General features: G+C 43.5%; 1 protein-coding gene across 2 annotated transcripts; it reads right to left on the bottom strand.

Moving 5' to 3' along the window:
* Positions 1–269,425: 269,425 nt before the first annotated feature.
* On the bottom strand, positions 269,426–554,187 carry LOC144504285 (collagen alpha-1(XII) chain-like). Of its 2 annotated transcripts, none has more exons than XM_078229390.1 (67): positions 554,026–554,187; positions 541,037–541,144; positions 533,257–533,373; positions 525,990–526,130; positions 525,391–525,447; positions 516,429–516,692; positions 515,636–515,800; positions 514,334–514,507; positions 510,919–511,209; positions 509,196–509,798; positions 505,856–506,128; positions 495,467–495,739; positions 477,844–478,113; positions 476,641–476,907; positions 475,605–475,797; positions 471,629–471,753; positions 466,276–466,425; positions 466,047–466,166; positions 463,495–463,659; positions 461,404–461,550; positions 457,882–458,021; positions 456,998–457,127; positions 455,332–455,477; positions 448,830–448,959; positions 446,467–446,606; positions 442,139–442,268; positions 437,567–437,706; positions 435,143–435,275; positions 433,304–433,333; positions 431,375–431,517; positions 422,299–422,428; positions 420,074–420,216; positions 417,899–418,028; positions 416,460–416,602; positions 413,657–413,786; positions 412,523–412,665; positions 409,749–409,878; positions 408,270–408,412; positions 408,003–408,132; positions 399,779–399,898; positions 397,880–398,026; positions 394,396–394,512; positions 390,487–390,639; positions 386,347–386,421; positions 384,175–384,314; positions 382,836–382,959; positions 373,283–373,426; positions 372,061–372,225; positions 369,953–369,991; positions 368,464–368,602; positions 362,302–362,444; positions 359,367–359,476; positions 337,490–337,648; positions 334,305–334,386; positions 332,976–333,058; positions 331,677–331,730; positions 330,729–330,824; positions 317,452–317,505; positions 315,790–315,843; positions 307,315–307,368; positions 302,861–302,932; positions 294,003–294,038; positions 293,309–293,375; positions 290,761–290,949; positions 287,231–287,308; positions 283,633–283,797; positions 269,426–270,969 (listed from the first exon to the last, which is right to left on the bottom strand). In XM_078229390.1, exons 2-67 carry the CDS (start codon positions 541,107–541,109, stop codon positions 270,842–270,844), a joined length of 9,339 nt encoding a protein of 3,112 aa, XP_078085516.1. In that variant the 5' UTR covers positions 541,110–541,144; positions 554,026–554,187; the 3' UTR covers positions 269,426–270,841. The 2 variants fall into 2 exon arrangements, with proteins under 2 accessions (XP_078085516.1, XP_078085515.1); XM_078229389.1 differs by having other exon boundaries at positions 332,976–333,062; positions 334,309–334,386.
* Positions 554,188–576,716: the final 22,529 nt, after the last annotated feature.

Below are 576,716 nucleotides of genomic sequence, written 5' to 3'. Positions count from 1 at the left end.
AAAACCAATGGGAAATTCAAGAGTTACTGCTTTATCCAGAGAGTGGTGAGAGTGTGGAACTTTATATTATGGAGGGGAAGCTAGATAAACACAAGGGAGAAAGGAGTAGAAGGATGTTTTGGTATAGGAATCAGGAGCGGAAGTAGGCAAATTCCGCCCTTTGAGCCTGCTCCACCATTCAATCAGATATTGGTTGATCCCTCCCTGGTACTAAATCCACCTCCGCACCTCTTCCCCATATCCCCTTTTCCTTTTTTTAATTAGAAAATTCTTTACAGCTTATTATATTCCAATAAGTTCTTGGCTTGATTTGTGTCAATGGTGGTAACAATTTCAGGGGTCATGAGGTAAGTATCCAGCCATGTTCTACCACAAACACCTCATCTCCTGATCCCTCAAAGCCTGCAGTGCAGTGGTTCCTAACCTTTTTCTTTATGCAGACCACTAGATTGTCATCAAAACCTTTTGTGAACCACAACGTATGCAAGCCGTTTTAAACATTTTTTTTACATTGTCTGTGGCTGACGAGAGTCAAACTTGTATATCAACAGATATTAAAAATGCAGCTATTTTGAATAGTTATGATGCACACTCACAAATACATTGCACTGGTAACAGCACATTTACCTGTAGAAGGCCTGCCAGTGGAAACAGATAATGGTTACTGAATGAGAAGGCTGATGTTTCGCAGACATCAAACGCTGGATGCCAGGCTCCAGGGATGATCGTCTCAATTGAAGATCTGGTTCAACATCAAGTTTATTCCAGTATTGGTCTTAAATGGGACAAGCCCTGAAAATCCAGGATCACAAAGGTAGGGTTGTAGGAAAAGGCATCAGAAACTTTACTGCTTTGTCAGACAGTTCTTGCTATTCTAAGGCAACTTGAAGCCAAAAGTCAATCAGCTAGTTCTGAGAAAAATCCAGCTGTAAAGCACAGTCACAGGACAGTTCCACAAGGCTGTCTTGCTCTCTCTCGAGGTCAGGCTTGCGAGGATGTCATCATCAAGCTTTGCAAAGAGATTTCGTATCCAGTGGAACTTTATGTCGGGAACAGGGAAGTACTCACGTAGCTGTGTTGTCAAACTTTGCAGGTGCTCTCTGATGTCATGTTTCAAACTGTTTGGAAGCTGTAATTCTGCCGTGGCCAAAAAAACTCACAGATTCTCAAAGGAGTCATAATTTGACTTATCAATTCGTTTGGCCCACATCTCTATTTCCTTGATCATTGCTTCTATTTTGTCTTGCAAATGAAAAGCTGTCACTGATTCTGCAATAAAATCATTACTTGAGGTTATCTGCAGATTGGGAATCACTGCTTGACCGCCCGGAGTTGATAATTTTGCACAGACCGATGCTGAACTCTGTTGGGTCCTTTCATCACCATCTGCAAACTCTGAACAATGCCAAGTCAGTTGACCAGATTTAGTTTCTGTTGGAGATGGAATTTGTTGACTAAAGCTCCTGGAAATTGTGACTGCTGCGGCCAGTTCTGGAGCTGCTTTCAGCTCATTATCTTCTGACCTTTCAAACAGATTTTCTCATTCAATTGCTCCGCTAAATAATTGAGCACAAGGTCCAGGTTGGATGGTTCGTCATGAGCTTCATCTGTGTATTTATTTGAGATGACATCCTCAAGCTGAAAGTTGGAAAACAATCTGTCATTTAACCCAACATTTCTGTTCCCCTCAGAGATCTCCATTATTATCGGCACCTCATGCCCATATGCAATCTCCGCATTCTGATCAGATGAGTGATCAGTTGAACTGTGCTGACTCACTTCTTACCTCCATGTGCTCGTTGCTGTTAACATACGGGAAGTCTATCTGCATCTGGGACTTGGTGACCACTGATGCATCTTCAACCATGCTTGTTTCTTTATTGTCAAGTGAACTTTGCAGCTCTTGCTTTTATTCTCCAACCGTATTGCCAATTTCAGGAATAATCTCTTTGGTCAGGTCAAATTTCTTTATAGTTACATCCTCTGAGTTGAGCAAGATTCCACTGGCAGCACATCTCAAATCATATAATTGGTTGTCTGGCACTACAAGTGAAGATTTTCATACCTCCCATCCATTTATCATTCATCCCTTTTGAATCAGATAGTGTGCTTCCAGTTTGCTCGTGGTCCTTAGGCTCGAAGAGACAGCCAGCAGTGGCATTAAAGGCTGGCTCAGTGCTGCAGCCAAAGGAACCACCTCCATGTATGAGGACACAGGAGCAGGTCATCTCTACCCCAAAGGGTTGTGGAGGCTGGATCATTAGAAGTATTTAAAGTTGAGATGGATAAATATTTGATAGATCGAGGAATAGAGGGCTGGGAGATGGCACAGTGAAGGAGTTGAGGCCAGCATTGGTCACCCATGATCATATTGAATGGTAGAGCAGGCTTGAAGGCTCTGGTGAGCACTCCTGCTTCTATTTATTGTGTTCTTGTAGCTCCTTCTGTAGAATCAGGTGAGGTGTGTGGATAAGCAACGTCATGAGATCTGGGCATGATGGTACTGCAGCACTTGCCAAAGTGAAACACCTTCTGGTATCCTTCATAATACTTAACGTATTTCTCAAGTCTGTAGTAGAAGGCTTTTCTATTTGTTTTGCTTAACTTTTTCAGCAACTGAATCTTTGAAACTGTCTCCTTGTCACACAGAACCATGCAAGCTGAATACTATTGCAATTTTTTTCTTCACCTCACTTTCATATAACTTTATGTCCTCCAGAAAGTGTTTGTCTATACCAGGTACATGTAATTGTATTTTTTTTCCATGAACCACCTACATTACCCTCAGACCACGATTGGTCCACGGACAACAGGTTGGGAAATGCTGCTGTCATGTACTAGTTATGGTTAAGGACTAGCACTTCCAAGATTGTGAGTCTAAAGCCCCAACAAGACAAGTTGGGAAAGAATTCAATAATTCTAGTTGTGTGCTAACATTCAGAGAAAAAGAAAAATGATCATTAGAGTTGCTGAATTGTTATTTTAAAAAAATGACTGCTCCATTAATGTCATTCAAGGAAGGGAAGGTGCTACTCTAACCTGGTCTGGACTATATATGAATCCTACCCACTAAGTAAGTTTAGCAAGCCAATCATTTTGTTCCCTCAAAGCATATTGTGCCAGAAATTGGCCTTGAGTAGATATTAGCTAAGAGTGGGGTCAAACTCATGAGGTATTCATAAATCACTCCTTTGGATCAATTATGGAAAATGACCACTTGCAAAGATTGGGCACTTGCAAAGATGGAGCCCCAGCAAAGGGGAAATGGGAACTGTGGCAGGAAGTGGATAATTGTCACATCCAAACAAAGAGCAAACGTGCACCATTTGTCTGATAGGTCATATTAAGGCAGATTCATGGAGTTCCCACAAACAGCTGCCCACGGATTATCTGATATTCATTGGCAGTGGACAAGACATCATGTCTATCAAGGCTTTGTTATGACCAGTATGGGAGAAGCGTCCCATTTCTCTAGCCCCACTACTTCACTGGTCACACCGAGAGTTTAAAAGTTTTAATTGAGCCACCAAAATGGCCAATTATCTACCTTCACGATTGTTTCACCCAGAATAAAAGAGACTCTGCCTAGGCTTCTTTCAATAAACTCAGAATGATTGATTTATGATAAAACAAAACTTATTTTTGAAACAAGTTTCAAGAACTGGTTAACACACAATTTGAGCTCGAAGTATAACTATCTCTCACTTTTAAAATTCCCCAGCGCACACACACACACTCACACTCACACACACACACACACACACACATACACGCACACACTCACACAAATAAACTGTTAGGGATCTGTGTTGTCATGGACACTGAAAACAAGATAACTTTTGATCTGGCATTCCCTTATGTTCAGATCAATCGCTAGTCCCAGTAGAACAAAGAGAACAAAGAACAAAGAAAATTACAGCACAGGAACAGACCCTTCGGCCCTCCAAGCCAGGACCGACCATGCTACCCGACATAACTAAAACCCCCTATCCTTCCGGGGACCAAAGCTTGAAAGTTCTTGCTAACAGCTTTGGCGTGAGGGAGAATATGACCGGATCAATCTTTCTTGCCTCAGCTTCTCAGGTTTCCCAAAGACAAACAAGTTCCACTGAGATGAGGGTTCCCAGCTGGATACTGTTAAACGCACCATCTCAGGCAAGACAAGGAGAATGCATGCTGGGCAATTTCTCACTTTCTCAGTTCAACTGAATGCACAAAACAAATTCAAAACATAAAGTTAAAGTTAAAGTTTATTTATTAGTCACAAGTAGGTTTACATTCACACCGTGATGAAGTTACTGTGTTACCTCCCTGTCATGTGAATCCAGCAAATCACCAGCCTTTGACTTTAAATTTTTAAGAATGGGAATCAGGTGCCATGGCTTCTGAGAGGGAGGAAGAAGGTGAGTAGCCCTTTCCACCTCATACCAGTGTGTACAAGGGGACAGTATCTGCTGGCGAACTGCAGAGGGGGGATGGTTCAAAGGTGCTGGGGTGGGGGCGTTTTGGGGTGAGGGGTTAGTTCTGGGGTCTCCCCTGGATGGGGGTCAAGGTTGGTGCATGTTGCCATGAAGCCTTCAGCCTGTCTATCTTCAGAGCCTATAATAAATGGAAAGGATTTGGCCAAAATTCACTGGTCCCACCCACCGCTGCCAGTGAGAATGGAGAATTTGGAGCACAGCATGACATAGAGAATCCCAGCTGCAAGTGAGGTTGAAGAATTCTGGCCTTTCTGTTTTTACAGCTGCAGACTGCCCTGAGTGCTTCTGGAGGAAGGCTTTCTGTTTTAAAACCATGATGTGGAGTTGCTGGTGTTGGACTGGGGTAGGCATAGTAAGTAGTTTCACAACACCAGGTTAAAGTCCAACAGGTTTATTTGGCAGCACGAGCTTTCGGAGCGTTGCCCCTTAAGGGGGCAACTGTTTTAAAACTTTTTCACTGCCATGGATGATTCTTCTGCCTGTATGGCAAAGAAATGAGAATGACAGTTTAAAGCTGTTAGTGACCTGGGGACATCGGCCATCTGGGGATGTGGGGCTCATGAGGTCGAGGGAAAGGAGTGATGAGACTGAAGGAGGCTACCCTGACAGGCTGACTGGATGAGACCCCAGAAGGCAGAATGGTAATGAGGAAGGGGTGGGGAAGGATGGCAGGCACAATTTGGCAGTCATTTAGAGATTATGCAGTGACTGTCAGCAGTCTTAAATGTAAAGGCTTGACAGCAATTAGATCACGGGATGACAAAGCCTGAGTACGAACGATGTGTCGTCTGTCTGTGCCTCAGAGAATAATTGTGCCCTCGAACATTCATGCGAGTCCTGCTTGAGTATCTATTTGGCCATCATGATTTGAGCTTTCCCAATGTCTGCCCACAGTCTGAAAGTCAAGGAGAGAGGTGGAACCTCATGCATCAAGGACGAAAGGTTAAAGGCTGGGCATTGGGGGGAATGTGTTGAGCTTCATAGCCACGACTACCAATTGCCTTAGAGATGCAAAAGCCCCCAATGTTTACATAGATGTTCAGTTGACTCTGTACATGAAGGATGGGCGGCCATCGAAGCAGCCTGCAAGAACCCTGTGATGTAGGTATTAAGGGATGCGTCAACCAGATGCAAGTCGAAAGGTGACTCTGAAGGGACGAGGGCATTGACTGGGTCCGATCAAACAATGAAGTTCAATGGATGCCAGACATGTGAGTGAGCGCTGACCACTGGATAAGGTGCAGGCATGACAGCTTCCAGGACCTGAGGACAAGGGGTGTAGGGAGGATCTGAGGTTACCAGCTGGAACACCAACCTGACTGTCTTTCTCTCTTTCATCCCTCACAGAGTTCCTCCAATCAGCCTTGCAGTTGCAAGAATGTTGCTGACAACCCATCCTGGATGTCCCAGCTTTGCCTATACATTTCTAACAGCTGAGGGAGGAATGTGTCCAAAGACACGGGACCTAGCTGGGGCTTAAATGTGTCCTAGGATCTGGCTGACCTCCAACTGCCCAAAACCCTGGACATTCCCATCTCCACCCAGTGAAAGCAGACAAGATACCGAAAGGACTACACCTGGTGTTGTGAATCAGACGCAGTGTGATGCTCACCAGAAAGTGACCCAGAAGCCTGCACTGCTAGGTTTTCCCACTGAGGTGATAGTCTCTGCAGTGGTAGATGGTGGTAGATGTGATGCATCTTTGGTGTCCTCCTCGGGCACCTCCTCCAAGGTGTTGTCGAGGGTTGAAGGGGAGAGCTCTGCTGATGGGTGGCCCGGACTCATCAGTTGATATTCCTGCAAGGCAAGGGACATGGCTTTAGTGAACGGCAAGGTCAAGTGTTTGAGCACTTAAAGACTTACTTGAGACAGATCATCTGGATGAAGATGCAGAGGCTCCTCACTTTTCTGTCACAGGCCAACCTCATTGTTGGTGCAGGCCCACTCCTGGCCCTCCCCTGCAAACTCCATTGCCCTTTCTTCAAATGGAGTCAGAATCCTCGTGTCGGGTATATCCCTAGCCATTTTTTCCCTTTCACATCTGCTTTTCGCTATCTTCTCCTGCAGGTACACAAAGGGGATATTGTGATGCTAGCAGGTCGGAGGTTGCGGACAAACTACCATGTGTGGGTGCCGCACCTAGGCCTGAGGGATTCTGATGAGGAGTGCCGGGGGAGTTTGAGAATCTGGGAGGGTGGGTGATGGGAAACTGCAAGCTGGTGGCATGTGGATTCAAGGTGACATTCTGGGGGTGAGGAAAGGGTCAAATGCCAAGCGAGAGAGGGGGCACTTACCCTTGCAGATCATAAGATGTTATTCATTTTTTTCCTGTGTGAACCCCCCTGTCCTCTTGGCCATGCTGCTTGCACTGACCACTGCTGCCACCGCCTTCCAGGTGGGTTTGTCATATTGCTGGCAGGGGCTCCTGCCAACCCGTGGGTAGATCATTGCCCATCTCTCCTCCATTACATCCAGAAGTCTTGTTAGGGCCCCCTCTGAAAATCTTGGAGCTGATCTTCGAATGGTCACCCTCCTGACTTGAATGCAAATGAGTGCCGTGGAGCTCTTTTCTGCCTTGATTGATGATGCTCAAATGAACCCCGTGGCAGGAGAATCAGACGCCTTTCACTGCAGGCATGATGTTTTTCACATGGCAAAAACATTTTTTCAAAGTGCCTAAAGATCATGTTCTGGATCACGCTACAGGAGACAGCAGAATTTGCGTCAATTTTCATGGTGGAAATGTACTTTACCATTTTTAAAGAAAATTCCCCCCATGAATTTTTCGCAACAACATGCTCTGATCTTCCGGCTCGGCACATTACAGCATTCTGGTCTCAACATCGAATTCAACAACTTCAGATGATTAGCTCCATCCCACCTCGACCTCTTTGTTTTCATTTTATTTAATTTTTAACTGTCCTCTACCTTTTTATTTCTTTATTGTCTTTATTTTTCTTTTGTCCCCCCATCCTTTCCCCCTATTTTATCCCCCTTTCCTTACCTTTTCTCGCCCTTTGCTTCCTCTTTCCCCCTTTCTCTCAATTTTACCTCTCTTCCACCCATTCCCCCCTCCCCCATATCTCCATCTGTCACAGTTTACCCTCTGATTTTAACTTCTCTGCCGTTTGGCCATTCTCACCCTTTATTCTCTCTATGGGCTGCCACTAGCAGCCTTTCCCCTGGTTTCTGTGGCTACGACTCATCTTTCATTCCCTCACCCTGCAGTATAAATATCTCCCACTTTCTATGCCTTTTAGCTTTGACAAAGGGTCAACTGGACTCGAAAGGTCAGCTCATTTCTCTATACCTACAGATTTTGCCAAACCTGCTGAGATTTTCCAGCATTTTCACTTTTGGTTTCAGATTCCAGCATCCGCAGTAATTTTCTTTTGTGCTCTGAGAGTGCCCACCCACTCCACATATTGCGCTCAACATCCAGATGATTTAAATATCATGTGACAATGAATGCGCTGTTTTCTGATACATAATCCCTCACTTGAACTTTGGAAGCTGAATGGGATGGCGCCCCACAAAGAATTCATTGGCAAAGCAATCGGACAGTTTGATCTCATCACCGCTGAGCGCATCTTTCTTTCATCATCCTATTTTCCTATTCTGTTTATTTTTGCAGCCTGCTGTCTGAACATGTAAAAATCCATTAAGGATCAATTTTTACAGATGTTCCCTTGAACTTCAATTGCACTCTGCTGATCGTGTTTCTCGGATGAGCTTTCTATTTTGTCACCGAGCCACCATTTGTACCCTTCTTATCTTAGCACGCTTAGAACATAGAACAGTACAGCACAGAACAGGCCCTTCAGCCCACGATGTTGTGCCGAACTTCATCTGAAACCAAGATCAAGCTATCCCACTCCCTACCATCCTGGTGTGCTCCATGTGCCTATCCAATAACCGCTTAAATGTTCCTAAAGTGTCTGACTCCACTATCACTGCAGTCAGTCCATTCCACACCCCAACCACTCTCTGCGTGAAGAACCTACCTCTGATATCCTTCCTATATCTCCCACCATGAACCCTATAGTTATGCCCCCTTGTAATAGCTCCATCCACCCGAGGAAATAGTCTTTGAACGTTCACTCGATCTATCCCCTTCATCATTTTATAAACCTCTATTAAGTCTCCCCTCAATCTCCTCCACTCCAGAGAGAACAGCCCCAGCTCCCTCAACCTTTCCTCATAAGACCGACACTCCAAACCAGGCAGCATCCTGGTAAATCTCCTCTGCACTCTCTCCAGCGCTTCCACATCCTTCTTATAGTGAGGTGACCAGAACTGCACGCAATATTCCAAATGCGGTCTCACCAAGGTCCTGTACAGTTGCAGCATAACCCCACGGCTCTTAAACTCCAACCCCCTGTTAATAAAAGCTAACACACTATATGCCTTCTTCACAGCTCTATCCACTTGAGTGGCAACCTTTAGAGATCTGTGGATATGGACCCCAAGATCTCTCTGTTCCTCCACAGTCTTCAGAACCCTACCTTTGACCCTGTAATCCACATTTAAATTTGTCCGACCAAAATGAATCACCTCACATTTATCAGGGTTAAACTCCATTTGCCATTTTTCAGCCCAGCTTTGCATCCTATCTAAGCAAGCTTCTTTGCTTGCTTCTTATTTTGGGCTCAGCCAATCCTCTCACCTTCTGTTTCTTTTGTTAACATATCACATTCCACTTCCCTTAACATAATGTAGAACATTTCCCCTTTTGTTTGTTACTTGGCCCACTGGCAGTTTGATGGTTGCTCTCTATCAATTTTCAATGTTATTAAATGGTTCAGTTTGATCTGGGCTCCACGGTGGCACAGTGGTTAACACTGCTGTCTCAGAGCGCCAGGGACCTGGGTTCAATTCCCGGCTTGGGTCACTGTCTGTGTGGAGTTTGCACATTCTCTCCATGTCTGCATGGGTTTCCTCCAGGTGCTCCGGTTTCCTCTCACAGTCCAAAGACATGTGGGTTAGGTTGATTGGCCATGTTAAATTCATTCTAGGTTTGGGGAGATTTGCAGGATAAATATGTGGGGTTACAGGGGGATAGGGTGGGATTGTTGTCGGTGCAGGCTTGATGGGCCAAATGGCTTCCTTCTGTACTGTAGGGATTCTATGATTTTTGTACGATGAGGTGTATGTTCATATGAAGAAGAACACACAGCAAGGAGTGTGTCAGAGCACACTGATATGTCTCAAGGGTCAGAGGGTATCTATTATGTATGTGCATAATGTGCTTAATGTGCAGAGAGGAGTGTGTCACAAGACAATGTCACATCAAAGGAATATTCATTTGCCACACAATTGTACTATCTAACTCATACTCATATACTATCTGGCCATTTTCTGACACTAACTTCATTCTTAAAAAGTTGAAGATTAATAATATCTGCAGCCAGGAAGAGCAATCAACTCAAAATAAATCTCCAAATGGACATGTACACCAGTTTAGGTAGATCCAGCAATGAATTAAAATTAGATACAGGTTGGGTAGTAGTTCAGCTCACTGTTAAGTTGCTTGAACATTTGGGATTCACTGGCACCTCAGACTGATTGGCTTAAATGTTCTTGTCAGATGTTCTGACTAATTTGAAACAGTTTTTAATCTGTCCCTAATAAGAAGAGCAAAGCTGGCCAAAATCCAATGCCAATTGCAACTGGGTAATTCTCCAAATGCCCTGACCAATATTTACCAGCATCACTTATTGGCTTATCATTGCTGTCTGTGGGATCTTGCTGTGTAAATTGGCTGCTGCATTTTCCCACATTAACTCCAATTCAAAGGGATTCCAATGACTATAAAAAGCAAGAATCTTCTTTAAGAATTAAAAGTAAAGGGTATTCAAATACTAACCAGCTGCAAGTGCAGCTTGGGCCAAACGGCCTTCTTCTGCACCATAACAATTCTGTGATTCTGTGATAAGGGAGGAATGCCATAAAACAGATGTGAACAGTTCTTAAGCCGGATGCCCCTATATCCAAAAACCATTCTCTTAAAGGTGCAGTGATTAGCTTATTAAAATAATAATGTCACTGAAGTGTAAGCTCCCTGCTTTCAGATGCAGGCGATATGAGGTCTAAACCAATCACGCATAGATGGAGACAGATACATTCATCTGCAATAAAAGCTGTATTAGCCAATACAATTCAAATAGAGCTAATTATTTACAGAATCAAAACCATATGCACAATATATGCAGCCAAGCCTACTAATAATTTGTCCAATCTATGCAACTTAATGTATCATAAGCAGCAGGGAGAAGTTGGAATGTTACCAGTCCCCATGCCTATGGATCAGGTTATCACATCAGGCAAGGGGTTTTATCTATCTTTCTCATTTCCTTTCTCTTAAATGGTTTCAACTTAGTGAATCTAGATGCAGTTTTGAGAGAGTCAAGAGGCCAATGTGTTTGAAATTCCATTTACAATTGCAAGTGGGCCGTCCGGCCTGTGCTGTCCTCCATGGTACACTCACAAAGTGAATCTTTGTAGCACCAAAACATAGAAGTAAGACAGTACAATCAGTTGTGATTTATTATTATTTTTCCTCCAAACAGCACCATAGTCAATCATTTAAAATGCTTTTTCGATTGTTATCTTCACTTGCTGTCTCCAATCCAGTCATGGCAGACCTTCTTAGAGAGTATCCCTCTTGATTGTACTGCCATCACTGCTTACTAGAATATAAAGCAACATGATAAATTGCGAATTTCCTTCCATGGTTGAACCTTCTCGAGGGCTCTTCTTCCACTCTTATTTTCTTCATATAGATTCCCAGTGACATTAGATGGAGGTAGTTTCCCTCAAAAATATTTGAACACACAGCATTTCCTCTGCAGTCACCCAAGACTTGGAACATCAATTGTCATCAATAGATAAACTGATTTGCTTTATCTCCTCCCTTCATGGTCAAAAATGGCTGGCAACATAACGTTAGCAGTAAAGGGGCTTGACTGAAGGACAGGGCAGTGCACAATCTGCAAATCCAAATATACCCACAACATAGTCACCTCGCAAAGGGCATAACCCAATAATTTATTTCACTGAAAAACTGCTAACTGAAGACACTAGGACAGGGCTAATTCTGTTTTCCTATTCTTTTATTGCTGGGTTATGGAGGGAACAAAATGTTTTTTTTTATTGTTAAGAGAGGAGTGATGGAATAATGTGATAGGCAGGCTGTTGGTTCTTGGAGAACTTCCTGACCTCTGCATTGCAAGGAAGATGAATTGAATGAACTGTCCTGGGCTATTCCAACTGGAGAAAGAATCAAGCGTTACTGGCAGTAACAGACAAAAAGATGTCCCATTAATCATTAATCACACCAACTAGACATGTTCTTTACGGATTGCACTGTGACAGTCAGACTTCCTCTTTTCTAAAGTATAAACAGAATGTGCTAGAAAGACGGAGCATTCATCATCTGAGCATTAAGTTGACTTAACACATTGGGTAGAACCCAATGCTAAAATATTTGTCTTTTCCTTTTGGATGCTGATTGGCCTGTTCCTGATTTCCAGTTCAAATAGATTTCCTGCAGTCTTTGCTCTTTTATCTGGTTATATTCCTCCCGCTAAAGAACGTTAGAAACAAAGTAGGCCATTCAGCCCATCAAACCTGCTCTGCCATTAAATTAGACCATGGCTGGTCTGCATCTTCACAGCTTTTAGCTGCCTTACTTCCATACCTCACTCACCCATTCTTGAATATACTGATTCTAAAATTACTCACAGCTCTGCAACTCCTTGTCACAAACTCATTCTTTGGGACAGGGATTGTGTTCAGGCTAGCTGACTATGAGTATCATCAGAAGGGAATGGAGATGTAATAACTGGAAATGAGAAAATGGCTGAGGCATTGAACAGGTATTTTGTGTCAGTGGAAGACATAAATAACAAGCCAAAAATTGATGACAGGAAGGCTATGGCAGGTGAGGACCAAGAAACTATAATTATCACAAAAGAGGTAGTGTTAGGCAAGCTAATGGGGCTAAAAGTAGACAAGTCTCCTGGTCCTGATGGAACAAAGAACAAAGAACAGTACAGCACAGGAAACAGGCCCTTCGGCCCTCCAAGCCTGTGCCGCTCCTTGGTCCAACTAGACCAATCGTTTGCATCCCAGGGTACTAAAAGAGATGGCGGGAGAAATAACAAATGCACTAGTGGTAGTTTACCAAAATTCACTGACTCTGGGTGGTTCCCGCAGATTGGAAAACAGCAAATGTGTCGCCACTGTTTAAAAAAGGAGGTAGACAAAAGGCAGGTAATGACAGGCCAATTAGCTTAACTTCTATAGTAGGGAAATTGCTTGAATCTACCATCAAGGAAGAAATAGTGAGACATCTGGATATAAATTGTCCCATTGGTAGAACGCAGCATGGGTTCATGAAGGGCAGGTCATGTTTGACTGATTTGTGGAATTCTTTGAGAACATTACATGCGCAGTGGACAATGGGGAACCTGTGGATGTGGTGTATCTGGATTTCCAGAAGGCATTTGACAAGGTGCTACACCAAAGACTGCTGCATAAGATAAAGGTGCACATTGTTACGGGTAATGTATTAGCATGGATAGAGGATTGGTTAACTAACAGAAAGCAAAGAGTGGGGGTAAATGGGTGTTTTTCTAATTTGTGATCAATGGCTAGTGGTGTGCCTCAGGGATCAGTGTTGGGACCACAATTGTTTACGATTTACATGGATGATTTGAAGTTGGGGACCAAGTGTAGTGGGTCAAAATTTGCAGATGACACTAGGATGAGTGGCAGAGCAAAGTGTACGGAGAATGCTGAAAGTCTGCAAAGGGATATAGATAGTCGAAGTGAGTGGGCAAGGGTCTGGCAGATGGAGTACAATGTTGGTAAATGTGAGGTCATCCATTTTGGTAGGCAAATGGAATTTTGTCCTTCGTTGCTAGAGGGATGGAGTTTAAAAACAGTGAGGTTATGTTGCAGCTGTATAAGGTGCTGGTGAGGCCACACCTGGAATACTGTGTATAGTTTTGGCCTCCTTACTTGAGAAAGGGATATACTGGCACTGGAGGGGGTGCAGAGGAGATTCACGAGGTTGATTCCAGAGTTGAGAGGGTTGGCTTATGAGGCGAGACTGAGTAGACTGGGGCTATACTCATTGGAATTCAGAAGAATAAGGGGAGATCTTATAGAAACATATAAGATTATGAAGGGAATAGATAAGATAGAAGCAGGGAAGCGGTTTCCACTGGCAGATGAAACTAGAACGAGGAGTCATGGCCTCAAAATAAGGGGAAGCATATTTATGACTGAGTTGAGGAGGAACTTCTTCACACAAAGGGTTGTGAAATCTGTGGAATTCCCTGCCCAGTGAAGCAGTTGAGGCTACCTCATTGAATGTTTTAAAGGCAAGGATAGATACATTTTTGAGTAGTAAAGGAATTAAGAGTTAAGGTGAGTGGGCGGGTAAGTGGAGCTGAGTCCACGAAAAGATCAGCCATGATCTTATTGAATGGTGGAGCAGGCTCGAGGGTCCAGATGGCCTACTCCTGCTCCTAGTTCTTATATTCTTATATCCTATCCACAGTTTGAAGCCACTGTGCCTTTAAGAAATGTATTCCTTTAATCATGTTCTCTGTAGTTATAAACAGCTTTTTTAAAATTGTGGCACCAGCTGCCCGATTAAATGTCCTTTTTTACTGTTTAAATGATTTAAATGGGTTTTGTTTATTTTTACTCTGGGCCTAATGCACTTTCTGGGAGTTTACAACCTTTTGAATTGTTGTGGGAAGAATGACTGACAGGTTAGATGGGACAGTTTTTTTTCCCCAAGAGTTCTTTACTTTCAGTTTTGGTTGCTGGCTAGTTGGAAGATGTGTGGACTCCTGACTGAAGACAGTGTGTGTGTCTCTCTCCCTGTTATTAGAAATTCTGCTCTGATGGAAGCAGTTTTTCTTGCCTTCCTGGAGTGAAAGCTTTGCTGTAAGTGGTTTGCTGGCTAAAAACTGGAAAGCAAGTTCCAATCATTATCTTGTAAATTGAGTTTGTGTCTTTATATGCCCTGTTTGTGAACACAAGTCCTCACTCACCTGATGAAGGAGCTTGAGGCTCTGAAAGCTAGTGCTGCCAAATAAACCTGTTGGACTTTAACCTGATGTTGTGAGACTTCTTACTGTAAAAGCTGGAGACCAGCACTGGCTTTATCTCCACCTCCAGATGCTGGGATTTCCAGAATGAAAAAGCCAGAGTTTCAATTCTCTATCCAAAGGACTAATTCACGGCAAGTATTGCTGAGCTGCAAAACCACATCAGCATTCTTACTTTCTGTGCTAAGCCTGGGACGAATATATGTTTATAAGGAGGTTGGTTTAGTTGAAACAGTGCATTTAGTTGTAAGGTTTGCACAATATCATGTTTTTTTTTCTTGTTTGTAATTGTTAAAAGTTATTGCTAATTTTCTTTCTTTATGTTAACTATATCCTTAACCTTGTTTGATTAAAGCTGCCTCGTGGGTCATTTGAATCATACCTGAGGTGAAACATCTTATGTCTATCCGAGCCAAATTCAAAGTGCAAAACTTATGGTCTAGGCTGACTTCATAAAATACCTTGGAGTTTCTGACCTGGATTATAACAGGGATCACTGAGCCACGGACTGGAAATCCAGGCTGATTTCTTTCCTCCCAGTTCAGGCATGGTTAAATCAAGACCACATTATAAAAGTGACTACACTTCAAATTGAATGCCATGTCCTGAGGATGTGAAAGGTACAACAGAAATATAAGTTCTCTCTCTCTTCTTCTGTAGCGACAATTACCAGATGTGGAAAATATTGGGAATTAAGTTTGGGAACTTTCAACCTGTAAGCCCCAGTGTTATGTTATCTGTCTTTCAGAGATAGCAGCATGTCATCACTAGAGGGGAAGTGTGTGATATGATTGAGTCTCAGCTTCACTTTGAGCTGGAGCAGAACACAGCAGTCATAGCCAGCTGCTGATGTCTTTAAGCTTTTTATCCAGAGATTGTATGTTCTCATGTACCTAATCTTAGTCAATGAACCCGCAACATGTTTACACCTTTCCATATCTGTGATTGGTGCCTTTATGGGAGAGATACTCTGGCCTCCCCCTGGGGTGGGGAGGTTTAAACTAATTTGGCAGGGGGATGGGAAATGGAGTGGAGGTACAGTCGGGGGTAATGCACAGCCAAATATAGAAGAAAAAAACAAGTGAGTCTGAATGGCAGAGTGAAAATAGACATGCAAAGACACAAGGAAATGTCGCAAGGCTGGATTTAATGCGATGAGTCTTATGGGTAAGGCAGATGAATTGAGGGCATTGATTAACACATGGAAGTATGATATTATTGCTATCACGGAGTCACAGAGGGAGGGCAGACTGGCCATTCTCTGGGGTATAGAATCATCGGGCAAAATAATGGGTGGGGTTGGAGAGGGGGTGGTGGAGGTGGGAAATGGGATGGAGATGGTGTGATCAAGGAGTCGATGACATTGGAAATGCAGCAGCCAATTTCCAACAAATTAGAATTAGACAGATGGCCAGATAACCTGTTTTAGTGATATTGGTTGAGGGATAAATATTGATCAGGATATCTTCTTCAATATAGAACCATAGGATCCTTTATGTCCACCTGAGAGGGCAGACAGAGTTTGAGTGCAACATTACATTTGATAGTTGGCACCTCTAATAGTGTAGCATTTTCTAGGTATTACACTGCAAATATCAGCTTAGATTTTACATTCAAGTGCCTGAGGTGAGACTTCAACTTGTAATCTTCTGATTTGGAGGCATATGCTACCCACTGAACCACAGCCAACACCTTTGAAACTTGACTTTGGAAATGACGCAACAGAATGTATTCAAATAACCCCTTTAGGCCAAATTTCACAAAATGCTCAACTCAATGAAGTATTTTTCAAAGTGCAGTGACTTGAGCTGCATAGGCAAATAGAAAAGCAAAATCCTATAAATGACTATCTGAAGAAGGATCAGAGGACCATGTCCACACCATATGGACTGCAGCAGTTCAAGAAGCAGCTCACCACTGCCTTCTCAAGGGAAGTTAGGGATGGGCAATAAATGCTGCCCTAACAAGCAATGACCCCACACCATGAATTAACAAATAAAGTTATTCTGCGCTTTCTGCTTTGAGAGGCATGTTAAGGTCTCATTTGAAGTACAGAAGATCCAACAATGTAAAAAGGGAGGAAAGAAAACTTGCATTTCCACTGCCCCTTGCACAAACATAAGATGTTGTAAAGCTCTGTACAACTACGTATTTTGAAATGTAGTCACTGTTATAACATAAAAAACAAATAAGACCATTTCTGCACAGCGGGCAATAACTTCATTCTTGAAGTCCCACTTTGACAATGATGTTGTAAAGCCCTGAAGAAAATAAAGAAATGATAAAGTCCCACTTTGATGTGATAATCAGCATAATACACAGTGTGTCAAGTCTAGTTTAATCTCTGCGTTAAGAAGGTTTAGCAGAATTGCTTGTAGGGCTTCACAGTATTGTTCTTGCTATGTGTCCCTTAGCCTGATCCCACAAATTGAAATGCGACAACAATCAAACGTTTTTGTTAGGTGTTGATTGAAGGATGAATGTTGGTCAGGGCACTGGGAGAACTCCCCAGCCTTTCTTCAAAATAGTCAAAAGAGGTCTTTTGCATCCAATTCAATGGGCAAACAGGCCTCAGTTTGATGTCCCATCCCAAAGGTAGCACTTCTAATGTGCAGCACTCCCTCAGTACTGCATTGGATAGTTAGCCTAAGTTTTATGCTCAAATCTCTCGACTGGGACTTGGATCCACTACCTTCTGACTAAGAAAGAAAAGTGCTACCCACTGAGACACAGCTGAAACTGAGATGCCAAACTGAACTATTTAGTATTTCCTTCCCATTCTCCTATTTGTGTTTTCCAGAATTACATTTTAGTGTCAGATTCTAATTAATCATAATCAAGATTTTCAACACTTATTGACAAATTCCACGCTGCGGTTGATTAACACTTGTCAATATGAAAGCACAAAAGCTGGCTGCTTCTGTTTATGTTGTGCCAACAAATAATGGAGACTAGTCTCTTAACTATAAAGGAATTGTTAGCGGCTGGCATTAATCATCAACTTTTCTGGCGTTATGTAAGGGCCAGATGTCAAGTGCATTTAAAAATAGTTATTATTCGAAAATGTGTTGACAAATTTGGGATTATATATCTACATCCATATAATATGTGGTGCATTTGTTGTGGCCAACTTTTGTATTTAATGTAGAGAGGGGTGTTCTGTTCCTGATGAAACCTATTTTCCACTTGGATCACCCTGGATCAGGTTAAGGGACACATAACAAGAACAATACTGTGAAGCCCTGCAAGCAATTCTGCTAAAACCTCCTAACGCAGCGATTAAACTAGACTTGACATACCGTGTATTATGCTGATTATCACTTCAAAGTGGGACTTTATCATTTCTTTATTTTCTTCAGGACTTTATAACATCATTGTCAAAGTGGGATTTCAAGAATGGAGGCACTTCTAAAATTAGAACAATGTTATGCAGAGTTGTGGGTTGCTTGTAGTAAGATTCTCACCTCTTGAGTCCGATTGTAGGTTCAAGTTGATTGGGGAACATAATCTAGACTGACAATTGAATATATGCACCAGTGAAAATGTCATCTTTTGGATCAAAGTTAAACTGAGGGATCTGTCTGTCCTCTAATGTACAAGTAATAAATCCCAAATTACGTGTAAGAAAAGCAAGGGGATATCTCCTACTATTCTGCTCAATATTTAATCCTCAATTAGTACGACTAAAAATAGATTTTGGAGCTTGCTGGGGAGGCGATGGCCTAGTGGTATTATCGCAGGGCTATTAATCCAGAAACTCAGCTAATGTTCGAATCCCGCCATGGTAGATGGTGGAATTTGAATTCAATAAAACATATCTGGAATTAAGAATCTACTGATGACCATGAAACCATTGCTGATTGTTGGAAAAACCCATCTGGTTCACTAATGTCCTTTAGGGAAGGAAATCTGCATCTTTGCCTGGTCTGGCCTACATGTGACTACAGAGCCACGGCAACGTGGCTGACTCTCAACTGCCCTCGAGCAACTAGGGATGGGCAATAAATGTTGTAGTAAGAAGTCTCACAACACCAGGTTAAAGTCCAGCAAGTTTATTTGATAGCACAAGCCACTAGCTTTCGGAGCGCTGCCCCTTCATCAGGTGAGTGGGAGTTCTGTTCACAAACAGGGCATATAAAGACACAAACTCAATTTACAAAATAATGGTTGGAATGCGAGTCTTTACAGGTAATCAAGTCTTAAAGGTACAGACAATGTGAGTGGAGAGAGGGTTAAGCACAGGCTAAAGAGATGTGAATTGTCTCCTGCCAGGACAGTTAGTGAGATTTTGCAAGCCCAGGCAAGTCGTGGGGGTTACAGATAGTGTGACATGAACCCAAGATCCCAGTTGAGGCCATCCTCATGTGTGCGGAACTTAGCTATCAGTTTTTGCTCAGCGATTCTGCGTTGCCGTGCGTCGTGAAGGCCGCCTTGGAGAACGCTTACCCAAAGATCAGAGACTGAATGCCCGTGACTGCTGAAGTGTCTAAGAGAACACTCTGCCCCAGTCCAACGCCGGAATCTCCACACCAATAAATGTTGGCCAGCCAGCGATGCCCACGTCCCACCAATAAAAAATACAACCGAGCTACTGTTCCTCTGCATTACAAAGATTTGACTGCACTTCATCAGTACTTCACTGACAATGAAGTACGTTGTGATAACCTGTGGTCATGAAAAGCAGTATCCAAATGCATGTTTTTCTTAGGTTACAGTTGAAATAATGTGTGCAGTTGTAGCCATCTCATTATAGAAAGGACACTAAATCCATTGGAATGTTGACTCACCAGAAAGTTGTCAGAAATTGAAAGCCAAAGTTAGCATAGACTTCAGCTACTGGGATAACATCCAACATAACAGGGAAAGTTAAGAGGAGATTTAACATTAGGTTTTAACATTTATGAAAAGTTTTTATGGAGTGAATGAAGAAAGAATGATCCATCGAGCTAGGGAGGCTGTGCTGAGGAATCATCCAGTTAACATTGTCACTGATAGACTCAGGAGAGAGGTTTGGAGACATTTCTTTATATAGGGGGTTATTGCAGCATGGAATACAGGGAGTGGTTGAGGCAGAAACTATTTCAAATGAAAAAATTGATAAATATTAGAAGCAGAGGATGATACAGGACAATAGGTGAGTGTAGGCCCTGCGATTAGTTTTCGATTGACAGAGTCAGTAGAAACATGATGGGCCTAACAGGCTCCACCTGTGCAGCATCTATAGGGTTCTATGGGCTGCATGTGCACTGAAAATGCTGCAGAGAAAAGATGTAGTATCTGATACAACATGAGCAATCCACATTTATCACCTATTCCTGTTGCTCTGAGGAAGTGTTGATTATAGTGATCCCACAACATTCTGAAGCATGATGTTCCAGGATTTTGACCCAGCAGTGATGGAGAAACACAACAAGTGTGCAAATCAAAATATTCCATAATTTGGAGATGAAACTTGGAGGTGATGGCATTCCTATGACTTTCTGCTCTTGGGCTTCTTGGTGGTAAAGGCTTTCGCAATGGGAAGTGTTCTCACACTGAACTTGGTGAAGCGCTACGAAGACACAGTGGAGAGGATTTCCTTTGCTAAATATTTTCAGTCAAATTATGAATGTCTTATGCATCAGCAGAATTAGAGGATATTGCTTGTCCTTTAAATGGGATAAAATCCTTGGAAACTGTGGAGGATCTTATGTTCTCATTGGTGGTGAGTTTGGAGGTGAAATTTGGAGGTGGAGTTTGGAGGTACTTAGGCAGGATGGTGGTGTGCCAGAACCCTGCTGCCTTCCTAACTTAAGTGCTGGATATGAAGACCTATGATTGACCTTCCTGCCCCATTGCCAACTGAGGCCCTTCAGTGACCAATTAATGATCACTTGTGGGCCTCATCACATAACTGCTGTTATTGGCTAATCTGCAGGCAGGCCTGTCCCCATGTAGCATGCATGACAGCTGCTACCTGGTGAACAGATTTTCACCTTGGGAGGAGGAAGGTGGGAAGGTTAGGGTTGAGTGGTGGGGTGGTGGTTAGGGTTGAGTGGGGGGGTGGGAGGGGTGGTGGTCGTTGGGATCCCTCAGTCAAAGGAACTCAGTGCCTGATCAAGGGATTGGATATCAAACAAAGGGGTGCCTCCTGCAAGCTCCTCCCCCCCTTATTCTCACACCGATCCCTTCATTCTTCCTTCTGTCCTCTTTGCTCTGCAATCCCTGGACTCAAGGAGGATATTCTTCTGTCAGCAGCCATGACCTCCTCCATGGCACTGCTGAGTGCAAAAGCTGCCAGGTTCTGATTGGCCACTAGCTCTAAATGGGACATCTACCCCCAGGGACTTGATTCCAGAGGAAGGCCTTCAGTTGGCTTCACAGCTGCCTGATTGGCATGCAGTTCAATGGGACCTCTTGCCTATAAGAAGTAGTGCGGGTGTCCCATTAACTCTCCAGCCAGATTCTGCCCTATATGTCAGAGACCATTCAATAGAATTTCTAGGAAATGTTGGATTTAGTTATTAAAAGTCAAATTAGACTGACATTATTCAGGGAAAATAACACTTTGGGATACAGTAGGTGAGAGATTTCAGACATGGGTTGGGGTGAGTGTAGTTTGGGAGGAACAGGTGACTTTGAGCCTATGATTCCTCAAGTACTCCATCACTAGGGGTTTTCCCCAGTTCATTCTGGCTCTGTTGTCGACAAATTAAACTCTCCCAGACATCGAAAATGTTTAAAAGTGGAATGTTAAAATTCTGTCAGGGAAACCAGACTTCATGTTCTTCCCGCAAATTGAGTTTTCTGTGTTGTCGTGCCTTGGGAGTGGATGGATGGGGCTTCAGGCAAAGGCCAGGAATCCCTGCACTATTTGGGCTGCATCTGTGAATGGAATTGAACATGCCTGTAGTTTATGACAAGAAACGTCTCATCATGAGGAGCCCCTTTTTAATAAAAATATTCTTATATAGGATGTGGCAGAGCTGATTGGGCCAGCATTTATTGCCCAACCTTAATCTGACAGAGATTATTAGTCAACAGTTTGACTACCAGGATGGTATAGGTGAGCTCGATTTATCTTATTTTTTCTCTTGTTCAGCATTTTATCTTTTATATGCAATAACCAGAGGAAATCTTACTCCAAGTATTCACACTCCCAGCTTCAATTTATGGAAAGTTGTTTGGTTTTGCCTCAATTCTTAAATGGAAACCTAACTCCAACTTCACCAACTCTATTCATTCTATTGCCTGTTTTGAGTAAGATTAGTAATAAACGCTGCCAGCTATTGACTGTGCACTCAAGAGAAACTGGTTTGAGACTGTTCCAGACACACTGCATTAAAGTTGTCAGAGACTGCCATGCCATCGATGTGGTCTGCATTTCAACCCAAATCTTGTGGTCCTAACAATTCCCTGAAGTGGCCACTTTGTTGATACAGTTTTCTGACTGACATAAGAAATAGTCGCGAGCAGTTAGCCAGGACTTTGACCACAAGCATCCCCTTCGGAAACACAGAAACTGAGAATGAAGTTCCAATAATTGAGTAATGAATGGAACCTTGTTCAAACCAAACCTAAATCTCTTGTTAATGTTGCAAATTAAACTCTCTCAGACATCAAATATGTTTAAAAGTGGAGTGTTAGAATTCTGTCAGGAAAATCAGATTTCATGTTCTTCCCGCACATTGAGTTTTCTATGTTGTCGTGCCGTGGGAGTGGATGGAAGGGGCTTTAGGCAAAGACCAGGAATTCCTGCACTATTTGGGTTGCATCTGTGAATGGAATTGAACATGACTGTGGTCTATGACAAGAAACATCTGATCGCTAGGAACCCCTTTTTAAAAAAATGTTCTTATATAGGATGTGGCATAGCTGATTGGGCCAGCATTTATTGCCCAACCTTAATTAGCCTTGAGAAAGTCGTGGTATGCTGCCTCCTTGGACCACTTCATTCCATGTGGTATAGATATATCCATAGTGTTATTGAGGAGTCCAAGAATTTTGATCTTGTAACGGTGAAGGAAACAACAATATAGTTCCAAGTCAGGATGGTGCGTGGCTTGGAGGGGAACTTGCAGATGGTGATATTACTATATATTCACTGTCTTGTCCTGCTAGCTGGTGGAGGTGGCTAGGTGCTACAGGGCATTTTGTAGGTGGTACACACTGCTGCTACCATACATCAGTGGTGGAGTGAGTAACTGTTTAAGATGGTGATGGGGTGCCATTCAAATGTGCTGCATTGTCTTGGATGGTGTCAAGCTTCTTGGGTTTTATTAGAGCTGCACTCATCCAGGCAAGCGGACAGCATTCCATCACACTCCTGACTTGAGCATTGTACATGGTGGACAGGTGATCCGAATGTGAGTTATTTACTGCCAAATTCCTAACCTTTGACCTACTCTTGTAGTCTCAGTATTTACGTGGCTCATCCAGCTTAGTTCCTGGTCAATGGTAACTCTCAGGATGTTGAAAGTGAGAGATTCAGTGATGGTAATGCCTTTGAATGTCAAGAGGAGATGCTTAGATTTTCACTGGTCTGACACTTGTGGAGCATGAATGTTACCTTCCATAAATCAGCCTAAGTCTGAAAGTAGTCCAGGTCGGGGCGGCATGATGGCACAATGGTTAGCTCTGCTACCTCACAGTGCCAAAGACCCAGGCTCGATTCCGGCCTTGGGCGACTGTCTGTGTGGAGCTTGCACGTTCACCCTGTGCCTGTAAGTTTCCTCTGAGTGCAGCGGTTTCCTCCCACAGTCCAAAGATGTGCAACTTAGGTGGATTGGCCATGCTAAATTGCCTTTAGTGTCCAAAGATGTGTAGGTTAGGTGGATTAGCCATGATAAATGTGCAGGTTTACAGGGATAGGGTGGATGGGAGGGCCTGGGTGGCATGCTCTTTCGGAGAGTCAGTCCAGACTCGATGGGTTGGGTGCCCTCTTTCTGCACTGTACAGATCTCTGGTTCTGTGATTCTATGCTACTTGCTGGGCATACATTTAAATTTAAAGATTCAGTCTGTTGTTCCGTGTTTATCTTAAAATCAAAAGCTCTGCAGATCATCAGTTTCCAAGATTGTCTCTGTTTGCACTGACCATAATCATAATTCCAGATATATGCTCCCAGCAGACCTGGCTCCACATTGAAACACAATTTCTTCAATTTATGACAATTAGGTGTATTTAATCAAATTTGTAATCTTCATTGGCTTTAATTGGCTTTGAGTTGTTGCAAAATAATTTGAGCTTCACTTTGACTCTTAATTAAACTTATAAATCTGGATTTAAGGTCTGATCATATTCCAGAGAGAAGTGGCGTTCTTTGGAGCCTTATTCCACTTCCATTTAAATTGGAAGATTTAAATTGGAGAGATGTTTGATCTACAAGGGAGTGAAGGGTTATGGGGGGCAGGCAGCAAAGTGGAACTAGGGCCACAATCAAATCAGCCATGATCTTATTGAATGGTGGAGCAGGCTTGAGGACCAAATGACCTACACCAGCACCTATTATGTGTTTATTGTCATATGTTATGTGATGTTATAAAAGCACATTATTAATAAGGAATTGTACAAACATGTTATGGTTGAGTTATTAATTTTAGGCATTTGTGAACAATGGACAGAAAGCTAATCTAGTGGACTGCAGAACTGAGTGTCTGCTGTGTCCTGCTCCAGGCCAAAGAGAAATTGAGGCTGGATCACATGACACACTTCCCTTCAAGTGATGGCATGCTGCTATCCCTAAAAGACATATTACATCACTTAGTAGGTCCACATTAGGCATATACCCAATGTGATGCTGAGGTGAAGAAGGAACGTAGGCAAATTAATACAAATGAAATAATTAATTGAGTTGGGCTGGCTTCAGGTCAACCTCATTCAGGAGTCTTCAGTTGTTCTCACAGCCATCACTGAGGAATAGGTTATTATTTTATTGAAAAGAAAATTCTCTGAGGAAAGAGGAGGAGGGGTGCAAGCTATTTGACATTTCCAGACACTCTGCCTCCCCCCATATAGCCCCCTGAACACCCCATGCCCAGGAATCACTTGAGATTCACACACCATCATTGTTTCAGCAAATTCTGCCCATTATCACATTCAAAGGGATTACTTTAACTCCAGATTTCTTTATCATTTTCTTGCAATATTGTTTTCTCTAAGGTACACTTCTTAGAATCATAGAATCCGACAGTGCAGAAGGAGGCCATTCGGCCCATCGCGTCTGCACCAACCACAATCCCACCCAGGCCCTCTCCCCATAACCCCATGCATTTACCCTAGCTAGTCCCCCCAACACAATTTTCTTCCTTGTAAAATGTGCACTTTTTAACATTTGTCTGATTTAAACTAATTTCCTTCTGACCTCAAATTTCACATTTTCCATTCTACATTCTGCACAGCATCTATGATTTGGGGAAAAAATTGTTCAAACGAGATGACCACTTTTTACAAGAATTCTTCCCAATCCTCTCTCTCTCTCTCTGGCTTCCAGAAAGGTGTTTTTAACTTCTTAATTCACACATAGGCAAGTAAGGGGATTGCACACTCAAATATTTAGCACAGGTTTTTGATTTGGATAACTCCAGTAGGATAGCCCTAGCCAAGGAGTCCCTTTCCGCTGGCGCTCAGTGACCTCAAGTGAGCCATGAATTTTCTTCCGACTGATAGTTCAAAATTCTTGTGGTGGGCCAAAGTCTTAACAAGCATTAATTCTGAGTGTCAGTATGTTCCAAGTGCATTCCTTACAGATATCGCAATGTCGTTCACGACTCATTGCCTGTTTCCTGACATTACAACAGTGACCACACTTCAAAAAAAAGCATTTAATTGGCTGTCGAGTGCTTTGGGACAACTTGAGCTTGTGGAAATCACGATAGAAATACAAGCTCTTTGTGTTATATTAACTGAAAGACTGTCTGCTTTATTATTCTCAATACATTATGCCAAGGGGTTGCTATTTTATAGCTAAACATTGTAAATTGTTAATTCTCTTTAGTCACTTACATATAGCTGCAGTTAACTTCAAACTGTTGTATTCATATGTTCTCCACCTTATGCCATCCACAGAAGATGTCAACCATGGTTTAGTGTGTTGCAATCTCCCCTTTGGGTCTGAACTTTGTGGGTCCAACACCCACTCCTGATACCTGAGCAAAAAGTCCCAGATTTTTGCCATGACAGAGTGCCTCTCCCTGTGCCAACTCAGAGCATCTCCATCATGGCGAAAAATGGTGGATGAGCCTCGACGTTCGAAGTACCATCCACAAACATGGCACTTTCTATTCATTTTCTACTTCTGCCCCTGCAGCTTATGGTCTTATCAAAAGAAATGATCTGGTCATTAGTACATTACTGAAAAAGCAAGCACAAAATTAATAAAATCCTTCCATACTTGTGAAAACTCCACTAAGACCTCCCACACAAAAGTACAAACATCTCCAGATAGAAAACAAATGTAGCACCATTCCCTTACAAAAATCAGTTCCTCACTACCCCCCAACTTCTCCCCAGCTGTTAGTCACAGCATTCCTCACAGCTTGACAGGCTCCTCAGAAGTTAGAGTCAACATGAGTTGTTGGAGCAGGGCAGATGAAGCATTGTGTTTCACTGGGCCACACTAGTTACTCTGTAAAAAAGTACTACCTCATAGGAGTACAAATAATTCACTTTTAGTTTTAAGATGATTCCATTAAGATGAACTTAAAAAAATATCTTCCTAGCAAGTTGGGAATTACTGCCAAGGCCATTCCTAGGTGCCATTGAGAAGATAGTGCTGAACCTTCTTCTTGAACCACTGCAGTCCAGGCATTAAAGGTCCTCTTACAATGTGGTTTGGGACTTCAGTTATATGGAGACTGGTGAAGCTAGTATTCTCCTTAGAGAAGAATGTGATCAGGCGTTCATAATCATGAGGGGTTTTGATAAAGTAAATAGATGGAAGCTGTTCCCATTGGTAGAAGGTTTGAGAACCAAAGGGTTGTTTTTCAAACTGGAGGCCTGTGACCAACGGTGTGCCTCAGGGATCATTACTGGGTCCACTGTTATTTGTCATTTATATTAATGATTTGGATGAGAATATAGGGGGCATGGTTAGTAAGTTTGCAGATGACACCAAGATTGGTGGCATAGTGGACAGTGAAGAAAGTTATCTCTGATTGTAAAGGGATCTTGATCAATTGGGCCAGTGGGCTGACGAATAGCAGATGGAGTTTAATTTAGATAAATGCGAGGTGATGCATTTTGGTAGATTGAACCAAGGCAGGACTTACTCGGTTAATGGTAGGGCATTGGGGAGAATTATAGAACAAAGAGATCTCGGGGTACATGTTCATAGCTCCTTGAAAGTGGAGTCACAGGTGGACAGAGTGGTGAAGAAGGCATTCAGTCAGAACATTGAAAACAGGAGTTGGGACGTCTTGTTGAAGTTGTACAAACATTGATAAGGACACACTTGGAATACCGTGTGCAGTTCTGGTCATCCTATTATAGAAAGGATATTATTAAACTAGAAAGAGTGCAGAAAAGATTTACTAGGATGCTACCGGGACTTGATAGTTTGGGTTATGAGGAAAGGCTGGATAGACTGGACCTTTTTTCTCTGGAGCATAGGAGGCTGAGGGGTGATCTTGTAGAGGTCTATAAAATAATGAGGGGCACAGATCAGCTAGATAGTCAATATCTTTTCCCAAAAGTAGGGGAGTCTAAAACTAGAGGGCATAGGTTTAAGGTGAGACAGGAGAGATACAAAAGTGTCCAGAGGGCCAATTTGTTCACACAAGGGGTGGTGAGTGTCTGGAACAAGCTGCCAGAGGTAGTAGTAGAGGCGGGTACAATGTTGTCTTTTAAAAAGCATTTAGATAGTTACATGGATAAGATGGATTTAGAGGGATATGGGCCAAATGTGGGCAATTGGGATTAGCTTAGGGGTTTAAAAAAAGGGGCGGCATGGACAAGTTGGGCCGAAGGGCCTGTTTCCATGCTGTAAACCTCTATGACTCTATGACACTGATGTAAGGTGATTGGCTAAAGAACCAAAGGCAACATGAATCATAGAATGGTCACAGCATAGAAGGTGGCCATTCGATTCATTGGGCGGGATTTTCCAAGCTATGCTTCATGGTGCCGGAAGCAGCCTGATATTGGCTGGATTTTCTGATCCTGCCACTGTTAACGCCATTTCCCATTGTATGCACCCCCACTGCTGGGAAACCTGTGGCAGGAGGTCACTATCAGCGGGTCTGGAAGATACTGCCAGCAGAAACGTCCAGAAAATTCCAGCCAACGTCCAGAAAATTCCAAATTTGTGCCAACTCTTTGCAAGAGAAACTTGCTTCATCCCATCCCTCCACTTTTTCTCTTTGATTACTCTATCAAAACCCATCATCAAATCTCCCTATCAACCTTCTCTGCTAAAAGTAGAATAATCCCAGTTTCTCCAGTTTCTCCACAAAGCTGAAGTATTTCCTCAATGGTGCTATTTTGATGGATCTTCTCTGCACTCTTTCCTGAAGTTTGGTGTACAGAAATGGACACAATGTTCCAGTTAGGGCATACCCAATGGTGAAAGTTAAAAGAGATTAAATGAAAGAAGTGACCATGATGACATTGCTGTGTTAAAACTTTCTAAAATACTTGTCATGGACCTTCTATTTCACTCTTCTCCCTCCCCATTCTCTTGCCTCTGAACTGGCTCAAAATGTGTCAGATCTTTAACTTTTTTCTGGTTCTGAGGAAAGATTATTAACCTAAAACTGTAACTCTGTTTCTCTCTCCACAGATGCTGCCTGACTGCTGAGTATTTTGGGATTATCATAGCAGAAGAACATGATGTTTTGGAGTTTTATGAGTTTTGGAGATGAACCAACAGGCCCCTTGCGGTTCTATCCTCTTAACATATTTAGCGGCTTTCAAACCAACATAGACTCCTTCGAGAGCAGATAATACCTCTTCAGAATTTAAAGCTCCATAGAATCTCCTGCCAGACCCTAAAATACATGCCACGATATTAATCCAGCCTCCCAAACCAAACTATACAACTCTGACCACTTACACTCCACAGGTGACTCATAGATGCTCCCCATCCAACAAGAGCATATTGTGTATATAGCTTATGACTAGGCTTGTAAATGGACTGAATTTATGGGAAATGTAGAAGTTAGCTGAGTCAATAGCTCACTTAGTTTCCGAGTGACATGATATCATGCATAGTGCATGTTTATTTTCCTAAGCTGATTTAGAACCTTTAAAGAATCAGTGTTATACATTATATTTTGGCAGTCGTTATTTTTGTTGCTGAATATTTTGTGCTTTGGACAGCTCTGCTGTCATTTTAACTCAACGTTACATGTCAACCTTCATTGCAGAGCCACGTTTCCAACCACATTGTTGCTGCCCTCAAGTTGTACTATTTTACACAGCCTGTATTGGTAGCACTTTCCAGCAATTGCAACTCTATGAACAATGAAGCTCTTCTCAACAAGTGACAACAAAGCAGTTCCCACAGGAAGAAAATAACATACATAGATCAGAGAATCATAGAAAGTTTATAGCACAGAAAGAGGCCACATGCCCATCCTGTCTGTGCCAGCTGAAAAAGGAACCACCCAGCATAATCCCACTTTCCAGCATTTGGTCTATAACCCTGAAGGTTATGCACTCAGGTGCATATCAAGACATCTCTTAACTGAGTTGAGGGTTTCCACCTCTGCTACCTTTCAGGCAATGAGTTCCAGAGTCCCAAAACACTCTGGGTGAAACATTTTTCCTCATCTCCCCTCTAATTCTTGTACCAATCACTTTAAACCATGCCCCCCGGCACTGACCTCTTCACTAAAATAAATAGGACCTTCCCATCCGTTCTATCCAGACCCCTCACAATTTTGCAGATCTGAACCAAATCTCCCCTCAGCCTCCTCTATTCCAAGGAGAACAACCCTACCTTATCCAAACTTTCCTCATAGTTGCAATTTTCCAGTCCTGGCAACATCCTCACAAATCTCTCTATATCCTTTCTATCGCAATGACATCCTTTCTGTAATGAGGTGATTAGAACTGTACACAGTACTCAAGTTGTTGGCTAACTAATGTTTTATATGGTTTCAGCATAACCTCCCTGCTGTTATATTCTATACCTCGACTGATAAATGAAATGATTCATAGTTGTAATAAATTGGAGCTTGAATGAGCCTGCCTCCTATCAGTCCTCTTATATAAATGAAGAATTTATAGAATCATACAGTGCAGACGGTCATTCGGCTCATCACACCCCTGAGTAGACTAGCAGAGCATGAATATACTGAGACTCACCAACATTATTCTGATTTTTCAGAGGCTAATGGATACTTTCTCCACTGCATCAGTTTAACTTAGTGTTGAGGGAACCATTCCAACATCTCCAACAGAATGTCGTGGATAAAAATAATTGCAGCTACATAATCTATAGGTACCAATCAGGCACAGCTGGTATACTGTGTGAGAAGCAACAATGAACTATAATGGATTGAATCCCATTGCCTCCAAATCCCAAGTGGCCAAACTAATAGTTGTGCAGCCTTTGCAGCCTGTGTGAAACAGGAACTTTTATTTTAATTCAATCGTAGGACATGAGCGTCGCTGGCTGGCCAGCATTTATTGCTATCCCTAGTTGCCCGGTGACTGTTGAGAGTCAACCACATTGCCGTGGGTCTGGAGTCACATGTAGGCCAGACCAGTTAAGGACGGCAGATTTCTTTCCCTAAAGGACATGAGTGAACCAGATGGGTTTTTCTGACAATCAACAAAGGTTTCATGGTCATCTGTGGATTCTTAATTCCAGATATTTTTTATTGAATTCAAATTCCACCACCTGCCATGGTGGGATTCAAACCTGGGTCCCCAGAACATTAGGTGCGTTTCTGGATTAATAGTCTAGCAATAATACCACAAGGCCATCGACTCCCAGACGATAGCAAGGCTGTGGTAGCTGACTCATGCTCCAGTAAAGTCATCTTGGGCCAGGTTCCAACTCCTTCATGTGACACTCAGAAACCCAAAAGGCCATTTTCCTCCAGGTGCCAATGGTAATCATGCTTCACCCATGTTGCAACCAAAACAGAAAGTTCTGGAAAGTGCAGCCAGTTGTCCATCAACATCTAAAAATATTTGGATGAGGGGAGCAAAAGGACACACAAAACTCTTTTCCAGTAGTGACAGCTTATCTTTACAAAGCACCCCGAACAAATAAAATGTTCCATGGTGCTTTACAGGAGAAATATAAAAAACATTAATCATAATCAAAAGAAATTGGATTACATGGTGCTTGCATTAAGTTGATCTTTCTCTGCACCCTAGCTATGATTGTAGCACTACATTTTGCACCCTCTCATTTCCTTCTCTATGAACGGTATGCTTTGTCTTCATAGCACGCAAGAAACAATACTTTTCACTCTCTGTGACATTTGACAATAATAAATCAAATCAAATCAAAATCAAATCAAATCAAAGTTGTTTCTTCACTCCAGCAGGCTTCCTCCACACCCAATTAAAATCTCCATCCACCCCATCATCTTGCCTGGTTCATGGTTATTCATCTTAACCTCAAGGATTCAACTCTGGGGCCGGAGTTCTCCGGCCGTTCACACCGGCAGGATTCTCACTTAGAGGGTTGTGGGAAACTGGAATGCACTGCCAGGGAAGGTAGTCAAGGCCGGAAACCTTACTGATGCGCGTTATCACACACGAGGCTTGATGCTCAGGAAATAAAGGCTTTTATTTGCTGTAACAAGGCAGCTACTAATTATATACACGATCCCAGACTGAGGGGTCCCAGACAGAGCAGAGACCTTTATACCTCTCCCAGGAGGCGGAGCCCAACTGGGATGTACCACAATAACTATAATACAAGGTATATCAACCCAACCCTAACCCCAACAGCAACAAGTCGGACAACCCATCCCTAACCCCAACAGCAACATATATACATACTTGTAGTACTGGCCAGACCCTGGCTCAGTACTATCTAGTGGGAACCAACGATGGTTCACCACACTTATGAGCTTTGAAAAATATTTGGATGAGCACTTGAAACATCAGAACATTCAAGGATATGGAGCAAATGCAGGAAAATGGGATTAGCGCAACATTTGTGGTAGATATTGTCGGTGCAAATTCGATGGGTCACAGGGTCTTTTCTGCATTGTGTGACTCTATGACTCTTGGTACATGACTCCATGACTCAACAACATCTCATAGACAAAATATTTAGGCTGAAGGTACACAGAAGAAGTAAACAGAACTTAAGCAACCAACATTTGAGTGTTCTTCTCAAATTTTGTACTTGTTCTTAAACTGTCAATATATTACTCCCTTTGACTCCCTCTAATTCTCATGCCCTCAATGTTACCAGTCACTGTGAGCTGAAATTTATGGTCTGAGGACGGACATACCCCCGAACCGAATGCACATAAAATTACGCGAAATTATGTTGGCATGCATCTCGACATCATTGCACACACGTGTAACATTGAGGTCAATGGGTGCATGAGGGACCTGGAGTCATATCCACCAACAATTAAAGGGCCAATTAAGCCCAGGAAAATGCCATTGAGTGAGATTTTACTTTGCCCGTATGATTTTGTGCTCATCACATGGGTGAAACGGGCAGATGGGTGGCACATTTTTATCAAATTTTCATCCAAGGGCGGGAAAAAGGCTCCAAAGCACAAGCCTTTCAGTTTATTTGTTAGTTTGCTGCTGTCATAATTCAGCATTTTGCCAGATTTCCTTTCAATTGATGTTGCTTTTTAAGCCTGCCTAGCTGTGTTTAGGGACCTCATCTTCTCTGGAAATATTGTCTGCGGATTGCAGTACAGTGCACCCTTGCATCTCATCCAATGGGGAGAATGTACTCAGCTGGTGGGACCTCCTCTGGAGAGGAAGAGAGGGGCAGGAGGGAGAGTCGACTAGTTGAGCACAGGAAGCATCCCAGGGTGAGATCTTTGGGAGGAGAGGTATAGGCTCAGTTGGTGCAGGACCAGCAGGGAAGTCAGGGCAGTAGGGCCTGAAGAGCACACGGAGTCTACAGGCAGTGTTCCAACGACCTCAACATGTTTGAAGTCCAATGGTGAAGGGGGCTCAATGGGGACACAGTGATATAAATGCCAGATAATTGGGCTAGACATAACCTGCAATGTGTGGGTGGACACTCCATGCCAGTGGTTTTGAAGGTCACAGTGACCCTCAACTTCGATTCCACTTGTTCCTTTCAGGAATCAGTGGAGGATTTGTGTGTCGCAGTCAGCTGCAGACAGTTGCATCAAGCTCGTAACTGGCACTCTCTTCAGAAGTGTCCTTATCTTTATCCATTACCAGACAGACGAGGCCAGCCAGGCGGAGAAAACCAGAGACTCTGTGGTGATAGCTGTGTTCCCCCACATCCAGGGTGCAAATGATTGTACTCAAGTGTGTCAGGTGCCTTTCATTAGAAATTAGAAACCCTACAGTTCAGAAGGAGGCCACTTGGCCCATCAAGTTTGCACCAACAACAATCCCACCCCAGGTCTTATCCCCATAACCCCACACATTTACCCAGCTAATCCCTCTAATCTACACATCCCGGGACACTAAGGATCACTTTAGCATGACCAATCAACTGAACCTGCACATCTTTGGATTGTGGGAGGAAATTGGAGCACTCAGAGGAAACCCACACAGACAGTGACCCAAGCCAGGAATCGAACCCAGGTCCCTGGAGCTGTGAGGTAGCAATGCTAACCACTGTGCCACCATGCCGTCCCAATGTCAACTGAATGAACTCTGTCTGCTTAATGAATGTACAAATCATCAGTGACCAGAGAACACAATCTGCAAGTCTGTGCCCATGATCCTGGCAACTGATTTTGCAACACTCACAGGTACCAAGGCTGTTTGTGGCTCCTGCGTGATTGAATGAATGATTCCTGGGTGACGAGGGCTATCCCCTGAAAAGGAGGCACCTGACCCCACACTGACACCCAAGAAGAGAAGCAGAGTGAGGCACAACAGCAGTCATACCTCCATAAGAGCGGTGATGGAGATGACCATTGTGCTACTCAAGATGCACTTTGGATGCCTGGACCAATTGGGGAGCCTTGCAGTATTCTCCAGAGAGTATCTGGCTTACAGTCATTGCAAGCTGCACTCTGTACAATCTGGCTTTGCCAAGGGGGATTCCACTGGAGGATGAGGATAGCAAGGCAGTTCCACAGGCCATGAAGGATGACTCCATTGATGGGTCTGATGAGGACCCTGGGGAGGCACAGTGTGAGGATGTGGAGGCTGATGAGAGGAACCTTCAGGAAGGCAAAGACAGCAGGGATGCCTTGATCTCGTAGTCCTTCAGCTAGGCCACCAAAGCATCGATGCGAGCACTGTCTCCTTTACAAACAGTTCTGATATCTTAGACCAAACTCAAAGACCATTTGCAGACTATGCAACACAACCATAAGCCTTTGATGCATCCGTTACCTACTGCAACCATTAAGCCAACTCAGTGCATTAAAGCCAAGTCAATGTTTACGTCATTTTCAATGCACCAAGGAAAATTACATTCTGGTCACACCATTGCAGAAACTTCAAAATATTGAATGCAAATATGTCACCCATGACAAGACCTTACTGTGCTCAAGGTGTCTTCAACTTCTGTTTGTGGTTGCTGCATCTTGAGTGGGCTCTGCCTCGGGAAGGGATGTGTCCAGTGCCAACAGAAGTTGAAGACACCTTGAGCAGCATTTCAAGTTGCAGCAGTCTCTGGGAGAGGGTGGAGGAACTGGTGTCCTCATCCGGAGCAGCCAGAGAGGAGCCCACAGAGATGACAGGCAGCTCATCTACCAGCGTGAGGTGCGTTTGGACCTCTCTGCTCACCATTGATATACTGACACCCAGCTGAGAGACTAGAAGCTTCATCAATTTCCCACACTGACAGTGGTCTCCAGAGTTCAGTGACAGTGTGTGGGGTTGTAGGCCCAAGCACAACCCGGGAACCATGAGGGTGATTTTGAGCTCGCAATCTCCATCTGTGAGAACGGCAGCACTCTTATGACACATTTTTGGGGGAAAACTCTGCCCAACATCTTTCTTCAAAATATTCAATATTCCATACAAACTTCAACTATACATCATAGAGTCATAGAGGTTTACAGCATGGAAACAGGCCCTTCAGCCCAACTTGTCCATGCCGCCCATTTTTTTAAACCCCTAAGCTAGTCCCAATTGCCCGTATTTGGCCCATATCCCTCTATACCGATCTTACCCATGTAACTGTCTAAATGCTTTTTAAAAGACAAAATTGTACCTCTACTCCTACCTCTGGTCCCCCATGCAAGGCTTCTAGAAAAAGTGAGAGGGCATGGGATCCAAGGGGCTGCTGCCCTGTGGATCCAGAACTGGCTTGCCCAAAGGAGGCAGAGAGTGGGTATAGATGGGTCTTTTTCTAAAAGGAGGTCGGTCACCAGTGGTGTACCCCAGGGATCTGTTCTGGGACCCTTGCTGTTTGTCATTTTCATAAATGACCTGGATGAGGAAGTGGAGGGATGGGTTGGTAAGTTTGCCAATGACACGAAGGTTGGTGGGGTTGTGGATAGTCTGGAGGTATGTCAGAAGTTACAGAGGGACATAGATAAGATGCAAGACTGGGCAGAGAAGTGGCAGATGGACCTCAACCCAGATAAATGCGTAGTGGTCCATTTTGGCAGGTCAAATGGGATGAAGGAGTACAATATAAAGGGAAAGACTCTTAGTACTGTAGAGGATCGAAAGGACCTTGGGGTCCGGGTCCATAGGACTCTAAAATTGGCCCGCAGGTGGAGGAGATTGTTAAGAAGGCGTATGATGTGCTGGCCTTTATCAATCGAGGGATTGAGTTTAGGAGTCCAGGGATAATGATGCAGCTATATAAGACCCTCGTCAGACCCCACTTGGAGTACTGTGCTCAGCTCTGGTCGCCTCATTACAGGAAGGATGTGGAAAAGATTGAAAGGGTGCAGAGGAGATTTACAAGGATGTTGCCTGGATTGAGTGGCATGCCTTATGAGGATAGGCTGAGGGAGCTCAGTTTTTTCTCCTTGGAGAGACGTAGGATGAGAGCGGACCTAATGGAGGTATATAAGATGTTGAGAGGCATCGATCGGGTGGACTCTCAGAGGCTTTTTCCCAGGGTGGAAATGGCTGCTACGAGAGGACGCAGGTTTAAGGTGCTGGGGGGTAGGTACAGAGGAAATGTTAGGGGGAAGTTTTTCACACAGAGGGTGGTGGGTGAGTGGAATCGGCTGCCGTCAGTGGTGGTGGAGGCAAACTCAATAGAGTCTTTTAAGAGACTCCTGGATGAGTACATGGGACTTAATAGGATGGAGGGTTATAGGTAGGCCTAAAAGGTAGGGATATGTTCGGCACAACTTGTGGGGCCAAAGGGCCTGTTTTGTGCTGTAGTTTTTCTATGTTTCTAAATACCGATGCCAGACAGGAACTGGACTCCTCTATAGTCCTTGACAGTGAAAAGAGGCTTTCTGGCAAGCCTGCTAAAGCACCACACGTTTCTGTTTGCCTTTCCCAAATGTTGCCCCAACATAGTCCTCTTCAACAGCTTTGCCACCCATGCTATCCTTTCTGCCTGCCCTGTCTGCAACTCCCATGTGTCAGGTGACTCACCATGTAACACCCTGTACTACCCTCTATAATATGCACAGCACCAGTAGCTGAGCCTGTGGCTGCAAGTGCCAGATCAAATGAGGTGTTTCTGCTTCATCAGTTTCGTGCTTCTCTGGAACTTTGGCCCCCTGCACCACTGCCAGCCATATAGCAGTCTTGGATATCTGAAAGTATACAGACAGATTGAGGATAAGGTTTCAGAGGAAAGGAACGAAAGCAGGAGATGCATGTTACACCATCTGCAGCTTGTAAATCAGAAAATATTTTGGGAATACGCCTTCAAAGTGTATTCCAAGAGACTAGAAATTAGCCAGTAATTGCATGGATGCTGAGATCCTATCAGAGTCCTTTCTGCCTTATTTCAGTCATTGTCATTCTGAATTAACCAAATTTAATAATCAGACAGTAACATATGAAGGAGATTTCTCTGCCCATAGTGATGGTAACAGCACAAGCTAGCAAAGGTGGCTGGTACAGTAGTTATGTTTCACTAGACATTCCTGGAATATAGACAGTTTGAACTACTAAACCACAGAAGTTTATAGCACAGAAGGGGGCTATTTCGTTCTTTGTTAGAGGAAAGCAAAAATAATTCTACTGTTCTACGCACTCCCCAAGGCCCTGTACCTTCCTCTGCTTTAAGTATTTATCCAAGTTTCCTTTAAAAGACGCAAGTATTTGGCTCAATTATTCCCTGTGTAAAACATTCCATGCTCCAATGACCCTGTCCAAACCCCTCTCCTCATTCACTTAGGACCAATTTTAATCTGCTGACTCTTTATCACTGAATCACCAACTGGACTAAGTACTCTTCCCTATTCATGCTCTATTCACTATTTTCAAAAACATAATTAAAATTTGCCATTCCTGCCACAGTGAAAACAGTCCCTTAAATTCATTCTCATAATTATAGACTTAATTTCGATGTATAAAACTGTGTGGGGCCGAGTTAGATTTGGGGCAGCACGGTGGCACAGTGGTTAGCACTGCTGCCTCTCAGCGCCAGGGACCCGGGTTCGATTCCAGCCTTGGGTGACTACCTGTGTGGACTTTGCTCGTTCTCCCCGTGGGTTTCCTCCAGGTGCTCTGGTTTCCTCCCACAGTCCAAAGTTGTGCAGGCTAGGTGGATTGTTAGAAATCTTAGAAACCCTACAGCACAGGAAGAGGCCATTCGGCCCATCGAGTCTGCACTGACCACAATCCCACCCAGGCCCTACCCCCATATCCACCAACTAATCCCTCTAACCTACGCATCCCAGGACACTAAGCGCAATTTTAGCATGGCCAATCAACCTAACCTGCACATCTTTGGACTGTGGGAGGAAACTGGAGCACTCGGAGGAAACCCACGGAGACACGAGGAGAATGTGCAAACTCCACACAGACAGTGACCCAAGCGGGAATCGAACCCAGGTCCCTGGAGCTGTGAAGCAGCAGTGCTAACCACTGTGCTACCGTGCCGCCCCCATTTGGCCATGCTAAATTGGCTCTTAGTGTCCCAAGATATGTAGGCTTTGGGGATGAGCGGGGTAATTACTTGGGGTTACATGGAACAGGTTTGGGTGGGATTTCCCCTCAGTGTCAGGGGGATTACGTGGAGTTACAAGGATAATGCCTGGGTGGGATTGTTGTCAGTGTAGACTCGATGGGCCGAATGGACTCCTTTTGCACTGTAGGGATTCTATGGATTCTATGAGAAGGACCAATTTCTGTCGCAAAGGGGTCAATAACAAGGGATGTAGACTTAAAATAATTGGTGGGATTAGAGGGGAGCTGAGAAGTAGAATTTTCATCCAGAGAGTGGTAAGGGCCTGGGACTCACTGCCAGAAAAAATGTTAGAGACAGAAACCTTAATTACAGTGAAGAAACATTTGGGTGTGCACTTGAAATATCATAACCTACACAGGGCTACTGACAAAGAGCTCGAAAAAGGACTCGGACATGATGGGTAAAATAGCCTCCTCTGTGCCATAAATCTTTTCATGTTAGTGTGTATACCACCTGCTTTACGGATGTTAGTAAATTCATTCACGTTTCTTCCCTTAACATCAGTCATGGCCATCAGGTAAAACTTGCAACCTGTAGACTCTCCAATGGGTAGAGCAATGCCTGTGGCATGAGAATGGCTTATCTCCAAAACTATTCTTTTTGACATTCCTGAGAAGACCATGTGAAGATCCATTCATGGCTTGTGGGGGTCCAGGACAGTCAGTGGTGCAACTGGCTGAGCAAAATATCTGTGGATATAACCTCGAAAGAAGCAGGGTGTAAATCCAGGTTTGGATTTGACAGGGTCTGGTGGTGGGGGGGGGGGGGGGGGGTGGGGTGGTTAATCTGTGGAGTGACTCTCCAGGGCATTAGTGGAACTGATTCTATCAGCAAACTCAAGAAATACCTGGGGAAGAATCTAGAAGAGTGATACTAGAGTGATCACAGAATATGTTGGGGGGGAGGGGAGGGGCTAGGGTGGGCAATTCTCCCAAAACTGGAGGTTTTCAGGTGTATTAATGGGATGGGCCTCCGGCACTCTGTGCATCACAAAGTGCTGTGGGGCGATTCACGCCTAATCCTGCTCAAGAGGCCAGCATCAGCGCTCTGAGCGGGCCGCTGCCCATGCGCCAATCTGTCAGTAGGGATATCGGCGTATGCGAACTGGTGCCTGCATCACTGGCCTCCCAATCACTGGCCTCCCAATCACTGGCCTCCCAATCATTGGACTCCCAATGTTATCCGTGGCCTCCCCTCCCCGATGGCTGGCCTCCATGACCTCCTACCCTCTGATCACTGGCCAGCATGAACCCCCACTTCCCAATCAGCAGTCTCCGTGACCCCTCCTGATCACCGGCCTCCATGATCCCTCCAATCGCTGGCCTCCGTGATCCCCCAAAGGCCAGCTCCGATGACCCCTGTCCCCCATGGCCACCCCTAGCCTTCTTCCCTCCCAACCCCAATGATCCCTCATGCAAAGTGTGCAGTGGGTCTCCCCCACCACCACTTATCGGCCCTGACTCCCCAGTCGGCCCCATCCCCCTGAGGCCCTGTCCCCTTGGCACTGCTTGATGTCCAGTGGGCAGTGCCATGATGCCCAGTGGGCAGTGCCAGTGTGCCAAATACGCACTGCCAGGGTGCCAGGCTGGCAGTGCGAGGCTGGCACTACCCCAGGGACAACCCCTGCCCCCGACATCCCAGGAAGGGCCTAAATGGCCTGGTCTCTGTTGATGGGGACCGTATGTGATCCCCGCTGATCGGAACTTCTCCCGGCGGGGGGTGGGAAACATTAGCAAGCTCAGAGAATACCGTCCCGGGCTTGCTAATGATATGGAAACGATGATTTCCATGTTGTAGTCAGCATCGCGCTGATTTCTGGCGTGAGGCTGAGTATGCTCAAAAAAGGGCCTGGGAAAGTCGCGATGGGCTGGCTGCCGGGCGTGAATCTCGCTACAAGCACCCTGCTGATATTTCCCAGCTGGGCTATATGGGGATGGAGTTGTCTCCTGTAACATGAAAACTGATTTTACACATTTTTTCCTTCACGACTTTGGGTGCTGTACACTCTGTGGAATTTTGGAAACTCTACTAACTTATGTTGTCATGTTGAAGACATCTTGCACCATTATGTGTTTGATGAGACAGACTTGAGCCAAAGAGAACTTTTTGATTTCCTCAGGGGCGGCACAGTAGCACAGTGGTTAGCACTGCTGCTTCACAGCTCCAAGGACCTGGGTGCGATTCCCAGCTTGGGTCCCTGTCTGTGTGGAGTTTGCACATTCTCCTCATGTCTGCGTGCATTTCCTCCGGGTGCTCCGGTTTTCTCCCACAGTCCAAAGATGTGCGGGTTAGGTTGATTGGCCATGCTAAAATTGCCCCTTAGTGTCCTGAGATGCTTAGGTTAGAGGGATTAGTGGGTAAAATATGTAGGGATATGGGGGTAGGGCCTGGGTGGGATTGTGGTCGGTGCAGACTCGATGGGCCGAATGGCCTCTTTCTGTACTGTATGATTTCTATGATCTATGATTTGGTAATTTGTTAAATATCAGCTGTTCAGCTTCAGATTCATGTGATCATCTTCACACCTCTACTTTGACCTTCATTTTCTGTGCCTTTCTGACACCGATCAATAACATCACATCTGTTACCATGGGTCTTCCTTCTGGATAGATATTACAAACTTGGTTTATATGATCTTAAGTTTTGAATTTAACAAATTAGTATGGACAGATGATTGGTTAGCTGACAGAAACCAGAGAACAGAGATAAATGGGTACTTTTTTGGGTTGACTCATTACCACAGCAATCAACGATTTACAATCCATATCAATGACTGGCATGAAGGGACCAAATGTACGGTAGCTAAATTATGCTGATGATACAAAGATAGGGAGGAAAGTTAGTTGTGAAGAGGGCAGAGAGACCCAAATTTTTTGCCATGGTGGAGAGGGTCTCCAGCTGATTCAAAATACTGCTGGAGGCCGGAATAGACACACTGCACACAAGCTTGAAAGTTAGTAAATTAGGAAAAAGAATAGAATTTGGACAGCACGGTGACACAGCGCCAGCGACCTGGATTCAATTCCGGCCTCGGGTCACTGTCTGTGTGGAGTTTGCATATTCTCCCCGTATCTGCGTGGGTTTTGTCCGGGCGCTCCGGTTTCCTCTCACAGTCCAAGGGTGTGCAGGTTAGGTTGATTGGCCATGTTTAAATTGCCCCTTAGTGTCAGGGGGATTAGCAGGGTAAATATGTGGGGTTACAGGGATAGGGCCTGGGAGGGATTATTGTCACTGCAAGCTCGAATGGCCTCCTTCTGCACTGTCGGATTTCTATGAATAGGAATCAGTCAGAAACCATTATCATTAAAGTGTCAGCTGTGGCTCAGCGATAACACACTTGCATCTGGGTTCAAGTCACATTGAGAAGATTTGAGCGTATATCTTGGTTGACACCCCAGTGTGGTACTGAGGGAAGGCTGCACCATTGTAGCCATCAGATGGATAAGACATTGAGCTCTCTCGCAGTGAATATAAAAGAGCACATGGCACGATTTTCAAGAAAAGCTGATAAGTTCTCCCTGGTTTCCCATATTTACCCTTCAACTAAATTCACGAGAAACATATTATCGAGTTATCTCCTTACTGTTTGCGGAACTTTGCGCAACGTGGCTAGTCTGTTTCTTGCATTATAACAGTGACAACACTTCAAAAGCAATTCATTGTCGATAGTGTTCTTTGGATCATCATGAAATTGTAAGGTTTTTTTTCTTACACAAAGGGTGAAACACCAGGTATGAGTGAATAGAAATAAAAAATTAATGCAGCAGCTTGGGAGAATCGCAGCTACTTTCTTCCCTGCTGCCATCAGACTTTTGAATGGACCTACCATATCTGAAGCTGATATTTCTCTACACCCTAGCTATGACTATAACAGTATATTCTGCAGCCTCTCCTTTCCTTTTCCTCTATGTACTTTATGAACAGTATGCTATGTCTGTATAGCGCACAAGAAATAATACTTTTCACGGTCTACCAATACATATGACAACAATACATCAAATCAAATCAAACCAAATTATCAAATTATATTTGATGTTGATCCACATGAGGTAAACAAAAGGTTTTATCAAAGAGATTTAGTGAACAAGTTAACTGAGGAGAGGTCGATGGAGAGAGGGAGTTTAGGGATTAGTTGACAGAGGCACCAATGTCAGTGGTGCAGCAGTTAAATTTGGGGTGTACAAGAAGCCAGAATTGAAGGAAAACAGTATTCTTGAGGCCCACGGGGCTGGGAAAGGTTACAGATATTGGCAGGGGAAGGCCATGTAGGGATCTGAAAACAATGATTGATATGTTTCTGGATTGGGAGCCAATCTGCCAGTGAGCATCGGGTGATTAGGAATTAGAGTTTTGTGTGAGGTCAAGCTCACAATCCATTAAGTGTTCACAAAAGTCTGATACATTATTGCCCAGAATTCTCCGACCTTATCCGCAGCTGGGATTCTCTGGTCCCACTGCTGTGAATGGAGATTGGCTGAGCACCAAATTCTCCATTCTCACTGGCAGCAGTGGGGGGCATACAATATCAATACATAGAATCATAGAAACCCTACAGTACAGAAAGAGGCCTTTTGGCCCATCGAGTCTGCACCGAACACAATCCCACCCAGGCCCCAGCCCCATATCCCTACATATTTACCCACTAATCCCTCTAACCTACGCATCTCAGGACTCTAAGGGGCATTGTTTAGCATGGCCAATCAACCTAACCCGCACATCTTTGGACTGTGGGAGGAAACCGGAGCACCCGGAGGAAACCCACGCAGACACGAGGAGAATGTGCAAACTCCGCACAGAAAGTGAACCAAGCCGGGAATCGAACCCAGGTCACTGGAGCTGTGAAGCAGCAGTGCTAACCACTGTGCCACAGTGTCACCCGGTATTAATTACAGCCATTAGCACATCTTGAAAACTCTCAAGCTTGTTGAGAATCTCTCCTTTGGGTGTAGAGACAAACAGATGTCTGAAATTCTTTTGATAAGATCTTGTGTCTAGAATTATCCCAACAGGAATTAGTGTGATGCTGTTTTTAATAATCTACCCTAATTATTCTCAGAGAACAAGCTTTGCTCCAGATGTCATTCACCAAGATCTTGGTAGAAGTTTCTATCTAGTTTTGTGGTTCAAGATTACATTTTTAAGCTTTTACTTACTGACAACAATCTTGTGTGACACAGAGATACTGGAATATAAGTGGTAGACTGGAGAAGACAACTGATGCACAATAAATGACTTCATTATGAATCAGCAGAACTATTTGTTTTCTGATATTGACTTACCACTGGTAACCCATTAAAACTTAGAATGAATTTCTCAAACAATAAACTATAAGGCACATTGATTGTGATAATCCACTCCAATCTCAAACACTTTTCTCCTCCAGTTTTCTCCTCATATCCTCAAGCTTATTCTAGGGTGTTGTTTTGCCAAAGTAACCATCTCTGTGTCGGAGCATACAGCATTTGTGTTGGAGTCCGTTTGACCATGAGATGAAATGTAACACAGGAGGACCTAATTCTCTCCTCAGCTGAGATCCTGCAGGAGACACGTGTGGGGCAGCAACTGAGGCAGATTTTTCTCCTCTTTATTCCAAATTGTAGCACCTCAACTGAATACCTGGTTACCAATTCAGCGCTGACCCAAGGTTAAATTTCAGACTTTGCTGTGAATGAGGTCTAAATTGGGCGACTGATTTAACAAATTGAGCCAGTGGGGGAAGGGCATTCTACTGAAACCAAATCGGAATAAAAAGGCACGCTAGGCAATATTAATGCTTCCAGTATAGTTACATTCCAAGGGAAGATATATTGGGGTTTGGAAGTATAAAATTCTAGCCCTGGCTTAAACCATGCACCCTTCCAAGTTACTATGAATGTGAGATTGTGGAACTTACTTTCACATGTACTAAGATATGTGAATGCAGCTTAAAGGGAATAGACAACTTTTAACCTACAGTTCCCAAAACTCTCCATCACTGTGTATTTCCTTTCCAGCTGGAAAGCCAACAACAGCACTGTCATGCTGCTTATAAGGAAGGCCCAGTAAATAAAGTGCCACTCAGGCACTTAGCTAGACAGTGGTGGGCCTTCCCCAGTGTCAAAGACCCAGGGAAAGGGAGGTCCAGTCAATCAGAGGAAAGGAAAGCCATGGCTGCTGCCAGCAGGGCATCCACCGAGTCCCAGGATTACCGCTGGATCCCAGACAACAGATGAATAAAGGTGGGGGTGAAGTGTGTTCAGGGGGGTTGTGGGGTGGGGTCATGGGGGAGCAGCAATGATCAGCAGCAAGGTCATGGGGGTGGTTTTCAGTCAGCCAACCCAGCCTGATGCTGGGAGCCTTGATCAGGCACTGAATACCTTTGAACAAGGACCACCCCCCTGCCCCCCCACCACCCCACACAACTCCCACCCCATTTCTGGGCTTACAAAAAACAACCTTGCACGGATTAACTTGTCATGCTCCCCACATGGTAAGACCATCTGCCGCTCAGTGAATACAAGCAAGGGTGAAATGTAGCCCTTAATTGGGCATTAATTACCCACATAAGGGCCTCAGTGGTGGGGAGGCCATCCACAGGCCCTCAGTACTGCAATAAAGTGCAGAAAAGATTTACTAGGGTGCTGCCGGGACTTGATGCATTGAGTTATAAGGAGAGGCTGGATAGACTGGGACTTTTTTCTCTGGAGCGTAGGAGGCTGAGGGGTGATCTTATAGAGGCCTATAAAATAATGAGGGGCACAGATCAGCTAGATAATCAATATCTTTTCCCAAAGGTAGGGGAGTCTAAAACTAGAGGGCATAGGTTTAAGGTGAGAGGGGAGAGATACAAAAGTGTCCAGAGGGGCGGTTTTTACACACAGAGGGTGGTGAGTGTCTGGAACAAGCTGCCAGAGGTAGTAGTAGAGGCGGGTACAATTTTGTCTTTTAAAAAGCATTTAGATAGTCACATGGGTACGATGGGTATAGAGGGATATGGGCCAAATGTGGACAATTGGGATTAGCTTAGGGGTTTTTTAAAAAAAGGGCAGCATGGACAAGTTGGGCCGAAGGGCCTGTTTCCACGCTGTAAACCTCTATGACTCTAAAGTGGAAAGTTGGGGTTCACATTCAAGTCCATGGCATGGGATTTTAAAGCGACAACTATTAAATTCAGAAGCAAGACTGCCATTGAGCAAGACACAGTGCGAAGTCTCACAACACCAGGTTAAAGTCAACAGGGTTATTTGGTAGCAAACGCCACTAGCTTTCGGAGCGCTGCTCCTTCGCCAGGTGAGTGGGAGATCTGTTCACAAACAGGGCACATAAAGACACAAACTCAATTTACAGAATAATGATTGGAATGCGAGTCTTTACAGCTAATCAAGTCTTAAAAGTACAGACAATGTGAGTGGAGAGAGCATTAAGCACAGGTTAAAGAGATGTGTATTGTCTCCAGACAGGACAGTTAGTGAGATTTTGCAAGTCCAGGCAAGTCATGGGAGTTACAGATAGTGTGACATGAACCCAAGATCCCGGTTGAGGCCATCCTCATGTGTGCAGAACTTGGCTATCAGTCTCTGCTCAGCGACTCTGCGCCGTCGTGTGTCGTGAACACTCTGATTCAAGACCTTTGATCCGGACCTTCAGAGCACCCCCCCGCTCTCATCCCACTTACTCCCCACATTGGAAATCTCTACTACCTCCCAAAGATACACAAGGCAAACGCACCCAGCCGTCCCATCGTATCGGTCAATGGGACCCTCTGCGAGAACCTCTCCGGCTATGTCGAGGGCATCCTGAAACCCATTGTACAAAGAACCCCCAGCTTTTGTCACGACACTACGGACTTCCTACAGAAACTCAGCACACATGGAGCAGTTGAACCAGGAGCACTCCTCGTCACAATGGATGTCTCGGCACTCTACACCAGCATCCCCCCGACGATGGCATTGCTGCAACTGTCTCAGTACTCAACGCCAACAACTGCCAATCTCCAGATGCAATTTTACAACTCATCTGCTTCATCCTGGACCACAACGTCTTCACCTTCAACAACCAGTTCTTCAACCAGACACATGGAACAGCCATGGGGACCAAATTCGCACCTCAATATGCCAACATCTTCATGCACAGGTTCGAACAAGACTTCTTCACCGCACGGGACCTTCAACCGATGCTATACACTAGATACATTGATGACATTTTCTTCCTTTGGATTCATGGTGAACAATCACTGAAACAACTATATGAAAACATCACCAAGGCCATCCCCACACTCCCACTTCTTGCCTTCAAACAACCGCACAACCTCAAACAGACTGTTGCCCGCAGCAAACTACCCAGCCTTCAGGAGAACAGTGACCACGACACCACACAACCCTGCCACAGCAACCTCTGCAAGACGTGCCGGATCATCGACACGGATGCCATCATCTCACGTGAGAACACCATCAACCAGGTACACGGTACATACTCTTGCAACTCGGCCAACGTTATCTACTTGATACGCTGCAGGAAAGGCTGTCCCGAGGCATGGTACACTGGGGAAACCATGCAGACGCTACAAAAACGGATGAATGAACACCGCTCGACAATCACCAGGCAAGACTGTTCTCTTCCTGTTGGGGAGCACTTCAGCGGTCACGGGCATTTGGCCTCTGTTCTTCGGGTAAGCGTTCTCCAAGGCGGCCTTCACGACACACAGCGCAGAGTCGCAGAGCAGATAGCCAAGTTCCGCACACATGAGGACGGCCTCAACCGGGATCTTGGGTTCATGTCACACTATTTGTAACCCCCACGACTTGCCTGGACTTGCAAAATTTCACTAACTGTCCTGTCTGGCGACAATACACATCTCTTTAACCTGTGCTTAATGCTCTCTCCACTCACATTGTCTGTACCTTTAAGACTTGATTAGCTGTATAGACTCGCATTCCAATCATTATTCTGTAAATTGAGTTTGTGTCTTTATGTGCCCTGTTTATGAACAGATCCCCCACTCACCTGACGAAGGAGCAGCGCTCCAAAAGCTAGTGGCGTTTGCTACCAAATAAACCTGTTGGACTTTAACCTGGTGTTGTGAGACTTCTTACTGTGTTTACCCCAGTCCAACGTCGGCATCTCCACGTCATTGAGCAAGACAGACAACTCTCCAAAAGGTCTACATTTATTTTAGTAATAAAATAAAGCATTAAATTGCAGGCCATTATCTTTGGAATGTAATCTCTCACTTCCAACCAAGGAATGTGTGGATTGTAATTGCGCATAAAAAGAAGGAAAACTTCAACATTCCACAAAAGCCACAGAATTCTCAGAAGAAGCCTCAGTACCTGGATTGGGAAATAGGGGAAAAAAGTGGAGAGTCATAAAGGAAGATCAGGTGCCCATTACAAAAGCCCCCCAGATGCTAATTAAATCATTTGGAAAATTACAACAAAACTGTTGCATTTCCTCTCTCCTTGGAAGAGACCTTGAGTTCCAAGTCTGCTGGATGTGAAAGATGTTACAAATCTGGAAATCATTTCATACGTGAGTATGAGCTTTTCTGTTTTGTGTGTGCTGTCTAGATAAATACAATGCAGCCTTGGCATGTCACAATTGAAACATAAAGAAATAGTCCCATTTTAATTGCAACTCAAATTATACCTACTAACAGGGCTTATCTGCCAAGGAGGCCAATTTCAGTCTTTTCCAAAGTCTCTAGGGTCACAAATTTCAAATAACACTGTCCAAAAAGGAATATGTTTTTCTATAGCTCCTTTAATATCCATGTTGTGCCTGCCGCACAGTCTGTTTTCACCCTTATACGATGGACAAAGAATTGCGAGTAGACTTCTTGTTCGTACAACCAATATTTATTTAAAACACACAATCAATAATCACCCACCCAACCAACAATAAGTTATCTTACAGAAAATACTGAAGTTCAAGTCCAATACTAGACCTTGACTTAACTTTGCGTGACTGCCAAGTACCCAAGCAGATATTGGCCTTTATCTGTGCGCTGGTCTCGGTCATCCTCTGCGTAGTCTGGTCCTTTGGTCTAGTCTGGCACTCTGGCTCTGGTCTTCCTTTCTTCTCGGCTCTCCTCGTGCTGGTCGTTGCTGGCGATGGTCACCATTGTTGCAGCTTGTTTGTGGGGTCAGAGAGAGAGAGAGCGAGAGAGAGAGAGAGAGAGGGCTTCTGTTGTGCAGCACCTTTTATCCCTCCCTGGTTTTGTGTCCTTTTGGGCGGTCTCCTGACTCTTGTCAATCAATTGATCCGGGCTTGATCACCCTGATCGATAAGAGTCCAATCAGGTGCTGCCACACCAATCTCTGGGTGTGTACCTTTTATGTCACACTATCAGTAACCCCCACAGTTTGCCTCCTGGACTTGCAGAATCTCACTAGCTGTTGTGCCTGGAGACAATACACATCTCTTTAACCTGTGCTTAATGCTCCCTCCACTCACATTGTCTGTATCTTTAAGACCTGGTTGGCTGTAGAGATTCTCATTCTAATCAGTATTCTGTAACTTGATTTTGTGTCTCTGTATGCCCCATTTTAGAGCAGATATCCACTCCATCTGACGAAGGAGCAACGCTCCAAAAGCTAATGACATTTGCTACCAAATAAACCTGTTGGACTTTAACCTGGTGTTGTTAAAACTCTTACTGTGTTTACCCCAGTCCAACGCCGGCATCTCCACATCATGTGTACCTAACGGCCATGCCTGTAAGTGCTGGAGGCACGTAGGTCACATACCTCCCTCCCAAATAAGGGCTTAAAGCTCCCCTTTGTCTGGTAAACAAGTCTGTTTGACCAGAGAGTGTACATTGTCTTTGGGATGGCCTATTTCCTGTGTATTCAGTCGTCTGAGTTGCAGCCTGTTTATCTCTGTCTTTTAGGCGGCAGCCTGCTGTTTTAGTTCTTGCCCAATTGTCCCAGAGTGCTTTACAAATCGCCATTTTAGGTGGCCTGTTTGGCCACATCCAGAATGGCCTAAGATGCTTCACTGTGTGAAGAAATAATTACAAGCAGTGTACAAAAGAAAATACATTGCTTAATTGATAGTTTGTTCTTAGATCTATTTTGTCAATGGCTCAATGTTTATTTAAACAAGTTCAAAAGATATCAAGTGCTTCTATTTTCTGGTGTTTATACTTTAAAGGCCTGGTTGATTTACAATTCTATAAGGTTGTAGTAACAGCGGTATCTCTTTTAGAGAAAATTATGAATAGCTTTTTTTTAAGTTTTCCACTTTGTGGAATGTCACTATTGAGTTAATTGGTCCCGTACAGACTGTGTGCTGGGTAAATGGGCATGGAAGTACTATGGGTTGAAATAGAGAGCATTTGGGGCCACTGGGGGTGGGTAGAAGGGTATGGGTTAACATGGAGCATATGTGGCCTTTGGGGGTGGGTGCATGGGTTGGCATAGGGGGTTATGGGTAAAATCTTTTGAAGTTACCTTTCAACAGGATCCCACATCCAGTCAAGTTCATAACTCTTCCAAGGGGCTATGATCCATGTGTCACCCAGAAACTGGCTGAACTCCACAAAATTGTCGTGGGGCAAGGAGATGCCTGCCACCACAACGGAACTAGCCAGGTTTGAAATGCAGGGAAACTGCAACATTTTCCCACAGTGGGGTCACCAGGAATGGGGGGTCAGAATCAACTTATATGGCCTAAGGCGATATAAAATTAAGTATGGAGCTGAGCCACATAATGAGAAAGAAGGTCAGATGACCGAAGCTTGGTCAAGGAAGTAGATTTAAAGAGTGCCTTCATAGAATTATGGAATCTCTACAGTGCCGAAACAGTCCATTTGGCCCATTGAATCTGCGCCAACCACAATCCCACCCAGGCCCTATTCCCATAGCCCTACATCTTTACCCTGCCAATCCCTGTGACACTTAAGAGGCAATTTAGCATGACCAATCCACCTGAGCCACACATCTTTCGACTGTGGGAGGAAACTGGAGCACCCGGAGAAAACCCACGCAGACAACGCGCAGACCCCACACAGACAGTGACCCAAGCTGGGAATTGAACCCGGGTCCCTGGCACTGTGAGGCAGCAGTGCTAGCCACCGTGCCACCCTATCTTAAAGGAGGAAAGTAAGCTAGAGAGGTGGAGAGGTTTAGGAAGGAAATTTCGGAGCATGAGGCCTTAGCTGCTAAAGGCATGGCTGCCAATGCTGGAGCAATTAAAATTGGGGATGCACAAGAGGCCAGATTTTGAGGAGTGCTGATGTCTCAGAGGGTTGTGGGACCGGAGGAGATAACCAAGATGGGCAGGAGTGAGATGTTGGAGGGATTTGAAAACAAGGATGAGAATTTTAAAAGCAAGTCCAATGTTATAATGTAAGATTATTCATATCATGCGACACAATTTGATCTATCACTTAGGTCTAATGAAGTTCTTCTTAGACCACTTTCATTCATCCCACACCCTTCACCTCTTTTGCCAGTTTAGTAATCTGTCTGTTCGTTTATGTATAAACTGTGTTCGTACTCTTCACTAGATGGCAGTGTTTTCACATTTGGCGTTGCTAAGTGATGCTTAGAGTTTTATTTGCATGAAAAACTTCTGATTGAGTGACAGAAATTAATTGATTCCATCCAGGATTGTAAAGCTTGGATAATTAACCCCATGAAGAGCCTCCCCACAACATCTGCACCCCCAGTCTTATTTATTTTCCAATTGGAACACTTTGTTTCCTGTCATGTCTGCTAACAACTCATTGGAGGTAGCGCATTGTTATTGCCCGGTTAATCTCTGAAGTAATTTTCCATGTTAAAACAGGAAGAGACACCTGGAAAACAACTACTTTCCACGTCTATTTTCTTTCTTTCATGAAAGCCTTTGTACTCTCTCCCCCACGCCTTCTCAAGGGATGGTTCCGCAAGTGCTGAATGGCCAAGATGAGTTGCCATGCTATTTATCTAAATCCTAGATGTGTTAGTGCACCTGGGCGAGTAATCTAGAGACACTAATAATGCAGGAATTCTCTTCCTGAAAAGAATGTGCAAGCAGAGTCTGAATATATTGAAGACTGAAGTGAACAGATTTTTGGTAAGCAAGAGGGTGATAGGATATCGGGAGTAGTGGGGTGCAGATTTGAGGTTATTATCAGATTAGCCATGAATTTATTAAATGGAAGAGCAGACTCAAGGGGCTGAGTGGCCTACGCCTGCTTCTTGTTCATATGTTTGTATGTAATAGAATATGAGGTGGGGCACAGGTGGCAGGTTGGCACAGTGGTTAGCACTGCTGCCTCACACTGCCTATCTTGGATATTAATTGACTTTCCTTTATGGATGCTGGGTCAAGAAACCAATCTTAGAGCATGATGGGAATAGCATCATTATCAGGACTGCAGTGGTGCAAGAAGAAGGACTACCACAAGCTTCTCATAATTGTTTGGGACAGATAGTAAGTAAGGCCTTGCCAACATTGCTTATATCTCAAAAAGAAATTTGAAGAAAAATGCCACCAAGCAGGAACATAGGAAATAGGAGCAAGAGTAATTTAACAAGTTCATAGCTAATCTACTTCAAAGCCATCTTCCCACACTATCCATATATCCCTTGATGTCATTGGTATCTAGAAATTTATCAACCTCTAATTTGAACGTACTCAATGACTGAGCCTCCACAGCCTTTGAAGGGAGGAGCGCTCCAAAAATTCATCATCCTCTGAGTGAAGAAATTTTTCCTCATCTCAGCCCTTGTTATGAGCCTGTGTTTTCTGATACTCGACCCCGCAACCAGCGGAAACATCTTTCCTGCAATCATTATGTCGAGCCCTTTAAAAAGTGCGTATGTTTCAATGAGATCACCTCTCATTCTTTTAAACTCTAGAGGATACAGACCAAGCCTTCTCAATCTTTCCTCACAGGACAATCCTTCCATCCCAGGGGTTAGTTTGTGAACCGTCATTGCAATCCCTCTGTGGCCAGTATATCCTCCATTAGGTAAGGAGACCAAAACTGCACACAATACTCCAGATGTGGTTTCACCAAGGCTCTGTACAACTGCAGCAAGACTTCCTTTCTAATGATCTGAGAATCTTAGAATCTTAGAAACACTACAGCACAGAAAGAGGCCATTCAGCCCATCGAGTCTGCACTGACCACAATCCCACTCAGGCTCTACCCCCATATCCCTACATATTTACCCAATAATCCCTCTAACCTACGCATCCCAGGACACTAAGCGCAATTTTAGCATGGCCAATCAACCTAACCCGCACATCGTTGGACTGTGGGAGGAAACTGGAGCACCCAGAGGAAACCGACACAGACACGGGGAGAATGTGAAAACTCCACACAGACAGTGACCCAAGCCGGGAATCAAACCCAGGTCCCTGGAGCTGTGAAGCAGCAGTGCTAACCACTGTGCTACCGTGCCGCCCAGATGTATGCATATCCCCTTGCAATAAAGGCCAACATACCATTTACCCTCTAATTGCTTGTTGCACCTGCATGTTGGCTTCCAGTGACTTATGAACAAGAACATCCAGGTCCTTTTGGATATCAATACTTCCAATCCCTTTCCATTTAATAAATACTCTGCATTTCTGTTTTTCCTACCAAAATGGATAACTTCACATTTTCCCACATTATATTCCATCTGCCATGTTTTTGCCCATTCTCTTAGTCTGTCTAAATCCCCCTGCCTCCTCCTCTCAACACACATTCCCACAAACATTTGTGTCAGTAGCAAACTTGGAACTATTGCATTTGTTCCCCACATCCAGATCATTGATATAGATTGTGGATAGCTGAGGCCCAAGCACTGATCTTCGCCATACCCCACTAGTCACAGCCTGTCAACCTGAGAATGATCCATTTATTCCTACTCTCTGTTGACTGCATGTTAACTAATCCACAATCGATGCCATTTATCATCCCCAATCTTATGTGCTCTTCGCACCTACTGGTTCCCCCTTATTTATTCTGCTGGTATCATGCTCAAGAAATTTCACTGATTTGTCAAACACGATTTATGTTTCATGAATCCATGTTGACTCTGCCGAAGCTAACAATTACTTTCTAAGTGCCCAGTTATCACATTCTTTAGCATAGATTCTAGCATTTCCCTACCACTGATGTCAGGGTAACAGGTCTGCACTTCCCCGTTTACTCTCTCCCCCCTTTCTTAAATAGGAGGGCTACATTTGTGACCTTCCAATCTGTAGAAACCATTCCAGAATCTGTAGAATTTTAAAAGATGATCTCAATGCATCCCTATCTCTACAGGTTCCTCTTTCAATGTTCTGGAATGTGGATCACCAAGCGATATATCAACTTTCAATCCCATTAATTTCTCCAGCACCACTTTTTTACAAATGCCAATTTCTTTCAGGTCCTCAATCCTGGTGGTACCTTGGCTTGCCAATATTTCAGAGAAGTTTTTGCATCTTCCTCTATGAAGACACACACATTTGCCATTTCCATGTTATCCATTATAAGTTCTCCATTCTGTGCCTGTACTGGACAAACATTTGTCTTTCGTAACCTTTTCCTTTTTACGTAACTATAGAAGCTTTCACAGTTTGCTTTATATTCCTCCCTATTTTACTTTCATATCCTATTTTCTCTTTCTTTGTCAATTTCTTTGTTGAGTTTTAAAATGCTCCCAATCCTCAGACTTACTACTTTTTTTGACAACTTTATATGCCTATTCCTTTCATCTATTAGAATCTATAACTTTTCTTGTTAGCCATGATTAGACCACTTTTCCAGCTGGCCTTTTGTGCCTTAAAAGAATGTAAAGTTGCTGCAAACTATGTATTAATTCTTTACATCCTAGGCATTGTCTGTCTACCATTATACCTTTTAATGTAATTCCCCAATCTATCTCAGTCATCTTGCTCCTTATTCCTTCATGGTTTCCTTTAGTTAGATTAAAGATCCTAGTTTTGGATTGAACTGCATCATGTTCAATCTTCATGTAAAATTCTATCATAATATGGTCACTCTTCCTTAAAGACTCCTTTACAATGAGGATATTAATTAACCCTTTCCCATTACACAATATTAGATCTAAAATAGTCCATTCTCTGATGGCTCCTCAACATACTGCTCGAGAAAACCATTCCACATAGATTCTCGGAATTTATCCTCCTTAACAGTAGTGCTAATTAGGTTTACCCAGTCTACATCAAGTTTGAAATCCCCCATGATTGCTGTATTACTCTTGTTACATGCACCACTAATTTCATGATTTATACAATGCCCTAGGAGGATGAAGAAGAAAAAGAACAGTACAAGTTCGACCTAAGCAAAAAAAAATCTTAATGGAGGAAAACACGTGGCCAGTTGCTTTTTAAAGAACCATAAATAACTTACAAGAACATTGCTCAAACAGCTGGGCATAAAGAATGTTTTCACAAATAAAAGAGTTTGGAATAGATGTCTATACTGTGTGTTTTTCCAAGCTACCCCAAGTGCCAGATATTAAAAGTGGTTTATTTTAATCTATGACGATTTACAAAGTAACACAAAATAGAGCACTTTGAGGCAAGCGGTGAGACTATTAAGGCTGAATGTCATCTGGAGAGGCACTGGGCTTGATACAAGTGGTTATATGATTATTAAAAGGCTACTGTTGTGATAAAAGGAGAAACTTAGTGGCCTTATAGGGATTGAAAGCGAAGTATGATTATAATTAATCAGGTGCTGCCATGCTAAACGGAGTATTAGCTCAGTTGGCAGGACAGCTAGTTCATGATGCAAAATGATGCCAACAGCACAGGTTCAATTCCCATACCGGCTGAGGTTATTCATGAAGGCTCTGCCTTCTCAACCTTGCCCCTCACCTGATGTGTGATGATCCTCAGGTTAAATCACCACCGGAAGAATAAAGGGGAGAGTAGCCGTTGGTCATTTGGAACAAAGAACAAAGAAAATTACAGCACAGGAACAGGCCCTTCAGCCCTCCAAGCCTGCACTGACTATGCTGCCCGACTGAACTAAAACCCCCTATCCTTCCGGGGACCATACCCCTTAAAAGTCACTACCGAATCCGCTTCCACTACTTCCCCTGGCAACGAGTTCCAGGCACCCACTACTCATTGTGTAAAAAATCTGCCTCGTACATCTCCTTTAAACCTTGCCCCTCGCACCTTAAACCTATGCCCCCTAGTAATTGACTCTTCCACCCTGCGCAAAAGCTTCTGACTATCCACTCTGTCCATGCTCCTCATAATCTTGTAGACTTCTATCAGGTCGCCCGTCAACCTCCGTCATTCCAGTGAGAACAAACCAAGTTTCTCCAACCTCTCCTTATAGCTAATGCCCTCCATACCAGGCAACATCCTGGTAAATCTTTTCTGTACCCTCTCCAAAGCCACCACATCCTTCTGGTAGTGTGGCAACCAGAATTGAACACTATATTCCATGGTGCTTTTTAGGGTGAGAAGTCTCACAACACCAGTTTAAAGTCCAACAGGTTTATTTGGTAGCACAAGCCACTAGCTTTCGGAGCGCTGCTCCTTCATCAGGTGTTGTGAGACTTCTTACTGTGTTTAGAACCATAGAACCATAGAAAATTACAGCTCAGAAACAGGCCTTTTGGCCCTTCTTGTCTGTGCTGAACCATTTTTTGCCTCGTCCCACTGACCTGCACTTGGACCATATCCCTCCACACCCCTCTCATCCATGAACGCGTCCAAGTTTTTCTTAAATGTTAAAAGTGACCCCGCATTTACCACTTTATCCGGCAGCTCATTCCACACTCCCACCACTCTCTGCGTGAAGAAGCCCCCCCTAATATTCCCTTTAAACTTTTCTCCTTTCACCCTTAACCCATGCCCTCTGGTTTTTTTCTCCCCTAGCCTCAGCGGAAAAAGCCTGCTTGCATTCATTCTATCTATACCCATCAAAATCTTATACACCTCTATCAAATCTCCCCTCAATCTTCTACGCTCCAGGGAATAAAGTCCCAACCTATTCAATCTCTCTCTGTAACTCAGCTTCTCAAGTCCCGGCAACATCATTGTGAACCTTCTCTGCACTCTTTCAACCGTATTTACATCCTTCCTGTAACTAGGTGACCAAAACTGTACACAATACTCCAAATTCGGCCTCACCAATGCCTTATATAACCTTACCATAACACTCCAACTTTTATACTCGATACTCCGATTTATAAAGGCCAATGTACCAAAGGCCCAGTCCAAGGCCGGCATCTCCACATCATTATTTTTAGGGTAGCACGGTGGCACAATGGTTAGCACTGCTGCCTCACAGGGCCAGGAGCCCAAGTTTAATTCTAGCTTCAGGTGACTGTGTGGAGTTTGCACATTCTCTCTGTGTCTGCGTGGGCTTCCTCTCGGTGCTCCAGTCTCCTCCCACAGTCCGAAAGATGTGCAGGTTAGGTGGATTGGCCATGCTAAACTGCCCCAAAGTTTCAGGGAGATTAGCAGGGTGATTACCTGTGGTTACGGATATAGGGCCTGGGATTGTAGTCAGTGCAGGTTCGATGGGCTGAATGGCCTCCTTCTGCACTGTAGGGATTCTATGATTCTATGATGATTGTACAGGAGACGGTGTATTGTACAGGAGACAGGAAATTGTACAGGGGAACTGCACAAAAAATGGGTGCAGTTGGTACGGAGTCCCATTCAAAGGGACAATGCTGTGATGAATGTTGCACCATAATTATAATTAATGAAACACTGCCAAGATTAAAGAGGTGCTGTTGTGATTAAGAATCACAATCTGATCAGTTAACGGGCAACCTCTTGATTAAATGAGCCATTTTATGCTGAATGGGTATTCTTGTTAGTTTCTTGATCAATGGAATACTGTCATTCTTCAAGCAGTATTGCCACTATTAAGGGCAAAGTTTCATTATTAAATATGCAGTGTCATTTTGATGAGTGTTGGTGCCATTTGGTCAGTCTGCTGCTACTTCCTGGGGCATCTAAGAACTTCCTGCTATGAGAATCAGAAAAACTCATACCAAATTCCCATTTCTTGCTGTCATCCACATATTATAAAAATACGGGAAGATTGGGAAATAGTAATTAATGTCACAGAGTTACCTTAGCCCAGAAGGAGGCCATTCAGCCCATCGAGTTCATCGAGTTGCAAAGCTATTTAAATATCATCATTATTTAACTATAAGGTTCATGGTGGGAGATATAGGAGGGATGTCCGAGGTAGGTTCTTTACTCAGAGAGTGGTTGGGGTGTGGAATGGACTGCCTGCTGTGATAGTGGAGTCAGACACTTTAGGAACTTTCAAGCGATTATTGGATAGGCACATGGAGCACACCAGAATGACAAGGAGTGGGATAGCTTGATCTTGGTTTCAGACAAAGCTCGGCACAACATCAAGGGCCGAAGGGCCTGTACTGTGCTGTACTGTTCTATGTTCTATGTTCTTATTTTTCTCTGACTGGATGAATTATAGGTGCAGTCATTGGGACCTCCACTGCGTGTATCCTATCTTGCACCAAGTCCCTTCTAACCATCAACCCGGTTCTTGGCCTGGCAAGACCTCAATTTCAAAATTTTAAATCCCTCCATATCCTCACCCTAACCTACCTCTGTAATTTCCTCCAGAAATACAGGTCTCCGAGATCTCTGAATTCCTCCAATTCTGGACTCCTGCGTATCCTCCAGTTTAATGGCTCCACCATTGGTGGTTAAGTCTACAGCTGCCTGGGCCCTAAGTTCTGGAATTCATCTCTACACCTTGTTCTCTTCCCTTGAGGCTCACCTTAAATCTTTACTCTTTGACTAAGTTTTTGGTACCTCTCCTTGTATCTCAAGTGGTTAAGTATCAAATTTTCAGTGGCAAATTTTGTTTGATAATGCTCCTACAAAGTGTCTTGGGCCATTTTATTCTGTTAAACATGCTATATAAGTGCAAGTTGTTGTAGGCTTTTAAGGTACAAATCCATATTTGATTACATGTTGTGCAATGGCTGTAAAAAGTCAGCTTTAGGGTGGTACATAATTGAGTGATGTTTCAGTGCTGGAAATAGATAGTCTTAGTGATGAACATAAGAACTACGAGCAGGAGTAGGCCATCTGGCCCCTCGAGCCTGCTCCGCCATTCAATAAGATCATGGCTGATCTTTTCGTGGAATCAGCTCCACTCACCCACCCACTCACCATAACCCTTAATCCCTTTACTGTTCAAAAATTTATCTATCCTTGCCTTAAAAACATTCAATGAGGTAGCCTCAACTGCTTCACTGGGCAGGGAATTCCACAGATTCACAACCCTTTGGGTGAAGAAGTTCCTCCTCAACTCAGTCCTAAATCCGCCTACCCTTTATTTTGAGGCCATGACCCCTAGTTCTAGTTTCACCTGCCAGTGGAAACAACTTCCCTGCTTCTATCTTATCTATTTCCTTCATAATCTTATATGTTTCTATAAGATCTCCCCTCATTCTTCTGAATTCCAATGAGTATAGTCCCAGTCTACTCAGGCTCTCCTCATAAGCCAACCCTATCAACTCCGGAATCAACCTAGTGAATCTCCTCTGCACCCCCTCCAGTGCCAGTATATCCTTTCTCAAGTAAGGAGACCAAAACTGTACACAGTACTCCAGGTGTGGCCTCACCAGCACCTTATACAGCTGCAACATAACCTCACTGTTTTTAAACTCCATCCCTCTAGCAATAAAGGACAAAATTCCATTTGCCTTCTTAATTACCTGCTGCACCTGCAAATCAACTTTTTGTGATTCCTGCACAAGGACACCCAGGTCCCTCTGCACAGCAGCATGCTGCAATCATTTACCATTTCAATAATAGTCCATTTTGCTGTTATTCCTACCAAAATGGATGACCTCACATTTACCAACAATGTACTCCATCTGCCAGACCCTCGCCCACTCACTTAGACTATCTATATCCCTTTGCGGACGTTCAGTGCCCTCTGCACACTTTGCTCTACCACTCATCTTAGTGTCATCTGCAAATTTTGACACACTACATATGGTCCGCAACTCCAAATCATTCATGTAAATTGTAACAATTGTGGTCCCAACACTGATCCCTGAGGCACACCACTAGTCACTGATCGCCAACCGGAAAAACACCCATTTACCCCCAGAAGCCACAGATAAGTGGTCAGAAACTCATGTCAGGGTCAAATATTACATCAAGGTTGAAAACAGTCTGATTCAACATAATGGTTAGGGAGCAGAGTTTGCAGCTATGAAGACAATGATTTTAGGAGACCACACACATAAAGGCATACAGATCTCAGTAGTGTATTGCATTCCCAAGGAGCAGTGAGTCCCTGCCATCAACCTCACCACTGAAAGTTTATTTATCAGTCACAAGTACATTACATTAACACTGCAATGAAGTTACTGTGAAAATCCCCTAGTCACCACACTCCGGCGCCTGTTCGGGTATACTGAGGGAGAATTTAGGATGGCCAATGCACCCTAACCAGCACGTCTTTCAGACAGTGGGAGGAAACTGGAACTCCCAGAGGTAATCTACGCAGACACTGGGAGGATGTGTGGGCTCCGCACAGACAGTGACCCTCGCCGGGAATCGAACCCAGGCCCTTGGTGCTGTGAGGCAACAGTGCTAACCACCGTGCCATCGTACCACCCACATTTGGAAAGGACAGAGGTTCCATCCCAGATAAACATTCCCTCAGAAAATTTCCCATGAATATTGCAGACCCATTCCATTTAGATATCTGGCCTATTTCACAGAACTTCTGCTCGACATATGAGATCCAGTGGCAGTTCATGGGAAGACAAGAATGCTTTAGGGCGCAATATGTTTCATAGCTCTTTACAGCTACATTTTATAACATTCAAGGCAACACAGTAATGTCCCTTGCATCTTCCAAAACCAAAGTAGCAGAACTGCTGGGAATCTGAAGTAAAAACAGAAAATCTTGAAAATACTCAGTAGATAAGGCGGGCAGCATCTGTGAGGGTAAAATCAGAGTTAATGGGTGGGATACTCCAGCCTCGCGAAATGGCCTATGGGAACGGCCAGTGGCAGCGCAGTAGCACAGTGGTTAGCATTACTGCCTCACATGAGGGACCCGGGTTTAATTACGGCCTCGGGTCACTGTCTGTATGGAGTTTGCATATTCTGTTAGTTGGTTAACAAACAGAAAGTAAAGAGTGGGGGTAAATGGGTGTTTTCCTGGTTGGCGATCAGTGACTAGTGGTGTGCCTCAGGGATCAGTGTTGGGACCGCAATTGTTTACGATTTACATAGATGATTTGGAGTTAGGGACCAAGTGTAGTGTGTCAAAATTCGCAGATGACACTAAGATGACTGACAGAGCAAAGTGTGCAGAGGACGCTGAAAGTCTGCAAAGGGATATAGATAGTCTAAGTGAGTGGGCGAGGGTCTGGCAGATGGAGTACAATGTTGGTAAATGTGAGGTCATCCATTTTGGGAGGAATAAGAGCAAAATGGACTATTATTTAAATAGTAAAACATTGCAGCATGCTGCTGTGCAGAGGGACCTAAGTGTCCTTGTGCAAGAATCACAAGGAGTTGGTTTGCAGGTGCAGCAGGTAATTAAGAAGGCAAATGGAATTTTGTCCTTCATTGCTAGAGGGATGGAATTTTAAAACAGCGAGGTTATGTTGCTGCTGTATAAGGTGCTGGTGAGGCCACACCTGGAGTACTGTATACAGTTTTGGTCTCCTTACTTGAGAAGGCATTGGAGGGGTGCAGAGGAGATTCACTAGATTGATCCAGAGCTGAGAGGGTTGGCTTATGAGAAGAGACTGAGTAGACTGGGGCTATACTCATTGGAATTCAGAAGAATGAGGGGAGATCTTATAGAAACATATAAGATTATGAAGGGAATAGATAAGATAGAAGCAGGGAAATTGTTTCCACTGGCGGGTGAAACTAGAACGAGGGGGCATGGCCTCAAAATAAGGGGGAGCAGATTTAGGTCTGAGTTGAGAAGGAACATCTTCACAAGGGTTGTGAATCTATGGAATTCCCTGCCCAGTGAAGCAGTTGAGGCTACCTCATTGAATGTTTTTAAGGCAAGGATAGATAAATTTTTGAACAGTAAAGGGATTAAGGGTTATGGTGAGCGGGTGGGTGAGTGGAGCTGAGTCCACAAAAAGATCAGCCATGATCTTATTGAATGGCGGAACAGGCTCGAGCGGCCAAATGGCCTACTCCTGCTCCTAGTTCTTATGTTCTTATGTTCATTCTCCCATGTCTGGGTGGGTTTCCTCCAAGTGCTCCAGTTTCCTCCCACAGTCCAAAGATGTGTGGGTTAGGTGGATTGGCCATGCTAAATTGACCCTAGTGTCAGGGGGATTAGCAGGGTAAATATGTGGAGTTTCAGGAATAGGGCCTGGGTGGGATTGTGGTTGGTGCAGACTCAATGGGCCGAATGGCCTCCTTCTGCTCTGTAGGGATTCTAACTGTAATCCCAATGCCTCACTGAATGGGGCATCGGCCAAAAATCGGGATTCCCAACTGACATCATGGCAATCGCGATTCCCCCAACTTCAACTGCCAGCCTCGATTAGACTCCTGCCCATAGCGAGCAGCAACCCAATTGTTATGCAAACTTATGGCCAATTCACCAGTCCCCTGCCACATACCTGGCCCCCCCCAGTGGAAAGATACCAGGTGGGCTTGGGTGTCAGAACAAAGAAAAACGAAAATTACTGCACAGGAACAGGCCCTTCGGCCCTCCAAGTCTACTCCGACCATGCTGCCCAACTGAACTAAAATCCCCTACCCTTCCGGGGACCATAACTCTCTATTCCCATCCTATTCATGTATTTATCAAGACGCCCCTTAAAAGTCACTATCGTATCTGCTTCCACCACCTACCCCAGCAGCAAGTTCCAGGCACCCACCACCCTCTGTGTAAAAAACTTGTTTCATACATCCCCACCACCCTCAGTGTAAAACGCTTGCCTCGTACATCACAAGTGGGGCCATGGCATGCTGGATCCCGAGGATCCAGGGGAATCCCATCAACCCTCAGGAAAGTGGGGCATCCTTCCCCCCACCACTCAAATCACGGATTACCCCCTGCCCCCACACCATACAGGCATGAGGTTAACCCAACCTGACCCCCCTCTCAACACCCCTGCCCCTTCAGAATTCCCCCTCAGACACCCCTCCCACTCAGGCCCCCGCATTCAGGTCACACAGCTTGGCAGTGCCAATAGTGCACTGTCCCTTGGCACCCAGGCACTGACATCCTGGCCTGGCGTCTTGGGCCCCGAAGGTGGTCAAAGAGGTAAGTCCTGTGGTCTTTTGCCCCTCAGCCACTGCCAGGCTGCAGAGGAAGGATCCCTCTGGGTGGGCTTAGGCTGCAGGCGTGGGTTTGACCTCAGCACTCTCCCCTGATGGGGATGTCATGGCTGGACTGTCCTTTTAGCCTTGGCAGACCTGAAGGTCATCCCTGGCATGGGGATTTCAGGCAGCACTGTGATCAATATCTGCATTCCTGCCTGCCAGCTGTGAAAATTTTAAAGTGGCCAGGTCACTTTAATTTCCATAGCCCCTGGTCACCTTGCCAGCTTTTAAATCACTGCAGCAGAGATTGCCCTTTCTCCCTGTCAGAAGCAACGGGTGTGAGCGGACCACTGTGAAGTCCTCTGACATTCACCTGATAGCGGAGGGATAGGTTCCATCCTGCCCACCAGTGCGCTCAGCCCTAATGTATGCACACAACTTTGATTTGAAATCTCTGAGGCTTCCCAGCTAGCTGAAACCTTTGAAACCCTCTCTCGAAACATCGAAACTAGAAGCAGGAGTAGGCAATTCGGCCCTTCGAGCCTGCTCTGCCATTCATTATGATCATGACTGATCATTAAATTCAATATCCTGATCCCCCCTTCTCCCCATATCCCTTGATCTATTTAACCCCAAGAGCTATATCTAATTTATTTTTGAAATCAGGTAATGCTTTAGCCTCAACTACTTTTTGTGGTACTGAATTTCACACATTCACCACTCTCTGGGTGAAGAAATTTCTCCTCACCTCAGGTCTCAAAGGTTTACCCCTTATTCTCAAACTATGACCCCTAGTTCTGATCTCCCCCACCATTGGGAACATTCTTTCTCAATCTACCCTGTCTAATACTGTTAGAATTTTATAAGTTTCTCTGAGATCCCCTCTCACTCTTCTAAATTCTAATGAATACAATCCTAACCGACTTAGACTCTCCTCATATGACAGACCTGCCATCCTAGGCATCAGCCTGGTAATCCTTCGCTATATTCCCTCTATAGCAAGGACATCGTTTCTCAGATAAGGCCACCAAAACTGCACACAGTCTCCATGTGTGGCCTCACCAATGTGCTATACAATTGCAGTAAAACATCTCTATTCCTATATTCAAATCCTCTCGCTATGAAGGTCAACATACCATTTGCCTTCTTTACTGCCTGCTGTACCAGCGCGTTTACTTTCAGCGACTGATGCATGAGGACATCAAGGTCTCGCTGAGTATCCACCTCTCTCAGTTTACACCCATTCAAGTAACATTCCACTCGAAAGCCTTGACATGTCAATTTCAATGTTCAGGGCTGTGAGCAAGACCTCTATTGATAGCTGTGTTTATTTACCTTTCCTTTCACGCTTGAATGCACTTCAAATACCTCCATTAATCGGAGCCACAATGTTTACATGAGTTCTCAGCCTGATTGACAGTCTGTGGTTTCTTCAAAAGGAATAAGTGGTTTGACTTCCTCCTCTGCAAACCACTTATTCCTGAGGGGGGAGGGGGATTCTGAGGGGGTAGGGGGCCTGAATGAGGGATTTGAAGGGGCAGGGGGCCTGAATGGGGAGTCTGAGAGGGGAAGGGACACTGAGGGGTGGTCTAAGGGGCTGAGGGGGCGTTGGATCAGGGCACCTTCATGTCTGTGAGTTGTGGAGGTGATTAACACATTATTTGAGGGTGGAGTGGAGATGCCTCTCTTTGGTGAGGGGTTTGTGGTGTTCCCTGGTCAGGGGTGGGGGGAAACCATTTCATTTTTTGGGGGGAAGGGGGATTGTCTCTGAGTGTGAAGGTCGGGGTGCTCTTTAAAAATGGTGCCATGAACTCTGAACATCAGTACCGGCTGGCGTAAATCACAATATCACAGATTAGCATCTTTCAGATGGATGAATCCCAACTGACAGATAGAAATCATAGAAACCCTACAGTGCAGAAGGAGGCCATTCGGCCCATCGAGTCTGCACCGACCACAATCCCACCCAGGCCCTATCCCCACATATTTACCCGCTAATCCCTCTAACCTACGCATCCCAGGACACTAAGGGGCAATTTTTAACCTGGCCAATCAACCTAACCCGCACATCTTTGGACTGTGGGAGGAAACCGGAGCACCCGGAGGAAACCCACGCAGACACAAGGAGAATGTGCAAACTCCACACAGGCAGTGACCCGAGCCGGGAATTGAACCCGGGACCCTGGAGCTGTGAAGCAGCAGTGCTAACCACTGTGCTACCGTGCCGCCCTATTCCCAGCACCAATGGGAAACTCTCCTGTTTTCCTGCCAGCATGGACACTTTGCATGAAAACAGGAGAATTCCGCCCAACATTTCAGTCTGTGAGTTTTCATCAGAAGTGGAGGAAGCTAGAAATTTAATAGGTTTGAGTAAGTGAAAGTGGGGAAGGATGAGGAAAAGGCTCAAAACCTATTCCATTTACAATGTTTCTCATTCTGATGAAAGGTCATGGACTAAACAGTTAACTTCCCACAGGTGTTGTCTGACCTGCTAAGTATTGTCAGCATTTCCTATCTTTAAATCTTCCTTTGATCAAAAGAAGCACTTTTTTAATACAGTCCCAAGAGGAGTGTGTTCATACATCAAAACATACATAGAAAATAGAAGCAGGAGTAGACCATTTGGCCCTTCAAGCTTGATTTTCATGGCTGATCATCAAATTCAATACGCTGATCCTGCCCCCCCGTCCCTCCCCATATCCCTTGATCGCTTTAGCCCCAAGAGCGATATATAATTCCTTCTTGAAATCACACATTTTGGCCTCAACTACTTTCCGTGGTAATGAATTCCACACATTCACCACCCTCTGGGTGAAGAAATTTTCCTTCATCCCAGCCTGAAAACTATGACCCCTATTTCTGGACTCCTCCACCATCAGGAACATTCTTTCTGAATGTATCCTGTCTAATCCTGTTAGAATTTTGTAAGTTTCTATGAGATCCCCTCTCCAATGAATATAATCATAACCGATTTAGTCTCTCCTCATATGACAGCCCTGCCATTCCAGGAATCAGCCTGATAAACTTTGGCTGCACTCTATAGTAAAAACACCCTTCCTTAAATAAGGACACTAAAACTGCGCACAATACTCCACGTGCGGCCTCACCCAACACCCTATACAATTGCAGTAAAACACTCCTATTCCTATAATCAAATCATTTTGCTATGAAGGCCAACATACCACTTGTCTTCTTTACTGCCTGCTGTACCTGTGCGCTGACCTCCAGAGACTGATGCACGAGGACAGAAAGGGCTCACTGAGTATCCATCTCTCTCAATTTACACCCATTCAAATAATAATCTGCCTTCATATTTTTCCTACTGGAGTGGATAACCTCACATTTATCCACATTATACTGCATCTGCCATGCAGATGTCCACACACTCAGCCTATCCAAATCGTGCTGAAGCATCGCTGCATCCTCCTCATAAATCACCCTCCCACCCAATTTTGTATCATCTGCAAATTTAGAGATAATACATTTAGTTCCTTTATCCAAATCATGAATATATAATATGAATAGTTGATGTCCTTGTACAGGTGGCTGTGTTACCCCTTGAGGCACTGTCTGTCAATCAGTAAAAATGCCAATAATACCAACTCTATGCTCCCTGTCTGCGAACCAGCATTCAGCATTCCGGAAGTGAAACTGGAAAAAGGGTCAGCTTCTGAAGAGGGTAACCTTTGGAATAATCTGTTATGTTTCATGATCTTGAATATTTTTGTGCAATGAGCACAAATAGCTATTCCCAGGGAATATAGTAGCTGCCTTATGCTTTGACAGTTCGATGCCCTGACCCTGGCCTGCTAAGCAAACTCTCTGCTCACTCCTCTCTTCATTGTGGATTGGAATCATTTTCCATGTTTCTTTAATTAATCACAGCAGAGTAAACAAATAAAGATTGCATCATTTCCTGAGTCTGACCATGTCTGTTCTTGATTCTCCCATATCATTCTTCTCCCGCCTCTCAGCATTCCGAAACAGGATACAAGCAGGCTCGTCATCTGATATACCATCCCTTTCTAACCATTAACCTCCAACCCTCCTTATCTCTTGATTTATCATATTCACTCTAGCTTCCAGTAGGTCATCTAAATCTGCTTTCTCATCATCACCCATTCTAACTCATGTTTTTTCAATGGGTTGAGGACTTTGACCTTCTGTCGGTTTTTACTTTCTGCTGAGAAGTGCAGACTTACAAGGTGTGTCAGGGCAAAATTAGGTTGTGTGTTAGGATATTCCTCTTTTCCAGAGTATATTATACACCTGAGAATAGACTGCTTACATGTGCAGCGGATGCCAAATTGCCAAATTCCTTCAAAAGAGAGGTGGATTTGTTTCCGGCGAGAGCAGAGATCCAGGTCAGTGATCTCTTGGACTTGTTTAGATTCCCTTAGGAGGTTGGAGGGGAACTTCTACCTTAATTGGCTTTGGCTCAATCTAATTTTTCACCTTTCCATTCAGATTACTGACTTCAACAAGGCTAGGGCATGTTCACATTTAACACATGGGACAAGACTCGGTTTTTCTCATGTCTGTTAATTTTATATACATTAAGATAAGAGGCATACTCAATGGACTGTACTGTAGGATGCCATCAGATCTGCCCACGCAGTAGAATCATTTCTTGAGGACAGGATGATTTGCTTTGTGAGGGCTGTAGTTCACCAGTGGGTGTGATTATTGCATTATTGAGCAAGAGGTCAGTCACAATCAGTTAGTGCAAGAAACTGCCCTCACTTGTTCTGCAGGAACTAAAAGAAGGGATGGAGGACTGGTACAGTTAAAAGCTTCATGGTCAATGCAGGTGATTACACACCATTTGCACAATAGTGGAGTTGCAACCCTTGTGATTCATGAACTGAAGGAGTTTAGCATTTGATGTGAGTGTAGTCAATGAGGTCTAATATTGGGTTAAATCCTGCATTATAGACAAACTCCAGAGGTCTTTCTTGTGCCTCACAGTTGTCCCTGGGTAAAATGTTTGCCCCAGCAAAAATGGCAACAGTCACCTTTTTTAAATCCATTCCTGGGATTCGGGCATCACTGACAAGGCCTTTGAGAAGTAAGTGGTGAACCATCTTCTTAAACTTCTGCAGTCCATGTGGTGCAGGTACATCCACAGAGCTGTTAGGAAAGGAGTTCCAGAATTTTGACCCTGCGGAGTGAAGGAACGGTAATATATTTCCAAGTGAGAATTACGTGTGATTTGGAGGGAAACTTGCAAGTGGTGGTCTTTCCATGTGCCTGCTGCCCTCATTCTAGGGTTTATAAAGCACTGGTTAGGCTTTATAGAGCACTGGTTAGGCCCCATTTGGAGTACTGTGAGCAATTTTGGGCCCCACACCTCAGGAAGGACATACTGGCACTGGAGCGGGTCCAGCGGAGATTCACACGGATGATCCCAGGAATGGTAGGCCTGACATACGATGAACGTCTGAGGATCGTGGGATTATATTCATTGGAGTTTAGGAGGTTGAGGGGAGATCTGATAGAAACTTACAAGATAATGAACGGCTTAGATAGGATGGACGTAGGGAAGTTGTTTCCATTAACAGGGGAGACTAGGACGCGGGGGCACAGCCTTAGAATAAAAGGGAGTCACTTTAGAACAGAGATGAGGAGAAATTTCTTCAGCCAGAGAGTGGTAGGTCTGTGGAATTCATTGCCACAGAGGGCTGTGGAGGCCGAGACGTTGAGCGTCTTCAAGACAGAAATTGATAAATTCTTGATTTCTCGAGGAATTAAGGGCTATGGGGAGAGAGCGGGTAAATGGAGTTGAAATCAACCATGATTGAATGGTGGAGTGGACTCGATGGGCCGAATGGCCTTACTTCCGCTCCTATGTCTTATGGTCTTATGGTCTTATTCTTCTAACATAGTCAAGGTCATGGGTTTGGAAGGGAATGTCTGAAGTGAGTGCGGTATAAAGGGGGCATGGCTTGTCTTCCCCCTAATGCTCCAGCACTGAAATGGAGTTCTCCACAGGACTCTAACTCCTCATGGAGTTGGACCCTGATAAGTGCGAGGTGATTCATTTTGGTAGGACAAATTTGAATGCGGATTACAGTGTCAAAGGTAGGGTTCTGAGGAATGTGAAGGAACAGAAAGATCTTGGGGTTCATATCCACAGATCTCTGAAGGTTGCCACTCAAGTGGATAGAGCCATGAAAAAGGCCTATAGTGTGTTAGCATTTATTAACAGGGGGTTTGAGTTTATGAGCCGTGAGGTTATGCTGCAACTGTACAGGACCTTGGTGAGACCACATTTGGAATATTGTGTGCAGTTCTGGTCACCTCACTATAAGAAGGATGTGGAAGTGCTGGAAAGAGTGCAAAGGAGATTTGCCAGGATGCTGCCTGGTTTGGAGGGTAGGTCTTATGAGGAAAGGTTGAGGGAGCTAGGGCTTTTCTCTTTAGAGCGGAGGAGGTTGAGAGGCGACTTAATAGAGATTTATAAGATGATGAGGGGGATAGATAGAGTGGATGTTCAAAGACCATTTCCTCGGGTGGATGTAGCTGTTACTAGGGGGCATAACTATAAGGTTCGTGGTGGAAGATATAGGAGGGATGTACGAGGTAGGTTCTTTACTCAGAGAGTGGTTGGGGTGTGGAATGGACTGCCTGCTGTGATAGTGGAGTCGGACACTTTAGGAACTTTCAAGCGGTTATTGGATAGGCACATGGAGCACACCAGAATGATAGGGAGTGGGATAGCTTGATCTTGGTTTCGGAAAAGGTTCAGCACAACATCGAGGGCCGAAGGGCCTGTACTGTGCTGTACTGTTCTATGTTCTATGTCTGAAAAAGCTAGCTCAAAAGACCCAGCCAGAAATTTGGGGCACAGTCAGGAACATTGAAACATATGAGCAGAGCAGCAATGTGACGATGTTTATTGGTTCGCAGAAGCCCTTCTCCTATATGCCTGGAATCCTCTGTTTATCTGTATTTTTTTCTGTGTGCTGTGGGCTTTGGCTATCTTGGCTCAGTAAAAATGAAAGACTGTTACTGGACTCCCATGACTATAGAAAGGAAATCCTGCTGGATTCCTGAGGCTAACTGCAGGAACCTTAATGACAATAGCATCTGTAGTGTGGCCTGGCATTGTCTGCAAAACAAGATAAATATTAATTGCCAATGACTGGAACACTCAACTCATTAGTATTTTCTCTGGACTGTGGCCAAGTTACTCACAAGAAGGTCATTTGGGCAAAATGTCAATAGAGAAACCGATTTTAACACATGTCTACTTCAAATGTTATTTTGACCACTGGGTAGATCACTCATAGTAAGAAGTCTCACAACACCAGGTTAAAGTCCAACAGGTTTATTTGGTAGCAGATCACTCATGGCATTGATTCTGACACATCGGGGGACAGGTGGGACTTGGAGCAAAGTATGCGGGGGGCACACCAGAGATGTTCTTTTACTTTGCTTTACATTTCTGAGTATGACATCTCTGAGTGTGACATCTCTGAGTGTGACATCTCTGAGTGTGACATCTCTGAGTGTGACATTGTGAGTTTGTCAATAGTTTTAAGCAGTGCTTAGGACAAGCAATCTTACTTCCATAAAAAGACAGGGAATTATTCCGGAACCACATTGAATGCAATATCCCACCAAACATTGTCTCTCCTAGTCAGAGTGATTATGCTCAAATGATTCAATTATCATCACCTGTACAGGCACAAAAATGTTTTTACTTCAATGGTCTATCATTAATTCAAATTTGCAATACCATTTTTGTGTTTAATGTTGTACTTGTTGTCTTGCTGCAATGGAAAAAAACTACATTTACACTTTCTTGAGCATTAACCTTTCCAAGGAATTGTGGAAAGTGGGCTGCTTCTCTCCCAGAGAGTAACTCCATTTGGCTCTGTGTTACAGCTTCAGTACAGCAACCTACAACCCTCTACAACCTAGGAGGACAAGGGCAGCAGTCTCGTGGGGCACCACACACTCCTTCGCTGTCATTGGATCAAAATCATAAAACTCCCTTCCTAACAGCACAGCTGGTGCACCTACTGACTGCAGCTGTTCAAGAAGACAGCTCACCACCACCTCCTGAAAGACAATCGGGGATGGACAACAAGTTGTGGCCTCACCAACAATGTCCACACCCCATGAAAGAATAAAAAAAGTAAGCATACATGATTATAATGTCTTCCGTTTCTCTTCACTTGACAGACGAGCCAATATCTCCAGGGAAACATATTACTGAAAAATACAGTGACATGGAATGGAACATTATAGGATCATGGGACTCAGGAGCAGGAGTCGGCCATTTGGTCCTGTGAGGTTGTTCTGGCATTTATTAAGATCATGGCTGATAAGGTTGTGGTCTCAACACCACTTTCCTGTTTGCCCTTATAACCCTTGACCCCATTATCTATCAAAAATCTATCTAGCTCAGCCTTGAATAAATTTAATGATCCAGCCCCCACTGTTGTGTGGAGAAGAGAATTCCACAGACAAACGACTCTTAAAGAAAAAAATTCTCCACATCTCCATCTTAAAGGGAAGACAGGCACGGTGGCACAGTGGTTAGCACTGCTGCCTCACAGCTCCAGGGACCCGGATTCAACTCCTGCTTGAGTCATTATCTGTGTGGAGTTTTCACATTCTTCCCATGTCTGCGTGGATTTCCTCCGGGTGCTCCGGTTTCCTCCCACAGTCCAAAGATGTCTGGGTTAGATACTTTGGCCATGCTCAATTGCCCCTCAGTGTCCCGTGATGCATAGGTGAGAGGGATTAGCGGGGTAAATATGTGGAGATATGGGAATAAGGCCTGGGTGGGATTGTTATCAGTGCAGACTCGTTGGGCCAAATGGCCTCCTTCTGCACTGTAGGCTTTCTATGATTCTATGATTCAATTCTTAAACTGTGTCCCCAGGATCTAGTCTCCCCCCACAAGAGGAAACATACTCCAGTTTCCACTCTATCAAGTGCCATTAGGATCTTATATGTTTCAATAAGATCACCTCTTGTTCTTCTGAACTCCAATGAGAACAGGCCTAAACTGTTGAATCTTTCTTCATAAGATTATCTCTTCATCCCAGGAATCAACCTAGTAAACACCAAGAGAACATTCAACTTCCCCTCCAGGTCACACAACTGCCTGACTTGAACCAATATTTCCACCCCTTTATCATTGCTGAGTCAATATCCAGGAAAACCCTCTCACTCATGGAAGCATCATCACCACAAAGACAGTAGTGATTCAACAAGAAGGCCTACTTCCACTTTCTCAAGGCAAACTATGGATGGAAAAGAGATGGCAACCGACATACTAATGTATATGAATATCCCATGAATAAATATTTTGAAAATAGCTCTTTCCTCCAATCTTTTATATTTTTATATCAAATTGTCTTAAACTATCTAATTTAATTTTAGTGGCGGTTCCTTTTTTCCATCCCCTGTTCTTGCCTTCTCCCGTGTTTAGTGAGGATGTTAAAGCATGAGCTTGATTCTGTGTTTGCACACTTATCTCTGAGTCAGAAATTTGGAAGTTTAAAATCCTGCTCCCAGGCTTGAACTCATGACCTCGGATGATTAGGTCAGTGCAATGCTGCAGGAGTAACACATTGTCAGAGGTTCCATCTTTCATTTGAGATACAAAACTGAGGAAACATCTGCTCTCTCAGGTTGACCTAAAAGATCTAGGACACCTATTTCAAAAGAGGGGAGAAATTAACCCCAGTGTCCTAGCCAACATTATCCCTAAACCAACATCATAAAAAACATTTTATCTGACTATTATCATGTTATTGTTTTGGGATCTTGCTGTGTGCAATTTGGCTGCATAATTCCCATTACAACAGTGGCTACATTCCAAAGTAGCTGCGAAGTGCATTGGGATATCCTCAGATCATGAGAAGTGTTGTATCAATGCAAGTCTTTCTTCCTTGTACTGCAGCAGAAACCTGAGACTCTTTCAACAACACTTTCCAAACCCACGACCTGTACCACTTTGAAGGGGAAGGACAGTCGATGCACGGGAACACCATGACCTACACGTTCCTTTTCAAACCATACACCATCCTGGAACGGTATTGCTGTTTCTTTAATCTCACTGGGTCAAAATCCTGAAACTCTCTCCCTGACAACAACTAAGCGGTTCAAAATCTGGCTCACCACCACCTTCTCAAGGTCAATACAGGATGGTCAACAAATACTGGCCTACCTAGTGATGTCCACATGCTATGAAAGAATTTTTAGAAAGGCACATCAACTCCCATCACATTGAACTATGAAATAAATTAAATCCATCTGATATCTTGTCGCTGACACTACAAGAACTGCTCATGAAAGCTGCCAAATTACTGTGTGAACTAAATTTATTCACTGTTGACTTTCCAAAATGAAAGAACTGAACCCCACTACCGATTCCAACCAACATCTTTTTTTGAAAGATCATGAGAGAACCACAATGTTCAATTGACATTTAATGCCTTCTGAGGCAGCTGACAAGCCACTGAATTTATCATTTCTTTAAGCAATGACGATTTGTCGTTGAATTCAATAATTGTTGCAAACCTAAGACAGAAAAATTACATTCATAAAAAAATTGTTTAAGTTATTTCCTATAATAGCATTTTCCATATTTGAAATTCATGTTTCTCTTTCTCACTAAGTTTTCGATTCCAAAATTATTTTTATATGAGAAGGTTCTCTCCACACCCTAACTTTCTTTCCTCCTTTAAGACACTTATCTTTAAGCAAGCCTTTGTCCACCTGTCCTAATGTCTCCTTCTTTTGCACAGTGAAAATCTTTGAGTACACTCCCATGGAGCACTTTAAAGACACTAAATATATGCAGTTTGTTTTGTAACTGCCTTCTCACAATGAACAATTGTGTGGGATATTTACTGGTGTGCTGTTTCTGGCACGAGTCAGAATTTCCACTCTAGACATCAAATACCAGACATCACACTTTGTTCCAGAAACAGAGGATTTTTCTTGCGTACAAATGCATATCACTGACCTGAGAATCTGAAAGTTCAAAGAAATTTGCTGACCTCTAAATGACTTCAGATAGGCTTCACAATTTACAACTTACAAATTGCTATAATTATCAGGGATCTCTCAGGAAATACTTGAGAAGCTGTCTTAAAAGGGAAAGCCAAGTTCAGAAAGAAAAAAACTTGCCTTTCTGTAGCACCTTCCAAAACCTCAGGGCATCCTAAAGAACTAATTAAATATTTATGATGTGTGGACAATACTGTAATGTAGGGAAATCTAACAGCCAATTTAGGTACGGCAAGCAATTTAAAATGACCAGATAATCTGTTATAGCAAGCTTGGTGAGTGTAACATAGAAACATAGGAACATAAAAGTTAGGAGCAGGAGGAGGCCATTTGGCCCTTTGAGCCTGCTCCGCCATTCACTATGATCATGGCTGATCGTCCAATTCAATAGCCTAATCCTGCTTTCTACCCAAAACCTTAGAAACCATATTGGCCAGGACACTGAGGAGTCCCTGCTCTATGTTGAATAATGTGGAGATGCCGGCGTTGGACTGGACTGTTCACTGTGAACAGAATTCCCACTCACCTGAAGAAGGGGCTAAGAGTTCCGAAAGCTTGTGTGGCTTTTGCTACCAAATAAACCTGTTGGACTTTAACCTGGTGTTGTTAAACTTCTTACTATGTTGAATAAAACAGAGGATATTTGACATCCGTCTGAAGGAGTTCTTGATTTAACATCTCACCTGCAAAATAGCAGAGTGTGCACTACGCATTTTATACAATAGTTTGATTAGGCCTAAATAACCCATGACTTAGAGACAAGCGGACTACCCACTGAAACATCACAATCCTGTTCCAGATTCGATGTGACTCAAGTGTAAGATTTTAGTCTAGGAACCACAGATGCTTAAAAAAGGGGTTTGAAGTTGTGGTTGATTTAAGAATAGTTTATTATGAATCAACAGTGTTAGGCCAAAGTGTTAGGTCAAAGCCAGCATGGATCAAGTTGAAAAATTCTCCGCTGTCTGAAGTCTTCTTTCTCCCATCAGCTTCCATTACTTCTGGCTACAGGTTTCATAGATTCTGAATATCAACAAGTGCCTTGGTCACATGACCCTTTTTCTAATGCACTTTTTAGATGCTCAAAAAAAATTATTTGTAAATGTACCAAGAACAAAAGACCACGAACGTTGGAAACATCTTAGGAATGAATATTGACATTCAGTGTTATGGCTGGAAACTAGAATTGGAAAAAATATATAAACGTTTCCATATTTTTGTCATGATTTATTCGTTTAAACTCTTTCCCTCATCTCTGTTTGTGATTTATCCATTTAATGGAAAAACAAAAGCATAAACAATGGAAGATTTGGAATGACTTATGTTCTATCTGTAAGTTGAATAATTGTTTCACGATTAAGCTTGAAAGCAGATAGGTAGAGGATTACACATAAATTCCATTCTTGTCTACAAATTCCTTGCATTGCCTCATTTTATCCTCCCTGGGTAGGCTGTTAAAAAAGAGAGATTATAGTATTTGCTCCCATGGGCCATGCTAAGTTAAAGTATGTCCCAAAAAATTTAACGTCAATTCAGAACTTCTGAAGTGTAATTAATGCTATACTGTAGGAAACACAGGAGCCACATTACACACAGCAAACTCCCATGATCAGTGATGTGATAATGGCCAAATAGCTAGTTAAGTGGCTTTGGTTGTTGAATAAATATTCGTTAGGACAATATGGGGAACTCCCCTACTGCTTGTCAACCAGTGCCTTGAAATCTTTACTTCCCCATATAATTTATTAATGCAAGTTCTTTCTTTGGTCCTTTAATGGGATGAGATACATTTGAGAGGAAGGCTTCATTTTAACTAGATGCTATTTCACCATTAATCTAAACTTAACTTCCGCTGATATGGATCAAGGTCTTCCTCAAAAGGTGAGGGAAGATGAAGCAAGACAGCAGCTGAAAGGATCCAGGACTGAGTTACACGGAAAGAAGAATTCTGTGCAAATAACTTCAAGTTTAAAATCCAAACCAAAAAATAATAAAAGTTAAAATGTATTTATTAGTGTCACAAGTAGGCTTACATTAACACTATGAAGTTACTATGGAAATCCCCAAGTCACCGCACTCCGCCACCGCCTGTTTAGGTACACTGAGGGAAAATTTAGCATGGCCAATGCACTAACCAGCACGTCTTTTGGACTGTGGGAGGAAACCAGAGCACCCGGAGGAAACCCATGCAGACATGGGGAGAACATGCAAACTCTGCAAAAGCAGTCACCTGAGGCCAGAATTGAACCTGGGTCCCTGGCACTGTGAGGCGGCGGTGTTAACAAATGTGCCACTGTGCCACCACTGTTCCACCATGCCGCCCCTGTGCCACCGTGCCACCCCTATGATGAAGCCTATACTTGCCCCTAGAATGATTCAAAATTGATAAGGAGGAAGTGTTGAACCTACTGCCAGTACTGAAAGTTGACAAGGCACTGGGGCCAGATGAAATGCATCCAAGGATACTGCAGGAAGTGAGAATGGAAATTGAAGGGACGCAGGCCATAATCTAGACTCAAGAGAAGTGCCAGAGGACTGGAGAATTACAAATGTTACGCCTCTGTTCAAAAATGTTTGTAAGGATAGGCCCAGCAATTACAGGCTAGTCAGCTTAACATCAGTGGTGGGCAAGCTTCTAGAAACAATTATTTAGGACAGAATTAGTAGTCACATGGAAAAAAACATGGGCTGGTTAGGAAGAATTGGCATAGATTTCTAAAGGGGAAATTATCACATAAATGTGAGGTGATTCATTTTGGTAGGACTAATTTAAATGTGGATTACAGGGTCAAAGGTAGGGTTCTGAAGACTGTGGAGGAACAGAGAGATCTTGGGGTCCATATCCACAGATCTCTAAAGGTTGCCACTCAAGTGGATAGAGCTGTGAAGAAGGCCTATAGTGTGTTAGCTTTTATTAACAGGGGGTTGGAATTTAAGAGCCGTGGGGTTATGCTGCAACTGTACAGGACCTTGGTGAGACCACATTTGGGATATTGTGTGCAGTTCTAGTCACCTCACTATAAGAAGGATGTGGAAGCGCTGGAAAGAGTGCAGAGGAGATTTACCAGGATGCTGCCTGGTTTGGAGGGTAGGTCTTATGAGGAAAGGTTGAGGGAGCTAGGGCTGTTCTCTCTGGAGCGGAGGAGGCTGAGGGGAGACTTAATAGAGGTTTATAAAATGACGAAGAGTGAACGTTCAAAGACTATTTCCTCGGGTGGATGGAGCTATTACAAGGGGGCATAACTATAGGGTTCGTGGTGGGAGATACAGGAAGGATATCAGAGGTAGGTTCTTTACGCAGAGAGTGGTTGGGGTGTGTGATGCGCGATATAACTCACGAGGCTAGAGATGCTCAAGGAATTAAAGGCTTTTATTTACTATTACAATGAAGCTACCATATATAGTACACGATCCCAGACTGAGGGGTCCCAGAAAGAGCAGTGACCTTTATACCTCTCCCAGGAGGCGGAGCCCGACTGGGATGTACCATAATAACTATAATACAGGTAGAACAGCCCAACCCTAACCCCAACAGTAACAAGTAGATGAGGGCAGAATTGGCTAATGTAGACTGGGGGCGCAGACTAGTTGGTAGGACAGCTGAGCAACAGTGGTGGATTTTTAAGGAGATTTTTCTCAGTACTCAGCAAAAATATATTCCTGTGATAAAGAAGGAATGTAAGAAAAGGGATAACCAGCCGTGGATAACTAAGGAAATAAAGGAGAGTATTAAATTAAAAACCGATGCGTACAGAGTGGCCAAAACTAGTGGGGAATTAGAAGATTGGGAAAGCTTTAAAAAACAACAAAGAACTACTAAGAAAGCGATAAAGAAAGGAAAGATAGATTATGAAACTAAACTAGCACAAAATATAAAAACTGATAGTAAAAGTTTTTACAAATATATAAAAAGGAAAAGAGTAGCTAAAGTAAATGTTGGACCCTTAGAAGATGAGAAGGGGGATTTAATAATGGGAAACGAGGAAACGGCCGAGGCCTTAAACAAGTTTTTTGTGTCGGTCTTCACGGTAGAGGACACAAATAGCTTACCGAAAATTGATGGTCGTGGGACTGTAGGGGGTGAGGTCCTTAAAACGATTACTATTCCTAAAGAGGTAGTGCTTGGTAGGCTGATGGGACTAAAGGTAGACAAGTCCCCGGGCCTGGATGGAATGCATCCCAGGGTACTGAAAGAAATGGCAGAAGTAATAGCAGATGCGTTGGTTGTAATTTATCAAAATTCGCTGGACTCTGGGGAAGTGCCGGCTGATTGGAAAACAGCTAATGTGACGCCACTGTTTAAAAAAGGAGGTAGACAAAAGGCGGGTAATTACAGGCCGGTTAGCTTAACGTCCGTAGTTGGGAAATTGCTGGAATCCATCATTAAAGAAGAAATAGCAGGACACCTGGAAAAAAATAGTTCGATCAAGCAGACGCAGCATGGATTCATGAAGAGAAAGTCGTGTTTGACAAATTTACTGGATTTTTATGAAGATGTAACGAGTGCAGTTGACAGAGGGGAACCGGTGGATGTAGTGTTTTTAGGTTTCCAGAAGGTGTTCGATAAGGTGCCTCACAAAAGGTTGCTGCAGAAGATTAAGGTACACGGAGTTGGGGGTAAAGTGTTATCGTGGATTGAGGATTGGCTATCTAACAGGAAGCAGAGAGTTGGAATAAATGGGTGCTTTTCTGGTTGGCAGTTGTTGACTAGTGGCGTGCCGCAGGGATCGGTGCTGGGGCCTCAACTGTTTACCATATACATAGACAATCTGGAGGAGGGGACCAAGTGTAGGGTAACAAAGTTTGCGGATCACACAAAGATGAGTGGGAAAGTGAATTGCGTGGAGGATGCGGAAAGTCTGCAGAGAGATTTGGATAGGCTAAGTGAGTGGGCGAGGATCTGTCAGATGGAGTATAACGTTGACAAGTGTGAGGTTATCCACTTTGGAAGGAATAATAGTAAAATGGACCATTATTTAAATGGTGAAAAATTACAACATGCCACTGTGCAGAGGGACCTGGGGGTCCTTGTGCATGAATCGCAAAAACTCAGTTTGCAGGTGCAGCAGGTGATCAAGAAGGCAAATGGAATGTTGGCCTTTATCGCGAAGGGGATGGAGTATAAAAGCAGGGAGGTCTTGCTGCAATTGTACAAGGTACTGGTGAGGCCGCAACTAGAGTACTGTGTGCAATTTTGGTCCCCTTATTTGCGGAAGGATGTATTGGCCTTGGAGGGAGTACAGAGAAGGTTCACCAGGTTGATACCGGAGATGAGGGGGTTAGCTTATGAGGAGAGATTGAGTGGATTGGGCCTGTACTCGTTGGAGTTTAGAAGGCTGAGGGGAGATCTTATAGAGACATATAAGATAATGAAGGGGCAGAGAGATTCTTTCCACTTAGAAAGGAAACAAGAACTAGAGGACACAGCCTCAAAATAAGGGGGAGTCAATTTAGAACAGAGTTGAGGAGGAACTTCTTCTCCCAGAGGGTAGTGAATCTCTGGAATTCTCTGCCCATTGAAGCAGTGGAGGCTACCTCGTTAAATATGTTTAAGTCACAGGTAGATAGATTTCTGATCAATAAGGGAATTAATGGTTATGGGGAGCGGGCGGGTAAGTGGAACTAAACCACTATCAGATCAGCCATGATCTTATTGAATGGCGGGGCAGGCTCGAGGGGCTAGATGGCCTACTCCTGCTCCTATTTCTTATGTTCTTATGTTCTTATAGGATGCAGAATATTCAGAGGGGAGGTAAAAAAGCAAAGAACAAAGAAAATTACAGCACAGGAACAGGCCCTTCAGCCCTCCAAGCCTGCACCGACCATGCTACCTGAATGGACTAAAACCTCCTACCCTTCTGGGACCATATCCCTCCATCCGCATCCTAGTCATGTATTTGCCCCTTAAAAGTCACTATCGTATCTGCTTCCACTTCCTCCCCTGGCAGCACGTTTCCAGGCACCCCTCACCCTCTGTGTAAAAAACTTGCCTCCTACATCTCCTTTAAACCTTGCCCCTCGCACCTTAAACCTATGACATCAAGTAATTGACTCTTCCACCCTGGAAATAGCTTCTGACTATCCACTCTGTCCATGCCCCCTCATAGTCTTGTAGACTTCGATCAGGTCGCTCCTCAACCTCTGTCGTTCCAGTGAGAACAAACCAAGTTTCTCCAACCTCTCTCATAGCTAATGCGCTTCATACCAGGCAACATCCTGGTAAATCTTTTCTGTACCCTCTCCAAAGCCTCCACATCCTTCTGGTAGTGTGGCGGCCAGAATTGAACACTGTATTCCAAGTGCGGCCTAACTAAGGTTCTATAAAACTGCAATATGACTTGCCAATTTTTAAACTCAATGCCCCGGCCAATGAAGTCAAGCATGCCGTATGCCTTCTTGACTACCTTCTCCACCTGCATTGCCACTTTCAGTGACCTATGTACCTGTACACCCAGATCCCTTTGCCTATCAATACTCTTAAGGGTTCTGCCATTTACTGTATATTCCCTATCTGTATTAGACCTTCCAAAATGCATTACCTCACATCTGTTCGAATTAAACTCCATCTGCCATCTCTCCGCCCAAATCTCCAACCAATCTATATCTTGCTGTATCCTCTGATGGTCCTCATCACTATCCGCAAGTCCACCAACCTTTGTGTCGTCCACAAACTTACAAATCAAACCAGTTACATTTTCTTCCAAATCAGTCCAAAGATGTGCGGGTTAGGTTGATTGGCCAGGTTAAAAATTGCCCCTTAGAGTCCTGAGATGCGTAGGTTAGAGGGATTAGCGGGTAAAATATGTGGGGGTAGGGCCTGGGTGGGATTGTGGTCGGTGCAGACTCGATGGGCCGAATGGCCTCCTTCTGCACTGTAGGGATTCTATGATTCTATGATTGATACATATTACAAACAGCAAAGGTCCCAGCACTATTCCATGAGGAACGTCACTAGTCACAGCCCTCCACTCAGAAATGCACCCTTCCACAGCTACTCTCTGTCTTTTATGACCGAGCCAGTTCTGTATCCACCTTGCCAGCTCACCTCTGATCCCATGCGACTTCACCTTCTGCACCAGTTTGCCATGAGGGACCTTGTCAAAGGCCTTACTGAAGTCCATGTAGACAACATTCACTTCCCTACCCTCATCAATCATCTTCGTCACTTCCTCGAAAAACTCGATCAAGTTAGTGAGGCACAACCTCCCCTTCACAAAACCATGTTGCCTCTCGCTAATACGTCCACTTATTTCCAAGTGGGAATACAACCTGTCTCGAAGAATTCTCTCCAATAATTTCCCTACCACTGACGTAAGGCTCACCAGCCTGTAATTACCTGGGTTATTGTTGCTACCTTTCTTAAACAAAGAAACAACATTGGCTATTCTCTAATCCTCTGGGACCTCCCCTGTGGCCAGGAAGAATACAAAGATCTCTCTCAAGGCCCCAGCAATGTTCTCCCTTACTTCTCTCAATATTCCAGGGTATATCCCATCAGGCCCTGGGGACTTGTCTACCTTAATGTTTTTCGAGAACCCCAATACCTCCTCCTTTTTGATCTCAACATGACTCAAACTATCTACACACCCTTTCCCAGACTCATCATTCAACAAGTCCTTCTCTTTGGTGAATACTGATGCAAAGTACTCACTTAATACCTCGCCCATTTCCTCTGGCTCCACGCATAGATTCCCTTCCCTGTCCTTGAATGGGCCAACCCTCTCCCTGGCTGCTAACAAATCTCCTCTTAAAAATCTAACAAATCTCCTCTTAAACTTCTTCTATCGAAGGAGAACAGTCCTAACTTCGCCAATCTTGTCTCAAAACTGAGGTTTCACATCCCTGGAACCAATCTTGTAAACCTCTCCAATGTGTTCACATCCTTCCTATAATGTCACGCCCAGAACTGTACATAATATTCCAGGTCTAACTAGTAGCTTGGATAGGATTATATCCACTGGAGCTTAGAAGAGTGAGAGAGGATCTCATAGAAACTTATAAAATTCTAATAGGGTTAGACAGAGTAAGTAGTCTCACAACTCCAGGTTAAAGTCCAACAGGTTTTGCTGGTAGCATGAGTTTTTGGAGCGCCACTCCTTCATCAGGTGAGTGCAGAATTGGTTCTTCATCCAGATACATGGAACAGCCATGGGGACCAAATTCGCGCCTCAATATGCCAACATCTTCATGCACAGGTTCAAACAAGACTTCTTCACTGCACAGGACCTTCAACCGATGCTATACACTTGATACATTGATGACATTTTCTTCCTTTGGATTCATGGCGAACAATCACTGAAACAACTACATGATGACATCAACAGGTTCCATCCCACCATCAGACTCACCATGGACTACTCTCCGTATTCAGTTGCATTCTTGGACACATGCATCTCTATCAAGGACGGTCACCTCAGCACCTCACTGTACCACAAGCCCACGGATAACCTTACAATGCTCCTCTTCTCCAGCTTCCACCCTAAACACATTAAAGAAGCCATCCCCTACGGACAAGCCCTCCGTAAACACAGGATCTGCGCAGATGACGAGGATCGCAACAGACACCTATATACACTGAAAGACGTTCTTGTAAGAACAGGATATGGTGCTCAACTCATCGATCAACAGTTCCAACGCGCCACAGTGAAAAATCGCATTGACCTCCTCAGAAGACAAACATGGGACACGGTGGACAGAGTACCCTTTTTGTCCAGTACTTCCCCGGAGCGGAGAAGCTACGACATCTTCTCCGGAGCTTTCAGCATGTCATCAATGAAGATGAACATCTCGCCATGGCCATCCCCACACCCCCACTACTTGCCTTCAAACAACTGCACAACCTCAAACAGACCATTGTCCGCAGCAAACTACCCAGCCTTCAGGAGAACAGCGACCATGACACCACACAACCCTGCCACAGCAACCTCTGCAAGACGTGCCGGATCATCGACACAGATGCCATCATTTCACATGAGAACACCGTCCACTAGGTACACGGGACATACTCTTGTGACTCGGCCAACGTTGTCTACCTGATACGCTGCAGGAAAGGATGTCCCGAGGCATGGTACATTGGTGAGACCATGCAGACGCTACGACAACGGATGAATGGACACTGCTCGACAATCACCAGGCAGGAGTGTTCCCTTCCTGTCGGGGAACACTTCAGCAGTCAAGGGCATTCAGCCTCTGATCTTCGGGTAAGCGTTCTCCAAGGCGGCCTTCACGACAACGCAGAATCGCTGAGCAGAAACTGATAGCCAAGTTCCGCACACATGAGGATGGCCTCAACTGGGATCTTGGGTTCATGTCACACTATCTGTAACCCCCATGACTTGCTTGGGCTTGCAAAATCTCACTATCTGTCCTGGCTGGAGACAATTCACATCTCTTTAACCTGTGCTTAACCCTCTCTCCACTCACATTATCTGCACCTGTAAAGACTTGATTACTGTTAAGACTCGCATTCTAACCATTATCTTGTAATTGAGTTTGTGTCTATATATGTCCTGTTTGTGAAACAAATCCTGCACTCACCTGATGAAGGAGCGGCGCTCTGAAAGCTTGTGCCACCAAATAAACCTGTTGGACTTTAACCTGGTGTTGTGAGACTACTTACTGTGCCCACCCCAGTCTAACGCTGGCAACTCCACATCAGGGTTAGACAGGGTAGATTCAGAAATAATGATCCCAATGGTGGGGGAGTCCAGAACTAGAGGTCATAGTTTGAGAACAAGGGGTAAGCCTTTTAGAACTGAGGCGAGGAAAAATTTCTTCACTCAGAAGATGGTGAATGTGTAGAATTCACTCCTACAGAATGCATTTGAGGCCAAAACTTTGATTTCAAGAAGAAATTAGATATAGCTCTTAGAGCTAAAGGGATCAAGAGGTATGGGAGGAAGGGGCATCAGGATATTAAATTCGATGATCAGCCATGATCAAAATGAATGGCAGAGCAGGCCCAAAAGAGCCACATGACCTGTTCCTGCTTCTAGTTTCTATGTTTCTATGTAAAGGCAGGGGAATGGTACTAAGTCATGATGCTTGTTTGGAAGGCCAGTGAAGACACAATGGTCCAATTAGCCTCTTTCTGTGCCACAACAATTGTGTGATTTTGTGATGTGACTTGGACTGAGAGGGCAGGCAGGTGTTCTATTTGTAGGCCCTTGAATTCCAGACCAAGGGAGGTATAAATGGGGAATCTGGCATATGTCTCCCTGCAATGTACTGATAAATAAGGCAATCAGTGCAGCTGTCATCATGTTTAAAATACCTTTTCACATCACTCTAGCCTTTAAATGTGCAAAGAGTCAAACAAAACAGATAACTTATATCAATTCTCCACGGAATTGTAAACAAGTCTGAGCAAGACCAGAAAATGTCAATGCGTGGGCCCATTGAGGAAGTGGCACTTCTGCCTTAATGAGCCACCCCAGTCTCAGTTGTGTGGAAACTACTATATTACTCAACGCCTTCACTGTTTCCAGATGTGCTTGATTCTCAAGGGCATCAGAGAGAATACAGGAAAGCCAAAAAATCAAATGCACATCTGTCCAGTTACTAAGCAGGCTCAATTATATTGAACACCAACTTGCATTTATGTAGCACTGCAAATGCAGTTAAATGTCCCTCGATATTTCATAGGAGTGTTACCAAATACCAAGGAAATATTGGGACATATCCTGACATATACTGAGAGGTTGATTAAAGATGTAGGTTTTAAGGTGCATCTTAAAATGAGCAGAGAAAGTTAGAGGACCAAAGTGGTTTAGGGAGGGAATTCCCGAGCTTGGGCCAAACCAGGTAACCCATTAAATACGTTAAGAACATAAGAACTGGGAGCAGGAGTAGGCCACCTGACCCCTCGAGCCTGCTCCGCCATTCAATAAGATCATGGCTGATCTTTTTGTGGACTCAGCTCCACTTACCCCCCCCCCGCTCACCATAACCCTTAATTCCTTTACTGTTCAAAAATGTATCTATCCTTGCCTTAAAAACATTCAATGAGGTAGCCTCAACTGCTTCACTGGGCAGGGAATTCCACAGATAACTTTGTTCCTTTATTATTCTCTTCCACACGGACTACAATATACTGAGGTGAGATTCAGCAGATGGTGAGCACTTCACAGATGAATAGTTATTTGGGAATCCTAGGCATTGAATGCTAATATTTTGCAGCATATTGAGCATTTCTAATAACACTGCTGAACCTTGTCCACACCCAGTGTCGGATTTCGACTTGGTGAGGCCCTAAGCTATATAAAGCTTGGAGGCCCCTTGTTAAAGAGTTACACCAAAAGGTCTCACAAAGGTGCGAACCAAAACAGGACCTTGGGGCGCCACAAAAAAATTGAAAACATAACTATGCCTTTTAATTATTTAATAGCAAGGTATTTAAAGTGAAAAATATAAATTATTTTCAAATGAATGCATTTACTGATAACCGAGGAGTTCATCCTTGGTTAAGACACCCCATTGACCTACATCATTGAGTTTCGTGAATTTTGTTGTTTCAACTGTGGATGTCAGCTCGCAACGCTCACATTTGCATCACTTTCAGTGTTTTCCTCAGCTGAGATTCCAGACTCTGTTGCCTCAGTGGCAGAGGCACTAGGCTGTGGTTGTTTTGGACTTTGCTGATCACCTTGGGTTTGTGGATCCTTATCTGTTTCTGGAGTAAAGTAACTGTCAACCTTTGATAATTTTTTGAGTTGCTCTTCAAGCTGGTGCTTTCTTTTTCTTTTCTGGAATCCGCTCTTAAATGTTCTCTTCATTATAAACCTTCTGAAATTTTGTGAGGCCCCTGTGGATTGTGAGGCCCTAAGCTGTAGCTTGTTTAGCTTATGCCTAAATCCGGCACTGTCCACACCTGAATCCTACACACATACATGGTTCATCTGTTAGACTTGATTGAGTGAAATTATTCCACCTGGGCCAGGGGTATCAGAACAAGATGACACAAAACCTTAAAATTAGATCCGGGTTGTTTGGAGATAATGTCAAGAAGTAATCTTCAAACTCTCATACCTCATACTCTTCATACTTTAACCTTCATACTCTCCCCAGAACTCTCCCAAAATGCAGGTTGACAGGGTTTTGTGAAGCAACAGTTATAGAAACAAAGCAGGTAAATGGAGTTAAATATAGATCAGCCATGACCTATTTGTCAGGCAGTGCAGCTCAACAGTTAACAAAGCCTACGGCTGTTCTTATGTTTCTCTGTAACAGTGGGGATCACTAGACAATCATAAAAACAGTAACCCAGACTAACAATTTTACTTCCTTTAAGACTGGATATCTTCACCATTCACCTAGATTCAGTTATGTATTATAGCTGCCAATAAATCTTGTAACACAGTGTGATAGCTGATAGTGTCCCTCCACCCAATGCATTCGGTTCATCTGCTATCTCTGTTACTCGCTGAAGACCAATGGCTCACTTTAATCTTTCCACTCTACTCTCACCCCTGAATGCGAAGGCTGCAGGTTCAAGTACGATGCCATTATTTCAGCACAATAGTGAGAGTGTGCTGGAAATACTCAGCAGCATCTGTGGAGAGAGAATCAGGGATAATGGACAGAATTTCCCAAAAAAAGATTGACATCCTGGCAGCAACTAGAAATGTGTATCAGCAACAACAGGACTTACCCTTTCATTTACAGATGGCGGCTCGTGAATAAGTTGCCATTGGGATTGCTGTCCTGTGTGAAGGGATGGCCACCTGCCCCATAGAGCTGCTTGCCAAATCAGAGTGCCAGCAGCACAGCAGCACCATGAGGAATGAAAGACACTGTTGAGGAAGGCAGAGCCAGGTAAGGGGTAGACTGGCTTCCTTCTTCTCTCGCTCCTTGTTTGGCCACAACAGATCTTTTTAAAAGAATATGCTTGCCAATCAGTGAGTGATTAACTAGTTATGTGCTGTGAGTATTAAAAATACACAGAAACAGGTTTTCTTGTAAGCTGTTAAACAGATAAGTTAATAATATTTATAACACTTAACACCCAATCTAAAATAAATAATGAAACATCTCTGACTCACACACACACTTGTATTTAAGGGACACACACACAAACCCATAATTTACCAAGTGGGAGGATACATTACAAAGTTTTTAAAAATCTGATTAAAGTCACTGGTGTATGGATCTTGTCGATTGATTATTTAGATGATTTCAGGCCAGCATCAATGGTCGTTCTAGATTCTGCATTGAGGTGATTTAAATACGTTTATGGATGATTTATGTTAACTTCTGGAGGCAGCAGCTGCTGCGTTGATTTTTAAAGCACACCCTGTGGTGTCTGGGTGGTCAATCAACAGGCAGGTTCAAACTTCCAGAATAGATGGAGAGAGATTGTGTCTATTCTGTGACCTTCCTCTTCTTTTTTTTGGCCTGGATCAAAATTATTTCGCATGGCACAAAACAGGGTTAGTTGGTTCATCACATGATCTTCACTCACCAACTGACCAGTTACCTAAACATGGTCATAGAAAGTTGATTCCAAGTCTGTGGTTTAGATATGATTAGATAATGATTCGATAAGTTCCCTTTTTAGTTAGGGTTCATTGTTCCAAGAGATTTTGTCTAATGGCTTGTTCCACCCAACCAAGTATCTTGATGTTTTCAGAATTAATCGGGAAAATTACTAAATTCCTCTTTGATAGGATCTTCTAGACAGCCTGACTCTGGTTTTAATGGCTTTGGAATTTGTAAGGTACAGCCTGCTTTGTATTGCCGCCATGATCAATGGACCCTTCACTTGGTTCCTAGCTTCTTGGTACGCATAACCTATCTTCCCTGGACAAACGCTAGTCTTATTCTTGTACTTGTGTTAAACTGATTTATTAGCACAATAAATAACCAGGTTACAGAATAATTAGGTCTCTCCTCAGTACAGTGTGTTTCAATCCTCTCTCTCACTTCCTCGAGAGAGAGTCTAGTATATGACAGCTGGTGACAGTGAAACATCATTATCTACATCACACATTAGCATATGTGTTCCATTACACAGCCATGCAAATGTTCGACCATCTTAGAAGCTGAAGTCAGCTGGTGAGTTCGAAGGTCCAGGCGCCATATTTGAACACAAGTGTAACACTCTCATATCACTCTCTCCAGCCCACTTGTCTTCATGAGGCCGTGCAGAATGTCAGCAACCCAAAGGCAAAAGGATAGCAGCCTCAAGAGGAAGTCTTTGTTTCAATCACCATGTCCTTGAGGCCTTGATTCAAGGAGTCTAGGCTCAGAGGTATATCCTCTGCCCCAGGAATGGCTCAAAGAAGTACAACAGCCTCACCGCTCTGGCTGGGAAGCCACTGTCCAAAAGTCAACATCGCTGGCAATCACGCCAGAAGCACCATAGAGTGCAGTAAGTAGGTAAAGAACAATCACAGTGCTCACACACATCCTCCACTAATACAGAGATACAGATCTCAGTGGGGTGTAGCTCCAGATTAGGCTCAGGGTCACTTTCTGAAGAACACTTCACAAACATTTTCCTATGTCAATCGGAGGCGGGGGCCATCCAGATATTCAGCACTCAGAAGGCTGCTGGAAACCAGCCATCGGCTCAGAAACTATCACTCTATTTCATTGTGCCTGATGCAACCTTTCCATGAAACTCCCCATCAGGATGGCAATGAACCAACTAACCCTCTTTTGTGCCTCGAGAAACAATTTTGATCCAGGCCAAAAAAAGAGAAGAGGAAGGTCACTGATTAGACACAATCTCAGAAATCATCCTGACTTGGAAATATAGCACCATTCCTTGACAATGGCTGGGTCAAATCCTGGAATTCCCTCCCTAATAACATTGTGAGTAAATGCACAACACGTGGACTGCAGCAATTCAAGAAGGCAGCTCACTGCCACCTTCTCAATGGCAACAAGGGATGGGCAATAAATGCTGGCCAGCCAGCAATGCCCAAGTCCAATGAATGAATAATAAAAAAAAACTCTAACACGCGTAGAGGCGACTAACATTCCTTTCAGGGATCTGACATCTGGAGCCCTTTCGGGTGATAAGTTTTGAGTGAAATTATTAAACCAAAGTAGCTCTGTGCTCCATCATATGAAGCAGCACAGCTATAACCATTCAGTTGCTCATTGTCAATGAGTGGAATCCATTTGGCCACCAATGAATGGCATTAATTGTTAATCCGTGACTCCCCTTCACTAATGGGATGACAGAAATGATGAAGCTGTGCTCCCTTCACTATTACCCTCACTCTCTAAGGCTACATTCCTACCTTATAATCTGTCCATTTGAAACTTTGACTTGAGGCTATTGAGCTCTTCCTATCTCTTTATCAGCGCCTAATGAAATTATTGGCTTGCCATCACCTCCTGGGCAAAAATTTGATTTGATTTGATTTGATTGATTATTGTCACATGTATTAACATACAGCGTAAAGTATTGTTTCTTGCACGCCATATAGACAAAGCATACCGTTCATAGAGAAGAAAAGAGAGTGCAGAATGTAGTGTTACAGTCATAGCTAGGATTTAGAGAAAGATCAACTTAATACGAGGTAGGTCCATTCAAAAGTCTGATGGCAACAGGGAAGAAACTGTTCTTGAGTCGGTTGGTATGTGTCTTCAGACTTTTGTATCTTTTTCCCGCCAGAAGAAGGTGGAAGAGAGAATGTCTGAGGTCGTAGAGTCATAGAGTCATAGAGGTTTACAGCATGGAAACAGGCCCTTTGGCTCAACTTGTCCATGCCGCAGTTTTTTTTAAAACCCCTAAGCTAGTCCCAATTGCATGCATTTGACCCATATCCCTCTGTACCCATCTTACCCATATAACTATCTAAAAGCTTTTTCAAAGACAAAATTGTACCCGCCTCTACTACTATCTCTGGCAGCTTGTTCCAGACACTCACCACCCTCTGTGTGAAAATTGCCCCTCTGGACCCTTTTGTATCTCTCCCCTCTCACCTTAAACCTATGCCCTCTAGTTTTAGACTATCCTACCTTTGGTAAAAGATATTGACTATCTAGCTGATCTATGCCCTTCATTATTTTATAGACCTCTGTAAGATCATCCCTAAGCCTCCTATGCTCCAGAGAAAAGAGTCACAGTCTATCCAGCCTCTGCTTATGACTCAACCCATCAAGTCCCAGTAGCATCCTAGTAAATCTCTTCTGCACTCTTTCTAGTTTAATAATATCATTTCTATAATAGGGTGACTAGACTGTACACAGTATTCCAAGTGTGGCCTTACCATTGTCTTGTAAAACTTCAACAAGATGTCCCAAATCCTTTTTTAAATGTTCTAACCAATGAAACCAAGCATGCTGAATGCCTTCTTCACCACCCTGTCCACCTGTGACTCCACTTTCAAGGAGCTATGAACCTGTACCCCTAGATCTCTTTGTTCTGTAACTCTCACCAATGCCCTACCATTAACTGAGTAAGCCCTGCCTTAGTTCAATCTACCAAAATGCATCACCTTGCATTTATCAAAATTAAACTCCATCTGCCATTCGTCAGCCCACAAGCCCAATTGATCAAGATCCTGTTGCAATCTGAGATAACCTTCCTCACTGTCCACTATGATATCAATCGTGGTGTCATCTGCAAACTTACCAACCATACCTCCCACATTCTCATCCAAATCATTAATATAAATGACAAATAACAGTGGACCCAGCGCCGATCCCTGAGACACACCGCTGGTCTCAGGTCTCTAGCTTGAAAAACAACCCTCTACAACCACCCTCTGGCTTCTGTCATCAAGCTAATTTTGTATCCATTTAGTTACCTCACCCTGGATCCCGTGAGATTTAACCTCATGCAACAACCTACCATGCGGTACCTTGTCAAATGCCTTGTTAAAGTCCATGTCGACAACATCAACTGTACTGCCCTCATCTACCTTCTTGGTTATCTCTTCAAAAAACTCAATCAAATTGTGCGTGTGTTGGGGTCCTTGATTATGCTGGCTTTTCCGAGGCAGCGGGAAGTGTAAACAGTGTCAATGGGTGGGAGGCTGGTTTGTGTGATGGACTGAACTTCGTTCACAACCCTTTGAAATTTTTTGTGGTCTTGGACAGAGCAGGAGCCATATCAAGTTGTGAGACATGGATAGAGCAGGGGCAGGAATGGATGCTGCAGGTCCCGGGGTTCAAATGTTTTAGTCGAAGTAGGGAAGGAGGTAGAAGAGGGGGAGGGGTAGCATTATTGGTCAGAGATTGTATCACAGTGTCAGAGAGGAGGTTTGATGAGGACTTATCTGTTGAGGTAGTATGGGCGGAGATTAGAAATAGGAGAGGAGAGGTCACCCTGTTGGGAGTCTTTTATAGACCTCCTAAAAGTTCTAGAGAGGTTGAGGAAAGGATTGCGGAGTCAATCCTGCTTAGGAGTGAAAGTAATAGGGCAATTGTTATGGGGGATTTTAACTTGACTAATATTGACTGGAATTGTTATAGCTCTAGCTCGTTAGAGGGGTCAGTTTTTGTTCAAAGCGTGCAGGAAGGTTTTTTGACTCAGTATGTAGACAGGCCAACTAGAGGTGAGGCTATATTGGATCTGGTGCTGGGAAATGAGCCAGACCAGGTGCTAGACTTGGAAGTTGGTGTGCATTTTGGTGATAGTGACCACAATTCGGTTACGTTCACCTTAGTGATGGAAAGGGATAGGCATGAACCTCGGGCCAGTGGTTTTAGCTGGGGGAAGGGTAATTATGAGGCTATTAGGAGAGAATTAGGAAACATAGGTTGGACTAGGAGATTACAGGGACTGGGAACGTCCGACATGTGGAGTTTTTTCAAGGAGCAGCTACTGCGAGTCTGTGATAGGTATGTCCCTGTCAGGCAAGGAGGAATTGGTAGGGCTAGGGAACCGTGGTGCACCAAAAAAGTTTCTTTGTTGGTTAAAAAGAAAAAGGAGGCTTATGTTCGGATGAGACGTGAGCACTCGGGTAGTGCACTAGAAAGCTTTAGATTGGCTAAGAGGGAGTTGAAGAGCGAGCTTAGAAGGGCTAAAAGGGGACATGAGAAGACTTTGGCGGATAGGGTTAAAGAGAATCCTAAGGCGTTCTATAGGTATGTCAAGAACAGAAGGTTGGTTAGGGCAAGTTTAGGGCCAGTTATAGATGGCAGAGGGAAGTTATGTGTGGAACCGGAGGAGATTGGTGAAGCATTGAACCAATATTTCTCTTCGGTGTTCACGCAAGGGGACATGAATATAGCTGAGGAGGACACTGGGTTGCAAGGGAGTAGAATAGACAGTATTACAGTTGATAAGGAGGATGTGCAGGATATTCTGGAGGGTCTGAAAATAGATAAATCCCCTGGTCCGGATGGGATTTATCCAAGGATTCTCTGGGAGGCAAGAGAAGTGATTGCAGAGCCTCTGGCTCTGATCTTCAGGTCGTCGTTGGCCTCTGGTATAGTACCAGAAGATTGGAGGTTAGCGAATGTTGTCCCATTGTTTAAGAAGGGGAACAGAGACTTCCCCGGGAATTATAGACCGGTGAGTCTCACTTCTGTTGTCGGCAAGATGTTGGAAAAAATTATAAGGGATAGGATTTATAGTTATTTGGAGAGTAATGAATTGATAGGTGATAGTCAGCATGGTTTTGTGGCAGGTAGGTCGTGCCTTACTAACCTTATTGAGTTTTTTGAGAAAGTGACCAAGGAGGTGGATGGGGGCAAGGCAGTGGACGTGGTATATATGGATTTTAGTAAGGCGTTTGATAAGGTTCACCATGGTAGGCTTCTGCAGAAAATGCAGATGTATGGGATTGGGGGTGATCTAGGAAATTGGATCAGGAATTGGCTAGCGGATAGGAAACAGAGGGTGGTGGTTGATAGTAAATATTCATCATGGAGTGCGGTTACAAGTGGTGTACCTCAGGGATCTGTTTTGGGGCCACAGCTGTTTGTAATATTTATTAATGATCTGGATGAGGGTATAGTTGGGTGGATTAGCAAATTTGCTGATGACACCAAAGTCGGTGGTGTGGTAGACAGTGAGGAAGGGTGTCGTAGTTTGCAGGAAGACTTAGACAGGTTGCAAAGTTGGGCCGAGAGGTGGCGGATGGAGTTTAATGCGGAGAAGTGTGAGGTAATTCACTTTGGTAGGAATAACAGATGTGTTGAGTATAGGGCTAACGGGAGGACTTTGAATAGTGTGGAGGAGCAGAGGGATCTAGGTGTATGTGTGCATAGATCCCTGAAAGTTGGGAATCAAGTAGATAAGGTTGTTAAGAAGGCATATGGTGTCTTGGCGTTTATTGGTAGGGGGATTGAATTTAGGAGTCGTAGCGTTATGTTGCAACTGTACACAACTCTGGTGCGGCCGCACTTGGAGTACTGTGTGCAGTTCTGGTCCCCACATTACAGGAAGGATGTGGAGGCTTTGGAGAGGGTGCAGAGGAGGTTTACCAGGATGTTGCCTGGTATGGAGGGGAGATCCTATGAGGAGAGGCTGAGGGATTTGGGATTGTTTTCGCTGGAAAGGCGGCGGCTAAGAGGGGATCTTATTGAAACATATAAGATGATTAGAGGTTTAGATAGGGTGGATAGTGATAGCCTTTTTCCTCTGATGGAGAAATCCAGCACGAGGGGGCATGGCTTTAAATTGAGGGGGGGTAGTTATAGAACCGATGTCAGGGGTAGGTTCTTTACCCAGAGGGTGGTGAGGGATTGGAATGCCCTGCCAGCATCAGTAGTAAATGCGCCTAGTTTGGGGGCGTTTAAGAGATCCGTAGATAGGTTCATGGACGAAAAGAAATTGGTTTAGGTTGGAGGGTCACAGTTTTTTGTTTTTTTTAACTGGTCGGTGCAACATCGTGGGCCGAAGGGCCTGTTCTGCGCTGTAATGTTCTATGTTCTATGTTCTATGTTCTATACAACCAGAAAGAATGCTCTCTATGATGCATCTATAGAACTTGGTGAGAATCATTGTGGACATGCCAAATTTCCTTTGCCTCCTGAGAAAATAGAGGTGTTGGTGGGCTTTCTTAACTATAGCGTCGGCATGGAGGGACCCGGACAGGGTGCTGGTAATCTGAACACCTGGAAGCTTGAAGCTCTCGACCATTTCCACTTTACCCCTGTTGATGTTGAAAAGGGCGCGTACTCCACTACGCTTCCTGAAGTCGATGATTATCTCCTTCATTTTGTTCACATTGAGAAAAAGATTATTGTAGTCGCACCAGTTCACCAGATTCTCTATCTCTTTCCTGTCTCTGAGGTCTCTGTCCTGTAATGACTTCAATCAGGCCATTGAGCTTGCCCCATTGGAGTATGAACTCCCTGATTAAAGATCCAATTGGGCCAATCAGGGAGTCTTTGTCTTTTACTTAACAGGGGGTGTCAATTCCTCTGACATCCCCAGAGATAGACTGCTAACTGCTAGCACTCTCTATACTGCTTTAGAGTTTGTAAATAAAGGATTTTGGTGAAGGGACTTCTGCCTCCAAAGACTTACTACAGTCCTGAGTAACTGACCCGATCCTGTCCACTGTACTGATGCCAACAAGTGAATGCGTGTCCCAGGAAAGAGCCCTATAGCCAGCGTAGTAATCCTCCCACACTTCTTTGTACTCCTTCACGACAGAACTGATCTTTGAAACATAGAAAAATTGAAGGTAGGAGCAGATGTAGGCCATTTGGCCCTTTGAGCCTGCTCCACCATTAGGGTATGATCCTCTAACTCAACGTTATAGTCCTGCACTCTCCTCATCCTCCTTGACACCTTTAGAGTCTAGAAATTTACCTATTTCCTTCTTAAATATATTCAGTGACTTGGCCTCCACAGACTTCTGGTTGGAGAAATTTCTTCTGATCTCAGTCCTAAATAGCCTCCCCCAAATCCTGAGCCTATGGAGGTCTTCATAGCTTTTTCTCTTTCTGGTTTAAGACTTGAATTTGATTGGGTGCTACTGTGTCAGATCCAGCTGTGGCTCAGAAATACGAATGATGAAGCTGATTGGCTTAAAGCAGCATTTTAAAATTTCCCAGAATGCTTTCTTTGGTTGCTGGGAGATTGTTGCTGATTCCAGGAGAAGCCCAGCCATTCCGGGAGGGTTGGAACCAACTTCAGGAAAAATCCCTACTTCCGAACTTATGAAGGAGGGAAAGTCATTAATAAAGATACTGATGGTTGGGCATACGACGCTACCTGGGGAGCTCCTGCAGTGAGTTCTGGTTCTGGAATGGTTGGCATCCAACAACCACAACCATCTTTTGCTGTGTTAGGTATGGCTCCAACAGTGGAGAGTTTCCTCCTCATTCCCATTCACTCTATTTTTGCTGGGGCTTCTTGTTGCCATACCCTGTCAAACTCTGCCTCGATGTCACTAGCAGTGATTCCCACCTCAACTCCAAGGTTCAGCCATGTTTGAACCAAGGCTGTAATGAGGTCAGGAGCTGAGTGACACTAGCGGAACCCAAACTGGGCATCAGTGAGCACGTTATTGTGTGTAAGTACAACTTAATATCACTGTCGATCTCTTCCATCAATTTGCTGATGGGTGAGAGTTATTAATGGGTGGTTATTGGCTGAATTTGACCTACGTTTTATGAACAACACAAATTGGGGTAATTTTTTCCCATTGTTAGATGGACACCAGTGGCCAGAGGGACACAGCTAGCTCTAGAACTCTAGTCTTGAGTACTATTGCTGGGATGTTGTCAGGGCCTGTGACCTTTGTTGCATCCAGTGCATTCTGCTGTTTCTTGATATTACATGGTGTGAATTAAATTGGCTAAAGATTGGCATCTATGATGCTCTGGAGACTTCAAGAGGAGGCTGAGATGATTTCTGGCTGAAGTTGATTACAAATGCTTCAGCCTTGCCTTTTGCTAGCGTCTCGCCAGGATATTTTGTTTTAATCCCATGTATAAATAGTCCTATTGGACTTTAACCTGGTGTTGTGTAAATTCTTACTGTGCCCACCCCAGTCCAATGCCAGCATCTCCTCATTGTGTATCTACAAGTTATTCATAGATATCAACAGTGGGTACACAGATAGGCATATAGCTCCTTACACACGTATTTTAAAAAATCATGTCAAAGGTGAAACCTTTCAATATAAACCCCTGAGGACAAGCAAGGGACTTGCTTCTATCAGGAATGCATATGTTGAGGTATTCCAAGGGTTATGATGGAGCTTCAGCTGAAATAACAGAATTCTTTGTTACACTAAGTGATTTAAAGAAACATTTATTACGATGAGATATTGACTGTGGAATGGGTCAATGCTGGAAACCTGAAATGTAAACTGAAAGTAGAGAAGGCGCAGAGCAGATCAATCAGTGGCTGAGAGAAAAAAAAGAGGTGGAAATTCCTCAGCATACATTGGGAAGAGTCAACAGCTGAAACCTCAACCTATTTTTCAAGACCCACTCTCAGAATAAAGCTTATAATTAAGTGCAAGATTGAGGGCACGCTACATCTCTGGATACATTTTCCTTATATGAAATATGTAACCAAGATCTGTTGGCTTGTTTTGATGCATTTTTAAGATTGCACAGCACGATTCAAGGGGGGATTCTCCCAGTATCCTGGCCAACATTCTCCCCTCAACCAATAGTGTTTAAAAAAAGCCCTTTCAATGGTTTTCATAAATTTAACCAAGTGCCTAAATGCAATTGTATTTAATGTTTTTTTAAGCACACAGCTCCAATCTTAAACCTGAAGTAATTCTGACATTTGTAAGCACTGAATAAGATACAGAAACTGAGGGATGTTTTATAAACAGCAGACCGTATTTCGAAACCAGCTCACACAGTGAGGGAAATGACCAGTCAGCACATTCGAAGCACCAGTGGTTTTGTTAACAGCATTGGCTTCTCATATGAGACACATAATTATTTTTCTTTCACTAGCTTGAAGCCGCATCGGATGGAGCTGCGCAGTTAACATATCCTGACATTTCGAAATGAAAACCGGGGTCGGGGATCTCGGAGAACTAATTTTTTTTCACTTTTTTCCCCCGAACTGGCACTTTCAATGTGAGCTGCCCAGTGGGAGTCTCTGCAAACCCAAGACATCTGCTAAAATCTGGATAGAATTACATTTAAATTGTTATGGCCTAATTAAAACTTTGTTCTCAACCTGCCTTAAAAAAGTCAAATAAAACAAAATTGAAGTAAGGTGTACGAGCAAGAAAATATTGTAGGTAGCTTCCAACATTCCAGTAATTGTTTTTCTATATTCTTGTTGCAGGGCATGTGGTTCTTGTTTTCCAGATGATTAAATATGATCTCATGTTTTGTTCTGCTCCTAGTTTTAATCTAACCTGTGCTCATTCATTGGTGGCTGGGTGAAAGAAAACGGGTGCGAGTCCGATGTTCTCTCATAAGTCCTTCCTTATGATCTGTATCTTTGATATGGTGAGGAGGCCTTGAGTTATCCTATGACCCCGAGAGCCTTGCAGGAGTGACCATAACCCTCGGACAGACACTCAGCGAGAATAGTTGAAAGGTAGGAGTCAGTCAGAACTTGCAACTAGGGGCCTTGTGCATCAGGTTAATAACCTGTTGACCCTTTTGTGATAGAAGCAATCCCGAGATAAGGGAAAGTCTGTTACAGACTGACAAATATGAACATCACTGATCAAAACTACAGTCTGTTAAATGTTATTGCAAGATGTCACTTCAGGGTAAAATATTTTTCTCTTGACAGATTGTGATGGAAGAGATGGATTGGCTCATGTGCCACAAAGCAAACAAAACTCCATTAGTTCTACACCTATTCTTTCCCCATTCATCTGCAATTTTCTCCCCTTCAAATATTTGTCCAATTCTCTTCTTACAGTCACTATTTAACATGCTTCCACCACCCTTACAGGCAATATATTCCAAAGCAGTGTTACTGTGGCTCAGTTGGTCATACTCTTAGTTCTGATTCAAAAGATTGTGGGTTCACTCCCACTCGGAATCTTGTGCTGTTGCTGGTGGCAAGCTTGGAGGTGGGAAAGGCATTTAATTAGGCGGGTCGTACCTGAAGCTCACCACATTCCCGCCTCCACCAGAATTAAGTTTTAGGCAGAAATGTCCGTGGTCGACCTTTCTGCCAATTGAGGCTTTTAAGTGACAAATTGATGACCACTTAAGGGCTTCATACTGTGTCAATGGAAATGACTTAGCTGTAGGCAGACCTGTCACCATGTGGCTTGCACAAGATGTAAAATTGTGCAGCCAGTTTGGGGGAGGTGTCCCTCAATCAAAAGCACTCAGTGATTGGTCAAGAGTCGAGACACTGGAAAGGGGACAGCCACTGAGAACCAATCTGTGTCCCCTTATATTTCATATAAGGAAATCGAACCTTACATTTCTTTGGCACAGTGGGTTAGCACTGCTGCCTCACAGGACCAGGGACCCAGGTTTGATTCCCAGTTTGGGTCACTGTCTGTGCGGAGTCTGCATTTTCTCCCCATGTCTGCACGGGTTTCCGCCGGGTGCTCCAGTTTCGTCCCACAGTCTGAAAGACGTGCTGGTTAGGGTGCATTGACCTGAACAAGCGCTGGAGTGTGGCGACTAGGGAAATTTCACAGTAACTTCATTGCAGTGTTAATGTAAACCTCACTTGTGACTAATAAATAAACTTTATTTTTTTTCCATGATCTCAGGCTATCCAAAATCACTTTACATTCAGTGAATTACTTTGAATGCAGCTACTGTTGTAATAAAGGCCAATTTGTGCTCAGATCCCCCACAAACATCAGTGTGACCAGAGGATTTTCGTTTTGATTTGATTTGATTTATTTTTGTCACATATATTAGCATTCAGTGAAAAGTATTGTTTCTTGCGCGCTATGCAGACAAAGCATACCGTTCATAGAGAAGAAAACAGAGAGAGTGCAGAATGTAGTGGCTGGAATAAATATTGACCCAGCAAACCAGATCTATGCTTAAATGGTGCCGTGGGATATTTGATTTCCATCTGACAGGGCTGTGACTTAACAACGCACCTGAAATTTAACACCTCTAACCTGCAGCATCTCCTCCTCCTTGAGGTATCAGCCTGGATTTTGTGTTCAATTGGACTGATTCCTAGATTCACCAGACTGATTCCTGGGAAAGCAGGATAATTGTATGAGGAGAGGTTAAGTTGAGTAAACCAGTATTCAGTGGAGTTTAGAAGAATGAGTGGGGATCTGTTTGAAACATATCGGGGGCGATTCTACCAAAAAAATTTAAGTGCTGAATTGGTGAGAAAAATGGTGTAAATCACGCTGTTTTTTTCAGTGGGAGTTCACACTTGAATCTGCAGAGGTTACAATCGTGAATCCATTATTTTAGTGCTGGGGGGGAGGAGGTGGTGGACAATGCCCCTCTGTGTTGAGGAGTTTGGGGGTTCTCCCCTTATCAGCAGAGGTCACTCTGTCTGTTGTGGGGGGAGGGGGCCTGTCTCTCAGCACTGAGATCGGGGCACCCTTTAAAAAGGCTCTGTAAAGCCAGGCGAGCAGGCGTGTTTCGCAGCATGCATAAATTTAAATGTTAAAAGTGGGAGAATCCCACTTGACAGGGGCTGCTAATGCTGGCGGGAAGCTTTTTAGTTTTCCTGTTTGTGGGAGCACTCAGAGTGCAAACTGAAGAATCCCAGCCTCTGATACAGTACGCAGCACAGCTTGTGTACAGAAACATTCATTGTTCACTTCTAAGGAGGTCCCGGCAGGAAATCCATGCTTTCTTCATTCAGTCTCAGTGCATGTACCTCTGTGCAATAGTGTGTCTGCCTTTAAAACAAACAGGATTTAGTTGTGTTTATTTTTGATATACTAAGTATGATTTGCTGTCTGTGATTTACCTTCAATGGTTCCATGGAGCTCTGACTTCATTAATGTTCATTTGTGTGCAGATGTTAAGGGCTTTGGAGAGAGGGAGAAAGAGTAAAAGAAACAAAAAAAACAAATTAAAAATAGCCGAGATGATGAGCAATGTCAACATTAATAACGTGGAACATCTGCAAAGTCACAGCAGTTAAGGCTTACATCTGCTTTGTGTGGTGAATAGCCATTGTTTTCTCTACTTTTTGAATCTAACAGGCTGTAAATTCATGTTGCTGGCTGGATAGTTTTCAGCTGTAGAAGTTGTTTCTCAAGCAGTTGGGTCAGTAACCCAACAGTTTTGAAGAGTCGCCAACACCCCGTTAGCACTGCTGCCTCACAGCGCCAGGGACCCGGCTTCGATTCCTGGCTTGGGTCACTGTCTGTGTGGAGTTTGCACGTTCTCCCCGTGTCTGCGTGGGTTTCCTCCGGGTGCTCCGGTTTCCTCCCACAGTCGAAAGAGATGCTGGTTAGGTGCATTGGCCATGCTAAATTCTCCCTCAGTGTACCCGAACAGGTGCCGGAATGTGACAACTAGGGGATTTTCACAATAACCTCATTGCTGTGTTCATGTAAGCCTACTTGTGACCAATAAATAAACTTTACTTTTACAACTCACCTGCCACCCATCTCAACACGAAAGCCACCTTCTCAAAAAAAAAACCCTAATGACACACTGCTTGGTTTCTGTGACATCACTTTCAGAGACATCTCCTACCCAGAACATGTCCAGTCCAGCTTGGCAACTTTAACCCCACATTTACAGAGCTGATTTTTAATGTGACTTGGCAAGGCTTTTTTTGTTTAAAATTGCTGCTGAGGAAGAAATCCCTCAATACTTGGTTACAAAATAGCTGGAGATGGACAATAAATGCTGGCCTCGTGAACATCACCACATTCTGAGAGCAAGTAAAAATTCACATTGAAGGTAGGAGCAAAAAAAAATCACACAACTTCCAAACAAAGATATCTCACCTCAGCCTAATTCTTTATTCATTCATGGGATATGGGCGTCGTTGACTGGCCATCATTTGTTGCCCATCCCTAGTTGTCTGAGAGCAGTTGAGAGTCAACCACATTGCTGTGGCTCTGGAGCTACATGTAGGCCAGGCCAGGTAAAGACAGCAGATTTCCTTCCCTAAAGGACATTAATGAACCAGATGGGTTTTTCCGACAATCGACAATGGTTGCATGGTCATCAGTAAATTCTTAATTCCAGATATTTTTTATTGAATTCAAATTCCACCAGCTGCTGTGGTGGGATTCAAACCTAAGCCTCCAGAACATTAGCTGAGTTTCTAGATTAATAATCGAGCGATAATACCACTAGGCCACTGCCTCTCCTAATATTTACACAATGGGCTTGATTTTACCAACACTTCGCGCCCGATCGCGGTAAAGTTGGGCGTCGGGCCTATACCGGGGGTGTGACATCTCATCCCCTTGTGGGGGGGCGGGGGGGGGGGGTCGTGTGAGGGGAGGGGGTGTGACGTCTCATCCCCTGGTGGGGGGGAGGAGAGGGGGTGTGACGTCTCATCCTCTGGTCGGGAGGGTTCCGCTGCCTGTCTGCGGCCGATCCCTCCTGGCACCATCACTGGTTCACTACCAGCCACAGATTACTTTTCCCTGCAGGTGCGAGAGAGCGGGAGAGATGGCTGTGGCTGGTAGTGTCCCAGTGATGGTGCCAGGAGGGATCGGCTGCAGACAAGCAGTGGAACACCCCCAACCAGAGGATGAGACGTCACACCCCCTATCCTCCCCCCCCCCCCCCCCCCCAGGGGATGATCGGTCACACCCCCTCTGCTCTCGCCCCCCCCCCCCACAAAGGAGATGATCGGTCACACCCCCTCTCCGCTCCCCCCGCCCCCTCCAAGGGATGAGCGGTCACACCCCGTCTCCTCCACCCCCTCCCCGCCAGGGGATGATCGGTCACCCCCCCCCACCCCTCCCCACACGCCCCTCCCCTGCCATCCCCCCCCCCCACACCCCCCATCCCACACCCCCCATCCCACCCCCCCCTCGACCAGAGGATGAACGTCAGAGAGCCGCTCTCTCCACTTTCTGCTTTTTATTTCGCGCCCGGGCACGCTGTCACATTTTTTTCGAACTGCGCATGCGCAGTTCAGAGCTCCGATCGGTCCGCCAGCACTAAGCCCCGCCCACAGTGCGGATCGGGCCGGAGCCGGCAAAACGCGTATGGGCGCGCTGGAAAGAGGATTCCAGGCGCAGATCTATTTGACGCCCAGATCCGTCACGTAGACTCAAAATGGTAAAATTCCTCCCAGTGTATACACAATTGCATTGGGGAGGTGGGGGCGGGGGGGGGGGGGGGTGGGGGGTGGATTGCCTAGTTTCCAGATGCCATTCTCAAGATTGGTTTGGTGATACATCAGAATCAAAAGTGTAAAAACTGTCATAAAAGAACAAATTTCCGATTTTACAGGATAAAACAGTGGAAATCTTCAAACCATCTTTGTAATACCGCTAACAGACACAAACCAGAGCATACCTTCTCTCCCTTCTTCCCCAAAACTGTCCACCAAGCAATTCCAGGAGCCCCTTTGTCTATCTTCTCCTTTCAGAAACATTTTTTAACTTTATTTTTCAAGGAGACATTTCTGACTTTTAGTGGAGTGATTCATGGCATTTCTGCACCCAGCTGACTTTCATACCACACTTCCTTCTTTGTAATTGATTCATTTTTTGGTGCACAGACATTTCATGTATTTATTTTGAACCAGTCTTCAGCCGATTTTCAGGTAGTTTTATCATAAATTAAATGTTCAGCTTGAGCCAAGATAAATGAACTGGGACACGGAATTTTCTACCTCTGGACTTCTTATTAAAAGTAAGTCTGTTTATATAACCTTTGGTTGCAGAATCTTTTTAACTGCTCTCCAGCTATCCTTTTGTCATTGTCCCCCTAGGCTATAAACATCCATCTTTATATAACAGTACCATCTGCTGACATGTTTGCTTCACAAATGTTTGTTCATCTCTTGCCTATTTTTAAAAAAAACTTACACGACTGTAACTCATTTGCTAAATGTTTGGGGGAAGAAAGGAGAAGAATTTTTCAAAAGTTCCCTTCTTTTTGGCCCTGAGTTTTTTCACTATTTCTTTTGTTTCTCCAAGTATCATCTTCAGGTGGGATGGGTAAATGTATGATCTTGCAGAAGGTATCAGAGTTATGTGGGGTAGGCTGCGATGCACCAGTGGGTCTTATCCTGTCTGTCATAGCCAATGACCTGGATTTTCCCTTTGGGAACAGGAAACAGCTTCTGGAACTGTGTCCAGGTCCCGAACCTTATCCCGGAAGGGGAAACAATCACTCACCTGCGCTTTTTCCGGAAGTGGCTGATTAATGACCAGTGGGTAAGTTTGCTGTCCAGTTAAAGATGGGTTGGCTTTTGAACCAGGATGGAGCAGCAGGCTGCAATTGAAAAGGAAGTGTGCATCAAAATGAGCTGTGTAGGTTAGAGGGATTAGTGGGTAAATATGTAGGGATATGGAGATAGGGCCTGGGTGGGATTGTGGTCGGTGCAGACTCGATGGGCCAAATGGCCTCTTTCTGCACTGTAGGGTTTCTATGGTTTCTATGTTTCTAAAATGGAATTGGCCTCCCTTCAACTTTTTAAAATCTTTAAATAAAAAATAGACTCAGCACCAAGGCTCCCAACATGGATAATTGGAGGCAACCTATCATTAGGGGAGCAAAGTAGCTCCCTGCTGCGTACAGGATGCTGGATATCGATGAGAAAATTCCAGTTGGTCTCCTTAATGGGACAGAGTTATACCAGGATCTCTTCAAGACCCTGTTCAGCTACTGGCAGTAGCGAGTAGACCACTTTCAATCCCCCTCTACAAAATGTTCCAGAGATGGTATAAAGTAAAGGAACTGGCACACCAGCCAACATGGCTATTTTAGCTCCTAACTATCTCTGATCCTAGCCCTGGTTAGGGTCATAAAACCAGCTCAGTATGCTGCATTTATCTTCATTCAGTAAGTTCATTTGAAGCTAACAGGTTCAGAGTGAATGAGTGTAGTGAGTAGGAGGTGGTCCTGCAGATGGGATTTCAACATGGACATATTGGCAAGAGGTCTCAGCCATTTTAAGTCCTGGCTATGGAAATTGGTTCGCCACTTAGAACGGATAGGAATGATGTTAAGGTGGTGGACAGAATCAGGATGATACTTCTCCTGCTTTCCTCCATCTACTGCAAAGCCAATCATTCTTTTGCTATGTCTCCTCCCTCCAGCCCAATACACTTCCACAGAGATTCCAAATGCCTCTCAGTTCCAAAGAGAGGACTGTCTGGCTCATGAAGAAGAATTCACTCTTTTTTCCCTCACAGAACAATTTCTCCACTTTTTATTTTAACCTTTCACCATGTTAAACCTCTCTGTGTGTCAGTAGGTTCCAAAATAACGTGCTTGACAATTTTGAACTGAGTGGCTGGCATCTGGAATGATACAATTTCTCCTAATCGCCCCACGAAATCTTCGGTCAATGATTTTAAATCTATGGGCTGGAATATTACCGGCATGCCCGCCCCAAAGTCAGGGCGGGCGAGGCTCGCAGAACGGCATTCTCCGTTGGCCTCGGGTGGGATCTTACGAGCCTTGGGCGGGCGAGGCGGTAAAATTCCGGCAATGACCTCTGGTTATTGACCCACTCACCAGAAAGAATAGTTTTTCTCCAACTACCAAAGCTTTCCATCATCTTTAAAACTCCCATTAGGTCATCTTTTAATCTTCTCCTCTGTTCCAACAAGAACAGTCCCAGGTTTTCCAACGTCTTTTCATAAGTGAAGGCCATTACATCGTTCCTGAAGAGTGATGTCCATTCCAAGACAGACCCAACCAGTAATTTATACATTTCTAACATTTTATTTTTGCTTTCATATTCTAATCCTCGATTTATGAACACATTTTTAAAATTACCTCATCAAACTGCTCTGCCATTTAAGGATTTGTGTATATGGATATCAAGGTCTCTCTTTTCTCATCTAAACACTTCAAAATCATGCAATTTTATAGCATAATGTCTTACCATTTTAACCTTTCCAAAGTGCATTGCTTTACACTTCGCTACATTGAACTCCATCTGTCATTCTTCTGCTCATTTCATCAACATGCCTATGTCATCCTGAAGCCCATAACTAACCTCATCATGATCCACTACTTTACCATGTTTCATATCATCTGTAAACGTTTATAATGCCACTCTCTACACCATGAAAAAATACCCAAATTTGACCCTTAGAGAACAGCACTGCAAACCGCCTCTCTGCAACCTTATTCAGTTCTTTGTGTTAATGCAGCATATTTTGAAAGAAAAGCTTACTCTCTGCTTATTCATCATTCATGGAGTAACAATTGTGCTTTTAGGAATTGCAAAAGAATCCTGGAAAACCCATTAAGATTGGAAATGTACAAGTAGTTATGCAACAGTAAAGCTCTTGGTCCTCTCTCACCACACAATGTGTTAAATTAACCTGTACCGACGAATCAATGCAACTTGTTTGTGCAACAAAACATTTCATATATTACCTAGAGATTGGCCACTGTACAATGTATGGAGCCTGGAGAAAACAACAGCAGGGATTGACTTTACACAACTAATTTCCAGTTTTTTTTCATTCAGACACACAAAAGAATTTATGTGGAAGGGGCTGAGAAAAAGTCATTACAAGAGAGATTTAATAGACTGGAAAATACAAAGAAGTAGTGTGAACACTTCCCCCTGTTTTCGATTTTTTTTCTTCTTCCTTCATTGGACAGACTGTCTCTTAAAAAGCCCCAAATGTCTCTCTGTCTGAGGGTGAGTGATGGCCGGATTAAAGGCAAAGGATTTCCCATAGGCGAAGAAGGAGTCTGGCATTTAGCTTGAGGTTTGCTTGTGGTTGGAAAAATGTGGTTATTTTGAAAGAACATGGGTGATTGTCACATGTGATGCATTCACCACCTGCCATGCTGTACAACACTTGGCTGTCTTAGATTTCAGTTGATTTAAATTTTGACTTAATGATTTCATGCGGATATCTGAGAAATGCTTGAGTATCGCGAGGTGAACAATGTTGATGAGTGTCTGTTCCATCAACACATGGTCAGGATCTTCCCCGTGTCACTGATTCACCATGACTGTTTTTCCAATTTTCCCTTATGAAAAGTACATTGTTCCTTCAATTCCCTAGACTTTAATAAATCTACTATCTTCTTGCACAAATCCATTCATTTTTTATTCCCCATTTCAAAATCAGCACTCATTTACAATGATAAGCAAATTTTCAATATCTTTTCCTCTTTGGTCCTGTTTCCCTGCAAGAAAGGATTGAGTTGTTGCTCCCACTTCACCACCACCACCACCCCGACAACAACAAAAAACATTGGGCTCTGGTTCCTTCTCTGAACTCTGTCAATGAATTTTCTGATGAGAAACAACTTTTCTTTCATAGGATATGGGCATCGCTGGCAAGACCAACATTTGTTGCCCATCCCTAATTGCCCTTGAACAGAATGGATTAGTAGGTCACTTCAGAGGGCAGTTAAGAGTAAATACTGTTGTGGGTCTGGAGTCACTGGGTAAAGTTGGCAGATTTCCTTCCCTAAAGAACATTGGTGAACCATCTCTGAGTAGCTAATTGAATGTGAAGCATTGAGACACTTCAGTGTAATAATATAACACCCTTGCATTTTATTTTCAAGATCAAATAAAACAAGAGACCCTAATGAGAGCAACTGAAGCATGAAGCTTTAATAAGTAAAAAGAAACATGTGTGGGCATTTCTGATCAGCTTGAGTTTATCATTTCTGGAGGTCTCCCTTTTACTCTGGTCTTGGATCAGGTATTTACCAACGAATCAAGAAGTAGTTGACCTTAATGATACCATTGTTGTTTATTTATGTACCCTAGTTACTTCCATATGTGGCACATTGCACCCTACTTTATTTCCTCAGCTGGTTCTCATATGAACAACCTTTTTGGCATAGCCATGATATCTAAAACTGTGCAGTTTCTACAATGAGCAAGGGTTAACCTGTTGTTGTGTGGTGTTAATTCCATAAACATAGAAGGAACTCTTCTTTATTTCTATCTGAAAAGCTGCAAGGAGCCTCAATTTAACATCTCATCTAAAAGACAACATTTCTGAGAGTGCAGTACTCCCTCAGTACTGCACAGTTGCGTTAGCCTAGATTGTGGGCTCAATTATCTGTGTGGTTCTTGGATTTACAACCTGCTGACTCAAAGGCTAATATATTTAGATGGAGGTGTGGCTTGCATTTTGAATAGCTGTGTTTGTATATTTGCAATTCCAGTGAGATATTCATGAGCAGATATTTCAGGAACTTTTCTGACTTACCACAGGTACAGTGTCCACAAAACTCAGAATATGATATTCCATTAAGGTTTGACAGCTTCATTCAGTCAGGAATGATACTTTTTTTGAATTCCTTTGTTCCCAATGGAACATTTTTTAAAAAATCAATCCTGGGACCTGGATGTTGCTGGCAATTCCAGCATTTTTCCCACTCCGAAAAACTTCAAAGGAATGAGATGGCGGGTAGATTTCTTTGTTCAGCGAGCTGAAGCCATCAGTGAAAGAGAGAACCACGATCCTGTGGAAGACTAGTAAATGTTCACATCATGAGCAATGTCCTTACTTCAGATCCAGTTTCACATGGAATTATAGTGCAGGAGACTAAATGGCTTGCTTATTTATTTTTGAAGGAGTAGTCAAGCCCTCTTTTGCAATTTTGTGGTTCTCTTTGCAGTGGTTTATTAGTTGATTTATAGTTGATAATTATTTAATTGCTTGATGCCTAAATACTGTTTATCTTACTGATTTATGGAGTCAAGAGACTCATGGGAGTATGCACAATGTGTTCAGTTTGTTGAATGTCGTGACAAAGGTTTCACTTTGGCCCTGAACATGAGGACAATATAAGAACTAAAAGTGTCATTATAGAGTTAAAGCCAACAACCTTTATTGTTGATTAGTTAGAGATAGATAAGGACTGTTGGTAGTACATTAGTAATCCAACTACTCATTCATTAAATTAACAAAGTTTTAATTATGACTGAGTGAGTTTTCTTTCAAGAATTAGCAACAAGTACCAGTGTCACGGCAACTAAAATTCAGAGCCAAATGCAAATTATCCAACAGCTAGGGAGTGGATGTTGAAAACAGATTTTAATAGATAATAAGCAACAAATCTTTATCAGCTGTGCTCATTTTAACTTATTTCCACCATATTGTCAAATTAGTCGATATTAATTTCATAATCTTAGCTGTTCATTCCATGAGTCATTCTTCATAATTTATCATGTCTGAATCTTTGTCACTCTCCTCCAACCCATAAATTGTGCATCAATGTCCTTTTGAAGGTCCAAATTTGTGTTCTAAATATAGCCTAAATAATGTGCATTCAGTCATAAAGCAATCTGTTCCAAGTTATGATCAAACATCTTCAAGATGCATTCCTGTACTTGATTAGCCTTATTGATAAGAGCTTCAAATTTCAAAGGAGAACCCCTTCTAAGCACATGTTTCCTCTTTCAGAGTTCATTACCTCATATTTAAATCCATCTGTGACTTGTTAGCCCTGTGACCTAATTTATATCATTGAGTTCCTTCCTCTTCCCAGGTAGATAACGTAAGTTTGAACGACACCAAGGGCTGGTACTTTTCGCTGTATACTAATCCATGCGGCAATAATAAATCAAATCAAATGAAGTTGGGAAAATTATTATTTTTCTCTCGAATTAAGCACGGCAGATACTTTGAGACTGATTGGCCTCATGTGATAGTGATAATGCCCTGAAATAGGGACCAAAAATGTTTGCTCTAATACCATATAGTTTTCTTGTTGAGGAAAATTTTGAAACACTTTGATACAATTGAAAAAATCTGATAGAAAAAATATTGCTGCCAAAAGAATTTTTTTTAAATATAGCTTAAAAAGTTATATGTAAATATTTCCACATTATTGATGCCATCCTAAAATTGTACCAGGGAAGGGACCAAAATAGAAGCGCAAGTTGTACAGCTAATCAACTCCAGCAGTCTCTGGTCTGATTTATCAGTAATGATGCAGGAGTCAGAATCAAAGTTATTAGCAGTTTCTGGTTGAATCTTTTCTATTTGCAACAATGAAACTTTTGATCTGTTAACCCTGTCTAGTTCAAAAATATAATTAGATATGTTCAGATTGTAAGTGTTCTTGGCGACACGGTAGCGCAGTGGTTAGCACTGCTGCTTCACAGCTCCAGGGTCCCGGGGTCGATTCCCGGCTCGGGTCACTGTCTGTGTGGAGTTTGCACATTCTCCTCATGTCTGCGTGGGTTTCCTCCGGGTGCTCCGGTTTCCTCCCACAGTCCAAAGATGTGCGAGTTAGGTTGATTGGGCAGGTTAAAAATTGCCCCTTAGAATCCTAAAATGCGTAGGTTAGAGGGATTAGCGGGTAAATATGTGGGGGTAGGGCCTGGGTGGGATTGTGGTCGGTGCAGACTTGATGGGCCAAATGGCCTCCTTCTGCACTGTAGGGTTTCTATGATTTCTATGATAGTTTAATGATTTGGCTTCTAAAATCAGGGGCGTAGGAAATGGGAAAGAATGACAAATCTCACAGTTGGGTTTTGAAAGATGTCTGTTTCACAAATTCCAAAAACTCAATAAAGTAAGACCAACAACTTCTTTCAGCTACCATAGTCCCTTTTGCAGTCTTCCTTAATTCTTTCTTTCTATCTGAAGATGTTTGGCTTTAGGACTTACTAAAATAAATGTGTCTTCTTCTGGAATGGAGGCCACATGGACATCCTGGAATTGTGTACTAGATGTCAAGTCATCTTCCTCAATTGGCCGCCTGTAGACTTGAAAATTCCCTAGCCTAGATTTTCTGGTTGTAACAATGACAACAACTTATTAAAATGAATTGGCTGCAGATGCTGTTACAGTTGGAAAACCTCATCCCTGTGTCAATCTCCTAGTTTGTATCTTTCATAAAACATACTCGATCAGGAAGGATTGTATCACTTATAGAAGGAGAAACAGCTGTAGAACTGTAATAAAGTTTCATTTATACATGTTCCCCCTCCCCAACACAGGTGACTGGTATCAGCGCATTGGGGCCTTCCCAATGGGACCATCTGCCTGACCCCCAACATGCCCCCCCATCAGGACCCCTGACATGTCCCCCATCAGAACCACCTTCACGATCCACCCCTGCACTACCACCCCCATCAGATTACCCACGCATAGCCCCCCTCCCCACCCCATCATAGTCCGCACTCAAGAGCCGTCCCCTCGGCTCTGCCCCTGACACAGTGGTGGTATCCGGCTGGCCATAGTTTTGCCTAACCTCATTCAGGCCACTTTGGTGGTGGTGCCCAACTGGCAATGCCGGGCTGTCCGGTGTCCGCTTCTGGGCTGTTCAGCGGCCACTGCCATGCACCACCTGTGTGCCAGTTGGGTACTGCTAGTGTGCTAGATGAGCCCTGCCATGTGGGAACAGCCCGATAAGCACCGTTCAGCCATGTCCCTGACCCCCTGGGGGTTTCAGTGGCCTCTAATACCCCCTGCAAGACCATCGTGGTCTCCGCAAGTAGAGACCAGTTGTGATTCTCATCGTTATCGTGCTGCGCCCAAAGGCCTGTGAATTCCATGCGTTGGGATTTGAATGGGCTGCGCATATTTAAATATTACTTTAAATATGCTAATTGGACCCATGCCCTTTCTGGACATGATCAGGTTTGTGCCAATAAGGAGGGGCTGAGAGACCTGTACCGGGACCGGCGCGATCTACTAACAGCACGGTGAGGTCTGAGAATCCCCCCACTAAAGTGGCCTGAATGAGGTTAGGCAAAACTATGGGCGGCACGGTAGCACAGTGATTAGCACTGCAGCTTCACAGCTCCAGGGACCTGGGTTCAATTCCCGGCTTGGGTCACTGTCGGTGTGGAGTTTGCACATTCTCCTCGTGCCTGTGCGGGTTTCCTCCGGGTGCTCCGGTTTCCTCCCACAGTCCAAAGATGTGTGGGTTAGGTTGATTGGCCATGCTAAAAATTGCCCTGAGTGTCCTGAGATGTGTAGGTTAGAGGGATTAGTGGGTAAATATGTAGGGATATGGGAGTAGGGCCTGGGTGGGATTGTGGTCGGTGCAGACTCGATGGGCCGAATGGCCTCTTTCTGTACCGTAGGGTTTCTATGATTTCTATGCTGAAGCACCAGATGGTGTAGTTGATTCAACCTCTTTCCTTTTCACTTGAATTCAGTCCAAACCAATGAGATGAAATCATTTTCTTTCTGCTGACTGTAAGAGTTAGGATTATATTGTATGAACTTGGCCAGACCTAAACCAATTCCTTGGTACTCCACAGTATTTACCACTAATCGGCAATCTTATTTGGAAAGACCATTGGAACAGAGAACCGAGGAAATAAAAATATCATAGCGATGTAGTGAGGGTAGCTCTTGTCAGTGTGACACTCAGGCACACTGCTGAGGCTGCGTTGAGGGAGTTTTTCTTTGTGGCTAATCTGAACTGCATCAGGTGAAACACTGCTTGATGCAGCTACTGCGTGACAAAAGTTAAAAAAAAGTCTTCCATTCCTCAAGACTTAATAACTTCCATTTTCATTGGGGCATTAACAAAATATGATTGCTTCCTAATTTTTCAAAGTTTGCGCTGTTTCTAATTTATGTCTTGTCTCATTTTACAATGCTATCTGTTGGCCATCTGTTCAGTATGTGAGCTTCTTTGATGTACTTTGTACAGTCTGGCATTGGAAGATCAAAGAACTCAGTGCAATCTATTCATCAGTTGAGTTATGACCCAGCCTACTGTATTTCAATATAGACATTCTTTCTCTAAACATTTATCTACCACTATCTTATCATGCCTTCAATTCCCTAGAAAATTATCTCTGCGTAATACAACTTAGAGGAAATCTTTGGGACAAAAAAGGCCATTTGTCCCAAATCTACTTACTTATCGAATGGCTTTGATTCCAACTTTACCATCTTGTCACCTGATTAACATATTTAGGGTCAAAGTTCCAGAAAGCAGGTCCTCACCATCTCCCTCAAAGAGAATGTTTTCTCCTTAAATTCAGAATACTGCAAAAGTAGCATTGGAAATACATAACTGACCTGCGATGAAAGGCATAGAATAGGTTGGCATGTATGGGCACCTGAGCCATCACTAGAGTGGTATGGAAGGAAAAGAGGGAGTCTGCATCTGATTTTTTTTAAAGACACTGAAAGTCAGGAGAGCTATGTCCTGTCTGGAGACAATACACATCTCTTTAACCTGTGTTGAATGCTCCCTCCACCCACATTGTCTGTGCATTTAAGACCTGGCTGGCTGTAGAGATTTGCATTCTAATCAGTATTCTGTAATTTGATTTCTGTGTCTGTGCCCTGTTTGAGAACAGAGACCACTCCATCTGACGAAGGAGCAGTGCTCCGAAAGCTTATGGTATTTGCTACCAAATAAACCTGTTGGACTTTAACCTGGTGTTGTGAGACTTCTTCATGTTAGTGTACAGCATCTATTTCATTGGAATGATGACAATCCATTGAAGGACAATGAATGGAGGAATTATAGGAGAATAATCACTGTTCAAGCTTGACTTTTCTGATAAGAGAGCTGTTGATTTTTACATGTTGTTTGGAAGTAGAATATAGCTGGAAGAAATTGTTGCAAATACCTTCCTTGTGTATGCTGAGAACATTTAATGACTTTGGGATTCATCAGCCTGTGGGAAAGCTAAATTCTGCTCCAACATCCTAAATAGTCAGGGGAGATAGAAGAGCAGATATGTAGGCAAATCTCAAAGTTTAAAATAATAGGGGAATAGTAGTAAGGGATTTTAACTCCCCCAATAGTAATTGGGATAGGCAAGGTGTGTAAGGCTTAGAGGGAGCAGAATTCTTTAAAGTGCATCCAGGAAAGCTTTTTGAGCCCGCACATAGAAAGTCCAATAAGAGAGGACGCAGTACTAGACTTAGTTTTAGGGAATGAAGCCGGATAGGTGATAAAAATGTCAGTGGGACAGCATTTCAGTGATAGTGGCCATAACTCAGTTAGATTTAAGGTAGTGATGGAAAAGGACAAAGATAAACTGGAAATAAAAGTTATGAATAGGGGGAATGCTGATTTCAATATGATCAGACAGGATCTGGTCAAAGCAGGCTGAGAAAAGTTGTGTTTAAGAAAATTCACATCAGATCAGTGGGAGTCATTCAAAAAGGAAATGGAGAGAGTACAAGGCCAACATGTTCCCGTAAAGGTAAATGGTGGGATCAAACAGTCCAGAGAACCCTGGATATCAAGAGATATACAGGATTGGATAAGGAAAAAAGGGAGGCTTCTGGCAGTCACAGGTAGTCAAAATGGTGGGTGCCCTAGAGTATAGAAAGTGCAGTAGGGGTAAAGAAATTAGGAGAGTGAAGAAGGGGTTTGAAAAAACACTGGTGGGCAAAATAAAGGAAAATCCCAAGGTATTTTGTAAATGTATTAAGGGCAAGAGAGTAATTAGAGAAAGAATAAGGCACATTAGGGACCAAAATAGCAACCAATGTATGGAGCCCAAACATGTAGGTGAGATATTGAATGAGTATTGTGCATCTGTATTTACTATGGGAAGAACGATGTAGGCATAAAAATAGGGAGGGGACTGTTATATAACTGAACGTATCAGCATTGAGATGTAGGAGGTGTTAGCAGTTTTAGTGGGCTTAAAAATGGATAAATCCTCAGGCCCAGATGAGATCTATCCTCGGCCAGAGAAGAATTATTGGAAAAAATTCTGAGGGACAGAATTAATCTCCACTTGGAGAGGCAAGGATTAATCAAGGATAGTCAGCATGGCTGATTTGTCAGGGGGAAATCATGGGGGCATTCCCTGAATTCACCATGCTGTTAGTAGACCTCACCGCTACCAGCCTATTTAATGAGAACAAACTTTTCGCCAACTAGTTGCAAAATATTTACACATATGCATTTGTGACATGACTATCAAATTAAACCTGCCTGCAAGTATATCTAAAATACAGATAATCTCCATTCTACAACAGAGGCGAGGAAAGTCAAAATTGTGTCACAATTTGTGCATGGATTCAAGCCATCGCTAAATTAATCAAAATCTTGATTTTGAGGTGGTTCTAGCACCGGGAATGAAAGCAAATCTTTATTTCCAGTCTCTGAAATCTATTAAGACAAGTTAGACCATGTGGGTCAGACTCGCTTTTACAGTGGTCAAACCAGTGGTCTTGAAAGGGAATGCCGGAGTCAAAAGAGTGAAATCAGCGAGTCATTTTTTTTCAATTTGCCTTTATATAGAACTGTGTCCTTCCTGTATTCTTCTCCTATCAGGGCATTTCTGACGGCCCCTGCAGGAGAAACAAGTGTCCCATAGCACTCCAGTCACATGGGTGAGCTGCCTCTAGAGGCACAACAGCAAAGTTGCGTTCTGAGCCTTAAAAGATCAATTAATGGCCACTTATGGGCAATTTCCTACCCAGCCTCAATTTTTATTCTGGCAGGTGGCCTCCCTGCTGTGACATTTTTGGGAAGTCTATGCTCCCAAAAATGAGATATAATGAATTTCTACCCCAAACAATTGTCCCTGCCACAAGGAAAGCTTCAGTTGCAATCAACAGAGGAATTCAGGCCTAAACTGATCTCTGTGTTCGATGAATCACTTGGCATAGGGTTGACTGCAAATCAGCCATTTTTGAGATAAAACAAAACTGAAACTATTTATTGAAAATCTAGCTTCATACTCTATATCATATTGAAAAACTTTTACATTTCCTTCTTGCTTATTGCTGGCTCAAGTTTAAATACTTGAACTTATCCCGATTTGACCTTTCTTTCAAAGAAGATTGACTGCAGACTCCCTCAATCTATCTTTTGGATCGGAGCCTAGGAGCCATCTATGGTTTTTCTCTTTGCTATGCACATTCCAGAACATCCTGAATCTTCTGGTGATACTTAGGACTACAACTGTATGTGGTATTTTCAGTAACAGATGTATGTTTAATTAAGCTGGGGTTAAGCTCCAGCGACATAATCCATCTCACCAGGGTCTCTGCCAGACTTCTGCCAAAGCTTTGGTGGTGGATTGGGAGAAGCTCCAGAATATTCATCCACAAAGTTCTTTTTAACATTTCTGTTTTGCCTTTCATATCCTCAGGATATCCTAAAGCATTTCATGGCCAATGAAGTACTTTTAAAGTATAGTTCTTGTCAGGGCACCACAAGTTAGAATGATGTGAAGGTATAGGAGAGAGTGCAGAAAAGATTCATAGGAAAAAGAGGAGGAACTTTAGTTCTGAAGATAGATTGGAGAAATTAGGAGTGTTTTCCTCAGAGGAAAGACTGAGAGAAGATTTGATAGAGGTATTCAAAATTATGAGGGGCTCTGCACAGAGTGGATAAGGAGAAATTGTTCTAACTTGGGAAAGGATCGAGAATAAGAGGGCAAACAGTTAAAATAATTAGTAAAGGAAGCAATATTAAGATGAGGAAAAGCTTTTTCATGTAGCGAGTGGTTAAGGTCTAGAAGGCCCGGTGGTAGAGGTAGGTTCAACCGAAGCATTGAAAAAGGAATTAGACTTCAATTTGAAAAGAAAGAATGTGGAGGGTTACAGGATGCGCCAAATGGTCTCCTTCTGTGCTGTAACATTTCTGTGATTCTGCTATAACATACACAAATTAAGTGGCCAATCTACATAAAGCAACATACCACAAAATGGCAATATGGTGGATCTGTTCTTCTGCTGTAAATGAGAAATAAATTGGTTTGAAGATGGACTAAAACCCCCTCTTGATGTTCATCAATTAGTACCAAGGAATCTTTTATGTTCACTCAATTGGATAAGTAAGGCCGTACTACGCTAACAACAAGATTTCATTCCCAAGTTCAGAACTGGAACCTTAACTCACAACGTTCTAAACTTGAGACATGACCTAACTAATTGAAGCAAGGCTGATTGCATTGCTCCTTAAATTTTACATGCATGGGGGGAATTTTCCTGTCCTGCCTGCCACAGAAATCATAGTAGGTGGAGAGCAGCACACAAAAGTCTGTTGACCTTGTGTGGCATTTTCCAGTTTTGGGGCAAGTGTGGCTGGAAAATCCCACTCACAGTCTTGAATTTTTGGGATGGCGGGAGCATAACAGCCGGGAACACATCCCCGCCAACTCCGACAACCCCAATGCTATTTTACATTCCAATGAGTGTTGACTGGCTGAAAGTCACTCACTCGGGAGTAAGTTCCACCTTAGGCAGCTGTCAGCCAAACTCCAGTCTGTACAGCAACAGAACGGCAGTGGCCAGAGAGGAACTGTACCAACCAGCCTGAAGTTCAGGGAATGGGAAGACCAAAGCAAGTGAAAGGGGTGCCAGGGCAAGGATGGTAAGGAAGGCCTGGGGGTTGTGAGGGGAGAGATCAGGGTCTCAAAGATAGACTGATGAGTGAGGGGCATCCAGAAATAATCTAACCTTCAAGAAAGGATGCCCCCAGTTGAGGAGGCTTCTGATGGAGGGCTGACATCCCCCCCCCCCCCCCGCCACCCCCCCCCCCCCCCCCCCCCCCCCCCCCGCCACCCCTCATCCCACTCCGCCACTTTCTAGCCAAGTTCTAATGTTCTTTATTTCTGGGTTTCCCCACGGTGCTATAATCCACCCACCAGACTAAAAATTGAGGCTGGGTAAGAAACGAACCATAAGTGGTCATTAATTGATCACCTAAGGCCCACAACTGGGGAATGGGTGAGCTTCTCATCTGAGGCTATGCCCACCCCAAAGTAAAATTGCTATGGGGTCAGGGTCCATGGGAACGCAGAAGGAATTCTGTCTCAGCAATTTCGTATACCCGCCCCCCTCCACCCTTAGCCTCAGTGGGAGTTGAAGGGGGGGGGGGGGGGAGGTGGGGGAGGTGGGCATTTGCGCAGGGGTCTGTAAAATTCTGGCCATAATATCAGTGACTATGTTTCAAAAATAAATTCATTGTGAAACATTTGTGAAATTCTGAAGATGGATAACTAAGTGTAAATTTGCTCTGTTACTTTGTCCTGCTTTTCTTCCCTCTTGCATTCCCCGCCTCAACATTGCATTGTGCACCATCTCATAGGCGAGGGGGCGTCTCCTGCCTGAGGCTGTTTAAATGTGTGTTAATATCTACTCCTGAACCTCTGCATATCTAGGGTACATTTAATCTTCTGACCCCTTCAGCTTGCCTGCTGTCTACCTATCCCCGTGTTAAACTGGAGCTTCTATTTAAAAGAGTCACTAATTCAGGTATCAGCTGCGTTGGACAGAGGTATAAAGTTGCATCCTCACACTTGCAAGTCTACAGAGTTCAAATGTGACAGGAGAAAATCGATTGTGCAGTAAACAGGGGCCAGATTAGACAGTCAACCACCATATCAAACAGAGGTCAAGACAACAGTGAATGGGAGAGTCATAATAACATAAGAAATAGGAGCAGGAGTAGACCGAGAGCCCAAAGAGCCTGCTCCGCCATTCAATATGATTGTGGCTGATTTTGGGTTTCATCTCCAGTTTTCCATTTGCTTCTCATATCCCTTAATTGCCTGAGAGACCAAAGATCTGTCTATCCCAGCCTTAACTGTATTCAATGTTGGAGCATCCACAATCTTCTGAGCTATAGAGTCCAAAGATTCACAGCCCTTTGAGTGAAGAAATTTCTCCTCATCTCAGTCCTAAATGATCAGCCCCATATCCTGAGACCGTGCCCCTGTGTTTTCGATTCCACAACCAATGAAAAGAATCTCTTAGCGTCCACCTTCTCAAGTCCCTTCAGAATTTTGTAGGTATAAATCAGATCAGCTCTCATTATTGTGGGATATTAGGCCCTGGGGATGTATCGGCCTTCAAACCCATCATTTTCCCCAACACCATTTCCATACTAATACTGAGTTCCTTTTTTTTCTGGCCAATTTGTATGCTTCTTCCTTGGATCAATACTGTCTCTAATTTCCCTTGTAAGCCATGGTTCGGCCACCTTTCCAGTTATATTTTTGCACCAGACAGGAATAAACAATTGTTGCAGTTCATCCATATACTCTTTGAATGTTTATGCCTATCCACCATCATCCCTTTAAGTAACGTTCTCCAATCCATGCCTCATACCATCGTAGTTTCCTTTACTTAGATTCAGGACCCTAGTCTCAGAATCAACCATGTCACTCTCTATCTTGATGAAGAAATCTATCATATTATGGCTGCTCATCCCCAAGGGGTCTCGCACAACTAGATTGCTAATGATTCCTTTCTCATTGCACAATACCCAGTCTGGGATGACCTGGATGGGTCCTAACGTAATTGGTCCAGAAAACCATCCCGAATACACTTCAGGAATTCCTTTATTATTAATTTGCTTTTCCCAATCTATATTCACCCATTTTTACATATGTTCCTTTATCACATGCATTTCTAATCTCCTGTTTAATGCCATACCCAACGTCACCCATATAGTTTGAAGGTCTATATACAGCACCCACTTTTTTGCACCTTGGTGTTTCTCGTCTCTATTTCCCATTGAAAAGGCACAAAATCTGTAGACAATACATATAATATACTGAATAACTGATTATGGAGGTTACACAGGGGTATTGAGGTAGCATAGGTGATCTGAGGGGGCAGGAAGAATGCATGGGGCCATAGAGGTGGAATGGGTGACACCAGGGATGAAGTTCAGATGGGCTTTTAAACACTGTTGGGAACTGGAATACTGTGTTGGGGAACTGAGCCAGGTTTTCTAACTAGTCCAACACCGTACTCACAATCAGCCCAAACTGGCTTGTGATTTGTAAACTGCACTATAAACTCGACCCTGGACAAAGGCAAAAGTGGTGTGTGAAGTTACACATGGGTCAGGTGTGCAGATTGCAAGCTGCGAACCAATGCTCAGGTTGAGTTTTCCTGACCCCTGAGGAAGATTCAGCCCCATATCACAGATGATATTTCAGTGCAGTAAGAAGGAAGTGCAGCATGGCCGTAGGTGTTGTTATGTGAGGGGCAATATGTATGCTAGATCGTTCAGTCTTTCCTGAGTGTGGAAAAGTTAAAGAGACATTTAGTGGGCTTTTGGGGACTGGTCAGGCAAGTTCCAGACTCTTTTTGGATTTAATATTTTCCTAAAAATGTTTGTTTGGCACATATGGCTGCAGAGTAAAGTAAAGTTAAAGTAAAGTTTATTTATTAGTCACAAGTAAGGCTTATATTAACACTGCAATGAACTGTGAAATTCCCCCAGTTGCCACACTATGGCACCTGTTCGGGTCAATGCACCTAACCAGCACATTTTTCAGACTGTGGGAGAAAACCGGAGCATCCGGAGGAAACCCACGCAGACACGGGGAGAACGTGCAAACTCCAAACTGACAGGATGCCATGACTAGGTTTTGGTGACTTTAAAATCAAAGTTTAACATGAAAGGTGAGACTGTCCGTGCGACCTTCATCCTCCACAACCAGACATTGAATTCGTAGATCTCGATTTATGAAGGTGACACCTCAGCAGAATATATCCCTTTCACTTAATTGTTCCCATTCTTTTCCTGATGTATTTTCACTTTTGTGAACACGTAGGAAATGAAAACCCAGCAATACCAAGCAGAATAAAGGAAAATAAGTGTCATCCACAGGATACATCTGATCATAATATGGGAATGCTGCCTCTCTGGAGATTCATGATTTCAAGAAACTAACTTGGGATGAGCCATGGCTGCAATCAATCCATCCATCTCTTCACATCTGGTCTATGCATTTTGATGAGGCTCCCTCTCACTCTTCTCAATTTTACAGGATTTACAGCGTCTGTCTGTTTCTCTCTGCTCTTTGGTTCTGTCTGATATGGGGTAGGTATTCCTAATCGCTGCAACCCGTGATCATCTGGAACAGAGGAGAATCAGATGGGGAGGGTTGCAGGTCCATAACTGTGTCCCCGTCTACATGATTTTTCGCATGTTAATATAAGAGGGTGCCGGAGCAGGAAAACATACCCCCCACCCCCACCATCTTCCTTTCATTCCATTTTCTCTCCAGTATTTATCCTTCAACGAACAGCATCCACCCACTCTCCCCTGGGCAATGTCACATTGTATCTCATCAAAATGATATCGCACAATGTTCTGGAGTCTGATCTTCGACATCCTCGGTAGCTGTTTCCTCACGAGTAATTCTCATTTCAGGGATTTCACAACTTTGGGTGTCTGACACAAGCCTCTCTGATATTGTCTCCGCTAATTCACTTTACGAAACGAGAATTTGGTCCATGCGTTTCTGCCATTTTCTCTTATCATCAAGTTGCATTGTATGAGAAATTTGCCTATCTTAGCTAGAATAGGTAGATACCCATTTCTCACTTGTCAAGAGTTTCTTGCTAAAACTCTTTTTCATTATTTAAAATTCCTCAGTTTCGATGTTTGTTCTTGCCCAGTAACCTGTGCTTGTTTTTGTCACTCTACTATTGTAGTAATATCAAGTGGTGTGAGTGGATCAAATTTAGTTCCCAGTTTTCTTCTCAGGAACAACATTGCCAGTTAATTTTGTGTGGTGGAATGAGTCATGTTCCGATTGGACATGAGAAAGTTGTTTATTATCCTAGATAGTGAACATTCATTTTTGACGCTTTGGTGGCATTTTTCAGTGACTGTACTAGCCTCTCTGCCCATCCATTAGTGATGGATGATATGAGGCAGTCCTTATGTGTTGCATGCTGTTGTTCTTAAGGTAATTCACAAATTTCTTGGGTGCAATTTGCATCCCATCCTCTTGCCAGTTTTTCCTAGTTGTGCATGTGCAATTGTTTCTGACCAATTTGAGAACAAGGAAAAAAGATTTCTGAGATGCCACACCATGGAATATTTAAACAAACCAATGCAGCTTCATTTACAAAGTGTTGCTTGATTGAAGTCCAACATGGAAGAGAGATAAAAACCCGTGAATGCCTCTGGTGACAGCACAACACATCATGTGATTAATCACACATGATTCATTGCTTGACAGTACGTAACAGAAGTACTAATTCTTTATGCCCTTAATATGTCAGGTTAAATACTCTTTGCCCTAGTGTGAAGCCTTCCATAAAGCGGGTAGTTCTCAAAGTCAGGCAAATGATGCAAAGTTGGGTGGGACGGTGATCTATGAAGAGGATGCAGAGATGCATGATTTGAACAGGCTGAGTGTGTGGGCATCTGCATGGCAGTTGCAATGTAATGTGGATCAATGTGAGGTTATCCACTTTGGTAGCAATAATAGGAAGACAAATTATTACTTGAATGGGTGTAAATTGAGAGAGGTGGATACTCAACAAGACCTTGGAGTCCTCGTGCATCAGTCACTGAAAGTAAGCGCACAGGTACAGCAGGCAGTAAAGAAGGCAAATGGTATGTTGGGCTTCATAGCGAGAGGATTTGAGTATAGGGATAGGGATGTTTTGCTACAATTGTATAGGGCATTGGTAAGGTCACACCTGGAGTATTGTGTGCAGTTTTGGTGTCCTAATTTGAGGAAGGATGTCCTTGCTATAGAGGGAGTACAGCGAAGGTTTACCAGATTGATTCTTGGGGTGGCGGGTCTGTCATATGAGAAGAGACTAAGACAGTTATCATTATATTCACTGGGGTTGAGAAGAGTGAGAGTGAGAGGGGATCTCATAGAAACTTTTAATTCTAACAGGGTTAGACAGGGTAGATTCAGAAAGAATGTTCCCGATGGCGGGGGAGTCTGGAACTTACTGTCATAGTTTGAGGATAAGGGGTAAACCTTTTAAAACTGAGGTGAGGAGAAATTTCTCCACCCAGAGGATGGTGAATGTGTGGAATTCACTCCCACAGAATGTAGTTGAGGCCAAAACATTGCCTGATTTCAAGAAGAAATTAGATATAGCTCTTGAGGCTAAAGGTATCAAGGGATATGGGAAGAAGGGGGGATCAGAATATTGAATTCGATGATCAGCCATGATCAAAATGAATGGTGGAGCAGGCTTGTAGGGCTGAATGGCCTACTCCTGCTTTTAGTTTCTATGTCTCTATGTTTCTCGGGGAAAGAGACAACATGTTGAATTCACCATTTGCCAATTATCCAATGAGTACATTTAATCAACAGCAGCATTGTTTATCAGGCCTGCAGAGCCCTTTGCCTAATTTTATATATTGAGTACCACCAGACAAGGCTCCATGCTGAGGTACTAAATTAACATTGAGATCAGAATCATTGGAGCTCTCTAAAAGCACTGTGGAAGCACCATCACCACATGGACCCAATGGTTAATGAAGGTGGGTCACTATCACCTTCTTGAGGACAATTTGGAATGGGCAATACAGCCTTGCCAGCGACATCCACATCCGGGGAATTAAGTTTTAAAAGTGCTTCTTAAAAGCTTAAAGTTAAAGACTGAAAACTTCACCCCAATGGGATAATTTCACAAGTTATCACCTCCTGATTAAATCAATTCCAACAAATCAGGGTGGGCCTTGAATTGGGAGTCAGAAGCCAGTTTTCTCAGCATTCATTTTAACAATTGGAAAATTAGGAAGACCAAGTGCCTGCCCTCCTGAATAGTGGGAGCTCTGGCGTGGGATCTGGTAATTGTCTGAATTAATCTTCTGTCTTTAACTAATAGATCGAGTGTGCGTCCAGAGATTCCAGAATGTATCAAAAATTTCCTTCCTGTTGCCAGTTGGAAGAAAACAAAAGAATCAACTGAAACATGTTCTTAACAATAATTACTGTCGAAACAATGGGGATTTTTTTTGCAAAATGCGGAACAAGGCCCAGTGCAAAAAAAACAGAAATGTATCCAAATATTTAGAACAACAGGTTCTTTGTTTACAGAATAGATTGAAGCTATTTGTATGTCAATTGGGTTTGTATTCATTAAGGGTAGCAAAAATTATCTGCAACAGATGGACAAGCCTCAGCTAACATAACAGTTGGTCAGCTTGTGGGTGTATCCTCAATGTTTAGAGGCATATCGAATTAATTCCTACTGTCACTTTCAATTCAATCTGAAAGCCAATAGAAGTAAACAATGAACAATAGACCAAGCAACAGTTGATAAAACTCCTGAGCTAGCAAATCCCAAAATCATGTAAAAAAAAATTAACGATAGCTGAAGGGAGCGAACAAATTATTTGCTTTCTGTTGTCCAAGATGCTCAGAAACATTTTTCCCAAAGTGAAAAATAATTCCTCTTTATAACAATCTGACTGGAGTTTTTCTATTTATGGAATATACAGTAACTAGTCTCACAACACCAGGTTAAAGTCCAACAGGTTTATTTGGTAGCACGAGCTTTCGGAACATTGCCCCTTCATCAGGTGATTCACTCACCTGATGAAGGAGCAGCGCTCCGAAAGCTCGTGCTACCAAATAAACCTGTTGGACTTTAACTGGTGTTGTGAGACTTCTTACTGTGCCCACCCCAGTCCAACGCCGGCATCTCCACATCATGGAATATAATCACCGGAGAATTGTAACATTCAGCACAAAAGGTTATTTGGCCCATCATGCTTGTACCTGTGCTTTGCAAGTGCTATCCAATTGGTTCTCCCTCCCCTGCTCATGCCCTGCAGCGAATCGTATCCCTTCAAGTATGTTGTGCATTTGGAGACTGACACTTAGGAACAACAAGTTCCTGCTTGCCATTCTTGCTTGCCATTTTAACACATGATCCTGCTCCCATGCCCACATGTCTGTCCTTGGCCTGCTGCAATGTTCCAGTGAAGCTCAACACAAACTGGAGGGACAGCATCTCATCTTGTGGCTATGCACTTTACAGTCTTCTGGTCTCAACATCGAGTTCAACAACTTCAGATGACTTGCTTTACCTCACCTCGGCCTCCTTTGTTTTCATTCTATTTTATTTAATTTTTTACTGTTCTCTACCTTTTATTTCTTTATTATCTTTCTTCATTTTTCTTCCACCCTCCCACTCTTTTCCCCCTACCTCATCCCCCTTCCCTTACCTTTTCTCCCTCCCAGCAGCCCTTTTCTACATTCTACCTCTGTCCCATCTTCACCCCCCCTCCCCCAACATCTTCACACCCTTTATTCTCTCTGTGGACAGCTATTAGCAGTCTTTTCCCCTGGTTTCTCTGGCTATGACTCATCCTTCATTCCCTCACCCTACAGTATAAATATCTCCCACTTTCTCTGCCTTTTAGCTTTGACAAAAGGTCAACTGGACTCGAAACGTCACCTCCTTTCTCTCCTTCCAGGTGCTGCCAGACCTACTGAGATTTTCCAGCATTTTCTCTTTTGGTTTCAGGAACACTTGGTTCACTGCTTCACTTGAATGACACTGACCTTGTTGTGGTGTGTTCTCTCTCTCGCACCTGCGGCTTCTCTGTTTCCCATTCTACATCACATTGCATCACTTCCTTTCTTACGTTACTACAGCAGGGCTCTATAGCAAGCCAAAAGGGACAAATATATAACATTTCCTCCATCCTTAATTTGAACGTCCCTAAAACAAGTTCAACATGAACAATAGTCAAAAGGCTAGTCACTACTATAAATTCATGCAGTCTGGAAGTCATCGCTCTCAGAAGGATTAACAGTGAACCTCTAGAGTTTTCATCTTCACACTGACGTCAACATGGGAAATAGAGATTGTCTCTGCACCTGAAAAGAGGGTGAGGTCTTGACTTCCTCAACGATGTCTGGTGGTGTAGGGGTTTCAGGGAAGTCCTGACTAGGTAACGTTGAACCTGAACTCTCAATAGGCTCCAATTTGAGTGGACTGTTTTTGCAGCCAGTCACTGGTCTGCATGTCTCCTCCAGAAAATGTCATCTGAGGTCTGGACAGTGTAAGAGACAGGTCCAATTCATGTAAAAATTGTGGCAGGAACGCAATGCTCCGCTGAGAAGTAATTCTGAACCAAGACTCCTTGGGCTGAATTTTCCCATCCCGCCCACCACAGGAGTTGTAGCAGGTGGGACACAGACCGTGCAAAGATCCCTTGACCTCAGGTGGGATTTTCCAGTCTTGGGCCGAGCACAGCTGGAAAATCCCACTCTGTCTGGTGGAAAACTCTGTGCTTTGCCTTGCTTTCACACCGTTCCACTTTTGCTTGTTGTTGCACAATCTCCTTGGTTTCAGAAGATTAAATACAGAATGCAGCTGTCTTTTCGTCATGAGTAATGCAGGAGAGGTCTTGGTAATGACATGTGTGGTGTTCTGATAGACTAGTAAAAATTTGTTGAGGTGTTGGATAAGCGAACCTTGATCTTTGGTTGTTTTCAAAGCATGTTTCCTGGCTTTGACAAAGCGCTCTGCTAATCCATTAGTGGCAGGATGATATGGCGCGAATGTATTCTGTTGATTGCTGTTTTCTTGTAGGAACTTCTCGAATTCCTGCAAAACGAATTGAGGTATGTTGCTGCTCAGATGTCCTGGAAATCCAAAGCGGTGAAATATTTCTCCAATCTTCTCAATGGTCTTCTCAGACAAGGCAGAGGTCATCACAGCTACCTCTGACCAGTTGGTGTGAGCATCAACAGTCACTAAAAACATGTGTCCTTTGAAAGGTCCTGAAAATCCACATGCAAACGTTGTCAAGCCTCTTCAGGCCACTCCCATGGATGCAAGGGTGCCAAGGGTGGCAAGCATCTTACCGTGGCACAGGAAGAACATGTTTTTCAATCTCAGCATCAAATCCAAGCCACCAGAAATAACCATTTGCTATTTCCTTAATGTGTATGACTCCACAATGGCCTTCATGTCGCTTCTCTAACATCCGTTTCCTCAATACTGGAAGAATAATCACTCTGAGCTCCCATAGAAGACACCCTGACTGAACTGACAGCTTGGAGTGGTGGGTTTCAGGTGAGCTGTTAGTCCTGAAGTCTCTCCTCTAAAACCATGCCCATCACTTCTGACAGCACAGGGTCATTCCGAGTGTGTTTTCTCACTTGCATAGAGGTGACTGGTGTGTTGTCTACTTGTTTAATGTAGAAAGTATTCCCCTTCAAGCAGCCTGAAGACTGACAGGTTGTCAGCAATCCTGAAAGTCCACCTGTGTTACAATGTAAACTAGGCTGGTGGTATTTAATGGTGCAGGTATATGAAGACAGGAGCAATGTCCATCTTTGTATCTTACTTGCAGCAAGTAATGGAATTCCTGAGTGTAGTCCAAAGATGGTAGGGTTATGGACAACTCTCTCCCATATAAGGATTATGTAAACTCTCTCCCATATAAGAACTGATGGAATTTCTTGATGTCGAAGATGATCCACAGTGCTTCTGTGGATCTGGGCATAGTTGCCCTCAGCTTTGCTTAAGGTTCGAGAAGCAAAAGGTTGATGTGGGGGACCTCTGCTCCTACACCATAAGGAAATGCATTACAAGCAAACAAAGGGTAAAATAGGATCAGAGTGCGTGAGGGCTTCAGACTTAAGTAATGCTTCTTTGGCCTGCATGAAGGCATTATTGCATTGGTCTGACCACTTCCATGTCTTGCTCTAGCACAAGAGGTTATAAGTAGAAGTGATGGCCTAATAGTATTATCGCCAGATTATTAACCCAGGTTCTGGGGATCTGGGTTTGAATCCTGCCACCACAGATGGTGGAATTTGAATTCAGTAAAAAAAATACCTGGAGTTAAGAATCAACTGATGCCCATGAAACTATCACTGATTGTCAGAAAAAAAACCCCATCTGGTTCACTAATGTCCTTTAGGGAAGGAAATCTGCTGTCCCTACCTGGTCTGGCCTACATGTGACTCCAGAGCCACAGCAATGTGGTTGACTCTCAACTGTCTTCTGGCAACTAGGGATGGGCAACATATGCTGGCCAGCCAATGATGCCCGTGGCCCACAAATGAATTTAAAAAATGGTTTCAGAATTGTTGCCATGTTTGGGGCAAATCTTCCACAATAATGCAACAATCCCAGGAGGAACTCGTCCTTACAGACTCTCAGGCCATAGTCTTCCAACCTCTGAAGAGTAGCATCCAGGTTTCGAAGATGTTCCTCTTCAACTCTTCCAGTGACTCGGATGTCATCCAGACTACACTCAGTCCACTCAGGATTTGATCCATTGTCCTTTGAAACAATGCAGGAGCAGATGTAATACCAAATGGCAATCTTCAGCACAGGAACAAGCCCTTGAATGTTATGATTATCAGAAGTCCCTGTGGTTTCTTGTCCACATTCATTCGCAAGTAGGCCTGGTTCAGGGCAATTTTGCTGAAATTTTGGCCACCTGCCAATCCCACAAATCGGTCCTCAACGTGAGGTCATAGGTACTGTTCAGCACATAACACTGGATTTATGGTGACTCTAAAGTCCTCATAAATCCTCATGAAGCCATCTTTCTTGGTGATGGAACAATAGGCATGACCCAATTGCTAATGCTGACAGGTTCCAAAACTCCAGTCTTCACAAGGCACTTCAAGTCAGCCTCCACCTTCGGCCTAATAGCACATGGTACAGGCCACATGGTACAGGCCTGGATTCTATCTTTTATGTTTAGTTTAGCAGTAATGTCCTTGATGCTCCCTAATTTTCCGTTGAAAACAACTGTGTGCTTTTTAAAAATTTTCATGAGCCTTGATTCTCCATTGGCCATGTGGACTTCAGCCTGATTTAGTCAAATCTTCTTCAGCCTTGCGTGACTCATTAATGCTGGACACTTTCCCTTCACAACACATAAAGGCAAATCTGCCATTAGTCCATTGAGCTGCACAGCCACATCATGTGACCCTCCAGGGGAACAACTTTGCCTGTATACATCTTCATCCCTATCCTTGATGGCCTTAAGGGAACGTGTTGGAGTTTCTAATTCTTGATAGTCTCTGGCACCAGCAAGACTGCTGCCCCAGTGTCAACTTCCATTCTTACTGGCTGTCTTTCCAGCAGTGGAGTGACCCAATATTTACGTGTAGTACCAGCAGTGGCCAGTACATGTAGTGATACTTCCTCCTCTGATTGTGTGTCACTTTGCTCTTCTCAACCCGGTTGTATAGCAAGGATGTTTCTCCTTTTATTTTGTTTAAATGGTGTCTTGGTTTGTTCCTGCTTTTTATTTTTATTTCTAGTTTGCTTTTTGCTCCTGCAAGTACGCTTGATGTGTTCTTCTTTTCTTCAACTTTGTCATTCCATGTCTTTACACCAGCATTCAGCAGCAGAATTCCCTGGCTTTGTGCACCGGTAACATGTATGGGCCCCGGTGGCTTTGGGTATCGCTTCAGCAGACACTTTGTGTACCCAAGTGGAGGAACTCAATTGCTGAGCTTCCTTTGAAGCCAGCTGCATAGAAACAGCGATTTCAATGGCTTTCTGCAGGGTGAAATTCTGCTCAGTTAACAGACGGTTTTGTCTTGCTTTGTTGCAAAGGCTACAAACAAGTCTACCACGAATGGTGTCATTAAGCACGTCCCCAAATTCACAATATTCTGCCAGTCTCTTACGCACCACAACAAATCTTGCGATTGACACCCCCTCCTCTTGGATTTTTTTGGAATGTAAAGCGCTCTGCAATCATCAGGAGTTTAGGTGAAGATTGCGCTTGCAAAATGTCCACAATTTGCTTGTATGTTTTAATGCCTGATCTATCAGGTTGCACAAGAGGAGATTAAAAGTATTTTGTCCCATCATGCTGAGGAAAATGGCACCATCATGCCTTCATCTATTTTGTTTGCCAGTGCAAAATGATTAAAATGCTCAGTACAAGAGCTCCACTGCTCCACATTCTCATCAGAATCTCCAACAATGCCGAAAAATCCCACCATTGCTGCTCATGCAGATTAGATTTCCCGTCTGAGTATTTTGTTACACATTTTGAGCGGCTACCTCAGTTTTCTTATTTACACAAGGCATTAATTTGAGCTTTAGTCTGTCACAGCCAGTTTTAGAATCTGCTTTTCAGAGTATCTCTTACTCACATCCACACTGGCAAACTGATTTTCCCCATCAGCAGCCATGCGAACCATGGTTAGTCTTTCTTTCCAGATTCCAATCAGCCAATTGTAGCATCCTCACTAATGTAATGACTTCAATCAGGCCATTCTGTGTACTGCTGTCAGAGTTTGTAAATAAAGGGATTTTGGTGAAGGGACTTCTGCCTCTGAAGACTTATTACAACTACCACCTCCTGAACAGAAATGATCAAATTTAATGTATAGGAAATTGCATTTTGTTACACACTGCACAAAGACTCTTAATCTTTGAATAAAAAGGGTTTGGGCATCTAATTTAATCATTTATTCCTGGCTGCATACTTCCATCATTACTCACATCTATTGGTACCAGGATTGTTTTGGAAAACAAACAAGACGACCATTGCTACTTTGTTATTTGCAACTGCGAATGACCTCACCCAGTTAGTTTGCTCCATAATTGAAGATGATCCATAATTAAAGGTTGATGAGGATTGACTTTCATTCCTTCTGAAAAGTGCAAGGATTACTGCTTTCAACTTGGATTGGAACACGCTGATTGGTATTGGTTGCCAACTGTATATTTAACAGGATAATGCTTTAGAAGGACATGCCCAGCTACAATGTGACTGATCTTGATTCAGCAATTAGGTAACTGTGCTCTAAAGAATTTGGCCTTCAATTTCAGAAGCTTTTCCAGTGAGAAGAGTGTACGATTCCATCTTAACCAAAGATATTATGATGTATTTATTCCCAAGAGGGGAATTAGATTGGGGTTTCAAATTCAAGTTGGGTGAGACAGTCTTTTGTTAACACTTAAATTTTGTCTGGATGTTGTTTTATTGGAAGCTGATCTTGCAGTCGTACTTCTGACATAATCATGCCCTGTGAAAGGCTTCTGTGCTCTTGATTCCTTCATCTCCTTCATGCATCCATATATATTTTCTTTAAATTTTAGTAACAATGCTACAACAAATTTTCCATGGATTCAACTATGTGTTTCCTCGATATGATTTTAAAATTTGATTTGATTTATTATTGTCACATGTATTAGCATACAGTGAAAAGTATTGTTTCTTGAGTGCTATACAAACAAAGCATACCGTTCATAGAGAAGGAAAAGAGAGGGCAAAATGTAGTGTTACAGTCATAGCTAGGGTGTAGAGAAAGATCAACTTATTGCAAGGTAGGTCCATTCAAAAGTCTGATAGCAGCAGGGAAGAAGCTGTTCTTGAGTTGGGTGGTATGTGTCCTCAGACTTTTGGATCTGTTTCCCGCCGGAAGAAGGGCCGGGGTGTGTGGGATCCTTGATTATGCTGGCTGCTTTTTCAAGACAACGGGAAGTATATACAAAGTCACTGGATGGGAGTCTGGTTTGCGTGATGGACTGGGCTTCATTCACAACCCTTTGTAGTTTCTTGCGGTTTTGGGCAGAGCAGGAGCCATACTAAGCTGTGATACAACAAGAAAGGATGCTTTCTGTGGTGTATCTGTACAAGTTGGTGAGGGTCGCAGTGGACATGCCAAATTTCCTTAGCCTCCTGAGAAAGGCGAAGAGTCAATGGGCTTTCTTAACTATAGTGTCAGCATGGAGGGACCAGGACAGGTTGTTGGTGATCTGGACACCTAGAAACCTGAAGCTCTTGACAATTTCCACTTCATCCCTGTTGATGTAGACAGGGACATGTCCTCCACTACGCTTCCTGAAGTTGATAACTATCTCCATTGTTTTGATTTATTCTTGTCACGTAATTAGCATACAGCAAAAAGTATTGTTTCTTGCGCGCTATACTGACAAAGCATATGTTCACAGAGAAGGAAATGAGAGAGTGCAGAATGTAGTGTTACAGTCATAGCTAGGGTGCAGAGAAAGAGCAACTTAATGCAAGATAGGTCCATTCAAAAGTCTGATGGCAGCAGGGAAGAAGCTGTTCTTGAGTCGGTTGGTACGTGACCTCAGACTTTTGTATCTTTTTCCTGACGAAAGAAGGTGGAAGAGAGAATGTCCAGGGTGTGTGGGGTCCTTAATTATGCTGGCTGCTTTGCAGAGACAGTGGGAAGTGTAGCCACAGTCAATGGATGGGAGGCTGGTTTGCATGATGGATTGGGCTACATTCACAAACTTTTGTAGTTTCTTGCAGTCTTGGGCAGAGCAGGAGCCATACTAAGCTGTGATACAACCAGAAAGAATGCTTTCTATGGTGAATTTGTAAAAGTTGGTGAGAGTCGTAGTTGACATGCCAAATTTTCTTAGTCTTCTGAGAAAGTAGAGGCGTTGGTGGGCTTTCTTAACTATAGTGTCAGTAGGGGGGGAACCAAGGCAGGTAGTTAGTGATCTGGACACCTAAAACCTTGAAGCTCTCGACCCTTTCTACTTTGTTCCCGTTCATGTAGACAGGGGCATGTTCTCCTCTACACTTCCTGAAGTCGATGACAATCTCCTTCATTTTGTTGACATTGAGGGAAAGATTATTGTCGCCAAACCAGTTCACCAGATTCTTATCTCTTTCCTGTACTCTGTCTCATCATTGTTTGAGATCTGATCCACTATGGTGGTGTCGTCAGCAAACTTGAAAATCGAGATGGAGGGGAATTTGGCCACAGTCATAGGTGTATAAGGAATATAGTAGGGGGCTGAGAACATAGCCTTGTGTTGAGGATGATCGTGGAGGACGTGTTGTTGCCTATCCTTCCTGATTGTGGCCTGATTGTTGGCATTGAGGGACAGATCATTGTCGTCACACCAGTTCACCAGATTCTCTATCTCTTTCCTGTACTCTGCTTTGCCAGTTTGCAATAATGGCTATGATCTGCTTTACCTGAGTTCAATGTGGTCTCAATCACTTGACTAATAAATAGTATGCCAGTCAAAAGCAACAATTCCTTGCTTGAAAATAAATGCAATTTGTTTTGTTGCAAAGCCAAAGTTTGTATTTTAAATTCACTTCAACACATCAGTGAAAGAATGCTTAGATGTAAGCCAAGTGAAAGTCACCATAGTCCCCACTGACCATGGGCTGCTTGTCCCTTTTGAGAGTGGGTTGACTGGTGGTAATTTAACCTGAGGTTCACCACATCTCAAGGTTAAGATGGTGGGGCCTTCATGGATAACCTCATTCCCTGGTATGGGAATTGGACCTGTGCTGTTGGTATCACAAACCAGCCTTCCAGCCAATTGAGCCACCTGATTAGGATTACAAAGGATAAATTCACAGCAATGCTTCAAGCATGAAGCCTATTGCAATGTTCTCAAGATTAGTACGGATAGGCATAAAAAATGCCACTGGTAAGCTACAATTAATTCGTCATTACCTTCAATCGCTGAACAAACCAACTTACAAATAGAGTCATAAAGTTTATTTATCAGTATCACAAGTAGGCTTACATTAAGACCGCAATGAAGTTATTGTGAAAATCCCCGAGCTGCCACACTCTGGCACCTGTTCGGGTACACTGAGGGAGAATTTAGCATGTCCAATGCACCCAACCAGCACATCTTTCTGACTGTGGGAGGAAGCTGGAGCACCTGGAGGAAACACACGCAGACACGGGGAGAACATGCAGACTCTGCATAGACAGTGACCCAAGCCAGGAATCGAACCTGGGTCCCTGGCACTGTGAGACAGCAGTGTTAACCACCGTGCCACTCATTTCCTTCCATTCAATTATTGTGGCAACTGTTGTTATTAATAAGAGAAAAGATACTTTGAATTCTGTGTATAATATCTGCTTATTAACAATATTGAAGTCATCAGTAAATGAATTGCTATCAAAAGAAGGTTCCTCAGCTTGAGGAGTGCAGCAATGCAAAGAACTTCAAAAGTGTTTAATCCAAATATTGCTTTCAGGAAATTGCCAGTAGATAGTTTCAAGAATGGGTAATATTTCACCATCATTGATGCCATATACTCCCTGAATTTTCTATAATCTTCCATGGCTAAAAAGGGACTATTTATTCCAAAGAGAGTTTGGAAACCCTCCATTTCTGTACAAAAACACCACCTAATAATGTTCTCATTGAATTATATTTGTTGTCACTACAATAACGAAAGCTGATATAGCTCACATCCCTCCAGAAACAAATCAAGGTTTGACAAATACTCCTTTGTGAAAATGATGTTCCTTTGCTAACTCGCAAATCATTTTCTCAGACTTGTCTCTTATCTTGTTCTATAGAGCAACATGCTTCTTTGAGCTGCTTAGAGGAAAAACCCTTATTAGAATAAATAGAGAGATGAGAACTGAATTTAAAATACAGGTGCATTTATATAACTTACATAATACCATTGTTTATAACTTCCGGATGCCCCAATAGGTTGACAGCCAAATAAATACTTCTGAAGAGCAGGTATTGTTGAAATGTAGGATGGGTAAGGTAGAGGCACTAACTTTGATGGACTAATTGTGGGGATGAAATTTAACGAGGGGTGAGGAATTTTAAACTAAATGGAAGAATTAACTTTAATCAGACGATCTGGCAGCATCTGTAAGGAGAGAAAAAAGCTGATGTTTTAAGTCCAGATGAACCTTTGTCAAAGCTGAACTGAGCTTTGACAAAAAGTCATCTGGACTTGAAAAGTCAGCTCTTTTCTCTCCTTACAGATGCTGCCAGACCTGCTGAGATTTTCCAGCATTTTCTCCTTTGGTTTCAGATTCCAGCATCCGCAGTAATTTGCTTTTAATTGTAATGAGCTTTGATGGGTTGTTGAGGGGCATGCAGATCAAATGAGTGAACACTGGATTAAATGGAAAGGTGAGCTTTAGAATGATTAACTTTGATGGGCTGTCTGAAGAGATGGAAAAAGAGAAGAATGTCCTTTGATGAGATGATAGATGCATGACAGAAATCAAATGTGATGCTGTACACATTGTCTACAGGTATAATTCACTGTCTCGGCATACATACAAAGAATTACCACTTGGCTGAGGCTAGGGGTTGATTAACATCCACAGAGAAAAAAGTTGCAGGAGAAAATAGAAGTATTAAGAGGCTGAGTTGAGTTCAAATGTGGAATTCATCTCCATTTGAATCTTCTGAACACCTTGATTACATATCAAAATCAGTGCCAGTATTTTGTGAAATTCTGACTTTCTGGCACTGCGTGTGAAATTATAATTTAATAAATTAATGTACTGCACTAGCTTATTCCACAGAGAATATATCCGTGTGCACATTCCACATCCTCTTGCAATGCAAAGAATGCAAATAAGGAGAATTTCACAGTAACTTCGTTGCAGTGTTAATGCAAGCCTTACTTGTGACTAATAAACTTTAACTTTAAGCAGAAATTGATGAATTTTGAATCCCATTTTCCCTACTTGATTGCTTGCATATGGGAAATATTACAATTCAGTTGAACTGAGCCATGAAGCTACTGGTTTCTATCTCTTGAGTTTACAACTTATCTGCATTCAAATGATTTGTTATGAAGTCTTCCGCTTTTTGAACTGTGTTGCGGTCCCTCAATTGCTGTCCTTTTTTACTGGAAAAAAATACTATTCAAAAAATTGTAAAATAATTATTATTCAAAAATAATTTTCTATTCAATCCTGCAAGACTGAGAGTTTTGTCATGTATTTTTACATCCCAGTATTGCTTCTTAACCAAAGCAAAATAGACAAAAAACATTTTAATTGTAAGTTACTAACCATTCAAATCATGAGAATGCATTTTCACAAGTGGTATCAGGAAGCAGCAGACAATTTTCAGTACCTCTCCATTTTATTTCAGCCCATCTTAATTCATCGATCCAAAGAGATCTCAAAGATCCCCTATTTCATTATAGCTTCCAACTGTTCCTTAAGCGATTCTGGATTTGTGTTTCACTAAACTCACTGAAAGTTATTCCATATGTTGCTTATATATTTGGGATAATTTTAATTTGACACAATGGTGTAAATTTTCACACTTCAGCAAGACCAGCTCTAACATCCTCACAGAGAGATTTGCCGGTTCTATTGGGAGGGTTTAAACTAGATTGGCAGGTGGATGGGAACCTGAAAGGGAATTCAGCTTGGAGGGAAGCGAAGCTGGTAACAGCAAGTAGGAAAGCAGTAAGCAAAATTAGAAGGGAGACAAAGTGAAGGCAAGTTTCAAATAGGGGCAGAATGAGGGATAATATTAAAACGACAAAGATAAGGGCACTCTATCTGACTGCATGTAATAAATGTGACCTTTAAAAATGGCCATCCAAACATCTGGGTCAGGATTCTCCGGCCATTGATGCCAGCAGGATTCTCCGATCCCGCTGCAGTGAACTGCGATTTGGCTAAGCGCCAAATTCCCCATCCTCGCTGGCAGTGATGGCAGGGTGTGAATGGCCGGAGAATTCCGGCCCTTCCGGATGACAGGCTGTTTAAGGGGTAGGGCCCACCATCCCCAGAACAAGTGCTGAGGCTACTGGGTATGGAGATGGGCTGAGCAGATCGCCTGCCTCTCTGATCTTTCACTTTGTTGAGTACAATTTTAAAAAGATTGAAACAAAAAGCGGCCCACCGGCCCTCATTCCCCACATACTCCACATTCCCCAGTGAAGGCAATATATTACAACCCATGCTCCTCTGCCTTCCCCATGGATGATGGATGTACCCCATGCCAACATCCATCCCCATGGCCCCTTATATCCCCATGCCCCACACAAAGAGGTCCTTTACAACCCCTATACCAACTAGTGCCAACTCATGCCAACCCATGCCTCCACACACTTTGCCTTACCCCCTTATGCCAATTCACCTAATATCCTTTGACAGTTTTGACACCTATGACTGTTCTTTCACAGCTTGAAAGTTCTTTGACAGCCTTGACATTTCTTTGACAGCTTTGATAGTTCCAATGAGTTATACATTTTATGTACAATCATGTTAACTTTTAAAAATCCCAAAGGGTGCCTTACCTTTCCTAACGGATACTTCACCTATTCCAAAGATGTCCCAGGGCCATATCTTGATGCTGAGACGAAGGCCCTGAATCTCAATAATGGTAACTATGATGGTATGAGGCATGAATTGGCCATGGTAGACTGGGAAATATTACTGAAAGGAAAGACAGTGGAGAGGCAATGACAGGCATTTAAAGAATTGATAGGTGAACTCCAGAAGTTGTTTATTCCTGTTTGGCGCAAGAATGGTAAAGGATTCAAGGAAAAAGGACACAAATTGACAAGAGAAAGCAATTGGCCTGAAGATCGGGAGTAGTTTAAAATTCAGCAAAGGGGAACCAAAGGATTGATTAAGAAGGGAAAAATGGAGTATGAAAGTAAGCTCGCAGGGAACATAAAAACTGGCTGTAAAAGTTTCTATAGATATGTAAAGAGAAACAGATTGACAAAAACGAATGCCAGCCCCTTACAATCAGAAATAGCAGAATTTGTAATGGGGAATAAAGAAATGGTGGAGGAATTAAATTTGTACTTTGCGTCAGTCTTCACAAAGGAAGGCATGAATAATGTGCCAGAAGTGCTGAGAGAAACATGTTTTAGTAAGAATGGACATCTCGGCACTGTACATCAGCATCTCTCATGACAACAGCATTGCTGCCACAGCCTCAGTACTCAACACCAACAACTGCCAATCTCCACATGTAATTCTACAACATATCCATTTCATCCTGGACCACAACATCTTCACCTTCAACAGCCAATTCTCCACCCAGACACACTGCAGCCATGGGGACCAAATTCGCACCTCAAGATGCCAACATCTTCATGCACAAGTTCGAAGAAGACTTCTTCATGACACAAGACCTTCAACCAATGCTATACACCAGATACATCAATGACATTTTCTTCCTTTGGACTCATGGCGAAGAATCACTGAAATGATTAAATGATGACATCAACAGGTGCCATCAAATTCACCATGGACTACTCTCCAGAATCGGCTGCATTCTTGGACACTCGTATCTCCATCAAGGATGGTCACCTCAGCACTTCAATCTCCCACACGCCCACAAATAGCCTCACGATGCTCCACTTCTCCAGCTTCCACCCTAAACACATTAAAGAAGCCATCCCCTATGGACAAGCCCTCCGTATACACAGGATCTGCTCAGGTAAGGAGGATCGCAACAGACACCTACACACGCTGAAAGACGCCCTCGTAAGAACAGGGTATGGTGCTCAACTCATCAATCAACAGTTCTGTCGTGCCACAGCGAAAAACCGCACCGACCTCCTCAGAAGACAAACACGGGACACGGCGGACAGAGTACCCTTTGTCGTCCAGTACTTCCCAGAGCGGAGAAGCTACATCTTCTCCGGAGCCTTCAACATGTCATCGATGAAGACGAATATCTCACCAAGGCCATCTCCACACCTCCACTTCTTGCCTTCAAACAACCGTGCAACCTCAAACAGACCATTGTCCGTAGCAAGCTACCCAGCCTTCAGGAGAACAGTGACCATGACACCACACAACCCTGCCACAGCAACCTCTGCAAGATGACATGGATACCACCATCACAGGTGAGAACACTATCCACCAGGCACATGGTACATACTCATGTGACTCAGCCGACATTGTCTACCTCATACACTGCACGAAAGAATGTCCCGAGGCGTGGTACATCGGCAAGACCACGCAGATGCTATGACAACAGATGAACGGACACCGCACGACAATCACCAGGCAGGAGTGTTCCCTCCTTGTCAGGGAACACTTCAGCAGTCAAGGGCATTCAGCCTTTGATCTTCAGGAAGGCGTTCTCCAAGGTGGCCTTCATGACACATGACAATGCAGAATCGCCGAGCAGAAACTGAAGGCCAAATTCCACACGCATGAGGATGGCCTCAACTGGGATCTTGGGTTCATGTCACACTACATGTAACCCCCACCATTTTTCCTGGGTTTGCAAAATCCTACTAACTGTCCTGGCTTGAGGCAATTCACACCTCTTTAACCTATGATTAACACTGTCTCCACTTGCATTGTCTGTACCTGTAAAGACTTGATTACCTGTAAAGACTCGCATTGCAACGATTATCTTGCAGTTGCATCTCTGTCTATATATGCTGTGTTTGTGAACCCAACTCTCCACTCACCTGAGGAAGGAGCAATGCTCTGAAAGCTCGTGATTCCAAATAAACCTGTTGGACTTGATCCTAGTGTTGTGAGACTCATTACTGTGCCTACCCAGTCCAACGCCGACATCTCCACACTTTGGTGGCAAGTAATATATTCCCATGCACCTATTGTCCTTGTGCTCCTAGGTGGTAGAGGTCACAGGTTTAGAAAATGCAGTTGCTATAGAAATCTCAATGTGATGCTGCAGTGCATCTTGTCGATGGTGTTCACTGCAGCTGTTTAATGCTGATGAAAGGAGTGAATGTTTAAGACAATTAGGGTGCCAATCAAGTGGACTGTTTTGTCTGACTCAACTCGCTAACTCTATCTTTCAATAACTTTCAGTTACTCATGCAGTCTTCCGCAATCTCACATTGGGAATGGAGAGCAAATCGTTTTGAAAACATCTAAGCTATTTGCCATAACCACTTCCTGCGGTAGCAAGTTTCATATTATAATCAATCTCTAACTAAATACATTTTTCCTTACTGATTGATAACTATCGTGCACTTATGTTGTGAGTGTTGGAATCATCTACAATTGAAAACATCCTGTCCACATCAAGCCTGTCCAACCTATTCATAATTTAAAGACTTCCATCAGGTCACCTCTAAGCCTTTTCTTTCCAAAGCAAAAAATGTTGCAATCTATTCAATCTTTCTTGATAGCTGTAATTTATCAGTCCTAGTATCAGAACAATAGGCTCCTGACAGCTAAATGTTTGCCAGAAAAATAACCCTAAGCACTTCCCTGGTGTCTGTCAGAATGGTAAGGTTAAAATCAGTTCTTTCTTTGTATTTTTTTATTTTACTGAAGTGGTGATCCAGAAGCCTGGACTAATAATTCTGAGGGCTTATATCCCACCTTGGCAGTGTAAGAATTTGAATTCAATTTGAAAAATATGGAAAAAGAAAGTTGGTATAAGTCAAGCAGTTGCAAAATATCAATTGGCTCATGAATATTCTTTTGAGAGAGAATCCTATCTAACATTCTTGCCCAGTCTGCCTTACATGTCACTCCAGTTCCACATCAAAATTATTGATTCTATGGGGGTGATCTTACCAAAAAAATTCTCAGTGCCGAATGAGCGTGAAAACAGAAATCGCACCCATTTTTGGACAAGCTCCCATATGCTATCTTCTGGCAGTTAGGAAAAGAAGTGATCCCAAATGTAATTCTCACCAGTAGGGGAACTGAACAGTCTATTCACACCGGAAAGCTGGCCGAAGACTGCTAGAGGGCGCTATTGAGCATGTGCCCCGATCACCCAGTGCATTGTGTACAAGAGCACAGAGTACCAAAATTGAGGTGGTGGTATGTGATAGCATTGTCCAACCTTCTTGCATGGGAATTTAAATTTCCATTATTTTCTCACCAGTGAGATGAGCAAAATTTGGAAAGATAAGGTTTGGCACAACATTAAACACGATTTTTTTAAAGCGTGCAGGTATAAATAAAAGAAACAGCTTGCTGAGAAAAAGTGAAGAAATGTCAAAGCAATAAATTGATAATTTAAAAAAGAGTAAGCCATAAAGATAAGCATTAGAGTGTGAAAATACGACAGCATGTGTGTCTGGTTCGCACCCAGTCTAACAGTCCTCACTCACTGTGAGAGTTTGTGCTGATGTGTGGATGCGAGGGTGATTGAGAATTCTGACACTGAGCATGAGCCACACACACTCACACACACACTCACGCTCACACACACCCACACCCACACACCCACACAAACACACACTCAGACACACACACACTCACACACACACTCACACTCACACACACACACTCACACACACCCACACAAACACACACTCAGACACACTCACACTCACACACACACTCACACTCAGACACACCCACTCACTCACCCACACAAACACACACTCAGACACACTCACACAGACACTCACACACACCCACTCACTCAAACACACACTCACACACACACTCACACACACACACACACACTCACTCACACACACACACCCACTCACTCACACACACACTCATACACACTCACACACACACTCACACTCACACACACCCACTCACACACACACACACACCCACTCACTCACACACACACACAAACACACACACACACACACTCACACACACACTCACACTCACACACACCCACTCACTCACACACAAACACACACTCACACTCACACAAACACTCACTCACACACTCACACACACCCACTCACTCACACACAAACACACACTCACACACACTCACACAAACACTCACTCACACTCACACACACACACACACACACACACAAACTCACACAAACACTCACACACACACTCACACAAACACACACTCACACACACACTCACACACACACTCACACACACTCTCACACACACTCTCACAAACACACACACACACTCACACACACTCTCACAAACACACACACACACTCAAACACACAGGCGATCTTATGAAAAAAAATTCGATGTCCAGAATGAGCAGGAATACGGGAGCGTTTCGGATCCATTTTTTCAATGAGTCCAAATCTGGTATCTGATACACTTAGTGCATGAAAAAATCCTGAAATCTGATTTCTACCTGGAGGGGGAAGTGGGCAGGGCTTAAATCATCAGAAAGCTAGCTGATAACAGCAGAGAGTGCAATTGCGCATGTGCAGGTCTCTGCCCAGTGCCAAGTGGGCAGTTCCAGGGTGCCAGTGGGCAGTGCCAGGGTGTCAGGCAGGCAATGCCAGGCTGGCACTACCCAAGGTTCACCCCCCTTGTCTCTGACCTCCCAGGGGAGCTTCAATGCCCTCTGATCCTACCGGTGAGGTTATTACATCTGATCCCAGTTACTGGGGACCAGCTGTGATTCTTACCAGAGTGAACCTCCCCGACGAGGCCATACAGGCAAGTGAGCCTGGATGATTGAGTCCCAGACTCGCTAATTTCATTTAAATTACATTTTAATGCTATTTGAATAATTTATTCAGCCTCGCACTGGACATCCAGTGCCGGAAAGATCGCGAGAGGCAAGAAATCAGATGCAAACTTGATTTTCCGGCTCTCTCGCGATCTTACCGGCTCACCCCGCCCATCAACCGGTAGGGCGCGATGGTAAGATCGCCCCCCCCCGCCCTACCCCCCCCCCCCCCCCCCCCCCCCCCCACCGCCACATGCTCACTCACTATCTTTCTTACACAATCTCGTTTTGTCCGTAGGATGTTTCTGACAAACTCTCTTCCATCTTCTTCTATCGGGAAAAAGATACAAAAGTCTGAGGTCACGTACCAACCGACTCAAAAACAGCTGCTGCCATCAGAGCTTTGAATGGACCCAGCATATATTAAGCTATTCTTTCTCTACACCCTAGCTATGACTGGAACATTACATTCTGCCCCTTCTCTTTTCCTTCTTCCCTCTGTACTCTATGAATGGTCTGTTTTGCTTGTATACTGTGCAAGAAACAATACTTTTCACTGTATCGCAACACATGCGACAAGAATAGATCAAGTCAAACATGCTTACTCACTCTCTTTCGATCTCTTCCTCACACACTTACACCCCATGTGCCCTCCCACCCCCAGTAGCAGTTCCCTTCTCACTGACTCCTCCAGCCTCTTTCTGGCCTGATGCACCCTGCATTCTCTCAGCCACATTCTTTCAGCCCCCCTTGCTCCCCACAATTTCTTTCTGTCTCTCCCCCTCCTGAAATCCTCTCCTTTTCCCTCCACATACTCAGCCACTGGTGTTCGACCCTTCCACCTTTTCTCCTGATAGGCTCACAAGTGATTGGGTGCTGCATTATAGAATCTTCAACCTCACTTACCTGTCTTCCTGGCATTTTGAACAGTGGCTTTGAGAATGGCATCACAGGTCACAATCTGGTCCATGGGTCACGGGATGGAGAGGTCTGATCTAATGTGTAAGTGGATGAGGTAGCCAATTGGATACAAAATTGATTTGACAACAGAAGACAGAGGGTGGTTGTAGAGGGTTGTTTTTCAAACTGGAGGCCTGTGACCAGCGGATCAGGGATTGGTGCTGGGTCCACTGTTATTTGTTATTTATGTTAATGATTTGGATGAGAATTTGGGAGACATGGTTAGTAAGTTTGCAGATGACACCAAGATTGGTGGCACAGTGGACAGTGAAGAAAGTTACCTAGGATTGCAACAGGAGCTTGATCAATTGGGCCAGTGGGCCGATGAATGGCAGATAGAGTTTAATTTAGATAAATGTGAGGTGATGCATTTTGGTAGATTGAACCAGGGCAGGACTTACTCAGTTAATGGTAGGGCGCTGGGGAGAGTTATAGAACAAAGAGATCTAGGAGTACAGGCTCATAGCTCCTTGAAAGTAGACTCACAGGTGGACAGAGTGGTGAAGAAGACATTTGGCATGGGTTGGTTTCATTGGACAAAACCAATGAATATAGGAGCTGGGACGTCTTGTTGAAGTTGTACAAGACATTGGTAAGGTCACACTTGGAATACTATGTACAGTTCTGGTCACCCTATTATAGAAAGGATATTATTAAACTGGAAAGAGTGCAGAAAAGATTTACTTGGATGCTACCAGGACTTGATGGTTTGAGTTATAAGGAGAGGCTGGATAGACTGGGACATTTTTTTCTCTGGAGCACAGGAGGCTTAGGGGTGATCTTATAGAGGTCTATAAAATAATGAGGGGCATAGATGAGGTAGATAGTCAACATCTCTTCCCAAAGGTAGTGGTGTCTAATACTAGAGGGCATAGATTTAAGCTAAGAGGGGAGAGATACAAAAGGGCCCAGAGGGGTAGTTTTTTTGCAGAGAAGGCAGTAAGTGTCTGGAACAAGCTGCCAGAGGCAGTAGGAGCGGTGGGTACTATTTTATCTTTTAAAAAGCATTTAGATAGTTACATGGGTAAGATGGGTATAGAGGGATATGGGCCAAATGCAGGCAACTGGGACTAGTTTAGTGGTTAAAAACTGGGTGGCATGGACAAGTTGGGCTGAAGGGCCTTTTTCTATGCTGTGAACCTCTATGAACATTTCAGAACTGAGCTATACAGATCAGGCAGATTCCAAGGAACTACTCTGGTTGCTTAGCTAATTGCGGGTAGCATATAGGATCACTGCCTTTGGTTATAAGGAAGAAAGGAAAACACAGTCAAGATTTTTTCTCCTGTTTGCTGTCTCGCTCAACAGTGTTAGAGAATAGCATGTCGTGCATGTAACCATTAACCTGACAAGCCCTCACCACTGAGAATTAGACACAGTAAATGGAAATGTGCCAGAGCACAACTCGTGCTTTTAGAATCTATGCACCAAAGCTAGCGCACAAATGAAAATAACTGTTGCCAGACTGGCAGCCAATAAAGATCACCCAGTATAGGGATCCTGGGTGAATGTGACCTTGCATGAGTTAGGTATCAGAAGCAGAGTTTCATTTGTGCAAATTGAGAGGGTGCAAGTTGGAAAGCTGGCCAGAAGGCAATCAATAGTTTGAGTTTGGTGATAACAAAGGCAAGGATGAGGGCTGCAGCAGCAGATCATAGAATCATAAAATGATTACAGCACCAAAGAGGTCCATTCAGCCTCTCATGTCTATACGGTTATCTGAAGGACCAATTCACTTAGTGTTACCCCACAATTTTCACTTCATAATCCTGCACATTCTTCCTTTTCAGATAATAATCCAATTTCCTCTGGAATGCCTCGAATGAATCTGTCTCCACCACAGTCTTAGGCAGCTCATTAACCACTCGCTGCACAGAACAGTTTTTCAGAACGTCATCATTGCTTCTTTTGCCAATTACCTTATATCTGTGCTCTCTGATTCTTGATCCTTCCACCAAAGGGAACAGTTTCTCTCTACCTATTCTGTCCAGATCCTTCAAGATTTTGAATATCTCTCTCAAATTTCCTCTCAACCTTCCTTTCTCCAAGGAAACAGTCCCAACTTCTTCAATCTTTCTGCATAACTGAAGTTCCTCATCATTAGAAACATTCTCGTGAATCTTTTCCGCACCCTCCCTAGTGCCTTTACATCCTTCCTAAATTGCAGTGTCCAGAACCGGCAGCAATACTCCAGCCAAGGCAAACTAGTGTTTTTTTAGGTTGAACATAACTTCCTTGTTTTTGTACTCAATACCCTGTTTATTATCCACTCTCTCAACCTGTTCTACCACATGAAATGATTTATGCAAATATACACCCATGGCTCTCTGCTCCTGCATCCCTTTTAGAATTGTACCCTTACTGTCTCTCTGCATTGTTCTCACAAAATGAAAATGAAAACGGGGGCTGGTTAGCTCAGTTGGCTGGACAGTTGGTTCATGATGCAAAACAACGGCAAGAGGATGGGTCAATTCCCACACCGGCTGAGGTTACTCATGAAGGTCCCGTCTTCTCAACGTTGCCCCTCGCCTGAGGTGTGGTGACCCTCAGGTTAAATCACCACTAGTCAGCTGTCCCCCTCAAAGAGGAGAGCAGCCTATGGTCATCTGGGATGATGACGACTTTACCTTTTACCAAAATGAACCACTTCGCATCTCTCTGCATCAAATTTATTCTGCCACTTGCCCACTGATCCACCAAGCTGTCTGTGTCCATTTTGAGTTCTACACCATCATTTTCACAGTTCCCAATACTTCCAAGTTATGTATTGTCTGCAAATTTTGAAAATTTGCCCTGTACACTGAGGTCTCAGTCATTTAAATATATCACTAGGGCAGGGATCCTAACTCTTGTCCCTGAAGAACTCCATTATAAACCTTTCTCTAGTAAGGAAAGCAACTGTTCACCACTACTCTGTTTCCTGTCACTCAGCCAATTTCATATCCAAGTTGCTGCTGTCCCTTTTATTCCATGAGCTCTGATTTTCTCACAAGTCTGCTGTGTAACACTTGACAAATACTTTTTGGAAGTTTGTGTGCATGAGAGCATTTAAATTTACAGTCTGTTAGCTGATCAAAAAAATCAAGCAAGTTAGTTAAGTACAATTTTCCTTCAACAAATTCCTTCATTAACCCATATTTGCAAACATGGCTATTAATTTTGACCCGAAATGAGCTGAGGCAAGGGCAGAGATGTACAACAGTGTGGAGGTGGAAGTAGGCAGTCTTGGTGAACAAAGAACAAAGAACAAAGAAAATTACAGCACAGGATCAGGCCCTTTGGCCCTCCTAGCCTGCACCGAACATGCTGCCCGACTGAACTAAAACCCACTACCCTTCTGGGGACATATCCCTCTATTCCCATCCTATTCATGTATTTGTCCAGATGCCCCCTAAAACTCATTATCATATCTGCTTCCACTACCTCCCCTGGCAGCGAGTTCCAGGCACCCACCATCCTCTGTGTAAAAAACTTGCCTCGTACATCTGGTGGTATAGAGGATATAGGGCCAGAAGATCATCTCAGGGTTAAATACGATGCCAAGGTTTCAACAACTTTATTCAGGCTCAAACAGTAGCCAGAGAGTTGGTCGCTAGGGATTGGCATTTTTAACTGGAGGAAATTTCTGTTCATCTATGTGCGGGATTTTCCAGCCACGTTCGCTCCAAGGCTGGAAATTCCTGTCCGAAGTCAACAGACCTTTGCATGGTCCGCCCCCGCCCTGCGACGATCTCTGTGGCAGGCGGGACGGGAAAACTCTGCCCTATTCCTTTTTCCCATTATATTCACAAGGTATCTGCCCCAACACAAAAGAAGCTTTTACTTGAAGTCATATTTGCAGAACAAAAATGGGCACTTAAAATAATCTGTATTTCCTGTGAGTCTCTCCAAGAATCACAATGATGTTGATATTGGCAATGGGCATTCACGGAATGCTTTTAATTTGTCTGCAGCTTTGCCCTCTTCTGCCAGATAGGCCAGAGCCACCTGCCTGGCTTACCCAGCATCTGGAGCCTGTCAGGAGCCTTCCATCGACTAATCATTTCACTGTTCTAAACAAGACTCAATGCAGGATATCAGCTTGGTGACCTCCACAAACACTCTCTCTCTGGAGGCAGGAAGTTGATTTGTCCCGGAACTTCCAACTAAAGCTTACTGCAAGCAATCTTTTCCATTGCATATCCTTTGGGATGGGATTAGCGATCTAAGGAGTGGGAGGACAATTTTGTTACACAGGACTCTGAATGGAATAACACAGTGTGAAAGCGATGCTAATTAACTGTCTGAATTATTTATTCAAACACTGGAGGAGAACAATGCATTGTTGTTAAAATTGGAGAACTGACAGCTGGCTTGATGGCTCAGTATATTTATTCAGTGAGCAGTTAATGGATTAGGAAGTCCCAGATAAATCCTAGGCTGGGACGGTAGTAAAATGTTACAGTTGGTCTCAGCACATCTAAAAGTTTGATAGTGTATATGAGTTTGTATGTGTGTGTGCATTACACAGTGACTACATCTGTTGCATCCCTATCACCCAGATAGAAATTTGTACATTCAAGTCCCACTCCAGACAGTCCTGGCTGAGCGGACAAAAGTCCCAGTTTCTGAATACTGAGTTAATTCCAATATGATATTCACGATTGATAGGCATGGAAAGAGACTTTCTCCAGCACTGTCTATCCCCACCACCACTGCATTAAACCTACTCAGTCCTCCTGTGAATGGATTGTGAGTCAGACTAATGACCTGATCATGTAAGAAAAGTTTCCATGACATAAACAATACAAAAGCTGCATATAAAGCAGTGGTAGAAATGCCTTATGTGTCAGAAGAGAAGGATAAGCCATGTGTATTCAGGCTGTATGAAATTGAGTGTGAATCTGTGCATTTCAGATCCACTGAGTAGTGATTTGTTGCACCTGCATGGCCCATTTTAATAGCGAAAGAGTGGTAAAAAGAGTGGAGCTGATTATGGACCAAAAATGAGATTTATTCATGGAGGCGTAAAGGTAATAAATTAATACTTTGCACCTGTCATTACGAGGGAAAAATTGCAGTGCAGTAATTCAGACCCTTGAAAGGTTTAAAATTGAGAATGAAGAAATGTTCAACAACTTAAAATTGATTACAATCAGGAGTCTGAGCAAAAACTGGAGTCAATGGGAATCAGGAGAAAAAGCTCCACTAGTTGGCATCATAACTGGCAAAAAGGACAATGGATCTGGTTGCAAGAGTTCCATCATCTCAGCTCCAGAACATCACTACAGGAGTTTTTCAGGATAGTATCCTAGGCCCAATCATCTTAAGCTGCTTCATCAATGACCTTTTTTCTGTCATAAGGCCAGAAGTGGGGATGTTTTCTGTTGATTCCACAATGATTAGCACCGTTCATAACTCCTCAGACACTGAAGAAATCTACTTCCAAATGCACAAGACCCGGACAATATCCAGGTTTGGGCAAACAAATGGCAAGTAACATTCATGCCACACAAGTGTCAGGCTTTAACTATTTCCAACAAGAGAGAATCCTGATATTCAATTACATCGTTGAAGCCCCCACTATCACATCCTGGGGCGGGGGTCACCATTGACCAGAAACTGAACTCGACTTGACAAATAAATACTGTGGCTACAAGAGCACATCAGAGGCGAGGAATTCTTCGTTGAGTAATTCACATTCTGGCTCCCCAAAGCCTGTCCATAATCTAAAAGACACTAATTAGGAGTGTGATGGGATACTTTCCACTTGACTGGTTGAGTGCAGCCCAACAACCCTCAAGAAGGCCAAAGCAGTCCACTTGACTGACACCCCATCCATAAACATTCACTTCCTCAACCACCGACGTACAATAGCAGCAATGTGTACCATCTACATGATGCCTTGCAGGAACACACCAACGCTCCTCTGACAGCACCTCCCAATCCCATAACTATCACTTTCCAGAAGGACAAGGGCAGCAGACACATGAGGACACCACCACCTGAAATTTCCCCTCCAAGCCACTCACCATGCTGATTTAAAAATATATCGCCATTTCTTTCACTGCCACTAGATCAAAATCGTGGAACTCCCACCCTAACAGCATTGTAGGTGTACCTACACCATACGGACTGCAGCTGTTCAAGAAGATAGTTCACCACCACCTTCTTGGGCGGCACGGTAGCACAGTGGTTAGCACTACTGCTTCACAGCTCCAGGGACCTGGGTTCGATTCCCGGCTTAGGTCACTGTCTGTGTGGAGTTTGCGCATTCTCCTCGTGTCTGCGTGGGTTTCCTCCGGGTGCTCCGATTTCCTCCCACAGTCCAAAGATGTGCGGGTTAGGCCGATTGGCCATGCTAAAATTGTCCCTTAGTGTCCTGAGATGCGTAGGTTAGAGGGATTAGCGGGTAAATATGTAGGGATATGGGGGTAGGGCCTGGGTGGGATTGTGGTTGGTGCAGACTCGATGGGCCCAATGGCCTCTTTCTGCACTGTAGGGTTACTATGATTCTATGATTCTCAAGGGCAATTTGAGATGGACAATATATGCTGGCCTAGCCAGTGAAGCCCACATTTCTTGAATGAATAAATAAAAGTCTTAATTGAATTAATTAAGAAAGGCCAGCATGGATTTGTTAAGGGCAATTTAAAGCCTTGAGATGCCTGGGCAGAGGTGTGTCCCTGATTCTCAAACACATGATTGCAACAATGGCTGGGCACCCACCCCCAGACCCCACATTGGTCAATACCCAATCAGAACTTATCCTTGCTGAGCACAGGTCACTGAACCTTTTCTGGCAGTTTATCCACTTGCTCTGGACAAGGTCATGCCCACTGACCTCAGCTGCCACTTTTCCCAGGCCTTCTTGGTGAGATGTGGTGGTATTCTCCTTCCATCATTCAGCATAGGATGTCCGTCCTGGCTGTCACTGTCTCCATAAGGACCCGCAAACACTCATCAGAGAAACGGGGGGCTTGCTGCACACATCAACTTCCCTCCCACCTGATGTGCGTTCCTGCTGCTGCCATTGGCTTCAACTGGCTCCTTCATTGTCTTAAAAAAGTTAAAGTTAAAGTTTATTTATTACTCACAAGTCAGGCTTACATTAACACCAATGAAGTTACTGTGAAATTCCCCTAGTCACCACACTCCGGTGCCTGTTCGGGTCAATGCACCTAAGCAGCACATCCTTCAGACTGTGGGAGGAAACCGGAGAACCTAGAGGAAACCCACGCAGACACGGGGAGAATGTGCAAAGTCCACACAGATTCCCAAGCTGGGAATCGAACCCGGGTCCCTGGCGTGGTGAGGCAGCAGTGCTAACCACTGTGCCACCATCAATGGCCTCACATGATCTCACCTTTAAACTTCGCACCAGGCTGCCATTGGACCCAGCTCTTGTCATGCGCCCACCCTTGCCAGCCCTGTTGACTCAGTGCCAAGATGATTCATGCTGGCTGCTACATAAGTGACCAGCCAGTGCAATATCGTGATCATAAGAACATAAGAACATAAGAAATAGGAGCAGGAGTAGGCCATCTAGCCCCTCGAGCCTGCCCCGCCATTCAATAAGATCATGGCTGATCTGACGTGGATCAGTACCACTTACCCGCCTGATCCCCATAACCCTTAATTCCCTTACCGATCAGGAATCCATCCATCCGCGCTTTAAACATATTCAGCGAGGTAGCCTCCACCACCTCAGTGGGCAGAGAATTCCAGAGATTCACCACCCTCTGGGAGAAGAAGTTCCTCCTCAACTCTGTCTTAAACCGACCCCCCTTTATTTTGAGGCTGTGTCCTCTAGTTTTAACTTCCTTACTAAGTGGAAAGAATCTCTCCGCCTCCACCCTATCCAGCCCCCGCATTATCTTATAAGTCTCCATAAGATCCCCCCTCATCCTTCTAAACTCCAACGAGTACAAACCCAATCTCCTCAGCCTCTCCTCATAATCCAAACCCCTCATCTCCGGTATCAACCTGGTGAACCTTCTCTGCACTCCCTCCAATGCCAATATATCCTTCCTCATATAAGGGGACCAATACTGCACACAGTATTCCAGCTGCGGCCTCACCAATGCCCTGTACAGGTGCATCAAGACATCCCTGCTTTTATATTCTATCCCCCTCGCGATATAGGCCAACATCCCATTTGCCTTCTTGATCACCTGTTGTACCTGCAGACTGGGCTTTTGCGTCTCATGCACAAGGACCCCCAGGTCCCTTTGCACGGTAGCATGTTTTAATTTGTTTCCATTGAGATAGTAATCCCATTTGTTATTATTTCCTCCAAAGTGTATAACCTCGCATTTATCAACGTTATACTCCATTTGCCATATCCTCGCCCACTCACTCAGCCTGTCCAAATCTCTCTGCAGATCTTCTCCGTCCTCTACACGATTCACTTTTCCACTTATCTTTGTGTCGTCTGCAAACTTCGTTACCCTACACTCCGTCCCCTCCTCCAGATCATCTATATAAATGGTAAATAGTTGCGGCCCGAGTACCGATCCCTGCGGCACGCCACTAGTTACCTTCCTCCAACCGGAAAAACACCCATTTATTCCGACTCTTTGCTTCCTGTCGGATAGCCAGTCCCCAATCCACTTTAACACACTACCCCCAACTCCGTGTGCCCTAATCTTCTTCAGCAGCCTTTTATGGGGCACCTTATCAAACGCCTTTTGGAAATCCAAAAACACCGCAACCACCGGTTCTCCTCCATCAACCGCCCTAGTCACATCTTCATAAAAATCCAACATGTTCGTCAAGCACGACTTTCCCCTCATGAATCATTAATTGATCTTGGGCATAAAATTCAGTCCCGAGGGTGAATCTTTGCAATTCTTTGCAATCCTCAGAGGGCTGTGGAAGTTCAAGCATTGAACATGTTCAGGACAGAAATTGATGGATTTCTGGAGACTAATGGTGTCAAGGATATGGAGATAGTGCAGGAAAGTGGCATTGAGATAGATGACCAGCCATGATCTAACTGAATGGTGGAGCAGGTTTGATCGGCGAGAAAGTCTACTCCTGTTTCTATGGATGGAATTTTCCCAAACATTGTTACAACCTCATCCTGGGCGTTGTTCAGTGGGGTGAGGTAGTAAGATTGCATGAGAGGTGAAAATTAGGTTTGTGCCCATTTTCTCACCTGTAAGTGTAAACGTAAATTTCAGATAGGGATGCCCTCAGTCTCTGTGGAAGCAACCTTGCCAGCGTCTTTGGGTCCCGCCCCTCACAATGATGATGTAAAACACACCCCGCTGCTTTAAAATGGCAAAGTGTCATGAGATCTGGAGAGAAAACCTGCATGTTTCTCTGCACGCTGGTCTTCAGTCAGAACCTGAAACATTGGCTGGGATTCTCTGACCCTGCCTGTGGCTGGGAATCTCGAGTCCCGCTGCCGTGAATGGAGGTTTGGCTGAGTGCCAAATTCTCCTTTCTTGCTGGCAGCAGGAACAGGGTGTGGTAGCATTGGAGAATTCCATCCACAGCCATTTTGTAGGAAAATTCCACCCATCATAAAATAAGGTGTAAAATTCTTAATGGGATGCAGGAATAGAGGACTGTCCATGTATAGATGCATAAGTAATTGAAGATGACAGGACAGGTGGAGAGAGTAGTTAATAAAGCATACAGTGTTCTGGGCTTTTTGAATATGGGCATAGAATACAAGAGCAAAGGGGTAATGCTGAACTTGTACAAAACACTACAGACCTTAGCTGGAATATTTTGTACAGCTGTGGGTACCACTTTCTAGGAAGATTGTGAAGCATTGGAGAAAGTGCAGAAGAGGTTTATAAGAATGGTTGCAGGGATGAAAAACTTCAGTTTTAAGGATAGATTGGAGAGTTCTCCTTGGAGAGAAGATGGCCAAGAGGAGATTTGATAGAGAAGTTCAAAATCATGAGAGGGCTGGATAGGATAGATAGGGAGAAACTGTTCCCGCCAGTAAAAGGATCAAAAATGAGACAACGCAGATTTAAACTGATTTGCAAAAAAAGCAAATGTGATGTGAGAAAAATCTTTTTCACACAGTGGGTGGTTTGGGGTTGAAATGTACTCCCTAGAAGTGAGGTGGAGGCAGATTCAATCGAGGCATTCAAGAGAGCATTAGATAGTTACTTGAATAGAAACATCGTGCGGGGATACGAGGAAAAGACCCGGAATGGCATAAGTCATGCTGCTCATTTGAAGAGCCAATCCAGGCACAATGGGCCAAATGGCTTCCTTCTGCACCATATCAGTTCTATGACTGTGCCAGTAAAATGCACAGCTTTAGCTGATTAGAGTCCAGCAGTACCTTGGGTCTGGTGCTGCAAGTGCAATATGTAAATTGTCATTCTAAGTACTTGGGAATCCCTGAGTCCTGGATCTTGCTAGACTCAGTAAGAAGTTTAACAACACCAGGTTAAAGTCCAACAGGTTTATTTGGTAGCAAAAGCCACACAAGCTTTCGAGGCTCTGAGCCCCTTCTTCAGGTGAGTGGGAATTCTGTTCACAAACAGAACTTATAAGACACAGACTCAATTTACATGAATAATGGTTGGAATGCGAATACTTACAACTAATCCAGTCTTTAAGAAACAAAACAATGGGAGTGGAGAGAGCATCAAGACAGGCTAAAAAGATGTGTATTGTCTCCAGACAAGACGGCTGTCTTGTCTGGAGACAATACACATCTTTTTAGCCTGTCTTGATGCTCTCTCCACTCCCATTGTTTTGTTTCTTAAAGACTGGATTAGTTGTAAGTATTCGCATTCCAACCATTATTCATGTAAATTGAGTCTGTGTCTTATAAGTTCTGTTTGTGAACAGAATTCCCACTCACCTGAAGAAGGGGCTCAGAGCCTCGAAAGCTTGTGTGGCTTTTGCTACCAAATAAACCTGTTGGACTTTAACCTGGTGTTGTTAAACTTCTTACTGTGTTTACCCCAGTCCAACGCCGGCATCTCCACATCTTGCTAGACTGCCATTGGCTCATTGTGGTAAGGTAACAGGGTTGTATTCTCAAGGAAGAAGGTTATATTCACTGCATATGGAGAATATAGAGAAAACAATAGCTAGTTATTAGAATTTCTCTTGGATGCTCTGAAACAGGCTCGTAAAAGACCTAATGGGCCTATGTGAAGAACAGCAGTGGGCCCAGCACACATGTCCAGAATTTTCAATTTTTGCTTCAATGATTTAATTACTGTTTGTAGGAGTCTGCTGCATTCAATTTAATTTGTGCCAACCTACATAACATTGATCACCCTTCAAAAATAATGCATGGCTGTAAAATGCTTTGGGGCATCCAGGGAAGAAGACAAACAAATATATGAAAATGAGTTCTTCTTCACAAAGGACAAAGAACAAAGAAAATTACAGCACAGGAACAGGCCATTTGGCTGTCCAAGTCTGCACCGACCATGCTGCCCGACTGAACTAAAACCCCCAACCCTTCCGGGGACCATATCCCTCTATTCCCATCCTATTCATGTATTTGTCCAGACGCCCCTTAAAAGTCACCATCGTATCTGCTTCCACTACTTCCCCCGGCAGCAAGTTCTAGGCACCCACCATCCTCTGTGTAAAATACTTGCCTCATACATCTCCTTTAAACCTTGCCCCTCGCACCTTAAACCTATGCCCCCTAGTAATTGAGTCTTCCACTCTGGGAAAAAGCTTCTGACTATCCACTCTGTCCATGCCCCTCATAATCTTGTCGACTCTATCAGGTCGCCCCCTTCACCTCCGCCGTTCCAATGAGAACAAACCAAGTTTCTCCAACCTCTTCTCAAAGCTAATGCCCTCCATACCAGGCAACATCCTGGCAAATCTTTTCAGTACCCTCTCCAAAGCCTTCACATCCTTCTGGTAGTGTGGCGACCAGAATTGAACACTATATTCCATAAGACCATAAGACCATAAGACATAGGAGCGGAAGTAAGGCCATTCGGCCCATCGAGTCCACTCCACCATTCAATCATGGTTGATTTCAACTCCATTTACCCGCTCTCTCCCCATAGCCCTTAATTCCTCGAGAAATCAAGAATTTATCAATTTCTGTCTTGAAGACGCTCAACGTCTCGGCCTCCACAGCCCTCTGTGGCAATGAATTCCACAGACCTACCACTCTCTGGCTGAAGAAATTTCTCCTCATCTCTGTTCTAAAGTGACTCCCTTTTATTCTAAGGCTGTGCCCCCGCGTCCTAGTCTCCCCTGCTAATGGAAACAACTTCCCTACGTCCATCCTATCTAAGCCGTTCATTATCTTGTAAGTTTCTATCAGATCTCCCCTCAACCTCCTAAACTCCAATGAATATAATCCCACGATCCTCAGACGTTCATCGTATGTCAGGCCTACCATTCCTGGGATCATCCGTGTGAATCTCCGCTGGACCCGCTCCAGTGCCAGTATGTCCTTCCTGAGGTGTGGGGCCCAAAATTGCTCACAGTACTCCAAATGGGGCCTAACCAGTGCTTTAGAAAGCCTCAGAAGTACATCCCTGCTTTTGTATTCCAAGCCTCTTGAGATAAATGACAACATTACATTTGCTTTCTTAATTACGGACTCAACCTGCAAGTTTACCTTTAGAGAATCCTGGACTAGGACTCCCAAGTCCCTTTGCACTTTAGCATTATGAATTTTGTCACCGTTTAGAAAATAGTCCATGCCTCTATTCTTTTTTCCAAAGTGCACGACCTCGCACTTGCCCACGTTGAATTTCATCAGCCACTTCTTGGACCACTCTCCTAAACTGTCTAAATCTTTCTGCAGCCTCCCCACCTCCTCAATACTACCTGCCCCTCCACCTATCTTTGTATCATCGGCAAACTTGGCCAGAATGCCCCCAGTCCCGTCATCTAGATCGTTAATATATAAAGAGAACAGCTGTGGCCCCAACACTGAACCCTGCAGGACACCACTTGTCACCGGTTGCCATTCTGAGAAAGAACCTTTTATCCCAACTCTCTGCCTTCTGTCTGACAGCCAATCGTCAATCCATGTTAGTACCTTGCCTCGAATACCATGGGCCCTTATTTTACTCAGCAGTCTCCCGTGAGGCACCTTGTCAAAGGCCTTTTGGAAGTCAAGATAGATAACATCCATTGGCTCTCCTTGGTCTAACCTATTTGTTATCTCTTCAAAGAACTCTAACAGGTTTGTCAGGCACGACCTCCCCTTACTAAATCCATGCTGACTTGTCCTAATCCGACCCTGCACTTCCAAGAATTTAGAAATCTCATCCTTAACGATGGATTCTAGAATTTTGCCAACAACTGAGGTTAGGCTAATTGGCCTATAATTTTCCATCTTTTTTCTTGTTCCCTTCTTGAACAGTGGGGTTACAACAGCTGCCTAACTAAAGTTCTATAAAGCTGCAACATGACTTGTCAATTTTTAAACTCAATGCCCCGGCCGATGAAGGCAAGCATGCTGTATGCCTTCTCCAACTGTGTTGCCACTTTCAGTGACCGGTATACCTGTACACCCAGATTCCTCTGCCTCTCAATACTCTTATGGGTTCTGCCATTTATTGTATATTGCCTATCTGTATTAGACTTACATGAGTTAATTTTCACTTCATCAAATGCTGATGGACAAAAATTAATAAGGAGCTTTCATTTATAAGCTCCTTTCATGACCTCAGAACATCCCACAGCACTTTGCAGCCAACATACTTTTTGAAGTGCGGTCACTATCATAATGCAAGACTATCTGTGCATACTCCACAGTCTCTGTTTCTATTTCAAATTTGCCTTTGAATTGCTCCTTATCTCTATGTTTTTTTTTTCACACTGCCTGAAAAACCCAGACAAGAATCACTGACTCACTGGTTTGGATTGGCCAAACTTATTTCAAATGAAAAGCACTAGGAGGAAAGAACTGAGTCAAGAGACACAACCTGTTGTGATCCATTAACCCAGAGGGCACTGGTGAATCAAAACAGCTTTACTGTCCTCTTACTCATGTTGTAGACTCACATAAGTAAGGACACTCTCTCTACTGTTCAGTAGCCAAGACTGACAGAAAAGATGCATTTCGTGCCAAGATATTTCCGGATTGAGAAATCCTGCTTTGGAATATGTCCATGGAGAGTCAATTTTATGTGGTGAGAAGACCCAGGATGACATGTTCTGTCTGAGGTCAGAAATCTCTAAGGTCTTTAAGTCATTGCTCTTCATTCGGGCCTTCAGCTACTTGTGCTAATGGGGTTCGGTGTCCTTAATTTTCTTCAATGTTCTCTGCTACTGATATACACCAATAATGAAAGGCAGCAAAATAAACCACATCTCATTCAATCCCCCGATATGGTTGTGACAAAGTCTCAAAGGACTGGTTTCAATGACTCCCCTTCTTCAAGATAATAAATCACCACTGACATTAACATTGTCATGACAATGAATTCCAGCCCAGAATTATGTAAGGACATATGGAACTTTTAAATAAGACGTGTTTATTTAAAAAGGACATATAAGCAAAAATTGGCTGAGATTGTGAAGGAACCACTTGCTGGAATCCCAATGATTATACTTAGTCCTGAGAAAGACAAAAGCATGTTGCATCCTTTTCCAGACAGAGACATTCAGAAGAAAGTGATGCAATGCTGAATTGCAATCTCCTGTGGTGATAATGGAAGCTGATTAGCATCTCAGCAGAAACCATCTCCTGTGAGTTATATCCCATGATGTGGAGATGCCGGCGTTGGACTGGGGTGAACACAGGCTTATGGCTTATGGTATTTGCTACCAAATAAACCTGTTGGACTTTAACCTGGTGTTGTGAGACTTCTTACAGTTATATCCCAGACATGTTTGTGGTTTTCCCCTTCGAGGAATACACATGAAAAGGGGTTAAAAACAAAGTGCAACTCTGGTCTCTGTGTGCTAATCTGGTGCTCTAATTTAATTGTGTTAGTGCGTGCTGTGAAGATCACAAGCTAAAGAACACCCTCCTCCCCTCCCCCCTCCCCATAGTCATCTCTGCTCTGGCAGGTAAAGTCTCTCTCTGATTAATGGAAGTAAGTGAACAAAGCCACAGTTGAAAAGGAAAAATGGCAAATCCTTTCAGCTGACCTGCAGAATCAAGAATGTCCAAACCAAGTGCTCAACCGCCGAATTCAGTACAACTGGAATCACCCAACTTAATGGCTGCAGTGTTTCACTACCTCACGCACAAGCCAAATACTGATTCATAAATCTTTTCTAAATTTTTTTGGAATCTCTTCCCATTTCTAATCTGTGGCTGGAATGTTACCACCATGGGAATCAGAGTGGGCGAGGGCCGGACCCTGGAAAGGTCCGTTGACCTCGGGCAGGAATTCACAGTTTCAGGACGAGCAAGGCCATAAAATCCCGCCCTGTTGGGTTTTATTATTTTCCTCTTGCATTTCAGTAACTAAGAAACTCATTCCTTAACTCAAGAAAGCCGGTTTAAATTGGCTGTTTTAAATACATGTGTACTGGGAAAAGATATCCAAAAGAAAAAGGATCCTGTGACCAACTGAGGGAGTTGCATGAAGAAGGGGAGCCAGTTCATCCCTCTTCACCTAGAAACATAACAATTTGGGGGTATCCCATCCAGAATCAGAACAAATTGAGAGCTTGCCTGGGGACCAATCGTAACAACGTTGACCATTATTTTAGCGCCAATGTCATTCTTTGATTTGTTTTAAATATTGCAGTCCCAACCAGTGGTTTTAATAAATCCAGTAAATGATTACCAGCCAGTTGATTATTTAATGGTTTTACCAAAACTCTTCCTCCTGCTCATTCACTTCTGAACTCAAAATTTTTGATTTGATTTGATTTGATTTATTATTGTCACATGTATTAACATACAGTGAAAAGTATTGTTTCTTGCGCGCTATACAGACAAAACATCTCGTTCATAGAGAAGGAAATGAGAGAGTGCAGAATGTAGTGTTACAGCCATAGCTAGGGGTATAAAGAAAGATCAACTTAATGCAAGGTAAGTCCATTCAAAATTCTGACAGCAGCAGGGAAGAAGCTGTTCTTGAGTCGGTTGGTACATGACCTAAGACTTTTGTATCTTTTTCCCGATGGAAGAAGGTGGAAGAGAGAATGTCCAGGGTGCGTAGGGTCCTTAATTATGCTGGCTACTTTGCTGAGGCAGCGGGAAGTGTGGACAGAGTCAATGGATGGGAGGCTAGTTTGCGTGATGGATTGGGCTACATTCACGACTTCTTGTAGATCCTTGCGGTCTTGGGCAGAGCAGGAGCCATACCAAGCTGTGATACAACCAGAAAGAATGCTTTCAATGGTGCATCTGTAAAAGTTGATTAGAGTCGTAGCTGACATGCCAAATTTCCTTAATCTTCTGAGAAAGTAGAGGCAATGGTGAGCTTTCTTAACTATAATGTTGGCATGGGGGGGACCAGGACAGGTTGTTGCTGATCTGGACACCTAAAAACTTGAGGCTCTCGACCCTTTCTGACCTCTGATTCAAAATGAACAGGTATCTTTCCAAATTATTGTTAATGTATGAAATGAAAGCAGCCAAGATGAGTTTTTGGACTGCTTGCTGGATGAACCTTACACCTGAAACCAGCGAGCTGGTATCCAAAGACATGAGCCTGAATGATTTAGCTCAAACATCTTCCAGCTTATTCCATACAATGCTTCTCCTCATTTTAAGGTTCCCAGGTTGGTTTCCCATCCTTGGTGCAGGGCCTAATGACTATTTTTTAAAATTGGAAACAATGTTATGGAGAAGGTTAGATGGAAGGTGTTGTCACTTCCACTTTATTTATATAAAATTAGTGTGCTTGGGCCAGAAATTTCTCGACCAGCCAGATCCTCCTCAGAACAAAGGCCCCGAAATATCACAATCTTCACTCTGGGATGCGGGATAAAGATAGGCCACAGAGCCTAGAAGCAGATACTAGGTGGCCACAGGTGTGGCCAAGCACCAAGGTAGGCTAGTTAGAAAGCGTGTCTCGGTTCGCTGGTACCTTATCCTAGCTGTGTTATCATATCTCGCCTGCACCCCTCAACACTCACATCAAATGGCCCTGCTGAATTTGGGTTTCCTTCACGTGTTAAACATGTTTCACTCCCTTTTCCTGACAGGCAAAAATGGAACTTGACAGAAGTGGTGGAGGAAATGTTTCATCCGGACCTGCCTGTCATTTTTGAAAGTGCATAGAGTCTTCCCAACTCCTTGAAAATCTGGTACTTTTATTCTACTTCAAACCCAAGGACCTCTCATGCTTCCAACTCAACTGATGAGGGAGCAGCACTCCGAAAGTTCGTGATTCATAAGAACATAAGAAATAGGAGCAGGAGTAGGCCATCTAGCCCCTCGAGCCTGCCCCGCCATTCAATAAGATCATGGCTGATCTGAAGTGGATCAGTTCCACTTACCCGCCTGATCCCTATAACCCCTAATTCCCTTACCAATCAGGAATCATCTATCCGTTATTTAAACATATTCAACGAGGTAGTCTCCACCACTTCAGTGGGCAGAGAATTCCAGAGATTCACCACCCTCTGAGAGAAGAAGTTCCTCCTCAACTTTGTCCTAAACTGACCCCCCTTTATTTTGAGGCTGTGCCCTCTAGTTCTAGTTTCCTTTCTAAGTGGAAAGAATCTCTCCATCTCTACCCTATCCAGCCCCTTCATTATCTTATAGGTCTCTATAAGATCCCCCCTCAGCTTTCTAAATTCCAACGAATACAAACCCAATCTGCTCAGTCTCTCCTCATAGTCAACACCCCTCATCTCTGGTATCAACCTGGTGAACCTTCTCTGCACTCCCTCCAAGGCCAATATATCCTTCCACAAATAAGGGGACCAATACTGCACACAGTATTCCAGCTGCAGCCTCACCAATGCCCTGTACAGATGCAGCAAGACATCTCTGCTTTTATATTCCATATAAACCTGTTGAACTTTAACCTGGTGTTGTGAGACTTCTTACTGTGGTTCAAGAGAAGATAGAGATGCAGTAGATCGGAGTCTGGGTAGACTGTTGCCCATTATTTGACAAAGCTCAGAGCAAACACAACGATGCATTCATTTTTTAAAAATTATTTTACCGTTTGTGGGTTTCGTTGACGAGGCCAAGATTTATTGCCCATGACTAGTAGAACTGCAAACAATATTGCCACATGCTGTCACTCCTGCTTGAGGGATGGTAAGTGCACAGTGGTAGCAATGGCAGTGGACAATAGTATACAAGGCCATAACGGTACATAGCAGTTGAAAATATATGAACAGAGGTAGACCAGACAGCTTCTTGAGCTCACATCACTATCCAATTAGGCCTTGGTTGATTTATATCTTGTCCATCGACCTACCTTTTCTCCAAATTTCTTGATGCTGACAAAAAATGGATCAAATATTGTCGCTCAGCATTCAAAGAGAGAGTTCCACATTTCCACAACTCTTTTTGTGTAAAGATGCTTCCTGCTTTCATTCCTAAATGGCCTATACCACCAGTTATAAGATTGTGCCCTTTGTTCCAGATTTTACCATCAGCATAAACGGTTTCTCTGTATTTACCCATTAGAATCTCTTCATCATTTTAAACACTTCAATTAAATCACCCCTCAACATTCTACACCAAAGAGAATAAAAAGTTAAGATGCCTAGCATGGCAGTGGTGAGGGGAGGGGGTCAGGCAGCTTTTATTTTTGTTGTCAGAAATGATGAGGCTGTCAACATCTGGTGAACTGGTGCGGCAACAATAATCTCTTCCTCAATGTCAACAAAACGAAGGAGATTGTCATCGACTTCAGGAAGCGTAAAGGAGAACATGCCCTACATGCTCTACATCAATGGGGACGAAGTAGAAAGGGTCGAAAGCTTCAAGTTTTTAGGCGTCCAGATCACCAACAACCTGTCTTGGTTCCCCCCATGCCAACACTATAATTAAGAAAGCCCACCAACGCCTCTATTTTCTCAGAAGACTAAGGAAATTTGGCATGTCAGCTATGACTCTCACCAACTTTTACAGATGCACCATAGAAAGCATTCTTTCTGATTGTATCACAGCTTGGTATGGCTCCTGCTCTGCCCAAGACCACAAGAAACTACAAAAGGTCGTGAATGTAGCCCAATCAGCCTCCCACCCATTGACTCTGTCTACACTTTCCGCTGCCTCGGAAAAGCAGCCAGCATAATTAAGGACCCCATACGCCCCAGACATTCTCTCTTCCACCTTCTTCCTTTGGGAAAAAGATACAGAAGTCTGAGGTCATGTACCAACCGACTCAAGAACTCAAGCTTCTTCCCTGCTGCTGTCAGACTCTTGAATGGACTTATCTTGCATTAAGTTGATCCTTCTCTACACTCTAGCTATGACTGTAACACTACATTCTGCACTCTCTCATTTCCTTCTCTGTGAATGGTATGCTTTGTCTGTATAGCATGCAAGAAACAATACTTTCCACTGTATGCTAACACATGTGACAATAATAAATCCAATTAAATCAAATTTTTTAAAAAACAATTCATTCGAACAATTTTGGAAATCTCTTTAAGAGGAAAAAACGCCCAAAGCCCTTTTCTTCTTTATAAAACTCATGGAAAAAACTATGAGGTGCATTGGTCTGAGAATCATAGAATTCTGCAGTGCAGAAGGAGGCCATTCAGTCCATCGAGTCTGCACTGACCACAATCCCACCCAGGCCCTATCCCCATAACCCAATGCATTTATCCTAGCTAGTCCCCCTGACACTAAGGGGCAATTTAGCATGGCCAATCTACCTAACCCACACATCTTTGGACTGTGGGAGGAAACCGGAGCACCCGGAGGAAACCCACATAGACATGGAGAGAATGTGCAAACTCCACACAGACTGTGGCCCAAGCCAGGAATCAAACCCGGGTCCCTAGTGCCGTGAGGCAGCAATGTTAACCACTGTGCCGCCCAGTCATCAGCAAAAGGAATCATCAGCAAAATACTGGGTGATCATCTGGATGTTAAGGGGCGGGGTTTTTGGAGTGTCATAAGACCATAAGGTCACAAGACATAGGAGTAGAATTAGGCAATTCGGCCCATTGAGTCTGCTCGATTCAATCATGGCTGATATTTTTCTCATCCCCATTCTCCTGCCTTTTCCTCATAAGTAAGAAGTTTAACAACACCAGGTTAAAGTCCAACAGGTTTATTTGGTAGCAAAAGCCACACAAGCTTTCGGAGCTGCAAGCCCCTTCTTCAGGTGAGTGGGAATTCTGTTCACAAACAGAGCTTATAAAGACACAAACTCAATTTACATGAATAATGGTTGGAATGCGAATACTTACAGCTAATCAAGTCTTTAAGAAACAAAACAACATGAGTGGAGAGAGCATCAAGACAGGCTAAAAAGATGTGTATTGTCTCCAGACAAGACAGCCAGTGAAACTCTGTGGGGGTTACAAATAGTGGGACATGAACCCAATATCCCGGGTGAGGCCGTCCTCGTGTGTGCGGAACTTGGCTATCAGTTTCTGCTCAGCGACTCTGCGCCGTCGTGTGTCGCGAAGGCCGCCTTGGAGAACGCTTACCCGAATATCAGAGGCCGAATGCCCGTGACCGCTGAAGTGCTCCCCAACAGGAAGAGAACAGTCTTGCCTGGTGATTGTCGAGCGGTGTTCATTCATCCGTTGTCGCAGCGTCTGCATAGTTTCCCCAATGTACCATGCCTCGGGACATCTTTTCCTCATAACCCCTGATCCCCTTATTAATCAAGAACCTATCTATCTCTGTCTTAAAGACACTCAATAACCTGGCCTCCACAGCCTTCTGTGGCAAAGAGTTCCACAGATTCACCACTCTCTGGCTGAAGAAATTCCTCCTCATCTCTGTTTTAAAGGATCGTCCTTTAGCCTGAGATTGTGCGTTCTGGTTCTATTTTTTCCTCCGAGTGGAAACATCCTCTCCATGTCCACTCGATCCAGGCCTCGCAGTATCCTGTAAGTTTCAAGAAGATCCCCCCTCATCCTTCTAAACTCCAACAAGTACAGACCCAGAGTCCTCAACCGTTCCTCATTCGACAGGCTCTTCATTCCAGGGGTCATTCTTGTGAACCTCCTCTGAACCCTTTCCAAGGCCAGCACATCCTTCCTTAGATATGTGACCCATTCAGCCAATCGGGCCGAAGTGCATAAATCGTCGGGCTGAGTTCATGCTCTCTCTGGCAGTCCAAGACTTGGTATCATCTTTCTCACTCTCTGTAAATGACTATTATAGTTAATAAATATTTTATAGTTAATAAATGACCTCTTGATGGTTGTCCCTCATTCTAAGATACTACATTAGTGCAGAGGATCATCAGAGCACTTTCCATTTACCACAAAGAACAGCAGAGCAGACCTCGTGTACAAGGTGTTGGAAGCATATCTATTCAGCAGCCAATGAGTTTTTATCATGTCACTTTCGGGAACTATTTGACCCTAACGCGGAGGATTGGGTGCAAATATGTTGAGCGCCTGCAATGCTTCTTTAAATGAAACAAAATAGTCGGGGGAGGAAAAGCAAAGGCTAATTCTGTTAATAGACTGTGGTGCCCAAACCAATAAGCTGATAAGGAGTTTGACATTTTCAAAAGCCCTTGATAATAAATCCTTCGAGGAACTCATAGAAATGTGGAGATGCCGGCGTTGGACTGGGGTGGGCACACTGAGAAGTCTCACAATACCAGGTTAAAGTCCAACAGGTTATTTGGTAGCATGAGCTTTCGGAGCGCTGCCCCTTCGTCAGGTGAGTCAGGAGTTGGGTTCACAAACAGGGCAGAGATAGACACAGACTCAATTACAAGATATTGGTTGGAATGTGAGTCTTAACAGGTAATCAAGTCTTTATGGGTACAGACAATGCGAGTGGAGCAAGGGATAACCACAGGTTAAAGAGGCGTGAATTGTCTCAAGCCAGGACAGTTATCAGGATTTTGCAAGCCCAGGCAAAATGGTGGGGCTTACACGTAGTGTGACATGAACCCAAGATTCTGAGCAGAAAGACTCAGTGACATATCAGTTGACTCCAGTTGCCTTCCCACACAAACCTCCGGGTGTTACAACTGATAGCCAAACAGTGAAGGATGGAACTGTAGTCCAGCCTTTATAGACTTTATAGAATTCCAAGCTTTCCTTTTCAGGAACACCATCACAAGGGAACCACAGTGGTTAGCACAGCTCCAGGGACCCAGGTTCCATTCCAGCTTTGAATGACTATGTGGAGTTTGCATATTCTCCCCATGTCTGTGTGGGTATCCTCCGGGCGCCAACAGTCCAAAGATGTGCAGGTTAGGTGGATTGGCTGTGGCTAATTTTCTCTTAGTATCCCAAGGTGTGTAGGTTAGATGGATAAGCAATGGGAAATGTGTGGAGTTTATGGGGATAGGGTGAGGGAGAGACCCTGGGTAAGATACACTGTCAGTGAGTCAGTACAGACTCGATGGCCCAAATGGCCTCTTCTGCACTGTAGGGATTCTATGTCATACACCTTCAACCAATAGCCACCAGACACATTAGTGCTTTTCTCTCTCCACAGAAACTGTCAGATCTGCTGAGATTTTCCAGCATTTTCTGTCTTTAATGGTGTTTGGCTCAGTCTTTGCACTCTTGCTTCTGAGTTATTAGTTTCAAGTCCCACTCTAGAGACTGAAGTATACAAACTTCAGCGCAATGCTGAAGGAGTGCTTGCCTGTTTGAAAGTGCTTTCTTTCAAATTGTATATTAAATTGAGGCCCTCAGGAGGATGTAAAAGGTTCAATTATGCTATTTTGAACAAAAACAGGGGAGTTCTCTGGTACCCTGGCCAATATTTATCCATCAACTAACTCAATTAAAAAGAAAAATTATTTAGTTATTATCGGTGCTGTTTGTGGGACCTTATATTTTGCATAAAGTGGTCTTCCTTTAAAAGTACTCAATTTATTGTAAAGCACTTTAGGATTTACTGAGGCCACAAAAGGCCCACATTGACGCAACTTGTTTCTTTAACAAACTTCTCCAGTGAGCTACATATATAGTTAATGGTCTCTTTGGATCTTCAGCAAATAGATTCATTCTCTGTCACGAGTCATCAAGCTCTTGATCGTTTCCTCAGAGTTGTTTTGTTTTTAGGTTGGAGATAAGAGATAGATTTCCACATCAAATGTATGAAATCACAGAAACTAGGGTCACCCGAGATGAAAAGTCGAAGCCTGGAATGCTTCTGGAACTTTGCTCACAGTTTCCACAGCTGAAATTGGAACAGACATGCCTCACTCCTGTGAAACCAGATGTTGAGACTCTGTGATCACATGGAGACTCGACAGGATTTCCTGACCTGGGATTAGTGACAGTAACAGATGATGCGGTTTGGGTTTGCCTAAACTTGCCTGGGTGGATTTATATCACGCAAGCAACGTGCCTCCTCATTTATAACAAATTCAAAGAAATAACAGGAAAATCAGGATCAAATCTACGATTAAGCAATTCGGCCTCTAGATGCAGTACTGAAGTCATGAAATACCATTGCTATGATCCCCATAGAGACTGATAATTGTAAAAGAAAGAACTCCCACAAAGCCAATGGAAAGAAAACTGGTGGGCAACATTTTTATGGCTTACTGCAATAAACCACGTAAAACTAATATAATTCAAATGTGTTAACAGGCGAAAGATACTTCAAACACAAAGGTAAATTTCACTTCAAATAGTAAATACAACAAAGATACGCATCACATAGTTACAAATACTCACATTACTTCCCCACACAAATGTGGCACCATGTGTAATCCCATATTCTTTCCAACTCGGCTTCTGCCTTGTCGGATCTCTCGCTTTTCACGCAATCATTTCAGCCTACAAGACACCACCAACGCTCATACTCCATTAAACATCCTCAAACATGGTTATCTGAAAAACAAACTTTAACTGCCTTCCTGTTACTCCTCTGATGGATTGCCACTTTCCTAATGGCCCACCTGTGTGGCCAATATATCTGCAGAAATGAATGGTATTTGCAGCATGCAACCATTTGTTCGCCTGCCCCACTTCTCACTATGACACCATGATGGAGGGATGCATGCTCCCGTGAGAGAGAGGGGGGCGATTTTACCAAAAAGATTCTAAGTGCCAAACAAGTGTGAAAACGGATGAAATTCATGCTATTCATTTGGGCGACTTAAAAATTGAATCTTATTGCATTCTGGTAAAAAAACCAGACAAAACTTGAAATCCCCCTGTAGGAGGAGTGGGTGGATCCTAAATCGTCCAAAAACCAGCTGATAGCAGCAGAGGGTGCAATTGCACATTCTGAGAGCACAGAGACCTATCACTGCCTCTGTTGCTATAGTAGGCATGCCTTTGTGACCGAAACCCACACCCCATCCCCCCCGCATGACCGCGGGGTTCCATGGGCAATCCCTCCCCCGCTCCAGCCAGGGTCAATCGCCGAGCGCTCCCACCCAGACCAATCACCACAACCCCCTTCCCCACGATCACTCTTGCAAAGCAGCAGTAGTACCCCTCTTCCCGCTCCCCATCCCCCCCGCCCCCCCCCCACCCCCCTCCCCACCGCCCCACTGATTGCCTCTGCACTGTTTAAACACAGAAAATGTGGCAGCTAATTTATACATAACAAGGAGACACAACTAGCAATGAGATAACGACCAGATAATCCGGTTTACCGATGTAAGTTGAGGATAAACATTGGCTAGTCCCCTGGGGAGAGAGACCCAAACTTTTTTTCAAAATGGTGCCATGGGATTTTTTACATCCACCCGGGAGGGCCGATAGAGCCTGAGTTTAACAACTCTTCTGAAAGATGGCACCTCTGACAATGCAGCCTCCCTCAGTACGGTCCCCACAGTGTCAGCCTGGATTTTGTTGTTCAAGACTCTGGTTTATCCCACAACCTTCTAACACAGATATTCACGAAGAAACCACTGAGACATGCAAGATTGCTTCATACAAGAAACCTCGTGTGTCTCACCATAAGTTTATTTCTACACCAAGCTTACAGCAGATGTTGAATGAAAGGATCAATACCCAGAAGGATGAGCTCCCAGGAAGTTGTGTAATCAGTCTGACTCGTTATTCTTCTGAAATGGAAATGTTTTCTACCCCCCACATTGCTGACATCTGTCATCGGTACAAACAATGATGAGATGTACTTCGGGTAGCATAGAATTGGCACAATTTCAACAGTACTTCATTCCTTGCCAGAGTCTGCTCCGAACTCTTTCTCCAGACACAATGTTAACTTGCCTTCACCACAGTCCTATCAATCAACAATCTGGATGCAACACCCATCTTTTACATTTTATTCCACACTAATATTTCACTCCAATTGCTTGTGACAACTTCAGAGTTTGTGAGTGGACTTTACTGACGTGAATTGTCCTGAAAATGATCTTTCCTTTCTATCACTCTCATTTTCAAATGCATTCAGCCTCTATGTAAACAAATGTTATTGTAACCAAGGCAACCACTTTTCCAAACTTTGCACGAAAACAAAATAAACAACCAGATTGTCCAGTAATGCAAACAATTAGGATTTATTGGGTTCCATCTCGAGCTCATTTATAATTACTCATTCCAGCATTCAGCAGAGTGAAATACCTTACTGTTGTGCTTTTAGTAAAAGTCAACTTAAATCTATCTTCTCAGGTCCAGATCCAACTTGTGGCATTGATCTCTGATCAAGAGTGCAGAATCCATCAGCCTCGTGCAAGTTATTACTGGTGACGCTCACATTGCAGATCACAATGATGTCTGCAATTATCAAATTGCCTAATGACAGGGGGGAAATCTGCCAAATGAAAGGTCTTCTATAATTTGTATCATTAGTCAGTTGAAGAAGGCAGCCTACAAAAATCAAATTGAAACAATCCCTGCTTCTCTCAGGAATTTATTTGTGAGATGACATTTAGATAAAGATGCCAGATTTGTTGGACGCGATTCAAGTGAAGGCAGCTGGAGTGAGATGATGCCCCATTATTCAGGTCTATATGCAAGCTGTGTGCAAAGTTGCTAACCTCTGCTTTCCAAATGTCTTGATGACATAACTTATTTTTATTTGGTTTCAGCAACATAGTTGTGGGCCTTCATCTTGGATGCAATTGTTTCTACAACTGAATACATTAGATTGAGTTCACCCATATAATGTGGCAATAGATTTGCAAGCGGTTCAAACCAGATGAAGGGTGACAAATTTCCTCCCTGAAGAATACTCAATATTTTTCCTTCTGACACCAGCCTACAAATTATCAAATTTCTTGAATTTATTTTCACAATTTGCCCTGGCGGCATTTGAACCCATGATCTCTGGGTTGTTGGTCCACTATCACAAACACTACATTTACACTATTAATAGCATGTTCCATACAGCATTAACTCTCTGTTTTCTCTCAGTTTACAGCATGGAAACAGGCCCTTTGGCCCAACTTGTCTAAGCTGCCCCTTTTTTTAACCACTAATCTAGTCCCAATTGCCCACGTGTGTCCCATATGTCACTGTAGCCATCTTACCCATGCAACTGTCTAAACGCTTTTTAAAAGACAAAATTGTACCTGTCTCTACTACTACCTCTGACAGCTCGTTCCAGACACTCACCACCCTCTGTGAAAAAATTACCCCCTGAATCCTTTTGTATCTCTCCCCTCTCACCTTAAACCTAGGCCCTCTAGTTTTAGACTCCCCTACCTTTGGGAAAATATATTGACTATCTAGCTGATCTATGCCTCTCATTATTTTATAGACCTCTATAAGATCAACCCTCAGCCTCCGACACACCAGGGAAAAATGTCCCAGTCTATCCAGCCTCTCCTTATAACCCAAACCATCAAGTCCCGGTAGCATCCTAGTAAATCTTTCCTACACTCTTTCTAATTTAATAATATCCTTTCTATAATAGGGTGACTAGAACTGTACACAGTAAACATAATCCTGGAACAATTCATGTTGGCAGTTTACATGTGCATGGTTGACATCTTTGTTGAACACGTGTCCTCAACTGACAAGCACATTTCCTGATAAGCCAGTAGATGCCAATCTAAATTTTGGAAAACATTCCTTTTTAGTCTAAGTGACAAAATTAAAGTTTATTTATTAGTCACAAGTAGGCTTACATTAACACTGCAATGAAGTTCCTATGAAATTCCCCTAGTCGCCAAATTCCGGCGCCTGTTCGGGTACACTGAGGGAGAATTTAGCATGGCCAATGCACCGAACCAGCACGTCTTTCAGACTTTGGGAAGAAACCGGAGCACCTGGAGGAAACCCATTCAGACACGGGGAGAACGTGCAGACTCCACACAAACAGTGACCCAAGCCGGGAATCAAACCTTGGTCCCTGTTGTTGTGGGGCAGCCGTGCTAACCACTGTGCCACCGTGCCGCCTCCAGGAGCTAATTGTCATGGACCAAATATCACCTTCAATGAGATCCGCTGTTGGAGTACAGATTACGGATCAAAACTGTGAGCTTCCTGTTTCTGTATATTCTGAGGGTGGAATTTTCCCATTTCTTTGGTAAAGTATTGAGCAGGAAAAGCGGTGATTCGCCCTCCAGCAGTGTTCGCAGGGTTTTGCTGTATTTTTAAGCAAAAAAATGTTTGCACTGGATTCACACCGTCTTCACTTGCAGATGACGACCATCGAGCCAAGTTCGCATCCACTTCTGCAAGTGAAATAAATTTCACTTATTGCACCTCTCTATGGCTCGCTGATCTCATAACATTTGTTCGAAAAGGATGCCGTAGCACTCATTCCTGATGGATCAGGGTGCCCTGATCAGTCTATTTGCCCTTGGCCTCGGGGAAGTATTTGTGCTTGCCCTCTTGAAGAATGGTGCAAGGAAACAATGGCAGGCATTTGAAATGTGAAGGTCAGTGTGCAAAGACTTCATGATTTAGTGTTCATAATTGGTTTAGCTGTCAGCCTGAAGGAATGTTAGTAGGTTAGTGGCTCAATGATCTGAAATGCTCAGGTTTTTTCACTGCTGTCATAGTTCTGCATTATTATTATTGAACTTACAAGCAACAACCACACTCTCCCCACCCCATCAATGTTAGTGCATCCTTCAGGCCAAGTCGACTGGACACCAACCCACCGCACTAGCCCAGGCTTCCGTTACTAGTGACAAAGCCCTTCAAGAATGCAGAGACCCAGCAGCCGAACATTGAAGCGTTAGGATGGGTCAGTTTTAAACTTGGCTTTCTTCCCCTTTTGGAGATGATTCCTTCCCCCTTCTTTTGAGGCTATTGTCCCTCTGCCCCCCTCGCTCCCCCACCCTCGCCAGCGAAGAGCCCTGCCGGCTCAACCGCCCCCAACCCATTCCGTCTGAGCTGCCTTGCTGGTTAGCACCCCTCTGCCATGAACCTTCCCCACTCGCTGCACACATAGCCGGTTGCACATCCCAGAACACTGAGCTCCAATGCCTGCTTCCCTCCCCCGAATCCCAAAGCCTGTTTGCCTCCCTGAACCCAAGCCCAATGCCTGGATGCCCGCCACAACCCCTAAGAATAGTTGCCAGCCCCCACCTCCCACCCATTCACCAACTAAAGTTTATTCATTAGCGTCAGAAGTTGGCTTACATTAACACTGCCATGAATTTACTGTGAAAATCCCTAAGTTGCCACACTCCTGTGCCTGTTTGGGTACATTGAGGGAGAACTTAGCATGGACGATGCACCTAACACAGTCCTTCAGACTGTGGGAGGAAACTGGAGCACCTGGAGGAAACCCACGCAGACACGGGGAGACCATGCAGACTCCACACAGACAGCGACCCAAGTTGGGAATTGAATTCAAGTCCCTGGCGCGGTAAGGCAACAGTGTTAACCACTGTGGTTGTCCGTTCCCCCCCCCCAGCCCCCCCCACTCCCCCCCCCGCCCGCCCCCCCCCCCCCCCCCCGCCACCCACCCCGCCCATCCCCCACCCCCCAAATAAATCCGGAATCCCAGGCAACAATGTCTGGTTGCCACCCCCCGCATATATCCAGAATGGCCGGCACAGTGGCACAATGGTTAGCCGCCTTTAACAATGCTACCCCACTCCCTTTCCCTTTTTGTCTGTCCCTCCTAAATAGTGAATACCCCTGGATGTTCAGTTTCCATCTTTGGTAACCCTGCAGCCATGTCTCTAATTAAAACAACGTCACAACCATTTATATTTATTCGCGTTGATAATTCATCCACCTTATTGTGAATTCTCCACCATTAAGACACATAGGGGGCAATTCTCCCAATAAAACTAAGTACCCAACGGGCGGGAATATGATAGTCTTTGCCGCCCATTATTTGGGCGTTCTGAGTGGAATGAATCTCCGGGGCTCTGTGCATCAGAGAGTTCCTCTGATTCACACTGGTGTTGGGGCAGGGGTGGGGGGGGGGGAGCGAGAGCCTGAACCCACCAGAGAGGCTGGTATCAGCGCGCTGAGCGAGCCACAGCACATGCGCGGATCTGTCAGTGCAGAGAATGGCGCATTTGCTCTGGCCTCCCCTGGCCTCTTGATCGCCAGCCTTCTGATTGCTTCTCCAGTCCCCTCCCCCATTCAGTGGCCTCTGTGAATCCGCACCCCCCCCCCCCCCCGCTCCCCCCTCCCAGCCTTCCCACCACAATCGCCAGCCTCTGGCTGGAAATTTGGGCAAAGAAATGGCAGATGGAGTTGAATCCTGATAAATGCGAAGTGATGCATTTTGGTAGAACTAATGTAGAGGGGAGCTATACGATAAATGGCAGAACCATAAAGGGTGTAGAAAAGCAGAGGGACCTGGGTGTGCAAGTCCACAGATCCTTGAAGGTGATGTCACAGGTGGAGAAGGTAGTGAATAAGGCATATGGCATGCTTGCCTTTATAGGACGGGGCATAGAGTATAAAAGTTGAGGTCTGATGTTGCAGTTGTATAGAACGTTGGTTTGGCCGCATTTGGAATACTGCACCCAGTTCTGGTTGCCACACTACCAGAAGGACGTGGAGGCTTTGGAGAGAGTGCAGAGGAGGTTTACCAGGATGTTGCCTGGTATGGAAGGGCTTAGTTATGAGGAGAGATTGGGTAAACTGGGGTTGTTCTCACTGGAAAGACGGAGGATGAGGGGTGACCTAATAGAGGTGTATAAAATTATGAAAGGCATAGATAGGGTGAACGGTGGGAAGCTTTTTCCCAGGTCGGTGGTGACGTTCACGAGGGGTCATAGGTTCAAGGTGAGGGGGGGGAGGTTTAACACGGATATCAGAAGGACGTATTTTACACAGAGGGTGGTGGGGCCTGGAATGCGCTGCAGGGCAAGGTGGTGGAGGCGGACACACTGGGAATGTTTAAGACTTATCTAGATAGCCACATGAACGGAGTGGGAATGGAGGGATACAAAAGAATGGTCTAGTTTGGACCAGGGAGCGGCGCGGGCTTGGAGGGCCGAAGGGCCTGTTCCTGTGCTGTATTGTTCTTTGTTCTTTGTTGGCCTCCACAGGATCGGGAGGCTTTGCTGCAATTATGTAAGGTATTGGTGAGGCCTCACCTGCAGTGTTGTGTGCAGTTCTGGTGTCCTTAACTGAGGAAGGATGTCCTTGCTATAGAGGGAGTACAGTGAAGGTTTACCAGGCTGATTCCTGTAGATTCCTAATTCCAGTAAAGAAGGCAAATGGTGTGTTAGGCTTCAGTGTGAGAGAATTTGAGTATAGCGATAGGGATGTTTTACTGTAATTGTGTAAGGCATTGGTGAGGCCACACCTGGAGTAGTTTTGGTGTTCTTATCTGAGGAAGGGTGTCCTTGCTATAGACGGAATGCAGCGAAGGTTTACCAGGCTGAAGGTTTAGGGGGCTGAAGGGTGGATCAGTAAATTTGCTGATGACACCAAGATTGGTGGAGTAGTGGATGAGGTGGAGGGCTGTTGTAAGCTGCAAAGAGACATAGATAGGATGCAAAGTTGGGCTGAAAAATGGCAAATGGAGTTTAACCCTGATAAATGTGAGATGATTCATTTTGGTAGGACTAATTTAAATGTGGATTACAGGGTCAAAGGTAGGGTTCTGAAGACTGTGGAGGAACAGAGAGATCTTGGGGTCCATATCCACAGATCTCTAAAGGTTGCCACTCAAGTGGATAGAGCTGTGAAGAAGGCCTATAGTGTGTTAGCTTTTATTAACAGGGGGTTGGAGTTTAAGAGCTGTGGGGTTATGCTGCAACTGTACAGGACCTTGGTGAGACCACATTTGGAATATTGTGTGCAGTTCTGGTCACCTCACTATAAGAAGGATGTGGAAGCGCTGGAAAGAGTGCAGAGGAGATTTACCAGGGTGCTGCCTGGTTTGGAGGGTAGGTCTTATGAGGAAAGGTTGAGGGAGCTGGGGCTGTTCTCTCTGGAGCGGAGGAGGCTGAAGGGAGACTTAATAGAGGTTTATAAAATGATGAAGGGGATAGATAGAGTGAACGTTCAAAGACTATTTCCTCGGGTGGATGGAGCTATTACAAGGGGGCATAACTCTAGGGTTCGTAGTGGGAGATACAGGAAGGATATCAGAGGTAAGTTCTTTACGCAGAGAGTGGTTGGGGTGTGTGATGCGCGATATAACTCACGAGGCTAGAGATGCTCAAGGAATTAAAGGCTTTTATTTACTATTACAATGAAGTAAATATTATTTACTATTACAATGAAGCTACCATATATAGTACACAATCCCAGACTGAGGGGTCCCAGACAGAGCAGTGACCTTTATACCTCTCCCAGGAGGCGGAGCCCGACTGGGATGTACCATAATAACTATAATACAGGTAGAACAGCCCAACCCTAACCCCAACAGTAACAAGTAGAACAACCCAACCCTAACCCCAACAGCAACATATATACAGACTCATAGTACTGGCCAGACCCTGACTCAGTACTACCTGGTGGGAACCAACGATGGTTCACCACAGTGTGGAATGGACTGCCTGCAGTGATAGTGGAGTCAGACACTTTAGGAACATTTAAGCGGTTATTGGATAGGCACATGGAGCACACCAGGATGATAGGGAGTGGGATAGCTTGATCTTGGTTTCAGATAAAGCTCGGCACAACATCGTGGGCCGAAGGGCCTGTTCTGTGCTGTACTGTTCTATGTTCTATGTTCTATGTTCAGGCTGATTCCTGGGATGGCAGGACTGTCATATGAGAAGAGACTAAGTCAGTTAAGATTGTATTCATTGGAGTTTAGAAAAGTGAGAGGGGATCTCACAGAAACTTATAAAATTCTAACAGAATCAGACAGGGTAGATTCAGAAAGAATGTTCACGATCGTGGGGGAGTCCAGAACTAGGGGTCATAGTTTGAGGATAAGAGGTAAACCTTTTAGAACTGAGGTGAGGAGAAATTTCTTCACCCAAAGGGTGGTGAATGTGTGGAATTCACTACCACAGAATGTAGTTGAGGCCAAAAGGTTGTCTGACTTCAGGAAGAAATTAGATATAGCTATTGACGCTAAAGGAATCGAGCAATATGGGGGAAGAGCAGGTCAAGATACTGAATTCGATGATCAGCCATGATCAAATGAATGGGCAGAGCAAGTTCGAAGGGCCAAATGGCCTATTCCTGCTTCTAGTTTCTATGTTTCTACTTCCCATCCCCATGTCCAGCCCGACCTCCCCCCATGTTCGGCCCTGTTCGCCCCTTCCCTCCCATCCCCACCGATCTCTAATGCATAGTACGCAGCAGGTCCTCCCCACCACCACCGATCACTCCTTCCTCCCCCCCAGTAGGCCCTGCCCCCCTCAAGCCACAGCCCCTCAGGCCTCACCTGGTGTCCGGTGGGCACTGGGCCTGAATGGTCTCTGTTCCTACCAGCGGGGTGACCATGGCTGGTCCCCTTTTATGGGGACCAGCCTGAATCCCCGCTGGTGGGAACCTCTCCCAGCAGGGTGGGAGACATTAGCGAGCTCAGAGGATACTATCCCAGGCTCGCTCATGGAATTGGAATTCAGATTTCCATATTGTAATCAGCCTTGCACTGATTCCCGCTGTGAAGCTGATTACGCTAAAAAACATGGCCTGGGGGAGTCGCGATCGGCTGGACACCGGTCACGAATCCCGTTACATGCCCTTCCTGATACCTCCTGACCCACTGCGTTACTCAAGCAGCGCAGTGGGCTCGGAGAATTACCCTCTAGTGGGCGGCACGGTAGCACAGTGGTTAGCACTGCTGCTTCACAGCTCCAGGGACCTGGGTTCGATTCCCAGCTTGGGTCACTGTCTGTGTGGAGTTTGCACATTCTCCTCGTGTCTGCGTGGGTTTCCTCCGGGTGCTCCGGTTTCCTCCCACAGTCCAAAGATGTGCGGGTTAGGTTGATTGGCCATGCTAAAATTGCCCTTAGTGTCCTGGGATGTGTAGATCAGAGGGATTAGTGGGTAAAATATGTAGGGATATGGGGGTGGGGCCTGGGTGGGATTGTGGTCGGTGCAGACTCGATGGGCCGAATGGCCTCTTTCTGTACTGTGGGGTTTCTATGATTCTATGATTTCATAGCCTTTGAACTCGTCTTTTTGACCTTGTTAGTCACCTTAGCTTTACTTTGCATTCTGGACCCATTTGTTTTCAGCCCTTGTTTTTTCTGTCTTCCACTTTTGCTTTTTACAATTTCTGACTTTTGTTTCTATCCTTGTTTCTCCCTCCATTGTCTCCTTGTTCAGGTTCCCAATCCCTTGTCACTCTATTTTAAACCCTCCCCAACTGCACTGGCAAACATTGAAACCAACCCTGACCCCCCCGCCCCACCCCCCACCCACCGCCACCCACGCCAAGGACATTGGTTTAAGCATCTCATTAATCTGTTCTAAATTTATGTGGTCACTAGATTTCCAGAATGGAATAGCCTTCTAATGCAGCAGTTGCACTTATTTCTGCAGCACTCCTTTCTGCCAATTACTCATTCTTAGAATAAGGGCAACTGGCAAAGTTGGCAATTCTTGACCATATCTAGTTGCCATTTTGATACGACTGAATGGCATGCTAGGTCACTTCAGGGGACATTTAAGAATGATTCAAGTTAGTGTGAGACTGGGTATCACATATAGTTCAAGATTGGAGGATGTCAAGCTTCTTTCCCTGAAAGGCATTCGTGAGCTATTTGGCTTTTGAACCTGATAGATGCACGGTCACTTTTACCAAGACCAGCTTTTTATTTCCAGACTTTTAAAAACTGAACTCAACTTTTTCAAACCACCATGGTAGGATTTGTGCTTGTGTTCTGCTGTGCTATAAATCCAGGCCTCTGGAACATTAGACCAGCAATTTAATCCCCACAGTATTACACTGAGATTGCCAATTCACTGCCATTTAGTGGTGAGTTATAGCAGTTACACGCTCAAGACTCCAATCCATTGGGAACTGTGGTCAGATTCCCCAGCTCTTTAAGAGGCCTTAGCCCTCTCAACTACAAGATGGAGAAGACATTCTCTGCTGGTCCATGTGATAAAATGACAGCAGCTGACTTCCCGTATCACTTTCTCCCTTTTAGTGACACCCCACATGTATTGTCCTGTGCTTAAGTTGTCTTGACAATGACTTGCTGTTATAATAGAAAACAGGAAAGGCTGCCAATCCAGTAGCACAAATCGTCAGTTCCTATTGTTCTTGGATGTTTCAATACCAGGCAGTTGCTGGATGCAAATTGTAATCCACAGTTTGCAGAGTTCAGTCAGTTTAAATCAAACATTGGAGTTCTACAGTGTATTGACACAGCTGGGACCACCAGATGCTGAAGTCAGATTGTGCCCAAGTGCTTAATGTCTTGTCCGCAATGAAGTTATGACAAAATCTCTGGATCATACCCACAGAAAGCTGGCGACAAGGAACAGCTCTGATTTTAATAATATGCTGTTGTTCCACACAACCTAATTCCTTTCAGAATGGACTTACTGTGCACAAGTTATCATTGATGAGTAAAATTGCTCACTGCACAATCTTGGTGGAGAATCACACCATGGCATTGATTCTCCAAATCTTGCCTCCATTGAGCATAGTGCCCTGCTGGAGCACAGGATCAATCATTTATCATTCAATATTTATTTTCTTCTAAGAAAGAACCGCTAAAGAAAGCGAGGATTTCCTCGAGTTGTTGAATTTTGGAGAAATTGTAAACACGGTGGAAACATTTTGTCCCATCAAAGATCTTAGCAAAATCATGAACATCCTCCCAGCTGTGTTCATGCTATTGTGTATAAAATTGTGAAAGTAGCACAAAACTCTTTGCTGGTATAGAAGTTTGTTTGTAGTGAACATCAAGATTATAGTTATATAGCCCTACCTCCAATTTGTTCATGAGTTGAATCAGTACATTCAATCTTATTGCAGTCCCAGGATATTCCCCCCGTTATCTATACCCTGCCTTTATCAATCGGGGTATAGATTACAAAAGCAGAGAGGTCATGATGGAGTTGTATAGAACTTTGGTGAGGCCACAGCTGGAGCACTGTGTGCAGTTCTGGTCACCACATTATAGGAAGGATGTGAACGCACTGGAGGGGTTGCAGAGGAGATTTACCAGGATGCTGCCTGGGATGGAACATTTAAGTTATGAAGAGAGGTTGGATAGGCTTTGGTTGTTTTCAACAAAGAACAAAGAACAGTACAGTACAGGAACCAGGCCCTTCGGCCCTCCAAGCCTGTGCCGCTCCTTGGTCCAACTAGATCATTCGTTTGTATCCCGCCATTCCCAGGCTGCTCATGTGACTATCCAGGTAAGTCTTAAACGATGCCAGCGTGTCTGCCTCCACCACCCTACTTGGCAGTGCATTCCAGGCCCCCACCACTCTCTGTGTAAAAAACGTCCCTCTGATATCTGAGTTGTACCTCGCCCCTCTCAGCTTGAGCCCGTGACCCCTCGTGATCGTCACCTCCGACCTGGGAAAAAGCTTCCCACTGTTCACCCTATCTATACCCTTCATAATTTTGTACACCTCTATTAGGTCTCCCCTCATTCTCCGTCTTTCCAAGGAGAACAACCCCAGTTTACCCAATCTCTCCTCATAGCTAAGACCCTCCATACCAGGCAACATCCTGGTAAACCTTCTCTGCACTCTCTCTAAAGCCTCCACGTCCTTCTGGTAGTGCGGCGACCAGAACTGGACGCAGTACTCCAAATGTGGCCTAACCAGCGTTCTACACAGCTGCAACATCAGACTCCAGCTTTTATACTCTATACCCCGTCCTATAAAGGCAAGCATACCACATGCCTTCTTCACCACCTTCTCCACCTGTGCTGCCACCTTCAAGGATTTGTGGACTTGCACACCTAGGTCCCTCTGTTTTTCTATACTCTTGGTGGCTCTGCCATTTATTGTATAACTCCCCCCTACATTAGTTCTTCCAAAATGCATCACTTCACATTTATCCGGATTAAATTCCATCTGCCATTTCTCTGGCCAATTTTCCAGCCTATCTATATCCTGCTGTATTGTCCGACAATGTTCTTCGCTATCTGCAAGTCCAGCCATCTTCGTGTCATCCACAAACTTGCTGATAACACCAGTTACACCTTCTTCCAAATCATTTATATATATCACAAATAGCAGAGGTCCCAGTACAGAGCCCTGCGGAACACCACTGGTCACAGACCTCCAGCCGGAAAAAGCCCCTTTGACTGCTACCCTCTGTCTCCTGTGGCCAAGCCAGTTTTCTACCCATCTAGCCACCTCTCCCTGCATTCCATGAGCCTTAACCTTCTTAACCAACCTGCCATGAGGGACTTTGTCAAATGCCTTACTGAAATCCATATAGACGACATCCACGGCCCTTCCTTCGTCAACCGTTTTTGTCACTTCCTCAAAAAACTCCACCAAATTTGTAAGGCACGACCTCCCTCTTACAAAACCATGCTGTCTCTCACTAATGAGATTGTTCTGTTCTAAATGCGCATACATCCTGTCTCTAAGAATCCTCTCTAACAACTTCCCTACCACGGACGTCAAGTTAACTGGCCTATAATTATCCGGGTTATCCCTGCTACCCTTCTTAAGTAACGGTACCACATTCGCTATCCTCCAATCCTTAGGGGCCTCACCTGTGTCCAACGAAGAGACAAAGATTTCCATCAGAGGCCCAGCAATTACATCTCTTGTCTCCCTGAGCAGTCTAGGATAGATGCCATCAGGCCCTGGGGATTTGTCAGTTTTAATATTACCTAAAAAACCTAACACTTCCTCCCTTGTAATGGAGATTCACCCTAACGGGTCAACACCTCCCTCTGAGACACTGCCAGTCAACAAGTCCCTCGCCTTTGTGAATACCGATGCAAAGTATTCATTTAGGATCTCCCCTATTCCCTTGGGTTCTAAGCATAATTCCCCTCCTTTGTCCCTGAGAGGTCCGACTTTTTCCCTGACAACTCTCTTGTTCCTAACATATGAATAAAATGCCTTCGGGTTCTCCTTAATCCTGTCTGCCAAGAACATTTCGTGACCTCTTTTTGCCCTTCTAACTCCCCGTTTGAGTTCTTTCCTACTCTTTCTGTATTCTTCCAGAGCTGCATCTGTTTTCAGTTGCCTGGACCTAACGTACGCCTCTCTTTTCTTTTTGATCAGATCCTCAATTTCCATGGTTATCCACGGCTCTCGAATCCTACCTTTCCTATCCTTCCTTTTTACAGACACATGCCTATCCTGCAGCCTTATCAACTGTTCCTTAAAAGACTCCCACATGCCAGACGTGGACTTACCCCCCAACGGCCTCTCCCAATCAACGGCCACCAATTCCTGCCTAATCCGGCTATAGTTAGCCTTCCCCCAATTTAGCAGCCTACCCTTAGGACAACACTCGTCCTTGTCCATTACTATCCTAAAGTTAACAAAGTTGTGGTCACTATTTGCCACATGTTCCCCTACCGAAACTTTGACGACCTGACCGGGCTCATTTCCCAGAACTAGATCCAGTATAGCCCCCTCTCTAGTTGGACTATCTACATACTGTTCCAAGTAGGCATTTTACAAATTCCTCCCCGTCCAGACCCCCAGCCCTAAGCACTTTCCAGTCTATACCAGGGAAATTGAAGTCTCCCACTACAACAACCCTATTTTTTCTGCACATATCCAGAATCTCCTGACATATCCCTTCCTCCACTTCCCGCGGGCTGTTGGGTGGCCTGTAGTATACCCCCAGCATAGTGATTGCACCTTTCCTGTTTCTGAGCTCCACCCACAGCAACTCATTACATGACCCCTCTAAATTGTCCACTCTCTGCACCGCTGTAATATGCTCCTTAACTAATACCGCTACTCCCCCACCTTTTTTAGCCCCTCCTCTGTCTCGCCTAAAACACTTATACCCCGGAATATTCAGCTGCCAGTCCTGTCCTTCTTTTAACCATGTCACCGCAACACATCCAAATTCCGCGTAAGCATTAAGGCCCTAAGTTCGTCTGTCTTACCCGTTACACTCCTCGCATTGAAGCAGATGCACTCCAGACCTCCAGTCCCACTCAGGTCATCCTGCTTCAGAATGCTCTTCTTCTTAGCTAGCCTTGCCCTGGCCTCCAGCTCGACCCCAGCCTCAGTACTTACTGACCTACTGTTTTGATCCCCACCCCCCTGCCACACTAGTTTAAACCCTGCCGAAACACTCTAGCAAAACTCCCAGCCAGTATATTTGTGCCCTTCCAGTTAAGGGTAACCCATCCTTTCCGTACAGGTGCCATCCTCTCATGAAGACTTCCCAATGATCTATGAATTTGAAACCCTCCCTGTTGCACAAGTCCTTTAGCCACGTGTTCAATTGTAGAATCTCCCTGTTCCTGGCCTCACCAGCACTAGGCACTGGGAGCAGTCCAGAGATTGCTACCCTAGAGGCCTTATTTTTTAGCCTTTTTCGTTGGAGCAGAGAAGACTGAGGGGTGACCTGATTGAGGTGTTCAAGGTTATGAAGGGCATGGACAGGGTGGATAGCCAGCAGCTGTTCCCCTTAGTTGAAGGGTCAGTTACGAGGGGACACAAGTTAAAAGTGAGGGGTGGGAGGTTTAGGGGGGATTTGAGCAAATACCTTTTTACTCAGACGGTGGTGGCGGTCTGGAATGTGCTGCCTGGGAGGGTGGTGGAGGCAGGTTGTGTCACATCCTTTAAAAAGTATCTGGGTGAGTACTTGGCAGGCCATAACATTCAAGTTATGGAATTCAAGTGGGATTAGCTGGGCAGGTCAGGACATTTCATGCATTGATGCAAGCTCGATGGGCCAAAGGGCCTCTTCTGCACTGCAGTATTCTGTGAATCTGTGATTCTGTTTCTCAGCATCAGTCTTAGTAAAATAATTTGAACTTATTACCTTCATTGAATGTCTTCACCAAAGTAAATTTTCACAGTAAGGAATAGATTGCTTCAATGTTGGCCTTTCTATATAACACTCTGTTAAAATGTCACTTTATCTCTTGTTTATCTGTTAGGGTATGGATCAAAATCCTCAAGGTATATCAAGAAGTCAGACTAGACCACAACAATTGGCTATTCTGGTATTAGTGTAAGGATAAGGTGTTTCACTCCAGGCGTGATTCTATTGACACACTGGAAAGCATTTATCAAAACAAACTTTATTAACAATGCAGGTTAATTATAACAAATGAATTAGCTTAACATTTAACAATTGAACAATACTTAAACATGACAGGATACAATATCTAACTGCAAATCTATCTCTGTATGAGTTCCAATTCAATAAATATTCCACTTTCAGACTTAAACAAGATCTTACAGACTTACTTGCATGTATTTGGGCTACTCCATCTGACGAAGGAGCAGCGCTCTGAAAGGTAGTGGTGTTTGCTACCAAATAAACAAAGAACAAAGAACAAAGAACAGTACAGCACAGGAAACAGGCCCTTCGGCCCTCCAAGCCTGTGCCGCTCCTTGGTCCAACTAGACCAATCGTTTGTATCCCTCCATTCCCAGGCTGCTCATGTGACTATCCAGGTAAGTCTTAAACGATGTCAGCGTGCCTGCCTCCACCACCCTACTTGGCAGCGCATTCCAGGCCCCCACCACCCTCTGTGTAAAAAACGTCCCTCTGATGTCTGAGTTATACTTCGCCCCTCTCAGCTTGAGCCCGTGACCCCTCGTGATCGTCACCTCCGACCTGGGAAAAAGCTTCCCACTGTTCACCCTATCTATACCCTTCATAATCTTGTATACCTCTATTAGATCTCCCCTCATTCTCCGTCTTTCCAAGGAGAACAACCCCAGTCTACCCAATCTCTCCTCATAGCTAAGACCCTCCATACCAGGCAACATCCTGGTAAACCTTCTCTGCACTCTCTCCAATGCCTCCACGTCCTTCTGGTAGTGCGGCGACCAGAACTGGACGCAGTACTCCAAATGCGGCCTAACCAGCGTTCTATACAGCTGCATCATCATACTCCAGCTTTTATACTCTATACCCCGTCCTATAAAGGCAAGCATACCATATGCCTTCTTCACCACCTTCTCCACCTGTGTTGCCACCTTCAAGGATTTGTGGACTTGCACACCTAGGTCCCTCTGTGTTTCTATACTCCTGATGACTCTGCCATTTATTGTATAACTCCTCCCTACATTATTTCTTCCAAAATGCATCACTTCGCATTTATCCGGATTAAATTCCATCTGCCACCTCTCCGCCCAATTTTCCAGCCTATCTATATCCTGCTGTATTGCCCGACAATGCTCTTCGCTATCCGCAATTCCAGCCATCTTCGTGTCATCCGCAAACTTGCTGATTACACCAGTTACACCTTCTTCCAAATCATTTATATATATCACAAATAGCAAAGGTCCCAGTACAGAGCCCTGCGGAACACCACTGGTCACAGACCTCCAGCCGGAAAAAGACCCTTCGACCACTACCCTCTGTCTCCTATGGCCAAGCCAGTTCTCCACCCATTGAGCCACTTCTCCTTGTATCCCATGAGCCTTAACCTTCTTAACCAACCTGCCATGTGGGACTTTGTCAAATGCCTTGCTGAAATCCATATAGACGACATCCACGGCCCTTCCTTCATCAACCGTTTTTGTCACTTCCTCAAAAAACTCCACCAAATTTGTAAGGCACGACCTCCCTCTTACAAAACCATGCTGTCTGTCACTAATGAGATTGTTCCGTTCTAAATGCACATACATCCTGTCTCTAAGAATCCTCTCCAACAACTTCCCTACCACGGACGTCAAGCTCACCGGCCTATAATTTCCTGGGTTATCCCTGCTACCCTTCTTAAACAACGGGACCACATTCGCTATCCTCCAATCCTCAGGGACCTCACCCGTGTCCAAAGAAGCGACAAAGATTTCCGTCAGAGGCCCAGCAATTTCACCTCTCGTCTCCCTGAGCAGTCGAGGATAGATGCCATCAGGCCCTGGGGCTTTGTCAGTTTTAATGTTCCCTAAAAAACCTAACACTTCCTCTCTCGTAATGGAGATTTTCTCTAACGGGTCAACACCTCCCTCCGAGACACTCCCGGTTAACACGCCCCTCTCCTTCGTGAATACCGATGCAAAGTATTCATTTAGGATCTCCCCTATTCCCTTGGGTTCTAAGCATAACTCCCCTCCTTTGTCCCTGAGAGGTCCGATTTTCTCCCTGACAACTCTTTTGTTCCTAACGTATGAATAGAATGCCTTAGGATTCTCCTCAATCCTGCCTGCCAAGAACATCTCGTGCCCTCTTTTTGCCCTTCTAACTCCCCGTTTGAGATCTTTCCTACTCTCTCTGTATTCCTCCAGAGCTCCATCTGTTTTCAGTTGCCTGGACTTAACGTACGCCTCCCTTTTCATTTTAATCAGATCCTCAATTTCCCTGGTTATCCACGGCTCTCGAATCCTACCTTTCCTATCTTTCCTTTTTCCAGGCACATGCCTATCCTGCAGCCTTATCAATAGTTCCTTAAAAGACTCCCACATGCCAGACGCGGACTTACCCTCGAACATCCTCTCCCAATCAACATCCACCAATTCCTGCCTAATCCGGCTATAGTCAGCCTTCCCCCAATTTAGCACCCTGCCCGTAGGACAGCACTCATCCTTGTCCATTACTATCCTAAAGTTAACAGAGTTGTGGTCACTATTTGCCACATGTTCCCCTACCGAAACTTTGACGACCTGACCGGGCTCATTTCCCAGAACTAGGTCCAGTATAGCCCCCTCTCTAGTCGGGCTATCTACATACTGTTCCAAAGAACCTTCCAGTACGCATTTTACAAATTCCTCCCCGTCCGGTCCCCCAGCTCTAAGCACTTTCCAGTCTGTGCCAGGGAAATTAAAGTCCCCCACTACAACAACCCTATTTTTTCTGCACCTATCCAGAATCTCCTGACATATCCTTTCCTCCACTTCCCGTGGGCTGTTGGGTGGTCTGTAGTACACCCCCAGCATAGTGACTGCTGTTGGACTTTAACCTGGTGTTGTTAGACTCCTTACTATATTTGGGCTGTCAGCCCTGGAGCTCCCAGACAACCTCCAGAGAGAGAGAGACAGAAAGAAATGTCTTACTTCTTTTCAAACCAGGCAGCAACTACTTGTTTTAAAATGAAAGAGAAACTGTGTTTTTCCCTGCAAGCTTATCTTCTCCCATTAAGCACATGATTCAGTCCCTCAATCAATCTAAACAAAACTCTACTCTGAAACCCCAGGGAAAATCTAAGTAAACACAAGTGAATTATCTCAGCTTAAAACAAACACCGCAGGTACTTATCCTGTTCTCCCAGCAACCAATTTAAAATATTTATTCGATAAAAACAACACTTACAAAACATCGCTGAACTTTAAACATACCCTTACAGGAAACATGATATAAATATACTTCTTAGAGGCTTAGTATCATCATAGTCGGAATTCAGTAACCTCACACGCATATTTTTATGTGGTAACTTCACAAAGCAATATGTCTAAGCCCTGATGCCCTGAGAGTTCAGGATATTGAGAATTTTAAGCCTTTTATCTATCCCTCAGCCCTCGTAACGAGTTATTTTTCAAAATGCTCTCAGGTGCACAGGAGTGGATAGTAATGGATTCACGTGTTTCTATCTATTCTTATCAAACTCTCAGTGCTTTGAAAGTAAGGTTTTCAAACCAGGAGTAACATGTGAGTCACATAAACACTGAGGTTAAATACACCAAAATAAAAATTCTGAAAATGCTTCGCAGTTCCTCATCTGTATCTGCAATGTTGGCACTGTCAGAGGGACGGTGAAAAAACTCCTTTCAGGGCCTGTGATGGCCCCACCCTCCCTGTTTCTGTAACATTCTGCAGCCTTGCACATCTCTCCAAAAAGTCTGCGTTCCTCCAATTCAAGATTTTATACATTCCCAATGTCCATTGCCTTGTCATTGGAGGCAGTACCTTCAGCAATCTACGCTCTAAGCAATGGAATTCCTTCCCTAATCCTCTCCGAATCTCTACTTTATTCTCCTTTTAAATTGCTCCTTAAAACGTATGCCGCCAGTTGTAATACCTACCCCATTGCAGCTTGGTGTCAAATTTTCACTGATGATGGTCTTGTGAGGCACCTTGGGCATTTTACTATGTTAAAAGCATACAAGTTGTTGCTGTTTCTGTGACAGAAACAGGAGAGGCGAACAATAGACAGAAGCACCAAATATGCTTTCACAAAGAGATGGCCGGTGAAATAACGAAGCTTCATCCAGTTTTCCAAGGTGTAGAAATGAAATTCTAATGATTGAAAACTGAATTTCACTATGATAACCCGGATCAGAGTCTTTGAGCAGAATTTTCCCATTTGGAGACCACATGCGGTGGTGAGCAGTTCTGGTGGTGCCTCTCCTACTGGCCAGAATGGTGTAATCCTGTGTCAGATTCTGCACTTGGAACCTCATTAATTATGAAAAGGTGAGTGCCCTCTGAATCTCCCTGGCAGCTGATTGGTCAGCCAACCATAAGGAGATTGGCAGGGTAAATTCCTTGGGCTACGGGGATAGGGCCTAGGTGGGACGATTGTTGGTGCAGGCTCGATGGGCCAAATGACCTCTTTCTGCACTGTAGGGATTATATGACTCTATGGTGGATACAGATGGCCTGGACCATACTTGAATACCAGTCCAACATACTCATTTCACTCACTCCAGCACACTAGAAGCAAAAAGTGCATTGCCTCAAGAAGAAGACAGCACCTGTTTTCAACGGCAGGGCCCTCAAGACTACAGAGGCTACAGAAGGATATAGATAGGCTGGAAATTTGGGCAAAGAAATGGCAGATGGAGTTCAATCCAGATAAATGCGAAGTGATGCATTTTGGTAGAACTAACGTAGGGGGGAGCTGTACGATAAATGGCAGAACCATAAAGGGTGTAGATACGCAGAGGGACCTGGGTGTGCAAGTCCACAGATCCTTGAAGGTGATGTCTCAGGTGGAGAAGGTAGTGAAGAAGGCATATGGCATGCTTGCCTTTATAGGATGGGGCATAGAGTATAAAAGTTGGGGTCTGATGTTGCAGATGTATAGAACGTTGGTTCGGCCGCATTTGGAATACTGCACCCAGTTCTGGTCGCCACACTACCAGAAGGATGTGGAGGCTTTAGAGAGAGTGCAGAGGAGGTTTACCAGGATGTTGCCTGGTATGGAAGTGCTTAGTTATGAGGAGAGATTGGGTAAACTGGGGTTGTTCTCACTGGAAAGACGGAGGATGAGGGGTGACCTAACAGAGGTGTATAAAATTATGAAAGGCATAGATAGGATGAACGGTGGGAAGCTTTTTCCCAGGTCGGTGGTGACGTTCACGAGGGGTCATAGGTTCAAGGTGAGGGAGGGGAGGTTTAACACGGATATCAGAAGAACGTATTTTACACAGAGTGTGGTGGGGGCCTGGAATGCGCTGCTGGGCAAGGTGGTGGAGGCGGACACACTGGGAATGTTTAAGACTTATCTAGATAGCCACATGAACGGAGGGGGAATGGAGGGATACAAAAGAATGGTCTAGTTTGGACCAGGGAGCGGCGTGGGCTTGGAGGGCCGAAGGGCCGGTTCCTGTGCTGTATTGTTCTTTGTTCTTTTTTCTTGTTCTAAGACACTTATTCAGTGAGTCTGGGCCCCAGGGATGGCTCAAAGAAGCACACGAGCCTCACCTCTCTGGCCTGATGTCAGTGTTCACAGTGTGTTAAACAATCTCAAGAAATCTCTGTCTCATTCACAAGGGATTCCAAGTCTCCATTCGGCGCAGAATTTTCCAATAGTTTGGCAAAATGTCAACTAGGGTGGGAAAACTGGCAGATTTTCCTGCTGTAATTTTAGCCAGGTAAAAAACAAAACATTTTTTCTCGGGTTTCACACTGCCTCCATGGTGGGGGAATCAGATTCACCTGTCCTGCTGTCAGCTGAGTGCTTCAGTTACAGCCCCATTTAAATGTTTCTCTGGTGCCTGTTCCAAGTCCAGGACAAAGGATGGCAGCTGGGAAGGCTGCACAAAAGTTTGCAGAGATAGACCTGACCAGAATGCTGGAGGAGAGGTTCTCCATCCTTTATACACAGACGGGGAGAGACCATCCAGCAAAGTAATCAACCCAGCATGGAAGGTGGTGGCAGCACTGGTAAGCTCCAACTCCTGACACAAGTGGATGGGAGTGCAGTGCAAGAGGTGAATGAATGACCTCTGCTCAGCCAGGATAAGTCATTGTTCTCATCAATCACTGCTCACGCAGTCACTCAGATATTGCACCTCTGTTGGGAGCTCTGCCACCTCAAGGTTCACCACCACTTGCTCCGCCACACACTTTCTCATCTCTAATGCAACTCCTCCTCATCACATCGCGGTTCCCACCCACCAATCACACATGCCAACCATCCTTGCCATCTGACCTGGCACAAGGCCTGCTTACACTCTCCCCAGCTGTTCTCCTGGAGGACAAGCTGTCTCAAAATTACAAGAGAGAATACAGATGGGCGGAGGAATGCCCAAGTTAAAAATGTACCTTAGTTTGAGGAGAGGGGCCTCCTGTTGGCCGAAGAAGAACAGGATTGTTGCTGTGCTGAGGACACAGGCACGAAAAGAAATGAGGACCCACAATTCCAACATCCATCTTGCCAAACTCACTTGAGTTCTATCCATTATTTCCTTCTGCCCCTTCCATACATTAATGCCATCTCCCTTCTTCTGCAGACAGAGCAGTGGAGCAGCCAGAGCCATCGATAAGCAGGGCTAAAGAAACAAGCCGAGACAGCAACTTCAAGGATTTCTCGGATGGGCGCCTGAAAGAGGTGTCATCGCTTCCAACTGCACCCTCACCAATGCAGAGACACAAATCTCGGTGGGACTTAATGGTAAAAGAAAAGTGGGACTTAGAGAGGATTTAAGGCCACAAACTAGTCTCGCTTTTTCTAATCCACAACAGATAGAGGCAAGGACATAGAAACGTAGAAACCAGAAGCAGGAGCAGGCCATTTGGCCCTTCGAGCTTGATCATGGCTTATCATCAAATTCAATACCTTAATCCCACCTTCCCCACCATATCCTTTGTTCCCTTTAGCCCAAGAGCGATATCTAAATTCTTCTTGAAATCACACAACGGAGCCGATTTTACAAAATCAGCTCTAAGTGCCGGGTGCGGTCGTAAATCATACCCGCGCCCGGCAGCCGCGCGCCAGCGCCCCTATACGCCTTTTTATGGCGCGGGTCCAGTGGGCGGGGCCCAGCGCATTTGCATCTGTCGGAGCGCCGAACCGCGCATGCGCAGCCCGGAACCGCCAGCACTCAGCGCGCCCGAGCGCAAAAGTCAAAGGCAGCGCTAACAGCAATGCTCTCTGCGCTGCCTTTGACTTTCCCTGGTTGGGGCGGGGGGGGGAGGGTGGGGGGGGGGGGGATGTGACGTCTCTTCCCTGGGGGCGGGATGGGGGGGGGGATCTGACGTCTCTTCCCTGAGGGGGGGGGGGAGGTATGGGGAGGGGGGGGGATGTGACATCTCTTCCCTGAGGGGGTGGGATGTGGCATCTCTTCCCTGAGGGAGGGGGTGGGGGGTGGATCTGATGTCTCTTCCCTGAAGTGGGGGGCGGGGGGTGGGGGGGGGGGATGTGACGTCTCTTCCCTGAGGGGGGGTGGGTGGGGGGGATGTGACATCTCCGCCCCCCCCCCCTCCCAGGGGCAGAGACATCACATCACCCCCCCCCCACCCCCCCCTCAGGGAAGAGACGTCACAACCACCCCCCACCCCCCCTCCCTCAGGGAAGAGATGTCACAGCCCCCCCGACCCCACCCCCTCTGGGAAGAGATGTCATAGCCCCCCTGACCCCACCCCCTCAGGTAAGAGATGTCACAGCCCCCCTACCCCCCCTCAGGGAAGAGACATCACACCCCCCCTACCCCTCCCCTCGGGGAAGAGATGTCACATCCCCCCCTACCCGCCCTCAGGGAAGAGACGTCACATCCCCCCCTACCCCCCCAGGGAAGAGATGTCACATCCCCCCCTACCGCCCCCACCTCCCCCCCCCCCCCGCCCCCAGTGAAGAGACGTCATCCTACCAATCAGGACCCCCGGAGCAAGGCCAGGATCCAGGATCACAAGATGCTTTCGACGGACACCAGCGATCAAGCTCGGTCGGGGGCCCGGGGGGTCCAATCCCGGGGGGTGCAGGGGCTGCTGGCGGGGCCTGCGTCCCAGGGTGGTCTGATCGGGGGGGAGGGGGGGGGTTCTGCCGGGGTGGTTCGCGGGGGCGGTCCGCAAAGGGTGGTCGGGGGCAATTCAGCGGTTCAGTTGCTGAGTTGAAGCCCTATCGGACTTGAATTCAGCAACACAGTAAATGCGTGGGCGCCGATCGGATCGGAGCCTCATAAAGTGGGAATCCTTGGGTAAGTTGGGCGGGGGCTCCATTATGCCGATTTAAATGCATGCAAATGCATTTAAATCGGCCCGCTAGCCAATTCGGGCGCGCGCCGGATCGGCGCCCGGATCGGTCGTTGGTAAAGGTGCGATTGGCCTTGGGTCGGGTCTGGACCGCGTTTTAGGCCTGACGCCCAACTTTACCACGATTTCTTGCCCGAAAACTGGGTCAAAATTTTGGTAAAATCGGGCCCAACGTTTTGGTATCAATAACTTTCTGTGGTCCTGAATTGCACAGATTCACCATTTTCTGGGTGAAGAAATTTCTCCTCACCTCAGTCGTAAAAGGTTTACCCCTTATCCTCAAACTTACGACCCTTAGTCCTGGAGTCACCCACCATCGGGAACAGAATCTACCCCGTCTCATCCTGTTAGAATTTTATAAGTTTCGATGAGATCCCATCTCACTCTTCTAAACTCCAATGAATATAATCCTAACTGACTTAGTCTCTCCTCATATGACAGACCTGCCATCCCAGGAATTAGCCTGGTAAACCTTCACTGTGTTCCCTGTGCAGCAAGGATATCGTTCCTCAGATAAGGACACAAAACTGCACGCATTATTCCAGGTGTGGTCTCACCAACTTCCTATAAATAGCAGTAAAACATCTCTATTCCGATATTCAAATCTTTTCACTATGAAGGCCAAGGACATCCCAGGGATCCAGTACTCAGAGGAGTGGTAGAAGCCATGATTCTGATAAACCCCAATCAGATGATGTACTTCTGGACTCAGTCGTCCCGCAGATGCTGTAGTTCCAAAGGCAGAATAGTTAAAAGTTTAAGTTTAAAATTTAAATTTGTGGGTGTCACAAGTGGGCTTACATTAACACTGCAATGCAGTTACTGTGAAAACCCCCTAGTTGCCGGGATCTTGTTCAGGTACATTAAGGGAGAATTTAGCATGGCCAATGCACCTAACCAATAAGACAGCCTTGGAATCAATGGATGGGAGGCTGGTTTGCGTGATGGATTGGGCTACATTCACAATCCTTTGTAACTTCTTGCGGTCTTCATTAGAGCAGGAGCCATACCAAGCTGTGATACACTCAGAAAGAATGCGGTCTGTGGTGTATCTATAAAAATTGGTGAGAGTCACAGCAGACATGCTGAATTTCCTTAGCCTCCTGAGAAAGTGGAGGTGTTGTTGGGCTTTATTAACTATTGCATCAGCACGGAGGGACCAGGACAGGTTGTCGGTGACCTGCATACCAAGAACCTGAAGCTCTCGACCATTTCCACTTCATCACCATTGATGTAGACAGGGGCATGTCCTCCACAATGCTGAAGCCGATGACTATCTCCTTCATTTTATTGACATTGAGGGAGAGATTATTGTCATTGCATCATTTCACCAGATTCTCTATCTTTTTCCAATATTCCGTGTAGTCATCGTTTGAGATCCAAATTGGACAGTACTCTTGGAATAATTTCCTGGTATCTGCTATCATTTGAAATGTAAACCGTTTGTGTTTGAAGTGGAATTATTTTCTTCTCATTTTACCTTCTGGTTATGTTTACGAGCATGATGTAATCTCGCAGATCTAAACCTAATGATCAATGTTCTCCATGACCTTGATGTGTGATAGTGTTTACAAAGGCGGATTAACCATTGTGAAATGATTATTTAGAGGTTATTTATACTCAATCTGCAGATGATTACAGGCAAATTCTTAGTCTGGTTTATATTTTACAATTGGTAATGGTACAATTATATATGGTTTATATTAGATCTTGTTCGTACTGGTTTATCATCGCAAACCACACTATTGTGAGCATCACTCCACATTTAGGGTGTGGAACGCACTAGCCCAAGCAGTTCTAATCACACTCATGAGACGCAATAGAAATCTGCTTTAACCCTTACGGTGCCAGGGCAAACTTGCATATTCAAACCACCATGATTTCCGATGGCCACAGATGGGATTCTTTGATTAATATCACTCACTGTTTCACAAGATAGTTTCAATAACACAGCCTAGTTCTTCACATCTCAAAAGAATGCCAACTCGGCCAATTTTATCCAGCTACTACTTACAGAGGCTCAATCCTCTACCCTCAACCATCCTCCTTGACAATTGGTGACAGCTTTCGACAAGATTTTAATGTAGTTTCAGATGGGTTCCACTAAGTTTGTTTTTTCCAAATATGTGTTTCGCAAAACAACCTATTATTGACAAAGTCATATTCTTACTAATATCTAATGTTCCTCCTATTTATATTATAGATATAGGGAAATTTAGAGAAAGAAGTAAATGGAATCTTCGCTCATCTGACACCAGCAAGTTGGACATCCCCCTAACCCACCCCCTCACCACTTCATTTTCATCATTGGTGACCAACCTCATACAAATGTATGTTCTTCTCTTTCTTTCAAATCTTTCTGTCTCCCTTTCCCCCTTTGAAAACATCTTCAGATCTATTTCTGACCTTAATATCATGGCATTTCTAATTTCCCTTTAACTGACTTAGTGCCTCATACTCATTTGCGAGGGAATCATATGACGATTTATACTCAGTGATTGGTTATGTGGATTATTTGAACAAAAACATGTTACATTGGATTAAAAATAATCACTAAGAGGAAAAAATGGACAATTGCAGGTATACAGATGGTTCAAAATTCAAAATTGAGTATACATTATTCTATTTCCCATAACCCTCATGACTTTCCCTACCAGGATTCCAACAAGCTACCTCCTCTATCAACCAGTACCAGTCACCTCCACATTCTGTTCAAACCAAGTCCTTTCCTAGATGGCATATAGTCTACTTTTCATGGAATCATCAAAATTGGAGCAAGGGAAAAGGCCATATATTCTATCGTTCCTCTTTGGGTGGTAGCAGCTGCTCCAAACCTATCTAATTTTCTCATTTATGTGCTCCCTTGCGGCATCATTTATTATTCTTTTTCTTTGAGTGTTTAACTCCCTTTTAACTAATTGGCATAAGTTCATGAGCTGTGCGTGGTAATGTTTCCACATTCCAACAGCTTTCTTCACAAAAGCATTCCTTCCTTACTTTCCCTCGTATGCTACTTGTATTCATCTAGAGGTTGTTTCCCCTTTGCTACTAATGGAAATAACCACTGCTCACTCTCTCAATTATTTTAACATTTAGAAATATTCTGCTGAATCTCTTCTAACTTGCTTATTGAATAGTTCACTCGGTTTTTTTTAATGTCTCACCTTAGTTACATTTTCATCCTGAGATCTATCCACATTGCATTTTCTACACGATTGCAATGTACTTCTATAACAGGATGTCTATCCATATGTATTGCACTCCAAATGTGATCTGACCTATTTCCATTCAATCAGGTGGGGAGAGGGATTTAATTGGGTTGGGGAAGGGGATTAAATTGGATTGTGGAGGGGGCAGTTGCATTTCTGAGATTACAAGATTGACTGCATTTCAAACAGTTCATCAATTGGAAAGTGTTTTGGTATGTAAGGCTCCAAATTAATGCAAGCCTTTCTGGTTTTATGAAGCCTGTGATGATAAACAAATTTTTAAGGATAAACTTAACTAATAAAGAAATATAAAGCACTCAAAAACAGGAAACAATGGATGGGATTATCCAATCTCATTTGTTCATGTCTCGTTGCCAGTGAGAATGGAGAATTTGGCACTCAGTCAAAACTCCATTCACTGCAGCTCATTGCTAAAGCCATTTTCTTGGCAACTTTTGTCAGTGGTGGTTTATTTCTTTCAAATAAAGTGATTGAGACTTCAATAATTTTGTAATAGTGATGTATGATTATCATGCTGTGGTACTGCTTGATTCAGAATCAAATGAACTGATAGTTTAATAAAAAGAAATATGTAGCATACTCGACAACTCCGCTGACCAATCAAATGCTTTTTTTAAAATAGCGCGATTGAAGTTGTAATTTTTTCCATTCATTCGTGGGATGTTGGTAACCCTGACTAGGCCAGCATTTACTACCCATCCCTAGCTACCCTTGAGAAGATGGTGATGATTTCTGTTCTTGAACTGCTGCAGTCCCTGTGGTGTAGGTACACCTGCAGTGCTGTTAGGGGAGAGTTACAGGATTTTGACCAAACGACACCTTGTATATTGTAGGTGGTGGCGTCGGAGGCGAGGCAGGAAATTACAGGGGCTGTGACAACAAATATTTGATTGGTCTCTGGCCATGGGGGAAGTGCCAGAGGACTGGAGAATGACTAATGTGGTTCCACTTTTCAAGGATGGTAGAGATGAACCAGGAAATTACAGACCGGTGAGTCTCACATCAGCGGTAGGGAAACTATTGGAGAAAATTCTGAAGGAGAGAACTGTGCTACCATGGGCGGCACGGTGGCACAGTGGTCAGCACTGCTTGCTTCACAGCACCAGGGACCCAGGTTTGATTCCCGGCTTGGGTCACTGTCTGTGTGGAGTTTCCACGTTCTCCCCGTGTCTGCGTGGGTTTCCTCCGGGTGCTCCGGTTTCCTCCCACAGTCTGAAAGACGTGCTGGTTAGGTGCATTGACCCGAAAGGTGCTGGAATGTGACAACCAGGGGAATTTCACAGTAACTTCATTGCAGTGTTAATGTAAGCCTTACTTGTGACTAATAAAATAATAATAATATCCATTTGGAAAGGCATGGGTTAATTCGGGATAGTTAGGATGGCTTTGTCAGAAGAGGTCATGTCTCAAAATTCATTAGAATTTTTTGAAAATGTGATCAAGTGTGTGGATGAGGGAAGTTCAGTTGATGTGGAACCCCGATTTTACATGCCCCGATTTAGCAGGAAATCGGATATGACGCGATCGCGCGATGGACCCTTTTTTTGCTACTTCCGGTTTAGTGAATTAGTGCGACCCTGATAACATTCGCGATCACATTTTATGGACCCCAACCATCGCGTTAAAATGGGGCTCCACTGTTTATATGGATTTTAGCAAAGCTTTTGACAAGGTCCCTCATGGAAAGTTAAAGCACATGGAATTCAGGGAAACGTGGCGAGATGGATCAGAAACTGGCTTAGTAATTGGACAGTAAGAAGTCTCACAACACCAGGTTAAAGTCCAACAGGTTTATTTGGTAGCAAATACCATAAGCTTTCGGAGCACTGCTCCTTCGAAGGAGCTGTGCTCCGAAAGCTTATGGTATTTGCTACCAAATAAACCTGTTGGACTTTAACCTGGTGTTGTGAGACTTCTTACTGTGCTTACCCCAGTCCAACGCCGGCATCTCCACATCATTAGTAATTGGACACAAAGGGTAGGGGTAGAAAGCTGTTTGAATGACTGAAGGCTGGTGTCCAGCACAGTGCCACAAGGATCAGTACTGAGACCCTTATTGTTTGTTATCTCCATAAATGATTCAGATGAAAATGTCGGGGGAATGTTAAGTAAGCTTGCAGACAACACCAAGATTGGTAGGGTGGTTAATAGTGAAGAAAATGGTTGTAGATTACAGGGAGATATAGATGGGTTTGTCAGATTGGCAGAGCAGTGACACATGGTATTTAACACTGATGAGTGTGAGGTGATGTACTTTGGAAAAAGAAACAAGATGAGGGAGTATGAAATGAATGACAGGATACTGGGTAAATCAGAGGAACAGAGGGATCTTGAGGTAATTATTCATAGGGCCCTGAAGATGGCAGAACACATGAATAGGAGAGTTAAAAAGGCATATGGGACACTTGTTTTCATCAGTCGTGGTATAGAGTACAAGAGCAAGGAGGTAATATTGGAGTTGGACAGAGCATTGGTTAGGCCACAACTGGCATACTGTGCGCAATCTGGTCACTTCACTATAGGGAAAATATAACAGCACTAGAGGGGGTACAGAGGAGGTTCACCAGGATGTTACCTGGGATGGAACATTTGAGCTTTAAGGAGAGATTGGTTCGGCTGGATTGTTTTTTTTAGAGCAGTGAAGGCTAAGGGAGAACATGATTGAAGTGTATCAGATTATGAGGGGTTTGGACAGGGTGATTAGGGAGCCGCTATTCACCTTGATTGAGGGGTCAATCACAGGAAGGAATAGTTTCAGGAGATTCAGAGGGGATTTGAGAAAAAAAACTTTTTCACTCAGAGGGTGGTGGGAATCTGGAATGCTCTGCTTGGGAAGGTAGTAGAGGCCGGTAAACTTACAACCTTTAAGAAATACTTGAATGAGAACTTGAAATATCATAACATTCATGGATATGGGACAAGTGTCAGGAGGTGGGTTACTCACTACAGGATCCTTAGCCTCTGCCGTGCTCTTGTAGCCACAGTGTTTATATGGTGAGCCCAGTTCAGTTTCTGGTCAATGGGAACACCAGGATGATAGTGGGAGATTCAGCAATGGTAATGCCACTGAATGTCAAGGGGTGATGTTACTTGCCATTTATCAGCCACAAGCCTGGATATTATCCATGTCTTGCTGTATTTGCACACAGACTGCTTCAGTATTTGAGGAGTTACACATGGTGCCGAACATGGTGCAATCAGCAGCGGACATCCCCATCTTTTATAATGGAAGGAAGGTCATTGATGAAGCAGCTGAAAATGGTTAAGCCAAGGGCACTACCCCAAGGAACGCCTGCAGTAAAGTCTTGGAACTATGATGTGCTCCTTTGTTCATCTTTGAAACATAAATTACCACATGTGTATTAAACCGCAGCGCTGACTGCTAATGAAAAAATGCTGAAGTCTAATGTAGACAGAGAAAGAACGACTACAACAATGATTTTAACAACAATAATGGCAATAGTGGCTTTAAAATGGAAATTCTGGCTGGGATTTTTGGTCAACTTATAATTAAACCAGATGCAGGTCAAAAAGTTACTCTGAGTCAGAGATCTGGTCTGGGAACTGTGATCTGAAGTTTCTTGTGTTGGCTAAAGATGGGAAGTTGTTTACTTTCGAGTAGACACAGTACTAACAAATTTTATTGCCTTTGCTTGAGGGACATGCCTTTGAACCAAGTATAATGGCATCTTTTGCAAGTAATTTCATTGGCTGTTCAAGTCGTCTGATCGGTTTCTGGTTACACAATTGGTTGAACGATAGAGAATTTTCTGGAAGCAAGTGAAGGAATTTGTAGATAAAAGACATGTGCAGTCCTTTGTTTGCCAACGATAACCCTAGAGAGATTTACCATCGTAAGAAGTGTGCCCTGAAGGATTCTTCAGAGGGAAAATGACAAAGATAGATTCTATTTTGGGAATATCTCTTAGCCAAGGTTTTTCCTAAACTTGGTAGTATCTATTTTCAGTTAAATAATTAAAGTTAATGTTCAGGTAAGTTAAAATTCAGTTAAGAGTTAAAGTTCAGTACAAGAGTTCAAGAGTTACACTGTTCAAGTTTGAGTTAGAAAACAGAACATAGAAAAACTACAGCACAAAACAGGCCCTTCGGCCCCACAAGTTGTGCCGATACCTAAAGTTGATAGAGTTGATACCTAAAATGTTAAATAAAGGGAGATTGTTGAATGAGTTAAAGAGTCAGCTCCTGTTCTTGTTTGTCTCATTAGATGGAATGCTTGGGTGTTTAAATTAATAGCCAAGTAATACTAATCACCACATTAAACACAATATTGTGCATATTGTTCAATAATCAAGATGAGCTAAGGGGTCCATGATTTGAAATATGCTTCATTAACCAAAAATGTCATATGATTCACCAAGTCGAGGAATGATTGATGGTGAGGGAAAGAAAAGTATAACCCTGCCAGCTAAACAATTATATAAGATGAGATGGTATGGGTCTTAGCATTGCCAAAGCAAATTAATACAGACACGTCATCGGACTAGAAACCCAACAGCCCAGGCTAATGCTCTGGGGACATGAGTTCAAATCCTACATTGCAGTTTTAAATTCAATTCATAAAAGCTGGAAGTAAAAGTTTGATTCAATAATGGTAACCAGAAAACTATCGCCAATTGTCGTGAAAGCTCATCAGGTTCTTTAGGGAAGGAAATCTGCCATCCTTACACGGTCAGGCCTACATGTGACTCCAGATCCACGGCAATGTGGATGACTCTTAACTGGCCTCTGAAATGACTGTGCAAGACATTCAATTCAAAGGTAATTTGGATGAGCAACAAACCTGGCCTTGCCAGTGATGCCCTCATGTTATGAAAAGAAATGAAGTGGCATGCAAAATTTATGTAGCACAGGGAAACCACTGACTACTGAATTTGCCTTTATTTTTATAGTGAGTAGAATAGGGAGGCATCCTGCTCTCAGACCATGGCAGAAGTAAAACTTCAACACTAAAGGTGAGCATCGATAATTCATAATCAGTGAGGTGGAAGTTTATATCTAAATGGCACTTTGTGCTTGCAAACTACTAACCCATCTTCAAACCCTTTCTTCTCCAAAGTCCTGTAATGTGTTGTCACCTCCAAATTTCATCTGTCCTGGAATCCTATGCTTGAAACCCTCCAATCAGGTTTCTGGGTTATTGAAACAACCCAAGGTTAGAAATGATATTGTGATTACCCCCACGAGGTCCATGGGGTGTCATTGATTGATCTCCCTGTGAGGCCTGTTGAATAAGAGTTTCCCTGGCAAGAGGCAGTGGCCTGCCCAGCAGGAATTCATTGATTGAGGGTTTTATATGACAGGCCCAGGACTGGGCCTGCTGAACTGTAGTCCCAAGAAGGGACTAGTGTGTATACACCACTGCCGTGGTTTTACTTTGATAAATTGGTAGATATGGTATCAGACCACTATGACCCAAAAAAGTCTGATATATTGCAATGCTACAGGTTTAACATGGCAACTAGACTCCCTGGGGAACCAGTCCCTGACTTCTTGATGAGACTGCAGAAATTGGCGGAACACTGTGAGTCTGGGTCAGCACTTCTGGAAATGTTAAGGGGTCGTTTAGTAATTAATAATATCGTGACCCAAAGGAAGCTACTGACTGAACCAACTCTGGAGTTCAAGAAAGCCTTAGAACTGGGCCTATCTTGAGAAAATGTGGAAAAAGGGTCCCAGGAGCTTCAGGATTCCATGGACAGTATCATGCTCAGCTAGGGTGACCCCATACCGCAAAACCTAGTCCCCAGCAGATAATGGTCACACCCCCCATTTGCTGCCAATAAAAAAACGATTGGAGTCGGAGGCCACAAAATTCCAAAACTAGAGAGGAAATCTCTGCACAACACAGTGAAGAGCGAGCAGATCTGTGCTGCAGTTGTAGTCTTAGGGTCTGACCAGACAAGGCTACCAAAACCCTAAATTCACATGGGATACAGGGTAATTTTATAAAGTGGGATTTAAAATTGGCTCGGTTGTAGGAAACAGAGAGTGATGGCAGAAGGTTTCTTTAGTGACTGGAAGCCAGTGTCCAGTGGCGTGCCACAGGGACCTGTGTTGGGCCTCCCTTTTATAATGACATATAAATGACATTGATGACTATGTGGGGGTAGGATTGGTAAGTTTGTGGATGACACAAAGATTGGACGGGTGGTTAACAGTGAGGCAGAGTGTCTTGGGCGACAAGAAAATATAGACGGAATGGTCAAATGGGCAGAAAAATGGCAGATGGAATTTAACCCTGAAAAGTGAGAGATGATCCACTTTGGAAGGAGTATTTGACAAGAAAGTATTCAATGAATGGTAGGACACTAGGAAGTCATGTGGAACGAAGGGACCTTGGCGTGTTTATCCACAGATCTCTGAAGGCAGAAGGGCATGTTAGTGGGGTGGTGAAAAAGGCATACGGGACACTTGCCTTTACCAATCGAGGCATAGATTACAAAAGCAGGGAAGTCATGTTGGAGTTGTTTAGAACTTTGGTGAGGCCACAGCTAGAATATTGTTTGCAGTTCTGGTCGCCACATTAACAAAAGGAAGTGATTGCACTGGAGGGGTGCAGAGGAGATTTACCAGGATGCTGCCTAGGATGGAACATTTAAGTTACGAAGAGAGGATAGGCTTGGGTTGTTTTCGTTGGAGCAGCGAAAACTTAAGGTCAACCTGATCGAGGTGTACAAGATTAAGAGAGACATGGACAGAGTGGATAAGGAGCAGCTGTTCCCCTGAATTGAAAGGTCAGTCAGGAGGGGACATAGGTTTAAGGTGAGGAGCAGGAGGTTCATGAGGGATGTGAGGAAAAATGCTTTTACCCAGAGTGTGGTGACAGTCTGGAATGTGCTGCCTGGGAGAGTGGTAGCCTCACATCATTTAAAAAATATCTGGATGAGCACTTGGCACATCATAACATTCAGGGCTATGGGCCAAGTGCTGGCTGATGGTTTAGGTGGGAGAGCTCAGGTGTTTCTAATGCTTCAGTGCGGATTCAATGGGCCAAATGGCCACTTCTGCGCGATATGATTCTATGATTTGATGATTCTATGAAACAGGCAAAACGCGTATCGCCCAGGCCAAAGGGCGAAGCCACCTCAGGACAGGACTTAACAAATAAACTAGCCCGGGAATGAGAAATTGTCCAATGAGCTTACTCAAGTTATGCCCCGCCCCCAAAATTGGAGTTATGGATATGAGTGTCCAAGACAGAGGGCAGGGGGTTTCTGTTCCAGAACCTTCTCGGGAGCTGGTTGTAGCCACTAGGCTGTACACAGAGTTCCAATGGTAGGAACCACGAAGCTCCGCTTCATAGAATCATAGAATCCCGACAGGGCAGAAGGAGGCCATTCAGCCCATTGAGTCTGCACCAACCACAATCCTACGCAGGCCCTATTCCCTAACCTCACACATTTACCCTGCTAATTCCCCTGACACGAGGGTCAATTTAGCATGGTCCACACATATTTGGAAAGTGGGAGGAAACCGGAGCACCTGGAGGAAACCCAAGCAGACATGGGGAGAACGTGCAAACTCCACACAGACAGTGACCCGAGCTGGGAATCTAATTCGGGTCCTGGCACTGTGAGGCAACAGTGCTAACCACTGTGCCACCTTGCAGCCCAATGTTGGACGCTCATGCAGGTCATATTTCCAACAGGATGCTCACTCCATCTCAACATCCTCCTGGAATCTTGCAGTTATGATGCCTCCCATGCTATACCTCCCTCATCTGGCCCGAACTATGTTTGCAATGTCAGCTTCTTAAACTCATTGCTCTCATTGTCTTTCAGTTCCTCCTCATTGGAGGTGACTTGCAGCTCCTCCATTTCATCACCAGGCACACTTCCCACCATTTCAGCACCAGGTTGTGTAGGGCGCAGTAAGCCACAATGATCTGTGACACCGTCAAGGGAATATACCAGAGTGCTCTGCCAGATCTGTCTAGGCATCTGAATCAAACCTTCAGCATCACTACGGTGTACTTAATAAATGTCTGGGTGGCTGTATGAACCTTGTTGTACTGCTTCTCTGCAGGGATCTGAGCCCACTGCATGGGCGTCATCAACCACATCATTTGTAGGTCCCCGCTGTCCCTGAGGAGCTAGGTCTGGACCATGTCTGGCCCTTCTCTGAAATCTGCCATCGACTCAAGATGTATGAGTCATGGATGCTGCCTGGATATCTTCAGGATTTGCTTGTTGTGGTCGCAACTCAAATGTACACTGAAGGGAGTGGAAACCTTTGCAGTTTATGTACTGTATGCCTGTGGGTACAGTAAGAAGTCTCACAACACCAGGTTAAAGTCCAACAGGTTTATTTGGCAGCACTAACTTTCGGAGCCTCAAGCTCCTTCATCAGGCGAGTGGGATTTCAGTTCACAAACAGGGCATATAAAGACACAAACTCAATTTACAAGATAATGGTTGGAATGCGAGTCTTTACAGGTAATCAAATCTTAAAGGTACAGACAATGTGAGTGGAGAGAGGGCCAAGCACAGGTTGAAGAGGTGTGCATTGTCTCCAGCCATGACAGTTAGTGAGATTTTGTAAGCCCAGGCAAGCCATGGGGGTTACAGATAGTGTGACATGAACCCAAGATCCCGGTTGAGGCCATCGTCATGTGTGTGGAACTTGGTTATCAGTTTCTGCTCAGCGATTCTGTGTTGTCGTGTGTTGTGAAGGCTGCCTTGGAGAACGCTTACCCGAAGATCAGAGGCTGAACGCCCATGACTGCTGAAGTGTTCCCCGACTGGAAGGGAACACTCCTGCCTGGTGATTCGAATTGGAGTCAAATTGGACTCAACCGGAAGACTGCTGCTCTCGACTCGACATGTATGCCCAAGCCATCAGGAGGTGAGTCAATGCCAGATTCATTAGCCGCACTCACAAGACAGCCCCAAGCACAACGCAACGGCATCCACGCTCTCAAGACCAACCGCAACATTGTCATCAAACCAGCAGACAAAGGAGGGGCCACAGAACGGATTACTGCAAGGAAGTGTACCAACAACTGAACAACCAGGAACACTACAGACGGTTACCCGCAGATCCGACCAAATAACACACCTGTCAAAGCAACAGACTGATCAAGACCTTTGATCTGGACCTTCAGAACACCCTCCTTGTTCTCATCCCACGTACTCCCCGCGTTGGCGATCTCTACTGCCTCCTGAAGATACACAAGGCCAACACACCCGGCCGTCCCATCATCTCAGGCAATGGGATCCTGTGCGAGAACCTCTCCGGCTATGTCAAGGGCATCCTGAAACCCATTGTACAAAGAACCCCCAGCTTCTGTCGTGACACTACGGACTGCCTACAGAAACTCAGCACACATGGAGCAGTTGAACCAGGAGCACTCCTCATCACAATGGATGTCTCGGCACTTTACACCAGCATCCCCCATGATGACGGCATTGCTGCAACTGCCTCAGTACTCAATGCCGACAACTGCCAATCTCCAGATGCAATTTTACAACTCATCCACTTCATCCTGGACCACAACGTTTTCACCTTCAACAACCAGTTCTTCATCCAGACACACGGAACAGCCATGGGGACCAAATTTGCACCTCAATATGCCAACATCTTTATGCACAGGTTCGAACAAGACCTCTTCACCGCACAGGACCTTCAACCGATGCTATACATTCGATACATCGATGACATTTTCTTCCTTTGGACTCATGGCGAACAATCATTGAAGCAACTGTATGATGACATCAACAAGTTCCATCCCACCATCAGACTACTCTCCGGAATTGGTTGCATTCTTGGACACATGCATCTCCATTAAGGACAGTCACCTCAGCACTTCACTATACCGCAATCCCATGGATAACCTCACGATGCTCCACTTCTCCAGCTTCCACCCGAAACACGTTAAAGAAGCCATCCCCTATGGACAAGCCCTCCGTATACATAGGATCTGCTCAGATGAGGAGGATCGTAACAGACACCTCCAGATGCCCTCATAAGAACAGGATATGGCGCTCGACTCAACGATCGACAGTTCCGACGTGCCACAGCGAAAAACCGCACCGACCTCCTCAGAAGAGAAACATGGGACACGACGGACAGAGTACCCTTCATCGTCCAGTACTTCCCCGGAGCGGAGAAGTTACGACATCGTCTCTGGAGCCTTCAACATGTCATCGATGAAGACGAACATCTCACCAAGGCCATCCCCACACCCCCACTTCTTGCCTTCAAATAACCACAAAACCTCAAACAGACCATTGTCCGCAACAAACTACCCAGCCTTCAGGAGAACAGTGTTCACAACACCACACAACCCTGCCACAGCAACCTTTGCAAGACATGCCGGATCATCGACATGGATGCCATCATCTCATGTGAGAACACCATTCACCAGGTACATGGTACATACTCTTGCAACTCGGCCAACGTTGTCTACCTGATACGCTGCAGGAAAGGATGTCCCGAGGCATGGTACATTGGGGAAACCATGCAGACGCTACGACAATGAATGAATGAACACTGCTCGACAATCACCAGGAAGAGTGTTCCCTTCCAGCCGGGGAACACTTCAGCGGTCACGGGCATTCAGCCTCTGATCTTCGGGTAAGCGTTCTCCAAGGCGGCCTTCACGACACACAACAACGCAGAATCGCTGAGCAGAAACTGATAGCCAAGTTCCGCAAACATGCGGACGGCCTCAACCAGGATCTTGGGTTCATGTCACACTATCTGTAACCCCCATGACTTGCCTGGGCTTGCAAAATCTCACGAACTGTCCTGGCTGGAGACAATACACACCTCTTCAACCTCTGCTTGGCCCTCTCTCCACTCACATTGTCAGTACCTTTAAGACTTGATTACTTGTAAAGACTCACCTTCCAACCATTATCTTGTAAATTGTATTTATGTCTTTATATGCCCTGTTTGTGAACTGAAATCCCACTCCCCTGATGAAGGAGCTTGAGGCTCCGAAAGCTAGTGCTGCCAAATAAACCTGTTGGACTTTAACCTGGTGTTGTGAGACTTCTTACTGTGCTTACCCCAGTCCAATGCCGGCGTCTCCACATCATGCCTGCTGCTAGACAGCTTTGATAGCCACATCGGTGCAGTCAATGGCACTCTGCAACATTTGTTGTAGCAAGATGCCTCCTCAGTTTCTGTTTGCCCGGACTTCCATATCTAGACAGGGCCTTGGTGTTGAGGGTTTTGCTCCTGTCGTTGTCAAGCCAGCCTCCTCCTTTACACTCGTCCTCTTCTCTCATTTCCATCTGCATTTATGCAGACAGGAATGAATGTCGGCTCCATCATCCTGATTGTCAAATAAGAAACATGGAAGAGTCAGGATTCTTTTGCAATACGGCACTTTTTGTCAGTGGCTCTTGAGCAACTGTGGAATCACATATGTGGCTCCCATGTCACCCTGTGCTCACCTCATAATTGATCTACACTGAGCTGACCCAATTTATGCCCCTCCGCCAAAAAAGGAGTTATGGAGTTAAGGAGTTCTGTTGAACCATAATAAATGTTTAAAGGAGAATCTATAGTTGCAAACCATGCTTTAATAAAATGGTGGGGCGAATTTTCCCGTTTCGCCCACCACAGGATTTGGAGCAGGTGAGGGGCAGACCATGGAAACGTCCATTCATTTCCCGGTTTCAGGGCGAGCGCAGCTGGAAAATCCCTCCCGGTCGGTTTTGTACATCCCAATCTGATGAGCTCTGCAAAAATATACTCTGGGTGGGATTTTACGACCTCGCTCGTCCTGAAACCGTAAAATCCTGAAAGAGGGCAGCCAGAGAGAGGGTTGGCCCACTCAAGGACAGGGGAGGCAATCTATGCGTGGAGGAAGAGGAAATGGACGAAATGAGTACTTTGCATCAGTATTCACCAAAGAGAAGGACTTGGTGGATGATGAGTCTGGGAAAGGATGTGCAGATAGTTTGAGTCATATTGAGATCAAAAAGGAGGAGGCATTGGGGTTCTTGAGAAACATTAAGGTAGACAAGTCCCCAGGGCCTGATGGGATATACCCCAGAATACTGAAAGAAGCAAGGGAGGAAATTGCTGGGGTCTTGAGAGAAATCTTTGTATCCTCACTGGCTGCAGGGGAGGTCCCAGAATAGCCAATGTTGTTCCTTTGTTTAAGAAGGCAGCAAGAATAATCCAGGTAATTACAGGCTGGTGAGCCTGACGTCAGTGGTAGGGAAATTATTGGAGAGGATTCTTTGAGACAGGATTTAATCCCACTTGGAAATAAATGGGCATATTAGCTCGAGGCAGCATGGTTTTATGAAGGGGAGGTTGTGCCTCACTAACTTGATCAAGTTTTTCGAGGAAGTGGCAAAAATGATTGATATGGGTAGGGCAGTGGATGTTGTCTACATGGACTTCAGTAAGGCCTTTGACAAGGTCTCTCATGGCAGACTGGTGCAGAAGGTGAAGTCGCTTGGGATCAGAGGTGAGCTGGCAAGGTGGATACAGAACTGGCTTGATCATAGAATAACAACACCAGGTTAAAGTCCAACAGGTTTATTTGGTAGCAAAAGCCACACAAGCTTTCGGAGCTCTTAGCCCCTTCTTCAGGTGAGTGGGAATTCTGTTCACAAACAGAGCTTATAAAGACACGGACTCAATTTACATGAATAATGGTTGGAATGCGAATACTTACAACTAATCAAGTCTTTAAGAAACAAAACAATGGAAGTGGAGAGAGCATCAAGACAGGCTAAAAAGATGTGTATTGTCTCCAGACAAGACAGCCAGTGAAACTCTGCAGGTCCACGCAACTGTGGGAGTTACAAATAGTGTGACATGAACCCAATATCCCGGTTGAGGCCGTCCTCGTGTGTGCGGAACTTGGCTATCAGTTTCTGCTCAGCGACTCTGCGCTGTCGTGTGTCGCGAAGGCCGCCTTGGAGAACGCTTACCCGAATATCAGAGGCCGAATGCCCGTGACCGCTGAAGTGCTCCCCAACAGGAAGAGAACAGTCTTGCCTGGTGATTGTCGAGCGGTGTTCATTCATCCGTTGTCGCAGCGTCTGCATAGTTTCCCCAATGTACCATGCCTCGGGACTTTTTCCCAGGTGGAAGAGTCAATTACTAGGGGGCATAAGTTTAAGGTGCGAGAGGCAAGATTTAAAGGAGATGTAGGAGGCAAGTTTTTTACACAAAGGGTAATGGGTGCCTGGAACTCGCTGCCGGGGGAGCTCGTGGAAGTAGCTACGATGGTGACTTTTAAGGAGTGTCTGGACAAATACATGAATAGGATGGGAATAGAAAGATATGGCCCCCGGAAGGGTAGAGGGTTTTAGTTCAGTCGGGCAGCATGGTCGGTGCAGGCTTGGGGGGCCAAAGGGCCTGTTCCTGTGCTGTAATTTTCTTTGTTCTTTTTGTTCTTTGTTCTCTTTGCTCTTGTGAGTAAGGAGCTATGTCATAGCAATGTCTCTCACTGAGAGGTGAGAATCACCTAAGAGCGGGGCTTTAGCTATTTCCTGATGCTCTATTAGTCAGGCAAATACAAGAGTTTTGAAGGAAAGTTCATTGCATCCAGCTAGACCTCTTCCAGAGTAATGTCCCCTGAGAAATCCTAACAATAACAAACTCCCACCTCATAGAGATTATTTGCACTCGTTTGGTTAACTGCATTGCCAGAGAATAGCATACATCAGGGTTCAGTTTGATTGCATAGTAAATGATACAATCCCCAACCTCTATGTCATTTCTCAACTAGAATCTTAGCTATCAGCTCGGGTTGTGCTTCTGGAAAGTTTGTTCTTGATGTATTCATTGGAATACCGATACATGTTGTGGTCTGACATATCTGATGTCCTGCTAAGAATGGCAAATGTTCCTGATTATTTGTCTGTTGAATTAAGGATGCGGAGGATTAGAGTATCAGGTCACAATGACATTGGTTTTCCATTCTGCCCAGATTTATTGCTGAACTCCAACTGCCCTACATTTAATTACCCTATAAGAATAAAACACATTACCTTCCATGGCCCATTGCCATGGAAATTCCATATACTTCACTATTTGGTTAAAAAGAACAGATTCACTGCAGTAACTTCAAAACAAGTTGGAGTGATATTTCTTGGCAATTCCTGTTGCTGCTGCCACCTGGAGAGCTACAGAGTTTTCAGGGCCAGCCTTATGTTACCCTGTCATTATCGGCTCAAATGGTTGCATTCTGACCATTCAATAAGGAACCATGAATTTGAGACCTACCTCAAAGGTATTAAAGCAATATCCAGGCTGACGTTTCAATGAATTCCGAGACAGCTGTGCACTGTCAGTGGTTTTGTCTTTCAGTTGAGATGAAACCATTCTATGGGCAGTATTTACTCCAGGCAAAAGGGGTCTCAACCGCCCACCGAACAGCCAGTGAGACCATCTTCTTGGGGAAGGCCTTATTTAGTGCCAGGGCACTTAAGTGGCCAACAGAAGGCCACCCAGGATCAAAGGACCCTGGAGGTCCTACCCCTCTGAGAGATTCTGGCCTCCATTCCTGCAGGTAGTGCAAGCAGTGGCACCTGCCAGCAGTGCGCCCACCAGAAGCCCAAGATCAGCAAAGTACCCGAGGCCACAGGTGAGGGCAAAAAGTCCATTGCAGGTCGGGAGGGAGGGTTGTGGGAGAGGGGTTGAGGGTATCAGCAGAAAGGGTAAGGAGGTGATTTTCAGCAACCACCATCACCAATCCCCACCCTTCCTGATGTCAGCTCTCCTGATCAGGCATTAAGTGCCTGACATCGAGGGATCCCACAACCAAAGAGTTTGCTTTTCAGGCTTTCCTGTATGGCAGCTCTCCCCTTAAGTGGGCCTTTAATTGCCCATTTAAGATTCTCAATTGGCAGTGGGTTGGGAAAGACATGCATGAGCCTCCCATCCTGCATTTAGTTGGGGCAGGAGTGAGAATGCAGGAGGGTATCCATCCAACACCATGCTGCCCGATTAAATGCTCCCCCACCTCCGAATTTCTCTCAGAAGAGGCTATTAAGTTTCACCCTATGATGTTGCTCTACATTTTTATAAAAGATCCCATGGCCATATTTCAATATAGAACAGAGGAGTTCTCCTGGGAGAACATATTCCTTAACCTACACCTAATAAATGATGCAGAAGCGAAATACTGCATTTTCTGGGAATCTGAAATAAAAACAGAAAATGCTGGAAATACTCAGCAGATCAGGCAGCACCTGTGGAGAGAGAAACAAAGTTAATGGGCAGGAATTTCTGGCCATTCCTGCTGACAGGATTATCCGGTCCTGCCGATGGCAAGCCCCTCAAGTGGGTTCCCCAGTGACAGAGGGTCTGAACAACAAGAAACCCCATTGACAGCAGCAGGACTGAAAGATCCCACCACCGACCAACGGTGGGCTGCCTCTGCTGCCACAAAACAGGCTACAGGGAATGGCAGAAAATCCTGCCCAATCTATCAGGTTGATGACCTTTCATCAGAAGCAGCATTTATGGTTCGCCATGGCAGCAGCTTATAGCATTTTTTTGATTTGATTTATTATTGTCATATGTTCTGGGATACAGTGAAAAGTATTGTTTCTTGTGCGCTATACAGACAAAGCATACCGTTCGTGAAGTACGTCGGGAAAAAAAGGAAATGGATAGGGTGCAGAATATTGTGTTGCAGTTACAGGTAGGGTGAAGAGAAAGATCAGCCTAATAGTTTCACTGCCTGATCTCTATATCCAGGAAGGACTAGGGGGCAGCAGGCACATGGGAACACAAATTCCCTTCAAAATATACACCATCCTGACTTGGAAATATATTGACATTTCTTCATTGTCGCTGGAGTAAAATCTTGGAATATCTTCCCTAACAGCACTATGGGTCCACATCATGGCTACCATCAACACCGCAAACTGCCGGCTCCAAGTGGAGAGGATCTCCAAGAAGATTGCGCATATCCACATAGACATCAAGTTTCTACAAAGATGCAAGAAAGCAGACAAGATCATTCCAACCATTGTCTTGTAAATTGAGTCTGTGTCTATGTATGCCCTGTTTGTGAACACAACTCTTCACTCACCTGAAGAAGGAGCAACACTCTGAAAGCTTGTGCTACCAAATAAACCTGTTGGACTTTAACCTGGTGTTGTGAGACTTCTTACTGTGTTTACCTCAGTCCAACGCCAGCATCTCCACATCATGCACCTACACCACACAGGCTTCAGCAGTTCAAGAAGGCAGTTCACCACCATCTTCTCAAGGACAATTAGGGATGGGCAATACAAGCTGATCTTGCTTGTGATGCCCATGAATGAAAAAAAAGTGTTAGTCCTTACATAACGACCACAGCTGTGCTACTTTCTGTTTAACTCTCACTTAACTATGCATTACTCTTTTCTAATTTCCACCTACCTGTAGGTTACTCCCAGTTTTACTCCCCAAAGTTGCGTATTCATCTTCATGCAACTGCCATAGCTGTGTTCATTCCCACATCAGCTGATAACTTTGTTATTACTTGTAATAACAGAGCTGTTTGTTATTCCTTATATAACTCCCTCAGAATTATATCACACCAGATATACCTTCCTCACTAACTGCTATCACGTCCATTCTCATTGGAATCCAAGGGAAATTATTTTTCACGTGTTCTACAATTACCAGACAGCGTGGAGGAGAGAAGCTTTCAGTTCTAAATATTTCCATTTGTCAAAGGGGGAGATATAAACAACCTTATTTTTGAAAAACAGTGAGTCATTCCATCTGACAACAATGGGTAGATCATTATGGTCATCCAAATGGAATGTTGGCCTTTATTTCAAAGGGAATGGAGTACTAAAAAATTCTTACTCAAACTATACAAGGTACGAGAAAGACCACACCTGGAATACTCTGAACAGTTTTGGTCCCATTACCTAAGGAAAGATATACTGGCATTGGACGCAGTCCAGGGACTGTTCAGTTGGTTGATCCCAGGTATAGAGGGATTTTCTTATGAGGAGAAGTTGAGCAGGTTGGGTCTGTACTCATTGGAGTTTAGAAGAATAGGAGGTGACCTTATTGAGTATGTAAGATTTTTATGGGGATTGACAGGGTAGCTGCTGAGAGGTTGTCATAGAATCATAGAATACCTACAGTGCAGAAGGAGGCCATTTGGCCCATCAAGTCTGCACCGACCACAATCCTACCCAAGCCCTATTCCCATAACCTCTCAAATTTACTGTGTTGATCCCTCTGACACTCGGGTTAATTTATCATGGCCAATCAACCTAACCCGCACATCTTCAGACAGTGGGAGGAAATTGGAGTGCCCAGAGGAAACCCACGCAGACATGGGGAGAATGTGCAAACTCCACACAGACAGTGACCCAAGGTCGGAATTGAACCCAGGCCCCTGGCACTGTGAGGCAGCAGTGCGAACCATTGTGCCGTTGTTTCCCCTGGCTGGAAAGTCTATGATCGGAGGGCATAATCGCAGAGTAAGTGGTCGCCCATTTGAGACAGAAATGAGGAGGAATTTCCTCTCTCAGAGGATAGTCAATCTGTGGAATTCTTGATCACAGAGGGCTGTAGAGGCTGGGCCATTATGTTTGTTCAAGGATGAGATCGACAGATTTTTAATCAGTCAGGAAATCAGGGATTCTGAGAATAAGACAGAAAAGTGGAGTTGAGGATTATCACATCAGATCAGTCAATGATCTCATTGAATGGTGGAGCAGACTTGATGGGCTGAATGGCCTACTTCCGCTCCTATGTCTTTTAGTTTTATCCTTACAGACATTTCACACCAGCTGGCAATAACTATAGGCCACAATAACCTTCCCACTTCAATAGCTATTTCCTTGCTTTATTGGAGAATATGTAAACAGCTTTGGATATGCTGCCTGTTATCAATTGATTTCTTTGGGGTAAATGTCAGTGGCTGAAGCTATAATTAGAGAAGCACGAACACCGAAAGTGGAGATACAAATGTGCTTGTTGCCAAAGAATGTATGGATGTAATTAGTATGTAGCAAATGCAGCAGCACTTACCTGGAGTAGCACAGAGTCTCAACCACATTACATTTTTTCAGCCAGCAAATCAAGAACAACCTGAAGTCACTTTACAAGATCAGGATTCTCGTTCTTTCAACTGACTGTCACTGCAGAGGTCTAATGTGCACCCCATTTTGTGCAGAAGAAAAGTGGTCTCAAATGCACATAAATACTCAAAATCCAAGCTCGTTTTTCAGTGGAGTATTGAGGATAGTGTCAGAGGTGTCTTTCAGATGAGATAGTAAACCAAGGTTTTGTCTGCCCCCTCAGATGGCCATAAAAGATCCCCTGGCATTATTTCGGAGATAATGTTCTGGCCAATATATATATCTCTCAACAAACTTTACAAAAACAAATAAATTGATTATTTCATTGCTGTTTATGGACCTTTCTGTGTAAATTGACTACCATCACCCCTGTATTAAATCAGTGAAACATTTCAAAAATATTTCAATAACTGTGGAACACAGTGTATTGTCATAAGTTTGTAAAAGGCATCCTATAAATGCAGTTCATTCTTCCCCCTTTTACATAGCCATCATATCTTAGTTTATTGATTTGAAAATCATCATGTCAGAGCTTGATCTGAAATTGAAATTAAGAAATTAGGTTTAAGATCGCCTCGAGGAGTGCAGTTGTACTGACAAATTTGTGTTCCTATAGAAGAGGATTACTTGACTCTGATTGCAGGACTGTGAGTCATACTCAGAGGGGGCGATCTTATGAGAGAAATTATAAGTCCAAAATGAGCATGAAAACAAGAGAGTTTGGGATCTGTTTCTTTGGCGAGTTCAAATGTCAAATCTTATTTGATTTATTATTGTCACATGTATTAGTATACATCGGAAAAGCAGCCATTATAATTAAGAACCCCAGGCACCCCGGACATTCTCTCTTCCACCTTCTTCCATCGGGAAAAAGGTACAAAAGTCTGAGGTCGCGTGCCAACCGGCTCAAGAACTGCTTCTTCCCTGCTGCCATCAGACTTTTGGATGGACCGACCTTGCATTAAGTTGATCTTACTCTACACCTGAGCCATGACTGTAACACTACATTGTGCACCATCTTCTTTCCTTCTCTATGAACAGTTTGCTTTGTTTGTAGAGTGTGCAAGAAGCAATACTTTTCACTGTATACTAATACATGTGACAATAATAAATCAAATCAAATTTTTTGATTTTTTGATTTGATTTGATTTATTATTGCAACATATATTAACATAGAGTGAAAAGTATTGTTTCTTGCATGCTATACAAACAAAACATACCGTTCATAGAGAAGGGAACAATTAGAGTGCAGAATGTTGTGTTACAGCCATAGCTAGGGTGTGGAGAAAGATCAACTTATTACAAGATAGGTCCATTCAAAAGTTTGATGATAGCCGAGAAGAAGCTGTTCTTGAGTCGGTTGGTACGTGTCCTTGGACTTTTGCATCTTTTTCCCAAAGGAAGAAGGTGGAAGAGAGAATGTCCGGGGTGCATGGGGTCCTTAATTATGCTGGCTGCTTTGCTGAGGCAGCAGGAAGTGTAGACAGAGTCTATGGATGGGAGGCTGGTTTGCGTGATGGATTGGGCTACATTCACGACCTTTTGCAGTTTCTTGGAGTCTTGGGCAGAGCAGGAGCCATACCAAGCTGTGATACAACCAGAAAGAATGCTTTCCATGGTATATCTGTAGAAGTTGGTGAGAGTTGTAGCTGACATGCCAAGTTTCCTTCGTCTTCAAACTCCTTTAATATTCACTCTTGGTTTGTGAGCATTGCTGGAAATACCAGCATTAATCACATTTGTAGTGCCCAGAGACGGTTGTAAGAGGCCTTCTTGAAGCACTTGTATTATAGCTGAATAGTTTTCAAGCCATTTCACAGGTATTAAGAGTCAATCATGCATGGACCACATCAGGTAGAAAAGTGATATTATTAAACCAGTTTTTTTTTTAACGTTAACATAGTAACTTCTACTGTCATGTTGTTTAGACATAAGATACAAATAAGCAGATTTACTGAATTCAATTTCATAACTTGCCATGGTGGGATCTGAACTCAAAATTTCAAAGTTTAAGTTTAAATTGTATTTATTAGTGCCACAAGTAGGCTTGCATTAACACTGCAATGAAGTTACTGTGAAAATCCCCTAGTCACCACACTCTGGCACCTGTTTGGTACACTGAGGGAGAATTCAGCATGGCCAATGGCCAACCAGCATGTCTTTCGGACTTTGGGAGAAAACCAGAACACCAGAGGAAACCCATGTAGACACGGGGAGAACATACAGACTCCGCACAGACGGTGACCCAAGCTTGTAACCGAACCCAGGTCCCTGGCGCTGTGAGGCAGCAGTACTAACCACTATGCCACAATGCCACCCAGATTACTCATCCAATGTCACTGCATTATGGGTACAACATAGTCCTACTGATTGAATATCATGCAAACTGGACAGAATTTTCCCATTTTTTGGCAGGGTGGCTCAATGGGTGAGAGAAATGGCATTAAATACGCGAGCCCCATGGGTGGCTTTCTCCATCTTTTGGCTCCTGGTTGAAAACAAATGAAGGGGCAGGTCCCATGATGTCGCACTGACCTCCTCTGGCAGGTTGGATGCATTCTGGACTGGGGTGGTGGGGGTGAGGATTATCATGCGTACAGGCCTGGTAATCAGATGTCAATGTATTCTAATGAATTTCCAAATGTTGAATGTCAGGATTCCTGTTACATCGTTGCCAGGGAATGGGGACAATCACAGTGGGAAATCTGCTGGGTAAATCACATTTTAGGTCTCCCATGGGATTTTTTGCTCCTGACGTCAATCCTGCTCAATTCCCCCAATGACTACACTTATAACAATGCCAAAATGTGAGCCCTCTATAGTCAGGCAGCATGCAAATAGCAGGGCAAGCAACAAATGTTGTATGCTGGAGCATGAGAGATTTTGACTTCTGGGCATGATTTAAATATTTATATTACAACTCCAGCCCCTTAAGGGCCTCATCCTGCCCCTGTTGGTATTCTCCCAGTAGCTGGCAGTGGGGTCCTACGCCATATGCAGACGGCACCCGGTAAAAGCTCATGACCCCTTTGTGGGTTCACAGGGGGGACAATTTAAGCATTAACAATAACGCATGTTGATATTCCCAATGTCAGCACTGAAGGAGTACTACACAGTTGGAGGTGCACATCTGCCCACCTGCCCTCTGAGGTGGACAGAGATGTCATCTCCTGGCCAATATTTATCCCTCAATCAACATCATTGCCCTGGCAAATATTTATCCCTTAATCAACAACACTAAAAAAGGTTATCTGATCATAATCATACTGCTGTTCCTAGGGTCTATCCTGCTGTGCTCAAATTAACTGCACATTTTCACACATTACTATATAGTGATTATATGTCAAAATAATTAAATGGACTTCAAAGTACTTTGAGGCAACCTGGGTATTTGAAAGGTGATATATAATGCAAGTTTTTCTTTTAATTATTTACATTTTTAACTTTCATTCTTTCAGATTCTTTTCTCAAATTATTCTCCACACTTCATTCTTTTATTTTATCTTCCTTGTTTATTTATTCTCTTATCCGTTCATGAAGGATCTGGAGAATACAGGGATTTTTTTCTCCATGGCAGAGGTGTCTCAGACCAGAGGGTGAGGAGTTTCTGGTCTTGTATGACTCGATGAAAATGAAGAGCTGGTTTAGAATCAAAACAAAGTAAGAAAGCTAAATGGAATGAAATTGAGACCAGCAGAAGAATGTTAGACAGAATGGGAATGACATTGGGAATGAGAGTGTCAAAGTGAAAGCCAGAAAGGCAAGGAACCAAAGGAAAGATGAAAGAAATGTTTTTATACAGTGTTCTGTTACGACCTGGAGTGCTTTTCCTGAAAGGGCAGTGGAAGCAGATTTAATTGTAGCTTTTAAAAGGGAATCATATATAAAGTTGAAAAGGAAAAGTTTGTAGGGTGCATGTCTTTTAATGAGCCATCATAGGCATAATCAGTCAAATGGCCTAATTCTATGTGACTCCATAAGATGGAGGTGTTTTGGAGGAAACAGAATGAAACAAAAAATAAAAGTTCATAGTGAAAGAAGAGAAATAAAACAGCCAGAAACCAGTTTATAGAGTTGGGAAAAGCCAGGAGCAACCAGATCAATGAAAATATTTATGGCAGAACAACAGGAAAAACAGCTGTGTATTTGGTCAGCTCCCTATGTGGGCCTCAGACACAGATCTCGATTCTTGAATAAATATTACTGTATTTGATTTTTGAACACACCCTTTAGGACATAGGAATCTTATCACAGTTACGCCATGGGGTTGAGACATTGGAATGCTCAACAAGGGTGGTCTTTATAACTTGGAACAAAGAGACAGAATTATTTAATTGTGTTTGCTTCCCCTTCTCTTATTGCACAGGTTTGTCATATGCCAGTTTTTCCCCTTAAAGTCTGTGCTAGTAATTAACAGGAATATTCTGACTGTTACACAAGGCAATGAATATTGTATTAATGGTACTCGATAGTTTTTTGCTCCCTCAACCCTTGAATGCTTGAGGTTTGCACTAAGCTAAACAGCTTTCAGCTGGTCTTAAATTGCTAAATCCATGTAAAAATCAAGAGTTCTTTCAAATAAAGACATAAGAAAGAAAAGAAAGGGCACATTAAATGGAATCTTTCATGATCTCAGAACACCCTATGGCATTTAAGGGTTGACTTTCAGAATGCATGCATCAATTATTTTCTGTTCGAAGAAGAACAATTGCAGTTTCTCTACAAAACTGAAGTTCCACATCCCTGGTCTAGTAAATCCCTTCTGCACTCCCTCCAAGGCCTAACATCCTTTCTATAGTGTGGTGTCCATATTTGGATACAATACTCTTGCTGAGGCCTAATCAAGGATTTATAGAATTCCAGCACAATTAGAATCATCGAGGTCATAGACGTTTAAAGCATGGAAACAGGCCTTTCGGCCCAATTTGTCCATGCCGGCCTTTTTTTTGTAACGACTAAGCTAGTCCCAATTGCCCGCACTTGGCCCATATCTCTTGATAGCCATCTTACTCATGTAACAGAGAAAAATGTCCCAGTCTATCCAGCCTCTCCTTATAACTCAAACTATCAAGTCCTGGTAGCATCCTAGTAAATCTTTTCTGCACAATTTCTAGTTTAATAATATCCTTCCTATAATAGGGTGACCAGAACTGTACACAGTATTCCAAGCGTAGCCTTACCAATGTCTTGTACAACTTCAACAAGACATCCCAACTCCTGCATTCAATGTTCTGACCAATGAAACCAAGCATGCTGAATGCCTTCTTCACCACTCTGTCCACCTGTGACTCCACTTTCAAGGAGGCTATGAACATGTACCCCTAGATCTCTTTGTTCTTTTTTATTACTTTACTTCTGTACTCCATGCCTTTATTTACACAGCACAGAGACCTATATATGTTAACAGCCTCATGAGTGTGTCCTGGTTTCAGAAATTAATGTGCAGCAACCCCCATGAGTATTTTTGTACTCCTTTAAATATTTAAAATCATATTCTTTAAAAATAAAATGGTGGTCTGATTTTTTTGAAATTTCGTATTGATATGTGATAAATATCGGCTAATTTATTGATTTGGGGCAGCAACTAAAATTGTTGGGTAGCCAATCATTCAAAAGGAATGTTGTTAAAAGTAGGTAACAGACAAAATTCTTCAAATTACCATTTAATTTTGTTCCAGATGATATGATTAATGCTTTGATTGATAATTACCCAGAGCTGGTTTTTACATGTGGATTAGATGTGATGACTCCACCCAAGAAATTTTAACCAGTCTGAGAGGGAACTAGGTGATCCAGATGGCAAATTATCCTTTTACACCTCTGACCTGAGATTGAATGGAGGTCAGACTAATGATATGACAGTCTCTGCCTTATGTTGGTTAGAAAGACACCAGATGAATTGTGTTCTATGTGGTTTTAGCTTTGTTCCGAGCAATAATGCCTCTTTGGGAAAGAATTAGCTACAAATTTGATTTAACTTCAGATTTTCATTGAACAGATCACAGGGGTACCTCGCTTTTGAAATGCAATTTTATCCTGGAAAACGAAGCAATAATTTGTTGAGTTTAGATGTAATGTGCATTTTGTTGGGGAATGTAGAGAGACCTTTCTAAAGAGCTGTGGCCAGACCCCATCTGGAGTATGAATTCCGTTTGGCTTGCTAAAGCTCAGCAAAGATGAGCTGGCCTTGGGAGAGAAACAGCACAAATTCAACAAAATGAACCCAAAGCTGAAAGGTTCAGATTAGGAAGAAAAGTTGTATCAACTTGGTTTGTATCTTTTGAGTTTGGAAGGACAGTGAGTAATCTAACTGAGGTGTTAAATTGGCGTAGCTTTCAAGGTTTCAATGTTTCTTTAAGTCTCAGTGACTAGAGCGATGGCCAGAGTTGTTGCCTATGTGTTCTGACATAACCAAAATAAATATAAGCATTAAGTTGATTTTTCTCTACACCCTAGCTATGACTGTAACACTACATTCTGCACTCTCTCGTTTCCTTCTCTATGAACGGTATGTTTTGTCTGTATAGCGCGCAAGAAACAATACTTTTCACTGTATACTAATACATGTGACAATCATAAATCAAATCAAAATCAACTTCACCTGGTGCAGAGCCATACCACATTCCGTCAAAGTTTGCTGCATAAAATGGCATAAGTGGTCACATACAAACCTCTTGCACCACCAACTTAACAATTCTTGGACAACAGTCATTTAAAAAAAAATTCAACAGTAAATGTTATGAAAACACCTGATTGCAGAAGCTTCCTGGGTATGTAACAGTTACTGGGTCTCCTTGGAGAAGCCCGTGTCAGAAGATGGAGACATTTCCAGACATGTATTCAAACATGACTAATCTTTCCATTCGTTGCAGCACTCCTTTGCTCCCAACTGCAGACCTGGAAGAATCCTGCAATCTATTGTGTTGAATCAACTTCAAATTTGTCTGGCCTGAGCGATTAATTTTGAATTCATAAGGTGTATGTATAATAGTTTTCTGTTCCTTCTACATGCTAAAGAGTTCCAGTCACCAGTATTAATGTCATTCAGTTCAAAGCAGGAAAATAATAGACAAGTTTACATAGATGCAAGAAAGGATGATGAACCTTTGGAATTCGCTACCCCAGATAGCTGTAGAAGCTTCAATGCTCAGCGTGTTCAAGGCAGAAATTGGCAGATTTCTTGATACGATTGATATCAAGGGATATGGGGATAGTGGGAAAAATGGTGTAAGAGGTAGATGATCAGCTATGATCTGTTTGAATAGCAGTGCAGGCACAACAAGCTGAATGGCCTACTCGTGGTCCTATTTCCTAAAAGGAGAAAGATTTTCATTTGCATAGTATGTGTGGAGCGGTGATCACACCACAGGCTCACACTCTACTGAAAGGGAGTAGGTGACCACCAGGCAGAGCAAAAGGACTAGGCAGGGATGCAAGAATCTCCTGTGGCTATTCCCCTGCAAGCCAGATATACCGTTTTGGATACTGTTGAGGGGAAAGGCCTCTCAGGGGATAACAGCAGCAGCCAAATTCGTAGCACCACTGTAGGCTCTGCTCCACAGGGGAGGAGAAAAAGGAATAAAACTGCAATAGTCATAGAGTTTTAAATCGTGAGGGGAATAGATAGGTGTTTCTGTGGCCTCAAAAGAGACTCCAGGATGATATGTTGCCTCCTTGGTGCGAGGGTCAAGGATGCTCAGGGCTGTTGCGGGACATTCCGAAGGTGGAGGTAAACAGCCAGTTGTTGTGGTACACATTGGTACAAATGACATAGGTAAAAAAAAAAGGGCTGAGCTCCTAAAAACAGAATATAGGGAATTAGGAAGCAAGTTGAAAAGTAGGACTTCAAAGGTAGTTATCTCAGGATTATTACCAGTGCAATGTGCCAGTCGAGTAGAAACAGCAGTATGTAGCAAGAATATGAGCTGAAAAAATGGTGTGAGGGAGAGGGTTTCAGGTTCCTGGGGCATTGGGATCGGTTCTGGGGGAGGTGGGACCAGTACAAACTTGATGGGTTACACCTGGGGAGGACCAGGACTGATGTCCTAGGGGGGGAGGGGGGGGGGGGGGGTACTTGCTCGAGTGGTTGGGGAAGGTTTAACCTAATATGGCAGGGGGATGGGAACCTATGTAAGGATTCAGAGCAGGGGGAATTAAGAAAAAGAGAAAAAGACAGCAAGGAGGATAAGAAAAGTGATAGGCAGAGAAATCAAGAGCCAGAATCAGATAAGGACACAGGAACAATATAGTAGGAATGGGACAAGCAATGTTAAAAGGACGAGTCTTCAGATTTTGTACCTGAACGTCCAGAGCATTTGAAATAAATTGAATTAATTAATTGCACAGATAAATATAAAGGGCTCTGATATAGTTGAGGTTACGGAATCATGGCTCCAAGATGACCAAGGATGGGGGAACTAAACATTGAGAGCTATTCAGTGTTGAGGAAGGATGGACAGAAAGGAAAAAGTGGTAGAGTTGCATTATTGATAAAAGAAGATATTGATACAATACTGAGGAACGATATTAGCAAAGACAATGTGGAATCTCTATGTGTAGAGTTAAGAATTACCAAGGAGCAAAAAACATTCATGGGGGTGGTATACAGACCTCCAAACTGTATTGGTAATGTTGGCACAGCATTGGAAAGGAAATCAGAGATGCACGTGATAAAGAGGGAATTTTTAAAATTCATTCGTGGGACATGGGCATTGCAGGCTGGGAAGCATTTATTGTCCATCCTGAGTTGCCCTTGAGTAGCTGGTGGTGAGCTGCCTTCTTGAATCGCTGCAATCCTTCTCCTTGTGGGTTGATCCACAATGCCGTTAGGCAGGGAATTCCAGGATTTTGACCCAGCAACTGTGAAGGCATGGCAATATATTTCCAAGTCAGGATGGTGAGTGACTTGGAGGGGAAACTGCAGGTGGCGGTGTTCTCATGTATCTGCTGCCCTTGTCCTTCGAGATGGAAGTGGTCATGGGTTTGGAAGGTGCTGTCCAAGGATCTTTGGTGAATTGCTGCAGTGCATCTTGTAGACAGTACACACTGCTGCTACTGAGCGTCGGTGGTGCAGGGAGTGGATGTTTGTGGATGTGGTGCCAATCAAGCAGGCTGCTTTGTCTCGGATGGTGTCAAGTTTTTTGAGTGTTGTTGGAGCTGCACCCACCCTGACTTGTGCCTTCTAGATAGTGGATAGGCGTTGGGGCGTGAGGAGGTGAGTTACGCGCCGCGGTATTCCTAGCCTCTGACCTGCTCTTGTAGCCACTGTGTTTATGTGGTGAGTCCAGTTGAGTTTCTGGTTAATAGTAACCCCAAGGATGTTGACAGTGGGGGATTCAGTGATGGTAACACCATTGAATGTCAAGGGGCGGTGGTTAGAATATCTCTTATTGGTGATGGTCATTGCCTGGCATTTGTGTGGCGCGAATGTTACTTGTTACTTGTCAGCCCAAGCCTGGATATTGTCCAGACCTTGTTACCATAAGACCATAAAACCATAAGACATAGGAGCAGAATTAGGCCACTCGGCCCATCGAGTCTGCTCCGCCGTTCAATCATGGCTGATATTTTTCTCATCCCCATTCTCCTGCCTTTTCCCCATAACCCCTGATCCCCTCATCAATCAAGAACCTATCTATCTCTGTCTTAAAGACACTCAATGACCTGGCCTCCACAGCGTTCTGCGGCAAAGAGTTCCACAGATTCACCACTCTCTGGCTGAAGAAATCCTCCTCATCTCTTTTTAAAGGATTGTCCCTTTAGCCTGAGGTTGTGTCCTCTGGTTCTAGTTTTTCCTACCAGTGGAAACATCCTCTCCATGTCCACTCTATCCAGGCCTCGCAGTATCCTGTAAGTTTCAATAAGATCCCCCCTCATCCTTCCAATAAGTACAGACCCAGATTCGTCAACTATTCCTCATACGACAAGCTCTTCAGTCTAGGGATCATTCTTGTGAACCTCCTCTGGACCCTTTCCAAGGCCAGTACATCCTTCCTTAGGCACGGGGCCCAAAACTGTTCACAGTACTCCAAATGGAATCTGACCAGAGCCTTATACAGCCTCAGAAGTACATCCCTCACCTTGCATTAAGCTGATCCTTCTCCATACCCTAGATATGACTGTAACACTACATTCTCCACTCTCTCGTTTCCTTCTCTATGAACGGTATGCTTTGTCTGTCTCGCGCACAAGAAACAATACTTTTCACTGTATGTTAATACATGTGACAATAATAAATCAAATCAAATCAAATCAAATAGGCTTAAGGTAAAAAGGGGAAACTTTAAAGGAGATGTGAGAGGTAAGTTTTGTACACAGAGGGTGGTTGGTGCCTCGAATGTGCTGCCAGAGGAGAAGCAGATACAATAGCAATGTTTAAGAGGCATCTTGACAGATACATGAATAGACAGGGAATGGAGGAATACACATCATGGAGAGACAAAAGGTCTTTAATTTAGAAAGGCGTCATTGGTCGGCAGAGTCTCGGTGGGCCAAAGGGCCTGTTCCTGTGCTGCATTGTTCTTTGTACGAATATCAAATGGCATGATGGTGAAATGAAATAGATACCAAATCAAAACAGTACCATGACCAGAAACATCAAGTAATTCTATTGCAAGTAGAAAGCTGCAACACAAACAAAGCCACCCAACCAGCCTTTGGAAAACATATAACAGCCTCCAGCCAAAATTATCATAACTAAGTCTGGATGGAGAGACAAACCACTGATATGTTTTAGAGACATATGAATTTATTGCTTTGTAAAATGATATATTCAGGCACAAAGTTATTTTCTTTTGCTCTCATGTAATTGGTTTTGTGCTTAAATTCTTAAATTCAAATGAAGAACCCATATTTTTGCTTACCAACTCTTGTTGTATAACTGGTTTGTTTACGTGGGATAGAAAAATATAACAGGACTGCTTTGAAGGATGTGGTGAAATACATATTACTCTCTGATCACTCTGCTTTCTCACACAGGTCCAAGACAAGAACAGGCAGCTGCAATGACTGGGGGACAGATGTTTACCTCTGAGGAGGAAGCCAGAATGTGCACCATCACATCATCCCCTCTGCTAGACTAAGTACTCTCATGCTGGTGAATAATTTTGGGATCACAACCGAGTGAATACAGCACAGACTCATCTGTCAAGCTGACAGAGACAGTAACAGCTGAATTCACTCTCAGGGAACTGTGGTTAACCAGGGTGATTTTCAGCTTAAGGCTGATGACTTGCCTCTGGAGTTATCAATAAGTCAGCAGATGTTGGACCTTCAGTGTGAGGTGTGTATGATGTTAGTGTACCTCTAAGAGTTTTTTTTTAAAATTCATGCTCACAGCCTTAGGTGATGTCATTGTTAGGGTGAAAAAAACCTGTGGGCAGGTCAGGTGACAGGGATTCACTTTCAGTTTCAGTTTGGAGCTGCAGGTTTGAGTTTTTGGTTTTAGAAGGGACAGAAAGCTAAAAAGAAGTGTTTTCCCTCTCTCCTTTTGTTTTGAAAATTCTGTTGGTCAGCTGAAAATAAGATCCTGTTTTCCTGAAAGGTGAAAAACTGCTGTTGTTGGGGGCTGGACCAGAGTGTCTCTGATGTTTTGGGAAGCTGCCTTGTCTTCAAACTGTTCGGAGTGAATCCAGAAAACTTCAGACTTCAACCAAAGGTCCCAAGTCCAGTATCACGTGAACAATAGTCTATGCTGTGTTAAATCTGTGAAAAGGGTCCGACAGGATTGGTTTGATTGGAACATATTAGATATATTTGTTAAGGGTTATACATTATATTGATTGTTTTGTTTCTTGTTTGCAATTGATATAAGTTCTTGCTAATTTTCTTACTATACATGTTAACTATATTCTTAAATAAGCTTTGTTTGATAAAAGCTCCCTAGTGGATCACTTGAATCATACCTGAAGTGAAACATCTCATGCTTATCCTAGCCAAATTCAAGATGCAAAACTTATGATGCAGGCGGGCTTCATAAAATACTTTGGAGTTTCTAACCTGAGCCATAACATGTGTGAATATTTGGTGGGCATTATAAAAACAATGCACACCCCAATGCAGATGATGGAGGAATGCCTTCTGTGCACAAGAGACTGGTTTCATGCCCCCCTGCCCCCTTGTCCTCAGTGACCCCTCTTAGGTTGATGCTCCCCATGGTGGTTCAGGCTCACTACCTGTGGCTCCAGCTCTCTCTGATGTTCCTCTTAACTGGAGGTCGCAAATCCTGAATGAATAAGACCCATAGCAGATAGCTGCACTAGGTTCTCAGGGAAACCCACACCTCTTGCTCTATACATTCAAGTGTCAAGATTGAGATAGCACCCAAGTGCTATCTCATAACTGTGCTGTCAAGTTTGTCCTGCTTCCAATTGCCAATCCACTGTCCATGTTGTTTAACCCTCCCCACCAAGTCAGAATACGATGGCTGTCATTTGGGGTAAACACTGATTTACCGCTAAATCACTGCCTCCTTAAACATGCCAAAGCTCTGAAGTCTACTTCTTTCCACGTGCGCATTGTCAAATTCAAAATCTAAGATAAAATAGGAGTTAATTGTCTGCTCACAGGTTTAATTACTTGTGCACACTTTGGCACACTGTCCTCCCATCAGCGCAGGCCACCCTTCATAATATCCAATTGCAACCTAAAGATGTCAGGCTTCCCTCCAGATAACCCCATCATGGACCCCCCATTTCCCAGTCCGTCACCAAAGGATTGATAAAATATCGCCCACATCATTCAAATGGCCAACCAAGCTGCAACCTAGGTCAGATAGACACTAAAGGTTCTATGGTGTAACTTCAAGGAGAGTAGAATGCTCTTCAGCATCACACCCATTGAAGTGTTACGTGAACAAGCAGAGTTAATAAAGCTCCCCAGGAAATCTGACTGCCTGTCCTGGAACTTTTGAAGATTTTTTTATCAGAGAAGTCATAAGAGTCATAGAGTCATAGAGGCTTCCAGCATGGAAACAGACCCTTCGGCCCAACTTGTCCATGCTGTCCTTTTTTTATGAAAAGCCTTAAGCTAGTCCCAATTGCCCGCATTTGGCCCATATCCCTCGATACCCACCTTACCCATGCAACTGTCTAAATGCTTTTTAAAAGACAAAATTGTACCCATCTCTACTATTACCTCGGACAGCTTGTTCCAGACACTCACCATCTTCTGTGTGAAAAAATTGCCCCTCTGGACCCTTTTGCATCTCTCCTCTCTCACCTTAAACCTATGCCCTCTAGTTTTAGACTCCCCTACCTTTGGGAAAAGATGTTGACTATCTAGCTGATCTATGCCCCTCATTATTTTATAGACCCCTATAAGATCACCCCTCAGCCTTCTACGTTCCAGAGAAAAAAGTCCCAGTCTATCCAGCCTCTCCTTAAGTCCCGGTAGCTTCCTAGTAAATCTTTTCTGCACTCTTTCTAGTTTAATAATATATTTTCTATAATAGGGTGACCAGAACTGCACACAGTATTCCAAGTGTGGCCTTACCAATGTCTTGTACAACTTCAACAAGACGTCCCAACTCCTGTATTCAATGTTCTGAGCAATGAAACCAAGCATGCTGAAAGCCTTCTTCACCACTCTGTCCACCTGTGATTCCACTTTCAAGGAGCTATGAACCTGTACCCCTAGATCTCCTTGCTCTGTAATTCTCCCCAGTGCTCTACCATTAACTGAGTAGTCCACTTTCCCTGGCCAGGCTGCAAAACACATCTGACAGTATAACTCTGCTCGCCATCAGTCAACACCATTCTGAAACAGATATCCATTGTGTAATAATGCCCTAATAGGCTTTCAGGTGACTCAAGGTCAGTACCAAGGAACTTATGGACATAAAACAGAAACATTTACAAGCAAATAATAAATAATTTATCATAATTTTGAAAGACAGATTTTATAATACATCTGTAATCTAACATAAATAATCAGGCTTTGGTAACTTTACCAGCCTTCATCTTTGGAATGTGGTTATTATAAACTATGCCTCTACAGTCTAGGCTGCAATTGGTGGACAGATGAGTGGGAATAACTTTTCCAATGCCCTTCTTCAAACCCCTGGAGAAATACTGATGTTAACTATATCCAGTGTACAGGAGAAACACCTGCATGCCAGATGAGGCCTATTACCAACAAGTTCCCAAAATACTTTGGATTGATTCAGTCGGCTTCCAAGATATTTAATGCAAAATTTCTTTCTTCTGCAGTAAAAACAAAACAGAGCTGTAAATCAGTCACCCTGAGGGAGAAGGTTGCTTACAGCACAGTGTTTTTTTGTTAAACCCTCTGTTTAGCTCCAGTGATTATTGTGTCTGCTCCAATGTTGACTGATTGCAAATCACTCTTGCACACTGCCACGAGTTTCTTCTCAAGCTTCGGTTCCTTTTCCTTCTCCCCCACCACCTGCATCTGAATTCAGTCTGGTCACAACATGTCAAGAAAGAAAGCTTTGAAGATAAGCAGCTAATGGTCACCAGAATGATATTGGGGCTAAAAAACTTAAATTATAAAGATGAGGTGCATCTGCTAGGCTTGAATTCCCTCAAGAATAGAATATTGAAAGGTGATCTGATCCAGGTTTTTAAGACAATTAAAAAATTTGATAAAGGAGAACACAAGAGCACAAAGCAGGAGGAAACCATATGGCTTGTCAAGCCTCTTCTGCCATTCAGTACACTCATGGTTTGTGAATTTTTGGAATTCTCTACCCCAGAGGGTTGTCATGGTCCATTGTTGAATACATTAAGGGTGGGAAGTTGGTTTCTCAGGGAATCAAGGGATATGGGGAATGAGCAAGAAAGTGGAGTTGAAGCCTTAGATTGGAGTTATTTCTCATCTCAGTCCTAAATGATCAGCTTCTTATCCTGAGAATGTGCCCCATGTTTTAGATACTCTGACCAGGGCAGCACGGTGGCACAGTGGTTAGTACTGCTGCCTCACAGTGCCAGGGACCCGGGTTCGATTCCAGCCTTGGGTGACTGTTTGGAGTTTGCAGGTTCTCCCTGTGTTTGCATGGGCTTCCTCCGGGCACTCCGATTTCCTCCCACAGTCCAAAGATGTGCAGGTTAGGTGGATTGGCCATGATAAATTGTGCCTTAGTGTCCCAAGATGTGTGGCTGAGGGGATTAAGAGGGCAAATATGTGGGGTTACAGTTTGTGTTCTAGCAGGGGCCACTTGATTCCTGTCCTTATTACAACCTTGGTCTAAACATGGATAAAAGTGCTGAAGTCAGCGGTGAAATTAAATTAACTGCCTTTGATACCGAGGAACCCCAATAAAGTTGAAGTCAATGGGGGGACACTCTCCACTGGTTGGAATCATACCGAGCAAAAAGGAAAATGTTTGTGGTGTTGGAAATCATCCACCTCAGCCCCAGGATATTGCCACAGGACTTCCTCAGCATAATGCCATCAGCCAAACTATTCTCAGCTATTCCATCAATGTCCTTATACCCATTTGTCCCCAGTGCCGATTTATTCCTTTTTTATTCATCAACCTACCCAATGTGGTCTTGAATATTGACAGTTTCTCCCTTAACCACTTACCCTGGAAATTAATTCCACAACCTCACAACTCACTGTGTGGAGAAATCTCTCCCACCCTTTTGGCACGGTGGCACAGTGGTTAGCACTGCTGCCTCACAGCGCTGGGAACCTGAGTTCAATTCCTGGCTTGGGTCACTGTCTGTACAGAATCTGCACATTCTCCCCATGTCTGCTTGGGTTTCCTCTGGGTGCTCTGGTTTCCTCCCGAGGTCTGAAAGACGTGCTGGTTAGATGCACTGGCCATGTTAAATTCTCCCTCAGTGTACCCCAACAGGCGTCGGAGTGTGGCGACTCGGTGATTTTCACAGTAACTTCATTGCAGTATTAATGTAAGCCTACTCGTAATAAATAAATTTAAACTGTGAAAAGGGGCAGCGTTAATGTTCTGAAGCCATATGAAATGTTAACTCTGTTTCTCTCTCCACAGATGTTGCCAGATCTGCTAAGCTTATCAGCATTTGGGGCGGCACGGTGGCACAGTGGTTAGCACTGCTGCCTCACAGAGCCAGGGACCTGGGTTCAATTCCAGCCTCGGATTACTGTGCAGAGTCTGCACATTCTCCCCGTGTCTGCGTGGGTTTCCTCTGGGTGCTTTGGTTTCCTCCCACACTCCAAAGGCGTGCAAGTTAGGTTGATTGGCTATGCTAAATTGCCCCTTAGTGTCAGGGGGATAAGCAGGGTAAATATGTGGGGTTATGGAGATAGGGCCTGGGTGGTATTGTGGTTGGTGCAGACTCAATGGGCCAAATGGCTTCCATCTGCACTGCAGGGATTCTATGATTCTAAATTATTTACATTTAATCTTGTATTCTCGGCCCTTCATTTTTGACTCTAACAAATGAATTTTTTCTGCTTCTACACTGTCCCACCCTTTCAGAGCTTCAAATACTTCGGTCATCTGTGTTATTCTAATGGAAAATAAAACAATTTTTCATATTAATATTTCCTCACGCTGGGATCAGCTAACTGACAAAGAGCCAAGGGAACAAACCTTGGCCTTCTTCAGCTTCATGGCTTTGTTCCGCACTGGTCAGGTCACAAACCTATTTTGAGCTTTTGAGCAAGAACCGTTTGTCTGTTTTTCCCACTATCTCGGTTACTCAAGACTGTTTATTGCGAGAGGGAATGTGTGATTTGTCCCATTACGCTATTTATTGAATCACTGAAGAATGTAGCACTTCAAAGACAAAAGAATTCTGGACAAATCCCTGACAAAGAGGAAAAGCTTCAGGGGGTCAGTTTACTTTATTCAACACTGGTTCTAGAGTTTCCTGATAAAAGTAAAAAAGTGTATTTATTAGCCACAAGTAATGCTTACATTAACACTGCAACAAAATTACTGTGACATTCCCCTGGTCGCCACACTCCGGCACCTGTTCAGGTCAAAGCACCTAATCAGCATGTCTTTCAGAATGTGGGAGGAAACTGGAGCACCCGGAGGAAATCCACGCAGACACGGGGAGAACGTGCAGACTCCACACAGACAGTGACCCAAGCCAGGAATCGAACCTGGGTCCCTGGCGTTCCAAAGCAGCAGTGCTAACCACTGTGCCACCGTGCGTGAATTTGTTCAGTAAGTCACTAATATATGCAAGTCTGCAAGGTACTAGGCTCAATCCCTGCACTGTCCTATAGTTTATCACACCCGCGGTAGGTAGGCTTAGGATTCTACCATGGGTCTTAGTGCCTCTGAACTACTCAGAGGAAAGTATCAACAGAATGGGGTGTATTGGATCACACTCCAGATTACTCTTCAGTTGTTTCTGCCATAATTTAATAGACCACTGATGTTGACTGTCAACGCTTACACACAAATAATTTTGATTGAAGTAAAATAATGAAGGAAGTCTAGTCCCAGTTCAAGGAAAATAATTTTTAAACTGAATCTAACATTGAAAAGTTTCACAGTTGAACTCCCAGCATCTGATACCAGAACATGCGCTGCTGATTATTTTGACCCCATGTCTTAATACTGCGAGCTTTCCAATATTATATTAATGACAATGCTGGGAATTTGTTCTAAGTATCTGTTATCTAAAAAGGAAAAATAAAAAATACTTTTTCCAATACAAGAGGCAAGTTAATGGTACACTAATGTAGCTTCTCCATCCTTTGATCGTAGTTTAAAGAACCACCATTTTTTTATATCTGATGGCTGAGATAATATAGATGCTTCATTATTATGACACCTATACACACTACAGAGAAGTGGAATCATTTTCATAATTTTTTCACATTAAGCCTGAAATCATGGAATTAGAATGGTGGGGTTCACCAATGATGTGCACTATCCACTCTGCCAAAGTTCTTCAAATGAAGTCTGACCAAAGCTCTGTACAACTGAAGTATCAACTCCTCCTTTTGATATTTCATCTGCTTTGAGAAAGACGTCAATATTTCATTCATCTTTTTTGAACCTTGTGCATAACCTGACTTATTAACCCGAATGTCAGAGCTAAAGACAATGGAAAATAGGGTGGAATTTATACTGTTAGGGTGGTGGGAGGAAAAAGCATTTTTTATTTTTCCTTTTTAGATAACAGATACTTAGAACAAAGGTGTCATAGACAAAAAGACAAAGTGAATGTAAATGGTGGTGATCATGGCTAAGAAGGTGCTGATAGTGGCCCAGTAAGTGATCTGCATGTGTCAAATAGAGCAAAGGTAAGCAGAGTGTCAAAGGACAACCTGAGATGTAACAGGTGGCCTGAGTAGAGTGGGGGAGGGGAAACCATAGTGAGGGGATAAAGTTGGAAAGCGAGATTTCCTCATCCACGGCTCGGATTCTCCAGTGCCACTGCAGTGAATGGAATTTTGGCTGAGAGCCGAATTCTCTATTTTCACTGGCAGTGGGGCAGGAACAGAAAAGATCAGAGAATCCCACTCAATGTCACCTGCTATTTCTGCTGCTAACCTTGCAGTTTTAACCCTCTGCTCTTCCACATGAGTTCTCACTACTTTGGGAAGTGAATTTTTAAACTCCTCCAGAATAACTGTTTCACTAAGAGCATCATACATCTGGACTATTCTCAAAGCCCTTATCCACCAATCAAAATTACTTTGTTTGATCCTCTCAACTTCCATGTTAGTTTGACTAGGTTCTTTCCTTGGATTTCTAAACCTTTGACTGTAGACTTCTGGCAAGAGTTCATATGCACTAAAAATGGCTTTTTTCACTTCATCATGATCCGAGATACCTCTTCTGATAATGACACAAACACTTCACTAGCTCTACCTACCAACTTTGTTTGAATCAATAATACTTATATGGTCTGTGGCCATTTCATTTGTTTAGCTACTTTCTCAAATGAAATGAAAAAGGCTTCTACATCCTTCTCATCAAAACTTGGCAATGCTTGGACATATTTAAATAAATCCCCACCAGGCCTTTGACTACGACTCTCACTCTTCCTCACTGTCCTCATCACCACTCTCAACTTTTCCTTTTACCTCCACCATTTTAAGCCCACACTTCAGTGACATTGCTTTAGTGACTGGAGGCCAGTGACCAGTGGTGTACCACAGGGATCTGTGCTGGGCCCCCTATTGTTCATCTTTTATATAAATGACATAGATGACTATGTGGGGGTAGGATCAGTAAGTTTGCCGATGACACAAAGATTGGCCAGGTGGTTAACAGTGAGGTTGAGTGTCTTGGATTACAGGAAGATATAGATAAGATGGTCAAATGGATGGATAAGTGACGGATGGATTTTAACCCTGAAAAGTGTGAGGTGATGTATTTTAGAAGGAGTAACTTGACAAGGAAGTACACTATGAAAGGTCTGACACTGGGAAGTTCCGAAGAACAAAGGGACCTTGGTGTGTTTGTCCATAGATCTCTGAAGGCGGAAAGGCAGGTTAATAGGGTGGTGAAAAAGGCATATGGCACCCTCGCCTTTATCAATCGGGGTATAGATTACAAAAGCAGAGAGGTCATGATGGAATTGTATAGAACTTTGGCGAGGCCACAGCTGGAGTACTGTGTGCAGTTCTGGTCACCACATTATAGGAAGGACATGAAAGCACTGGAGGGGGTGCAGAGGAGACTCACCAGGATGCTGCCTGGGATGGAACATTTAAGTTATGAAGAGAGGTTGGATAGGCTTGGGTTTTTTTCGTTGGAGCAGCGAAGACTGAGGGGCGACCTGATTGAGGTGTTCAAGATTATGAAGGGCATGGACAGGGTGGATAGGTAGCAGCTGTTCCCCTTAGTTGAAAGGTCAGTTAAGAGGGGCCACAAGTTAAAAGTGAGGGGTGGGAGGTTTAGGGGGATTTGAGGAAAAGCCTTTTTATTCAGAGGGTGGTGACGGTCTGGAATGCAGTGCCTGGGAGGGTGGTGGAGGCGGGATGCCTCACATCCGTTAAAAAGTACCTGGGTGAGCACTTGGCACATTATAACATTCAAGGCTATGAGCCAAGTGCTGGCAAGTGGGATTAGGTGGGCAGGTCAGGGCATTTCATGCATCGGTGCAGACTCGATAAGCCGAAAGGTCTCTTCTGCACTGTAATATTCTGTGATTCACTGCCAGTTTCTGAAGATCAAATGCTCTCTCATTTTCTTTTTCCTCTGCCAGGCCATTTTTTCCTTTTATTTTTCTCTTATCTGTAATTCAAGCAGTTTCAATACATTTGCATGTTGTTTCTTCCTCTCTCATGCTTTTCCTGCTGCAATTGCCTCCCTTTCTCTTACTTATGCAACTGCTGTGCATTGGTCCTTTGAATGTTGGAATGAATGTTGGATAGTTACAATTGGGAGTTAAATATTCAGGGGTATCAGACTGTTCGGAGGGACAGACAGGAAAGTAAGGGAGGTGGTGTAGTTCTGATACCTAAGGATGACATCAGGGAAGTAGTGAGAGATGATACAGGTTCTATGGAAAAAAAGGTTGAATCCATTTGGGTGGAAATTAGAAATAGTAAGGAGAAAAAGTCACTGATAGGTGTAGTCTATAGGCCACCAAATAATAACATCACGGGAGAGTGAGAAATAAACAAAGAAATAACTGATGCATGTAAAAATGGTACGTCAATTATTATGGGGGATTTTAATCTACATGTCAATTGGTCAAACCAGGTCAGTCAAGGCAGCCTTGAGAAGTTCATAGAATGTATCCACAATAGCTTCCTTGAACAGTATGTAATGGAACCTACGAGGGAGCAAGCTGTCCTAAATTTGGTCCTGTGCAATGAGACAGGAATAATTAATGGTCTTACAGTTAGGGATCCTCTCGGAAGAAGATGACAGTATGGTTGAATTTAAAATGCAGATGGAGCGTGAGAAGATAAAATCCAATACCAGTGTCTTGTGCTTAAACAAAAGAGACTATAATGGGATAAGGGAGGAAATGGCTAAGGTAGACTGGAAGCAAAAACTTTATGGTGGGACAATTGAGGAACAGTGGAGGACTTTCAAAGTGATTTTTCACAGTGCTCAGCAAAAGTTTATACCAGTGATAAGGAAGGACTGTAGAAAAAGAGATAATCAGCCATGGATGTCTAAGGAAATAAAGGAGAGTATCAAATTGAAAGAAAATGCAGACAAAGTGGTAAAGATTAGTGGGAAATTAGAGGATTGGGAAATCTTTAAAGGTCAACAGAAAGCCACAAAAAAAGCTATAAAGAAAAGTAAGATGGATAATGAGAGTAAACCAGCTCAGAATATAAAAACAGATATCTGCAAATATATAAAATGAGAAAGAGTGGCTAAACTAAACATTGGTCCTTTAGAGTATGAGAAGGGGAAATGTAATAACTGGAAATGAGGAAACAGCTGAGGCATTGAAGACGTATGTCAGTCTTCACAGTGGAAAACACAAATAACAAGCCAAAAATTGATGACAGGTGAGGACCTAGAAGCTATCAGTGTCACAAAAGAGGTAGTGTTGGGAAAGCTAATGGGGCTAAAGGTAGACAAGTCTCCTGGCCCTGATGGAATGCATCCCAGGGTACTAAAAGAGATGGCGGGAGAAATAGCAAATGCACTAGTGGTAATTTACCAAAATTTGCTGGACTCTGAATGGTTCCCGCAGATTGGAAAACAGCAAATGTGACACCACTGTTTAAAAAAGGAGGTAGACAAAAGGTGGGTAACTATAGGCCGGTTAGCTTAACTTCTGTCACAGGGAAAATGCTTGAATCTATCATCAAGGAAGAAATAGCGAGACATCTGAATATAAATTGTCCCATTGGAAAGACGCAGCATGGGTTCATGAAGGGCAGGTCATGTTTGACTAATTTGGTGGAATTCTTTGAGAACATTACATGTGCAGTGGACAATGGGGAACTTGTGGTTGTGGTGTGTCTGAATTTCCAGAAGGCATTTGACAAGGTGCCGCACCAAAGACTGCTACACAAGATAAAGGTGCACGGTGTTATGGGTAATGTATTAACATGGATAGAGGATTGGTTAACTAACAGAAAGCAGAGTGGGGGTAAATGGGTGTTTTTCTGGTTGGTGATCAGTGACTAGTGGTGTGCCTCAGGGATCAGTGTTGGGACCGCAATTGTTTACGATTTACATAGATGATTTGGAGTTGGGGACCAAGTGTAGTGTGTCAAAATTCGCAGATGACACGAAGATGAGTGGCAGAACAAAGTGTGCAGAGGATGCTGAAAGTCTGCAAAGGGATATAGATAGTCTAAGTGACTGGGCAAGGGTCTGGCAGCTGGAGTACAATGTTGGTAAATGTGAGGTCATCCATTTTGGTAAGAGTAACAGCAAAGTGGACTATTATTTAAATGGTAAAAAATTGCAGCATGCTGCTATGCAGAGGGACCTGGGTGTCCTTGTGCAGGAATCACAAAAAGTTGGTTTGCAGGTGCAGAAGGTAATTAAGAAGGCAAATGGAATTTTGTCCTTCATTGCTACAGGGATGGAGTTTAAAAGCAGGGAGATAATGTTGCAGCTATATAAAGTGTTGGTGAGGCCACACCTACAGTACTGTATACAGTTTTGGTCTCCTTACTTGAGAAGGGATATACTGGCACTGGAGAGGGTGCAGAGGAGTTTCACTCGGTTGATTCCGGAGTTGAGAGGGTTGGCTTATGAGGAGAAACTAAGTAGACTGGGACTATACTCATTGGAATTCAGAAGAATGAGGGGAGATCTTATAGAAACATAAGATTATGAAGGGAATAGATAAAATAGAAGCAGGAAAGTTGTTTCCGCTGGCAGGTGAAACTAGAACTAGGGAGCATGGCCTCAAAATAAGGGGCAGGTGGGTGGAGCTGAGTCCATAAAAAGATCAGCCATGATCTTATTGAATGGCGGAGCAGGCTCGAGAGGCCAAGTGGCCTATTCCTGTTCCTAGTTCTTATGTTCTTCTGATCTTATTAAATTTCTGAGGCTCCCCAGTCATGGAACTTTCAAAAATCCTCTGGAGAAAGAGAGACAAAGAGAGACAAAGAGACACAGCCGTCTTCCACCAGCTTCTGGCAGCAACTGAGAAATGAAATTAAAAACTTGAAATGCTCTTTAAAAAAATAGCTGGCCCGAAGCATATGACCTGACCTGTCAATCATCCCCAAGTAAGAAGTCTCACAACACCAGGTTAAAATCCAACAGGTTTGTTTGGTAGCACGAGCTTTTGGAGCGCTGCTCCTTCATCAGGTAAGTGGAGAGTTGAGTTCAGGGCATATATAGACACAGACTCAATTGCAAGACAATGGTTGGAATGTGAGTCTTTGCAGACAATCAAGTCTTTACAGGTACAGACAATGCGAGTGGAGAGGGATAATGACAGGTTAAAGAGGTGTGAATTGCCTCAAGCCAGGTCAGTTAGTAGGATTTTGCAAGCCCAGGCCAAATGATGGGGGTTATACAAAGTGTGACATGGTCCCGGTTGAGGCTGTCCTCATGTGTGCGGAACTTGGCAGTTTCTGCTCAGCGAGTTTGCATTGTCATGTGTCTTGAAGAACGTTCTTGGAGAACGCTTACCCGAAGATCGGAAGCTGAGTGCTCTTGGCTGCTGAAGTGTTCCCAGACAGGAAGGGAACACTCTTGCCTGGTGATTGTCGAGCGGCGTCCGGCATCTCCTCATCAATCATCCCCAAATTACGCTCCACTCAGCAATCCCCAAAGGAGCATTAATCCACAGAACACTGCATTAGTTGAGATTAAAATCAAGATGATATCAATTATACTGCTTCACTCACAGTAAAAGACATTGGTGCTGCAGCCAACATGGTGCTGAAAATTTCCAGGGCCTGCTAGAAACATCCTGCAAAGAAACATGATCAAAATACACCTCTTAATGGCACAGTGCCATCACAATACAAACATACTAAGTAGAAGCAGGAGTATATAACTCTTCCCCTCGAGAATGCCCCACCATTCAATAGGATCATGACTCATCTGACTGGAACTTCAGCTCCACATTACTGCCTATCTCCAGTAACCTTTCACCCCCTTGTTAATCAAGAATCGATATATTTCTGCCTTTAAAATATTCCAAAACTTGCTTCCATTGCCTTTTGAGGAAGAGAGTTCCAGAGACTTATGACCCTCTGAAGGAAAAAACTTCTCATCTGTTAGTTTTCCTAATTAATTGCTGTACCTGTATACTAGTCTTTTGTGATTCATGCACTCGGGCATCCAAACTCCTCTGCACGTCAGTGCTCTGTAGTGTCTCACCATTTAGATAATAAACATCGTTTTTACTCTTGCCAAAATAGACAATTTCACATTTGCCCACATTATATTCCATTTACCAGATTTTTTCCCATTCACTGAAGCTATCGACCTCCTTTTGTAGTCTTCTTATGTCCTCTTCAGTTTACTTTTCTATAAACCTTGGTGCCATCAGCAAATTTAACACCATGGGGGCAATTTTCCCAAAAAGAAACTGAGTGCCCAATGGGCAGGAAAATGGGAGATTTTCCTGACCATTTTTTAGGCGTACTTAGTCTGTTGAATTTCCAGCACTCTGTGCTTCACAGAGTCCGCTGGGGATTCACACCGGTAAGGAGGGGGAGGCGAAGCCTAATCCCACACGAGAGGCCGGCATCAGTGTGCTGAGCAGGCCACTGCGCACGCGCCAATCTGTTAGTAGGGAGATTGGCGCATGCACACTGCCCCCCCCCCCCCACCCCGCAATCTCCGGTTTCCCAGTGTCTTACCTGACTATCCTTCCCCCCTTCGATTGCCGGCTTCCCCAACCACAACCCCCCTCAGTCACCGGCCTCCGTGACCTCCAGCCTCACCCCAATGGCAGCCCTGATCACCCCACCCTGCCCTGGTGGTGCACCAGTCAAAAACAAACCACCCAACTATTCTGATCCCAGCACTTGGTCCATAGCCTTGTATGCCTTGGCATCACAAGCACACATCTAAATACTTTTAGGTTCTCTGCCCCCACCACCCTTTCAAGCAGTGAGTTCCAGACTCCCATCAACCTCTGGGTGAAAACGTTTTTCCTCACATCCCCTCTAAACCTCCTGCCCTTTACTTTAAATCTATGTCCTCCCCCCGGTGATTGGTCCCTTCACTAAGGGGAAAAGTTTCTTCCTGTCTACTCTTTTTATGCCCCTCATAATTTTCTATATTTAAATCATGTTTCCCCTCAGTCTCCTCTGCTCCAAGGAAAACAACCGCAATCTACCTATCCAATTTCTCTTAGAATCCCTACAGTGCAGAAGGAGGCCATTCGGCCTATCGAGTCTGCACCTACCACAATTCCACCCAGGCCCTATTCCCATAACCTCACATATTTACCCTGCTCATCCCCCTGACAGGGCCAATCCGCACATCTTTGGACTGTGGGAGGAAACTGGAGCACCCGGAGGAAACCCACGCAGACACAGATAGAATGTGCAAACTCCACACAGCCAGTGGCCCAAACCAGGAATCGAACCTGGGTCCCGGGCTCTGTGAGGCAGCAGTGCTAACCACTGTGCCGCCATGCCATCATAATTAAAATTCTCCAATCCAGGCAATATCCTGGTAAATTTCCACTGCACCCTTTCCTCTGCACCTATCCTTCCTATAACGTAAATTGCAGAACTGCACACAATACTCTGAAACTCTCTGAAGTACAATATCTGAAACCCTCCCTCCTACACCAGCTATTTAGGCACATGTTGAGCTGTACTATCCTCCTATTTCTAGCCTCACTGGCACGTGGTACAGGGAGTAATCCTGAGATTACAACCCTCTAGGTCCTGCTTTTTAACTTTCTACCTAACTACTTAAACTGCTGCTGCAGGACCCCATCACTCTTCCTACCTATGTCGTTAGTACCAATATGCACCACGACCTCTGGCTGTTCACCCTCACCCTTCAGAATGCTTTCTGCCCATTCAGAGACATCCTGGACCCTGGCACCAGGGAGGCAACATACCATCCAGGAGTCTGTTTCACATCCACAGATGCACCTATCTGTACCCCTAACTATTGAGTCCCCTGTAACTATTGTTTTAGTGCTCTTTGTCCCTTCCTGCTTAACAACAGAGCCAGCCTTGGTGCCACTGCCCTGGCTGCTGCTGTTATCCCCTGATGGGCCATCCCCCAACAGTATCCAAAATGGTATACCTGTTAGAGAGGGGGATGACCACAGGGGATTCCTGCATTGACTGCCTGTCCTTTCTAGCAGTCACCCATCCATCTGCCTGCACCTTGGGTGTCACCACATCTCTAAAACTCCTGTCTATGACATTTCCGCCACCTTCATGCTACTAAGTGCATCCAACTGCTGCTCCAATCTATCCATGTGGTCTGTGAGGAGCTGCAATTGGGTGCACTTCCTGCAGATGTAGTCACCCGAGGCACTGGATGCATCACGTATCTCCCACATCTCACAAGTGTAGCACTTAACCTCACTGACCGACATTTCTATCACCAATTAAATTATTTAAGACAATGTATTAAACTCCTACCTTCACTTATCGTTGTAGATACCAGAGGTAGGTCTTTATATCACTTACCTTCCCAGGATGCTCTCTGGATCTCTCCCTGCAGATTAACAGTTACAAAGCAAGAAGAGAGAAAACAAAACAAAAAGGGAAAAAGCACCTCCTCCCACTCTACACCGAATTACCACACTGCTCCAAATGACCAAGTTTCAATCCCACTCCGCCTGCCTCACTCCAGCTGTCTCCCACTTCACACGTGCAATGTTAATGCACTATGTAACTTATTTTACTAATTGGTGAGGTCACACCTGGAATATTGCGTGCAGTTTTGGTGTCCTTATATGAGGAAGGATGAGCTTGCTATAGAGGGAGTACAGCAAAGGTTTCCTGGGATGGCAGGTCTGTCATATGAGAAGAGATTAAGTCAGCTCAGATTATATTCATTGGAGTTCAGAAGAGTGAGAGGGGATCTCATAGAAACTTATAAAATTCTAACAGGGTTAGACAAGATAGATTCAGAAAGAATATTCTAGATGGTGGGGGAGTCCATAACTAGGGGGGTCAAAGTTTGAGGATAAGGGGTAAATCTTTTAGAAAGGAGATGAGGAGAAATTTCTTCACCTAGAGAGTGGTGAATGTGTCTAATTCACTACCATAGAAAATAGTGGAGGCCAAAATGTGTTATTTCAAGAAGGAATTAGATATAGCTCTTGGGGCTAAAGGGATCAAGGGATATGGGACGAAGGGGGGGATCAGGATATTGAACTTGATGATAAGCCACTATCAAGATGAATGGCAGAGCAGGCTCGAAGGGCCAAATGGCCTCCTCCTGCTTCTAGTTTCTATGTTTTTTTATGTGCCAGGGGAGGCTCTATGGGAAATCATTTATTCATTGTAGTTGGGGGAGCAGACACAGAGAGAGATGAAGATGTCGGGAATGGGTGGGGGAGAAAGGGGAGTGGTGCCAGGGATGATTGGGAACCTGAGATAGTGGGGGTTTGGGGCGACAGAAGGCTGGTGCAATGCTGCCAGTAAGCGGGCGGGGGGGGGTTAGATACCACTGTGGTGGAGGACTGAGAGATTAATTTTTGTTTCAGTGATTGTGGTGCCCTTTAAAATGAAGAGTTCCATGCCAGTGTTCTCACCAGAACTGATACTCTGTCAAGTTCTAATAAGATTCTGCCCAAAGTCTTTTGGCCAGATAGTCATATTGGTCAAAAATCATTTTAACCCCTGACCTTCAATCATTATGTTGAGTGTAAATTTCATTCAGCATTTGGGAGCCAGGGGAAACTGTCTCAGGTTTTGTGGCCAGATTGGGAGGGTTAGTAGAACACTGCAAATTTGGCCCAGCTTTAGGGGAAATGTTAAGAGACCACTTGGTCTGTGAAATAAACTGCCGCCTAATGCAGAAGTTATTGGCAGAGATGAAACTCTTTAGAAAAAAGCTGTGGAGATGGCCCAGGCAACTGAATGTTGTGGGAAGGGCATAAGCAAGTTACAAGGCATGCACAACAAGGTGAACTATTTGTGGCAGGTCATGGCTGCTGCAAGGAACAGCCAAGGTACAGCAGAACCTGAGGAGGGCAGTACAGCATTGGGATTGGAAGCCTGTTTTCTATTTGGGGGCGAGCACTCCCAAGAAACTTCCTGGTGCAGAAATTATGAATGTTACGGATGTAAAAGGAAGGGTCCTTTATAAGCATAGTGTAGAATGAAGCAGTTATGACAGAACATGCAAAACAAACAGCAGTTAGTTTGACTCCGCTGAATAAACTGGCCCAACAAGGGTCCTGAGTCCTATATCTTAAACCAGGTCCAACTAAATAAGGTGCCTCCTGGAGAGATAGCCTTGATGGTAAATGGCAGATCTCTTATAATGGAAGTTGAAACAGGAGCCTTGGCCACAACCATAGGGGAGCAGGCATTTTGATACCTTCAAAAGGGCCTTCAGCCATTGAAGTTGAATGAGTCAGGAGGCATATTGTCTACTTATACAGGAGAGACAGCAACAGTTATTGCATCCTACAGAAATCAAACAGTGCAACTACCGATTCTAGTAATTGAGGGTTACAGACCTTGCCTAATGGGTCAAGATTGGTTAAAGCAAAAACTGATTGGAAATATTAAACCTATGGGACAGAGGTTTTCAGGAGTTACTTTGTAAATACTCTGAGGTTTTCCAGAATAAACCTCAGCCAAAATTTATTTGAATCCCAATGCAGAGTGTTCAGATCTTAGACCAAAATCCCAAATTACATTAGACCGCAACATTTTCTTTCTATTTTGGCATAAATGTGAGGAGAGGATGCTTCACTCCAGGAGTAATCCCACTGACTAATCAGGGATCTTTTAGAGTAAAAACAAACTTTATTTAATAACTCAGTCTAACTATAATTCTAACAAATGAAGCAGCTCAACTATTACTCATCGAACAATATTTAAATATGAAAAAACTCTAATTTCTAACTTATCACTGTTTCAGTTCCAAATAAGCAACATTCTTCTTACAGACTCAAAAAACACTTTAAACATAGTTAGCAATCATTAATATACTTGCTATAATAAGTGTAAACAGCCTTGAAGTGTTCACTGAGAGCCACCCCTTTGCCTTTGGTAGATCCCTAAATTTGGCAGAGCATGTGAATAGGATAGTTAAGAAGGCAAATGGGGTACTTGTTTTATCAGTCATGGCATAACGTTTAAGAGCAAGATGGTAATGTTTGAGTTGTACAGAGTGTTGGTTAGGCCACTGCTGGAGTACTGTGTGCAGTCCTGGTCACTTCATTATAGGAAGGATGTGATAGCACTCGAGGAGGTACAGAGGAGATTAACCAGGATGTTGCCTGGGATGGAGCATTTGAGCTATCAGGAAAGACAAAATAGGTTGGATTGTTTTCTTTAGAGCAGAGAAGGCTGAGGAGGGAGGACATGATTGAGGTGTGTAAGATTATAAGGGGTATGGACAGAGTGAGTAGTGAGCAGCTGTTCCCCTTGGTTGAGGGGTCAATCACGAGGGGGCATAGTTTAAGGGCAAGGGGCAGGAGATTCAGAGGGGATTTGAGAAAAAAACTTCTTCACTCAAGGGTGGTGTGAGTCTGTAATGTACTGTCTGGGAAGGTAGTGGAGGCCAGAAACTTTACAACTTTAAAAGATATTTGGATGAGCACTTGAAATATAGCATTCAAGGATATGGGGCAAATGCACGAAAATGGGATTAGTTGTAAATGCTGCTGGTGATGACCCGATGGGCCGAAGGGCCTTTTCTGTGATTTATGACTTGATGAATCAATGGATCTACTGCTAAACCCCCTACACCCCTCAGCCCTCTCCTGTGACTCTCATCCACAAGACAACCCAGCCTCTCCTTCCTCCACCCACTATCTCCCACCACCCCCCTCACAACACTTACCAGTGACCTGAGTCAATCCACATTGATGCCCATTCTTTCAGCAGCGCCACGGTCTGAGCACTGCTGAGCACAAGAATTGTCAGCCTCTGATTGGCTGGCAACTCTCGGTAGCCAAGACTCCAGCACTCAGAGGGTTGTTTCCAGGTGAAGGCTCACCACTGCCTGATATGCATGTGATCCAACGGCATTCCTGAAAAGTCTCTCACCAGCTCTCCAGCTAGCAGGTGATATTTCTGATACAGAACCAAGATTCCGCCTTCTGTTTCAGATTGATACCTTTCATCAAAATTGATGAAAAGTCATCGATCTGAAATGTTAACACTGTTTCTTTCTCCTCAAAGGCTGTCTGACCTGATTAATATTTCCAATATTCTTCATTTGTATTCCAGATTGCCAGCATCTGCAATATTTTGCTTTCACACTGAGTATCTTCCTTGTTGATGAGAGGCTAAGTCGGCAAAATATTTGCCCATTTGACAACTGGGTGAGCTCATTTTGCTTCATTAAAATGATTGAGAGTTTTTCTGATCAGTTCCAGTCCATTTTTACTCTGTTCATGGGTTTTGGCACACCAGCTGATATAACTGCTAGATTTCATCACTGTTGAGCAGAATTTGATCCTTAACCAAATTGCAATAGGCAGAGGCCCATTACTGAGATACACGATGAATCGCACAGTTTGCAGAAATAGTCTGCCAATGATATGCAAGTACTGCATTATTTTATACAAGTCTGCAAAATGAAAGTTCATATAAACTACTATCAACAATCATTTGTGGTTGGTGACTGGATTTATGAATTTCAATAAACCAGGATTTTCACCCAGTCATCTGCTAAAACATTTCATTCCCTTGAAATTATTTGGGGGATTACTTTATATGATCATGCCAGTCCATTACATATTGTGATGTTCATAAGAAACATGCTGCATATTACACAGCTCCAATTTTGCAATCTTGGCAGAAAATTAGTCTGGTGCAGAGATGTCACCCTTGGTTCAGTGTTAACATTCTTGCCACTGAGTCAGAAGATTGAGGTGTTGAAAAGACTCGGGGACTGTTAAGAAGTAAAAGCGTGTAAGTCTGGGGGTTTGCTGACTGATTTTGAATAGGCATTTTAAGTCTGTTGAGGAGTATTGCTTGAATTGGAACTAATAGAGATAGGTTAGCAGTTAAGGATTGTACCTTGTAGTGTTTAAGTATTGTTCAAACGTCAAGTGTTAAGCTAATTGATTCATTAGTGCAAAGCATGGACAGTGCAAAGCAGGAACTTTCGAAGTAGAATAGTGAAGTAACAGTAATGCGAAACAAGGCTTAGCTGCACTTAGCTTTTCCTTATACTGAAACTATTGTTGGTTGAAAAGACCCTCAACGCAGAGAAGTCAAGTATTGACCTGACTTGTGTTTTGACATAAGAAACTTTACTGAAGAATACCGGTAACATACAGATCTCACAATTCCATTCACTGGAATGAGCTACAGTGAAGGAAATGCTGGCCTAAACTTTGTTAACATAGCAATCTCATTAAAAGAAAAATGTTACATAAAAGGCAGGGTAGGCTGGGATGTTGTTCTTGAAATCTTGTCTCTGTTTCAGTGAACCCTGCATCTATTTGTTGCACCGATTGGAATTGGCCACATGGGTTGACTAAAACAGGTCAGGTTTGGGCTAAAAATGTAACCTCAAAGTTCCAGCTCCTGACATCAGAACACAGGAATAATAAAGGCCAAGTAATAACCCATTAAAACCCATCTCTTGAGCATCCTAACTCACCATTGCAACATCCAAGCATTCTTTAAATGCCTGTAATGTTTCCCACCTAACAAATTAATTCTAATAGCTGGTGTAAATTTACTTCACTCTTATTTAAATGTGCATTTTTTAGTCCTATTTCAGTGAATTCAGACCTAAAGTTAGGTCTGAAAGGTTGCACCACTAATGGCATTTCTATGACATAAGGTGACACAGGGCAGAAATTCCACGGAATTATGTTATGGTATGACTAACGTATGCACTAAGTAGGCTCGCCATAATTTGCTGTCCATCGAGTTTCTCACCTATAAAATCCCTGCAAATACTCATCACAATTTCACCCAAAGCCTTCTAACATCAAAAGTAAATTTATTTTTTATTAATTCGTGGGACATAAGCATCACTGGCTGGCCAGCATTTATTGTAAGAAGTCTCACAACACCAGGTTAAAGTCCAACAGATTTATTTGGTAGCAAATACCATAAGCTTTCGGAGCGCCACTCCTTCATCAGATGCACATTTCCACTCCATCTGACGAAGGAGCAGCGCTCCGAAAGCTTATGGTATTTGCTACCAAATAAACCTGTTGGATTTTAACCTGGTGTTGTGAGACTTCTTACTGTGTTCACCCCAGTCCAACGCCGGCATCTCCACATCAGCATTTATTGACCATTCCTAGTTGCCCTTGAAGGGCAGTTGAGAGTCAACCACATTGCTGTGGCCCTGGAGTCACGCGTGGGCCAGACCAGATAAGGAAGGCAGATTTCCTTCCCTAAAGGACATTAGAGAACCAGATGGGTTTTTCCTAACAATCGACAATGGTTTCATGATCATCAGTAGATTCTTAATTCCAGATATTTTTTATTTAATTCAAATTCCTCCATCTGTTGTGGCGGGATTTGAACCCAGGTCCCCAGAACATTAGCTGAGTTTCTGGATTAATAATCTAGCAATAATACCACTGGGCCATCACTCCCCAAAATTGAATTTTCTAAATGTAACCATGACCCCACAGACACTTAGGCCATTGGAAAATGGCACTGGTGAGCCAATATCTGTGCTAATATGTTCTTGGAGCTTAAGTGAAAATTGAAATCTGAATGAAATAATATGACAGCCAGACATGTTGTGATTTTCCCCTGATTAACATTATTTATATATCATGATTTATTGAAATTCATACACCAAGCATGAATTATAAACAGTAATGAAATATTGCAAGGGGTGGCACAGAGTAAGGAAGACAAACTGATGAATGCGGCTACCTTCCTAAAAGAAATTAATATCTTTAAATTGTTTCAGTACAAACTCATCAAGCACATTAAAGCTGTACCAGACATCATGTGACCCAACAATAATCGGATTGGAGCTATTACTGCAAAAACTGTTGCTGTGTTTCTGTGTCAGTCCTAGCAGTAACTGGACTGAGTATGGGACATAGGTTGCCCCACTGACAGAATGGGAATACTGTGGTGTAATCAACTTATTCCTCCAGCAAACATTGGTGTAAATTCACCAATGGGGGATAGAGGAGCTCCGCAGTCTGAATGAAGGCACTCACTGTGGGGAAATCTGAGCCAGTGTCTGGATGCACGGCTTGCCGTTCTCTATTCTCTTCCTAACTTAGACCATTTGCACTCCAGCTTGCGCCTGTTATTTCCCCTTTGAGCAAACATCTGTTTTATATCACATGGCTTGGAGTTTATAGTGTTCCTGCAAAGAGAAGAACTGCCACACAGTTCAGAAAAATCTTCATTTACATTGATGGTGAAAATAAACCAGAAAGACATTTGAAAATTGGGAATGAAATTATTCCAGATTTCACACTTCAAAAAATGGGAATATTATGAAAATTGACCCAGGATGCTTTCAAAAAAATGGTTCTTGAATCCAAACACCAAATTCCAGCTCACAAGGAATATCTGAATCTATGTGTTGTAAACGTGTGGATTTGCCCATGGCAATTTAAATTAAGTTCAGATGGAGCCTATTATTCAAAGAGATAAAAGACAAAGCTGGCCTTTGATGCTCGGGTAAGGTTAGTTTGCTGTTTTAAATTATTCACTGACAGAATATGCAGTGAACAGCAGGAGGTCCTGATGAACTGAGGGTTTCTCCACCCTGAATGGTGGGTCCGTTCCATATTGAGTGAAGTTTTGTAGAGGGGGATGAAACTTTATATACATCTATCTATATGTATATACATATATATGTATACATAGATATGTAGAGCTTCAATAGACACAACACATATTGTTTGTTGAGCTAACAAATGGCGCTAAACTCACTTCTTCCTGCTCTGATATTTTGACTCTTGGTGTGGGTCACACACAGCAAAGGTACTTAAAACATAAAAGATGAAGAGAAGCAGTTTCGGAATCTCCTTCCATTCCCTGTGACCACTGCTCCCTGATTGCTGGCATCCCTTCGCTTGACCCAATGCAGCAACAATGGGAACAAATGACCAAACTGCCTTGGGTAAAATATGATCCACTTGTCACAACAGAACTTTGTATCTAAACACTAACCCTGGAAGAGTATTGCACAATCTTACAACTCAAGTTTCTCCTAAATATTGTTCAGACTATGTTACATTGAACCTTGTATTTATGGCAGTATTTCCCAAACTATTTTCTAATACAACCCTATTTTAGCACGTGCAAATTAACGTGACTCCGGACGCCAACAAACAATAAAGCAGAATTTTAACATTCAGCATATAATTAAATTTGTGTACTATAGATAAACATATAATACATATAGAATGAAAATTAGCATTTCTACAGTAAAATAGACGCTTGTTAATACAGAACTTGAATATTGCTGAAAACACATGTTGCCGGAACTTTTCATCTTGCACTCATAAGGACCAACAGAAGAATGCCAAATTTCAAACAATCAAGGAAGTTATATAATAGGAGAAGGGTAAATTGATTCTGGTTGATCATGGTGATGGAGAAGCAGTGGGAAATTAGAGGCTCTCCAAGCTCTCTGGCAATTAAAAATGGTAAGAAGTCTCACAACACCAGGTTAAATAGCCTTCTTACTGTGCTTACCCCAGTCCAACACCGGCATCTCCACATCACAATTAAAAATGGCACAAGGCTTGAACATGTTCCTATTGCTTACAAAGAACAAGTCCCCAAATATGAATGCATGTTGCTTCTAACAAGCACAAAGGAGCTATATTATGAGTTCCACTGATTATCTTGAATTAATTTTTAGTATAGCTATTAGCATGCTTAGGATTGTTCAGCAAGTGCTCAACCAACACCAACTTGCAAAGTCCAGAACAAAACGTCTAATGTTAGACGTGATCCCTCTATTAGAAAGCATTTAACAACTGAATCTAGTCATATCTTCATCAAATACCCACCTTTTGCCTCCATTGGTGCTGGTTTCACTAACATGGCCACTGCCTACACTAAGTCACTCTTCTTCCCATGTTATGGTCTGAGTGTGAAGTCTCTGAATGTGGTAGTTATGGTGTGAATGATCCGTAGATTTCGTCTCAAGAGATCAAACTCACAGCTGCCAGTTCCTCCTCTCATCCCAGTCCCTTCATTGAAACAGAGTTTCATCTTTCTCTCCACTCTTTTTTGAACCTTCCTATCGTACTCCTTGGGGTACAGTACAGGGCAAAGCTTGACCTCTGCTGTTACATTGCTCTCCCTTTTTTTCCAACTTTTATTCAATATCTTCCTGGAGGTTTTATCATATGGCTTACCCCACAAACCGACCATGTGTCAGTCAGCACATCCATTCTTGTGACATGTCAGGCAATTTCAATATTTTTAGAGAATTGTTCAAGCTAAAATATTTTTAATGTTGCTCTGATTTTTCTCCAGAATTGCAAGTGGCTGTGGCCTGGAAATTTATCTTCAATTCTTGGAAGCTCCAGGTCAATCCTCGTTGGCCACCCAATTTAACTATCTAACATGGGAAGGGAGCTAGGCTGGTCGGGACGTTCAGGACCGGACACGTCCAAAACCCAACCGCAAAAGCACGAGCGGCTCTGAAGCGCCAGGAAAAGGCGAGTCTCTGATTGGAGGAGCCCCTCTCTGACTGCTCGCGCTGTGGAAAGTTCCAGAAGATGGAGCACGCCGCCATCTTGCCTCAACAATTGCAGAAGATCCAAAGTATCCACGAAGATCCTTTTGTAGCCGTGATTTTAATTTTTATTCCCACCATTTTAGGCAGAGAGTTTTTGAGGAAACCGACACTTTGCAGCAGTCTGTTATTAAATTTATTCCGAGATTTAGATACAGGAATGTAGGCTTTCATTTTGCATCAGGGATCGAGCCACCGAGACGGAGATTTGTTGGGCCAAAGAAGAAAATAATTCACAATTATACGATGATCGCGCTAAAGATTCTCTCAAAAAAGGTAGCTAATATCCTAACTTTGCTCTTTATATCATTACAGCAATTCATGCATTTATATGTTTCTTTATTCTTTCATGGGATTTTGGTGTCACTGGCAAGGCCAGCATTTGTTGCCCATCCTTAATTGCCAGGCCATTTCAGAGCGCAGTTAAATCTACCATCCTTACCTGGGCTGACCTACACGTGACTTCCGATCCATGTTGCTGTGGATGAGAAGTCACATGTAGGTCAAACCAGATAAGGATGGCAGATTCCTTGCCCTAAAGGGACATTACGGCATGGTAGCACAGTGGTTAGCACTGCTGCTTCACAGCTCCAGGGACCTGGGTTCGATTCCCGGCTTGGATCTCTATCTGTATGGAATTTGCACATTCTCCTCGTGTCTGCATGGGTTTCCTCCGGGTGCTCCGGTTACCTCCCACAGTCCAAAGATGTGCAGGTTAGGTTGATTGACCATGCTAAAATTGCCTCTTAGTGTCCTGAGATGAGTAGTGGGGTTAGAGGGGTTAGTGGGTAAATATGTAGGGATATGGGGGTAGGGCCTGGGTGGGATTGTGGTCGGTGCAGACTCGATGGGCCAAATGGCCTCTTTCTGCACTGTAGGGATTCTATGATTAGTGAACCAGATGGTTTTTTTTATGGTAATCGATTATGAGAATCTGAGCTGGGAAATACAGAAGAGGAGGAAACGAAAATTGAAGTGAAAGACAGAAAAGTAGAAAGCAAAAATGAAAGGCAGAGGAAACAAGGCATTAGCAGCAAATAGGATTAGAGTATAAACTAAAATGTTAAAAAGACAAATCTAAAGGCACAATATCTGAATTAATATTCAGATGTACGATATGATTGCAATTACACAGCAACGGCTGCAGGGTGACCAAAATGGAAGTGAGTCAGGTGTTGAAAATGTGGTACAGGTTCTCAAGTATAGCTGTCAAGCACAGGCCATAATATTAGGGTTTTTGGCATGTGATAGTGTAAAAACAATTGATCATAATTCTCCTGGTTTCTATTTCCATTGACATTAAATTAACAGGTTTCCTTCTTTCATGGTCCTCATAGATTCCAGAGAGTGGAGGCCCATCTCGATGTTTATACTCGTTTTTTTAGCCCCAGGCCTGAATGTTATGGCCGTTCACGCCGGAGGATTTTTCAATCCTGTTGTGGTGAACTGAGATTTGGCTGGACGCCAAATTCACCAACCTCGCTGCAGCAGGAGCATGGTGTGAAAGGCCAGTAAAATCAACCCCTTGTTTTTTTTTCGAAGAGGAATTTATCTGTTTGATGACTTATGTTTATTTTAATGGTTTGGCTTGACGTAGTTCACAGCCAAATTGAAACAGTCCTTAGAAAATAAATTAGCCAATTTTCTGCCCTCCTCTCCAAGGATGTTGGCTCATGCTGGGGTTAATTTCCAAGTAGCAATTTTATAGAATCTTATACACTCAACAGGCCAACTGATTGGAGCCAAATACAGTCCTGCTAAAACTGCTCTTTCCAACATAGGTCATCAGACAGACTTTGGCAGGGGGATCTCTGATATTTATTTCCCTTCCCTAACTCAAGAATGACGCAGGCGACAGTATAATCACCCTTCAATGATATCCTTGGACATAATCAAACTACTCAGACTCCACCTAAGTTTAAAATCAACAAAATTATGACAAATGATTTGTTTTCTTCCAGTCTTAATATTTGGATCCATTCCAGGCCATTACTTTGACAGTGCAAATGAGCAGATTGAATGTAAGCACCTGAACGAAAGGATATTGAAGTGTCGGGTAGGAATATACTCACTGTATAAAAGTGCGCTTCTAACTGATATTGGGCATCTCTTATGTGGAGAAATCCACAGATTAGATTTAAAGAAGTTAAGACATGACAAAGAATGGAGCAGCTTAATGATATATTCCTCTTGCAACAACTACAATTATTTTTCATTATTTTTCAGTCAAACAGTGACAATGCCAATATTGCAAGATTTTTTTCTCCTTTGGGCTGACTGTCAAGAGGAAAGTAGAGAATTTACTTGGGATTTTGAAATTTGGGATTGATAGATCCCTTGGCTCCAATTCTCAACTCTCTGATAAACTGTTTAAAAATTGAAATATTGAAAGCACAGATGGAAACTCTTTATCTAATTAATGTTTGTTGGAAAGAGATTATACTTCCTTTCCAACCCATGTGGATGCTTTTCTCATATAGATTGCGCTCTCCATGGTAAGGAGTCAGATACCAGGACACTAAATTTTAGAAACAGGAAATTAGGACTCTGAAGGTTGTCAGTGGGGCTATCCAACCCAAAGGATGATAAGAAGTTGTGGAAGTTATTTCAGGGGAGGGCAGTTGAAATGGAAATTATGAATGTGTTCTAATAATTATCGAGGGTGCACAATATTTTGGAATGAAAAACAAAACGGCAAATGAAACACATGGATATTAGTGCGAAAGGATCTGGCCTCTGAAGATTATGAAGTAGAACAGTATGAGTGGAAATTAGGAATAGCAAGAGTCAGAAACACTGGTGGAGTTGGCCCCGAACAGCAATCATACCATTGGACGTAGAATTAAACAGGAAATTATAGGAGAATGTAACAAAGGAAATGTAATATTTGTGAAGGACTCTTCATATAGACTGGGACAATCACATTGGCAAGAGTGGTATAGAAAATGAATTTATAGATTGTTTCATGATAGTTTCTTGGAGCAGTATGTAGTGGAACCAGCCAGGGATAAAGCTATCTTATGTCTAGTATTGTGTAATGAAATAGCGATAGTTAGCAATGCCATAGTAAAATATCCACTGGGAAATAGTGATCATAATACCATTCAATCGAACATGTTATGTTTTCAAGTGACATATTCTTATCACAAACAAAAATCTTAAACAAAATCAATTACATGTTGTGGGAATGGTTGTTAATTTTTGTGGTATGTATGTGCGCACGTGCGTATGTAAAGGATTCAATTAAGCTGGGGATAGAGCAATGGACTGTTTGGAAGACTTGAGGGAAAAATGAGTAGAGGTGCTAAATGCATGTATCTGTAATGAAACTACAGTGAAATGGTTTCACAAGTACGTAAATGTTAAGAATTTGCATTGGTAGATGGATAGGGACCTTTTTTTCAGTTGTTAAATTTCAGAGGAGTAAAAGGCTTTTACAGCTTGCAAAGATTTCATTGTAAAAAGGGGAAGATTATTAAATTTTGTTTTAAATGTTAAGTTAAAAGAAGTGCTGAGAACAATGAAATTGAAGATGAACGGAAAAAAAGGATAATTAAGGACAGCCTTTAAGCTGCTTAGGGCTTGATAATGTGGGGAAACAGCTCTGGACTGGGAGAAGGTGAAGTTTGAATCAATCATTCAGTGAAGCCAGAAAAGTCTTGTTTCTGAAGGTGTTTTTGGATTACCACAGCAAAGTGGAATTGCATTTGAGTGATCGTGTGGCATGTCTTTGTTACAGTGCCAACAGTTTTGCCTTAGATAATATTACTGGATTTTTATGGTTAAACATCTATGAGGAGGTGTTGGCTGGAAGGTGTTTACTTGTAGGTCTGACCAAGTATGGAGTCCTCTGGGGAGAATATTTGTAAGACTAACCTTAACTGTGTGCATAAGTTTTATTTTCTTCTTGTTGATAAACCTTTTATCTTTAACTTTTAAAATTCTAAAAGTGTTATTGGACTTCTTGCTAGTGATGTCAGTACATTTTCTTCTTGCTCTCAGAATACAAAAACAAAGATATGGTTTGGTTTCCCTCTAGGATTTGGTTTGCTTAGCAATTAACATCTGCTGTGATCATAACAATAGGTATGAGGGGAAACACAGAAACTAAAAGCAGGAGTAGGCTATTTGGCCCTTTGAGCCTGCTCCGCCATTCATTATGATCATGGCTGATCATCAAACTGAATACTCTGATCCCTTTTCCCCCCATATCCCTTGATCCCTTTAGCCCCAAGAGCTATATCTAATTTCTTCTTGAAATCAGACAACATTTTGGCCTCTACTATTTTCTGTGGTAGAATGTGGTAGTTCTCTGATACAGAAACAATCATTATCACTAAAGAGGTAGTGTTGGGCAAACTAATTGGGTGAAGGGTATACAAGTCTCCTGGCCCCAATGGAATGCATCCCAGGATACTGAAAGAGATGGTGAGGGAAATAGCAAATGCGTTCATGGTAATCTACCAAAATTCGTTGGACATCCCATTTATCCACATTATACTGCATCTGCCATGCATATGCCCACACTCAGCCTGTCCAAATCAAGCTGAAGCATCTTCCTCACAGCTACCCTATCATCCAACTTTATGTCATCTGCAAATTTGGGGATAATGCCCAAATCCCTCTTCCAAATCATTAATATATAATGTGAACAGTTGAGGTCCGAGCACAGATCCCTGTGGTACCCCACTAGTCACTGCCTGCCAATCAGAAAAAGACAAATATATGCCAACTGTTTGCTTCCTACCTGCTAACCAGCTTTCTGTCCATCTCAAGTTATTACCCAAAATCCCTTGTGCTTTAACTTTATATAGTAGTCTGTTATGTGAGACCTTGTCAAAAGCCTTCTGATAAACCACATCCACTGGTTCTCCTCGGTTAACTCATGAATTCCAATAGACCCCTTTGTAAATCCATGCTGATTTTGTCTGATTATACCACTACTTTCCTAATGCTGAATTATAAAATCCTTGATAATGGATTCTCGTCACTTTCTATAAACTAGTGACATTAGGCTTACTGGTCTATAGTTCCCTGTTTTCTCTCTATCTCCCTTTTGGGAGCTTACATTGGAAAATAATCGTCAATGGATCTACTATTTCTAGGGCCTCTTCCTTAAGTACTCTGGTTCGAAGATGAAGAACTGGCTATGGTTTATTTGATAAATAGAAACCAGCAATGGGGCATCAAAAAAGATGATAAAAAGAGGGAAAAAAATAGAAGGTGCCAGTAAACCAGCCAGAAATAAAAACAGATTGTCAGAGCTTTTATAAGTCTATAGAAAGAAAACTGTTCAAGTAAACCTAGGTGCCTTAGAAGCAGAGGCAGGATAAATTATTTATTTATTTAATGAAGGAAAGAGAAGATTGTGACTGGACTATGTTGGCAGAGGAATGACACCATAGTCAGCAGCGTTGAGGCAGGCTACTGAAAGAAAATTGTTTGACTTTGCAGATGCTGTTGATTTGTTTGGTGGATTGCAGGAGGTAACAATGAAGAATAGATTAAACTGTGGGGGAGAAGATAAAGAGGACACAAGGCTATGTCCTCAGCCCCCTACTATACTCCTTATATACTTATGACTGTGTGGCCAAATACCTCTCCAACTCGATTTTCAAGTTTGCTGATGACACCACCATAGTGGATCAGATCTCAAACAATGATGAGACAGGGTACGGAATGAGTTAAGAATCTGGTGAACTGGTGCGACGACAATAATCTTTCCCTCAATGTCAACAAAATGAAGGAGGTAGCCATCAGCTTCAGGAAACGTAGTGGAGAACATGTCCCTGTCTACATCAATGGGGATGAAGTAGAAATGGTCGAGAGCTTCAAGTTTTAGGTGTTCAGATCACCAACAACCTGTCCTGGTCCCTCCCCCATGCTGACACTATAGTTAAGAAAGCCCACCAACACCTCTACTTTCTCAGAAGACTAAGGAAATTTGGCATGTCAGCTACGACTCCCACCAAGTTTTACAGATGCACCATAGAGAGCATCCTTTCTGGTTGTATCGCAGCTCGTTGTGACTCCTACTCCATTCAAGACCGCAAGAAACTACAAAGGGTCGTGAATGTAGCCCAGTCCATCATGCAAACCAGCCTCCCATCCATTGACTCTGTCTACACTTCCTGCTGCCTCGGAAGAACAACCGGCATAATTAAGGACCACATGCACCACCTTTCCACCTCCTTCCATCGGGAAAAAAGTACTAAAGTCTGAGATCATGTACCAACCGACTCAAGAACCACTTCTTCCCTGCTGCCATCAGACTTTTGAATGGACCAACCTCGCACTAAGTTGATCTTTCTCTATACCCTAGCTATGACTGTAACACTACATTCTGCACCCTCTCCTTTTCTTCTCTATGAACGGTATGCTTTGTATAGCGCACAAGAAACAATGCTTTTCACTGTATGCGAATACATGTGACAATAATAAATCAAATCAGATAAAGAAATAAGAATAAATTCAAGAAGCTGAGAGAAACATTTCCTATTCCCATGCTCCTGAGTGAAAATTCTGCAGAAATATCACTGCAGCACATGTTCCCTTCTTCACAGGACTCTGAACAACCATCATCCGCTCTTTGTTCAGCCACCCCTTCTGCAAGATACCTGTCGACACATTGAAACGTTTACAAATTGTTACTCCAATCTATCTAAGTGACCTTCCCTTGTCAAGTCCCCTTTACTTCACTGACTTCTGACTAGCTGTTGCTTTCCATTCACTTTTGTTTGCTCTCTGAGGGTGACCATTCATTCACGATACCTCCATTTTCTGGACAATGAGAACCTTCTTGCCACTCCTTTACCAGAGTCACCATTTAATTGGTCTGCTTCCTCAATTCGTGTCATCATTCATTTGTTCCTACTTCTCCATCGTGGTTATGTGGGAGGCAGGTTTCCAGAAATCCCGATGAATAACTGAAACTAGATCTCCTAAAACAGAAAACAAATCACTGCAACTCCAGGGCTTTCAACTTATCGATTGAATTGTTAGGCAACAAAAAAATCATGGTAATTTAATTCAGTTTAATCGGAAGCAATGCTGGTTTTAAATCTCGCCAATTTACTCACCTTTCAAGTCAATGGAGAGTAATTAGGCAGTGCGTAAAACCAATGTGCCAACAATGTGCCAACAGATCGTATAGGTATCCAACCTGGTGAGTTAGGTTAAAATTACCTCCATTGTTTCCACAAAAGTTTGACTTATGAATCAAACACAGGTTACATTTTCTGGCACCACTGTTTTGAACAAGATTAAAAATCTGAACAGATAGAAAAGCTTGGGCATACCAAGGCCAAATAATAGCTTTAACTTAATTGCTGATTGTACGTTCATCAAATGTAAGATATTTGCTGACACCCATGGTTCCTAATTTACCTTTTAGAACATAGAACATAGAACATAGAAAGCCACAGCACAAACAGGCCCTTCGGCCCACAAGTTGCGCTGATCATATCCCTACCTCTAGGCCTATCTATAGCCCTCAATCCCATTAAATCCCATGTACTCATCCAGAAGTCTCTTAAAAGACCCCAACGAGTTTGCCTCCACCACCACCGACGTCAGCCGATTCCACTCACCCACCACCCTCTGAGTGAAAAACTTACCCCTGACATCTCCTCTGTACCTACCCCCCAGCACCTTAAACCTGTGTCCTCTCGTAGCAACCATTTCAGCCCTTGGAAACAGCCTCTGAGAGTCTACCCTATCCAGACCTCTCAACATCTTGTAAACCTCTATCAGGTCACCTCTCATCCTTCGTCTCTCCAAGGAGAAGAGACCAAGCTCCCTCAACCTATCCTCATAAGGCATGCCCCCCAATCCAGGCAACATCCTTGTAAATCTCCTCTGCACCCTTTCAATGGCTTCAACATCTTTCCTGTAATGAGGTGACCAGAACTGCGCGCAGTACTCCAAGTGGGGTCTAACCAGGGTCCTATAAAGCTGCAGCATTATCTCCCGACTCCTAAACTCAATCCCTCGATTAATGAAGGCTAGTACGCCGTACGCCTTCTTGACCGCATCCTCCACCTGCGAGGCCGATTTAAGAGTCCTATGGACCCGGACCCCAAGGTCCTTCTGATCCTCTACACTGCTAAGAATGGTACCCTTCATTTTATACTGCTGCTCCATCCCATTGGATCTGCCAAAATGGATCACTACACACTTATCCGGGTTGAAGTCCATCTGCCACTTCTCCGCCCAGTCTTGCATTCTATCTATGTCTCGCTGCAACTTCTGACATCCCTCCAAACTATCCACAACACCACCTACCTTGGTGTCGTCAGCAAACTTACCAACCCATCCCTCCACTTCCTCATCCAGGTCATTTATGAAAATGACAAACAGCAAGGGTCCCAGAACAGATCCCTGGGGCACTCCACTGGTCACTGACCTCCATGCAGAGAAAGACCCCTCCACAGCCACTCTCTGCCTTCTGCAGGCAAGCCAGTTCTGGATCCACAAGGCAACAGCCCCTTGGATCCCATGCCCTCTCACTTTCTCAAGAAGTCTTGCATGGGGGACCTTATCGAAAGCTTTTATGCACCTTTCGAGTTATAATTTTAACTTGAAGCAGATAATTGTATTGTGTATGCCTTCATATCATCCAAATAAAACAGGTGCATCAGTTCCATGCGAGTTCCCTACAATCTTGTTTTTTTTCTTCTAAATACAGCCTTATCCATGTACTCTCCAAGATATTTCAAAGTGGATATTTCCTTTACTTTCCTGTAATTCTTTTGATTTTTCTCACTCTCTCATCATGCTATGGTAAAATAGTCTGCACAAGCCAAGGATCCCAGCTTCAACTCCTACCCCCAATGCTTGATGTATCTGATAGTAAACAGCTGTGAAACTCGGACTTTACCCTGGGATTAAGCCAACTCCTGCACCACTGGATAGAATCTATCCGCTCTACAAGTGGAAGAAATGTAATATTAGGTGACAGGGATGTGTCTGTGTTATATTTTTTCTACAAATAAATATGGAGGCAATATGATTTTTGTAATTGCAATAAACAGAAAAGAAAGAATATTTCGTGAGAGAGCTCAACAAGTGGAGAATGAACAAGAAGGCACAATCGGAGGAACAGGTAAAAAGCAAACTAAATTTGACTGGGCAGCATTTTACTTTGCATCCAACCTAAACTCTACTCAACTCTGTCAAAGAGTCATCCAGACTTGAAACGTTAGCTCTGTTCTCTCTCCACAGATGCTGTCAGACCTACTCAGATCTTCCAGCATTTTGTGTTTCCGTTTCAGATTCGAGCATTTGCAGGAATTTGGTTTTATCTAAAGAACAAAGAACAAAGAACAGTACAGCACAGGAAACAGGCCCTTCGGCCCTCCAAGCCTGTGCCGCTCCTTGGTCCAACTAGACCAATCGTTTGTATCCCTCCATTCCCAGGCTGCTCATGTGACTATCCAGGTAAGTCTTAAACGATGTCAGCGTGCCTGCCTCCACCACCCTACTTGGCAGCGCATTCCAGGCCCCCACCACCCTCTGTGTAAAAAACGTCCCTCTGATGTCTGAGTTATACTTCGCCCCTCTCAGCTTGAGCCCGTGACCCCTCGTGATCGTCACCTCCGACCTGGGAAAAAGCTTCCCACTGTTCACCCTATCTATACCCTTCATAATCTTGTACACCTCTATTAGATCTCCCCTCATTCTCCGTCTTTCCAAGGAGAACAACCCCAGTCTACCCAATCTCTCCTCATAGCTAAGACCCTCCATACCAGGCAACATCCTGGTAAACCTTCTCTGCACTCTCTCCAATGCCTCCACGTCCTTCTGGTAGTGCGGCGACCAGAACTGGACGCAGTACTCCAAATGCGGCCTAACCAGCGTTCTATACAGCTGCATCATCAGACTCCAGCTTTTATACTCTATACCCCGTCCTATAAAGGCAAGCATACCATATGCCTTCTTCACCACCTTCTCCACCTGTGTTGCCACCTTCAAGGATTTGTGGACTTGCACACCTAGGTCCCTCTGTGTTTCTATACTCCTGATGACTCTGCCATTTATTGCATAACTCCTCCCTACATTATTTCTTCCAAAATGCATCACTTCGCATTTATCCGGATTAAATTCCATCTGCCACCTCTCCGCCCAATTTTCCAGCCTATCTATATCCTGCTGTATTGCCCGACAATGCTCTTCGCTATCCGCAATTCCAGCCATCTTTGTGTCATCCGCAAACTTGCTGATTACACCAGTTACACCTTCTTCCAAATCATTTATATATATCACAAATAGCAGAGGTCCCAGTACAGAGCCCTGCGGAACACCACTGGTCACAGACCTCCAGCCGGAAAAAGACCCTTCGACCACTACCCTCTGTCTCCTATGGCCAAGCCAGTTCTCCACCCATCAAGCCACTTCTCCTTGTATCCCATGAGCCTTAACCTTCTTAACCAACCTGCCATGTGGGACTTTGTCAAATGCCTTACTGAAATCCATATAGACGACATCCACGGCCCTTCCTTCATCAACCGTTTTTGTCACTTCCTCAAAAAACTCCACCAAATTTGTAAGGCACGACCTCCCTCTTACAAAACCATGCTGTCTGTCACTAATGAGATTGTTCCGTTCTAAATGCACATACATCCTGTCTCTAAGAATCCTCTCCAACAACTTCCCTACCACGGACGTCAAGCTCACCGGCCTATAATTTCCTGGGTTATCCCTGCTACCCTTCTTAAACAACGGGACCACATTCGCTATCCTCCAATCCTCAGGGACCTCACCCGTGTCCAAAGAAGCGACAAAGGTTTCCGTCAGAGGCCCAGCAATTTCCTCTCTCGTCTCCCTGAGCAGTCGAGGATAGATGCCATCAGGCCCTGGGGCTTTGTCAGTTTTAATGTTCCCTAAAAAACCTAACACTTCCTCTCTCGTAATGGAGATTTTCTCTAACGGGTCAACACCTCCCTCCGAGACACTCCCGGTTAACACGCCCCTCTCCTTCGTGAATACCGATGCAAAGTATTCATTTAGGATCTCCCCTATTCCCTTGGGTTCTAAGCATAATTCCCCTCCTTTGTCCCTGAGAGGTCCGATTTTCTCCCTGACAACTCTACTTATCTAAACTCTACTTGACCTGGGTTTTCATGGTGGGGCAAAGCTGAGGCAATTTTAACCTGACCCTCAAATTCCAATTGGTATCAATGCGTGAATGTGATGGATTTTCAGTTGAAAGAAGCCATGGGTTATGTAAGGATTGAGCCCTGTTTGTACGACGATGAGAAAATCTGGCAGATGGAAGGCATGGGGGCAAAACTGCCCTCCACATGTCAAAGAATCATAGAATCCCTACAGTGCAGAAGGAGGCCATTTGGCCCATTGAGCCTGCAATGACAACAATCCCACCCAGGCCCTAGCCCCATAACCCCACATATTTACCCTGTTAATCCTCCTGACACGAAGGGGCAATTTATCATGGCTAACCAATCTAACCCGCACATCTTTTGAGTGTGGGAGGAAACTGGAGCACCTGGAGGAAACCCACGCAGACAGAGGGCGAACGTGCAAACTTCACACAGACTGTCACCCGAGGCCAGAATTGAACCCGGGTCCCTGGTGCTATGCAGCAGCAGTGCTAACCACTGCGCCACCATGTCGCTCCTTGGGGCACGTCTGGGTGAGATCTCAAGATTTCCATCCTTAAGGCATCAAAGGCTTTTTTGACAGCTGAGAGCTGGGTTTAATACTCCCGAGAGCCTTTTGAAAGGCTCTAAGGGTGTATTCCCCAAATACGTAATTAGAGAAAAGGAATTTATCCCAGATTGAACTAGTTCCTTTCGCAGGAGATCTCTGTGCTCTATTTGGAACTGAAGATACGTGACAAGAGGTTCGCTAAATTTCAGGACAATCCTCCTTTCAATGTGACTTTTTGTGAAGCAAATGCCAAAAGATAGATGCTTCAGTCAGTGATGTATGCCAGATCTTGGAGGCCATGGCAATAGATGAACAAGAAATTCTCTAAGGAAATGACAAGAGAAGATTGACAGCCTAAATTAATGCCACAGTGCTTGCTTCGGCAGCACATTTTCTAAAATTGGAATGGTAAAATTCTATGTTTCTATGTTTCTATACAGAGAAGATAAGCACTGGGCCCGCAGACATGGTGCAATATTGGCACTGAATCATGGAAAGCATTGGTGTATTCTCATCCTTCATACTATTTCAGATTCAAAGTTTAGCATTCAAGGACTTAAAGATATAAGATTAAATTAAGATTAAAATATTTAAGGCAGCGAATATGTGAAATCTTCAAAGAAAGAGAATTGATTTGAGGTAAAATGATTAACTGAGTGATTAAAGCAGAGGCCAAGGGCCTGATTTTACCATTGCAACGGGCACCAAAAACATGGTAAAGTCAGGTGTGAGGCCATTAACGCGATCCGCCCCCGCGCAGATGGCCACCTGGGAGTGGCCGTGATTAGATTCGCGCCTGATACGGGTGCAACGGCGATCTAAATGCATTTGCATGCATTTAAATTGAATTAATGAACTGCCCGCCCAACTTTATCAGCATTTCCCCCCTTACCACCGCATTCGCCGATTCAGAATCGCGCCGAAATGGATATAAAGAACAAAGATCAAAGAACAATACAGCACAGGAACAGGCCCTTCGGCCCTCCAAGCCCGCGCCGCTCCCCGGTCCAGGATTGAATCCTGAATCCAGGATCCCCGCCCAATTTTCCAGCCTATCTACATACCAATATCCTATCCACCGAGCTGTCCCTCACAGCTACGATGCTTTGTTCATTACAACCTATTAACTTACCCCCACCCCCCCATTCCAGACCATGTGATCTCCAGGGAGAGGCGAAAACCCAGAGTGAAAAACCCCAGGGCCAATATGGGGAAAAAAAATCTGGGAAATTCCTCTCCGACCCCCTGAGGCGATCGAAACGAGTCCAGGAGATCACAATGGCCCCGATCGGAAAATGCTTCCCAACCCTAGTCATTTCCACTTCCACGAACACCATATGAATTCCCTGCCCCCGAGACAGGTTCCCAACTATCCGCAGTCTCACTCTGTACTGGCACCAGCAAGATGATCATAGAATGAAGCCTTGAAACGAGAAACCAGGAACAATTAGCCCGCGCCGCTCCCTGGTCCAAACTAGACCACTCTTTTGTATCCCTCCATTCCCACTCCGTTCATATAGCTGTCTAGATAAGTCTTAAACGTTCCCAGTGTGTCCGCCTCCACCACCTTGCCCGGCAACACATTCCAGGCCCCCACGACCCTCTGTGTAAAATATGTCCTTCTGATATCTGTGTTAAACCTCCCCCCCTTCACCTTGAACCTATGACCCCTCGTGAACGTCACCACCGACCCGGGGAAAAGCTTCCCACCGTTCACCCTATCTATGCCTTTCATAATTTTATACACCTCTATTAAGTCTCCCCTCATCCTCCGTCTTTCCAAGGAGAACAACCCCAGTTTCCCCAATCTCTCCTCATAACCAAGCCCCTCCATACCAGGCAACATCCTGGTAAACCTCCTCTGTACTCTCTCCAAAGCCTCCACATCCTTCTGGTAGTGTGGCGACCAGAACTGGACGCAGTATTCCAAATGCAAATTCCAAATATGATGAATAAAAGTCTGAATCGAGCGCTCCAGCTGCTGAAGAGGCGAGTTCAGAGCTTCCAACGGCTCCCTGACTCAGATCGGCGGTGGAGGGGAGAGGGAGACGGGTCAGATCATTCTCTGGTGGGGGCGGGGTGGGTGTTATAGGAGGGAAGGCCAATCGTTGTCTGATGGGGTGGGGGGAGGAGGGCAGATTGGTGTCTGGTTGCGGGGGGAGGCGGGTCAGATGTGCCTCTGGGGGGTGGGGTGAGTGAGGCCAGATCATTCTCTTGGGGGGGGGGGGTGGGGTGAGTGAGGCCAGATCATTCTCGGGGGGGGGGGGGGGGGGGGAGGGGGGAGGAGCGAGGCGGGTAAGATGTATCTCTGGTTGGGGGGGTGGGGGGGGGAGGCCCAATAGCTCACTGATGGGGGGGCGGGGGGGGGGTGCCAGATCGCTCCCTGGTCAGGAGGGGAGGCCAGATCGCTCCCTGGTCAGGAGGGGAGGCCAGATCGCTCACTGGTGGGTGCGGGGGAGAGGCCAGATGGATTTCTGGTGGGGGAGATGGGCGGTGTGGGGGGGAAGCAGGGGGGGTCCGCTGCCACTGCGGGTGATCGGTGGGGGGGGAGGGGGCAGGGGGGTGGGTGGATATGGGGGACAGTGATGTCTGTGGGGGCCATCGCTCCTGCTTTTCACTCTCAGGCCGCTTTCTCCGCTTTCTGCGGCTCGGGAGCGATCTGACACCTGGGAGTGGCCGCGATCAGATTTGCACCTGAAACGGGTGCAACGGCGATCTAAATGCATTTGCATGCATTTAAATTGAATTAATGAACTGCCCGCCCAACTTTATCAGCATTTCCCCCCTTTACCACCGCATTCGCCAATCCGGAATTGCGCCGAAATGAACCTGCTGAATAAAAGTCTGAATCGGGCGCTCCAGCTGCTGAAGAGGCGAGTTCAGAGCTTCCAACGGCTCTCTGACTCAGATCGGCGGTGGAGGGGAGAGGGAGGCGGGTCAGATCATTCTCTGGTGGGGGAGGGGGGGTTTATAGGAGGGAAGGCCAATCGTTGTCCGCTTTTTCAAAATTTTTTCTAACTGCGCATGCGCAGTTCAGAGCTCCGATCGTTCCGTGTGCGATAAGCCCCACCCACAGCGCAATTCAGACCCGCGATTTCTTTTTCAGGCTAAGTGCGTATTGGGGCACCTGAAAGCAGATTTCCAAGTCAGATTTGAATTGCGCCCAGATTCAGCACTTAGAATGAAAATGGTAAAATCAGGCCCCAAGTCAGTGGGGGAGCTTGGGGGGAGTCCCTTGGGCGGTCGGGCGCATAGGGAGGTGTCTGTCCCTTGCGGCAATCATTCTGGTGTTTAAAATAGTTACGCAAAGATAGAAAAGGCTTTATTTCTTCTCACATTTTCTATGTAATTAGTAGGGTAACCCTGGCAGAACCATCTGATGTTGGCGATTTAAATCATTTCTTCAGATAGTTCATAGCATAGCATAATTTCCCAGGGGATGTTAGCAATTCTGGACAATTGCGTTGCTGGGAAGTTCCGAGAGTTTCCCCAGCACTCTTTGCGATAACCCCAATTTCAAAGATGAAGAGCCCGGAAGCTTTCGTCCTAGCTCTGTTCCTCTCTTCACAGAGGCTGCAAAATCTATTGTGCATTTCAAGCATTTTCTGCTATCTTTTCATATTTCCAGCATCCACAGAACCAAAGTATGTATTTAGTTGGTCAACTATTTCTTTGTTCCCCATTATAAATTCCCCAGTTTCTGACTGTAAGGGGCCTATTGGTCTTCACTAATCTTTTTCTCTAAACATAGCCAGAGAAGTTTTATGTTCCAAGAACATAAGAAATAGGAGCAGGAGTAGGCCATCTAGCCCCTCAAGCCTACTCCGCCATTCAATAAGACCATGGTTGATCTGATAGTGGGTTCAGTTCCACTTACCCACCCGCTCCCCATAACCCTTAATCCCCTTGATGGTTAAAAATCTATCTATCTGTGACTTAAACACATTTAACAAGGTAGCCTCTACTGCTTCATTGGGCAGAGAATTCCGAAGATTCACTACCCTCTGGGAGAAGAAGTTCCTCCTCAACTCTGTTCTAAATTGACTCCCCCGTATTTTGAGGCTATGCCCCCTCGTTCTTGTTTCCATTGTAAGTGGAAATAACCTCGCTGCTTCGACCCTGTCTAGCCCCTTCATTATCTTATATGTCTCTATAAGATCTCCCCTCAACCTTCTAAACTCCAATGAGTACAGGCCCAGTCTACTCAATCTCTCTCATAAGCTAACCCCCTCATCTCTGCAATCAATCTGGTGAACCTTCTCTGTACCCCCTCCAAAGCTAATATATCCTTTCTTAAATAAGGGGACCAAAATTGTACACAGTACTCTAGGTGCGGCCTCACCAGTACCCTGTACAGTTGCAGCATGACCTCCCTGCTTTTATACTCCATCCCTCTCGCGATAAATGCCAACATTCCATTTGCCTTCTTGATTACCTGCTGCACCTGCAAACTGAGTTTTTGTGATTCATGCACAAGGACCCCCAGGTCCCTCTGCACAGTAGCATGTTGTAATTTTTCACTGTTTAAATAATAGTGCATTTTACTATTATTCCTCCCAAAGTGGATAACCTTACACTTACCAACGTTATACTCCATCTGCCAGATCCTTGCCCACTCACTTAGTCTATCCAAATCTCTCTGCAGACTCTCTGTGTCCTCCACGCAATTTGCTTTCCCACTCATCTTTGTGTCATCTGCAAACTTTGTTACCCTACACTTGGTCCCCTCCTCCAGATCGTCTATGTATATGGTAAGTAGTTGAGGCCCCAGCAAGTTTACTCTTGTACTCTATTTTTCCCTTCTTAATCAATCCCTTTGTCGCACTTTGTTGAATTCTAAACTGTTCCCAATCTTCAGGTTTGCTATTTTTTCAACTAGTTTGTATGCCTCTTACTTGGATCTAATTCTATTGCTAATTTCCCTTGTAAGCCATGGTTTGACTACCTTTCCTGTATAATGTTTGCACCAGAAAAGAATGAACAATCGTTGCAGTTCATATGTGCGTTCTTTAAATGTTTGCCGTTGACTATCCACAATCATCCCTTTAAGTAATGTTCTCCAATCCAGCATAGGCAACTCGTGACTCATAGCATCATAATTTCCTTTATTTAGACTCAGGACACTAGTTTCAGAATCAGCTATGTCACTCTCCATTTTGATAAATAATTCTATCATATTATAGTCGTCGATCTCCAGCCTCGCACAACTAGATTGTCAATTATTCCTTTCTCATTACACAATACCCATTCAAGGATGGCCTGTTCTCTCATTGGTTCCTCAACATATTGGTCCAGAAAATCATCCCGTACACACTCCAGAAATTCCTCTTCTACTATATTGCTACTAATTTGTTTAGCTCAATATCTATGCAGATTAAAGTCACATAATTATAGATGTACTTTTATCGCATGCATCTGTAATTTCCTGGATAATGCCATCCTCTACATCACCACTATTGTTTCAGGCTCCGATACATGAAACCCCCACTAACCTTTTTTTACTCCTTGGCGTTTCTCAGCTCTACCCACACAGATTCCACATCTTCGGACCCAATATCCTTCCTCGCTTTTGCATTAATTTCTTCCAACCAACAATGCAATCTCGCCGCTATTTCCTTTCTGTCTGAATTTTCTAAACACTGAATACCCCTGGATGTTCAGTTTCTATCCCTGGTAATCCGGCTGCCATGTCTCCATAATCCCATTTACATCTATTTGCGTGATTAATTCATCCACTTCATTGTGAATGTTCCACGTATTAAGGAACAAAGCCTTAAGGCTTGTCTTTTTAACATTCCTTGTCCCATTCCCATTATTTTTCACTGTGGCCCTGTTTGATTCTGACCCTTCTCTGCCTACCACTTTTCTGATTCCCTTTCTGTCTTTTCTTCTTATCCTTGCTTCCCCCTCCTTTGACGCTTTACATAGAATCTTATCCCCCCCCCCCCCCCCACCCTGCCATTTTAATTTAAACCCTCCCCAATCGCTCTATCAAATTCTCCCATAGGACATCTGTCCTGGTCCTGCCCAGGTGTAACCCGGTAAGAAGTTTAACAACACCAGGTTAAAGTCCAACAGGTTTATTTGGTAGCAAAAGCCACACAAGCTACCAAATAAACCTGTTGGACTTTAACCTGGTGTTGTTAAACTTCTTACTGTGTTTACCCCAGTCCAACGCCGGCATCTCCACATCAGGTGTAACCCGTCCAGGATTGTACCAATCCCACTTCCCCCAGAACCGGTTCCAATGTCCCAGGAATCTGAAACCCTCCTCACACCACCTCTTCAGCCACATATACATCCGATATATCCTGCTATTTCTGCTCTGACTAGCATGTGGCACTGGTAGTAATCATGAGATCACTATCTTTGAGTCCTACTTTTCAACTTACTTCCTAACTCCCTATGTTCTGATTTAAGGACGTCATCTCTTATTTTTACCCATGTCATTTATACAAAGGTGTACCACGACCACTGATTGTTCACCCTCTCGCTTCAGATTGCCCTATAGATGCTCTGAGACATCCTTGACCCAAGCACAGGGCGGCATCCAAAAGTCTTGTTTGCGATCACAAGCATTTATTTCCATTACAATTGAATCTGCTATAACTGATGGTATCAGGCAGGAACTTTCAAAAGTTAATTGGGGGAGTCTGTGGGAAGGCAAAGGGATGTCTGGTAAGTGGGAGGCTTTCAAAAGTGTATAAAACAGGGTTCAGTGTAAGCACATTCCTTTTAGAGTGAAGGGCAAGGCTGGCAGAAGTATGGAACCCTGGATGACTTGAGATATTGAGGCCCTGGTCAAGAAGAAGAAAGAGGCACATGACATGCAGAGGCAGCTGGGATCAAGTGAATCTCTTGAAGAATATAAGGGGTATAGGAGTAGAGTTAAGTGAGAAATCAGGAGGGCAAAAAGGGGACACGAGATTGTTTTGGCAGATAAGGCAAAGGAGAATCCAAAGAGCTTCTACAAATACATAAAGGGCAAAAGAGTAACAAGGGAGAGAGTCAGGCCTCTTAAGGATCAACAAGGTCATCTATGTATGGATCCACAAGGGATGGGTGAGATCCTAAATAAATATTTCTCATCAGTTTTTACCGTTCGAGAAAAGCATGGATGTTAGGGAACTTGGGGAAATAAATAATGATGTCTTGAGGAGTGTACATATTACAGAGAAAGAGGTGCTGGAAGTCTTAAAGTGCATCAAGGTAGATAAATCCTCGGGACCTGATGAAGTGTATCCCAGAGCATTGTGGGAGACTAGGGAGGAAATTGCGGGTCCCCTAGCCGAGATATTTGGATCATCGATAGTCACGGGTGAGGTGCCTGAAGATCGGAGAGTGGCAAATGTTGTGCCTTTGTTTAAAAAGGGCTGCAGGGAAAAGCCTGGGAACTACAGGCTAGTGAGCCTCACATCTGTGGTGGGTAAGTTGTTGGAATGTATTTTGAGAGACAGGATCTACAGGCATTTAGAGACGCAAGGACTGATTAGGGACAGTCAGCATGGCTTTGTGAGTGGAAAATCATGTCTCACAAATTTGATTGAGTTTTTTGAAGGGGTAACCAAAAAGGTAGATGAGGGTAGTGCAGTTGATGTTGTCTACATGGACTTCAGCAAGGCCTTTGACAAGGTACCGCATGGTAGGTTTTTGCATAAGGATAAACCTCACGGGATACAGGGTGAGATATCTAAATGGATACAAAATTGGCTTGACGGTTGCCAGAGAATGATGTAGAGGGTTGTTTTTCAAACTGGAGGCCTGTGACCAGCGGTGTGCCTCAGGGATCAGTGCTGGCTCCACTGTTATTTGTCATTTATATTAATGATTTGGATGAGAATATAGGGGGCATGGTTAATAAGTTTGCAGATGACACCAGGATTGGTGGCATAGTGGACAGTGAAGAAGGTTATCTCCGATTGCATGAGATCTTGATCAATTGGGCCAGTGGGCTGACGAATGGCAGATGGAGTTTAATTTAGATAAATGCGAGATGATGCATTTTGGTAGATTGAACCTGAGCAGGACTTACTCAGTTAATGGTAGGGCATTGGGCCAGTTAACAGAACAAAGAGATCTAGGGTACATGTTCATAGCTCCTTGAAAGTGGAGTCACGGGTGGACAGAGTGGTGAAGAAGGCATTCAGCATGCTTGGTTTCATCGGTCACAACATTGAATACGGGAGTTGGGACATCTTGTTGAAGTTGTACAAGACATTGGTACGGTCACACTTAGAATACTGTGTACAGTACTGGTCAGCCTATTATCGAAAGGATATTATCAAACTAGAAAGAGTGCAGAAGAGATTTACTAGGATGCTCCCGGGACTTGATGGTTTGAGTTATAAGGAGAGGCTGGATAGACTAGGACTTTTTTCTCTGGAGCATAGAAGGCTGAGGGGTGATCTTATAGAGGTCCATAAAATAATGAGGGGCATAGATCAGCTAGATAGTCAATATATTTTTCCAAAGGTAGGGGAGTCTAAAACTAGAGGGCATAGGTTTAAGGTGAGAGGGGAGAGATCAAAAGTATCCAAACCAGTATATGTTTTGCAGGGGAATGACCACAGGAGATTGCTGCAGTGCCTGCCTCATTCTTTTGTTCTGCCTGGTAGTCAACCATTCCTTTCCTGTCTCTTGAGTCTTAGGCTGCATTGTGACCACCTCTCTATATGTGCTTTCCAAGATACTCTCCTAAGATGCCCCATGATATCCCCTGCCACCTCTTCAGCTCCAAAACCCAGGCTTACAGGAGCTGCAGCTGGAAACACTTCCTGAATGCTGGCCCTGGTCATTGGATGTGTTCCCAGCTTCCCAAAGAGAGCAGTAGGAGCACACCACAGCTTTGAGCTCTCCTGCCATGACTTAACTCTTTAAATTAAGTATGTCTTATGCCTACTTAACTACCTTTTGGAGGATACTTAAAATCAAATAATATCAATTACTCAAGTGTCCTTCTTCCCTTGTCCTTGTTACTGCTGAATATAGCCCTTAAAATCTTATAAATCACAAAATAAAGGCTGTACATACAATAAGCGCTAAATGTAGTAAGTGCTTACCCCAGCATACTCATCCAATCAGCTGCTTCCACTTTCCCTGCATCACTTTTGAATCCTGATGTCACATTGAGCTCAAACTCCAACTGGCACTCAAATTTCTCACTGCAATGTCGCGCTGTTATCAATTTCCTGACTGCCTCTCCTCTCGTGCTATTCTCAACCTCCCGATTGTCTCTCCACTCGAGCTGTTTTCAATCGCCCGCCTCCACTCTCAGTCTCGCTTCATATCATGCTCTTGTATCCGCTTGTTTCCTCTTTTTGAACTCAATATTCTATGCCTTGGATAATAATTTCATATGCCTTCTTAATCACCTTGTCTACCTGTCCTGCTACCTTCCGGGACATATGGACATGCACCCCAAGGTTCCTCTGATCCTCTTTACTTCCCAGCATCCTACAGTTCATTGTGTATTTCCTTGCCTTGTTAGTCATCCCAAAATGCATCTGATGCGCGACAATTAAGCACGTGGAACCAAGGCTTCGATATTGAAGGCTGATACGTCTTTACAGTCGCAACCCCTGGCAAGCTGCAGGAGCTCATTGGCGTAGTCCTCCATGGTTTCGCCCGACTGCCGACGTCGTGTAGCGAGGAGGTAACGAGCGTGTATCTCGTTGGGTGGCTTCGTGTATCGTTTTTTTAGGAGCTCGACGGCCCTCGGGTAAGTGGGAGCTGCACGAATGGCGAGATAAATCGTGTCGCTTACCCTTGCGTGGAGGACCTGGAGTTTATCACTGTCTGTAGTGATAGCTACAGAGGCTGCCAGGTAGTCCTCGAAACACTTCCACCAATGGTCAAATGTGTTAGCGGCACCGACCGCACGTGGGTCCAGTGCCAGACGATCCGGTTTTAAGATCTGTTCCATACTCTTTTTTTGTACAGCTGCGAGTTTTCTGTTACACAATAAAATTATTGTGTAACAATGGAACTACTAACACGAATACACCAGTTCAGACTGAAGGGGTCCTGCCGGAGCAGAGGGTCTTATACCTCGCCACCGGAGGCGGGCCCCCACAGGAATGTGCCATGATAACACTTATAACAGGTAAACACCCTAACCCAACAACATTGTACAACCCCCACAGTAACAACACCCTAGCCCAACAGTAGCATAATAACAACCCCCAGTGGTGAACCAACGATGGTTCACCACAGCATCACCCCACACTTTTCAAGGTTAAATTCCATTTGCTACTGTTATGCCCATCTGACCAGCTCATCAATATCATCCTATAATCTAAGGCTTTCCACCTCACTACTTCACACACTATCAATTTTTGTGTCATCTGCGAACTTGCTGATCAAACCTCCTATTTTCAGGTCTAGATCATACTACTCCCTGGTTGTGCCCACATTAGTCAGTGCAACCTGTGATGCCTCTCCCTGTGCTCTGGGAATCTCCTCTTATACCTCTTTACATCTATGGATATTAATTTAACCCAATCATTACTTCACTATTCTTTAAACGGCCCAATTGCATTTGTGTTATTTATCCATCTACCTGCCCAAGCAAGATCAAACAATCAATATCTCTAGTTTGTTATGCTGAGACTGCTATCAACTAATAACCATTTCATGCAAGTCCCTAAACAAAGCAAGGAAAACATGGTCGCTGTGGCAACCAGGTATCTTATCCAGGATTCACGGCATTTTGGGACTGCGTTTAAGTTTATTTATTAAGTGTCACAAGTAGGCTTACATTAACACTGCAATTACGTTACTGCGAAAATCCCCTAGTAGCCACACTCCGCGCCTGTTCGGGTACACTGAGGGAGAATTTAGCACAGTCAATCGATCTAACCAGCATGTCTTTCAGACTATGGGAGGAAACCGGAGCACCCGGAGGAAACCCATGTGGACACGAGGAGAAGGTGCAGACTCCGCACAGACAGTGACCCAAGCTGGGAATCAAACCCGGGTCGCTGGCGCTGTGAGGCAGCCGTGCTAACCACTGTGCCACCGAGTTGCCTGTGCGGCCAGAGAATCGCAGGGGAGGGGTCTAGTGCATTTCACACAAGCAAAAGCCCCCTTTGAAATTCTCATCACCCCCCCCCCCCCCCCCCCCCCTCCCGCCAGGGCGGAATCTGGATCCCGCCCAGCGAGGGGCAAGGACCAGATTAATATATTTAAATCTCTACTTAAATATACTTAGTCAATTTCAGACTGGATTCTCCCTGCTCCCAGGAGTCTTGGCAGATCAGGGGAAATCAATTGTATAGATACCCAGGAGTTACACATTTTTTCAGACTAATATTTCCTGGGTGACTATCCAAGTAAGTAAGTTGGATCCCACTGAAGTTTCTGATTCTAACTCAGGGCTGGAAACTTATTTTGGATGATCCCAAGAAACATGGGAATTGCCCATTGGAAGCGGAAACTTCCTGGGCAATTTTCATGAAGTTGTGTTGGGACTTCTGTGGAGTCTATAGAGCACCCCCCATGTCACATCCAGTCTCCAACCATTTGGAGACAGGAACTTCTGTGTCTATCTTTTAGTAATGACGCAACTGTCGCTCTGTTGTACACACCACTAGATTCCTGAAAATTACCTCTTTATGATTTAGACCCTCTACAGACTTTGGGATCAAAAACACTTTATCCAAACTGGCATTCCCATCAAGTTATCTCACATTTTCTTTAACCAAAGAATATTACAAACAGGATTTAAAAATACAATCCATAAAACTAATCAGTGTAACAATGAAACTAAAATAGCTTACAGTCATTGGGCGGGACTCCCCCCTCCCCTTGCGGTGTGTTTTCTGGAGGCAGCTTACCACTGACCAGTGTCGGGATATTCTGGTCAATGGGATTTACCATTGTTTGCACTCTCCATCGCCGGGGACCCTGCAAGTAGGGGGAGGGGCGGGGGGGGGGGGGGGGGGGGGTGGGGTGAGTGAGCCATCAGCATGGCCAGAAGTTTGCTGCCAGAAACAGCCAGAAAGCTGGATAGCTCTTCTTGCATCTTGTGAGTTAAAATCTTGAAAACATAAAAGCACAGATGGAGACTATTTAGCCCATCATGTTTGTGCTAGCTCTCCGGAAGGGTTATCCAGTTGGTCCCGCGCGTCAACTCATTCTCACACCCCTGTAGTCCATATCACAGCAACTTGCTATGTGCAAGTAAATTCTCATCTCCTTCTGGTCATTCTGACGGTTACCTTAGATCAGTGTCCTTTGGCACTCTTTTCTGTGAAAATCATTTCTCCTTATTTACCCAACATAATTTTGAATATCTTTGATTAAATCAATTGCTTAACCTTCTCTGCTCTAGCCTCCACATGATGGAACTCCCTCATCCCTGGTGTTATTCTAAGTAAAGCGAAAGAAAAATCTCATTGGTTGAAAGAAGACACAAGAGTCGAGTTTAATTTCAGTAGTTTTATTGAAAAATGCCTCTTTTATTTCAGAAATAAATAGGAAATTTAGGCTGTGAAATTCACAATCTGCAGTTACAAATATGAAGCAGCAATTCTATTTCCATAGTCTTGCAAACAGATTCCAACTGCATTCTAGTTTCTGAGAACACTATATTCTGGTAAAGGTTCCATACTAAATATACATCACAGACATGCATTTCCACCACCCTTTGTAATAGATCTGCTGAGAACCAGCACATTTACTTTTAAAGTATTAACGTCTTAATGTAAAAAAAATAAGCAGTGTTAAGTATTGTAATTGGTAGGTAAAATGATTTAAAGCAGTATCCTTTCTAAGAGTGTGTTGTACCTAATTCTTGATTTAACCAGCTGATACACTTGTAAGATAAAGTAACATATTCCTAGTAAGGTTATAACTGAAAATACAGATATGCTATATAATTGGAATGTAGTCGACAAGCTTGTCATTTGTTAATTATGGCTATTTAAATAGCATTTGAAGTGCTAACATGGGATAAAGTTGCAGAATAACCATTGTGAATTGGAAGGGAGGAGGAGACTGTCCATGGCTAGATGTGGAAAATGGTTTTTGGGGTTTTTACTGTTTTGAAAAAATCATTTACTAAATTTTTTTTATTTTTTTGATTGCAGTGTAACTAAAGTGAACAGAGGCACAGTTAAAACCCAATCTATGCAGACTAGGACCAACAGAATGGGCGAGTTACTATGTAAAAGCATATACACAATGGAGGAAAGTGACAAATCAAGAGTACACAGGGGTTATGCTTGGGAAAGAGTATTTTTTTTTGCATCAGTCACATGTGCAGGAGTCCTGGCTTTCAAACACTAATAAGCAGGGACGGGGCAGGGCCAGAAAAAAAACCAAACATTCATGGCTACAACATGGTCAGAAAAATTACGACTGCTTTGTTTTTCTAGCAGCATGTAACTTGCACAGGGCGGTGGGGGAGGGGGATCTTTGTGTGTCTCTGTACGATATTCCTACATGTCGCAATTGGATAGTTCCTACTACTCTGATTCCCTAATGTGATCGGATTATTACAAGGGATGTGGAAAAGGTGCTCCTGATGCCATGCACAGCAAAGTTGAAGATACGATTTTAAAACGGGCATGCTTGTGCTGTGGTGGAGACCCCAGAAGAATTCTTCCCTCTTTGAGGATCAGGCTGCGGTCAGAGCCAAAACCAAAACTAAGCAGTTATAAGTCGAACCTTAGCAGGTTTATTGGTTAATTGCTCAACAGGGGCTAAATTAGGTGATCAAAAACATTGAGGCTTCTGCAGACGTGAATGTAGCAATAAAATACAGGTTGAAAGTCTGTTGATATGACTCATCTACACGCCCTCCCCCTACTTTTATTTTGGAACAATGATGAACATTCCTCATGAATGGAGTCGGCGGAGTCCAGGCGACTGAATTTCGATTTCAGTTCGGTCGATCGCTTCTTCCTCTTCCCTTTCTATGGGCACAACATGGGTTTCTGGTCGGTAGGGTTGCGGCTCGAATCGTCCTGGTTGGAAATATGGGTCTTATATAACAAACACTATAATCGACAACCTACCACACCCCCATTTAGACATGATTTCAACATATCAGATACAAGTTAAATTCTTATAACATATACATTCTACATAAATTTGTACGCATATTTTGATTTACATTCATCTGAAAAAGAAGCTTTTTCTCATTTACTATTTTCTAACAGCAATGGGGAAGAGTAAAATTGTTATTTGTAAAATTGTCATTTTCTTAAAGAGAACTTTTTGGAACAAAAGAAGCAGTAATTGCACAGAAAGTATAATCAACACTATGATAAGGCAGTTGAAATCGTACTGTGCAATGTTAGTAAAGGGATGGTAAACAAAGTCATTGAACCTGATGTTAAAATGAATTACATATGAATTTGTTAGTATGATCACTATTAATACCGAACACTATGATCTGAACTGCCCATGGCTGTTAAAAATGACCCATTAAATTCAAATCAATGACAGGAAGGAGAATCATTCAACAGTGATTACAGTTTTAAATAAAGGCACAACAGCAAAATGGGTCTCAGGAAATATAGAATTGCATGAGAAAGGGGAAATAAAGTGAGACCAATGGCAGGTACACTTGCCAATATTTGAGATTCAAATTTACCAATCGAGAAAGTCTGCCAGGAGGGAGCAACGCTCAATGGGGATATGGATTGGAGATAAAACTGAAGTTTGAACCAATGCTTTCTCCAGGTGCAGGTCCCAATTGGGAATGCTGTGAATTTCTGCTGCTGTACATGGGTTACAAGCTTCTGTGCTGTTGGAATACCACAATAGCAAATCCACTTGGGATTTTTTACATTGATCTTGCATGCAGCATTTATGAGCACACTTTATTAGCCAAGCCAAGTTTTGAAAGAAATAATTTATACGATGAAGTTCAAGAAGCCTGAAACAAAAATTATTTTTCCTATCTCCCACTCCCAGAAAAGGTTTGGAGGTGAAATTGGTCTCTCTCGACAACACAAAACGGACAATAGTGAATTGGTAGTCAGTTTTACAATCTGCCCGATCTTCTTTTCCATTGGATAAGAAATTCAGCCAGGCTGTAGAACAAGCTGCCAATTTACTGCCACCCATCTTGAAGCCAGGACTAGTTTTACCGCTTCTTTCTATTTTTTTTTTTACTTGGTGCTCTAATACAATTTCGGAAGGCAGGCAGCGAGCAGCAGGCCTGGACGCAGAAGCCTGTTTAATAATGTTACAGCTGGTGTGGGTTGTGATTCAGTTTGAACCTTTGAGGTGCTGCAATTAGTTATTTACAGAAACAATACGACAAAGTCAACTGAACATTCCAGGCTAAAAGTCTGTGTTTTTGTTGCTGTAGTTTGTAAATGGTGTACCTCCACAAGGTGAGTAGTAAGTTTAAACCTTGTTCGTGAGTGAAACTTTTTTTTTTGCTTCACGATGAAACAACCTTAAAAGGACAGGCATCTCTGACGTCTGTTTCATCTATAGAAACTGCAAACTTTCTTAGTTTAGTAGGTGTGATTTTCTCTCTCCTTATGAAGAACTGATGATCAACAGAGTTCGTTAAATCAACTCCTGGTGAATTTTCCAAAAAGGCTCATTTCTTATTAAGCTCGGGAACAAATATTTCAGAAACAGGGCTTTTCGGTTTTTTGTAAGCATCATGGGTAATCTAGTAAAATTTATCCGGAACCTGAAACAGGTTAAGAATGTCGTTAGTTTTGGGAAAAACAGCTACATTTTTTTAAATCTTCTGCAGTGGAGAATAAATGAACTATTTCTATTTTGTTTTTAATTATTCAGAACAAAAAATCAAACACATATCACATCACAATGTTTAGACAGTTAACATATCTGGGTTGCCCAGGTTCTTTGCCAGCCTGGTTGGTGTTAAATTTCAGTCAGTCTTGTGACTTAACAGTCACATTTAAAAATGCAGGAAGATAGCTTGCCTTCAATCAACACCAATCAAGATGTAACACAACCTCTCTGGAACTTTGGCCAATATTTTAATTGCATTTATTGTCTAAATCAATACATTTGAAGTGCTGTTATTGACAATAGGTCGAACCATTGCAAACTGAAATGAAGTTTTAGTATTTTTGTTTAGTTAAAGTTCCAAGACGTATTTGACTTCAAGGCCTTAAGTTACCCCTAAATGTTGACAGTCTTTTTAATTGATTTAACTGTTTTTAAAATCAGACTGAAAATTTTAATTATACTCTGTTATTTTTTTTTAAGTGTTTATTTTCATAAGACTGGCTACAGCTGTAGTTGCAGTAATTTTAGTGTCTCTATTTAGGGATCAATCAGTAGCTGTAAAGTTCTTTTGTTATTATAACAAATTGTTCTCATCTTTATTCTCAGTCAGCTTTCTTTGTGGTTCAAGTTGAGCTCAGTTCCAGCAACAGTTTGACTTGAAATATTGCATTGCTTATGACATGGGATTTAGGAAGGCAAAGATCATTCATTCATTGGGGGACTGAGGGGTGGGATTTTACGACCTTGTTTGGGCGTGGCTCGTAAAATCCCACCCGAGGCCAATGGAGAATTCCGTTCTGCGAGCCTCTTGGGGTGGGTGAGGCAGTAAAATTCCAGCCTGGAAGTCTTGTGCACAGAGGGTATGAGCAGTTATACACACAGATATTTAGGAGGAAGAGGATGGCCAGTACACAGGGGTTGGTCAGGCAGGAGGAAGCTCTGTACAAAGGCAAGTCCTACATATTGATTTGATGGATGAATGGAAATTGCACAGTGGTATTGGTGGGTGAGGGAGAGGCAGTCCTGCACATGCAGTTTTATTATGGGTGGATTCAATTAGAATTGATTATTTTTAATGCATGTGTTAGGCTGTATAAACTTTACTGACTAAGTTACCTCCTGATTTCCTAAAATTTGATGAAAATTGAAACTTTTGGAGAAAAACCATCAAAAAATTTGGTCGTCGTGAAAACTATATTTGTTCTTAACTGTGAAAGAGAATGAAGAAACAAGAACAGTGATGCCATTGGTGGAAAGTGTGATGCACTTGATGGGAAGTACATGCACAAGACTTTATTATATGAAAAAAATATATAGAAAGGGAACTTTCATTGGCTACCTGTTGAGTCCTGGGTCTTTCTTTGCGGCTACCAGGGGCTGTTAGATATCGATATGAAACACGGTCCATTCTAGTGATATAATGGTTTACACACTGAAAATGAGCAATGACCTCATTTCTGCAAGCAATGTCTACAGCCTTTTGCTTCCAAGAAATATCTGAGTAACGACTGAAATCCCACTGGAATAATAAAGTTCTTAATATTTCCACATGTGGGATAGAGTTTAAGAAGTATATCCTGCCTTACAGTAATGAGGGGCAGGAACTATGCTGATGGGTTAAAGACTGGTCTTAGACCCTCCAGGAACATGCTGGATTCTTCTGAATGGGTACATTTGTGGCGTCCTTTAAGGCAGACTGCTAGGTAACAAATCTAAGGGTGGAATTTTACTGGCAGGTTCGCCTGAGGTTCATACAATTCCGCCTGAGGCCAATGGAGAATGCCATTCTCCGAGCCTCGCCCACCCCCAAAAAATTCTGGCTGAAAAGTTTAGCGGTCGGCTGTTTTTAATAAAGAAACAGACTGTACTTAATCTTGTCACAATTTGAAAAACCTTTGATATTTGATTATTAAAGGAACACCTCTACAAGCAATTGTTTTTGCAAACTGTTTATTCTTCAGCTCGGAAAGGTTGGAAGAAAAGGTGGGCCAAAAGAAGCTATGTGTCATTTTCATATGTGTCACTTAAATATAGTTTATGTTGCTGTGCAATACCTCTTGTCCACAAACAAACTAAAATTGCCAAACATTTATCTTAGGAAGACAATGCTTCTTTAAAATCTCTTGCCTTGTGCTGCCAGAAAGAGACACCAAGTTCACAGCAGGTTTAGCAGATCTTACATTTGTTTAAACCTGCAATACATGTCAAACTGCTGTTGTACTGCTCAGACGTGATACCATCTTTTTCAGGGACATGTTGTCGGCTCTCTTTCCTCGAAAGGAGAGAGATTTTGGAAAGCATTTATTTTTCACAAAAGCAATTCCCCTTTTATAATGTTTTCAAAAATCAGTCGTGCCATGTAGGGCTAGGTTTGTGTCTAAATACTGCACGCTTTTTTTGCAATCCTGCAAGCCAAACAAGGCAGTTTAATAATGAACTTTAAAAAGTTAACTGTTAAAATATATACTTATTTTTAAGCAAAGAGTATTAAATTTGCATTTGTAATCATGTTTCATTCCTGATTTAGTTAAAGGAACTCAACGTCACCATTTATAGCATTAGTAATTTAGGATTGGATATTTCTTTCAACAGCCTGTCAGTGCTTTAAAATCTAATTTGACTCGGTTATTAGAGCAAGTCATATTCTTGCCAGAAAATTAGCCAACGTCTCTCAGACAGGATCTGACTGTGTTGGTGTTTTCTCATTCTCTACCTTGACATTAAAATTGTCAATACCAGTTGGATTGATTTATATTGTTTGTTTATGTGGTATTTAGTCACATGACATCACGCACTACTTTATTATATGACTCCTAATCAACTGATGCTTGCCTGCAGTTTGCAAATATTATCCCTCCAAAACTTAAGAGTTTTGTATCTTTGTATGTGGGTTCAATCCCGTATATTTCATGCGTGAAACTCCAAGAACCACAAGTGCAAACCCTAGGTGTGAATTATGAATGTGAAATGTAAGCTTTCCTCTTGGGTTGCAGCAGGCAACACGCAATTCGAAAAGCAAATGGTATATTCATCTTTCTTATAAAGTGATTTCAGTGCAAGAAAAAAAGAGGTAAAAAGAGGTTTTGCTGCAAGTGTATAAGGACTTGGTGAGACTATACTTAGTGTAGTTTTGTTCTCTTCATCTCAGGAAAGTATACTTGCCTTCGTGGGAATGCAATGAATATTTCACTGGATTGATTCCTGGGATGTGGGGGATTGTGCTTTTAAGAGAAATTGAGTAGAATGGGTCCAGAGTTTACAAGAATGAGAAAAGTGGAAACATTTAGGGCTGAATTATCGCCCACACCCCCCACCCCTTATCTAGTCAAAATGTCAGTCCCAAACTGATCTACATTAAATTATGCATAATGCCATATGCCACAATGCACTCTGCATGGCCTTAAGAAGATGAGGGTGGGAGTTCCACCTCTTAGTGGAAGGGATTCTCACCTCGAGGTCAATTGTTCTGAAAACCCATCTGATTCACTGATGTCCATTAGAGAAGGAAATCTGCCATTGTTAAACAGTTTGGCCCCGAAATGTCTCCAGATCCACAAAAATGTGGTTGATTCTTAACTATGAAATTCCCTAGCAAGCCACTTAAGTCAGGGGAAATTACAGATGGACAACAAATGCTGGCTTTGCGAGTGGCACCCACATTCCATGAGAGAATAAAATGATATCTTAAATCTGTCCTTTGTATTGACTGAACCTCCCACCAATGGAAACGGTTTCTCCATATTTCCCCAAAAACCTTCCAAATGTTGACACCGCTATTGAATCTCTATGGAGAAAAATTACAGCTTCTCTAGTCTCTGGGGCTAGTCATTGGGGTTGGGGGATTGGTTAGCCTGTTAGAGGGGCTGGGGCTGCCGATGGGGGGGGGGCAGGGGGGGAAATCGGGGTTGGGGAGGGATCGGGAGATTGGGGCAGCCGGGGGATGAGATTGAAGGGGGCAGGGGGTTTCGAGGCTGGCCGGACACGTTTGAGGGGCCAGCGTTTGGGTTGTGTGGTGGGGGGGGGGGGGGGCGTGGGGGGGGGGGGGGGCGGTCGGTGAGGCAGCAATGTGGGGGTTGCGGGGCTGGTCAGTGATCGAGCTGGCCAGCGATCGGGAGGCCGGAAATGCAGGGCCGCTGTGCATGCGCTGATCTCTGCAATGACAGATCGAAACGTGCGCAGTGACCCGCTCAACGCTGTGCTGCTGGCCTCTCCAGTGGGAATGGGCCCCACCCAGTGATTTTTGGACTGATTTACGCTCGTGCACTTTGCAATGCACAGAGTGTGGAAGATCCATTTTGAAACTCCCGCTGAAAAAAACAGCGGGATTTACTTCAGTTTTTACAATGACTTCGACACAGATTTGTTTGGGAGAATTGCCCCCTTTAACTTTCTGTGCATGTGTTTAAATGGCAAGATGAAAAGCATAGTGTATATTCTTTGATCATTTTGATTGCTTTATTTCCATGGTTACTGAATAATGATAATGTGCATCTGCAGTACATTTACCTCCACTGTGAGTGTATCTGTAACTTGTTCCACTAAATTACTAAATGTGGAATATAGTCACATCTGCAGCTAGTCAGCACTTTCTATTGAACAACACTGATTTAGAGTACATAGGCTAAACATTTTCCTCTCATTGTCTCATCTGGGAGGAACTCCTGTATTCTTCCAGTGGATTCACCTTCCATTATCGAATCCAATAGCACAGAACGGGAGCATTCAGCCCACAGTCTCTGTGCCACTCAAAAATAAATAAATATGCTTGATCTAGTAGCCATCACAGACATATAGGGCAGGATTTTCTGGCCCCTCCTGCTGGTGGGGTCTCCCAGTCCTGCCAAAGTCAACAGGGATTTAAATGGAGTGTGGGAAAGTCCACCATATTGGGGCCGGAAAGTCTCGGCAATGACTGCAAGATAACAAAGGCTGGGATCATTTTGTAAGCAGAGGCAGCTTAACAAAGGTGGCAGGGTAGCTCTGTGAATTAAGAATTGCATTAGAGAGAGGGAGAGATGACCTCCTTATGAAAGATCAAGATGTAGAATCAGTTTAGTTAGATAAATAATAAGGCAGCTGAAGGGTGGCACGGTGGCACAGTGGTTAGCACTGCTGCCTCACAGCGCCAGGGTCCCAGGTTCAATTCCAGCTTCGGGTCACTGTGTGTGTGGAGTTTGCACATTCTCCCCGTGTGGGTGCGTGGGTTTCCTCCAGGTGCTCCAGTTTCCTCCCACAGACCAAAGGTGTGCAGGTAAGGTGGATTGGCCATGCAAAATTGACCCTAGTATCAGGGGAATTAGCAGAATAATGTGTGGGGTTGCGGGAATAGAGTTTGGGTGGGATTGTGGTCGGTACAGACTCGATGGGCCGAATGGCCTACTTCTGTACTGTAGGGATTCTATGGGAAGAGTACCAATACTCTATGGTATGCAGGAAGAAATAAAGGGGTCTTGTGAGAAAGAATGACAGTAGTCATAGGTGATATAATCTACATACAGATTGACAAATCAGATTGGCAAAGGTAGCCTCACAGATTAGTTCACAGCATGTTTTTTGGAGCAGAACATTCTTGAGCCAACCAGAGAGCGGGGGTGTGATCTTACTGGCTGTTCAGGCCCTGATGCCACTGCAGCGAGGACGGAGAATTTGGCACTCAGCCAAATCTCCATTTACTGCAGTGGGACTGGAGAATTCCGTCAGTATGAACAGCTGGAAAATTCCACCCCAAGTTATTCTACACTTGGTAATGTGTAATGCAACAGGATAAATTCATGACCTCATTGTAAAGGTACTTGTAGGTGGCATTGATCATAACATGATTAATTTTGCATTTAATTAAAGGGAGAGAGGAATCGATCTCAGGCTGATGTTTTAAACTTCAGGGTACGAAGACAGCTGGCTTAATAAATGGGAAAATAGGTTAAGGAGAGATGCAGTAGTAGATATTTGCGGAGATATTTCATAACTCAACAAAGATGAACTGCAGTAAGAAAGAAAAACTCTAGGGAAAGGATACACGACAAGTGACGAATTTAGGAAGTTTAAGGTAGACTCAAATTGAAAGAAAAATGTACAATTAGAGTAATAGAGTCATAGAGGTTTGCAGCATGGAAATAGGCCCTTCAGCCCAACTTGTCCATGCCGCCCAGTTTTTACCATTAAGCTAGTCCCAATTGCCCGCGTTTGGCCCATATGCCTCTATACCCATCTTACCCATGTAACTATCTAAATGCTTTTTAAAAGACAAAATTGTACCCGCCTCTACTACTACCTCTGGCAGCTGGTTCCAGACACTCACCACCCTCTGCGTGAAGAAATTGCCTCTCTGGACCCTTTTGTATCTCTCCCCTCTCATCTTAAATCTCTGCCCTCTAGTTTTAAACTCCCCTACCTTTGGGAAAAGATGTTGACGATCTAGCTGATCTATGTCCCTCTGTGAAGATTAATAGCAAATCAGAAGGCTGGACAGAAAAGGAGGAAGAAATTTGAGTATGAGAGAAAGTTAGCTAGAAAATATAAAGATATTAAGCGTTTCTACAAATATTTTTTTAAAAAAGACTAACAAAAGTGACTGTTGGTCCTCTGGTGAATGAGTTTGGAAATTAGTAATAGGAAATAAAGAAATGGCAGATGATTTGAACATATCATTGATATTTTGGCCTGAATTTTCATGCAGAGAGGTTCTCCAAATGAGGAAAAATGCCAGCAAAGGCCCAAATCCAGAAGCCCTGCCCCCAAACTCATTTTCCATTCTTGCAGGCTAATAAATCATACATCAATAGTTGATGGAAGCAGTTGGCCATGTAAATCTGCAGCTGCCTCTCCTCGTGTGATTTTGGTGAGGTAGGTGTGTGAAACCTGAGATAACCTGATAAGAGGAGGTCTAAATCTTGTGGATTTATTTGGACAGTCAAAGTGCACCTTGGTGAGGCATTTTTGCATATTTTCCTGGGACACTTTTGGGAGAGATAAGGCACACTTTGGGAGAAGTAAGGCATCCTTTGATGTAGGTCAGGCATCTTTTGGGATTATTAAATGTCGACATGAATGTGTGTAACAAGTGCATAAACTTACTGGAACTATCAAGCTGTCAACTGTCAAAACTCAGAACTGTCAAAGTTGTCAAAGGGATTTAATTCTGAGAACTTTCAATTTAAAAAATGTGCTGAGTTAAAAAAATAAACCTGCTATTTCAATCTGCCTATCATTATAGGCTTAGTGTGCACAACTGATTATACACCGTATATTATCACAGGAGGGGTGCCAGGAGAGTGAACAGTTTGATTGACAGTTCCAAATGGTTATAGAATAGGATTCAAAAACAGAAAACGCTGAAAACTCTCAGCAGATCTGATAGCATCCGTGGAGAGATAATGGAGCTCCTGCTTCAAGTCTGGGGACTCTTCATTAGAGCTATGCAGCTAGGCCATTTCAAAGGGCACTTAACAGCTGATCATATTGTTGTGGTTCTGGAATCACATGGAGGCCAGGCCAGGTAGGTATGGCAGATTTCCTTCCCTTAAGGAAACTGGTTAACCTGATGGATTCTTACAATAATTGGCGTTGGTTTCATGGCATCTTTGCTGAGTCTTATTTCAATTCCAGATTTATCAAGTAAATTTAAATTTCACCAGCTGCCATGTGTGCAAAAAAAATTATGTTATACTGTACCAATCCTTGAGAGTTTGTTGCATTATTTGTAAAAATGGGGAAAAATCTTCAATCATGACACCTCTGTCAACTCCTATTCACAGACTATAGCTCAGCCTTTAACACCATTACTCCTACAAGACTCATCTCCAAACTTCGTGGCTTGAGGCTCAGCTCCTCCCTCTGCAACTGGATCCTAGACTTCCTAACCCACAGAACGCAATCAGTAAGGATAGGCAACGACACCACCTCCACGATCATCCTCAACACTGGTGCTCCGCAACGCTCTGTCCTCAGCCCCTTACTATACTTCTTATGCACCTTTTTAACTGTATGGCCAAATTCCCCTTCAACTCGATTTTCAAGTTTGTTGATGACACCACCATTGTGAGTCAGATCTCAAACAATGACAAAACGCAGTACAAGAAAGAGATAGAGGGCTCAATTTTACCATCAAGTTGCGCCCGTTTTTGGGCACGGAAACTTGGTGACGTCATGCGTAAGGCAAGTAGTGCATGCCCACCTCCATGCCTGTGCCCCCTTTACCAATCGCTGAAAATGGACTCTGTCTGTACTGTGCCCGAAATGGGCGTGATGTCAATTTAAATGCATTTGCAAACCTACTGGCATTTCCCCCAGTACCACGGCATTCACCTGTCCAGATTCAGCGCAAAACAGACATGGTCCGCAAAGGTCTGATTTGGGCCCCCCAGCTTCTGAAGAGGTAGGTTCAGAGCTTTTGGCGGCTCTCTGACTCAAACCGGTGGTGAGGCTGGGAGGGAGGTGGGTTAGATGGATCTCTGGTGGGGGCGGGGGGGGCAGGGGGTGTCCACTGCCACTCTACGTGCAATCGGTGGGGGGGAAGGGGGGTCCGCTGCCAATTAGCGTGTGATCAGTGGGAGGTAAGGGGGGTCCGCTGTCACTCTGCGTGCGATTGGTAGGGTGGCAGGGGGCCGCGATCAGTCTGGGTAGCGGGGGTGGGAGGATTAAGGGGTCAGTTATGTTGTGGGGGTGGGGCAATGTCTGTGGGGGCCAGGGGGAGGCATTATCTGGCCCGGGAGCAATGTGGCAGGGGAGCATTTTTCTTTTTTTTACTGCAGAGTTGCAGCACTTTGGGCGTGATAAGCCCCGCCCAAAGGCTCCTGCAGCTTGATTCAGAGTCGCTGATTTTTTTTCAGGCAGAGTGCGTATAGGGACGCCTGAGAACAGGTTTAAAAGTCAGATCTGAAACACTCCCAGATTCAAGTCCGCCTAGCACTTAGAATCAAAATGGTAAAATCGGGCCCAGAGAATCTGGTGGACTGGTACAGCGACAATAATCTCTCACTCAATGTCAACAAAACAAAGGAGCTAGTCATCGACTTCAGGAAGTGTAGTAGAGGACCTGCCCCTGTCTACATCAATGGGGACGAAGTAGAAATGGTCGAGAGCTTCAAGTTTTTAGGTGTCTGGATGACCAACAACCTGTCCTGGTCCATCCATGCAGACGCTATTATTAAGAAAGTCCACCAATGCCTCTACTTTCTCAGGAGACTAAGAAAACTTGGCATGTCCGCTACAACTCTCACTTTTACAGATGCATCATAGAAAGCATTCTTTCTGGTTTTTCTCACAGCTTGGTATGGCTTCTTCTCTGTACAAGACCGCAAGAAATTACAAAGGGTCGTAAATGAAGTCCAGTTCATCACTCAAACCAGCCTCCCATCCATTGACACTGTCTACACTTCCCGCTGCCTCGCAAAAGCAGCCAGAATAATCAAGGACTCCACGCACTGCGGACATACCATATTCCACTTTCTTCCATCGGGAAAAAGATACAAAAGTCTGAGGTCACATGCCAACCGACTCAAGAACAGCTTCTTCCCTACTGCCATCAGACTTTTGAATGGACCTTCCATGGATCTATCGCTACAACCTAGCTATGGCTGTAACAGTACATTCTGCACCCTCTCCTTTCCTTCTGTGTGTACGGTATGCTTGTCTGTATAGCGCACAAGAAACAATAATTTTCACTGTATACTAATGTGACAATAATAAAGCAAATCAAATCAATTTTTTAAAAAGGAAGCATTTAATTGCATTAAATGCAGTGCAGAGAATGTTCACTCAACTGATTCCTGGGATGAATGGATGGTCTTATGAGGAACGGTTGGCTGGGTCGGGTCTGTACCCATTGAAATTTAGAAAAATGAGAGGTGATTTTATTGAAACATTTAAGATCCTAAGGGACTTGACAGTGTTGATGCTGAAAGAACTATGGACACAATTTAAAAGTAACAGGCCCGCCATTTAAGATGGCAATGAGGTGAATTCTTTGTGGAATTAACTTAGACAGAGAGAAATTCATATGTTTGTTTGTTCATGTGCTACTGCTGGACATTCCCAGAAAAGTGAGAAGGTTGGCAACCTCCTTGTGGCCCTCACTCTTTTTTCACACTGACCCTTCCTCGTCTCTTCCTGTTGGTCTTTCCACTCAGCTCCTGATACCATGTGGATTGACACTGCACTCACCCTGACTCCAGCTGTTCACTGTCTCCATCACCTCTTCCACATATGAGGTGGCAAACAGCACAAACTGGCTGCCAGTCAATTCAAATCACTTGCCATATTGATCGCTCTTCTCCCAAGATCTTCATTTTATATTATGTTCTCCAAGCACCAGGGTTAACCCAGGATACATTTCAGCACAGCCATGTGGTAACCTACGATGTTACTTAATTACTTATTAGTTTAGTCACCTGTTTAAATTCAGATTTATATAAGCAGCCACGGGAGCATTTAGCAAATGTTCCAGCCACTTCATTAGTTTAAAGAAAAAAATCAAGTCACAGCTTTATAAATCTTTGCAATGGATGCTTCTCTTGTTCTCTACCTTATGGCTTGGGTGCAATTAGGTATCATGCATTGCAAAGTGCAGGACAGAATGGTCGACCGATCATTCTCCAGTTTACCAAGGTGTAAACTCTTTACTTGCCTACTGAGTGGTTAGTTTACAAATTATATAAGAAGCTCATTAGTTTTTAGTGCCTCAGTTTAATTCATGTTAATTAATTGTGTTAAAAAATTATACATCAATAAGAATTTTTTAAAAGATTGTTTATGGTTATAAAAGCAATTAAAGAAGGGGATAACTTCACCCAATCAGCAGATGTTTAAAAGTGTTTAAAACAAATTGCCTAATCACTTACTGATTTCAAAATTAATTTATTAAAACTCAGCAAATTGCTGAACTAATTCTGAAAATTACAACGTACCTGGATATCCATTGTAAGGAATGCCTGCACACATTGAAGAATCACAGTAACCAGGAGGGCCAGCTGGACCTCGAGACCCATAACGTCCTGGGCGACCAGGTTGTCCAAGGGGTCCCATTGGACCTGGAGGACCTGTTGGGCCAGTTCTCGATTGTCCGGATGGGCCTATGAAACAAGCACAGTGATTAGGACAGATCCAGTATAGACCAATTGTTTATTTCTTTACACGAGCATCCTGAGGGCACTGGGATACAATTCTGGTTGTGCTTGCAGCCCTTTGGTATTCTCTGTCCCCGATAAACTCCCGTCCCCAGAGTGGTCATTTTTTGGAGGTCAGCCTGCACAATGGGCTGAATTTCCATTTTGGTTGGGACCCTGATATGGGACCATTTCCAGTTCCCAACCCCACACTGCATCGGTGCCTGAAACCTGATGCAATTTTCAAAAAGGTCAGTTAGTGGCTGGGTGGTGTGTTTGCTATGCAATAAGGATGGGTTGAGGTGGTGGGGAGGGGGCTCTCAAAGCTGCAAGGCCAATAAGAAGCCCTCTTGCACTGAAAGATCAGCAAACCAAACTTAAAAAGTGGATGCTGTTGCTGTAGGAATGAGAATGAGTTTGTAAGAGGGAGGGACAGGGTCAGGCAATGGCCTGGCACTCCCCCTTGGCAAAGTTTGGCACGGCCAGGTTGGCACCATACCACCCTGGCAGTGTCAACCTGTGCCACAGGGTGGGCTCCAGTGGGAGTCTCATGGAGGAGATGTGGCTGGAATTCACATTCATTATGTAGTGGGGGCCATGAGCAGATGGAGGAGCAGGGGGGGCTGGCAATGGCCACTGGGGGGAGGGAGGTGGTGCCAGCTCTGTCAGTGTGGGGGGTGTAATGAATCGGTGGAGGAGGGAGGGATGGGGCCGATGATTGAGGTGGGTGGGGTTTTATACATGTTATGATCAGGGCACCATTTAAAGATGGTGCGCTGGTCTCTGTCCAACCAGACTTTGCTGTTGTGTTGAGGCCCTACCCATCTGCATGACCCTGCAAAATATGCCCCCTTGATTATTTTAGGCAGTGTCATAAGATCTGGAGAGACAATCAGCGTATTTCTCTGGGGAGAACCATGCTGATTTTCTCACCATAAACAACGTTGCCATTTTTTGGTAAGACTCCCCCCTGTATCTTGGGCGGGGGGGGGGGGGGGGGGGGGGGGAATTACAGTTGAGATTGTTTGTTAAAAAATGAAAATGCAGCAAAAAAATAACAGTGCCATGATCTCTACTTCCAGCAAATACTTTATTAGGCAGGAATGAAGCTGGAAATGAATAACCAGCCATCGTGATCTACAAAGAGAGGGTGGCACGGTAGCACAGTGGTTAGCACTGCTGCTTCACAGCTCCAGGGACCTGGGTTCGATTCCGCGCTTGGGTCACTGTCTGTGTGGAGTTTGCACGTTCTCCCTGTGTCTGCGTGGGTTTCCTCCGGGTGCTCTGGTTTCCTCCCACAGTCCAAAGATGTGCAGGTTAGGTTGATTGGCCATGCTAAAAAATTGCCCCTTAGTGTCCTGAGATGTGTAGGTTAGAGGGATTAGCGGGTAAATATGTAGGGATATGGGGGTAGGGCCTGGGTGGGATTGTGGTCGGTGCAGACTTGGTGGGCCAAATGGCCTCTTTCTGCACTGTAGGGTTTCTACGATTCTATTTCTACGACAGGATCAACAGACAGACTTTACTAAATCCTATTCCTCTGCCAATTATGTTCTAAATTAAAGTTGAAGCTGTAGTTTTTATTGTGATTGTAATACCTCAAACCCACTAGTTTTCATGGGACCAGTAAATCCATGAATAATCCTTGGCACACATCGTCTCCCCAAGATGTGTGCTGCTATGCATATCTTATGCACAAACATGCAAGCATGATAAATAATGTTTCATTTTCAAATCTGAATGATCAGAATGTTTCATTTTCATTTCGGAAGCAGGATGAGAGAGAGAGACCCCGTGGGAGTTGGGGACGGGGGAGCGAGGGGTGGGGGGTGTGTGGTTTGTGATAGTTTGTTATCACAAACGCACATGAATGTGCACAAAGACACACCTTCTACCAGGCTTGCTGTTTAGTTTAAATGTGTAACTCTGTAAAATAGATGTGTATATAAATAGAATAGTAAGCATTCATCTACAGATCTAGACTGAATATGTGATTCCTTGCATCCCACTAATTACTTCCCTGTTTGTTGCTGAATAGATGAAGAGTTTTCAACACTATTATATCTAGAGGGAAGAATGAATCTGCACCTGTGTATTGTAACAGTAGCAGTTTAAAATTACTTGTGCTGTTTTTTTTCTCTTTATATATTAACTTGGAAAAACTCATGTTTAACCTCAAACCTGTCTGGCAGCTGGTCCTCATGCTGTCTAGACTGCTTTCATGTAATTCCAGAACACATATGTTATAAATGAGGCCACAAACCACACCCCCCCACCCCCCCCCCCACCCATCCCCTGCTCCCCCGTCCCCAACTCCCATGGGGTCTCTCTCTCTCTCTCATCCTGCTTCCGAAATGAAAATGAAACATTCTGATCATTCACATTGAAAATGAATCACTATTTACTTCATTTTATTTTACACAACAAATTGATGTCCATTTAATGATCAAATCATTTGTCTGGGGGTAGGAGGCAACCAATTAATACATGACTGTTTTTAAAATTAAGTACTGTGGATGTCTCAGGCAATAAGACTACCTTAAACAAATAAAAGAAGGTGTCATCTTTGCCTCACTCTGACCCATGAGAGGCTGATGTAATATTTGTGTTGGAATGAACTGTATCACGGGTAACAGAACAACTGGACATCTGCAGCTTAGGGCCCCGCAAACCATGTGCACTGCAGATCATGTGTTTCTCAACAAACAAAAATCATGATTAAGTGAAGTTTTAGAATTCCCAGGACAAGGTATGATTCAGAGCTCCACTAGCTATTGCTCATCGGTAACTGGCACTTTTCTTTCCAGATGAGTGCTTTTGCCAGTGGAGTTTCATGCAGGAAGAAGGTAATAACAAAGTGTCCTCCAGGATTTGCCAATCACAGATTGTTTCCAGAAATTAAGAATTAATTTCCCAGACACTGCTGCAGCAACCGGGGAGAAAACTGCAAAGTTGTAATGAAAACCACCCAGCACCTTCTGCCAATTTAGTTCTGTCTTGGTCTAACTGTGTTTAATTTTAACATGTCAGAAATTTTGGGATGGAAATTTGGAGTTTTTATATTTCTCTCGGGAAGTGAGAGTTGCCTGGCCAAAACATGGCATGAAGAGGAATGCAAAAATAATTTGCCCAAAGCTCATTCTGAGTTACTGCTGTTGAAGTCATTGTAAAGCAAAATCAGATATGGCATTTAATGGATATCCAATTTGTTACACAATCACCCAAATTTAAAATTACCCCCCAATATATTGGAACCAGAACTGAGCAGAGGAGAGCATTCTGGTTTGTTTCCTTAGCTCAGTTGACACCCCAGTAAATTAGGAGGAACAACATTTTGTGTGTCATGCATCTTGCACACTACGATCCATACAAATGTTTGCCCATTGACAAAGCTACCTACCAGGGGGTCCAGGTAAACCTCGCTCTCCTGGTTTCCCAATACCTGGACTGCCTCGTTCACCTTTTTCTCCAGGGCTTCCTATTAATGAAGAAGAGAAGATGCACCATTGAGAATGCAACACTGAAAGATTCAAACAGTTCGTTAACAGTGAAGTAAAAAGTAAACAACAGGGCAATGACCTCTGCTTCCAGCATTGCTTCATCAGGCTGGAAATGAATAGTCAGCCATTAGGGTCTGAAAACTATTAATAAACAGACTTGGAACACTAAATTCCTATTCTTAATAATATTTTCATTCAAATTAAACCTGAAGCTACAGTTCTTCTGAGTCTGAGGTGATTGGAACACCTCAGACCCAATATTTTCGTGGATCAATAGACCCATGAATAATCCTTGATACACAAAACAAAATCTCCCCACAACAATCTGGTCATGGGTTTATTCCTGTTGCTAGTGCTATCAGGTTAAACATAGAAATTAAGAGCAGGCATAGGCCATTCAGTCCTTTGAGCCTGCTCCACCATTCAATATGATCATGACTTTCTATCTCAATGCCATATTCTTGTCTTCTGCCCATAACCCTTCATTAAAATCTAAAAAATTATCTATCTCTTTCTTGAATACATTCAGTGACATGGCCTCCACAGCCTTCTGTGGTAGAAAATTCCACAAATGCAGCACATTTTAAATGAAAAAATCTTTCCTCATCTCAGTCCTAAATGGTCTATGCCATATCCTGAGACTATGTCCCCTGGTTCTAGATTCCCCAGTAAGAGGTCTCACAACACCAGGTTAAAGTCCAACAGGTTTATTTGGCAGTACTGGCTTTCGGAGTCTCAAGCTCCTTCTTCAGGTGAGAGATTCCCCAACCAGAGAAAGCATCCTCCCTGCATCTAGTCTGTCCAGCCCTGGTAGAATTTTATATGTTTCGATCAAACCTTCTCTCATCCTTCAAAATTCCAGTTGAACCAATCTCATAGGACATGGTTAGCAATATGATCGATCTGATCATAGAGATTTGGGAGAAAGACAATAGGGTCAAAATCATGTTTTTTTCCCTTAGTATGTGCTGAAACTATCCCAACCCTCTCTGATGATAGTGTTAAAAATGGCTGATAACTTTGTAGTTTATCAGTTACGTTCAAACGACATTGGACTTTACCAGAACTGTTCACTAACTTGCAGGAAGTATGGTGGGCCTGGTGCAATTGTTAAAATAGCTTTGCCACAAATTCTGCACAGCTTGCCCTTAATCAAACCACCTCTCACATGCCCAGGAGAGTGCAAATGCCACAGGTAATAACTAGCTGTTCACACAAGACTCCCTTTGACTTCCCAAAAATACTACTTCTCCTCTGTCATAGGTGGATTAGATCAGAATTCACTGAAAGTGATTCCATTGCCCAAGGATATGAATTATGTCACAAATCGTTGACAATGGGGGCTTGGAAAAGAGATTTGAACCAGGAAACATTTAGTTGAAGACCCAACACCCAGCCACCATCTGTTGATCCTTCTTCCATTTTCATCATCCACTTTTGCAACTGAAATAATCTGAGTGCTAATTGTAAATTGATATCTGAGTAGTGGGAGTCATTCAAGGAGGAGCTAAAGAGAATTCAGAGCAAATACTTTGCCACAAAGGAAAGGTATAGGACTAACAAATCTAGAACATACAACGCAGAAGAAAAGTTTATACTGGATACCACTTATTTTGCCTTAAATGCGTTGGGCATAATTAAAAAGATTTCAGCTGACATTACTGTTGTGTGATCAATATTGAGGGGGAAAGCTGTAAACAGCAGAAAGATATCACTGGACTGGTCACGTGGACAAAAATATGACAAATGGAATTCAATCCAGAAAAATGTTGGGGGGAATTCACTGGCCTCCCAGCCGTATGTTTCTCGGCGATGGGAGGTGGTGTGCCATTCACTGGCAGCGGGATTCTCTGGTCTTGCCATTGTCCAAGGGGTTTCCCATTGATGTCACTCAATGTCACCGCAAAACCCGCGGGAGGAAGTGGGACTGGAGAATCCCCCAGCGTGAATAGCTGGAGAATTCCCCCCGTGAAGTATTACATTTGGGGAGGGTAAACAAGGCAAGGGAATACACATTACATTATGAATGAGAAGGAACAGAGAGACCTTGGAACATATGTCCACAAGTACCTGAAGAAAGCAGGGCATAAAGGTGGCTAATAAGGAAAATGGATTCTTTCCTGTATTAACTGAAACATTCATCATAAGAGGAAGTTGTGTTAGAACTGCATACAGTAAGTAAGAGCTTTCACAAAGGGTCATCTGGACTTGAAACGTCAGCTCTTTTCTCTCCTTACAGATGCTGCCAGACCTGCTGAGATTTTCCAGCGTTTTCTCTTTTGGTTTCAGATTCCAGCATCCGCAGTAATTTGCTTGAATACAGTAAGTCCTTGTTTCACATGTCCCCTTTTAAATTTTTTAAGGGCTTTATTTTTTATGCCTGGGTCTTATTTGAAGTGCAGTATTCTTGACACCATCATGTGCATGTTGGTGCAGCCAGGCCAGTAATTCTGTGCGGAATCTGGCCTGCGATCAGCACCATTTTGGTGTTTTAAAGAGATCTCTGCTAGGATGAACCTGCAGGCAAGGCAGCAATTTTAAATTCCCTTACAATACAGTATTTCAGACTATGGTACAGTGTTTCAATTTTTACAACTGATTTTTCTGGGAAAAAAGTCATCAGGAATCTAAACTGGCTTTAATGTTGACTCCTATTTGTAACCATGCTTCACTTAAAGGGGTTTGACTTAAAGTGGCGATTTTCAGGAATGTAACCACCACTTTAAGTGAGGGCTCCCTGTAAACACTATTTAGGTTGTAGCCAGGTTACTGCATACATCTAGACAGGATATAGAAGAGATTTATGAGCTTGTTGCCAGGAGTAGGGAATTTAAGCTATGAAGAAAATTTGGGTAAGGTTGGTTTATTTTCCTTGGAGCAAAGGAAGCTGAGGGAGATTTAAGTTAGGTGAATAACATTCTAAAGGAGCCTAGGCAGCGTGGATAGGAAGGATCTATTTTCCTTTGCAGAGAGGCCAATAACCAGTGAGTATAGATTTAAAGTAATTGGCAGAAGTGTTAGCTGGGGAGTTGAACAGACATTTTTTACAGATAGATAGACAGATTATTGCTCCATCAGGGAATCTAGGGATATGGGGGGAGTTGAAGTCCAAAATTAAATTGAGTGATGGAGCAGGCTTAATAAGCTGTATGGTTTCCTCCTTATATAGAGGGTAACGAGGATCAAGGAATACTGCATTGGAAGAGTAGAGAGGCAAAGTTCTCATCACATTTAAAAAGTACTTGGATATATACGTAAAGTGCTGTAACCTACAGGGCTATGGAGCAAGAGTAGGATGTTAGTCAGGCTGAATAACTGACATACATGAAGGACTGAATGGCTTTGTTCTGTGGTATAAATTTCAGTGATTCAATAAAGAGTTTTAAGTCTGGTTAGGGCACTTGAAAAGTGTAGATTGCATGTTTCGTACCTCTTTCACCTGGTCTGCCTTGAACACCAGGTGTACCTGGGAATCCTGATGGACCCGGGGGCCCTGTTTCTCCTACTTGTCCATTACTGCCTGGTGTTCCAGGTGGCCCGGGTGGCCCTGGAACTGCTCGGTTGGAGTAGTAACCGTTGGGGATCTGGTTTATCAATGAATTCACTCTTCTCATATGATCTGCAAAATTAAAAGACAAAACTTAACAATATCTCAAGCCAACTACTGATTTCTTTATGTAATACTATAATTCGGATTCTGCTTTCTGCCACAGCTGATATTTCTGACCATTTCCAAGTAGAATATCTGATATGGTAAATGGAGGGTACAATTATCAATATGACAGCATCAAACAATGTGTTCATTCTAAATTGCTGTTTTAAACAATAAACATTCACCATTGATTGACTGTACAGCTAAAAAACAATACATCTTTTGATTGGTTTGAACATGAGGTAATCATTGTGAGGTGATGTGGTTCAGCTGCTGCACTTTGACCTGGACAGGATCTGAGCTTGTATGCAACATGCTGTGAGCTTTGTGAGGTTGGCAACCCTTAGCCTACATGGGGTCAATCTCAGGAAAAAGCTGGTAATTAATGCAGACCTGCTCCAAAATGTGAACTTTACCCAATCATCCCATCAAAAATGGACGTAATTCCAGTGTTTGAAAACTGAAGTCCTTGAATAGACAGATTATGAATGTCTTTTATCCAGCCATACAAGAGTCATTCATAAACTTAAATATGTTATATATATATACTTATACAATTCATATCATTTACAAATATATATACATATATATAAAATGTGTATGTGTGAGTGCATATATATATATACACATTTCTGTTCTTTTATTATTTAACTTCCAGTAAACTCTTGCTGCACTCAATTCACTAATCCTGATCTGCTGCAGGTTTCCATGCAGAAAGGAAGAAAGACTTGCATTTCTGTAGTGCCTTTCACAACCTCTGTATGACCCAAAGCACCGCAGCCAATGAGGTTCTTTTGGAATGTAGTCTCAGTTTTAATAAAGGAGACCCAACAGCCAATTAGCGCACAGCTAGACCTCACAAAGTAGAAAAGGGAGAAAAGCTTTAAGCAGCTTGCTTTTGTACAATGCCTGTAGGCTCCCAATCATTGCTGGAAGGCCAATTGTTATAGGTTCTCATTTCCTGCTTCTGACTCTAAGGACCCTCAAGACACTTTAAATATTGCTGGAAGCATAGGGCTTGGTTGCTGTTGGTATGTTGGCAGCAGAACATCAGTACAGATATATACCTTTTGAGTTTGATCCACCCTATTTGCCTATCATGACAGGACCTTACAGTCTATATATCTTTCATTTTTATATAGCCTTTCCCTCTCTCCAGACAATCTATTAATAAAATGAGATATCGGGGGGGATTCTCTGGGGCTGTGGCCCAGAGAATCGGGAGTTGGCAGAAAACCAACAGCGCCAAACCTGCTGCAACCCTCCCAAGCTGTGCTACTGGCACCAATTGGGTTCTGGGCCAGAACAGGCAGGAAGCCTATTAATATTCAAAAGGCCTCTGTGGCATCTCATTAGCAGGCTAGGAGGCCGATTCAATGGCTGTTCACCATACTCTCGCCCCTCCAGCTGGAAGTCTCAAGCGCGTTAATTGGTACAGGTTCTGAAACGTGGGGACCCGACAGACTTAGCTCCAAGGGGGAGCAAGGAGGCAAGATGCCACTTCAAAGTTGTACCGGGGTGGATGGTGGTGGACCAGGGGGTGGCGGGTGTGTGTGTCTTGCAAAGCGCCTGTGGATAGCAGTGTCTGTGGTGCTGCTTCTGGGCTGACCATAGGGGCACTTCTTCCCTGTCTCGGGTGGGACCTGGTTGAATGTCCTCATGCTGTGGGAAGAGATCAGATAAATCACGGAAATGCACAGGCAACTGATCTGTTATGATGTAGCTTGGTGTCAGTTGCGTGTCTCACCTGTGATGTCTTCTTCCCCAATGGTGATGTCATGCACCCTGTCCATATGTGAGTCTGCATTACTCTGAAAGGACTCCATGGATACACTGGGCTCGCCCATGGTTCAGTCAGCAATCCTGACATGTTGGCAAACATCTATGAACTACTCCTACTCTGTGGGGTCATCAGGTACATTTGGGATCTTGCCCTTTCAAGAGTGATGGTGGCCCATGTACAAACTTGGTCAATGCCTCTCAGTCACAGCTGCAGACTTGGTGAAGGAGGGGGTCAGCCAAGGAGAGTTATGTGAATGATCACATCAACCAGAACCAACTGAACACTGAATCAGTGTTCTGTCAGTCAGCCCATGTGACATAGAGGAAAACCTCAATGTGTGGCATAAGATGGAAAATTTGAGTGCAGCAAGCTAAATGATGTGTGATTCTCCCCAGCCCCACCCCACTCAGATACACAAGACCGTACATCAGGTAGCACTGATTGATGACTCAAGTGCAGGAAACCGGGAGCACCACAAACCACTTCCAGCTCTCTGCCACAAAATCCCTCTGGTTTCTCCTGGCAACTTTCAGTTGTACTCACTGTTCATCAGCTGCTCACAGACTTGTCTTGAAATTGCTCTCATCATGTTCTGAGGGGCGAAGTCACCCTAGAAACATTAAAAGAGAAACCACATATCACTAATTTAATTAAATGCAGATAAAAGAAATCTGGCATTTATAAAAGCACAACTTCAGTACATTCGAAAGAAGTACTTTTAAAGCACAGTCACATTGTTTTGTAGGAATATGGCACCAAGTTTCACACAACAAGCCCTACAAACAGCAAGTAGGTCTTGGCTGAAGGATGAATTTTCGTCAGCAAACCAGTGAAAATTTACTGGTTCTTCTTCAGTGAGTGCCACAGGATCTTTTACACCTTGCTTAATCCAAACGATGACATACCTCACAGTGCAGCACCCTCAGTACTGTACTGGAATGTCAGCAAAGATTATGGTCTCAGGTCTCTGAAGTGGGGCTTGAAGTCACAAACGGGTTACTCAGAAGTAAGGATAAAGTCAATAGTAAAGGAAAACTGTCCAAGACCAATTTCAGTCCAATTTATCTCTTGTTCATTATTAATTAAATTTAAATGCCATCAGTTGTCATGGTGGTATTTAAACCCAAGGCCCCCAGAGCATTAGCCTCGGCCTTGGGAGTATTAGACCAGTGACATTACCACTACTCCACCATCTCCCCTAACTGGAGGATAAAATCTCCTAACTCTCGACACTTACCCGGTCACCTTTCTCTCCCTTTGAACCAGTTTGGCCCTATACAAGAAAAATACAAAAATAAATTAATTGAATTGCATTCTATTTTAAAATGTTATCATTTTGACCGTGACCTGAAAGCACTGAAGGGTTCACAATGGAGGTTTACTCAGTGTCCACTGCTTCCAATATAGATAGTATGCAAACTTTATACTGCCTGTTAATTTAAATTATTGTAGCATGTAGCCAGAGAAAAGCACATTGTTGAGTGGTTACAAACCTGAGGAGAGATTGTAAAATTGAGAAAAGCTAGCAAGAGTTAAAGCTAACATTTATTACTTACAGGTATTCCGCACCTACTAAAGGAAAAGTGCAATCTGGCTGAAGCAAGTTTTGGAAGTCATTTTAAAATTAATTTGATGTAGAGAACATTTAATAAATGCACAACAAAGCAGAGAATGGGATCCAAGATTTTCTGAAGCTGCGCTGAAGGCCTTGGCGGAGGAGGTGGAGATTTATCCACCTGGGGTTTTCCAAACAAACTTAGTGCAGGCAGTGTGCCTAAATAGCCATTCAATATCAGGAGTTTGGGCCTTTGGATATGGATGGAGGGCCAAAGGTTCAGTGACCTCATGAGTGGTTGATGTGAATAAAACTTCACACGCCATATCAAAACAACTGCACAACTAGCTTCATACACTAGATGCAGTGCTTTTTGAAAAAAGTTCATGGACCCCACATGAGTGTTTAAGGTTAAGAATGCATCTTCAATTGCTGCATCACACCAACTTCAAAATGAGCCTCATACACTGTTCCTGCACCACATCTGCATAACTCACCAACCAACAATGGCCATCAGTCATGACTGATACCTAACATCCATCGCTCCACTTCAACCTTACACTTAATATTGCTGCAATTCTCACACCCACATCTCACATATTGCATGCTCCGCTCGATATTCAACCATGGCAGCCATATCACCCAAACAGATTGCACTCTACTCATTCATACATTCCCTCTCTCCTGTAGGACAATATGGCGCGTAACTGAAGGCATCTAAATTGGGGGACAGGCATGATTGCATGTCTATTCGGCACTATAGCAGTGGCCATGGTCCATGGTGGAACTGAAACCATCTAAATTGATTGCATCTTCATACATAATCCTCCTTCATAGAACATAGAACATAGAAAGTCACAGCACAAACAGGCCCTTCGGCCCACAAGTTGCGCCGATCACATCCCCACCTCTAGGCCTATCTATAGCCCTCAATCCCATTAAATCCCATGTACTCATCCAGAAGTCTCTTAAAAGACCCCAACGAGTTTGCCTCCACCACCACCGACGTCAGCCGATTCCACTCACCCACCACCCTCTGAGTGAAAAACTTACCCCTGACATCCCCCCTGTACCTACCCCCCAGCACCTTAAACCTGTGTCCTCTCGTAGCAACCATTTCAGCCCTTGGAAATAGCCTCTGAGAGTCCACCCTATCCAGACCCCTCAACATCTTGTAAACCTCTATCAGGTCACCTCTCATCCTTCGTCTCTCCAGGGAGAAGAGACCAAGCTCCCTCAACCTATCCTCATAAGGCATGCCCCCCAATCCAGGCAACATCCTTGTAAATCTCCTCTGCACCCTTTCAATGGCTTCAACATCTTTCCTGTAATGAGGTGACCAGAACTGCGCGCAGTACTCCAAGTGGGGTCTAACCAGGGTCCTATAAAGCTGCAGCATTATCTCCCGACTCCTAAACTCAATCCCTCGATTAATGAAGGCTAGTACGCCATACGCCTTCTTGACCGCATCCTCCACCTGCGAGGCCGATTTAAGAGTCCTATGGACCCGGACCCCAAGGTCCTTCTGATCCTCTACACTGCTAAGAATGGTACCCTTCATTTTATACTGCTGCTCCATCGCATTGGATCTGCCAAAATGGATCACCACACACTTATCCGGGTTGAAGTCCATCTGCCACTTCTCCGCCCAGTCTTGCATTCTATCTATGTCTCGCTGCAACTTCTGACATCCCTCCAAACTATCCACAACACCACCTACCTTGGTGTCGTCAGCAAACTTACCAACCCATCCCTCCACTTCCTCATCCAGGTCATTTATGAAAATGACAAACAGCAAGGGTCCCAGAACAGATCCCTGGGGCACTCCACTGGTCACTGACCTCCATGCAGAGAAAGACCCCTCCACAGCCACTCTCTGCCTTCTGCAGGCAAGCCAGTTCTGGATCCACAAGGCAACAGCCCCTTGGATCCCATGCCCTCTCACTTTCTCAAGAAGTCTTGCATGGGGGACCTTATCGAACGCTTTGCTGAAGTCCATATAGACCACATCCACCGCTCTTCCTTCGTCAATGTGCTTGGTCACATTTTCAAAGAACTCAACCAGGCTCGTAAGGCACGACCTGCCCCTGACAAAGCCGTGCTGACTACTTTTGATCATACTAAACTTCTCTAGATGATCATAAATCCTGTCTCTCAGGATCCTCTCCATCAACTTACCAACCACTGAGGTTAGACTCACCGGTCGGTAATTTCCCGGGCTGTCCCTGTTCCCTTTCTTGAATATAGGGACCACATCCGCAATCCTCCAATCCTCCGGAACCTCTCCCGTCTCCATCGACGATGCAAAGATCATCGCCAAAGGCTCCGCAATCTCCTCCCTCGCCTCCCACAGTAACCTGGGGTACATCCCATCCGGTCCCGGCGACTTACCAACCTTGATGCCATTCAATAGTTCCAACACATCCTCTTTCTTTATGTCCACATGCTCGATCCTTTCTGTCCTCCGCAATCCAGCAGTACAACCACCCAGATCCCTTTCCACCGTGAATACCGAGGTAAAGTATTCATTAAGCACCTCCGCCATTTCTAACGGTTCCGCACAAACTTTTCCCCCTTCACCTTTTAAGGGTCCTATGCCTTCACATCTCATCCTTTTACTCTTGACATATTTGTAGAAAGCCTTGGGATTCTCCTTAATCTTACCCGCCAAGGTCTTCTCATGACCCCTTCTCGCTCTCCTAATTTCCTTCTTAAGCTCCTTCCTACATCGCGTATACTCCTCTAAATCCTTAACACCTCCTAGCTCTCTGAACCTTCTGTACGCCTCTCTTTTCTTATTTACCAGGTTCATCACAACCTTCGTGCACCACGGTTCCCGTACCCTACCAACACCCCCCTGTCTCATCGGAACGTTGTCATGCAGAGCTCCAGACAAACATTCCTTGAAAATCCTCCACTTTCCTTCGGTACTTTTCCCCAAGAATGCCTCCTTCCAATTTACCCGTCTAATTTCCTCCCTGATGACACTGTATTTCCCTTTACTCCAGAGAAACACTTTCCTAGCCTGCCTGACCCTATCTCTTTCCAATGCTATCGTGAAGGAGATAGAATTATGATCGCTATCCCCAAGATGTTCACCCACCGAGAGATCCTCCACCTGTCCAGGTTCATTAGCCAGCACCAGATCAAGAACAGCCTCTCCTCTAGTAGGCTTATCCACATACTGTGTCAGGAAACTCTCCTGGACACACCTAACAAACTCCTCTCCATCCAAACCCCTAGCCCTAGGGATATTCCAATCTATGTTTGGGAAATTAAAATCTCCCATCACGACAACTCTGTTATTCCTACATCTCTCCAGGATCTGTTTCCCCATCTGCTCCTCAACATCTCTGTTACTATTGGGCGGCCTATAGAAAACACCCAGCAAAGTTACCGACCCCTTCCTATTCCTAACCTCCACCCACAGAGATTCCGTAGTCAGTCCCTCCACGGCGTCCACCTTCTCTACAGCCGTGACACTATCCCTGATCAACAGTGCCACTCCCCCCCCTCTCTTGCCTCCCTCCCTGTCCTTCCTGAAACATCTAAAACCTGGCACCTGAAGCACCCAGTCCTGTCCCTGAGACATCCAAGTCTCCGTAATGGCCACCACATCACAATTCGAAGCAGCAATCCACGCTCCAAGCTCATCCACTTTATTCACTACACTCCTGGCATTAAAATAGACACATCTCAGACCTTCAGCCTGAGCACTTCCCTTCTCCCTCACTCGTCTAACCTCCCTCTTACCCTGTCTACATTCCTTATCTATTTGCGAGCTAACCTCCTCGCTCTCAGTCCCCTCATTTCGATTCCCTCCCCCCAACCTTTCTAGTTTAAAGTCTCACCAGTAGCCTTAGCCAACCTTCCCGCCAGGATATTGGTCCCCCTGGGATTCAAGTGCCACCCGTCTTTTTTAAACAGGTCACACCTGCCCCTAAAGAGGTCCCAATGATCCAAGTACCCAAATCCTTGTCCCTTGCTCCAGTCCCTCAGCCACGCATTCATTCTCCACCGATTCCTGTTCTCACTCTCCCGCGGCACAGGCAGCAATCCCGAGATTACTACCTTTGCATTCCTCTTTCTCAGCTGTCTACCTAACTCCCTATATTCTCTTTTCATGACCCCTTCCCTCTTCCTACCTATGTCAGCAGTACCTATATGCATCACGACCTTCGGCTCCTCTCCCTCCCCCTTCAGGATTTCTGGGACTCGACCAGAGACATCCCGGACCCCTGCACCAGGGAGGCAAACCACCATCCGAGAGTCCCATGTGTGTCCGCAAAAACGCCTATCTGACCCCCTCACCGTAGAGTCCCCAATTAGCACTACCCTCCTTCACTTCACCCTCATCCCGCAATCTGTTCTGATTCACAAGCTGCAGATGGTGTAAGCATGCACCCAATGTTTCTCCCACTCCCGTCACCACAATCTTACTTCCATGGCTTTTAGATGCCCAAGGACTGCAACCTGACCCAGCAATGGTGGAAATGCAGGAAAGACACTGATGATGAAACACCAACACTTGTTTGCACACTTGCAGCTGCCACCATCATAGAAGATAGCTTACAGGCAGGATCTGAACATAGTGGGACCCTGGGCACAACTGACCTGCAGCCTGGGGAGGGTATCAAAGTAGTTCAGGTGCGAATTTACTCTAGGATGGGGTCACACATGAATTTCACTGTAGAGGACTCAGCTGAGAAGTTTGAAGGAGTGGCCTACAGGAGAAACCTGGAGGGCACAGTGAAATGCCTGGTGCATTGCTGGGTCTGCTGGAACGTCTTGTCAATGTCAAGAAGCATGGAGGACTCTGACACAAATGTGCTGCAGGGATTTGTACAGATTTTGGATCCTATCCTTTCTATTGTGGAAGTCGTGGCAAAGTGGGAACAAGTCGTACAAGTGGGAACCCAAGCATGAGGCAGCATATGAAGATCAATGTCTCACTTTTCATTTCAGGACAAGCAGAAAACACTGAATATCTGGATACTGCAATGGAAGCACAAACTGAAGTTATGCAAGATCAGGCTGCTGGCATGGAAGCTCAGACTGTCCATGTGTAAGCTTGCTTGCTGCCAGGAGCTGGTGCTGTCCATGATCATGCTTTTTGCCAGGGCTGTTCCAGGCATCCTGCAAGTTAACTGTATTTGCCCACATGGAAGTCATATATCAGCCTTATATCAGCCATGCTGCAACCAATGAGGTAACGTGGATAGGAACAGGAGGACAGACAAATGCACACAGGAGATAGATGGTGAAGCAATGCGCCAGGGTTGTTTATATTTATGTGCAGTGTGATATGGTTTAATTCAGAAATTTCATTTAGATTGTTTACTTTATGGGTTGGGTGATTTCAGCGGAGCCGGATTAGCGAACCAAGGACTACCTTGTCCACGCCAGCAATCAGGTTTAATGCTAAAATGGTTTTTTGCTGGCATGACACAATTTTGGAAAGCCTGACAGGACACCAGTGGGCTCCTGGTTTCATGAGATGCAAATGAATGCAAATTGCATTTGCACCTCCTGCCAGCAGGATTACTGACCCCCAATTAAACTGTCATTGGGAGAATTGCGGTGTGATTCTAAGCCACGTTTCTGACTTTATGGCCCCTGCCACATTACAGTCTCCGCAACCATCTTCCAGCAAACCCGCTATGGGCATGTGGGAGAATTCCGCCCATTGTTTCAGCCGAAAACCATAGGATTGGAATAGCTTTGTGCAGTATTTCAAATATTTGGGTGATATTCTCCAATCACTATTTCTACTGAACAAATACCCTAATGAGTTAACCAATTAATTGCAAATATCACACAGAAAAACTTCATCACTGCATGTTCATACGTTCATTATAAATATTATAGAAGAACTACCACGCCAACATGTTATTCACTTCGCTGCAAGTATTAAGCAAAGAAATTACACCTCAATGAGTTTATCAATTCATCACCAATATTACACAGAAGAACTACACGCCAACACATTGATCAATTCATAGCAAATGTTACACAGAGGAATTTCATTTCAAAGTGCTAATCAATGCATGGAAAATATTACACAAAGAAACTTCAATATCAAGTTCGTCAATTCATTACAAATATCACACAGGGGAAATTCAGATCAACACACTGACCAACTCTTTAACAATAGGTCCTCAGAAGAATACTTCCCAAGAGTTTACCTTAGCTGAAGGATGTGTGAGGAATTCTTCACTTTGTGGAACTGAAAGGTTGCCAAAGAAACCTCATTGATCTATTAGTGGTCTACATTCCCATATGCAACTTTCTACATTTTTCTATGATAGAACTATATCTGGAAACCAGTCTGAAATCCTAGAACATTACACCATTTTTCCTATAAGTGTCTACTGCAAGCCTTTGTCAATCCAACCAACAAAAATAATTTAACCCACAAAGAACAAGAGTTCTAATGTGAAGCAGCTGTTAAATTCAAAAGTCTATTTTATTGCTATTACTTTTTGCTATTTGCAGTTTAGGTTAATGTCATATTTCTACATGTTCTGGAGGGGCAATAAATGCTGGCGTTACAAGTGACACCATATCCCAAAAGTGAATCGTAAAAAAAGAAAATCACAACATGAAAGGCATGCCAAGGGATGGCCAGCCAGCAAAATCCTGAATTACTGTGCTGTCAACAGATGCTGCCTACAATATCTACCGTCCCTGACACATTTCCCTCACAGCGTTGGTGGGGAATTAACTTTTCAGGGTCTGGGTCAACAAAGTATTGTTGTATTGCCTGCTGAAAGGTATCTGCAATTCACACACAGCACAGAGCTGGCATGTCCAGCGACATCAATAGTTATCTGTGGCCTAAAACTTGGCTACCCCTCCAATCCTGATGCAGTTTGCACCACCAGTATGCTTCCCTATGTCAAAGTTTGCTCTGAAATACTGCTAATAAATTGGCTTCAGAGAATTTGATGCAAATAATACACTTCCATTTCGATCTGCTAACTAAACAGTGAATTGGGTCTAAACAGATCTAGACAAAGGCCCTGATTTTACTGTCACGTCCACAGGCAAAGCTTGCAGAACAGCATTCTCCATTGGCCTCGGGCACGATCTTACGAGCCTTGGGCGGGCGTGCCGGTAAAATTCCAGCCAAAGACTTTCAGAGTAAACTGAAGACAAAAGGCAATTTTTAAAATTCATTTGTGGGGCACGGGCATTGCTGGCTGGCCAGCATTATTTGCCCATCCCTAGTTGTCCTTGGAGGGCAGTTGAGAGGTAAGCACACTGCTATGGCTCTGGAGGCATAGGCTAGCTAAGGACCGCAGATTTCCTTCCCAAAAGGACAATCGACAATGGTTTCATCAATAGATTCTTAATTCCAGATTTTTTTTGATTGAATTCAAATTCCACCATGGAATTCGAACCCAGGCCCCCAGAATACGAGCTGAATTTCTGGATTAATAATCTAGCGATAATACCACGAGGCCATCGCCTCCTCTAATTGGCTCCATCAATACATATTAGATCAGGATCAGCCAAAAACAAGGCTAATCTCATGATAATGTTATTTTATGGATCATTACATTAAGGTCACATCTGAGTTTAATTTATTGGCAAGTCAAGAAACTTAAAAATAACCATCTAAAATCTGTTTGAATACACACAGCTTGAAATAGTCAACAGTGAGAACCATAAAGACTTTTGAAATTACCATGTTCAATATTAGCGTCTGAATGTTCAATTAATTGAACTAAAGTTCTCCTTGTGGGGAATTAAAAAGCTAGCACTGCCATTAAAATAGCAGGCAGAGTAAATTCTTGCAGGTTCTTTAAGTATGTGGACATTAATATTGCTCACTGATTTCAAGCTCAAAGCTATCTTCAAATATCATGGAGATCATGGAGATCCTAAATTAGGGTTAAAAATGGGAAGGAGAAATATCAAGCTATAGTTATTGTATCATTGCACAACAATTGGGGATAACTACATCGAGGACAGCTGTCCTGTGAAGTGACCCGTTAGACTGCAGGAACTTTGCGGATTTCTGATCAAGTGTTGAATGCAAGTATGCAGAGATTCAGTCTGCCGCCATTGATGAAAAGAAAGTTGGAGCACTGATTCTTCCACATACTTCTGTTGAAAAAATAGGAAGCAGTGTGATGTTTGCAAGTTGGTACTCATATCCAAGTATGCAGCTGGGCCAAAGATGTGGGCAAAACGATGCAGTGAGGGAAAGCCAAATGATGTGATAGATTTGATGGGATTTTACAAGTGCAGCACAAACAGCTCCATGTTCCACCAGTGGGTACCTTTGGATTTTCCACACACCAATCCTCATTCTCCTATCAACAGGGCACAGCTTAGCTTTGACAAATAATTTGGGAATGCCTATGTTCTCATCTGATCTGTATGGTTTGAACCTTGTGCAGTTACAAATGGAAGTTGCTATTTTTGAAGATAAAATATTCCAAGACATCAATCAATGGCAAGCATGAATATAGCACATCCAACCTTCATTTTACTCTGAACCAAGTTTTGAATTGGTTAAGTTGATCACTTACCAATGGCCCCATTTCACCTTTTTGTCCTTGACTTCCACGTGCACCAGGAGCGCCAGATACACCTGCGGCACCCTAAGAAGCAAAAGCAACAGCTTAGAAGCCCATAATACTTTCCTAGAAAAGGCAGACAGTTAAAAAAACTGTCCAAATTAGCCGGCATTTCCACATCAAATTAGATCAACCAGTGCAATTATCTGATGAGTCAGAGATGGTGAATATTGAGATTAATTTTAGGAAGGGGAACGTGGATCAGAATTGATTTGAAGAAGCATTTCTCAACAGCATGGATGGGCAAACAAGGTCTGATTCTTTACTTGCCTTTGATGGATAGGTGTTTTGTATTGGACTGAGAAAAACACCATTTGGATTCACTGTAAAGCGGTCATTGTTGAACTAACTTGCACTTCCCCAGTGCAGAGACCAGTATAATAAAATGTTTGGCAATTACGGTATTCAACAATAAGGAACATTTAAAAAGAAATTTGAGGATAAGGTTTATTCTTGGTCTTACTTTCATAAAATACATAACACATCATGCTCCTCTCTGCTATTTTAACATAGCATCTAACGTATATTAGCAAAATTGACTTGAGAAGATGTTATTGTGACTTTATGATCAGATAACTATTGGTGTGGGAATGTCATTTACGGGTCCGACTCAGTAAGGGCAGGATGTTTTCTTTCCTAAAGAATGTTCACGTTCCGATCATTTTTAGTTTAGAACAACTGCAATTCTCAAGGTAGGATTTGGACTCCATTCCCTTGGTTATTAGTCCAGGCACCTGGATTAGTCAAGAAACATAACCAGCACATGGCCATTCCAATTAAAGTTGCATGCCAATGCGAATCATGTAATAATGGATTCCATTGCACTCACACCAATGAGAGGAAACATGCACTCTTCATTCAACCAGGGGTTATTCCCTGAGTTGATGGAAATGATAAAGTGAAGGATATGTTAGTTATGAGATTACAAATTGGGGTTGAATTCAATATTGCTGCTAATGATGCTCACACCACATCATGGATGCCCATTTTTGAGTTGCTAGATCTGTTCGGCATCTATCCCACCGAGCATAGTTCTATTGCCACACAACATGATGGAGAGTGTTCTCAGTGACAATGAGGGTGAAACAGAGATGTTGAGGGTGATTCTCCAACCTCCGTGCACCTGGTGCAGATCACATAGATCCCAGATAATAGCGTGTGGGCCTATAAATCGGGGGCCGGATCATCCCAAAAAAATTCTAAGTGCCGACCGAGCAAGAAAACTGGAGAGTTTCAGACCTTTTTTTGGGTGAGTTTGAAAATGCACTCTTTTTTGGACAGAAGTGTCTCACCAGTAAGGGGGGTGGCAGAGCCTAAGCTTGCCGATGAAACCGGCTACAGACTGCTTGGGGTGCCATCTCACAGGTGCCCCAATTTCCCACTGAACTGGGAGACTTCCTGCCACCGGCTCACCCACCACATGAGCATTGCTCCACCCCACCCCCCCAATCATCGGCAGGCGGCAGTGTAACCCCTCCGCCTCCCATGGCAACACAGGTTGTTAGCATTGGGACCCTCCTGATGGTTCCCAACCCCATCTGTGGCCTACCATGCACGAATCTCCTCCTGCCCACCCAGCCATGCCCCCAATCACTCGGGGGCTTCAAAGGCCCCCGATCTGCCCAACATCACCATCACGTCTAGTCCTCGTTTGTGGGGATCATAAGTGACTCTTGTCAGCGAGAGGTTAGGAAGATGGAAACAACCTGCAAAACACGACTGGAAAGATGCGAGAGCAGTTTGCGCCCGGTGCGAAAGCCTCACATGCTATCTTCCCAGCCTGCTGCGCTGATCGACCAGTTCAACGGACCAGAAAGATCGCGCCCTGGTTCCGCACCTGGCACCAATTTCCGATCATTCTCTGGACCTTTCTACTGCCACAAACTGGATTGTGCCCAGAAGGCCCGTGAGGCAGATTATCATGAAAGAGACTGGATTTCAATCTCATTAGCGAGGTTGGCATGCGATCATCCCCTTCCTAGCATGCTCCCACCTCTCCGATGGGAGGTCACACTGGCCAAAATTACTTATTGGTCTCCACTAATAGAGACCTGGCATGATGGCCATGCTGAGCATTTGGAGGGCATTGAAGCCTCTGGATGGTCAGGGGCATGTCCATCAGGCATTGCCCACCTAACACACTGGCAGTGGCAACCAAACACTCTGGCAGTGCAGGTTAGGCACCACCAGTGTGCCAGGACAGTGCCAAGAGGGTGGGGCCTGGGTAGGGGCTATGATGGGGTGGGGGTGGGGTGAGCATGTCACATGTTATCATGGGGGACCCATCTGGGGGCCCCCGATGCCAGCGACTCCAGGAGGAGGTGGGAGAACATGTGGCTGGGTGAAGGGGGGCTCCTGATGTCTCAGTGGGGAGGGTTGGGAACTCACTGCGAGATTGGGGTGTCCTTGTGAAAAGGCGCCTGAGCACTCTGAAGCTGGACTCAGAGGCATGTTCAGGCCCACAAACCATCCCCCTGTCACCCCCCCAAAGTACTGCTGCACAACTCCACACTCTCCAAAAAGGTGACTGAGTGTGGGATGAATGCGGTGCAAAGCACTCCTGTTTTCTCGCCGTTACGACACTTGGTCGTTTTTTGGGAGAATTCCATCATTCATTTCCACAAGGTCTGTCACTGATCACTTCTATCAATATTGTCATGGTTAGATGTTTCGGTGTCAGATTGGATGATGAAGACATTGTCAAGTAGGCTTTTTCCTCATGTTGGTTCTCTTCCCAACTGCAGAAGTCCAGACTTGACAGTCTTCAAGATTATTAGTTACCCCTTTGGAATAATACAGTTTTTGTCCCCATGTGTTAGCATATTGCTTTATTGGGAAATGGCACCAACACCAATTCTGGCTCCTGTCCAACAATGAGTATTGTCTTGGAATGCCAACAAGTTACCAGATTCCTTACATTCCTATGATTCAAGTTACTGATATTCCCCTTTCTTTCCTTGCTCCTTGTGAATGGGCTATTCCAACAATGGTGTCATGGATTGAATCTGAGCCAGGCTTCTTGAATTATCTGTTTAACTTGTGACATCATTCAGTGGACTGGAGCCAGTGTAAAGAGAGGTATAATATGATTTCAGTGGCAGAATACAAGGCAACGTATAATAATGCAAGTTTCCAAACATCTCAAAAGAGCTGAATGATTATCCAGAGAGGAATGGGATGAACGTTGCAAGTTGAAATACACAGAAAGATAACTGGAATAAAAGCAAAATACTGCAGATGCTGGAAATCTGAAATAAAAACAGAAAATGCTGGATAAACTCAGCAGGTCTGGCGGCATCTATGGAGAGAAAAACAGAATTAACATTTTGAATCCATGTGACTGTTACAAACTCAAAACATTAATTCTTTCTCTCTTCACAGATATTGCCAGACTTGCTTAATCATTTTTTTGTTTTTAATATTAGAGGTAACTGAATGATATGGAAAACACAGTGAGGGAATAATTTCCAACTTCAGCAGTAGAAAATAGGATGAGGACTTGCCCAAAATCTCTTTCTGCTGAAATCAATGGAAAAATAATATCAGGTAGGTTATGTGATAGGTGTCCAATCCGATAATGCTAGTTTTATAACTCTCCCAAGTTGAATCTTACTTCCAATGATTTCTGAGCTCCAGATATATATATTATATATTGATATATATATATAATATGTGCATAGAAATATAGATTTCTGGCCCCTCAAACATGCACTGATCTTATCTCTACTCTGGAGCGATTCACTCTCAGATTTTCTTGTAATTCCATCATCTCCCTTCATTTGTTTACCCAATCCTCTCCAAGGAAAAAAAAAGTGTTAAAATAATTCCGTAAACTTTATTTAGTATTCATCCTCACTCTGAACACTTCCTGCAACTTTGTCCACTGCAGTGAATAAAGCCTTTGATTTAAGTCTTTCATCATAATTATAACCAATCATCTCTGTGCAAAAACCTATGTAGTGCTGGACGGATGTTGTAGATTTGCTTTGCTCAAGTCTGGGTGGGGTAACATGAAAAGTTTTGCTGCAGGGAATGATCAAGGCAGAGACAATTGCATCCTTCAGAACAAAGGCATATAAAGATTTAATGCAGATGATGATACAGATCCATTTGAATTACTCTGGCAACCGTTGGCACAAATAGAATGGGCTGAACAGCTTCTTATTGTAAACTTGTAGTTTTATGGATTAAAAAATAAGTGAGGGAGGATAAAAGTTCATTATGCAGATGTAATGGAATGAACAGTCTTTTGTTTTTTCCGTGATTTCTGTCGTGTGCTGAACTTTATTAATGAGTTTGTGCATTAACATATTAAAATAATGCTGTTAGGGTACAGACCATTCACAATTCACAACATTATTTAGGGACATTCAATAGCAGTATTTATTTCTGAAGGTATAACTTACAACTGGTCCCCGTGGTCCTGGAGGTCCATTAGGTCCTTGAATACCTGGAAAGCCCTGTATTATGAAATAAATAGTTTTGAAAGAGATCAAAATGAGTTACTGTACATCTGAATATTAGCTTGTATTATCTTTTGTTAGGGACCAGAACAGAAACCCCAAGTTAGAAGTTAGACTAGACCCCAATTATTTTTTATTATGGCATTAGTGTGAGGAGAAGATGTTTCACTCCAGGTGTGATTCTACTGACACACTCAGAAGCTTTTGTCAAAACAATTTTTATTTAACAATACAGCTTAAATGTAACAAATGAATTAGCTTAGCTTTTACCAATTGAAATACTTCAACATGACAAGATACAATTCTTAACTGTTAACATTTCTCTATTAGTTCCAATGTAAGCAATATTCCTCATAGACGTAAACTCCTCTTTAATTTCAGTTTGCAAACAATACAGGCTTACGTGCTAGTACGTGGACTGCCAGTCCTGCAGCCCCCAGAACACCTCTGGAAAGATACAGACAAACACCTGTCTTGTGACGGCTCCAAAACAGCAGCCTCCAGAGGGAGAGAGAGAGAGAGAGACCTCTTGCTTCTTTCAGAACCAAGCAGAAACTAACTGTTTTTCCCTATAAGCTTAGCTCCTCCCATTTGCTAATGACTCTGTCTTTTGTCAATCAAGCAAATCAAACCTTTATCGAAAACCCCAGGGGAACAACCAAAGAAAATGCATTAACTCAGATTAAAACAAACACCCCATTCAATTGCAGCCTTGGCCAATTGCTGTGTGGAGTTTGCATGTTCTCCCCATGTCTGCATGGGTTTCCGCCGGGGGCTTCAGTTTCCTCCCACAGTCTAAGGATGTGCAGGTTAGGTTGATTGGCCATGCTAAATTGCCCTTTAGTGTCAGGGGGATTAGCAGGGATTACATGGGATTGTTGTCGGTGCAGGTTCAATGGGCCAAATGGCCTCCTTCTGCACTGTAGGGATTCTATGATTCTAAGAGAGTTTGGATAGATAGACTGGGGTTGTTTGTTCCAGATTTGTTCCAGGGATGGTGGGATTATCTTAAGAAGAAAGGTAGAGCAAACATGGCTGTATTCTCTCGAGTTTTGGCGATCTCATTGAAATTTACAAAATACTTAAAGGAATAGACAGGGTTGATGCAGATAAGATGTTTCCCTTGGTTAGGGAATCTAGAACCAGGGGACACAATTTCAAACTAAGTGGGAAGCCACTTGGGACTGAGATGAGAAGAAATGTCTTTACTTAGAGTGTTGTGAGTCTTGGAATTCTCTACCCCAGAGGGCTGCGGAAGCTCATCGAGTATGTTTAAGGTGGAGACTAATAGATTTCTGATTAACAATAATGTAAAGGGTTATGGGGATAGTATGTGTGAAAGGCATCAAATTGTTCATTCAGCCATCGTTGTATTGAATGGTGGAGCAGGCCCGACGGGCTGAATGGTCTACTTCCGTTTCTACATTCCTAATGGGCTAAAATATTTGTTGCTTCTGGAATTTTGACAGAGTCTCCAGGCCTGGATTCCGCAGTGGGCGGCACATTACACCATTCAGCCAATTAGCTACCAGGCAAATCCAGACAGTCAGGCACTTGACACTGGTACAGTCTGGAGCTGAGAAAATTCTCCATTTGGGAATTCTCTCTGCCTGGTCAAACCCATCCCACCTATGTGATGGAGTATATTTGAGGCAGAGATAGAGTCACACTTAACAAGGCCCCAACTGAAATTAGTTGCTGATTTTTTCAGCATGTGATTTCCAGCTGACTAGAATGTGCCACTAAACAACTGAATTACTGAGGTCAAATTTTAAGGTGCGATGATATTGTGCCTTTAATAAATGCATTTTTATCATGTTTCTCATGAGGTATGTTTAGAATTCAGCTCTGTTCATATGGTGCCGATTTGTCTGCACCAGGCAACTCCATGCTGAGAATGCAGGAGAATAATTTATTTTAGCTAATGGGGTGTTTGTTTTAATCTGGGTCTCTGGTGCTGTGAGGTAGCAGTGCTAACCACTGTGCCACTGTGTTACCCTAAGGAGACCAAAATAGCACAGAGTGCTCCAGGTGTGGCCTAACCAAGCTGCTATACAACTGATGCAAACCCTCACTACTCCTGCACTCAAATCTTCTTGCGATAAAGGTTAACATTCCACGAGCCTTCCTAATAGCTTTTTGCACCTGCATGTTAGCCTTCAGAGACTTATGGGCAAGGACACCAGATAATAGAAATCATAGAAACCCTACAGTACAGAAAGAGGCCATTCGGCCCATCGAGTCTACACTGACCACAATCCCACCCAGGCCCTATTCCCATATCCCTATATATTTTACCCACTAATCCCTCTAACCTACACATCTCAGGACACTAAGGGCAATTTTTAGCATGGCCAATCAACCTAACCCGCACATCTTTGGACTGTGGGAGGAAACCGGAGCACCCGGAGGAAACCCACGCAGACACGAGGAGAATGTGCAAACTCCACACAGACAGTGACCCAAGCCGGGAATCGAACCCGGGAGCTGTGAAGCAGCAGTGCTAACCACTGTGCTACCGTGCCGTCTCTTTGTACATCTACATTTTATAATTTCTTACCATTTAAGAGATGCTCTGCACATCTGTTCCTTCTACCTAAGTGGATTACCTCGCATTTCTCCACATTCCATCTGCCATGTTCTTTCCCACTCAGTTAATTTGTCCAAATCCTCCTCTAGCTGATTTTCATCTTCCCCACAACACATATCCCCACCTAGCTTTGTATCATCCACAAACTTGGAAATATCACATCTGGTCACTGATATATATTGTGAACAGCTGGGGCCCAAGTATTGATCCTTGCGATGCCCCCCCTAACCACAGCCTGCCAATAAGAGAATTTTCCTGTTCTTTGTTTCCTGCCTGTTAGCCAGTCCTTAATCCATGTCAGTATGGATCCTATTCCATATGATTTTGTTTTACTAATCAACCTCCTGTGGGGGACTTTATCAAGAACCTTCTGCAAATCACGTCCATTGGTTCTCTTTTGTCAATTTTGTCAGTAGTATTCTCAAAAAACTCCAACAAATTTGTTAAACATGATTTCCCATTCATAAATCCATGCTGACTATGTCCATTTATCACATGCTTTATAATAGATTCTAGCAATTTTCCCTGCTACTGATGTAAGGCTGATAAGTCTGTAGTTTCCTGTTTTCTCTCTCCCTCCTCTCTTAAATAGTGGGATGACATTTACTACCTTGCAATTTAATGGAAGCATTCCACAATCAGTAGAATTTTGGAAGACGGTCAACAATACATCCACTATCTCTATGGCAATTTCTTTCAACAATCTGCGATGCATAATATCAGGTCCCAGGGACTTAAGAGCTTTCAGTCCTATTATTTTTTTTCCATTGCAACCTTCTTGTACTAATTTCCTTCTACTCTGCATCCTCCCTTGTCTCTTGGATCTCCACATCTGAAACATTTCCTTTATCTTCCTTAGTGAAAACAGACACAAAGTAGTCAAGTTAAATATAACTTCAAATGGCCACTGGTGCAACCATGTGAAAATCTAACTGGTTAATGCTACTTTTCCTGCCTCCCTTGTTCAGCAGATGCCCATTATACCAATAGTGGCATGGATACATGCAATTGCTTTTTAAATGAAGTGATTTCTCCTTGATTCCGGCAATACCAAGAGCAAAAGCCACTTTCACCAGTGAACTTTGGAACTAATTGACTGAACATATTACTACTAAGCCCAAAATGAGTATGAAATGGGTCTTGGGAAGTGATCATGACTTGGAGGGCCATTTTGCACACTGCTTGATTACCTTCTTCACTGGCTTTAATATAAAATAGAGCAGGGTAGAAATGAGCAGCAATGAACAATCACTCTTATGCAGCACTAACTAAAAAGAAATCCCACCAGACATCTCAAAGTGGAATACAGAGGCATTTTTGAAATATAATTTCAGAAATGGGTTGTAGGAGTGCGGGGTAAAGGGGGGAAACCATAAGGAGTTGTAATTCTACTGAGCTGTATGAAGAATAAACTTGCAAATAGTAAAAGACAAACTGCTGCATTATTCTCCCACCATATACCATCACTGATCTTAACAGTAAAGAGTCACTTATTTGTTTTTTAGCTTGGTTCAGTTGGTAATACCAGCTGTTTCAGGTCCCTCTCCATGACTTGATTTTATAATCTAGGACTAGGGAGTGCCGCACTGTGCGAGTTGTTCTCCTGCAGAGGACATATTGAATTAAGTAAGAACCATCTCCTTGTTCCTGTAAACAATAAAGATGCTGACCTAGATTTTATGATTGTAACCTCTTCATCTTATTGGGTTCCCTTTGGTTTTACAAATTGAAAATGTTAGACCATTGTACCACTAGTCAAAAAGAATGGGAATAGTATCCTGATCACCATTCCTCATAAAAACAATATTACAGAAAATATAAATTAACTACTTATTCATCTCATTACTGTTGGTGGAACTTTACGGTGTAAATTAGCTGTCATGTTTGCCAACAATCATGTTTCAACGCAGTTACACTATTTAACAAATGTTTCCCAGCCAATTAGTAAGCAAGAGGCCCAAACTAACCCATTAAAACAATATTTGCAGACAAGATGCAAACTGGAGAAATAAGGGCATTAATTTTGCCATTGCAGTAAGTTCATCTCACATTCCTCCTATCTCCTGAAGGCACTAATTTCTGGCAGGTATGAATCATGATGATCGAATAGTCCTCCAGCACCTCACCCCAATACCCCAGTCCTCAGGTTTGAGACTTGTCTGTGATGGTTAGAAAAGTGATTGGACTGGACATTCACTGAGTCAGGATGATTCAGCAGCCCTTTAAAAATAGCAGTTTGATCCCCATTCCAGGATTCCCAACCTCATTGCTGGGCTGTATGCTTTTCAGAAGTGCCTTTAAAGGTTGTGAGCTAGTTTGGGTCAAAGGTTGCACCCAACACCCCCAAGCTCAGTGGTTCCATTGTAGAGATTGGTATGCTCTACTCCTTTGCAATTTTCATGCAGTTGGACCAAGCTTTACAGAGTTGTGGTTCACGGTCCCTCAGGGTAGTTGTGAACCCAGGTCCGCATGAGGAAACATTTAAAAGTGAGTTCAAAAGATCCTCCTCATGCCATGTCCAACTAAGGCCCCCCATTCAACCCCTATGGCCTCTCATGCCTCTATGCCAAACTATAGCACTTTTATGTCCATTGACTCTCACATACAAACGAACTTGGGAGTCCTTGTTCAGGATTCTCTGAAGGTTAACGTACAGGTTCAGTCGGCAGTTAGGAAGGTAAATGCAATGTTAGCATTCATGTCGAGAGGGCGAGAATACAACAGCAGGGATGTACATCTGAGGCTGTATAAGACTCTGGTCAGACCCCATTTGGAATATTGTGAGCAGTTTTGGGCTCCGTATCTAAGGAAGGATGTGCTGGCCTTGGAAAGGGTCCAGAGGAGGTTCACAAGAATGATCCCTGGAGAACTTGTCGTATGAGGAATGGTTGAGGACTCTGGGTCTGTACGCATTGGAGTTTAAAAGGATGAGGGGGGATCTTATTGAAACTTACAGGATACTGCGAGGCCTGGATAGAGTGAATGTGGAGAGGATGTTTCCACTAGTAGGGAAAACTAGAATCAGAGGGCACAATCTCAGGCTGAAGGGACGATCCTTTAAAACAGAGATGAGGAGGAATTTCTTCAGCCAGAGAGTGGTGAATCTGTGGAATTCTTTGCTGCAGAAGGCTTTGGAGGCCAGGTCATTGAGTGCTTTAAGACAGAGATAGATAGGTCCTTGATTAATAAGAGGATCAGGGGTTATGGGGAAAAGCCAGGAGAATGAGGATGAGAAAAATATCAGTCATGATTGAATGGCAGAGCAGACTCGATGGGCCGAGTGGCCTAATTCTGCTGCGATGTCTTATGGACTCACTCCCTATACACTGTAAAGAACCAATGAAGGCTATAGTGACAGTAGGATATATAAAGAAAGCTTTACAAAATCATCATTCATGTATTACTTTCCACTATGTTACTACAGGGCAATAAAAGTGTCAACTATCCTGACCTTTTAAAGTTTCAAAAACAGACACCACAAGCTCTTAAAACCACAACATTGTGTAAATAAACATTACAATATTGACAGCTGAGATCCAAAGCTGCCAGTCAAGTGATGTTTACTCTAGGGCTTAGGTATTTCAACAAGACAAATGGATTTCTGGACTCTTAGCCAAGCCTCATTATGTATGCTTTGCTGAGAGCCCAGAAATCCATTGATTTTGCTAAAACACCCAAGTCCCAGAGATAATATTACTTAATTGACAGCTCTGGCTCTCTAATCTCTGTCGTCAATTCCACAGTTATATTTACACAAGGTTAGATGGTTTCAAAGGGTTGGCTTCTGTTATTGATACCTTAAAGGGTCTGGATGATTGTCACTTTTGTTGTCCTTCAGTGAAATAAACTTTTTTAAAGCTTTAGTTTTAAACATCCTACTGTGACTATCTGAATCATTGGTTCTATACAGTGTATAGTAGATCGATGGGGAAGTGCCAGAGCTTGGTATGGGGAATAAGGGGCCATGGAGGTGGGTGGAATGCCATCAGGGGCATGAAAGAGATGGTGGGATAGTGGTAATGTAATTCGATTAATAATCCAGAGACCTGGGCTGATATTTTGGGGACAAGGGTCCAAAACCCAAAACACCAGCTGGTGGAATTTGAATTGAATTAATAAAATCTGGAATTGAAAGGTGGGCCCAGTAATGGTGACCAGGAAACTATTTTCAATTGTTGTAAAACTCATCTGCTTCAGTAATGTCCTTTTAGGGAAAGAAATTTGCAATCTTTACATGGTCTGGCCTACATCTGACTCCAAATTCACTGCAATGTGGTTGACTCTTAACTATCTTAACGAAATGGCCAAGCAAATCAGTCAGTTCAATGACAATGACCTTGCTGGTAACATGACAATGTTCGAAAGAATAAATAATAAAAGAGAGGGCAGGGCAGTGTGGGTGGAGCACCAAAGCTTGCCATGGGGACATGAGGGGCCATGTGAGGCGGGTGTGTGGATGAGAGGCATGAGAGTGGTATGGAAGGAGCATGGTGATGTGTGTGTGATAAGGGCTGGAGGACTTTTGTGTTTTTGTCTAAAGGCAGGTCTTTTAAACACCCCGCCTCTGCACCCATGTGGCTTGCACCCACTCACCACCTCTCAGGCTGAGTGGAGAATTCTCCAGACTCCAGGTTACCAGCCTGGCTAATGAAAGTCCAGGCCTTTGTCCCCGTTGGGTAACACAGCAAAAACCCCATGTTTTTGGGGTGGATGTGCTGGCCTTGGAAAGGGTCCAGAGGAGGTTCACAAGAATGATCCCTGGAGAACTTGTCGTATGAGGAATGGTTGAGGACTCTGGGTCTGTACTCATTGGAGTTTAAAAGGATGAGGGGGGATCTTATTGAAACTTACAGGATACCGCGAGGCCTGGATAGAGTGAATGTGGAGAGGATGTTTCCACTAGTAGGAAAAACTAGAACCAGAGGGCACAATCTCAGGCTGAAGGGACGATCCTTTAAAACAGAGATGAGGAGGAATTTCTTCAGCCAGAGAGTGGTGAATCTGTGGAATTCTTTGCCGCAGAAGGCTTTGGAGGCCCACTCAAATTAATCACCATCTTATTCTAACTTTATGATAGTGAACTTACTGAGAGGCAATCAGGAGTAGGAACCTGGTTAGATTTCACCCTTTGCTGTCCAGAGCCATACCTGCCCCCCATCTCAGCTGTGATCAACTAAAAGCACCATCCATGAATAAGGATCTGAAACCCTCCTGTTCCTTATGGCTCAGTTTCATGCTGGATGGTGCCTCTGATCTTCTGAAATATCTATAACCTGTCCTTGGAAAAGCTGGAGGCTGCCTTTATACTGCAGGATCGGCAACAAAAAAAAGACTTGTAATTTTGATAATCAACAGATGTCTCAAAGAGTCGCTTTACAACCAATAAGGTATTTTTGAGTATAATCACTTGTAGTGTAGGACATAAATTAGGATAGAAAACATGCATTTCCTGGTGATTCAGTCTGTAAATTGTGCTTTTTTAATGGCACGGTAGCACAGTGGTTAGCACTGCTGCTTCACAGCTCCAGGGTCCTGGGTTCGATTCCCGGCTCGGGTCACTGTCTGTGTGGAGTTTGCACATTCTCCTCGTGTCTGCGTGGGTTTCCTCCGGGTGCTCCGGTTTCCTCCCACAGTCCAAAGATGTGCGGGTTAGGTTGATTGGCCAGGTTAAAAAAAAAATTGCCCCTTAGAGTCCTGGGATGTGTAGGTTAGAGGGAATAGTGGGTAAATATGTGGGGTGGGATTGTGGTCGGTGCAGACTTGATGGGCCGAATGGCCTCCTTCTGCACTGTAGGGTTTCTATGATGATTCTATGAAATGGTACCTACCCTTCCACCCTGTGGTCCTGGTGTACCTCGTGGGCCTATTGGACCAGCTGGTCCCTGTAAAGAAAAAAAAGCTTTCATTAGACATTGATATTAAAGTTCACCATATTATGTCTACTTCCTAATGGCACAGCTTCTGACTTTAATAATTGACCTGTGGAAACACAAAACAACAGACAAGTGCTTAAATCCAGCGTATGGTGCTCACCACATTATACATTGCTATTCAATAAAAATTTTAAAACGGCTTTTCTCACAAAATAAACTGCAAGATGCAGGGCACCGGAGCATTTTTCCGCATTGCTCCACTGAGACATTCACAGTTATGAGATGACTCGGAAATGTCAATTCCACAGTGTATATTTACACAAGGTTAAGTGGTTTCAAGTGGTTTAAAATGCTGAGTGGTTTCTGTGCCTTTTAAGTTATGTTGATATTTACAATGTGCATAATGTATTCCAGACCTCTCTGTTTCATACAGCATTGAATGCTCAGGGACTGGAAGATAGCAAACCCAACTAAAGGGGAATTAGACAACAATTTCAACTGTGGCTCAAACCCAATTTGAACAACTGTTTTCACCAATCCAATCGAGAAGCTTTTTTATTGAAAGCAATTTCAGGAAAAGGTGAATCACAAAACATCAGGTCCTTTTGCAAGGGAGTCATGTGGGGCAGGCAGGTAGGAAAACTGCCTTTATTTTGTGGATTCAATGGGCCGATTAGCCTTCTCCTGTCTTATCTTATGAAAGCTACTCACCACTGTTCACAAAAAATTCCACTGACAGTTTTTTTCATCTGGCTTTTCTCAAAAAAGAGTGTGGACAAAAAATCTATTTGAGAATGGGATTGTGGGTTGAGCAGAAGTCTCGACTGAGAGAAGCACTATATGATATAGTGGATATGGTGATGGGTAAGACCTTGGCAGGGGGCAGGGCAATATTTGTGGTGTGCAACAAGCCAGGATAGACAAGGAATGTACAAAAAGTCCACCTTTTACACTGCAATGTCAATATGCATAAAAAGAACCAATATCTATTTGGTTACAGAGCTGACTGAGAAATCCAAAGATGTGAGAAAAAGTTGCGCAAGTGCAGCCACCATAGTAAAGTGAAAATCTCTGCACATATATTTATAATGTAATGATAAATAACGTGTTTTTTTAAAAAATAGAGCATCATAATAATTGTAATGTTCAAGAAAACTAATGCAGTTTGGATGTAATGTTCTATCAGGCAAAGGCACAGCATAGGTTGATGAAAGGCAACACTCCCACTATGCTTTGCCAAAACATAGGCCTGGTACAAGATAGCTTAAATACAAAATAAACATCCATTGCATCCTGCCATCAGGTATGCCCAGATACCAGATAGGTTGGATGAAAACTAAAAGTTCCTACTGTGCTGTTTCAAGTACTGACTGATACAGCATTGTTTGGATGCAAAGTAAAGTACCCTCCAAATTGCCCCATCAAGATCAAGCACAATTCTACTCTAGAAGAGTGCCCTTTGTGTTATTTCATTCCTTGCAGCATGCATGGTTACTGTCTCCCTGAATTAGATTCTAATTCAGTCCATTTTGTGGAAACGTTTAATATTTCAATTTCTTCAGCTTTTACGCTATGATATAATTCCAGGGAAATGAAAAGAGAGAGAAAGATACTTACTGGTCGGCCTGACAGTCCTGGTTCTCCTGCATCACCTTTCATTCCAGGGCGTCCCTGTAAAAAACATAGCCCAGATTATCAATCCAGTGAAAAAAAATGGCCTTGCAAGAGCCACCAATTTCTCACTAATTTCGATTACATGAAAGCATGGAAATAACAGGAACAGAACTAAGCCATTTGAGCCTGCTTCATTATTATGTCAGATCATGGTTGATCTGTACCTTAACTCTACTTACCTGTCTGCACAAAATCCTTGATACATTTATCCAACAAAAATCTATCACCTTGAATCCTAAAAGCTTCAATTGTGCCAGCATCCACGTGCTTTAGGGTGACATAGTTCCAAATTTCCACGTTGTGTAAAGAAGTGCTTCCTGCATATACTGGTTCTAAAATTAAGATTATGTACCTTTATTTGGATTCCCTCATCAAAGGAAATAGTTCATTTAAACACAGAGATTAATGCAGTTAAAATTTAGGTTTCTTTGATTTGATTTGATTCATTATTGATATACAATGAAAAGTATTGTTTCTTGCGTGCTATGCAGACAAAGCTCATGCTTTGGCCAACTCCTAATTATTCTGCTATCACCAAGTTTTGTCCTATGTGAAACATTATGTCAAAGACATTTTCCAAATATGAATTGTTGCTTGTATCTGAATATTGTTGCATATTATCATTCTATTCATGAATATCTCACCTGCCATATCACCCTTCATCAAGTGAAATGTGGAGTTGTGAAAAGGGTAAATGCCATTCTCTCTAGCTTAGAGTGTTAATGTTGAACTGCTTTTTTGAATATTGGGAAAACCATCCAAAATATTTAACTTCAATGTTGAGAGATGGAGAAACTACAAAAGGAGTTTATCTGAGATTAGTAAGAGAAACATAAGCTGCCACGACACCCAGATGTGTGAAGAGAAAAGGCTGATGAATGTTTCATGCGTGTAGATCTTCCTGATTTGAAACATTATCCTGTTTCTAATCAGATGATGGTAGGCCGACTGTGTATTCAGCATGTTTTTTTTTCTCTCATCTCGATGAAAGTTAATATGTGATATGAGAAAAACCAAAGATGAGAAATGGCTATTTGCCCCACTGAAATACATCTCCCAAGTTCCTTAATTTTCATATAATGGTGTCCAGCTGTACTTCCAATGTTCCTGGTGTTTTTTGCTCTACGGTCTCACCTGGCAGATTATTCCAAACATTTATCACTCTTTGGAGTAAATTCTTCCGAATATCTGTTTTAAATTTACTTGTCACAAATTTAAATTGATATCCCCTACTCCTGCTTTCCTGGCCTGTATGAAAGCAATGAGGTAAAGCTTCTCCCATTTCGTATTTTATATATCTGGATATCCTTAAAGTGTCTTCATTCTTGGCTGATGAATCTGGCTTTCTCTAATCATGCCTCAAAGCTCATCGTCTTTACTTCTGGGACCGGTCATGTTGAATCCCTTCCCAATACGTGTATACCAGGACTGAGCACTATACGCCAATATGATCTGACTAGTGAATTGCATAGCCCCCGAAGAGTTGTACTATCTACTATTCCAGTTATACGTTCTCACATTCTTTCAACATTTTTACATTGAAAATTAAAAGTTTGATGTTATTCCCAGGCCTCTTTCCAAGTCTCCTTACGGTATATCAATTTCATTCAATCAATTCTTTGAACATGATTATTGCTCAAAGCAAGTCTTTGGCTGAATTATTTTTTAAAATTCATTTATGGGGTATGGGCATCGCTGGCAAGATGTGCCTTTCTAGCCCATCCCTAATTGCACTTAAGAAGGTCATGGTGGACAGTCTTGAGTAACTCCATTCTGTGGTGAAGTTGCTTCCACAGTAGTATTACTATGCTAAATGAAGAAACGACAAGATACTTCCAAGTCCACAGTGTCTGCCGCTCTTGTTCTTATACACGTAGGAGTCATGGCCAGAATTTTACCGGCACGCCCGCCCCCAGAATCGGAGGCTCGGAGAACGGCATTCTCCATTGGCCTCAGGCAGGACCGTACGAACCACAGGTGGACGTGCCAGTAAGATTCTGCCCCATGAGTTTGGGATATTGAATAAGCCAGGATGAGTTGTTACAGTGAATATTGTAGATGGTACACATGGTGCACAGGTGGCAGAGGAAGTGGATGTTTAAGGTGATGGATAGGGTGTCAATCAGAAGGTTGCTTTATCCTGGTTGGTGTTGAGTTTCTTAAGAGTTAGTGTAGATGTTTTAAAGGCTTTGATGTAAAGTGTGAACTTTGGAATTACATACTAAAGGGTAGACTCGTTAAATGAAGCAAATTAAGTTTGACTTCTGAAGAGCTTAGTTCAGGTTAGGGAAGATCAAAAGGGGAAAATTGTATATCAAAAACAGTTTAACCGACTGAACAGGTTGCTTTCTCCCACATCAGAAGCAACCCCAATAGTTGCCTGTAGCTGTAACTGGCTATTATTTATAACTTTTTAAACAAACTATAAGATGTTGTTTGAGGAGGATTAGCTCTGAAGGCAGAGGCATAAAGATTTGGGGCCCGATTATCCCATCACGATGTGCTAGTTTTTTGGTGCACGGGTTGGGAGATGCGCGTCGGACATTTCGCGGGATTCGCGCATGCGTTCCTGACGCAGGCGCATCTACCATCACCGGAGAGCTGGCGCAGTCGAGACCACGCTGGAAACCGGGAAGATCAGGTAAGTGATTTTAATCTGTTTGTAATGTAATTTAAAAGTCATTATTGGGCCCAGGACTGAATTCTCAGGGCCCGATACCATCTCCCACGCCGCCAGGAGTATTTCATTCGGGCGGGCTTTAGAGTAGCACCCCACATTTGGGGAACTAGCAGGAGACCCCGCTGGAGTGAAGGGGGGGGGGGGGCAATCGGGGCTCCCGCAGGGGTCGGGCGGCGGTGGGGTGATGCCCCCAGGGCATCATGGCAGTGCCAGCCTGTGCCACATGGCACTGCCGAAGGGGCAATGTGCCCATGCCCAGGGGGCACCTGAGCACTGCCCACCGGGCATGGGGCAGTGCCAAGGGACGGGGCCTAGGGGTGATTGGTGGGGTTGGCGGAGTCCCGCTGCCACTCTGCATTTGGATTTGGTCAGGGCTGGAGGAAGGCCAGCGATCAGGACAGGCTGGGGGGAGGGGTTGGTCTGCTGGGGTGCGGGGGGGGGTTTGCCTCCTGGGGGTGGGGGGAAGGTGGGGGGAAGGTGGGGGGAAGGTGGGGGGAATCATCCTGCTGGTGGGGAGGGGGGGGCGCTGGAGATCGGGGCTGGCCTGTGAATGGTCATGGGGGCCGTGACCGGGCTGTGGGTTGGGGGGGGGGGTGTGCTGGGGGTCAGCACTGGGGGGGGTCCCATGCTGGCCAGCAATCGAGCTAACCAGCAAATGGGAGGCTAACAGATCGGGGATTCTGCGCTTGCACAGAGGCCCGGAGCTGTCAGACTCTGGCCTGAATAGGCCCCACCCGCCCCGAGCTTTTAATGATATTCGCGATTGTGACCTCTGCATTGCACAGAGTGTGGGAGATTCGAGTCTGAACTTCCACTGAAGAAAAATCGTGAATTGCACCATTTTTTCCGCCAATTCAGCACTTAGAATTTTTTTGGGAGAATCGGACCCATGATTTGATTTGATTTGATTTATTATTGTCACATGTATTAGTATACAGTGAAAAGTATTGTTTCTTGCGCACTATACAGACAAAGCATACCGTTCATAAAGAAGGAAAGAGAGTGCAGAATGTAGTGTTGCAGTCATAGTGAGGGTGTAGAGAAAGATCAACTCAATGTGAGGTACTAATTTGGGGGGCAATTCCCCCATCCCACTGCGCTGCTTTTCTTAGCGCAGCGGGATGGGAGACTCTAGCGGTGGCCAATTCGTGACCTCCACGCGTCTCCCAGCGCCGGACTTCCAGCGTCGTCAAATCGGCGTGGAGCTGCATAATGTATGCAGAAGGTGATTTAAATATATTTTAAATAGCATTAGCCGGCCCGGGACTGAAATCTCCGGGCCCGCTAGTCTTTCCACCCTCCTGGAGGTAGGGCGTGATGGGGATGGGGCTTCTGGGGGTGAACTATGGGGCTGGAGGGTCCGGATGCCACTCTGCATTTGAGCTGAGTGACAGAGGGAGGGAGGCCAATCGGGGCTGGCCATCAGGGTGCAGGTGGAAGGGGGGTCAGCCTACTGGGGGCTCAAGGCTGCATTGGGGGAGTGGTGGGTTGGTACTGCGGGTTGGGGGGAGGGGAGGGGCGAGGCTGACCCGGGCATGTTTGCGGGGCCAACGATTGGGCTGTGGGGGCTGTGGGGGGGCAGCAATAGGGGATCATGGGGCTAGCCAGCAATTAGGAGGCTGGCAGACAGGATCTCAGTGCTGACAGATCGGCGCATGTGCAGTGGCCCCTGGAAAGGGTCCAGAGGAGGTGCGCAAGAATGATCCCTGGAATGAAGAGCTCGTCGTATGAGTAACGGTTGAGGACTCGGTCTGTACTCATTGGAGTTTAGAAGGATGAGGAGGGATCTTATTGAAACTTACAGGATACTGTGAGGCCTGGATAGAGTGGACGTGGAGAGGGTATTTCCACTAGTAGTAAAAACTAGAACCAGAGGGCACAACTTCTGGCTGAAGGGACGATCCTTTAAAACAGAGATGAGGAGGAATTTCTTCAGCCAGAGAGTGGTGAATCTGTGGAACTCATTGCCGCAGAAGGCTGTGGCAGCCAGGTCATTGAGTGTCTTTAAGACTGAGATTGATAGGTTCTTGATTAATAAGGGATCAGGTGTTATGGGGAGAAGGCAGGAGAATGTGGATGAGAAAAATATCAGCCATGATTGAATGGCGGAGCAGAAGCAATGGGCCGAGTGGCCTAATTTGGCTCCTATGTCTTGTGGTCTTATGGCCCACTCAGTGATATGCTGCCGGCCTCTTCAGTGGGGATAGGCCCCGCCCACAGTATTTTAATGTGAATCACACTCATGCATTCTGCAGTGCACAGAGTGTGGGAGATTCTTTTTTAAACTCCCGCTGAAAGAAACAGCGGGTTAGTGCCTTTAACTTATGATTTAAATGGTGGTCATGTGACCTGTTCTGAAGTCCACTTGACAACAGACCTGGGTGAGGTGACTGTTAAAGATCAAAGGTAGGCCCAGATTATTTGATGGAAGAAAGATCTGAGGTATTCTCACTTAGCAACATTGGCAGCAGCATCGCTGTTTACAATTGTTAGACTGCTGGTCTCCTAAGTCCAAAAAAGGTGTTGAAAATGTTGGGCTGTAAACAGTAATTCACTTAACTGTCCATTTCCTCCCCAAACAAAAGAGAGTTAGGAGCTCAAGGGTAAATAATTAGCATTTTTACCTGAACAACGGTCTATCTGAATCATGTTGCCGTGGGAAAGTGCTTCTAACACATGTCACTGAACCTCAACAGACAGGGTCAGTCTCCCAGAATCTGGGAGAGAGGGAGCAGCTTTTTAAATAAATCCTTCATGGGATGTGGACATCGCTGGCTAGGCTAGCATTTATTCTCTCTCTTTTCCGCTACCACGTTCTAAGGGGCCACTGATGACCATGGACCTCCATATTAATTTTGTTCTGGATGTGTGGATCATTATCCAGTTTGCAAAGATCATTGTAAAGGTTGTTCTTCGTCTAACTCAATCTCTTACTGTTGCTCTTTCGCATCAGCAACAGACCTTCTAAATCATGATTTCTTATTACTTGTCCAAGAAATTCAAATTGTCTCCTGTACTTGGTCAGGAGAGTCCTTTGGTCTCAGATTTCACTAGCATCTCTTCAATGGTAGCGTAACTTGTCCAAGATATCTTCATTATTTGCCTCAAAAAAACACAACTTTGCATCATCAATTCTTCACTGCATTGCTTCATTGATCATTTAACACTTGCTTCCATATATCAGAATTGGTATGATGTAGCATTCCAGGATTCTCAGTTTTGTTTCATGGCTAATTTTGAGTTGAACATTTTTTGAAATGAATCTTTGACCATTCCAAATTTCATCTGAATTTTTGATCACACTTTCTGTCCAATGTTACTTCCTGGGTAACAAATTTCATATACTGTGTAACCTTTTCATTCTTCATTATGATCATACAGTCTGGTATGACTTTCTTTTTGGATGAAGCCCGACACCATCCAGGACAAAGCAGCCTGCTTGATTGCTATCCCCTACACAACATTCAATTCCTCCACTACCGACAAACAGTGGCAGCCATATGTACCATCTACAAGATGAACTGCAGGAACACACCAAGGTTCCTTAGGCAGCACCTTCCAATAACATCTAGAAGGGCAAGAGCAGCAGATGCCTGGGATCTTGGAAGTTCACCTCCAAATCACTCACCATCCTGACTTGGAAATATTTCACCTTTCCTTCACTGTCGCTGGGTGAAAATACTGGAGTTCCCTTCCTAACAGCACTGTGGGTGTACCTATACCTTACGGACTGCAGCGATTCAAGAAGGCAGCTCACTACCACTTTCTGAAGGACAACTAGGGATGGGCAATAAATGTTGGCCGAGCCAATGAGGTCCACATCGCGTAAAATAAACTTTTAAAAAGCCAGTTAGTTTAATATTGGTGGTGGTGGAGCTTCTAGAAATTATGGGGGCAATTCTCCCATTTTGCCGTGCTAATTGTTTAGCGCAGCACGCCGGGAGAATCGCTTGTCAGCCAATTCACGGGATTCACGCACGTGTTCCCACCACGCATGCATCTCCCAGTGCTGGATATCCAGCACCGTCTGAGCCGTGCTAGAAATCAGCAAGAACACTAGGTAAGTAGTTTGTATCTGTTTTTAATCTTATCACAATGTGATTAGTGGGCCCAGCACGGAATTCTCTGAGCCCGCTAGCATCTCCCACCCCGCCAGAAGTATTTCACTCCAGCGGAGTTCAGGCTAGCTCCCCACTTTTGGGGAACTAGCGGGACAACCCCACTGGAGTGAAGGGGGGAAATCGGGGCCCTCCAGGGGGTTGGACAGCCGGCGGCGGGGGGGGGGGTGGTGTTCCCTGGGCATGGGCACCCTGGCAGTACCAGCATGCCCCAGCACTGTCCAAGGGGCAAAGTGCCCATTGGGCATCAGGCAGTGCCAAAGGGGTGGGGACAACGCGGTGGAGCCTGCTGGGGGTGGGGCCTAGGCGTGGGGGTGGTGGATCCTGCTGCCACTCTGCATTGAGATCGGTCGGGGCTGGAGGGAGGCTAGCGATCGGTATGGCCTTGGCGGGGGGGGGGGGGGGGGGGGGTTGGTCAGCCTGGGGGTGTGCCGGGCAGGGGTTTTGATGTGGGGCGGTGCATAGGAGGAGGGGGTTGCCTAATGGGTGGTGGTCTGTTGGGGGGGGTGGGGGGGGAATGGGGGGAGATCATCGCTGCTGGGGCATGGGGGGCTGGAGGTCGGGGCGCTCCTGGACCGTGGGGGGTGGCCAGGGCTGGCCTGGGAATGCTCGTAGGGGCCGCAATCAGGCCGTGAGGGTGTTGGGAGGTTGCAGGCTGATAGATAGGGGCCACTGCATATGCGCAGAGGCCCGAAACTGTCAGCCTCTGGCGTGAATAGGCCTCTCCCCGAGCTTTTAATTATATTCATGATTGTGACCTCTGTATTGCACAGAGTGAGGGAGATTTGAGTGTGAAGTTGCACTGAAAAAACTGGCGTGATTTGCACTAGTTTTCCTACAAATCCGACACTTAGAACTTTTTTGAGAGAATTGTAGCCTATAAAATTAATAGTTACTTCGGCAAATATGGATTAGTTAAAGAGAGCCAACAGGGATTTGTTGAGGGAAGTCATGTTTAATTAACTTGTTCCAGTTTTTTGATGAGGTAACAGAGAGGATTGATGAGGATAATGCTGTTGATGTGGTGTACACAGACTTCCAAAAGGCATTTAATAAAAGGATCGTACAATAGACTTGTGAGCAAAGTTAGAGCTCATGGAATAAAAAGGACAGTAGCGACAAGGATATGAAATTGGCTGAATGATAAGAAAAGAGAGTAGTGGGGAATGGATGTTTTTCAGACAGGAGGAAGGTTTATAGTGGCGTTCTTCAGGGTTTCGTGTTCAAACCCCAGCTCTTCCTAAAATATATGAATGACTTCAACTTTGGTCAACAGCGCAGAACTTCAGAATTTGCAGTAAACATTATTGTGAACCATGAAGAGGATAGTGTGGAGTTTCAGAAGGACAAAGACAGATTAGTTGAATGGGCAGACAAGTGGCAAATTAAATTTAATGCAGAGAAGTGTGAAGTGATTCATTTTGGTAGGAAGAATGGAGAACAACAATATAAATTAAAGGGTACTATTCTAAAGGAGGTGCAGGAGTGGAGGGTGTATGTGTGCACAAACCATTGAAGGTGGCAGGCCAGGTTCACTGTCCAGTTAATAAAGCATTCAGCATTCCGGGCTTTATCAATAGGGGCATAAAGTACAGAAACAAAGAAGTTATGTTGAATTAGTATAATGTGGAGATGCCGGCGTTGGACTGGGGTAAACACAGTAAGAAGTTTAACAACACCAGGTTAAAGTCCAACAGGTTTATTTGGTAGCAAAAGCCACACAAGCTTTCGAGGCTCTAAGCCCCTTCTTCAGGTGAGTGGGCTTAGAGCCTCGAAAGCTTGTGTGGCTTTTGCTACCAAATAAACCTGTTGGACTTTAACCTGGTGTTGTTAAACTTCTTACTGAATTAGTATAAAACATTGGTTCAGCCTCAATTGCAGTATTGTGTCCGGTTCTGAGTACCATACTCTCGGGGAGAATGTGAAGGTATTAGAGAGGATACAGAAAAAAAAATCACGAGAATGGTCCCAGGGATAAGGAACGTTATTTACATTGAAAAATTGGAGAAGTTGAACTGTTCCACTTGGAGAAGAGGTTTCTGAGGAGAAATTTGATTCAATTATTCAAAAACATGAGCTGTCTGGACAGAGTAGATAGGGAGAAACTGTTTCCATTGGTGTAAGGATCGAGAATCAGAGAGCAGACATTTAATTGACAAAAGAAGAAATAGTGATATGAGGAAAACCTTCTTCACATGGTGAATATTTATTATCGGGATTACAGTGCCAAGAGTGTGCTCTGGGCAGGGTCACTTGAGACTTTTAAAAAGGATTTAGATCAATATCTGAAAAGGAAAAAATGTAGGGCTATGGGAAAAAGGCAAGGGCATTGCAATAAATGAATTCTTTCAGAAGGCCAGCACTAACACAATGGGCTAAATGGCCTCCTTCTGTGCTGTAACTTCTATGATTTCATGATAGGAACTGAAGCCTGTTGAGGCTTAAGTTACCTTCAGACTGTAGAGGTGCGAAGGTCTTCCACACGTGCCTTTTAAAGTAAACTAATCCTGTTTGGTTAAATTTCTGACAATCAGGTTTTTTTCTGAATATACATGAAATAATTAACTAAATGATGGATTGAGGAAGCTGGCAATTGTGTTGGGACATTTGCACTTACACAAACTTGGAAAGGGTTTTCCATCTGAAGCTGGTCCAGTGCCATGACATTCATTTGTGTATTTCAATGCCAACAGATCTTTCTTACTAAAGCCTTGATGCCAATAGAGTAGACTCATGGATAAAGTAGCAGATTGTTGAGAGATTAATTGGAATGAAGAGTAAAAAAGTCTATAGCTGTGCCATATTCTGCCTTGCAAAGCTGTTAAAGACCTTGGGTAATGAACAGCATTATAAACACATTGCTTTTGCATTCCATAAAACTGCTTATAGCATCCACTGTGAAGTCAGTCTTGATTTCAAATCTTGTTTATTTGTTGAATTTCATCAATGCAGCATCATTCAGCACTTTGACTGATAGAGACCTTTGTTTCATCAGTGGGACCTGAGCTGTGCGAAAGCAAAACTTACACCTGAAGAACTGTTTCACCAGGAAGTTGGAAGCAATATGGGGCGATAGAGTTCTCCCCGTTATCTCTTCTCTAACGTCTTGTTTATGGACGAAGCATTTCCTTCCTGAACAAAGAACTGAATCCATCTGTCTCTTGAATGTGTACATGTATTCACGATCATGTAATTTTTCATCAACGTAGATGCAACAGCAGGGCAGAGTCCATTCAGAGGCCAGTAACATCTATTGACACGGCAACGCTCTAAATACTTCCTCTTCAATCAAGGTGATATAGTCTTCTCTGAGTAAACAGATTTGGACAGATGTCTCTCACCTTCATTCACCTTGGGCAGCACCTATAGACTGGCACAGTTTGTAAGCAACTTACAAACCTCTTGAAGGTTTGCATTTTTCTTTTGATAAGCAGTTGTACGTTGAGAACAATTTGGCAATACTAACCAAGGTTCAACCGATGTCAGCTAATTAAATCATTTACCATTAAAGAAGAAACTGATCAACTGCGTCCACTTACCTCCTTTTGGAGCTAGCCTGGTGGTCACTACTATGCTAAATATAAAATGAAGCTTTCAAAGAATTTATCAGCACTAAATAATTCTCTCCATTGTCAAATTTTGATTCCTGAAATAGTGACCAAAATTCTCTTTGTATGCCCCATCACCGCTTCCAGCAAAAACGGAGAATTTGATACCCAACTAAAACTCCGTTTACTGCGGTGGGACTTGAGAATCCCAGCTGCGGGCAATGTCAGAGAATCTTGAACAATAAGTTTCTACCAAAAAATTAACTTTGTGGTTTTGTGTAATTTTTTTTGTGGTTGTGAAAAATTTAATTCAACAGATTATGCATCTCTTCTGGATCCTATTTTATTTCAGAAATGTCACGCTTCTGGGACTGTAAATCAATATGCTATAAGTGATAGCTTCTGGCATGCCTGATTGGGAAAAGCAGACCTGACCTGTAGAATGTTCTGAGAGTGTACAGCTAGTGAACAACAAAGCAACACAAGGGAAGACTGGAGGTAATGTAACACTCCTCACAACAACTTATCCTTTGTAGAAGACAAACTGTGAAACTGTATCACCAATTAACACCCCAGAGAAGAAAGCAGGCTAAGGCAATACTGTATCATTTACAGCACTTTCCATATCAGTAACCTCCAGCACTCAGAAGCACAAGAGCACTCAGAAGACCAGAACCTCCAAATATATGTCACAATCACACATCTACGTGATATGAAAATATACCACCATTCCATCACCATTACTGAATCAAAATCCTAGAATTTTCTAACAGCTCACTGGGAGCAAATTCATGAGATGGACTGCAACGGCTCAAGAGGCCGTTTCATCATCAGCTTCTCAAAGGTAACGAAGGATGGGCAATAAATGCTGGCCATACTGGCAATGTCAACACCCCAAGAACGAATATGAAACAAAATGGGAGGATTTTTATATTTGGGCAAAAGCAATCTCCCTAATAAACATTCCACATTTCTTCTATCCTTCCTCTTGAACTTCTGACCTTATATTAATTTCAAACCTGGAAATGTGGGAAAAATAGGTAATTAAACATGTTTTCATCTTGACAAAGCTCCCACCAAATTGGGGTTTTGACAATTACTGAATGCTCACTTAATGAATGGTCAGGGGGCCAGAACATCCTCTTTGAATTTTGTAAGAAAACCCATAATCTGCAAGAAGTCAGCAGATAATAAGAATATCTTCTAATTATTTTTTATTAATGTATGTAACAGTTTTATCAGTTGTAAAATCAGTTGATTGAAAGGATTGGGGAAACATACATAGAAAATAGAAGTAGGAGTAGGCGATTCGGCCTTCTGGCCTGCTCTGCAATTTATTATGATCATGGCTGATCATCAAATTCAATACACTGATCCCGGCTTCCCCCATATCCCTTGATCCCTTTAGATCCAAGAGCTGCATTTAATTTGTTATTGAAATCATAAAGTTTTTTGACCTTGACTACTTTCTGTGGTAGTGAATTCAATTGATTCACCACTCTGAGTGAAGACATTTCTCATCACCCTTAGTCCTAAAAGGTTTACCCCTCATCCTCAAACTATAACCCTTATTCTGGATCCCCCCCACCGTTGGGAACATTCTTTCTGAATCGACCCTGTCTAATCCTGTTAGAATTTTATAAGTTCCTATGAGGTCCTCTCTCACTCTTCTAAACTCCAATGAATATATTCCTAACCAACTAGGTCTCTCCTCATATGAATGTCCTGTCATCCCAGGAATCAGCCTGGTAAACCATCACTGCACTCCCTCTATAGCAAGGACATCCTTCCTCAGATAAGGACACCAGAACTGCACACAACACTGCAGGTGAGGCCTCACCAATGCCCGATAGAAAACTGTGCTAAAACATTCATATTCCTCTACTCATATCCTCTCGCTATGAAAGCCAACATTCCATTTGCCTCCTTTATTGCCTGTTGTACCTACATGCTTACTTTCAGTGACTGAGGAATGAGGACACCAAAATCTCACTGAGTATCCACCTCTCTCAATTTATACCCATTTAAATTATAATCTGCCTTCCTATTTTTGCTACCAAAGTAGATAACCTCACATTTATCTAGATTATACGGCATCTTTCATGCATATTACAAATTCTGCTGAACACTCACTCAGCCTGTTTAAATTACGCGAAAACACCTCTGCTTCCTCCTCACAGCTCACTCTCCCACCCAACTTTGTATCATCTGCAAATTTGGAGATAATACATTTAGCTCCCTCGTCCAAATCATTAATATATAATGTGAACAGTTGGGGTCCTAGCACATATCCCTGCGGTATCCCACTAGTCACTGCCTGCCAATCGGAAAAAGACCCATTTATTTCAACTATTTGCTTCCTGCCTGCTAACCAGCTTTCTATCCATCTCAAGACACTACCCGCAATTCCATGCACTTTAACTTTACATAGTAATCTGCTGTATGAAACCTTTTCGAAAGCCTTCTGAAAGGCTAAGTAAACCACATCCACCAGTTCTCCCTGGTCAACTTTACCAGTTACATCCTCAAAGAATTTCAGTAGATTTGTCAAGCATGATTTCTCTTTCGTAAATCCACGCTGCCTTTGTCGGATTATACCACTGTGTTCCAAATGCTATGCAATTTGGTAATGGACTAGAATGCCTTTGAAGTTAAACATTTATATATATACTCTATTGAAGGATTGTGACCCATGAGAATTATAATATTATTGTGGGATTGGTCCTGTTGCCCATTCTTAGAAGCAAACCGGATTACATGCAACAGTGTTGGTGCTGAAATGCACACTGATCGACTTGCAGTAGTCCTGGACTGTGTTCAACACGACTGTCATGCAATGTGGGAGGTGACAGGAAGCAAAACAAATAGACTCACTGGTTCTCCTGGAAGCGATAGTCCATTAGCACCCTGAGGACCGGGGAGGCCTTGTGAACCTGCAGGCCCTATTTCACCACGTGGACCTGCAGGACCCTGGAAAGAAGCAATTAAGATTTTTATTATTTTTTCTTTCTGCATGACAAACAAAAGCAAATCTGTAGCTGTTATTGCAGTCATCTGCGCCCATTACGTAAATCTGAACATTGCTCCAAACCAAACATGCATAAATTTCACCCGGATATTGGCCAGAAGCTTACAAGTCCTGCTGGCTCTGTAGGTAATTACATAAGTTAGCATGTAATAGAACCATGCAAAGCAGGTTCAGTCTCCAGTCTGTGCTGAGTTAACTGATCTGTGGTAAGGTAATAAAACGCACTAATTTACACAAAGTCTCACAAAAATCAATGAAATAATCTCTCTATAATCTATTTTTCTGATGTTGATTGATTGAATAGTGCTATGGGATCCTTTGTATCCAGCTGGGAGCAAGGGCATACATGGCCTCAGTTTAATGTCTCTCTTAGCCGACGGTTGATTTCTCTGACAGAACAACACTCCCTAGGTAGTGCAGGAAAGTATTAACTCAAGTCGCTGGAATAGGTTCTATCCTATGACCTTTTGATTTAAAGACAAGACTAATATCCACTGAGCCACAGCTGGAACATTGGTGGAAGATGCCTCACAGCTGGTGAAGAAAGAGGAATTATCAGAGTTCCTCTTTTTTGCTATCTGTTGGGCCCACAGTGAAAAATTATGTGCGAATGCCAGTTAAAGATGAGACTGAGCTGGGTTGAGATGCCTGCAGTTGTAGAATAGCCTGCTAGCACTCACAGCCATGGTAGCTAAGGTTTGCTGGCAGCCCTAAAACTGAACCCCAACATTAATTAATATCTTCAGCAGAAGTGTAGAAAGAAAGCCAGAAGAAGTTTAAAAGAAGATACTTACAGGTGGTCCATGTGCACCTCTTTCTCCTCTAGGTCCTTTGCTACCACTTTGACCCTGTTAATGGAACAAATCACAGAGAAGGCAAAATAAGCACCACTTGCATTCTATACATATGGATTCCCTCCAGTCCTGCAGCACTCACCGTGTGCCTTGCCCCTCTGCCCCCCCCCCCCCCCCCCCCCCGCCCATTTCCCCTTTCCTCGCACACAGAAAACAATCCAAACAAGAAGGAAATTAATATATATTGGTTGGAATTTTTGGCCATTTACGCTGCAGGCGAGGACGGAGAATTTGGTGCTCAGCCAAATCTCCATTCCCTGCAGTGGGACCAGAGAATCCACCAGTGTGGACAGCCAGAACATTCCGGCCATAGTGAATGGCTGCGGTCCCAGCATTGATCCCTATGGTACCTCACTGCCTACCATTTGGAAAAAGATCAGTTTATTCCTACACTTTGTTGCCTGTCTGTCAACCAGTTTTCCATCCATCTCAATACACTGCACCCAACCTTACACGCTAATCTCTTCTGTGGAACTTTGTCGAAAGCCTTCTGAAAGTCCAAATAAAACACATCCACTGGCTCCCTCTCATCAATTTACAGTTACATCCTCGACTTATCAAGCATAATTTTCCTTTCATAAATTTATGCTGACTCTGTCCGATCCTGCCACTATTTTCCAAGTGTTTTGCGATAAAATCTTTGATTGCAGAATTTTCTCCACTACCAACGTTAGGCTAAATAGTGGGATTGCATTAGCTACCTTCCAACCTGTAGGAACTGTTCCAAAGTCTATACAGTCTTGGAAGTTGACCACCAATGCATCCAGTATTTCCTGAAGTACTCTGGGATTTACATTATCAAGCCCTGGGGATTTATCAGCCTTCAATCCCATCAGCTTCCCCAACACCGGTTCTCTACTAATACTGATCTCCTTCAGTTCCTCCCTCTCACTAAACCCTATGTTTCAATACACATGGACGCAATTAGTAAATTATACTCACTCAAGCATAGAAAGTCCTAGCTCAGCATATTCCTTCACTTGACATTGGATAATTCATAATCGTTAAACGAAATCCTTTCATTTTCCGTCAATTTAAGTTACATTCAGAGGCTAAATGTTTCTAAGAACTTGAGCGTTTTCTGCGTGTTTCAAATGCCATCAGCACTGTTGCAAAATGCAATAATCGCGTCCTTGCCACAGTATATTATTTTCTGTCTCTTGCTTTCCACTTAGTTTGGTGGATTACGTGAACTGTGTTTTAAGCTAGTAAGTGGAAACTAATGAAGTATTTCCTTACAGCAGATCCAGGAGGTCCTGGGGGCCCTTTGCTGTCCTGAGCACATGTGCAGGCGTGTGGAAGAGCTGGACATTTTGCTTCATCTCTCTGAAAACATAGAAAGCAGATGACTTTGGCAGATAATGAAACAAGCTCTCACAAAAAGGATAATCACACTAAAAATCAGTCTCTTTATTGATGTTAAAATCAATGAAATCAAGTCGACTGCTTTTATTTTTACTTTTTAAATTAGGTAAGGGCATTCGCAGTTCTTATGTGGAGAGACAGACTTTGCTATTTATTGAACTTTCATCTAATAGTTGTATCATTGCTTTTCTTTGCATGTGAAATAACTCCTTAGAGCTATAACAAAGGTAGGCACTTGCCAAATATCAGAGGCAACACTTTGCCCTGTTCCTGCAACTATAAATAAGACATCACCGAAAAATACCACATAATGATTGTTACTACCGGTCATAAAAATACAACCCTGGACAGGGCATTTCTCGACACTAGCTCATTCTTTTCAGGACACCAGAATGATGAAGTTTTCCACCTTTAAAAACAAAACTTGGTAAAATTTCACTTTTAATCTCAGAATTTTGGAATGTTCAAAAATGTCTGCAGAGATTGCTCAAGCCAAGTCTCCCACACAACTTAGGAATCAACAGCATATATGCCAGAATGGTAGAGGTGATACGTTCATTGATGTCTTTTAGATTTACTTTCCCCTTAAAGACATTAGAGAACTTGTTGAGTTTTTACAATAATTTGAACATTTTCAAGGCCATTCTTTTCTGGTGATCAAATGCATTGAATCTGATATCAGCGAACCGATCATTTGAAAGATGCTGATGCTATCACAGTTATTTTGAGAGTACAGAATAGTAGGCAAAAAGAAAGTGCCTTTGTGGCACCAACTGAATGTGCAGTATCTGCCCAGCCTCTCCTGTAGTGCCAATAAGATCACAACAACTTGAATGCTTGTAGTTCTGCTAACTCCGGACATATTCTTGGAGGCATCATTGCATGACTTCCTCAAATCCGCCTTCCCCTATGCCATACCCCTCCTATAGTCCATTTTCCAGGCATGCGGCCTGCCAACACAAATTTCAAAGGCTCTTTGTCACCCAATCAGATTAATATTTATTGTTCATAAAAGAATTGCCATCTTCAATAAATGGGAGTGTTCAAAGGAAATAAAAGAAAAAAAGGTTAATGCCCCTATGCTTGCTTGCAGCAAAGATTCCTCACAGTTAATTCAAAGAAACAACTGTCAGCTTTGTCAATCCAAATAAAACACAGAAACTCCAAAAATCCATCTTTTGTCACCTGCTGACAGGTGGATACTTGCCGTGGAAGGAAGGTCGCAGCATTTGTCTCTTATGACCCAACCCAGGCTGCAGATGATGTCAAAGCTTTGGATTTCAAACTAAAATTGAAAGAAAGAGAAAATGATCACTTATAATACACCTCAACAGATAACAAGCCTGAATAGCTCTTTGTCTCTCTAATGTCTCTTTATTAATCTCTTTGAGCTCGTTTTGCTCCCTTCTCATGAAAGGTCATCAACCTGAAAAGCTAAACTCTGGTTTTCTCTCTCTCTCAGCAAACATTGCCTGACCCTTTTCATTTCCTGTTTCATTACAGATTTCCACCATCTTCAGTATTTTGCTTTTCATTCCCTTCTGTCTTTCCAATGCTGAGTTATTTTGACTTGTGTCTATCTTTCTAAAGCCTTTTGACTACCTATTTGGTGTATGCGGCCAGTAATTTTCACCTCTTTTTAGCTTTTTTACAGAAAGTGGCTGTATAGTGTTATGATACCATTTAGTATACTCTACCTGACACTTGCTCTCTTCCCTTCCTGTTCCATTTTATTCCATCTATTTGCTTCCAGTCCTAGCTTGACAGAGGGCCTATATGCTTATAGCAGCCGCTGCATCTTTTTACAGATGCTGATGTATGTGCTATGTATTTCTAGCATTTTCTGTTCCTAACCTTAAATTCTCTGAATATTCCAACAATTGAATGCAACTCCAACCCATAAAAAGTAATATACATCAATTGCATAGTCCTGTTAAATGAATCATTCATGGATAGGGAAATAATTTATTATTTTCATGGTTTGACTGCAATGATTGCACCCTTGTTTCATATTTTCCTTTCAGTGGAGTGTCACCAATTCCAGCATTCAAACCGTGTGAAGGTATGCCTTAAACAATGGAGTTTGAAGTAATGTACACATAATTTGTTCACAAGGTTGCATGTCTGAATACATTCTTGAGACTATGGCTGAGTCATTGAATCGGTCTTTGATTATGAATCTTGCCCTGCTTCAGAATCACATTCAGGTGTTAATACATTGCATCACAAAATTGTAATGCGTTTCTTCCTGCTTATAATTCCACAGCTTGACAGAAAAATGACACATGCCTCTGTGCCCACAGTTGCACACAGGAATCAACAGGTGTCTTTGGATCCATGACTCTGCACCATAAAACCATAGGAATAATACAGCGCAGAAGGGGGTCATTCGGCCCAATTTGTCCATGCCAACCCAAAAACACCCAGCTGTCCTTTCTAATCCCATCTTCCTGCACATGACCAATAGCCCTGCAAGTTACAGCACTTTAAGGTGCAGATCCAGGTTCTTTTTAAATGAGTTTAGTGTCTCTGCCTCCACCACCAACTCAGGCAGTGAATTCCAGACACCCACCACCCACTGTGTGAAAAAAAATTTCCTCATGTCCCCTCTAATCCTTCTGCCAATTAGCTTGAATCTATGATCCCTGGTTTTTGAACTCTCTGCCAAGGGAAATAGGTTCCCTCTCTCCCTACCCCTGACAATTTTGCATACATTAAGTTAAGTTTAAGTTTATTTATTTGTGTCACAAGTAGACTTACATTAGCACTGCAGTGAAGTTACTGTGAAAATCCTCTAGTCACCACACTCTGGCACCTGCTCGGGTACACTGAGGGAAAATTTAGCATGGCCAATCCACCTAACCAGTACATCTTTCAGACTGTGGGAGGAAACCGGAGCACTTGGAGGACACAGGGAGAACGTGCAAACTCCACACAGACAGTGACCCAAGCAAGGAATTGAACCTGGGTCCCTGGTGCTGTGAGGCAGCAGTGTTAACCACTGTGCCACCACTCAACCATGTCATCCTTTAGCCTTCTTTGTTCCAAGGAAAACAACCCCAATATTTCTAATCCCGCCCCATCACTACAATTCTCTAACCCAGGCAACATTCGAGTAAATCTTCTCTGCGCTCTCTCCAGAACAATTATGTCCTTCCTGTAATGTGACCAGAACTGCACACAATGCTTCAGTTCTGCCCCACCAGTTATACAGTTACATCATTTAATCCCTAATTTTGTATTCTCTACCCCATTCCAATGAAGGAGAGTATTCCATATGCCTTATTTACAACATATTCCCATTTATTGTGTATTGCCTTTTATTGCCATAATGGTGAGAATAATGGAGCAATCCATGCCGGACTCTCAGGTGCACTCCGCACCACAATCTTCCCACACTCAGTCACTTTTTTGCAGAATTGAGAGTTTAATGCTAGTATTGGGAAGGGAGGAGCCTAAACACTCCGATGCGTCCAGCTTCAGAGTACTCGACCACCATTTCACAAGGGCGTCCATATCTCATGGTGCATTGGGAGACTCCCTCCCACTCCCCATGGACATTGGATCCCATCCCCTTCATCGGCAGCGGCGTGTTTTCCCCCCACCCCACATCAGGGCATCGCGGCCCTGCCGATGGATCCCTGCCTGACTCACGACATGCCCCTGCCCACTATCATGACCTCTGTGATGCCCCCCACCATTACCCCTTTCACAATCCAACCCTGCACGATCCCTCTGCATAGCCCCCCTGCATAGCCCATCCTAACCCCCATCATTGTCTCCACCCAGGCCCCAGCCCCCGGCAATGCCCCTGGCACGCAGGTGGTGTCTGGTGTCTGCTGCCAGGATGTCTGGTGGGCACCGCCAGGTGGGCACTGCCCGGCCATGCCCCTGACCTCCCAGGGCCTTCAATGGCCTTTGAGTACCCTGGCATGAGCAGTTTGCCAGGTCTGTGCTCGTGCAGACCAGTAGTGATTCATGCCAGCGTGAGCTCTCGCCGGGGAGGGGGTGAAGCATGTGTGCCAAATTCCCGAATGATATTAAAATCCAGTCAATTTCATGCTAATAAGCAGAATGCAAACTGTTTTGCATTAGGATTTTTAGTTTTGCACGCTATTTTTCCAGCTCACTGCACTGATTGCCGGGTGTGATGAGGTGGTAAAATCACACCCAGTGTTTTTAACACTAAGGCTTATGAGAAAGAAGCTAACCTAACCTCAAAAGTAATTTCAGTTCCCTCATCACTGAATAATGTGATATGAATGTACCATCCAGAAGGAATGGCTGATAAATATTGATGTCAGTCAGCAGCTGTTATCAAATGGCCCAGCAAAAACAGACCTGCAGTAACACCTGAATGATCAGCACCTGTTAAATGAATCACTTACTGGAGCAGACTTGCCCTTTGGTCCTCTAGATTTAGCCAACTTTCCGAGAATTTCATATCCATCGGTGGTAATGTTACCAGGTGGATTAGCCATCTTCTCTTCAACCTCCTGACAGTCCACGATCAGCTTAACAGTGTTCTGGTTTACCATAATATGAACCTGCACAGGAGACATGGGAAAATGCCAGTTTGAGTTCACATTTCACACGTTGAAATACTTTTTTTGTATTCAGCAAATTGAAGAATTAATTGAACTCTGTAATCCTCCAAATTTGGACCTCCGAGTATCCTTGGCAGCCCTGCTTTCAGTTGCGTAGACCCATAAGCTCTGGAATTCCCTCCCGAAAGCTCTGTCTCCTCCTTCAAGCTGCTTTTCTTTGGTATACTCTTTGAAACATTCATCATGGACCAAGCTTTTGGCCGGCTGGTTTAATATTTTCTTACATGCTTTGGAGTCAGATTTCATCTGATAATGCTCCTGTGATGTACATTGGAATGTTTTGCTACATTACGTAAATGGCTTGCATTTATTTAATGTGCCGAAATGAAATAAAAGTTTAAATTCCTAAATCTTTTTCATGATTTGTTTTACTCTTTCAAATGAGCATAAAAAATGCATTTGTACTTCATCATAGATTTATTTTATTTTTGTTGTTTTATATAGGTCCCTGCCCCTGCTATAGCAGAACAATCACACCTCATATATTAATATATCTCCAAATACTGACTCAAAAATGGACCCGTCAGGAACTTAGAAAAAATCATTAGAATTGAATTGGTGAGCAGAAATAAAGTCTGACATTGCCAGAGCTGTATACTCCTGCATATTAATGCTGGTTTAATTAATTTTTGGAATTTAATAGCCAATATCTTTTTTCAGCATTTTGTCTTCCAGTTTCCTTTCCATCATTTTATCCTCCACAACAAGTTCTGTGCTACCCACAAGCAAATTTAATTTTAGAATCATAGAAAGTACAGAAAGAGGCCATTCAACCCATCGAGTCTGCACCGACCACAATCCCACCCAGGCCCTACCCCCATATCCCTACATATTTACCCACTAATTCCTCTAACCTACACATCTCAGGACACTAAGGGCAATTTTTAGCATGGCCAATCAACCTAACCCGCACATCTTTGGACTGTGGGAGGAAACCGGAGCACCCGGAGGAAACCCACGCAGACACAAGGAGAATGTGCAAACTCCACACAGACAGTGACCCAAGCCGGGAGTCGAACCCAGGTCCCTGGAGCTGTGAAGCAGCAGTGCTAACCACTGTGCTACCGTGCCACCCTTTGTCAGAGAAGCCTAAGAATATATTTGATCATTAAAGACTTAATTTAGAAGGCTTCATATAAGAAATGTTTAAGGAGAAACAGCAAGCCTAGACAGACAAATTGTTTACTGTTACACCCAATGTAGGCAGTAGGTGGCCTTCTAGGTTCAGTTGACTGAAGCAACAGCCAAGTTATAAAAGAGTGAAAGACAAATTGAGAAGAACCAGGCCTTGAAAGGCCAGGAGATTGGAAGGTGAAAGGACCGAAGGAGGTGCTGAACTTCGTAACTTTGAACATCAGATGGATGAATTAGAAGACTGCATTATGAGTTGAGTTTCATCTTAGGAAACATATACTAAGAAGGGGGGGGGGGGGGAGAATGCTGTTTCACCAGAATGATAGAAAGGTTTAACAAGTTATGAAATTGCATAACTTTGGGTTACACTCCCATGATTTCAGAAAGCTGAGGGAATCTAGTTAGGGTGCATCAAAAGAAAAGGGGCTTTATGTAGATAAAGACTTTTGAAAAAGGATATGAAGCAAAGGCATGTAAATGGATTGATGTAATAATCAACAATGATCTAACTGAATGGTGGAAAAGGCTTGATGGGCTAAATGGCCGAATCTTGTTCCTCCGATAGGTGAATGTGATGGAAGTGAGGAGACATGTTTGTAAGATGGAGGTGAAAAAAAATCACCACAATGACAGCAAGTTTTATCTACTATTCAGTTCAGGAGTATTAAAGCAGTTACAACAATCAACCTCTGTAAAAGCAGTAAGTCTTGGATAGCCTCAAGCTATATTTATTTTTTTAATTCTTTATTAATGCCACAAGTAGACTTACATTAATACTGCAATGAAGTTACTGTGAAAATCCCCCAGTTGCCACACTTTGGCACTTGTTTGGGTACAGCGAGGGAGAATTTAGCATGGCCAATGCACCTAACCAGCACATCTTTCGGACTGTGGAAGGAAACTGGAGCACCCGGAGGAAACCCATGCAGACACGGGGAGAACGGGCAGATTCCCTACAGACAATGACCTGGGCTGGGAATTGAACCCAGGTCCCATGTGCTGTAGGCAGCAGTGCTAACCGCTGTGCCACCATGCCATCTCTATAGGGATCATTCAAGGAAATAAACATCTTTCTCATGAATAAAATAAATTGAGCTTGAGTTTTCCAATGGATAATAAAGTCAGCAGGATACTGAACAATTTTTTTTCAAGGTGAAGCTGTAACACCAAGAGGGCAGCACAGCAACACAGTGGTCAGCCCTGCTGCCTCACAGCACCAGGGACCTGGCTTCAATTCCAGCCTTGGGTGACTGGCTGTATAGAGTTTGCACATTCTCTCGTGTCCACATGGGTTTCCTCCGGGTGCTTCAATTTCCTCCCACAGTCCAAAGATGTGCAGGTTAGGTGGATTGACCATCCTAAAGTGTCCTTTAGTGTCCAAAGATGTGGAGGCTATGGGGATTAGCGTAGTAAATACATGGGGTTATGGGGATAGGGCCCGGATGGTATTGTTGTCTAAGAGTCGGTGCAGACTTGATGGGTCAAATGGCCTCCTTCTGCACTGTAGGGATTCTATGATTCTAACACATCTTGATAATAAAGTCATTCTAATCAATCAAATGGACAGGAACCAGAAGACTGATTTTAAGTGTTAAACAGACTGAGGACACTGCCGTAACATCAGGCAGCCTGCAATAAACCAATTTGGATGATATGCCTATGGTTGGTGTGTACGTGCAGAAATGCATGTGTTCCGGCCTGTCTCAAAGAGTAACTTTGGAGTTTTGAAGAACCGAATCAGAAGAGAAGAACCACAGAAGAAGAAAGGAACCTCAAGCTTTTATGTTTGATGAAGTCTGATCCTTCTCCATAGCTCATGTGAGTGATAGAGACATCCTTACAGGTCCATTCAATGAGTATAAACAATTAAAATCTATGTTTGTATACTCATTATAGTGGATTTTTAGGGGAGTAGAAGTTTTGATTTGAGGTACAGTGTAAGAGAATCAGTCTTGTTGCAGTCATAAGTATTTAAAGTTTTCCTGCATTTCCTAATAGAGATGTGATTTGATTTAAAGATTTCATTGGAGCAAGGATCTTGGTTAATAACAGAGAGATTGGAAAGGAAACCAATTAAGTGCATTTTCATAGCACCTAGATTTACTGTACCACATCAATGCATTGCACATGAAGAAAGAAGGAAGCAAAAGTTGGATTGCAAGTATAAGAGGGGAAAGAAAAACTGGAGAACATTAGGGTGGAAGACCAAAGATATGTTGAAAGGGAAGAGGAAAAACAGGTTACCACAGTCATGGTCACAAAAAATGTCATTTGTTATTTTGATAAGGGCTGTTTCGTTACTGTTGTTTGGTTAGAAATCTGATCAGAGGAACAATGGGAGGCCATAACTAGTTTATAAGATCTTGGTTTTAAATCCTTGGTTTTAAATTGGTTTTAGTTGTCTCCAAAGACTTTTCTCCAAAGAGACATGGTGATGCAAAATATCAGTCTCTACTTGGACAAAAGTAATGATAAAATCAAGCACGGTTTCCAATAGATATATATTCTGGGGGCGGTTCTCTGACCAAATTAGCCCCAAATGCAAATACCACTGGGCCAGTAAATTTGACGAGAGGCCGAAAACGGGATTTGCAGTGGGCGGTTAAACAGCTTCCGATGCACCTGGCCCACTTCAGCAGACATGATGAGGCTCTCACCCAGAAAGGGTGAGAACCTGTTCAGGGTTTATTTGCATTCATTTTAATCTCATTAGCAAGATTATTAGCATTTTAATCTCATTAGCAGTAGTCCCCCCCCCCCCCCCCCCCCCCGGTATGCTCCCTGTCTCCCCTCCCCAAGCAGGAGGTCACCCAGGCACAAAATACCACTGGACTCCAAGCGGGAGCAATGAGGTGGTGAGTACTATCTGCACACTTCCCTCCAGAGTGCTCAAGTGTAAAGCAGCCGCTGCCAGGGTGCAGAGGGATAGACCTTTAATGGAGGTGGTGTTTGGGTGGGCTCGGGCTTGGTTGGAGAAGATCAGGTGGGGGGTTTTCCCCAGGATGGGGGACATGTGGCTAGTCTTCTCTATATTGCCTTGAACTATATCTCTCCCAGCATGTCAATTTCAAAGAACTGTCAAGTTGACATAGAAAGTCCTGTCTCTGTTGTCTTGAGAAACTTTGAACTCTCTTGATCGATGCGATGACCATGGTGGAGGCCTTGGAGGCCATTGTAACACCCAGGTAGTCAGGGACATGGCCGGGCAGTGCTTTGGAACTTCCAGAGAGCAGTGCCAGATGGACACTGCCAAGAGGCAAGGTCTGAATTGGGACCAGAAGATGGGGGAGGTTGTCCTTCTGTTGCCAAGGATTGGGGTGTCCCCCAAGGGCACCCCAATCACTGAGAAGCCGGTTTTGCCACAATCTTTAGGTCCCGCTGATGTCCTTCACAGCACAAATCACCCAAGCTTCTGAATAATGTCCAAGTGTGATTTGATTGCGATCTGTATCGCTCCGACCCACCCAGCAGGAATCGCACCGGAAACACACTGAGAGATTTTTTGGGAGAGTTGCGCCCTATATTTTCAGAATAAGGTGGAATGAGTATTATAGGAAGTACTCACACCCTCATTAAGAACGAAGAACAGTACTTGGAGAGGCAAAGCTTGATCAGGGATAGTCAGCATGGCTTTGTCAGAGGAAGGTCATGCTTAACAAGTTTGATTGAATTTTTTGAGGGGATGACCAAGTGTGTAGACGAGGATAGTGCAGTTGATGTAGTTTATATGGATTTGAGCAAAGCCTTTGACAAGGTCCCACATGGCAGACTTGTAAAGAAGGTAAATTCACATGGGATAGAGGGTAATTTGATAAAGTGGATTCAAAATTGGCTTAGTTGTAGGAGACAGAGGGTGATGGCAGAAAGCTGCTTCAGTGACTGGAAGCCAGTGTCCAGTGGCATACCATAGGGAGCTGTGTTGGGATCCCTATTATTCGTCATTTATATAAATGACATTAATGACTATGTGGGGGTTAGGATTAGTAAGTTTGCAGATGACACAAAGATTGGATGGATGGTTAACAATGAGGCAGAATGTCTTGGGCTACAAGAAGATATGGACGGAATGGTCAATTGAGCAGTTAAGTGGCAGATGGAATTTAACCCTGAAAAGTGAGAGATGATCCACTTTGGAAGGAGTAATTCAACAAGAAAGTATTCAATGAATGGTAGGACACGAGGAAGTTCTGTGGAACAAAGGGACCTTGGTGTGTTTGTCGACAGATCTCTGAAAGCGGAAGAACATGTTAGTAGGGTGGTGAAAAAGGCATATAGGACACTTGCCTTAATCAATCGAGGCACAGATTACACAAGCAGGGAAGTCATGTTGGAGTTGTACGGAACTTTGGTGAGGCCACAGCTGGAGTATTGTGTGCAGTTCTGGTCGCTACATTATCAGATGTGATTGTACTGGAGGGGGTGCAGAGGAGATTTACTAGGATGCTGCCTGGGATGGAACATTTAAGTTAGAAGGGAGGTTGGATAGGCTTGGGTTGTTTTCCTTGGAGCAGAGAAGACTGAGGGGCGACCTGATCGAGGTGTACAAGGTTATGAGAGGCATGGACAAAGGAGCAACTATTCCCCTTAGTTGAAGGGTCAGTCACGAGGGGATATAGGTTCAAGGTGAGGGACAGGAGGTGATGTAAGGGGGGATGTGAGGAAAGACTTTTTTACCCAGAGATGATGACGGTCTGGAATGCACTGCCTGGAGGGATGGTGGAAGTGGGTTGCCTCACATCCTTTAAAAAATATCTGGATGAACACTTGGCACATCATAACATTCAGGGCTGTGGGCCAAGTGCTGGCAGATGGGATTAAGTGGAAGTTCAGGTGTTTCTAATGTGTCGATGCAGACTCAATGGTCGAAGGGCCTCTTCTGTATGATTCTATGAGTACAGAACAGGAACAGGCCCTTTGTGCTGACACAGATGCCTCTCTAATCTAATATTTTCTTGCCTCCACGTGGTCCATATCCCTCTATTCGCTGCCTATTCATGAATCTATCCGGATACCTCTTGAACGTTGTTATAGAATCTGCTTCTACCACCTCCTCTGGCAGCGCGTTTCAGGCATTCACCACCCTCTGTGTGAAAACCTTGCCCCTTACATCTCTTTTAAACTTTCCCCCTCTCACTTTCAACCTCTGCCCCCCGAGTAATTGACCCTTCGACCCTGGGAAAAATGCTGACTATCCACTCTACCCAAGCCTGTCATAATCTTGTAAACCTTTATCAGGTCCCCCCTCATCCTCCGACACTTCAATTTAAACAATCCAAGTTTGTTCAACCTTTCTTCATAGTCCATATCCTCCAAACCAGGCACCATCCTGGTAAATCTCTTCTGCACCCTTTCCAATGCATCACCATCTTTCTGGTCATGTGGCGACCAGAATTGTACACAATACTCCAAATAAGGTACTCAATTCAATTCACCCAACCGCACAATTGATGGCCTTCTGTAAACTGATCAATTATTTTCAGTCTGTTTTATTTTTAACTGCCACTTCCCCAATTAATCCACGCGTCAATGTGCTCCCATAATTTTTTGTCTGTGTTTATTTTTGTTTATTTAAACTTCATATTCTTGACTGATTTTGGCAAGATTCATAGCACATGTTTACACGTTTTGCAGTTGTTGATTCGTTAATCTGCAATCTCAGCACCAGGACAGCCTGTATTTTTAAATCCTTTGTGCTTATTTAGCTTAGCCTTAACAAGGCACTCGGAGGGTCAGGTGTCATCAACTAAGCTTTATTTAAAACAATTGAAAGCCTGCAGCATTTCCAATTTTCCACTGCAATTCTCCGAGCTCATAGCAGTATCCAAGTGTGCAGCTGTATAAAACCTTGGTTGGGCCGCATGTGGAGTATTGCAGTTCTAGTCACCACACTACCAGAAGGATGTGGAAGCTTTGGAGAGAGTGCAAAGAAGGTTGACCAGGATGTTGCCTGGTCTCGAGGGTGTTGGCTATGAGGAGAGGTTGAATGAACTAGGATTCTTTTCACTGGAAAGACGGAGGCTGAGGGGAGACCTGATAGAGGTCTACAAAATTATGAGAGACACAGACAGGGTGGATAGTCAGAGGCTTTTTCCAAGGGTGGAAGTGTCAATTACAAGGGGGCACAGGTTCAAGGTGAGAGGGGGAAAGTTTAAGGGAGATGTGCAGGGGAAATGTTTCACGCAGGGAGTGGTGGATGCCTGAAACACGCTGCCAGAGGATGTGGTGGCAACAAGCACATTAGTAATATTTAAGAGGCATCTGAATGTACATGAATACGGAGGGAATAGAGGACTGAGTAAGGGCAGAAGGCTTTTTTTTAGTTCAGGCATCATAATTGACATGGGCTTGGAGGGCCGAAGGGCCTGTTCCTGTGCTGTACTTTGTTCTTTGTGATCAGAGAAGGGCAAAAGCATTGAAATGTCAGATATTAAGATCACAATTCCATGCTTTCAAAATCCAAGTTTCCTCAGAGGTTTCTGACGGTGTTTTATGGAGCATTTACAGAGCTCAAAAACCCTATTCAACTCAAATGAATCACTTGACTGAACTTTGAAACCAAAAGCTGTCATCATCTATTTCACTGTTTTTCAAGAAAGAACAAAATCCAAAATCACTTTCCAGTCAATTAAGATACTTTTTGAATTGTCATTGCATTACTGGAAAGGAAAATCAGGCAGAGTGTATAATGGGTGGCTGATGTGAAGACTGTTTCACACCTTCTGCCAAAGTTGAATTTCACCCAGTCTAATCTTAGGAAAACACTGGATAAACTCAGCAGGTCTGGCAGCATCAGTGGAGTGAGAGAAACAGAGTTAAAGTTTCGAGTCCGTCTGACCCTTCAACAGAAGGGTTCTGTAGAAGGTTTATATGGACTTGAAACATTAACGCTGTTTCTCTCACCATGGATGCTGCCAGATCTGCTGAGTTTATTCAGCATTTTCTGCTTTCATTTCAGATTTCCAGTATCTGCAATATTTGCTTTTATTCTTGGAAATGTCAACTGAGAGAAAAATATTGGGCTCAATTCTCTCAAAAGATATGTTCCAACTGTGGCCTCTGGCATTTCTCGCCAGGTGGGTTAACACGATTCCGACAGCAATCCACTCACACTTTGACTGATTTCACTTCGATGATTTGTGCCATTAAAGAGATGTTCGGGACCTGAAGGCATTAGCAAGGCCTATTTCTCAGAGATTGGGACTTCCTTTTCAAAGCAAACACTGCAGATCCCATCATCTGCAGGTGATGAGCAGCTTGCCCAAATCTCACCCACCATCAGTGATATTCCTCAGTGCAGGACATGTTTGGGAACCAAACCCCACCACCACCACCACTCAGCTCCATTTCTGTTTCCTGGGGCTTGAATTCTGCCTTATTTTTCTATGTAGCATTTCCATGGTATGAATTGCAGCATCAGCCTGGTGGGATATGTGCTCAAGACTCTGGAATGGGCTTTGGACAATTAACTTTCAGGCTCCGAAAAGCTTTTTCATAGCTGGGATTAACATATCTTCCGCTCAGAGGTTGTGCATTCTGCAGCAAGTAGCTCATCCTCTGACTCCCCAGAGCCTTCCACTACTCTAAAGGAACAAATCAGCAGTGTCAGTGCAGAAACTGGCTGCCTTTGTTTCCAATATTACAACAGTGACTGCACTTCAAAAATACTTAATTGACTATGAAGTGTTTTAGAACATCCTGAGGTTGTGAAAGGCACTATATAAATGCAAATCATGACTGGAAAACTATGTGCTGAACTGCGTGATGCAAACGGAATTGGACAAATGGCTTTGTCCTCGGGCAAGAGTCCGGAACCTTCTATTTCATAATTGCTACTCAGTTTTCCGTCAGCCCTGACACATAAATTTGCAAAATCCCATCAGTAACATTTAGAAGTGATTCAAAAAATATCATAACTGTTCATGCATAAAACCATGGTGTTTCTAATCTCCAAATAAATCATTTATCATGTTTCCCACTACATGTCCCATTCCCCCAAGAGATTTGTATTGATTTCAAGTAAGGCTGTGGAATGGAATTAATGGCAATACCAACTATTCTTCAAACTAATTTCATGATGGCTACCATCAGTGGCCTGTTCGATAAATGCAAAGCTTTATGAGTCACTGAACCTATGAGGGCCAATAAAATAAACAGAGAATGACCTTGCTGCTAAGATCCTTATTCACTTTGTTTTCTTTCATGGGATGTTGGTGTTGCTAGCAAGGCCAGAATTTGTTGTCCATTCCTAATTGCCCTTGAGAAGGTTCTTGGAGTTGCTTTCTTGAATTACTGCAGTTCATCTGGTGTAGATACAACAACTCTGCACATACATACTTGGAAGTTTCCAATTCAATTTCTGGTCCATGCTAATTGCAGTAAAACTCCTACTATAGACCTCAGTGTATCAGGGCGGGGGGCGGGGGGATGCACGTGGGGGTGGCGGTGGAGAAAACAAAAAAAATCAGCGAGCATGTCTACTCCAGACCAGGACTGATCTTGAGACCATGCTGAGTTAACTGTTTTCAGTCAGGAAGCTATGAGCAGTATGACAATCATCCCAAGATGAAATAGATAGTTATGGTGAATCAGACACATTCTCCATTTCTGATCACGATGCAATGACATCTTGCTGAAAACAGACAACGGATGAAAACAGGAATGGACTAAGCTGCAAACTCCCCAAAGCTGATACAGCCTAGGATAATACTGACAATCTCTGCCTAAAGGCAATGAATGGTTACTTGGATGAAATCCTGGGGCCAGCTGTTGTACCCATGAAACTGAATCCATCAGGGTTACTGCTTTCACAAGGAAGGGAAGTAAACTGGGATATATCTAAAAACAATAAATTCCATCGTTTGGTTATTTTCAGCTTTCAATAATTTCCTAACAAGCTCATAGGGTTCGAGCTATTGACTTTGTTCCAAGTCCAGCTACCAGAACTGACTGTACTGTGCTGTACTGCTCTATGTTCTATGTTCTATGACATTGACGAAGTGCAAGGATTCTGCACCACAATGACTTCTGGTGCTCGGGGACCATCTGCTAACACTCAAGGCTTTATGCAAAACTTGAAGGCTTGGGTAATGAATCTAAAGACTCATATTCTTGACTGATAAACCACAGAAACATGTTGAGATTTTAAGTAAAGAAAAGGGAGAAACGTGAAATACAAGCATCAAAGAGGGAGAATTCCATGTAAATAGATGCATTTCAGAATAGTGTGCGCAATATCAGTACATTAGCATTGAATTAATAAATATGCAGAATAACATGAATAAAACTATTCTCGTAAACACAAACACCCACCCTCCTGATACGGATTGTGAGTCAGCCATAAGTTGTGAATCAAGGACCTTGTGGATATAATGGTGTGCCTATTGATGCCCATAATAGGGACAGAGCCAATCTCATTCACATTGAGGGATTCTGTGACCCTCTCAGCCAAAACAACACAATAACAATGACAAAGGGCATTCCATGTCTGAATTCAAAACCACCACTGGTTTAGCAAAGATAGAGAAGATACTGCTTCATCCATGGAGTCACAGAGGTTTACAGCATGGAAACAGGCCCTTTGGCCCAACTTGTCCATGCTGCCCTTTATTAAAAACACTAAGCTAGTCCCAATTGCCCGCTTTTGGCCCATATCCCTCTATACCCATCTTACCCATGTAACTGTCTAAATGCTTTTTAAAAGACAAAATTGTACCCGCCTCTACTACTACCTCTGGCAGCTTGTTCCAGACAATCACCACCCTCTGTATGAAAAAATTGCCCTTCTGGACCCTTTTGTATCTCTCTCCTTTCATTTTAGACTCTCCTACCTTTGGGAAAAGATGTTGACTATCTAGCTGATCTACGCCCCTCGTTATTTTATAGACCTCTATAAGATCATCCCTAAGTCTCCTATGCTCCAGCGAAAAAAGTCCGAATGCCTTCTTCACCACTCTGTCCAACTGTGATTCCACTTTCGAGAGGCTATGAACCCACACCCCTAGATCTCTTTGTTCTATAACTCTCCCCAACGTCCTATTAATTCAGATATTAGGCCATTCCTGGTAAATAGAATAATACCTTCTCTTTTCTTACTGTGGTCAGGCAAATTCTGCTGAAATAAGCAATCCAGTCACATAAAAATATTGCTATTACTTCATTCTGGAATGGTGGGACTGACGTATGGGGAGAGACTGAGTCGGCTAGGATTATATTGCTGGAGTTTCGAAGAATAAGGGGGGATTTCATTGAAACCTATGAAATTCTAACAGGACTAGAGAGGGTAGATACTGATGGTGGAATTGTCCAGAACCAGGGGTCACAGTATATGGGGTAAACTATTTAGAACAGAGATGAGGGAAAATTTGTTCACCCAAAGAATGATGAGCCTGTGGAATTCACCACAGAAAACAGTTGAGGCCAAAACATTGTATGTTTTCAAGAAGGAGTTAGATATAACTCTTTGGGCTAAAGGGTTTAAAGGATATGGAGGGAAAGCCGGAACAGATTGCTGAATGGGATGATCAGCCATGATCATAATGAATGGTGGAGTAGGCTCAAAGGGCTGAATGGCCTCCTCCTGTTCCTATTTTCTGTGTTTCTATGGGTGAGATTTTCCACACAATCCATTGGTGGACAGCTGGATTTTCTAGTCCTGCCGTTGTCAACTTTATTTCCCATCAGATACACTCCTCACTGCTGTGAAAACCATGGTTGGGGAGCGCCATCAGAGGGATCGTAAGATCCCGCCAGTGTGAACAGCTAGAAAGTTACAGCCTGTGTTTCTATTAACATGGCTGAAAGATTCAGTGTGAGTACACCGCGATTGAAGGACTCCTCACTACACATCTTTATAACAACATGATGATTGTGGCTTTTCTGGTTTTAGTCAGCATGCCCCTGGTTGGTTCAATTGTAGAGTCATCAAATTTACTGAAGCCTATTTTAATTCATGGCAAAATTATATAAAATATAAGGTTACCACCCAAACAAGCGTTCTGTCATAAACTTTAGGATGTGTCCACTCACACTTATTACAAAATTCATGACACATACTGATGCGCGATATAACTCACGAGGCTAGAGGTACTCGGGGAAATAAAGGCTTTTATTGACTACAACAATAGAGCTACCATATATAATACACGATCCCAGACTAAAGGTTCCCAGACAGAGCAGTGACCTTTATACCTCTCCCAGGAGGCGCAGCCCGACTGGGATGTACCATAAGAACTATATTACAGGTAGAACAGTCCAACCCTAACCCCAACAGTAACGTATATACAGACTCATAGTACTGGCCAGACCCTGGCTCAGCACTACCTGGTGGGAACCAACAATGGTTCACCACACATACCACAGTGACCATGCTTGATAATACCTTGCTGTCCTAGATGTCAAGTTGGATCTTATCAATTGTGGTTCTCAACTTAGCACAGCTCATGAATCAGGTTAACTGGTAGAAGAAAATCATGTTTCTGAACCAAGTTTGAAAGAAGGAACTTATATTTTATATAGCAACTTTCAAAACCTCAGAATATCCTAAAACACTTTACAACTTACAAGTCTCCTACATTGCCACAGTTTTGACTATAAGGAAACATAGCAGCCAATTTGCTACAGAAAACACCCACAAACAGCAAAGATAATGGCCAATCACCTGTTTTAGATATGGCATCAATGTTGGACACCAAGAAAATCTTCCTACTCTTCATCAAATAGTGAAATAGAATCTTTTATATCTTCTTGAAAGGAGACAGTGCCTTGGTTTAATCACATATTCAAAGGTTGATACAGTAAAATCCTATATTTTGTCGGGGTCACATTCCCAAGAACCTCGCAAATGACAAAATCATGAATGAGGAAAATGCTTTTGAATGGGACTGAATGAGATAGATTCCAGCCATGCGAGGTCAGCACTGGTCTGAACAGCAAATTGTTCTCACTATATCTACTCACATGCACTTCTACCAGGGTTGCTGGATAATGGTGTGGAGCTGGAAAGCTGATTTCTAAGACCCACTGTGCCAACTCACCATTGCCCAAATTGAGAACAGCTAATTAACCCCGTAGAGATATCCATAGATCATCCTAGTCTGCGCAGTTCAGTTACTGTCTGAATAAACTCACAAAGTTGTCAGTAAATGTATTCCGTGAGTAACTGGCCCCAATAATTACTTGCTATATCCTCTATCTTAGCATAGCATTTCAATCCTTCAGCGTTCCTTACTGAGGTTTCAGTACTCCCGAGGTCACGGATAACAGTGTTCAAATTGCTTAAGTATATCTGCCTTGGATTTTCATGAATTTTTATAGAATGAATTAATGATGAAACTAATATCTTTGGGGAAATTAACCAATCCCACACTCGAGCTGTACTTGAAGAATGTACTTGTCAAAGATTCAGTGCAGAGATTTGGACTTTTAAATGCGGATAAGTGTTCATTGTACACTGCATCACCCAATGCATGAACAAAGTACTAAGTGTGGCTAAGTGAAAAGGCAAACAAGGAAGTCTCAAAAGGTGGGATTTTTACTGGACCTCTGACAGTACAGCACTTCCCCTATATTGCACTGGAAGCATTGGCCTGAATTATGTGATAACTTCTCTGGAGTGGGACTTGAACCTTTATACCTTCCAATTTAGAAAGAGACTGCTCCGACTTAAGCCATGGTTGACACATAGTTAAATAGGAGCAGGAAGTTAAGCATGCTGTGAGTACAGATATTATCAGGTGGTACAAAATAACTTTTCCTGAAACCATTCCCTTAACTCCATATGCCTTTAATTAGCCCCTGGCTTTCTGTTGTTTTACATGGAGACTCTTTATTGGATACATGTCTTGTAAATATTCTTATCTTCTTTTACTTCAGATGCAACAGATTTCCTGACATATGTCTTGATAGATGAGATTCCCTATTGGGAGCATGAAGCCACAAAAATATCCCTGTAATATAATCCTCTGCAAAGGAGTCACAGATTGATGAGTATATTAACCAGTGGTCCCCAGAAGGAACTCATCTAACTGCACATTAACAAGCTAAGTTGAGAAAAACAAGGCCAAACCACAGCCCCCCCCCCCCCACTCACCCCAACTCCATCCCCAAATTAATTCAATTTTAGCCTGTCATACATCAGCTCAAAGACCTTCTCAGTGTATCACCTAACTATTCCAAGACTCTGGCCTTAAATATCCTTTTTCCTAACCTATCCCAGCTGTTGATTGGCCGTTGTGTAAAGAAACATGCTGTTGTCTATCGTAAACTTAAAATAATGTAATCACTGGGAGTAGGATTGGTATTGGAATGTGTAGTCAGGCAAAGTGTACAAACTAATGCAATAGCACCGCTACGTTTTCCAAAGACTACACATGCCCAAATGGATAGCTGGCTGCACACACCCCAATGGCTAACTCTCCCAATGATATCCTCCGCATTTTTACAACTATGCTTCAAAAGCGTCCGATTTTCCCTTGGCGGGGTACGAAGGAGATCAAGCAGAACAACTATGTTGCATGTCCCACTTATTTTGGAAGAAGTGCCAAGGTTTAATCAAAAAATGGAAATCATGTCAATATTTTCCTTCTACAGGGCTCTGATTTATTCATGTTTCAAGCTTTAAAAGAGAAAAAATATGGAATCTGTCCCCAACTTGACTCTGACAATGTAATTAAAAGCAGTTAAGTCCAGCAGACACTGAAAATCTATACTTTATCTTCCTTTTTGTCTTCTGGACTTTCCATTTCTGCTTCCCATTCAGTCCAGTGGGATAAATTATACTTTTTGTTTGGTTAGGTATGTATGGAACAAATGAGTTTTAGAGTTGAGGTGAAATTGCCTGGAGTGTGTTTAAAAAGAGCAAAACAAGACGGTATCCTGAACTTAAGGCATTGAAAACTAATGGACAATCGAGAGAAATAGTGCCTGATAATTGATTAAGTACAGCTTGGAGTGGAACTGATAGAGAAAAATCAGAAGGTTCGAACTTCATTCTGTGAAGAGTATGATTCTTACTGATTGCTTGCACTGGACAGTTGATAGAGGGGTAAGAGGGATGTGGAGCAAACGGAGGGCGGTATATGAGATTCTACAATTGTCTGTATAATATCAAGATTGCTGGGCCATATAGTCTTTTTGCCCTTGTGGTATGTATCAGCTAGGAGGTAGTGGCTGGGGAGCACAATAGTTAATAAGTAGGGAATAATGATTAGCCAGCATTCCAGCTCCTAATTATTGTGTCACGATTCTCCCTTGTATTTCATCTGTAGGCTCTGGGTGACGATGAGACCAGGCTCAGCTGTTGATCAAGTTTAGAAGTTTAGAAGGCTGAGGGGAGATCTTATAAAGACATATAAGATAATGAAGGGGCTAGACAGGATAGAGGCAGAGAGATTCTTTCCACTTAGAAAGGAAACAAGAACTCGAGGACACAGCCTCAAAATAAGGGGGAGTCAGTTTAGAACAGAGTTGAGGAGGAACTTCTTCTCTCAGAGGGTAGTGAATCTCTGGAATTCCCTGCCCATTGAAGCATTGGCGGCTACCTCGTTAAATATGTTTAAGTCACAGGTAGATAGATTTCTGATCAATAAGGGAATTAAGGGTTATGGGAAGTGGGCGGGTAAGTGGAACTAAACCACTATCAGATCAGCCATGATCTTATTGAATGGCGGGGCAGGCTCGAGGGGCTAGATGGCCTACTCCTGCTCCTATTTCTTATGTTCTTATGTTCTTATCAAACTCCATGGTTGAAGAGTCGACTGACACGCACCTTCCAGGTTTTTACATGAAGAAATGGGTGAGGTAGATTCAACAGGTCTGTCAGCAAAGGATGAAAAGGCTGGGACACTTATTGCTCAGTGGTGGAACAGAAAGGTTTTGTTAGAGCGTACACAATGTGAGTATTTAATCTTTTGGAAGTCTAGAATGAGTGGTTATCAATATAAAATAGTCACTAATAATTCAAACAGGGAATTCAGAAGAAACTATTTTACCCAGGGAGGGATGAGAAGTGGAATAGGAAGTGGTTGAGGCAAATAGGTTAGATGCATTTAAAGGGAGGCTAGGTATGAATATGAGAGAGAATGGAATAGAGGGTTATGCTAATGGCCCGAGATAAGGAATGGTCAGGGGAGGCTTGGGTGGAACATAATGACGAGAATTGACTGATTGGGCTGAATGGCCAGTCTCTCTGCTGTACATTCAACAGAGTTCTATGAAAATTTAACAAGGGAAGTTGATAGATCCTTATAAAGCTAAAGAAATTGCAGGAGTAAGTAGGACTAATTAGATAGCTCTTTCAAAGAGCCATCAGACACACAGGCAGAATTTTACCAAAACTGCAGAGTGTTTACTGCAGCAAGAAAGCCACTGTGAAGCTCGCAGGCTGTACCGCTGGCTTTTCTTGCCATGTTGATCAGCACTCTGTGGAATTTTAAAGGGGAAACGAGACTCACGCAGTCAGCTGGAAGGGCAGGGCCTAGGAAAGCTGGCAATGCTGGCAATCCCAAGATTTAAAGGGTGCCTCAATCTCTGATTTAAATAAAAGGTAAGGCCCCCCATCCCATGGGCATTGAAACCCCCCACGAACATGGGAAAACCCCCCCAACCACAGACTCCCTGAGGACATTTAGAACCCCACCCCCACAGACATCGAGACTCCACATGCAGAAGGCTAACACCCACCCCCCTATGGATAAGGGGGAACCGCCTCCACATGCAGAAGGGCAATCTCGCTCCCATGGATAAGGGGCACCCCCAGCAATGGCACTCCCCATTTGGCTGGGGGCACTGCCAAAGTGCAAGGGGGCAAAGGCATGTCCCTCACCACCCAGGGGCTATACTTATCTGTGCAACCTGGGCGTGATCATCTCAGCTGGTTTTTGTTTTTGAAACCCCCCAGCAGTGATTTGCACAGGGATAACATCGCGCCAGCTGGGTGGGAGGATACAACGGGGCAGATATTGTATCTTGATGCCTACTATTGAGATGACAGTGCATGCAAATCAGGCTTACGCCCTTTTCGGATACGGATCTGATCACGTCATCGGAGAGGGGCTGGGAAGGTCGCAAACCCAAACCTCACTGTCAAGGTTCATGTTTTCAGCATTTCACGAGATTTGGCCATAATAGGCCACATATCCTGCCTCTGCATTGTAAAATTCTCCGCTATCATGAAGTGCAATGCTGTTGGCATCAGTGAAACCCTTCACCGTGTCAAGAGAGGGAAAGGCTGGTTGCGGGGGTGAAGATGGGAGGATTGTCTATTTAAAAATGGGTGATATTTTGCATAATAATTTAGAGGTCCTCTGCTTTGTATCTCAATGCTTCATGGTTGATCATTTGAGCAGTTCTTGGGTCATAGGAATTTACTCAACTCCTTCCTTCTCTCTGTCAAGACTGTCTTGTCTTACAGTTCTTTTTAGCTCATTAAGACTTGATTTTTCCACAGAGCATTTGCCAAGTGCATACTGCATGTCAAATTTACAGATAATTGAAATTAACATATGTGCCTTTAGGCACAGCCAGAGTACACACCATTAATATTCTGGATTTTCCTGAAGCATTGTGCACAGAATGACACATGCACTCTGCTCACTGACATTAGCAGATCCTCAGAGCAGAAACTTTGGCTGACAACCAGAAATATTCTATCCTCTTATTTTCCAAAAACAATCTTCTTATAAATGTCATTTGTTAATGTTTCCCTCTTCCATTTACAAATGAGGAATCAAAGGGGTTGTTTCGATGCCAGGAGAATGTGTTTACTTTGTATCCAATAAATTAATTCCCCTGGTCCTAGTTTATGGGGCGGAATTCCCCCCCCAAATATTCTAAGTTTCGAATTTGTGTGATAACTGGAGTAATTCACACTGCTTTTTCAGACAAGAATCTCCCTCACTCTGGGCACTGTAGAGGCCACCAACGTGAATATCATTAAATTACAGAGAACGGGGAATATCCCCACTGGAAAGGCTGAAGTCAGCACGCTGAGCAGACCACTGCGCATATGCCAATCTGTCAGTGCCTGCACTGCTGGCTTCCCGATTGCAGGCCAGCCCCGTGACCCCCGCAACAACGGCTCTCCTCCCCCTGCAAGGCCCGATCACTGGCCCCCTGACCATTCCCGTGACCAGCCACCGCCCTCCCGGCCCGCCCTGATCTCAAGTCCCCCCCTCCCCACTGATCCCTGGCTGACAGATACCCCCTATGCAGTGCCAACCTGCCCACCACAGTGCCAAACCCCTACCCCCTCCCCGCAGTGCCAACCCCTCCCCACAGTGCCGACCCCACCAGCAGGCTGATCGCCCCCTCCCTTTTGTGTGAAAACGTGCTTCCTGATTTCAGTCCTGAATGGCTACCCTATTGAATCCTTACATCATTTTAAACTCCCCCAATGAGATCATCCATCATTCTTTGATAATTAAGGAAATATAACCCTCAGAGTTTAAACCCCTGAACCTTGTTTCAGCTGCAGTACAGCCCCTCAAAAGGCAATCTAACCTTTCTGAGGTGTGCTGCCTAAAATTGAACAGTGTACTCTATTTGGGGTCTGAAATATAACTTTCTCTCCTCTGCAGCTCTTGTTCATTCCTCCTCCCTTCACTCCACTACTGGCAGCTATGTGTTCCACTACCTAGACCCTATGCCCTGGAATTCCCTCCCTAAAACCTTCTCCCCCTTCATCTCCCTCCCCTTTAATTCCCTCCTTGAAACCCTTCTCTTTGACTAAGATTTTGGATACCCTTCCTAAAGCCCCTTGCTTGTCTCGACCTCTGTTTTTGTTTGTCTTTGTGAAGTGCCTTGGGACACTTATCTACCTAGATTTGTATCATCTACAAACTTGGAAACATTACATTTAACCCCCAAATCAAAATTATTGATTATAGATGTGAATAGTTGGAGCCCAGGCACTGCTCCTTGCAATGTCCAACTAGTCACAGTCTGCCAACCTGAAAATGACACATTTATTCCTACTCTGTTTCCTATCCGTTAACCAGTTCTCAATCCATGCCAGGGTATCAGTCGCTGAAAGCAAGTGTGCAGATACAACAGGCAGTAAAGAAGGCAAATGGTATGTTGTCCTTCACAGCTTATGGATTTGAGTACAGGGATCGGGGTGTTTTGCTGCAATTGTGTAGGGTGTTGGTGAGGCCACACCTAGAGTATTGTGTGCACTTTTGGTGTCTTTATCTGAGGAAGGATGTCCTTGCTATAAAGGGAGTACAGCGAAGGTTTACCAGGCTGATTCCTAGGTTAGCAGTCTATCATATAAGGAGAGACTAAGTCGGTTAGGATTATATTCACTGAAGTTTCGAAGAGTGAGAGGCAATCTTAGAGAAACTATAAAATTCTAACAGGGTTAGACAGTGTAGATTCAGAAAGAATGTTCGCAATGTTGGGGAAGTCTAGGGGTCATAGTTTGAGGATAAGGGGTAAATCTTTTAGAACTGAGGTGAGGAGAAATTTATTCACCCAGAGGATGGTGAATGTGTGAAGTTCACTACCACTGAAAGTAGTTGAAACCAAAACATTGTCTGATTTCAAAAAGAAATTGGATATAACTCTTGGGGCTGACGGGATCAAGGGATATGGGGAAGGAGAGATCAGGATATTGAATTCAATGATCAACCATGATCAAAATGAATGGCGGAGCAGGCTCGAAGGGCCGAATGGCCTTCTCCTGCTTCTAGTTTCTATGTTGCTATATGTGGAAACTTAACAAAACTTTCTGAAAACCTAAATACACCACATCCATTGGTTCCCATCAGCCAGTCTGCGAGTTATAGCCTCCAAAAACTCCAACAGGTTTGTTAAGCATGATGTCCCTTTCACAAATTAATGTTGACTCTGCCCAATCCTGCCATTATTTTCCAATTGTTATGTCATCATCACATCCTTTGTTACAGATTCTAGCATTTTCTCCATAACTGATGTCAGGTTAACAGTTTCTCTTCCTGTTTTCTCTCTCCCTCCTTTCTTAAATAGTGGGGTTACATTTGCCGCCTTCCAATCCACAGGAATCATTCCAGAGCCTATAGAATTTTGCAAGATGATCACCAATGCATCTAATATCTCTACAACCACTTCTTTTAACACTTTGAGATGTTGATCATCTGGTCCATTGACTGAACTGACCAGCCATACAAACGTAGATCAAAGGTTGGGAATTCCTGACTCGCCACAACCTGTGCAGAAAGCGTGGGAATCTTATTTCAATAAAATTAAATGTAATTATAGGGCTTCCCTGCAATACGCTTCCTCCCTTCACTGAATATTAATACGTTACCGATGTGACTTCACGTCGGCGAGGTTCAGAACTGGTCTTTAAAAACTTTAAGCAGTCGAGGAAAACCCACCATGAGAGCAAAGTTAAGTTTAGCCCCTGGGGAGAGAGTGACTGCCATGGGCCAGTGCCAGGGGTGAGCTCTCTGAGAAGCCCCAGTTTGGGGGTTTGCCTTATGTTTTGTGGGGGCGAGGGGTGGGGTGGGGGGGGGGGGGCGCGGTGGCGGGGAGGAGGGCAGAGTGGGAGGGGGGTGTCCCAATGCTTGTGATGGGGGTGGGTCACCCTGATGCTTGTGAGGTGGGGAAGGGCAAGTCCCCAATATCTGTGGGGGATGGGGGAGGGAGCCTATGGAGCCTACGTTTGCCATCGTCTTGCCTATGGAGGGTGACGGCAAAATCAACGCCCCAGCTTCTCTGTGCACAGAGTGTCAGAGAATCAGGAGAGAAAACCCAGCTGTGCAGCTGGAGAGCTACATCCCAGTTTTCTTATTGAAACCGACACTCTGAAAAAACATCAGAAGATTCCACTCTACTTGGGGGAATAATTTCCCTGTGCAATTATGTCTCATGGAATTTCTAACCCTTATTTTTACCCTTTTATATATCATCACCAATTTTTAAGTGAAAGTGAAGCAGTCAGCCAGATTGTTTTTGAAATGAGGAAGGAGGGAAGCTGTCTGCTTGGGAAACCGAGCATAGGCCAAAACTCAATGAATGAAAGGCAAGAGAATCAATGACATTAAGCAAGACATTACGCCAAGTCCCATGAGATCAGCAGCTCAGCTATTCCATGGGATAACTTTAGTTCCAGTTATAGAATCATACAGTACAGAAGAGGCCTTTTGGCCCACGGAGTCTGCACCGGCACTGACATGGCAGTGTCAGGTATGACATATGGAAGGCAATGAGGCCAAAGCTTTTAGGATTCTGTGCTTGCTGCCTATGGTCATGTCTGAATAATGACAACTAGAGGCATGACCTTGCAGTGTGTGCCAGGACACATAAACCAATGCCCCAGCAAGAGGCAGCTCCTTCAAAGACGGAAACGTAAAAATTGGAACAATTATTGTCAGAACATAACATTGCGAGACAGTCCACACTACTTGTCTAGAGCTACATTCCAGCAAACTCTGTCATTCCAATGATTAATGGCAACATAGAGACGTGATCACAAATATATAAACATGCTTCACTGAAGGGGGAATTAAAAAGTCATTAACAATGTAAAAGACAAATAAACACTGACCTTGTGAAAATTTCCATAAAAGAGTTTCTTCATATCTTCACTGTCAAACGTGATGGTCTGAGACTCTCCTCTCTCATCCTTGTTGAAGTAGGATAGTGTTTTACTGTTGCCTATAGTTTGGGGGAGGAACATTAATAGGTGTTACTTTTTTATCATGAATTAAATGACCGGCACTTCCTACTGAATTAACCCATTTCTTAACTGTATAGTGAGGATGTTCAGTATGATGAAAATTTTAAAACATCAGGAGAGACTGGTAAGAAATTGGTAAATGGTAATTATTTAATTATTGAAATGAGCTTCATCAAAGGGCAGCTAACTTGGATGAGAACTGGGGAGAGAGGGAAAATAATTAATGTGGGTTGGTGCAGTAGCTAGATTTTTTTGTTTGGTAAGTATATCAAGGGATATAAAACTAAGGCGAATAAAGGGAGTTAAGGTACAGCCCTGCCATGTTTAATTGAATGCCAGAGTAATCTTGAGGAGCTGACAGTCCATTCCTGTCCATGTGTTCCAAAAAGCACTGAACATCTTGGACTAAATGGCCTTGGGACGGAAGTTTTCTAAGGGCTCCTTGGATCTCATGCCATAAATTGGTCAGGTTTGGCTAAATGTAGCCATGGAAGGAATTTTAAACGAGGATAGAAACTTGTAAATCCCATTATAGAAACTGGTTAAATTCAATTTCAGAAAATTTCTAAACCCAAGTGATTCACTAAAATCTTTAATGGAACATTAATCTATCTAGAACAGTCTTATCTGTTCTCTACACGTTACTCTAGTTCAATACTATACAAGTTTTAATAGACTCAAGGCAATGAAGGATGGCCAATAAAAACTCCTAAGAACAAATAAATACAAGATGCTGATGGATCTATTGAACATGTCTAGGATTCTAGTTCAGCAATTTCTATACTTTGCTGTCTAGAATTATGCAAATGGTTTCTATAAACTGCATTTCATGGGCGGGGGTGGTTTGGAGGTGGACTGCTCCTTCCACTGATAAGGAAACTCAGCTGTAAGCTAACGCATGCCAAGGAAGTCTACCCCGCAGCAATAACACACTAAACCGTTTCACAGTGGGACCTCTGTTCCTCAGTGGGAGGAAGTCCCACCCATGGGAGCTGCCAATCTAATTGGATGGCAGCTCCATCAGTCCTAGCATCGCCAGATGTCAGTAGTAGGTGCTACCGGGACAGCCAGAAGAAGCCAAGAGGATCATGGCTACCCGGGATAGGTCAGCCCCATGGTTTTAGGGAGAGGAAGGAATCCTGAAAGGGGGGGTGTAGAGTGAGAGGGTGGGTTTTGGAAGAACAGTGGCATGGAAAAGAGGCTTGACATCTTGGGGAAGGTGTCCCTGATGTACACAGGGCCCCCCTCCCTTCTTTCCCACCTTTTCTCACATAGGCCTTCAAATAAAGCCTTGCCATTCCTGGTCAACTGCTCATGCCAACAATATTTTTGTTTGGACAGAGTATTCAGGTCAATAGGCTTACTAACAAGTCTAACTGACCTTTAATTATTCATTAAAATATGGTGGACAGGCTGCCAATTTCAGGACTTGCACACCTAGCTTACTATGGGACCTGGTCGTGGGTGGACGTGTGGGTAGTAGGTTAGCCAGCATACCTATTTTACTTGCCTCCCCACCAAACGCGTGCCTGGCTGGGATATATTGAATGCAGCCAATGTTTCAGCCAAATACGGGGGGGATTTTAAGTTAAAGTTTACTTATTAGTGTCACAAGTAGACTTACATTAACACTGCAATTAAGTTATTGTGAAAATCTCCTAGTCGCCACACTCCAGCGCTGGCTCGGGTACATTGAGGGAGAATTTAGCATGGCCAGTGCACCTAACCAACATGTCCTTCAGACTGTGGGAGGATAACGGAGCACCAGAAGGGAACATACACAGACACAAGGAGAACGTGTAGACTCCACACAGACAGTGACCCAAGCCGAATCGAACCCGGGTCCCTGGCACTGTGAGGCAGCAGTGCCACCGAGTCGCCCTTTTCTGGTCGCCCTGTGATGTGTTTCTCCTGGTGAGAGGCGCCATTCGCTGTTGTCAATGAGATTTCTCTTTGACTGCAAACCCATGGCATGGGTGCATTGTCGGCGTGAGGAGAGGATCCCACTGGGATGAACTGTCAAAAAATTCGGGCCAAGAAGAAAATCTAGGCAAATGTCAGTAAACGTAAAGGTTCCATGTCTCACAAGAGACCTGCAGTTCTAGGCCAGTATTCACCAGGCCCACAAGCCCCTGGAGAGAACTCAAGTTGGATATTGGGCCTAAAACGGGATTCCCGCCAGGCAGCAAACCTGTCACAATGTTCCCAATCCACCCCATCAGCCCCAATCAAGTTCTTGCCCAGAGTGCCAGGTCAAGGTATCACTATCAAGGTGCCAGGGGGCAGTGCAAGGTTAGCGCTGGGGGTCCTGAGGATGGCCTGAAGAGAGCCCATCTGAGAGTGTCTCTCTTGCCAGGGAGGGCGGGAGGGAATGGGCTGAGGCCTCTGGCTGGAGGGGAGGGGTCACCCTCATGCCTGCATGATGTTGGGAGGGGGGATGGAAATCAGTTCTTTCAGTGGTGGAGGGGAGGATTCCCCTCTGTGTTGAGCATTTTGGGCTGCTCCCCTTGTCAGAGGGGATTGCCAGCTCATGGAGGGGTTTGTAGAATGGAAAGGTACCTGTTTGTCAGCACTGAAGGCACCCCAATCCCTGGAAAGCCGGGTTGGCCAGTGTAATTCCCGGGCTGCATAAATTTTAAATGGTTCAGGTGGGAGATTGCCACCTGACAGGCACTGCTAACGCCAGCGGGATCACTCCAATTTTCCCACTGGAGGGAGCACATAGGGTGCAAACTGAAGAACTGCGCCCAGAACATTCAACTACAGACAACTAATGGTTTGTGCATTAAGAAGCACAACTTACCATCCAGAAGTACTCCGACCTCTGGCTTGTAATCTCGGTCTGTAATCTGCCAAATGGCGAAAGGCTCAGAGGTTGTTGTTGGAAGAAGACGGAAGAGCATCATGATTGTATAGGTAGGTGGCAGACCATCAGGGTGAATTTCTCTGTGAGATAATAAAAGACATTTCATTGATCAATCATGAGGTAAATAATAAATGGAAGACTTGGATTGCTGCAGCACCTTATTATGTCCTTCAGAATTGTCTGCGTGGATTTCGTCTGGCTGTTCCGGTTTCCTCCAGAGGTCCAAAAATGTGCAGGTTAGGTGGATTAGTCATGATAAATGCACCGAGTAACAAGGATGTGGAGGGTTGGTGGGCCTGGGTAAGTTGCTGTTTTGGAGATTCGGTGCAGACCTGATGGGCTGAATGGCCTCCTGCAGCACTGTAGGAATTTTATGGATTACATCTATGGAATTGTCCACATATAATGAATTGATTTTTCATCATCATAATTGCTGTTGGAAATAATGGTGGGTAAAGTTAATTATTCTAAAGGTTTAGCCCCTCTTGGACATATCCGATTATTTCTAAGGAACTTGCAGACAAATTTCTGACTGACACGTCCTCATTTGGCGACAAGTCTATGAAGGGAAAGGGAGAGTTGGTACATGGGGACATGATTCAACAAAAAATGGGGAAAGTGAAATGGACATTAGTCTTTGTTTCTCTTAGTTACATAACACTGAGTAAACCAACAGCCATTTTATATAAAGCAAGATCATAAAAAACAATGAATGAATCTCCGTTATTTGAGAAATATTGGCTAAGACAGCAGAATTCCACAATAATTTACATTTATAGAGCATCTTTAATGTAGGAAAAAAATCACAATGCATAATCACAAAAGCAGATAAAAACTGACAAGCGAAAGAAGGAGATATTTCTCCTTCAGTGAGATGTTTAACATCAATCCAAGTACAAACATTCAGGCATTTGAGCCTCCAGCTTTTACAAAAATATCACCTCTTATACTGCAATACTGCAGTGGTGTGTCAACTTTGATTATGTGCTCAAGCTTTGATATCTATCAGACTTATGGTGAAGTATGTAAATGCTTTTGGTTCTGATTGCCAAATGACTTGAGGTTTCCACAGAGATTTGTTTTTGAGCAAAATATTTTTCTTCTAAAATTCCCAAATTGGCAAAAATAGTCGGTCTGAAATACTGCCATGTTTCACCCTCATATCAATTCATGCAGATTCACAGACTGGAAGAGATTGCATGGTATATACGGTTAAAGGAAAGCTCCAGTTAAAGATTGTTGGTACATCATTTCAATTTTTAAAATGAGACTATGTCCATTTTAAAAAAAATCAGGATTGACGCCTCTACTTTCCTCTCAATTCCTCTGTTTACTTGAAGTTGCAGTGCAATTGTAGCTGAGAATCAGAAACAGGCCTTTCGGCCCATGAAGCCTCGACAAGTACTTTTCTTCACATGAGTTTCACTTCCCTGTTCGCCCACAACATCCTTTCATATTCTTTTTTTCAAAAAAATCCTTTGGAAGGAAGTTTACAGCCTTTGCATCAAAGGAAAAGGGTTTTGCAGAAATTCCATCGTCTAAGTAGCTGACTATAGGAAATTGAAAACCCCAATTCCCAATAGGCATTTAAAACTGAATGGAAAAGATATGACCTTAGTATAACATCTCATCTGAAGAACAGCACTCTCATAATGCACTGTTTCCTCAGTGCTGCACTGAAATGTCAATCAACATTGTGTGCTCAAGTCTCTGGAGTAGAGCTAAAGCCACCAGCTTCTGATTCAGAGTCAAGAGTGCTACCAACTAGGCCAAGCTGTATCCATCTCTATTTCTTGGCTATATTCCCTTTAATACAATGTGCCTTAATACTTGCAGCATGTCTCTTAACCGGCACCCTATCAAATGACTTCTGAAAATCTACATGTACAACATTGCCATTCCAGAGGCCTTAGACAATTGATCCAATCTTCATATCTACTCCACTGGTTCGATTGCTTGAGAGTAAGTTAAGCATAATAGTTCCACGCCCATTGACAATCAAGGCAGTGTGATTGAATGACTTGAAACTATCTTGTGAAAGATTTTAAGATATTCATCCATCCTTCTAAGTACACTATTCATCTGTGGCCCTCCACAGGCAATTATCAACCTCAAACTCCCTCTGCTATTGGCAGTGAAACACTAAATGCCCAGATTTTGTGGTTATAATGGCAACACAACTGCCAGTGTTTACTGATATTACCAACTTCCTGCGTGTACAAACGTGCAGTTCAATGCAAAAATCCAAAATTGCTGTCAGTGATTCCTGATCTTTCATAGTTCCACAGAGTGCACAATGAAAATCTCCACAGATTGTAATCTTTAGAAATTGCTGAACAGATGGAAATCTTCCATTGTTAATGGGCTGTAACTGGATCTTTAATTATTTCATAAAAAGTAACTACTACATAATTCTCAAGCCCTGGAATGTTAATTTTTACATTTGTGTAATGTCCATTATGATAGAAATTCCATTTTTTAAAAACTTTTAAAAAAAGTTTACTTGTGATATTTTATCTTCTAATGAAGCATGTCCTAATTTTGATTTCACAGTCTGTAAAATCCATTAAAAAAAAGAAAATCAGTCCATTTTTACTTCTTAGTCTGCTGCCAATGAGAATTCTTTATTGTGAATGGCTGCTTAACCTGCTTGCTGTCATCACTATAGCTGGACTTGGCACCAGGTTCAATCTAACATCAGGCAAGGTGAAATCCATGCCACAGATTTCACTAGATCTTTGTCAGTGAGCACCGTCACTCCACTGCTGACTGCAAATTCTGGACCATAATGTACCATGGGGTATTTAATTGCTTCAGTCAATATTTTCCCCTAGTAAAATCAGTTGTAGGGCTTAATCAACTCAAATGCAATTCTTGTTTCCCAATAAACTGTATACATTGTTAAAAAAAGGTAAATTTGCCAAACTGAGAAATTTAAACGGAAAAAAGGATGGTTTGCCTCTATGGAGGTATCAGAATCCCTGGGAATTCATTAGAATAATGCAAAATCTGGAGGTGAATATTTGTAGGAAATGTACAGTTTCACAAACCCTTTCTTGTGTTTTCTAGTTTTAGAGAGAAAAGCAGTGAAAAAAGAGATTTGAGGAAGTGAGTGAGAAAGACAGAGGGTCCTTGTTCAGGGATGAACTTTTGACTGTTGAATGTAATTGGCCAAATATCAACTGTGGTAAGTAATTGTGTTTTTGCCTGGTTGGTTAACCACTTGTCAATTATTGCAAGCCTTTTATTTAGCGTGATTGTGGATTGGGCTTTCCTTGAATTATATCCCATGCACAGTATTCAGTTGTTCTATTTCACAGAGTTTTGGGTGTGTCGTGTCCACAATCTATGCTCATCTTTTGGTATGGATTCGTTCTTTACAATCAAACATTGTCCAAACTTTTCAGCAAGATTGATGAATATTTCCTTTCTCTGTAACCATAACAGTGCTCTATGAAATGAGCTTGGGAAAGCATCAATCCCATCTCTAGTCATAGAATCATTAGAACGCAGAAGGAGTCCATTTAGCCCATCATGCTAATGCCAGTTCTTTGAAAGAGCTGCCCAGTTATTCCCCTGCTGTTCTTTCCCAATAGCTTTCCAAATGTTTCCTGTTCAATGATATAGCCAATTCCCTTTTATAAATTACTATCAAATCTGCTTTCACTGCCCTTTCATACAGTATATTCCATATTATAACGATTTGCTGCACAAAACATTTCTGCTCATCATCCCTCGTGTCGCAATGCCCATTATTTTAAATCTTCAAAATTTCCTTTTGAAGTGCAGTGACCCACTGTTGTGAAGTGAGCACTGAATTATGGCTGGATTAATTGGAGCCCACTGGAGCAAAAATGATGCTGCTGCATGGGGTGAGGCGAAGTGGTAGAGAATCGGGAGGGAGTCCTCATTCCCTATGTCAGGAAAATTGTCCCCAATTAGGTTGGGATGGGAAAAGCATATGGTGGGATTCCTGATTACTAGCAACTGGAAGGCGATTAGGCTCACTAATGAATCACTTAAAGCCAATGATCCCCAAATCCACCAAAATTTAGTGGTGGCTCAGGGTTTTAATAGGAGTTGCACTGCTTCCTCATGGCTCCAGCAAGCGGCCATCTCAGGTTTGCCTGCAGTCTTGGAGTGGGCAGTCCTTATTGATGGGCACAATATGCTCGATTGAGGGAGGTGACATTGGGAACTGGGTGGATTGGGCTTTTACCTCAGATCTCCCTGCACCTCCTCCAGTGACCCCCTCTCTATGACCCCATCCCTCCCTCATTCACCTGTGTCCTGGGATATGGCATTGTTCCTGGGGCTCGGGCCTCTGTGCATTAGCTGTAGCAACTAACTCTCCCAGTGGTGATACCAGCAGAGAGCTGTGGCCAGTGGTTGGCTAGCAGCTCTCAAAGGGAGGTTCAATGATGTCCAGTGAAGACCCTGACGGGCACTTAATTACATCGTGTCTCCCCTTGAAAGCACGTGGGATTCCCACCAGCTCTCCAATCTGTGGGAGTTTGGGGAGGGCAAAGGGGTGCACATCACAAAACAAAATCATAGTAACCAGTTGATGCGTAACAAGATCTCATGAAGAGCAATGAGAAATTTGTTTTTGGCATGGTTGGTTTACTGAAGAGTATTGTCCACAATACCGAGGGAACTCCCGACTCACCTTTAAATGGAGCTGCTTGAGATTTTCTCAAGGAATAGACAAGGCTCTGGTTCAGCATCTTATCGAAAGCACATGGGCGATTTAATGGCCACGCTAGCCGTGGGTGCAAATTGAGTAGCAGCTGCTGAATATTGCCCTCTTCGTATCATCACACCCAGCTGGCAAGATTTTACAATGGTGTAAATCATCATTGGTTTTCCAAATCAAAAACCAGTCATGATGAACATCTTGGCACTATCCCAGGCAACCTGGCAATGCCAACTTACCAATGCCAGGTTGGCAAAGCCGGGGCTAACTTTCTGGGGAGCTGCATGGGGGGAGATTTCCCTTTTGTGTGATGGGGTAAGAGTTGGCCGATGCCTCTGAGGTGATGGGGGAAGGTGGGAGTCCCTGTGTAGGGTGGAGAGCGGGAGTGCTAATGAGTGCCTGTGAGGGGGTGAAGAGTGCTCCAATAGTTGTGTAGTGCGGGAGGAGGAGAGTCCCCCCAATACTGTGGGGTCCTCTGCACCTGTGGGGGGCAGGGGGTGTGGGAGAACACAGAGGGCACAGCTGGAAGCGCCCTTTGAAGATGGCGCCCTGATCTCTGGTTCATCCTGCCTGAATGGTGGCGCAAACCACACCCCCCAGACTTTCTGTGCATGCAATGCCAGGAAATCTGGAGTGAAAACTTGGTCGTGCATCTGGACAGATACGCACCGGTTTTCAGTCTGAAACTGACACTCTGCCAGGTTTTGGGAAAATTCGACCCAATGTCTCCAAACAATACAGTATTCTCTCAGATCTTGCACTGGGACTAAGGTAAAAATATATGCCTGAGCCTAGACGTGGGACTTGAACCCACTGTTCTTTCTCCCAGAGGTGGCAGTGTTACCAACTGATAGGACTGAGCAGGATGTTTCTCTGAAGTAAATGCCACATAAAGAAAGAAAAGAACTTGAAATTATATGGTTCCTTTCAGAGAGTTACAGAGCCATTACAGCACAGAAGGAGGCCATTAAGTCCATCGTCTTTCATGAGCAATGAAGTTCTGTTCTGAAGTGCAGTCTTTGCTATAATGTAGGAAACACAGCAGCTAATTTATATACAAGATCCCATAACCAGCAATGGGAAAGCAACCATGTTTTCTGTTGTTTACTGATGTTGGATGAAGAATAAATATTGGCCAGGACAATGGAGAGAAATCTCCTGCTCTTCTTCAAATACTTGCACCTGAGAGGACAGATGGGGCCTTGGTTTAATGTCTCATCTGAAAATGAAACCTCCAACAGTCCACTACTCCCTTAGTACTGCACTAAATTGTTAGCCTAGTTTATGTCCTTAAGTCTCTGGCATGGGAAATGAATTCACTACCTTCTGTTGCAGAGGTAACAGTGCCCCCTCGTGAGCCACAGCTGAGGGAAAGAAAGAGCTGCGATAACACCAGAACTTACATGGTGGGTTGAATGAGATGTGCATCTTTATGGATGCTGTAGGCGGTATAACTACTGAAAGACCCTGGTCCCGTAGAAACTCCTGCAACTGATCCAACATCCTTCTCTGTCAGATTGAATGACTCCAACATCCTGTAACCTTCAGAATAAGAAAACACTTGATTACCTGTTGGGCATTCTCGTTTCTCTTAGTTAATGTAAAGAAAGTGTTCAATTCAAGTTGGGTGAACATCTCAATGGCGCTAATGGTTAAGAAAATCCAATCTCTTTTCTCCCAGAGGGGGAACTACATCCATTTCAGCTGCCCAACATTTCTTCAGAGTTGCTCCCACTGTTCACAACTTTATTGGATGTGTGCCAGAAATCCTTCCACCCCACACCTGACCTTTTGATTACCCTATCCAAAAGATCTTTCAAAGCTGTACTATGCAGCTTTATATCCAGAATATAACTTTATGAGGATGAGCATTTAATAGGATGACTTGTTGAATTGCAGGTGAACTTTTATTTTCATCACAGAATCATAGAATCCCTACAGTACAGAAGAGGCCATTTGGCCCATCAAGTCTGCACAGACTCTCTGACAAAGTAAATTAACCAGGCCCTCTTCCCCGTCCTATTCCTGTAACCCCACATATTTACTATGGCCAATCCATCTAACCTACACATCTTTGGACACTAAGGGCTAATTTAGCATGACCAATCCACTTAACCTGCACATTTTTGGACATTCTTTCATAATGTTAATACATAAGCTCACAACCATGATTACTGAGTTCCTAAACTTGCCACATAAGTTCTGACAATCAGGGGAAGAGGTCGGGGGCTGTGCAAAGACTGGAGAAAGGAGGAAAGGAAGAGTAATAAGAAGGGGAAAAAGTGGGAGAGATAGAGATAATGTGAAAGAGTGTGGGAAGCATAGAGAGAGATGAAGATGAAATTGGCAGAGGAAATAAAAGTAAGAATAGGGAGAGAGTGGTGAAAAGGGGAAAAATGAGTAAAGAGATCAATAAATGATCACAAGTTGAGAAGATGCAAGAGAAGAGAAGAAATAAACCAATGATGCGGTGAAAAACAGTCAAAGAAGGAATTAAGAAGGAGAGAGAGATGAGAGAGTGCTAAGAAATGGAGAGATGTGAGAAGAGAAAGTGAAAATGAGAGGGGCAGAACAGTGAGAATGGAAAAGATGGAAAGAGTAAGAGGGGTGAGGAGGGAGACCAGGTAAAGAGTGAAAGAGGAAAAGAAAGACATAGGCGAGGAGCGGGGGTGGGGGGGTCGGGGAAGGCAGGTGAAGAAAAGGTGAAAGGAAGGAGAGAGAGGCATAGTTTATTCCACACATCTAGTGTAAAGTCAGTTTGTGATGACAGGCTATAACTAAACTTATGCAAATCACAATGGACATTCAGTTCCCGTACTGCGTCACAGTGAAATTCATTATATTATGACAGATTGAGAAAGAGAACAATGGTAGCTCCAATGAGTCCCTTACCAGGTGTAGTGAATCCATTGAGATAAATCAGCGGGCAAGCTGCAATGTGACAAAAAAATAAATATTAACAGAGAAAAATACATTTTTCCAAAGGACATGTGTACTAACCACTTCACTGACTCATCAATTTAACATTTTCTTGTGTTCACCTTGAGGGAAAAGAGGGAGTTTGTTTTATTCATTGAAGTCTGATCCAGTGGACAGTGGAGTTGAATTTCTGCAGGGATTCCCCTGATCATTAGAGGTCATTTTGGTAATGAGCCATTTCTCCTGGATTTCCTGCAGATCCACTGATGAAGTAATGGACCAAGGAGAGAAGTCTTTTAAAGCTGCAATCCTCATTTCCGCTTTAGCAACAAGTGGGTTCTATAGCAATAATGTCATGTTTCATTTTATATATTTAAAAGAAAAACACTTGGTGGGAACGGCATCTGGTGATTTGCTAATGAGCCATGTGGAGGAGGGAGGTCCCTGCTTTTGAACCCTAATCCATGTTGAACTCATCTAGGGAAGAAGGGGCACTGAAGTTAGCAGCGGAGTTCCTGAATTATGAAGAGGGAGACATTCAGTAATGTTCCTAATTGAAACCCAGCAATGCCACCCAGTGGCACGTGAGATTGGTCTTGGCTGTGATATCTTCCATGGTCAAACGCCCCTTGATATTCAATGGGTAACCATCACTGAATCCTCCACTGTCAACATCCTTGGGGTTACCATTGACCAGAAACTCAACTGGACTCGCCACATAAACACAGTGGCTACAAGAGCAGGTCAGAGGCTAGGAATACTGTGGTAAGTAACTCACCTCCTGACTGCGCAAAGCCTATCCACCATCTACAAGGTTCAAGTCAGGAGTGTGATGAAATACTCCCCACTTTCCTGGATGGGTGCAGCTCCAACAACACTCACTTGATTGGCATCACATCTACAAACATCCACTCCCTCCACCACCGACACTCAGCAGCAGTAGTGTGTACTATCTACAAGATGCACTGCAGCAATTCACCAAAGATCCTTATACAGCACCTTCCAAATCCACAACCACTTCCATCTTGAAGGATAAGGGCAGCAGATACATAGGAACACCACCACCTGCAAGTTCCCCTCCAAGCCACTCACTTGTGTCTTGGAAATATATCGCCGTTCCTTCACAGTCGCTGGGTCAAAATCCTGGAATTCCCTCCCTAACGGCATTGTGGGTCAACCCACAGCATATGGACAGCAGCGATTCAAGGAGGCAGCTCACCACCACCTTCTCAAGGGCAACTAGGGATGGGCAACAAATGCTGGCCACCCAGCGATGCCCACGTCCCATAAATGAATAAAAGAAGAACAGCTTGCCAAAGTTGATAATGACCACTTAAGTGAGCAACTGGAGGTCTGATAGCACCCATCAATGCCTGGCCAGAATGAGTCAAACTGTTCAGAAGAAGGGAGAATAAAAATGACGTTGGAAAAACCAGCCCCATTAAAAATGATGGATGTGCTGGTGGCGAGCATTTTAATTTTGATGGAGAGCTAGTGTTTATGAATACAGCAGCAAGGAAGCACTGTCATGTGTGTTAAAGGAAGAACAGACATTAAAAAGTGTCTGATTTCTAGAGACAACACAAGAAATGTCAGAAAGTTTTCTCCCTAATTATGCATGGAGTGGACCAAATAAACCTGTTGGACTTTAACCTAGTGTTGTGAGACTACTTACTATGCATGGAATGCTAACGGGCAATATGACTGATTGAAACAGGATGAGGAAAAATGCATTGGGCAGACTTTCCCCTGAGGCCCATTGGCAAAGAGGTGCTGGTTGCATAACAGAGCAGGATGGAAGCAAACAGTGTGCCATTCTCCCCTTCCCCATCCCTTGTTGATATTTTTCTTACTGGTACGAATCCACATCAGGGTATGGGCCTAACAGTGCAAACGATTCTACCTCAGACAATTGCCTCCATTTGTTGATGGACTATTCCAATATTCCAGGAATTGCATTGTATTCTTCCATCTATTTCTCCACAGAAGCTGAAAGCTTGTGGTTAATGCATGCAATGGTTGTTCCATTGGTGCTGAGGGAAAGAGGAAACCAATCAATGACATGAATGGAAATTACTCACTAGAAGTAGCTGTTTCACAGAGGAAGGTAATAAGTTCATCCTGAATCTTTCTGAAAGCGTCAAAATCATCCACAAGGAAGAGATGCCTTTCACTAGGTTTGCTGCCAATATTCTTCAACTCTGTAACATCAATGTCAGCCACCCCCACTACAAACACACTGTAGCCTGCAAGGAAGATAAAAGCAGATTTTTCAGGTTAAGAGTCTATCAGTAGTTACCGTCGAGCTGTAAGAAGAAACATAGGAATTGCTGGGTGAAAAATACATGAAACATCCATTGATTCATCCATCTCCTATCCTAATGGATACATGAGACATATCGCAAGTTGCAGAAATTGCTGGAAAATCTCAGCAGACCTGACAGCATCTATGGAGAGAGAATAGAGCCAATGTTTCAGGTCAGGGTGACCCTTCCCTCCCTGATCACCCCCGTCTGCAGAGTTCCCTCTCTCCCTGATCACCACCTCTGCACAGTTCCTCCCTTCTCTGATCCCCACCCCTGTTCAGGATCCACCCCTAATCATGCCGTACCGCCCCCTGTCATTGCCCCTGGCATAGTTATGGTGCCCAGTGGACAGTGCCAGGGTGCCCAGCGGGTAGTGCCAGGATGTCCAGTGGGCAGTGCCAGGGTGCTTAGTGGGCACTGCCAGGGTACCAGGTGGGCACCACCAGGCGGGCATTGTCCATGGGTACTGCCCAGCCCTGACCCCACCACCCGGAGGCATGAATGGCCTCCGATCCCTCTGCCGAGGCCACCATGTCTAGTCTCCACTGATGGAGACCAGCTGCGATTCTTGCCGGTGAGAAGCCCGACCGGCGGGGAGGTCAGTGCAAGTGAGCCAGGACAATATGTAAATCATATCATTAATATTGAAATCAGCATGCTGATTTTGCCAGCAAAACAAGGCTGGTACAATCAGGGGAGGCCAATAACCGGGTGCGTTTCTGAGTTTTCGCCTTTCACCTGATTGTACCAGGTCGCCTCGCTAACCAATGGGCAGGACGAGGTTTGTAAGATCACGTCCTTAGGATTGAAACATTTAATAGAAACCAATCAGTGAGCATTTTGGTTTGGACGATAAGGAAAGGACCTTCGACTTAAATGTCAGCAGTGAAATTAAACAAAAGACTGAACTAATGTTAGAATAAGATAGCCCCCAATACTGAACCTTACTGGTCACGAAGGATCACTAATTACTACAGCAATTCTTCAGGACACTTACCAGCCTCTTGTAATGCAAGTGCGGGTTTCTTAACCTCATCCTGTGACCGTCCATCAGTGACGACAACAAGCACTTTGGGAACAGTTCTCCTCATGCCATTTGGATGAATAAAGACGTGGTCATACAGAAAGTCAAGTGCTCGACCTGGAATGTAAAAGGCAAGGCCATAAAATTGGTGTCAGTTTTAATCATCTGTATATTATTTCTCTCCATAGCATTTTCTGTTTATCAACGTGACAGATGTCAGGAAATAGAAAACATTTTGTGCTTTGCACTCTTTGAGCAATGAACAAATTCGATCAAGCATTACATATGAGCTACAAATTAGGAGCAGGAGGAGGCCAGTCAGCCCCTTGAGCCTGCTCCATCATTCAATAAGGTCATGGCTGATGTGACTGTAACCTCAACTCCACATTCCCTCCCACTCCGATAACCTTTCTGTCCTTTGTTTATCAAGATTCTGTTTACCTCTGAGGGATTGTAGGGGTTTGTATTGCAGGAGTGAGAGACAGAATCCTTTGTTTATTGTTATTTGAAAGCTTCGAAGTTATTAATTATATACAGCGTCAAGTGCACTTTACTCTTAACAATGAACGTAAGGAGGGAAAGGTTTGGTGCTGAGAATTCCTTTCCACAAGGAGCAAGTTTGAGACTGACCGAGACAAGCACATTCTGAGGAGCATAACGCTTGCTGCTGAGGAGATTTTCCAGTGTCAGTGGATAATATTTTTGCCTCTGAGTCAGGCTTCAATCCTCACTTCAGTGACACACAAAATTCCAGTCTGGCAATCCCAGTGGAGTACTTAGGAAATGCAGCACTGCCGACGGAGCAGTCTTTTGGATGAAACAAACGGAAGCCTTGTTTTCCCTCTCAGGTGGATGTAAAGAAGCCCATGGCACCATTTCATAGGGGAGGAGTTTAGTATTCTGACCAGTATTTATCTCTCAGCCAACATCACCGAAACACACAATCTGGTTTGTTTTCAATCCTATTATTTTAATAATCAGACTGAATGTGATCTGATATCCAGTGAATTATTAGTAAGGTTCCATGACCCTCTCAAGGGACATTAATAATCACCATTGCCCACAATTGTGTTTTGAAATTTATAATTACTTATTTTGTTGCTGAGGAATTAGAACAAGAAGGGAAATTTGGTCAGCGTGGGGAATTGGGCAATGACTTTTTCAGCTGGTGGGTTACATCTTGCTGCTGTTGCTTGTTCAATTACTTCCTTTATCCTGTCAATAATAGTGCGACTTCCTTAGTTTAACTCATTTTACTTTGAAATGGAATATAATGTTTCATAAGCTGTCATCTTAAAAGGCAGCTATTAACATTAATATACAAATTTACATTATTAATTAACATACAAACGCCTAACAACTGGATAGATCATTACTTTATTAAAATGGAGTACTAGAACATTTAAATTAGTCCAAAATACACCAATCTGCCCAACCTCTTTGTACCACTGTTATGTTCTACATAAGTCTTAAAGAACAAAGAAAGATACAGCACAGGAACAGGTCCTTGAGCCCTCCAAACCCATGCCGATCATGATGCCCTAACTAAACTAAACTGCCCTTACTCAGATCGTATCCCTCTATTCCCTCCCTATTCATGCACCCATCCAGATGCCTCTTAAATGTTGCTAATGTGCCTGCTTCCACCACCTCCTCCGGCACCGCATTTTCAGGCACCCACCACTCTCTGCGTGAAAAACTTTCCCTTAAACTTTCCCTCTCATCTTGAACCTGTGCCCCCTTGTAATTGACACTTCAACTTTAGGAAAAAGCCTCTGATTATCCACCCTGTCTATGCCTCTCATAATTTTGTAGACCTTTTTCAGGTCTCTCCTCAGCCTCTGTCTTTCTAGTGAAAACAATCCTAGTTTATTCAACCTCTCCTAATAGTCAATGCCCTCGAGACCAGGCAACATCCTGGTGGACCTTCTTTGCACTCTCTCCAAAGCTTCCACATCCTTCTGGTTGTGTGGTGACCAGAAGTGTACACAATACTCCAAATGTGGCCTCACAAAGGTTTTATTTAGCTGCAAACATCATTTGCCAACTCTTGTGCTCAATGACCCAGCCAATGAAGGCAAGCATGCCATATGCCTTCTTAATCACCTTGGCCACCTGTGTTGCCACTTTTAGAGAACTGTGGACCTGCACACACAGATCCCTCTGTATATTAATGTTCCTAAGGGTTCTGCCATTTACAGTATAATTCACACCTAGGTTTGATCCTCCAAAATGCATCACCTCGCATTTGTCTGTATTAAACTCCATCTGCCATTTCTATGCCCAAGTCTCCAATCTATCTATATCTTGTTGTATCCTCTGACAATCTCCGGCACTATCAGTGACTCTACCAATCTTCGTGTCATCCGCAAACTTACTAATCAGACCACCCACATTTTCCTCCAGATAATTTATATATACTACAAACAACAGAGGTCTCAGCACTGATCCCTAGAACACCACTAGCTATAGATCTCCATTTTTAAAAACACCATTCCAACGCTACTCTCTGTCTTCTATCAACAAGCCAGTTCTGTATTCATGGAGCCAGCCCACCCCGAATCCAATATGGTTTTAGTTTTTGTACCAGTCTGCCATGTGGGACATTTTCACCTGGGCGGCATGGCGGCACAATGGTTCATAGAATCATAGAAACCCTACAGTGCAGAAGGAGGCCATTCGGCCCATCGAGTCTGCACCGACCACAATCCCACCCAGGCCCTACCCCCACATATTTACCCGCTAATCCCTCTAATCTACGCATCCCATGACTCTAAGGGGCAATTTTTAACCTGGCCAATCAACCTAACCCGCACATCTTTGGACTGTGGGAGGAAACCGGAGCACCCGGAGGAAACCCACGCAGACACGAGGAGAATGTGCAAACTCCACACAGACAGTGACCCGAGCCAGGAATCGAACCCGGGACCCTGGAGCTGTGAAGCAGCAGTGCTAACCACTGTGTTACCGTGCCGCACTGCTGCCATTTTAGCACCAGGGACCCAGGTTCATTTCCAGCCTCGGGTCACTGTCTGCGTGGGTTTCCTCCGGGTGCTCCTGGGTCCTCCCACAGTCCAAAGATGTGCAGGTTAGGTTGATTGGCCATGCTGAATTGACCTAGTGTCGGGGGATTAGCAGGGTAAATATGTGGGATTTGGGGAATAGGGCCTGGGTGGGATTGTGGTCGGTGCAGACGTGATGGGCTGAATGGCCTCCTTCTGCACTGTAGGGATTCTATGATTTTATTCTATGAAACACTTTACTAAAGTCCAAATAAACTACATCCACAGTCCTTCCCTCATCAGTTATCTTTGTCACCTCTTCAGAAAACTCAATCAAGTTGGTGAGACATGACCTTCCCCGTACAAAACCATGCTGTCTGTCACTAACTAGTCCATTTCCTTCCAAATGTGCATATATCCTGTCCCTCACTATCTTCTCAAAAAGCTTCCCCACCGCTGATGTCAGGCTCACCAGCCTATAATTTCCTGGATTATCCCTGCTTCCTTTCTTAAATAAGGGAACAACATTGGCTATTCTCCAGTCCTCTGAAACCTCGCCTGTAGTCAAAGAGGATGTGAAGATATTTCTTCCCTTGCCTCCCGCAGTAACCTGGGATAGATCCCATCCGGCCTCGGGGACTTGTCTACCTAAATGCAATTTAGGATACCCAACATTTCCTCCTTCGATACATTGACATTCTCTAGAGCGTTCACACACCTATCCCTGACCCCAACATTTATCATGTCCTCCTCCTTGGTGAATACCAATACAAAGTACTCCTTAAGGATCTCACCCACTTCCTGTGGCTCCACTCATAACTTTCCTCCATTGTCCTTGAGTGGACCTACTCTTCCTCTTGCTAACCTTTTGCTCCTGATATATGCTTAAAAAGTCTTGGGATTCTCCTTGACCCTCTTAGCTAAAGTCATTTCATGGCCTCTTTTTGTCCTCCTAATTCCGCATTTAATTTCCTTCCTACTTTCTCTATACTCCTCAAGGGCTTCGTCAATTTTTAGTTGCTAGACTTATCGTATGCCTCCTTTTTCCCTCTGACTAAGCTTATGATTTCCCTTGTCAACCATGGTTCCTGAATCCTGCCATTTCTAGCCTTTTCTGTGGGGACATGCCCGTTCTGCTCTTCAAGCAACTGGCCTTTAAAAGCCTCCCACATGCCAGACTTGGATTTGCCCTCAAATAGCCGCTCCCAATCTACATTCCCCAGTTCCTGTCTAATTTGGATGTATTTGACCCTCACCCACTTAAGTACCCTTACCCTCGTGTCCTTGTCCATAACTACGTAATTACTCTCCTCATGCTTCTTTACTTTCTCCCACCTATCCTTGTATTATTTTCTCCCTCTTGTGTTTATCAAGCTTCCCTTTAAATGCAGATATGCTATTCACCTGAATTACTCGCTGTCCGAACAAATCCCATATTCTCACCGTTCTCTGGGTCAAGATGGGCGGGATTTTTCTCCCATTCCACAATGTGCTTCCTGGAGGTTGGAGGTAGCTTATGCTCGCTTGGTGGTGGGATCTTACTGTCCTGCCATTGTCGACAGGATTTCCTGTTGAATGCACCCCTCCCCTTCAGGAAGCCGTGGCGAGGGTGCGCCATTGGCGAGACCGCAAGATCCCACCTGCATGAACTGGAGCAAGATTTCGGCGGATGTTTCTCCTAAATTTCCTATTTTTATTTACCAGTGAGTGTCTTATACTTATAATCTCTAGTTTTATTCACCACCCACTGCTCCTCCCCCACAACTGGAACCACCTTCTCCATGTCTACCTGACAGCCAGGACTTCTCCAGTGGCTTTAACGTAGAAGAGATCTCTTACAGAAACATTACATGGAAGAAAAGAGTAACAGGTGCATTCCTTGTTAGCAAACAATTGGTTCTGGGTATTACAAGTTGTTTCTTTGAAAGGAACACTGCCCTCAAGAAGAGAAAAATATAAAAGTTGACGAATCTTATGTCCTTTCGAGAGGAAGGGAAGCCAAAACAGCTTCTCCATCATTTTCAAAGTGATATTGCCCCATGTAATTGTGTGTGACAGTGCCTTCACATTAGTCATGCTGATCATTGCCTGTGTTCTTTATGAGCAAGATAAATAGCAGTAATGTTTAGCCAAATGCTGAAGGTACTGTCCCTTTAATGAGCCCTATGATCCTCAGGTGGAAATTTTACACAAGCTGCTATGGAAACTGATCTCAAATCCCATTGGCAGTTGGGCCTCAGGACTCTCAATTTTCAAGCCTGTAACACAAATTTCCACACATAACATGTGGGTGACTCACTCCAGAGGGCAGGATATGTGAGCTGACGTGTTGACAAATTTCACTCCGATCTCGTGGGAGCTCTGTTGCAGATCTGAGCTATAAAAAATATACACAGACCGACATGTCTGGAGCTCCCTGAGATTGGAAATTCTATGTCATTTGCAAAGGAGGCCTTCGATATGATGGGTACTTTTTGTCTTAGTAATGTACTGCTGACTCACTTTGTTGAGTGCTACACAGCACTAGATCAATGAACAGAATGGCTCAATTTTAAAGGGTGCGCAGGGAATGGAAGACCTGGGCGTACAGGTTGACAAATTGTTGAAGGTGACGGGACAATTTGAGAAGGCTGACAAAAATGTATAATTAATCCTCAGCTTTTAAACAGAGGCATGAAGTACAAAAACAAGACTTTATGCTCAACCTTTATAAATCACTGGTTAGGTCATTATGCTTGCATTAACTCTTCAAAGAATTGTTCATTTAGTATTACTCCACAGCATTTTCCCCGTCACCATGCAGAATTTTCCTCTTTATACTTAACTGAAAGTTATTATCGAATGTGCTCTTATCATCCTTTTAGGAAACGTATTCCTGATCATAAGAGCTTGCTGCATAAATAAAAACTCTCTTCATCTTGCCTCTGGTACTTTCACCTTAAATCTGCTATTCTTTTCCTTAATGTGGAGATGCCGGCATTGGACTGGGGTGAACACAGTAAGAAGTCTCACAACACCAGGTTAAAGTCCAACAGGTTTATTTGGTAGCAAATGCCATAAGCTTTCGGAGCGCTGCTCCTTCGTCAGATGGAGTGGAAATGTGCTCTCAAACAGTGCACAGAGACACAAAATCAGGTTACAGAATACTGATTAGAATGCGAATCCCTACAGCCAGCCAGGTCTTAAAGGTACAGACAATGTGAGTGGAGCTCCCTCCACCCACATTGTCTGTACCTTTAAGACCTGGCTGTTTGTAGGGATTCGCATTCTAATCAGTATTCTGTAACTTGATTTTGTGTCTCTGTGCCCTGTTTGAGAGCACATTTCCACTCCATCTGACGAAGGAGCAGCGCTCCGAAAGCTTATGGCATTTGCTACCAAATAAACCTGTTGGACTTTAACCTGGTGTTGTGAGAATTATTTTCCTTAGACAGAGAAGCTTAAGTTGAGATTTAATACAGGCGTTCAAAATGATGAAGGGAAAGTAAGGAGAAACAGTTTCCAAGGGCAGGAGAGTTATAACCAGTAAAGACAGAATGTGGAAAAGTGCTTCCTTTATTTTATTTCTATTTCAGGTCTCTCACTAAATAAACATAGAGATGACAAAAGTTCAACAAACCGTGAATGTGGTTGACTCTCAACTGCCCTCAGGCAACTAGGGATGGGCAATAAATGCTGGCCAGCCAGCGATGCCCATGTCCCACGAATGAATAAAAAAAAGAAAGGAGGATGGAGGAGTAAATTCAAAACTAATCTGCAGAAATATTTCAGTGAGTGTGTACTTAATCTGTGGAGATAGTGGGAGTGGTTAGTGTTGATCCATTCAAATATAAGCTAGATAGATTTTGGGATGCATTATGTAATTTGTGACATAACAGGTGAGCGTTCAATGTTTGAAAGGAACAGGTGACTTTGAACTTCTGTTTTTCAAAGCTCTCCAACATTATTTTTTTCCCCTCTTTTGTCTGGTGTGTGTTGTTGACTAATTGATTCTTGTGATCATCAACTACTCCGTTTTCACTGAGTAGTTATCACTATTCAGTTATCACTGAGTATGCAACTACCAGGATAGTAGAAGGTCAACTAGATCAATGTTGGACTTTTCTTGTCCAGCCATTCCCCATTGTTGGGGTTGGCCGGGAGCGCGGGTGGGGGCGGGGGAGAGACTGAAGATGCGGTGGAAGGGGTAAGTTTGAAGGAGGTATTTGTGAACTTAGTACAAATGGGAGAGAGGGGAAGGGAATGCAAATTGAAGCCCACCTGGTAAAGCAATTATTGCCCATTGGATGATAAGACTGGATGAGGTGGCAGTGGCAGAGAAGAGCAAGATGATGAAGAGATTTGATACCTTGTACTGACACTGACAATGCTCTTACCATCCAGACAATGAATGGGCTATGGCTGTTGGTTACTGTGCTCCACCATGAACACCACATATTAAATTTGGAAATAACACTATAAAATTGGCCGAGGGGAAAAGTAAATCAGTATAGAACATAGAACATTACAGCGCAGTACAGGCCCTTCGGCCCTTGATGTTGCGCTGACCAGTGAAACCAATCTAAAGCCCCTCTAATCTACACTATTCCAATATCATCCATATGTTTATCCAATAACCATTTGAATGCTCTTAATGTTGACGAGTCCACTACTGCTGCAGGCAGGGCATTCCACGCCCTTACTACTCTCTGAGTAAAGAACCTACCTCTGACATCTGTCCTATATCTATCACCCCTCAATTTAAAGCTATGTCCCCTCATGTTAGCCATCACCATCTGAGGAAAACGGCTCTCACTACCCACCCTATCTAATCCTCTGATCATCTTGTATGCCTCTATTAAGTCACCTCTTAACCTTCTTCTCTCTAATGAAAACAACCTCAAGTCCCTCAGCCTTTCCTCATACGATCCTCCCACCATACCAGGCAACATCCTGGTAAATCTCCTCTGCACCCTTTCCAACGCTTCCACATCTTTCCTATACTGTACGCAATACTCCAAATGCGGCCACACCAGAGTTTTGTACAGTTGCAGCATGACGTCCTGGCTCCGAAACTCAATCCCTCTACCAATAAAAGCTAACACACCGTATGCCTTCTTAACAACCCTATCAACCTGGGTGCCAACTTTCAGGGATCTATGCACATGGACACCCAGATCCCTCTGTTCATCCACACTACCAAGTATCTTACCATTAGCCCAGTACTCTCTATTCCTGTTACTCCTTCCAAAGTGAATCACCTCACACTTTTCCGCATTAAACTCCATTTGCCACTTCCCAGCCCAGCTCTGCAGCTTATCTATGTCCCTCTGTAACCTGCCACTTCCCTCCGCACTGTCTACAATTCCACCGACTTTAGTGTCATCCGCAAATTTACTAATCCATCCTTCGACGCCGGTGAGTGCCTGATGAAGGAATGGTGCTCCGAAAGCTCGTGCTACCAAATAAACCCGTTGGACTTTAACCTGGTGCTGTGAGACTACTTACTGGGCATCTTAAAAGTGCTTTACAACCATTAAATGTAGTAACTGTTGTAATGTCGGAAATACATCAGCTAATATAGAACATAGAAAGCCACAGCACAAACAGGCCATTCGGCCCACAAGTTGCGCCGATCATATCCCTACCTCTAGGCCTATCTATAGCCCTCAATCCCATTAAATCCCATGTACTCATCCAGAAGTCTCTTAAAAGACCCCAACGAGTTTGCCTCCACCACCACCGACGTCAGCCGATTCCACTCACCCACCACCCTCTGAGTGAAAAACTTACCCCTGACATCTCCTCTGTACCTACCCCCCAGCACCTTAAACCTGTGTCCTCTCGTAGCAACCATTTCAGCCCTTGGAAATAGCCTCTGAGAGTCTACCCTATCCAGACCTCTCAACATCTTGTAAACCTCTATCAGGTCACCTCTCATCCTTCGTCTCTCCAGGGAGAAGAGACCAAGCTCCCTCAACCTATCCTCATAAAGCATGCCCCCCAATCCAGGCAACATCCTTGTAAATCTCCTCTGCACCCTTTCAATGGCTTCAGAGAAAGAGCCATGTGATTATGATTAACTAATCTGTTTTTGTAATGTTGATTGAGGATTAAACATTGACCAGGACACCAGGGATAACTTCGCTACTCTTGCTCAAAATAGTGACATAAGATTTTTTAATGTCGACCTGAGAGGGTATAGCTAGGAGCTTGGTTTATTAACATTTCACCCGAAAACTCTGACTGTTTAGCACTCCCACTGCTTTGAAAGGTCAGCCAAAATTTTATGTTCAGGACTCTGGGATGGGACTTGAACCTACAATCTTTGGACTCAAAGAGTGCCATCAACGGAGCCACAGCTGACATCTCAGAGAGCATATCTAACCTGGGACTTCATGAACACCTCAGTTCATCACCACCCTGGGGCGTGACTTGCCCTATTGCAACTCAAGGTTAAAAAGATGGTAAACATCAGACCACAGACACATCTTATCAGATGACACTGGTAATTGTGTAAGCAATGTGCAGTATTTCTGCTGTACCTGTTTTTGTGTTTCCGCCTTTGTAGCGGATGATCTGAAGAGCAGCAAGGACCATTCCTTTATCGCTGTAAGTGTTCAACTTAAACTCAGCTTTTGCATCATCACTGAATTGAACCACAGAAATCTGCACACAAAACCCAACAAAAGTCTTAATTTGACAGAAGTGAGGTACGAAGAACTGTATTTTATAAAAAATACTTTTGCACATCTCTGAGCACATCCCAGAACTTTCCACACAGAGTTGTATTCTAGCGTACTCACTGTTGCTGCAAGAGCACATATAACATTCATTTTTCAAATACCAACTTGTGTTTATATGAACACTTTAATGTACAGAACACGCCACAGAAGGTAAGTGGATATTGATCCAGAAAGGGATACATTTGCAGATGTGAGCAAAAGCTTGGTAAACAAGATAGGATTTATGATAATTTTTATAGGGAGGTTAGTTTAGGGAGGCAATTCACTGTGGGCAGCACGGTGGCACAGAAGTTCGAACTGCTGCCTCACAGCGCCAGGGACATGGGTTCAACTCCAGTCTTAGATGACCGTCTGTGTGGAATTTGCACATTCTCCCCATGTCTATGTGGGTTTCCTCCGGGTGCTCCGGTTTCCTCCACAGTCCAAAGATGTGCATGTTAGGTGGATTGGCCATGCTATATTGCCCCTTGTTGTCCAAAGGGTGTAAGTTATGTGGATGAGCCATGGTAAATGCATGGCGTTATGGGGATTGGGCGGAGAGGAAGGCCTGGGTTGGATGCTCTTTCAGAGAGCCAGTACAGACTCAATGGGCCAGAAGGCCTCGATCTGAACTGTAGGGTTTCTATGAGAGTAGAACACAGACGGCTGGGGAGCTGTTTGTGTTGGAGTTTATTCCAATGGCTAAAGTGAAAGAAATGGACTCTTCCTCTGAATTTGACTCCAGGGTAAGGGCCTGCAAACAGCATTTAAATGGATGTACAGAAGGGTTTGCAAACAGCATTTAGATGGATCTATTTGCTGTGGCTGATAAACAGACAGATTAACATTTCCCACAATGCTCAACACCTCTGACAGAGCACATTCCCAGTACTGACCACATCCAGTACTGGGGATTGAACCCATAGCTTTACTGCCCTGAGGCCATTCTTGTACCAGACAAGCCAAACTCATTATGCGGGATTTTACAGCCTCGCTCGTCCCAAAACCGTAAAATCCCATCCAAGGTCAACGGACTTTTCCATGATCCGCCCCTCGCCCACTCCAATTGCCATGGCAGGCGGAATGGTAAAATTCCAGCTACTATGTAAAACAAAAAGCCGATTGATTTACAAATGAAGGATCAAAAAACCGTACACACCTGCATTCCTTCTGGACTGATGGTGTCAAGAGCCCCAATAGTATCGAAACAGAATTGCAAAATCTTATGGAAGTTTTCATCCCCAATACTCCAAGAACCATCAACCAAGAACACCAGGTCTGCTTTTGCACCCATACACTCTGATAATGAAAAGGATAACAATTATCATAAGTTATTTTTCCTCACATTACATGCTTACTTTATAAACTGAACCATTTCTATTAATAGACTGAAGGCATGAAAACAAAATGCTTGAAATGCCCAATAGGAATCAAACCTATAGGTCAATGAACTGCTGAACAAAAGAGAAAAATGGATCAGTGCTTTAGGTGGGACCAATGCACAGTGAATGGTGAGAATGTAATAAATAGCATAGCGGAGGGAAATGAGATAAATACATGAGGGAGAAAACAGGAAAATGATAAGCTGATAGAATGAAATAAAGCTGTTTGGAAGGAGACTGTGGAATGGAGCAATTGGGCAGAGTGATCTGTTTCTGTGTTGTAAATCCCAAGTAACATTTCCAGCTGGTTTTGATTTCTAGTTCTTTAATTCTCCCCAAGTTTACAAGTTACTTTTATTCTACTACTCTCATTCTCCCTTGGTGATGATTGCTTGCTTCATGAGATAGTGGGCTGAATTTTGGCAGCCTCTTGGTAACAGGCTGGGAGGTGTTAAGGCTGGCAAAATGACATAGGAAGCACCAGATTAGGGTGTGCTCGACATCCTTTTGCTACCATGTCATTTTCCCAATGGCAATATAGATGGCACACGCGCCGCCAGCCAGAAGCTGAATTGAGCTACTTACATGGCCAATTAAGGAGCACTTCCCACCTCTGTGGGCATTTTGCTAGCTGCGTGGGAATCCTACCACCATATGGGGAGATTGTCCAAGGATACCTGGCAGTCTCCCAGTGGGCTTTGCAGAGAGGGGACTGCTCTTTTGAATGCTTCATGGCCCACAATGGAACCTCCCCAGCAGCATGCTGTCACCTTGGCAATGTGTCTCCTGCCCTGGGTGACCCCCTCCTGCCTGCCTGTCTTCAGCGTATAGACCCCACTTACCCATCTTCAAAAGCACTGGTCCATCAATGTATCCTCATCCTCCATGTGCAACCCCAGCAACAGCCACCACAAGCAGTAGCGCTGCTGAGCCATGGTCCCTCTGATTGAGCCAGCAGCTCTTGGGGGTGGGGCAGATGGCTGGCCTGCATAGTAGCCACTTAATTGGTCACCAGTGAGAATATAACTCCCCAGATCCTGCCACCAGCTGAAGTGGGATCATTTCCACTTTCAGCCCCAGTGGTAGACCTTCAGCCTCCAAGATAAATTTAGCCCCAGTGTGCATGGCCAACAATTTCTAAACTCCTTTTAACTGCAAATGAGCAATGCCACAAGATATTCACTCAGTTAAAAAAATTTAAAACGCAACTTTTTAAACCAAGAGATGGAGTTAAATGCCACAATCTCCCCATATTGCCACCAACATGTATACTGGAAAACAACAATGGAAAATGAAATGACCAGGAATGTACTGACAGGTCCTTTAGATTGAAAAAGAAAAAGGGTTGCAACATTCTGACACAGTTTCGCTGAAAGGTAGCTCGCCAGGGGATGCCAATTCTCCAGGATTATCCTGGATTTCCAGGGGAATTAAAGGTCAATATTAATCGCTACAAGCAACTGAGGAGGGGCATTAAAATTGTCCTTTTTGTTCTTACATGTTTGCTTGGAACAAAACTCTTTAACTCCTAACACCATTTAAGAAATATTTAAATGAGCACTAGAAACGCCATAGCATATAATGCTATGGACCAAGTGCTGGAAAATGGGATGAGTGTAGGCAGGTGCTTGATGGTGGTGAATACATGATGGGCTGAAGGGCCTCTTTCTGTCCTGTAAAACTCTATGACTCTTACAATGGATGGGGCAGTTGGGCAACTTCCAGGAAGATGTCCAAACTGAGTAGCAAGCTATTGGATCTGGAAACATCGACCTTCGGGTACAGTTGGATCTGCAGCGTATTTCCAATGCTTTTGGTTTCTTATTTCAGAATTTCAGGTTTCACTTTGACTGAAACCTGAGGTGTAGAAGTTCTCAGGCAGGTTCCTTTGACAACCATTCTGAGTAAGGTCATTAGCAATGGCAGTATGGACAAGTTAAAGAGCTCACCTTCTCGGGCAGGAGGGATGGTTGGAGGTGGAGGAGGGGAGGGGGGCTCCGTTGGAGCTTCCGTTGGCTGAACCACTGCAAAAGAAGATAACAAACATTTGTGAATGAAATCAAATATTTCTTAATTGATTACAAAATCAAAACCAAAGAAGACAAAGTAATTTCTGACCATGTGGTTGTAGGTTGGGTTGCATAATTAAATTCATGAACAAGCCTCAAATTCAAACTCAAGATTGTGGCATTTTGAAATGTAATGGCAATCACGATCATGCCCTGCATCATCATTACCCCATCACACCCTCATACCCTGCCCAGGAAACGCTGGCTCATTCCCACAGGCAAATGCAGAGAAGGAGTCATTTTTTTCTCTAAGGTTGGACGATGCAATGCATTCCAGGAACACCTACTTGTAGGTGCTCCAATATCCAGTCACGTGTGTTTTCAGTCGGTGTCACTGGGTTGGCAGGTTTAACTCCTCTTCCCCTCCCACTCTGGGAAAATAGGAAGCCATTCAGCCTCTCAATCCTGTTCCACCATTCAATTAGATCATGCTGATCTGCACCTTAACTCCACCTGCCCGCCTTCGTTCTGTGCTCCTTAATATCATTGCTGAACAAAAATCTGTCAATCTTGGTTTTGAAATTTTTAACTGATCCTCACCCTTACCAGTTTTTTGGGAGAGAGGATTCCAGATTTCCACTACCCTTTGTATCCAGATGTGCTTTCTGACATCAGCCCTCAGCTACCTGGCTCAAATCTTAAAGCGATGTCTCCTAATCCTGGAATTTCCAATCTGAGTTTCTCTCTTTTCCTGTGACCTTCCAGCATTCTACAGCTCAGTTCCACATGGGCCGTTGCATTGACCAATGAAGCTATTAGGGAATCTGAGCTGGTGGTGAGGCGAAGAATGAAGGATGACTCTCAAGTGCCAGAATATCACAGTATTCTGGTCTGGCAGTCTGCGATACTTGCTTAGTGATCCCAATGATTACATCAGTGGAGTGCATTTGAATGCTCCACATGTGTCTCTATTAATGTTAATCCAGATCCCTCACAATGTCACTCAGTAACCCTTCGCCTCCTTCAGATCCTTGTGTTACTGATTGTATCTCTACTAATCTCTACTTAGTCGAAGTAGGGAAGGAGGTAGAAGAGGGGGAGGGGTAGCATTATTGGTCAGAGATTGTATCACAGTGTCAGAGAGGAGGTTTGATGAGGACTTATCTGTTGAGGTAGTATGGGCGGAGATTAGAAATAGGAGAGGAGAGGTCACCCTGTTGGGAGTCTTTTATAGACCTCCTAAAAGTTCTAGAGAGGTTGAGGAAAGGATTGCGGAGTCAATCCTGCTTAGGAGTGAAAGTAATAGGGCAATTGTTATGGGGGATTTTAACTTGACTAATATTGACTGGAATTGTTATAGCTCTAGCTCGTTAGAGGGGTCAGTTTTTGTTCAAAGCGTGCAGGAAGGTTTTTTGACTCAGTATGTAGACAGGCCAACTAGAGGTGAGGCTATATTGGATCTGGTGCTGGGAAATGAGCCAGACCAGGTGCTAGACTTGGAAGTTGGTGTGCATTTTGGTGATAGTGACCACAATTCGGTTACGTTCACCTTAGTGATGGAAAGGGATAGGCATGAACCTCGGGCCAGTGGTTTTAGCTGGGGGAAGGGTAATTATGAGGCTATTAGGAGAGAATTAGGAAACATAGGTTGGACTAGGAGATTACAGGGACTGGGAACGTCCGACATGTGGAGTTTTTTCAAGGAGCAGCTACTGCGAGTCTGTGATAGGTATGTCCCTGTCAGGCAAGGAGGAATTGGTAGGGCTAGGGAACCGTGGTGCACCAAAAAAGTTTATTTGTTGGTTAAAAAGAAAAAGGAGGCTTATGTTCGGATGAGACATGAGCACTCGGGTAGTGCACTAGAAAGCTTTAGATTGGCTAAGAGGGAGTTGAAGAGCGAGCTTAGAAGGGCTAAAAGGGGACATGAGAAGACTTTGGCAGATAGGGTTAAAGAGAATCCTAAGGCGTTCTATAGGTATGTCAAGAACAGAAGGTTGGTTAGGGCAAGTTTAGGGCCAGTTATAGATGGCAGTGGGAAGTTATGTGTGGAACCGGAGGAGATTGGTGAAGCATTGAACCAATATTTCTCTTCGGTGTTCACGCAAGGGGACATGAATATAGCTGAGGAGGACACTGGGTTGCAAGGGAGTAGAATAGACAGTATTACAGTTGATAAGGAGGATGTGCAGGATATTCTGGAGGGTCTGAAAATAGATAAATCCCCTGGTCCGGATGGGATTTATCCAAGGATTCTCTGGGAGGCAAGAGAAGTGATTGCAGAGCCTCTGGCTCTGATCTTCAGGTCGTCGTTGGCCTCTGGTATAGTACCAGAAGATTGGAGGTTAGCGAATGTTGTCCCATTGTTTAAGAAGGGGAACAGAGACTTCCCCGGGAATTATAGACCGGTGAGTCTCACTTCTGTTGTCGGCAAGATGTTGGAAAAAATTATAAGGGATAGGATTTATAGTTATTTGGAGAGTAATGAATTGATAGGTGATAGTCAGCATGGTTTTGTGGCAGGTAGGTCGTGCCTTACTAACCTTATTGAGTTTTTTGAGAAAGTGACCAAGGAGGTGGATGGGGGCAAGGCAGTGGACGTGGTATATATGGATTTTAGTAAGGCGTTTGATAAGGTTCACCATGGTAGGCTTCTGCAGAAAATGCAGATGTATGGGATTTGGGGTGATCTAGGAAATTGGATCAGGAATTGGCTAGCGGATAGGAAACAGAGGGTGGTGGTTGATAGTAAATATTCATCATGGAGTGCGGTTACAAGTGGTGTACCTCAGGGATCTGTTTTGGGGCCACTGCTGTTTGTAATATTTATTAATGATCTGGATGAGGGTATAGTTGGGTGGATTAGCAAATTTGCTGATGACACCAAAGTCGGTGGTGTGGTAGACAGTGAGGAAGGGTGTCGTAGTTTGCAGGAAGACTTAGACAGGTTGCAAAGTTGGGCCGAGAGGTGGCGGATGGAGTTTAATGCGGAGAAGTGTGAGGTAATTCACTTTGGTAGGAATAACAGATGTGTTGAGTATAGGGCTAACGGGAGGACTTTGAATAGTGTGGAGGAGCAGAGGGATCTAGGTGTATGTGTGCATAGATCCCTGAAAGTTGGGAATCAAGTAGATAAGGTTGTTAAGAAGGCATATGGTGTCTTGGCGTTTATTGGTAGGGGGATTGAATTTAGGAGTCGTAGCGTTATGTTGCAACTGTACACAACTCTGGTGCGGCCGCACTTGGAGTACTGTGTGCAGTTCTGGTCCCCACATTACAGGAAGGATGTGGAGGCTTTGGAGAGGGTGCAGAGGAGGTTTACCAGGATGTTGCCTGGTATGGAGGGGAGATCCTATGAGGAGAGGCTGAGGGATTTGGGATTGTTTTCGCTGGAAAGGCGGCGGCTAAGAGGGGATCTTATTGAAACATATAAGATGATTAGAGGTTTAGATAGGGTGGATAGTGATAGCCTTTTTCCTCTGATGGAGAAATCCAGCACGAGGGGGCATGGCTTTAAATTGAGGGGGGGTAGTTATAGAACCGATGTCAGGGGTAGGTTCTTTACCCAGAGGGTGGTGAGGGATTGGAATGCCCTGCCAGCATCAGTAGTAAATGCGCCTAGTTTGGGGGCGTTTAAGAGATCCGTAGATAGGTTCATGGACGAAAAGAAATTGGTTTAGGTTGGAGGGTCACAGTTTTTTTTTAACTGGTCGGTGCAACATCGTGGGCCGAAGGGCCTGTTCTGCGCTGTAATGTTCTATGTTCTATGTAATGTTAATCAAACTCTCTCACACTTATCACTCAGTGGCCCCTGACCCCCTAGTACCCTGTTCTCCTGTTTGTATTTCTACTGAATGTAATCCAGCTCTCTTACACTTGCACTGACCTTTCTCTCCAGCATCCTGTGGTACAGACTGTATCTCCATGGATGTTAATCCAGCTGTCTCTCAAATTGCCCTCATTGACTTCCCCAAGCATCCATGTGTTTCTGATTATATCATTATTGATGTTATTCCATTTCCTACCTGCAATCTGAAAGTTTGCTGCTCTCTTGTTAATGGTACTTTCCACCTCAGTACTCACATGTACGCTCCTGCAACTGCATTCCAGGTCCCTCAAGATTTGGGAGCTGAGTATATACGGTGGCATCATATAAGGAATCAGGGGAAAGTCCAGTGAAGCAATGGGTGGATTCAGCACCGCTGATGGTAACTTCCTGACGACCATTGCTATAAGCTTCAAAACAAAGAGAGGCAAAAATGAACACATTATATGAACAGGGTGTCTGGAGTCAATTTAATATTATCACTGTGGCATAATAACAGGCTGGAGTCACAAGATACAGTGATGGAGGAGGAGATTGGAGAGTTTACTAAAACAAATATATTGGTAATTTTTATAAAGGCAGTGCTGTCACTACATAAATATCAAAGAACAAATATGGGATTAGGCTCATTAATCTTTATGTAATAAACTCTGAACTTTCGTGTTAGGTGGAATAAAGCACTCCTAGCTGTCTGCAATCCACATTGAGCTGTGCATTATCCTATCAGTAACACTTTGCCATTAAATTGTTTTATATGATTTTTAACTATTAACTTCCTTGGATTGCTACGTCCAGGATTACAGTGCTCGAAAAGCATGGATATTTAATGCATTTCCCTTCAACTATCATTGTTCATTTAAAAAACCTTTACTGCAATATCAGTTTCAAAGAAGGCTTTAAGTAATCTAATACCAATGTCAGGGACCCTAAACTACTGGAGCAAATTCTCAGGCAACCCTTTGAATCACTGGCATCAGGCTTATTCATACTGACACAATATAAGATGAGTACTCGGCATTAAAGTGAATGGGGACAGAGCAAGGAAATATAATTAAAAGCAGGTAGCTCTGTTGGGAGAACTTGCTTTTGTGAATGACTAGCTTTTGAGTTGGAACTTCACAACAATAAAAGTGGAGTGTGTAAGGTGTCGGTTTCATGGGCCATGATGAATGAACAATAAAAGACAGACCAAGAGTAAAAACAAAAAAAACTGCAAATGACTGGTAGTCTGAGGCACAAAATTAATAAATAATGGAAACACTACATGGGTCAGTCAGCATCCAAACAGATAGCGGTTTGGGTGTAGGTCGTGACTGAAATGGTCGAATCCCACCCAACAAATTAAGATAGAATGTCCTTTTGAAATGATTAGACTGCTCAGGAACAGAACTGGTTTGGCAGGAAGGAACACTGTGGAAGATGATGGCAGGGTAGCAGCGAACCACATTACTCTTGAGAAACCTGATGGAGCTCACAAAAATAACTTTAAACCCCATTTCTTCCCCACTGTCAGATTTTACTACGGCAATGGGAAGACGTTTGTTGGAGGAATTAAATTGGAATGAGGTTTGCCTTTTTCACTTCCTAAAATTTCCCAGATTCTGGAATAGTATTGCAATGGTGTTCTCATTAACCTGCTCCAAATATTCCTGTGATCGTGAAACAAGCCTATGAGTAGCACTGTATCTGTAAAACCTAAGTATTGATGAACTATATGACAGCTGCTAGGAATTCCTCCCCCTGTAATCCATGTGACAATAAGTTTAACACCAAGAAAGATTAGATTCACTGTGAGGTATTTTCTAGTTTCCATTTCTCATTGACGTGGCAGAATGATGACACGGTCAAAAGAGGAAATACCACAGTTCACATTAGGTGCTCTTTGTAAGGGCTATGCATATATTTCCCACAATATTGTTCATGAGCTGTTTGTGTATGGGGGTGGGGTGACAGTGTGCACGCATATGTGTGCGTGTGTGTGTGTGCACGTGTGTCTACGTACAGATGTTGCGGTTTGTATGCATGTGGGGCTTCAGCTTGTTAAGGTTTCAGAACCAACTTCCTTTCAGACACCATTAAATTTTTTTCATTTCATATTTGTTAGCGAATTAGTTGGCAAACGTTAAAAGACTAAGCTAATTAAGGCTAATGAGTTATATTCTCCAGTGCACACTTCAGTTTCCTGTTTTTAACATCCTACAGGCTTTGTTGTGAATTGAATCCATATGGAAACAACATACAGCTGTAAACATTCCAAACCCACATCAGTATAATAAAAGTTAACACATTTAAATTTGAATTGCCCTTTACTGCCAATATTTTTCTTTCTCATGTTAGTTATCAAGTGAAGACATGGATAAATAGGAAGATGGGAACAATTGCATTTATATAGCCTCTTATCCCACAAATTATCCCCATGCAGTGATTATGGTTATGTAGGCAACATGACAGTCATTCTGTGTCAGTAATATCTTACAAACAACAGTGAGGCATCTGTTAGTGTTGTTTTTGGTTGAGACAAAAAATATTGGTGAGGACAGAAGAAGAAACTTCCTACTCTTCTTCAACACTCTGCGATCCCCTAAGGTTCATCTGGACAGAAATTTGGGGAAGATGATAACTTCAACAAGCATCATTGACTCAGTAAAACACTGGGATGCCAATCTAGATCATGAGTTCAATCTGGTGTTCCACACCACAACTTTTCAACCCAGAGTGCCAGGTGAAGGTTGGAGCCATTTCTGCAGAGAGAATTGTTTCCCAACTGCCAATTTCGGGATGGTATTTCAGAAGTGTCAGTTTGCTTTATGGAACACTCTCAGTAGGAAGACTATGGCCCGAATTGCCATTCACACCCCACCGCTGCCAGTGAGAACGGAGAATTTGGTGCTTGGCCAAATCTTTGTTCACTGCAACGGGACCGGAGAATCTCAGCCGTGGGCGAGGTCAGAGAATCTGGCCCCTTGGGTTCGCCCTGTTCCTCTAGACTTAAGCATATGTACTCCCAAGCAATGCTGAGGGATTGCTGCACTGCTGAATATGCTGTCGTTCAGATGAGATGATAAGCTCCATCTGCTGTCTCAAATTGACGCATAAAATCCTGTGATAGAACAAGGGAGATTTTTCCAGTGTTTTGGCAAATATTTACTCCTTGCCCAACACCTAAAAATGAGGGACTGGTTATTGTCATATTGCTGTATGAGGGAGCTTCTTTGCAGAAAGTGACTGCTGTGTTTCCCAACTTTTAGAGACGACACTTCAAAAGTACTTTTTTTGCCTGTAAAACACTTTGGTGTTCTGAGGCCATGGATGCCATTGAATAAATGCAAGTTCATTCTTTAGGACATCAAATTTCATTTTTAAGCATTCCCAAAGTCAGAAAGAGGTATCACACAATTTAGATGCAGAGTAAAGCTCCTTGTAGGTTGTCTGGACAAGCTACCTGAGCCTTAATGTCTGAAAGGTTTTCATACCAGGGCCATGCTGTCTTCAAGAGGCATTGCCAACTTTATGCTAACACAGGGCAGATTTATGCTGAGAAGTACCAGGAGCAAAATTGATTTCCTAGTCTAGTTTCAAATTGGGCCCTACAGTTGAGTGGATAAGAAAGATGCAATCTGGAGTAAATTCAAACTACAATCTATGGGAATGAAATGCCAGTGTTACTGTCTAATCCATTGCACCATCCAATTTCCCATCTTTTATCCATGCCTCGTAATCTTTTGTTAATTCTCTCCAGTAGCAACATTGAGTCACAAACAAAATATATCAATCTACTGGCCAACTAATAAAGTTTAGATAAAAATTTACTGCTGCTTTATTGAGTCACACTGCTGGGGCACAGCTGCTGGTGTGGATGAAGGATGGGGGGGTGGAGGGGGGGGGGGGGGGGGTGGATGCACAGGACGCCAGAATTGCAGGAATACTGGAAACTCAAAGAGTCGTAGGAGGTTACAGAGATACCAAAGGTTGAGGATATGGAGAGATTTGACAATAAGGATGACAATTTCAAATTGGTGTCGATGGACTGGGAACTATTGTAGGGGGTGAATTAGCTTGGTGTAAGTTAGGATACAGGGAGAAGAGTATTGAATAACTGACCAAATGATATGTGTAAAGAGACATTATTTTAAATATAAAACCCATTTTTTCCCCCTCAGGATTACCATCAACTGGCTGCAGCTTTATTCTGTAGGAGGTTGCTGCCATGTGAGGGTTCCATTCAATGCAAAAGGTGTTCCAGTCAACTCTGTACGTACGAAGTCCGGTCACATTTAGATACACTAAGTAAGAATAGAGAAAACAAAGAATATTTCAATTTGTGTCATGAGCAACATTAGAAACAAGTACCACACACATTACCGCTCAGCTGATGTTACAGTCCTCCTGAAGTTTTGGAAAGGCGGAGATTGCTGGATAAAAATGTCCCAGGTCCATCTGGTTCTCCTTCTACCATCCTGGCATTTGCTCAGTACAGCTGTAATGGAGTTGCTGACTAATTATAGAAATCGATCTCTATCAATTAGTCAGCAACAAATCCAAAAATGAAGTGAGAGTCGGGGAGAAGGAGGAGAAAATGCCAGATAAATCGTGGGGACAGTACAAGGTGTGTACAGTTGACAAATGCCATACTGCCATCCCAATAGTCTCTGCAAGGCATGTGTTGGAATCTAAAGTTAGGTGGGGCGGCTTCATTCAGGGGAAAGATGTTTTCACTCCTCAGCTCACAAATGAACAGATGTTTCAGAGGACGATGCAGAGAGGGCAGTGACCTACTGGAAGCTCTGGGTTAACAGGTGGAGTGATGAATTAGATGGACAGGAGACTGGCAAGATTGGCCCCCAGCTGACACACTAGGTGGGTAGAGAAAGATGGTGCAATTGGGGTTGCTGCTCACAAGGAGGAAGCAGTGAGTTCCTTGATGGTCTCCACAGAGGACATTGAATGGTTTAGAGGGAGGGAAGCTGCAGGCTTATCTAAGAGAGAGTCGCACTTGGGATAATGCCAGGAGAGCAGGAAGGAGGAGTGAGGAGTGCTGTTGGGTTGGGGAGGGAAATTTGGAGGGAAGAGTACCCGTAGGCAGCGGGGAGGTTCGGGGGGGGAGAGAGAAATGAAAAAAGGCATTACAATAAGGGTAAAGAAAAAAATGAAAAAGGGTTAAAAAAAAAGGTGCCTACTCGAGAGTGAGGATGGTGGCATTTGGTAGTTGACACTGAAGCATAGATACACAAGCTGTGTGCAAGACTTTCATATATGCTTGTGCTTGGATTATATGGTGAGGTTTCAATCCCTTAACCTACATTTTGAAATAAACTTTTCACCACATGACCTCAAAGTTGGCTTGAACTCTGAAGTGTGAAGTCTGAGTTGGCTAGAACAAAGGGTTGATAGGAATATCCTGCCACTTTTCTGTGGGGAATAAAAGCTGAGTGAGTAGGGGCCTGGTAATTTAACACTGGCCAACATTTTGACTGAACCTGGCAGCCGGCAATGTAATCTCAGAGGAAATCAGCATTCAGCAAAAAGAAACCCTGCAAATGCAATGTGTGATCTGTCTAGGGAGCAAAATAAGGCCACAGAAAGATTGGGTAGAGCAAACTCTACACCTCTTGATCTTCAAATTTCCCACCCAGCCTCAATTTTTATGTTGCAAGCAGACGGCAGTTTGGGAGGAAGTCTGGAAAAAATAAAGTTGGATCTCAGGCAGGTGGTTGGAGGAGATGGGAGAGTGCCTTCATCAAAAGGCCTATTCTGACTCGGGGCACTCTCCTCTTAAGGTCTACTGACCTCCGGACTATCCTCCCCAGACGTCTAACCACCAAGACCCTGATCGTCCCCCCACACGACCTCCCAGATATTCCCTAATCTTCCCACCATGGAACTCCTACCACTTACCTGTCCTTCAGCTCCAAGGAATTTGTTGCAGATGGCTCACTGCAGTATCTCTTGTGGCCATTGCAGCGCTGTGCCTGGAGGATCTGATTGGCTGGCAGCTCTCCAATGTCGATTTCCTCCCAGGTGAGGGGTGGAGGTCCCGCGTTATCCCAGTCAACAGTTATTAGAGTGGAATGTGGCATCAGGGCTGCTGGAGTTGGTGGGGATGAGTTCCCCACCGACTCTTCCAGCCGAGCGCACTCCCCCATCCTAACAATTCAGGCCATAGTTTGTCTGGGTCCAGCAGAGGTGGGTAAGGAGGCAAGATCAGGAGCAAAGTTAGAAAAGGGTATGCCTGCTTGGCTACTGGACGTGTTCCTGTGTTCAAGCAATCTAACCAGCAGTAGGATCAATGAGTCAGAGGTTATTTACCATACAGTAGCAGGTAGCCAAATAGACCGTAAATGGGCCAATTAGGGGAAAGATGGTGGCATTGTCATGATGTTCCCAATTGTGCACCCCGCTGAGCCCAGAGCCCCACAGGTAACTAGAAGCAGCCCTCCCAACTCCCCCTTCCCTGCCCAGCAAAGGACTAGGCCGGCCATCAAAGCCTCCTCTCCATCACTCCAGCATGGACCCCATATCATGACCCTGCCACAATTGTAACCAGGAGCTCCTCCTCAACAATGGTAGTTGCTGCCATGTGCGACCTTTAATTTTTCTCAGTGCTACAGAAAGTGACTCCATTTTGTCTCACCCTTGTGATTTCCTGCCTGCCTCAACAGAGCCCACTTCTAAGTGTGGGCCTGCCAGCCAGATATCACTGCAACCCCTCTGACTGGGTCATCATGATCCACCTGCCATCTTTGGATGGCACGGTGGCACAGTGGTTAGCACTGCTGCCTCACAGTGCCGGGTTCGATTCTAGGCTTGGGTCGCTGTCTGTGCGGAGTCTACACATTCTCCCCATGTCTGCGTGGGTTTCCTCTGGGTACTCTGGTTTCCTCCCACAGTCCGAAAGATGTGCTGGTTAGGTGCATTGGCCATGCTAAATTCTCCCTCAGGTGTCTTAATTGGCCACATCCAATGTGGCATCAGGACTGCGGGAGTTGATGGGGATGAGTTCCCCACTGACTTTTTGGCCCGAGGCAGGGAGAAATATTTTCACTGAGAGGGTGGTGAATGTGTGGAATTCATTACGACAGAATGTACTTGAGGCCAAAACGTTGTCTGATTTCAAGAAGAAATTAGATATAGCTCTGAGTGCTAAAGGAATCAAGGGATATGGGGGGAAGGAGGGATCAGGATGTTGAATTTGATGATCAGCCATGATCAAAATGAATGGTGGAGCAGACTCGAAGGGCTGAATGGCCTCCTCCTGCTTCTAGTTTCTATGTAAGTGCCTGGTTGGTTGGTGTTAAATAATGGATTCATTATTGGTGTGACAGCATCAATAATTTGTTGCCTCACTTAAGCAAGATAAACTATTGAAGCCATCAGTGTAACAAAAACATCAAAGCTTGGGTCTTTGATTGCTTCCGTTTCATCTTTTGGAAGGGCAAAGAGCCCAGGGTGGCACTGCCACATGCTGTCAGCCACATGCAGCAGGGGACCACAATCTTCCATTTATCAAGGCTGTGTGTTTCACAAAACTGGGACGATCTCCTGTGAAGGCCCAGTAGCTGAAGGCAAGCATGGACATCTGAGAGCTGAGTAAATATAACCACAAAAGCAGCCCTTTTTAAGAAGTTAAGAAGTTCTGCCAGATCAACTCACAGGTAGTGCCTTGACCTGCCAACGGCCCGCTGCTGCCTGAATCATAAACGGCATAGACATTGACATCGTAAGGTGTACCAGGCTTCAGATTCTGCGGCGTGTAAGTCGTCACATCCCCAACAAACAACTCCATTTTCTCATTGGTGCCTGAAACAAGAAATCATTATGTGCGTTAAATTTTCGTCCGAACTTTTCTCTCGGCTTTTTTTCCCTCTTAATGTTGGGGCTTCTGAATGCATACTCTATGAGGCCCTGCTTGGGAGGAGGGGAGGGAAGGGGAGCACAAACACTGTAAGACCTGCCTACACCGCACAACCATCCTGGTGAAATTGTACATTACACTCTCACAGAGTGAAAGTGGATTTGGGCACAGAGGGAGCAAAATTGATATCTGAAATTGAGCCTCAGGTCCCACATTGGGCTTCAGGTCTCCAATTCTGCCTCAGACATCCTGACTTGGGCCTGGTTCTCTGGGTGAGCTGTTGTCTGCTGCAACTTGCAGAGGCAGTCCGGTCATCTTAAGGAACTAAACAGGAACAAAGTTAAGTCTCAAGGAGCATCAGCAAGGGGTTGGGGTGGCGGGGGTAGATCATGATACTGGGGAGTCAGAATAGCACCCCTGTTCCTCCTATTTCCAAAGGAATGTACTTTTCTTCCCCAAATTCTTCTTAAAAACACGAATGTTTTGATAGTTGAAGAACCCCAATTTCTGCAGTCGGGGCTTAAGATATGTGTACAGTCCCATTAATTGCATTTGTACGGGGATGTTTTAAGTGGCCATAGATGAGCCAGTCTCGTGGCAGACCTCTTTCAGGGATTGGGTGATATTGGTCTCCAGAATTGGCCCTTTTAATGAAAATTTGGGTGCAAAGAACTACAAATTTTATCCTAGATTATGGCCGGGATTTCCCGACCCTGCCATGGTGGGACCCGCAATGGCAGATTTGGCAGCCCAGCCAGAATCCATTGACTTTCAGTGGGACTGGCTGCAGGTGATGCCAAAAAATCCCACCATATGTCAGCATCCAACCTTCACTGCACTCCTGTTTAATGCCACACATTACATTGATTCACCAAACAAACTAACTGTGCTTGGAATGAATTCTGCTCATATCTAGAAAACAAAACTCTGCAGATGCTGGAAATCTGAAATAAAAACAGAAATTGCCAGAAATACTCAGCAGGTCTGGCAGCATCTGTGGAGAGAGAGAGATGGAGTTCACTTTTTGAGCCCAATATGACTACTTCAAAACTCACCGTTAATTTTTTCCCAGATTAATTCTTCGACAGAATGCTTTCAGGATACCTTGTTGTGCTGGTGCTGACTCTTGCGAGCAACTCAGTTATTCCGACCTCCCTGCCTATTCCCTGTTAACTCTGTAACTCTTTTCTGCTCAGCTAATTATCCAACAACCTTTTGAAAGCCAAGATTGAGTCTGCCTTCAGCTTGCTCCCCCCCACCCACTCCCAAACTAGAGGTCTTGCTTAGGTTTGCAATGCAATGTAAAGCCCTCTGGGCATCTTGTCCAAGTGGGCATTTCTCGTGGTCAAGCTGAACTCTGCCCTTTGCTAGCTCCCTGACCGAGGGCTTCTAGATAAAAAAGCACAGTAAGAAGCCCTTGACTGATCTCCTCCTGGCTATGCAAGCTCTGGTTAAGATGAGCTCTTGGATTAGCCATGGTAAACGCGAGGGATTACGGAAATAGGGTGGAGGAGAGGTCCTGGATAAGATACTCTGTCCGGGAGTCAGTGCAGACTCAATGGGCTGAATGGCCTCCTTCTGCACTGTAGGAATTCAAAATTCTGCGATACAGTGCAAACACAGGAGAGGAAGTAAAACTATGTGTAAAAGAGCAGGAAAATATGACATGTGCAACACAGATGTTGGTATTTGCTTACCTGTGGGCTGATAAACAAGTTTATATCCAAGGACTGGTGATGGAGCAGGGTCCCAGGTCACACGGAATCGGGTGTACCATTCGTCAGATACCCGCAGATTGCGGGGTTCCAGCAGACCCACTGGGAGATAAAAGAGACACATTAAAGAGCAAGTCGAAACCCTTGAAGTATTCCACAGCTAAAGGAGCAAAGTGGCTGAGATTCGACTCACTGCAAACCCCCCCCCCAACCCGTTCTGCTGTTTGATTTTGATTGGCTGGTATCCAACAGGTCTGTTGGCAAAGAATCAAAAACTGAAAAGAGGAAGGTTGCTCACTGTAAAAATAACATGTATTCATGAAAGAAAATTCAAGCTGGGGTCTTCTATAAATCCTCCCCCAAATATTGAATCATAGAAAGAGACCATTTGGCCACTTCTGCCAATGCTGCGCTTCATAATATCAATGCAATCAATCTCCCTTCCTCTGCACTTACCCAATAGCCCTGGAAAATTCTCCTTTTTCAATTATTTATCCAATTCTTTTTGTAAGTTACTTTCGAATTGACTGCCACTGCCCTTTCAGACAGCACATTCCAAATCACAACAACTGTCTGAAAGATTTTCCCCTCTTCTCCTCTCTCCTTTTGCCAGTTAGCTTAGATCTCAATTGTCTAGTTACAATGTTATATGAACAAAAGATCCTCACATATCCACACTCACCAACAGGGGATAATTTACATGTATGTCCACATGCACAGCAAGGGATAATTCTGGTTGCAGTGCAATGTAAAGCCCTCTGGGCATTTTGTCCAAGTGGGCATTTCACGTGGTCAGGCTGAACTCTGCCCTCTGCTAGCTCCCTGACCGAGGGCTTCTAGGTAAAAAGCACAGTCAGAAACTCTTAACTGACCTCCTCCTGGCTATGCAAGCTCTGGTTAAGGTGTGCTCATGGATTAGTCATGGTAAATATGTGGGGTTACGGAGATAGGGCGGGGGAGAGAGCTTGGGTAAGGTACTCTATCAGGGTGCCAGTGCAGACCCAATGGGCTGAATGGCCTCAACAGGGGATAATCTACACACATGTCCACACACATGCAACAGGGAATAATTTACACACATGTCCACACACCCAGCAGGGGATAATATGCACAAATGTCCAGACACACAACAGGGGAGCATTTGCACAAATGTCCACACATGCAACAGGGGGTAACATACATGTCTACACACATAATGGAATAATTTACATACATGTCCACACACACAACAGAGGATCATTTAAACACCGGATGATATTCTAAAACAGCCGATATTAAATTGGGCAAACATCAAACCTGAACCTGATTTCCATACATTTAAATCTAATTAATGGGCTCGACACCATAATGCCCGTCTCATCACACTGCATATAGTACTGCACTGGGAGTGTCAACCTAGATTATGTGCACTCATGTCAGGATTGGAACTTGAACTCACAAACTCAAAGGTGAGAGGGTGACCCACTGAACCATGGCTGGCACCCTTGGTGAAATATAATGTGCTGAAGTCATTGAAGGCACAATTACACAGCCTGCTGTTCTTAACGTCCCAGCATTACACCAATCCTGTAATTCACCAAATTATAGCTTCATGGTTAGAGTATAGCAGCCAATTCTTGATTTTGTTTTCGGCTGGATTTTGAAACGGGATTTATAATAGACATTGGCTATAAAATTGTGGAAATAAGCCTGGGAGCTCTGGGTTAACGAAGAATCAGTTGTATCCAGTTGGTTAATCTCAGCTGAGACAGCATTTGAAGACATGCAATTAACTTGAATATCCACAGGCTAGGGAGGAGTGGACGGGGGTTTGTGGGGGGAGGGGGGGGGGGGCGGTATGGAAGTGTAATGTAATGTCTCCTAGACTAGTAACCCAGAGGCCCACACAAATCATTTACACTAGAACATGAGTTTAAGTTCCATCAAAGCAGCTTGAGAGCTTAAATTAATTTTGAAAAGAATTCTGAAGTCAGTGACATGATTAGCTGTATTACCATAAAAACCCAACAGGTTCATTAATGTTCTTTGGGAAGGTAAACCTCCCATACAAGATTATCTGCTGTCTGAAGTAGCACAACAACCCACTTATTGTATCAAATTGCTAGAAAGAATTAACAAAGTTGTGGGAATACTCACCATGTAGACTGCAGCCCGCTACCAATTTCTCAAGGAGTGAGCAATAAATTGCCTTGCTGGCAATGCTCAACTTCTTTGAAATGCGTCTTGGGTGAGGGGAATGTGCAGGGAGTGTCTCACAGTGACTGCGGTCCCTAAACCAACATCAACTAAAAATATGAGTTGATTGTTCGATTGTCTCAGTGTCATTTGTGAGATTTGTCGTGTGAGAAAAATGATTGTCACATTTTCTTGTTTAGCAATAATGATTGTAGCCAGTGGTAATACATTGTGAACAAAATGCTTTGAAGCATAGGTTATGTAATTGCAAGAGCAGAATTCTCTGCAATGGCAGAAAACTAACTGCCTTTACAAGGATGGGAACATGGAGTGTTTCCCATAGTGGAGGCTAAATCTTCTGGCACTGACCTCATGAACCTTATGAACCTAATGAACCTTATGAACTAGGCTCCCAACTTCACTAATCAACTATTGAAGAAAGAAAGCAAATCTGACAATGAGGATGGCTCTCAGGGAGTACCTTGAGCTGGAAGATGGGACCCAATCCAGGATACCTAATCATAGAATCCCTATAGTGCAGATGGAGGCCATTTGGCCCATCGCATCTGTACTAATGACAATCCCACCCAGAACCTTTCCCTGTAACCCTACGTACTTATCCTGCATTTCCCCTGACGTTAAGGGGCAATTTAGCATGGCCAATCAACCTAACATGCACATCTTTGGAGTGTGGGAGGAAACTGGAGCACCCGGTGGAAACCCACACAGACAAAGGGCAAACGTGCAAACTCCACACAGTCACACAAGGCTGGAATCGAACCCGGGTCCCTGGCGTTGTGAGGCAGCAGTGCTAACCACTGTGCCACCATGCCACCCACAATCTGGAAGGTCACCTGCAGTTGCTCCCCTGATTCACTGCTGTGGTGTTCCAGGGTCCAGGGTTGTGGGCGGCGTCCATCTTGAATGCTGGAGACACCCCCAAGCATTGTCCTGGTGAGACCCGCCATCTGCACTCCACATTGGGCAGTCGGGTCCTCAACTAAGGTTAACGCCAGCCTCTGGTGGGTTTTCCAACACACCATAGCGGGCACCATCGGAGGATCCTATCATAAATTCACACTCATATGAAACCGATTTCTGGGCCTCCCGCTATATTTTCCCCATTGAACTCATCTGCAGGGACTTGGAAGAAATCTGCCCAAAGACTATTTTTTTCCCTACACAAGGACGCCAGTAAATGTAATGTCCAGTGTATGTGATTCGCTGTCAACTCTGCAAATATCGCTAAGACCCAGACTCAATTCCAGTCTCGGGTAACTGTGTAGAGTTTGCACGTTCCCCCCATGTCTGCATGGGTTTCCTCCAGATGCTCCGGTTTCTTCCCACAATCCAAAGATGTGCAGGTTACGTTGATTGGCTATGGCAATTTGTCCCTTAGTGTCAGGGGGATTGGCAGGGTAAATACATGGGGTTGCGGGGAAAGGGCCTGGGTAGGATTGTTGTCGGTGCAGATTCAATGAGCTGAATGGATTCTGTGATTCTAAGTTATCTAGTACATATTACATTCCTTCTCAGGATGTGGACTAACATGGCCAGCTTTTAATGCTCATTTGAGATTGCCATGAGCTTTCTAAGTTACTTTTTTATTTTATTAGTCTCACAAGTAGGCTTACATTAGCACTGCAATGAAGTTACTGTGAAAATCCCCTCAGAGGGTAGTTAAGAAACAGCCACATGTGTGGCCCTGCATCACGTACAGACCCAGACCAGGTAAGGACAGCAAGTTTCGTACCCTAACAAGATGTGTATGACAAGCCAACAGCTTCACAGACACTTTTGCTAATACCAGCATTTTATTTGCAGATTTTTTTGAAAACTAAATTTAAGTTTGCAAGCTGCCACGGTGGGATTCAAACTCCAGGTTATTATCATAGACCTCTGGAATGTTAGTCCAGTAACACAACCTTTAAAAACTACTGTACCCACATAGGTGCAATAAAATCACCATCTGCACTGAGGAATTGTCTATCATAATAAGAAGAAATTGTTTCCACTGGCAGGAGAGTTGGTAACTGGTTGGACAAAGATTTAACATAATTAGTAAATCAACCAGAGCATTTTTTTTTCAAAATTACAAGTGTTTTTGATAGACCAAATGATAAAAATTGTTTCCTGTGGCATGGGTCAGTCACCAGAGGTCAAAGATATAACATCATTGGCAAAAGAGCCCAAGACGAAATAAAGAGACTTTTTTTCACACTCAAGACTCTTAAAATCTGGAAGCCAATACCTGAAAGACAGTGAAATCGGATTCCATAGGACCCCATACCTGAACAGGTCTAATGTGTACCGTTATAGGGAAACAGCTGGGTTAAGCAACTAAACTGAATAGCTTTTCAAAAGAGATGACACAGGCATGGTGGTTCGAATAGCCTCCTGTGTTGCATCATTCCATGATCTATCACTCCTGGGCAGTTTTGGAGATGAAGAGAGAGATTGGATTGACTGAGGGGTGGTGGTAGGGGGCGGGAGGATGGTTATTTTCCTTGGAGCAGTGGAGGCTGAGGATGGGACGTGATTGAGATGTGTAAAATTATGAGGGACATTGTGATGATACTGTGCCTTTAAGAAATGTATTTGAGTAATGTTTCTTGTGCAGGATTTGGTTTAGCAGTTTGTTTTATTAATGGTGCTGCTTTGTTACTGCAGCAGCATGATTGATCTTAATTGTTAAAATATTTGTTTCAGTCTGGACTAATGCAGGGTTGTTATTTTTGTGTTTTCCCTGGTGTTTTTCAGAGTGGGGCTTGATTTGGGTTTTGATAGGAAAAGTCATGTGACTGGGCAAGATTAGGCTCAGTAAGAAGTCTCACAACACCAGGTTAAAGTCCAACAGGTTTATTTGGTAGCAAATACCATAAGCTTTCGGAGCACAGCTCCTTCATCAGATGGAGTGGATATCTGTTCTCCTCCATCTGACGAAGGAGCTGTGCTCCGAAAGCTTATGGTATTTGCTACCAAATAAACCTGTTGGACTTTAACCTGGTGTTGTGAGACTTCTTACTGTGCTTACCCCAGTCCAACGCCGGCATCTCCACATCAAGATTAGGCTCACAGAGAGAATCCCAGCTCAGCTGTTACTTGGGAATTGCAGAGAGAAGAGGTTATTTCTCTCTTTGAAGATTGGAGGCCAGGACCTGCCAGAAAATAGGTCTCTTTCTCAGAATTTCTGCTGTTTGAGATACATCATTCCCTGGAAACCACTGTATGGGAGTCAGAAGGCTTTCAGTATCTGTCCAGAGGGGTTAAAAGGCTGGAAATCTAGCATCGATTTATTTTTGCTGCTGTATGGTTCTGAAGTAGGATATATGTCTTTGGGGATATAGCGTTAATTGGCGTTAATAGATTGGAGATAGATAGTTATTAAGAACTATGCTTTGTCATGTTTAAGTATTTTAATTGCTTAAGGTTATGCTAATTCTTTTTGTTTTATTCTGTGTTCTTAAATAAAGTTTGTTTTAATAAAAGTTTCCGAGCAGGTCAATCGAATCATACCTGGAGTAAAACATGCTTGCGAAAATGCCAAAATCAAAAAAAGTGGCGGGTCTCGGCTAACTTCATAATATACCTTGGAGTTACTGACCTGGTCCCAAAAGCACAGAGTGGACAGGAAGAAACGTTTCCCCTTGGTGGAGAGATAAATGACCAGGGGACATAGATTTAAGGTCAGGGGCAGAAGGTTTAGAGAGGATGTGAGGAAAGGATTTTTCACCCAGAGGATGTTGGGGGCCTGGAACCCACTGCCTGAAATGATGGTGAAGGCAGAGAACCTTCATAACATTCAAGAAGTATTTAGAAGTGCGCTTATGGGTGCTATGGAGCCTGAAAAATGGAATTACAATAGCACAGACAGAATGGGGCAAAGGGTCTTTTTCTGTGCTGGTTACGTCTACGACGCTATGATCTGTGGCAATGAGGGGACTTTTTTTTAAATACAGTGAGTTGTTGTGATCTGGAATGTGCTGACTGGAAGTGTAGTGGAAGTTGATTCAATATAACTTTCAAAAGAGAATTGGAGAAATATGTGAAAAGAAACGATTTGCTAGGCTACGAAGTAAGATGATTAGAGGTTTAGATAGGGTGGATGATTAGAGGTAAGATGATTAGAGGTAAGATGATTAGAGGTAAGATGATTAGAGGTTTAGATAGGGTGGATAGTGATAGCCTTTTTCCTCTGATGGAGAAATCCAGCACGAGGGGGCATGGCTTTAAATTGAGGGGGGGTAGTTATAGAACCGATGTCAGGGGTAGGTTCTTTACCCAGAGGGTGGTGAGGGATTGGAATGCCCTGCCAGCATCAGTAGTAAATGCGCCTAGTTTGGGGGCGTTTAAGAGATCCGTAGATAGGTTCATGGACGAAAAGAAATTGGTTTAGGTTGGAGGGTCACAGTTTTTTTTTTTTTTAACTGGTCGGTGCAACATCGTGGGCCGAAGGGCCTGTTCTGCGCTGTAATGTTCTATGTTCTATGTTCTATGTTCTATGTAAGTGTGGGGTATTGGATCTAATTGGATTTTTCTTTCAACAACCACAACGCAGGTACAATGGGCCAGATGTTCTGCCCTGTATGATTCCATGATTAAATACATATGATCGCTGTAGCAGAAGGAATAAACAGTGCAAAGCCAAGCAATAATGACAGTGTGGTATTGTATTGTCTGATGATTCAGACATGAGAGCAAAATAATACTGTGAATCATCAGAGCTAAGGCTAATCTGGACAAAAAATACACTCCTATTTCTTAATTACTGCACTGGCTTTCAAACTGGGGACTCCAGTGTTCCTAGGGTTAGCAGACTTCTATCCATCTATCAGAGTTCTGTAGTTCTCGCCAGCACTGTTTCTGTATATTAAATGTCTTAATTGTTTTCTGAATGAGTAGCTGACATTGTCTTTCTAAGAAGTGGTGCCAAGAAGCATGTCAGTATTTGTAGGGATTCCATGAAAGTTTGTCAGTGGTTTTAATGAGACCCCCGAGATTGAGTTAACATTTGCAGCAGTTGCCTGGGAGTGTGTCAGCATTTCAGAATTTGTAGGGTGGGGGTGGAGGGGGAGGGTGCATTGGGGGGATGGGGGGGCGGGGGGAAGCATGGAGGTTTGCAGGGAATCCCTGGTTCAGTGCCAGTACTTTTTACAAAGAACCCATGGGAGAAGATCAGTGCTCACAGCAGACGCCTGGGAATGTGTCAGTATTTACTGGGGGTCCCTGACTGATGGATAATGCTTTCAATGAGTTTCTGGGAGTGTGACAGTATTTGCTGGAGTTTTTCAATACTGAAACGCTTGAAAGTCACTGATTTACTATAAAATATAGTATATTTGACCTATGTGCTGTGGATTAGTGGGAACACTGAGTCAGAGATTCGTAGGTTCAAACCGACTCCTCACACTTGAGGATGTCATCCTGGCTGGACCTCTATTCCCGTACTGAGGAGGGGCCTATGTTGAGTAAAATGCTGAATATTGGATGAGATGTTAAACGGGGCCTGTCTGCCCTTTCAGGTGGATGTGAAATATCTTGTGGCACTTTGCAAAGAAGAACATGTGAATTCACACCAGTGTCACGGAGAAATATATACCCAATATCACTAAAATCAGTTTACATTATCGCATTGCTCTTTCTGGGGTCTTTGCTGTGCGCACATTGGCTGCAGCCTCTAAATTGGCTGTTTTCTTGCATTACACTAGTGGCTATCAAAGTATTTATTTGGCTGTAACAGGTTGGGACGTGCTGAGGTTGGAAGAGGCACTACATAATTGGAATTTTGTCACCGAGAGTTGCTTAAATGTGAATCTGGTGTGTTATACCGCAGGTACTCTTTAGAAGATTGGCTCATGTGTTGTGGCACTGCTCAAATCTGCTTGGAGAGAGCCAGTGACAGAGAGTTAAACACTATCCAGAGCGACCCAGTAGCAGAGTTATGCTGCATGTACACTGGTCCCATTTGTTTTTAAGTAGCCAACAAATATCAGATTGAAGGAATAAATGGCAATGAAGAAAGGATGATTACCTGTTTTCCCATCACCAGTCAGCTGCCCTCCATCACCATCTTCATACATTGGCACCACACTAATCCTATAGGGAGTGTCAGCCGTGAGGGGTTGCAGAAGCACATTGTTCCGTCTTCCCGGAACAAACGTCTGAAAACAAAAAGAATTCCTTGAAGGAAATGAGCAACAGTGCAAGGCTACCGGGGAGGGATGAAGGAGGGAAAGGAAAACAAGTAGCATTGTTTCAAACATCAGAACCTTGAGGCAGGATTACTGAATATACTTACAAACTCCTCGATTGGGTCTCCAACAGTTGGAGCATATATAATCCTGTACTGCTGTACTGGACCCTCAGCATGATCCCAGCTCACACTCAAACTATTGGTCGTCGCGTCGTAAACCCGCATATTCCTTGGTCCACTGCGAGGTACTGTGCAGGTGGGAAAAATAAGTAAAGTGTGATTGCTTGTGCAAGAAAATATTTGCTTCAGTGCAAGGAATGGAAGTGAAAGTTTACAGCACTGTATCAGGCCATCCAGCTAAAGCAATCCAAACTGGTGTTTCTGTTCCACACAGGCTACCTCACACCCATCTTCATCACAGTAGCACAGTGGTTAGCACTGCTGCTTCACAGCTCCAGGGACCTGGGTTCGATTCCCAGCTTGGGTCACTGTCTGTGTGGAGTTTGCACATTCTCCTCGTGTCTGCGTGGGTTTCCCCCGGGTGCTCCGGTTTCCTCCCACAGTCCAAAGATGTGCGGGTTAGGTTGGTTGGCCATGCTAAAATTGCCCCTTAGTGTCCTGAGATGCGTAAACTAGCGGGATTAGTGGGTAAATGTGTAGGGATATGGGAGTAGGGCCTGGGTGGGATTGTGGTCGGTGCAGACTCGATGGGCCGAATGGCCTGTTTCTGCACTGTAGGGTTTCTATGATTTCTATCTATGATTTCGTCTCACCCGATCACCAGGTTCTTCTATTCCTTTGTCACTCATGTTTATCTAGCTTCCCCTTAAATATATCAATGACATTTGCCTCAATCACTCCTTGATGTAATGACTTTCACTTCTGATCACTCTCTGGGTAAAGAATTTTTTACTGAATTCCCCAATGGATTTATTAGTGACCATCTTATATTTCTGGCCCATAATTTCAAATTCCCCACATGTCGACCCCTCTCAAATCCTTTCACAATCCTAGAGACCTCTATCAGGTAACTCCTGTGCCTCAGAGAGGGAACAGCCTCAAACTATACCCTCTTACCTGACAGCAGTACCCAGAGGTGGACACACAGAAACACACAAAAATGCCCACACACAAACACTCCCACACATACACACACAGACCAACAGACCGCCCCACCCCCCCCCACATACATATACATATGCAAATGCCTATAACCAATACACCAACACCCACACTCACATACACACCAACATACATGCCAGAACCCACACGCGCCAGCACCCACGCACACCAGCACCCACACACGCCAGCACCCACCAGGGGATCAAGAGTTATAGGGAAAAGGCAGGAGAATGGGGAATGAGAAAAAAATCAGCCATGATTGAATGACGGAGCAGACTTGATGGGCTGAGTGGCCTAATTGTGCTCCTATGTCTTATGGTCTTATGGACACACATACACACTTTATTACAGACACATGGGCACATGCAGATATTCACACATGTATCCAGAGATGCACGCAAGCATACACATGTATGTGCTCACAAGCATACACAAAAATGTACTGATTGGTACTTAACTTACATGTTTTTCCCACATCAGTGCCCGGATCACCTTCCCCATCTGCATACATCGGCACCACATTGACGGAATACTCTGTGTCTGATTGTAAGCGTTCCAGGAGAACGTTGTTGGTATTTGCTGGCACCACAATCTGGGCAACAAATAACAGTTCCACAATCAGCATGTTCACAGAGCCCATAAACCACAGCAAACATTCTTACTGAACAACCAGGCAAAAAGACGCATCCATTGTATTATTTACCACAGCTCCAATAGTTGAAGAAAGAAATAGATCACACAGTCACATTGTTTTACATTATCACAAATGACACTTACTCAGTCTTGGCTCAATTAAAACAGCCAGAAATATTTATTATTAGAAACATAGAAACATAGAAAAACTACAGCACAATCCAGGCCCTTCAGCCGACAAAGTTGTGCCGAACAGGCCCCGACCTTAGCGATTACTTGGCTTATCTATAACCCTCTATCTTACTAAGTTCCATGTACTTATCTAAAAGTCTCTTAAAAGACCCTATCGAATCCGCCTCCACCACCGTTGCTGGCAGCCCATTCCACGCACCCACCACCCTCTGAGTGAAAAACTTACCCCTGACATCTCCTCTGTACCTACTCCCCAGCACCTTCAACCTGTGTCCTCTTGTGGCAACCATTTCAGCCCTAGGAAAAAGCCTCTGACTGTCCACTCGATCAATACCTCTCAACATATTATACACCTCTATCAGGTCACCCCTCATCCTTCGTTTCTCCAAGGAGAAAAGGCCGAGCTCACTCAACCTATCCTCATAAGGCATGCCCCCCAACCCAGGCAACATCCTTGTAAATCTCCTCTGCACCCATTCTATGGCTTCCACATCCTTCCTGTAATGAGGCGACCAGAACTGAGCACAGTACTCCAAGTGGGGTCCTATATAGCTCCAACATTATTTCACGACTCCTAAACTCAATTCCTCGATTGATGAAGGCCAGTACACCATGCGCCTTCTTAACCACAGCCTCAACCTGCACAGCTGCTTTGAGCGTCCTATGAACTCGGACCCCAAGTTCCTTCTGATCTTCCACACTGCCAAGAGTCCTACCATTAATGTTATCTTCCGCCATCCTATTTGACCTTCCAAAATGAACCACCTCACACTTCTCTGCCACATCTCCGCCCAGTCTTGCATCCTATAAATGTTTTGCTACAACTTCTGACATCCCTCCACACTATCCACAACACCTCCAACCTTTGTGTCATCAGCAAACTTACCAACGCATCCCTCCGCTTCCTCATCCATGTCATTTATACAAATCACAAAGAGTAAGGGTCCCAGAACAGATCCCTGGGGCACTCCACTGGTGACCGACTTCCATTCAGAATATGACCCATCTATAACCACTCTTTGTCTTCTGTGGGCAAGCCAGTTCTAGATCCACAAAGCAATGTCCCCTTGGATTCCATGCCCCCTCACTTTCTCAATAAGCCTTGCATGGGCACCTTATCAAATGCCTTGCTGAAGTCCATATGTACTACATCGACTGCTCTTCCTTCATCAATGTGTTTAGTTACATCCTCAAAAAATTCAATCAGGCTCATAAGGCATGGTCTGCTTTTGACAAAGCCATGCTGACTATTCTTAATCATATTATACCTCTCCAAATGTTCATAAATCCTGCCTCTCAGGATCTTCTCCATCAACTTAACAACCACTGAGGTTAGACTCACTGGTCTATAATTTCCAGGGCTATCTCTACTCCCTTTCTTGAATAAAGGAACAACATCCGCAATCCTCCAATCCTGTAGAACCTCTCCCATCTCCATTGATGATGCAAAGATCATCGCCAGAGGCTCAGCAATCTCCCACCCCGCCTCCCACAGTAGCCTGGGGTACATCTCATCCGGTCCCGGCGACTTATCTAACTTGATGCTTTCCAAAAGCTACAACACATCCTCTTTCTTAATATCTACATACTCAAGCTTTTCAGTCCGCTGCAAGTCGGCACTACAACCACCAAGATCCTTTTCCATAGTGAATACTGAAGTAAAGTATTCATTAAGTACCTCTGCTATTTCTTCCGGTTCCATACAAACTTTCCCACCGTCACACTTGATAGGTCCTATTCTTTCACGTCTGATCCTCTTGTTCTTCACATACTTGTAGAATGCCTTGGGGTTTTCCTTTATCCTGCCTGTCAAAGCCTTCTCATGACCCCTTCTGGCTCTCCTAATTTCCTTCTTAAGATCCTTCCTATTAGCCGTATACTCTTCAAGATCTCTAACATTACCTAGCTCCCTGAACCTTTTGTAAGCTTTTCTTTCCTTCTTGACTAGATTCATTACAACCTTTGTACACCACGGTTCCAGTAACCTACCATAACTTCCCTGTCTCATTGGAGCGTTGCTATGCAGAACTCCAGACAAATATTCCCTGAAAATTTGCCACATTTCTTCCATACATTTCCCTGAGAAAACCTCTTTCCAATTTAAGCCTCCAATTTCCAGCCTGATAGCCTCATAATTCCCCTTACTCCAATTAAACACTTTTCTAACTTGTCTGAACCTATCTCTCTCCAATGCTATTGTAAAGGAGATAGAATTATGATCACTATCTCCAAAATGCTTTCCCACTGAGAGATCTGACACCTGACCAGGTTCATTTCCCAATACCAAATCAAGTACAGCCTCTCCTCTTGGCGGCTTATCTACATACTGTGTCAAGAAACCCTCCTGAACACACCTAACAAACTCCTCCCACTAGTGTTCCACTAGTGTTGTCTGGATGGCAGTAACTTACATAATGGGCAGGCCGAGTTCCACTCAAAGGTGTGTAAACCACCCTGTACTGCTGCACAGGTCCTGGTGCATTAGTCCAGCGAACATTCAGACTGTTCGTTGATGGGTTGAAAACTTGAACACTTCCAGGTGCCCCCCGGATTACTGAGCACATAAACAAACACACAAGAAAAAAAGACTGAATTATATTATTGACATAATGTGGAGTTGACCGCATTGGACTGGGGTAGGCACAGTAAGTAGTCTCACAACACGAGGTTAAAGTCCAACAGGTTTATTTGGTAGCACTCATCTGATGAAGGGGCAGTTCTCCGAAAGCTCGTGCTATCAAATAAACCTGTTGGACTTTAACCTGGTGTTGTGAGACTACTTACTATTCTTGACATAAGCAGGCATTGGCAGATACAGAACACCAGCTTTAAGGTCTGCACCAACCCGTCACCAACCATGTTATTACTGTGTTTCCAATTACCACTTGGTATTTGGCACGAGCCAACTAGCACTTGGCACATCATAACATTCAGGGCTATGGGTCATGAGCTGGCAGATGGGATTAGGTGGGAGTTCAGGTATCTCTAATGTGCCAGTGCAGACTCGATGGGCCAAAGGGCCTCTTCTGCACTGCATGATTCTATGATACCAATGCTCTGTCTTCATGGGTCAATGAGGTCACAACATGGGGCATGGGGGATACACTGCTTCAAGTGCAATTTGCCAGGTGCCTACATGAGATCAGATGGTGTTAAATAAGGGAATCAATGCTCTCTTGGTGGTTTGGGGAGAAAGATCAACTCCGAGCTTTCTCATGGTTACTGCATGTTCACTCTGCTGGAACACTCTGCTGAACACACCAACACACATGCCAGCAGCCACGCACACCAGCACCCACCAGGGGATCAGGAGTTATAGGGAAAAGGCAGGAGAATGGGGATGAGAAAAAAATCAGCCATGATTGAATGGCGGAGCAGACTTGATGGGCCGAGTGGCCTAATTGTGCTCCTATGTCTTATGGACACACATACACACTTTATTACAGACACATGGGCACATGCAGATATTCACACATGTATCCAGAGATACACATTTATGTGCTCACAAGCATACACAAAAATGTACTGATTGGTACTTAACTTACATGTTTTTCCCACATCAGTGCCCGGATCACCTTCCCCATCTGCATACATCGGCACCACATTGACGGAATACTCTGTGTCTGATTGTAAGCGTTCCAGGAGAACGTTGTTGGTATTTGCTGGCACCACAATCTGGGCAACAAATAACAGTTCCACAATCAGCATGTTCACAGAGCCCATAAACCACAGCAAACATTCTTACTTAACAGCCAGGCAAAAAGACGCATCCATTGTATTATTTACCACAGCTCCAATAGTTGAAGAAAGAAATAGATCACACAGTCACATTGTTTTACATTATCACAAATGACGCTTACTCAGTCCTGGCTCAATTAAAACAGCCAGAAATATTTATTATTAGAAACATAGAAACATAGAAAAACTACAGCACAATCCAGGCCCTTCAGCCTACAAAGATGTGCCGAACATGTCCCTACCTTAGCGATTACTAGGCTTACCTATAACCCTCTATCTTACTAAGTTCCATGTACTTATCTAAAAGTCTCTTAAAAGACCCTATCGAATCCGCCTCCACCACCGTTGCTGGCAGCCCATTCCATGCACCCACCACCCTCTGAGTGAAAAACTTACCCCTGACATCTCCTCTGTACCTATTCCCCAGCACCTTAAACCTGTGTCCTCTTGTGGCAACCATTTCAGCCCTAGGAAAAAGCCTCTGACTGTCCACTCGATCAATACCTCTCAACATATTATACACCTCTATCAGGTCACCCCTCATCCTTCGTCTCTCCAAGGAGAAAAGGCCGAGCTCACTCAACCTATCCTCATAAGGCATGCCCCCCAACCCAGGCAACAGCCTTGTAAATCTCCTCTGCACCCATTCTATGGCTTCCACATCCTTCCTGCAATGAGGCGACCAGAACTGAGCACAGTACTCCAAGTGGGGTCTGACCAGGATCCTATATAGCTCCAACACTATTTCACGACTCCTAAACTCAATTCCTCGATTGATGAAGGCCAGTACACCATGCGCCTTCTTAACCACAGCCTCAACCTGCACAGCCGCTTTGAGCATCCTATGAACTCGGACCCCAAGTTCCTTCTGATCTTCCACACTGCCAAAAGTCCTACCATTAATGTTATATTCCGCCATCCTATTTGATCTTCCAAAATGAGCCACTTCACACTTATCTTGGTTAAACTCCATCTGCCACATCTCCGCCCAGTCTTGCATCCTATAAATGTCTTGCTGCAACTTCTGACATCCCTCCACACTATCCACAACACCTCCAACCTTTGTGTCATCAGCAAACTTACCAACCCATCCCTCCACTTCCTCATCCAGGTCATTTATAAAAATCACAAAGAGCAAGGGTCCCAGAACAGATCCCTGAGGCACTCCACAGGTGACCGGTCTCCATTCAGAATATGACCCATCTATAACCACTCTTTGTCTTCTGTGGGCAAGCCAGTTCTGGATCCACAAAGCACTGTCCCCTTGGATCCCATGCCCCTTCACTTTCTCAATAAGCCTTGCATGGGGCATCTTATCAAATGCCTTGCTGAAGTCCATATATACTACATCGACTGCTCTTCCTTCATCAATGTGTTTAGTCAAATCCTCAAAAAATTCAATCAGGCTCGTAAGGCATGGTCTGCTTTTGACAAAGCCATGCTGACTATTCTTAATCATATCATACCTCTCCAAATGTTCATAAATCCTGCCTCTCAGGATCTTCTCCATCAACTTACCAACCACTGAGGTTAGACTCACTGGTCTATAATTTCCAGGGCTATCTCTACTCCCTTTCTTGAATAAAGGAACAACATCCGCAATCCTCCAATCCTCCAGAACCCCTCCCATCTCCATTGATGATGCAAAGATCATTGCCAGAGGCTCAGCAATCTTCTCCCCCACCTCCCACAGTAGCCTGGGGTACATCTCATCTGGTCCCGGCGACTTATCTAACTTGATGCTTTCCAAAAGCTACAACACATCCTCTTTCTTAATATCTACATGCTCAAGCTTTTCAGTCCACTGCATGTCTGCACTACAACCACCAAGATCCTTTTCCAAAGTGAATACTGAAGTAAAGTATTCATTAAGTACCTCTGCTATTTCTTCCGGTTCCATACAAACTTTCCCACCGTCACACTTGATAGGTCCTATTCTTTCACGTCTTATCCTCTTGCTCTTCACATACTTGTAGAATGCCTTGGGGTTTTCCTTTATCCTGCCTGTCAAGGCCTTCTCATGACCCCTTCTGGCTCTCCTAATTTCCTTCTTAAGATCCTTCCTATTAGCCGTATACTCTTCAAGATCTCTAACATTACCTAGCTCCCTGAACCTTTTGTAAGCTTTTCTTTTCTTCTTGACTCGATTCATTACAGTCTTTGTACACCACGGTTCCGGTAACCTACCATAACTTCCCTGTCTCATTGGAGCGTTGCTATGCAGAACTGCAGACAAATATTCCCTGAAAAATTTGCCACATTTCTTCCGTACATTTCCCTGAGAAAACCTCTTTCCAATTTAAGCCTCCAATTTCCTGCCTGATAGCCTCATAATTCCCCTTACTCCAATTAAACACTTTTCTAACTTGTCTGATTCTATCTCTCTCCAATGCTATTGTAAAGGAGATAGAATTATGATCACTATCTCCAAAATGCTTTCCCACTGAGAGATCTGACACCTGACCAGGTTCATTTCCCAATACCAAATCAAGTACAGCCTCTCCTCTTGTAGGCTTATCTGCATACTCTGTCAAGAAACCCTCCTGAACACACCTAACAAACTCCTCCCACTAGTGTTCCACTAGTGTTGTCTGGATGGCAGTAACTTACATAATGGGCAGGCCGAGTTCCACTCAAAGGTGTGTAAACCACCCTGTACTGCTGCACAGGTCCTGGTGCATTAGTCCAGCGAACATTCAGACTGTTCATTGATGGGTTGAAAACTTGAACACTTCCAGGTGCCCCCCGGATTACTGAGCACATACACAAACACACAAGAAAAAAAGACTGAATTACATTATTGACATAATGTGGAGTTGACCGCATTGGACTGGGGTAGGCACAGTATGTAGTCTCACAACACGAGGTTAAAGTCCAACAGGTTTATTTGGTAGCACTCATCTGATGGAGGAGCAGTTCTCCGAAAGCTCGTGCTATCAAATAAACCTGTTGGACTTTAACCTGGTGTTGTGAGACTACTTACTATTCTTGGCACAAGCAGGCATTGGCAGATACAGAGCGCTAGCTTTAAGGTCTGCACCAACCCGTCACCAACCATGTTATTACTGTGTTTCCAATTACCACTTGGTATTTGGCACGAGCCAACTAGCACTTGGCACATCATAACATTCAGGGCTATGGGTCAAGTGCTGGCAGATGGGATTAGGTGGGAGTTCAGGTATCTCTAATGTGCCAGTGCAGACTCGATGGGCCAAAGGGCCTCTTCTGCACTGCATGATTCTATGATACCAATGCTCTGCCCTCACGGGACAATGAGGTCACAACATGGGGCATGGGGGATACACTGCTTCAAGTGCAATTTGCCAGGTGCCTACATGAGATCAGATGATGTTAAATAAGGGAATCAATGCTCTCTTGACGGTTTGGGGAGAAAGATCAACTCCGACCTTTCTCATGGTTAGTGCTTGTTCACTCTGCTGGAGCACTCTGCAGATGCTCTTTAACAGGATTGGGTTTGGCTGCAGTAACAGTCAAATACCATGTACTGAATTATCACTGACTCGCAACAATTGGCTGGGAGTTTGCCAGTGTCCATTGGACTTTAACCTAGTACATGGCATAGCTTGCAGAAGGCAAGAGGGGATCTCCCTTCCCTTCATCACCCAGACTGCAATGGTTCAAGGTGAAAATTCACCCAAGATTCTCAAGGGTAACTAGAGGGATGCTCAATTAATGCCAACCTTGCCAGTGATATCCACATCCCAGGAATGAATAATTTAAAAACAAATTATTGGAATTGATTTGATTTATTATTGCCACATGGTATACAGTGAAAAGTACTGTTTCTTGCGCACTATACAGACAAAGCATATTGTACATAGAGAAGGAAAGGAATGAGTGTGACAGTCATACAGTTTTAGAAGCATAGGACGAGAGTAATAGATAGAATTAGAGGGCATGCTGGGCACAGCTCGCAAGACGTCGCCTTGCCCCAGTGCCATCTTGAATCAACAAGATCAACAAGAATTGAGAGGTTAAGCTTCAGATCTGATGAAAAGGGAATTAGTTGTTTTGGACTGAGTACTTACATGTTCTCCCAGTACTGGATCTACGACCACCTTCACCTTCACTAAAGACAGGAACCACAGTAACTTTGTAAGGTGTATCAGGATTCAAGCTTTTGAGAACTGTGCTGTGTGTATTTCCTGGTACTGTGATCTAGTAATATAAACCCAGCCAAATCATCATCATTTTTCAACATTATTGGATGGATTACAATAGTGCAATGGTGTTGTTTCATTCCAATTTTCTTCCCGCACCTAGTGGTGCACTAAGGCAGAACTTTGTCTGTTTCCATAGTTAATAATTCCCAGAACAAGTCTTTAGTCTGTTGCCGGGGGGCTTAAAGCTCGAGGGGCACCACTCCACATCACAAGTGGCTGACCAGCAGTCTTCCCTATTCTTATCTCCAGCCATTGGCACATTTGCAATGGTTTGCAAGTTTACACACTCAACCTGTTTGGCTGCGTTATGAATGCACCCGCCTTGGCCATCAAGCCCTGGGGTGGGACTCAAACCCAATGCTTCTGGTTCAGAGACAGGGATGTTACCTACTTCACCACACAACCCCCTGCAATGATATTGTTACTGGACTATAATGCAGAAGAATGTGAATTTAATTTTCTCCATGGGCAGTTTGAGCTCAGTTTTCAAAAGAAAATAAAAATTTAAAACTATCTCAACAAAAGTGACCATAAAGTACCAGACCGTTATAAAAATACTTCTCTATGGCTCTTTAGGGAAGGAAACCTGCCATCCTTACCTGATCTGGATCAATGTGTGACTCTGATGCCACTGAAGTGGCATCGCAAACTACCCAGGCTTAACAGGGCAACTAGGGATGGGCAATAGATAGTCAACCTTGGCAGTGATACCCAAGAATGACTAATAAAAATTAATAGCTTGTTAGTTTCTTGCTGGTCACGGGATGTTACTGTGCATGATTGGTGCCACCTTTTGCTCCAGGCAGTACTTCAATGGCTGTAGAGTGCCAGGTAAAAGTAACTTACTTCTTTCTATGTAAAGTTCAGCACCTTTATTTACGGTTGTACCAAAAATCAAGAGGACCGGGGGGTTCATGTGCATAGATCTTTGAAGGTACAATCAGTGACTTCACATGGAAATTGCAGAGCTATGAGGATAGAGCGGGCCAGTGAGACTGACTAGATGATCTATAGAGAGCTGGTATAGGCCCAATGGGCCAAGTGGCCTCCTCCTGTGCCATAATGACTATTATTGCCCTTAATCACCTCTGGTCACAAATCCAATTCACAGGAAATTCTGTCCAACCACATGAGGAGATGGAATAATTTTAAAAGTGTTAATTGGGACACAGATGATACATAGGAAAATGCTCACAACTGAACACACTCTACTTAGGAAGACTAGGGGTGAAGTACCTGGGGAATCTCATGCTGTTTATCAGTGATTCCATTTATGCATGCAAACAAGGACAGATTTGGCCAAATTTCTAGTTGTAAGTTTGGGAACTCCCCAGGGAGATTTGCACATCAGTGAAATTGGTATAATGAACCATTAAGGAATGAATTGATAACATAAACAGTCATAGTGAAATTTGAAGAGCATTTTCTATTAAACCCCCTAACCAGAACTCCCTTGGACATCCCCAGTTTCCTCGACCCTGCCATTGCCAGCCAACCTTTCAATTGCTTGGGTCCTAAACCCTGGAATTCCTTCCCTAAACCTCTCTTGCTATAGCATGCTCCTTAAAATTCTTTGACCAAGCTCTTTGTCACTTCCTTATGTTGCAATTCCAATCTCTTCCGGCACCCAGTGGTGCACTAAGGCAGACTTTATCTGTTTTTCCCAGAACTGTCTCCAGGGGGCATGTAGCTTGATGGGCACCACTCCACATCAAGCGTGGCTGACCAGAAGGGTTTGGAATGTTGACACATTCAGCCTGTGTGGCTGTGTTAGGAACACACCTTCCTTCGCCACCAAGTCCTGGGGTGGGATTCGAACCCCGTGCTTCTGACTCAGAGGCAGGGACACTACTCACTGAACCACAAGACCTGCCACCTTAGGTGATGTTCTATCAACTTTTGTTTGAGAAATCTCCTGTTGAAACATGTTAGGAAGTTTTCCTATATGAATGGTGCTATGGAAAAACAAGTTGTTGACTTGCTACACTGCAACTGAAATCGGCCTGGCGACTTTCACCAATGAACCACAGTAGAGCTTACCACTTCTTCATTTCCAGACCCAGTGGTGGGAACATAGTGAATCTTGTAGCGCCGTACTACACCTTCAGCAGGATCCCAGATCACGTTCAGCGTGCTTGTTGTCGGGTTGTACACTCTGAGATTTCGAACTGTAGCGAGCGGCTCTGGAAATAAATGTTACAAAGCATCACGATGGCTGCTTCGAAGGCTTCCTTGCAGGTCAAAATCAGCTTTCCCTACTCCCATCTCTTAACATAAAATGTGATTTCAAATAGAGTCCAGTGGTTGAACGCTGAAGCCCTAAAAGCCTAGCCGAGGGGACGATCCCTAGTCTGTGCTAAATGAAAGGATGATGTGTTTGGGGAGAAACCCCATTTTTCACCTTTACTTGTTCTGTGTTCACCCACCAGATGGGTATATGCAGACTTCTGCTTCTGGCTCGGCACGCTTGAGTAGTTTTTGTTTTCTCTGGCACATGTTATCCTGAGCGTTGTGATCCCTTAGGGCCACTGTTATTAAAACTATTCTTCGAACATGGAGGAATGCCCAGGCTCTCAAACTTTAAAGGAAGTAGCATAAATCTTCAGGATTCTGGGCATTCCCTCAGTGAGCTGCGCACCACCCCCCCGCCCTTCCCCCCACCCCACCTCCATCCCTACTGCCTCCTCCTGATTGTGAAACTTGAGTAACTCTTCATCCCTGTTGATGCTACACTGGACTTGGGAATTGAAGCCATCCTTTCAGGGACTTGAGTGTGCAACCAAAAGAGAAAATGCTGGAAAACTCTTTTGGTTTCAGATTCCAGTATCTGCAGTAATTTGCTTTTATACTTGAGTGTGCAATCCATCTGACATTCCAGTGCAGTACCAAGGGAGTGCTACACTGTCAGAAGTGTTGTCTTTAATTTGAGGCCCTGTACACCCTCTCAGGTGGGCACAGAAGTTTTTGAAGAAGAGCCAGGGAATTCTCCTGTGGTCACCATTTACCCCTCAACTAATATCAACAGAAGAGATTCTCTGGTCACTTATTTCATTGGTGATTGTGGGAACTTGTCTGCAAATTGGCTGCTGCATTTCCTGTACTACAAGTTTTTATTTAAGCATCTCTTCGCACACACTCTTTTCCCCTTGGGGAATAGAGGGGGAGGTGATGGAAGGATTCCCAGGCTGATTATCAGCCCATGAAACTACATCACGAATGCTCCTTCTATGGCCAACAAGCCCTGGCGTATGGCTTGAATGTGGAACTTCTGGCCCAGTGGTCAGAACGCTACCCAATGTGCCACATGACCTCCTGTTCGAACAGTGAAACAGTGACTACACTTCAAAAGTATTTAATTGGCTTTAAAGCACTTTGGAATGTCCTGAGGTTGCAAAGGCACTAATTAAATGAATGTTCTTTCTTCTAAAGTAACAATATCACCTGTTTTGATTTACACTCCATCCTATTTTTCAGGAAGCCAGGAATTTTGTTTGTCTTTCCCAATGTAACCATACCCTGAGCGGGTGGTTTCAATAATTTTCCACAAAAATCCCCAAATCCCTTTCTCAATCAGCACGCTCTGCTGCTGATTTATTCAAAACACACATCACTATTTTGTTTTCTTATTCTCAAACTAATTATTTTACATTTAGTGAACCAATTATTTTCTTCTGGACTCTTTGAAGAAGATTGTGAGGTTGATGCCAGATTGTAACTAGTTTGTGCTGTGGACTTTGCACCACTTTGGCTTCGCATTCAGAAAACTCCAAAACCCACTCCACTTGAGAACACTGCAACAGCACATTCTATTCTATTCTATCCGGCAAACCAGAGTTTAAACCAAAGTCAGAGAGATGAAAGAGTTGTCTTCAAATCAACTGTAGATTCAGAATCAATTGAGGTGTTTGAAAGGGAAGCTATTATCAGGGAAGTTGGGGTATCAAGCATTATTTAAAGGGCAGGCAGGGAATTAGGATTCTAAAGCTAATAGCTTCTGATTTTCACCTATCACACCCGTGTGAAGCTCGCAGGCTCAGAATGGGTGTTTGGCTTACACCCACCCGATTTTGATGCTCCATTGAACCTTGACCCAAACCCACCCTTTTTTTGATGGTTAGGTTAATATTGGAAATAGATGGTAGTGCAAAATGGTGTAGCGGGACCGATGGAATGAATGGCCCTCTTGTCCCTTGTCTCCAACTAAAGATCCTTCAGGGGATGTAATTTCTCTCCCCCTCCCCCACAGCTCTTCTATTCAAACATACTTGTTCTGCCGTTGCCAGTAATCTGTCTCCCATCTCCAGCTCTGGAAACGGACATGACTTTGATTGAGTATGGCGTGTCTGGATCCAACTTCTGTAACACCACACTATTCTGTCTGGCACCGACGGTGACCTTGAAGGGAAATAAAAGCTTTGAATTAAACATTCGAAATAAACAAGTATGACTAAAACCATGGCTAAATGAGAAGGCACCAGGGACAATAACAACTGGTCTTTGCTATCACAGCAACAAGTGCAGGATTCCACCATCTCCACCAGCACAAATGTGGAGCTCAGATTGGGGAGTAGGTCAGCGATCACATTCTTACCTCTGAGGCACAAGACTTTGGGTTCAAGTCCCATTCCTGTGACTCGTGCATAAAATTCAGACTGACGGCATACTGAGGGAATGCTGCACTGTTAAGAGGTGCCATCTTTCAGATATGTCACAAAACTAAGGCCTTATCTGTTAACTCAAGTGGATGTAAAAGATGCTATGGCATTATCTGCTATTTCTCTGCTATTAGGGATAATATTTATCCCTCACCCAACATCAATAAAATAGATTATCTTCTCAGTTATCAGTTTGCTCTTTGTGAGATCTTGCTGTGCACAGAATGGCTGCCACATTATCTACATTGCAACAGTGATTACAGTGCAGTTGAATTGAATTGGTTGTAAAGCATTTTGAAACATCCTGAGATTGTGAAACACTTCTTTCTCTGCAAATTTTATTGTGACAAATTTCTAGAGCTAGCTACAGGTATTGATATAAAGTAAAACTCCCTCTATGCTGCCTTTACAATGTGCTTCAGCCCCAACAACCTTAGGAAAGCTTTTCATAAGACATCTGTGCCATCTGTTCTCTCGGTGGTATTGCTGATTTAATGTTACTTCGGATAGTGGCTACTCTAGTATCTTAATTGACTACGAAGAAGCTTCGGGACAGTTTGAGGTTGTGAGCGTTTTTGAGCCCAGTCCTGCCACATCAGTCCACTTAAGGAGAGGCAGTGCCTCTGGGAGACAAGGTCTGTAAGCCCTGCACCGTCTGTGGGCAATCTCAAACTGGACACTGCTGCCAACACGGCAGTTCACCAGCTGGAAGATTTTCTTTGTTCAGGGCAGCCTATAACCTTCACTGTACTTGTCTGATGATGTACTGTAAGCAGTCTTTCCCTTTTCTTAGGTTAGAAATTATTTGTGATAAATAAAAATTTAAAGTTTATTTATTAGTCACAAGTAAGGCTTACATTAAGACTGCAATGAAATTACTGTGAAATTCCCCTAATTGCCACACTATGGCACCTGTTTGGGTCAATGCACCTAACCAGCTCATCTTGGAGTGCGGTTACAAGTGGTGTACCTCAGGGATCTGTTTTGGGGCCACTGCTGTTTGTAATATTTATTAATGATCTGGATGAGGGTATAGTTGGGTGGATTAGCAAATTTGCTGATGACACCAAAGTCGGTGGTGTGGTAGACAGTGAGGAAGGGTGTCGTAGTTTGCAGGAAGACTTAGACAGGTTGCAAAGTTGGGCCGAGAGGTGGCGGATGGAGTTTAATGCGGAGAAGTGTGAGGTAATTCACTTTGGTAGGAATAACAGATGTGTTGAGTATAGGGCTAACGGGAGGACTTTGAATAGTGTGGAGGAGCAGAGGGATCTAGGTATATGTGTGCATAGATCCCTGAAAGTTGGGAATCAAGTAGATAAGGTTGTTAAGAAGGCATATGGTGTCTTGGCGTTTATTGGTAGGGGGATTGAATTTAGGAGTCGTAGCGTTATGTTGCAACTGTACACAACTCTGGTGCGGCCGCACTTGGAGTACTGTGTGCAGTTCTGGTCCCCACATTACAGGAAGGATGTGGAGGCTTTGGAGAGGGTGCAGAGGAGGTTTACCAGGATGTTGCCTGGTATGGAGGGGAGATCCTATGAGGAGAGGCTGAGGGATTTGGGATTGTTTTCGCTGGAAAGGCGGCGGCTAAGAGGGGATCTTATTGAAACATATAAGATGATTAGAGGTTTAGATAGGGTGGATAGTGATAGCCTTTTTCCTCTGATGGAGAAATCCAGCACGAGGGGGCATGGCTTTAAATTGAGGGGGGGTAGTTATAGAACCGATGTCAGGGGTAGGTTCTTTACCCAGAGGGTGGTGAGGGATTGGAATGCCCTGCCAGCATCAGTAGTAAATGCGCCTAGTTTGGGGGCGTTTAAGAGATCCGTAGATAGGTTCATGGACGAAAAGAAATTGGTTTAGGTTGGAGGGTCACAGTTTTTTTTTAACTGGTCGGTGCAACATCGTGGGCCGAAGGGCCTGTTCTGCGCTGTTATGTTCTATGTTCTATGTTCTATCTTTCAGACTGTGGGAGGAAACCGGAGCACCCAGAGCAAATCTATGCAGGCAGGGGGAGACCGTGCAAACACCACACAGACAGTGACCCAAGCTGGGAATCAAACCCGGGTCGCTGGCGCTGTGAGGCAGCAGTGCTAACCATTGTGCCACCATGCTGCCTCATGGTAGCTATGGTAGCTACTGCAATCTAAATGCAGAAACCTGCGACTCCATAATACTAAACACCAATGTTAAATCTGAACTATGGCTAATCCCTCATCATAATTGGAAAAACATTGTTTTAAATGCAGCTTAAAGTCTTCCTTCTTTGCCATACCCACTCTGGATATAGTTCGTGTCGAGGTACACTGAGATTAAGGCAGATATTAATCTAGCTCTAAGAAATTGCTTTGTGGGCGTTCTGGCAGCTGTCGAGAGAAACATCAGTTGTTTTTATCTCACGAAGGCCATGAGGATTTTACAAACAAAGCTCTTGGGTGGATTTGACTGAGATGAACCACAAGTCTGCTTCTCATGAAAAACATGGTGCAATATGGAAAACCCAGCAAAATGGGATCCATTAAAACTTCTCTATTCTTGACAGATCAGATACTGGCCAAAGTAACAAAAGAAAAAGGTTAGCCACAACATAAAGAAAACTTACTGAAAATAACTTATCTGCATACGGCAAAGAATAAATTGGTGTTTTCTATTTTCACAGTATGGCCTTTTACTAACTATGACCTAGAAATGGCTGTTGATATTGTTCAGTGAAGATACCAGCATGAAGATCTGCAACTCTCAAACATGTTAGTTAATACAGCACAAAAATATCACAAGATAACTTCTGGCTAATATTGTAAAGCATCTGAGCCCACAGCCCAAGGTATATTATTCTGGACTTGTTCCACAATATGGGGGCCTATTCCAAAATGGCAGTGGCAGTTTCTGAAGGGTAACCCACATGATTATTCCAGTAAACGTTGTGGTATTATGGTACAGTGGTTAGCACCGCTGCCTCACAGTGCCAGGGACCTGGGTTCAATTCCAGCCTTGGGTGACCGTCTGTGTGGAGTTTGCACACTCTCCCTGTGTCTGCCTGGGTTTTCTCTGGGTGCTCCGGTTTCCTTCCACACTCCAAAGCTGTGCAGGTTAGGTTGATTGGCTATGCTAAATTAACCCTCAGTATCCCAAGATGTATAGGTTAGAAAAATTAGTGAGGTAAATATGTGGGGTTATGGGAATAGGGCCTGGGTAAGATGCTCTGTCGGAGAGTAGAGATTCTATGATTCTACAAAAACTGTTCAGTGAACTGTCTCAATCTTGCCTCCAAGAAGGAAGAGTAATTGCCTCTTCGATTTCCGTCACATTATCACAGTCTGCCATGGAAGGGGTGGACGACAGCTGGAACTGTCAGCTTGGCTCTGCCGGCTGTACACTAGACATTAACCTGGATTTTCACTCTTGAGGCGGGTGAGCAGAATCAGCAAAAATTCCCAGCTCCCGGCCGACCTGCCTCGGGAGAAACAGCGTGAATGGCCAGATTTTCGCTCTGGGAGTGTTGGGGTGTACGTGTGCTGGAGTTCAACTGGTTACCTCCAGTCCCCCACAACTGCCCACCTTCCCAAAGGTGCAGAAGAAGTCACAGGGGCTGCCAGACGCTAAGGTATGGTGATTAAAAAGCTTTCCTTGAGTACTCTGGAACTTTACCCCAGTTGTGTAGCTGTAAAGTAAGCCCTCTAAGCCTTACAACCCACCCCGCCTTTCACTCCTCTTGCCCCATCCACACCAATTCATGCACCCTCTATTGCCTCAAATATTTTCCACACTAACAATGCCCCTCTACCTCCATGATTGCTTGTAGCCTTTATGCTAATTTAGTACCAGCTTATGTCAACCCATGTACCCACCCACCATGTTTTTCCCGTACACCCTCCAAGCCAACTCATCCAGTATAAACCTTGGGCAGAACTCAGGAGTCATGCTGGAATAAAATAAAATTCTAAGTAACTATTGTAGTCTTGATTATATATTTAAAACCATTTTAATTCATGAAATCCCATTCAATACATATACATCCCTTCAAGTATTTAATTCTTCATTAAAAACAAAGCATTTTTATTTGTAGCCCCCTATCAAAGACAGCCGATCCCTTAATAATCAATCAAGCTATTATAAATGATAGCTCTCAGACAAATGTTAGCAAACAGATATTAAAATTGCAAGCACTAGTTTTTTTTCAACTGAGAGACACAGCAGGCTGATTTTTCCCCAAAAGTTAAAGAACAGGGGATTTAAATAACTTGGCAGCCTAACAATTTCAGACTTTATCCACCTGTTACGCACATTCATGTCTACTCTTAAAAATCATAGGTCACACACTATGAGAAACATATTTACCCCAGCAAGTGTTTGGATTTCCCATATGTGAAACCTGTCCGACCCTTTCCCTACCGCAAAAATAAGGGGGAGAATTTTCCAGCCGCACTCACCCCCAAGGCTGAAATTCTCGCCCAAGGTCAATGGACCTTTGTATGGTCTGCCCCTGCCCGCTATGATTCCCGTGGTGGGCAGGACAGGAAAATTCCATCCAGGATGTCAGAAATGGTGACCAACTTCTGGATCTGGGTCTTGGCTAAATCTCCATGACTCGGCAAAAATCTGGGCCATTGAATGAGAGGCTGAGGTCTTTGTTGACGATCAAAGTCCAGATAATGTAGTATCACCATGTCCAAAGTATTAGAACTAGAGCATGTGGCTCACAGTTGAAGCTGGGTTTTATGGAGGAAGGGGTGTCTTCGCAGTTGCTGGATCAAAATCCTGGAATTCCCTCCCTAATGGCATTTTGGGTCAACCCACAGAACATGGACTGCAACGATTCAAGAAGGCAGCTCACCACCACCTTCTCAAGGGCAACGAGGGATGGGCAATAAATGCTGGCCAGCCAGTGACGCCCATGTCCCACAAATGAATAAATAAAAAACAACTAATCTGTGAAAATAGGGGTAGTAATGTTTGCCTAAGGCATAAAAATAAAACTGATAGGGTCAGGTACAACATTGGATTTTACATTAACACACACACAAAAACAGAAGGGTCATCCAAACTCAAAACATTGGATCCATTCTCTCTCCACTATTAAAGATGAGATTGCGGAGTACGTGGAAGTGCGGGATAAAGTAGGACTGAGTCAGCCCGGCTTCATCAAGGGAAGGTCATGCCTGACAAATCTGGTAGATTTCTTTGAGGAGGTAACAAGGAAGTTAGATAAAGGAAAACCATTGGACGTGATTTATTTAGATTTCCAGAAGGCCTTTGACAAGGTGCCGCATAGGAGACTGTTAAATAAAAGCCCATGGTGTTCAGGGTAAGATCTTGGCATGGATAGAGGATAGGCTGACTGGCAGAAGGCAGAGAGTGGGGATAAATGGGTCTTTTTCAGGATGGCAGCTGGTGACTAGTGGTGTGCCTCAGGGGTCAGTTCTAGGACCACAACTTTTCACAATATACATTAACGATTTAGAAAAAGGAACTGAAGGCGCTGTTGCTAAGTTTGCAGATGATACAAAGATATGTAGAAGGACAGGTAGTGTTGAGGAAGCAGGGGGGCTGCAGAAGGACTTGGACAGGTTAGGAGAGTGGGCAAAGAAGTGGCAGATGGAATACAATGTGTAAAAATGTGAGGTTATGCACTTTGGAAGGAGGAATGGAGGCATAGACTATTTTCTAAATGGGAAAATGCTTAGGAAATCATAGAAACCCTACAGTGCAGAAGGAGGCCATTCGGCCCATCGAGTCTGCACCGACCACAATCCCACCCAGGCCCTACCCCCACATATTTTACCCGCTAATCCCTCTAACCTACACATCCCAGAACTCTAAGAGGCAATTTTCTAACCTGGCCAATCAACCTAACCCACACATCTTTGGACTGTGGGAGGAAACCGGAGCACCTGGAGGAAACCCACGCAGACACGAGGAGAATGTGCAAACTCCACACAGACAGTGACCTGAGCCGGGAATCGAACCCGGGACCCTGGAGCTGTGAAGCAGCAGTGCTAACCACTGTGCTACCGTGCCGCCCCAGAAACACAAAGGGACTTGGGAGTCCTTGTTCAAGATTCTCTTAAGATTAATGTGCAGGTTCAGTCAGCAGTTAGGAAAGCAAATGCAATATTAGCATTCATGTCAAGAGGGCTAGAATACAAGAGCAGGGATGTACTTCTGAAGCTGTATAAGGCTCTGGTCAAATCCCATTTAGAGTACTGTGAGCAGTTTTGGGCCCCGTATCTAAGGAAGGATGTGCTGGCCTTGGAAAGAGTCCAGAGGAGGTTCACAAGAATGATCCCTGGAATGAAGAGCTTGTCATATGAGGAATGGTTGAGGACTCTGGGTCTGTACTCGGAGTTTAGAAGAATGAGGGGGGATCTTATTGAAACTTACAGGATACTCGAGGCCTGGATAGAGTGGACGTAGAGAGGATGTTTCCACTAGTAGGAAAAACTAGACTCAGAGGGCACAACCTCAGGCTAAAGGGACAATCCTTTAAAACAGAGAGGAGGAGGAATTTCTTCAGCCAGAGAGTGGTGAATCTGTGGAACTCTTTGCCGCAGAGGGCTGTGGAGGCCAGATCATTGAGTGTCTTTAAGACAGAGATCGATAGGTTCTTGATTAATAAGGGGATCAGGGGTTATGGAGAAAAAGCAGGAGACTGTGATGAGAAAAATATCAGCCATGATTGAATGGCGGAGCAGACTCGATGGGCCGAGTGGCCTAATTCTGCTCCTATGTCTTATGGTCCACAGATGTTGTCAGAGAGTGGTGGGTCTGTGGAATTCATTGCCACAGAGGGCTGTGGAGGCCGAGACGTTGAGCGTCTTCAAGACAGAAATTGATAAATTCTTGATTTCTCGAGGAATTAAGGGCTATGGGGAGAGAGCGGGTAAATGGAGTTGAAATCAACCATGATTGAATGGTGGAGTGGACTCGATGGGCCGAATGGCCTTACTTCCGCTCCTATGTCTTATGGTCTTATGGTCTTATGGACCTGCAGATATTTTCCAGCTTTTTTCTGTTTTTGTTTCAGATTGCAGCATCCACAGTATTTTGCCATTATATTGGATTTTACATCTTGCAGGTTTTACACCCTCACTGGAGTGACAAGAATAATATCAAGTCGAGTGTAAAACCAGCACTTCACCTGATACAGTCAGTTTTCTGCTCAATAAGTTATGTTAAAATTACCCCCATTATTTCAGAGAGCCAATGATGAATCTGTGGAACAGGCTCTCTCGGAAGACAATGGAAGCAGAGACTCCTTCAAATACAAGTCAGGTTTCTTTCAGAAAGTAATTATTAGCCACTACAGAAATGATGTGTGGAAAGTGCAGCATGTTTGTGAGGAACAAGAGAATTTGGAGCAATGTTTTGCAAAGTTCTCCACTCCACTGGAGGTTTTCCTCGCCTCATGTCAGGGTTGGCTGTAGTTTAACTAATAGGGATTAATTTATTTGAATCTATGATTAGCCAATAACTGTATTATCATTGTATCATGTGCGTACCAGAATGATAGAGATGCATCTTACTCAATTTTCTAACTAGCAATTAGTTCCTTTAAAAATGAGAGAATCAGCACTGGTTAGAAACTATGCTCCAGTTGTTGTTCTTTTTGGAAGATGTCATTTTCAAGAATCACAATGTGATTTAAATGCAGAAGGAGACCATTCAGCCCATTATGTCTGTTCCAGCTCTCAGTACAAGCTGCTCAGCTAGTCCTAGTCCTACTCCTCTGCCTTTTACCTGTAGCCCTGCCAATTTTGACATCTGTTAATGGATTTCCATGCCTTTTTCCATAATGGTGTGCAAATTGAGACAAGTGGTTTTAAGAAAATAAGCCGGTAGAAATGATGTGGTGTTACATATAACAACCCCCACTCTCTGTTTCTGAAACTGAGGCAGCAACATCTGGCGAAACAGAGTAACTTGATGCAGATTTGTTAAGTGTCTGCACGAAATGCCAATAATTCCTGTCCTGACAATTTTTAAAGAATCATCCTGAAACATTAAAGATGCACAAAGTCAAAAATATTCTGACAACGCACAATGAGAGATGTGCTGAGGATCAGTTAACATCTCTTAATAGTTACAGGCAATATTTTAAAGACAGCTGCAAATAGTTTTGAAAGTAAAAGCATTTCTGCAAAAATAACATGCTAACCTGTAATAACACATCACCATGTGTGTCACTGCATCTGGGGATGTCAAACTGCAAATTTTTTCATTTGCCAAAACCTGTTTCACATCAGACATCAACAGATGGAGGAACCTAGCTAGATTTCAATTCATTGCACCGTTCAGTGCAGGCCTCTGTATTTACATGCATTGCAAAAACTATTACCAAGGGAAACCTGTGGTTAATGTACATATTTAAAGCTGCATTGTAATCAGGTGAGGAAACTTAGCAAATTGCTTTTCTTTTTGATTGCCCAGAAAGCTATGCCACACTTTTGTCTTAATAACCTTGGCCACATATCCAAGCCATCTTGCGAGCCATTCAGCCCATCGTAGACGCTCCATCCATTCTGTCAGACATGGAAGCTTCGTTCATCCAGCTTTTCCGATTGGCTTCCTGTCTTTTTTCAGATCCTGGAAAAGAAGCTACCCCGCTGCTACACGCCTGCTTCACTGTCTCTTACAGGCTCCTGTCACATGTGCAAAACAATGAGAGAGGCAAAACAATTGGGATTACCGTTTCATCAATGGGGTCTCCAGTCATAGATGCATAGATAACCCTATAACCACGGACTCGACCAGTGGCAGGATCCCACTTCACGGTGAGGCTGTGCGATGTGGCGTTATACACTTGGAGATTACGAGGAGCAGTTGGAGTAACTGAAGAATAAACAAACATCATTAACATAAAAGCCATTTTTGTTCCAAAGACAAAGAAAGAAAGAACTTGCACATATTTATCGCCTTTCGCAACCTCAGGACATCCCAAGGCACTTCATAGCCAATAAAGCACTTTTGAGAAACAATTACTGATGTAATGTCGGAAATGTGGCAGTCAACGTGTGGACAACAAACTCATAAAAAACAGAAGTTAGATCATGACCGGGTAATATGCTTTTTCATGATTTAGGCTGAGAGAGGATTAGACAGGAGACAGGAAGAACTCCCATGCACTTACTCAAAATGGTGCCAGGATCTCTTTTACATACAAAAAAAAGGGAGACGTGGGCCACAATTCTCCGGTCTTGCATGCCCCGCTACCACTGCCAGCGAGATTTTGGAGTTCAGCCAAATCTCTATGTACAGCAGCAGGACGAGGTCGGCGAATTCTGGCCAGGGTCTCAGTATAAGATCTCATCTGAGACGGCACCTCCGAGAGTGCAGCACCTCCTTACTGTGAGCTGGAATTACATGGAAATTTCCAACTCTTTGTCTCGCCGTGCCAGCTGTACAACAAAGCTGCCTGTTTACTGCAAAAACGTGTCTTGGATTCAGTTTCTTCAGCACATCCTCTATTGCACCACCAAGACATTTCTGTTCCTCACTCCATCCATCTTTGTGGTATCTCCCTGAGAGATTAATGCCAAAATCATTGCCAAGTTAGGAGTGTTTATTGCGCACTGTACCCTTGCTCACTCGCTGTCAAAGCTCACTTCACATTGGATTTTTTAAGTCAATGGATGGAATTCCCTCGCTGGGTTTGAGCCTATTTGCAGCATCATGCCCTCCTTCAGCATCTGCAACTACACCTTTTTGCAAAAACAGTCACCAAGAGAGTAGATAAGCAATTTGCATATTCATGGAGACTATCTTGATTTCCCAAACAACTCGACTGCACTTTTGTTGAAATTACAGAAGGGTGAAGACCATTTGTCCCATCAGTCTTCCTGCCAACTTGTTACACCTATTTAACGCATCACAAGATTGAATAAAGGGGAAAAAATTGCAGGGTTCTCAGGATAAAAGCAAGGCAGCATGGGGAACACACACCTGTGTGAACAACTCGTTCAAAGAGCTTGACACAGGAACAATGAGACAAACGGTCCTGCTGTAAGATTCTATGATTTTATTCAACCCTGATAACAATTTAATTGTGTTTATAAATGAAAATAATATTGTTGACATCTCATGCATAGAAGCAGTGTTCCATTTGTGAGATCATTCACAGTATTTTTCTGTTCAACATTTTCATTCAAGGTATAAAGATAACTTTGATCCCCAGAAGGGAATCTGAGCTCAGAGCCGGCATGTATCAGAGAGAGCAGTTATCATTGTTTTGGTATTTTCACACTGTTCCCTTGAACAACAGTGTAAAGCATTGGAAGGACTAGCGGGCTGAGTAACAATCTGACAGCGGCAGTTCAAGTGTTTCCTCTGTGGCTGTAACTATATATCCCCCAGCCCAGGGAGCTCAGTCCTCTACAGCAGGAGTGTTTCAAGGCCTGCTAGGACCCATAAGACGAGGTGGTGCATTCACCCAGTAGATGGAGGTGTTCTGGTGAAAGTCATCGGAGGTCTGAGTCAGATCCAGAAAGGAGTTGATCTAGACTAAGGTGCGGGAATGCTTCTTTCAGTGACAGAGATAAACACTGGAACCCTGATTCTCTGGCCCATAATCTTTTAAGGAGGGATTTCTAACAAGGAATGACAGAATCTGAAGGCTTACCTGGAGTAATTACAGTCGTCTTAATTGGCACTGAAAAATTAAAAATGAGATACATTAACCACAGGTATCTTGTTTATGTTAGAACAGAAATTTGGCTGGCATTCTTAACTCGATTATTTCCCAAGTTTATAGTCATTGGGGTGAATTTCCTCTGGAGTTTTCTCCCTTAGCTGTGTAACTTTGGGGAAGTTTGGCAGAAATAGGGTTTATTTCCGCTGTTATAAGATACGAAAGTTCAACAAAAATGTACCCCCTCCACACAAAAGTCAAGGCAAAAGTGATGAAAAAAACCCCAAAATGCTGAAAATACTCAGCTAGTCTGGCAGCAGCTGAAGAGAGAGAAAAACAGAGTTAACGTTTCAGGTCATGTCCTTTCATCAGAATTGGGAAAACGTAGAAAAGGTTTTAAGGTTTGAAGCAGGTGAAAGGAGGGAGGTGGGAAAAAGAGATCTGTGATAGGCCGGAGAGCAGGAGAACTTAACTGAGAAAAAAGTTGTCAATGTGGGAATGGGACAAGTAAAGATGTACCTCGAGGAGGTGTGAATGGCAGAATGATGAACAGCTGCTGTTTGAAAGCAAAAGCAAGAAAAAAATGAAGGCATAAAATCAAGACTTGCAAAGAAAAAGTAAACAAAATGGGGCAGAGATTATGATCTAAAATTGTTGAACACAATGTTGAGATCAGAATGCTATAAATCACCTAATCAAAAGTTGAGGCGCTGCTTCTCAAGCTTGTCTTGAGCTCTACTGGAATAATTCAGCTGGTCAAGGACAGGGAGATCAGCAAGAGAGCAAAGCAAAATAGAGGAGATGCAAGCTGAAACGTTGGAAACTGGAATAAGGTAGAGCTACTTCACATGTAGGGGTAATGGAATGGGGCTGGGAGAAAGGGTGTGAAGTTGGTTACCATGAACAGTCACTTAATGCAACAATGGAAGAAAATCCAAAAGATATGGGGTATAACACAGGAGAATGAAGATTGAGGAATATTGTGAGTCAGTCGGATAACATTTCATGAAATACAAGCAAGTTGCACGGGGTTGATTGTCTTTTCCCTGTCACCTTATTTACTTATGAGAAATGATATGGGGCAACATATTTTAAAGATTCATAAAAGCAAACATCAATAGTTTAATTTAAACGATTATCAATTTGCTGATGTCATCCAGTAAAGTTACTTGAGACACTTCAAATGGAATATGTTAGATAAATGCAAATCGATTGTTATTTACCTTTGTATCGACTAGTTATGCTCAGGTAGGGAGGCAATGGGCTGAAGCCAATCATTTCTCTATAAGGAGGAGATAAGGGGGTTGGGGAAGTAAGTTCCTTATAATCAGAGGAGAAGCAAAGTTGAGGGAGGCTTCGGCTGAAATTCTCCCGTCTCGCCCGCCGCAGGAATCATAGTGAGCAAGACAGAAAATTTGGCGAATTATTTAAAGGTCCATTGAGTTTGGGCGGGAATTTCCGGTCTTGGGACTTGGCGCAGCCGGAGAATCCCATCCATAGACTAACAGGGGGTTGGGTTACCTGACCTCCTGGCTGAAAGAGGTGGACAGACCAGCAATATTGGAGTCAGTCACAACCAGGCTGGTCAGTGCAGCCTATAAGTACTCACTCAGTTCACTAACTCATGTTACATGCAGCAGAAGTGGAGAATCCTGGGCAACTAACCCCAAACCCCAATCCAAAAGGTATAAGGATCTGCTTACTCATCACAACATGCAGGTGTGCTTTCCAATTAACTCTGTCCTCGTTTCAACATTTGAAGATAATTGGTGAGGGGTTGAACCAAGGACAGAAAAGACCGATGGAGATTTTTCTGTACTGAAGACTTACATGTACGCTGGGAGCCGAAGAGATCTTCACTTTCCATCTCGTCCGGGTAGATGGCAGTAAGGGAAACATCAAATAAGGTGTCAGGATTCAGGTTTTCCAAAAGCTGGCTGCTCTCGTCGCCGTTTATAATCAGCTAGAAGAATAGGCATAAAGCGAAGGTCAATTTGGGGTCAGTGTTTGGAACCAATTTGGTTTCTGAAAAATGATTCCCTGAACTAAATGGGGAAGTTTGAATTTGATATCACTCAGGTGGCCTTAATAATTTTAAAATCCTTCAACCACCCTTGGCTGCAGCCACCTTCCCTTGTGGCAATCTCTGGTGGCCATGTGGAGCATCTCTGCAAAAATCAATTTGAAGGTACAAATTGATTCGGACTGTTCTGTTCACTGAGCAAATGCTCTTCTTGGGTTGAGTTAATTGAGCCCAACATCTTAATATGAGGTGCACATTGTACCTTGACCCTGAGGGTCAGTAACTTGCTTTGCTTTTAACATCAACTATATCACTGGCCATTTCTTTTAACACCGTAGGATGAAATCCATCGAGACCCAGGGACCTGTTAACCCACAGTTTTAACAATTTGCTCAGTACCATTTCCCCACTGATTGTAATTTTCCTGAGATCCTCCCTCCCTTCCAATTCATGATTTACAGCTATTTCTGGGATGTTACTTGTGTTGTCCTTAGTGAAGACTGATGCAAAATATCTGTTCAATTCATCTGCCATCTTCTTATTTTTCATTATTAACTCCCCAAGCTTACTTTCTATCAGACCAATGCTCACTTTGTTAACTCTTGTTTTTTTTAAATATCTATAAAAACTTTTATTATCTGTCTTTATATTTCCAGCTAGCTTTCTCTCCTATTCCAATGTTTCCATGATTATTAATCCTTTAGTTATTCTTTATTGTTTCTTATATGATTTGATTTGATTAATTATGGTCACATGCAGTGAAAAATATTGTTTCTTGTGCGCTATACAGACAAAGCATACCATTCTTAGACAAGGAAAGGAAAGTGCGTAAATTTGGCCAATCTTCTGAACTGCTGTCCACCTTTTGCTTTTTCTTTAAGTCTGATACTATCTTGAGCTTTTTTAGTTAAACACGGATTGTGAGTTCTCCCCTTGGAATTTTTATATTTTATTAGAATATATCTATTCGGTGTATTCTGAAATACCCTTTTAAATTTCTGCCACTGCATCTCTATTGAACTATCTCTTACCTAAATTGTCATTTTACTTCTCCTAGTTTTGCTTTTATGCCTCTAATTTCCCTTATTTAAATTTAAAATACTAGTCTTAGACCCACTCTTCTCTCCTTTAAACTGAATGTAAAATTCAATCATATTATGATCACTGCTACCTACAGTGCCATCACTATGAGATCATTAATTAATCTTATCTCATTGCACACTAACAGGTCTAGTATAGTCTGCGCCCTGGTTGGCTCTAGAACATGCTGATCTAAGAAACTATTCTGAAAACATCCAATAAAGTCATCATCATTTTTTAAATTCATTCAAATGATGTGAGCATCACTGGTTAAGTCAGTATTTATTGTCCATCTCTAGTTGCCCTTGAGAAGGTGGTGGTAAGCTACTTTCTTGAACTGCCATGTGGTAAATACAGGCACAGTGCTGTTGGGGAGGGATTTCCAGGAACCGTGACAGTGAAGGAACGGCAATATATTTCCAAATCAGGATGATGAGTGGCTTGGAGGGGAACTTCCAAGTGGTGGTGTTCCCATGTGTCTGCTGTCCTTGTCCTTCCAGGTGATCGTGGCCATGGGTTTAGAATGTGCTATCTAAGGAGACTTGGTAACTCCCTGCAGTGTTCTTTTTGCCAATCTGATTACTCTCTACTGCTGGTACAAAACCCCTCATGCCACCTAGAAAAATATGCTTGAACAGTGAGAACTTTTGGCTCTATCCGACACCTCACAGAGTTCGTCCTTTGAGCTGCAAACTCAATACACACCCAGCGGTCAAACCTGGCCATTTCTGGCAGAGTTAAGTATAGGGGGTGCTAGAAATTAGTGAGGTGGAACTTCCTCATCCCTCATCCTATCCAGAAGCTTACCAGAATTTCAAGAGTGTGGGTTTTGGGTCGAAGATGGGAGTGGATACAGCTGTGTGGCCCATCAAGGGCCAACAGCCTGTTGGCACTACCAGTCACAGTTCAGGCATTGACAACAACCAACTCGAGTCAAGACTCACTGAACTATACTCCAGCAGAGAAAGAAATTCATTAGCAAGGATTGAAGGGATGACAAGAAGGCATGGAACATCAGTGCTTGAAAGGAGGAACATTTTCATATATGTACATATCTATCTGACAGCAGTTTGCTTCACATTTACATGTTACAAGGCAAATTAAAAAGTCAGCTGGAGTTACACAGAAACAGGAAACATGGGTTTCTTCACCTCTTTCCTGTCCCTTGCTCCAGATGGAACCCAGGTCAGTCTGTAGAGGGCCACATCCGGTGCTCCATGTTCCCAGTGGACCCGGAAACGGTTCTCCCTGATATCTGAGAAGCGTAGGTTTGATGGTGCTGGGACAACCACTGTGGTGAAAAGAAACAGAACCAATGAGACCTTAAATGTACATAAATAGCACATAGAAAACAGGATCATGGCACAGTAGAAATGGGAGGCATTTAAGGAAACATTCAAAATACTGGTACTTTTAGCCAACCACTTGCATTTAGTGGTTAGTAAAATGCCCCAAGGCACTTGAGAGTTGCATCATTTAACCAAAAAAATTAATACTGAATCAATGAAGGCAATACCCTCAAAGAAACCATCGTGAGCATTGATAACCTCATTACTATGTGATGAAAGCACGTAAAGCAGCAACTCCTCTAGTTACCATCTGTTAAAAAATGTGAAAGCATTTTCGAGAATGATCTTGGATTCCACTCCATCTAATAATCAGGAATAACTCTCTCAAATGTAGCAAAGGCTTCATTACAAAAGTCTCTGCTTAAGTCCAATAGATCATATCCAATTAACTGCTGTGTTTCATCTCTTGCTTTGAATTGCTGCAGTGTCTAGCCAGTCTTTTGGGGGCAGGTTCTGGTTTCTATCTTACCTTATGATTCCTAGCTGCATTGAAATTTATATCACCACACATCTGGATGAGTGCCAAAATGGTAAATTGACACCTTTATTTCTTTTAGAGTTCTACAGGGATAGACGCAATGCCACACACATCATACATTTAGCCTGTAAAGCATTGCTAAGAATATTTTGGAATACTCTTCACTTGCCTGAATGAGTGCAGCTCCAACAAAACTCAAGAAGCTGAACACCATTCTAGGCAGCAGCCTGCTTGATCGGTACCCCATCCATCGCCTTCGACATTCACTCCCTCCATCACCCATGCACAGTAGCAAGATACATTGCAGCAATTCACCACAGCTCCTTTGAAAGCACCTTCCAATCCTGTGACCTCTACCATTTGGAAGGACAAGGGCAGCAGTTGCATGGATACACCACCACCTGCAAGTTCCCCTCCAAGCCACTTACTATTGTGACTTCTAACTATATCGCTACTCCTTCACTGTCGCTGGGTCAGAAACCTGGAACTCCCTCTGAACAGTGCCTGGGCTGGAGTGGTTCAAGAAGGCCAGCATCTTCTCAAGGGCAATTGAGGATGGGTAGTAAATGCTACCCAAGCCGACCACCCTAATATCACATGAATAAATGAAAAGTAATGAATTGCTCTGTTGGGGAAAGATGATTTTGGTTATGGCTGGGTTCGTTCACTCTCGTTCTTTTCAGGCAGGTTTGGTGACTGGAGCAGAGAAGCTCAAGTTGTGTTTTATGTCAGTGGAAAATCTCGCTGCAATTGTCCCCGTCCTCTGCCAGTGTCATAATGGGAATCCCGACGAGGAAGATCATTATATTAATTTAAATCTCATTATCAGGCTTCAATGCCTGAATCATCACCCTGCCCCTTAAGATAATCCATTCATGTTGGCATGAGGGCAAACTGGCAGTGTTATGACTGGTCTCATAGGTTCATAAGGTATAGGAGCAGAATTAGGCCATTCGGCCCATCAAGTCAGCTCCGCCATTCGATCATGGCTGATATGCTCCTCATCCCCATTTTCCTGCCTTCTCCCCATAACACTCCAACCCATTACCAATTAAAAATCTGTCTAACTCCTCCTTAGTAAGTTAATAAGTCTCACATGGCATATACCTTGCGGTTAGACCTCTTAGAGGAGCTCAGTTGAGTACATCACTCTGCAGCACGTGGGTCATACCTGGCACTGCCCCGTGGCATTGGCCAGATGCAGTGCCGGTGGGGATTGAGTGTGTGTGGGCGGGGGTGGAGGGGCCCATTTGAGTTTGTGTGCACGAGGGTGGCCTTTAAGTCACCCTGATCTTTGAAAAAACTAAGCTGTTAGTGGGGTGGGTGGAATCAGAGCCATCCCCACCAGCGTTACATCATGGGACCCATCCCTTGCTAATTCTTTCTCTATGTTCCTCAAAAATCACAGAGAAATCTACCATTGGTGGCAACTCTGCCACATTCTGCTAATTACAGGTAAAATTCCACCTTGTGTTTCATGAAATTATTTTTCTTTCAACTTTCTGTGTTAGCCATGTTTATCAATTTCAAAGTAACCTACCATGTAAATGGAATATTTAGATATTTTAAGAGCTAAATTAATCAACTATGGAATGGGTCATGAACACACTGACAACTTCCTTAGCTGCCTATAATCTAAGGCCAGGATATTCTAGCCCCGCCATGACGGAACCCACTACTGAGTTACGGCAGGCTAGCTGGTAATCCACTAGCTCTGGGTGGACAGGATGATCCCAGTGGTGGACGGGGCCAGAAAATCCCACCCTGAGCAGAACATTACCTGCTAGATCAGTGAAGCTAACTCTCAAAGAAAGGAGTTCACAGGCCACCCACTTTCTGAAAGAAACTAGGTTAATATCAGTTGAAAAGAGGGTTTGAGAATTATAAAAATTATAAGAGCTCTGGGTAATTGTTTTTTTATTGGGAATTAGGGAAAAATATATAAAGGAATGTATATTCGATCCATCATACTTTTGTCAGATCTTTTTAAGAATTATTTTATCAGTTACTGTGATGAGAGATGTTATTATTTTTAATATTTAGGGGTCTATTGTGTTATTTTGTGAAGCAGATTTATTGGTCTGTCTGGGTGTGAAAATAATTTAATTAAATTGGGGACTGATTGTCTGGTAAGGTTTAAGACATGAAAGGAGGTTGGGTATGAAGGTGTGCAAGTAGTTGCGGCCAAATGACTTTAAGTAAACAAGCAATGGGTAGAAATTTGCATTCGGAGATAAGTTAGGATTTGGATTTTCAGCTGTTAAATTTCAAAGGTGAATACAATGTTTGACAATTTGGAAAAGATCATAAATCAATAAGGAATGATTGTTAAATTTTATTAAATTGCTATTGCCCCAAAGTGGGGGCAATAGCGAAAACATAAAATATTTTTATATTTCAAAAAAATTAAGTTCAAAGAGGTGCTGAGGACAATGAAATTGAAGATAAAAGAGAAAAATGATATTTAAGGAGGGATGCTATGCTCTGTTTGATGGTGGCCACGTGAGACCTTATATGGTACAGATTTTTGTGGGAAAGAGAGCTGTGAAGAGGCAAAATTTGAAGCACCCATTCCAACCAAGAGAAAATGTCTGTTTTTTAGCAAGTGGTGTTTTTTTTTGAACATTCTTGAATTTCCATATCAGAGTGGGAAAGAGTTTATGAAGTACTGTGGTATAACTTTTCTACAGGGACAGTGGGCGGGATTTTATGGCCTCGCTTGGACGAGACCGGAAATTCCCGCCTGAGGTCAACGGAGATTTCCGTTCTCGCTCCCTCGCCCGCTCCGATTCCCTGGCGGGTGAAGTGGTAGAGTTCCGGACAGTGAGTTTATCTTGTGTTAATACGACTTGAATTTTTTAGTTAAACATGTATAATGGAGTGTTATCTAAAGGGTCTACTTTTGTGTCTAACCAAGTAAGCTTCTTTGGAGGAATGTTCAGCGGAGCAAAATTTAACTGTGTAACTGTTATCTTGCGTGTTGAAATTTTATTTTCTTTTGTTGTCAGAATATAAAAGAAAAAGACTGGGACACATGGGCCAAGTTTCCCCTTGGGATTTGGTTTGGGCAGCAACTAACACCTACTGATCATAACATTACCCTCCCCTTCTCTTTCACAATAGACTTGCAACCCTTTCCTTTTCCAAAGGTGATGTGAGGAAAACTTTCATGCAGCGAGTAGTTGGAATCTGGAATGTACTGCCTCTGAGTTTGGAGGAAGAAGAGTCAATCAAGGCTTTCAAAAGGGAATTGGATACTTATCTGAGGAGGAAATATTTTCAGGTCAATGGGGGGAAAAGGGTAAGACAGTGTTAGTGCTGAGTTGCTCTTGCAGGGAGCCAGCATGGACAGGACAGCTTGAATGGCCTCTTTCTGTGCTGTAATCATTCCATGATTCTAAGTAGTGATCCAATTCCCATTTGAAAGCTGCTCTTGAATCTGCTTCTGCCACTCTTTCAGGCAGTGCATTCCAAATCTAGCAACTCACTGGGCGAGATTCTATGACCTCGCTCGAGCGAGACCGGAAATTTCTGCTCGAAGTCAATGGATATTTCCGTTGCCTGCCCCTTGCCCGCTCCGATTCCATGGCGGGTGGGGTGGTGGAATTCTGGCGACCGTGTAAAAAAAATCTCTCCCTTCACACTGTTTCTTCTGCTAATTATCTTAAATCTGATGTTGTCTGGTTACTGACCCACCTTCCAGTGGAGACAGTTTCTCCTCATTTAGTCTCACAAAACTCTCCATGATTTTGAGCACATCTATTAAATCTCGTCTTAACATTCTCTGCCCTAAGGATAATAATCCCAGTTTTTTCTTGCCTTCCCACATATCTGAAGGGATGAGGTGTGTTGTAAGATATAAAAGCCTCAGCACTTGATGAAATTATCTTACTTACAGGTGTTTTCTCGTCCAATCAGGGGAGTTGAGGGACCATACTCGTACACTGCAGAAACTGAAACTTCATACTCCGTTTGGGATGTAAGCCCTGTTAGTGGCACAGAAGTATCACTTGCCGGGACTTCCATCTATCAGTTTAAAGAAAAAGTATTGGATAAGAAAGTAAATTTATACTAAAATATAATATGAACATGAAAAAAGGCAACATTGAGAAAGGGCATGCAGCCCACTGGAGCTTATCCCTCATTCTCCATCAACACCTGCACTCACCCAGTCAATACAACTATATTACAGTGTCTGAGTCAATGACGCTACTTTGTGATATCTTTCAAATATCTAGTAAGAAAAGTGTCTAAGATCTGTTTTAAATTTATCATATGTCCTTTTGTCTGGCTTGACTCATATAACTCTGGTTTCGTGTCCAGTGCTGACATATCCTATTCTGAAATTTAAGCCATTTTTTATATTTTAAAATGGAACACAAAAGGCTGCAAAAGATGGCTACCTGACAGTCAGCTGATGTGTATTATAGATTGAAACCACTGCCCCAAAAGGGAACAACAGGAATATTCCAGACTGATGTTGAGTTAATATCATGCGAACATGCACATGAACATTTGAACTAGGAGCAGGAGCAGGCCACTTCGCCCCTCGAGCTAAGTTACAATCATGGTTGATCAGATTGTAATCTCAACTCCACATTCCCACCTACATCCAATAACCTTTCACCCCCTGCTTATTAAGAATCTATCTACATCTGCCTTTAAAAAAATTCAAAGACTCTGTTTCCGCCACCTTTCGGGGAAGAGACTTCTGAGACTCATGACTCTCTGAGAGAAGAAAAGTTCTGCTAATCTTCATCTTAAATAACTGATGCCTTATTTTTAAATACTGACACTGAGTTCTGGATTCTCCCTCAAAGGGAAACATCCTCTCCAATCCTGTGAACCTTAAGAGGATCTTTTATGTTTCAATCAAGTCATCTCTTACGCTTCTAAACACCAATGGATACTAGCCTAGTCTGTCTAATCCCTCCTCATAAGACAACCTGCCCATTCCAAATATTACTCTCGTAAACCTTTTTTGAGCTGCATATAATGCATTTATATCCTTCCTTAAATAAGGCCACCAATACTGTACGCAGTACTCCAGATGTGGTCTCACCAATGCCTTGTATAACTGAAGCAAAACCTCCCTACTTTTATATTCAAGCTTCCTCACAATAAATGATCACATTCTATTAGCTTTCCTAATTAATTGCTATACCTGCATACTAACCTTTTGCGATTGTACTCAGACACCCAGATCCCTCTGCATCTCAGAGCTCTACAATTTTGGGAAGTCAAGTCTCTCAACCTCCAAATGATCCTGAGTAAGCTGTATGGACACTCCACCCCTGAGTCTCTGACATGTTTGCAATCTCTCTCTATTGATATGTTCATGCAGGCCAGCAATCCATGTACAAGTCATTGTCTTTTTCTTTAGTTCATTTTAAAACTTTATTTCTTTCCCTTGGTTGTGTTTCTCCATTTCAAAAACCCTGCGCCCCACACGAACCCCTTAAATACTTGCCGCCAGTCCCCACAACACAGGGAGTGAAGAGAGAATAGGGATGTGGTGCTGATCTCATTGTGGATTGCAGGTACAGCACAGAGTGAGATACAGAGTAAAGCTCCCTCTACACTGTTCCCATCAAACACTCCCAGGACAGGTACAGCATGGGGTGAGATAGAGTAAAGCTCCCTCTACACTGCCCCCATCAAACGCTCCCAGGGCAGGTACAGCACGGGGTTAGATAAATCGCTGACATGTTTTCAATCTCTGTCTCTCTATTGATATGTTAATCTAGGAAATCTTATATGCCAAGATGTTACCCCCTACACCGTGAGCTTTTATTTTCCACAATAATCCACGATGCAAGTTACTCCCTTTGTTTTTTTTCAGTTAATTTCAAAATTTTATTTCTTTCCCCTGCTGGTCGTGTTCCTTTAATTCATAAAACCCGACCTTGACACAAGGCCTTAAAATACTTGCCGCCAGTCCCCACAACACAGGGAGTGAAGAGAGAATGGGGATGTGGTACTGATCTCACTGTGGATTGACCACATCCATGTTTCAAGATGGTGCCAGAACGTGAAGACTTTTTTCAAGCTGTGTATGATATGATTTGTATGGATAGCGTGCAAAACAATAGTATCTCAGCACATGTGACAATAATGAATCAAATCAAATCAGTTAGATGAAATGCTTTTTTTTATTCTAGGTGCCAAAATGGACAATTTCACATTTTTCCACATTATACTCCATTTGTCAGATCTTTGACCATTCACTGAGTTCTCTTATGTCTACTTCACAATTTATCTTCCAACTTACCTTTGTTTCACCAGAAAATTTAGCAACCATTCCTTCTGCCCCTTCATTCATGTCACTTATGTAAATTGAAAAACATTGAAGCCCTGCCACTGGTCCCTGTAGCACCTCATTTGGCACAGTCTGCCAACCAGCAACTGATGCATTTATGCCCACTCTGTTTCCTGTTAGCTAGGAAATCTTATATCCATGCCAATATGTTACCCCCTACACCGTGAGCTTTTATTTTCCACAATAATCTTTGATCTGGTACCTTATCAAATGCCTTCTGGAAATCTAAGTGTCCCTTTATCCACATCACCTCTTATTTCTTCAAAGGACTCCAATAAATTGGTCAAACATGATTTCCCTTTCGCAAAATCATGTTGACTGCCTGATGATCTTGAATTTATCCAAGTTCTCTACCATAATGAGTTTAATAATAGCTTCTAACATTTTCCATGTGACAAATGATAAGCTAACTGCCTTAGTTTCCCTCCCTTTAAGTAAAAGAGTTACATTTGCTGTTTTCCAATCTCGTGCAACGTTCCCAGATTATAGGAAATTTTGGAAAACTAAAACCAAAATATCAGCCATCTCACTAGCTGCTTCCTTTCGAACCATGGGATGATATCCATCAGATCCCAGGGACTTCTGAGCCTGCAGTTTTCACAATTTGCTCAATGCTATTCCCTGGTGATTCCCTTTCCTGAAACTAATTATCAAATTAAGTGGGTCATTTAAATACAAAGACCTTGACTGTCTCACACTCCCATGGTATTAAAAAAGCAACACAGGATGACACACACAACCCTTTGTTTCGAAAAAGGATTTTTAACTTGTGGAAGTCACACAACGAGGAATCCTTTTTGTTGTCTACTTCAAAACCAGGAAAAAGCTCTTTTGCAGATGGTGAATTCCATTGAAAGCTGTCAAACTGGCTGCAAGTCACCCAAGCAGTCAATGTAACAAACAGCAATATCGTGAAAGTATGAGATCCCAACAGAGAGAGAAGGCTAAAGTTCGCACGAGAACTAACAACCTAGAAATTAGACTACCAGAAACATCACAGCCTGCTAAAAATCCCTCACCTTACAGGACCTTCACTTCAACTTTAAAGCAGGCTTCCCACAAAGAGTCTGAGATAATTGTAAGCAGTAACAGCATATTATCTACATCTAATATGTGTGTGTGAGAGAGTGTGTGTAAAACAAGTGAGTGAAATGTTAGTTAAATTCAGGGTAATTGTGTGACAATAAATAATCTTAATCACCTCTAACATACAAACATATTGATCATGAACAATAAAGGAAATCACACAAATCTAGTCTAAGATTCACTGTTCCTGTGCAAATTTTACACCCTAAATTAGCCAAGTGTCGTTCGTGCACACTAATGCACTCAGGTTTGTAGTCCCCATTAACATCAATTTTATTCAATTCTGAGTCTTATTTCACACCTTGGCTGGGTTATTGAATATATTCAAGGCTGAGTTAGACAGGCTTTTGATCTGCAAGGGGATTAAGGATTCTGGGGGACGGACAGCGAAATGAGTTCAAGGCCACAATCAAATCAACCATGATCTTATTGACTGGCAGAGTAGGTTCAGAGTTTACTTGGAGTGCAAACCATGCAGATCATGTTTTAATTGCTTATATTATTGTGAATCTCCATGGGAAGCTTGGACAAGTCTTGTTCACATCCTGCAAATGTTCCAACCTATAGCCCATTAAACCTGCTGCAATAGGAGCTCAATTAGCAGAGATTAAGTAAGTGTACTTGCATGAAGAGTGAGATCAGGATCACATTAATTCCTGTGTATCTAAGCTTACACACAGTGGTTGGACAGTTGAGTGACACACTGGGAATTTTTCATGATCTTCAAGCAAGGAAGTGGTAAAACAGGGGCACGGCAAATGGAGAAAGAACTAAAGAATACAACTTCATGTTATTCTACAAAAGAACATGTTAACTCACCTCCTTGATGTCTTCATCTTCCGCTTCCTTGTATTTAATCAAATATTTAACGACTCTGCCTGGTGCAGGATCCCAATGGGCCGTTATGAGACTGTGAGTGACATCGGAAAACCAGATATTCCTCTGTTCAGTAACTGGCACTGTGGAAACAGAATGAAATAACACAGATGTCAACAGAGAAAATCAAGTGACAATATCTCACCAATTAAGCTGAAAGAAAAGCAAAAGCTGAGGCTTGTCATGACATATCACAGCTACACTGTCTGGCTGACTTGATTCTGAATAAGTTTAAATTCCTCTGAACACATCTTTTTTCGCACAGGCCTTAAACCAAACTCTGGCCGGAATTCTCTGGTCGTACAAGCCCCGCTACTGCTCCCAGTGAGGACGGAGAATTTGGCACTCAGCCAAATCTCCATTCACAGCAGCGGGCCCGGAGAATCTCAGCTACAGGAGAGGTCAGAGAATCCAGCTCTCTGTCTCACTGCAGGAGCAAAGACAATCCAAAGGCATGGATATGGCAGGTCCTTATCAAATCTTTTGCATTCGTCTTTCAGATAGATTCCTTTGAAGCATATTTCTTGCAAAAACTTATTTTTTCATCTGTTATTGTGAAATTCTTCTTTATTCTGACAGGATACAAGGATTTACAAAAGAAAATTTTTGAGGATTGACTGGAACTAATCTGGGAGCACATCATCAAACCCATCTGATCACGTCCTTGTTAAAATAACAATTGAATATTTCTGCTATCTTTCTATCATGCCTGTTCTATTATCCTTTCTGATCCTTAACTGCTCTGTTCTTCTTCGAGTGGACTCGCATATAATGATTTTTTCAACACGAAAGAAAGCCAAGCAGTTCACCCTTCCCAGATGTCTCCTCCGTTGCCCAGCCAGGACATTCTCCGGTGTATAACGACACCAAGATTTCTTTGCTTCTTCACGGTGCCTCTTGCAATCTGCTTTTTCTCAGATCTAAAGCAAACGACTGCTTCACATCCTAACTCTTTCTGCCATGAAATTTCCAGCTCTCTTTTGCCTGGTCCCTTTTTAATCCTCCTGCTACCAGCTGCGCAGTTTATCGTTTGAAAGCCCACGATCTGATATCCTAACAAAGATGATGGGTGTGATTTTCCCAGCTTGCTGCACTGCCCGAATAGTGCAGCAAGCCGGGAAATGATAGCGGGAGCGAAAAAACAGGAATTGCGACCAGCGTCCAGCCAGTCAAGATCTTCCACCTTCATTTTTGTGGATGTAATCAGCCTCGCGCCGGGGAACAGCATGAGGCTGATTACCATCTGCTAATAATGATTTCCATCCATTTGCGAGTCCAGGACTCAATTGTCCGGGCTCGCTAAAGCCTTACCCCCGCCGGTGGAGCTCCAGCGGGGATCACAAATTGTCCCCACCAATGGGGACCAGGCGTGATGGCCTCACTGGTGGGACTAGAGGCCATTGAAGCCCCCTGGGAGGTCAGGGGAAAGGAGGTGCCCCTTGCGCAGTACCAGCCTGGCAATGCCAGCCTGGCACCGCCCACTGGGCACACTGGCACGGCCAGCCTGGCACACTGGGCAGTGCCAAGTGGGCAGGGCCTGAGGGGGTCGGGGCCAAACAGAGGTGGAGCCAGACCAGGTGGGTGGGGGATGGTAGGGGAGGAGGGAATAGGGTGAACTCTGCATGGGGGGGGGTGGAGGCTGGTGGTGGGGTCAGGGATCAGATGTCAGGGCCAGCAACCAGGAGGCCAGCAATGTCAGGAGGTGGGGGGTGCTTGTCAACTGAGAGATCAGTGCATGTACACTAGCCCCCTCTGTAGCCCAATGCCAGCCTCTCTATCGGAATTAGTTCTGCCCCACCGCCCCGCTCCCCCCACCAGCATAAATCCCCTAACGGCCTCTGTGATGCACAGTGTTCCGTGAATTCATTCCACTAAGCTCGCCCAAAAAACGTGCGGGAAAAACTATTGTACTCCTACCCGTTGGACACATTTGCCGGAATTTTACCACCTTGCCCGCCTGAGGCTCGTAAGATCCCGCCCAAGGCCAACAGCGAATGCCGTTCTGCGAGCCTCGCCCGCCCCGATTTCGGAGTGGGTGTGCCGGTAAAATTCCAGCAATAAGTTTTTTGGGGGGGCGGGGGGGGAAATCGCGCCCAATTTCTGGTCAATGAAATGGATCAACTCCTTTGTTGAAAAGAGAGAAGTTGGAATTTTCAGCAAAGAGATTCATATGTTTGTTCCAAATATTGCTTGGCATGTTTGGAACAAACCTTCCCTCTGTCTTTTTTCTACCCAAGCTGAGAGACAAATGGAAAATTGAATGGAACTCTGCAAGTTTCCAAGGTTGAGTAATAAACATATCTTACGGGTAGTTTCTTGCATACTCAGGGGATCACTGGGAACATCACCATAAAGGGCATGGATTGTAAGAGTGTACTCGGTATTGGGAAATAAATTCTCCAGCTTCAGGTCAGTGCTATCAGGACCAACTTTCAACTGTAAGAGAAATAGAAATAATGTGTAAATTTCATATATACATATATATTAAGATTAAAAAGCTGCATTATTACAAAGTCATTTTAAATCTAGGTTAAACCGATTTTAAATAAATCACTATTTGTCATTTATCATACAGGTATAACATGGTGTAACATTTATTGTATAGAATTGGATATGCTTATATGAAATATACATTCCTCAACCAACATCTCTCAAAAGCGGATTACCTTGTCATTGTTTCATTGCTGCTTTTGAAATCTTGCTGTGAATAAATTGGCTGCCATTTTTCTGTGCATTACAACAGTGACTATGGGAGGAAATTTATGCCACCATTTACCGGCAGGTTTAAAGGTGGGTGGCTCGTTAAACCCAGTGGACAACCTAACTATCCCCACTCTGCCCCCACCACAATTATACCAGTGGCAGGGATAGCGTCAGGCAGCCCACCCACCACTGAACCAATTGAGACCCTTAAAGTGTGCAATTATTTCCCACTTTAGGGCCTCATCCTGCCATTGCTGGGATTTAACCAGAGGCAGGAGAGGCCCATGCCAAACGACTGGCCTAGCAGGTTTCCCTGTCGGCTGGTGGCAGGCAAGTAGGAGTGGTCTCTCCTTAATGAGCCCCCTGGCCCCACCAGTGGACATCCCCAATGTTTAACTGCTCTTCCCCAGCCACCAAGCTGCTCTTCCCCCCACTAGCCAATCAACACCACCCCCCCTCCTCTCACTGGGTCTGCTAGCTGGGCTTCAGGCAAGTCTCCCAAACACTTAACTAAATCTCAATACAAAGCTGCCTTTGAGTGGCCAGCAGCTGAGGAGGGGTTTCATGTTCCTTCGGGGTAGAAATCCTACCTCCACCCTATACTTCAAAACTACTTCATTGGCCATAATGCACTTTGGGACCAGATTATCTATTGAGGAGTAAATAATGGTCAGGACTGGAGTGAACTCCCCAGTTCTCCACAGAAATAGTGTTATAGTGTCTTTTGCATCTAACTGATAGGACCACGCAGTTGAAAACCCCATTTAAGAGACTCTGATTGAGAATCTGAATTACATATTCAAGTTTCTGGAGTGGGGATTTAAAATCACAACCTTTCTGGGTTAGAAGCAAGAACACTGGCCACTCACTGAGCCAAGGCTGACGGTTCGGAACTGAAGGAGTCCTCCCATAAATTGTACTCAACAGTTCTTAGAGTCCAAAGCATAAATGACCAAATTATGTTGATGATTTTTAAATCCATGGCTGTCTTCTATGTTCCTTTGACATCACTGCCTTTCCCTTGTGAAATATTTGCCAGAGCAAAAGTGGTGCAGAAGTATCACTTGTGCACTGCAGAGGGGTCAGTCCATGATATCTTAGGCACTCAGTAAACATTTTATTGGAGTTTGGTTAAAGTTTAATGAGCCCACTTGGTATGCATATACACTTTTTTTCCACAAGAGATCAAGAAAGAAAGTTATTTAAGCTGAAAAATATTTACAGGCGTGAAACTCTTAGAGAGGGAGCGATTACTGCAAAAGATTGTGACTGAGCAATAAAACTGAATGCGATGTAATGCAGATGGTGAAAAAAACTGGTTGGCTGTTTTATATAACACAGGATGAAATATCATGGGGCTCAGGCTCGGGTTCATATTTCATTGCCAATGACATTCATTGTTGCTCATAGTTTTCAAAAAGAAAACACTAATCCTCTCACTACTCTAACTAAGCAGCTGTCGAACAATTTCACAGTCAAAATCCAACCTTTTTCAGCAATAGCTAACCATTGTATGGGAATACTTGTGGTCCAGTGGCTAACATCCCTGTCTCTGAGTCAGACGCTCCGCGGCTGAACACCACTCCAGGACCCGATGGCCAAACAGATTGATCAGCAACCTACAAATCCTTCCAAGATGACTATGACAGGCGGTAAGAGTGGGAGAGTCACCTGGTCAGCAATGCTTGATGCGGAGTGGCACCTCTCAAACTTTGACCTCTGGCAACAGGCTAGTGACCTGTTCCAGGAAAAACTAGCCATGGAAAAAGATGTAAGCACATGATTCATCTACCTCATATGTTACTGGGCACAGGAAAGAATAAGATGTACAAAACTATCTCTAATTAATCATGCACCAAAATATCATTGAATGATAGCGAGGAGAATGATTGATAGAGGTAATAGTCTTCATTTTGGCAACTTCTACAATCACCTTTGAATGCAAGACTGATTTGTACCAGCTAATATTTAGTCAAAGTGTAATTACTTAAAAGGACTTGAGTATTTTCTCAAAGGTTAATATTTCATATCAAGTGTTCTAATCCAGCCCATCCAATAGTGGAGGCGGGTCATCATCAGCCGGTGGGTTCCCTGGTGGCACAGCTGGTGAGCAATGCAAATGGCTGCTGCCCTCAGCAGGATTGGAAGATCCTGCCAGCAGTCAAAGGTGAGCTGCCTCCGCCACCAGAAAACCCGCCACGGGGAACTGGAAAACCTCAGCCATTGAGGTCCTCAGTAAAAAGAAACAGTAACTAATTCAAGTCTGAACAAAGAACAAAGAACAGTACAGCACAGGAAACAAGCTCTTCGGCCCTCCAAGCCTGTGCCGCTCATTGGTCCAACTTGACCATTCGTTTGTATCCCTCCATTCCCAGACTGCTCATGTGACTATCCAGGTAAGTCTTAAACGATGCCAGCATGTCTGCCTCCACCACCCTACTTGGCAGCGCATTCCAGGCCCCCACCACCCTCTGTGTAAAAAACGTCCCTCTGACATCTGAGCTATACCTCGCCTTATACCTTATAAGTCTGTTTGAGATAAACCACATCTGGGAACACAGGTTCAAATCCCATCATGGCATTTGATGGCATTTATGTGACTAATGAAGAGAAAGTCATGCTTGACAAACTTGCTTGAGTTTTTTAAGAACATAACCAGCAAGGTGGATAGTGGGAGCCTATGAATGTGGTATATCTAGACTTCCAGAAGGTGTTTGACAAGGTGCAACATAAAAGACTGATCCAGAAGGTGAGATCGCAGGGGATTGGGGGTAGAGTACAAGATTGGATTAAGGATTGGCTGACTGACAGAAAGCTAAGGGTCAGGACAAATGGTCCTTCTCAGGCTGGTGAAATATAACTAGTGGGATGCTGCAGAGGTCAGTCCTCAGCCCTCAATTGTTTACAATCTATATAAATGATCTAAAAGTAGGGACAGAGTGTAACATAGCAAAATTCGCAGATGATACTAAAATAGGTGGGGAAGCGGGCAGTAAAGAGGATATAAAGATTTTACAGACAAATCTAGATAGGCTGGGGGAATGGGCCAAAATGTGGCAAATGGAGTTCAATGTGGATAAGTGTGAGGTTATCCATTTTGGCAGAAAAAATAGAAAGACAAATTATTACTGAAATGGAAAGAAAATTCAAAATGTGTTTGGACAGAGGGATCTGAGTGTCAATGTTCATGAATCACAGAAAGTCGGGATGCAGGTGCAGCACGTAATAAAAAAGGCAAATGGGATGTTGGCATTCATTGCAAAGGGCCTGGAGTATAAGAGTAGAGAAGTGTTGCTGCAATAGTACAGGGTGTTGGTGAGACTACATTGTGTCCTGTCTTGGTCTCCATATTTAAGGACAACGTGGTGGCATTGGGGGCAATTCAGAGTAGGTTCACCAGATTGATTCCGGGGATGAAAGGGTTGACGTATGAAGAGAGATTAAACAATTTGGGCTTATACTCGCTGGAGTTTACAAGGATCGGGGCTCTGATCGAGGTGTATAAAATATTAAAAGGGATTGACAAAGTAAATGGGAGACTACATGTTTTCTCTGGAAGAAGGGGCCACGGGTACAGGCTGCGAGGAGGTAGATTTAAAACTGATGAGGAGGAGGAACTACTTCTCGCAGAGGGTGGTGAATTTGTGGAACTCACTGTCCCATAGCGCGGTGGAGTCTGAATCTTTAAATGGTTTCAAGAGGGAGATAGACATATTTCGCAAAGAAAATGGGAAAAAGGGATATGGGAATAGGTGGGAAGGTGGATTTGAGACCAGGAAGAGATCAGCCATGATCTGATTGACTGACGGAGCAGGCTCGAAGGGCTAAGAACATAAGAACATAAGAACTAGGAGCAGGAGTAGGTCATCTGGCCCCTCGAGCCTGCTCCACCATTCAATAAAATCATGGCTGATCTTTTCGTGGACTTAGGCCCACTTACCTGCCCGCTCACCATAACCCTTAATTCCTTTACTGTTCAAAATTTATCTATCCTTGCCTTAAAAACATTCAATGAGGTAGCCTCAACTGCTTCACTGGGCAAGGAATTCCACAGATTCACAACCTTTTGGGTGAAGAAGGTCCTCCTCAACTCAGTCCTAGATCTACTCCCCTGTATCACTCTGGACTTTCAATCCAGCAATTTGAGCCCATGCCCCCTAGTTCTAATTTCAAATAGGCTAAATTTGCCTACTTCTGCTCCTTATTCCTATGTTCCTATAAGCAATTAATTAATAATCTAAAATTAAAATTGAGTCTCAGTTTCAGTTGATAACTGTATAAATTAAAGTGAATCATATACAGTTAGGAGGAGTTGGTTGGATGGTCACATCTAAAGAGACAGTTGTTTCATTCCATTATATAACGATGATCACTCTGGACTTTCAATCCAGCAATTTGAGTCTAAATCTCCATAGAACCAAGATTCTTGTTGTCCCATTTGTTGTTAGATGTGGGGAAGACAAATAAAATATATTTGTAAGTTGATTCCAATCACAGCTCCTTTCCCTAAACAGGTCCAGGCAGTGGGCAGTTGAGGGGATCGTTTTACTTGACTGCCTGCCTCTTTTCTGTGGTTACATCTGTGCCAGGGTCCAGGAGTCCCTTTAAGAGGTTGTTGATTTGATTATAGTTTGCTCAAAAAAAGCGAATAGACACTTATTGCCACTGATGTGGGAATGGAGTCAGGAGATATATACCTGTAATGCTTCACTCTGTGAATAAATACATTCCAAGTGGAGACTGGCTTTGGTTTCTTCCTTCACTAACTGGCTATCAGGAGTATAATGATGGGGACCATGAAACTACCATCATTTATCGTTAAAAACCATCTGGTTCACTGATGTCCTTTAGGGAAGGAAATCTGCTGTTTTTACCCGGTCTGGCCTACATGTGACTGCAGACCAACTGCAATATGGTTGCCTCTGAACATCCATTTGAAATGGCTGAGTAAGCCATTCAGTACAAGAAGGTGGCTCATCACCGTCCAGGGGCAAATATCCCATGAAAGAAAATACTGAAAGTTTCTGAATCTGGTCTTCTCCATTAACAGTCCAGTCTCATAAACACTCAGCCATCATACAGCATAGCTCCATGTTATAGATATTTTTAAGTGCTCTAGACTACTCGCTTCACAACCATTTTTAGGGCCTCTTGAGGAGGATTATTTATTTTTGTTTTGTTCTTTCAACTAAAGTCAGCATGTGTCAGCAAGCATTCTTGTTGCGGGTGAGAAAGAACTCTTGTAAAAGCTGTTTACATCTCCCCACCAGGAGTTATTCTACACAGGCTCCTTACGGACTTGCTGACTGTGAAGAATTGAGAAAGAAAGGAAAGCTTTCGTCAAGCAGGTCCTTTGAGACTGCCTATTGATCGAAGGTTGTTTAACAACATTGAAACTTTTGACAAAGCTATAATCCATTTGCTTGTCACTCCAACTTTGCTGATTATTTTTGTCAGTCACCTGCTGAGAATCAGTGTCCTATTTTTGGCATTTATTGAGTGCATGGAGAGGTCTGCACTTTATGCCGAAGGCAGATTCTCCACGCCCCAGCACAAATCTCAGGGGCGGCCCATCTTCACATAACCAGCTCACCCTACCTTAATTTTTGGGCAACAGCATTTTAATTGGTATGAGGCAGAACTTCATTCCATCGCCAGGAGGACGTGCCGCCAATCGGAGGCAGGCAGCTCTGCACATCAGCAATGTCAAACAGGAGTCATTTCGGGAAGCTGCCAGTCTTACCCAATCTGAGCTTATTTTTGACTCGAGTCCCACACAAATGTGGTTGACTCTTAGCTTCCCTCGGAAGTGATCGAGCATGCTGTTTAGTTGTACAAAACCACTGCGGTTGAAGGAGAATTTCTACCACAACCATCACCTCCTCAGGGACAGCTAGGGGATGGGCAATAAACACCGGCTTTCTCATCCTGAGAACAAAAAATAAGAAGCGTCTTTGCTTTCTCTTCAGTTCATGCACAAAAAAAATGGATCCTTGGATAATACAGAAGCTAATTAGAGCAAGTTTTTGTCTGAATGATTATGAAGATAGATATTTATAGCTAATACTTCAGGAGCCATAGAATTTCAATAGTATTGTTTGATACCTCTTTCTCTACAGTTGGTATGCTGGCATTAATTGGTGCGTAGAGTAGCATATAGCCTGAGGCTCCACTAGCTGGCTCCCATCTGACATTCATTGTGGTTGGAGTAACATCGTAGACATTTAGGGTTCTCACAGCGGGAATGGGCACTGTTAATGAAAGCATTAAAAATTATAATGAAGCAATCACTGAGAAAATAATTTTTCTTTGTTAGTCCATCGTCAAAGGATTAATTCTGGTATCTTAGATACACTTCCATTTTCAAGACTGATTTTCTGACTTGGCCCTAACCTTGAAATTCCAGGCAAGGCATTCCGAGAGATTACAACTACACTGAGAGCAATGGACCAAAAATCAGAGGTGGAAAATCGCTGGGCTAGTATCAGACTCAGAGACTCCCTGATCAGGGAGGGCCGAGTTAGATGCAGAGTTCCCTTTTCACTGCCCCAGCAATGTGCCTCAACCCTGACTACTGAAGAGCAAGTCTAGCTCTACAAGCTCTGTTTGCCACATCAACTCTCCACTGAAGTTTGGACACATATTTAACACCAAGAACCAGAGGTGACTCAGATTACAATCTTTCTGGGCTAAAGTGAAAACTCATTCCCTAGCCCACTGGACAAAAGCTTTGCTCCTGGCCTTGTAGCCCATGAATTCAACTCTATCATGGCACATTGCAAAAATCAAGAAATTGGGTAATTTTTGGGATAATGGCATGAAAGCTGCCGGATTCATAGAATCATAGAATCCTCACAGTGCAGATGGAGGCCATTCGGTCAACTCTCCAACAAAGCATCTTACACAGGCCCACTCCCTCGCCCTATCCCTGTAATCCCACATATTTACACCGCTGATCTCCTTACCCTACACACCTTTGGACACTAAGGGGCAAATTAGCATGGCTAATCCACCTACCCTGCACATCTTTAGAAACCGGAGCACCCAAAGCAAACCTACACAGACATATAGAAAATGTGCAAACTCCACAAAGTCACCCAAAACTGGAATTGATCCTCGGTCCCTGGCACTATGAGACATCAGTGCCAACCACAGTGCAATAGGTTTGGTGAATAAACCTAAATGGTTCTTTCAGGGAGTGCAGCCTACCAGCACTACCTAGTCTGGCCTACAGATAAATTCAATGTCACACCTTATGTTTGATTCTTAATTTCCTCAAGGAAATGTGGAATGGGCTTAGTGGTAAAAACTAGATGGCAAGCCAAGGAAAGAGCAGGAAATTAAAAAGGACATAAATTAACTCAATTCTTGGTTTAATATTCATTCTCCTTCCCCTTGCCTTTCATTGAGCGAGGAATTTCACTTAAGATATCAGCGAATATGAAGTTAGACTGAATGCTGTCTGGAAAAAACGTAGAGAATTTGGAGGGAAGGAAAGGCACGGGAAGCGCAAGTGGGTTCTAACATTCACGGCAGTTCAAAATGAAAAGGAACAGCTACAGGAGCACCAGAACAAATTGTGTGACAGATCTTCTTGTTTAGGGAGAAACGTCAGGCATTTTTTTCCACAACATCAATGGACTCAAGTAACTCATGTTCCAATGGACGTTTTGCCAAGCATTTTCAAATGCTTCAATCAAAAAGGTTTGAGAACACAGGCTTCTTAATAGAAATAGCAAGAATAAAAGAAAGATGATAATATCTTACTCACATGTGGTCTCTGCTCCTGAAAGAGGTTCACTGACCTCTCCTTCCAGCAATCCATACACATTCACAACATACTCTGTGTCGGGCTGCAGGTTTGTCAGCACTGTGGTCTTGGTTCTTCCACTTACTAGCATCTAAAACAGCACATTGCCCCCATTAAAATCCTGTGAAATGGAACAGCAGCAGAATGCAAGCAAAAGTAGGAAGCCTGTGCCCACTCTATGTTTGGAGCCTTGAATCTAACCTGTGCAATATTAGTAACCTAAATGTCCACACAAAATTCCCAAGTCTATAACTTTTCTGAAACCTTTTGAAATAAAGAGCTTAATGTCTTTCTGGAAACAGTAGGAAGAGGAATCCTAAGGTAACGAACACATTAGCACATTTGTAAGATTACATAGTGGAACATCAAACACTGAAAAAGATATGGACCTCAGGTGCCAATCTCATTTCATATTCCCACGACGGTTAGTTTTAGTTTGCACCCATTCGAGTTTCCATCAATTTCAGCAGAACCCACAATGATCATAGTCAAAGTTGGAGGGGTCTTAGTGTTCCAAGCAACAATGTTAAAATGAAGCATTAAGCTCTCTTCTTAGTTCCAAGAACTGAAAGGAGAGTGTGACCATATACATGTTGAATATACAGTTGGATGACTTTCCCACTTCAGTGCTGCTACTTCAGTGCTTCCACTGCACAATGTGCAGTGCAATACACTGAGTGATGACAAGAGCAGGAGCCAAATGCAAAATAAGCATTTACCACTGGGTACAACTGACCCAATTTGACCTCTCAGCTGTTCTCTCACAGTCATGGCCCTCTCCAAATAGCTGTTACAATCTGATTGCTTTGAAGTTTGTGCACCACATGGAAAATCAGTCAACTAACCTCTTCAGTTCTCCCTCCGCTCACAGGTTGGTATTTCACACTATACCTATCAACGTTTGAATCAGAGTGATCCCAGGTTACTCGGAAGGAGCGATAAGTTGGCTCAGAGGTAACCAGGTTTGTTGGAGGATTCAATTCATCTAAAGCAACAAATATTAAGAGAGAATATAAGTAAAAACTTTAGATTAGAAAAGGCCATTAACTCTTTTTCACTCTGCCATCTGCTTGCCTCTTGTACTTTCCTGCCTCACCAAGCAACTTGCTAAAGCTTCTACAGCAGCACGACACAAACACTGCAACTATAAAGACAGGGGCAGCAGTTGCATGGAAGCACCATCACCTCCCAGCACCCCTCCAAGTCAGATGTTGTCCTGAATTGGACATGAATTGTCTTTCCTTTATCATCAACTGATCAAATTTCTTTACCTCTCTATTTAGCAGCACCGTGTCAGAAACTCCATCGCCCAGGCTGCAGAGTTTTAAAAAGAAGGTCCACCAGCATCTTCGCAAGAGCAACTAGAGATGGATATTAAATCCTGGTCTTGACATCAACACCCATATCCAGAGAATAAATTTTAATAACATTGTCACCCATTCAGTACAGACATATTTCTTATTACCTGTTTAAAAATACTCTCAGTTGTTTAGATTGATTGCCTTGGTCAAAATAAATTATCTGTTTACTTTATTGACATTATATTAATGTTTATTTATACTAATGAGATTGCAGCTTAACCATTTTCTCTCAAAGTTTATGCATCTTGATTTTCTACAAATTTTCTTGTACCTTATATAGGTGGGGCAATCTTCATCCACCATCAGGGACAATATGGTGATTGACTCCAGTCATATAGAGATTACTCAGTCCACATTTTACAGTCATCATTTTTTGCCTCAGAATCACGGAATTGTTAGAGTGCAGAAGCAGGGTTTTTGGCTCATTGTCCCTGCTCCGGCTTTCCAAGCGAGCATCGTGGCTTCGTGCCATTCCCCTGCCTTTTCCTCATACCCTTGCATATTGTTTCTATTTAAGTAATTATCTAATGCCCTCTTGAACGCCTTGATTGAACCTCCCTCCACCACACTTCCAGGCAGTGCATTCCAGACCCAAATCACATGTTGTGTGAATAAGATTTTTAACACATCACATTTGCTTCTTTTGCAAATCACTTTAAATCTATGCCCTTTCGCTCTTGATCCTTTTATGAGCAGGAACAGTTTCTTTCCATCTACTCTGTCGAGCTCCCTCACGATTTTGAACATCTCTATCAAATCTCCTCTTCACCTTTTTCTCTCCAAGGACAATAATCATAACCTCTCCAATCTATCCTCATAACTGAAGTTTATCATCCATTCTTGTAAACTTCTTCTGCACTCTCTCCACTGCATTTACATCCTTCCTATTGTGATGATACTGTGCTATTAATATATCTTATGTGTGAGGAGGATTGCTTTAAGATTCAGTGTTTTGTTGCAGTCAGTTTGGGTCTGGGGGGAATGCATCAGATGCTGATGAGCATTATAATTACTCATTTTAGCTATTTAAGCATTTACTTAGCAGAAGCTAAATGAGCTTTTGTTTACCAAAGAAGAGGACCCTTGGGATGTTTCCTTGATTAAAGTAATGGAAAGGTGAGTTAGGTATACAGGGTCATAGAGTCATGTGATACTAGAAATGGAAGGAGCTAGGTTTGTAGCTTTCTGAGTTCAGTTGCTGGAGAGGGTTGCTTAAAGATAGCAGTCTACAAGCAGTACTCTCTCTCTCTCCACAAAATCTCTCTGGAAGTTCCAATGCTGTTAACAAAGGTTACAGCAAGTATGCCTGGATTTGCTAACTATTTTTAAAGTGGAGTTTAAGTCTTTAAGAGACATATTGCTTAATTGGAACTGAAGAGTAATAATTTAGAAGTTAACAGTTGTTTCTTTTCATGTTTAAAGATTGTTCAATGGCTAAGAGTTAAACTGTTTTATTTTGTTAGAGTTATATTTAAACTGTGTTATGAATAAAGTTTGTTTTGTCAAAATAGATCCCTAATTTGCCAGTGGAATTACTCCTGGAGTAAATCATCCTTTCCTCATATTTATGCCAAAATAGAAAAATTGTGGGGGTCTTCTCTGACTTCACAGTATACCTTGATCATTCTGATCGGACAGCCTAATACTATAGTGTGGCACCCAGAACTGTACGCAATATTCCAGCTGAGGTCTAACTAATGTCTTGTATAAGCCCAGCATAACCTCCATGCTCTTATACTCTATGCCCCTATTAATAATGCTCAGGTTACTATATACGTTATTAACTGCTCTCTCCACCTGTGCTGCCTCCTTCAATGATCTATGCACATATATACCCAGATCGCTCTGCTCCCACATTCCCTTTAAGAATTTTACCCTTTATTTCATATTGTCTCTTCATGTTCTGGCAACCAAAATACATCACTTCACATTTCTCCGCATTGAACTTTATCTGCCACCTATCTGCCCACTTAACCAACTTGACTATGTCCTTTTGAAATTCTACTTTGTCCTCTTCACAGTTGACAATATTGACTCTTACTTTGTGTTCATGGAGATGACTGACACCAACACTGAATAATGAGCTAGTTCTCATGTTGATGACTCATGTTAGGATCAAGAACCCTCAGCTCAGTTACTTTGTGCATTCTAGACAGAGCACTCTTCCCTCTACACTGCCCCATCACTCCCAGTGTAACATCCAGCTACCCATATCATCCATTCCAAACCTCTCCTATTTTGATGGAGTTATCCCCAGTTTCCTGGCTAATATTTAACCTTCAGTCAACATCACTGTATGGTCATTTTCCCAATGCATTTTGTGGGAACTCGCAGTGCACAATGTGGCTGCCAGTTTCCTATATTATCCAATGACTATACTTTAAAAGACTTTTTTATGAATTGCAAAAAATATTTGGACATTCCAAGGTTGTAAAAGGTGCTATATAAATTCAATTGTTTTGGCTTTTCATTGGAGATGAAAGACCAAAAAGAATAAAGTTAAGTTGCTCCAGCCTTTGACCTTCGTCTCATGATACGTTTGGGCTCACTTTCTATTCAACATTAAGTGGGGCTCACACATCTAATTCACCACTAATGCTGCCTTCAAGGGCTTGACTTCCTCAGTCCTCCTAAACTTTGCCAAGATAGTACACAAAAGGATTTTTCATAAGCGTTACATCAACATGAAATATCTTTCTTTCAATGTGGCCCTATTGGGGAAGACCAGGAAAAACATTGTTGCATAGCAAAATAATCCACAGAATAATGTCTTGTCATTATAAAGACACTAATACTAGGCAACAGGTCATCACTCCATTGCTCCACTTTAACTCCTGAATCTATTTAAGAACGAAAAGAACTGTAGGGCTATGGGGAAAGAGCAGAGGAGTGTGATTAACGGGATAGTTCTTGCACAGGTACAATAGGCCAAATGGACCCTTTCAATACTATATGATTCTCTGCACAATGCTTATTAAAATCAAAATATCAAAAGGTATTTCATACTTGGTCCCTTCACACTGTTGCAGAGGTTCGTGGTGAGGTCATCAACGATTTCGGCAAGCAGGGAAAAATCAGCCACATTGTACATATGGATGCTATCCGGATCAGTCGCAATCAATTTCAATTCAGCTTCATCGGCATTCTTAATACCTAAGAAAGTACATCAGAACAGATAATGATCAGTACTCACGGGGAGACGGGAACATAGTGATGATACCACTGGACTAGTAATCCAGAAGCCCAGGCTAATGTTCTGGGGACAGGGGGTTCGAATCCCACCATGGCACTGGTGGAATTTAAACTTAATTAATAAATCTAGAATTAAAAGTTGGTCTCGGGTAACCATGAAACTATCATCGATTATCATCAAGTTCACTGATGGTTTTTAGAGAAAGGAATCTAACGTCCTTACCTGGTCTGGTCTACATGTGACTCCAGAACCACAGCAATGTGGTTAACTCATAACTGCCCTCAGAAATGGCCAAGCAAACCACTCAGTTTAAGGACTATTAGGGATGGGCAACAAATGCTGGCCTAGCCAGTTAAGGAATTAAAATAAACTTAAAAATCACTGAAAGGTACAGAACAATGACCTCAAATCTTGAATTCTTTCTACGGTCCCTCCTCACTCAAAATTTCTTTAACCCATCTTTAGTTCTGGTGTATTCCATGTAATATCCCTTAACCAGCCTCAGGACTCTGCAATTCTCTTCCAATCACTTTACACCTCCTCCCAGCTCCCCCCCCGCCCTCCCCCCCGCCCCCCACCCCGCCCCCCGCCGGCTTCTAAAGCTGTCACGTTTTTTCACACTTCATCCTCAGTATGTACCACCCCATCACCAACACCTTCCCCCAATAAAAGTTTGTTCAGGCATTTTATTAGCTGGGGTGATGGAAACAAGAACTCCTGAAGTGGATTCAGTAATATCCTCAATTCAAGGAAGTGCCTGAGAGGTTGTGCATACGGAGGGACGATTTCCACTGCTCCGTATTCAAAACTCAATACTCAGCATGAGTAAAATTTAATATGACTTGCTATAAATTACAAATTTTGCAAATCACCCTGATTGCAAAGCCTTTTTGTTGTAAATTAATACCATAGACACTAACTTAGTTGCATATGGCAATGTAACAGTTATGTTACTGGACGAGCAATCCAATCAGTCAATGACCAATATACCCAAATGTACTTTTTCCCATTGGAAGGAATGCTTAAACCCCCATTGGAAGAAGATGGGAGCAAAGTTCCATAAAAAGCTATAGGGGGCAGATTTTTACTTCCGTTGGCTTCACTGGGGAGAGATTCGATTATCTCATAATTTTCCGCTATACCAATTTTCAATCCTCACAGAAAAATAATCAAAATATCAATACAATTTATTATAAGGTTTCCTATCGAAGGTAAGAGGTGAAAGGGAATCTCCATTGATTTTGTTATCCCGAACACTGAAATTTAGTTGAATAATTAGGCGTTGTTATCTTTCATTTATTTTAAAGGCTGCCATCTATGAAACCCAGCTTCAACCCCCTACATCTGGAGAAATAATGATTAAATCCCACCATATCAGCTTGAGAGATTAAACTTAGTTTTCTAAAAAAAAAAGGAAATTAACAACTACAATCTGCTAAAGTGTCAGATTGTCATGGAAACCCAACTGGTTCACGAGTAGACAGGGTATTAGGTTAGACTTGTGATAACAATATTACATTGGTTGGTCGAGTTCAGAGAATGGGCCACTTATAGAATCATAGAATCATAGAAACCCTACAGTGCAGAAGGAGGCCATTCGGCCCATCGAGTCTGCACCGACCACAATCCCACCCCACATATTTTACCCACTAATCCCTCTAACCTACACATCCCAGGACTCTAAGGGGCAATTTTTAACCTGGCCAATCAACCTAACCCGCACATCTTTGGACTGTGGGAGGAAACCGGAGCACCCGGAGGAAACCCACGCAGACACGAGGAGAATGTGCAAACTCCATACAGTTTGCAAACTCTGAACTTATCACACAGCCTGCTCTGCCCGACTTATTTTCAATACTCAACATATTTTCCAAAACCCTCAATTTCATACCATATCAACTTACCAACAGCATACAGTTCCACTCCGATAGCGCGCAAAGTTTCAGAAGGAACACCAACATCATCTTGTGATTTGCCATCTGTGATGAGGACACCAATCTTGCGTGCGTTTGGACGAGCACCTGACTCAGGCTTGAAGTTGTTTTCCAATATGTAGCTCAGAGCCATGCCTGAGGCAAACAAAAAAGGGCAACTTGCATCAATGATTGAGCGAAGATTCATTGAGGGATAAATTTATACTGATAATTGGTTGAAGGCTTTGACTCAGAGTTAGTATTTATTCCTCTGAGTTACATGGGGAAGGGTTCAATCCCTATGACTGCAGATTAGGATATGATCTCTGAACATTGAATGGACAGCCAGTGGGGGATTCATATCCAAAAGGAGTAATCACTATTCCCACCTCTGAGCCTCCCCTCCAACACGGGAAATCAGTCAATGACCAATATTCCCAAATGTACTTTTTCCCACGAGAAGAAATGCTTAAACCCCATTGAAAGAAGATGGGAGCAAAGATGCTGATTTTCAATCCTCAGAAAAATAAACAAAATATCAATACACTTTATTATAAGGTTTCCTGTAGAATGCAAGAGGTGAAAGGGAATCTCCAATGATTTTGTTATCTCGAACACGGAAATTTCATTAAATATTTAAGAATTGTTATCTTTCATTTATTTTAAAGGCTGCCACCGATGATACCCAGCTTCAATCTCCTTTATATCTGGAGAAATTATGACAAAGGCATATTGTTCATTTATTTTTCAGAGATGTTGGGCAATGGCCAATGAGATATGAAAGGGTTATGTTTACGAATTATGTTGTAGGTTTATAAAGCTCCATCTAGAGCCTATTTCGTGTACTGTGTTCAGCTGCGGGCACCAATCCTCAGGGGGGAGTTTTTTTGACTTGGAGGGGGACACAGTTGTCGATTCACTAGAATAACACCATGACTGCAAGGTTTAAATTATGAGAACAGGGTACACTGACTTGACTTACATTATCTTGATTACAGGAGATTAAAGGATGTGGAAGCCATAGAAAGAGTGCAGAGGAGATTTACAAGGACGTTGCCTGGGTTGGGGGGCATGCCTTATGAGGATAGGTTGAGTGAGCTCGGCCTTTTCTCTTTGGAGAGACGAAGGATGAGGGGTGACCTGATAGAGGTGTGTAAGATGTTGAGAGGTATTGATCGAGTGGATAGTCAGAGGCTTTTTCCCAGGGCTGAAATGGTTGCCACAAGAGGACACAGGTTTAAGGTGCTGGGGAGTAGGTACAGAGGAGATGTCAAGTGTAGGTTTTTCACTCAGAGGGTGGTGGGTGCATGGAATGGGCTGCCAGCAACGGTGGTGGAGACGGATTCGATAGGGTCTTTTAAGAGATTTTTAGATAAGCACATGGAACTTAGTAAGATAGAGGGTTATAGGTAAGCCTAGTAATCGCTAAGGTAGGGACATGTTTGGCACAACTTTGTGGGCTGAAGGGCCTGTATTGTGCTGTAGTTTTTTTAATGTTTCTATGTTTCTAAATATCTTCTGAGTTGTTTAAAGAAGTTGGTAGGGTAGATAGAGAGAAATTATTTCTGCTGGTTCCGGACAGGGGGCTTAATCTTAAAATTAGATTGAACTCATAGAATCCCGACAGGACAGAAGGAGGCCATTTGGCCCATCAAATCTGTGCTGACCATAATCCCACCCAGGGGCTATTCCCCGTAACCCCACACATTTACAGTGCTAATCCTCCTGACACTAGGGGCAATTCAGCATAGCCAATCCAGCTAACCCACATATTTTTGGACTGTGGGAAGAAACCAGAGCACCCGGAGGAAACTCACACACACGGGGAGAACGTACAAACTCCGCACAGACAGTAACCCGAGGCTGGAATCGAACCTGGGCCCCTGGTGCTGTGAGACAGCAGTGCTAACCACTGCGCCACCGTGCCGGCCCGGATCTAGATCATTCATTCAGGAGTAAAGTCGGAAAACGCTTTTTCACACAAATTATATTGGAAATGTGAAACTCTCTCTCCCAAAAAGCTATGGAAATCAAAGGGGTAGGTGGGGGAATCAACTGAAAACTTCAAAACTTGAGATCAGATGTTTTGTTATGAAAGATTATTAATTAAGAATTACTGAACCTGGGTACATAAGAACATAAGAACTAGGAGCAGGAGTAGGCCATCTGGCCCCTCAAGCCTGCTCTGCCATTCAATAAGATCATGGCTGATCTTTTCATGGACTCAGCTCCACTTACCCGCCCGCTCACCATAACCCTTAATTCCTTTACTGTTCAAAAATTTATCTATCCTTGCCTTAAAAACATTCAATGAGGTAGCCTCAACTGCTTCACTGGGCAGGGAATTCCACAGATTCACAACCCTTTGTGTGAAGAAGTTCTTCCTCAACTCAGTCCTAGGTAGATTGGTAGGTGGATTGAGTTCAGCTACTGATCACTTATGGTCTAATTGAAAAGTAGAACAGACTTAAGGGGCTGGATGACCTGTTCTGATTCCTGTGTTCCTAAAGGATCATCCAGATATGCAGGATAAAACAGCCTACCTGTGAGGGTGTTGCCGCCTTTGTAAGGTAACCCTGCCACAGCAGCCAGTAAACTCTGCTTGTCCTTGTACTCGTTCAGGTTCCACTCGGTCCTTGGATCTCCACTGTACTGGGCCAGACCTGAACATTCACACAAGACAGTGAGCTGTGTTTTTTCCCATTTGTGAAAGGATGGAGAAAAGCAAACTGATGGATTGAAGCCAGACTAGGTAACACTGAGAGAGCTTACCAAACTGTACTCTTCTTGGACTAATATCGAAGACTTGAACCAGCTTGGTGATGAAGTTTCTGATCTGACGGAAATTAAGTCGCCCAATACTCCAAGATCCATCCACAAGCAGCACGATATCAGCAGCTGCCTTGGTGGTACATTGCGTCCCTGTCACAGTTGAAAAACAGTTACCACGGGGAACAAATTTTTGACGCAAACTTTGAGCCTACTTTAAAAAAAATAATTGTGTACATTAAGCAGCACGTTCTCGTTCAGTTATTTGACAATGAGACATATAATCACCAAAATATAAAAGACAATTTGCATTAGAATGTGGCTAAGTAACCAAAGTAAATACAGTGAGATTTTGCCGTAATGTTCACCTTTGCAACTGGCATTAAATAACCTCTATAGAGTTTAGGAATGAAACTGGAGTTAAAAGGGACAGTGGCTTCATGACAATAGGTTGACCAAACATTTTGGTTTGAGAAGGGAGGTGATCATCGTATATAAGTGACACAATGGCATATTTAGTTGTACCACCAAGGCAGCTGCTGATATCACTTGGTTTTAAGAAGACTAGAAATTAACTTTTAACAGCTATTTACTTGAATGAAGCCTCATCAGCAGTGGGAGATCATAGAATCATAGAATCCCTAAAGTGCAGGAGGAGGCCATTCGGCCCATCGAGGCTGCACTGAACATAATCACACCCAGACCCTATTCCTGTAACCCCTCATACTTACCCTGCTAATCCCCGACACTAAGGTTAATTTAGCATGGCCAATCAACCTAACCCGCACATCTTTGGACTGTGGAGGAAACCGGAGCACGCAGAGGAAACCCATGCAGACACGGGGAGAATGTACAAACTTCACACAGACAGTGACCCAAGTCTGGAATCGAACCCGGGTCCCTGGCACTGTGAGGCAGCAGTGCTAATCACTGTGTCACTGTGCCGCTCCTTTACCCTATGGTAACCCTAGCAAATAGCTACAAATAATATATCCCAATATTAACACTCAATTTAGCTTTGAGAATTAGAAATGTACGTAATGGAGAATTATTTATCTATTATTCCAATATGTCAAGCATGTTGTAATGCAATATGACCAAATAGGCTGAGTATAAGTTAATTGTCAAAATCCCCCAATTTTATTGTCCCTGACTACAGCAACTTAACAATAAATAACCTTGGATTACCACCTTCCTTGTCAGTTCATTTTGGATAAGGGCTATTACTTAAGATAGAATAATGTTCCCTTAATGCCTCCCTGCTTAAATTTACCCAATGCTTTTGAAGATCCTTTGAATTCAATATCAAACATTCATTGTGTCCAATCCCAAACCAAATGCTGGAAGAACATCGAAATAGAGGAAAATGATAATACAGAAAATCAAATTCAATTCTAACAAATCAAATAACAGGTAGGTTAACATAATCACATATAAATGTTCATGGTTTCAGCACGAAAACATAATACAAATGAAAAACAGTATCCAAGTTTCTCAATCTCGATTACTTGCATAAATTAACTGAAGTATAAGACTTTAGCTGGAGGCAGAAAGCTTCAACGCATGAGAAGAAAATGCAAAAAATTGCATTGCACAAACACCAAAGACCACAATACGCAAAGAAGGTTTCAAAATAATGTTTATTTAAATTTGCAGAGTGCTTGCGATTGAGTCAACAACACTTTCTATTTTGCAGATTTCGTGACAATCCACGCAATTGCTGGCTACATAACAAGCAATGACTCCTGGCTTTTTCCCTGATATGTACTCAGCTTGGTAAATTCACTCCGTGGCTTAATATGTTTCTTCCATGCTCATGTATGACTCCTGTTTTCAATGGGCGAAATACGGTAAGTGGATGCAGTGTTAGCTACAAAATTAAAAAGGAGTGCGAGTGGGGAAGGTCCTCTTCTAAATGAACATCAAATATTAACATTTTATGGCATCACAAAGGGAGAAATAAGAATTAATTAGAGTTGCTGATCCATGTGCGATATATATACTGTGCATGATCATGACTGGAAAAAAAAGAACAAGTTTATATTTTGAAGCAAGAAAAGACATCTTACAATGTGTACAGAGAACTGGAAAATAGCTACACTGGGGTAAACCTTGTGACAGTATAAGATTAAACTTTCAAGTTTCCCATCTGAACATTTAGTACACTCATCTTACATTTCTATGTGTATGTTATGTCAATACATTTAAAATAAATAGGTTAATGCCAGAGATGAATGTGCTCAGGGAAGATTCACTGCACCGAAGATTGAATGTTCTACCTTCCTGAGTGGAAACTCCAAGGCCTATACTCAAATGAATCTATTATCCTTCAGTTACAAAGTCTTCATCAGCAAGCCCTGCTGTTCCCTTTTATGAAGGAAAGGCTTCCAATAATAAAAGTAATACTCTAAGTCAGTGGTTCCCAAAGGGTGCAGCGCGCCACACTGGTGCGGCAAGAGAGGATGGCAAGTGTGGCGGGAAGATTCAAGGACAATCAAAGAAACATTTAAACATGGTTTAAACAAGCATTGTTTTATACTTTCTGGATGTCCCATGATCATATTATAAAGTAGTTGTGTGTTCTATGTTATGAATCAAGCACTGCTAGGGGTTGTTTTTTTTTTGTTTTTGAATGTATTTCTTATCAATAAAATATTCGGTGTGGCGCGAGCAAATTTTTATTCCGAAAGTGCGGCCCAGTGAAAAAAGTTTGAGAACCACTGCTCTAAGTGGTTTGCTTTCCTTTTAATTAGAATGTTTGCAATTGTGAAATTTCAGCGCAAGACAAACAGTTCCAGATCAATGGTAAGGAAATTAATGGAAAGTTTAAATGTTTAAGTAGCTGATTTACCAACCACCTTCTCCTGCCCAAAATATACCTGTATTACTGCTTGAAATATTTGTGCTGCGAATGTTCACTCAGTCTACTGTTGTGAATGTGAGTTTAGGTTGTTGGCTCCCGTCAATATTCTGCTGGTTTTTGATACATGGTGTGGTACAATGACACTTTTTAAGCTGCTGTTATATGTTGTAGTTTAGAACTGCAATGGGCAATCTACCCAAGGAAAATAATTTTGGTGTACAATGTCACACAGTGGGTGGGATTTTACGGTCTCAACTCGTCCCGAAACCGTAAAATCCCGGTCAATGGACCTTTCCATGGTCCGCCCCTCACCTGCTCCAATTCCCGTGATGGGCAGGGCGGTGAATTCCAGCAAGTGTTACGCCTATGAAATATGTGTAATCCTTTCTAAGAATATCACAGTCAGTGTGAGAAGGTAGAATATGATAGACGAATTTGGCTTTGATACTTCGAGACAATTAATTTTGCAACTGTCCCATTACCACTTTGGAGGTATGAGGCCTCTGCTTGAATGCAGAATTAACTTTATTAAATGTAACATAATTTATTTTCTTCTTGACAAATGTCCTTGTAGGCCTGTTTAATATGCTTTTCCAGTAATTTCTCTTGTGAACAGTGATTCACATCTGCCTTAACACAGTGGAAAGAGGAGTTTCATATGAGTGTATTAAATGTTCATAAGAGATCATAATTTATACCTGAGTCTGTGGGGACTCAATTCATACACACAGACTGCGTCCTGGTTTATTATCTTGTTGTAATTCAACTTCTTTATGCTGATGACCCTCAGAAACTCCCCACAGACAGTGGCATTTCCTGTTGCCATGTAAAGGTCCAGCTGACCTGAGGACCATGGCTGAGAGTGCTGGCATTTGGCCACCTCCCAGGCCATTGCCAATGACCACAACAGCCAGCCACCAGCAGGCAGCAAAGAATAATCCTGACACAATTCTCCTTATCATTTCCCAGGCAATATCTCAACTCCTTATTATCCAATTATTCAGTTCATAATCTGAAAGGAATGAGACTTACTTGACCTTCCCCTTCCCTCAGCCCAGAGATCCTCTTCTATAGAAACATGAAGTGACTGGAAGCGGCAGCCATTTTTATTTTATCCAATGTTAATTTCATAGTAACTCCATTGCAGTGTTAATGTAAGCCTTACTTGTGACTAATAAATAAATAACTATAATAAATAAATTCCTCTTAGTAACCAAATGGCATTGGGAGTTGAGCAGATTCTAATGTCTGCCAATTTGAGTCAGTTGACCTCAGATTGGGGTGGTAATTCAGGAGAGGGAGGAATTTTGATTAAAGTTTCCTGCTCCTGGCCCATTAGGAAATAGACTGTTGGTTTATTAAAAAGTCCTTTCTGGGAATTCGCTCTAACTCCTGCTGCTGACAGATTTTCCCTGACAGAGAATTGGGGTGTAACCATGCTAGTCTAGGGTTAAGACTGCAGTCAGGTCCCAATGATATCACTGGAATCTGACTGCATATGTAAGGCAGCAAGTGATCCATCAGGATCAGGGTTCAGTGGAAGATCAGAGGGATAAGTTGCCTGGTTGCATTTTTAACTGCAATCCCCTGCTCCCCCACCCACATTCCACTTGGAGTGTTGGTGGATGGGTGTCAAACCTCCCACCAAATTGACTAGCCTGGCAGAATAGATGGTTGGGCAGTGATCAGTGGGACAAAGGTGCTGACTGCTTTCTGGAGCGATGGGATTAAAATTGAGGAATGTATGGATACGGATCAACATTTTTATTTATTCACATCTTTTATTAGCTACAAAGGGCCTCAGGAGAGTGTGGAGCAGCTGCCACAATAACAAACTCCAACATTCTTGAGCCAGAAAATGACCCATTTACAGAAAGTATTAAAAATACTTTAACGTCAAATTATTGAAAGCTTTAGAGGTGAGGTCAATAGCAAATTTAAAAGCTAATATTGATAGCTTTTTTGTTAAATATGGGTAGCAAGAATTATAGAACCAAGGGAGTTAAAATACAGAACAGCCAAGATATAATTTATTGGCAGATCAGGTTCCTGGCAAGGAGATCGTGTGGCACAGTGGGTAGCGTCCCTCTCTCTGAGGGTTTAAGTCCCACTCCAGAACTTTAATAGCCACAAAAGGTACATTTAGAACATGGCTAAACAGGTTGATCATCAACCTGTATATCCTTCCGATATGTCAAGGTAGACGGTAAGAGTGGGAGAGACAGCTGGGTCAGCCTTACTTGTTACCAGGTGGTGCCCCTCAAGCTATAGCTTCAGGCTAGTGATCTATTCCAGGAAAAGCAAACAATGGAAAACAGACGTGAGCATATGCTTTGTCTGCTGCATGTATCTCTGGATGCAGGAAGTTAACTAAGTCAGGTTTAAGCATCCGATTAGCCTCCTTTATGTTCTTATTAGTACCAGTGCTGAATATGTCACTGCTTTGGAGAGAAGCATCATGTTAAATCACTGATCATTCAGCACAATCGTTACCTGATTCCACCGTAGGCGGCTCTATTGGCTCATCAATAAGGATTGTCTTCTCTTCCCCGAGAAGTGGCAAACTTTCTCCACCTTCAAACATTCCGGAAACTGCCACTCTGTAGGTGGTGTCAGCTCTACAAATACAAAAAGGTAGCCAAGGTGTCAGCTTGACATCACAGTTGGCATAAAAAAGTTTTTTTTAAATTTCACAGCAAAGCAACAGCTCTGGTCCCTTGTTCATAACACCAGCAGAGAATGAGAAAAAAAACTCATAATTAGGGAATCCTGCAATCTCAAGCATCAATCAGAGCATTACTCTATATGGCTAGAGTCAGTGTTTGCTTTCTCTCATCGCCTGAGACACCGTTTGGGGGCAGAAGTGAAGTTAGGTCAAGCAAAAATGGAAATTGCTCCAAATCCCCTTCCTGCACTACCATTCCAGAGCTTGGGACTCAGGAAGCTGAAGACATGGCCACCAATAGTGAAACGACAAAAACTGAGAAAGTGCAAGAGACCAGAATTGAAGGAACACAGAGATCTTGGAGGATTGTGGGGCTGGAGGGATGAGGAATTTCAGAGATGGGGAGGGGTGAGCCTATTTGACTACAACAATGTTACATTCAAGGTGCTGCCAGAACAGGAGCAAATGTAGGTCAGCGAGAACATGGGTGATGAGCAAGAGAGTTTGATGCGACTCAGAAAACTGACAGCAGAGTTTTAGATGAGCTCACATTTATGGAGGGTGGGAAGGCAGCCAGTGGAATGTTGGCCAGTTGTGTCTGGAAGTGACTTTGTCGTGGATGCGAGTGTCAGCAGCTGATGATCTGAGGCAAGGGCGGAGATGGACGTCATTGCTGAATGGGAGACATACGCTCCTGACAATGGAGCGGATATGTGGTTGTGAGCCCAGCTCAAGGCCAAGTAGGAACAGACTAATAAAACGAGGAGTAAAAGCAATCATTCTGCCAGAACCAGATGGTTCATATGGAAGACAGACTTTTATGTGATAGCTGCAATGGGGTTCACATTGAACTTCCATGTATGAAGCACACATTGAGAATAACATACAATATCCTACAGGCATTCTGTGTATGGTTCTCTTTAACAATGTCTTTGATTGACAAACTATTCCAAATCGCTGCAATCAAAAGTGCATTAAGTAAATGTTTAAATATGATAACTCCCTCATGAGCATCAAAATCCATTTCAGACTTTACCTTCCCACTCTATCAAGTAACAAGTAACATAGTTAAGTAAATAAATGGAGCTCTGATATCTAATTGCACCTATGGGAGGTGACTCAATTCTAAAGTGATCTGAGGTAAAAAAATAAAGGATGAAGTAAAAATGAAGTGTAAAAACAGTTACATCATGGCTTAATGGAAAACAGATAAAGTAATCAACAGGCTTTTTCTTCGGAATATGCAGAGGGTAGCCACATCCCCAATTATCTGTGGGCCACAGTTTGAGTGGGGATAAGCTGTTGATTCAGCTGTCATGGCGCACCGGGCCCTTGTGCTCAGGTGGAGTGAAAAGCAAGGGCTGGCAGAAAGGCAATCTGGTCAAGCAGACCATAATGAAAAGAAGATGTGAGCTGGAAAGAGAATAATGCACACCAGCCACTGCGTTTCCCAAACTGCCCTGCAATCATTCTTTCATCACAGTCACTCCTTCCAAGTTGGTAATGATGATTTTTTTCAGTTTCCGTCCATAGCTGCTGTTTTATTATTAATAATAAGAAGGGAAAACAAATTGTGAAGTTTTCCAATCTCACCAGGGCATTTGCCCTTCGCTGAAGTCAGAGACAAAAGCTCAGTTACCAGAATCATGCTTGCAAGAATGGTTTCCAGCACTGGGACCATAGAAAACCCAAAACCCTCTTCTTGCTGAATCACAGGTTCTCCTTCTACCCCTTTCCAATCTTGGTGAACAACTGCCCTTGGCTCTTCATCCAGAATTCTCCATAAGAATAACATTTAATGGAGCAAATTCTACAAGTTTCAACCATTTGCCTTTCAATTACACACATCTGGAAGAGTTTAAGTGGCCAAATTTTAAAAAATAAAAGATGCGTAAAAATGTAAGGTTCTGCATGAGTAAACAGAAATCGCCAACGACATCCGCCATTTCAAAAATTAATCCTTATTTTTATTGGGGCAAATCAACAAATCATGTCTCAGCAGCCTGCTTTTGCTTCTCCTTTAACTACCAATTTCTAAAACTTGGCTCATCAAGATGGGACATAAATCCTACCATCAATGCATTAAGGGGGCAGGAACTTTTAGCCATTCTCGCTGGCGGCATCTATCTGTCCCAGCAATAGTGGCTGTGCCCCCTCCCCCCCAATGGGACCCCGGTGGCGGAGAATGCAAACAACAGGAAACTCCTGTTGACAGCTACAGGACTGGAAGATCCCATTGCCGGCCAATGGCGGGCCACCTCTGCTACTGCAAAACATGCTCTGGGGTTGTGGAAATTCCTGCCCTACAAATGGATAGATGTCAGAAAATCAATAGGCAGCGATAATTTCATGATGAATTCAAATGGTTGATCTACAAAATAATAGATAAATGGCAGTGGGTTACAGGCTGGAATTTAATCAAAGGGTTCAGGAAGTTTATTTATAAGTAATAATGGATAGCTGAAAATAAGTGCCACAGACTGCAGTACCGCCATTGACTAATTAGTGTAATTTCAGATTGCAGTAGTTTTAGTTTCAAATGTTGAGCTCCACAGACAATTTTTTCAGAGCATTTCCCCACTCATCCCCCAAAGCTTTGGCATAAGAGCTTTGGAAATCTTGAAAGTACGCAATGAATCCATTTTTCCATTTGAGTTATGACAGGCGAGCAGGAAAATCCCTGGGGAAATCCAATTCTCGGTGAATTTAAAGTGGAAACTGAATTCCAATTCAGAATCTTGATGCAATTATTCCACATTTCTAATAGGTCCGGGGATGAAATTATGGGCTAACTGGGGGCCAAGGATGCTGGGAACCTTCAGTGGGGTCCAGCACCTGACACGGGCTAGTGCTCCAGTTTCCCAGCTTCTGTGGAATTGCCACATTGCCTATAAAATATGGAATGGACTAGTGAGAATTTATAGAAACAAGTATCTGGTGCCCTTTGGCAATGAAAAAACACAATGTAACCATTCGCACAAACTACAAAGACCATTTGTGTCAGCAAGCTGCCTTCACAAGGACAATCCCACAATGGAATAAACTACCAAAGGAAATAGCCACAGCTCCATCACTGGAATCTTCAGAACCCATCTTTAGATTATTCCCATTTTAAACAAAAATTATCAGAATTACCATCTCAGCAGCTCATGCCTGGTTCCATTAGCACTACCCATATAGATGTTGGTGGAGTACAACTGACAGTACGAAAGGAGAAACAGAAATGCCACGAACAGTACATTACATCCTTCCTCATTCTTTTTTGGATACTTCAGCTCATTTAAGGTTGGTGGAAGATCTTCAAATCCCTACCAAATATTCGTAATGCAACCAAAGAACATCCACGCTACAAACAGTCTAAACCTATCCCAACCCAAATAGTCAAGAATCATACAATACCTCCAACTGCACTGGAATAAAATCGAAGAAGGTAGCACGTTATTAAATTCATTTGAATGCCTTTACAGCTTCATTTTCTTTTTAAGGGTATCAAGACTCTGGGCATTTAGTCCCAGTTGTGTCACTGCAGAGTTACACACAGAAAACCAGTGTTTCTCTTTGAAATCAATCCTGATTGCTTTCATCTATCTTCTGGCAGATAGCTGGAATTTATCATTGGCGAATACTCCACAATGTAAGGGAAATTAAAGGTAGCAATCCCAAGGTCACAATCCAATCTCGCAACTAAAAATGTTTCCAGATCTGCTCCTAAGGCTCAAGATTTCACTAACACAATGATAGTAGTGCAAACTTGTTCCCCTTGCGACTTTAAAAATAAAGAACATTATCCAATTTTGTGTTTACCTTAGCTCTTCCAGTACCACGGTTGTATCATACGGTCCCAACACCATTTCCCCTAGTTGTTCTTCACTTCCCATTGGGTGGTAGAGGACTTTGTATCCTTTGACCTCTCCTGGGGATGGTTCCCATGTCACTCTGAAGCTAGTTCGTGCAGGTTCAGAAGTTTGTAAGTTTTGAGGAGGTTTGTATGGTGAGGCTGATGAAGAGGGTGGGGGGGGGGGAAATCCAATGTTAATAGCTGAACTTCATCTCAACCATCCATCAAAGCAACATTTCTCACTGAATATCGATATATGAAAATGAAGACAGCAACAGATCAATTCAACATCCTGGCCTGTTCTACTCAGCTATGAAGCCTTGTGCAACATGGTGCAGACCCTCCCCCAACTATCTGACAGCTGGGAAGAAACTGGATCAGATAGAAACCAAGACCAATTTATTCTGGCAGATCTAAAGTGAGTGGTTAGGATACTTACAGATGGTTAAGAAGAATTCAGTGTAGCAGAATTTGACTGTGGGCAGTGACCTTTTAATGCACTTTAACACAGAAACTGCTATCAGTGATTTTGTATGACAAATGCACAATGCATTTAAGTTGATTCTGCTGTAATATATGAGGATACTTGGTAACCAATTTGTGCACAGCAATCTTCCACAAACAGCACTGTTATGGTGGCCAGATAATCTGTTCTTTTGTGATATCAACTAGAGATAAATATTGAACAAGACATTGGGGGGATCGTCCCTGTTCTTCTTCAAGTTGCGCTATGGGATCTTTTACATGCACCTGGGAGAACAAATGGGTCCTCGGTTTAATGTCTCCTCTAACCATGCAGCACCTCCTCAGTGTTACCGAGGTTGTGTTCAAGTACTTGAACAATAGAATATTACTCTGGAATAATATGAAGGACATATAATCCTCAGAAACAGAATAGTGTAAATATAAACTAGGAGACCTCAGCGATGCCTGCTGATTGGGGTCATCTGTGAAGAAACTTTTAAAATCTCATTGCAGGTTATTCAGACACCACTGCCTCACCTGTAGTTCCCTGTCCCGATCGTAATTTTCCTTCTCCTTTTCTGTACATAGGAATCACTGAGACATTGTATGATGTTTGGGGGTTAAGCCGTCTGAGGACAGTGCTGGTCAGATGAGGGGGAATCTTGGTGGCAATGCTCCTGCCCCCAGCAGCTGGCCGGTAAGAGAGTCTGTAGTTCAGCACGTTGCCTGGAGCAGGCAGCCACTTCACACGGAACGTGCTGACTGTTTCCTCTGATATGATCAGGTTCTTGGTCTCTGGTGCAGCTGTTCAACAGCAGAAGAGAAAAATATTGGAGCTGTTATTTTGATAAATCATTTTCAAGTCCTTTTGAAGTGTAATCGCTGCTGTAATGTGGAGAAAAGTGACAGCCAAATTGCTGATTGCAAACTCCCACAAACTGGAAAGAGTTAACTGACCAGAAAATCTGACTTAGCGCAATTAGGCGATACATAAATATTAATTGGGACGCTGAAAATATTGCTGCACTTCACAATGGTGCTGCATGATCTTTTGCTTGAGAGAGCGCACGAATTCAGTATAACAGATTACCAACTTGTTAAGGCCGATTCTGTCCAAATGCATAAGGTCAAGACCTATTCTGTTTAATTTCAGTAGATTGCCTTTAGTTGCTCAGCAAGTTGATACAGTCAACTATTAACCGTCGGGGAACTGCACGTGTCAGGAACGTTTCAAGGTAGGTAACTAGTCAGTGTTGAGTTGGTTGATTTTAGCCAGCTGAGAGGCAATTCAGCTGAGGGAAACCTGGATTAAGGAAGGGAATATCAATGCAAGGACATGCACTCCTGATTTCTAGTCAGCAAGCCCCCTAGCAAGGAAGGCATTATGACATGTGTAGGTAAAACTGGACCTGGCTGTGATATCAGATGTCATTGCAAAATCACCAAATTTGGGCCTGAAAGTTATTGGAGAATAACCAGTGTCTGTTAGACAGGACAGCAGAAAAGAGGTCAACACGTCAGGACTGGGAAGGATGTCAGTGACAGAAAAGAAAACAGGATAATCTTTTCTCATTGCTTTCAAAATTCAAGACCCTGATGGTTTATTGCATAATGGGCTTAGGGATTCTACCTTTAAAAATATTATTACACATCAGTACAAAAAGCACTGCAATTTGACCCGGTTTACACTCTTTATGCTATAAAATGGAAGGATTTTGGTCTTTATAAGGTTTACTGTACCATCAGTAGTTTCCTGTCCCTCAAGAGGATCTCCTTTGCCACTGCCATATGAGGCAAAGACCATGATTTTGTATTTGGTTTCTGGTCGCAGATACTCCAATGTCGTTGCTGTGCTGTACCCAGGGACCGACTTTTCTCCACTATCATCGTCATAGAGAGATTTCCAGGTGACACGGTAGTTGTATACATTGCCTGGAGCTGAGGTCCAAGAAGCATCGATTGTGGTTGGCGTGACATTTTCTGTCACAAGGTCACGAGCTGAACCAATTACTGGGAAATAAATAGGTTGGTGAAAAGTGAGTTTCAGGTCAATAATTTTTGGATTAGGTCACAATGCTACAAAATCAGCTGTGGCAATCCTTTCACTAGTTAATAGGAGATGGGAAGAAGCTGTTTACACAAGGATAGCAACTAGAGGAGACAGATTTATGATGGTTTGTAGAAGAGTCAGGGGAGGTGAGAATTTCCTTTTCTACTCAGCGCGTTATGATCTGGAATGTTCTAGCTGAAAGAGTGATGAAAGCTGAAATGATCTTGCTCATACAAACTGCCTGTGAGCATTTGGTTGTGTTTTGACAGAATAATTATTTGGTCCAGAAGGGGGTTTTTTTATTGTGTGAGAAGTAAGGCATTTTTTTCCCTGAAGGTAGCAGTTGGATCATGCTTATATCTGTGTGAGTAAAGGAGCAAGAAGAAAACATGGAACAGAAAAGGGTTTTGTGGTCCAATAGTCTTGTTGCTTCCATATAGTTGATTCTATCATGGATTCTACCCAACTCGTTTAATCTCTGAGAAGAGCTTCTGCAATCTTCCCTACTAGCGCCAAGCAGCACTGAAAGATGCTGAGGCAATTTTATATGCTACATTACTCATTCCTCTCTGGTTGCCTTGTTTGTCTGCATGATTTCAACATTCCCAACAGCTCAGGACCTTCCAATTTCTCCCATCCAAATGTAATTATCCTTAAATGTGCACTAATCCCACTAACCAGTCCAAAGATGTGCAGGTTAGTTAGGTGCAGTGACCATGCTAAATCACCCCTTAGTGTCCCAGGATGCATATGTTAGAGGGATTAGTTGGGTTACAGGGATAGGGTTAGTACTGCTGCTTCATAGCTCCAGGGACCTGGGTTCGCTTCCCGGCTTGGGTCACTGTCTGTGTGGAGTTTGCACATTCTCCTCGTGTCTGCGTGGGTTTCCTCCGGGTGCTCCGGTTTCCTCCCCCAGTCCAAAGATGTGCGGGTTAGGTTGATTGGCCCGTGCTAAAATTGCCCCTTAGTGTCCTGAGATAGGTAGGAAATTAGGGATTAGCAGTTAAATGTGTAGGGATATGGGGGTAGGGCCTGGGTGGGATTGTGGTCGGTGCAGACTCGATGGGCCAAATGGCCTCTTTCTGCACTGTAGGGTTTCTATGATTTCTGTGATTCGAGGTGGGATTGTTGTCGGTTCAGACTCGATAGGCCAAATAGCTTCCTTCTGCACTGTAGGGATTCTATGATTCATCTGGCTCCTTCTTCTTAAACATTTTTGACATAAAGTGTGTTTATGTTTGTGTATGGGGGAGGGGGGCGATGAAATTTGGACTTATGTCAGCTTCTTTTACGATACTCCTCATCCAGTGGCTGTGGAGCAATATGAAACAGGCTAACAATTTCCACTCCTGTTATTAGAATATTGCCCAAAGTCCTGATCTACCCTGTGTACATTGATGTGAGCATCCACATGTGCAGGTTATCTGGTTCAGCTGGTTCCATTCCTGCCTCTGGTTTGATAGTCCCACTCCAGAGAATCAGGAGTATATTCTAGGCTGTTGCTCCTGTGTGATACTGAAGGAGTGCCGTCTTAATTAAGATATTGTCATTGCGGTAAGGATAGGAATGGCGGAAGTGGTGTTTTCTTGGAAATGTCCCATCTAGCTGGTCAACAGACTTCATCATGCAAAGCAATAGGCGTGAACGGTATTGGGAAATGATTCATAAAACTATCAAATCTTACAGCACTGAAAGAGGCCATTTTGTGTATTTAATGGTTCTTTGCTATATCAATCCAAAACTAAACTTGGAGCTCGGTTACGTTCTTCTGCTTTGAATACTTATCCCATTTAAAATGGACTTGAACTCAACTAATCCCTGTGGAAAAGCATTCAGCTCAATAACAAAATCGCAGAAAAGCACCTTCCAGGAAAAATAGAAAGATATCTGCCCTGTACAATAAGATGTTTAGTTCCTTCCACAGTTATACTCATTGGGGCTTTTTGAAACAGTCTATTTGGCAGTTCCCCCTTCCTGTACTGTCCTTATATCACCTAGTGCTGGTTGCTTTTTTATTTCACCCGCCAAAGAAACACAATCTTATTTTTGTTTATTATCGCATTCCCCATTTCCCAAACCTCACCCCCAGTGGTTCATCTCTCCATGCGCCATGTATCTCTCCATTGTTTGCAAGCAGCGAACTGTGAATATATATGAGGCATCTGTGCAGATGTTTTAGATAGTCTCAGTGGGCCCCAGATGTAGGAGCCAATTTAATATAACATCCAGATGGCAATCAACATATATTTTAAACAGAGAGTGCCTGAAGTCCCACAATGCAACAGTCTCCCTGCAGTTCCGAAGCGAGAGGTCTCACTATGTTACCTTTGACTATTAGACATCAGTAAGCTGCCTTTGAATCTGATTGAGCTTGGTGCAATGTTTCATACTTATTTTCTTTATGCACAATTCATGTTAAACTTAAAAGCTATTTCTGTCAATGCCAACCCTCAGCTTGAGCCAATAAAAGAGAAGTAAGCAAAAAAATAGTTATGGAAGGTAAGCTAATTATTTTTGAATAACATTCCAGGACTTTTTCTCAAATGGGTTTAGAGCCTGACTTTTGGGATTTATTTGACAAAAACACAGACATAACGGTTTTCTCCTTTTATTTTTGCATTGATCTAAACCTACTTGACCTCAGTTACTGAACAGAATTAATAGTTTATTTATTTGTGTTTAAAGAGGATATCTCATTACAGCAAGAAGACCGAAAATAATTCATCAAACAAATTCTGTTTGAAGAGACTACTGGCATACCGAACCTTCATAGAACACTGGCTATGCCTCAGGTATAAGAATGTGTCCACTTCTGGGCACACACTTTTAGGAAGGATCTCCAGGCCTTGGAGAGGGTGCAAAGGAGGTTTAGCATGGATGAGGGACTTCAGTTATATTTAGAGATGAATTGGCTTGTTCCCTGGAATTGTGGAGATTGGGAGGTGACCTAATGAGTGCCACGGTGCCACTGCTGCCTCACAGCGCCAGGGACTTAGGTTCGATTCCAGGCTTGGGTCAGTTTGCACATTCTCCCCGTGTCTGTGTGGGTTTCCTCCAGGTGCTCCAGCTTCCTCCCACAGTCCGAAGATGTGCGGGTTAGGTGAATTGGTCATGCTAAATTGCTCCTTACTGTCAGGGGGACTAGCTAGGGTAAATGCATGGGATTATGGGGATAGGGTCTGGGATTGTGGTTGGTACAGACACAATGGGCTAAATGGCTTCCTTCTGAACTGTAGGATTCTATGATTCTAACTGTGATCACTCAAGATACCATTCAGAATTGTTCCCCTTTGAGCAGAGAAGATTAAGGGAAGAATTAACAGAGATTCTAAAAAGTTTAGGTAGAGCAAATAAGCAATAAACTTTTCAACTCGTAAAATTGTTTGTAACCAGAGAATAGAAATTTTGGGTGGGATTTTCCATCACTATCCCCCATCCCCGCGCCCAGTGTTTTCTCCAGCACCGGAGGCAGCTTGCCATTGGCCGCAGCCGTCATCTCCCGCTACTGCTGGGGTACCCGCTGCTGGGGGCTGCCCGCTGCTGGACCAGAAGACTTCACCAGCTGGAAAGGTCAGAAAATCCCGCCCTTAAAATAATTAGCATCAAAGCCAACAGAGATGAGAATACAATGCCCAGAAGGGGCTGGACCTTTCAAAGGGAAACTGGATAAATACTGGAAAAGAAAAAAAATTACAACAATTTGGGGAAAGACCAAAAGAGGGGGAATAATTGAACAGGTCGAAGAAACTTAGCCATACCCTGAGTGGAGCGAGCCATCAATTATTTTTCTCATGGCATTCCTATGGGATCATGGGGAATTCTACCATTTGGTATAAGGGTGAACTGTGGCAATGAGAACAATCCAACACTTTAATCCCTGGTTTTATGTAGCTGGTCTCAGCCAGCGAAGTAGAAACTGCTGGAACTGAGCAGGGGATGATTTGAAAAATAATCAGCTTTCCAGCTAGGAAAGTTCACACTGGCTAAAAGGTGATAACTCATCAGTGATGCTCCAACCATTGTTTATGACTCTCAAATACTGATTTTAACCTGACCTCCCCAGCCTTATGATGGCGTGGGGAGATTTGGAATCGGACACCCAGTGGTGTCAAGAGAATATGAGATCAGGGAAGTGAGATAAACAAAGATTGATGCACAGGAGACAAAACCTTAAATAGAATACTCTCAAAAACCGAGCAAAACCAAGACAGGATCCCAACACCCAGCTCCCAGCTGATACATGATCCATCAGGGATGTGTTAACTTGCTCCTTTTACATCCTGCAACTCATTGTCCAGTCATAAGAAGTGATTTTGAGAAAAGCCATCTGCTAGGAAGATTAGTCTGCACTTTCACAGAATTTGAGTACTTATGGTGAAATATTTTGTCTGCTGCGTTCACTAAAGTTCCCGAGGCACTTTCCAGAGTTTTGATGGACTCTGCTGCAAAGCCCACTTAGTTTCCACACTTAAGGCGCATGCTATCAACTGACAAATCCTGGCCATGACAGTACACAGTAACTGCAAACCACATACCATTCTGACAAGACCAGAAGATATTTATTGTTTTAACTTCAGAAGATTTATATAGTCCATGGAAAAGTGGCAAACGCACAAGGATAACAGTTTTGTTTGCCCAGTTTGCATGAAAATTTAAATTTGCGCTCATTTTTTTTCATAGAATCATAGAATCCCTACAGTGCAGAAAGAGGCCATTTGGTCCATCAGGTCTGCGCCAACCACTATCCCACCCAGACCCTATCCCCATAACGCCTCTTATTTACCCTGCTAATCTCGCTGACAGCAAGGGGCAATTTACCATGGCCAATCAACCTATCCCGCACATCTTTGGAGTGTGGGAGGAAACCTGAGCACCCGGAGGAAACCCCCGGAGGAAATCCACAGGGAGAACGTGCAAACTCCACACAGACAGTGACCCAAGGCCAGAATTGAACTCGGGTCCCTGGCGTTGTGAGGCAACAGTGCTAACTGTGTCACCGTGCTGGTCAGCGTTTCTTTTGACCCCAACTTCCGTCTGACTGAGAAGCCACGATTGCCATGTAGCAGTGCAGAGGAACATGCATCCACACCATCAATAAATCCAGCGGACTGCATAGAATCTCGCTTCCGCTCTCTTCAGCCAGTGTCAGAAATTTGATGGCCAAAAACTGATTACATTATTTGAAAGGGAAAACAATGGTCAGTTGTTGCCTAAAATGGTGTCGGCTATGACTCATTTGGAAGCACACGTGCTTTGGAGTGAGGCAGTACATTCCAGATCACTCTCTATGCAATAAACAAATCCTCCTCATCTCCCCTTATATTAAATCTGTACGTCTGGTCACTGACTCTCCTACTAGCGTAAACAGTTTCTACTTATCCAAGTTATTTAAACACTTCATAATTTTGAACACAAATCTCCACCTAACTTTAAGGAGCCTGAATCTTGAGTGATTAGTGGTAGACTGATGGCGGAAATACAGCCAAATGTATTCAACCTTTCCTTATATAATTTAACCCTCGAAGCCAGGTTCCTGTGTGTTGAACTAGGTTGGTTCATTGTCAGGTGAGAGAGGGTGACAGTGACAGGAATTCATAGAGAGACAGATAGAAAGTGAATGAGAGAACAGGAAAGAGATAGAGAAAAAGAAACAAAAAGAATGATCTCATTGCCCAGAAAGTAAAATGAAGAAATGCTTTTTATTCATTATTCTTAGGAATGGGTATCACTGGCAAGGTCTGCTGCATTTTGTCCACCGGAAATTGCCTTAGATTAGGTGGTGGTGAGTCACTCCTTGAACTGCTGTAGTCCATGCAGTGTAGGTACACCTGGAGTGTTGTTAGGGAGGGAGTTCCAGGTTTTGATCCAGTGAAGGATATATTTCCAAGCCAGGATGGTGTGCGGCTTGGAGGGAACTTTCAGGTGGTTGTGTTCCCATGTGTCTGCTGCCCTTGTCCTTCTAGACGGTAGCGGCCTTAGGTGCTGTTCGGTGTCATTGAAGGAGCCTTGCTGAATTGCTGATAACTCAGGTGATGACCTGTGACAGTATAGCAAATCTCTGGTTTTCCTCCCTAATCTTAAGTGTGTGAAACCCATTTATTCATCTTAAAAATTACTGATGAAAAAACTTCTAAATCTTAGTCCTGTACGCAACCAACTGAACTGTTTTGTGCTATTAAGCCAGTTATAGTGTAATTTTTTAAATTTGCTCAATTTTTCTACTTTTCTTTCATTCTTTGTATCTCATTCTGTGCTAAACACCATTTCTGACCCAGAATGCAAACCAGAAGACCTGAACCTAGCTTCTCCCAAAGCCAAGCAAAAGTCCTTCAGCCCATCAAATCCACTCTACCCAGAGTTCAAGTCTATTATTCCCTCAAGAACATCCTTGCCATACACTTTTGATTCCCTGCTTTGAATGAATACTATATTCCTTCATCGACTTCCTGTGAAAAAGCCCTACGGTATTGTGAAGTGGCTCTGCAATCCTTAATCCTGCTTCTCTGCAGGTATCAAGCAAGCTAAATTTAAAGCGATCAATCTTGATCATTTTTCTACATCTTCCCTAGCCTATGGGGAAATAAACTTCTCTAATCCCTCACCCTGCTTGGGGTTTGTGAATATTTGTACCTGTAATTACCATTTGTTTCCACCTCCACTATTCCTTCCAGTGGCAAGTACAGTATTTCAACTGTATGAGTGGACCCTGGAATGCCTCCATCACCAGACACTCCCACCCCGACTGTAGCACTACCACTAAAATTGAGAATTGCCTTTAAATTGGAACCATAGTATTAATGTCCCACCATATTGGGACAGCATGTTGTGAGTCCTTATTGAGATGTATAGGCTTCTCGGGGGCTTGACAGGATAGATGCTGAGAGGTTGTTTCCCCTTGTGGGAGAATCTAGGACCAGAAGGCACAAGCACAGAGTGAGGAATCGTCCATTTAAGACGGAGGTCAGGAGGACTTTCTTCTCTCAGAGGGTGTGAATCTGTAGAATTCTTTGCCGCAGAGAGCTGTAGGGGCTGGGTCATTAAGTATGTTCAAGGCTGAGATGGACAGGTCAGTAAGGGAATCAAGGGTTACGGGGATAAGGCAGGAAAGTGGAGTTGAGGATTATCAGATCAGTCTTGATCTCATTGAAAGATGGAGAAGACTCAGTGGGCTGAATGGCCTACTTCAGCTCCTACATCTTATGATTTTATATTTGGACAACATGTTGCGAGTCTCCACATTCCATATCATTTTGTTTTTAATCATTATTTTTTAAGTTTATTTTTGGTATATGAATGTTGAGACTAGTATTTATCATCAATATCTAGTTACCCTGAACCAAACAGCTTGCTAGTCATTTCAGAAAGCAGTGAAGAGTCAACTGCATCAGTGTGGGACTGGAGATCCATGTCATCTAGATTAGGAAAGGACTTTGGTGAACCAGTTGGGCCATTTTTACTGATGGCGGATTTATTTATTTTTAAATAAATTAAATTCAACCTCTCTAAGTGCCATGGTGCGATCTGAAGTCACAATCGCTGGATTATTAGTCCAGGTCTGTAGAAGCTAGTTCAGTAATATAACCACTGCATGACTGTATCAGGTTGTGATTACAGCAGCAAAATGAAAATCAGGCCCATGCATCGTTCAAGGCCAAAACATTCAGCCACCCCTGTTATGAATTTGCAAGACAGTCTGCGAAGAAACCGCATCAATTGTTATATTTAACTTATCCAAAGTTTATCGAATGCTTACAACAAAGCTGTTAAAACGGGGAATGATATCATGACCATTAGTCAAGAGGGAAAAATGTAAAACCCATTCCATTTTCCACGCTGGCCCTTGTTATTTAGTGATCTTTCCATAATTTGCAGAGTCTTGCCGAGACCCCGAGAGACTGTACACTGGAGTCGCTGCAGCTCCTCATAGTTCTGGTTTCACCAGCTGCAATGAGAAGGATGACTCTCGATCCCGATCTCTTCATTCGGCAGTACTTTGCCAAAACAAACCCTTGTAGAATCAACTCTTCTTGATTCAATTTTAATCTTGAAACAATGCAGACAGTGCTTTCCTCAGTTCAGGGTCAAGGCTTTCACTGCCCCTGCCCCCACCCCCTCATATCCCCATCTCCTTGCTTCTCTCTGTGGGATGATTTCACGCAATTTAATTCTTCTGAACAATTTACTCTGTATAACCGAGTTCTTTTATAAAGAATCTAATTTTTCTCCCTTTCTCTCCCACTTGTGCTGACAGTTACTGAGGTTTCCTTTAAAATACACCCTCTGGGACTTCAGCCAAATTACCATATGTCCAAGTTGTCAAGTTCAAGTTCAGATATTAGGTTTTAGCACAATATTTATTTTCCGTCCTTTATTCATTCTGGGGCTGTCCATTTGCTGGCAGTTATTGCCTATTTGTAGTTGTTGGTTTGATGCAACTGAAGTGGACTTGCTAAGTCATTTCAGAGGGTAGTTAAGAGCTGTCAATCTGTCGTTATATCTGGAGTAGACCAGGTAAGGGGTCTTGTCCTAATGGACATTGGCGAACCAGATGGGTTTTTAAACAGCCATTCGACAGCTTCATGGTCACTTTTACTGGTGCTAGCTCTTTATTTCCAAGGTTTTTTTTAAAACTGAAGTCAAGTTATCAAACTGCTATTGTAGGACTTGAAGAGACAACTGTTCTGTACATTAGGACTTCTATATTACTGAAAAGAGAGCTATGTTGTTGAAACTTTTCATCTTGCACTCATCAGGACAAGAATGCAAAATCTCCAATGATCACAACAATTTACACTCTGAGGAAATAAGTGCTGGTTGGTTGACAAGTCGAGTCTGCAGAAAGCAACAGGGAATTATAGGCTCCCCAAACTCTTGGATAATTCAAAAAAGGCACAAGACTTGAACATATTCCTTTTGTTTGCAGAGAATGGGTCCTTATGTAAGAATGTATGTCACTTCGGGCAAATGCAAATGAGCCAAGTTATGAGCTCAATGACTATTTTAAATTGGTTGTTCGTGTAGCTTATTAGCACACTCAGGATTGTTCAACATGCTGCCCAATTCATAAGAACTCTAAAATTGAGGTGTTGCTGGACTGGAAGCCAATGTAGGTCAGTGAGCAAAGGGTTCTAGTAAATGATGACTGAGGAAGATTGAAATTGGACTGTATGGTAATATAATATAATGCAGGTACAGGACCTAGACTGCATCAGCAACACAGTCGCTAGAGAAATTCAGATCAGCAATGCCTCCACCGCTTCTTCTGAATTCAATGGGAGGAATATTGAACAAATGCTTGTGTCCTTTGTGAAGCTTGCTGAACAAGAATTCAGGCAAAAACAAAATACTGCAGATGCTGGAATCTGAAACCAAAACAGAAAATGCTGGCAAATCTCAGCAGGTCTGACAGCATCTGTGAGGGGAGAATAGAGCCGACGTTTTGAGTCTAGATGACCCTTCGTCAGAGCTCTGGGGAAGGGTCATCTCGACTCGAAACATTGGAAGAATTCAGGCAAAACACCTGCAATATCAATTTCAATGGTCTGAACAAGGGATGTCCAAGATGGCGTCGGAGCGAGGGGACTTCTTGCAAGCTGTGCCCAGCATACCTTTAATTCTACCTTTTACTCTCATTCTATACTTCTAAAACTCTGTTCTAACTCAGGAACAATGCTTTAACCACCCCCCAGCTATGACTGTAACACTACATTCTGCACCCTCTCCTTTCCTTCTCTATGTACGGTATGCTTTGGCTGTATTGCACACAAGAAACAGTATTTTTCACTGTATACTAATACATGTGATTATAATAAATCAAATCAAGTCAAATCAAATCAAATCAAATGGTGTCCAAGGCGTGGAACAATATCTTTCTGGCCAGGTCCTATTTTCTCAACCCTCAAATGCCAACATTCCAGGGGAGGACAAAGGAAATGTTTCAAAGCTCTCCTTGAAGCTCAACAGAATTGACATTAATGGCTGGGAGGAGACTACTACTTCCCATTTAGAATGGTGAAAACTGCCACATATGCAAATGGCGATGTAGGCGTAAAATATTGCGAGACCCAGGCAATGAGAATCTTGCCGGCGTGATCTCATTTTCTAATTCTTCCCCCCACCGCCCAGTGACATATCAGGAAGGTCAGGGATCAAATTTCAATACCTTTAAATATTATGAAAGGGCTTCCCCGCCTTATCATCCCCCCACATCTCAAATTCCCACCTTGCCAACATCACGTTGGCAAAATTTACAACTGGCTTTGAAAAAATGGGAACCAGGCAAAGGGAGTCCTTGGAGCACACAGGTAAGTATAATCCCTGGGGGGATTACCTGTTGATGGAAGCCCTGGTGCATGTGGGGAAAGCCCCCTGCCCCCTGTCTGTAGGGAGGGGGTCCCTGGAAAGGGGGTTACTCCCTTGTGCATGTGGGGGGGGGGGGTTTCCCCCATGACCGTGGACAGGGGAGTCCCCTGTGTCCTGGGGGAATGGGTTCCTTTTGTGCGTGTCGGGGGGGGGGGGGGGTTCATGTGCCTTTCACACCTCCAGATTTTTTTCTGCACAGAATGCTGGACTATCTGGCAAGAAAAGCTGACTGCAGCCTGTGAGCTGCACGCTGAGTTTCTCGTCACAGCCAGCAGACAATGGAAAATTCCACCCAACGTGCCCATCAAGCTGCATCACAAAATCTTAATCATGAAACAGAACAGCAGCAGGTAAAGAAGGAAAAACAAGCAAATCCTGCATTCGAAGTCCCACTACCTCATGGAACATCCAGCCTGCCCCATGTAGTCAATGATCTGTGGGTCAAGAATCAACCTGTTCAGTCACATGAAGACCCATGGCAGAAGTTTGTGACCCTGGGTAGACATCATTTTCAAATTGAGGGACAGGCGACCACATAGAAAAGACTTGGCAGAGACAAAGAACAAACAAAGAGAACAAAGAACAGTACAGCACAGGAAACAGGCCCTTCGGCCCTCCAAGCCTGTGCCGCTCCTTGGTCCAACTAGACCAATCGTTTGTATCCCTCCATTCCCAGGCTGCTCATGTGACTATCCAGGTAAGTCTTAAACGATGTCAGCGTGCCTGCCTCCACCACCCTACTTGGCAGCGCATTCCAGGCCCCCACCACCCTCTGTGTAAAAAACATCCCTCTAATATCTGAGTTATACTTCGCCCCTCTCACCTTGAGCCCGTGACCCCTCGTGAACGTCACTTCTGATCTGGGAAAAAGCTTCCCACCGTTCACCCTATCTATCTCCTTCATAATCTTGTACACCTCTATTAGATCTCCCCTCATTCTCCGTCTTTCCAAGGAGAACAAGCCCAGTTTACCCAATCTCTCCTCATAGCTAAGACCCTCCATACCAGGCAACATCCTGCTAAACCTTCTCTGCACTCTCTCTAACGCCTCCACGTCCTTCTGGTAGTGCGGCGACCAGAACAGGACGCAGTACTCCAAATGTGGCCTAACCAGCGTTCTATACAGCTGCATCATCAGACTCCAGCTTTTATACTCTATACCCCGTCCTATAAAGGCAAGCATACCATATGCCTTCTTCACCACCTTCTCCACCTGTGTTGCCACCTTCAAGGATTTGTGGACTTGCACACCTAGGTCCCTCTGTGTTTCTATACTCCTGATGACTCTGCCATTTATTGTATAACTCCTCTCTACATTATTTCTTCCAAAATGCATCACTTCGCATTTATCCGGATTAAACTCCATCTGCCACCTCTCCGCCCAATTTTCCAGCCCATCTATATCCTGCTGTATTGCCCGACAATGCTCTTCGCTATCCGCAAGTCCAGCCACCTTCGTGTCATCCGCAAACTTGCTGATTACACCAGTTACACCTTCTTCCAAATCATTTATATGTATCACAAATAGCAGAGGTCCCAGTACAGAGCCCTGCGGAACACCACTGGTCACAGACCTCCAGCCGGAAAAAGACCCTTCGACCACTACCCTCTGTCTCCTATGGCCAAGCCAGTTCTCCACCCATCTAGCCACTTCTCCTTGTATCCCATGAGCCTTAACCTTCTTAACCAACCTGCCATGTGGGACTTGTCAAATGCCTTACTGAAATCCATATAGACGACATCCACGGCCCTTCCTTCATCAACCGTTTTTGTCACTTCCTCAAAAAACTCCACCAAATTTGTAAGGCACGACCTCCCTCTTACAAAACCATGCTGTCTGTCACTAATGAGATTGTTCCGTTCTAAATGCACATACATCCTGTCTCTAAGAATCCTCTCCAACAACTTCCCTACCACGGACGTCAAGCTCACCGGCCTATAATTTCCTGGGTTATCCCTGCTACCCTTCTTAAACAATGGGACCACATTCGCTATCCTCAAATCCTCAGGGACCTCACCCGTGTCCAAAGAAGCGACAAAGATTTCCGTCAGAGGCCCAGCAATTTCATCTCTCGTCTCCCTGAGCAGTCGAGGATAGATGCCATCAGGCCCTGGGGCTTTGTCAGTTTTAATGTTCCCTAAAAAACCTTCCTCTCTTGTAATAGACCAAAAACTAGGCTTCATCGATACCAGAGTCATGAATAAATCCAATAGGGAATTCAGGAAAAATTGATTATAATGTGGAACTCATTTCATTTACAGTGATTGAGGCGAATAGGATGAATGAAATTAAGGGGAAGCTGGATAAACATATGGGCTAGGATTTTACAGCCCCTCCTGTCTGGTGGGATATAATGGTACTGTCCAAGCAAATGGCAATTTAAATGGCACGCTGCATTGGCGGGCAGCACAAATCATGGCAAGGCTGTAAAATACGAGCTCTGAGGAAGAAAGGAACTGAAGAAAATGTTGATAAGAGTTGAAGAGGGCTGGCCGGCAGCTCAAGTGGAGCATAAGCACAGACCAATTGAGTTGAATGGGCTGCTTCTGTTCTGTACATTTTACTTAACTCTAAGTGATGTGTGGCATGTGCAGTTACATGACTTGTGATATAATGCCAGCTGCTTATGACTCCCTCTCCAACTGCTAACGTATTGTTAAAGCTCTCAGACTGCAATCTATCTTTTGTTTCATTTAACAGCTGCTTGCGAGGAAATTCTCAGCACAGGACTCATTTCATTCTCAAAAGATGCCGTGAAAATACCGTTCTGTTCTAATTTTGCCTTCAGCCTCAGTCTTGTGTCTTGCAGCCTGATCCACAGGGGCCTTGCCTCACTTTTATGATGTTTTTGCTTCCAAGATTCATACACACAAGCTCATTCACACACAATCCTGCATGCACGCGTGTACACACACGCACGTGTGATCTTATAGAGGTCTATAAAATAATGAGGGGCATAGATCAGCTGGATAGTCAATATCTTTTTCCAAAGGTAGGGGAGTCTCAAACTAGAAGGCATAGGTTTAAGGTGAGAGGAGAGAGATACAAAAGGGTCCAGAGGGGCAATTGTTTCACACAGAGGGTGGTGAGTGTCTGAAACAAGCTGGGGCGACATGGTGGCACAGTGGTTAGCACTGCTGCCTCACAGTGCCAGGGACCCATGTTCGACTTCTGGCTTGGGTCACTGTCTGTGTGGGGTTTGCATGTTCTCCCCGTGTCTGCGTGGGTTTCCTCTGGGCGCTTCCAGTTTCTTCCCACAGTCTGAAAGACGTGTTGGTTAGGTGCAGTGACCCGAACAGGTGCCAGTGTGTGGCGACTAGGGGAATTTCACAGTAACTTCATTGCAGTGTTAATGTAAGCCCACTTGTGACTAATAAATAAACTTTTAAAACAAAGCTGCCAGGGGTAGTAGTAGAGGCGGGTACAACTTTGTCTTTTAAAAAGCATTTAGACAGTTACATAGGTAAGATGGGTATAGAGGGATATGGGCCAAATGCAGGCAATTGGGACTAGTTTAGGGGTTTTACAAAAAAGGGCGGCATGGACAAGTTGGGCCGAAGGGCCTATTTCCATGCTGCACACCTCTGTAACGCTAAACCTCTATGACATGCACGAGCTCACACACAAATGCACATGCTTACATGTGCACACATGCATGCACAAGCTTGCACATGCATACACATAGATAAACACATATGCAAAAGTACATGCACAAAAACAAACTGCATACTCACGCACACAGAAACACAACACACATTTCACATTTTAATGGAGTCACCCCAGGACTCTGGGTAGATATTGCAGGCAAATCTTTTAGAAAGCTTTAGCAAGTGACTGCCATAATGGTTTAAATTTTAGTGCATGGTAATTTATGAAAGCACTCAGTGGAGTTTTTCTTGAAGATTACCATTTTCTTTTGCATCCTCTTTGGTGTCAATCTGGCTCAATATTTGCATTCTCTGAATTCATGATCATGGGATCAAATGCCACTTGAGGGCTTCAGTCAATAATTTATCCCGTAGTAAGGGGCTGTTGTGCTCTTCAGATGTTGTTTGTGAGATGTCCCATCCAACTGTTCAGATAGAGGTATGGGATCTTTACCAAGTGCTCAGGCACTTTTCTTCAGGAGAGCAGGGGAGATTCCTCAGCCAGCATTCAACCTCCACCACCAGAAACATTCACTCCCTTCACCACCGATGCATAGTGGCAACAGTGTATACCATGTACAAGATATACTGCAGAAACTCACCAAGGCTCCTTAGGCAGCACCTTCTAAACCCATAGCCTCGACCAACTAGAAGGACAAGTGCAGCAGATACATGGGAACACCACTACCTGGAACTTTCCCTCCAAGTCACTCACTGTCCTGACTTGAAAATATATTGCCATTTTTCACTGTTGCTGGGTCAAAGTTCTGGAACTGCTTCCCTAGCAGCACTGTGGACGTACCTGCACCACATGCATTGCAGTGGTTCAAGAAGGAAGCTTACCACCACCTTATCAGCATGGTGGCACATTTGTTAGCACTACTACCTCAATGCCAGGGACTGGGGTTCGATTCTGGCCTGTGGAGTTTGCACATTCACTCCGTGTCTGCATGTGTGTCCTCCGGGTGCTCTGGTTTCCTCCCACAGCCAAAACGATGTGCAGTTTAGGTGGATTGGCCATGCTAAATTGCCCCTTAGTTTCCAACGATGTGTAGGTTAGGTGGATTAGCCATGGGAAATGCGCTGGGTTACGGGGATAGGATGCGGTGATTGGGCCTAGGTAAAATGCTCTTTCAGAGACTTGGTGCAGACTGAATGGGCTGATTGGCCTCCTTCTGCACTGTCGGGATTCTCTGGTCGTTGAGGGCAATTAGGTATGGGCAATAAAATATTGCCCTTGGCAGCCATGCCCACGTCCCCCCCATGAACGAATTTAAGAAATTTAATCGGCTGTGAAGCACTAAGGAATGTCTTAAGGATTTGAAAGAAACTAACGAAAAAGAGAGATTTGCATTTATCTTGCTTTTCAGGACTGCTGTGCATCTCAAAGTGCTTTAGAAGTACTTTTGGAAGTGTAGTCACTCGTGTATTGTAGAATACACAGCAGCCAATTTACACACAGCAAGCCCCCACAAACAACAATGTGACAATGTCTAGATGATGTGTTTTGTGATGTTCAATGAAGAATAAATATTGGGTCAGGACACAAGGGACAATTCCTTTGCTGTTCTTCAAAATAGTGCCACAGGATCTTTTACACCCATCTGAGAGAGTAGACAAGTCCTTGGATTAATGCCTCATCCAAAAACCAACAGTGCAGCACTCCCTCAGTACAGCACTGAGTGCCAGCCAAAATATCCTGGGTGGGACTTGAACCCAGAATCTTGTGACTCAGCTGTAGCTGGCATCGTGGAAACGTCAAGTCTTTCTTCTTTATCCTTTTGTATCTTACTGCTCCTTAATATTTGCAAAATGCAGGAGATGAAACTTGTTTCCAATCACTGTCATATTGTACAGGCACGTGCTTATCTAAGGCTAATGGAGTAAGTTAAAGTTGTCATCTGTCTGGTTGTGGGCTGAACAATTAACATCCTTTTCCTCAGAAATGTCTAAAATGTACACTATTTTATCTTTTGAACCTGAAATCCATTTAATCTGAGCCTCAACATTGTCCTTTGTTGCTTTTTCTGTTGTCTCCTGGAGTTTCTCCTTTCCCTGCACTCTAAGTATCTGGTATTTGGAAGAAGGTTCCGAAGTGGTGTAATATCTCCATCCTCCAATAGTCACTCCTTTTGTCTTCCTTCCAGTACTGGGCTATACTCCAGTCTCTGTTCCCTGTCCCACTGTTCTGTATCTTACAGTTCCATTTTCAGCCTCTCACTCTGCCCGATGTCCCGCTATGACCTGCTCCTTAAATTGTAATTTTTTGGCTGAAAATCACCAGAAGTCCGTAACAATAACACTGCACAACTTTCCACTCATCCCCTTCTATTGTCAAATACACTGCTTGCCTGCACATATGTTAAGCATTGCTAGATAATAGCAGGTACCTGATAACGCAGCCATCTCAACACAACATCTCAATTGATTTCACAAAAAACAAGCTTTAAATTTGATTCGTTTGCAACAGCCAGGGGTCTAGTAACCATCTTGAAATAATTCCTGCGGCTCTTTGTTTTCATAATATATTGCTGCGAAGTTTACTATGGAGGGTTTAGTTCAGTTCGTGTTTTCTTTTGTGTGCTGACATGTTACCTGGTCTCTGACAGCCAGTGCACTCCTGGCTTTTCAATCCTCCTTCCCTTCACTACAAACCTGAAACCGTGGAAACTTCATGCTAAGGAAGGAAGCCTGTCAAAGTGGCCAAATATCTGACATTATCCCATTCTTCTCTTTTACTTTTGGAGGAGCTGAGTGTAGGCAAGATCTTTCAGAATCTTACCTCAAATGACTAAATGAGTTGGGTTAGTTGTTGATAGAATGTGGTCTTGATGTGTTGTTTGTGCTTTATTTGTGTGCTCCTAATGAGGGATTAATTGGTGTAGTGCAATAACTGTCAGTCTATCGAGTGATAACCAACAGCTAATTGCCAGAAAAAGAGAGACATGAGCCAAGAGATCTCTCAAGGTTCTCAGGATAAGGGTACAGATTGTTTACCTTTTATCAGAAACATTTGAGGCTGATTGCATTCCAGTTTTCAGATATGTTTGGTTTTTGGACCTACCTGATATACCATTGACTACTCCTCTTCGGACTGGACAAGGAGGCAGATGTCGAGTCTACCTCAGCCAGAATGGGAATTGAACTCGTACTGCTGGCATTATTCTGAACCACATGTTAGCCATCTAGCCAACTGAGCTAACCTTTGTGGGCTTATGGCACTGTGTAATAGATTTTGATTCTAACAGGGTAATTAAACTCTTTACAATTATTTGTTACTTTAATTGTTTTTGTAAACTGTACCTTCTTTCGTGGTGCCTTGTCCAATGAGCGGGTCACCAATAAGAGTTCGGTATTCGGGTACAACCTTCACCAAATACTTGGTGTCTGGGAGCAAGTTGTTTAGGGTTGTATGTGTCTCCATCCCTCCAACAGTTACTTCTTTTCTTTCCTCTCCGGTGACTGGGCTATACTCCAATCTGTACCGAAGAACATTGCCTGGAGCAGCTGTCCACCTGACCTTGAAACTGTCTGTTGTTTCATTAAACACCTCCAAATTACTCGCTGACCCGAACTCTATGGGAGAACACAGAAAACAGCATTACTAAGAACAAGGAAAACACAACAGAGGCTACATTGAAAGGAGCGATAGCATTTGCTGGTTGAAGGCCTTGGAGTTCAGAAAAATGGGAGTGACGTGATTGAAACTATAAGATTCTTGGAGGGGTTAGACAGGGTAAATTTTGGGAAGACGTTTCCAGTCATGAGAGAGTGTAGGACCAGAGGGCATAGTTTCCGAATAAGGGGGTGCTCATTTGATGATTTGAAGAAGTAATTCTTCTCTCAAAGAGTGGTGAATCTTTGGAATTATTTGCCCCAGGAAGTTGCGGAGGCCGAGTCTGTCAACATTTTCAAGGCTGAGATTAATAGATTTTTAATCAGTCGGGGAATTAAGGGTTACGGAGAGAAGGCAAAAGAAAACAGACTTGCTGAATGTTGGCTCAACCATGATCTTATTAAATGACAAAGCAGGCTCAAAAGGGCTGAATGACCTACTTCTGTTCCTATTTCTTATGGTCTTATGAAGACCGGGATAAAAAGAATGTGGGGGAAAATCAAAGTCACTCACTCACATTTCACACAATGTGGAACTGTTTCTGCTGCTCATGGAACAGGATGAACCAAAGGTTCAAAATATTACTGGACACGTGAATGGACAGCAATGAAGAGTCAGCTGCCATTTAGCTTAAATTCCACCTGCTTGTATCACAATTAAACTCCTTAAAACTTCTCCCAAATTCTCCTGTATGTTCAAGTTAAAACTGGCTCCATTCACAAATTTAGTGCTCCTCAAAGCATTCGACCAGATCAAGGAAGCATAACGTATTGCTGCAAAGACCTTGCCAGTACACCTTAAGTTCTTACAAAAACATTGACAGCCTGTTCAATGACCAATGATTTTATCCTTCAAGATTTGATTTAAGAATGAGATCCTCTATATAGTTATGTCACTGGGGTTTAATTTTGGGAAGTTAGATTGTTGTGTCTCTGTGACCATAACCTCGGTTAAAATATTCTTAATGAATATTCCCTGCTCTGCTATGTATTAGATCGGAAATACAGTAGAGAAACAGGAATTTATATCAACTGGTCCATACTGGTGTTTGTGCCCCACACAAGCCTCTTCCCAGCCCTCCTCATATCACTTTATCAGCATAACCTTCTATCCCTTTCTCTTTTGTGAGCATTGTGGCACAGTGGTTAGCACTGCTGCCTAGTTCAATTCCTGGCTTGGGTCACTGTCTGTGCGGAGTTTGCACATTCTCCCCGTGTCTGCGTGGGTTTTCTCCGGGTGCTCCCACAGTCCAAAGGTGTGCAGGTTAGGTAGAATAGCCATGCTAAATTGCCCCTTTGTGTCAGGGGGAATAGCTCGGCTAAATCCATGGGGTTATGGGGGTAGGGCCTGGGTGGGATTGTGGTTGGTGCAGACTTGATGGGCTGAATGACCTCCTTCTGCACTCTAGGAATCGAAGGGTTCCGTGATTCTAACCTTCCTTAAATGTATCAAGGTTAATTACCTCAACTACTCTTTGTGGTAGAGAGTTCTACATTGTCACATCTCTCTGAATATAGAGGTTCCCCCTAAATTTCCAATTTAGTTTCATTAGTCACTATCTTGTATTTATGGTTGGCTGTTTTTGGACTCCCCACAGGTGGAAACATCTCTATTATTAGATGATTATATTGCGACACAGATTTGTTTGGGGTAAAGCAAGCTAAATACATTCGTACTGAGATGCTTCCATGTTCCAGCAAGTAACATTAATATTTGCAATACTAGCTTTAAATTTAATTAGCCAAATCAGTGAATATTTGATCTCATTAAAACGTAGCCTTCCATTAAAAAATGGATCAGAGAATCTGACAGCCAAGAAGGAGGCCGTTTGGTCCATCGAGTCTGTGTCAGTTCTTTGAGAAAGTTATCCAATTGATTTCACTCCCACTGCTCTCTTTCCCCATTACCCTGCAATTGCTTCCTGTTCAAATCAATGTCCAATGAACATTGACAGCAGATTAACTGTTCAAACCCAAGATCCTTTCTGACTTCTTATCTAACCCTCAAAATGCAATCAGGTGAAGGTTCAAATATTGTTCGAAGGCATTATGCTACTATGCTGCTGTGTATCCCACAAGCTATTGCAATGGATTTGGCAAACTGCTGGAACAACATAATGCCTGATTCCCCATGTGATCATAGAGTATCTAAGGGTTTTAGTCACAAATAACAGTCAGCGCATTAAGCTGCTGCGCTCGAGTGCAAAGGTACATTTGAGGCTCCTCACTGACTGTTCTGTGATTTATGCGTGATGTTTGAATGATATGTTTGGCAAAAAAGTTTGCAGACCCCCATGACACCTAAAACTGGAGCCAAGATAATGTTACTGTGTCAGAGCCAGCTGCAAGGAGTACTTTGACATACTTTTCTTTTGAGACACGAAAAAATAGTTTATTGTGTTCATTTTTGCCTATAAAGAGTGAATGTTACACATGTATAACATTAAAGCCTCTCTGATTGTATAGAAAAAACAAAGCCTTTTGATTACCTCATGGGCAAGGCTTCTAATTTAGGATTAAATACAATTCCTTTGCCCCTCCCCCTCAAAAGATACATGTGTTGTATGTTGTGTGCATGACTTGAACTCAACAGATCTGCAGTTGCAGCAGATTCTGTATTTTATTCAAGAATCTGATCATTGTTAGGAAAGCAAAGGTAATTTTAAGGGATTTATATTTGTATTGTTAAACTTCAGAAATAAACTAAGTTTTCTGTGCCTGGAGTTACATTCATGCGGGACTCAGATGTTTGTATGTGTGTGGCTTGGTTTCAATTCCAATTGTGATTTTATTTTGATTTGATTTGATTTATTATTGTCACATGTCTTAACATACAGTGAAAAGTATTGTTTCTTGCGCACTATACAGACAAAACATACCGTTCATAGAGAAGGAAATGAGAGAATGCAGAATGTAGTGTTACAGTCATAGCTAGGGTGTAGAGAAAGATCAACTTACTGTGAGGTAGGTCCATTCAAAAGTCTGACAGCAGCAGGGAAGAAGCTGTTCTTGAGTCAGTTGGTACGTGATCTCAGACTTTTGTATCTTTTTCCCGACGGAAGAAGATGGAAGAGTGTATGTCCGGGGTGCTTATAGAGGGTTATGGCGTGAAGAATAAACAGTGCAATGGTTGCTTAGCAACTGGAGGCCACTGTAAAGTAGGAAAGCTGTTAAGTTTTAGTTTTAGCTGAATATAGTGTAGTCGCAAGCAGGACACCAGGGAGTGAACATCTCTCAACTCTACCAGAAGAAAAACTGGACAGGATAGGAGTTGCAAAGCTTTCTAAAGAATCAGTTGTTATCCAGATAACCAGGGAATTGGAACAGAAAGAAGGTCTTAAGATGACTGAAACTAATAGAAAAGAGACCAAGGTATTGTTCAGAAGAATTCAAGGGAAAGCTAACAAAGTGTTCTGAGGGGCAGTGCTATGGCACAGTGGCTAGTACTGCTGCCTCACAGTGTCAGGGACCTAGGTTCGAAAGACCTAGGTTCCTCCCCCCCCTCCACCAGTGAGCAATCGGGCCTTCCCCCCCCCCCACCAGAGAATGATCTGGCCTCACTATCCCCCCCCCACCCCTAGAGAATGATCTGGCCTCACTCCCCCACCCCCCCAACCCCCAGAGAATGATCTGGCCTCACACACCCCCCACCCCCCCAACCCCCGAGAACGATATGGCCTCACTCCCCTCCCCCCCAGAGGTACATCTGACCCCCCCCCCCCCCCCCCCCCCCACACCACCGATCTGAGTCAGAGAGCCATTGGAAGCTCTGAATTCGCCTCTTCAGCAGCTGGAGCGCCCGATTCAGACTTTTATTCAGCAGGTTCATTACGGCGCGGTTCCGGATTGACAAGCGCGGGGGTAAAGGGGGAAATGCTGATAAAGTTGGGCGGGCAGTTCATTAATTAAATTTAAATGCATGCAAATGCATTTAAATCGCCGTTGCGGGACGGGCGTGAATCGGATCGCGGCCATTCCCGGGTCTCGGTAAAGTGGCCATCTGCGCGGGCGCGGATTGCGTTAATGGCCTCACACCCGACTTTACCACGTTTTTGCACCTGAAAACAGGTGCGACGCAATGGTAAAATCAGACCCACTGAGTGCTGACGGGGAACCTAGATCAAGCATTGAAGGTAGGTCATGGGGTCCTTGGGTGGACAGAAATCTCCGGAGCAGGATAAATACAGTTAAGGTGCAGAAGGTGATCAGGTGGAATAATGGAAAACATTTGAATGGTCTCTTGCTGTTCCTATCAATTCATGTTGCCTTGGGAATAAGAGTGAAGAGGAGGAATTGACATTAAAAGATTAGTGTGAACCCAGGTTCAGCAAATAAGGACACAATCCATCTTTTGTGAAAACTCTTCTCGAAGCAATCTGACTTTGTTTGCTTCCTTTTATTTGGTTGATGTTTTGTGGAAGAATGCAAAGCAGATTTTTTATCAAACAGCCGTGCCCTTTGCTTCGTGCCATTGCGATGTTGACTCAAATGGTGGTTGACAATGCTTCCTGTAGTTAAACTTCACAGTTGACTAGCTGTGTTGTTTTTTGAGTTTAACTTAGGGGGCAGTTAATGTTCGGCCTTGCTGGGACCAAAGACAACAATTCTTTCCTCCCCTCCACTACCTCAAGATCAGCTCATTTACAAATCATGGGACAGAAACTGTAATGTTACTGAAATTGGATGAGTCAACTTCATTTAGTGTTGGCTTCCAGGAGATGATTGCATTGACTCCCTGGAGATTTCACAGAGTTCACATTGATTTTTTTCTTCTTCCTCGTTTAAACTGGTATGAAAATCAGCAGTTATGTAAAGCAACAATTTTGGATGTCTATGGTTGGTGTGTTTATGTAAAAAAAAATGGGACAATGATAATTGGATGTGCGTCATTAAAGATTCCTGATGAAAATCATCCCAAAATCCTGGAGCCATTCCCTTCAGGAATTCCTCTCTCCAGGGGATGAAGGGAGAAAGGGGGTAGTTGAATAGAAATTTGTACAGAATACACTAAATGCAGTCTACATTTGTACATTACTCCTCACTGCTAGAAAGATACTTCAATGCACTTTGTAGGGTGACAGACTTAGCTGAGGGAGCCAAAAGTATTAGTCATACAGCACAGAAACAGACCCTTTGGCCCACCATGTCTATGCTGACCATCAAATATCATTCTATAATAATCCCATTTACCAGCACTTGGACCATAGCCTACTATGCCTTGGCGAATTAAGTGCTCGTCCAGACGCTCCTTAAATGTTGCACGAGTACCTGCCTCCACCGCTCTCAGGCAGCGCATTCCATATTTCCACCACCCTCTAAGTGATAAAATGTTCCTCAGATCCCCTCTAAACCACTTATTCCTCACCTTAAACCTATGCCCCCTGGTCTTAGACACCTCTGCCATGAGGAAAAGATTCTTATGATTTGCCCTATCTATGCCTCGATACCTCTATCAGATCCTTCCCCTTCAGCCTCCTGTGCTCCAGAGAAAACTAACCCAGCCTGCCCAGTCTCTCCTCATTGCCGAAACTATCCATCCCAGGCCGCAACCTGGTGATTCTCCTCTGCACCCTCTCGAGTACAATCACGTCCTTCCAATAGTGCGGCGACCAGAACTGCACATAATACTCCACCTGTGGCCTAATCAATATTTTATAAAGTTGTGACAAGGTCTCCCTGCTCCTATGTTCTGGCTTTTGAAGGCAAACATTCCATCTGCCTTTTTCACCACCCTATCTACTTGTGCTGCCACCTTCAGGGATCTATGGCCTTGTACACCAAGGGCCCTTTGTTCCTCAATACTCACTAGAGACCTACCATTTATTATGTATATCCTACCCTTATTAGACCTCTCAAAATGCATCACCTAACACTTATCAGGGTTCATATCCGTCTGCCATTGTTCTGCCCAACTTACCAGCTGATCAATATCAAAAATGCAGAGAAGATTCCTTGGAAAGTTTCAGAAAGGGAGGAAGGTGTTCGGATCACAAAAGGCAAGATTGTAATGTCTGAAAGCACTACCGCCGCTCCTGGTCCAGAGAGAGGGGAGAACGGATAACGGCAGCATTGAAAGTGCGGCGAGAGCAGAAACTGCAGAGAGGATGACATTGAAAGTGCAGAGTCTGTGTGATTGCTGAAATGTGATGGAGTGGGAAGTCATGGAATAATTTGGGGAGCCGGTGAAGTTTGACATTATCCAATCCTAATAACATTCAACAACAGCAGCAACCAAGCAGATCTGGCATAGAGATCCAAAGTAAAGTTTATTTTCCTCAGTTCCACCCATCATCTTCCTGGCAGGAAGCTGTGCAGACAGGCATAGGTTTCACATACTGTATCTGCGAACTCACACTTGCAGCATCAGTATCACTTAAATGATGCAAAGGAACTGGACATTTATCACTGAGAGATTGGAAAGGTAAAATCCAATGAGGAATGGCATCAAAACCACACTTGATCGCACCCTCACATATGTCATATGCTCACACAATCTTGCACTTACACTATGTGGGCTGAACTGAAGATCAGAAAACGGGGTGGCAGAATGGTTAGCACTGCTGCCTCACAGCGCCAGAGACCCGGGTTAGATTCCCGGCTTGGGTCACTGTCTGTGTGGAGTTTGCACGTTCTCCCCGTGTCTGCGTGGGTTTCGTCCGGGTGCTCCAGTTTCCTCCCACATTCTGAAAGACGTGCTGGTTAGGTGCATTGACCTGAACAGGTGCCGGACTGTAGCAACTAGGGGAATTTCACAGTAACTTCATTGCAGTGTTAATGTAAGGCTTACTTTGACTAATAAATAAACTTTAAAACAGGGCACTCACACTGTTGGGAGTGTACCATAGACTCCAAAACAGAAGGAAACAGAAGAACGAATATATAAACAATTCTCTCCGAAGTGAAAAATGAATCTTCCATTCTGGAGTCTGAGTTCAGCGATGAATGGGGAAGTGAATGATTTTCACTGGGGCAGGGGTGCAGAATGGCTGGCCATGCATGATCTTGCATTGCTCAACTTACTACGTATGCCTCTGCGAGCAGTTCGCTGATTCTTGTGTTAGGAAGTTGCTGTCCCTGCCATTACCTCATGGGGTTCAAGATCTGGCAACATATTTAAAGGGCACCCAGACAGCTGCACTATCCCTTCCATCTTTGCCTAGCTGCTGCTCCACCCTTCTTCCCTTCCATGGTCATCCTTCATACAACACGCACTACCACACCTGGTCTCAAGCATAGGCTGGCATTTACAGACTCTCCCTAAAGAGAGCAATACAGCAGCAACTCACTGTTCATCATGGAAGAAATCAAGTTTGTCAGGTGCATGGCATGGCACTGATGTGCAGTCATGAAACTGAATGTTCAAATTTCTCACCATCTGGGGACTTAATTTGGAGCAGGAGCTTAATTCCTTAATTAATGAACATGCAGGATATGCTAACAAATGCAAAAGGGCTTCCTGACATGTTTGGTTAGGAAGCTTGACTTGCTTTTAATACACCTTTAAAGTCCTGAGAACTTTATTACTAAGGTTTATTCCACTGTCGGGAAACTGACTTTTGGCTTAAGTTTCTCTGCCTGCCAAGCATCACACTGCTGCCAGGACTGGAACATTCAGCCCAATTGGGCTGGGATAATGGTGAATTTCAAACACTGTATTGCAAAAGAATGAGTGTGAAATCAAATCATAGAGCAGGATGTCAAGGGGAGATAGTTAGATTATCTCTTGTTGGTGATGCTAATTGCCTGGCCCTTTATGGTGTGAATATATAAACATGCATACACACAAATATACACACACACAGAAACACACATGCATATACATACACACACAAACATAAACTTTCCACTAGACAATACTGGTGGGTAAACTGATCAATTGCATACACACTAGCCCAGGAATACTAAGATCAGGGATTGAAAGACGGAGGATGAGGGGAGACTTAATAGAGGTGTACAAAATTATGAAAGGCATAGATAGGGTGAACGGTGGGAAGCTTTTCCCCGGGTCGGTGGTGACGTTCACGAGGGGTCATAGGTTCAAGGTGAAGGGGGGGAGGTTTAACACAGATATCAGAAGGACATATTTTACACAGAGGGTCGTGGGGGCCTGGAATGAGTTGCCGGGCAAGGTGGTGGAGGCGGACACACTGGGAACGTTTAAGACTTATCTAGACAGCTACATGAACGGAGTGGGAATGGAGGGATACAAAAGAGTGGTCTAGTTTGGACCAGGGAGCGGCGCGGGCTAATTGTTCCTTGTTTCTCGTTTCAAGGCTTCATTCTATGATCATCTTGCTGGTGCCAGTACAGAGCGAGACTGCAGATAGTTGGGAACCTGTCTCGGGGGCAGGGAATTCAAATGGTGTTCGTGGAAGTGGAAATGACTAGGGTTGGGAAGCATTTTCCGATCAGGGCCAGTGTGATCTCCTGGACTCGTTTCGATCGCCTCAGGGGGTCGGAGAGGAATTTCCCAGATTTCTTTTCCCCATATTGGCCCTGGGGTTTTCACTCTGGGTTTTCGCCTCTCCCTGGAGATCACATGGTCTGGAATGGGGGGGTGGGGGTGAGTTAATAGGTTGTGATGAACAAAGCATCGTAGCTGTGAGGGACAGCTCGGTGGATAAGATATTGGTATGTAGATAGGCTGGAAAATTGGGCGGGGATCCTGGATTCAGGATTCAATCCTGGACCGGGGAACGGCGTGGGCTTGGAGGGCCGAAGGGCCTGTTCCTGTGCTGTATTGTTCTTTGTTCTTTTGTTCTTTATTGTGACCTGTACTACGCTCAATTCAAATCCACTAACTCAATTAGGTACTGAAATCACATTTGCGAACTCCTTGATGTGTGTAGCTCAGTCTCACAGCACACAATCCACTATTAACTTGTAGTGTCATTAATGTTATCTTCACGGAATATTTATAATGGTACTGATATTTATATTTAGAATGATGCATCATCATGCAAGTTATTAAAGGAAGCTAACATGAGGACATTCAGCCTCTCAAGCCAGTTCCATCATTCAATTTGATCATGGCTGATCTGTATCTTAACTTGATTTACCTGTTATGAGTATCCCTTAATGCCCATGTCCAACAAAAAAGCACGAGATTTTTCAAATTAATTGATGGGATGAGGGCTTTGCTGGCTAAGGCAACATTTATTGCCCCTCTCTATTGCCCTTGCTAGGCCATTTCAGAGTCAATCACATTGCTTTGGATCTAAAGTCACATGTCGGCCACGTGAGAACAGCAGATTTCCTTCCCTAAAGGAAGGTAAGTGAATCAGATGGGTTTTTACAACAATCAACAATGGTTTTGTGGTCATTATTAGACTTTCAATTCCAGATTTCCCTTTCGTTGAATTCAAATTTCACCATCCACAGTGTTGGGATTCGAACCCAGGTCCCGTATTGTTCTTTGTTCTTTGTTGTTCTTTGTCCCCTGGGTCTATAGATTACCAATCCAGTGACAATACCACTATGCAACTCCCTCCCCACAACCTTCTGCATTATTATCCACATTCTGTAATCACTTATAAAATGAAAATCAAAAGATGATCATTGAAGGAATAATCAGTAGTGTTCTCATGAAACTGTAACCTTGTAAACTTTGATATTTATATGACAAAAGGTGAGGACAAACACCTTTTAATGAAGATAGCCAAAGATGAATAAGTGTGTGTTTTTTTTAAATTCAGGAGATGGGCATTGCTACCCAACTTCGTTATCCCGGGTGATAATTGAGCAGTTATAGGGCAGTTAGGATTCAGGGTTGGACTGGAGTCCAGCTCGGGGCAGGTGTAGACAATCTATTTCCATAACAACAGTAACTACACTTTGTTGTCTGTAAAGCCCTTGGATCATTATGGAAGTGGCTATATAAATGTACATTCTTCTTTTTTAAGGAGAGTAGTGATCTAGTTGGGCTTTTATGGCAATTGCAGTTGCTCTTACTAATGCCAGCATTTTATTTTAAGGCTAAATTGGCAAACTGTCATGGGTGGGTTTGAGCTCCTGTTCTCTAGACTGTCATCTGGTAACATAACTACTCCATTCCCATAGCCCCCAACCATACAGTACCTTCCAGGGTGGTATCCTCCCCATCTAAAGAAAGGCTGCTGCCTTCAGGGTATTCTGCAATCACACTGACCAGGTAGGTCGTTTCAGGCAGAAGATCAGTCAGGACTCTGGTCGTTTGGTCTCCAGGCACTCGGATGGAAATGAAGTCACCACCCACTGCCAGCTTATACTCCAATAGGTACGATAGGACATCTGGACTAGCTCTTGTCCAGCTCACCCGGAAGCTACGAGAAGTTTGCTCACTTGTCCTCAGATTCGTGGCTGGTTTGAACTCTATAGTCAGAAAGAGACACCAATGATTACCAATCCTGTTGGAATGATCAAACTTTACTTTCAACTCTTCAATGAATATTTGTGCTATTCAGAGTGAATGTTTTCAAAGACAAAGAGTGGCATATCATCTGACTCCATAGATCTGCACAGTTACGTTCATTTGAACCATATACTGTGGGCGGCACGGTGGCAGTGGTTAGCATTGCTGCCTCACAGCGTCATGGCCCAGGTTCAATTCTGGCCTTGGATCACTGTCTGTGTGGAGTTTGCACCTTCTCCCCATGTCTGCGTGGGTTTCCTCTGGCTTCTCCAGTTTCCTCCCACAGACCAGATGTGCAGGTTAGGTGGATTGACCATGTTAAATTGCCCCTTAATTTCCCAAGATGTGTAGGTTAGAAGGATTAGCCATGCTAAATATGTCGGGTTACGGGCTAAGGTGGGGATAGGGCCTGGGAAAGGTATTCTGTCAGAATCAGTTCAGACTCGATGGGCTGAATGGTCTCCTTCTATGATTGTATGATTAACACAACATTTTTATTTTTTTCTGGATTGAGGCTATTTAACCTACACTCCATCATTTAACAAGAAGCTAATATGTAAATCAGATGCTGATTATTGAAAGAAAATTTCCTCTTAACATAAAAAAATTGCAAAGAAAAAATTTGTTCTTTCCAAATTTGGTTACTATTCCTGCCAGATGCTAAGTAAGTCAAGCCGAATAGTGACTTGTGAGACATCCCTATCTTGAATTAGCACTGTGCAATGTTAGCAATTACTTGTTAACACATATGTCTGAAATGTATTTGCTAACTTGACTGAAATCCCCTACAACCAACGTACTCGGGGTCACCAGTGACCATATAATTAACAAGACTTGTCATCTAAATGCAATGGCCACTACAGCAGGTCAGAGGCTGGGAACTCTGCAGCGAGTAACTCATCTCCTGACTCCCCAAAGCCTGTCCACCATCTACAAGGCACAAGTCAAGAGTGCGATGGACTGTGCAGCTCCAACAACACTCAAGAATCCCAATACCATCTTGGAAAAAGCAGCCTATTTGATCAGCAATCCATTCACTATATTAAATACTCAGTACCACCATCACCAACACACAGTGGCAGCAATGTGTACCATTTACAAAATGCACTGTAACTCACCAAGGCTCCTTAGGCTGCACCTGCCAAAACTGTGACCACTGCCATCAAGAGCAGCAGATGCATGGGAACACTACCACCTGCAACATCCTCTCCAAGTCACACAATATCCTTATGGATATAAGGTGGGAGAGGGGAGTTGAGGCTCATCACATCAGATCAGTCATGATCTCATTGAATGGCAGAGCAGACGCAATGGGCCAAATGGCCTATTTCTGCTGTTATGTCATATTATCTTAGAAGAGAAACTGTGGGTTAAATTTCTGGATTTAAAATATTAATCCAAATGCACTTCACTTAGGCAGGATGGCTGTGTATGGGTTAATGATATTATAAAATGGGGATCTGGGAATTTTCTTCTTTTTGTTCAAGGGACATGCATGTCTCTGGATCTCTGCCCAGTGGTGTTGAAAGGCTAGAAATCTAGCATCCATGCGAGCCTATTGGTTTCTGATGCTGGCTGGTTCTGAAAAAGAGATTTATGTCTAATTGGCATATTGCTTAAATTGGAACTATAGAGATTGCTAGTTAAAAATTCTACTTTGTCATGTTTAAATAGTTTAATTGGTAAAAGTTATGCAAATTCTTTTTGTTATATTGTAACTGTGTTCTAAAATAAAGTTTGTTTTGATAAAAACTTTTGAGTGGGTCAGTTGAATCATACCTGGAATGAAACACCTTATGGTCACCCAAATGCCAAAATCAAAAGGAAAAGTTAGGGTCTAGGCTAACTTCATAATATACCTTGGGGTATCTGATCTGGTTCCTAACACGGGGAAAATACTGGCAACAACAAGGCGAGTGATTTACTGGAAATCACAAGACAGAGACAAGCTTTAAGTTTTGGACCTGTTGTTTTTGAGCTCAGTGTGTGTTTTGGGGAATGACTTGCTCTCTCCCTGCCTTGCCTGAAATTCCATGTGTGATTATCAACCTGTGGCCAGAGGATCCTCATCAGAGTATAACTTGTTTGCATTTGGAAATCTGCAAAGCTGGAACAAAAGAATTGATCTAGTTTTACATTCTCCTCCATGACGAACCTCCACAGGGGAGAGCCTCCAGACACCCACCAGGAGCAGTAGCCTGTCTTCAAACAAGGGAGCTTCGAATTGATAGTGTTGAAACACTGTGAACTTTATCCTTTAATTTTATAAGGCCTATCCCTATCTGTGTGTATGCGTGTGTGTGTGTGTGTGTGTGCGCTTGCTGGGGTATTTTTAAAAGAGGATAGATAATTATACTTCCAGTAAGTTTTGTTTAATCATAACTCATTCATTCTGAGTTTATTGAAAGAAGCCTGGTCAAAGTCTCTTTTACTCTGGGTCGATCAGTAGTGAAGGTACATAATTGGCCATTTTGGAGACTAAACTGTTTCACCCATGGTGCGAATTTCAGAGTAGTGGGGCTCAAACTATCGTGCACTCCTCCCATCCCGGTCACAGCTGGTTACTGCTGAAATGTGTCTGGTTCGGGTTTTTCAAAAGTTGAAGACATCTTGCATAGAATTGTTGAAAGAAAGAACATTTCAGTAGAAATTAATATTGGGTTGCGGTAACTATTCTAGATCCCACCCAATTTTTAGTTCCATTCATCCAAATTTCAGCAGGGAGAGGGTATAACCATAAAGGCAAAATACCTAGGATGCTGGAATCTAAAACAAAAACAGAAAATGCTGGTAAATCTCAGCAGGTCTGACAGCATCTGTGGAGAGAGGATAGAGCCAACGTTTTGAGTCAGGATGACCCTTTGTCAGAGCTGTATAATGAGCAGTTTATATAACACAACATGTTTCACACCAGTGCCACTGACACATTTCCATTCACTTTTTTTCTGTTTTCTGAGCATGTGGACATTATGCTCCAATAAAACGCAATGTGAATACTCCCAGCCAAGATACTGCCCGCTCACTAACCTGCCTGTCTGATGGCTTTCACCTCCTCTTCGATCCTGAGGCATAAGGTCTGTGTGAGCTTAGCTGACACACGTTGGAAAGAATCAAAGTCATCCACCTGGTACACATGAGTATTTTCAGGAGGTGTGGCAATAGCCACAAGCTCACTGAACACTGCATCTTTGACTCCCACTGCAAAGATCTCCACGCCTGCTTCTCGCAGCCTCAAGGCAGGGGCCTTGAAGGCATCAGAGGATTTGCCATCTGTGATCAGCACCATCACCCGTGGCACCTTGACCCTGGCCCCCTTCTCCAGGACAAAGATCTTCTCCCTCACATATGACATGGCCCTGCCAGTGTTGGTGGAGCCTCCCCTGTAGGGGAAAGTGCGCACAGCTTGTACCACATCCTCCAGTGTCGAGTGTTTCATGAGGGTAAACTCTGTATGGGGTTCCCGGCTGTACTGAACAAGACCAATCTGGATGCGGTCAGGGCCAACCTGAAACGTCTTGACCAAGGTTTCCAGGAAGTCTCTGACTTTGGCGAAATTGCTGAGGCCAATGCTGTAGGAGCCATCCACCAATAAGACAACATCTGCTTGTATCTTGTCATCTAAGGTACATTCTGCAGGGGTCAAAAAGAAAGAGATAAAATCCACTGTCAGTTTTCTTGTAATAAAAAGAAATTGTCAACAGCTCTCGTGGGTGTGTGGTCTTGATGAGTACCATGGAACAAAGAGCTTACAGCACAGAAACAGGCCATTCAGCCCAACATGTCTGTGCTAATGTTTATGTCCCACACAGTCCTCCCCCGCACCTTACTTCATTTAACTCCATCAATATATCCTTCAATCCCTTTCACCCTCATGTATTTACCTAGCATTCCGTTGAAGGTATCTATGCTTTTCACTTCAACCACTTGTTGTGGTAGCAAGTTCCACATTCTCATCAGTCTCTGGATAAAGACATTTATTCTGAATTTCTATTGGATTTATTGATGATGATGTTATATTTATGGATCTTAATTTTGCTCTCGCCACATGTGGAATGCCTTCTCTTTGTCTACCCCTGCATAATCTTAACGACTTCTATCATAGAATAGTGTGGTGTGTTATTCTAGCTAAAAGTCTGGACTTTGTGTCAATCTCTGATCCTCTCGGAAGACGGGGGTCAAATATTAGTTGCATAAAGCATCACAGCTCTATGGTACAGGCTGGATGAACCAGTGGATCTTTTTCTGTTATTTGCCAAAGTGCAAGAATGAGGCGTCAACACACAATCTTCTGATTTAGATTTAAAAGTGCTGCCAGGTCTTATAAATAGTGTCCAATCATCAATGAACATCACCACTTCTGAACTTACAATAGAGGGAAGGTTATTGATGAAGCAACTGAAGATGGTTAGGCCTAGGACACTCCCTTGAAGAATCTCTACAGCAACATTCTGGGACTGAGATTATTTGCTTCCAAGAACCACAATCACCTTCCTTTGCACTTGGTATTGCTCCAATCAGAGGAGGCTTTCCCCTGATTCCCACTGACTTAATTTTTTTCCCCCTTCCAATTCCTATGTCAATTTTTTTAGTGAATCACCTTAATTGTGCTACTCCTATTATCCTCCTCAAAAGAGCAACCATCTGAACTACATATTCTCAAATCATCTTTGCAAGGATTGTCTATCTTTCTCCTTTCCTGTGTGCATGATCAATACCTATTGGATTTTGTAGGGCACTGATGGCAACTTACCAACAAACACCTCAACATGCTGTGTCTTTTCCATTCTCGTTACAGGCTCACTGGATGCCAGCCCTCTCATGGCATACAGATTAATCTGGTACTCGGTTTCAGGAGTGAGGTCTTTGGCCACTACGCTTCTAGTTCCGGCATCAACATTGATGCTCTGCTCCCGGACACCTGGCACCATGGGAATGAGGTGGATTCTGTAACCGGTGATCTGACCAGGCGATGAGTCCCAGGTAATCTTCATGAATTGTGAAGCAATCTCCAAGACTTGCAGATTGGAAGGTGGTTCGACCACTGCCAGTTCAAGACAAAGTAAGGCATTAACAACCTCCCTGGAAATGCCCTGCATATACAATATAGACTTCCAAACATCTATGAGGTTCAAGTTTTGATTGACTTCATTCATCAGGATAGATGCTCCAATACAGAAACAGGACATTTGATCCAATTGATTCACTGGTGTTTATGACTATTGCCTCAGCCAGTCCCTGTGTAGCAAGTTCTACATTTTCACCATTCTCTGGACAAGGAGATTTATCCCGAATGCTTTATTGGATTTATTGGAGACCATCTGCGATCTGTAATCGCTCCTTTTGGACTCCCTGGCAAGTGAAAATACTTCCTTTACATCTAATCTCAGATACATTCAGTATTGTAAAGATCTCGAGCAGGTCACCCCTCAGCCCGTTCAGTCTACCCTCAGTGAGACCACCATCAGCGCCACAGCTTTGCCAAAGGACTGAACCATTCTCATGAATGGGCCTCATCCCAATATTGGCAGCAGAGCTCCTTAACCTTGTTTGGAGGCAGGGGAAGGTGAGCAACCTTGTAGCTCCTCTGTGGGGCCAATCCAATGGTTTTTCCTGAACATGCAGGGCCAGGCGATGATGGAGAAGAGAGAGGTTATTTTGGGGACAGGGGAGAACATCTTCCAAGGAGCCTCCAACAGTCACGACAAAGAGCACTGGTGTGACTCCTTACATTAAAGTCCATTGGGCAATGTAACACATCACTGCATCAAAGCAACATTGGGACCCAATGAAAATCGTAGGACATGGATTTGTGTAAATTAAAAAATTTCTTCCCCGGCAAAAATCTTTTGGATAATTTAGACCCAATTCTTAGAGGATATGAAACCCTCATCCAAGCCTTTAGGCTTTCGTACAAAGAACTTAGAGGAAGTTTTCCCAGCCTGCATGCCACGGGAATCATGCAAACCACACAAAGGTCCATTGACCTCAGATGGGATTTTCCGGTTTTGGGGTGAGCACGGCCCTTGTATTTCTACAAATGTTTTGCAACTTCAGGACATTTCAAAATAATACTTTTGAATAGTAGTCACTGTTGTAATGAAACAAACATAGCAGCCAATTTTCACACAGCAAGCTCCCAGAAATAGCAATGCGATAATGCCCAGAAAAATCTGTATTTGTGACGTTGATTGAGGGATAAATATTGGCCAGGACACAGAACAACTTCCCTGTTCTTCTTTAAAATAGTGTCAAGGGATCATTTACAGCCACCCAAGAGGGAATATGGGGCCTCAGTTTGAAGTTTCATTAGATAAATTTGCACCACTGACAGACCCAAAATTCCAACAACTATTTCAGCTTTCCATCCTCCACAAATGTGAACTGATCCAAAACTCTGCTGTCTTTATCCTAAGTTGCATCGAGTCCCTCTCATGTACAATCCTGTGCTCACTGACCTACACTGGCTCCCAGCACATTCTCATCTCTGCTTCCAAACCTCTCCATGACCTCATCCCTATCTCTGCAATTTGCTCCAGTCCTACAATCATCTGCCATCTCCGCAATCCTACTGTTCCAGCTTTTGTGTATCTCTTCACCATTAGTGGCTGTGGCTTCAGCTGCCTGGCTCTAAACTCTGGAATTTCGTCCCTGAATATCTCCACCTCTCTACTACACTTTCCTCCTTTAAGACACTCATTAAATAGAACCTTAGTTAGGCCGCACTTGGAATATAGTGTTCAATTCTGGTCGCCACACTACCAGAAGGATGTGGAGGCTTTGGAGAGGGTACAGAAAAGATTTATCAGGATATTGCCTGGTATGGAGGGCATCGGCTATGAGGAGAGGTTGGAGAAACTTGGTTTGTTCTCACTGGAACGACGGAGGTTGAGGGGCGACCTGATAGAAGTCTACAAGGCTATGAGGGGCATGGACAGAGTGGATAGTCAGAAGCTTTTTCCTAGGGTAGAAGAGTCAATTACGAGGGGGCACAGGCTTAAGGTGCGAGGGGCAAGGTTTAAAGGAGATGTACAAGGCAGATGTTTTACACAGAGGGTGGTGGGTACGATAGTGACTTTTAAGGGGTGTCTGGACAAATACATGAATAGGATGGGAATAGAGGGATAAAGTCCCCGGTTTTAGTTCAGTCGGGCAGCATGGTCGGTGCAGGCTAGGAGGGCTGAAGGACCTGTTCCTGTGCTGTAATTTTCTTTGTTCTTAAAACCTACCACTTTCACAAAGCATTTGGCCCCCTGACCTGATCCTTCTTTATGCGGCTCAGTGTCAAATTCTGCTTGATAATGTTCCTGTGAAGCAAATTAGGATACTTTACTATGTCAGGGGCACTATGCAAATGCAAGCTTTTGTATCGTCCTAAGCTCCTCATGTATCGCCAATTGGCAATCTCACTCAGAAAGGGTCAGTTATAGGGAAACACCAGAGTCGGATAAGACAGGCTTTAAACAGCTTCCAGAAGGCATCATAAGCCATTTGCAAATTCTATCACAGCTAAAGAAGCAATTGGAAATGAAGGGACTGGAAAAGTAAGGCATGAGATTGATGGATCCTGGAACCTAAATAATGGACACCCTTCCCATTTGCCACAGGCCTCGCTAATTGGTAAACCAAGATCAGACATCCACCAATTGGAGCTCTGGGCCTGGTGTGCAATAGAAGATCAGGAACATTTAAGAGCTATGCAAGCAGCATTAGGAGCAATTACTGAGGTGGATGGAGTGGCAAGATAAACTTTAGTGGCTGCACTTCATCTTTGCTCCCTTAGTGGTTATGTCCCTGCCTGGTGCCTGAAGCACAAGATGTCCCATATCACAATATAACAATGTTCAATCTCATTCCCTAAATTCAGAACAGAAAAAAAGATTCAATCCAGGCATATTATACAATGGCCCTGAATTACCATTCTGTCCTCCAGATCTCCTGCCTTTGCTTTGGTGGAAGGTTAGTGCAACTCTGCAGAAACATAACTCATGACCAATTTTAGGCACTTAGGCTCTTTCTCAAAAGTTCCACCTGTATCTCCCCCTCCTCACCTGGGAATATTCTGGGCAAATGTTTACAAAGACACTGGCACGTGGACAATCAACATTCAATTCTAGTGTAAAAGGAGATGCTTTCCATCCCCATGGACTGGTTAAAAAAAATCCTACCTTCTTCCCCACTCACGATATCACTGAGTTGTTCATCAACGCCAGAACATACGAGGTTAATTATTTCATTCTGGACTTCCTGGATCTTGTCAAAGTCCGCCACCTTGAAAACATGTTTGTTTAAGGGAGCGGAGCCAATGAGCTTCAATTCGTCCAAATCTGCTCCCTTTATACCTGAGAGAAGGGAAGTGCAAGAATACTGAAGTCAGCAAAGTCTTTGCTTTAGCTCTTTTGAGAGGAAAAACCTGTTACAAAACATTTATTGGTCATCATCCATGATTACAATACTTTTCTGGGCACCTTATTTTTCCCCTGATAGCTCACATTTATTTATCACCTGTCACATCAATGAGATCTCCATATCCAAGGAATTACGCCAAAATGCACTTATTGTTATTTCATTAATCCAACGGCCCACAATTGAGACAAATAACAAGAACAACCAGAGACAAAGTCAATCAAGTGGAACAATTGGGTGATACTGGGCTTCGGGCGTAATAACCTTTAGATCTTACACAGAAGAAAGAAAAAGAGAGACCTGCATTTGCGTAGCACCTCTCACAACCATAGGATGTCCAAAGTACTTTACAGTAAATGAAGTACTTTTGAAGTATAGTCACGGATGTAATGTAGGAAACGTGGCAGCCAATTTATACACAGCAAGGCAGAAAGATGAAAGTAAGTGAGCAGCTCCACAGTAGTTTGTTTCTGGAAGAAAAAGCAAGTTAGAGTAGAAGGCAGTGCAAAGGAAGAAGGAGAGAATGTATGTAAGATGATGCATCTGGAACTTGATATGAATGAGAAAAGAGAACAATGAGGAGCAAAGATCCATGTGAATAAGGATCAAATAAAGGAACGAGAGAGGATGACTACTGTAGGTAAGGAGACAGTTTCCAATGAGAAAACAAACCATTTTCTTTGTTCTATCCAGGAGTGTGAGAGGAAGGTGTCAGAGAGACTGCCCAGACATGGGTAAATTATTCAAGTCTTGGATGGATTTAGACATTGTAGAGATTGCCTATTATGCCAAAGAAAGCAGCAGCTCTTGGGAATATAAGGTTGGATTCAAGATCGAATGTATATTTTGGTTTATTTATCTTGGGAAGCAAAGGGAGAAACTTTACAGAAAATTTCCACAGGACACTCAATGTGTTAGGCTGAGTCTACTGTCAAACAGCCGACATGCAGTCTCTGGAAGGAACAGGCTAATAGAGCCGGACGACCCCATTCCTGCCCATGTTTATGGTGGTGTGAATGTGGTTTTTGGCTAAAGAAAGAATTGGAAGGATAAAAGCTACTTACCCAATGTAAATATTTCAACCCCAATATCGCGTAGAGCTTTGGCACTTTCTGTCACAGGGTCCTGGGACTTGCCATCTGTGATGATAACCGCTATTTTGGGAAAGGATTTTCTTGCTCCAGCAGCTTCACTAAAGGCGTTCTGTACCAAGTAATCAATGGCATCACCTTCAAACCCAAAATTAGTCAATTCCAAATCAGTCACTCAATTCAATTACAGTAGTTTCATTTACATCAGATAATTTAGATCCTGTAGGATTATTTAGAACCTGCCTTTTGATTATTCTCATTTCCCGATGTACAAGTCACCTGAACGTCTTGATTAGATCCCAGGCAGTAACTCACACCCAGGTATCCATTATTCTATACATAAACCATCAAAACCCTTTGATTAGATTCCAGTCTGTAATATATATATATATTTAACCATCCAAATCCCTCGATTAGATTTCAGCCTCTAACTCACACCCCGATATCCATTATTCTGTACATAAACCATCAAAACCCCTTGATTAGATTCCAGTCTAATATATATATATATATTATGATATATATAAATACAATCCAAATTCCTCAATTAGATTTCAGCCTGCAACTCATACCCAGGTATCCATTATTCTATACATAAACCACCCAAACCCCTCAGTTATATTCCAGCCTGTAACTCACACACAGATAGCCATTTTATTCTCAGAATGAGTTCTTGTAACTAAATCTTAAGCTCACATTTTTAAAAAATCTCAGTTGATAACACAACTGAGGCACTTGCAAGCAGAATAAAAGAGACATTCTGTACCAGTCATAGTATTTCCTCCTTTGTAGGGAAGATTAGTAATTGCATTCAGTAGCTCCACTTTCTGGTTGTATCTGTTTAAGTCAAACTCAGTCCTTGTATCTGAACTGTACTGCACAATTCCAACTCTGGTCTTATCATCTCCAATCTCAAATGCAGAAGTAAGGGAATAGATGAATTCTCTGATTTTCTTGAAATTTGCCCTCCCCACGCTCCATGATCCATCGACCAGAAAAACCAAATCGGCAACAGCAGAGACTGAGCATCCTGAAAGGACAGAAGGAGATCGATTATTGATGGCAGGAGTTCACAATGATTAATGATCATCTGCAACATGTCCGACATTCAAATTAAATACAAAGACACCGTGTTGCAGTCTGTAAGAAGCATGAGAGGATTCAGAGGAGATTTACCTGAATGGTGCCAAGAATGAGGGACTGTGGTTATGTTGAGAGATTGAAGAACCTTGGATTGTTCTCCTTGCAGCAGGGAAGGTTAAGGTGGAGATTTAATAGTACCTTTTCAAACCATGAGGGATCTTTTTCAGAATAATTAGAGAGAAACTACTTCCACTGGCAGGAGGGTTGAGCACAGTAAGAAGTTTCACAACACCAGGTTAAAGTCCAACAGGTTTATTTGGTAGCACGAGCTTTCGGAGTCTCACTCCTTCTTCAGATGAGTGAGGAGTTGTGTTCAACAGGGCATATATAGACACTAACTCAATTTACAAGATAATACTTGGAATGCAAGTCTTTTCAGGTAATCAAGTCTTAAAGGTTCAGACAATGTGAGCGCAGAGAGGGTTAAGCACAGGTCTCCAGCCAGGACAGTTAATGAGATTTGGCAAGCCCAGGCAAATCATGGGGGTTACAGATAGTGTGACATGAACCCAAGATCCCGGTTGAGGCCGTCCTCATGTGTGCGGAACTTGGCTATCAGGGTTGATAACCAGAGGACACAGATTTAAAGTAATTGTAAAAGCACCAGTGGAGAGATGAGGAGAATAACTTTAACACAGCAAGTTGTTGTGGTTTGGAATATACCGGCTGAAAGGAGATGGATGCAAAGAGTAGGGAAGGAGGACTAATTGGATCGTTCTTTCAAAGAGCTGGCATGGGCATGATGGGCTGAATGGCATCCTTCTGTGCATTTGATCCCTTGATTATGTACACGTTCAATGAGATTGAACTTTGCAGGTGCATGCGAATATCACTGCCTTCAGGCATTACTCTAAGTCACTCAACATCCTGACTTGGAAATATATGGCTGTTTGTTCAATATCTCTGGGTCAAAATCCTGGAATTCTCCAACAGCACTGTCGGTGTACCTCGCCGACATGGTCTATAGAAGTTACAGATGATGGCTAAGTGCCAACTTCTCAAGGGCAATAAGAGATGGGCAACAAATGCTGGCCTAACCAGTGATACCCACATCCCGTGAAAGAATAAAAAAGAACTGGGCGGCCCGATGGCACATGGGTGGCAAGGTGACACAGTGGTTAGTACTACTGCCTCACAGCGCCAGGGATTCAGGTTCGATTCCCAGCCTCGGGTCACTGTATGTGTGGAGTTTGCACGTTCTCCCCTTGTCTGCGTGGGTTCCCTCCGGGTGCTCCGGTTTCCTCCCGCAGTCCAAAGATGTGCAGGTTCGGTGGATTGGCCATACTAAATTGCCCCTTATGTCAGGGTGACTAGCTAAGGTAAATGCATGGGGTTATGGGGATAGGGCCTGGGTGGGATTGTGATCGATGCAGGCTCGATGGACCGAATGGCCTCTTTCTGCACTGCAGGGATTCTATGAACATTCTTTAAAAAAAAGAAACAACTTAACAGATGGACTTAAACATCTCTAATCATTCAGTAAAAGAGGAAGCAAAGCACTCCTGTCAAAGAAAAATTGCATTTTCTCCTTTCATCTGACTATTTTATCAACTAATGCACCAAAGGTTAAAAGTTCGCACGCACACATCGTGCGATAATGACTATTGAGATCACATTCTAATCAGGAATGCAATTAAGCACATCTGGATTTACAATTAATCACATGTGTTGAGTGGCTGACGTGTTGGAGAACAATGATTTATTCCAGCTCCCGCTTTCAGACGGGACAGTGTCCAGCACTCCTCTGTCACAGATTATTCTAACAGCCTTGTTTAATCAAAGTAATATCACTGATGGGAAACTTAGATTTCTCCTTCCATCATTCTGTCCCCTAAATGACAACATCATCACCACACGAATATGGGTCTACATGCATCCATTCAGATTGAGAGACCTGGTTTCAACAAAGTTCCATAATGCTAATGGACCAGTGAGCTTACGCACACCAGTAGGAGAAAGCCGGAGTGAGATTCAGCCAGAATGAGGGTATCAGAAATTTGGAGCTGAGTGGGAATTCGATGCTGAGGGGAAAGAGGTGCTCATTTTCAGGAGGAGTGGAGAGGTGGACCTGCGATGGAGACTCGAGGGAAAGTGAGAGGTAGAATCGAACCGTGACGTCACAGCCTGCAGGTAACTGATTGACTGGTGACTGGTAAGTAGTTTTTCTTTTTCTCTTTTTTTTTGGCATTGTAGTTGTTGTTATAAGTTAACTTAAGGATTAAGTCACAGCAGGAGATCCCAGATCTGTATCATGCTCCTCTTAATTCAGGGACCCTTCTGGTGTCCCTGGCTCCTTCATGTGCAAGAAGTGTGTCCAACTGCAGCTCCTGTTAGACCGCTTGACGGCTCTGGAGCTGCGAATGGATTCACTTTGGAGCATCCACGATGCTGAGAAAGTCGTGGATAACACGTTCAGTGAGTTGGTCACACCGCAGATAAAAATTACTTTGGGAGATAGGGAATGGGTGACCACCAGACAGAGGAAGGGTAGAAAGGCAGTGCAAGGGTCCCCTGCAGTCATCTCCCTCCAAAACAGATATACCATTTTGGATACTGTTGGGCGATGTGGCTCACCAGGGGAAGGTGGCGGCAGCCAGGTTCATGGCAGCATGCTTGGCTCTGCTGCACAGCTATAGTGATAGGGGATTCAATTTTAAGGGAAATAGACAGGTGTTTCTGCGGACACAAGTGAGACTCCAGAATGGTATGTTGCCTCCCTGGTGCAAGTATTAAGGATGTCTCGGAGCGGCTGCATGACATTCTGGAGGGGGAGAGTGATCAGCCAGCTGTCATGCTGCATATGGACACCAACGATATAGGTAAAAAACGGGATGAGGTCCTACAAGATGAATTTAGGGAACTGGGAGTTAAACTAAAAAGTGGGCCCTCAGTAATCTCAGGATTGCTGCCAGTGCTACGTGCCAGTCAGAGTAGGAATGTCAGGGTAGCTAAGATGAATAAGTGGCTTGAGGGATGGTGCAAGAGGGAGGGATTCAAATTCCTGGGATATTGGAACCGGTTCTGGGGGAGGTGGGACCAGTACAAATCGGAAGATCTGAACCTGGGCAGGACTAGAACGAATGTCGTAGGGGGAGTGTTTTCTAGTGCTGTTGGGGAGGGTTTAAACTAATGTGGAAGGGGGATGAGAACCAAAGGAAGTCAGGTGGGGACAGAAACAAAAGGCAGTAAGGGGGAAAGTGGAAGGCAGAGAAACCAAAGATAAAAATCAAAAAGGGCCACAGTATAGAGACTGTGGAGAACACAGTGAATGGGTCCAGTAAGGTAAGAGAAATAAAACAAGGGAGAGTGTACAAAACATGACAGAACAGATGGTCTGATGTGTGTTTGCTTTAACGCAAGGAGCATGACAGATAAGGCAGATGAACTTAAAACTTGGATTACTACATGGAACTATGATGTTGTGGCAATTACAGAGACTTGAATGAAAGAAGGGCAGGACTGGCAGCTTAGCATTCCAGGATTTAGATGCTTCAGGCGAAATAGAGAGGGGGATAAAGGAAGTGGGGGTGTTGATTTACTGATTAGGGAGAGTGTCACAGCTATACAGAGGGAGGGCATCTTGCTGGGATCATGTAGTGAGGCCATATGGATAGAACTCAGCAACGGGAGCGGTGCAATCACACTGTTGGGGTTGTACTACGGACCTCCCTATAGCCAGCGCCAAGTGGAGGAAATGATATGTCAGCAGATTATGGGAAGATGTAAAAATAACAGGGTTGCTGTGATGGGCTATTTTAACTTCCCCTGCAGAGACTGGGATTCAATTAGTACCAGGGGCTTGGATGGGCAGGGTTTGTTCATTGTATCTAAGATTGCTTCTTGAAGCAATATGTAAATAGTCCAACTTGGGAAGTGGCTATTTCAGACCTGGTTCTGGGGAACAAGCTTGGACAGGTGATTGATGTCTTAATGGGGGACCATTTTGGGAACGGTGATCAAAATTCTATAGGTTTCAAAATGCTTGGAGAAAAGGAAAGAAGTAGTCCCAGTGTGAAAGTTTTAAACAGTGGGAAGGCTAACTACGACAGTATGAGGCAGGAGCTTGGGAATGTAGACTGGGGGCAGCTGTTTGAGGGTAAATCCACATCCAATATGTAAGAATCTTTTAAAAGTCAGTTGTTAACAATTCAGGACAAGTATGTCCCTGTAAAAATGAAGGATAAAAATGGCAAGATTCGGGAACACTGGATGACAGGAGAGATTGTGAGATTAGTGAAAAAGAAGAAAGAAACATATATAAATTTCAGGAAATTGAAAATGGATAAGGTTCTTGAGGAATACAAAGAGAGCAGGAAAGAGCTTAAACGGGGACTTAGGAGGGCAAAAAGGCACCATGAAATGGCCTTGGCAGGCAGCGTTAAGGAGAATCCCAAGGCTTTTCTATGTGTATATAAGGAGGAAAAGGGTAGCTAAGGAAAGGGTACTCAAGGACAGTGGAGGGAATTTGTGTGTGAAGCCAGATGAGGTGGGAGATTTCCTTAATGAGTACTTTGCATCAGTATTCACAAAGGAGAAGGATGTGGTGGATGGTGAGTGTAGAAAGGAGGATGTTTACATTCTCGGACATGTTCAGGTAAAAAGGGAGGAGGTATTGGAGGTTTTGAAAAACATTAAGGTGGAACAATCCCCAGGACCATATTGGATCTTTCTCATAATACTGAGAGAGGCGAGGGAAGAAATTGCTGAGGCCTTGGCCAAAATCTTTGTATCCTCTTTAGTCATGGGCGAGGTACCAGAGGATTGGAGAGTAGCTAACATTGTTCCTCTGTTTAAGAGAAGAGACAGTCCAGAAAATTACAGGCTTGTGAGCCTTACACCAGTGGTGGGAAATTATTGGAGAAGATTCTTAGGGACAGGATGTACTCACATCTGGAAGAGAAAAGGCCTATTAGTGATATGCAGCATGGTTTTGTGAAGGGGAGGTCGTGTCACACAAACTTGATTGAGTTCTTTGAGGAAGTGGCAAGAAACATTGACCAGAGCAGGGCAGTGGATGTTGTACATGGACTTTAGTAAAGCCTTTGATAAGGTTCCTCATGGCAGGCCGATACAGAAGGTGAAGCCATATGGGATCCAAGGTGAACTGGTAAGATGAATACAAAACTGGCTTGGGCATAGAAAGCAGAGAGTAGCAGTGGAAGGGTACTTTTCTAACTGGAGTTCTGTGACAAGTTCCACAAGGATCAATGCTGGGGCCCCTGTTGTTTGTAATATATTTAAATGATTTGGAGGAAAGTGTAGGTAGTCTGATTAGTAAATTTGCAGCTGATACAAAAATTGCGGGAGTAGTCGATAGTGAGGTGGATTGTCAGAGGATACAGCAGGATATAAATCGGCTGAAGACCTGGGCCGAAAGATGGCAGATGGAATTTAACCCGGACAAATGTGAGGTGATGCGATTTGCAATTATACAGGAAATGGTAGTGCCTTTAGAAATATTAGCATATAGAGGGACCTAAGCATGCAGATTCATAATTCCCTGATGGTGGCAACTCAGGTGGACAAAATGGTCAAGAAGGCATATGGCCTTCATCAGTCGGGACGTTGAGTATAGGAATTGGAAAATCATGTTGCAGTTATATAAGACTTTGGTTAGGCCACATTTGGAGTATTGTGTACAATTCTGGTCGCCATACTAGCGGAAGGATGTTGATGCATTGGAAAGGGTGAAGAAGAGATTTAACAGAATGTTGCCTGGTTTGGAGGATATGGACTATGAAGCAAGATTGAACAAGCTTGGATTGTTTTCAATGGAATGTCAGAGGATGAGGGGGGACCTAATAGAGGTTTACAAGATTATGACAGGCTTGGATAGAGTGGATAATCAGAGTCTTTTTCCCAGGATCGAAGAGTCAATTACTCGAGGGCATAGGTTGAGAGTGAGAGGGGCAAAGTTTAAAAGAGATGTAAGGGGCAAGTTTTTCACATAGAGGGTGGTGAATGCCTGGAACGCGCTGCCAGAGCAGGTGGTGGAAGCAGATTCTATAACAACGCTCAAGAGGTATCTGGATAGATACATGAATAGGCAGGGAATAGAAGGGTATGGACCACGTAGAGGCAAGGAAATATTAGATTAGAGAGGCATCTGTGTTGGCACAGACTTGGTGAGCTATAGGGACTGTTCTTCTGCTGTACTGTTCTTTGTTCTTTCTAAAATGAAGCCACCTTCAGCTCACACACAGTGCTACAAGTGAAAGCAGGAGGGCAGCATAGCAGCATTCACATTTATATGACAGCAACTATAAAAATAGGCAACACAAGAACAATAGAGATCCCAAAGTTGTGTCATCTTTGAGTACAATTTGGAGGAACATACTCTATTATCCTTACCCATGCCCATGTCACCTCCAGACTTGACTATTCCAACACTCTCCTGGCCAGCCTGCCATCTACCACCTTCCATGAACAGGGTTTCACTGCAAAATTCTTCTTCCCATATTCTAACTTGCACCAAGACCTTTTCATTATCCTTGTGCTTACTGTACTACATGGACTCCTGTTCAGTAACTCCTCAATTTTAAAATTCGTTTGCTGGTATTCAAATAGATCTGTGACCTCACCCCCTCCCTATTTTTGCACCTCCTGTGATAATACTGTGCCATTAGAACATAGAACATTACAGCGCAGTACAGGCCCTTCGGCCCTCGATGTTGCGCCAGCCAGTGGTACCAATCTAAAGCCCCTCTAATCTACATTATTCCAATATCATCCATATGTTTATCCAATAACCACTTGAACGCTCTCAACGTTGACGAGTCCACCACTGCTGCAGGCAGGGCATTCCATGCCCTTACTACTCTCTGAGTAAAGAACCTACCTCTAACATCTGTCCTATATCTCTCACCCCTCAATTTAAAGCTATGTCCCCTCGTGCTAGCCAACACCACCCGAGGAAAAAGGCTCTCACTATCCACCCTATCTAATCCTCTGATCATCTTGTATGCCTCTATTAAGTCACCATTTAATCTTCTTCTCTCTAACGAAAACAACCTCAAGCCCCTCAGCCTTTCTTCATACGATTTTCCCACCATACCAGGCAACATCCTGGTAAATCTCCTCTGCACCCTTTCCAACACTTCCACATCTTTCCTATAATACGGCGACCAGAACTGTACGCAATACTTCAAATGCGGCCGCACCAGAGTTTTGTACAGTTGCAGCATGACCTCCTGGCTCCGAAACTCAATCCCTCTACCAATAAAAGCTAAGAAATATATTTATATCATGTTTCTTGTAAGAGTCAATGCTTTGTTGCAAGGAGTCTATTTGTCTGAAAAGAACATGTAGCTTTATGCTGAGACTTCAGGATAATAACTCATTTTAGTTAATGGTCTAAACAGTTAATGCATATGTGCTTACTTAGGTTTCTCTTGGGGTTTCAGAGTAGTGTTTTGATTAGGTTGATTGACAGGGACCAAGTCATGTGCTAATGGGAGGAGCTAAACTTGGAGGGAAGATACACAGTTTCTCTTTTATCTTTATAAACAAGCAGCTTGCTGCCTGGTTCTGAAAGAAGCAAGATATGTCTCTCTGTCTGTCTCTCCAGAAGTGCTCTCAGACTGGCAACCTAAGTACAAGCACCTGTGTTTTGCGAATTGTTTTTGAAGAGCAGTTTAAGTTTGTAAGAGGAATATTGCTCATATCGGAACTCATTGAGATAGGTTAGCTGTTAAGAATTGTATCTTGTCATGTTTAAGCACTGCTCAATTGGTAAGTGTTAAGCCAATTCATTTGCTATAGTTAAACCGCGTGGTTAAATCAAGTTAAATAAAAGCTTCCAAGTTTGTCAGTAGAATCGTGCCTGGAGTGAAACAGCACATCTTTGCATTAATACCAAAATAGCAAATAGTTGGGGTCTCGTCTAACTTCATAATATATCTTAGGGTTTCCGATCCATACCATAATATTACTCCAATTTTACACCCTTCCGAGATCTCGGCACTACATCAATTCTGGCCCCTTTATCACTTTGCCATTGGTAGCCAAGATTCCAGGGGGCTAAAGATCTGGAATTCCCTCCTTAAAACTCCGCCTCTTTACCTCCTTCTCCTCAAAGACTCTTATTTCTTCAACCAAACCTTAGGTCACCTATCACAATATCTCCTCACGTACTTCAGTGTCAAATTTCATATGATAATGCTCCTGTGAAGGTGCCTTGGGACTAAGCTAAAATGTAGCTTTGTTAAAATTGATTCTCAGCGTGTAAGCATCACTGGAATAGACCAGCATTTATTGTCCATCCTTAATTGCCCTTGAGAAAATGGTGGAGAGCTGCCTTCTTGAACCACTGCAGTCCATGTGGTGTAGGTACACCCACAGTGCTGTTAGGAAGAGAATTCCAGGATTTTGATCCAATGACAGTGAAGGAACAGTGATATATTTCCAAGATAGGATGTTGTGTGGCTTGGAGGGGAATCTTGCAGATGGTGCTGCTCCCATGCATCTGTTGGCTATGTGTTCAAGGAAAGAATAAACTTAAGTTGCTGATGATTTAGATTCCGAATGTGTGCTTTGAGTATATCTGGGGAGAAAGCGGTGATTGAAAATAAACCCATCAAACTTACTTTGAGAAAGATTGTCTATTTTCTTTGGCCGTTTAGTTGGTACGCGACCTGATTGAACTAGGAGGAAAATAAATAAATATGTCAGTCAGCAGATAAGTTCAATAATATTTCATTAATTAACCATGACTAAATGATCCGGGAGTGAACATTGCAATGCATTATGAGGAATAGCACACTCAAAGTAATGGATGAGTAAACGTGAGTGTGACTGTCATTCTATCGCTGAGGTGGAATAAAAATATTCACATGTAGTCCAGGTGGGGACAACAGGCTCCCTTCCCTGAAGAACATGAGTGAACCAGTCAGGTTTTTTTTTACAACAATCCATTAGTTTTCACAGTCAGTGTTTTTGGTTCTGTTGCTGACTGGATATATTAATTCACTGTCGTAAGTCACCATTGATGAAATGCAAGCTCATAGTCTCTAGGCTCTGACCAAAGCATCTATCTAAGTTATGTTCTTTAATCAGGCCAGTATAAAGGGTGGCATTAATATAACATGATATGCATGTATTAGAAAAGGTACCATATATGCATGGACCGAGACCTTTCTAACACACTCGACCCATATAGAAGCTTTAAGATGCAGTTTGTACCTACTTGTGAGTTGTCCATAGACTGGTACACTTTCTGATGAACGGTCAAAGGCAATTAATGTCACCACATATTCCATATCAGGAACTAGATCCGTTAACGTGGTTTTGCTTGCACCCTGGGGCAATTCCATTTCCTTTGTAGATCCTGTTGCAGTAGCAGAAATGATCCATTGAAACGACAAGAAAACACATGTTAAAAACAAAATGATCATGTACTTTTTTTTAAATTCATGCGATGCGAGTGCTGCTGACTAGGCCAGAATTTGTTGCCCATCCCAATTGCCTTTGAACTGAATAGCTTGTATGCCACTCTAGAGAGCATTTAAGAGTTAACCAGATTGCTATGGGTCTGGAGTCACATGTAGGCCAGACCAGGTAAGGATGGCAGATTTCCTTCCTAAAGGACATTTCTGAACGCGATGGGTTTTTTCAACAATTGACAATGGTTTCATGGTCATCGTTAGACGTTTTAATGACAGATTTTTATGGAATTCAAATTTCAATATCTGCCATGGTAGGATTCGAACCCAGAGCATCACCAATAGGGAGGGAGCAGAACCAATAGGCCAGAGGAAACATCCCTCATCCCCCAGACAACAATTCAGTCAGAAACTGAGCAACTTTAAAAAGGCCATCCCAGGTGATTATAAGCTGAGGTGTGGCCATAACAAACAGAGAGTGGGACTTTTGCCCATCAGTGTCTCGCCCTTGAGATCTTCACATCTATCAGATTTTTTGGGTAAGGGTAAATAGTATAAAGGAGAATAAGTTACAAAATTCATCAAATACTGTAGTAGTTTGTTAGGTTTTAATGGCAGTCGGGGTAGACCTTGACCACATGCGATAAAGTGAAAATGATGATAATGATTTGACTTGCATGGACTTAAAATGCAGAGAGGTGTGACGTGGACAGCTGTGCAATATCACCATTGGCCAAAGTGAAAATTAGCACCAGTGGTATCACTGCAAGATTTGTCAAACACACAGAAAAAGTGACCAAAGCCTTTGCGATTAAGTGCGGCATTTGATCCAACATGAGAAATTCGTATCAGCATCAGATTCTTCCAGCAGGATAACAGCCAAAAATACGAGATCCTCAGGAGACCAGTGACCACAATATGATTAAATTTAAGACTTTCTGGCAATCTCATAGCAGGGACAAAAGTAACAAAAACAGATGGCTTTTGAAAGGCTAGCTTTTTAAAAGTTCAGATTGTTAATTTCTAAAATGATATTCCAATGATAACAATTAGCTCATCTGTGTTCCAGGGAATGTTGGTGTCAGAGTGGTAGAGCTACTTGGAAGTATGAAGAAATGAGACCAAGAAACTCTTTGAGCCAGGTAACCATTTGTTATGATGCCAGAGGAGACTATAGAGGAGATTTGCAAAGCCTTTGTTATGAAGGACTTGTTGACCACTGCAGGTCCTCTGGAACTGGAGTCAATTAAAAGCAATGCCTATGTTTTAAGTGATGACTGTTCAACACAACTACAGGCAGATAGTAAGTTAGAATGCATTCTAAGGATAAGATCTGAATATTTATACAGGATCAATCTTATACAATAGCCAGCATGGGTTTAGAAAGGGGAAATCTAACCTTCTTAGCCTTTTTAGAAGAAGGATTCTTTATATTATTTGAACTTTCATAAAGTTTTCAGCAAAGTTATCTGTGAAAGACTTTTTATCAAACTCAAAAGTTTCAGGAATCCAGTCCAGAAGAGGGTCAGGGGTGATTCACTGGTCTGAAAATGATTAATGAAAGTACATGTCGGGGGTATGTCAAATTCACAGAGCTGCTTGGTTGAGACCAGTGCTTTAGGCTCAGTATTTCCCTTCTACAAATGACCAATATTCTGAACACAAATAAATGCACTGTTCTCAAAAGTGCTTACAATGCCAAAACAGAGAAATATACAGAGGCAGAAGATGCAACTAAAGGTTTGTAAAAGGTATTGGCCAAGATTGCAACTGAGCAAATGCGACTTAATTCTGCCAAATGTGAAGAATGCATGTTGGTTAATGAAGGTGCACCAAATAAGTAGAAATTAATTACTAATGGGAAACTTAGCAAGACATCTTGGAGTGATCGCTCATAGAATCAGGAGGCCATTTGGCCTGTCCCGATAGCACATCAACTTTTGAGTGTCTCAAGCGTTTTGGGACAGTGTAAAGGAACATGGAAAAGTGCAATATGCTATAAGAACGGCGCAGTTCAAACCACACTCTGGGTCCATATGATTACTTACTGGGTTCAATCAGGTAAAAACCTGATTGATGGACTGTGAGAGAGGACTAGTGAGTCACAAGTCTTTTTAGGGAGACATTGAAAGGAGGATTTCAGCAAGGTCTGTAAAATAATTTATGGGATTGGTAAGATAAACCCAAATAATACTTCAAAGTAACCCACGAGATTTGGAACAAAGGATATCAATAATCTACCAACTCAAATCAGGCAGGAACTGTTTAATTCCCATGAATTCAACTGTAACCCCAATGAGTAAGAATTGTATGAAAGGATAGTGTGCTATTTGCATTGCACACGTCAAACCTCGAGCAAATGTCTCTCAAGTTCAGTAACAATTCACGCTGCCTCTTCCAAACTTGTCCCCCCTTTGTTAAGCAGAACAGTAAGAGACGAGCAAAAAATGGACGTTCAAAGTGCAGTCTGCTACTAAGATCAGAGGGTAGAGATCTGACAGCCAAATGAGTTTCTCTCATCTTTTAGACTTCTCTGCAAATGTCGATATTTCATGCTAAGACTTTTCAGCTCTTTCGCAAATGGAATGGAAAAAGTGACATCTGGAACAGATTATTACCTACCCTCAGCCCCCACCCCCACCCAACACGGCAGCTCAGTGCTGTAAGGAATATGCATTAGGAAGAAAGATGATGGAATTGTGCCTACATTCCATTACTTTGCTCTCACTGCTCACAATGGAGACCACATGTAAAGCAGGAATGAAAAGAAGCAGGTCCCTGAGTACATGACAGACTTCACATCAGTGGCAATGAGCAGGATATGAAGTTGAAAGCAATTCCCAGAGGATGCTTATTTCTAAATCAGTCTAGACACCGGCAGCACTGGTTCCCGTGATGCCTGTTACAGGATCAGAAATGGAATGATCCATTCGGTACTTTTTTCCCCTCAGTCTGGGCTGCGAGTGGAAAATATCGTCACTGGCGACTGACAACTCAGTCAACGTTCCCAAACTTGCAGATCAAGATGTAAAATCCTCCAGTTTCAAAGACATTGGGGATTTGTCAAGTTCTTTCCTTGTGGTTTGCATTTAAACAGCCATTTCAGCACTGGAAAATAGGGATTGCAGACACAAATTTCAAGTCTGTTTTTCAAGTGTAAGCATGGCTTCAACAGTCTAGATTCCCATCTTTGCAGCACCCTTTTAATGCCAAAATAGCAATGGATCTGGTCGTGTCTGGACCTTCAATGAGAGAAATCTGTTCTCCGTTTGATACAAGCTGCATCTTTAGACCCGAATAGGCGCCGGAGTGTGGCAACTGGGGGAATTTCACAGTAACTTTATTGCAGTGTTAATGTAAGCCTTACTTATGACACTAATAAATAAACTTTACTTGAAGCCATTTCAAACAATTTTTAGCCTCACTGACAACCCATGGGGATGAGTAAAATCATTTCTACCTGGTATTCATCTTATTGGGGCCCCTTAATTGGATGAACATGTGGATAAGAAGCATAATTCACCCAGGAGGTCAAGGGTTAGATTATGGGGAGCGATTACATAAACTAGGTTTGTATTTAGGTTAGAGGTGATTTGATTGAGGTTTTCTTAAGGATTTCACCACTTTGGGAAGGGGTGGTCTCTGACAAGGATCAGAACCAAGCCATTCAGGAGAGAAATTAAGAAACATTTCTTCATGCAAAGAGTGTGAGAGGTTGAAACTCTCTTCCACAAAATTGCTCAATTAATGTTTTAATATGAGATTAACAGAATTCTGCTGGGCAAGGGTATAAACGGATCTGGAGCGAAGATGGACAGACCCAGTTAAGATACAGATTAACTTTGACCTTACTCAATGGTGGAACAGGCTTGATGGACTGAATAGCCACCTCCAGTTTCTATGTTCCAATGTTAAGTTTAAGTTTATTTAATAGTCACAAGTAGGCTTACATTAACATTGCAATGAAGTTACTGTGAAAATCCCCCCATCGCCACACTCCGGCACCTGTTCGGATATACTCAGGGAGAATTTAGCATGGACAATGCACCTAACCAGCTTGTCTTTTGGACTGTGGGAGGAAACTGGAGCACCCGGAGGAAACCAATGTAGACATGGGGGGAACATGCAGACTCCGCACAGACAGTGACCCAAGCCGGGAATTGAACCTGGGTCCCTGGCGCTGTGAGGCAGCAGTGTTAGCCACTGTGCCACCGTGCCGCCCTGTTCATTCCCCATGTGTAATCCCAGAGGAAATCACCTGGTCTATATTTAGAACAAACTTGAATCACTTTGAATTTGGTCTATTGTAAAAGTAGAACATTTATAACTCATAGGGCCATTATGAGGCTCTACTATCAAGGAAAGACCTTGGTGGATGAGGCTGTAACATATAGAATTGTGGTTACAACCTTGAATCTGCATTCGCTTTGAACAATGCTTTGTGCTCATCCCAAATACCTTGGCCAGAACTCTTTGGCCTTGGCTGCAGCTTGGATTCTCCGGTCCTGCTGCTGTGAATGAAAATTTGGCTGAGCTTCAAATTCTCACTACTCGCTGGCAGTGGCAGTGGGACGTACAAGACCGGAGAATTCTGGACATTCTCTGCCTTGCAAAATTGTATTTAGATATCACATTAGAATTTATAATTGAGCTAGGTTAAAAGAAAACTAAAAAGCATGTGCCCAGTGTAGCATTCATTGTCTATCAATTTATAGACTTAATGTGACTGAACGTAATGTGGTTTTTAAAAAATTAAAATCCAACGCATCTTATGTGACATTGGCTGAAGCTTTGCTTTTACAAGTTACTATAGCGGCATGGTAGTACAGTGGTTAGCACTGCTGCTTCACAGCTCCAGGGACCTATGTTCGATTCCCGGCTTGGGTCACTGTCTGTGACATTCTCCTCGTGTCTGCGTGGGTTTCCTCCGGGTGCTCTGGTTTCCTCCCACATTCCAAAGATGTGCGGGTTAGGTTGATTGGCCATGCTTAAATTGCCCCTTAGTGTCCTGAGATGTGTAGGTTAGAGGGATTAGTGGGTAAAATATGTAGGGATATGGGGGTAGGGCCTGGGTGGGATTGTGGTCGGTGCAGACTCGATGGGCCGAATGGCCTCTTTCTGTACTGTAGGGTTTCTATGATTTCTATGATCATTGATAAAAGCGTATGCATGTTTAGTGCATTTGCTTTATATTCCTTAGTTGGCTTCTTTGACATAAAAGTTAAGCTGGTTTGTGATATGGAGCAACATCAACAGCGCGAGTTCAATTCCCGCACCAGCTGAGGTTATTAAAGAAGGCCTCACCTTCTCAACCTTGCCCCTTGCCTGAGGTGTGGTGACCCTCAGGTTAAATCACAACCAGTTAGCTCTCTCTCTCAAAAAAGGGAGAGCAGCCTATGGTCCTCTGGGACTTTGGTGACTTTCAAGCTGCCTGAAATAATACCTGCATTTAAGCAGCAGAGAATGTAATACATTCACGTTACACAATGTGTAATTTGCCATCTTGTATTTTATGGTTACAGAGTTAAAATTTGCACATGGGGATTATAATGTAGAGCGAGGGCTTTCCTAGGACGGGATTTAACTTACCTCAGTAGACAGCAGGAAGATGCTTGCTGGCTACTGAAGATATTGAGGGACTTTCCACTGCACACTGCTCTCTATGTATGGTAACTGAGCTGAACAGGTCAAGAAGGTCTCAGCTTTGTTTGGGTTTCATGGGTCAAATTGCCAGAACAAAGGCCCAGAGGCTGCAGCCTAGACTCAAATACAGAGTTTTTTAAAAGCCAGAAACACCTCCCAAGAAGAGCTGGTAAGAAAATTAAAGGAAAAAAATACTACAAGCAGAATTCACTGCCTGAGCAAAAAGACCCCTTTATTTCAAAAGTAATCAGATTTTTATGTTCGCTGGTGAACCACTAAAGGTACCATTCAACTAACTGCTTAAATTCAATGAACATGTTAAATTTGCAGTTTGTAAAGAAGAAAACATTTACATTATTTCCATGAAAACACATTTAATTTTAATGAGCTTCCATTGAAATAAATGTGGCCCAGGGACATTGAACTCAAAGAATCACTAGAATGTACATGCAAAACACTTTGACATATGGGGAATTATTTTTACAACAAGCCTGTAAATGATCATTCCTCAGAGTTTTGAGATGCTTTATGGCATGCAATACAGACATAGTAGATCGTGTTGCTGGGTTGGTAATGCGGAGCCCTAGACTAATAATGCAGTACACATGATTTCAAATCCTACCATGGCACTTTGGGAATATCTGTCATCAGTGAGTGTAAAATCCCAACTGAACCTCTAATGTCCTTTATGGAACAAAACCTGCCATCCCTAACCTTGTCTGTCTTACATGTGCATGCAGACCCACAATTAATCTAGCTGCCTATGAATTGACCCAGTTCAAGGTCAAATCAAAGGGAATCCCAGTCAGGGCGATAAAAAAAGAGGGGAACAGCAATTGGGGGCTTCTTTGATATGGAGAAGCTGGTAATGTTCTTCATGGAGCAGAAGGTCAAGGGGGAAATATAATAGAGGTGTTCAAAAATCACGGGGTGGGGGGGTTGGTGGAATAAGGAGAATCTGTTGCCAGGCCACAATTTCAGAACCAAGGGGCAGATGAGAAATATTAAGCAGCGAATTGTTACTATTTAGAATTGTTACTATTTAGAATTCTGCCTGAAAAGGTGGTGGAAACAGCTTCAATAGTAACTGTGAAGGGCGTTGTGTAGAGATACTGAAAAGGATAAATTGTGCAGGGCTTATGGTTAAAGAGCAAGGGAGTAGGACTAATTGTGTCGCTGTTTCAAAGGATTGACATGAATATGAGCACCGAATGGATTGATTCTAAAACCATACCTCAAAAAATGCGGCATTAGCTGTTAAACGCTTCTAGGTGTTCCGAGATTGTGATAGGTGCTATAGAATGAACAATTATTTATTTCTCTTGCTGAGGAAGGAGGTGGGGATTTGTGCCATAGATCTCTCCAGAAACAGAGCGCTGCAAATGCAGCTTCATCGTATGAACTTCACGTTGCCGCACAGTCACTCACCGGTCTGGGGTGTTAACGTTAATCTGTAGCCCCGTATTTTGCTGGGCGAGCGTCTCCATGTCATTTGAACACTACTTTCAGTTAAAATTTTAAACTTCAGTTGTGAAGGAGGCTCCACTGCAGAAAGAAAAATGTCACAAAAGAGAAGTAGTCACTCTCGGCCAGGACCCCCGCACTGCCATCAAAGGCTGGAAAAGTTTTATGAAAACACTGTTCAGACTGCAATGCTTAAGAAGCAGAGTCGGTGGCAGCTATAAGCGTTTCGAAACCTACATCTTTGCATAAATTTGTTTCCAACAATAAGCATTCGGAGTTTGATGTCTATTGTTGGCGGGTACAGGAGACCATATAACACAAGTGTCAAAAGCTGACGTGAACACAAATTAATATTGACATGAAATATAAACAGCACAAGGAGAGAGCCACAAGACATTGGGTTTTGCACCTTCACGGGAAGTTCACGAGTTGCCAGCAAGAAACAAAAAAGGATAAAACAACGATTAATAACACATCCAAGTAAAGGTAGAGCGGCGACATAGATACAGTAACCCAAATAGGCAAACAATCAATCCGGGTCAAGTTTTGATCATTGCATGCTTTCTGTACTCAATACAAAGCTTGTCAAATTACTCGCCAGAACGGTAGACTTTAAACTTCACACCTTGCCTGAAAGTTAGGGAATTTAAGATGTCCAATTAGTTGTAAAAAACTGCAATGCAACTTTCACTAATCTTGAAAAATTGATTGCAAATGGTCTCTCTCATACATAATTGAAAACATATTAATTCAGTTACCAAATTGACCACGAATTGATTTCAATTTCTTTCAGTTATTTCATTGACCTAACTTTTAAAAATCTAGTTAAAATATTTTAATGACACTCTATAACACCGAGTGTTGATGGGAGTTGTCCTTTTTCACTAGAAAGACTAATTGTATACAACATCGATTATCGTTTTAGTCAATCGATAATTATATTTAATGCATTATTCGCATCATTGTTGGCCTGGTGTCAAACTAAAAGCTGAATGATGGAAAGTTGCAATTATTTGTTTTCAGATCTGTGGTAATATGAACACAAAATAGTGACTGACTTTTTAAAATAGTTATGCAACCAAGGTGAATGGCCCACTGAGTTTAAACACCAGCTTGACATAAAAAGTTAGTCTAATTACAAAAAGGTGCACACACACAAACCAATACTGCATAATCTTCTGATAATTTGTTAAAGCTTCTGTATTGAAAGAAATCAGGAGAAGATGCTGTTAATTTGTAAACCGGGCTACACATTGGTAATTCTCAAAGCACCTGCTGGTGTTTGACAGATCTCTCTGGATGTCACTGAAACACTCACAACATTTGAACAGACAAGCTTTTTCACAGTCACAGAATCCACAGCCAGAGACACGGCAAGACATTCACGGGGACCTCCACAAAGAAACGCGGGTGCTGTGGACAACAGTACTTCTGTAATATAATCAGAGTCTGCCTGTATTTCACTGTGTTTAGGACCTGTCTTTCTGCGGTACTCGCGCATGTCACAAACTAGCACCCAACTCATTTTAACCTCAGTTGTCGGGCGGGTAAACTATGCGATCGAGTGGAACGTCTCTTTTAAGATTACTTGGGGATTTGGTGTATTTCCTCTGCGGAAGGCGGGCAGTGCACAACATTAGAACGAGAGGCTCTTGCGAGTGTGATGTCAGGAAGCACTTCACACAAACGGGCAATGAAAACCTGGAACTCTCGTCCCAGTAAGAAGTTTGACAACACTAGGTTAAAGTCCAACAGGTTTATTTGGTAGCAAAAGCCACACAAGCTTTCGAAGCTCTAAGCCCCTTCTTCAGGTGAGTGGGAATTCTGTTCACAAACAGTCACCTGAAGAAGGGGCTTAGAGCTTCGAAAGCTTGTGTGGCTTTTGCTACCAAATAAGCCTGTTGGACTTTAACCTGGTGTTGTCAAACTTCTTACTGTGTTTACCCCAGTCCAACGCCGGCATCTCCACATCTCTCGTCCCCAAACAGGGAATGGGGGAGTCGCAAAAAAAATGTCAAAACTGAGACAGGGAGATTTTTCTGGACATGGAGAGTCCGGACCAAAAGGACTAGGTGGCGTTAAGATACAGACCACCATCGAATTGGACGGGGGTGGGTACAGTAAGAAGTCTCACAACACCAGATTAAAGTATACAGATTTATTTGGAATCATGAGCTTTTGGAGCGCTGCTCCTTCATCAGCTGATGACCATCTAATTGGAAGGTTGGGGGGGGGGGGGGGCGGAGATCTGAATGGCCTCCTTTTGTTGCTAAAGTTCGCTCCTTCCCAATATTGTTCGCCTGAGATTTCAATGGACAGTAATTTGGGTGTGGAGGCATGGTTTTTAAACCAGAGTTACACCCACACCAGTCAGATGCCGGGATGGGGGGTAGTTGGAGAGGTTAAATTGTCCCCACTTTGTCCCTCCTTCTCCCTGCAAATCCCGAGACTGTTTCAGATCCCATTCCCACCCCCTCCCCGCCCCGTCACTCGCAAAATACAGGATCCCTATACACACAGAAGCACTGTAACAAAATTCACGACATATTAAAATAAAACATTCGGAGACAAATGGATTTGAAACCTGAGATTAGAGACTGGTTGTTCACATTTATTAGTGTCTCACACTCATGCAGATTGAAACTGATGACGAGTTTCCACCCTCACACAACGAAAGCTTGAACACAAAAGACTTTTCCACATATTTTATAATGATATTCCCATTCTTGCAAGTGTGCATGCACTGACTGACTGTGTTTATCAACTGGAGCAAGGACGGCACGTGCATCACGGTATAAAGTGCATGCGTTCGAGTCTATATTTAACTCTTGTGGTGACAAATAAAGAAATCAAACATAAATAATTCAACTGGGTTGTTTCCTTATCAATATTATTTTTTGAAGTGCAAGGTGGATTAAACATGCTCTGAATACATCACTAACTCACATGCATAAGTCACTGTTAATCTCAGAGGTAAGTTTAATATCTTTACAAATCTTTGTGTTAGTGTTCAGGATAGAATATCATTGTAAAATATCATTCTTGTTTCCAAGATCTACAGCTCAGGACAAATTTAATGCAAAGGTAGACAAAACTGAGCTGAGCAAACATTTAATGTTTTAAAAAATAATAGCAATTTTTGTCAATAAAATATTGTTAGGGGGAAATAAATGCAGCGTTACCAACCTGAGTGTGTGTGTTTTTTAAATTGGGGCAAATGTGTCGCGGAGGGAGTCCAGACTTTCACTGACTCCTGTCGGTGAGCCCCCGGGAGTGGGGAAGTGGGGGGGAGTGAACTGGCCGCGACCCCCACTCACTCTCAATCTCGCCGATGCTCACTCGAAAATCCCGGCGACGGCGCGGGGCCCCGCGTCTCGGTGGAAAATCCGACGGAAACGTTAAAGCTGGTTAAAATCGCACAGAACATCACCCCCGCCCCCCCCCGCTCCCCGGACACAAAGCGGGGGGGGGGGGGGGAGATGGGGTTTAACAAAAAAACAAACCCCAGAGTAGCTCCCCCGCCCCTCTGTGTGTCTGAACATTGAGTTATTTACGAAGAAAATATTCGTGTGTGTGAAAGGAAATGACATTCACTCAACTCAATCACTTTCCATTCATTATTACAATCATCCGAGTTCTTTCTCACCTCCCCAATGTTTAGAAATATAGAAACCCCGGGTGCCAATATTCCTCAGTGAAGACTTAGCGCATTCGCAGGATTTTCCGCATTGACACAGACCCACTACTTGCAGGCAGGTCGGTGTCCCCACTAAAATTATACTGACCATTCAATGAAGCTTCTACACCACATGGGATGCGGTCAGTCATTTTAAACACAATTATATCGAATGTCATTTTTATTTATTTTAAAGTATTCTATTTTAAGGAATGACTTTGAAAGGTTTTGGAGCTGAATGTTTACATCCCTCTCCCCCCGTAGAGTTGCAGAATAATTTGGGAATTGTTGGGAATTGGGGAAATATGTTCCTCCAGCACCAACTTTTCTGACTCATCCTCTGACCACTCCCCACCTCCCCCCTTCGCGCGTCCCCGCGAAAGCGCGTGCCACAATCGGAGCGCGTGCCCGAGGCTGGGCACGGCGCGCCCCCGGGCTCTCCCTCCCACCCCCTGTGCACTGCTGCTGTTCCTCCTGTCCATCAACGAGATGACCTCAAAGCATCTTCTGGGGGGAAAGCATCTTCTGGGGGGAATATTAGTTTGCATCGAGTGGTGGTGGAGTTTGCGTTTTGGTGCTGCCAGAACCATTGTATCAGAGAATGTTCAGCAGTTTAAACCCGTTCCTCCTCTGAAAATTCAAAAGTTGCACTTTTGTTATGCTGCAACATAATGCATGTCACACACACAGCGCAGCCCTGTGAAATATGAATGAAACTCCAAAACAACTGTGACCTATTTCAGTGCATTCCCCTGCTTAGAAAAAAGCAACAGCGTTTGACTCTATATGATTAAACAGATAGGCGATCCACGAACGACTTTGCTGAAGGCATTTCCAAACACTTTCCAACCGTTGGCAAACCACGAATAAACATTGAGAAATCCTTCACATTCTGCCGCTATCCCATGCATTTTGCGGTCATGACTTGTGCCCCGAAGCCATCACTGCTGTATTTATTTAATGTGCTCATTCATTCCTTTTACGGGGAAGACACATTTAATAAATAAGAATAAACTGTTTCGACTGATGGGAGGTTCGGTAACCAGAGGGCACAGATATATTAAAGATAGCTGGCAAATGATGATCTTACGGTTTGGAATGCACTGCCTGAAAAGGGCGGTGGAATCTGATTCAGTCGTTACTTTCTCAAGGGAATTAGACACATGTAATGGGAAAACAAAATGCAGTGCTATGGGAATAGGACGGAGGAGTGGGCTAATTTGGATAGTTCTTTCAGAGATCCAACACAAACACGAAGGGCTGAATGGCCTCCTTCAGTGCTGTATCATTCTATGAAATTTATAGTTTGCGTTAGAAGCAATTTAATACATGCAAATATATTATAAAGGCATTAGGATACGCTGTATATGCATTATAAAATGTTCAGATTGTGCTCCATCTTACCCCCCTCCCCGTTCTTTTTTAGAAACATCCCATATATGGATTGCCTCTATGCAAAACACCCTCTCCTCTCACCACAGGTTCCCTGCTTTTTGTTCTTAAAGTTGATACTTTTTGTTGCAGTTTCTACAGCTCCAATACATTCTCCCTCCCTTCAGTTCTGACGAAGAGTCTGTGTACCAGAAAAATCTCTCCTGGCAGATGCTGGCACGGTAGCACAGTGGTTAGCACTGCTGCTTCACAGCTCCAGGGACCTGGGTTTGATTCCTGGCTTGGGTCACTGTCTGTGTGGAGTTTGCACATTCTCCTTGTGTCTGCGTGGGTTTCCTCCGGGTGCTCCGGTTTCCTCCCACAGTCCAAAGATGTGCAGGTTAGGTTGATTGGCCATGCCTAAATTGTCCCTTAGTGTCAGGGGATTTAACAGGGTAAATATGTGGGGTTGCGGGGGTAGGGCCTGGATGGGATTGTTGTCAGTGCAGGCTTGATGGGCCAAGTGGCTTCTTTCTGCACTGCAGGGATTCTATGACCTACTGAGTTTTCCCAGTGTCCTCAACTCTTATTTCAGATTCCAGCATCTGCAGTATTTTGCTTATTATGTAACAGTTAGTGGTTTTGAGGGTTTTTTTTGAACTGGGAAAGGAACCATGGCAACCTGGGCACTCCACCCACCCACTCCTCCAACCACCATCTGTTCCACATGTGACAGAGTCATAGAATTATAAAGTTTTACAGCATGGAAACAGGTCCTTCGGCCCAACTTGTCCATGCCGCCCTTTTTATTTAACCACAAAGCTAGTCCCAATTGCCTGCATTTGGCCCATATCCCTCTATACCCGTCTTACCCATGTAACTGTCAAAATGCTTTTTAAAAGACATAATTGTACCCACCTCCATTACTACCTCTGGCAGCTTGTTCCAGACATTCACCACCCTCTGTATGAAAAAATTGCCCCTCTGGACCCTTTTGTATCTCTCCCCCTCTCACCTTGAACCTATACCCTCTAGTTTTAGACTCCCCTACCTTTGGGAAAAGATGTTGACTATCTAATTGATCTAAGCCCCTCAGTCTTTTATAGACCTCTATAAGATCATTCCGAAGTCTGCAGGGAGGCTGGAAATCCCACATTGGACCCCTCATGTTTAGTGCGGAAGCAAGTCATCCTTGACCCTTGCCTAAGAATAAGTGTTTTTTTGTCAGTAATTTCACTACAACAATGTTATAGAGATTATTTGATTTCTTTATCAGTGGTGAGTCATAACCATTTTGGATAAAGTTTTATCTTGTTTTCGCATATGACAAAAGCATGGGAAACTCGGTCCTTTAAAAAGAATTAAAATTAGCTCCATTTACATCATGTTGATGAAGAGGCTGCAAAGACACTGCTATGAGTACAAGTCAGCATTGTGACTGCAGTAATTCTCCATTTAACCAGTGCTTTGAAAGAGGTGGATCTCTCCTTATAAGGACAGTAATTGCAGTCAGGGAGGATCAGCAAACTCCTATTGGAATGCATCCAATCTGCAGTTAAGTCCGATGGTTTTGGCTCAATACAGTGTGTCCAGATTGTTGGTCACCCTGCACTCCTTATCAGGTAAAACTGAAACTACTGGAATGATTTTTTTCAGTGTTTTGGTTTGGAGACTGTGAACTGTGGTTATATACAAATATTGACAGTTAGAACAAAGGTCTAAGTAGCCTAACAGATTAATTTCCCCCCAAATCTGGTACACAAGATATCAAGTTATCAGTTCCACAGAAAGTTATCCAAATTCATGCCATTTTCTTAAGCATGCAATCAAGCCTCATGCTGAGTCATATATTTCATTAAGTAACATCTTAGATAAATATTGCGTTTCACGCTGGTTTGAAATAAAGTGTGATGGAGAAAAACATAAAAGGTAATCCGAAGGGTCAACATTCTATCAGAAATGTTTAAAGGAAATGTGTGAGGAAAAACTCCTCTGGCGCTCGTACATGTGTGTATATGTGTGTTAGTGACATTGCGAAAACTGTGGAAAAGAATCACTTTGGTCTGAGTTTCTAGTAACTTTGCAAGAATTATCAATGTCAGGAAATCAGTTCACTACATTGGCAATTTTGTTTGTACAGTGGGTAGACAGATTTTGCTGCTGTGCTACCCATATGATAGGAAAAGAAGATAAATTGAAGCATAATTATTAATACATATTCAAAAGAAAATTTTTATATCACTTTAGAATGCAAAGTTGAATCCATGTGATGATTGATCTTCACTCAAACTTTCTTTAATGTTTTCAAGTGATCAGTCAAATGGCCCTGAGCATTTATTGATGCAGCAATATAAATAAATGTATTACTGACATTACTGTGGAGTTTTACACAACCTGTTAAGAATAAAATAATTAGTATGAAAACACAGCAAAATCAAATAGATAAGCAATACAATAATGGCAAATTGATATATCGTGAAGAAGCACCATTCCATCAATTCTACTGAGAGAAAAGTTAGATTGAACATTGGTTTTATTTACACTCCACCGTCAGGAGGATTATATTGCCATGGAGGTGGAATTGACGTACATCAGCGAGGGAAAAGAAATGAATTGGTCATCACCCTTGCTTAGCCTGTAGGCATTGGTCCTGTACCACTTCTGTGCAGGAGTGGCCGGAGAGAAATGAGACATTACCTTGAGCTTCCACCGAGGCAGCAAATAGAGCTGCGAACACAGCAGCAACTGTTAGGCATAGCCTATTCTTCATTTTCGCTCGCTGGACTCACAAGTGCATGAATGAATCTGGAAAGAAAAGAGAAAAACTCAACAGTGGCAAAAAGTGAAGAGACACAGTCAGATTGAAGAATGGGCTCAGTTAAGTAGTGGCTGTAACTTAGTGGGTATCAGGTGTGAACTTGACTGTAATATCCACGCACAAACATGCACGCATACATAAACATATGCACATGCATGCATGTGCATGAATATGCACACACACACAAATAGACCTCCACGCACAGAGACACACATGCACACATACAGATGCACACACACAGACACGCACGCACACACACAGATACGCACCAGACTCAGACTCCATCACTCTGTGTTGAAGAGAATTCCAGAGACTAATAACACTCAGAGAAAAAAAACTCCTCATCTCCTTAAATGGGAGACCCTTGAACTTTAAACTATGTCCTTTAGATCTCTTCTCTCGCACAAGGCAAAACACCCTCTCAGCATCCACCCTATCAAGCCCCCTCAGGATCTATATAGCTCAATAAGATTATCTCTCATTCTTCTCAACTTCAATGGATATAGACCCAGCCTGTCCAACTTTTCCTCATAAGATAACCCCTTCATCCCAGGATTCAGTCAAGGAAACCTTCTCTGAACTGCTTCAAATGTAATTGTATGCTTTCTCAAATAGGGAGAACAAAATTGTACATAATAGTACAGATATCACTGCCCCATGCAACTGTAGCAAGATTTATCTACTTTTACACTCCATTCCCCTTGCAATAAACAACAACTTTCCATTTGCCTTCCGATTCACTTATTGTACTTCCATACTAACTTTTTGTGATTCATGTACCAGGACTCCCACATCTTTCTCTGTTTAAACTGTAAAATGCTTTATTCTTCAAGTTCACGTGCTGACACATTATACTCGATATAGCCCACTCTTAAGCTATCTATGTTTCTTTATAAGAACATAAGAACTAGGAGCAGGAGTAGGCCATCTGGCCCCTCGAGCCTGCTCCGCCATTTAATAAGATCATGGCTGATCTTTTCGTGGACTCCGCTCCACTTCCTGCCCACTCACCATAACTCTTAATTCCTTCACTGTTCAAAAATTTATCTATCCTCGCCTTAAAAGCATTCAATGAGGTAGCCTCAACTGCATCACTGGGCAGGGAATTTCACAGATTCACAATCCTTTGTGTGAAGAATTCCTCCTCAACTCAGTCCTAAATCTGCTTTCCTTATTTTGAGGCTATGCCCCCTAGTTCTAGTTTCATCTGCCAGTGGAAACAACTTCCCTGCTTCTATCTTCTCTCTTCCCTTCATAATCTTATATGTTTCCATAAGACCTCCCCTCCACTCTTCTGAATTCCAATGAGTATAGCCCCAGTCTACTCAGTCTCTCCTCATAAGCCAACCCTCTCAACTCCGGAATCAACCTCGTGAATCCCCTCTGCACCTCCTCCAGTGCCAGTATATCCTTTCTCAAGTAAGGAGACCAAAACTGTACACAGTACTCCAGGTGTGACCTCACCAGCACCTTGTACAGCTGCAACATAACCTCGCTGTTTTTAAACTCCATCCCTCTCGCAATAAAGGATAAAATTCTATTTGCCTTCTTAATTACCTACCGCACCTGCAAACCAACTCCTTGAGATTCCTGCACAAGGACACCCAGGTCCCTCTGCACAGCAGCATGCTGCAATTTTTTGCCATTTAGATAATAGTCTATTTTGCTGTTATTCCTACAAGAATGGATGACCTCACATTTACCAACATTGTACTCCATCTGCCAGACCCTCTCGCCCACTCACTTTGACTATCTATATCCCTTTGCAGACTTTCAGCATCCTCTGCACACTTTGCTCTGCCACCTATCTTAGTGTCATCTGTGAATTTTGACACACTACACTTGGTCCCCAACTCCAAATCATCTATGTAAATCATAAACAATTGCGGTCCCAACACTGATCCCTGAGGCACACCACTGGTCACTCAGAAAAACATCCATTTATCCCCACTCTTTGCTTTCTGTTAGTTAACCAATCCTCTATCCATGCTAATACATTACTCATAACACCGTGCACCTTTATCTTATGCAGCAGTCTTTGGTGCAGCACCTTGTCAAATGTCTTCTGGAAATCCAGATACACCACATCCACAGGTTCCCCATTGTCCACTGCACATGTAATGTTCTCAAAGAATTCCACCAAATTAGTCAAACATGACCTTCCCTTCATGAACCCATGCTGCGTCTTCCCAATGGGACAATTTATATCCAGATGTCTCGCTATTTCTTCCTTGATGATAGATTCAAGCCTTTTCCCTCCTACAGAAATTAAGCTAACCGGTCTATAGTTACCTGCCTTTTGTCTGCCTCCTTTTTTAAACAGTGGCGTCACAATCTGCGGGAACCACCACAGAGTCCAGTGAATTTTGGTAAATTACCACTGGTGCATTTGGTATTTCTCCCGCCATCTCTTTTAGTACCCTGGGATGCATTCCATCAGGACCAGGAGACTTGTCTACCTTACCTTTATCCCCATTAACTTGCCCAACACTACCTCTTTCGTGATAATGATGGTTTCTAGGTCCTCACCTGCCATAGCCTTTCTGTCATCAATTTTTGGTATGTTATTTGTGTCTTCCACTGTGAAGACCGACACAAAATACCTGTTCAATACCTCAGCCATTTTCTCATTTCCAGTTATTACATCCCCCTTCTCATCCTCGAAAGGACCAATGTTTACTTTAGCCACTCTTTTTTGTTTTATATATTTGTAGATATTTGTATATCTACTGTCTCAGCTGTCACTTCTTTTAGGACTCTAGGATGAGGTCCATCAGGTCTTACCGACTTGTTAGCTTTTAATTCTAATAGTTTACTCAGTACCTTTTCCTGGGTGATTGTAGTTGCTTGGAGCTCCTCCCTCCCTTTCATCTTGACTTACAAGTATTTCTGAAATGTTATTTGTATCCTCTACAGGTGAAGACAACACTAAATATCTATTCAGCCCTTCCACCATTTTCTTATTTCCCACTATTGATGGGACTGGGACAACAAACAGTCTGCAGTTGAGGTTTCTGGCTCATTAAAGGACAAAGCCCTGTCCCAAAGAGCTGCAAGCCAATTGGAGGGACAACAGCTCTCCAATCCCAATAGCGCTCCTGGGAAAGGTGGTCACTGCTGGGACTGCAACAAACCCAGGACAGGTAAACATAGAGAAGTTCTGGACTGAAGATAAGTTTGTGGGGCTACTGGGAGGCAAGTGAGAAGAGGGATTTGGTCCTCATAACTGGGGTGTCTTTCAACATGCCTTTGCCACTGGAGGGGCCTTCTATGGGCAACAGGATGCCTGATCAGGATGGCAACTCATCCCACTGCCATCCCACAACGAGGCCAACCTAGCAATCTCAATTTGGCAAAATTCTACCCAGCTCAGTAAGCCCAAAGGTGGGTAAGGCCATCTACCATCTCCCACCTTGCTGGCAAAATGCCAGCAGCAACAAGCATACCACTAACCACTGGCTGCACCTAAATATAATGTTAAAGTTTAAAGTTTATTTATTAGTGTCACAAGTAGGCTCACACTGCAATGAAGTTATTGTGAAAATCACCTAGTCGCCACGCTCCAGCGCCTGCTCGGATACACTGAGGGAGAATTTAGCATGGCCAATGCACCTAACCAGCACATCTTTCAGACTGTGGGAGAGAACCAGAACACACGGAGGAAACCCAGGGAGGGAACCAGAGCACCCAGAGGAAACCCATGCAGACACGGGGAGAATGTACAGACTCCACACAGACAGTCATCCAAGCTGGGAATCGAACTCGGGTCCCTGGTGCTGTGCCATCATGCTGCCCAATAACTATTGTGTTTATAAGTTGAGATAAATGTCCAAACACAGTCTTAAAAACTCCAGCATTATAAATGATAAACCAGTCACTGAGGCTATCTGCCAGTTCAAATATTTTAAATACTACTTGGGGCTTTGTAATTACTGCAGAGCAGTGTGGAGTTCCCTGGAACTCAAAGAGGTGTGGGCAGCAGTGACACACAGAGTTACCATGCCAAAGGAGTAAATAAATGAGTAAGAACATTGTCCTGTGTTCGTGTCAAGAACATCACTGAAGCTGCCCAGTCAAGAAAAATACCAGCGTGTTGGATGAGAATCAGGATCTGATTGTGAGCATTCTAAAGGTATAACTGCAGTGTTCCTAGCTCCACACATAATTTAGAACCACCTCCGCCCAAGACTTGGCATATCCAGCTCATCCCAAGGCTCAAGCTCCGCAAAATTATTATCCTTATGTTCAAATCTGTCCCCCGCCCCCATGGCCTTGCCCTTTCTTATCGCTTTGACCTTCCCTGCCCCAGGAGAACAGTGTGTTCCTCCAAATCTGGCCTGTCGTGCATCCCTGATTTTCATCATTCCACCACTGGCGGCCGTGCCTTCGACAGTCTGAACCTTAAGCTCTGTAATTCCCTCCCTAAATTCCCTCCCTAAACCTCTCCGGCTCTCAACCAATATCCCCTGCTGTCATTCTGGGTCGATATTGTTTTGTCTGATTATGTTCCTCTGAAGCACCTTGAAGCATTTGGTTTCTTTAAGCACACACTCTCTAAGTGCTGTGTGTCTGACCAGGGCCCACATGGGCGATTTGTTTTGAATACAATATAGACATGACAGTGCTTCATTCCACCACTTCTGAGTCAGTACTGGCAGATTTAGGATGCAGATCAACATGAAAATGGGAGCAGGATTCCAGAGTTGTATCCTGAAGGTGGGAGTGAGGAATAGTTTGTTTTGTTCCCCCGGGGAAGCTGAGCAAGCTGAACTGTTAACACCAGCCGGCTGCACAGCCATGTTTTAATAACATCTGGACTGACCACTGGAGCACAGAGTCCCATTAGAAACATTATTTCTGACTGTTCATGAGGCCAGGACAGAGGTAATCAGTGATCACTGCATATTTCTAACAGCGCTCACAAATCTCTCACAGGACAAAGTGAGATAACCAGCAGTATAACTGCAGTCTGCTGGCAGCATGATACTCCAAACCAAAGGTCGGAACAAGTTTCACTCGGAGACAGAGGAACAGAATCCTGGATGATACTCCCAACGCAGCACTGCGGGAGTGCTGCACTGTCGAGGGTCAGTACTGAAGAAGCGCCATGCTGTCATAGGGTCAGTGCTGAGGCAGTGCTGCACTGTTAGAGGGTCAGTACTGAGGGAGTGTAGCACTGTTAGAGGGGCAGTACTGAGGGTGTACAGCACTGTCAGAGGGGCAGTACTGAGGGAGTGCCGCACTGTCAGAGGGGCAGTACTAAGGGTGTGCAGCACTGTCAGAGGGGCAGTACTGAGCGAGTGCTGCACTGTCAGAGGATCAGCACTGAGGGAGTGCTGTACTGTCAGAGAGGCAGTACTGAGGGAGTGCTGCACTGTCAGAGAGGCAGTACTGAGGGAGTGCTGCACTGTCAGAGAGGCAGTACTGAGGGAGTGCTGCACTGTCAGAGAGGCAGTACTGAGGGTATGCTGCATTGTCAGAGCATCAGTACTGAGGGAGTGCTGCATTATCAGGGTGATTATTTTGCTAGCTCAGAATGATCCAGTTGGTTGAGATCTTGTGAGGGTTAGGACTATCAGTTCCCCAGGGTTTTCCTGGACTTTCCTGAAATTCAAGCAAATCAGTGGGAAAAAAATGGAATGAAACGAAAACAAGTTGCATTTATACAGCATCTTCTAACAGTAAACTATCCAAAGACCCAACTGAAGAGAAAAGAATGAAAGAGCTTGTATGCAAAAAAGACCCTCTGAGGAGAGTATAAAAATCAGTAGAGTTGATGTGGCCAACATTTATCCTTTGAACACATAACTAAAACTGACCATCTGGCCTTTATCCCATAGCCATTTGTGGGATCTTGCTGTGTGCAAATTGGCTGCCATGTTTCCTACATTACAACAATGACCACACCATCAAACTGTCTCATTGGCTGTAAAGCATTTTGGAATATCCTGTGTTTGTGTACGGTGTTATTTAAATATTTATTTTCTTGTTGAAGGCACATCAATGATGGATTGAGAGGAAATGATGATCTTCTCAGGTTCCAACTCAGGGGTTGAGAAAGGGAGAGAGAGAGAGAGTGCTGACAGTGATGGAGTGGAAGGTGGTTACTCTAGGATGAGTGGGGAGGGGGATTGTTGGGAACAGAAAGGCGAGATTCTGAACATGGGCATCGCTAATCTCTAGAGTGCTGGGAATTTCCCAGCCTAGAATCTGTCAACAGCATGTTATGGGGCAGTCTATCCTCAGTTTTACTTACCTTGCACAACTTCAAAAATTACAAAGAAAATAAAACTGTTAGAATTGAAATGAAGAGTTTGACAACTTTTTACCTGACCAAACATTTCAGAGAAGCACTGACTTGGACTATTCTGACTTGGACCTCACTTTGGAAGAAACAAACAAACAAACAAACATTGTGTTGTCAGGTGTTTGCACTGGAACCAGAGGGAGCATCTCGCTGGTTTTCACTTTCTCGACATTGTTATCTTCAGAAGCTGGAAAATGTAACTCTCTTCTTAAAACCAGCCCCACACTCACCCGGCTCTCAATTTGCTCGCCCACACTCACCTTCTCACTCACCCGCACTCACCTGCCCACTCACACTCACCTGCCCACTCACACTCACCTGCTCGCTTGCTCACTCACACTCTCACACTCACACGTCCACCTGCTCACACTCACATGCCTGCCCACCCACCCACACTCACTCACCCACCCACCCACCCACACTCACCCACATGCTCGCTCGCTCACATCCACTTGCACGCTTGCTGACAGTCACCTACCCGCATGGTTGCTCACACTCACCTCACACACTCACCTGTCTGCACATTCGCTCTCTCACACTCACCCACTTGCACATTCACTTGTTCACACTTATACGCCCGCTCACTGTCCCATCGTCTAACGCACATTCATCCACATGCGTCCTCTCTCCTGCACATACAGAGAAGTATCCAGACGCAAAAACACGAAATACGCAGGCATCTTACAGAAAAACTGAAGACCAGGAAAATGTTTGGGAAATGTCTTACTCAGTTGGCAGAGGTCAATGAAGGGGCTGTGTCTCCCAACTGATCCCTTTCAAAACAAAAATTGAAAAAATGTTTCCACAAAGAGCATCTGCAAGTTATCAAACACTGGCCACTGACTGGCTGATGTTTGTGGAAGGTTATTGAAATGGCCTGTTTCCAACTAAGAAAAGGATTTTATTTATATGACTAACCTTTGGCTATATTGGACATGACTGACTTGCTTTATGTTCTAGTTCAATGTTTCAAACATTGCAATCCACCATTCTGGAGGCAAACTAAATTCACAAACTAACACAAAAAAATATTGTTGATGCTGGAAATGTGAAATAAGAATAAAAACTGCTGGAAAATATCAGCAGGTCAGACAGCCACTGTGGAGAGAAACATGTTTCAGGTCGAGGTGACCATAGATTAGCTTGTTCCTCTCCACAGATTAAATCTGTGGCTGCCACAATATCAATACACTCTTGGTGCTAACAATCCATTTCTTTCTGACACGGCTGTTGGCGATGTTTCTATTGTTCTCCATTTACACCTTCTCTCAACCCTTCAATCCATTCTGTACTTGTCCCATTTACCATCACATTCTGGCTTTTGTCATTTCATGTCTCCTCCCATCTGCCCGAGAACCAATGCTCTCTTTTGTTCTTCCCCTGCCCCTTTTCTCAGTCTCTGTACTTGCTTGAAACTCATTTCATCTCTTAATGTTTTCCAGTTATCTCCACAGCGTCGCTCTTTACAAACTCTGCCTGAACTGTTAAGTGTTTCCAGCATTTTCTGTTTTTATTTAAGTGACTGTCAAATTGAATCAAGCTAATTTCCTCTCCCATGCACACTGACCCACTCCCCAACCCGACCCACTGCTCTCCCCAACTCGGCCCACACCAATTGCCTTCTGAAATTGGCAACTTCTCACTGCTTCACTGCTCCCTCAAAGTCTACTGTCCTTTTGGCATTTTGCCCAAATCTTGATGAGTCACACAGAGCTTTGGTAAAGAATGGAAGTCAGCTATTCACCCAACTAGGCATCACAGCCCAGGCCAATCCTGTCTTCATTTGATAAACTGCACGATTCTCTACCCCTCTCTTCCCCTCAGCCCCCTCTCCCTCTCACTAACACACAAACACAGATACCTCTGACAGTAGTTACTAAATAGTCATCAGGTTCAGGAATCCTGGCCAATTCCTCTCTCCCTTTTCCAACCCATGGATGCTGAGGCCAGTTATTGCGTGCAGAACTGGACAGGAAGTGTGGCATCTCTGACTACTTAATGAGTAAGTCAGACAAGAAAGAGTATTTCAATTATATCTCACATTCCACAGTCAAATATGCTCCACAATTAATTAATCGCATTTGAAGTGCAGTCACTGTTGTAGCGTAAGAAATGTGGCAGTCAATTTGTGCACAGCACGATCCCATACACAGCAACGAGATAATGGCCAGGTGATCTTTTTCAATGATGCTGATTTCAGGATGAATGTGGGTCAAGGACCCCGGGGGAGAATTCTCCTACTCCACTTGCAATCTTGGTCAAGGGATCTTTTTCATTCATGAGAGGCAACAGGGCCTCAACTTAACATCTGATCTGAAAGGTGGCACCAGCGACAGTGCAGCCCTCCCTCAGTACTGCAGTGGGAGTGCCAGTCTAGATTGTGTGACCAAGGAGTGAAACTCGAATGCACAACCTTCTCCTAACTGAACCAAGTGGAGCCATTGGAGGACTGGAGCAGGGAAACTCCCTCACTGCCTTTAACCCCTTCTGCGAATCAGAAAAAGGGGGAGGAGTGAGGATTATCTGTACTTCCGTCATTGATACACTGCTCCTGCTCCAAGCCAAGATCATTCTAATGTCATGTCACAACAATATTTCAATGTATTTCAAGCTGATAATTAACATTTTCAATGAGATTGAGAGAGCTGAATGCAAACAGTGGGCAGAAATCCAGAAAGAGTTGGGGGAGAAGGTGGCAATATCACAGCCAGGAGTAATCCTCAAGCCCCTGTTCTGGAACACAGCTACAAATCCCATCACAGCAGATGGCGGAATTTAAATTCAGTTCAATCTGGGATACAAGGGCGAGTCTCAGGGTGGGTACTGTAAAAACACATCTGCTTCACCTTATCCTCGCAACTTGTGATAAATAGTAAATGCTGGAAAATCCCAGCAGGTCCGACAGCATCTGTGGCGAAAGAATAGAGTCAATACTTGAAGTCCAGATAACCGTCTATCAGAGCTGGCCTCGGCTCTGACGATGGGTCATCGAGACTGGAAACGTTGGTTCTATTCTCTCCCCACAGATACCGTCAGACCTACTGAGATTTTCCAGCATTTTCTGTTTCAGATTCCAGCATCCGCAGTATTTTGCTTTTATCTTGTGATAAATAGTCCTTGGTGGCAAAACGCTGTGGGGGCTTAGTTCCTGTCCAGGGGAAGAATTGGGATTTATTCCCTCGTTCTACAGAAAAGGGTGCTAAATGTTGCCCGTGTGCTGTAATGAAATAACTTGAGGACTAAACAGTGAATGGATTTTCTCCCGTGAATGAACAGTGTTGTTCCGAGTTTTAGATTATCTCACACAGTTTTAACTCGCTTTGCTGAGACTAACATATAGAAAACCCACATTGACTTTTGCAATTCGCCGCTTGGCCTGGAGTCAAATTTCCCGAGGATTTCAGTGGATCGGACCTGAGTCACTCCCGCCCCCTGGGTAGCTCCCGAGTTTCCTGGGGAATGGGGGAGACCTCAAGTGATCACAGACACAAAAGCAGCAAACAATCCTGTTGGTAACAGAGGAAACGGTGAGTTGTCACTGTCTCTCTCTGGTATCGAACAAAGCCACATCCCAAATGTCCTGAAGAATTGAAAGTGCATTCCGGGGGAGACATGATCTGTCTCTTTCTTTGGATAAGACGCAATTTACAAACAAACTAACCCCAGGAGACTTTTCCTGCAGGTTAACTGTGCTCACAGGCCAATCATTCCTTACTAAACCCAAGGACCAGGACTCACGCTGTGATTGAAAGCGAATGGCTGCCTCCCCCTGCAAACAGCTGGAACGTTTCAGGTCAGCTACCAAAGCCCTGTATTTATGAACAGCCTCTCTCCAATCCCAGCCTGATTTAGTCACAATATCTGCCCATAATCAGCCCCCCATCCCCCCCCCCCCCCCCATTTCTGACAAGCTCTCGCCTCCTGTCCCAGCCACAAACTGTAAATTAGTCGGTTTCGAACTAGCTGGAGGAAAATGTAGTGGAGATTTACAAACTCAATCCATTTCTACATCTGCTAATTCCCCTGGCCAGTTCGTCCGGTTACTCCGCACTGATAACACCGCACATTCTCCAGTTGCTACTCCCCCCACCCCCACTGTCTCTCAGATGCCGGAGGGAAGCGGGGTGGGGGGGCAATGTCTGCAGGAGCTCCCTCTGTTCAACATTACATCAGCAACTTACATTTATACATCAGCTCGTAAAAGTCTGCTCGAAGCGAGCTGTACTTGCCTGAAAGTTAGAAAAAAACTAACCCTACATTTTAAAATCTGGTTTGAATTACCGAGCCTGGACTTTAGGTTTGCCCAATGGGAGTGGACAACGTGAAAAGATATATCACAGATCCTGCCTTTCCCAAATTTCTCTATACACACAGGAGAAAAGCTACCCCGAATGTTATTCGCCTTTCGAAGATACTTCGGAAGTCAGCATTTTTCTCGCCTGTCATTTCTTTCCCATTCCCAACTCTTTAAATTCACTTCTATGAAGATTTTTCACTCATGTGAAGAGATTTACCAGGATGGTGCCTGGTTTGGAGGATATGGACTATGACGAAAGGTTGAACAAACTTGGATTGTTTTCATCGGAGCGACGGAGGATGAGGGGGGACCTGTTTACAAGATTATGACAGGCTTGGGTAGAGTGGATAGTCAGTCTTTTTCCCAGGGTCGAAGGGTCAATTACTCGGGGGGGGGGGGGGGGGGCAGAGGTTGAGAATGAGAGGGGGGAAGTTTAGAAGAGATGTAAGAGGCAAGTTTTTCGCACAGAGGGTGGTGGATGCCTGGAACGCGCTGCCAGAGGAGGTGGTGGAAGCAGATTCGTTCACGAGGCATCTAGATAGATACATGAATAGGCTGGAAATAGATGGATATGGAAAACGCAGAGGCAAGAAAATATTAGATAAGAGAGGCATCCGTGTCAGCACAGACTTGGTGGGCCGAAGGGCCTGTTTCTGTGCTGTTCTGTTTGTTCTCAACTTGCTCCCTGCAAGGTGACACTCAAGTTGTCCTTTGTCCACGTTTCGGATATGTTAACGATCTGTTACCATGACCAGCTACATATTGGCTCTTTAACTTCGCTCTCATGTTCGCTAAAACCACAAATTCAAACACGATTTATAGACATTCGCCTCCAGTTTATGTACTGGGGCTGCAGTCATTAACCTATTTTTATTAAAACAACGAAAAGAGCAAAACAAAATCAATTTCGTGTTTCCTAGTGACTGCCTTTCACACATTGGTGAAAGTCGGCGTGATGTTTCACTAGCTGTGGTTCGAGAAAAAAGGTTGTTTTAAAAATAAGAGAAAAAACCTTTTAAAAAGTTCACTCGTCAAAGTTGTCTCTGATTTGGGGTCGAAGATGGTGTTACACTGACGCCTTGCGGCTACACTGCGGATCTGCAGCCTGTCAGATTCCAGACAACCGGAGATCACTGGGGGGTGCTGCACACTCACTCTCCTTAACTACACGTGGAAGAGCAGACAGGTTTGCAGCTTGTCCCATAGCGTGCTAGCGATACGCCATTTAAACGAGGACCATTTAAATGTATCTCTCAGTGTCAGATACATCAATCCAGGACACCAGCCCGCGGATCTGAGTTAAAAGGGCTTTCACCCATAAGTAATAACTTTACAAAGAAGAAACAAAAGGTTAAAATGTTAGTCTTTTGATCCCTGGATTTTTGGGTTGCGGGAGTTTAACTAGACAGTAATTAAAATATTTAAAACTTATTACAGATATCTTTTTTAAAAATGTGAGACGAACAGTTATCTCTATAGATCGGGAAGGTTAATATTTCCGTGTGTGGTTATCAGTTGATATCTATTTGTCTGTATATGTGTGACTCAGTCTGTGTCTGTCTGTCTGTCTGTGTGTGTCTGTCTGTGTGATTGTCTCTATTTCGGCTGTATGTGTTGAGTGTGGAAGTCAAAATCTAAAGCGGAGTGAGTGGCTAATTTTCCCCATTCCCCGCCCTCACACAGGAGCAGCCCCCATCAATCCAGCCGCGACTCCGGGCTCCACCCCACCCCTCCGGCTCACCCTTCACATTGCGCCCAGTCAAGGATCGATTCTGGGACTTTTATCTGGGAATTAATGTGAGCTTGTACTTTTCATCCCCCCTCCCCTCCATTTCACACAACCCAGCCCTCCAGAAATAACTCAAGTGTGCTCGGAGCGGAATATAGGGACAAATCGCTCGCTCCAAACAGAGGAGCAGAGGTGAAAGTACCGGGCACTTTAAAATGGGACAAAGCACAGGCATTGATCTCAGTAATGTCCTCGGCAACCTTCCCCTCGATCTCAATTCTGACATTCTGCACTCAAAACCTTCCCAACTGGATCACATTGGGAGTTTAGACATTCATTACATGATATATACAATCCGTTTAATTTAGCATTTTTAGATTAATATTTTCACATACAATAGTGCATCCGAAATGCCCACAAAATATAAAGAAAATTCCTCTTCATAAAAGACCCCAGGGTGACACACAAAACAGGATTAAAATCCTCGCTAAAGTCGCTTGTAACAAACTCTGAAGTTAGAGAAGGGACGGCAAACCTTTGCAGATAGGAAATCCCAGCAGCCGGAGATGAGTGTTGAGAGGCAGCAGTGGACTGGGCTGGGGTTGAACTTGGGGGAAGTCCCGATTGCTGTACCGCTCCGCAGTCTCTGTGTGTCTGAACTGAGACGATGCGACGTTGGGAAGCCCGGCTTAATACTGACCCTATTCTATAACCCATGCAACAGCAAAAAAAAGCAGCTTTCGTAAACCGTTACGAAACGAGACTTTAAAGAGGGAGGGGGCAATGTGAAGAGGGAAAAAGAATGTCATGATGTGATACTGTAATATCTGATTTGAACAAAGGCTGCCAACACTCCACATACTTGTCTAACGTAATTACATTCCATTGCTAATACGATCATCACATTCACATAAGATCCTCAAACCAAGAGCTCCAGACATATAACTTTAACAGTGAACTATACAGAAGCGACTGTACCAGAGGGTGAATATTTACAACGACTATCACCTCCTTTATATAAACTCTCTCTACACACACACAGTTATTCGCTGCGTTCTTTCGATGTATTTATTCTGTTACAAAAAGTATTTTAAAACCATTGTGTCTGGGAGAAATTCCCTCGTTCAGAATTGGGATTTTGCAGTGTTTGTTTCGAATCTGAGAACTGCTATTGGCATGGGAGAGTTTCCAAAATGTGACATGTGAACATTTGCCAATTATAGTCAACTTTCTTCAGCATTCACGTGTTTTCCCCCAATTTAAACATCTCCCTATCCTCCACCTCCCCCCCTCCTCCACACACACACCTCTTCCCTCCTGCAGAAAAGGGAAGAATGATAATCATCCCAACCCCGTCGACATTAATAGGAAAGTGCGAATGAATCTTTTAACTCCCATGTGGGGTATCCCTTTCTATTCCTCCTCCGATTAGTGGCTCCGTTTGAACGCGATTCATGATGGGGGGTTTTTAAGGGGGGAACGGGCGCGACTCACTTCGCCAGTAGGGAAGTTAATTCGACTCAGATATTTTACTAACATGTCAATATTAAGAATTAAGTTCGGACCAGTGGGCTGCCTCTGGCTATTACCGACACTCTGGAAACTTGTGGATAGTGCGACCTGTCTAGACATAACTGCATAATCAACTGATTGCGAAATGTAAAATCCAATAAACTCATCATCCGGAATACAGTAACTGGGGTTCCTTTGATTGACGCAGTTTTTGATCCCATCAAAAGCCGGATCCAAAGTGAGGATTCAGAGGCAATCTTCCACATGGGAAATAAAATTGGTTTTAACCAAGACAGAAGTAAAGTTTATTTATTAGTGTCACAAGTAGGCTTATATTAACACCACAATGAAGTTACTGTGAAAATCCCCCAGCCGCCACACTCCAGCACCTGTTCGGGTACACTGAGGGAGAATTTAGCATGGCCAATGCACCTAACCAGCACGTCTTTCAGACTGTGGGAGGAAACCGGAGCACCCGGAGGAAACCCACGCAGACACAGGGAGAACATGTAGACGCCACACAGACAATGACCCAAGCCGGGAATTGAACACCGGGTCCCTGGCGCTGTGAGGCTAACCACTAATTGGTTCATGCATATTTAACAGGCTCCATCTGAAATTAGTTTAACGGTTTCGGGGTAAGTGTAGGCATTTCACTGCTCTTTCCGGGAACTGAAAATTCTCAGAAAGCATCATTTATATTTCTTAAGCTCGGCCTGAAGAATATTTAATGATTTCCAGTTTTAGTGTAACAGGAACTCTCAAAACTCACTTTTGGAATGTTGCAGGGTGGCGAGGGCGGAGGGGGGGGGGGTGTTGCTTTTGCTCTGAAGAGTCTGAATATGAAGCAGAATGCAGGATGGAAAACATATCTGGCCAGGAAGGTCAGACACTAAGGAATGGAAGCTATTGGAGTTTTAATTCTCTGAAGATTTACGGTCTCTCTCTGACACACACACAAATATCCACACATATCAATACCCCCACATATATATGTATATATATATATATGCACACACATGTATGTATGTATCTGCACACATGCACATATACACAAATGTACACATACACTGTGTGTATAATAAAGAACAAAGAACAAAGAACAATACAGCACAGGAACAGGCCCTTCGGCCCTCCAAGCCCACGCTGCTCCCTGGTCCAAACTAGACCATTCTTTCGTATCCCTCCATTCCCACTCCGTTCATGTGGCTATCTAGATAAGTCTTAAACATTCCCAGTGTGTCCGCCTCCACCACCTTGCCCGGCAGTGCATTCCAGGCCCCCACCACCCTCTGTGTAAAATATGTACTTCTGATACCCGTGTTAAGCCTCCCCCCCCTCACCTTGAACCTATGACCCCTCATGAACATCACCACCAACCTGGGAAAAAGCTTCCCACCGTTCACCCTATCTATGCCTTTCATAATTTTATACACCTCTATTAGGTCACCCCTCATCCTCTGTCTTTCCAGTGAGAACAACCCCAGTTTACCCAATCTCTCCTCATAACTAAGCCCTTCCATACTAGGCAACATCCTGGTAAACCTCCTCTGCACTCTCTCTAAAGCCTCCATGTCCTTCTGGTAGTGTGGCGACCAGAACTGGGCGCAGTATTCCAAATGCGGCTCAACCAACGTTCTATACAATTGCAACATCAGACTCCAACCTTTACACTCTATGCCCTGTCCTATAAAGGCAAGCATGCCATATGCCTTATTCACTACCTTCTCCACCTGTGACGTCACCTTCAAGGATCTGTGGACTTGCACACCCAGGTCCCTCCGCATATCTACACCCTTTGTGGTTCTGCCATTTATCGTATAGCTCCCCCCTACGTTAGTTCTACCAAAATGCATCACTTCGCATTTATCTGGATTGAACTCCATCTGCCATTTCTTTGCCCAAATTTCCAGCCTATCTATGTCTTTCTGTAGCCTCTGACAATGTTCCTCACTATCTGCAAGTCCAGCCATTTTCGTGTCGTCCGCAAACTTACTGATCACCCCAGTTACACCTTCTTCCAGATCGTTCTATAATACACACATAAACGTTTATGCATATACACACACACACATATACATAAATGCACTCAAGTTACAATTTTAGAAGGGGTTCAAAGAGTGAGACTTTGGGGCATTTTGCACATATTTGAAGGACTGATTAATAAAAGTGGTTATTAAGGACCCTGAGCTTTAGAAATAGAGGCAAAGAATACAAAAGCCAGCAAGTTTTTCTTAAACTTCAATAAAACACTTGTTGCACCTCAACTGGAGTATTCCCTGGAATTCTACCGCCCACCCATCACTGAATCGGAGCAGGCGAGGGGCGGGCAACAGAAATGTCTGTTGATCCGGGGCAGGAATTTCCGGTCCCGCTCGAGCAAGGCTGTAAAATCCCACCCACTGTGTCCAATTCTGGGCATCAGAATTTAGGAATGATTTTGGGATTGGTATAGAAGGGATTTATTAGAATGGTTCCAGAGACATGCCAGCTTATAGTTACATAAATAGACTGGGGGAGATATTGTGATGATATCACTGGACTAGTAATCCAGAGGCCCAGATTAATGCTCTGAGGACATGGATTCAAATGGCAGCTGGTCGCATTTGAATTTAATTCGTGATAAATCTGGAATTGAAAGTAGCAATGGTAACTTCATGGCAACTATCGTCGATTGTCATAAAAATCCATCGGATGAACTAATGCCCTTTAGGGAAGGAAACTTTTACTTGCTCTGGCCAACATCTAATTCCAAATCCACAGTCATGTGGTTAACTCTTAACTGCCCTCAGTTGAAGTGCAACAATGTTGACCTTACCAGCAATGTCCACCTCCCAGGAAAGGAAACAAGAAGCCTGGGGAGATTTGAGAAAGGTGTATAAAACCATGAAGGGTTTAGATAAAGTGACGAAACAAACCAATGTTTTGAGGAGTGAGTTGGCTAAAGTAGATTGGAAAATTAGATTAAAACACATGATGGGCACAGTGGTTAGCACTGCTGCATCACAGGGCCAGGGACCTGGGTTTGATTCTGGCCTTGGGTGACTGTGTGGAGTTTGTACATTCTCTCTATGTCTGTGTAGGTTCCCCTCCAGGTGTTCCGGTTTCCTCCCACAGGTAAATGTGCAGGGTTACGGGGATAGGTGTGGGGTGGGGGGGGGGCGGGGGTGGGGGGGTGGATGGGGGTGGGGGGGGGGAGGTTGGACCTTGGCAAGATGCTCTTTCAGAGAGTCAGTGCAGACTCAATGGGCCGAATGGCCTCCTTCTGCACTGCAGGGATTCTATGGTGTATGTCTGGTATGTATGAAATAGTGAACATTAAAATAAATTCTTCATAATTTTCAATGAAGATGTATTCCCTTGAGGAAAAAAGAGAAGTTAAGGATAGTATTCACTTAAAAGATAAAGCTTACATGTGGCCAATAGCAGTTGCAAGCCTGTAGATCAGTTTTGAAAATCAGCAGCGGAAAACCAAGAAATTGATTATAGGAGAGAAAAAAAGAATCTGAGAGTAAATCAGGGAGAAAGATCAAAATAATTTGTGAGAACTTGTGCAGGCATGCAAAAAAGGAAGAGGTTAGTGAAAGTAAATGTGGGTTTCTGAGAGGTAGAGATGAGAGAAATTATAGCGAAGATAAGGAAATGGTAGGAATACTAAACAAATATTGGAGATAGTGACCACAATTCGGTGTCTTTTGTTATTGCAATGGAGAGGGATAGGGCCGGACGGCAGGGCAAGGCTTACAATTGGGGGAGAGGTAATTATGATGCGATTAGGCAAGAATTAGGGGGCATAAGATGGGAACAGAAACTGTCAGGGAAAGGCACTGATGAAAAGTGGAACTTTTTCAAGGAACAAATACTGGGTGTCCTTGATAGGTATGTCCCTGTCAGGCAGGGAGGAAATGGCCGAGTGAGGGAACCGTGGTTCACAAAAGAGGTGGAATGTCTTGTGAAAAGGAAGAGGGAAGCTTATGTAGGGATGAGGAAACAAGGTTCAGATGGCTCGATTGAGGGTTACAAGTTAGCAAGGAATGAGCTGAAAAAGGGGCTGAGGAGAGCTAGGAGGGGACATGAGAAGTCCTTGGCGGGTCGGATCAAGGAAAACCCCAAGGCTTTTTACTCTTATGTGAGGAATAAAAGAATGACCAGGGTGAGGTTAGGGCCGGTCAAGGACAGTGGTGGGAACTTGTGTATGGAATCAGTAGAGATAGGCGAGGTGATGAATGAATACTTTTCTTCAGTGTTCACCAAGGAGAGGGGCCATGTTTTTCAGGAAGAGAAGGTGTTACAGGCTAATAGGCTGGAGGAAATAGATGTTCGGAGGGAGGATGTATTGGCAGTTTTGAATAAACTGAAGGTCGATAAGTCCCCTGGGCCTGATGAAATGTATCCTAGGATTCTTTGGGAGGCGAGGGATGAGATTGCAGAGCCTTTGGCTTTGATCTTTGGGTCCTCGCTGTCCACGGGGATGGTGCCAGAGGACTGGAGAGTGGCAAATGTTGTTCCTCTGTTTAAGAAAGGGAATAGAAATGACCCTGGTAATTATAGACCGGTTAGTCTGACTTCGGTGGTTGGTAAATTGATGGAAAAGGTCCTTAGGGATGGTATTTACGACCATTTAGAAAGATACGGATTAATCCGGGATAGTCAGCACGGATTTGTGAAGGGCAATTCGTGCCTCACAAATTTGATAGAATTTTTTGAGGAGGTAACTAGGTGTGTTGATGAAGGTAGGGCGGTTGATGTCATATACATGGATTTTAGTAAGGCGTTTGATAAGGTCCCCCATGGTCGGCTTATGATGAAAGTAAGGAGGTGTGGGATAGAGGGAAAGTTGGCCGATTGGATAGGTAACTGGCTATCTGATCGAAGACAGAGGGTGGTGGTGGATGGAAAATTTTCGGACTGGAGGCAGGTTGCTAGCGGAGTGCCGCAGGGATCGGTGCTTGGTCCTCTGCTCTTTGTGATTTTTATTAATGACTTAGAGGAGGGGGCTGAAGGGTGGATCAGTAAATTTGCTGATGACACCAAGATTGGTGGAGTAGTGGATGAGGTGGAGGGCTGTTGTAGGCTGCAAAGAGACATAGATAGGATGCAAAGCTGGGTTGAAAAATGGCAAATGGAGTTTAACCCTGATAAATGTGAGGTGATTCATTTTGGTAGGACTAATTTAAATGTGGATTACAGGGTCAAAGGTAGGGTTCTGAAGACTGTGGAGGAACAGAGAGATCTTGGGGTCCATATCCACAGATCTCTAAAGGTTGCCACTCAAGTGGATAGAGCTGTGAAGAAGGCATATAGTGTGTTAGCTTTTATTAACAGGGGGTTGGAGTTTAAGAGCCGTGGGGTTATGCTGCAACTGTACAGGACCTTGGTGAGACCGCATTTGGAATATTGCGTGCAGTTCTGGTCACCTCACTATAAGAAGGATGTGGAAGCGCTGGAAAGAGTGCAGAGGAGATTTACCAGGATGCTGCCTGGTTTGGAGTGTCGGTCTTATGAGGAAAGGTTGAGGGAGCTGGGGCTGTTCTCTCTGGAGCGGAGGAGATTGAGGGGAGACTTAATAGAGGTTTATAAAATGATGAAGGGGATAGATCGAGTGAACGTTCAAAGACTATTTCCTCGGGTGGATGGAGCTATTACAAGGGGGCATAACTATAGGGTTCATGGTGGGAGATATAGGAAGGATATCAGAGGTAGGTTCTTCACGCAGAGAGTGGTTGGGGTGTGGAATGGACTGCCTGCAGTGATAGTGGAGTCAGACACTTTAGGAACATTTAAGCGGTTATTGGATAGGCACATGGAGCACACCAGGATGGTAGGGAGTGGGATAGCTTGATCTTGGTTTCAGATGAAGGTCGGCACAACATCGTGGGCCGAAGGGCCTGTTCTGTGCTGTAATGTTCTATGTTCTATGTTCTATATTTTGCAGCTGTCTCAGGGCAGCTGGCAGAAAAAATACTTACAAAAAATAGTGGCGAATGAAGAGAATAATGGGAGTGAGAAGCTTAATTAATATTCAGCAAGACAAAGTGATAAAAACGTTGATGTGATTGAAAGCCAACAGATCTCCTTGCCCTGAAGTCTACCTTCCATGGTTTGGAAATAGGTGGCTATATAGAGATGGTTATTGTGCAGGCTTTTGTACATTCCAAAATGTTCCTAATTCTGGAAGAGTCTGGGTGGATTGGAATGTGTCAAATTTAATTTCAAGAAAGCTGGGAGAGAGAGAAAAGCGAACCACAGGCCGGTTAATCTGACATCAGTTGTTGGGAAAACGCTGGAATCTATTTGAAGGAAGTGGGAATCGGGCAAATGAAAAAAATCGTGACATGATAAAGCAGAGTCAGCATGGTTTCATGAAAGGGAATTTTGTTTGGCAAATTCAATTTTCAGGATGTAACTAGCAGGGTGGATGTTTTTTCCTTATTTTTTCTTGGGAAGTGAACATTGCTGGAAAGGCTAGTAATTATTACCCATCCTTAATTGCTCTTGAGCAAGTGCTGGAGATCCACCTGCAACTGAGTGGCTTGCTGGGCCATAGCAAAGGGCATTTTAAGAATCAACCACATTATGGAGTCACAAGTGGGTCAGACCAGGTAAAAGTGGCAGATTCCTCCTCGGAAGGATATTAGTGAACCAAATAGGTTCTTATGACAATCTGGTAGTTTCATGATCATTATTAATGAGACTAACATTGACTCCAGGTTTATGAATTCATTGAGTTTAAGATATGGGAGAACAAGTGGTTGCAGTGGCTGGAATTCTCTGACACCGTTTTCTTTGCCACTGCTGCCGGCGAGAATGGAACATTTGACGCTCAGCCAAAACTCCATTCACTGCGTCGGGATTGGAGCATCCCAGCTGCAGGCAAGGTCGGAGAATTCTGGCATTTGTAATCGATAAAGTGCCAAGCAATACATGGTTACATCAGGTTAGAGCTGGTGAGATTGCAGGTAATATATTAGTGTGGACAGAGAAATGGCAAATGGACAGAAAACAGAGGAAAAGGAATAAATGGGTTATTTTTAGGCTGGCAGCTTGTTGCTTGTTGCTTGGTTAGGTGCATTAGCCATGCTAAATTGCCCTTAGTGTCCTGGGATGCGTAGATTAGAGGGATTAGTGGGGTAAATGTGTGGGATTACGGGGATAGGGCCTGGGTAGACTCAATGGACCGAATGGCCTCTTTCTGTAGGGATTCTAAGATAAGCCCCAGTGATTTAAAATCTATTTCAAAGACTAAAATGAAGGGATTGAGCATGTTTCGAAGATTGCTGACAACACTAAGTTAGATGTGAAAGTATGAGGGCTAAGGGGCTGCAAGGGATAAAGAAACCTTAGTGAGTAAACAAGAAGGTGGCAGATGATATACCATGTGGAGAATTTAAAAAAATATATTTTACAAGGAAGAACAAAGAAGTGGAATATTTTTTACGAGGTGAGAGAATAATAAGTATTATTGGGAAGAAGGATTGAGATGTCCTGCACACAAATCACAGGAATTTAACATGGCGATGGCAATGGTGTGTTCCAGTTCGCTCAGAGTCTAGGTTGCTATGCCAACATGCCCCTTCATATTTATTGTAGACTGGAGCCATGGATAGTTATGGTGGAGACCCCAGTGTTCTGTCCATCACATGGCTGATCAGGAATCTCTTCTGCTCTTACTATCTGCCATTGGCGTGTGTTGGGACGATTGGCAGGTTGATAATCTATCTGCTTGGTAGCATTATGAACACACATTCCATGGCCATTGAGTCCTGGGGTGAGACTTGAATCCAGAGCTTCTGTCTTAGAGGCAGATACACTACCCGTTGTACCACAAGATCTCTTCAACAAGCAGCTGCAGTAAGTCATGAGGAAAGTAAATGGAATGTTAGCCTTTATTGCAAGGTGGTTGGAGTAATTTCATTGTAAATATATAGGTCATTGCTGAAACTGCAATTTGTGTACAGTTCTAGTGTCTTTATCTCAGGAAGGATTTATTTGCCTTTGAAAGGGTTGAAGAATGTTCTCAGCTGATCCCAGGGCTGAGGGTTGGCCAATGGGGAGAGATTGAGTAGAATGAGTCTATACTTTGCAAAGTACTGGAGAATGAGGAGTGATCTAACTGAAACATACATGACTTGATAGGTGCAGAGAGGCTGCATGGCTGGCTGGGAAGGCTCATACTCAGACATTAGTCTTAGGATAAGGGGGTCAACTATTTAGGATTGAGCTGAGGAGAAATTTCTTCATTGGGAGGGTTGTGAATCTTTGGAATTCTCCAACCAGAGGCTAGATGCTTAATTTTGATGCTCACAAGGTGTGTATTTCAATAAGGCTTTATGTAATCGCAACGTATCTTCCAGTCTCCTAAATTTCAATCCCTTTGCAATAAAAGCTAATATAACATTTCCCTTTCTAAATGCTTCACAGCTTGAACAACAGAGACAATGAGCAGTTGTAGACCATTCGACTACTTTACAAATAATTGGATTGTCTTATGAGGAAACGTTGGACAGGCTAAGCTTGTATCCGCTGGAGTTTAGAAGAATAAGAGGTGACTTGATTGAAACATACGAGATTCTGAGGGGTCTTGACATGGTGGATGTGAAGAGGATGTTTCCTCTTGTGGGAGAATCTGGAATTAGGGGCCACTGATTAAAAATGAGGGGTTGCTCATTTAAGGCAGAGATGAGGAGACTTTCTTTTCTCTGAGAGAGCTGTGAGTCTTTGGAACGTTCTTCAAAAGACAGTGGAACAGAATCTTTAAATATTTTAAAAGTCAGAGGTAGATAGATTCTTGATAAGCAAGGGGGTGAAAGGTTATCAGGGGTAGGCAGGAGGTTACAATCAGATCAGCCACGATCTTATTAAATGATGGAACAGGCTTGAGGGGCCGAGTGGCCTACCCCTGCTCCTAATTGGCATGTTTATATGGTCCAATGAATGTTCGTAAATCACAAAATGACCACACAAGGAGGGGCGAAAATATCTTAGCTTAGTAGGTGAAGGTGTAAAATAGTTTGGGTGGAGCTAAAAATACAAGGGGCTGAAACTAATGGGGGGCATAGCCGATAGACTCCGAACAACAGCAGCATGTAACAATAGGAATCCAGTCAGCATGGATGCTTTAATCTTTATATAGACTCAAAAAATCCAACTTGTGGAGAACAATTTTGTCAAATTATTCAAGATAATTTTTAAAGATTAGTATGCCAAAGAATGAGCTAAGGAACAAATTGTTTTAGACCAAATTATTTCTTAATCTTGTGGTAAAAGAGTACCTGAGGAAGTGTGATCATAACGTGCTCGAATTCTATATTGAGTTTGACAGTGATCTTGCGAAGAATAAAACTTGGTTCTTGCATTTAAACAAAGCAAATGACTTAGGCGTGAGGTACAAGATGGCTATGGTAGATTAGAAAACGACATTCAAAAATAAAACACTCAATAAGCAATGACAAACATTTCAAGAAATCATTCAGAATTTATAATTAACATACGTTCCCTTAAAGCTTACAAATTCCATGAGTAAAGCAGTCTGGCCATAGCTAACGAGAAAAGTTAATAATAACATTAGATTAAGGGAAGAGGCTTATAATGTTAGCAAAGAGAACACTAAACTGAGGATTTTACAATTCAGAAAAGGATGACCAAGTAATTGGTGAGCAAATATGTGATTAGACTCGCGAGAGGCATAAAAACATGTTGTAAAAATTTCCCTTGGTATGTAAATAAGAAGAGATTAGTGAAAGTAAGCATGGGTTCCTTAATGGCAGAGACAGGGGAATGGAGAATGGAACACAGAGACATCGAACAAATACTTTGTATCTTGAGAGTAGAACCCAGTAAAATACACTGGAAATATTGGGGAACTAAACATTTAGTGAGAATTAGCAATTTGAAGAAATTAGTATGAGTAAAGAAATAACATTGGAGAAATTCATTGGACTAAAAGCCACCAAATCTCCTGGACCTGATGATCTACATCCTTGGCTTTTAGCAGAGGCAGCTGCAGAGTTTATGGATGTCTCGGTTTACATCTTTCAGAATTCCCAAAATGTTACAATAGAATCATAAAATCCCTACAATGCAGAAGGAGGCCATCCAACCCATCGAGTCTGCGCCAACAACAATCCCACCCAGGCCCTATGCTAAATCCCAACGCTAAGGGACAATTTAGCATGGCCAATCCACCTAACTCGCATATCTCTGAACTGTGAGAGGAAAACAGTCCCAGTGGAATGGAAGGTTGCAAATGTAACCCAGCAATTCAAGGAGTGGGGGAGAAAAGCGGGAACTACCAACCAGTTATCAATGGTAAAGAAAAATGTTAGACTCTGTTAATAGGGATGAGATAACAGGAAATTTGGATAATCATAATATGATTGGATGGAGCCAATATAGACTTATGATAGGAACTTTTTATTCAAAAAATCTGTTGAGTTGATACCCAGCATGATGGATAAGGGGAAACCAGTGAATGTACTGTATTTGTAAGAAGTCTCACGACACAACAGGTTTATTTGGAATCATGAGCTTTCAGAGCGCTGCTCCTTCCTCAGGTGAATGAGGTGAGTCACTCACCTGAGTGAAGGAGCAGTGTTTCGAAAGCTCGTGATTCCAAATAAACCTTTTGGTCTTTAACCTGGTGTTGTGAGGTTTCTTACTGTGTCCACCCCAGTCCAACACCGGCATCTCCACATCATGTACTGTATTTGGATTTGCAAAAGAATTTGAAGAGGTGCTGCATGAGACGCTGTAAAATTGGAACTCATGAGATTGGAGGTAATGTATGAGCAAGGACTGAAGACAGAAGCAGAGGAACAAATAAACGGGTCATTTTCTGGTCAATAGTGTAACTAGTGGAGTCTTGCAGTGATCAGGAATGCTTGGCCTTCAGTTATTTCCAATCAATATTCATGACTTGGATGAGGAGGCTGAGTGTAATTTGTCCAAATTCATTAACAATGTGCAGTTAGGTGGGAAAACGAGTTGTGAGGAGGATGTAAAGAGGCTGCAAGGGGATGCAGAGAGGTTGGGATAATGATCAAGAACCTAGCAGATGAAATATACGATGGAGAAATGTAAACTACTCACTTTAGATGAAAATATGAAAGAATATTATTGAAATGATGAGAAATTGGAAATATTGGTTTACAGAAACATCTGGGTGTATTTGTACATAAATCATAGAAAGTTAACATGTAGATACAGCCAACATTTTCGGAAGTAGACGATATGAGAGCCTGTATTCGAAAGGAAGTATAAGACTGATTAAACCTTACTGCAAGTTGAAAAGATTCTGAGGAGGTTACATCTTGAGCATGGTGTACAGGTTCAGTCTCCAAGACCAAGGAAGGATAAAGATGCCTTAGAGGAAATCAAATGCTTGTTCATTAAGTTGATTCCTGGAAACTAGGGCTTCTTCTATAAGGGAGATCACTTTCAAGAGCAGTGTCACTAACACGCACACACTGACGTACACACAGACACAAATAATCTTCCCACTGTGTTCTCCAGTGCTATTAACACAAAGGCACCAGAGGGAATCTTCCCACTGTGTTTGAGCAATGTTTATAGACATTCATTCTGTTTACATGTATATATGTGTTTGTGTTTGTGCCTTTGTTTTATATATGTAGACTGTACAGGAGCAGACAAAAGGATGTAATTGCTGAAATGCATCAAATATTCCTTCCTCAATAGTCTGCTCTTGTGAGTGTCATGATGTGGAGATGCCGGCGTTGGACTGGGGTGGACACAGTAAGAGTTTTAACAACACCAGGTTAAAGTCCAACAGGTTTATTTGGTAGCAAATACCATTAGCTTTCGGAGCGCTACTCCTCATTTCCACTCCATCTGACGAAGGAGCAGCGCTCCGAAAGCTAATGGTATTTGCTACCAAATAAACCTGTTGGACTTTAACCTTGTGAGTGTCAGCAGTGATTCAGTTGGTGGCACCTTTGGATCTGAATCACAAGGTTCCAGGTTCGAGGCCCACGCCAGGACTCGAGTACAAAAATCAAGGTTGGTCCTCCAATGCAGTACTGAGGGAGAGCTACATGATCAGATGAGATGTTAATCTGCCCGTTTTGGTGGATATAAAGGATCAAATGGCACTCTCTTGAAGAAAAGCAAAGGAGTTTTCTCTGGTGTCCTGGATTCAATATTTATCTTTTAACCGATATCACACAAAACAGATTATCTGGTCATTATTACCTGTTATTTATGGTAATTGGCTATTGTTACATTTCCTACATTCCAACAGTGACTGCACTTCAAAAAGCACTAAACTGGCTCGAAAGCACTTTGAGACACCGGTGATATATACACACAAATCTTTCTTTTCATCTATAAAGAGGGAGATGTTACAAGATGCCCGATAATAAGCACCAAAACGAATCGGATAAATGGGCTGAATGTGGTTGAGTTTAATACAGTACGGTTTAAAAGTCTAAATAAAAGGTTCGTGTGAAAGCAAAAAGTATCAGATTAGTGCGGGACAGACTTTGGGAAGATGAGTGAGTTCACTGAGGAGAACTGGAAAGAGGGATTGACAAACAGAACTGCAGGATATTTTCAGAGAAGATTGTAAAATTACAGAAAAAAACTGTAACAATGGAAAAGGCAACTCGCTCAGAATACAGACATACAAATTAGGAACAGAAGTAGGCCATTCAGCCCCTTGAGCCTGCTCTGCCATTTGATAAGATCATGCTAAATCTGATTATGGCCTCCAATTTCTTGTCCACCCAACACCTCCCCCAATGCCCTCCCCTCCCCCCCCCACACACATGCACAATACCCTTTGACCCCCTTGCCAATCAAGGATCTGTCTAATTCAGCCTTAAAGTGTTTCAAAGATTTAAAGTGTTTCAAAGAAATTTATCTCAAATTGCAACGGGATCTTGATCAATTAGGCCAGTGGGCTGACGAATGGCAGATGGAGTTTAATTTAGACAAATGCGAGGTATTGCATTTTGGTAGATTGAATCAGGACAGGACTTACTCAGTTAATGGCAGGCCGTTAGGGAGAGTTGCAGAACAAAGAGATCTAGGGGTACATGTTCATAGCTCCTTGAAAGTGGAGTCACAGGTGGACAGAGTGGTGAAGAAGGCATTTGGCATGCTTGGTTTCATCGGTCAGAACATTGAATACAGGAGTTGGGACATCTTGTTGAAGTTGAACAGGACATTGGTAAGGCCACACTTGGAATACTGTGTGCAATTCTGGTCACCCTATTATAGAAAGGATATTATTAAACTAGAAAAGAGTGCAGAAAAGATTTACTAGGATGCTACCAGGACTTGATGGATTGAGTTATGAGGAGAGGCTGGATAGACTGGGACTTTTTTCTCTGGAGCATAGGAGGCTGAGGGTGATCTTATAGAGGTCTATAAAATAATGAGGGGCACAGATCAGCTAGATAGTTAATATTTTTTCCCAAAGGTAGGGGAGTCTAAAACTAGAGGGCATAGGTTTAAGGTGAGAGGGGAGAGATACAAAAGTGTCCAGAGGGGCAATTGTTTCAAACAGAGAGTGGTGAGTGTCTGGAATAAGCTGCCAGAGGTAGTAGTAGAGGCGGGTACAATTTTGTCTTTTAAAAAGCATTTAGATAGTTACATGGGTACGATAGGTACAGAGGGATATGAGCCAAATGCAGGCAATTGGGATTAGTTTAGGGGTTTAAAAAAAAGGGACGGCATGGACAAGTTAGGCCGAAGGGCCTGTTTCCATGCTTTAAACCTCTATGACTCAATGACCCAAGCTCTACTGCCCCATGGGGGAAAGGATTCCACAGACTAACGACCTTCTGAGAGAAAAGGATTCTCTTCATCTCTCTCTTAAATGGGAGACTGCATATTTTTAAACTGTGCCCCCTAATTATAGTCTCATGCACAAGGGGAAACATCTTCTCAACATCCTCCATGTCAAGTTCCCTCAGCATTTTATATGTTTCAATAAGATCGCCTCTCATTCTTTTAAACCCAGCCTGTCCAACCTTTCCTCATAGGACAACCCCCTTTCATCCCAGGATTCAACCCTAAATATATAAAATGAAAGGCAAGTCAAAACTGAAACAGGGCCCAGCTGATAGAGATCATAAGAATGGTGAAAACAAACAAGAATATGACAAACATGGAAAAAGGTTAATAGAGCGTTTGGGCGAGCTAGGGAACCCTGCTAAAGAACATCAAAATAGTCTATAAACACTCAATAAAGAAAAGATTGTTAAGTGTGAATTGAGGCTCCTGAAGGTTATTCAGTGATGGAAAGAGTTAAAGGCATTTGTCAAATACTTCAGAGAATTCCTGTAGTTTAGTTAAGCTCAAGGAGGAAAAAGTCCTGAGATAGCTGTGGGTGAGAATTTCTGTAATTAAATGTGTAAGTACTAAATCCTTAGGTGAGGAGAAAATAATTAGAAGTGGCCAATAGGAATTTCCGAAGAGAAGGATATGTTTGAGAAATCTTCTTTGAGGACAGGGCAGATTGAGAATGGGGAATTTGTAGCGGATGCGGTGTACATGGACTTCCAGAAGTCTTTGACAAGGTACCACACAGAAGACAACTGGAAATAGAATTAGTGGAAGTGCAGATAATTACATTAAAAATTAGACACAAGAGAAGAAATAGTAAAAGGAAATTACATAAAAGAGCCAGAAATGAAATAGTCACAACCTTAGGGCATCCCTGTGTGATGCACAGCCCAAAGCAAAAGTGTTTCTGAAGTTTAGCTATTCTCATGTAAGATAATGTCGGAAACACAGCAACCAACTCATGCATGGCATGATCCCATAAACGCCAATGAAATTACTGAACATATCATCTATTGTTGCTGGCAGTTAAGGATAAATATTGATCAGACTTTTCTTCAGATATTTCCACAGAATATTTAATGTTGACAAGATGGAGCTAACTTGCATACATACACATTTATTCATACGTACAGACAAAAGACATGTTTTACACACATACAAATTAAAATTGTGGCCAAAGGAGTGAAGAGAGAGAGAACTTAAGAGAAAGTTCTTTATACTGAGGGCTATTGCAACTTGGAATACTTTGCCCCAAGGAGTGAGTGAGACAGAAGTCGTTTTATCCTTTAAAGGCAGGGTTGATTGATAAAACAGTGGATAAGTACAGAACTATGGGAAAAGAGCCCAGGTTTATTTTAAACAAATTTGAAATCTCAAACTGCCCTTCTGGGAATTGGAGTCATGTTTTCTGTGGTGAATTTTGGATTGCTCTAAGCACAGCGCTGGCACAGATATAATAGGCTCGATCCACGAGTTCAGTACGCAACTAAGGTACCATGCTTCCCCAAGAGAGATCCAATAGTTCATTACAAAATGGGAATCAAACCTTGGTCTCTCTGGATCTGCCTGGACTTAATGTTGTGCTCAGTACAGTGCCATTAATGAGATTCAATTCCTTCACTGGGTAGAAACGAGAGGTGGTGATGTAAAATAACTCACGCTGGCTGTTCTCAGAACCCCCCATTTATTTTTGTCCTCCCAGGTTCTCATAATATTTAATCGTTGGAATTTTTCTCTTAAAGCCACAGGGATCCTGTAGAAAACATCTTGCTGAAATTCACTATAAGTTCAGAGAAAAAATGATTTCCGTGCAAAAAAACCCTCATAACCGTGTCCCTGTGGGGATATTTTGGTCTCCTGGCATCTTTGTTTGTCTTTCCTGGTCACAGTGTAGACTTAAAAAAAGAAATTTCATTTATATAGCATCTTTTGTAATCTCCGAGCATCCGTAAGTGTTTTACAATGCATTCTTGAATCCGTGGTAGAAAATGCAGCAGCAATTTTGTGCACAGCAAGCTCCCATAAACAGCAATGTGACAACAACCAGATAATCAGATTTTTGTCATTGGTTGAATCTTGCCAAGGGAAAACTCCCTTGCTCCTCTTCCTACTTACACTTCCAAACAAAAACTTGCTGGCTGGAAAGTGCTTTAGGACTTGAGGTCATGGAAGGTGCTACAGAAATGCAGTTTGCTTCTTTCTCAATTTCTAAATGTGGTGGAGAGTGCAACCTCAACCTTCCACCTTCAAAAGAAAGAGTCAAAGCTCACCCGTGTAAAACAACATCAAGGTTTGATTTGATTTGATTTATTATTGTCACATATATTAGTGTATAGTGAAAAGTATTGTTTCTTGTGTGCTATACAGACAAAGCATACCATATATAGGGAAGGAAAGGAGAGAGTGCAGAATGTAGTGTTACAGTCATAGCTAGGGTGTAGAGAAAGTCCAACTTAATGCAAGGTAGGTCCATTCAAAAGTCTGACGGCAGCAGGGAAGAAGCTGTTTTTAAGTCAGTCTTTTGTATCTTTTTCCCCATGGAAGAATGTGGAAGAGAGTATGTCTGGGGTGCATGGGGTCCTTAATTATGCTGGCTGCTTTTCTAAGACAACGGAAAGTGTAGGCAGTGTCAATGGATGAGAGGCTGGTTTGAGTGATGGACTTGGCTTCATTCATGACTCTTTGTAGTCTCTTGCGGTCTTGGACAGAACAGGAGTCATAACAAGCTGTGATACAACCAGAAAGATTGCTTTTTATGGTGCATCTGTAGAAGTTGGTGAGAGCTGTAGCAGACATGCCAAATTTCCTTGGTCTCCTGAGAAAGTAGAGGCGTTGGTGAACTTTCTTAACTGTAGCTGTGGTGGACCTCAGTTGTGCCTTTGTCTTATATGGACCACCGTTGTGTGTGCTTGTCATACCTGGACACATCCCCTTCCAGTTTGGTTCCTCCCCTCGGCACCGAGTATAAAGGTGGCTGTCTCCTCCCCCTTGTTCAGTCCAGGTTGGTTATTTGTTGGGATCTGTTCCTGATTCTGTTGTGAATAAAAGCCTACACTTGTATTGGCACACCGGTAGTCTTTCGCCTTATTGATAGCGCATCAGTAGCGTCAACATGGAGGGACCAGGACAGGTTGCTGGTAATCTGGACACCTAAAAACTTGAAGCTCTTCACCATTTCTACTTCATCCTCATTGATGTGGACAAGGGCATGCCCTCCATTACACTTCCTGAAGTCGATGACTATCTCCTTCAGTTTTATGACATTGAAGGAGGGATTATTGTCATTGCACCAGTTCACCAGATTCTCTATTTCTTTCCTGTACTCTGTCTTGTCATTGTTTGAGATCTGACCCACTACGGTGGTGTCATCAGCAAACTTCAAAATGGAGTTGGAGGGGAATTTGGCCATACAGTCATAAGTGTGTAAGGAATACGGTAAGGGGCTGAGAACACAGCCTTGCAAAGCACCAGTGTTGAGGATGATTGTGGAGGAGGTGTTGTTGCCTCTCCTTACCGATTGCGGTCTGTGGGTTAGGAAGTTCAGGAGCCAGTCACAGAGGGAGGAGCCGAGCCCCAGGCCATGGAGTTTGGAGATGAGTTTCGTAGAAATAATGGTTGTAGTCAATAAATAGGAGTCTGACATAGGTGTCTTTGTCATCTAGGTGTTCCAGGGTTGAGTGTAGGGCCAGGGAGATGGCATCTGCTGTGGACCTGTTGTAGTGATAGGCGAACTGTAGAGTGCAAAGAAATGAAAATAAAACACACAAAGTGTCAAGTTGAGGTTTAGAAAAGATTGGCGAGTGGAGTAGGACAGGCAAGCTCAGGGGTGTGGTGGAGGGATGGTAATAGGAGGTTTGTTCCACCATCCAAAGGAAGAGATTTTATAATGGTGCCAGTGAGGACCCAGGGAGGACGGGAGGGAAACTGTTTCAGGTACAAGTGAGTGCACCAAGCAAATCTTTACTGCTGATCTTTACTATCTTTGCGGGAATGTGTGAGTTGAATCTTCTGCATGCATCTGAGAAAAGTAATGCAATAGATTAATAGTTACTGCGAAGGTGAGGACTCCTTGAAGGATTGGCCAAACTTACCAAGTAAGGAACAGGAGTCCTCGATAAACAAGTCTTGGATTTAAAGATGTGCGTAGATCATTTTCACCAACACCACCTTGACTCCAGACCATCCCACTTCAATGTGGTGACAATAGAGTGAGTTCTATAAACTGGTGGGTAATCCAGGCAGTCTGCTTACTGACTGCTGGGAGGCAGTATCACTGATCCCAATCTCATTTCCTGTTAAACTTCCAAAGAGGTTGTAATCATTTTGATTAACTTTGTTTGGGTTGCCCAACCTGACATCTCCAAGCACTGAAGGAACATAAAGGGCAGCAAATTATTTAAAGCTGTGAATATAATTAGCAGGAATTACTCCGATAAGGCGAGAGGTCTTATTTTGTAGAAGTTTGGTAAGTGTGGCGTTTTCTTTATTTATGTGATGCTGATTTGCTAACAGTTTTGTTGACCATTTGCCATATAGGCCTAGTCTTGATAAAAGCTCTTTGACTGCAAGCATGAGGAATAGGACCAGGTTATTTAATCCTCTGCTCTACATTCATTAAGACAATGACCTCTGCACCTCAACTCACTTTCCTCACTTTTTCACTGTAAACCACTCAAGCCTAACAAATTCTATTGGATTAAGTCTTAACATTTTTGGGGGAAAAGAATTCCAAATTTAGACTCCTCTTACTTTGAAAAGTGCACTGTCGGATATTGCTGTTCTTCACCCTCCCTGAAGGAAAAAAACAGCAAAACAGGGGGATAAGAATACTGGCCCGAACTGATTTTGCATATTTTAAAATGGAACACCAGTAAAACAGGGAATTAAGAATGCTGGGCCTGAACTGATTTTTACTTTCTGGGTGACTCCAGTTTTAAGGTGAGGTCCTCTTCTTCCAATCGTTCTAGCAGCAGGAACAGTGGACTGGATATTCTGGTCCCGCCAGTAAAATTCGGAGATAGCCGACATTTTAAACGGCTTAATCCATTGCCCAATCTGCCAGATTCAAAGAAGGACATCAATGGGAATTGCTGGAAATACTCAGCCGGTCTGGCAGCATCTGTGAAGAGAGAAACAGGAGTTCATGTTTCAGATCTCTTGGATTTTTCATGAGGGACTTTTTGCCATTGAGAGGCCCACAGACCTGAAATGTTAACTTTGTTTCTCTCTCCACAGGTGCTGCCAGACCTGCTGAGCGTTTCCAGCATTTTTTTTATGTCCGATTCCCAACACCTGCAGTATTTAGTTTTGGTTCCAAAGAAACTCGCGCCAATTTTATGCTAAACGTAAAATACTGCGGATTTTGGAATCTGAAACGAAAACAGAAAAATGCTCGAAAATCTCAGCAGGTCTGACAGCATCTGTGGAGAGAGAATGGAGCCAACATTTCGAGTCTGGATGACCCTTCGTCAGAGCAGCAATTTTATGCTGGCTGTCTTCATGATCTAGCCACCTGAACCTGGATATCACACAGCTGCGCAATAAGTGTTATTTTCAACCACACCTGGCTGACTCCTGACTGCGAGGGAGTAAGACAGAGAACGAGGTGAAGGAGAGATCACCTGTCAGCTGTGACTCGCTGGGTAACAACACTCTTGCTTCTGATTCAGAAACTAATGGTTTCTAAGAAGCGCTGTCTGGACCATGACGACCCTTCACAGAACAGGGGAGTCCCCTCTGGTGTCCTCGCTGATATTTATCCCTCCAGCTGAATCACTTGAACAGACTGACCAGTCATTATATCACACTGTGGTTTGTGGGAGCTTGCCGTGCACAAATTGACTGATGTGTTTCCTACATTGCAACAGTAACACTTTTTACTTCAAAAACAAAAAGTTCTTCATTGGCAATAAAGTGCTTTGCTTTGGCACGTCATGAAGTTGTAAAAAGTGTTATATAAGTGGAAGTTCTTTCTCTTAAAAAAGCAGACAGAGGAATTTAATACCAGGGCACTAAGTGCTTAGTGCATAATGTCCTTGCACTAAATCCTTAATTTATAACATATTGTTTTCAGTGTAGTGAAATGTACACCTTTTATGATAAAGAACCCAAGAACAGAAGAGCAAGAATTTTCAAGTACAACTGATTGGGGATCTTCAGTTATTTAAGATGCATTGTTTTTTGTAAATGCAGACTTTTGAAAAATGATTGATTCATTTTTAAACATTTTCGGCTTGGCTTCCAGTCTGTGTAGTTTCATTAGTAGGCAGACAGCACCACCTCCTGGCGGAATGGAAGACTTACTGTAAGAGGCATTTCAAGCTTGGGCCCTGTTTTAGTTTTGGTGTCAAATTCATCCCTCCTGCAAAAAAAAAAGACCTGAGGCATTTTCACTCATTCAAATTTAATTTACATTTAATTGGTCTTGCTTAAAACCTGCCGGCCGACTCCCCATCTGCTGTGACTGAAAGTAGTGGAAAATTGAGGGGGCAATCGGTGGCATTGGCTGCTTGTCCAGCTCACGGGGTGGTTCTGTTCCTCTGTCCACAAACAAAAAACTCAACCTGACCATTTTGGGGGCCTTTATTTCTTCACTGGATTGGCCAGTGGGGAACTCGTGAGGTCATCAGGTTCCACTGATGTCTTTGACGCGAATAATGTATCTGGGCCACAATTTTTTTTTTTTCATTCATTTGTGGGATGGGCTTGCCTATCCCTGACTGCCCTTGAGCAGGTGGAGATGAGCCGCCTACAACTGAGTGGCTTGCCACCATTTCAGAGGGAGGTTGTGGAGTCAACCACATTGCTGTGGCTCTGGAATCACATGTAGGCCAGGCCGGGTAAGGATGGCAGATTTCCTTCCCCAAATGGCACTGGTGAACAGGGCTTTTATGACAATTCAGTAGTTTCATGATTATTATTAATAACATTAGCATTAATCATAGAACCATAGAAAATTACAGCTCAGAAACAGGCCTTTTGGCCCTTCTTGTCTGTGCCGAACCATTTTATGCCTAGTTCCACTGACCTGCACTTGGACCATATCCCTCCACACCCCTCTCATCCATGAACCCATCCAAAATTATTTGGTGAATTGAATTTATTATTAATAATGGTATTTTGTTCACAAAACACATTCATAACTCAAAGTCTTAATTACATTGTAACTTCATAGAATTATTGAATAGAATCCCTACAATGCAGAAAGAGGCCATTCGGCTCATTGAGTCTGTACTGATAACAATCCTACCCAGGCCCTATCCCCGTAACCTCACACATTTACCCTGATAATCTCCCTGACACTAATGGTCAATTTAGCACGGCCAATCAATCTAACACGCACATCTTTTTTGGACTGTGGGAGGAAACCAGAACACCTGGAGGAAGCCCACACAGACACAGGGAAAATGTGCAAACTCCACACAGACAGTCACCCAAGACTTAAGTCCCTGGCAGTGCAAACCAATATGCCACCATGCCACCCAATCTTAACTTGCATTGGAAAACATAGGCAAAGTAATCAGTTTAAAACATGGAAGCATGTAATAATCCTAAAGTAACAAAAATGGACAAACAAATCCAGCAGGTAACAGGGAAGTGGTGGATGGAATAGAAACCATAGAAAATTACAGCTCAGAAACAGGCCTTTTGGCCCTTCTTGTCTGTGCTGAACCATTTTATGCCTAGTCCCACTGACCTGCACTTGGACCATATCCCTCCACACCCCTCTCATCCAGGAATGTTAACAGAAGAGTAAAATTGAATTAAGGTTAGATTAAAATTACAAATCAATATGTTATTGCTACATTACAGGCACCGAAATAGATTGAAATGTTTTCATCTGAGTATCATTGAGGACCTGAAACATACAAGGAATAAGGCTACTTCAGTACATTTTGCTCTTAC

This window comes from Mustelus asterias, chromosome 15, assembly GCF_964213995.1.
Source record: "Mustelus asterias chromosome 15, sMusAst1.hap1.1, whole genome shotgun sequence".
In the NCBI taxonomy this organism is placed as follows: domain Eukaryota; kingdom Metazoa; phylum Chordata; class Chondrichthyes; order Carcharhiniformes; family Triakidae; genus Mustelus; species Mustelus asterias.
This window is presented reverse-complemented; position numbering and strand designations above follow the sequence as displayed.

Coding starts and splice junctions, on each gene's coding strand:
- LOC144504285 (XM_078229390.1), bottom strand. CDS start 541,109: ATGAAGAATAGGCTATGCCTAACAGTTGCTGCTGTGTTCGCAGCTCTA. Junction 433,334..435,142: donor CTTCGGCTCCCAGCGTACAT/GTAAGTCTTCAG, acceptor TTAATTTTTCAG/TGCCAATTAAGACGACTGTA. Junction 333,059..334,304: donor CGACCTTCCTTCCACGGCAA/GTATCCACCTGT, acceptor GTTTTCAGAGAG/ATGAAGCAAAATGTCCAGCT.